General features: G+C 43.8%; 5 protein-coding genes across 12 annotated transcripts; 3 read left to right on the forward strand and 2 right to left on the reverse strand.

The window, feature by feature from the left end:
* The first annotated feature begins 19,690 nt into the window (after nucleotides 1-19,690).
* Nucleotides 19,691-52,528, forward strand: VSIG1 (V-set and immunoglobulin domain containing 1). Its single transcript, XM_075008113.1, has 7 exons — nucleotides 19,691-20,833; nucleotides 27,633-27,740; nucleotides 43,171-43,369; nucleotides 45,479-45,634; nucleotides 46,634-46,753; nucleotides 50,475-50,613; nucleotides 52,336-52,528. Exons 1-7 carry the CDS (start codon nucleotides 20,579-20,581, stop codon nucleotides 52,514-52,516), a joined length of 1,158 nt encoding a protein of 385 aa, XP_074864214.1. The 5' UTR covers nucleotides 19,691-20,578; the 3' UTR covers nucleotides 52,517-52,528.
* A 9,565-nt stretch (nucleotides 52,529-62,093) lies between these two features.
* PSMD10 (proteasome 26S subunit, non-ATPase 10) lies at nucleotides 62,094-67,389 on the reverse strand. 2 transcript variants are annotated; one of them, XM_075008112.1, is made up of 5 exons: nucleotides 67,259-67,351; nucleotides 65,843-66,003; nucleotides 63,875-64,021; nucleotides 63,609-63,775; nucleotides 62,094-62,508 (listed from the first exon to the last, which is right to left on the reverse strand). In XM_075008112.1, exons 2-5 carry the CDS (start codon nucleotides 65,957-65,959, stop codon nucleotides 62,355-62,357), a joined length of 585 nt encoding a protein of 194 aa, XP_074864213.1. In that variant the 5' UTR covers nucleotides 65,960-66,003; nucleotides 67,259-67,351; the 3' UTR covers nucleotides 62,094-62,354. The 2 variants fall into 2 exon arrangements, with proteins under 2 accessions (XP_074864213.1, XP_074864212.1); XM_075008111.1 differs by having other exon boundaries at nucleotides 62,353-62,508; nucleotides 65,843-65,941; nucleotides 67,259-67,389.
* Nucleotides 67,390-67,473: 84 nt separating this feature from the next.
* Nucleotides 67,474-86,222, forward strand: ATG4A (autophagy related 4A cysteine peptidase). 5 transcript variants are annotated; one of them, XM_075008110.1, is made up of 13 exons: nucleotides 67,474-67,610; nucleotides 71,700-71,810; nucleotides 73,911-73,982; nucleotides 75,787-75,885; nucleotides 77,959-78,060; nucleotides 79,074-79,146; nucleotides 80,311-80,390; nucleotides 80,886-81,073; nucleotides 81,195-81,273; nucleotides 82,269-82,414; nucleotides 83,720-83,776; nucleotides 84,925-85,036; nucleotides 85,308-86,222. In XM_075008110.1, the coding sequence occupies exons 1-13, from the start codon at nucleotides 67,601-67,603 to the stop codon at nucleotides 85,370-85,372; spliced, it is 1,194 nt and encodes a 397-aa protein (XP_074864211.1). In that variant the 5' UTR covers nucleotides 67,474-67,600; the 3' UTR covers nucleotides 85,373-86,222. The 5 variants fall into 5 exon arrangements, with proteins under 5 accessions (XP_074864211.1, XP_074864209.1, XP_074864208.1 ...); XM_075008106.1 differs by lacking the exon at nucleotides 67,474-67,610 and adding an exon at nucleotides 70,940-71,162; XM_075008108.1 differs by lacking the exon at nucleotides 73,911-73,982.
* Nucleotides 86,223-87,149: 927 nt separating this feature from the next.
* Nucleotides 87,150-331,826, reverse strand: COL4A6 (collagen type IV alpha 6 chain). Of its 3 annotated transcripts, XM_075008102.1 has the most exons (48): nucleotides 331,622-331,826; nucleotides 330,918-331,009; nucleotides 330,742-330,790; nucleotides 245,376-245,459; nucleotides 175,441-175,575; nucleotides 173,520-173,564; nucleotides 164,808-164,924; nucleotides 160,686-160,754; nucleotides 157,071-157,106; nucleotides 155,713-155,775; nucleotides 154,624-154,659; nucleotides 153,657-153,698; nucleotides 146,041-146,133; nucleotides 144,259-144,312; nucleotides 140,635-140,694; nucleotides 136,735-136,779; nucleotides 132,952-133,005; nucleotides 131,893-131,962; nucleotides 131,003-131,113; nucleotides 129,620-129,679; nucleotides 128,765-128,905; nucleotides 125,115-125,219; nucleotides 124,709-124,869; nucleotides 123,938-124,117; nucleotides 121,520-121,703; nucleotides 119,857-119,910; nucleotides 115,082-115,153; nucleotides 114,539-114,646; nucleotides 112,635-112,856; nucleotides 112,209-112,370; nucleotides 107,220-107,390; nucleotides 105,888-106,031; nucleotides 105,311-105,430; nucleotides 104,410-104,591; nucleotides 104,090-104,153; nucleotides 102,400-102,474; nucleotides 100,875-100,982; nucleotides 99,928-100,035; nucleotides 99,381-99,452; nucleotides 98,291-98,416; nucleotides 97,772-97,888; nucleotides 96,768-96,929; nucleotides 95,649-95,747; nucleotides 94,697-94,843; nucleotides 92,685-92,801; nucleotides 91,641-91,832; nucleotides 91,126-91,412; nucleotides 87,150-90,237 (listed from the first exon to the last, which is right to left on the reverse strand). In XM_075008102.1, the coding sequence occupies exons 2-48, from the start codon at nucleotides 330,926-330,928 to the stop codon at nucleotides 89,977-89,979; spliced, it is 5,175 nt and encodes a 1,724-aa protein (XP_074864203.1). In that variant the 5' UTR covers nucleotides 330,929-331,009; nucleotides 331,622-331,826; the 3' UTR covers nucleotides 87,150-89,976. The 3 variants fall into 3 exon arrangements, with proteins under 3 accessions (XP_074864203.1, XP_074864206.1, XP_074864205.1); XM_075008105.1 differs by lacking the exon at nucleotides 129,620-129,679; XM_075008104.1 differs by lacking the exon at nucleotides 119,857-119,910.
* Nucleotides 331,827-332,181: 355 nt separating this feature from the next.
* COL4A5 (collagen type IV alpha 5 chain) lies at nucleotides 332,182-471,598 on the forward strand. The gene is made up of 51 exons (XM_075008082.1): nucleotides 332,182-332,333; nucleotides 369,698-369,757; nucleotides 381,914-382,003; nucleotides 383,741-383,785; nucleotides 384,938-384,982; nucleotides 385,090-385,152; nucleotides 386,186-386,239; nucleotides 386,955-386,981; nucleotides 389,137-389,217; nucleotides 390,322-390,384; nucleotides 391,248-391,283; nucleotides 391,372-391,413; nucleotides 391,563-391,655; nucleotides 396,052-396,105; nucleotides 396,198-396,254; nucleotides 398,598-398,642; nucleotides 398,743-398,796; nucleotides 399,027-399,068; nucleotides 400,996-401,119; nucleotides 402,713-402,886; nucleotides 405,826-405,909; nucleotides 406,649-406,741; nucleotides 407,745-407,815; nucleotides 408,037-408,228; nucleotides 409,044-409,212; nucleotides 409,924-410,016; nucleotides 410,102-410,206; nucleotides 411,433-411,530; nucleotides 412,944-413,094; nucleotides 415,496-415,609; nucleotides 421,098-421,265; nucleotides 423,912-424,001; nucleotides 424,912-425,061; nucleotides 425,846-425,944; nucleotides 427,825-427,914; nucleotides 428,672-428,802; nucleotides 436,403-436,529; nucleotides 439,469-439,549; nucleotides 440,413-440,511; nucleotides 441,450-441,500; nucleotides 442,391-442,576; nucleotides 450,664-450,797; nucleotides 451,350-451,422; nucleotides 451,565-451,636; nucleotides 452,164-452,292; nucleotides 452,458-452,556; nucleotides 455,325-455,537; nucleotides 455,926-456,103; nucleotides 467,194-467,308; nucleotides 467,924-468,096; nucleotides 470,229-471,598. Exons 1-51 carry the CDS (start codon nucleotides 332,253-332,255, stop codon nucleotides 470,308-470,310), a joined length of 5,040 nt encoding a protein of 1,679 aa, XP_074864183.1. The 5' UTR covers nucleotides 332,182-332,252; the 3' UTR covers nucleotides 470,311-471,598.
* Nucleotides 471,599-487,913: the final 16,315 nt, after the last annotated feature.

The following is a 487,913-nucleotide window of genomic DNA, read 5'->3' on the forward strand; positions in this document are numbered from 1 at the left end:
ACTGAACCAATGCAGACAATACTGCTGTTTTTATTGACCCATTTAAATCATCTTGCTCTGGGCTACACAATCAGCTGTCTGCAAATCACAAGGTTATATTCAAGATGTCACTGGTAGTTATGCACTTTCTAGTTGACATCACAGTGACTGATGTTGTCCCAGACGTATTTGACACACAGCTTACTGACTGTTTGAACCTCAATCACTGCCTTGAAATTCACAACCTTGCTCTGCACATACTCACCATAGGAGAATAAAACTTGGGTTCTCTCAAAGAATGTGAGGTATAAGAACACAAAACAAAAAATCTGAGACTTGCTCTGCTGCTGTGTCAAATACACAGACTTTGCTATGGGCACCTCAGAAAGTCACGGCTAGAAAATTAAATTGCATTTTAGGTTTTAGGATATTTGCTTTGGGTTTTTGTGTATGGGCAGGATAGTTTAGCCAGCTGTCCTACAAATGTGCTGTTGCATGATGTCATAATCAAAACAATCTTTTAGAATAAAAGGGCTCAGATTATTAACAAAGCAGAGTTTAGAAGGTTAAGTTGTTCCCACAGGCAAGAAAATTCTCTCTTCCTGCTGCAAATGTTGGTATGAATAGAAGACAAATTAAAAAATTAGAACAATAGAATTTCATCCCATTATTGCCACTTATAACCATTTGATCAACTACGTAATTCCTCCCCCTCTTTGGTGTTCATGTATTTGTAGACCATCACCATATTCTCTTCCTTTATCAGCAAAGGCACGTCATGTATGCTCGTTCTTCAAAAATCAATCTTCTTACGCCCTCGCTGGTTTTGGATTTTGTCTCTGGCCTCTATTTGCTCAGCATCTTCCGGAGAAGGATGAGACAGTGCACCCTGCCTTTGTTTCCATTCTGGAGGTTGATCTCCAGAGCTTACCACGTACTAAACTGAGCTGGAGATCTGGCCTAGCCCTCCAGCCAAGTCACAAAGAAATGTAACCTCTTCCGGCTCCTCAACAGTCTGACTACACAGTTCCTGCAAACACAAGGATTTTTCTACCCTTTAGGCACTTTACTTCAGCCCCTCCTTAGGCCATGTTCCATGACCTGTTCTGGGCTATGACTGAGAGTGATCCTGTTTCTAGAGTAGAGGACTCAGTCCACAGGGGAAGTGGGGATGAGGGTGCGGGGCCCAGGGGGGAGGTAGAGTGTAAAAGCAACCTGAGGGTGGGATGTGCAATCTGAATGGGAGGTAAAGTGCAGGAACAGACTGGTGATGGGGTCTGGGAGGAAGGGGCAGGGGACTGGGATGTTTACCTGGCACGGCTCCGGAGGAGGAACGGATGGTTCCATGCTGCCCTGCGTTTGTCAGCACCACCCCTGCTGCTTCCATTGTCTGCGATTGCTGGCCTATGGGAGCAGTATGGAAAAGCCTGCAGGCATGTACAGGGACAGAGAGCTTCCCTGTGCTCACAGCAACATGGCTCCAACCTAGGCAGGGAGGGGGAACAGCAGTGCAGAGCTGTCTCCTCTTCCAACCCCTGACAGGCACAGCTGACCCAGAATGCAGCACACAGAGACTTTAGGGACTGCAGGCCAGGGCCTTGGGCTAAAGCCCCTTCCTTAATCCAGCCCTTATTTGTATCCAGATTTTCAGTATTTGAAGTAGTTGCATAAAAACTCTTCTTCTGGACCTGTGCGCCTCCTGCCTTGAGGTATGTCCACACACAGCTGCTTTGGGACTGCATTGTCAGAAAGCTGCTCGATAATCTGTTTGTTCGACAGTCCACAAATGTAGAAAATCAGAGGACCTAAGTTGTCCTGAAGACCTCTAATATTTGAGGTAAGATAGCTTTGAATGGATACCTCCAGGCCATGTTAGCTGGGAAAAGACTGGGGACCAGCATGCACTATTTTATTCCAGAATCAGACAGTAGAGTGAGGTGCCACAGACACCATGAATGGATTGCGTCTCGGGTTAGTTGTTAAGCAAACAATCTGAAGGCAAACTATATAGGAGAGTAGGATAGAAATACCAGTCTACCATCCAGGAGTGGGAGGCAGACTTCAGTCTCAGGATATGTGCAAGGGAAAAACCCAAGCTAGTATTTCATAAGCAGACAAGAGAGTACTGTAGCTCAGAGGCAACAAATGACAATAAATTGTATTTTGTCAGGGTAGGAATGAAAAAAAACAATGCGTTTCTACTGGACCTGGACTTGTTTAAAGATGGGCTGGAGTGACATGACAGAATGTTCCCACCAGGCTTGGCTACACCACTGCAAAACGAGTGTAAACAAGAGGCGAACCAGGCAAATCAGATCCTGGAGTTTGATTTAGCTGATTGTGGAGACGGGAATCAGCTGTGAAGTTTGGATCAGACTGAATGTGGGAAGATGGTAGCAAGACATCTTCTGTCACATGAACAACAACCTAGTAAGGCACCACTTCAAGAAGCTTAGAGACACATATGTAGCATGCATATAATGTATGTGTGCAAAGGAATGGAGATGAGACCAGTGTGTGAACCATAATTGTGCAACTAAATTGCCAGGGTCAGATCCTAGTGACTATAAATCAGCCTCACTCCATTAATTTCAGTTGTGCAATGCCAATGTACACCAGCTGTCCTTCCATCTCAGTAGTGCCAACCCTAAATGTTCAACAAAATTCATCAGCTGAGAGCCCTCAGATCATGAGATTGGCCTTAAAACAATGAAACTTTTACAAGTTATACATTCTCAGTTACTTGAATTTGCCTTCAGGTTCCTGAGACTCTAGGATACAACCGACCCCAGCTTTTCTTTGCAGTCATGAGGGTGAGAAACTGACTTTGGTGTTAAATGACAGATGAGATTCTCTCATAAGCAGATTGCTCCAGAAGCTGGTGTTTAAGAAAAGCACCAGATATTATTAGAGTCAACAACACTAGCTACACCTTCCAGCCTTGTACTGATTCAAATATGTGTGTCAAGCAGGTACAGAACTGTTGGTTCCATTGGAATGGTAGCTGTTGGCGTTGAAGTCCAAACAAACCACCATTAAATTATTGCTTCTGTTAAAACAGTCAAGAGCAACTTAAAGAAGGTGCTACGAGCATTCTTAAAGCAAAGATCTTTTTCATTTTAAATGAACAGAAGACGCTGCACTTCAGCTTACATATATTTCAAACCAAATGAAAGTAGCATTCACTTTGCCATGTCAATAGTTGTTCATTCATATACTGTGCAATTGCATAAGACACATTTTTAAAAATGAACTTTCTAGCTGATAAAACTTATCAACTATGTTATGCTCAAATCCCTTGCAATATGAATCTTGTGTTTTGTTTTGCTTCAGACATTAGTCCTGATTACAAAACAGTTCTAGTAACCCAGGTTAATGGTGTAGAGTGAAAACATCATGCACCAAGCCAATAAAGAAAATGAACGCCAAACCCCAGCACAGAGTCAGTTTATTGTAACCTGACTGAGGTTTACTTTGATTTTGTCACCTAACCCATTGAACAAGAAGGCTGATTTTTTAAATGAGTTCTTTTCAATGTTCCCTCTAATCTTTTCCATCCATGTGTGGAATAATTTTTATGTGCACTGTGCAAATATGTACCAATAGAAACACAAAACCTAGTTGTGGGCACTCTACTAATCCACTGGACGGCATTTGAATTTCTTCTGGGTAGAAATGTTTTTCTGATTTGTCAACCTTGATTACTATTTTTGGTTCTCTGTGCCTCAAATATTGAGTCTGTTCTGGTCTGGCTCTGGTCTCAAGAAGTGGGTCTGTCCCACGAAAGCTCATCACCTAATAAATTATTTTGTTAGTCTTTAAAGTGCTGCTGGACTGCTTTTTTGTTTTGATAGTATATAGACTAGCACGGCTCCCTCTCTGTTACTGTTTAATAAAGCAGAGTGCTATCTTGTGAAGCATTACTGTGTGAAATGAGCTAATATTATGGGTAAAATTCTAAGTAGTTAAAAGTTTGGTATTTGAAAGTTTGGTTGGTAATGTTTGGCATTATAAGCATAGCAGTCATCCATTTTGTAAAACAAAATGGAAGACAAGTCATGTGTCCTGTCTTTATCAGTTCAAGATTCTTCTGCCTTTGAAAAATCATCCTACAGGGTCTGCCTAGCAGGGGCAGAGGCTGTGGGGTTTCGCTCACAGAGGTTTCCTGCCTCGGAAGGCATAAAAGACTGGCAGCTGGAGAGTTTGGGGCTGCCCATCCTAGAGGCAGAGTGTAGGGGCAGTTTTCCTTTACAGGTTATTAGACTCCAATCAGCATCAGCCACACAGAAGGCTCTATTAAAATCATCACCAGACACTCTGACAACTACTCACCATCAGCACGGAAGGGGACTCCATGGGATCACTCAGAGTTCCTTTTCTGAGGCTCCCCATGAGCCAAAGGATTTGAGGTCCTGAGTGACCCCCTGGGAACTAGCAAGAAGGCTGCTATATATACCCTTTTGTTATTATACTTACCTTACCAATTGGACTTAGGCAACATTCTATTTTCCTTGAGGGTTTTGGGAATTGATTTTTGTACCATTTACTGTTTGTTGTGTACTATTTTTTTAATATTCCCCGAATCCCCAATTTGTGAATTTACCCTTAATAAATCTGTCACCTGTTAGGTTCACAGAAAATTAGTTGTTTGATTTATTAAGTCCCTACTACCAGATGAGAGATGCTGGCTTGTCACAGGACTCAAACAGAGAGTTTAGTTTGTTAGGGGACCCCTCTGCAGCCTTATCATTTTCCCCTCACCTAACACTGACCAGAACAGCTTTAAAAGTTTAGCATTAGTTTAGAAGTACTCACCTTTTTGCTTACCTGTTAAGGGGAACTAAGCAAGAGAGCAAAAGTATCTTTTATGACTGAAAAAATCGCAATACCAAATTTTATTCAGATGCACAATAATTAAAATCCCAATGCCCAATTTTATCAGGTTTCAGTGGGAGTTTCCTGCCCCTGGAAAATGTACATTTGCTTCCTACTTCATACCTGATATATCCCAATTGTAAAAGGACCTTCAAAAAATTAGGTGATGTTACCAGTAGCTAGTTGCCAGCTCCTAAATATGTGTCCCAGGAAGAGAGGTGAAGGGAGAAGAGAGAAAATACTACAGTCAACCTTGAACACTTAGGAGCTGATTCTGAAGTTATTGCAAATGCAAAACTCCCACCGACTTCAAGGGGAGTTTTACACCTAACACAGTTATGGGTCAGCAAACTTACTAAGGACCAGGTTATGTCCTCAATCAGCATTCACAGCTGTGAGCTCAGATAAGCACCTGGATACAGCCTTATGCTGGCTAAAAGAGATCTCATGTCTGAGCCTCAGCTAATGAGCACTGAGTGAAAGGAATTCCCCTTTCCTATCATACTTCATGCCACCGAGTAATAATGATCCACCAACATGCCAAAGACCTCATGCAAAGTGCTGCCACATTCATCTGCCTTCCATGCCAGAGGGAACTGAGTGTGCTTGTCAGGAAGCACTTTATGTCTCACAAGGTCAGGCCCTTATTAACAAATGTCTTTGCTTCAATAGTTTAAGAGGTGGAAGTACTTTCTTGTGTGTTCCAAGCCCTGATGTAGCCTGGCAAGATTTGTGCAAGTAGCAAGATATCAGCAAAGTGGAAGGAGGTTCTCTTTTAGATTGCATTTAGGATCCAAAGAAAGTAAATTATCTTGGGGTAGCAAAGAAGGGATGATAAGGACAAAATTATTCTGAGAAAGGATTCAAGCCCAATGACTGGTGGGTCCCTACCCAATAATGAGTGATGGGAGGAGATAAAGCTGTAACCTGGCCAAATTCGCAAGTAGTAGAGACACATGTCTGCAGGGCTGCATTCCACACAGATTTCACTTATTTATTTGGATCACAACATTTTGAACTCTTCCATCCTTTACAATTCATACTCATTAAAATACAATAGACAGTAATAACAGAGTCCTCACCAAAAAATCAAAGGACCTTCACTTATAATTTGTACCTCCTGGTCACCTTCCCCCCCCAAATCCCAAGAGAAAAATTCATTTTGCAGTGTGTCCAGGTTAAGAGACCCAATGGCCCAGAGAACAAAGCAAATTACAAGGTCAAGGGATATTTACTGAGAACACGCTATAACCCACACCAACCACTGTAACAAAGTGCTGGCTTATGTATCTCCACTGATCACTACCGGGACAGTATTGCCTAAGGTGAAAAAGGGGCCATCAAATAACCAAACCTCAAATGATTTAGGCATGACCTCCTAGTGAGCTTACAGACAGCTAGCATAGATGCAAAGACCTAGAGTTATGCATTATCTCTGCAAAACACTGTGTAATAAGGAGGGTACCACTTTCTGGATCAGCTTCAACTTCTGAATAGATAACCCCATTACAGCCTGTCACAAAGGCAAAAAGAGTGTTAGCAGAGCTACTAAAGAAATAGCTGCACTTAGGTTATCAGGCATAGCTGGGGAAATGTCTTCTTGGACACAGTGTCCACCTGAGCATCCTGGCATAGGCTTGGAACAGAGACACCTATATTACAAACTTTGTTCATATCTGGCAGCTGATGGGAGGGAAGATGGTTTACCTAACCCCTGGTGAATCCTGTTCACTCAGGGCTTGTGGGTGCCCATTTACCCACTGCAAAGAAAACAAGACTGTAGAAGATGGCTGGGCAGATGTGGGGAATCTGGAGTGATTTTGTGTATAGAAGAACTTTGGGTTATCATGGCGAACCTAATTGGATTGTCCCAGTGGACTGGTCATATTGTATAGAACTTACCCACAAGTTTTTTTAGTCAGTTAAAATGGTAGGCCGTGTCTACACTAGCCCCAAACTTCAAAATGGCCATGTAAATGGCCATTTCGAAGTTTACTAATGAAGCGCTGACATACATATTCAGTGCCTCATTAGCATGCGGGCGGTCGCGGCACTTTGAAATTGACATGGCTCGCTGCCGCGCGGCTCATCCAGATGGGGCTCCTTTTCGCAAGGACTCCTCCTACTTCGAAGTCCCCTTATTCCTGCGAGCAGATGGGAATAAGGGGACTTCGAAGTAGGCGGGGTTCTTTCGAAAAGGAGCCCCATCTGGATGAGCCGCGCGGCAGTGAGCCGCATCAATTTCAAAGTGCCGCGGCCGCCCGCATGCTAACAAGGCGCTGAATATGTATGTCAGCGCTTCATTAGTAAACTTCGAAATGGCCATTTACATGGCCATTTCGAAGTTTGGGGCTGGTGTACACACGGCCATAGTGTGTTAATATGCCCCTGCTGTATCAGTAGGGATGTCCTGCAACCACACCCTTATAAAAACAAAAATTCACAATTAGGTTCTTCATGATAATCCAAAATTCTTCTGTACAGGAACACAAAATCACTCCAGATCCCCCAGATCTGCCCAGCCATCAGCTACAGATGTTCTCCTTCTCTTACACTGGCTGTTGAAAGACATACTATGGATGCTGAAGTTATTTGCTCTAGGAATTTTCCCCATCCCTCCCACCTCCATGAGATTTGATTGACTGATTGATTGATTGATGCGATGAAAATAGTGCTACCAGACTGGCAATGTGCACCATGTGCTCTTTATCACTCTAACAATGTTAAGATCTTTTTGATGTCTGTTCGGGTGGTGCCTGGGGAGTGTAACTTTGCAGTAATGTAATATTTATCAGCTGCAGCTTTTATGAGGATACATCAGTGTCTTGGATTTTGCAGGTATCGTTCAGTGAAGAGGAAATGTTCTTCGTTAGCTTTCCCTCAGGCTAATGTTTACATTCATCGCACCAACCATTCAGCCTGAGGGGAGTCTGCTTGGTTTTTTACTTTGCATTCCTTGTCTAGGTTTGCATATAATGGCTTTTGGTTATAGCTCTGGGCGGCTGTTTCTTTTGTTGACATTCGAAGATGAGCCCTTGTCAGCACAGGAGGTGTTTGTGAGCTCTGCTGTTTTTTTTGAGGCAAAGGTTGGTCTCATTTTGTTTTGTGTCTGGCTTGATTATTTGCGCCTTCACAGTTAGATCAGCAAATAAATGAAGGTTTGCCATCTGCCCCTTTCCCCTGGTTTGGAGAAGGACATAGTCCTTGACTTTGAAGGAGGAAGGTACATTTTTATATCTCAGCATGAGCAAATTTGTTGCCTGGCTTTACTGGCCATTAAGGGCATATTTGGATTTATATGAGCAGTAACAATTTGCACTTCAATTGTCCTTGTATCCAAAGAGCTCAAAGTGCTTTACAACCTTTAAGGAGGTCCCACATCCCATATGTGAAGTAGTCAAAAGATACATACACTTATCACACCCCTCAACTGCAGCCACCTCGCTGGTGAAACACGACGATTGTTTAACAGCACACAGTAACAGCCTGTGAGAAGCCACAAAGAATGCTCTAGCCAACCAGAAGTGCGGGGTCAGCTTAAACACCAACATTTCACTACCTCAGAATGGAATTCGCTTGGAAGACTAAAGCCAGCAGCACTAAAATTGCCCTGGCATCTGGAATAACATTTTGCATTTCAGCAGGATTTCAAGTATGTCTCAGGGTAAAGATAGCACCTTCAGCACTGCCCTGGCCCTGAGTAGCACGTTAGACCATTGACTCAGCATGCACTCATCCAGTGCAGTGGTTCTCAGGCTGTGGGTTGTGACCCACTTTTAATAGGGTCGTCAGGGCTGGCTTAGACTTGCTGGGGCCCTAGGCCAAAGCCAAAGCCTCAGAGTTTCACCCCTGGGCAACATGGCTCAGATAACAGTCCCCTTGCCTGGGCCTGAAGGCTTTGAGCTTCAGCTTGGTCCCCTCCTGCCCCCGAGCAGTGGGGCTTAGACAGGCCTGCTAACGGTGAGGAGCCAGGGCAGCAGTTGCCCCAGGCCCCTTTGAATTGCCACCTGTGTGCCACAGGGCAGCTCTGAGGGATGTGGGAGCAGGGCCACAGGCTGGGTGTGCGTGACCCTAACCCTGACTGCCCTTGGCCCTGCCTGAGGCCCTGACCCCTCCAATGGCATAGAGTCGGGTCCCCCCACAACTTGCCCCGGGGCTGTCGGCCTCCCTGGGCTTTGAGTCCAGTCTGCACTCCCGTGTAGCAATCTTTATTGTCAGAAGTGGGGTCGCAATGCAGTGAACTTTGAGGCCCCCAGTTCTATTGAATTACCAACACCATTTCTGGTGCTCCTCAGTGATTCCCTCTCCAGGAAAGAACTGCCCCACCTCGTGCTTAATTTATAATTTGTAATAAATACACAGTACACCCCGCCCCAGCACACCAACCAACTGGTGGCAGCAGCCTTCAGGTCATGTCCAGTAGCTGATTCCAGCAGGCAATATTGCACAACATGGCGCTGATGTCAGCGCTCAGACAGTGCTCTGTCATGACCAGAAGTCCGACTTCTGAGACACCATCTCAGTGCCTTACAGAGAATGACTGAAAGAAACCACCAAGTCTGGAGGGAGCAAAGCTACAAGCACCCTGCAGTGTGACAGTGCCATTGAATTCCTCTCCAGAGGTGGCTGTGGCGGGAGGGAGGAGGAAGGTTTCTCATTTTCTAAATCAGCTGGAAAGGTAAAGATAGCATGTGCTGTTAGAGACGCTGCTGGTGAGTGAGTGTCATGTTGCAGCTTCTTGCCAGCAAAGGTAAATATAAATCCATTGCAAGCCGAGGCTTGTTAATGGAAGTACAAAGGGATCACGCTGGGCCTGATCCTGTGAGGTGCTGCGCATCTGCCACCTCCATTGACTTCACAGAGACTTGCGGGTATTTGGCACCCTCCAGGATCTGGCCCATTAGTTTCCAAAACACTGTGGCTATGTCTACACTACAGCGCTCTTTTGAAAGATTTTCCAGAAGATCCCTGCTGAAAAGTCTTCTTTCGAAAGAGCGTGTCCACATATAAAAGCAGTTGGAAAAAGGGATCCGCTCTTGTGACAGAGAGCATCCACCCACTCCTGGCTCTTTCAAAAGAACCGGCCAGGGATCAATAAATCTGGCACCATCAGGATTGCTCTTCCAAAGAAAAGGGCCCGCGGAGCATCGACACGTGCTTTTTTTTCAAAAGAAACTGTCAAAAGGAGGCGCTCTTCCTGATCTGGGAGCAGGAGAGGGCTTCTGGCAGAAGAGCCACATTCTTTCAACTGCCGATCGAAAGAGGCTTTTTGTGTGTGGAAGCTCCACGTGTTTGTTCAAAAAAGGGCCGGATTTTCCAAAACAACTTGCTAGTGTAGATGCAGCCTCTCTGTTTTAGCATCATTCCACCCTACTGAGAGCACTTCCTCCTGCCCAGTTGCAAGGCATTAGGGGGGGATTTTTGGACTAATTTCTTAAAGAAAAACACACACACTTAACCCTGAATCTAGAGCTGGGGTCAGGGCAAGGAAAGACCCTGTATTTCACTGCAAGTCAGTGAGAGGGAGGTGCCTAACTGCCATTTGCGCTGCTGAAAATCTTCTCCTAACATCCCTGGAAAAGAAAGATCATGACTTACTCATAGATCAGGTATAGTGTGGGCAGCTGCAGGGCTGGTTGCTACCTTGCCAGTGTGTCTCAACCATGGCTGGAGGTGCTACCTCTAGGGATGAAGGTGAGCCCTCTGTGGTGGTAAATGAAGAAGCTGAAACTGCCAAAAAAGCAATTACAGATTACAATAAATCCATTTAATATAGGACATATGGTGCAGTGGCAAAGCTGTTACCACAGTGCAGAAGAAACAGCTTCAACTGTCATGCAATACACAACCCCCAGTTCCCTTCCTTTAAGCCTTGAATTTGTTTTGTGCCAGGATACAGATGTGCATAATTATTAGTGATGGGCTGAAAGCCTCAGGGAAAGCTTCAGGCCTTCCCCAGCCCCTCAGCTTCAGAATGTCCCAAGGACACCTGATGAGTTAGCACTAAATGATTGAAGTTGGATTTGGGCAGCTTGGGGAGGAAGGTTGAGCTTGGGGGCCCGGTGCCGCTCTGATATTGTAACCAACGACTGGCCAGCTGGGATGTTGACAGCTGCCCCTTTGCTGCACACTTGGGCCATGTGGAACTTTTGGTTACAGTGGGATCAAAGCCCAGATTGTCCTGCTTCGGAAGCACAGGCTCCCTACCAATTAAGCTAAGAGAGAATCTCCAAAAGATGTTAGCAGCATCCAGCTTGTCACATGTCAGTGGGAAATTCTGATTCCACAAAGCAGAAGCCAGGGCTGCCTGTACCCACTAGTCCAGCAGTTCCCAACCTTTTCAGTAACACGGCACACTTCAATGAGACAAACAGCTCTGCAGCACTCCCTCTTTTTTCAGCTGACCAGATTGCTAGTAAATATCACATCTACTTACATTTACTATGGCTACAGTCTTACTAGAGGGGTGAGCAACATAGCAGTGCAAACAACAGGCTAAACAAGGATCAACTGCATTAATGGTTCAGATCCACCACAGAATACACTGTCTTAGACAGTGAGCACAGACACATTTTCAAAATCTGCTCAACATCGTGCTAGCAGTGTTGAGGAAACAAGTAACCACTGAAAGCAGCTCCCCTCCACACCAGCCTGTTGGAGCCAGGATGCAGCATTTTAACAGCCTCCCAGCACCAACAGGCTCCTGCCCTCCCTCCCTTCCCCTGGCCACAGCAGGGAGTGGAACTGGGTTCCCCAACAGCTCATTAAGGCCAGGAAGCAGCATTTTAGCTGCCTCCTGGCATGGATGGGGTCCTAGGGGTTGGCATTTCCTGTCATGGTGGTTCTGCAAACAGCCTTGGGGCTTGAGCCCCTGCTGGTGTGGGGTTGTCAATTTCTCCCTGCCAGGGGAAATTGATGAAATTTCACAGCACACTTGGACAGTTCTCATGGCACACTAGAGCACCACGGCACACTGGTTGAAAACCACTGCACTATCCCACTCATCACAAAAGGTTGCAATATGTTTGAAGAATGAGGAGTTGTATTATACATAGTAATCAAATGCAGCTAGAATATATGATAAGGCATTATATTGAACTAATATTTTTCTGGCCAATAGCATGGTGCTGCCCACAATGCATGGTTTGTCTAATATGACTATTTATTGATCATTAGTCTTCTGCGAACTCCTAGACGTTTCATCAATTAACTTCAAATAACCTTCAGGTAAAGAACATGCGAGGCAACTATAAGAATTTTTTTAGACATCTGATGATGATGTACAGTAGTGAGCAATCTGTCGTGTGCATTTGTGAGTCAGACTAGTGATGGATTTAGGGGCTTAAAAGAGTTTGATTTGTGCACTTGCTTGAAACTCAATTAACTTTTTATGCACTGCAAGCAGATATGATGCTGAGGTTAGGAACTCTTGTTGAACAGTTTTTAATTTGTTTTTGGTGTCTTGGAGGAATAAATTATTTAGCATAGTTCAGAAACACAAAGGGTTTAAATTGCTGCCGAGCTTGGTCCAGTCAAATGAGGTGTTACTCATGGAGGTTATATTAATTAGTCAGAGCTATGGATTCATACAGAAATAAACAACCTATAAGTACTGTGTAAGCGATTGTCAGGGACTGTCTGGACAACCTGTTACCTTCTTATGAATGAGTGATGGTGGGTTTTGGTTTTGACAAGTAACACTTGTGTTTGTGGAGCGTCTAAATGGGAAAGTTTAGGAGCACACCTTCCTGACTGTGATTCAGTGCACATAGGTTTGAGTCACATAGTCTGTTACCATGCAGTAACTGGTACTGGCCCTTTTCATTTTCCATCTTATCTTTAGATAAGAGTTAACACTCCACCTGTTGCAAACTGACTAATCCTCATTGTTGAAAAGCTCTACACTTCTCTGGAGGAACACTGCGTCACTGCGGAAGCTAGTGCCTCCATTTCATGGACAAATGATCTGAATGATTTATAAAAAAAAGCAGAGGGTAGTTGCTTTCTACATTGTGATATTGTTTTACTATGATCCCCATAGATGTCCTTACAGTCCATTGTGTGAGAAGCACAGTAGAGCAGGACACATTCTATCGGCCATCGTCACAACAGACTGATAATAGGATATATACCAGACGTGGCCAAAGTTACTGGCCCTCCAAGCTGCCTGCGACAGTCTGCAGACATGCAAAAGTTGGGTTGCATCTGCCAGGGGCCAGAACTCATGGCTTCAGCCGTGCAAGAGGTGTGGTGCGGGGCTTCAGCCCCACTCCTACTGAAGCCCTGTGCCCTGTCAGCTGCACCCTGCTGAGCAAAACCCCCGGATCCTCCCCCTCTCCTCTCCGGGCTGATGTCTTTACCACACCTCCCCACTGAAAGGCAGAGGTCCTTGGCTCTCCCACCCTGTCTGGTAGGTGGACAATGGAGAGCGCCCAGAAGATTGGTAGACTTGCAAGCAACTCTTTGGCCATCCCCTGCATATGCTTTTGCACTTCTAGGTTGCCTGTGTGGAACCTGCGCATGCTAGCAGTGGGCAAAAGTTGCTGGCTGTTTAATGGGCTGTGTGAGACGGAGGTGATGGTTGCCATTCAGTGCCTAGCAGCTCTTCCGACATTGCAAAACCACCACCACAGCTGGCACTGACTGGCAACCTCATGGGCAGTCTCAGCCATGTGCGCAGGGTTACTGTGCTGCCAGCTGTGCTCTTCCTATTTTGGGGACAGAGACCTCCTCCTCCTGGGGATATAACCCGTTTACCTTTCACCAGCACTGAATTCTCACCAGACTCAATGTAAAGTGAGGGGAAGAAAGAAAAAATAATCAGCCAGGCTCCTTGAATGAGAGTTAAATGAAAAAGAGACATTTGGGCTATTAAATGGCAGGGGATTTGGGGCGGGGGGGGGTCCTTCGGGCCATGCAGGTACATGCTGCCGCGCAGATAGGGACAGAAATCTTTCTTGGCATCTTCTGGAAGAGTACTGCCTGCTGCACAAACCAGTAATTTAAGAGCTCTTTGTCAGATTCTCTGCTGGGGGAGCCCCAGCAAGTCTACCTGCAAAGGATCAAAGCAGTATTATAACGGGGCTACATAATACCACAGGCCGTAACTGGATGGTCCACAGGTCATGTAAGTTACAGAGATCCTTTGTCAGGATGTCTGCAGCCTTTGAACATGCACCAGCGACAACAGCGGAGGCTCACTCAGTAGCATGTACTGGCAGAACCTCTCTAGTCTGGCAACCTCAGGACCAGACTGGTGCTGAGCAAGAGAATTTGCCGAACCACAGGAGGTCAATATTGTCTAGCAGAATTACCAACACTTCCACTGCTCACTGTGCTCTTACACAACATGTGGGGGCAAAGCTAAAGAACATCAGAGAACACTGACAGCTAGGACTGGGGGCTGTAAACAAACTTGGCCCCATCCATGATCAGTGGACATCTAAATCACGCCAGACTATGGATGTTGCCAGACCAGACTAGACTAGATTGGACTAGAAACATTCAACCTGTATTTTGCCTAAATTATGCACTGACTGATTCCATGAAAATCAGTGGGCACTTCCCATGTGCACTGTGGATAGAATTAGACGCAAAATGTTTTACTTAGGAGTGGGTCAATTTCTAGAACCTGATCACTTATATTTTGGGAGGGACTTGTTCTGGGGTTTGAATTCCAGACGACAGCTGTTCCTCTAGTTCTGGCTCCAGGTCAGCTGTGAGCACATAATTTTTCTGAGTTTCAGCGTCCCAAGTGCTAATATGGGGAAAATATTGCTACCCTGTTGGAACATTGTGAGGAGTGCTGTGGGTCAGAACGGGAACTAGAAAAAACAAACACCTTATCCCATGCTAATAGAAGTGGTCCATACAAGAATAATATGGAATCCTGACATTTGTCCAGAGTACACCCAAAGCCAGAGCAAAAAATGTGGGGCGTGTTTAGGCATTTTCTAGCCACAGAACTATTGGAAAATAGACTAGACTCCACCTACTTGATCAGATCAATGGTCCATCATATCTGATCACGGGCATAGATTACCAAGCCTGCCTCCAGAGCCATGTATGCACAAACTTTGAAGGAGGAGCTTGAGTTTTGGGGTTTGGTTCCTGCCGGCTTCCAGTACCCCACTGAAATGTGTGGCCTTATGCATAGGAGAAAGGCAGCACTGAGTTGTGCCACACATTCACTTAAAAGTGCAGACCGGTATAAGTGGAAACAACTGTAACCATTGCAGCTTGCCATTTCGAATCACTATCAGCTCATGTGGATGGAATAAAGAAAGAGAGCCAGGCACTGCAAAAGTTGGAGCACACACAGCCCCTGGTGAATTTCACTGACTCCCAGGAGATAGTCAGCCCTCAGCAGGACCAGGCCCCTCTTCTCTTGGGAAGCACTGTCATTCATAGAATACTCAGGGCGCTTATAACTTGTTGCCACCAGAGAGTGTAGCATTTTACAAAGATAGGTGAGCATGGTTATCCCCATTATTACATGTGGGGAAACTGAGTCACAGAGAAACCCAATATCCCTAGCAGAGCCAAGACAGAACCCAGCTCTTCGAGTTTTAAGTTGTCCAATGGACTACTGTGTTTTCCTACTAAGTTATACAGGTTTTGGATAGAATATCCCCACACTCTATTAGGGACCTTGCTGGGGATTGATTTGGGTGTACAGGTTGAATTGCTCTAGTCTGGCACCCGACCAGTGCCGAAGAAGAGAATTTGCCAGACCACAAGAGGTCAATGTTGTCTAGCAGCATTACCAACACTTCTACTGCTTACTGGGCTCTTACGAGTAAAGTACAGCTAAATAACAGTACAGAACACTGAGGGCCAGGACTGGTAGCTGTAAACAAACTGTATGGGACCACAGGAAACTTGGCCACACCCATGGTAAATGGTCATCTGGCAAACTAAAATCATGCCAGATTACAGATTTTATTGGAGGAGAGTGCCGGATTAGAGAGGTTCAGCCTGTAGCTTGATCTACAAGGAGGCTACATCCTTCTGGGATTTGCCTTGATGATAACGTGACCTCTTCATAACAAAACAAAATAAAGTCATAGTGCAATTTTCTTAACAAATTTGTTAGCCGCTTCCAAATACATGGATCACTATTTGATTATATTCCATTATTTTAAAAAGAGTCTACTTTTATTTTAGGCTGTTCTCTCTTGTACCAGCCCCCTGTAGATGTTTCAAAGCAGAAATATGCATGAGAGCACAGTGTAGCATTTCTTTGTATTTGTGGATAACGTAAGCACTATACCCAAGATGTACAGACATTCTTTGCTTAGCCTGTGTATTATATAATTTCTAGCACTAACTTCCATAGCATTTCTGTACAGCATTATCCAGTATTACCCATTTCTGTTTTTCAAACATACTCAAAGCATTATTGCCACAGGCCCCATTTTTTCAAAACAAATGATATAATTCTTTCTTAATGAGGAATAAGGGCCAAATTCTTCTCTCAATACCCATGTTGAGTAGAGCTTTATAAAGAGTTCCACTGGGAGTACTTGTGGAGTCAGGTACTACCTTGGCATGCGTAATGGTGGAACCTACCCTTAAACGATTTGCAGAACCCTAGGGTTTATTATTAACAAGTGGCTCAGGCGCCCACACCCATGAAATGGTTTCAACTGAACAGTCACAACCTACTCTGAGAAAGGTCTATATGTGATAAAGGAGGAAAATGAAAAAGCCTGTTGACTCGTTGATCCTCTGCTGATAAGGAAAACAAAAAACCCACTTTAAGAATCCATCAGTTAAGTTTTAGTCCATGTAAGCAGCAGCCTCTGGGTTCATTTCTCTCCAGACTTTGAGAAGATGCCTGCAACAATGCTGAAGATCTTTGCAATTATAGCTGCTCTTTCAGGTGAGAAAAACAAAAGACATATATAAAATAGAAGTTGAACTTTGCCAGCACATAGGAGTGCATAAGACATTTACTTCTGGCTAGAATGAAAACTGTGGCAAAGATGCCAGCCGAAGAAAACATCTTGTGGAACAGTAGCAGTTAGAATAATGATTTAGTATTCTGTCTTACGATGCTATTTTAGCATTGCCTATTGTAAACGTAATGCTTTGTCAGCTGTCGGGTTTTCCAGATATCTCAAAATTAGATTTGTTCATGTTTTTGTCTTGTTTCTATTTCTAGGGAAATAATGACTTGGCGAAATTAGGCCCAGGTTTAACTTTGGACTTTATTAGGTCTACTCATAAGCTAACCACTAAATATGGATGTAAATTTTTGTGAAATTGTGGGATTTATTTGATATATTAAGTCTTATACATTATCAGTGCTTAAAGGAGGTTTAATTACACAGCGCATTGCTTTTTTGTGTAGAAAGGAAATCTTTCATAGTTATGCCATAGAGCATATGATGAGCAGATTAAATACTTGCAAGGAAAGGCTTGCAAGATCGAGAAGGTAAGATTTCTCACATGAGTAATTCTTACTTACAGTTTGTGTGATTGATTACCTGCATGAGCAAGGACTATGAGACTGATCCTGCACTTACTGAAGTTAATGGCACCGCTCCTGCTGATTTCAGTGTTGCTGGATCAGCCTCTTCCAGTCTTACATACACATTACAGGATGAACTGCTGTAAATCAGCACTCTCTCATCCAGCAACATCTGTAATCCAGAATGTTTTAATTTAGTTGGACGTCCACCTGTGATGGGTATGGCCAAGTTTCCTGTGGTCCCATAAAATTCATTTACTGTCACCAGTTCTGACTCTCAGTGTTCTGTGCTGTAATTTACCCCTAAATGTCTTCTAAGAGCCCAGTAAGCAGTGGAAGTGATGGTAACAGCTAGACAATGTTGACCTCCTGGAGTCCAGCAAATGCTCTTGTTTGGTACTGGTCAGGTCCCAAGGGTGCCGTACTAGAGAGGTTCACCCTCTAGTGAGCGCTAAGTTGCTTTCAGTACTGGCTAGGAGCAGTTTCATGGCATGAGAAGGCTGACAAAATGTCATTCTATGTAGCTAAGGGGGCTGGTCAGAATACTTCCAGCTAAAAGTATTTTCATTGAAATATGCTAACTCATCACACCCAACATACTGTGGAGATGCATCAATTTCAACAATGGTTTTGACAGGAAGGTTTCAGAGGCTCAGCACTCTCTGGACTCTTTGGATTCTGGGTGATGGGAGGGAAAAGAGAGAGAGAGAGATCAGACATTTTGGCACAAGGTTGTTTCATGAAAACATTTGAAAGATTTTGCTTTCGTTGTAATGTAGAATGAAAACCAATTTTAAAACCTTGAATGTGGTCACAGAACGACAGCCCCATCCTCCAGCCAGATCTAGGAGTCAATACCAAAGAGAATAGCTTCATGCAAACCCCCAGAGTGACAGCATTATTCAATATTTATTTTATTCTAGTAGAGAAGCCCCAGTCAGGATTAGGATCCTCCGTGAGAACAGTGCTGTAAAAACCGCATGGGAAAACAGTCCTTGTCCTGAAGAGCTTAGAACCCATTTATAAAATATTTTTACTCATTGTAGTAGCTCATGAAGAAAGAATATTTATATAATTTAAACATATCAGACTCTGTAGTATTTCTTTTCACACTATGTATCACTCTGTCAGGGCTTAAAATGGGCAACAAGGGATGGATCACTTAATGATTGCCTGTTTTGTTCCTTCCCTCTGGGGCACCTGGCACTGGCCACTGTCAGAAGACAACACGCTGGGCTAGATGGATTTTTGGTATGACCCAGTATGGCTGTTCATATGTTCTAATCATACCATGATATATTTGAACAGAACACCCTATTGATGTTAGCGAGGAAATCTGTGTAAAAATCACTGGCAGACACCCAAGAAAAAAAAAGTACAAATATTCCTTCAAAATAAGAATATTTTGTACTTAGTATCTCAATTAATTGTAAATGGAACAAGCCCATCTGGAGTATTATTTTTTCAATACAAAATTTCTACGCCACTAATTCTCACATAAAAACTACAGGAGCCTTATGTTTTTTTTTTAACGTGGAGCATTTGCAGACCGGATAGATGAATCATCAGAATCTTAAAACTGTAGCTTGAAAATTGGATTCAACAGCATAACAAAACCCACTCCACTCTAATCCAGACTGCTTTGCTTTAATTATTTCTTTTTTGACTGACATGAAATGCACATTAGCTTGTTGCCGTGTATAACTTTCTGGGCCCAGTTCCACACTTCAGTGTGATTACTAGGTGCAGCATAAATATATAATCGTATTTAGGCTTTGAAGGATTAGATCTTTATTTATAAATGCTGGTAAATATCAATTTCACTATATATCCACCTACCAATGAAAAATATTTCCCTCCATACTAACTGAAATTGAAAGTAAGAAAAATGCTATCTGAGAACTTATTTTGAATCTCAACATTTACTGTCATTAAATAATTATTGCCTGACCATCCCATGATTTTCCCACAATAGCGGAAATGATAAAAACAAAAAATGCTTATAAACATCCATTTTAATTATCATAATTTTTAAAAAATCAAATTCTGCAATACCCATTATACATGACTAATGTATAAATTATACAGGCAAGAATTACTGAACAGAATTACAGGAAAGCATGCAAAGAATTAAATTCAAACTGCCAGTTATTTCTAATTGTAATAGATACTTTTAATTTAATATTGTGTACAATATGTGATCTATTTTTGACAGCCATTCCATTTGTTCCATGCGGCATGTAGTTGCTCACTTTCACAGAATTCTTCTATCCCAGAAAAAAAAAAAAAATTCCAAAAAGGATAACTTGCCCCTAAAAATAAACTTGAGTCTTACTCTAAGTGCAATAATATCAGTTCACACTTCCCACTAGCAAAACAGCAGTAAATACTGCTTGGGACTTTTTACATTTTTAAAGCACCTAATTAGCTCTTGCCACCTGCTGCCCTGCAGATTCCACTTGGGAATAGCACGAATACCTAGCTGTGCACCAGAGCCTTGACAGGCACACCCAGAACCTAAGCTATTAAGAGGGAAGAACTGAGAAAGGATGCCTGGATTCTAGCACTAAATTCCACAGCTTAGAGGATCGAGGTGCAATAGAAACTCAGAGTTGGCAACGGCTTACCCAGCCCTTGGGGATAAATATAAGAAAGGGCGATATTGTCTGGGGATGACAGTGCTGCATGGTACACTCGGGTGAGAAAGAGCCAGGAAGTGAGCTGGTGTTTAGAAGGAAGAAGTACAAGGAAATAAGGGATTGCTGCAAAGCCATTGAATGAGCTGGCTGGGAAATAAGACTGCCCATTCCAGGCAGCAGAGAGCACTCACCTGGGAAAGAATTAACTATATTGTGTGGACCAGGCCTAGTGCTATACTGTTTGAAGTCACCCTGTTTAGGAAGAAATCACTCCAACACAGACAGCTGCAACAGTTGCAAGTTTTCCATATACTCCACCACACCCTACAAGCTAAAACCAACCAAAACCAGCTGGGCTAACCTCCTAACCATTTCACTTGGTTACTATGACAACAAAAAGATCTATGACTACGACAACGCAATACATAATTCCTAGGAAATTTAGACTTGTTTTTCTGTTAAAAGAGGGCATGAAAATTTAGTGGATCTGGGACCTTCATGTCACCTTCATCCTTTCCCAGCTACTAAATCTAGAATAGTCACTCCACCACCAGGGAAAACCTCAGTGAAGGGAGTGAAAAGGACTCGTTATACGTGCCTGCAGGATAGCATGGAAGAGGGGGAACTGGGACAACAGAACTTAACGCAGCGTTTCTTAGTGTGCACCAGCCATAGACTAATCTCCCCTTTCTTATTCCCTGCAGGCCACATCAGCGGCATGACTGTGACAGTTCCCCAGAGCACGGTGAACGTCACTGTTGGTGGAAATGCCACTCTTCTCTGCACCTACACAACAACGGGGCCTATGGATTCACTTTTCATTCAGTGGAGTTTTTACAGCGCCAAAGAGAAACAATCTCAAACAGTAAGGAGATTTATATATTATATATTATGTTATATTATATTAAGATGTATGTATTGTCTCTCATCCATATATGTCCCCCGTTGCGAGAGCATCCAAGAACCTTTAACGGATTTATTCTCACTACACCCCTGTGAGGTAGGGAAGTGCTAACAGCTCCATTTTACAGATGGCAGCTGGGGCACAGAGAGACTGAGGTCAAAGGTCATACAGGAAATCGGGGTGGAGAGGGGTTGCAGGAAACAATCCATATGTCCCAAGTCTCAGAGGCTAACACCTTAACCACTGAGCCATGCTTCCTTTTCTGTCTGACTGATGGGGATTTCAATGCAATAGGTTGTTATTCTGCTGTCTGAAGATACTGGTAGGATCTACATGCTGAAAAGAACTGGTGGGTCATATAGCAGGAAGCACCTGTGTTCCCCATTTTAAGAGTATAATGAAAGCCCTTTTCCCCAGCACTTGTATCCCCCATATCACTATAAAATTTCCTCACAATATTATTCAGTGTTATCCCACAGGCAGCATTCTGCTATTTCAGGACAGAGTGGGGGCTGTTAGGAGGGGGTTTGTTCCCTTTAGAAGGATGGAAAACATCTGATCTGCCACTCAGTAAAAATTCATTGGTCAGAAAGCCCTGGTCAGTACCTCCCGGAAGCATGAAGGCATCGCAAGTACAGCAATATGCAGAGACGTGTTTAAGACTAGCCAGGACCACCAAATCATCTGTCCATCATATCTACCACTGGCTAGAAGCAAATCACAGCTACCCTTCACCTGTAGGAGCATGAAACATGGCAGGTAGGGGAAGGAGGCTATGGGGAGCCAATACACTGATTTTCTAACTTGTGTGTGCCCTGGGACTCCCTCCATTCAGCATGTGGTGAGGGCACAGATCCACTGGCTATCTGGGTGCAGCTGGGGGAAGGGTGCCTAGAGCCCTTGGTAGGAGAGGAGAGACCTTTCTTGTGTCGGGGGTGCACACACTTGAACTAACAGAACCATGCCCTGTTACTCTCCTCCGTGGCTCCAGCATATGGCCTTGTAGTGGCTAATGAGGGGTGTGGACAACTTCCTATCCATGCTTCTGCTGCTTTCCAGGCCTTCTCAAAAACTTAGATCTTCTTGGCAGTAAAACCTAATCTACATACAACCCCATCCCAGCATAAAACACAGGGCTGTGAGAGCAGGTGTTTGGTGGCTGTCATAAGACTTCTTAACATGAGTTGCATGTGTCACGGTAACGCTTAGATCAGTATTTCGTGCTTCACAGTTACATGCAGGCCCAGCCAGGTGAGTTCCTGAGCACCCTCAGTTCCCTCCAATTTCAGTCAGAATTCCCTTTTCTCCCTACTCAGAAGACTGAACCAATCAGCAGCAGCCTCTTCTTTGTCAGAAGAAATGGCGATTAAATGTGCCAGCTCAATTTTTCTGTGCCCGTGAAATACTCAGCTCTAGTGCCTTGTTGTGCCCATTAGAAGCCCAGTCCCTTTGTCCCCATGGCACAATGTCACTTCTTCCACTAACATTTTCATTCTAGAAATTCAGGGTTCTTGCCTGAGTGTTATAACCGAGAACTCATTTAAATAGATTGGCTGGTTTATTACAGACAGGTAATCTTGTTGATCAGTTTCACTGTAAAATGTAAATGAGAGGCACTGACAGACAACTAGTACCAATATTATGGATTTATAAGACAGACATTGTCTGTATTTTGTGGACCGTATAAAATCTACTACATCATGGACCTAAAACAGAAATAACAACATACAGATTTGAAAGAAATACCAGCTTAATATGAAAGTAAGAGGACTACCTGCTATGCTAGAGCAGTTTGTTTCCAGCCACCTGTCCTGGCTCTCAGTGTCCTGTGATGTTATTAGCTCTAATTTATCTCTAAATGTCTTCTAAGAGCACAGTAAGCAGTAGAAGTGTTCGTAATGGTGCTAGACAATATTGACCTCCTGTGGTCTGGCAAATTCTCTAGTTCGGCACCAATCTGGTCCCAAGTTTGCTGAGAGGTTCAACCTGCATAAGAAAATGAATTCATGGCAATGATCTGTTAGCTCAGTGTTTGTAGGGCTTGTAACCAGAATAACAAAATGGCACAGTCTAAGTGGGACAGTTTGGGTAATCCAATTTATGTTCAAAATTCTGTAGTTCTAAGCTATACCTGTGACATTCTCCGTTTCATATATTAACTAATGGACCAAAGTTACCATAACATACATATAGTAGAATGGCACAATACAAGAGTACATTAAGTATATCAGTGCCTGAGCTTGTGCTATGCATTATAATGATCACAAAATTGACCAATGTTGTCAAATTTTAAATCTAAATATTTACCATCCAAAATAAATTTTTTTGTATTAAAAATGGTCTTTTGTTCTCTTGAATGAAAATTTTAGTGGAAAACAATTTCATTCAAAACGTCTAATTTTTTCAAACACCTAACAAAAGTTAACCAACAAACTAACAAAGCAAGACACAACTTGGAGGGCTTTTTCCCCAGTTGTCACATTTTAAAACAGCCAGAACATTTTTGCAAAAACCTTTTTCTTTCTCTCCCAATACACCTGTGGGAAATATTTATCCTTTCCCATTCAGTTGTAATTTTAAATATCTCAGCTGTTTTTAGCTAATGTTAGATATAATAAGGAGAATGAAATTCTGCTCCAGTTACTCATGTAGCCGGTCTACGTGTATGAGTGAGCATAAGCATATTTTCCCTTAAATGTATTACATATTCAGAGAAATTATCCTGAGCTGGTGGTAAATCAACACAGCTTTGTTAATGTCAATGGAACAATGCTTATTTACAGCTGGTCAATTGTTTTCACAGTAGCACTGAGTAACAGAGCAAATTCTGTGGAACTGTAGGATTGATTAAGGGAAATTTGTATCATTAAACAAGATCAATGTTTAAAGTACATAAAGAATCACATACGGTCGCCGTATCTTAAAGATATAATGAGGCAGCATGGAACTATGGCTGCTCTTATTTTTAAAAACTCAGTATTTTACAGCAATGACCAAAATATTACAGCTTACTATATAGATATTGATGTGTTGGGGGTAATACTATGGAATATTGTGGTCTGACATTATGCCTAATGAAATCAGTGGATCAGGAGTGCTGACAATATTAATATAAGATATAAAAGTCTATAGTAATTGTACCTATATATAATTGCTTCTGAGTAAATAGTGCTGCTGTTTCACAGACTATATTCAGAATGATCCTTTAGCTCCTATTGTGCCAACTTGCAAGGCTTCTTTTGCTATTTATTCTGGTGTTTTCATATCCTGTTCTGCATTGCCAGGCATATCTAATGCTGGTCACAGGTGCTAGAGTGTTAAAAGCAATGGCAGTTAAACAGGAGAAGATGAAATACCACAAGCAGGCTGCATACAGACAATGCTATGAGTAGGGGTGCAGCAGGCGGAGGAATAGCAGGTGTTAGCAACGAGTAGTTCATAGCAAATGCAGTTATATATGTAGAGTATGAATCTGGTTCTCCTTAGCTAAGTAGGCCATGGCAAAATATAAAGCCTCACCCTGTTCTTATTCTAAGAAGTTTCTTATCTCTTAGGCCATGTGTTACACTATTACTGCAATATGCATGAATAGAAACAAGATGTTGGCTTTTGCACCGATAATGTAAATGTGATAGGTTCACCATCTTTCAACCAAACATTGTACATATAAAGTCAACTGTGTGATACCAGTGATTCTGTACCTGTTTTTCTTTCTGCTTTCCCCGATCACCATGGCTTTGCAATCACAATACTGAATAGTGGTTTCCAGCCGAGGGCATGGGAGTTAGGTGCCTACATACCTTTGAGGGTCTGGACGAGAGAGGAAACTGACTGACCCAAGGTCACACATCTTGCCAGTGACACAGCAGGTGTCCAAACCAGAGCCCCAGTCCTGTGAAAACTTCCACATATGCACAAGGCAAGCAGTGGGGAGGGAATGGCCCAGTGGGGAGAGTACTGGCCTTATAAACCCAGGTGTGCAAGTTCAGTCCCTAAGAGGGCCTTTCAGGAGCCTGGGGCAGGTTAAAATTAAATAAAATAATCTGTCAGGGATGGTGATAGGTCACATTGTGAGAGCAGGGGACTGGACTCAATGACCTCTCAAGGTCCCTTCACGATATGATGAAATGTACAAAACCCATGTGTAGCCTCAATGACTCCCCCATTAGCACTTGCATAAAGTTTGGAGGAGGGGAGCCCAATATCCAGATGCTTCAATTGGCTCTGCACAGGCAGAGCCAGCCTAGATTCTGCTCCAGGAAATAAATTGTAGGATTAGGGTAAAATCTCTGGTTTCCAAAGCCTATAGGATCTATTCTTAAATTCTTACAGCAACGCCTCCAAACTAGATTAAATATGTGAAAGGTGAATTACAAAAAAGATTGTGTCCAATCAAGCCAGAACCAGTGGTACAGCAAGTATAAGTTAAAATATTACAGGAGTGATGGAAATTTGCATTTGACACGTGCCAATACTTTGCATGTTACACTATAAGTAGTGACAGTATTTTCATTTTTACAAAATCAGGAGTGACTGTTTTGCACGTGGTGGTGACATCACTGTGTTTCTAAAGATACAGCAAACTGACCAAAGGGGAAAAATGTGAACAGGTGAAATTAATAATATTTAACATTTATGTTCTCTATCAACTTTCATCCTGAACAGTAACAAACTCTGTCCTGCATCCTTAGTATGAACCAATACTATCACTAAAACAGAGCCACTTCTGGGGCAAACGGGAAAAATAATCAGAACACAACATATTGTGCAATAACTGGGGAGGCCAGATTTTGGTTCGGGCATGGACGAGGTATGGAATTGTCTAAAAGATTCCGAGACACTTTGCAGCAGTGTGCTGAGTGCACATACCAAACACTGAAAGCAGGAGTATCCTCCCCCCAACCCCAGAGTGGTAATAATGGTGGCCATGTTTCATCCTCATGGACCCCCGCATCCTCAGCCTTCAACTACGAGAGACTGAGAGCACTCACTGAATAGGTGGTTAATGCTGGTTCTTTGTAGCCTGGTGGGCTCTTTGCTGAGCTACAGGGCTATGTCTACACTAGCCCGGAAGATCGACCTGCTCAGGGGCAATCTTCTTGGATTTGATTTCATGCGTCTAGTAGGGACATGCAAAATTGACCTCTTAGGGTTCACAGTTGACATCTGTACTCCTTGCGAGATGTGAGGAGTAAAGGAGGTCGACAGGAGAAACCCTCCCATTGACCTCATTCAGTAGGAATGGCCAAGAAAGCCAAGTGCAGATAGGTTTCTACTAGCTATGCAACTGCCATAGGTAGAATTGCATATCTGCAATTGATTTACTTTGCCTAGTGTAGACATAGCCCAAGAAATACTCCTTGAGGACCTAATCGTGAGGTTCCACTTCACAACCAGTTCTAATTCAGGAGGTGAGATACAACCACCAGGAAAACAAACCAATGTCTTTTGGAGAGCTCCATGGGCAGCTTACTCATTAGGCCCTTTCCATATTATAAGAAAACTTCCCCTGGGCTAAGACCATTTTTAAAATTGGATTTTTATCTAACTCAGATTTTGCGGGGATGTACATGGGACTTGGATTACTGGAATGGTTCTATGCAAAGGGGAAACAGAACAGGTTCTAATTATGAGGGATAGGGTCAGGTTGGTATCTGAATGGCAACAGGGTCATTCTGGTATAAGGCCACTGCTGGCAATGGAAGCATTCTCCATTGACACCAGTATAACCAATTTAATCAAAGTCAGTGGAACTACCCATGACTGATGCTGGTGGAACATAGATCAGAGTCTGGTCCATAAAATAAGAAAAGAGAACCATGTATAAGACTGATGGACCGTGGTCATTAGCAGGAGGGAATTAACCTGCAATCTTAGGCTGTTTCTACACAGGCCACTTCCTTCAGAAGTGGCATGCTAATACACAGAGCGAAATATGCTAATGAGGCATGGATGCAAATTCCCCACACTTCATTAGCATAACATCACGTGATTTGGAGTCCAGAAGACCGTTCTTCTGGACTCCAAAACACCGTGTAGAAGCGCGGCCCCCAAAAAATTTTTGGGAAGAAGGGGCCTCCGGAAGAAGCATGTCCTTCCGGAAGCGCCCCCCCCTCCCCCCGGGGGCCACACTTCTACACGGCGTTTTGGAGTCCGGAAGAACGGTCTTCCGGACTTCAAATCATGTGACATTATGCTAATGAGGCACAGGGAATTTGCATCCACGCCTCATTAGCATCTTTCACTCCATGTATTAGCATGGCACTTCCAAAGGAAGTGGCCTGTGTAGAAAAGCCCTTAGTGTGCTCTACTGCATGAGCTAAAAGTCTGCTGCCTCCCAGTGAAGGCTGTAGAGCAGAGACTTCACTTTCGCTCGTCAGTGATCTCCATGCCTCTGGGGTTACACATCGACATGGAAAAAAGCAAAACTACCAAGAATCTAGAGGGAGACAGGAATCAGGCCTTATCTGCTGTGTTTGGAACAAACAAACACATGATGCACTTGGTTTGTGTGACTGTAGGTATAACTCAGTAATAACATTATAATGCACACCCCCTCCCAAACTCTACAATTCAGGATTTAAGACATTCTGAAACAAGAGACTACCTATAAGTACTGCTGAACTACCCCGACCTTATAACTCTGCCCATTTTGCTGACTTCTTCAGAGCAGCTGTGCAGAGAGGGTGTGCTGTGCTTTTGTGCAAACGTTCAGAGTCACATTAAACTCTTAGACCAGCACATTTCTACTCAAATACAGCCTGCCCTGTGCCGCAATATTCAGAGTATGGATGAAAAGTCAGTCAATCATTGTCTAAAGACGGTGTATGTGACAGATGCCCGGGGAAGATGTAGCTGGAAACACCAGGTAAGCAAAAAACAAACTTAAAAAACGTTTTTACCAGCATGGAGCTAATAGAAATGTTGTTCTGTATTGAAATCCCAAAGCCAATCCAAGAACTGAAGTGAAATTACACAAATGCCCTACTTTGACTTTTTGTTTTCGCCCTGAGACTTACTGCATTTTTCACAGCCAGGACATCAAAGGTATTGGGATGTAGCCTTGTGTTTTTTCCCCACAGCAACTGGGTGTGCCTTAGCTGCATGGTACAGGTTGAACCTCTCTAGTCCAGCACCCTCTCATCTGGCAAAATTTGCAATTTGACATGATTTTAGATACCTGGACATTCTCTTATCATGGGTGTGGCCAAGTTTCCCATGGCCCCATAAAGTTCGTTTACAGCCACCAATCCTGGCTCTTGTGGTCTGTGCTGTTATTTAGCTGTGATTTACCCCTAAATGTCTTCTAAGAGCCCACTAAGCAGCGGAAGTGTTGGCAATTCTGCTAGACAATATTGACCAACCATGGGCCAGTAAATTCTCTTGCTTGGCACCAGTCAGGTTCTGAGGGTGCTGGACTACAGAGGTTCAACCTGTCCAAAGAGCTGTAGACCACCAGCCTTGGCACTGCATCTGGGCAAGCTGGGTTTGAATTTGGATTTCACTGCCGGGAATCAAGGGTGCACTTTCTGATAAGATAACAGTGCAAGTTGTGCTGCTTCCTTTCCACATTGCTGTGATAAAAAAAAGAGGCAGTTCCGTGAATTGCAAAAGTACATGAACTGGGTAGGAAACTGACGATTTAACTTTTTCAGTACGATTTGTTCGTTCTTCAGGACTCTGCCTAGCTGCAGCTACCGCACCCTCTTAGTACAAGGGCTTTACATGGAAAGAACTAATTTCTGCTCCCTCCTGCACACTGGAAATAGATCATTTGTGTCAATGCAAACAGGCACAAACTGTTGTTCCCTGCCAATGAAGTTCAGAACATTCAGCATAAAGCAAGAAGGTGCAAAGTCACAATCTGATCTGGCAGCAAGGTGACAGAAGAACTCAAATGTGAATCCAGAATTTGTTTTCTATGACATGTCCACAGTAGCTATTTATTTTTCTCTGTCTAATCCACATACTCTGAAACATGCTGGGACTTCAGTGGAATTTTCCCTCCAAAATGAGTAGGAAATAGGCCATTGCACATTGCAGATTAATGTAGAGGAAAAGCCTGTCTGTGCTGGTGCACTGCAGAAATTACACAAAAACCTTGCAGCCACATGTATGTGCCATATGACACAATGAGGATGAGAAGTGACCTGATCTTAAAGCCCTTCCTAACACCAGTGAAAGCTGGCCAAGGGGTGATCTGATTTACATTCCTGATTTCCAAAGATTTCAGCCTTCTGCTGTTTCCATGTTGTACTTTATGTTTCTTAAGATGTCTGTCTCCTCCAAATTCTGACAACATGCAGCAGAAACAAGAGGCCTGCAGTTACTATTCATTTTTTCAATTAACCTGATCACAAAATCCCAGCAAGGCGGGGTATAAAAGTCATATCATTTTCTGAGAGTTCACAGTCTAAACGAAAAATGTGTGTAAAAGAAGTTCTAGTTGCCAAAGGCTTTTGGGACCAGATTCAAGCACATGATATAGATTCAGAGTAACTTTAACATTACATAGATGAATTCAGAATATAGACCTCCATCTATGATAAGCAATTAATGTCCATGGCATTTGGTCTTTAATGAAGGCATAAGACATTTAAAGGGAATAATTGCTGAATACATTTTTTCCTTCTCTCTTTTTAAAGTTCTGTGTGGTTTCAGATCCTGGGTTCATGCAATGGCATGAGAATGATAAAGAGGTTGATACGGCTCCTCCCAGCCTTTATTCCTGATGTGAAAAAGAATCTAGCAAAGTAATTAGAGAAAATGCTCACCAGGAAGTGATGAAACAGCTCAATGCAGCTGGATCTTCTGAGTGGTCAGTGCTGGAAGTTTGCAGCTCTTTGATTATAGTAACATAAACTGAAGTAGAAGAAGGTTTTGGCGGTTGTAATCGCAGGTCATCCCATGGAATAGCATCTTCTTGTAGAAAGTGGGTGAAACAAGAGGAAGAGAGTAATACAAGGAAAGAAAAATACCAATGTCTGTTCACAAGTCCACTGGGAGTAAAACAGAATATTGGGGGAGCTAGGGATGAGGTGCTGCTCAGGTCCCTTTGATTAAATGCTGTCATATCGGCTCAGTTGAGCTGAATGACTACAAATTAAAAAAATGACGCCTTGGGGCTCCTCCTCTGAAAGTGAGGAAATACCTGATTCAATGACTGCATATTTTCATTCACTAGCCTTTTCATTTATAAGCCAAACTCCCTCTCTCTCCAAGATGCATGATTAAAAATAGCAAAACTCTATAAATCTTTCATAAGCCAACCCCATATTTCAGGGGCTGGCAAAGTTTGCTTTCCAGACTTTCAGGGTAAGACGTCAGCATGTAACTGGAATATCTGCAGACACGGAACCCCTCAGGTCCCAGTGGCTGCGGTTTGTCATTCCCAGCCAGTGGGAGCTGAGGGAAGCGGCATGGCTTCTTGCCATTCCCATTGGCCAGGAACAACAAATCGCAGCCCCAGGAAGCTGAGCTCCAAGCCGGTGGACACTCCAGGTGCACAAAATCTCCCAGCAGACTAGTGGCTCACACTGATGGGCCAGCAGCCAAAGTTTGCAGACCTCTGATCTACAAAGACAACTTAGACCTGTTGGTCATATGACTCCCACTCTTTGATGCTTCATTTTTTTTATCCAAATTATGCAGTTCATGTAGCACTGTACTTACATTTGAGGAGAAAAGAAGCTGATGGAGCCAAGTGTCTTCTCTGAGAAGGACAGGGACTCAGCAGGCGTCAGATACACCAGCAAAAGGGCAGCAGTGGATCAAGGATGCCAAGATGAGATTCCTCATTCTCCATCAGCTGCTGCTGCTTGTGCCGTGCTAGCAGGGAGGACGTCCCAGCAAGTCCCCACATGCGCTCGCTTTTGCCTGTGGCACCCAAGTCATATAAGTTCTCACAGCACCAGCCATGAAGGAGGGAGAGCCACTATGTGGGAGAGGGGATGTGGCTCCCCCAGGCCAGTGTGAGGGAGAGGAGGGAGATTCTGCGCTTGTCCACGCTCTCCCTTATGTTAATTCCTCTTTGCAGCCACGGAAGATTTCTTACAATCACCTGGGAAATGTAGGACACTAAATTCTTCTCTCAGTTTCACCAAGGCAAACGACTCTCAGTTCTACCAGCTCCAGTGGCTTCGGCTGGCAAGGAAGGGACAATGCTGACTTCAAGTGTGTGGAGTGGAGCGAAGTTTGCAGAGATCGTCTAGAGCCAGGCAGATGCTTTCCTGGGACCCAGGCTGTTTGGCAGAAGCTACGGATGAGGGAATGGACAGATGAAAAGTATTTTAAGGAGCGAGAAACATTTCGGTTTGTGAATTCACAAGTGAGTCACTATAAGCATCTGGTTATGTGAAAAATGGAAAGGCTTCATTTCTACCTGACACACACATCAGCAAACCAACCACCAGGGAGAGGCAGCATGAATACAGAGTTGTGTGAGTGTTTCACCGACAGGGAAACCGTTTCACCAGTGCCCATGTATTCTGCTCATTAGATCTCTGACTTATGTCCCATTAGAGCATGGTACCGGGGCATGCAATGAGGCCTCCTCTGGCTTTACTAACATATATATTTTTTCTCCTTTAAAAACCAAGATGATGCAAGAAAAGTTGGGCCCCAGCTTGTGGGCAGCTCTTGCACAACTGTGTGGCACAGCCACCTTCAGCAAGGACCTCTGGCCCCACCAGTCACCTGATTGGCCAAGACTGTGCTGTGCTAGCAAGGAGTATGCCCCAGCAAGGCCCCACATGGGCTCAGTTTTGCTTGTTGCACCCAAGTCATATAAGTGCTCACAGCACCAGCCATGAAGGAGGAAGCGCAAAGGAGGCTTCCAGCTTCACAGCTGCTTGAACACCTCATACGGGCTACTCAGTGGAATGTGATTCAAGGTTTGTTAGGGTGGCAGCTGACAGACAAGAAGGCAGACGTATCAGCAGCCCTGCTCCTACTTCATGCCAAAATACGGCAAAGAGGCCTCTGGCTGTCCTGTGACCTAGGGCAAATGCACCACAAAGCTTGTGCGTTCGTTCATTGCTGGTGTGCCTGTTTTGTTATTTCATGTTGTTTCTCTCAGAGCTTCATGTGCTTCTGTAGCCATAATAGCAAACTAATCCATATATTTTTAGTGGAGAGAAGAATGTGCATAATGTCTTCTTGTCTCCCCATCCCTACCCAAACTCGCACAAATGGTCTGATTCTCACACTGATTTTTACACTGGTGTCACTCCATTAACTTAATCATTGCTGTTCCTCATTAGCATACGGGCAAATGAAATCTGAATCAGGCACTTGGGGTCTGAGTTGCATGTAGATGAGATTATCATGTGAAGGGTGAAATTTTCTGAAGGCTCCATCCTGATCATATAGCTGGATTTAGTTATTTGAAAAGCCATTTTTAATCTATCTCCAGATTCTTACAAAACTATTCTGAACAAGCAGTAACTTTATTGATTTAGTTAACAGGAATCTGAAGCTTATTCTGTGTTTTGCATCAGGTCAAAGATGCTCTTGTGAGAACCACTACCTCTTAAGGCAAAAGGTCTATCTTCCCCTTGGCTTGACTACTTTTCATTTTTGATATTCTCCAGAATGAAGTTTGGCAACATGCAAATTTAGGACTACAGCCTCTGTTTAACTTTTGTGCCTCCTATATTCTGGATATGGCCGCTCGGCTGCTGTAAATTGTGCTTTCTTGCAACAACCCCCTAGGGCCATTATGCTGTTGTAAACATAGACAGCAGTCAGCAAACAGTGGGCCTTTGGACTACATAAAGTCAATGCATCAGTTCCACTCAGCCAAAGGACCTCCTTAAGCCAAGGAGATTCCTGGAAACTTGCATATACACAGCAGAGTCTAGCACATCGGAGCCAATTCTGCTTTCAGTTTCCAACAGTAACTTCCATGAGATTGCTGCAACTGGGAGAAATGGTAAGAAACTGAAAGTGTCTGTTCAAATCTGTAATGAAAAAAGAGTAAATACTTTCAGATCTGTTGACACATGTCCCTGATTTTTCAAAGTACATTAAATCTTTTCTCTGTATTCAGAACACAAGATTAGCTTTTCAAAACATTGTATGAAGGCTTAGCCACCCAACCTCCAACATCTTCAAAAGGAGTGTTGAAACCACAGCCACATGCAGCAAATGCTGTGTTTTCTGTAGAGAATGGACTCTGCTATATTCATGGTTAGATTACCCAAGACTTATTCCTCAGGAAGATGGACCAATAAGGGCACAGAATGGAGAAGAGTAACTTACAATGATCTTGCATGCTGCATGGCAACTTTGGATGTCATTTACTCTGAGGCAAATCCTAAGTAGTTTTGTGGTCACCTGAGAGCAGAATTTATTCTTTTTTGGTACTTATGCTCGTTGACTGGACACAAAGACTCTGCTGCTCCACTTGTGCTGGTGAAAATCAGGAGTTATTCCAGTGAAGTGGTGTGAAACTAGTGCGAGGGAGTGTGTTCGACCCAACATTTTTTTCCTCTCACACAGATGCTACTGCCGCTGTAAATCCTAGTAACTCCATTAAAATCAATAAAGTACCATTGGTGCAGGAGGTGACTGATGTCCTAAACTATTTATAATACCAGGCAAAAGTCTGTTCTCATTTCCACTGCTGTTAGCCTAGCGGGACACATTTGCTGTTACTAACGTACAACACTTTAAATGGAAATAAGAGCTGACCCATTGGTACTAGAGCCAGGCCTGTACTAAAACACTTACTGAGTTTTGGGAGCACTAGGATTCAGATGCAGATCCTGACTCTGCAACGCAGGTTTACCTCTAGACTTCAATAAAACATTCTTAATTGTGGTAAAATGTGAATCCCATTAGTAGGAGTAGGAAAGCACAGATTCTTTGAGGAAAGCAGAACCCTTTAGCTACATTTATGCTGCAGCTGAAAGCAAATATCACAGCCTAAATAGACAGACTTGCACTAACAAGGGCTTCTTGTCTATTTTCTCTGCACCTATCAGCTTGCTGCATGTGTTTCTACACTTAGCTTGAACAGTTTCCCACATGTGCTCAAAATGTGTCATAACTATTTCTACCACATGCGATCAAAAGCCTGTTTGAAGCCTGATGTAGCAGGTTTGATTGTGTTTAGTGTACTTCTCCAAATCTGTCTTCTCACAAATAGCTGATCTGCTTCATCTTGGTCCAAATCCGACCTCTTCCTCTGCAAGCCTCAGTTCCACCTTCCTCCCCGGTCTTCTCTGCAATGCTTGTCCCAGCACACTCAATAAGTGGGTCCCTCTGTAGTGCTTGCACTCACTTTTAACTCCTTTTCAATAGAGGTGTACTATTATGGCTTCCACCCATTCACTTAGCACATGCTCTTGTTTGTATATTTTGTTGAACAGCTTGTGCATCACCTGGCTTATTTGTACCTGGCCCTGCAGATTTCCAAGACCAGCTTCTGATTAAGTGAGTCCGTGCTCACGAAAGCTCATGCTCAAAACTTTTCTGTTAGTCTATAAGGTGCCATAGGAGCCTTCGTTGCTGTTACAGATCCAGACTAACACGGCTACCCCTCCGATACTTGACACCATGCAAGGCACTGCATTTAGCCGTATGGAGTGGAAATCTATCAACCTCACAAGGAAGCTTGCACAAACTCAGACAGACATCATTTTTCTCTCCAAATGCAAACAAATGGACATCATACCTAATGGACTAAAGGTGAAAAATCCTTTGCAATCTACATACTGCACAGACTACAGTGAGAGAGTATGCCATACACTCTCGAAGAAACTGAGGAACCACCTAATCAGCATCCTGTACAACAAACAGGAGAACATCAAAAAAGAGCTCTCAAATCTGGAGTCTTTCATAAAAAACCAACCTTCAACACAAACTTCCACACTGCTGAACTTTACTAAAATAAGACAGGAGATTTACATTAGACACTTCACTGCTCTACAGAGGAAAAAGGACTTCAAGCTGTCTAAACTCCTGCCTGCCACACAGAGCCACAGCAGTGGTACCACTAACTCAGCCAGCAATATCGTCAATCTGTCCAGCTACACACTCAGCTCAGCAGAGAGTCTGCTCTTTCTTGGGGACCCTCTTTTTGCCCCACCACCCACACAAACATAATACAGTTCTGCGGTGATCTGGAAGTCTACTTTCGCTGTCTCAGACTCAAAGAATACTTTCAACACAACACTGACCAGCACACCATTACACAGACACCCTCCCAGCAGCACAAGAAGAATAACTCCACGTGGACTCCTCCTGAGAGTAGAAATAACAGTCTGGACCTATATACAGAATGCTTCCGCCGACGCGCACAGGCAGAAATTGTGGAGAGACAGCATCGTTTGCCTCACAACCTCAGTCATGCGGAACGCAATGCCATCCACAGCCTCAGAAACAACCCTGACATTATAAGCAAAGAGGCAGATAAAAGAGGAGCTACTGTCACCATGAACAGGTCTGACTACCAGAAGGAGGCTTCCAGACAACTCTCCAATACCAAATTTTACAGACTACTTTCCTCAGATCCCACCAAGGAATACACTAAGAAACTACACCATCTGCTCAGGACACTCCCTACACAAGCACAAGAACAGATTTATACCAACACACCTTTAGAGCCCTGTCTGCGGCTATTCTACCTACTACCCAAGATCCACAAACCTGGAAATCCTGGACACCCCATCATCTCGGGCATTGGCACTCTCACTGAAGGACTGTCTGGTTATGTGGACTCTCTCCTAAGACCCTATGCCACCAGCACTGCCAGCTATCTCTGAGACACCACTGACTTCCTGAGAAAACTGCAAGACATTGATGACCTACCAGAAAACACTATCCTAGCCACCATGGATGTAGAGGCTCTCTGTACCAACATCCCACGCAAAGATGGAATAAATGCTGTCCGGAACAGTATCCCTGAGGATGCTACAGCACATCTGATGGCTGAGCTCTGTAACTTTATCCTCACACACAACTATGTCAGATTTGGCGACGATATATACCTTCAAATCAGTGGCACAGCTATGGGTACCCGCATGGCCCCTCAATATGCCAATATTTTCATGGCTGACCTGGAACAGCGCTTCCTTAGCTCTTGTCCACTAACACCCCGTCTCTACTTACGCTACAATGATGACATCTTCATCATCTGGACCCATGGGAAGGAGACTCTGGAGGAATTCCACTGGGACTTCAACAACTTTCACCCCAACATCAACCTCAGCCTGGAACAGTCCACACAGGAGATCCACTTCCTGGACACCACGGTGCTAATACACGATGGCCACATCAATATCACCCTGTACCGTAAATCTACTGACTGCTACGCCTACCTTCATGCCTCCAGCTTCCATCCCAGACACACCACACGATCCATTGTCTACAGCCAAGCACTAAGATATAACTGCATTTGCTCCAATCCTTCCGACAAACACCTACAGGATCTCTACCAAGCATTCTTGAAACTGCAATACCCACCTGAGGAAGTGAAAAAACAGATCAACAGAGCCCGACGTGTGCCATGAAGCCTCTTACTACAGGACAAGCCCAAGAGAGAAACCAACAGAACACCACTAGCCATCAACTATAGTCCTCAGCTAAAACCTCTACAGCGCATCATCAGGGATTTACAACGCATCCTGGACAACGATCCCCCACTTTCACAGGCCTTGGGAGGCAGACCAGTCCTTGCCCACAGACAACCTGCCAACCTGAAGCAAATCCTAACCAGCAACTATACACCGCACCACAGTCACTCTAACTCAGGGACCCATCCATGCAACAAACCTCGTTGCCAGCTCTGCCCACATATCTACACCAGCAACACCATTACAGGACCTAACCAGATCAGCCACACCATCGTGGGTTCATTGAGCTACACATCTACCAATATAATTTATGCCGTCATGTGCCAGCGATGCCCCTCTGCTATATACATTGGACAAACTGGACAGTCTCTACGTACAAGCATAAACGCACACAAATCAGATATCAGAAATGGTAATATACAAAAACCCGTAGGAGAGCACTTCAATCTCCCAGGCCACACAGTAGCAGACTTAAAAGTAGCTATCCTACAGCAAAGAAATTTCAGGACCAGACTCCAAAGAGAAATTTCTGAGGTACAATTCATCTGCAAATTCGACGCCCTCAGCTCAGGCTTAAACAAAGACTGTCAATGGCTGGCTAAATACAAAAGCAGCTTCCCCTCCCTTGGTGTTCACACCTCCAGATCAACTGCTGGTAGTAAGCTTCACCCTTGCTGACTGAGCTAACCTTGTTATCCCCACCCTTGCTCTGGCTTATTTATACCTGGCCCTGCAGATTTCCAAGACCAGCATCTGATGAAGTGAGTCTGTGCTCACGAAAGCTCATGCTCAAAACTTTTCTGTTAGTCTATAAGGTGCCACAGGACCCTTTGTTGCTGTTGCAGATCCAGACTAACACAGCTACCCCTCCGATACTTTTATCATGTGTCCCTCACCTGCCCCTAGCAGTTCTGCACTTATGTTGTCACTTCCTGGAACCTTTTTCTTTTTCAGATTTCTTATCAAGAACTTTATCTCTAAGAATTCCAGCATCCACCCTTTCTTATTTGCAATGGAAAGCTTTTCCAGGTCCTTTTCACCTTCTGGGTTCTGCAAACTGCATAGCTCTTCAAAATACTCTTTTCATCCTTTATTCTTTGCTTATCTGTCCTCAATTATTTCCCCATTACGGTCTTTCACGTCTGCAGTATTTTGCTGTGTACTCTTATTCTGCTTTGCGCAGTCTGCTTTTTTTACACTGTTCGCCGAAGATGATGGTTTTCTGCACAACTTCCTTTGCATTTTTTCTGGATATCTTGCTTCTTCAAATTGTCCACGTCATAGACTTTAGCTTTTGGCACTTTTTTTGGTTGCTCTCAGCCTCAACCTTTTTGATATCAGTATCAATTTATGATCTGATTAAGTATCAGCTACAAGTGATTTGCATGACAACACACAATTTCTGTGAGCCACAAATACAAATTCTGTCATATTCTTCATTTGCCCATTAGCTGCTATGTAAGTTCATTTCCTCAGTATCTTTATTTGTTGAAATAGCTTGTGAGTTATCACCATGTTGCTCGTTAGGCAGAAATGTAGTAGCTCTTCTCCATCATTTTCTTGACCAAGTCCAAATCTGACTATTGCCCCAGCCCGTGAATTCCGAGCTGAAACTACTTTCAAATTAAAATCTCCTATCACTAATAATGTCTTGTCTTAAAATTTCTAGTATTTCTTCCTGGGTGCTGCTGAGGTCACTGAATATACTTGGACCATTGAGACTGTGGAAGGTTTGATTCTGAATCGTGCCTTTAACATACAAAGAGAGATCAGTTTAAATGTGTTAAGAGCCTGGCTTGCCATTGGCATCAATGTGACTTCATCCCAGCATCCACCATCTTCACTTTCTAATGCCAATATCCTGTGTTCATTGTAGTAGAATTCTCCTTTGCCTTCCCATCTCACTTTTCCATACATTGACAAGTTCCCAGGCGTATCATATCGACTCATGCATTATTACTGCCAAGTGCTCCAGCCTGATATAACGTTCTTACATTCCATGCTCCGATGTCTTCTCCTTTTGAATCCATTATGTAATTCCCTGTTCCGCATGTTGCTGTGTTTGTTCTACCACATCCTTTCCCTCCCACTTCCATTTCTGAGTAGCGAACGCAGCCCTTGTTTGTCTGGATGACAACCAAGCTGGCATACTGGTGTTTCTCTTTCCATTTCTCATTTGGTTTTCTCAACCACAACTCTTTGGTTTTGTGGTTGACCAGCATATTGTGAGCTGATGGTAACACTATTCTAAACTATCCACTAGCTTGTTCCCGTACTGTTTCTGCCAATATTTTATCCTTCAGATGTTGGTTTTCTGGTTTCACCATAGATTTCACAGACTTGAGAGTCAAGCCCACCTTTTCATTACTAGTTGTTCTACTAGTTACCATATTGGCACAGCATGCCAGCCAAGGCAAGCTTCCAGGACGTGGCACTGCAGTGCGCACACAACTTCTTAGAGCCATTAGTGAGAGCTGAGAAGTCACCAGGACCAACTAGCAGCAAAACATCCCTGGCAGGTGCAACTACTCAGGCTTGGTCTACACTAGGCAGGTAATTCCACTTGTCTGCAATTGATTTACCTAGCCATTCTCACTGAGGAAGTTTGATGGGAGAGTTTCTCCGTTGTTAGTGATACTCCTTGTGATAGCAAGGAGTACAGAAGTTGACCACTGAGTAGGCGTGCAAAATTGAACCCGGAAGATCGGCTCTGAGCAGGTCAATCTTCTGGGTAATGTAGAGATGGCCATAGAGGTGCTACCATTTTAGCTCACCCAACCCTCTTACGCTGCTGTAAATCAGGAGTGACTCCAAATTCAGTGGCAGGCCTCTGGTGTGAGACAGGTATGAACTAGAGCAGAATCAAGTTTATGTATAATCTACCTTGCTTCTGAGGATATTGAACAACACTCCAAGGCACGTGTGTCAAAGGTATCCATGTTCTGTTGTAACATATACTGTAAATATATTTTCAGGCACTGTAGCTGGTTTTAACCCAGTACAGTCAATAAATGAGTAAAAAAAGAGTCCAGAATGATTTATATGACACATACACCACTGGTTTGTGGAGAGAGAGGTATCAAAATGAGAAGTTTTCAGTTCTTATCTCATATATATGCTAAGAGCACCTGCACGTATATTAGCTGAGGGGAAAGAACACCAGTCTGCCCCCTTATATTCAGGTGATACATGTGCAGTCAGGAAGAAATTCCCTTCTCAGGGCACAGTACAGTAGTTCCTTGAGTTACACAGGGGTTGCGTTTCTGCACACCCTCATGTAACTTGAATTTTGTGTAAGTTGGGGGACAGCTTTTTCCCCAGCAGAACACGTGTTCCGCAGCAGGGAAGCAGCAGAAAGGTAAGTCCTGGGGTTGGGGTGGGTGGGGCCCAGCTGAGGAGGGTTAAGCCTGGTGGTGGGTTGGGGCCATGGAAAGGGGACAGGGGGGTTAAGGCTGTGGTGGGTTAGGGCTGCAAGAGGAGCGGGCAGGATGGAGTTGAGCTGGAGCTGTGCACAACGTGGGTGAGGCAGAGCTGCATGGGCGGGGGTTGAACTGGGGCCAGGGGGTTGAGCCGGAGCTGGCGCCACGTGTGGGGGTGATGATCTGGGGTTGCATGTGGGTGGCTTGAACTGGGGCTGGTGCAGGATGTGTTGAATCAGAGCCACCTTCCCAACTGACTCCCTGTTAAGAGGTACATCTGAAGCTGCTTAAACATTGAAGCGTTGTACACAGTTTTATTCTGGCGTTGGATGGTTGAGAGCGCAAAGTATGGCAGATTCAACGGCAAAAACTTTGTGGTCTATTTTAACACACATTTTGAGGTCTATCCTTTGCTTGACCATATTAGAAGTTCTAGATGTTTTCTGAGGGAAGAACAAACTTCCTTAGGGTAAAATCGCAATTCTACTCACTTCATTGAGGCCAGGATTTCACCCTTCATCGGATTTTATCTTTCTTCCTGGCTAGAATGAAGATGTTCTTGCATTTATGATAGTATCATGCCAAGGGAATACAATAGTTACCATTGCACAACAGGTACACAGCCTGGGTTTTGACCTTCAGTGAAAACCTTATCATTGTATGAACCAACTGTACTGTGGCAGTTTTGGGGTGTAGCTTGCCTTAAGCTAACAAAGACGTCTAGATAACATTGATTGAATACTTCAGTCAACATTGTGTCAGGGTGCACAGGTGTTTATTTTTTATTCAAAATACAATCTACAGAGCTGCAAGATAAATGGAAATGTATTTATTGTTGGGAGGGTGGGGATTCAAGAACTAAAGCTGCTTGGAAATCTTTGACAAAATGAAATTTTGATGAGTCAGAAGCAAATGAAACTTAACCAAAATATGTGAAACTTCCCCACATGCATTTTTCAACCACTTCTCATGATCAGCCAATTGTCAGTCCAGCAGTGATAAATATTATTATACCCTCATTTCTGAAACATATTTGATAAGAAAGATGCTATCATAAATAAGGGCCCAATCCTGTTCACACTGCTGGACATATTAATATCACTAATTACCATGGGAAGACTCACTAAATATAGTGGGTCGGTTCATTGCGCCTAGAGCACATAGTTTACAAAAAGAGCTCCTCAAGTGGTACATTGCCAATTAACTGTGAACCAGCATTTATCAAAGTAGGAACTGAGTACAGCACTACAAACTCCAAGGTGTCGCACTGTTATGTAGGAATATTATTGTTAAACTGGATTAAAATGGAAATGGTTCAATGTCTTTCATAGAAGCTGATTTTTTTCAGCACATTGTTTTATAAAGAGAACTGAATAGGGCTGAGTGTGAATGAATAGCCTATCAGAAATGTTTAGTTCCCGGACCACACCCATCACCATAGTACCCGAGATATCAGTACTGTAGTCCTGGAGAGACTGAAGGCCCAAGTTTCAAACTACCAGCACTCACAATGGACCCAATTCTACTTCTAATTCAAAATAATGGTGTCAAAACAAAAAAGGAGTCCAGTAGCACTTTAAAGACTTACAAAATAACTTATTAGGTGATGAGCTTTCGTGGGAGAGACCCACTTCTTCAGACCATAGCCAGACCAGAACAGACTCAATATTTAAGGCACAGAGAACCAAAAAAGCTCACCTAATACATTATTTTATTAGTTTTTAAAGTGCTACTGGACTGCTTTTTTGTTTTGATAGTATATAGACTAGCGCGGCTTTCTCTCTGTTACTAAAACAATGGTGGTTTTGCTACAGACTTTGATGGGAGAAAGTTCAGGTCTTTGGAACTTCAGGTCAAGTCTATGGAATCCAGCTCTCACGTCACTGTAAATCAGAAGTAACACTACTGGTGGCAATAGAGCTCATATGAATGTATAAGAATAACACTGTGTCTACATTACCAGGTTTTGTCAAGGTAACTAATGATGACAGGCAGACATCACCAAAGCGAGTTGACACTGGGTCCCTCTGTCGACACATTGTGTCCACATCTTTAGTTTCCTTGCTGACAGTGCCCAATATAAAGTAAACGCTTCCATATCTGGGATTCTATCATCCGGAACTCTCAAATAACTGGCATTTTAACCATAAGTAAATTTTAGTTCTGTTTTCCAGAAGTACAGTAAATACAAATAAATACAGTCTAAGTTTACAGTCTACAATATGACTGTTGTTGGTAAATAAAGTAGTCTGCATACATTTTTGCTTGTTTCTTCACAGCTAATCTTGTTTTTCTTTAGTGTTATGCTTTGCTAGGTATAACTCTCTGTTATCCAGAATATGTGAATATTTGGAAACCTCCCAGTCCTGGGGCTGCCAGATAGGAAAGAGTTTACTGTACTGTGAGAATATTTCCCACAGTGCCTGGTGACACCATCTGTCACTTGGGGTGGTGGGACCTCTGAACAGAGCTCAGGGTATCTTGTCTGTGGGAAGATTCTGGTTGTTTGACAGACAGATGCAAATCCCCACGATGTAACAATACAGCAACCATTTCCCATGTGATGAAGAAGTGGAAAGATCATGATTCCACATGTAGGCCTTGAAACACATTTGGGGGCTGAGAGGGTCAAACTCGGGGGCTGGAGGAGCTGGTGGGAGTCACACCCCAGCTGGAGGGGCAAATGAGTCACACTTGGGCTGTGGGAAGATACAAACAAACAAAAAATGAAGAATGAAAACTGACAAATCAGCTACATAGAACAGAAAGGGGGCAAAAGGGGGAAAGGGAGGAGAGGGGGGTGAAAATTACTTACTGCAAGAGACTGTTAAGTGGCTTGCCTGGGATACCTACGAATATCAAAGGTGGAGAAGCGGTCTTTGTAATGCATAATTGCTTCTCTATTGATAGCGATAGCTACTGGTGACCCTTAACAAATCTGATCACAGCCCATGTTTGGATCCCAACCCATAGATTGGGAATCCCTGGTCTATAATCTTGCATGGAATTTTTCTTTTCCTTTTTTTTTTTTGTTTTCTTTTTTGGTAAAATAAATATGGCTTTCATACCCACCCAAAATGACCCAGTCCCTGTTCTTAGGAGTTAATCATATAAGAATATGATTAGAAACTTACATTGCAATGTACAGCATGGTTTTAATCACCACTTTCTTTACAGTGAGGGAACCAGACATAAGGAAGCTTTGCTTCTTCTGAAATTCCTTTGTATTGACCTAGCAGCACCAAACAAAATGCAAGTTAGATCATTTCTTATGTAACTAACAATCCATTTTGTGTCACAGATCTATTTTTTCCAGAGTGGGCAGACCTATGAGTACGGAACGTTCAAGAACAGAATAAATGGGACAAAACAACCAGGAAATGCATCAATAACGATTGCCAACATGCAGCCCTCAGACACTGGCTTTTACACCTGCGAAGTTCTCAACCCCCAAGATACAAGTGGGCAGAGCCAGAAATCCGTGGCTGTTACAGTACTGGGTAATTTATTTTGCACAGTGTTTTCATGGCGTTGCTTTATCAAATGGTGTTGAAATGGGATTCAAAAATGCACCACCAATTACCCAAGAGGAAAATGTAACAGGGAGTGGAAGAGAACATTTGCACCTTTTGGACAGTTAGTGCAGTGGGCTCCCTGAAGCTGCACAATGCAGTGGTAAAGAAACAGGAAAGAAAGGAGCTTCTTTTTCTGGGCTCCTGGACACAGACAGAGCCAGTGGTGTTCTCCACCTCCCAGACAAACCAAACACCACCTGCCTGGGGTTAGCACACGGGGTTTCTAGGTATGTCTACACTGCAGCTAGGAGTGAGCCTCTCAGAGCAAGCAGACAGATTCATGCCAAAGGGACTTGAGATGGGACACTCAAAAGAGTAGAACTGACACCAGCTCGGGCTGGCGTTCGGCCTGGCGTTCAGGCTGTCAGCAGGCTCGCTCCCAGCTGCATGTCAACCTGCCCTTTTGGTCCTGGCCTGGATGAAGCAGCCCTGGAGAGGACTGCTGACTACAGTGCCTGTGGAACTTGGCTCACTGCTAGTGACTAGGGTAACAGGCATATGCTAAAATCTCCTCTCAACTAATAACTGCTGCATTATAGAGCCACCTATTACAACAGCCAGAGAAATATACATCCCTTTGATAGCTGTTACTACTCGGCTTCCCTGGGTAGTAATTAAAACATACTTTTAGCAGAGAACCACAACCACACCCTGAAAATATTATCTCTAGTGTTGCTGGCCTAGGCTTGAAGGCCAAGCCCAAATCTTTAAAATTTGGAAGCCTAAAGCAGCTGTGAAAATCAGACCACTTGTTGGTTTTAGGCCTCCACATCTGAAAAGCTCATAGCAACTCACCTAAGGCCACACAGATAGTCTCGGGTGAGGCCAGCAGTAAAATCCGTAAGTCCTGGTTCTCTAAACAGTACGATACTGCCTCTCTATGAAAAAGTCTAATCAACATTGATCTCTGTGTTGTGCACAGTGTATGTATCAGCTGAAAAAAAGCAATAGTTCAGCCACAAACAGTTGAACAAGAATGAAAAGTAACGAGACAAAAAAAATTTTACTTACTAACAAGATAAACGTTCGTATTAAACCCACCTAACAATTATCCACATCCTTTCAGAATGGTTGATGAGGGTGAGAAATCAGTGCATATGAGAAAATGGCTCCAGCGGTATTATTTGTCTATACAGCAGAGACAAAGGGCAATGGAGATAAATCCACTGAAGAAACAAATTTTCAAAGCACAGATATTAAAACCATCTTAAAAAAACCCAGGCAGCAGTTAATCTGCAGCAGAATAATAAACAAGAGCATATGTGAGTTTGACTCAGAGCTTGAAAAATGGGATTGCAGTTCTCCCTAGAAAAGCAAGCATAATTTCTTGTACTGATATGGACAAACACTTGGCTAGATTTATTGCTGGTGTAATTCCACTGCAGAGGAGTTAAAGAAGAGGCCCACAATAGCATGCTTAAATAACGTTAAATGAGTGACACAACCAAGCAAACAGCAGAAATTAAAAACAACACAGGTGTAGCTCAGAGTTGGGTATGGCACACTGAGTGTAAAACACTACTGTAAAAGGATGAGAGCATTTTGCACAGGTGTGTGACTCCGAAGGTGCCAGGTAGTGAGGAATTAGGCAATAGGTCTTTGCACCTACATGGAACAGACCTGTTTACACAAAAAAGGACAATCTTCCGAGACAGAAAGTGATTTGACTGGCATGAAAAGTGACAGTCATAGTATCATTGAAAGAACTGTCTTTTCCATCAAGATGTAATACCTTACAGCCTTCATGAAAGTACTCTGTATAATAAACACCAGCAAAGGCAGTAAGAGTTTCCTCCCAACAGTTCATTTTCCTTTATTGCTGCTCATGTCTATCTGGGAGTGACTGTGGTCAGACTTCTGGGGCAGGCTCAGCTCTCAGTTATACTGGTGGAAATCATCACCAAACATCACAAAGTCAATAGCTGAGTAACTGCCGGTTTATACCCATGTAACAAAGTAAAATTTAGTCTAGCAAGATTTGGGCCCACAATTTGTACGCACTGTGTAACTGTTTTTTCTGCTGTTATTTTACAGTCAAACCTTCACAGCCTCACTGTAGCATACGGGGAACGCCTGAGACAGGCCACCTTGTCTCACTCTCCTGCTATTCTGAGGAAGGGATGCCTGCGCCTACATACCAGTGGTATAGAGTATTAGGAGATACCCTCAAACCCATGACAGAACAATTCAGTGAGTACCTCCCTCAATATTAGTGTACAGTGTTCCCTGCAAGCTGAGTGCTTGGGCAGCTGCCCAGGAGAGATTCAGGTGCTGTCCAGCAGATTAGCAGAGCACCCACAGTGCCCCCCAGTGGGCAGCATGTGTTTCTATAGGTGGTGCACAGCTGAATATGCCTGAGTGCACATAGCAAAATTTATTCTGCCCATACATGGAAAAAATTACAGGAAACATTTCTAGTTTATAACATGCAAAATCTAGAGTATGATGGCCTGAAACGTGCAGTCAGTAATATAGTCAATACAGAAAAGAATGCACTTCCCTTCTCTGTGTGCAATAATGTGGATTGAATTTATTTTTACTATGATAAATGTCTGACTGTCATTACAGAAATGCATTAGGCTGGTTTTGTTGATTTTACAATAGATAATGTTGCTGGCTTCATAGAAAACAGTTATGTAAAAAGAAATTCCTATCTGTGATGCTAATTACACCTTGGAGTGTTAAAGTGAAAAAGGACTGTGACAATCACATTTACTGATTTTTTTTTTTGTAATGCCACCCATCTTTCTATGAGTGACACAGAAACCTGCACTAAACATATAATCAATGTAACTCAAATTGTTGCTTTGTTTCTTAGGCCCCCATTCTGAAACCCTTAAGCATATGCATAACCGAACACCTTCAAGAGATCCCACTGGCTTCAATAGTACTGCTCATGAGTAAAATTACACACATGCTTCTGTGTTTAGAGGATATGAGCCCTGGTTCTCAAGTACTTAATCTGATGCTGAAGAGTTCTCTGTAAAATAGCGTTACAATTGTTTTCAAGGACAATAAATTGCTCTAAATAGATTTTTTACTGAAATCCCTGTATTTTAAATGCTGCAAAATTTACAATAAAACCTCCCATATCTTATAATAATCCTTATTGTTCTTATCTAATAAATGCAATTAATTAACCCTATGGTATATAAACATGCATGGACAAATGTTTTCCATTTGTCACAGATACAAAAACTGGTCTTCTCATTATTGGTAATCTCACAACCTTTGAAAATGGATACTACCGGTGCACAGCTATTAACACCCTTGGAAACAGCAGCTGTGAAATTGACTTGACTGCAGCACGTAAGTTCATCTTATGCATGGAATAAAATGTGCTTTACATACAGCATAAATGGAAACAATAAAAATAGTTTACATTTTTTTAAAGGTAAACTCTTTTGGAATAAGGATGGGGTTGGTTAGGAGACCTTCCATTTTCAACTCAGTTGGGCCTTTGTGGCTTTGAGAAAGTCATTTAATATCTCTGCCTCTGTCTTCTGCCTGTAAAATGGGTATAGTAATGTATGCTTAGCAACATACTTCACAGGAGTGTGGTGAGGCTTAATTATGTTTCTAAGTCACTTTAACTACATAATACATTATAATAGGGGTCAGTAATCTTTTCGACGTGGTGTGCCAAAATTTGATCTTTTGACCTCTATGCACACTCCAAGTGCCAGTGATACTTTTTAAAGTCATTAATAGTCCCACTTATGACATCTTCATAAATAAATTAAGATGCAGAGCTTTACCATTTAAAGGCTAACCTATGGAAATACATCATTATAACTTGGAAAGCAGAGCAGAACAACAGGCTCAAACAAAGGCTGAGAAGGAGTCTTGTGTCCTTACAAAGTAAGCTGAGATTTGTCTTTGAAACCAAGGGATACCATCCTTCCTGTCTGCCCTACGGGTTTTCAAAACCATTATCGCCATGGGACCTCATATCCCCACAGGCCCTATTCCCAGGCAGGGCCAGGAGAACACTGGATACCCACATCTCTGCAAAGTCATCTGGCTGGCCAGACTTGTCCTCCCCAGGGACAATGCCACTGGAAGGAAGTTTCTGCAATGGGCACGTGGCAGACGCTGTGGGTGGGTGCAGCTGAAGGTTGGGGAGCAAAGGGAAGGGAGGAACAACCCTTGACTTGGGTTCCCCCGGTTGATGCTAAGAGGGGAACCAGCAGAGCCTTGCAGGGGTGGTAGAACAATTTTTAAAGTGGGATGCTGACAGCCCTTGAACCAAACTGTAACCCTGCATACAATGCTGCAGTTCCCCCACCCCAACACTGCATCCCTACTTCCTGTGCCTATGGCAGGGGTGAGCAAACTTTTTATGTTGGGCACCACTTTTTGTCCCTGCAGTTAGCAGTGCCCCCCACCTATCCAATGTAATTCAGACCTGTGGAAATTTCAATTATGTTCTCATGAAAAAGATGTTCCAGCATGTGCAAGAAAATAAGTATGTATGTGCCTCACCAGACTGCTGTTTATATGACTACCATTTATCTCTTACGTAGATTGTTCAGGGTTGTGCTTTGTAAATAACACAAATTAAAACAGTGAAAACCCCTGTGTGCTGCAGAATAAATGACAGGCCACTGTCATGTTTACCACTCAATTGTGTGTGTTGGGTTGTGCTGTTAGAACCACAAACAAAAAGAATGCAGGCTTTTTGTCTGCCATTTGGAAGTGTGATGTCTAATAAACAGACATCATTCTGAACTCAACGCCACACATGCTCTGGATCCCAGGCAGGCCTGGCATTTTGAACATCCCTGTCTGGCTTGTTGGCTGTGAAACTTAAACCCTGAGTGGAGATCTAGAGAGAAAATGTCTTAGACTGCCAACAAAGTCCTGCATTCTGAAGCAACAGCAAAAAGTCATTACAAGTTCAAAGCTTGATCCTGCCAGTTCTCGCACAAGTGCAGTCCTAACTCACATGATCAGTTCCACAGACATAAACAGAAATATTTGCCTTATACAGCAGCACTGGGAAAAGCAATGGTCTCTTAATGCTAAACAACTCCAGGCTTTAAAAGAGAGTGAACTCCTTCATTTAGTTCATGCTTAACCACCCCCACCTCCACCCTTTGATCAACCCTAAATATTACAGCAGGTAAATTCACCAGAAATCCCCTCTCCCATCTCTTTCCTTCCAGCTGAGCAGTTTTGTCACCAGCAAGGATTGAATCCAGAACTTTTGGATCTAGAACCACAAGGTTCTATAGCAGCGGTGGACAACCTGTGGCCTGCAGGCTGCACCTGGCCCACTGGGACTCCACCTGCAGCCCACAGTCCTGCTAGCTACCCTCCTCCCCCCCATGCACCTCTCATGCTCTGGAGCACCAGAGCCACAGACTTCCTACATCTCGCCCTCCCTCCCAGGACTTTTGGAGGACTTGCAAATCACCTGATTTGCACTCTGTCCCCTCTCCTCCCACTCCCTCTCAGAGCTGGAATGTCACTAAGGTGACAGAGGGCCACTTGTATGGCCCACCCACTGTTGGGGGTTGCCCATCCCTGTTCCACAGCAGGAGTTCACTGATGGGCCTAGTTCTGTTGGATGGTCCACTCAGTAGAGGGGGACAGACAGCAGTGCTGAGGAAGCACACGGAGTTATAAATACCTCTTCTCTCGGGAGATCCACCCATTTCAAAGCTCTGCATGGATCCCACTTTGTAACTTTTTATTCCTGGGTGGGGTTTCACTGGTGGGAACTGAAATTTGGACCCCTGGGTCTAAAAACATGAACTACTCTGTGCACAGAGACCCAGCCTCCGGTCTACTGACTTCCAGCTCACAATCCCAATGGGGTCTAGAACACATTGGCTACGTCTACACGTGCCCCAAACTTCGAAATGGCCATGCAAATGGCCATTTCGAAGTTTACTAATGAAGCGCTGAAATGCATATTCAGCGCTTCATTAGCATGCGGGCGGCAGCGGCGCTTCGAAATTGACGAGCCTTGCCGCCGCGCGGCGCGTCCAGACGGGGCTCCTTTTCGAAAGCACGCCACCTACTTCGAAGTCCCCTTATTCCCATGAGCTCACAGGAATAAGGGGACTTCGAAGTAGGTGGCGTGCTTTCGAAAAGGAGCCCCGTCTGGACGCGCCGCGCGGCGGCAAGGCTCGTCAATTTCGAAGCGCCGCTGCCGCCCGCATGCTAATGAAGCGCTGAATATGCATTTCAGCGCTTCATTAGTAAACTTCGAAATGGCCATTTGCATGGCCATTTCGAAGTTTGGGGCACGTGTAGACACAGCCATTAGAAGCACCACTGAAATGTTCCAATCTCTGACATGGAGGGCAGCAGCCGTTTAACAGTGTAACATTAAAGTTGCAAAAAAGGAAGAGTACCTCACCCCAATTGTTCCAAGTCTGCAGCCTGTCACCGCTTGGTGAGCTCTTTCCTGGTAGTCAGTAAAATTAAATGTTCTGACAACAGAGCAGTAAGGGCTTGGGGTGGATCCTTAAGATAATTTCTCTTGTTAATTGGTCTGTAAAACTGAAAAAAAAAAAAAAGACTTGCTCATATGAAACTACCAGGGAGATGTTGGTAAATAGACTGTAATGATGTGAGCTAAACTTGGACAGGGCACAAAGGCAAACACTATAGGATCGGTAGATAGGCAGGACCTGCATTTTCTGTCTCAACCAAAAATGGGAGATAGAGTCCTTCCAGAATTAAAAGTTTGTTTGCAAGGGTTGAACAGGCAACAGTCCCCCATATCGTCAAACAGCAACTCCCTTATCTCTGTTAGTCAATCAAACAGGTGGGGAATGGATTATTTAGGTTTTTAAGCACCCCACCTACCTGCTTGCCTCATCTAGCAATACAGTGTCACCTAGCAAGTAGCTGGTAGGCAATGAATAATGTAAGCCTTCCCCCACCCTTAGAAGCATGAATTTTAGTTCTCTGTTCTTTGAGCCCAATACCTTCTTTCCATGTGGTACCCCTTGGATAGGAGCCTCTTTCTATTGGTGGCTTTTTAAAATTAACCTTGTGTACATATTTTTTCCAGATTCAGAAGGTGGGCTGATTGCTGGAGCACTAATTGGAGCAATTCTGGGAGCAGTTGTTATCTGTGTGATTGTCTGGTTTTTATCCAAGAGGGAGAAGAAAAAGAAGAGAAAAGAGAAAGCAGCAAATAATGAAATGCAGTAAGAATTTTTGTTCGCTTGATTGTAAAACAAACATTCCTTGACTAACGCCCTAAAAGACAGATGGTAGAGATGGATCAAAAGCAAAACTTCTTTCTGCAAAGGTTTCCTTGGGACTAAGTCAAGTACAGTGCAATAGTATTTGCAAAGAAAAGTTATTTTCGCCTCAACTTGAAACTATTATTTATAGCTTCTTGCAGCGTGGGGTGTACCTGTGTTGATCCCAGGATACCAGAGAGACAAAGTGGGCAAGGTAGTATTCTCTTCTTTTTCTTCTCTCTCTGGGGTAAAAACCCAACAACACCACCACACCCACCTTGTCTCTCTCATTATAGCTTCAACGGGAGAGACTGAAGGAGTCCCACACCAAAATACCCATAGCTCAATGGCTAGAGCACTCTCTTGAGATAGGAGCCCCTCTTCAAACTCTCTTTTTTGCCATGAGGCAGATGTGGGAATTGGACCTGGGTTTCCCAGATGCCCCAATTCCTGGCTAAAACTTACAAGGTGGGTGGCTCCACCACTCCTTCCCAAAGAATTGCAAATCAGAACTGATCCGGATGAGACAGGCTCTCCTCCACCTATTTTCCTCTCACTCTTGAATCTCCTGAGGCTCACGCAGAAGACAAGCAGCTGGACTGCTTGCTAGGGTGAGGCAGCAGCATGCACAGACACAGAAACCTCGTTGTCTAGAGGAACTATTACCATGAAAACTGAGGTGTCCAGTGGGCATAAGAGGCTACAGTGTTTGATAGCGGCCAAGTATGACTGTTGTGAGTCACAGAGCAGCCGAAGGCTGGGTTTTAGGCACCAAAGTGACTGTGAATCTGGGCCCAAGTATCTGAATAAGACACAGCTTCTAGAAAAGCATTGAGACTACAAGAGGGGAAAAATTCACCACTTCCTTAATCTAGTCTAATTAGAGTATGTACAGCTTTAACTTCCAGCCATTGGTTCTTGTTCCAGTCTCCACAAAGTTAAAGAGCTCTTTTGTATTTTCTCCCTCTGATGGTGCTCAGACCGAGCCATAAAGTCACCGCACAATTTTCTTTTGAATAAGAAACAGATTGAACACATATTTCTCACTGAAGGTCACTATCACAGACCTCAAATCACTTCTGGGGCTCTTTCCAGCATTGTCTCCAATTTTTCAATATCCCTTTACAAATGTGGACACCAAAACAAGTGTTCTAGGACTGGTGTTGCTATTCCCACATACAGAGGTAAAATCACCTCCCTTACTTCTACACAACACTCTGATTTATACAGCCGAGGATTACATTAGCCTATTTTGCCATAACATTGTACTACGAGCTCATATCCTGTTGTTTGTCCACTAGAACCCTTATGTGTTTTTCAGTGCCACTGCTTTTCAGGATAGCCTCACATTCCATAAACATGGCCTGCACGCAGGACCTTGCATTTAGCCGTGTTAAAATGTATATTTGAATGGCCGCAGCTTACCAAATGATTTAGATCCCTGTCTGACTGCCCTCTCCCTCATTGTTATTTACTGCTCCACCAATCTTTGTGTCATCTGCAAACTGTATCACAATACTTTTCTACACAATGTGGACTGCTAGATGCTAGCATGTAGTATAAATAGTCATATTATAGTCATTAGGCGAGGGTGTTCTAAGATGTTCCTTTTGGGAGGCTCTGTTTTACGTAGGATTTCAATCTGTTATTAATTAGTATAACCATCATCCTGTCTTCCTGCAGACCCATGTCTCAGAAACAGCAGCCAAATGTAGAGTATACTAATATACCCACACAAGAAAACGAGTCTGTTGCCACAGCTACACCAAGTGGAGAGCCTGAAGCAGCAAATGAATACTCTACTACAGAGGAAACTGCTGTCTCCGGAATGCCTGAAAATGAAGAGATGCAAGCAAGAGCTTAAAAATTCCCTTGCCATTTCCTTATCAGATATAAGCCCCATCAACAAAATGTTGATATTGAATTAATGCAGGAGGGAGTGTGGTTATAACCCATATACCTGCTTTTGTGGTATGAATCACAAAGCAGCAGTTTTAATGTCATGCCTTCAGCCGTCCAAGATATACACATATGGTCTCATTTTCAATTTGGCTATTGCATTTACTATCTAGCTATGACTGTGAACCAAATATGAATGACAGCATAAAAAGTGTCTCTATTTATCCAACCCATTTGAGAGTATTAATAATTAAGTGGGTTTGAAATACAGATAACATTGAAGCTTTTTTACTAGCTGCTGGTGAAGCTATGTGATGGCTTGTAAACACGTGACCCTTTCCTGAAAGAAAAAAGCTCGTTACTGACAGCCAGTTTGAAGTGTTGCATGGACTGAGAATGACACAGGACCACTGTCTCAGCAAATATATTACAGTGTCTAAGGACCTGATCCTGCACCTTGGAAATCAGTGGGAGTTTTGCTACTGACTTCTTCAGGTGCAGGAGTAGACTCTTAGAGCACTTGTTTATATTTGTCTCTAGTAGTCACCCCCAGCAAGGGCGGCAGCCTTCTCTCACAGCTAACACAACTACACGTTGAACTAAAGCAGTACTTAGGTAGGACTGGTGTCACTGATGATCAGAAGAAGGTATCAACACTTGAGACATCAGCAATTCACACTGATGAGGTGCTAATTATGTTTGCATAAAAGAGTTCAGCTTCAGCCAACTAGATTTATTTATAAAATTCTGTATCTACCATTTTGCTGTACTCTAGTGAGCTCTCTCTACACATACAGATATTTAAATTCCACACAGCACTGTACAACGTACATGGCCACATTTTTTTCAGTTTTGTTGCCTCAGTTGAAAATTGACTGGGCTGAAGGATGTGGGTGGGGTGGTGGAAATCCTGAACTTGAAACTCACTGGCAAAAATCTCCACTGAAGTCAACAGTATCAAGAGTTCACCTTAGCGGGGACCCTGACCCCAATACCTAAAAAAATCTGGGGCAAATCTGAAGTTTTTACTCACAGCTGTCTCAGCAGATAGAGCTCTGATTTGTTTTAATGGCTCTTTTGCCTGAGCAAAGACTGCAGGTTTGGGTCCTTAAATTCCATGATCATTACAAGGTTATCTGAAATTTTCAGACTAACAGATATTTTGGAACATAAGCTTTTGTGGGCAAAGACCTGCTTCATCAGATGCCCCACTCAGGCTCCAAAATATAAGGGGCCACAGCACTTCCCATTGTTCTCAAAGACACAGACTAACACGGCTACTTCTCTGATATCTGAAATATTTAGTAATCTTACTGAAGTTGCGTTGTTAGAATGACAAAATAATCTACTGTACTAAAGTATCCCACTGGAAAAATGATCTGCACACTGATTAGAGGTTATTCTTTACCACAGGTGAAAAATGTTTGCTAATGAAATTTTTCAAACAAATTACCAGAGGGAGTCCTCTATCTAGCTATCAATTGTATAAAACTATTAGCAAAAATGTTTTCACTTTAACAGAACCCTAATTAGCATTTTGCTCTTCTGATCATGCAAAATATAAGTGAATCTATCAGTGACCCTGTTTGTAGATACATTTTATTTTGTTTTGTCTTAACTGATTTTTTCATGTCCTTGGGTTTGAGATGGACATTTTAAATAGCATTGTTTTCATTGTTATATTGCGTAATCATATAGATTAATATCCCTTCCTCCTTTTCTTCACCCATTTTATTTCCTTTCCCCCCCCCCGCCCCATAACACAGCTAAGTAAATTAAGTAGGCAAAAATGTTAGTTTGGTTTCTGCAATAATGTGTCATGGAACATTCATAGAACTGCTGCTTACAGGTTGAACCTCTCTAGTCTGACACCCTTGGGACCTCACTGAGGCTGAATCAATGTGCTGGAGCACTGGAAGTCAATGTTGTCTAGCACATCACCAAAACTTCCACTGCTTACTGTGCTCTTAGAAGACATTTAGGGGTAAATTACAGCTAAGACAAAGCACAGAACTCTGAAAGTCAGGACAGTTGGCTGTAAACAACCCTTGTGGGACTGTGGGAAACTTGGCCACACCCATGATAAGTGGTCATCCAGCTAACTAAAATTATGCTGAATTACAGATGTTGCTGGATGAGAGTTCTGGATTAGAGAAGTGTAACCTGTAGTCACGTTTGCTGAATGTGAATGGGCTCTGCAGCCAACATAAAACTAATAAAGCATACAACAGCAGCTCTTAGGGCACATAAGAAGTTAACTTCTTAACATTGTATTTTCTAGTGCTAACAGATGCTAGATTGGAAGTGGGCGATATTTTTCAGACAAAGTAAGTTTGTGTGGTGTAGTTTTACTAAAGGTAGGTTATGTATTTCTTACTCTTTAGGGATGCACCCAGATTGCAGCTGAACCGGCTTCAGACACCTGGGTTACCATGATGATAGATTATGTTGTACTTTTGTTTTCCAGTGAACATCTTGGCAAATTAAATAAAAACAATAAATCACACTTGTCGAGCACAGAAACCCAGGGAAAGCTACATGAGTGGCAGAGGTGACTTTTCAGAGCTCAGCGCCGATGCCGTAGACCACCTTCCCTTGTGACAGCTAACTGTCCTCTTCAGGAATGGGAGAATGTTACTAACTGCCACAGAGTCACAGGGTCTGGTCGAACCTGTCTAATGGGAACGATCCCTTCAGTGAGCTACAGGCCCCAAGAACACACAGTTCCGCATAGGCTACTTAGAACCATATCCCCACTTCTTCTGAGGCTTTGCAGGTATGAAATATGAGCTGTTGCAGTGAGCAGCGCTTGCAGGAAAAAAATGCTGACTCACCAGGGACAAAGCAACATAAAGGCTACGTCTACACTAGCCCCAAACTATTTCGAAGTTTACTAATGAAGCGCTGAAATACATATTCAAATTCAATACATATCAAATCCCTGATGGGAATAAGGGGACTTCGAAGTAGGTGCGGTCCTTTCGAAAAGAAGCCCCGTCGGGACGAGCTGCGTCAATTTCGAAATGCCGTGGCCGCCCGCATACTAATGAGGTGCTGAATATGTATTTCAGCGCTTCATTAGTAAACTTCAAAATGGCCATTTCGAAGTTTGGGGCTAGTGTAGACACGGCCAAAGCTATTATGTCTGTTTCCTTCTGTCCTACTGTAGCCCACCTTCCCATAAAAGCCACACAGCTTTGATGATATATTGCTTTACTCCTCTCTCTGCAATAGCTATAGATGCACTAAGAGTGTAATTTCACTCCTTGCAATAAGATACTGGCATCATATATGCTTAATGGACTCAGTGCTTTAGATAAAGCCCGAAATCAAAGCAGTGTACCTTACTGATCTGAAAGCTCACATCTTGGACATTATAATAGTTCAAGCTTAACTCTATCATCACCAAAACCCATACAACCATTTAGAATACATAATCATTCTGATTGTTTGATTCTCTATTTTTCTCCACCATCACCCTCTGCAGTAAAGAAATAAAAATACAGCTCTGGTAACACCAGTATTAAGACATAAGAACCAAGGCTAAAGTCCTTACTTGTGGAAATTCCTGGACTCTAGTATTAAAGAGATGCAGGCTGAAGAGCATCTTACCCAAAATCATTGGTTTCTCTCCATCAATTTTTTATGTCAACAGCTTATTATTAAAGAGTAAGTTTTGCCTGGATCCTGACACAGGTAGTAGGCATCTTTTGATCCTGAGGGATCATGGGTTTGCGCCCCAGTTGGACTGATTCGAGCAGCGTCTTCTGTGGCTGTGCAATCCAATCCAGGAGCGGCAGTAGGCAGATGTCACTCTGGTATCACAGGCATGGATCTTCCTGAGGGCTCTCCTGTCTTCCGCTTCCTTCACCAAGGTAGTTTCTCACATAGCAAGAGCTTCCTTCACTCCCTGTTCCCAGGCATGCCTGTCTGAGGCGAGCGAAAGCCAGGTGTTCACACTGCTAGAGAGCGTGCCGAGGTCACGCTTGCACGTGTTCTTGTCGTGCAATTTAGGTTGCCCTTTCGGCCTCTTTCCAGACACCAGTTCGCCAAAGAGGAGGTTCTTCGGTATTTGGCCATCCGTCATGCGTGAAGCATGGCCCAGCCACTGCATACGCCTCTGTTTGAGAAGGGTGAACGGTGCCTGCCCTCTCAAGCACTGCACTGCTGGGGACCTTATCCTGCCATGAGATACCGAGTATGTGCCTAAGGCAGCACGTGTGGAATGTGTTGAGCCGCTGCTCTTGTTTTGAGCGCAGAGTCCATGTTTCACTGGCGTACAGCAGTGTGCTCAAAACACAGGCACACACTCCCTCAAAAAACCTTCAAAATGCATTTTGTTTTCTAGCGTGGAGGTTACTTTGTGTGAAGTGTTTAGATACAGTTTTTCTGGTTTGCTTTACAATTGTTGATAGGAAACCACATCACTTCAATCCCTTGTACAGAAGCAGTCATACTGTGGGAGTTGTTATTTTTTGTGACTCTCTCTTGTAACTGAAGGATAGACTGATTCTATTTACATGCAGTCTTATCCTGCATTCTGGCTCTAGCACTATTTCAGCTAACTGATTTGCTCTTTTATATGATTTATGTGCATAAGTGATTTAGCTACTGAAAAGATTTTTTTGTTACATGCAAGTTTAATAAAGTTCGCTGTTACAAAACTTTATGATATTGTTCACTATAGAATTTTGTTGAACAAAGAATCTTTGGTTGAATAAGCAACCCCACCTAAACAAAACAAACACCAAAAATTGTGGGGGAGTGGGTGTGTGTCTAAGAAATCTCACTGCTACCAGTTCCCTGATGCTAAGTCCTGTGTTCTCAATTCTGTATTTCCCTAACCTGGTGGTGCTTTTGCCATCCGTAAATTATAGGTTAATCATATGCTTCCTTATGCAGTGTGGGCAATGTCAGTTCTGTCATGTAACTGTCACATAAAAAGCTATTCTACTTTGCATTCAGTGTCCCCCAGCACAAAGGTAAAACATAGCACAGTACAAAAGACAGGAGGAGGAAGCCATCAAAAGCTTGGTTAGCAGGCAAACCACAAGACTATCTTTTGATTTGTTTAACACTCTGACAAGGAATGTTGCAGCAGGCAGCCTGCAAATTCATTTATAGTAAGAAGTACCATTTGTTCGTAACTGGGGCCAGGATGGGATACCACCAGAGGAGAGCAAGTGTGCCACAGATACTCTCCTGGAACCCCTACATGAGCTACTGTGCCTGTGCTGGACAGAGGGAGAGGTTCCACAGGATATGCGCAATGCTAACATTGTAACCTTGTATAAGAACAAAGGAGACAGAAGCGACTGCAACAGTTACTGTGGCATCTCCCTCCTAAGCATCACTGGTAAACTGTTTGCTTGTGTCATCCGCGGCAGACTCCAGAAAATTGCTGAGAGGGTGTATCCCGAATCACAGTGCGGATTCCGTGCAGAGAGATCTACCGTTCACATGGTCTTCTCTCTGAGACAGCTGCAGGAGAAATGCAGAGAGCAGAGGAAGCCACTCTATATTGCCTTCATTGACCTGACCAAGGCCTTCGACTTGGTCAGCCAGGATGGACTGTTCAAACTGCTCCACGAGATAGGCTGTTCACCACGATTACTCAAGATGATCCAGTCTTTCCACGAAGACATGAGAGGAACCATCCAATATGGCAGCACATTATCGGATGTTTTCAGCATCAGGAGCGGCGTCAAAGAAGGATGCGTCCTTGCTCCAACCTTGTTCAGGACCTTCTTCGCGCTCCTCCTGAAGCACACCTTTGGATCTTCAACAGAGGGCATCTTTTTGCACACAAGGTCTGATGGGAAACTGTTTAATCTTGCAAGGCTGAAAGCTAAATCCAAGGTGTGGGAAGTCCTCATCAGAGATTTGCTGTTCGCAGATGACGCTGCTGTAGTGTCACACACAGAAGACCGGCTTCAGAAACTGCTGGATCGGTTCTCCAAAGCATGCAAGGACTTCAGGCTTTCCATCAGCCTAAAGAAGACAAATGTACTTGCTCAGGATGTTGCTGACCCTCCACCAATCAGCACTGACAACTATTCGTTAGAGGTCGTCCACGAGTTTGCTTACCTCAGGTCCACCATCCCTGACACCCTGTCATTGGAGTCTGAGCTAAATAGGAGGATCGGAAAAGCAGCTACAACTCTGTCCAGACTCAGCGAGAGAGTGTGGAATAACATCAACCTGTACACTCACACCAAAATGCAAGTCTACAGAGCCTGCATCCTTAGCACCCTCCTTTATGGCAGCGAGTCTTGGACCCTGTACGCCCACCAGGAAAAGAGGATGAACATCTTCCACTTGTGCTGCCTCAGGTGCATCCTTGGAATATCATGGAAGGACAGAGTGTCCAACACTGCCATCCTTGAGCAAGCTGGAATCCCAACTACGCACACCCTCCTTAGGCAGTGGCGGCTCCGCTGGCTTGGCCACGTCCACAGGATGAATGATGGAAGGATCCCAAAAGACATCCTGTATGGTGAGGTAGCCTCTGGCAAAAGACCTCCCGGACGCCCCCAGTTGCAAGAGGGACCTCAGGAAGGTAGACATCGAGCCAGACAGCTGGGAGGAGCTGGCAGATGATCGCAGCGGATGGAGGCAGGAATTACACAAGGGCCTTCAGAAGGGTGAGATGAGGATCAGACAGCTAGCAGAAGAGAAGCGAACCCACAGAAAGCACAGTAAGGACCTGCCAGACACCCATTACACATGCAACAGATGCAGCAAGGACTGTCACTCTTGTGTGGGCCTTCACAGTCGCAGTCAATGCTGCAAATGATGATCCAAATGGAACTATGAAGGGCGCGATCCATAGTCTACGAAGACTGAAGGATGCTACTACTATGAATAACTTTATATGACTCTCACTCCCCAGGAAAGGACACTCTGGGTACACTAGGCCAAGTATGTTGACTGCAGATACACAATTCTAGCTACAGCAATTGCAAAGCCAGAATTGATCTATCTGCACTTGGTTAAATTGGCCATCCCTACCGAACAAGGTCAACAGGAGAGTTTCTCCCATCAACCACTCTCACTCCTTGCATCTCACAAGAAGGTACAGGGGTTGGCGCCAATCTCTGAGAAGTTGATTGTATGTGCCCCTACCAGATGTGCAAAGTTGAACCCTAGAAGATTGACCCTAAGCAGGTCAATCTTCCAGGCTTGTGTAAATGTAGCCTTTGAGGAGAATACACAACTCTCCCAGTACTCTAAGAGTTCACATTTAGGAATATGATTTTATTGGAAGTTATCTTACTACAAAAGCTTCTTTCCACCCAAGTCAAAGCTTGGAGCCCCGTTACCATTCCCCGCAATCAAAGGAGACAAAGAACAAGTGGAGTGTTACCTATTTGACTTCTGAGAAGTGTCTATTCCAGAAGAGTTCAGCTTCAAGTTATGAATATGAACTGCAATGTTCCTTCTAATTTTTTTCCATCTGTGGGAAAAATATGTTTTGTAACGTGCACCTAGGTATGTGTGGACACGCACCACCAATAGAAACACATGCTTCCCACTATGGGCACTCTGCTAATCAGCTGGATGGCACCTGAATCTCTCCTTGGCGGCTGTCCACTTACAGGCACACTCCTGCTGGAAAGAGGACTTTCTAGGAAATTGGTTTCTGGAAACACCAGCTTTATTTTATAAGTCTTCATGGGGCTAGAAGAAGCTTTTGTGTGAAGGTGCTTTATAGCCATGTAATCACAGCAAGGAAAATTCAAAGAAAGCTAAGTAAACTGGTAACTGACTATAGATAAGCCACCTCAGGGCACTGCTTACAAATTTTGTTACAGTTATAACCTACGAGGCTATTGACACAAACACCAAAACAGCAGCTATGATGGAATCTCATTTCACTTTCTGAATACTTTGCAGGACAGACAGGAAGAGGTAAAATATGTCAGAATCTAAATCTATGCCCATGAGCTACGTTTTTTCAGTAACACAATGATTTTATCTTCCAACAATGATAGCAGAAGTTACTACTTGCAAATAAAGAGTGCCTAGGACTACAGCAGTTCCTCGAGTTACATGAAGATTGCATTTCCATGCACCTTTGCACAACTTGAATTTTGCGTAAGTGGCAAGGGCGGGGGCGCCTTCTTCCCCCGGTGCAACACAGGTTCTGCAGCCAGGGAAGCAGCAGGAGCACCTGGAGCTCCTTTTGAAAGGTAAGTCCTGGGATTGGGGGAGGGGGGTAGTTGGGGCGGGTTAAGCCTGATGGTGGGTAGGGGCTGTGGGAAGGGGGCAGGGAGAGTTAAGCCTGGGGTGGGCTAGGGCTGAAGGTGGGGGTGGGCAGGGGAGAGCACCAGGGCCACACAGAGTGGGGGTGAACCAGGGCCACCCGTGGCTGGGGCAGGGGGCAGGATTTTGAATTGTACTTAGCTCGTGTTAATACGGGTTATGTGCAACTCGAAATCACACATTTCGAGGGATTACTGGACTGGTGCGGAAAAATCCGAACACCACAATAAAGTCAGAGATAATATTACATAGTGGGATGCATCACGCCAGGACACTGACAGATGATAAATGGAGAGAGCTAACAAAGATAGAAAGAGAAAAATTCAATGAGGTTTGAGATAGTATGCCTGAGGAAAAATCCAGAACACAGATATTCATTAGGCAAAACACTTTCTTAAAAGCTGGAATGTCAAATAAAGGCATAAGGTGATAGAGGATAATAAGATTAGATGGGAGCTTGCGCAGTGAGACATACTGGGCCAGCAGAAAGCAACGTAATTTGACAAAACTCTCATAGGGCACTGGCAAGTCTGCACATACAGTAGATGAGTTTGCAAACATAATTACCAAGAAGCATCTGATAAACTGAAAGGAACATCAGTTTGCAGGGCCAGACAGACCAGTTAATACGGACAAGTATTCATAGCTATGCTAAAAGGAGGTTTGACATATGAAAGGGGTGGCTATAGAATAACTGCTAGAAGTAGTGAACAGTAATCTATAAGACAAGGAGGGAAAGGAATTAGTTTAGAGTGGTCTGAAGAGAAATAAAAATTGGATTAAACTGGAAACAAAAGTAATATGAAAACCAAGTAGCAAAAAAACCCAAACCAAAACCAAAACCAAGCACAGATCCCTTACAAGATACAGAACTGATTTGAAATTATTAAATGGAATGTCTGTCTGTCCCCCAAGGACTCCCCCACCACACCAAAGCCCCAGCAGCCTGACTTTTAACTACAGTTTTGGGAGCTCCCAAGCACCCAGAATAAGCTCCCTAGGCTACCCATCAGACAGGATGTTGAGAAGTCAGCAGCCAATAGGGTAACTTATCTGTATAGGAAGCCAGGGATTCCAAGAAGCATACTTCATTTGGAAACATCTGAAACATTCCTGCTTTGGAAGTTTTTCTATAGAACTTGCATTCCATTTCTGGCTAGCTGTAACAAGTAGCCTAACTTTGAGTGGTTCAAGCAACACGTCTGAACATGATACACTATAAAGAAACAATCCCACATTAGGCTTTTTAAAATAGAAACAATGTAATAGGTTTCTTCCAATTCAAATTTACAGACAACAGAAATTTTAAGTGAAAAAGTTGCAAGATACTAAAATTTTTTAAAGTGCTAACTATTTTAATTAACAGACAATTAAAAGAAGTGCTGTTGGTGGTAGAATTGAAAAAGACGGGCACATACCACTACATACATATTATAATGACAATAAAGCTATCACCATTAAGCTATTAAAATCTTAAGGTAATAGTCGTAAATGTATGCATCAGGAATGGAATTCAAGTCCTAACTCATACAACATTGCTAGCCTTCCACCAATCTCTTAAGTACAGCTCCCAGACCACATTTTGCCACTTTTAGTGGTGTCTTTTCTTCTTTATTCTCAATGTAAATACTTGCACCATGGGACACCAACAGCTTTGCCTCATCCACTCTCTCTTCATCACAGGCTAAATGTCTGTAACAGGAATAAAAAAAACCCATGAGTACTATCAAACACTACCAAATCTAAAGGGCCAGTCACTAAGCCACAAATCACAGGAGGAGGAGGTAAAAGACTATGGGGGAAGAACACACACAATTTGAACATTGAACATGGACTTCAAAGCCTCCTCCCAGTCAGTCATTCCATGGCTATTAGACAGCTTGAATATTTCCCAAGTTTGCTGCCTTCTCAAGCCCAAGACCATTTGAACACTAGATTGCCTCAGCAGGGCTACTGCCAGCTTTGGAAAGTCAAAAAGCTCTTAATACTGAACCTCAGTTATGCCAAATAGCCTCCAAATGCATTGAGATGACTGTTTTTAATCAAGAATCCCTCATCAAAAATGGGGGAAAAAATATAGATTAGCAACTGCACCACTTAGAAGTATTCATCTTTTATTAAGATCGGTCAATTGGTATTAGATGTTTAAAAATATGATCTGGCACTTTTGCACAACAATAGCAAACAAAGTAATTATTTCTTAAAACACTCGAAGTTACATCCTAACTCCCCACATTCGCCAAAAAAGAGAGTTTTGCCATCACATACAATTTTACCTTAAGAATTTTCAAATGTATATTGGTCCAGGCACATGCATTTCTCATATTGGACCAACTACATTTAACTTCTGTTTGTTTGCTTAACAGAATTATAGAAATGGTCAAAGAAGATGCCTGTTACTCAAAGATTCCTTCTCTCCCTCACCTAAATTTTATATTTATAGCAAACTTCTTATTGAATATTTTTGAGAAGGCAGTCATTAAGAGCTAATAGAATAGCTTCCTCTCGCATATTTTCTCTCCTCCAGGGGGAACAGAATTGACATACCGAGTGATCTTGTTATTGTAACTAGGATTTATGCTTCACCTGGAAACATGTCGAAAAAAGTCTCCAGTATGTATTAGGCAAATGAAAAGTAAAAATACAGTGACTGGAAAAAGAGTGAAACATCTCACCACCCGTCTCCAAAGCTTTCTGAAGGGCCTGAGAGTTTGAGGATATTCACATTTAAGTAATGGAGTTTTCAGGTCAGAGAGATTAAAAAACAAGAACAGAAATGTCATATGACTTACAGAGGTGTATTCCCCTCAGAGTCCTGCATATTTACAGACGCTTTGTATTGCAGAAGGATCTGTATCATTTTTAGGTTTCCTTTGGCTGCTGCTCTGTGCAATGGAGTGGAGTCAAACTGGTCTATTGCATCGGGATCAGCGCCATTCTCTAACAGCATAACTGCAATCTGAACATGGGGGAAAAACAGACAGGAAACAAGTTCACCTAATAACCATTTTAACGGCAATATAAACAAACAGCAAGATCTAATAACAGGATACCCTACCTCTTGTCTGTTTTTGGAGGCTGCATAATGCAGAGGTGTACAGCCATTTTGATTAACAACGTTCACCTGAGCACCTTTTCCAATCAGATCTTTCACAATTTCATCGCGGCCTGCTGAAGCTGCAATATGGAGAGGAGTCCAGCCAGCCTAAAGAGGCGGGAAAAAATATTTTAAAATCCCACAATGGCAAGGAAAGAACCAACACTATTTGCAGGTCCATTTGCTCAGGTTCTCCCATTCCAAGAACTCTGGTCACCACCAATAAAATTGGTGCTAAAGGAACAGCAGAAGTATCAGGCCAATCTTGATTGCCATTAAAAGTGTAGTAAAACAATATCTGGTTTATGAAAAGATATAAGAACAACAGAATCCACTTCTTGCCCATTATTCAGGGCAGTAAGCCCCACAGACATCAATAGTACTATCTGTAGAATAAAGGTACCAGTCTAAGAATGAGGGAAAGCCCCTCAAGAAGTTTCTGAAACATTAGGTATCCCCAACCCCCACTGAACCAGCCCAGGCACCAGATACTCCCTGGCCAATGTGGGGCTTGGCCCAGTCCCACAATGTCCCCTGCCCTCTGCCAGTCCCAGCCCTGCTCCCACCCAGGACCTTGGATGTATATTACAACAGATTTCTACCTACAACTTTCTCCCAGCCCAACTTCTGCTTGCAAGCAGAACCGCAACAGGGCCTCTACTGTCAAGTTAAAGTTCAAGATCTCAGTCCCTCTCTTCAAGGTGTTGAAAGGCCTGGGCCCAGTACCTAACACATTCCCTACAATTCTAGGAGAAAGACAGTAGTAGGCAATTCTCCTCTTCACCCACTTTCTACCACAAAGGTAACGCTGCCCTCTATAGGAGACACCTTCTAGTGGAGAAGTTATGCTTCTTCAGCCTACCTTGTCTGACATACGCATAGCAGCACATACATCTTAATAAGACACCCAGAAAAACCACATGCTACACTAAACTACTCTTCCTGGAAAGAGGATGAGAATGGAGGAACAAAGTGCACAACAGATGTCTTGTCACTTGTGACACTAATGGAGGGCACTCATATTACGCTGATGAGCGTGGGGTACAAACCTATGCAGAATAAAATAGGGCAGCATTTTCCAAACTTAAAACATTTGCACACCCCTTTCAGGAGTTCGGCCGTATCAGCGTACCCCCTCTCCCAGTGCCATCCCAGCACTTATCCCCTGATTTTTAGTAATTTATTTTCTGCTGCGTACTCCCTGAAATCCTTTCGACTACCACCACTGGTACCCATATCACATTTTGGGAAACACTGGAATAAGAGTATGTCTACACTTACTAGAAGACCGACTCCTTCAGAGTCAATCTTCTGGGGTTCTATTTAACCCGCCTAGTGGGGCCACGATAAATAGAAACATCAGAGCTCTACAGTCGGCCCTAGTACTCCTCATTCCCATGACGAGTAAAAGGAGTTGTTGGAATAGTTTCTCCCTTTTACTTCCCTCTGTGTGCACAGCCAGAAAAACTGATCTTCGATCCACTGATTCCAGATATGCAATTGTCATAGCTGGAACTGCGTATCTTACATCAATTTTTCAATCACACGTAGACCTGGCCTAATATTTTAGATACCTAATAAGGAGTAGAGTATTTGTAATAATTTAGAATTACTATACATAGGAATGTGTTGTGTTACCAAATCCATAGTGGGACAGCCTCCTCGCAGAACCCTTCGCAATTAGAACATGTGATTGAATCATAAAAAATGGAGCGAGACTCAGGACTAAGCTATGGACTGAGACCATGTAGATTACCAAAACCAGCATACGTGATAGTCGCTGTAACCAAGGCATGAATCTTGGTATTCAGCCAGTTCTTCTCACTTCCTTCTGATTCCCCCCAAAAATCAGTCCATCGAGCCCAAACCTGCAGAGAACATGGTCCTGAAAGCCAATGAAGAACATTTCTAGGGATGCACAGAACTTACATCATCCTTGTCATTGACAGGCACACCCAGGCCTAACAAGAAGTGAACGATGTCCGTGTGTCCTGCTGAGCATGCCCAGTGCAGTGCTGTTCTGTGATCCTGCATACAGGAACACATGGCATGTGTCAGCTCTGGATAGACTGAGCCCCTAACACAGGGCCCTGAAGAGACATGGCAAGATAGACAATGAGAAAAATATATAGGTGAGAGTAGGGCTTTCGGTCTCCAACTAAGACAGATCGACAGGACCCCAGACTGACCACCCTGTATACCCCAGACAGCCCCACTCCCCCCCCCAGCTCAAGTCTCCAACTCTAACCCCACTGAGAGCCTGCATGGCCTAGCTGTCTCTAGCTCTGTCTCAGCTCTCCTTACCCCATCTTCCTACAGCAGGGTAAGATCCCATCCGCCCCTGTTCATGGAAGAATGACCATCAAAGTGCCTGTCTACTCCTTTGCGGCTCTCTGTGCCATAGAGGTGGTCTTCGTGCCTTACCTCACCCACAGCAAAATCTTTGAGCTCTTACTAGCCAGTTTCTGGCCAATGGGAGCTGATAGATTTTGTTGGTGGACGGCGACAGCATGTGAAGATCGCCCTGAAACACAAGGAGCCACAGAGAGTGGTTTAAGGTTGCTGGCAAGCCTGGTATTTTCCTGAGTGCACTGGCTAGGAGGTTTTTAAGTGCCTCCTGGACCCATATCTCCTCCCAGGCTGTACACTCCAATCTCCTGCCTCATATCACCACCCAAACCCTCTGCACTCTCCCCACCCCAGGGCACAATTTTCTCTCACACTCTGCATCTGCTCCTACACCACTCCCCCAGGTCAGAATCCTCTCCGCAGCTATACCCGCTCCCAGACCCTGCACCCCAATACCCTGGTCCCGATCACAAACCTCTCCTTCATCCAAATTCCCTCTCAGACCCCACATCATCTCCTGCACCCCAGGCACCTACCCTTAACTCCCTTTTACACGCAAGCTGCATTCCAGGCCCTGCACCCCCTTTACGAGTGTGCAACCCTGGACCACTTACCAAAATTTTGGAGTACCCCCCCCCCATCGAAAACAGCGCCCGCCCCTGCCCTACAGCAATCTGGTCCCTCTGGGAGTCCTAGCGACTCAGTTCTTCCACTCCCTCCCAGAGGCCTGGCCCCGCTGGAAGCCCCAGCAGCCCTAGTGGGTGGTCGCCCAGCCCAGCCCAGCCCAGCCCTCCAAGAGCAATCAGACCCTGCAAGCTGGCCCATCAGCCCAGTGCCCCCCACTCCTAGCTCAGCTTCTCCAAGCCCCGGGCCCCGTCTCCCTCCCGTGAGCCGGCCCCGCTCCCAGGCAAACACCCCGAACCGGCTCCACTGGGATCCCCGGCAGCCCAGGCTCGAGCCTCCAACACGTCGCTCCTGCCCCGAGCCCAGCCGGACCTGGTCGGTGCGCGTGGCCAGGCCGCGGTGCTCCCTCAGCCGGGCCTGCAGCTCCTCCAGCCGCCCCGCGTAAGCCAGGTTGCAAAGCTCCACGCTGGACACCGAGCCCTCCATGCCGCTGCTGCGCTCTGCCCCGCCCCCCGAGAATGGGGCGGGGCCGCAGCCTCCAGGCAGCCAGTCGGCGAAGCAGGGCGGCCCGGGGGCCTGCTGGGACTTGTAGCAAGGCTCGGGCAGGCAGCCCCCCTCCACCCTCGCCGCAGAACTACAACTCCCAGGGTGCTCCGCGGCGGCCGTCTTGTGCGTCCCTCGGGAAGCGAGGCGGAGGATGGTGACAGCGGGAGGATGGAGCCTGGTGAGGGGAGGCTGGGAGCGGCGGCGGGCTGGGGTGGGCTGAGTGGGGCTCGCCGGCCGAGGGAACGGGGCGGGGGTCCGGTGTAGGGTGGCTCAGGGCGGCGGAGGCGGGTGAAAGCCGCAGGCCCGCGCGCGTGGCGGGTCCGGCGACAGCCCGGCGGTGACGTGGTGCCGGCCGCGGCGCGCCGGCAGCTCCGGGCCCCGATCCTGCGCCCGGCTGGCAGCGGCGCGCCGGCGGTGCCGCTGTCGGGGCTGCGCTCGGGGAAGGTGCAGCCACCGCTGCCCCCGGTCCGGCGCTGGTCCGCCCCGCCGGTGACGGGCTAGTTGCGAAGTGCTCCTGTCAGTCCTGCCCTAAGGACACAGTCGACCCCGCGTCAACCCGGCCGAGCCGCGACCCCGCGGATGGCAGCCGCCGAAGGGCCTGCGGGAGCGGTTGCCTCGGCCTGGCTCCTGCAGCGGGTAGTGGGGAAGTCGCCTGGAAATGAAATTTGATTAGCTCTGGGGCCAGGTGCCTGCGGTTACCAGGTTTCGCTATATCTCGGCGGGTGACTCATCTCACTAACCCGCCTGTCCAGCCAGGTCAAAATAACGTTGACTACAAATACCAGGGAGCGTCCTTGGGTTGATTTTTAAACAGCGGCAGAGTTTGTTCCCAGGGGTACTTTTGACTTTTTACACGTGTGAAAACAAAATCACATTTATCAGTTTCGCTTTCCAGGGTTGATGTTCTTGGTTGAGCGTATTACAGTGAAAGTAAAAGGGTTACATTCAAAACTTTTAACAACAGCTTCAACATTAAAATGTTATTCACTATAATATTACATTTTACAGACCCTCAATATGGACGGTAAACTAGGTGGTGGTTTCCACATAATACAAGTTTTGGGACAAAAAAGAGAGCACAGTAAATCCACGTGTGTTGTCAGATTTAGAGATTTTTAACTGGGTGCATTTAGAAGTGTTGATAGTATGTATTTCACCGTAATCCTGTTATTGCACTCAGTGAATTGTGGGATGAAGGCCTGGATTTGTAGTGTTAAAGGGCTTTCCTAAACAGTGGTGGGGTTTTTTCGTTTTGTTTTTTTGGAGTTTTTTTGGGTGGAAAAACTCCTTTTTTTCAAGGGAAAAATATTACGTGTGATGCTCGAATGCTTATTTTCTGCTTAATGTACACTACTCTGAGGAGGGTTTGGTTGAAGCTGAAATTGCGTGTTTCCTTACGTATGTTACAGTACACCCTTAATTTAATGGATTAATGGGGAAAGGGGTGTCTGTTAAAGCTGAAAGTCCATTATGTCTGAATGATTATATTGTACCATGATCCACTGATAGTCCCAGCCCAGCACTCGCTCCTGTCCTTTGCCCCCCCCCCCCCCCCCCCGCCCTATTCTGCCCTTTCACACCTCCAGCTCCCTCTCCCAATTACCAGGGGAGGAGCTGAATCCTGGCCTGGCCCTTGCCACCTCCTGCAGCTCTCAGTGCTGTGGCTCCTCCAGCCCCAGGCTCTGAGCTGCACATGCTAAGAGCATGGTCACCCCCAGCTTGTCAGTGGGCAGCAGCCTCTGACACCATGGCTGCTGCTCAGCCCCATTGCAGGCAGAGGGGGCTGGTGCCAGTATGCTCCACACACACAGGGTTAGGGCAGGAGAGCTCCTGCGCCTTGCCGCAGTGCCACCACAAGCTCCTATGGGTCCGGCGGCGCTTCCAGCCCCGGCACTCCTAGCTGTTCTGGCAGCTTCTCTAGCCCTGGCAGCTCTGGTGAGTCTGTCGTTTATTTAGGAGGGGTTGGGGGGCTGGCAGACAGCGTCTCTTATTTCCAAAGTCTGTTATAGCAAGGTCCTTTAAATCAAGGGTTTACTGTATTTACCCATGATTATTAAAGTTAATTTAAAACAATATTTTTCACTTTTTGTGCTGTTTAATTTGAAACACTTACTCACTGTAGACAGTAAAACTTTGGTCAGTTTTGCTTTCTGAGTATAATCATCTTTGACTTCTAATTTTCAGACAGTTACAGAAATGGCACATGTTTACATTTCACTACTTTAGGAAATATTCTTAAATAATGTAAAACTTTTGTGTGACATTTTAAAAATGTTGAAGACGTTGAAGAAATGTTGAAGATTTTGCCACAACTAATTATAATTTTTTTTATGACAAATAGCCTACATTTTGGACTTAATTTATTTACTAGTTGCATTTTACCTATTAATTATTCTGAAATGTTGGCCAGAATATCAGCTTTATCTTTTTCTATAGGCACTTTGTTCAGAGCCTGTGTATTGTCTGAATCTATTACATAATCAAACTAATTTTTTTTACAGCTAGGCTATGTCTACACTACACAGATGTTTTGAAAGAAGTTCTTCTGGAAGATCTCTCCTGAAAGAACTTCTTTCGAAAGAGTGCATGCACACACCAAAAAAGCAGATTAAGAGTGATCTGCTCTTTCAAAGGGGAGTGTCCACACAGTCCCTGCTCTTTTGAAAGAGCAGGCCAGGGATTGAAAATGAAGACTGTTCTTATGGAAGAAGGGCCCTGTGGAGCGTCTACACGTTTTCTTTCAAAAGAAGCTTTTGAAAGGGGGTGCTCTTCCTGAAAAGGGAAAGAAAGGGAGTGATTTCAAAAGGAGCACTATGTTCTTTCGATTTGCTTTCAAAAGGATGCATTTTATGTGTAGATGCTCCATGGGATCTTTCGAACTTGCTATTGTAGACACAGCCCAAGAGTATTGGCAGTATATAGTTGCTGTTCATGATGATTAGGAAAGAAAGGCACATGATTAACCTTATACACTTGAGGAGTCCTGTTAAATTAATTGAGATTACTTGTATTTTCAAGATTGGATCATAAATTGTAAACTCCTTGGCTGTGTCTACACAGGCACGAATCTTCAAAATAGCCATGCTAATGGCCATTTTGAAGATTACTAATGAGGCGCTGAATTGAATATTCAGTGACTCATTTGCATTAGGATGCTTCCAGCCGTGGTACTTCGAATGCCCGCGGTTCAGCGCAGCTACATGGGGTTCCTTTTCGAAAGGACCCTGCACGTTTCGAAATCCCCTTATTTTGTTCAGCTGAGCGAAATAAGGGGATTTCAAAATGTGCGGGGTCCTTTCGAAAAGGAGCCCTGTGTATCTGTGCCAAGTCACAGGCATTTGAAAGTGGTGCTAATGCAAATGAGGCATTGAATATTCAATTCAGCACCTCATTAGTAATCTTCAAAATGGCCATTAGCATGGCTATTTCAGAAATTTGTGCCTGTATAGACACAGCCCTTGTGACAGGACCATGTCTTTTTTTGAGTTTGTACTGTTTCTAGCAAAATGGGCAATTCTGAGTAGAGGCTATAAGACTATAATAAAAATATTACATGGACTTAAAATATTTAGTATTTATATTTATTGTTTAACATTTAAACAGCACTTCATTGCATCATCATTGCAAATAAAAACAATTGCTTAGTTTTACAGCTGAAGAGTGGTGGGAGGCTGTGGAAATGAAGAAATAATAGAATGAATCAATATGTGTTCCATTTATTCATCTTCCAGTAAGTAGGTGTTATGTGGAATAATAATGTATTTTCTGAAGCAGGAGATCCTAAATCTTTGTTTGTTAGACGAAGGCCACCTACATTACAGACATGCTGAATTTTAAGGAAGAGTATTGACATCGAAATGAGTGGAACTGTTCATGTGCTTAGTGCAGGATTGGGGCATAAATTGTTCATAAGGACTTTGGGGTGAAAGCCTAACCTCACTGAAATTGGTGGTAAAAGCTCCCAAATACTTCTATAGCATTAGGATTTCATCCTTGGGTTTAGGGCCCAGGTACCAGTCATGGTGTGCCCCAGAGTCTCTCGAGAGTTAAAATACAAAATCACAAAGAATACTCTCCATTTTAATGCCATTGCATGTGGGAAAACAGGGTACAGTAAATACTGTTGCCAAAATGAAGCATTGGTCAGAAAACCCCAAACCCTGCACTAGATCACTGGTTGGCGCTAGTTCCTGTATAAGAACTCAAAGAGCTGCAACAAGAACAAAGGAAGCACAGTGGAGTTTGAACTTTCTGTGTTCCCCTTCAGCTTTATCTAAGTATGAAAACCAGATCACTATCTTATCGGAATACTTAGAAGAATTTCCAGAAACAGATGGGTCAGTGTGGATCTTGGGAAGGCAACACCACCTCAAGACAGGTATGTTTATAATGAACAGCCAGCTATAATTTTCATGGTTGATATGCCACAGTGTTTTTCAGCGTTCAGAATATTATCATGGCATAAATTCCAGAAAACAAAAATAAATTTGTTTCTAAAAAGTAGAATAACTATTATATACAGTAATTGTCACCTTTGTTTGAAATTAGCTGATGGGGTTTATCAGTTAGGACGAAAACATTCTTACAAGTTAACTTCTCACCAAGAAAGCTGGAGTCCTGACAATCCCCTTTAAAGTTTTTCCTATAAGAAAGGAGCAGGTAGCTGAATATCTGTTGTAGCTCATTTTAAAGCTAGATGTGGTGATCCACCAAGCATCAGTTGTATCAGTAGTAACTTTATAAACCAGAAGCATATGCTGAAGCCACATGCTGTTAATGTTAAATGGCATTTTAAAATACAAAGTAAATGCAATGAATAGGTAATTGAGAGTATCAGGAGACCAAACAACTAAGCCTGTACAGTAGTACTGACAATAACAAATCCGCTATGCTGGATGTATGAATGTCTTGCAACCTGAAGTTCTCAGCTGAAACTGGCTTTAAGAATTAATTAATGAAATTTGATGTTATCTTTGAGATGCATGTTCCATTTTCATTTGATAAAAATAGTTACTTTCTCCAGAACCTGTCCCTGCAGTGTAATTACAGCATAATACTCTAGCGCACGGGTGGGCCCCCTCAGGAGGGGGCATGAAATTCTGTAAGCATAATTGGCTGCTGTGTCTGAGGCTCACCCCTCTCACTAAAAGTGTTGGAATGTGTTATTGTTTTTATGTATGTGTATTCTCATCTATGTTCCAATTAATAAAGTTTTTACATTCTGCATATTTTTTCTTACATGTGCCAAAAGGATTTCTTTTCGTATGAACATAACTGAAATTTCCTTTGGTTTGGATTACATCAGATGGTTTGTGGGGCCCTGCTAATTGCTGGGATCAGAAGTGGGCCCAACAGTCTGCTCACCCCTGCTCTAGCAGGAATGAGAATTCAGGACTGGTTTTTGTTCCTGGGAGAGTGTTTGAGGTAGCATCTCGTGTTGCATTTACTGGACCCTGGCAGTCAACTCAGTTGTGGCATGTATAGCCTTGGTTGAAGAATTCTGATGATGGCTAGAAGGTCAAGTCAGCATGATCCAATGAAGAGATAAAGGCAGTAAATAGTTAGGTCCTCAGAAACTGTACAGTGTCTTTGAGAGAATCCTGGAAATTTAAAAAATGCTTTAATTTTTAAAATAGGGGAGATTAAATTTTGTCTAGGATAGGAAACAGATCATAGCTAATGTGACAAAAAATTTCCACATACTCCTGTTAGGGAAGGAATGGGTGGGGAAAGATTAGGTTTGTCTTTTCAACCCAGCAAGGTCTATCTTCTGAAATTTGCTGAGAAATTGCCTACATCTCTGATATCTCCAGCATGTCCTGGCTTTTGAACAAAGGCCCAAGATTGTTTTTTGTATCACTTAAGTGGTTAGGAGCTCTTTGTGTGACTTTTGTGGTCTTCCCTTCCCAAGAAGTAGCAAGATTCTCACAAGTCTGTTGGACATGCTGCTAACCTTTCCCTGTGGTATTCAGGGTTAATATTCTCTACGGTGGGGAAGTCCTTGAAAATGTGTGTGAGAAGAGAACTTGGAAAGGGGACGTTTAACTTTTTTTCTCCCTGCAAGCCTTGTTCCTTTAAATGCAGAAGAGGATTCAGTGGAGGAAGAAGAGACTATGCACTTAAGCTCAGCCTTCCTCCTCCAGACCAAAACTGATCCCTTTTAGTAGAAATTTTCCATTTCTTCTCCTGTCTGTTGTTTTGTTTGGAGGTGATGTTTTTAAATAGTAATAGTGATTCAGGTTTAGCTTAGCTACTCTATTAGTCATCAAAGGTTAGTAAGCACTTCATGCTTACCCAGTAGACTTTGTTTAGTTGGAATATGAAGAGTGCTTTGCATATTAAAAGTGATACATAAGTGTTATTTCTATATCTGAAAGTAAATAGACATCTCCTGTATATTCAATATGTTGTGTTTAATGCCAAATGAGCTTTGCAGTTAGGAAGTATGTTAAATTCTGCTTTTTTTTCTTAATTCCAGACAAACCTAATTTATTATTAGATATAAGTGCTCGTCTGTGGTTCACATATAGAAGAAAATTTGCTCCAATTGGTGGGTAAGCTTTAGGGTGAACAGCCCAATTTTTCTGTAGAATTATCTAGTTGGAAATAAAATTGTGAGAGGAGTCAAATTATTGTATATTAATTTACTGACTGCTAAATTGTTAGAGTACTTAGAGGTATGACTCTCCTCCTTCCGAAAACAAAAATGAAATAATAGGCCAATTTCCCTAGTACTGAAAGCTGTGCTCACTTATAACAATCCAGTGGAGAACTTGGCCCCTGTGTTTATACAAACAGTGGAAATCATTTGAGAAACATTCATTCACCATTATCTTGTGCACAGTAGATCTGTTGTGCAAGAAATGTCTAACCTGTTTATTCACATACTAAAAATGATTCAACATTAAAGGAATAAAAAACATCTACTTGAACTTTCTGGTTAAATTAAATTTATTTCTCAAATCATCACCAAAGAAAAGTTTGGATTAGGTAGGCTGAGGGATTGGTAATGGGATATAACATCTTTACCTTTAGTTTACCAGCTTAAATCTAGTCACGTGGGTAGAGCTCCAAATCTGTTATTTCATGGTCTCTGCCATGATTGTGAAAACCACCACCACAGTTGGCATGAGTGACAAAACTACTGGCAATCTTATTAGAGAGTAAATACCTTTCACTATTAGAGATAGTCTTTGCGCTGCAGAGTTATGCAGATTGATGGAAAAGCATAAGATGCTTTCATTGTCACTGTCCATACTCTGTTGATAGACTTACAAGGCAGTCAATTTGGCATCTTTACCTAGCACTAAATGAAATAGCAACAAATAAAGGAAACTCTTGGAATTTATTAAAATCCACTTCTTGGTGCAGAATTGTGCATAAAAGTCAAAGCATTTAATTAAAACTAATTTATCTTTGTAGTCCTCATGATTGTGAAGGAAGCCTTATAACATAAATAAATAGAAAACATTGTCTTCCTGAATATACAGACTACCCAAAGCAATAGCTTGGAAAGACATGACCTTTCCTAATATTCTTAATAGATTCTAATTATTTCACTACGTCTAGTGTTCTTAGCTCCCCAGTCCTAAATTATGTCCAGTGTTTCACCAGATACCCCCGATTCTAATCCTCAGAATTTATATAGTACATTTACTTTTTATCTGCGCATGCATATACTTGTAACACAAACTGAAAATGAGGGACAATTGTGTGCATATATTTTGAATGTATGATTACATTACTCTTTCCTTATTGAACGCCATTAATTCCATTGTGTTACACCTGCGTCTTTGTTTTTGTTATATAGTGCTCATAGGCCTGGCTTAGCACAATGTAGAGAACCCCCATATAGGTAGAGCCCTGCACAAATACAAAATTGGTACCTGCTTCTGAAAAATGATCAGCATATATATCTATAGATATAAAGCAAATATTTGCAAATTTGCAGGGTTGTAAATGCAAAATTTGCACACATATCTGTAAAAAGGAGTCAAAGATATCCGCATCCACACTCGCAGAGGCAGACATCTGTGGCCATAAAGAATATATCCATGGATTTTCAGGGCTCTACATATAGGCTTGTACATTTTATCCTGGAAGTTGGCACAGTTTGTTAAAGGGCTTTATATGGTTGCTTCTTTCCTAACTTCTACTATGGGACAGATCCTGACTGCTTATCTAGAAGCCAGACATATGGTAAAAATCTATCTTTATTAGTTTCTCTTCATCTGCAGGGTACTTGTTAAGGAGCCAGACTTTTCTTGATTACCTACATATCAACAATTTGATTTTTGTGATATTAATATTAGGCAAGAACCCATATTAATTGTAATAATTCTTGTTATTAATAGGAGGCACAGGCCCTTCTTCTGATACTGGCTGGGGTTGCATGCTGCGATGTGGACAGATGATGCTGGCACAGGCTCTCATTTGCAGGCATTTAGGAAGGGGTGAGCATACTGTTACTTTGTGAAATATGTTAGGAGGCTCTTTGTTGTATGAGTGGCATTCAGCTTGGGCATGAAAGCCCAGTAACAATAGACATCAGCTGGGAGATGTAGGACTAAAGTAACTAGTGAAAGTCTCATTCAAATGGTGGGTGGAAATTACTAGTAAATTGTCTTCAGAAAACAGGAAACGGTTAAGTGCTTCATTCTGACCCAGCAGTGTGAGTAGTTTTTGTGGTTAAGCAGAAAAGGAAAAAAACTAAGGGGATACCAAGTGGGACTCCTGTTTATTACTTGCTGGAGCTTAGCATGACAAATAATGAGGTTGGTGTCCAGGTGGAAACTGCTGCCATTTGACTGATTTCCTGTCATTTTGTTCATTGTTGGTGGTGCTCAAATTGCATGAGTTCAGGGGTGGCCTACCTGTGGCTATTTGAGCCATTAAATGCAGCTCCTCCTTGGGACTGCATGCTGGGAATGCCATCCGCCACTCTGCACACACACCCTGCCACTTGGTGGGAGAAGCACATGGTGGCAGCTCAGGTGAATTGCCAGCATCAAATTTGACCGGAGGATTGGGGTTGCCTGGCTCTGGTGGCGTGCATGGTTAGAGTGTGATGGAGCTGTAGGTGCCTGGTTCTGGGGAGTGGAAGGGCACTAAGTTATAGCAGAGAGCCAGGGATGCCTGGTTGGGGAGGAGGGGAAGAGGATTGGGTTAGAGTGGAGGGCTGGGTTTTTTTTTATCTATCTATATAGATATGTTATCTCTCTCTATACATAGACAGATACATGAAATAAATAATAACATGGCCCTTTTCACTCTATCCATGTGGCTCTTATTCCGTAAAGCTACAGCTACACTGTCTCCCTAACTCTAAATAATTTATGCAATTTGCATATTCCACAACAGCAACTATAGCCTAACTGGTTGGTACCCCGTAGTAGTTGCATTAGAGGCAAAATAAAGTACAATTCTAGGTAGCTTGATGGCTTCTCTCGGACACTAACAGAAGTGGGTCTAATAAAATATGACATCACCCACTTGGTCTCTTTAATATTCTGAGACCAACGTGTCTATGCTACTGCAGACTACAGGCAAATATGCAGTTGTCCTCCCTGCCTCCAGACGAAAGCCCCAAGCTTGCAACAGAATTCACTAAGTGTGGACCTATATACCTGTCTGAGCATTCTGGGATCACAGCCAGGGTAATGTTAGGTTTGGCCTACGTATAGCAGGGATGGGAAACCACAAATAGTGGGTGGACCGCATGACTGGCCCTCTTTCACCTCAGTGGGCTGCAACAGCTAATCTGTGGCTTCCTGGCTCTGTGGGGGTGGGCGGGAACAAGGCTGGAGAGTGATTCAAGTGATTTGCACAGCGTGAAGGTGCTGGGTGGGAGGGAAGGGAAGTAAGTGTGGGACTCTTGTGCTCCATTTTTAACTTTATCCATTTCTACACTGATAAAAACCGGTAGGCAAGTTCTTATTATCTCCTTCAAGATTTTTGTTAAAACTTCTTTGGTGGGGTTGTATTTTAGGAAAGCAGTCCCTTCCTTGGGATGGTACTGTTTAACTGGTAGGGACTGGACCTGCGCCCCACCTGCTGCGGGCAGGGGTTGCTTCAGCCCCGGAGGGCCACCATGGGCAGGGACACTCCAGTCTGGCCAGAGCAGTCCCCCATCTGCAGGGATCGAGGGGCAGGAGGCCTGGGCTCCCAGCTGGGCTGGAACAGCCTCCCAGCTGCTATGCCCTTTAATTAGATAACCAGTTAAATGGGATTTTACATCCCTATCTCCTACATTTTATTTTATTGCATTCAGGAAAAAATTCCACACCTGACCTATGGCAGAACAACACAACCTTCCTATTGAGAGAAACAGTGATTATTACTTGGCATCTTCAGGACCTTTTCTCCTCATTAACTTAAATAATCTCCTAATGCTGCCTCCAGGACCAAACTTTTTTCAATACAACTGATGTAAATTGGAGGGGGGAGTGTCACTCATGATTGTGCAATATAAAATGCTAAGCAGAATTTGAAGTATGTGAGTTAATCTGTGTAACTTTCCCTGTAAGATTGGCATTGGGAGAGACGCAAAAAACAACCTGAGGAATATCACAAGATCTTGCGATGCTTCCTAGACAGAAAAGATTGCTGTTATTCTATCCACCAAATGGGTAAGGGCAGGTATCCTCAGCCTCGTCTGCCTCAAGTTGGAGATCTTTAAGCTATGTTAATTCATTTTAAAATATGTAATAAATCATAAAACAAAGATTATGGTGACAAAGTGGAGAAGTGTGCCTATATAGCAGAATTAATGCATACCAAATGTATACTGAGCTCTAAATCCAGCCTCAACAATAGCAATAACAACTAAATCTGGATAAAATATGTGACTCTGGGGCACCAGACTTAATGTTATCAAATTAGTGCTTGCCAGCATAGGCTCTCTTGATTTGGTCCCCAGCTTGTAATGAGGGGTGCTTGTAGTCGAAATGCAGTTTTGATTGGGGTGGGCAATACTTGTTGCTGGGGGTGACTCCATGAGTTTTGGAAAGCTGTTGGTGCTTCACATTCCTTATTAATGAAATCACTCCCCTTCCATTGCAGGGGCCAGTAAGATACAGCCCATGGGCAAGATCTGCTGTCTGGCCTGCATACTATTATATCCCACTGCAGAGGTAGCAGTGGGGGCTGGGAGCCGCGGGCTTTTTAACTAGCCACAGTAACCCCATGAGGCATGGTAGTGGTGGGGGCTGGGAGCCTTTAATTCACAACAATTGGAAGGGTTCCAGGCTTGCAGCTCTCAGTCCCTACTACTATCATGCCGCTTGGCCACCAGCTGGGGTACCTGTGGCTATTTCAAAAGCTGTTACCCCTGCAGCCAGACATAAATAGTATACGGGCCAGATGTAGCCTGTGGGCCAGATCCAAGTGTTAGGTGGATCAGGTCCTGCCAGCCCACCCCTTGTTTAGAGGCTTCTTTTTAATTACAGAAACTTATCTTTTTTACAGCTCTAAAAAGAGAATAGATAGCATATACTTCAATTGTACATAAATATTTTACAATAGTTCCAGAATATATACAACATAGTATTAATAGGATGTGCAATTTAATATATGTTGTCACCTGATATTTGTGCTCTTTTGTGTGTGTGTGCGTATGTGTTTTGTTTCTTAAAAAAAACAGCCCAGATGGGTGTAGGAGAGGGGAAGTCGATTGGAGAATGGTTTGGACCAAATACTGTGGCACAAGTGCTAAAGTAAGCAAAACATACATATGTATTTACTCAGAATAGTTCAGCTCCAATGCAGCATGGCTGCTTAAGAGTGATGACAGCTATTTCTGAATTTGTAAACAACGTAAAGTTTAGAGGCATTGTCTTAGACCCATGTATAGTCTGAATTGTGATCCTGCTTTTACTTGATTATATACAAGGATTATTTGAGGCACAGATGTCCCATATGTTTATAAGCTGTAAGTGTCCAGATTTTGAAAATAGATTATACTTATTTATTTACACTGACACTTTAAAAATAACTTACATTTAAATTTCACTGCTTTAACTAGAGTTTACCAATGAAACCAATATTGTGAATTACACCAGAGAAGGGTAAAGTGGTGTATATTAATTTAAGGATGTTCTTTTGAATCACGTAAAAATAGTATAGGGCACCCAGCACAGTGACTGCCACTTAACCTTCTTTTACAAATTTCCTTCCTTCACTTGATCTGGGACTGACCTTTATGAAAATTTCTGGGCCGACAAACACTTAAAAACATCTGTAGTCCCACTGAACTCCGTAGAACTACTCATGCATAAACTTAGTCACATGCCAAGTAGACTGCAAGCTCTTTGAGGCAGAGACTGTCTTTTTGTACTGTGTTGTACAGCACCTAACACAGTCAGCTCCTGGGTCATGACTAGGGTTCCCTCTATTTTTTTCATCCATGGGCAGAATAATTTTTTTTTTTTTATATGTGCACAAAGGCATGTGCAGACATGCATCACCAGTGGAAAAACATGTTGCTGGCTCTAGACATTCTTCTAGTCAGCTGAGCAGCACCTGAACCTCTGCTGGGCCACTGTCCAAGTGCTCATCTTTCAGGGAACGCAGGTCATGCCAGTGACTGCAACACAAATAATAATAATGTAACTCATACACAGAGCTAGAGTGCTTTGCCTTTGGCAATGAGCCAAGGTGTTTTTCACACCACAGATTATTTCACCTTCATGCTCTCTCTCTACAGTCTTTTCTACGTAATAATTATACTAAAAGGACTTATGAAAAATACAACAAAAGCTTTTTTGACAAGCCCTTCTTTACATATTCAAAAGGTGTCTCATGGCATTGAGTGCCAAACTACACTTTTAGCTTCTGAATGGCAATACTTTCTCACTGATTACTACCTTAATGTTTTACAGAAAGCTTGCTTTATTTGATGAATGGAATTCCTTAGCAGTTTATGTATCTATGGACAACACTGTGGTCATTGAAGACATCAGTAAGTCATGAACACTGGTTCTCACTTTAACTAGAATTTCTGATTTGCCACATTCCCTGAGAAAACGTAGTTATAAACAAAATGCATTTTGAGTTTTAATTACCCTATTTAAGAAATAAGATTAGCATATGACACTTCTTGGGGTACGGGTACCCAGTAGTGTGCATTGTATTGTTACCTCCTTCTCTAGTAAAAGCTGTCTTTGCTCAAGAAAGCCTACAGTTCTAAAGGTTTGGTTAATTTACTAGATGAAGTGATATTTATCATTTCGTAGTATCTATATGAGCCCCAATGTATCCCTGTAAGCTGGCACCCTTGTCTTTGTCTGCCAGGATTACTCATTGTAACAGCTACAACATACACATTGCCCTACTTAAAAACTGGGACAGTCTGTAAGAAAGAGCTCTGAAAAAGCACCTCAATTTTCCATTCATTTTAAACATATATAATATAGTCTCTAGAGCATTGACAAGTCTCTCCTCCTTGCTTCCACAGAGAAAATGTGTTGGTCCCCTTCTCAGAGCAGCAGTGGTGCACATGGCAGCTCACTCTCCCACAGAAGTGCTCTCTGTCGAAACAAGAACCCAGCAGGGTTTTGCTTAACCTGGAAACCTCTCTTGCTTATTATACCTCTACGACTGGGGATAAATCATATTAATCCAATATACGTTGATGCTTTTAAAGTAAGCTGCTGTCCCTGAAGTGATTGTTGTGCTGCATGTCATTTGCACACAGTTTAGATATTTGTGATACCAGCATACACAGGACAACTAAAATTTCATTTTTTCCCCTTTGAATCTCTAGGAGTGTTTTAAGATGCCACAGTCTTTGGGGGCATTAGGAGGGAAACCAAATAATGCCTACTATTTCATAGGATTTTTAGGTAAGGAAAAAAAAAATTCCAGATAAGTTGATGGGCTAAGGGGCTGGGCCTGGTCTGAAGAAGTATCAGGAGGCTTAAAACTAAATCACTAGGAAATGTATTAAAGGAAAGAGATAAGGGGAGCAGAAGAAATGGATACTTAGATAACTCTAGAAAAATATACCATGATCTTTTATAGGAAAGGTAGAGTGAAGCTGGATGTAGAAATAAGTAACATCAGCAAGACTAACGTGATAAGAAAGACTAGTTGAATGCTATTTGGCAAATATATTAGATGTCACTAGTATGGAGTCCTTTATTGTTTCTTACTCTGGAGCCCTACATCTTTTTTCTTTGCTTCACTTTTTTCTTCAAGTGGTATAACTCAGCATTTTCCTGATTCAAAGCTTGCTTTCTTTATTTCTGCTCATTTCTTTAACTTCACTAGATCTTGCTGTCTTTTAAAGTTAGCCTTGCATAAATGTATTTTATCACTTGCTTTCCTTTGTCAGCTGTCTAGACCTAATCTTTTTGAGACTTCACCCTATTTGATTCATTATGAATAATTGTTCTCTGTTTATCACTTATAGGACCTATTTTCCAATAAAACATGTCGGTATTTTTATTCCGCCCTCATTGTTTCAATCTCTTAGCAAGCCTAATATGAAACAATGTTGAAACACCTAACTCTAAACTGCATTTGTGGTCTTTGTAGGTCCTGTGACCTGTAGAATGGTAGGGTTTACATTTTAAAATTTTTTAAAGTGTTTATGTTCAGTATAGGAAACAAAGGAAAATACAGGTCAAAACAAAAAGCTAGTCAATCACCCCAGGAAGCTATACAGATACAGTGTCACAATGTGTTGCTATTCCTGAACTTCCCATTTTCATATTACATAGCTAGCAAAAGTCTAATCAGTCTTGATCATTGTGATGATATAACATCTATCGTACAAGTCCACCTTAAGTGAGACTACAAGCTATTAAATGTGATTCAATATATTTTACCTGCACAGGAAATGAGCTAATCTATTTGGACCCTCATACCACTCAGACTTTTGTAGATTTGGAGGAAAATGGTATGGTTGATGACCAGAGCTTCCATTGTCACCAGACCCCACATCGTATGAAGATCATGAATTTGGATCCCTCTGTAGCATTAGTAAGTGTCAGAAAGAAATGTAGCATCATCTTCTATTAGAAAACATCACGTAAGTGCTAATAAGGGTAGTTGTGCATTTGCTTGAGCAGAATCTTGAATGACCCCCAAAATTGCTTATACACAGAATTTATCCTTATTGGTAAACTGTATAGTAATGATGCTGAGATTATATTAATATTACTTCCAGTAGGAAACTGGATATTTGAATGGGTGGCTTACTATTTTTGGGAAAAGAGAAACCTCCATTTTTTATTAATTCCAGTCCCCTGCACTCACAGCAGGAACTGTCACCATCCCTGGCAGATTTTTTTTTTTTTTTTTTTTTAAATCTTTTGCCCCAGATCCCAAAATGGCTTCCTCAGAGACTGAACTCACAATCCTGGGTTTAACAGGCCAATGCTCAAGAGCCATTGTGGTGTAGTGGTTGAAGCAGGAAATTTAAATCAGATTTCCTGTGTTCTGCAGAAGTTACTTTCTCATCCATCTATTAGTAGTTACAGTACAGAATACTTCACAGGAATATTACAGTGCTTAATGACCCTAATTCTCATTCCAGTTACTCGCACTGTTAACATCACTAAGGTCACTCTTCATTTTCTTCCTCTGTGTAAGATCAGAATTGACCCAATGTTTGTAAAGTGCTTTGAGTTCCTGAATCTGAACATGTTATTGATAATGTCACTTTTATTGGGAAATTATTTGCTTGTAGTGAGTAACTGCAAATTTCAGATGGTGAAAAGCACAGTCCAGCAGGCCATTCAGTAATATAACCAAGAGTCTGATATGCACAACACAGCCAGTCTCTTGATAGTGTCTTCTATATGGCAGTTCATCCCCAATGGCAGGCTTCAACATGCAGCCAGATGAACAAGTGTTCTGAATAGCTATGGCCCTGTTGACTTTGACAGAGCTTCAAATATTTGCATTCTGGCAGAGCCCACAGGCCTCAAATGGAGATTTGCTTTAAGCACTGTACAAACATAAGACAGTCATTGCCCTAAAGAATTTATAAGCTTAATAGAGAAGATGGATGAAAAGGCAAAGGGAAACAAGATAAAGCAGAACATCCAGCATGATGAGTGGCAAATGTTATGTCAGTTCCTTGGTTTTTTTTGACTTTTTTTTGCTTGTGCTATTTGCTTTACACCAGTTCAGGACCTAGCCCTTATTCTGATACATACTTTGGGTCTTACGCATGATAATAGTATGTGCTACTGCAAAACAGTGGCTTAATTCTGCCTTATTTGCTAATATTGCATGTAACTTGCAGAGGAAGAATTTTATACATGTGTTTCCCCCCTTCAGGGCTTCTTTTGTAAAGAAGAAAAAGACTTTGATAACTGGTGTAGTCTTGTACAAAAGGTAATAATGGGATACTCTTTTAATTTAATCTGCATCAGGTTAGGCACATTTTACCAACAAAAATGTAAATGAAAACTCACCATAAATATCTGTCAGCACACAGCAGCTAAATGAGTTATGAAGAATAATATATAAGGGAAGCGAAATACTGTTGAGGTGCTAAGATTATGTAGCACTTTGAAAACTAGGTCACCCTATCATTTGGAAAATACGTGTAAAAATTGATAATCTATTTAGCTGCTAAAAACACAGCCACTATTTTTAAAAGTCAGTTTTTACTGAATGACCAATTAACGCTGTTTGTGGCTAGTTCTTTTCCTGAGACTTCATATTGGTATTTAATGGTGATGTATTATTAAATACCCCATGCCTGTTAGTTAACTTGCTATATACTTAGTCATTGGCCTGTAAGGGACTGACTCCCTTCAAATTAACAGGAGCAAATTATATTGTTCATCCAACAGGCAGTGCTTGGCCACTTGCAGGACAATGCTCACATCGTGCATGGTCTCAACTTACTGTGGGAAGTAGTAGTAGACTGAGGGCCAACTGACTTCAAATGCTAGAAAATATTTATTCTTAAAACAGTTTTTTCCCCAGGAAGGCAGCTCGCAAATGTATTTGTTTAAAAAAACAGGTTAACAACTCATCTCACATCAAAAGTTGTCCTTCAAAATCCTTTACTTTTTGGAGCTGCTCTGTTTGTCCTTTGCTTTTATCACCCAGTAGTGCTTTTAATTGCAAGGATCTAATTAGGAGTAATTTCCCTGATATTTTCAAAGGTAGGAAAATGGTATGGTCTCAGTGCCACTTCGCTGCGCATAGAACAAAAATTGTAGTTGTGGGGGCATCAGAGTGAGTAACATAACGTGACTGACAAATTGTGGTAGCACTTGAGAGATCTATTTTCCATGCATGTTTCTGACTGAAGAAATTCACCACATGTAGATCTGTAAAATAACTTGTAATGAGGGATGCATAAATTGTAACAGGATTTCATTTCATATGTGTATGGTCTTGTGTGTGTGTGTGTGCGTGCACGCGCATGCATGCACATGCACACATCTTTAACTGGCCAATCAAGTAGATCTGTTGTTGGACACTGCATTAATGTGATACTTTTTTAAAAAAAAGTGCTTTATCCTTAGGAGATACTAAAGGAGCAGAGTCTTCAGATGTTTGAATTAGTCCAAAAGCATCCAGCACATTGGCCTCCTTTCATACCTCCAGCAAAACCAGAAGTAACAACAACAGGAGCAGGTACAGTACTGACTCAGGCAGACTACAGTGTGACAATATAGTCCTCACTTTATGGGCAGAGTGGAGCAGCTGTGCTTTACAAAGTGTCGTGCACGCTCAATGTGATTAGATAATCCATTCATTAATACTGATAGCAACTTGATCAGACCTAATTACAAAATGTGAAATGTGATTTCCAGCAGACAAAGTATCTTGCCCTAAAAGTCTTCAAAAGTGAAAAGCAACAGGTATGTATATTTAGAATTTATTCTTGTTTTCTTTTTTTTGGCAGAGCTTATTGAATCTACCGATAAACTGTTTGAGCTGGAAGAAGAATTTGAAATCCTGAGTGTATGACGGAAGCTATGGTGATTTTTCTGTGTTCAGCACATTGCATTGACTTTATACAAACAGCCATTCTAGCCCACAAGTGCCTGAAATTTATGGACAACAGAGTATGAAACCATAGCAGCACCCAAAACTCAAGACCGACTTAGTTTAACAAGATATTTCCTGTGTGGAAAGAGGAGCAAAGAATCCATCACCAGACACTTAAATGGAATCTCTGCTTCCAGCATGCATCTTATTTGAAGATAGATGGACCTTTTGAGGTGAAGGCAAAAACAATATATTAAAGACTATGGTATATCACTGGTACTACCTTTTGAAGATAAGGATGACCAAAATGGATTCTTGCTCCCATATATAGTTGTGTGGTTCTTAAAGAAAGCAAAATGGCATTGAGTTAAGGGAGGATGTTTACTTCTGTTCCTTCTTGTGGGCTGCATTGTAAGAATAAAGTTCATCATCTTGTTTAAAAGATCAACTGGGTCAGGAGAAAATTGTTTCCTTGTTAAATATTTTAACATGTAGCCGAGCAACCACACTTTTTATTACACAAATGTTTCTGTAAAAGGAACTATGTCTAATGTATACACTTGGAATAGCCTTACTGTTTCTGGGAGACCTAAAATAAACAGGAGACTCAGTTAGTTGATATTGATGAGAATCACTGCTATAAATGACACATCTCACCTTGACCTTAACAGTTAGGCTGATAACTTTTGTTTCAGAGCTAAAACAAGATGTCAAAGGTGGTCTGTTGTAACTGTATCTTTTATTTATTTTAAAATAGATTTATTTACACAGGTTTCTCTGTAATGGCACTTTATCTGTGCATCCAATAAATTTCTTAAGCTTTTCATGAGCTACTTGCTATAGTTTGTAATTTTGTTTGCATAGACTGGAATAACTTTGGTGTATATTTACAAACTGATAATAGGTACATAAATTATTTAATGTCCTTGATTCTGTTGTGTTACCGCATCAAGTCTAATTTGGTAAAAGTACCGTAAACCTAGCAGATTTATGTGGTTGACTGAGGATCTCTGTGGTAATTGAGAACAAAGGTTCAGAAATACTAAGCTCTTACCAAGCACAACGGATTTTAATGAATTCAGGAGTCACATTTTATGTAGGGTGACCACCTGTCCCATATTAGGTAGGATGATCCCATATTTGGGATGTCAAAAAGGTGTCCTGACTTAGTTTTTAAAAGGGATGAATCGTCCCATACTTGGGCCATCTCCCTGCTGACCCTGTCTGCCAGCAGCTGTGCAGGCACAGCTGCTGGCAGGAGTCACTTCCCTGAGCCTCAGGGAAGCAGGGGGAGTGTGCGTGGCTGCTGCGTCCCTGCTGCTTCCCCATGGCTCTGGGGCAGGGCTGGTGGCTGTCGCTTCCCCAGGGATCCCAGGTAATGCTGGCAGCTGCAACTTCCTTGGGACTCCAAGGCAGGGCTGGCAGATGCAGCTGGCCAGGGGCACAGCTGGCAGCTGCCCCTTTCCCAGAGCTCCTGGGGAGGGCTATCAGCTGCTGCTTTCCCAGGGAGCGCCAGCAGTTGCCACCTGCATCCTGGCTCCCTGGGGCTTGGCGGAGCCGGGAGGAGCTGCCCTGCCCCCACATATCTGCCTGTCCCTGTCCCATACTTGTCCCATGGTTGTCCCAATTTTATGTTTCCTAAAATCACAGTCAGTCCTCATCTGGGATGAGTCCTAGTATTATAGTGGAGTCAAAACAGAAATTTCCCAATTTCATTCTTCACAAGGAGGTGAAGGTACAAAAAATTACCCAGACCAACATTTAATTTGTTTGCCTTTATTAACCATAGTTTGGAAACTGAAGATTAACAAAAGGAGATGATACCCCAAACTGTTTTGTATTTTAAAAAAAGTGTGATGCTTTCCCCAATAGCATTACTTTAAGATTGTATCTGCTCAGTACCTTCTAGACAAAACTGAAAAACTTCAGTCTGTGTTCTGGAAAGCTTACCTTCTAAAGGACATCCACTCAAAAAAGTAGAGCACCTGTTGGGTGACACAGCAATGAAACTTGGCCTATGTCATGTTCAGGCCATCTTTTATTGCCCTCCTATTAGCTTTCATCACATAAACCCAACTCAGGTGAAATCTGGAGTTTATAGGCTATAGGGAAAAAGTGTCAGACAATAACTGGTAAGAGAGGGCATAAAACACAGGGTTGATGGAATCCAAGGGGTTGATTGGAAAAAGTTCTCAGACTGTGGCCCTGATTTCACCTTCTCATCCTTAGTTTTACCCATCAGGGTGAAATCCTATGGAAGTTCTGTCACTGAAAGCAATGACAGTCACAGTGGATAAAGTTAAACAAGCGTGTAGACACTGTTTCTGAAAACACATATTTCATTCATGTGCATCGGTTTCCTCAAAGCTCCCCTCAAAATCCAAAGAAATAAAGTAAAAACTGCTACCAGACCTGGCACTTCTATCAGTGGCATCTAATGAATAGAATAGGTGACAAAATCCTTGCCACAAATTAGAGCAAATATTTTTAAAACAAACACTGGAGCTATTTGTGTTTTACTTAACTCAGTATTTGCAGAAAGTGAATTTCAAAGTCATGTACAGTAACCCACCAGTATGCACGATTTCCACATGTGCTTAACTCACACTAATGCGAGTCAAATGCAAATCAAAAGTGCTCTAGCCCCTGGCTCTTCAAGCTGGAAGAAACTGTGCTGCAGCAGCTCCCCACCCGCCAGGCTCCCTCAGCTGGGGGAACCTAGCAGGCACAGAGCTGCTGTGGTGCAGTTTCTCTCAAGTGGGAGAAGCCACACCTGGGTCCCAGAGTGGTGGGGAGCTGGGAACCAGGTGGAAGCCTGGTACCTGGTTCCTACCAGCAGAGGGAATCTGGGAGCCAGGCTGCTGCTTGGTCTCCTGCTCCCCTCCCCTCCACTCCCTGGAGCCAGGAAACTGAGCAGGGCTGGTGCCTTTGTTAGTTTCCTTGCTCCCCTGTGTTACACGGGAAATTTGATTTACACAGGGATTGTGAGAATGCAACACCTGCATAAGTCAGGGTCTGCTGTACATACGCATTCACAGAACCCCAATTATAACTACCATGCAACTTACACAGCAGTCCCTACTAAAACACTGGTCAGGTATCTGACATGGATGCAGCACAACATTTTAGAGTGAAAAAGCCAAGGCCAGAGACTTAAGTACTCAGCTACATTGAGACAATAATGAAGAAGAGTGATTAACTGACAATCTTTGTTTTGGTTCAGTTGCAACTTCCTGTAGAGTTTTGTGTTTTCATATATTTAAGAAAAAATTTGCTAGACGGTCATTGAAAATGTTGATATACAGGGGTGTCATCCACTTGAGTAGAGAGACGCTGGAATTAATAGCTTTAGCCTTAATTAGGTCATTCACAACACAGCCGTATTTATGGCTTTCCCTTAGAATATAGGGCAAAATAGAAATTGCGTATCATTGATTGTAATCACAGGCTGAAAGAATCATATAAATATTTAACAGTGCATTAGCAATACAATAATTTGTTTCTTAACTAGTAGAAGTAAAGCCCAGAGGATGAAAAATACAATGCAGGTGATTTTTAGCAATAAAAAATGTACATTCAACAACTGATTACTTCTCGGTTTCCATAAACCTGAATGCTCTATAATGCTTCTACATCTTATATTTATACAAAATATGAGTACTTACAAAAAAAACTGTTCCAAGGCTACCTCGGATAGATGATTTCACACGTTCATATTAATGAAATTATTCTGGAGGTCACAAACTGCTAGAGTGCAAAAGGATAACCACAATCCTTGAACCCTATGCTTACACAGAGCACATTTCAATAAAGAGATAAAGCTGGCTGCAGAATGACAATGGCTAGAAGTTCAGGTAGAGTCACATTTTTCAAAGGGATAACTCCAAATCAGTTACAGCTGATCTGAATTGGGTGCCAAGCTGGTTGTGCATCACTGAAGCCAAAGAAAATGCCAACTGCTTAAAAAATAAACCTAAACCCCAGAATGAGCTCACATTTAAGCAAACTGCTCAGGGAAGCAAGTTTACAGACTCCAATGCTTAATACTTTGAGTGTCTCTGATGCAGTAATTTGTTTTAATTAGTGTAAAAATTCCTTTTCTATTCAAAAATGTCACTTCATTACATATTTTCTCATCTAATCAAAGCTTATTCCCCTAGGCCATGCCAAATACTTGCTGCAAAGATAACTGATCAGTGAAACATAAACTTATTTAAGAAAGTCTATCGTTGAGTATTGATGAGTGTGTAAAAGTGATGGGTGATATAATACAGAATGCTCCTTGCTCTGCAGGCTGAATGAGAAAGGCACAGAAATCCTCTGAGGTAGCCAGGAATAGGAAAACAAACACAAAAGTAAAAATGTAGCACCATGTTCCACAAAATGCATTAATCCATCCCTCCTTCCTTCTGCGTCATACCACATTTCTCACGGATCCGAAACCTAGTTCCAGTAGTGTTCCGGCTGTTGTAACTTATAAACACATGAGTCTATTTTGCTGGTGGTCTATGGGTATTTCTTTTTCCAACAAATGAGGTTTAAACTCTTTGGTAGCAAAGTTTTAGTTGTTTAAGTTGTTTTTGCTACAAGTTCTTCATGCACACTTGGCAACGGCTGACTCGCGTTCGGAGCTGTCCCGCTTTCAGAGTTTCTGAGGGAGGATCACTGACAAACTGCTGCGTGCGTTCGACTGTTGTCAGCCAGAAGCTGTACTTGTTTGCAAAGTAATGGCAGGTTCCTTTGGCACCATTGCATTCAATGAAAGGAGTAGCACGGAAATCCTCCAGGCAAGAGCCGGGTGAGACAAGGGACTGGCCTCCGCCTTCTGCCCCAGCTGCGGTGTGCTAGAACGAACATGGCCATTTAATGGTCATTTAATTACACAGGGACTCTTGGGTTACATTTGTTGCAGTGAAAATAACGGGGAAATCTAAACTCCTTCTCCATGACACACGTCACTTGGATTGGGGTTATGGGAGAAGCACAACAAAACATCTGGTTGACTACAGAATTTTGGTAATATAAAAAAGGAGCGTTTCACTTACGAAGTGAGTAAATCTGAAAACTGAGGGACAATAAAGCATCTGATGGCTATATTTAGAATCCCACTTCAATGAGCTACTGGGAAATCTCACTGTAGAACACCAGGGGAAAAGCTATACAGCAGGGAGAAGGGGTTAAGACAGTGCTGTAGTTCAACTGCAACGTTGTTGGTCCCAGGAGACTAGCAAGACCGGGCGGGTGAGGTCATATCTTTTTATTGGCTCAACCTCTGGTGGTGAGAAAGATGTATCTTTGAGCTCACAGGTCTGGGAAAAGCTGACGAAGAGCTCAGTGTAAGCTTGAAAGCTTGTCTTTCTCACCAACTGAGCCAGTAAAAGCTACGCCCTCACCTACCTTGCCGCTTTATAGTTAATTACGTCTTTTAATGTTTAGAGGAAGGGCTATTCGTCAATGTGGTGGTGTGGAAGTGTTCTACTTCTTCCAGCCCATCATACACTTTACCAATGCACTGGAGAAGTTAGCTAAATGGCTGCAGAATGACTGAGTTACGAGGCTGGCTGATAGTACGCAAGGAACTTCTTAGGCCAGCTTGCTGTGGAGCTTTCGGTCTCTTGGATGCAACCATTAGACCTACCAAACTTAGGGGCAGAGTCAACGATGAGCTGCCAGTATTAAAACAAGCCTCTTACAGTGTCACTGTCTTTGCAATAGCAAGTCGATTCTCTTACCATTAGGAAGGAGTAGCCGATCCATAGGCTGCGCCAGCCCTCAGGACACTGCGGGATGGTTATGTCCTGGCTATGTACAGCAATAGCCTGGGAAGGTGCCTCACATACTGAGCAACGGCTGATGTACTGCGGAATCTCCAAACTGCTCACTGGCATCATGGGAATGGGAGCAGTGGTGGACAGCCAGTAGGATTTATCATTTCGACTGGCGTAGTAGCACACCTCATAGATGTTGCAGTAAATAAATGGCATGGTGCTAAAGCGAGGCAAGCAGGAGCCAGCAAAGCCTGGAGTGGGGAATGGGGAGGAGACCAAAAAGCACATTAAGCTACTGACAACAGGCCAGAGCTAGTAGACACCTGGCACTGCTGATAAGCAAGTGGCAAGCCTCACTGAATCCTCTGTCGTATTCCACCCCAGAGAAACAGCTCTTATGAACCCAGTAGGAGCTAGGCACTGTGTACATGGGAGCAGAATTTGGCTGCCTCACTTACGACGGAGACTTTTAGACTTACCAAGATCCTGGTTGTGTGCCTTTTCCTGCCCCTCCACATAGAGCAAGCTGTAACCCTCCCAAAGCTTATTCATTCCAACTGGGCACGGCGGGATCTGCTCAGATTGGCTGTGTTTCACCAACGTGTAGCCAACACCTATGCTTCGACCCGGCATCCCAGGCAAACCAAATGGGCCAGGCTTTCCAGAGACACCTGGGAGAGAAGAGTCAAGTCACGTGTTGTAAGGGAGCGGATGTTCTGCGTCCATCCTCGTATTTAGGCACTTCTGTGCCAACTGCAGACAACTCAACAACAAGGTCAAACTCAAGTACTGATGGTCACCTTGTGATCAAATAGGCCTGGCCGATTCTCAAAGCCAACCAATCCAATGCAGAACTGACTTGCTTTTCTTTGCCATTTATTTTTCTGTGTCTTGCCCAATAAGCATGACATGCAGGCACTGGCAACTGTGGTTCATAATAGGGTAATTCTGCCTTGCCTACCAGGTATGTGCTAATTCCCACATGAGTGCTGTGGGTGGTGGTCTTTCTGACACAGAAGTTCAGCAGAATACCCCAGGTTACAGAGCAAGTCCGTGGTACAGCCAGGAACACAACTCACTCTTTCAAGCACCAGGACGTGCCTCTCATTCATCATCCCAGTCCAAGCACATCTCTTCTCGCTGAATTGATCTTTTTCAAATTCTATACTGAATGCCCAGCTCCCGGGTTTCCAAACCCTGCTGGTGACTCCCTATCCATTACAGCTGGACAACTGTCTGTCCTCCTATGCAACAAATCATCATCAGCAGCAGACAGCAATCGCATACATCAGAGAGTGCTGCAGTGGTGAGTGGACTCCCAACTGCCTCACTAATGTGAAATTCACATCAATGCAGACACCAGGCACAAAATCCTGGGCACTATATTGGTTCTTCCTTTTCAAGTCTCCCACATGAATTTTCTGTCATGTCCGTGGCCTTGGGTGCTATCTCTGCATTAGGAGTTCATCTGGAATCTTGCTGATTGAGGACTCACAGCATACCAAAAGAGCAAACACAATTACCTTCCAGTCCTTGTGGCCCTGGAAAACCTGGGAGTCCTGGGTCGCCAACTACACCAGCTGGCCCAGGCAAACCAGGACGTCCCTTCTGACCTGATCTGGCAGGCAGACCTTTAGGACCTGTAATTAAATGCAATTATTATTATTTCCCTTGCTTCTCACATCAAAGCTTTCACTCCTGGTATCAAAGGAGGATGTGTGACTCCTTGCAATATTCAGGGCTTAAATTTAACAATTCTTATTACAAACAAAGAGCTTGGTACTGTGATTCAATAAGATTTACAACAGGATGTGTATAACATGTTCAACTATTACAAGAGAACAGAAGAGACAATAGTCAGATCTGGGTCAGGCTTGGGCAACAGTGGACTTGAGATTACAGCCAAAGCAGCACTTGGACTCATGTTTGGGTATGGTGCCAGTAAAATGTTGTGCTTATTTTCATTTGATCCCTCAAGATTTCTGCCACTGTTAAGAGAGAAAAGATTACCTGGTCTCATATGACGGATATCATTTTGAGCTACCCCTTGGAGAAACCAGAAAATGGTCCTTCTCCAGTTTTGGAGCTCATCAGATCCACAGTTATGTAATGACAAATTTGGATCCAGAGATCTGAATCTAAATTCCCTTCTTCCACCTGTTCTAAAATTCAACAGGATTAGCCCTTGAGGCCTCTGTTTAATATTGCAATTTTGTGCTTTAGACCAGTGCGGAAGGGCAAGAACAGACCCCTAGTGGAATTCCATCTATCCCAGAACTTGCACAAGTCAGAAATTGTGTTAATATTTAAAATCAAGCTGTAATGATTTCCCCAAGTGACAAGGAAAATTCAGCATTAAAATAGTGGGTGTGTAAGACCTGATTTTGCACCCACGGAGGTCAATAGCAAAACTACAACAGTGCAAACTGGGGCTAGATCTACACTAGGGGGGTAGAAAGTTGATTTCCGATATACAATTCTAGCTATCCCAGTAGGCTAGCTAGAATCAATGTATCAGAACTGACATTCTTACCTAGCGTAGATCAGGGCTTTTCAAGCTCACGTTGACGTCCCTCACTCCACATGATAGCATGGTAGCGTGGAGTACGAGGGTCGGCAGCTGAGCCTAGAAAGACTGATTTTGCTGTGTCTTAATACACTTGGCAAAATTGAATTCCAGAAGATTGACTGTAGCGCAGCTGATCGTCAGGTAAGTGTAGATTCACTCTTAGGTTACTAAAGCAATGCCAGTTACTATATTTCATGTTAACACAACCTCAATCTCGGAGGCTCTGTCTACACTAGCAAGTTACAACCTCATTCTCAGAGGCTCTGTCTACACTAGCAAGTTCTTTCGGAAAAATTGTCTTTTCCAAAAGAACCCATGGAGCATCTACACACAAAATGCACTCTTTTGATTTGAAATCAAAAGAATGCAGCACTTTTTCCAGTGGTGAGGAAGGGCACCTTCTTCTGAAAGATTCTTTTGGGGAAAAAAAAAGTGTAAAGACACCCTGGGGTCCCTTTATGTGAAAGAGCAGTCCTCCTGGTACTGGAGTTTTCAGTCCCTGGCCCGTTCTTTCAAAAGAGCAGGGGCTGTGTGGACGCTCTCTATAAACACAGTGGATGGATTTTTTTGATCCATGTTTTTAGCATGTGAACGCACCCTTTAAAAATCAGTTTTTTCAGAAGAGATCTTTGGGAAGAACCTCTTTCGAAAGATCACTATGATGTAGACATAGCCAGAGTGATTAGATCTGTTGCAAGATCTGAATTACTGCTATGCTGAATGCATCATGAATGCTGCTTGCAATTCCATGAACCTCATGTAAAAGAGGCTATCAAATCCCAAGAACGTAATTTTCAAATAATATTTCTCGTGGATTTAAGAACAAAGAGACACTGTGCTCGTTTCCATTGCAAAGCTTCGTGAAGAAGAGCTTATGGCCTTTGACAGCACAGTCTACAAGCTGTCTTCCTGTGAACTCAAGAAGTTCAACATTGTGGTTTCACTTATTTGTGTGGTTCTCTTTACCTTGCTTGCCAATTGGTCCCCGAATACCAGCATCTCCAATAAAGCCTGGGACACCATCAATGCCTGGCAAACCAGGCAGTCCTGGAAGAACTCTGACGGGTTCTGGTTTTGGAGTTAGGCCTGGAGCACCTGGTAGGCCAGGGAAACCTGCACACATCACATATGGCACCATAAGCATCCCACATAAAGTGCACAGACAGGATGATCTACTAACACAAGAATGTAGTTCAACAAATGGAGGATGCCCTGTATGTTAGCTCTGGGCATATTCCCATGACTTCCCGAGCTCCTGCTAAAAGTCCCTAATTTCCCTAAATCCCAGCCCCGTTTTTATATATTGGCTACAAATATATGTCATTGTGGACCTGGGGGAGAAACAATATTCCTGCCTTCCGCTGCAGAAGAGAGACAGAAAGACTGTGTCTACACTTGCACTCCTCTTTCAAAAGAGGAATGCAAATGAGGTAAACTGAAAATGCAATTGAGGCACTGATTTACATATCTTGCACTTCATTTGCATAATCTCTTTTCAGAAGAGATTCTTTCAAAAGATAAAAAGGATTGTACACGGGACTCTCTCGAAAAGAAACCCCATCTTTGGAAGAAGGGCTCTTTCTGAAACAAAATGAAACAAGTGTAGACACAGCCAGAAAGATCAACATAATCAGAGAAAGTTCCAGTTTCTGCAAACAGTTGTTCCCACAGAGAAAACATGACAGAAGGGATGCTTGAAGTATCAAAGTGGCAAAGACTGATTCCAAACTTCCCCATAGTCTGGGCATGTTTGGAGCTGGGCTGCTGGTTCATGCCCATACACGCATAAAACCGGGCTTCATACTTGGGTGAGAAAAAGGAACAAACCGCAAAATAAGAGAAACACGCTAATTGTGTCCCTCCACTGCACAAGCCTTTCACAAGTGCAGCACAGATCTCAAAATCATCATGTGCTTACCCTTACGACCAGGCTCCCCCTTCAGCCCGGGAATTCCAGGGTCTCCTGGCAGCCCATCTTTTCCTGGCAACCCCATAAAGCCTGGCTCTCCCTTCACACCTGAGACGATACAGAACAAAGAGTGATGGACTGTAAAGACTACCCCTTGGTTTGGTACCTGAGGGAAATACCAGCGGTGAGCCCAGCAGAGGTATGGTTCTAAACTACATAGTCACACCCATTAGGGAAGGTTTGCATTGACGCTGATTCCTGTAACTGATGGCCATTTCCACAGGGCAGCTTTGTAAGAGCCTCCACTCTCACATTACTAACAGGGGATCCTGCACTTAGTCTGAAATTATTACAGACATCTTTCCCTCTTATGGAAAACCAATGGGAGGGTGTTCTGGGGAGGAGAAAACTTCCCCAGGTGAAATTCCTTCCCAATGACGCTCCCCTACCAAGGAGGAATAGGGTTTGATCTCATGAATTGTTTTTGGTCCCCAACATAAACCTGGGGAACCTGCAAGAGGCCTTGTGGCCTCTCCACAGCTTTAATCTCCAGTGTCCTTTCTCTCCTGGCTCCCAAGTTCCACAGCTCCCTTAGAACCATGCTTCCTACTGGAGAGGACCAGAGGAAGGGTGATGTGCTCTCCCTCTTCATCCTGTCTACACCCACCGATTCCCCACAGACCATTCGGTCTCTGCTCAAGTTCAGAGTGTGGCCTATGTGAGGCCCCAAGGATGTGTGTGTGGTGGAAGAGCTGTGGAAACAGCTTTTCCAAGCGGACAGAAGAGAGTAGAGCTATATGTGGATCTGGGGCTAGATAATCCCAGCCAACAGCAGCAAACAATCCTGCACATTGCTACTGCCTGTGGGCAGCTTTCGCCTAAAATAAGGAAGAAAACACACAGTACGATTTTCAAGAGCTCGGGTTCAGCTTGCCTAGCATTTGTCCACCATTACAGGCAAAAATGGAATGCTATGGAGAAACCTCCCTTCTCTGTTCAAGGAGCGGAGAGCAAACCTCAGTATGCTGCATGCCTACAAGAGAGCTGACTGCACAGCTGCCATGCTAACAACAGGTGACAGCTCTTTAGAGTGCTAGGGGACAACTTCAAAACACTGTACAGAATTACCTTTCAGCCCTGAAGCTCCTGGAATTCCAACTGGACCAGGGAGTCCCATGTCACCCTTTACTCCTGGCAAACCAGGAGCACCAGGGAAACCTGGAACACCAGAATCACCTTGATTGGAGGCGGGGCCGGAGGGTCCTGGAGGCCCTGGAGGCCCTGGCGGGCCTAGAAACCAAATGGGTGAGAAGAATCAGTTTCTGTAACAGAGTGAGATGGTCACTCTATGGGATATGCATTTGTTCATTCTTTGGCTGCAAGGGAGCAAGGTTTCCAGGTGATGGATGGCCTACAGACATCCAAAATATTATTTCCTCTTCATAACCATAAACTCAGCCAGAGAACTTGCTACATTCTGTTGTGCTCTAGGGCAAGGCTGTATTTTCTTTGTGTCCCCACCCGCAAGTGAAGGGGCCTCACATCCTTTCATATCGCACTAGCCAGTGAGTTTGGCTGCACTGTGATCTATTGGAGCATGTGATGCTGTCTGGGGCAGGGACCGTGGATTTGTTTTGTGTTTGCAGAGCACCTTGCACAGTGAGGGCCTGGTCCACAAGCAGGGCTCCTGGGCACGACCACAGTACAAATAAAAAAGTAATAATAAAAGGAAAGATGGTGTTGCTGATGTGATGAAATTTCAATAATTCAATCACACTAGTGATTAAGGAGAATATTTTCCACATTCGTACCACTTTGGGCCCAAGAGCTTCATAAAGTTGGGAAAGTGCAGTATTATTATGCCCATTTTACACATAGAGAAAACAAGGCATGGAATGATAAAACCATGTGCCCCAGGAGACTGGCAGACCAAAGAACAGAGAACCCAGATCTCTTGATTCCCAGTCACTGATCTAAAACACCAGATTAGACGGACTGAGAGTTCATAAAATACAACTTCCCCATCTCAGCTGTTCACAGAAAATGTGTATAGGAATGGCAGTCAATCTTGTAATTCCACCTTAGCACGTATAATACACATGAGCTACAGTAAGGGTCTCTGATCTCTATACCTGGGTTCCCATTCACTCCAGGAGGGCCAGGATCACCACGTCTCCCAGGTATATTTGAAGGAAGAGAGAGGCCAGGCGGCCCTGGCAAACCACGCAGACCCGAGGTACCAGGAAGACCTAGAATTACAGATGAATATTGAAACAACAAAATAGGCAATGGCTGCATCCCTATTGATCATCAGAGATGATCCATGTGGACAGTGTAACATCAGTATAGGTAGAATTCATGGGTATAACACAACATTCCTTCCACCTCCCAGGAAAGACCAACCCTTCTTTTTCATGAAATGAGAGCATCATGAGAGAGCTATAAAAACTGTAAAACCTATGTCAATCAATGTATGTCATACCTTAGACCATGCCATACCGTTACAGATCTACATACCAAGGATCCCTTCACATCTCTATGCTTGTGAATTACCATTATTAAACTACATTGACCCTACAGATATCCCCCAAGCTTGGGTGCATTCTGCTATTCAATACAAATCAACTGTTTCCACAGTTGTTACTACTTACCCATGTCTCCGGGTGATCCTTTCAGCCCAGGAAGTCCTGGGTTTCCTAAGCCAATGCCTGGAGAACCTTCTTCACCCTTAGGTCCTGGAAACCCTGCAGGGCCGTTCAGTCCAGCTTCACTCAGACCTAATCAATGATATTTAAAGAGAACAGAGGAGCCTTGTAATGCAGCTTCATGAAAGTTTGCATGTTCAGTTGACATATAATGTTAGCCGTGCAACTCTCTGCTGCTTGAAGTTCAGAGAAATCACTGGAGTTGAATCTAGTCCCAACACCAATCCCTTATAGGGTGCTCTGGTGTCTGCTGTGGGTGTACATAAGACCCAAACAGCTGGGAAAGAATTGTCCAAGCCAAAGAACAGCATGCTACTACGCTACTCCCCTTAGGATGTGCCCATGGTGCTTGAGGCAACAAAGACTCCTGCATAGCCCATAGACAGCGTGGGAAAGTCCCTTTTGCTTCTCACCCTCTGGATTATGTCTTTTGTGCTGCTCTTCTCAGAAGACACAATACAGAATTGAACCCACTATTTAAAGGCCTTCAGTCTCCAAGGGGAGGGATCAGGCAACATCACTTGTTCAAGAAGAGTGAAGCATGAGGTGGGACAGGATATAGGTGTGGAGATGTTTCCCTTGGTGTGCTGGGCAAGAGCCAATCGAGTACAGTAGACACCCCACCCCCCCGCGACTTACATGGAGGTTGCATTCTTGTGCAACCCTGTGTAAGTCAAATTTCACGTTATTCGGGGAGCTGGCTCCCAGCTCCCTGATACTGGTAGGAGACAGGAAACTGACCAGCACTGCAGTGCTGGTCAGTGTCCCAGCTCCTTTGAGTGGTGGGCAGCCCAGAGCATTTATTGAATGGGCCACATCCTGCTCTTGTTTTCACACATGAAATTCAGTGCTAAGGCTTCATTATTGAAGCAGAATTTGGTTCCACACATTTAATAAGAATTCTGATGCTAGCTATACAATGTGGTTATTTCCATTAATTCATAATATGACTAAAACGATATCATTAATCAAACCCCACACCTCTAAATAAACACACACCAGCACACGTGTTTCCTTAGAAGCAATTTTTTTTTACCTGGTGTTCCAGGAGACCCTTTTGTCCCTGGCAAGCCATTCAGACCATTTAAACCAGGAAATCCAGGGAATCCTGAGGGGAAATTATAGATGCTTGAATGGACAATCAATAGCTTGTAGAATAAAAGCACTTAACCTGGAGGAAATGCACAAGAAAAGATGATGCTGTGCATGCATAAAACATGAAACTGACATATATTTAGTGTTTCTGGAGACCAGTGCAAATTAGATTTTCCTCTGGACAGGTCCATTAATGCAAAAGGAAGAGTTTTTCTCACAGGCACTTGCATTTATAGTTTCACCTGCAACAAAACCCTACACGTGACCCAAACCTCAATAATTCGACTGTAGCCTCTCCCATCATTCTTATGGTTTTGTACAGCTGGAGCCAAAACTGACACCAGCAAGAAATGAGCTGCAGTTCACTAAAGCACAATGAGCCAAGGACAACAGGCCATGACTGTACTGTTTGCTATAACTCGCCCAGCCAGTGCACTAATTTCTGTATTTCACCTTTTCCCCAGTTGGAAAGTTAAAGAAAGATGCACCTTTTGGCCCTGATATCCCAGGCAGTCCGACAAATCCTACAGGTCCAAGTTGCCCTGGGGAACCAGGGGGACCTGCATTTCCTCTCAATCCAGCAATTCCAGGTCGCCCTGAAAACAAGCAATAAAATGCTGAGGGATGGACTTTCACATGTGTGCCTGCACTGCTGAGTTTAAGTGACTCTATTTTATCTTCTCATGGCAATGTAATATAGGAGTGCTGGATGACCAAACTGCTATGCAGACAAAGCACATCTTAAAAAAGCACATCCTTTGTATCACACAACTGCACAACAACTAGCTGCCTAATATTTATCAATTTGATTTATTTCATTATTTTTCTCATGTAACTTATTTAACTAATGTGTTTTTCAGCACCTGCCTGGGCAAGTAATTCACAGATTTTCTATATAGATTATGTATACATACACACACACATAACAGATACAACAACTGATTCAACAGATTTTGAAACATGTTTGAAATACAATATTCAGCTACTTAATTTTTTTGTTGATTGCCCAATTTTAACGACACTGGCTGCAGAACCAGCCATGAAGTGTGTGTTGCAAATTAGCGCCTGTAACTAATGTCATGGGGTCACCCAAACCCCTGCAAGTGGCCAGGAAGCGCAAAGGTAGCTAAAACTTAACTTTCTTCCTGTTTCCCTTTCGCTACATCTTCTGTGCTATGTCACACCAGAGTTACAACAGAGGATCGCTCTCTGTTTATTACTATAGAATGAGATTCCACCTTTCAGCTCAAGAACAGAAGAAAACAGTGTACTAAAGAACAAAGCACATTTTACAGAAGATTTTTGTTGTTGTTGCTGTTCATTCTATCTTAAGATGAGGCAACCCTAGCACAAGCAACGTAAGAATGAAAACTATAACAACAAAACAATGTATCTGTGGCCATCCTACAAAACTCATTGGTGCTTGCTGACCTACCTGGTGGTCCTTCTCGGCCAAGGTCACCTGGGATACCTTTAGACCCATCTATTCCAATGGTTCCTGGGAATCCAGGTTCACCCTTTGGCCCATATCTTCCCCTTTCACCTTAAATGATACGAGCAAAAATCACACCAGATCATGTCACAAACTATACCCTTGTGTATCTGTTATCAAAGGGCTGGGCAGGATCTAACAATTCTGCATGTAGTGATATGGCCATCAGGGGATATTGCTCACATAACTGCTCAGCATCCTTTATGTGGCCAAGGGATGATCAGCAATATCCTATGGGGCAGGCTACTGGCCAGACAGAAATTTTGCAACCAATTGCAGGTCACTGCTGAGTGCTGGGAATAAAATAATAATTGTGAGAGAGGGGCAGGAAGGCCCTTTCTATTAACAAGTAGTCACCACTATTTCCATGTCACTGTGGCTCAGCAGGTGACTCTCTATGAAGTTAGAAAGACATGTAAGGGTAAATTAGAGCTAAATAACTGCACAGAACACTGAGAGCCAGGACTAAGGGCCAGAAACAAACTTTATGGTACCACAGGAAATTTGGCCAGAACCGTAAGTGGACATCTGGCTAACTAAAATCATGCTGGACCATAGATGTTGCTGGACCAGAGAGTGCTGGACTAGAGAGGGTCAGCCTGTACTCTGTTTGCCTGCCCTGTCTAGCATGGTCTGGTCTACCCTACAACGCTCACTAGCAGACAGACACTTTCCATCTCAAATCCAAGCTGTCATATTTCAAACCTATTCTGAATTAAAAGTAAAATTCAAGATAAGAGCTGTGTGCCAAGCAGTGTTTTTTTGTGACTTTTTAAAATACATTTTGACAGCAAACAAAACACTAACGTGTCACTTTTCCTACCTTGTGACAGTGCAGTAACATTAAATACTTTGCACCTATATAGTGCCTTTCATGTGAGCATCCCAAAACACTTTACAAACATTCATGAATCCTCACAATGCACACAGATTGTACAGTTATTCTCAATTATACAGATTATTACCCCCACCGCAGATGGGTAAACTGAGGTCCAACCAGTGTAAATAACTCATACAGTAAGTCAGCAGGAAACTTTCTGTCCACTTCTGCAACCATAAGACCACACTGCTTCTTCTCTCTACTCTGTCAGAAGAAGCTACACTAGAAGTAGGCCTAAGAAAATGAGAGGTATATGTATTTGCTAAGGCTGCTGCACCAAAGGCCATGCCATAGAGGCCTGCATGCTGTTCTGACAGTCCCCGAGACCAGGGGCTCTGGGGACCTATAGAAGGTGAGGAACTAGGTGAGACCTGATGGTTAAGATTGAGATTAGGATTTTGGCTGGTTTTGGAATGTTTAGTATTTTTCAGGCTTGGCCATGGGCCAGCTTCTTGTCCCACATCTCTCATCTGTCCCAAAACTCTCAGTGTTTTCAGATAGTAAAATCACAGAACTACATGACAATGCTCAGGGATAAACCCTGTAGCTTTTGTTCCAGAAATTCATAACCTTTGAGGGTTACCTTACCTGGGAATCCACGGTCCCCTCGTTCTCCTTTATTGCCCATCCTACCCAGAATTCCAAGTGATTCTCCTGGGTCACCTGGTAGAAGTCAAGAAAGGCACATTTTGCTCTTTGGATCTGATTGTGCTGGCACACCATCCTGTAATTAACAGTTTCACGCCTAAACTGTAGCTTTTACATGTTGGTTACTAACCTTTCTCCTGAAAATACATCTTTGCTACTGTTCAAATCTATGGACTCAAAAACAGCAAAAGAAATAATTTCCCTGGGGTAAAATAAATTATTTTAACAATGCTTTCATCAGCTTTAGATGCACAGCTATACAATGGTCCAATAAGCCACATACTAGACTAATGGTAACACCTGCCTTGTCTCCTAGCTTCTAACTCCTTAGCTTCTATTTATTTACACCATTGACACAGATCTCTGTAGGTCTCTGATGTTGTATTTTGGACAGAAGGTTCAAAGGCCTGTTTGCTACTTGAGCACCAAATTCACACAGAACTTCCCATTGAATTTCAAAGGAAGTTGGGGGCCCAATCCCTTTGAAAAAGCTCAGACTATACGTAAATCTAAGTGGATGGTTAAAACAAACAGTACTCTCTGCTGACACACAAGAGTATTATGGCACTGTTCACTGTTTTATGGTCCACTCCAAAAAGCTTCTTGAGTACATCTCTTAACATGTGCAACTCTATATCACCAGAGCAAGGGACATTTAAGCTGCGTCTACACGTGCACGCTACTTCGAAGTAGCAGCACCAACTTCGAAATAGCGCCCGTCGCGTCTACACGTGTCGGGCGCTATTTCGAAGTTAACTTCGACGTTAGGCGGCGAGACGTCGAAGTCGCTAACCTCATGAGGAGATAGGAATAGCGCCCTACTTCGACGTTCAACGTCGAAGTAGGGACCGTGTAGACGATCCGCGTCCCGCAACGTCGAAATTGCTGGGTCCTCCATGGCGGCCATCAGCTGGGGGGTTGAGAGATGCTCTCTCTCCAGCCCCTGCGGGGCTCTATGGTCACCGTGGGCAGCAGCCCTTAGCCCAGGGCTTCTGGCTGCTTCTGTGGCAGCTGGGGATCTATGCTGCAGGCACAGGGTCTGCAACCAGTTGTCAGCTCTGTGTATCTTGTGTTGTTTAGTGCAACTGTGTCTGGGAGGGGCCCTTTAAGGGAGCGGCTGGCTGTTGAGTCCGCCCTGTGACCCTGTCTGCAGCTGTGCCTGGCATCCCTATTTCGATGTGTGCTACTTTGACGTGTAGACGTTCCCTCACTGCGCCTATTTCGATGTTGGGCTGAGCAACGTTGAAGTTGAAAATCGACGTTGCCGGCCCTGGAGGACGTGTAGACGTTATTCATCGAAATAGACTATTTCGATGTTGGCTGCACGTGTAGACGTAGCCTTAAAGAGCACCTCCCCAGTCTGCGCTGTGATTCTCAGTCAACTAAATGGATTTAAATGAAAACAGAGGGCAGGATATGCAGAGCAGACTAACAACTGATTTACTGCACTAGTAACCAGTGACTCATACAGCCACTTCTGTTTTTAAGAGATGTCTCCGATTTGCTGCGAGAGCGGCTCAGAATATTTATGTCAAAAGTTGCCAATTTTTAGCCTCACAACCTCTCACCCACTTTCTTCTGCTGGGTCACACTCTGGAAAAAGCATGGAAACTGGAAATCAGTATCTTACCTTTTGGACCAGGGAAACCAGCAGTCCCTGGGAACCCTGGTGCTCCTGAGATACCCTCTGAACCCTGGAAAAAAATAGGATGTGATTATTCTCATACTTACTCCCTGTTGGCTGGGTTGTGCTGACAGCAGTGAATTGCAGTGTGGCAGATACAACAATTTGCCTGGGAAAAAAGAAAACTCTGTTTTTCATGCTTCAGTCTCAGCTATTACAGAAGGAGAGCACCTTTGATTTTACTGAGGAGGTTGTGTGGTAACCAAAAGTACTGCCAGCTTGTGGGATTTTTCTACTTGCACTCAGAATGGAAGATTCATATTTACACTTTCTCCTGGAAATCCAGGTAATCCTTTAATTCCAGGCAGGCCTTTCTGCCCTGGAAAGCCAGGTGGTCCAGGCAAGCCGGGGAACCCTGCATCACCGGGTTGTCCTCCATCTTTGCCTAGTGGCCCTCGTGGACCAGGAAGACCGGGTTGTCCACGGTTTCCAAGGAACCCTTTGCCACCTAAACGTATACAGAAAATAAAACTGTATTACTACTTCATCATAAAGACAGTCAGCACAGCCAAGAAGCTAATTCCTCATTGCTTCCAGAGAAGAAGAGGAGGAGAATTCATTATTTCAGCAATAAAGAAGCACCAGTTTGCAGAACAACTCTTGCCTCAAATTCAGAGTGGCTACACAGAAAATCTTTTAGAATCTGGAAGTAACAATACTGTAGGCCAGGGATGCCCAAAACATTTGTCACTCACCAGATGTGGAGAATAGGACAACACATTGTGGCGAATATGGCTCTCGAGCTGCATGCGGCTCTTAGAGCCTTTAAATGCAGCTCCTCCTGAGAGCTGCATGTGGGGAGTGCCATCTGCTCACCCCACACCCTACTGCTTGGTGGGAGAAGCACATAGAAGCAGCCCTGGCAGCAGCCCCAGGAGCTCTGGTCAGTCAGCAGCATTGAATTAGAATGTGGGGGCTGGAAGCGCCTGGCTCTGAAGGAGGGGGAGTGCATTTATTTAGAGTGTTTGGGGGTGGAGGGCAGGGACGGTGGCAAATATGAGAAGACAACAACCACAAGTGTGGTGATCTTTGAATTCCACTGCTGTAGGCTGCTAAATGGACCAAACAGCCTCTGTCCAAAGCAATCAAGAGTTACTGGAGGGTTAGTGGTGGCAACTTTAATTTGGAATACACATCTCTTAGATGTATTCTAATGCTGATAAATACCTCTAGGACCAGGGAATCCGCTCAGTCCAACTGACCCAGGACCACCTTTGTCTCCCTTGAATACCAGTTCTGCAGGCCTAACTATCGGGAGTCCAGGCGGACCCAGATCACCCCTGTCACCTGGAAACATAAGAGAATGAACCTGTATGAGAAAAGGGGCTCTTAAAAGAAAAGTCTTTAAACACAAGAGGCCTGGATTTCAGAGCTGTGGAGCATCTGTGACTCCTACAGAACTGTTTGAGTTGTGGGTGCTCAGCACCTCTAAAAACCAAACCACAGGCACTTTACAGCTTGATAGATAATACACTAGCAAAAAATACACTTGATAGATAATACACTAGCAAAAAATGGATGGGTGTGTGGACTTCACAGAAGCAGCTCTTCTTTCTTGCTGCTCTCAGGCCTGGGTTGACCAGTGAAAAATCCAGGGAGGAAATAGGAGGTAAAAGGAAACTATATAAAGCAAAGCCCCTAATATCAGGATGGTCCCAGTAATATTAGGGTGTCTGGTTACCCTAGCTGGCCCTCTTGCTGCAGCAACCCAGTAATTTATTCACATTTATTTGTCAGAGCTCACCTTTTTGACCAGGGGGTCCAGGGTATCCAACATTTCCTTCTCTTCCAGACGCACCAGGAATTCCTTTCAGCCCACTCATGGCAGGAGCACCAGGCACACCTGGCATGCCAGGGAAGCCAATCAAACCAGGTGGACCCTTTTCACCTATATAGAAAGAAGTCATAAAACAAAGCAAGAACTGAGTCTTTCCACATATTTTTCTTACAAATAGAAGTAAAAGTGGGGAGCAGGGTGGGGATGGCCTATTGCAGAAAGCCAGGCAGTTGAAAATCCTGAAGTGAGAACACAGGAGAGTACTGCTGGATGTCTCCATTGCTGAAGTAAGCCTCTATTCACCACCATTTAATTATTAACTTCCAGTTCACCATCAAAATTCTGCCCCGGTTCCTACTAAAGCACACAGTTATAACTGATCCCTCTGCACTAGTCACCTGTTCACATCCATCACCAGTGTAGCTTCATCCTCACCAAGAAGAGGTCAGCTATCTCCACAGAGAGAATGACAGAAACAATCAAGAACTTTCACTGTCCCAGAAGACTCTGATCAGCCAAAGGACCACTTGCCTCGTACTTTTTTAAAAATTATTTTTAACTTTCAAAACAAATTTTGATACCGAACACAGCACTTTGGTATTCCTGAAAACATTTCTCCATTATCTGTTTCTGATATTTCTGTTGTGTGAATATATCTCAGTATACTTTACATGTAAAAAAACCTCTCAAAAAAACTTCAGTGTGATTATTACATGCTCTTATAGACACCATGTGCTAATAACATTAACTTGGAATAGTGGGTTCTTTGTGGTGGACACTAGGAGTTGAACTGATCTAGCTTGAAGCAGTCTCTGTAGCTCAAGCTGTTGTTTCTAGGTCTACAGGTCCTTGGTTCAATCCCAGGTGTGTTACTTTTACAATAGTGGCTGTCACTAATGTAGCTGTGTGCATTACCCTCAACCTTTATTTTTCTCTAGGGGAGAGGGATGAATAGTTCAGTGTTTAGAGCCCTGCCCTTCTAAACCCAGGGTTGTGAGCTCAATCCTTGAGAGCGACTTCAAAAGACCTGGGCTAGGTTAGATTGAAAAAAAAACACACACACACACATCAGGGATGGTGGTAGGTCCTGCTGTGAGTATAGGTGACTGGACTCAATGACCTCTCAAGGTCCCTTCCAGCTCTATAAGAAATGTGTATCTCCAGGCTTTGATAAAGAGTCCCACACACAGCTATCAGATACAAGTAGCTTTTAATTAATAGCCCAGTCTGCATTCACATCAACAATTTAGCAGTGAAACAAATGCATCCCAAAACAAGTTCCCTGTAAATTTCAGTTACCTTTTGCTCTGGAGAAACCTGGGAGTCCATCTCTACCCACAGGCCCAAGTGGCCCTGGGAATCCTCTTTCCCCAGGTGGTCCTGGAAAACCTTCTAAACCTGGGAAGCCTTTCATACCAGCAGGGCCTGGTGGACCTGCATCACCAGTCAGACCTTTGGCTCCAGGAAATCCTGAATCAATATAAGCAAATTCAATAGCTTTTGTCACACAAGCTTTTGAACTGTTGAGCATCTGTTCTGCATCTTCATTAAATGTAGCATTGCATGTACTATGCAGCTAGACTCACAATTACGACACATGCAGCCTGCTAGTAGGCATAACATTTAGGTGCGCAAAAACACTAGTCATCCAACAATTTGAGACCTGCTTATGTCACTTCAAAACCAGCAACAGGGAGGCCTTTTTAATTAGTTTCCTCCCCTCCTTTATTAGCCATTAAAGTGCAGAGCAGCAGGAGGACTGACCTTTTAACTGCAGGATAGCAAACCACAGCATGTGAGGTGCATCAATAACGCTAAATTCCAACTTTCCCCATTATTTGGGTCAACCAAAGGGGTAAATTAAAGAGCATCCTGATCATTCTGCAGTTAAGGTGCTCCTTCTTAAAAGCCAGACCGGTTAGTAATTAAGGGAATAGACTGCTGAATGTGTCACAATAAAGCATCTCCAGGGTTAACACAGTTGAAACCATTTGTACACAATTCAGTCTCTTCAATTATATCAGAATGTTTCTGGCTGCACCTTGGTAAACATTTAATTCAGAAAGAAAATAAGGTAAGGGCTTAAACCATTGAAAAATGGGAATCCTCAGATACATTATAAAGAGAAAAAAAACAGGTAGCTTCTGAAAAATGGCATAAAGTAGAGATATCAGATAGAAAAGCTTTGCAGGACCCTAGATTTTAAGATTTAAAGCAATTATCTGATTTTTTAGACGTAAAATGTAACATCTACTCAATTAAAGAAGAAAAACACAATATGTGCTTTAAGGCTAAGAATATTAATTTGTTTTCCTCATGGGCTTTGTTCTTTGTTACCATCTGAGCATACTTGGTATAACGGTTCTTTGCTTTCTGGTAAGACTAAAATAAAGGGTGCAACCTATAGACAATTCTTGTAGCAGGAAAAGCTAGGTTGTTAGTCCATAACCTTTCATGCTACCGTGCATTTTCTCACCTTGACAGCCTATGTGAAGAACCCATAACCAAGAGTGTGACATCAGAAATGGAGTATTGGTGGCAAATGGAACAGAAAAATGGTGAAGCAAAAACAGAAATATGTGAACAGAAAACACAAGGGTACTAAAGAAATTGATGACTCAGAAAGAATAAGTCAGCTGGAGTTTATCATCCATCAATTAGTGGGTTTTAAAAATAATTAGAGGCAGGGGAGTCATGATGCAAATTATCAAGAATATAAGGCTATACAAAAGAAAACTTAAAATACATTTTTGGTGGTCATACTGTAATGTGAATCTCAGAGGTAACTCAGGTTACAGCTACCCTATGTAGTTATTTAAAATAATTTCAAAATAGTGGGTGCATTACTTTGGAATTGGTAACCCTCAAAGGCTACGTCTACACTACAAAAAACGTTCAAAAGAAGCCTTCTGGAAGTTCCTTTCCAAAAGAGCTTCTTTTGAAAGAGTGCATCCACACACAATAAAGTAGATCAAAAGAGTGATCTGCTTTTTCAAAAGAGAACATCCACACAGCCCCTGCTCTTTTGAAAGAACAGGCCAGGGATCAAAAACAAATCAGGTGCCACGAGGACTGCTCTTTCGAAAGTAGGGCCCTGTGGAGTGTCTACATGTTTTCTTTTGAAAGAAGCTTTTGAAAGGGGGCATTCTTCCTGAAACGGGAATGGAAGAGTGCTTTCAAAAGGAGTGCTGTGTTCTTTTGATTTACTTTAGAAACAACGCTTTTCGTGTGCAGATGTTCTGTGGGATATTTCAAAAGAGCCCTTTCACTTGAAACATCTTTTGGAAGAACTTGGTAGTGTAGATGCAGCCAAAGTGAGAAGAATAGCACTTATTTTGAAATGTTTTTTTTAGAAATAGGTCCTATTAAGACACAGAATAGCACTATTTCAAAATAATGGATTCCAATGGACCCCATAATGGACTCCAATGACACTATTTCAAAATAGTGCTAGGTATCTGGAAATGCAGTTTTGAAATAGCTGGGTTCCACTTCAAAGCACATTTTGTACGTAGCTGCGTTCTTTCGAAATCAGATATTTCAAAATAGCTGTTTCAAAATACCTTATTTCAAAACAGGGCTGCAATGCGGCCGTAGCCTCAGAAATTAGTACTAAAGAACATAAGAATGGGAATATTGGGTCAGACCAAAGATCTAGCTCACTATCCTGTCTTCCGACAGTGGCCGCTTGCCAGAGGGAATGAAAGTAACAGGGTAATTATCAAGTAATCCAACTCCTTTAATCCAGTCACAGCTCCAGGAAGTCAGAGGTTTAGGGACATGGGGCTGTATTCTTGACCATCTTGGCTAACAGCAAGTGATGGGCCTATCCTTCATGAACTGATCTAATTCTTTTGTAAAGTCAGCTATACTTTTGGCCAGGGGTTTCAAACTCCCTGCACGCTGGCCCATCCTGACTGAAGCGATTGCACAATCTGGCCAATGACTTCCAGCAGGCTGGGGCCAGAAGGGCTGTCCATTACCAGGCCTCAAGCCCAGCCCCTTCCTGCCATCAGCCCACCCTCTCCCCCGATGGCACCCAGTCCCCCAAGCACATGGCTTTAAAAGTCATGGGGGGGGTGGGGCTGGCACTGCACAGCAGCAGCAGCAGCGGCAGCAGAGCCCCCCTATGCTCCACTGCCATAGGCTTCCCCTGCAGTTCCTGCTCCATGGGGAGTGTAGGGGAGCATGACTACTGCTGCCCCATGCCATGCCATGCCCCTCTGTGATTTGCAAAGCCACCTACTCATGGGAACAGAATGCCATGAAGGGGAAGAGGGTGAGGTGAGGGCAGGAAGGGGTGGAGTTTGGGGGTCAGTAATGACAAGTCCTCTCTCCCATCTTGGGAGTTCCAGACTGGATTACACAATCACTCCAGATGGGACTGGCCCATGGGCTGTGAGTTTGAGACCCCTGGTTTTGGCCTTCACAGCATCCCCCGGTAATGAGTTCCATTGGCTGTGAGTTATGTGAAGAAGTACTTTCTTTTGTTTTAAACCTGATGTTTCCAGATCATTTATACATATAACATACAGCACAGGTCCCATCATGGATTCTTAGGGAACTCTACTCGGTAGAGCTTTTCACTGTGAAAAGTGGTAATTTATTCCTATCCTGTTTCCTCTCTTTTAATCAGTTGCTGATGCATGAAAGGAAATTCCCTCTCAGCCCATGACTGTTTAATTTGTTTAAGAGTCTTTTGTGAGAGAACTTGCAAAGACTTTGGGGAACACCAAGTATACTATATCCACTGGATCAGCCTTGTTCTCACGCTGTCTGACACATTCAAAAAATTCTAATCCATTGGTGTGGCATAATTGCTCTTTAACACAAGCTGTGTTCACTCATCCTCAGCATACTGTATTCATCTATGTGTTTGCTTCAATGCATCTGCCTGGTACTGAAGTTAGCCTTACTGGCCTGTAATTTCTCATGATGCCTGTGGAGACTTTTAAAAGGCATTGTATTAACTATCTTCTAGTCAGCTGGTACAGAGGCTGATTTCTGTGGTAGGTTGCGTACCACAGATGGTAATACTGTAATTTTATATTTGACTTCTTTCAGGATTCTTTGATAAATTGAAGTGTAATTGGTATTTACCTATTTGTTCCAAAACCTCCTCTACTGATACTCCACAGTCAGATACATTCACTCAGATCTTTCAAATAAAAAGGCATGCTTTGGTGAGAGGATTCCCCCCCCGCATCTTCTGCAGTGAAGACCTATGCAAAGAATTCATATAGCTTCTCTGCAACAGTCCTGTCTTGAGAGCTCCTTTAGCACCTCAATTGCTGATTGTTTGGCAGGCTTTCTGCTTCTGATACACTTAAAATCATTTCCTATTAGCTGTTGTGTCTTTTGCTAGTTGCTCTTCCAGGTCTTTTCTCTTTTTGATTATATTTTTATATTTGATTTACCAGAACTGATGTTTTCTTCAGTAGGTTTTGACTTCCAATTTTTAAAGGATGTCTTTTTTGCCTCTAAGCACCTCTTTGACTCTAATTAGGCATGGTGGCATATTTTTGGTTCTGTTATTTTTTGTTTTTTAATTTGGACTATGATCTTCAGTTTATTTCTCTGCTCCCATAGTTCTCCAGCTTTGCTGTTCTGCAAACCACTGTGTAAGAGACAGATCTTCGCACAGACCATTATTTCCTATTAAGCATCTTGTCTCTCCTTTGTTTGATTCACATAATTTTGCATACTGTGCTTCCAGAAAAGACCCTGTGTGGTGTAGCTCAAGTGCCACTGCTCTGCTCAGAGTCCCATGGGCCCAGGAAGGGATGGGGGAATCAAGATGGTCTCCCACTCTCTCAGGGGACAGAACAGATTCCTACAGTTGTGCTGAGAAGCCCAGCAATTTTCAGCCCATCAAAATTAACAGTATTTTGCCTTCTGACAAGTCACTTTTCTAACAATTTCTTATGTATTTGACATTAAAGCACAAACATGGAGATTTGTCACTCACCCAGCAAATAGGCAATAACAAAGTAATTGTTAGCCTTTAAAGTGCTATTGGACTGTTTTTTTGTTTTAATTTAAAACCTGTATACTTATTTTTCACTCTTCCTTCTCCTCCTATGTCTTACAATTACTATTCCACCATATCTAGCTGGGAGGGGTCTATAATTAAGGTCCAAATTCTGCAACCACATATATACATCCAGCTCCTCTGGGAAGCAACCAAGGTTGGAATTTAACTCCTAGCAAATGGCAAATCTTCCTAAATCTTGTTTAACTTCCCAGTGTTTGATTAAGCCACTCATTCTCATCAGAGATATTACATACCTGGTGATCCTGAGAAGCCACTTGCTCCCCTGGGACCTGGTTCACCTTTAATGCCAAATGGACCTCCAGGACCAGGAGGTCCTCGCAATCCAGCAATGCCTGGAAACCCTGGATTACCCTGTTCGCCTTTAAAACCCGGTAAGCCAGGCCTTCCATCAACACCTGGGAGTCAGAGATAGGATGTTATTTCACAGGGGAGAATGCAGTTACCTGTTGTTAAAGCCCCTACAAGTCACCTCAGAACTACACTAGATGCTCAGAGACACTCAGTAAATGTGGAACTACAAACAGCTCAGAGGAATCGATGAGCTGGCTTCAAGAAACTACTACGTAATCTTTTTCTCCCCGCCCCCCCCCCCCCCTTTTTTTTTTTTTTTTTAAATATACAGTTCCAGCTTCCAGGAGTCCATCAGCAAAGGTGCTCACCCTTCTGTCCAGGAAACCCAGGTTCACCAGCAAGACCTTTATCTCCTGGGAATCCAGGTGTGCCAGGTTCACCCAGAGCTCCTCTTTCAGCACCAAACATGTCACCAGGAGCTCCTTTAGCCCCTGGTAACCCAGGAGCGCCCATCTTTCCAGGGAAACCATCTGTTCCATCAAGTCCCGGAAGCCCTTGTGAGCCCTGATCTCCACGAGGCCCAGAAAAGCCTAAATGAAAAATCCAGCAGATAATACAGAGCAGGAGGGCAAAATATTCACATTAATTATAATTCCCCCCCAATCCCAAAAAGGTACTTTGTTTCAGATGCAAAAAATTAGTTTTAAAAACAGAACCATTCCTTGCTTTTGAATGTTTAATAACAGGGTGGAAAAGGACCAAAAGAAGGGAAACTAAACAGGGAACCTTCAGTTTTCTAAACAAGCGCTTTTCATTGAAAATCAAAGCTTTAGAGTACTGTGAGGTTATAAATCCACACACACCAACAATCTCTGTGGTTTTACAAGTACCAGTTTTGTCAGATGGCTGTATTACCTAGAACAAAGGCATTACTTACAGTCTGACTAGAACCAGAGTCTATAAACTGTCTCATGACTAAGGAGCAGAAATCATCAAGTGCTTCTTGCTCTATCCTACACTGCAGGAGTAGATGTCACCCAAAAGCCCCGGCACCTCTAGGATAGCATTTGGCATGCTGGGGTAGAAGATTCAGAAATCCTAGAACACACTGGTACAAACATGGCTGGAAACCATGGTGTGTGAAAGTGCTGAGAGGGCACCATCAGGAGTGTTGCTAAACGGTTGCAAGGACAAACAACTGAGCGTTTTCAAGCCAGCAATGCCTCTGCAATGATTTCCTCGTGTACATCAGGTCTCCTCAGAGACAGACAGAAAGAAAACATGCATTTAAAATTTCCCCCTTCTGACTTTTCTGCCATTCTGAATGGCACATTACGTGGTATGTTTGACTACAAATACCAAAAAAACCACAGAACTTAAAAATTGTTTCAAAAGTTGCATGCTGATTACCATATGCATAGCTATACCATAAAGTGACTGGGGTTGCAGACGCCAAACCTATTTTACATTAAACATCAGTGGTTCCAAAACCGTATCCCACTGAGTGCTTGAGCTCACTGGTCACAAGGTTCCTGGTTCTCCTCCTTAGTCATAACTGCTCCATAAAATGAAGAACATAAGAATGGCCATACTGGGTTACACCAAAGGTTCGTCTAGCCCAGTATCCAGTCTTCCAACAGTGGACAGAGCCAGATGATTCAGAGAAATGAGCAGAAGAAATAATCAAGTGATCTATGCTTTGTTGCCCATTCCCAGCTTCTGGCAAACAAAAATTAAGGACACCCTCCCTGCTCATCCTGGCTACCAGCTATCAATTGACCTATCCTCCATGACTTCATCTAGTTCTTTTACAAACCTTGACTTTCACAGCATTGTGTGGAAAAAGAGTGCCACTGTTGTCTGTGCACTGTGTGAAGAAACACTTCCCTGTGTTTGTTTGTTTTAAATCTGGTGCCTGTTAATTTCATTTGATGACGTAAAAAAACACTTCCTTATTTACTTTTTCGATACCAGTCATTTTTAGACTTCTATCATATCTGCCCTTAGTCTTCTCTTTCCCAAACTGAAAAGTCCTAGTCTTATTAATCTCTCCTCATAAAATAAGAGAATCAGCTAAAAGAAATTCAATACTTTCCCAATATTACTTTTCCATGTAGCAACGGCTCTAAAATAACAGTGATCATCACTAGGATGGGGAGAAGTCTGGTGCTCATGAATTGAAGGGGATGGGTAGAGAGTTTGAGATCTGTGTTGATAAAATATGGTACATTACACGGACAGTCTAAAGTCTGCTAACTAACTCCTCTCTTACCTGGTGCTCCGGTTACTCCTATTGCTCCTGGGGTACCTGGTTGCCCTTTTGACCCACGTAATCCAGGTTGGCCTGGACTGCCTGGAATGCCACGGCTGCCCTTGGGACCTGAAGATTCAGAATGGAAAACAGCATCATATTATTGTGAAGTGGGATTAGATACTGCATGCAAAGCTAATCCCAAAACTCCACCTTTTGGACTAAGTTAAACTATTTAATGCCACTGCAAGTTTGTGATCATCTCATTAACTTAAAGGGACAAGTCTTTTGTTTTGGGGAGGTGTATAGTAAGGCAGAAGTCCTCAAACTCATTGTTAATGAGGGGTGTTAACAGAATTATGAAGAGAAGATGTACACGGTACAAGTGTTGGTGGGATGTGAACCCCGCACTTCCTGAGAAGTAAGTACGAGCCCCATCTACTTGTGCTACAGGAGTAACTATTGCTTAGCTGCCATTAAGGAGCAGGACCTCTCTTCACTGGAGGGAAACTCAGCACAGGCCATAAACTAGTATATTACATATTTAAAAATCAATTTCCTTACCTGGAAATCCTGGTATGCCTGGAGGCCCGGGTGCACCAAATGCTCCAGAAACTATACAGGGCAAGGTGATTCCTAAAAAAAGAAATATGTTGAAACTGGACCTGGTTCCCTTTTAGTTAGCTGGTTAATTATAACACTGAGAATTATAATGAGAACACTGAATATTCAGACTAAATTATGGGCAAGATGAGAGAACCTATGTACTGCAAATCACCACATGTAATGTACCTATACATCTGCCACAGGGTAACTCCTCCTCAACAAAATCTATTGCTTTGTGAGATGGTCATGACTAACATTGTTGATGTTCTAAGATTAGCGACACTGGTATGGGACAGAACACAAGCTTTATCTATTTTCTAATCCCACTCTTGACAGTTACTCACTGTGTGACCATTTTTGTGTCATTATCTGTAAAATGGTGATGATACCTGAATCTAAGAACTGCTATTTGTTATTTGTATTATGGTAACATTCAAGAGTTCCAGTAAAGGATGAAGGCTGCACTGGGCACACACTGAAAAGAAAGTCCCTGCTCCAACAAGTGTACAATCTAAGTAGAGAGTCAGCTAGGGGCTGCTCAGAACTTCTACAAACTTCAGTAATTTATTCAATGAAATATTGAGATAAAATTAGGCATTTTTTTTTTTTTTTATATCTTGAACCTTCTTCTCTGTCCCTGTGTTTGTGCTTTCTGCTGGGTCATTCCACGGGTTTACACGAGAGCTTTGTGCATGCATGTGTGGTATTTTTCAAATTTTGCCTTTTCTTCAACTGATTCTTCTATAGTTCATTAGTCTGAAAGATAACCACACATCTTAGCTGTAAGCATCCTAGTGGGCAGTAGGAATCTGTAGCAGTGCAGCACACTCCATTGCTTCAATTTCCCATAGAAAGGATCTAACTTATCTGTGGATGAAGTCTGTGTGGCATTTTCAGAGATATCAGACTATCAAATTTATTTGATAAATCTTTTACATCTGCACTGCTCACACCTTTGCTGGACTCTGACAATTTGACACCCCAATGACAACAGATGAATGCTGAGATAACTAACCAGAGGGTCCAACCCTACAGACCCTTTTGTAATATAAAGATCCCATTTTCTTCAATAGGAATGTGCTTCAATAAAATGACGGCAGGGTTAGGACCTACACTATTAGACTGGGTTTGGCCTAAAAACTCCTAAAATACATTAAGCTTCTGCAAACTCAAGTCACATAAGAATTGGGCCTTCAATTAAGGTTAGGACTATATTCTTAAGAGCGGGGAAGGGAGACTTTTTTCCTGCCCTCCCCCACCACATTAGAGCCGTTCTATACATAAAGTTAAATAGTTAGTTGCTACACTAATGACTAATACCCAACCATTCAAATCTGGTGCAATTGTTTTGGTAGGTTCAGTGACTAACTAATCAGTTATTGTGGATTAGCTGCTTCCTATTTTTTTTACAAATATTCTGAAAGAGCTTTCCACTCAATGCCCACTCCCAACCTGAGATTCCAGGCCAATTCCTGCCCTGTCTCATAAGGCCAGGCACTCCAAATCTTGGCTGCATTTCTGGACCAGGCTAAGTTAGTTTATCTTTTATGACAGTGGGCTGGTGGGAGCCTATGACTTTATTTTGTAAACAACTCTGGCATCCTTAAAATAATGGCAATTTTCAGACGGTTTCTGAAATTTATTAGTAAAGACACTGAGAGAAATTCATTCCTCATGTAAATAGCATGAAGACACTAGAGTTACACCAAGGACAATCAATATGGCCTTCTACTTCTGATTTTAATCAACAGTGGGAACAAGATGAGGCCCTGGCCAAAAGAAAGACTAAATGACATAAGAGGTCTTTTCTATTGATATGTCAAGAAGGTGATGCTTGGATTACATTTAGTTTTGAGGCTGAATCAGAGCTGTGATTTGGGTTCAATGACATCTAATTTCAGATTTCAGTAAAACTGGTCAAGGTCTTGTGAAAGCAGCTTGTCTCATTAGTTACACCAGACCAGGTGACATCCAAAACTTGTGCAGAAGACAATTGTGGTTTGGGAACTAGGAATGTAAAATTCCATTTAATTGGTTAACCCATTAAACATGAGATTCAACTGGTTAACCAATTAAAGGGGGAGAGAGTAGGAGGGCTGCTCCAGCCCCACCACAGCCAATTTGGAGCCTCTCCTCCTACCTCCTTCCCCCTACCACAGGCAGGGGCTCCTCTAGCCCAGCCAGAGCAGCCCCTGACAGCAACATGCCAGGGCTCACTGTGGTCTGGGGCTGCTCCAGGCAGCTGACATGCTCAGGCTCACCACAGATAGCGGCTACTCTGTGAAGCCAGAGAAGTTCCTATCTGTGGTGGGTCCTGTGGGGCTGCAGCAGCCCCCTGCCCACTGTGTGTGGGGAGCTACTCCAGCCCCTCCTCACCCCCACCCCCCGTTAACTGAACAGGTACACATCAACTATCAAGGGTGATGCTTCCCAGTCAACCTTTAACTTGCCTGGAGAGCAGGTTCAGAGCTAGGAATACAAATGTGAACAGCCACCTGACAGAAAAGCAAAATGGGGGCAAAAGAGATCCCAGGATGATGTCCATTTTCCATCTCACCTCTACTTCTACCCCCGCACCTCCAAATTTGATCATTTTGAGATTGTGATTCATGTGCTCACAAAATTGGGGTTGAGGGAAATGACCCAAGTAACAAAATTCTAGTGAATCAGGGCTGCTGGAGGATTAAGACTTCAGCTAATGAGATATGAAGTGAATGTGCAGGACCCCAAGATCAGGGAAGGGGTAATTGGGAAGAAAACCTCCTAGGGCGCTAAGGTACTTGTGTTTTCACACTGCTGTCCAGGTACTAGAAGAAACAACAGAGATATTCTGCTTTGATACTGGAAAAATCAAATGTCAGTGCTCAAATTCACTACCTTTACCTTGATGCAAGGCATTACTTGATAATAGAATGAATTTATAAGTGACTAACCCTATGAATAATACATACACAAAACTTAGCAATAACCCTTTCATATTGGTGCTGTCTTTAAAACAAACCACTGCTCTTTCTAGGTGGTACCACAGCTCAGCCTTTAATTGGGCATGAGTGAAATTCAAGAGCATCAAAAATAGATAAATAAAATAAAATAAAATATTCACTAATCTAATTTATATTTAGTGGTTGAGCAGTGAGAAACATGTTCTTAGGTTGCAGAATCTTAAGGCTCAGTTTGTGGTCAACTGTTAAGGGGGTAGCAACATTTCAAGAGGCGATGTCTTTGCTCAGATCCTAGCATTCTGCATTTCCAAGCCAGACACAGAATGTTTTATGAAAGGTCAAAAAATCAAAATCCATCTCTGATACTCTTTCTACAATCACAACATTGTTTAGAATGCCATTTTTCAAAAAAGAGGATCTTCAATCCATCATCTAGCTCAGAAAGGGCAATTTAATTAACATTTTTATATTTAAACACATTTTTTTAAAAGGGGACCACTTAAATGAACGTCTAGAAAATGACAGCATTCAATGCTTTGTGTAACTAGCTAGCACTAGACTGGTAGTACAATGGGAACTATATTTGTAGAGCAATTGAAGGGCAATGGTAGTACACTAATTAAATGGTTTTCACATATTCCTGGGGTCTGATAGCATGATAAAGTGACCAAAGCTTAGTGCTCACCAGCTACTTAATATGCTATGTTTTCACAAGCAAGCAATGGCCTCTGAATGACATGGGGAACAAACCTATTGTGAAAACACAGCGAGAGGTCTCTGGGAATTGCACCAAAGGCACAAAATGGTTAATATATTAGCATTTCTGAGCAATTTCATAATACTGCTCACTAATTGTGCAGAGGTATTGTTCTAACATTCTATGTCCTGGTAAAAGACATTAGTTGAAGGCAGTGTGTGTCATTAAAAAATGAAAGTCAATGCAAGTAATCACTTGACTAGGAACCATCAGATCTTAATACAGAATTTATTTTTAGAGGAGAATTTTCATCTCATCTCTTGTAACTGAAATTTTGTGAGGCTTTAGGCATAATTCCTTGATGTTAACTTAGGCAATATAATTTCAGTAGGTCAATGTGTCTTTTTGAAAATATTGTTTGGCCTTTATCATAATGCTTTCCAATAAGGGCAGCGTAAACACCAATTATTTCTTCTGACCAAGCAGTTTTCTTTCATGTTAGATGAAGCTTAATACATCAAAAGTGATTTTTTTAATAAACGCAATGATTTCCAAGGACTGGCAAAGTGGTTTTTATCATGGAAGTGTAAATTGATTGGCTAATGACTTATTCACACTCTTTTATGTCCTCTGCTGATAGATGCTCTGCTACAAAAAAAGGCCATTCATTGTTAGTGGTGTTTTGAAGTAACATTCGCTAAATGTGTTGACTTTTGATGCATCCCATTTCACACCCAGTATTCATGAGGCTGTGAATGTCAGTGCATGAAGCACATTCCCTCTAGGTGCTCCCCTAAGATGCACTCTGCATTTAGCAGTCCATGTAAGAGATGTTTTAATAAGCAAAGATATATAAATACATTCATACAGCTATAGGTTATCAGAGCTTTTAGCACATGACATAAGTTAGGAAAAGGCTTATGCAGAAAGTTCCAGTGGGATGCAAGTGTTGACCATTATAAATCAGCCCATTTTAACAACCAAATGAAACACTGGTGCAGTGTAACGTGTCATTCTGTGTATCTGTGTAATGGTGGGAAGAATGGGGAATCTCCCCATTGCTATTCTGGTAACCAATAAGGCCTAGCTCTCACCTCCCTCTGTGTCTAAGTCTCCTTTACCAACCTCCACACCGCAGCAGCAGTCACCTATACCAGTCAAGCAAAGGAGCACAAGTTAAACAAAGTCAGAATACCCATAAGACCGAAAGCACCTTTTTTCAATCAATAGGCCAAACATGCTCACAGACATTTCTTGTTGTGTACAGTGTAGACATGTCTTTGACATGAGACTCAGAGTCAGAAGAAAACTGTATTTAGTTCCATGTCATTGTAGCAGTGACTTATGTTTTGGGGAAAATATGTCTGTGAATATATTTAGTTGTATTACCAAAGTGTAAATATCACAAATACAGAAGGTTAAATGCAAACAAACAAGGTGAAAAACATAATAAAAAGCAGCAGCAGCAGCAGAAAAGGAAAGAGATTGCTTTTGTTAAAATCACCTTAATAAGTAGCTTTAAAATCCAGACACAGAGAATATTTATGAGCAATAGTTGGGTGGTGAGACCTTTTTCCAAACTGTAGCATATCTGAAACATCACATATGAATTCTAGATTTACTGGCTTCTTCACTTTTCATTAAGTGTACCTTGCTCTGTATGGCCATATCAACTACATCAAACAAAATACAGAACAATTCTCAAGTCCCACATGTGGTGCTGCTAACTCTGGCTGACTCACCAGAGGCAGAACTGGGATCTCCAGATCTAAAACATAAAGTTTTTTAGCTGGAGCTAAAGAGCTCTGTAGCCAGGGTGTGTAACAACTCATATCCTCTGTGAATGGGGATACGGAACTGGTAACACACTCTTCAGTAGTGTACCACCTGCTAAATACAGGCAGAATCTCGTGAAATCAACCATAATTGATCCTTGTATTTGGTGACCATGAAAAGTCCCTGGACATCTTGCACATATTTTATTATATGTAGCTATAATATTTATGCCTTTCTTTATCTAAAGCTTCTCATCTTAACTACATTCCTAGCAAAAAATCACCTTGGCTATGTCTACTTGAGCCCAAAACTTCAAAATGGCCATGCAAATGGCCATTCTGAAGTTTGCTAATGAAGCACTGAAATACATATTCAGCGCCTCATTCGCATGCCAGCAGTCACGGCACTTCGAAAGTGCTGCGGCTCGTCCATGGGGCTCCTTTTCGAAAGGACCCCAGCAACTTTGAAATCGATTTCGAAAAGCAGCCCCGTCTGGACAAGCTGCACAGCAGCGAGTCACAGCAATTTTGAAGTGCCGTGGCTGCCAGCATGCTAATGAGGTGCTGAATATGTATTTCAGTGCTTCATTAGTAAACTTCGAAATGGCCATTTGCATGGCCATTTCAAAGTTTTAGGCTAGCGTAGACACGGCCCCTATGCTTGCTTGTGGCTATAAAACTGTTTCTCCTACAAAAACAGCTACAATCACTAGCTTCATCTTGCATCCTTGACTGGCATGAGTAGTTCATACTCGTTAGTAATCTCATTGGCTTCAGTAAGATTATGTGGGTGAGTGAGGGCTGCAGTACCAAATCTGCCCTGCCCTGCCTTGCCCGTAGTCTATCCACATTTAATTTAAAAATAGATATCTATTTTATTGATTTGAAAATACTTGGATCTCACTATGAACTTTTCCTTTAGCTGGCTGGTTTCCAGGGACCTAGCAGCTTTCAAAATGACAGTTGTCCCCAACAAACTTACCTGGAGGACCTGGAAGACCTGGCTGTCCTGGAAAACCATCCACTCCTGGGTCACCTGGAGGGCCACGAATTCCACTAGGACCTGGGAAACCACCGCCAGGAAAACCGCTCTCCCCATGCCGGCCCTTGGAGCCAGGTAATCCTGGTAGGCCTTTCTCACCTGGAAAGCCTAGTCCACCATCACCCTATATAGAGCAAAGACAGCGCTGAGAACCAAGTGTAACGGAATGACTGCACATTGCCACAGTTTGACAAGCGGACCGAAGCGTTGCTTGTTTTGTGCTGTTCAAAAAGACTCTATTAGACACTGTGAAGGTAGTGGAGAAGGTTCCAGCCTATATGCTTAGCAGCAAACTTCAAAGGTGTTTGATAAAGTATATGGAAATCTTGTAGAATCATAGAATCATAAAACACTAGGACTGGAAGGGACCTCGAGAGGCCATTGAGTCCAGCCCCCTGCCCCAATGGCAGGACCAAGTACTATCTAAACCATCCCTGATAGACATCTATCTAACCTGTTCTTAAATATCTTCAGAGATGGAGATTCCACAACCTCCCTTGGTAATTTATTCCACTGTTTGACTGCCCTGACAGTTAGGAACTTTTTCCTAATGTCCAACCTAAACCTCCTGTGCTGCAGTTTAAGCCTGTTGCCTCTTGTTCTATCCTCAGAGGCCAAGAAGAACAAGTTTTCTCCTTCCTCCTTATGACTCCTTTTAGATACCTGAGAACTACTATCATGTCTCCCCTCAATCTTCTCTTTTCCAAACTAAACAAGCCCAATTCTTTCAACCTTTTTTCATAGGTCACATACTCTAGACCTTTAGTCATTCTTGTCGCTCTTTTCTGGACCCTCTCTAGTTTCTCCACATCTTTTTTGTACTGCGGTGCCCAGAACTGGACACAATACTCCAGCTGAGGCCTAACCAGCGCAGAGTAGAGCGGAAGAATGACATCTCGTGTCTTGTTCACAACACACCTGTTAATGCATCCCAGAATCATGTTTGCTTTTTTTGCAACAGCATCACACTGTTGACTCATATTTAGCTTGTGGTCCACTATAATCCCTAGATCCCTTTCTGCTGTAGTCGTTCCTAGACAGTCTCTCCCCATTCTGTATGTGTGAAACTGATTGTTCCTTCCCAAGTGGAGCAGTTTGCATTTGTCCTTATTAAACTTTATCCTGTTTACCTCAGACCATTTCTATAATTTATCCAGATCATTTTGAATTATGACCCTATCCTCCAGAGCAGCTGCAACCCCTCCCAACTTGGTATCATCTGCAAACTTAATAAGCGTACTTTCTATGCCAATATCTAAATCATTGTAAATTTAATACTTACAATCTTTCTAAACGTAGGAGATGCTACTAACTCAAACCACTGCATAATACATTGTATTTGCTAAAACATACGCATTACACATGCTGAAGCTGTTTTGCCTGTGTCTTTCTACTTAAAAGGTTCGTGGTCAGCTTTTTCTGTTTCCATATTCGACTCCTTTTATTTGGTAGATAGCATCTTTTGTTTTTTACAAATACAAAACTTAAAAATTAAAGCAGTGCCTGTCTTTTGAGAATTCTGTCTCTCAGACTTTCCCCATAGTTTATACTTATGATTGTATAATCAGAGATGTACTGAAGAGCTATTATTAATCATGAAAGAGAGAGAAATTCCTGGTAAGAGGGTGAGTCTTTGGCACTGTTTTTCCTTAACAAAGTGTCCTGCTTAACACTGCTCAGCTGCATGTAGGTGTAAATATTACATTTATTTTCCAGCTGGGCACTTCAAATTCCAACCCATATATGACTCTTGCTATACAATCTTTGCCCCTCTGGCTCCATTCATTCTCCCATGTGAGCAATGTTTGAAAGATTCTGAACACTTAGAAGCTGACTCAGTAAAGCAACTTAAAGCTCCTCTGTCCCACAGTTGGGAAACAAGCCCAGGATTTGTGAATTGTACTTCCTTTCTACATATACAAGCAGGGCTGGCCACTATCATTTATCCGGCTAATTAATTCCATGCCATTGCCTCAGCAGTTGAGCCTCTCTTTTCCTCTGCCTGAGGCACTTAACAGTTTGGTTTCTATAGGACTGAAATACTATAGTCTAATTAAAATCACTGGGTACCATATAGAGGTATCCCAGTCAAATTTACCTAGGAGATCAGACTACATGTTCTAATGGTCACTTCTGGCCTTAAACTCCATGAAACTATGACATTTCTTTCTTGTTAGGATGACAAGAAATAGAGTCTATCCAGAGAACATCAGTTTATGAATCTAATGCACAGCTTTAGATCTGTGGACAGCTAGAGCAGGCCCAACTATAACTAACAAGTCAGCCTTTTACTGTCATTGTTCCATCTTATTACAAGTTTGAGGCACTCTTGTTCTTGCTGAACAAGAATAAACTCACCGGAGGACCCGGCAGACCTCGTAAACCTGGGAATCCATTTCTGCCAGGAATTCCTGGGATGCCAGAAGGCCCTCTGACTCCTGTTGCACCAGGATCTCCCCGGGGACCTTTACCTCTTGCAAAGGATGGTTCCCCCTTTTCTCCCTTAAGGCCTGGAGATCCTGGTTGACCATGCAAAGCCTGCAGGCAGAAAGCAAAAAAAAAAAAAAAAATTCATGGAAAGACCTTCAGTCCACAGATTTCATCATGAGCAGGAAAAATTAATGAGAGAGAAAATATTTATACAGATTGAACCTCCCTAATCCAGAACTCAGTAATCCATCATGATTTTAATTAGCCAGATGACTACATATCAGGGATGTGGTCAAGTTTTCTGTGGTTCCATAAAGTTTGTTTACAACCACCAGTCCTGGCTCTAGTGTTCTGTGCTGTTACTTATCTGTAATTTACCCCTAAATGTTTTCTGAGAGCCCAGGAAGCAGTGGAAGTATTGTAGTGTGCTAGAAAATATTGACCTCCCATTGTCCAGCAAATTCTCTCATCCAGCACTAGTCAGGTCCCAAGGTGCCAGACAAGGGTGTTTCAACCTGCATAATAAATCAACAACAAATGCACAGAGGTCACTGAAGCTGACAGCTATTTCAAAATTAAAGGTTGAAATATTTGTAAAAAATCCTCCCAGTTTCGATTTACACAATTTTGGCCAATAAGATGAGAGCAAACACTTTTTTCTGAACCAGCAGAGACTGAAGAAATCCTATCCTGACTTACTGGAGGCCCACGTGGCCCTTGTGCACCCACAGTGCCTGGATCTCCCCTGGAACCCTTACGCCCAAGTTCACCAGGATTTCCTGGTTGACCCTGAGGGCCTGGTGCACCTCTTGGTCCAGCTTGTGTGACTCCTCCATCACAAGCACAATCACCTGGATCCCCTGGAAAACAGGGTGAAAGAGAATGTTTGTCAGCATTGTGCAAGCAGATAATTGGATCACCATTACCTGAACTTCTCCACATGGCTTTGCACTTGGTGTCACTGATTAATACAAAATGAGCAAAGGGAGTGTAAAACCGTTCTGTCTGAGCAGTATTTCACAGCCACTTCATACAGGTTTCAGTGAGGACACAAGTGGCAAGAAAGGGAAGTTAAATTTAAATTTAAACTAAAGATAAATTTCACCTTTAGTCCCTTTTAGTCCCAAAACTCCTGGTGGTCCCTGTTGTCCAGGTATTCCTGGCTCCCCAGGTTCTCCCTCAAGGAGTGCTTCAGATGGAAACACAGGGCCTGCAAAAGAAAGGATGTCAGCAAAGGCATGAGGAAATTTAAACTTCACTCAGCTCCATTAGCCAGCGGTAACAGCTACTCTGAGCAGGGGGCATGGAACCAGACTGACTCCTGGAATAAGTGAATGTAACTGCACTAATTTCAATTCCATGAAAAACAGAATTGGGCCTAGTACCATATGCTATCCATGTTAAGTTTGATTTGGCTTGGTAGGTTACCACGGAGACTAGCAGAAGAAGGTCAGAGTATTAATATTTTGGGGTTTTTCTTTTCTCTTGGTATTCCAGGCACACTTCTTATTTCAAAAATTAAACAACTGGCACAAGACCTAACCAAGGTGAAACTGAGAGAGGAGTGCAAATTATCCAGGTCAAACCTTGCCTCTCCCACCCTCCATTTCCACACGGGGACCTGCTGCTGTAGAACACTGAGATTTCACTGCACTGAGGAGGCAGGGTACTGGGGCCCTGCAGGGAGCACTGACTCCTACATGTCCTCTGAAGCCAGATTATGTGGGGACTCACTGCACCCTAATGCAGGTTTTTAAGGAGGAGAGAGGTTGAAATGGGGGCAAATCACTGGATCTCCGACAACGCAGCTCCATTTTCATCACTGTACTATGGGAACAGGAGCTATCAGGGTATCTGCTTTTTGTACAGAGGATCTGCTGCTGATGTGAAAAACTGCATTCCTCCGCCCCTCCTCCCCTCTCATAACTGCCTGTCTTCTGCAGAGCTCCCCAGCCTCTCTCCCAGTTGCTTTGCCAGTGTGTTGGGACCAGGAGCTCATTTAAAAATAGCTAAGAGATTGGAGGGCAGATTGCCTTACTGAAGTTTGAGATGAGAAAAAAAATCAGCTCCCTCCCTCTTGCTTCCCCCTCCACCACTGCAGGATTATTCCCTACATGGATCTGCATGTAGGGGGATAGAGGAGAACATTCAAAAATATCACAGTTAAAATCCTTTCCACACAAACTTGGTTTTACAGCAAAACCCAGCCTTGTCTGACAAAGTGATTGGCAGGCCTAGCTTTAGGCAGATCCAATAAAGGACCCCATTAGCTCTAAGACGCTTTCTATACTGCACAGCACAAACCTTCCTAATCTTCCACGCAAACAAATGCAACAAAATATCTGCAAAAAGTTATGAACTTTTTAGAGACAACTGCCCTGGGGCTCAGCAATATAAAAGGGCCAGAGCTCCTGCCTGTGGTCATAGGGCATCAGCTGGAGCCCCAGACTCTTTAAATTATTGTCAGAGCACAGCACAGTACGGCATGCTCTGACCAGCTCTGAGGGTTGCCTGTGGATATGCGCAGTGGAGCTGATGCCTCGCCACGCAGGCTCCACCCCTTCCACCTGAGGCTCTGACCCCTCTCGGAGTGTAGTGCCAGGCCCCCTCCTCCATCTTGCCCAGGGGCCTGGCAATTCTGTCAGCCCTCCTGAATTGGACTGACTCATTTATTGCAAAGAGAATGGTTGTGCCTGCTCCATTGACTTCGTACTGTTTGACAATAGCATGAGGGACAACATAATACTCATCCCATTTCCACTGGCTGGATTCAAGTGTGCTGCACATCCTGGAAATTCAGCTTTATCAAGAGGAAGTCAGGTCACTACCACAACATACCAAATTCCTTAGCCGGCATACAAGGCAGTGTTCTAAAATGCAAGGTCTATACAAAATTAAACACTTTTCGTTTATCACTTGTTTTTTAAGCAGTATGAATCAGAATGTATGTTGTTACACTGAGCAGGACAGCAACAAAATACAGATAAAAGGCCAGCAGTCTTAAATCTAAAAGATGCATCTTGATACTTTGGGTCTTATCTGACAGTCTTTATCCAGAGTATGTAATCATCTGAACAGTTCTTATAAGAACATAAGAATGGCTGGCTATATTGGCTTAGACCAAAGGTGCGTCTAGCCCAGTATCCCTCCTGTCTTCCAACAGTGGCCAATGCCCGGTTCTTCAGAGAGAACATCTAATCAAGTGATCCATTCCCTGTCACAGATTCCCAGTTTCAGGCAAACAGAGGTGAGGGACATCATCCCTGCTCATGATGTCATGGAGAAAAAACAAGACACAACAGAAAGCTTTACATTTTAACAAGAGATAGATGATTAATGTAATTACATTTGGTACAGGCATTATAAGTGATTTGCTGTGTAGCAACCCAACATTGGTTGGTAAAATTCAAATAACTGGGCTTCCATGCTTTATTCTTTCTGGATATCACCTAGTCTGATGATTGCCCATTAACTGATGAAATAATCAAACATCCAGATAGAGCTGGCATTTTACTGCACCTGGAGAATTTAGATCAATGATACACTACATGCTCTTTGCCTAACTGAGGCATATAGCTTCATGCTAGAGCCTATGCATTGCACGTACGAGGTCCCAGGTTTGATGCCCCACTTCTTCTGTTTTTCAGTACAGTTGTTTGGCTGTTAGCCTATGACTTGCAAATCATAAATTTAGCTTCTTGCTTTGGCATGGACTTCCAGCATAATCTTGGGCAAGTTATTTAGTCTCTCACTTTCTCAGTTCCTCTCCTGTAAAATGGGCACAACAGCATTTCCCTATTTCTCAGGGTTTTACAAGGAAAAATGTATTACAGGTGGTGAGGCACTCACATTCTATGCTCATGAGGGACTACATAAGCACATTAGAACGACACACTCTCCAACGGTAAATAATCTATTTACTTTAGAGAGGGCATCTGTCTGTCTGTCTGTCCCTCCACCCAAACGTTACTCTGTTTGTTCAGGAACTCCTCCTGAACAGTAAGAGTTAGGACCACCAAATTTGGTATGCAGCTTCGTCTTCTCCTAACTTACAGCAATGTCAGGGTTTGGCTGTGCCAGGAAAGTGAGATTGCCTGGAATTTGCTGGTTTTCTATAATACAGAAAGGGAGGAGGCTTATAGGAGTGGCAGTTATACCGCAGAATGACCACTGGGGGCAGAGAGCACAGGGAACAACTAGACAGCACAGGGGGACAGCAGCATCAGGAAGAGAGAGGCCAGCTGAGGACAAGGATCTCCATATTGCCTGCCAGTGGCCCAGGTAAATGGTCTCCCTACTACACCCCTTCCTCCAGCAGTCAGCCACAGTGCCAGACCAGGAGGAGAGGCGCTACTCAGCAGCCCTTCCAGCCAGCAGTTCCGCCACCCCAGAGCAGCACTGACTAGGGCCAGGCCGTGCAGCCCCAGTCCCGCTCCCAAGAACTAGGGTAGAGAGGACTGGCATGTGCGGCACCATCCTTGCCAAGTGGGTGACCCAGGTGAATCCTCCCCCACAGACTCCCAGGCCTCTGCTCTAAGCCCTTTGGTGTAAGCCCCCGACCCTCTGCCATGACTCTTGCACTGCCTACCCCACCCTGAGCACCCCCACACCTCCTAGTCCCCTTGCCCTGAAGGAGCTGAGCAACACTGGGTAAGTCTTCTAGCACACATATATAGTGAGAGAACATGTCAAAAGATTATTTTGTTTGTTTATATTTTAATTGTTTAGAAAAGCAGGTCTAAGAAATTTACTTACGTGATGGACCTGGCAGTCCTGGGGGTCCTGGCATACCCGGTAAACCATCTAGGCCTGGAGCGCCTGGTAAACCAATTGTTGTTCTCCCTCGGTCTCCTGGTTCACCAGTAATGCCTGGAATACCTGGAAATCCCCTGCTACCTAGAGAGAACACAGGCACACACGATGTAATTTGCCAATGCTCCAGCAGCATGTAGAGCTAAATATTTTTCATTTTATGAAGATTTTCACTCCCCATGGGGCTGATATTACATTCATGCAAGTAGTCCTATAATTACACATAAAGAGAAGACTATTAATAACAGCCATCTTTGAGAGTCATACTCTTCTTTAACTATTATAAGGCAGATGCCTAGGCCAGCGAAAATACTGCCTCAGTGCAGAGTCTCAGTTAAGTCACATTAGCCAGTGAGCATAAATAATTAATCAAGATCATAAATATTTTGAAAATGTGAAACACAGTATAAAAGTTACATAACTGTTACTGAGGGAATAATATATAGCAGATAAATAGATAAATGTAGACTTTTCATATCTGAATATTGTCCATGGAGCAAAACAATTTTACAATTAATATTCAATCAGTAGATTATTTGAGGCAAGTGTTCAGTGTGTTAATTCAGATTTTATTGACTACTTTTGACTGAACATACCAGATTGTTCCTGTACCATAACTAGCTCATCTATTTCTGAGCTTCAGTTTCCAGGATGAGTACTTACACTCACTTTTAACAGATTTTTTTTATATTTACTTAGAGTTGTTTGTTTCTATGAACAAAACTGTCAGCCAGCTCATTCGCCTGGGAACTCACAAACACAGAAAGGTCATGCACACAGCTGTGCTGCAATATTTACAGTAAACACACAGAGATATGTCCATTGACTTCCTGGGCATCAGACCATACATGTCTTTCACTGTAAATGAGAAAAAAGCTAGATAAAGTCTCTCCCAGGTTATCTGTCTGTATCTCTGAATTAAATTGTTTTCGCATAAATCACTATCCCTCACACAAGATTCCTTGCATCTGATGAAGCGAGTCTTTGCCCATGAAAGCTTATGCTCCAAAATATGTTAGTCTATAAGGTGCCAGAGGACTTCTTGTTGTTCCCAAAGCTACAGACTAATATGGCTACCTCACTGATACTATTCCTCACAAAGTTGCGAGAGTCTAGCTATTGCAGCTGGCAGAGCATATCACCAAGGCTATGTCTACACCGTAGCCCTATTTCAAAATAAGTTATTCTGGACTAGCTGTCCAGAACAGTTAGTCTGAAATAGGACTGCTAGCCACAAAAAATGTATTTCAAACGGGCACTTAGCTATTTGGAAAGACATAGTCTGCACACATAGAGCTTAGTTTGAAATAACTATTTCAAAATAGGTGCTGTTAAGACAGGCTTGGGTGAACTGTAGCTGTATCGCAAAATAAGTTACACAACAGGTTAAGACAACAGGTAGCAGGAACAATATACTGTAATTGAAATAGCCCTGTTATTTCAAGCACAGCATTTCACTGCAGGTTTCTATTTCGGGATACAAATGTATTCCGAAATAGAAACCATAGTGTAACCATAGCTGCAGGGAATAGTGCTTATTTCAAAGTAGTTTTATATATATATAACTTTTTTATATATTTTATATATATATATATATATATATATATATATAAAAATAACTATTTTGAAATAAGCACTTCCCCACATCTTAACAGCACTTACTTCGAAATAGTAACAGAGAGGGAGCTGTGCTAGTCCATACACTATCAAAACAATGAAGGTCTGAAGAAGTGGGTCTGTCCCACGAAAGCTCACCTAATAAATTATTTTGCTCATCTTTAAAGTGCTACTTGACTGCTTTTTGTTTTGATACTTTGAAATAGTTATTTGAAACAGGCATTATTCCTCCTGCAGTGAGGTTTACTGATTTAAGAAATAATGTACTTGCTATTTCATATTTACTTCCAAATAGCAGGTGCGTCATGTAGACGACAGCAAAGTTATTTCAAAATAACAGCTGTTATCTCAAAATAACTTGGCTGTGTGCCTGTAGCCCAAGGCTGTGTTAGTGAAGTTACACACATTGCAATTGCTGAAGTGAGGATTTCAGCACCTCAATTAATAAGAGACTCAGCAGCTGTTTGTTTCCTTTTGTCATACACAAGCAAGGACAGCTATAACCCTGTGGACAAAGAGCATGCCAACAGTCTAACTTGGAATTAATATTAGCAGATGCTTTACCTGGAACAAGTGCTGAGAAACCTGGAGGACCAGGGTAGCCTGGTAAACCAGCAGTCCCATCATCTCCTCGAGGGCCTGGTGGCCCTGGATTCCCAGGATCTCCACGCTCACCTATTGGACAAAAATATTAAAAGGAGAAAAACTTAAGAATGGGCTGCAGGAAAAGTCCAGGTAATCTATTCCTGTCTCCCACCTTAGCCATTGCTCAGTACGAGTGGAAGGTGGTGACCCCTTCTAAATGGACCTATTCACCCAATACAACATGGGTAGAAATGTCTCCCTGTCCCCAGCTGGTGATCATCTTATGCTCCAAAGCACTATATGCAGAAGATAGTCCATGTTATTTCCATCCTCTCCAACTGAAGTGCAGATGTTGTTCTCACTCATGCCTAACTCAGTCCTGGAATTAACTGCATTATGCTCCTTAATAATATCCAGCAACAGTGAGTGCGTATGAATACTAAAGGGACATTTAACTTATTTTCAAGAGAAAAGGGGGTGTTTTCTCTTAATAGCATTGCCACACCAAAATAAGCTGTCAAGGTGATATATATTGTTATGTATTTTCTGGGCTTCAGACACACAGAGCAATTAACACAGTCTATCACTCATGTTCGAAACATACCATTCCACCTGTGTTCACACTGCATTGCATTTATTTGGAGAGTTACAGTCAAGCTGGGTCAAATTTACCCCTCTCATAACATCATTAAGTCAAAGGAATTACAACAGGATTGAATTTGGCCCACTGAATGGTGCTGGTGAGTTGATAAGATAGTTTGTGCTTACATGAAACAATAAGAAGGACACAACTGAGAGCGGATTAAAACAGGTGCTTTAAAATGGCTTTTCAAAACAAGAACAAACAAACAAAAAATCCGAAGAGTTACCTGAGACAAGTCCTTCTTCTTGATCAATAGAAGTAAGAGGGCCTGGAGGACCCATTTCACCCAATTCACCCTACAAAATTAAACAGCTTCATACAGTTTTCAAGTTCTTTAATGACCAGAAAGCAGAGAAGAAAGATTGCTTGATACTATGCATGGCTCGGCTTTGGTGTCAAAATTAATAACAATTCCTTGATGTAATAAGGATTTCTTCTTTTAATTAATTATTCCCTTTGATCTTATGTTCTTCCTGATGCTCTCTGCATTTATGTCTTATTCGCACCTTTTGTATGATGAAACTAATGGCTGTCCACTGAAAGATGCTCTTATGGTTTATCTGCCTGTTCCCTGCAAGCTCAGGAGAGAGCAATGGCATCCTTGTACCATGTTCACAACACTTAATTTATCAAACCAAGTTATGGACAAATGTCAGGTTCATCATTCCTGCTCACCCAGTTCTGTACAGCCCCTTGGTAAAAGCCCATGTGAGTTGTTATTACTACATGGATGTCTAAAGCATCCATAACTGTAATTATTTACAGGCCCTTCAGCCCTGAAGTTCAGTAACTTGAGCTTTGTCTGGTACTCCAGCCATACCTGACCTCACCCAACTAAAATAAGCAATAAGGTGGCAGTATCTCCTTGCCACTCATCACTAGTGTCCCAATGGTGTCAGCTGATAAAACGCTGGTTTGTTGCTTCTTCCAGCAACGCTGCTTTGAGAGAGTAGACCAGTATCTCTACTCCTTTGATTGCTAAGGTTCAAGGTGGGGATCAACTGAAGGATATGGAAGGGACTGTATTCCCATTTCTTTCCACTATAGAAGCAACTATCACACATAAAACACAGGATTAACAGGCCAACTCATATAATGAAATTAAAATACATGAGGGTCCACCAGAAAACCATAACCACAAATTTAGTTACCCTAGCAATGAAACAGATGGAGAAATGACATTAAAGAAAACATAATGATGCAGAGGAAAGAAAGAGATCTGACTAGATCAATGACAAATTTGTTATAAGAGCAGTGCTTTAAATGGTCCCATTGGAGAAGTTACCTTCATTCCTTGCATTCCATCCAGCCCAGGAAATCCAGCGAGACCCACCTGACCCTGTAATACAAATGCATGAACTGACATTGCCTTATGAAACAAGAAGGGATGTATCTTTGACGCCTCATTTTAGTGTTCTCCTCTGCCTGTGTTGGAATCACTGTCCCAGTCTCTTGTCCTACAAGCGGTCTGCAAGAGCAGAAAGATTGGCCCATGGGAAGGGAGAATCTGTAGCAGCAATGTCTCCACTCTCTTAATGAGAAACATACTGGGGTTCCATAAGGACACTTTTCTTGGCTTACTCAGGACAATGGGGGCAGTGATTGGGTTGAATGTGAAGCAGGGAAAATCAGGGCATCTCCAGGGCTCAACAGAATTGCTGAAACTGCTGGTGAGCGAGGGGACATTCAGCAAACTGTGCCCACTATGTAATTTCTCTCTCCTGCCTCCTCTTCTCTCCTAAGTCACAGGCACTAAATTGTGTAATTTTAAAGTCTTATCTCACTGACGATCCATTTCCCAGTACAGTGTTGCAATCATGTGTATGGTTCAGAAGAATATGAGGCTTACCATAACCATCAAAATTCCCTTTGGATTTATGATGCATTGACTAATGTATAAGTGCACTACTGCACTCTACTGGAATGAGTATCAAACCTGCCACAACATATGGGTGCATTTAAAGGGAATTCTAAAATATCTGCTGGATTCTAGTCCAGGATTCATGGGTGGCAGGCATAAGAGACAAAGGGAGAGAATGCTGCCCCTGGGTCTTGGCAGTCAACCTCTTCCCTCTTCCTACCCCTATTCTCATTGTTCCTGAAGGCTCCCACAGTCGACTGTTGCTGCTTGGAGACTGGTGACTCTTCCCCCAAAGTGGATCTGTTAACAACTTAAAAGTGAAAAGCCTTCCAACCTGCCAGACCCATTAGCATAACGGTGAACTGTAAAAGCCATTTTCGTAATAATTAAACCATTTAATGGGCATGTGTCAACCTTACTTACTGACAAAAACAGCTGTGCATTACTAAGTCTAAAGAACTTTAGTTCACAATTTACTTTAGATATTTCATTTAATTGTTTTTGGCTGAAGATTATAAAACCATATCTATAAGAATTCTTTTACAGATATTTAGATGCATAAGGTGAGTACTCAGCTTTAGCCATAAATGTTGCGACCTTCAGACCTATAGGCCGTGTCTGCACATGCCCCACATCAAAAATCCCTTATTCCCAAAACGAATTGGGAATAAGGGAATTTCAAAGTCAGGGATTTATTTCAAAGCACCTACGTCTCTACAGCCAGTCTGTGTTTGCAAGCAGCACTTTCGAAGTGTGACTGGCTGCCATTATGCTTATGAGGCACTTATTATGCATGTCAGCGCCTCATTAACTTGTTCCGAAGTGCCTCATTAACATGCCCCTTCTGAAAAGAACGGGCATGTGTCGACAAGGCCACAGTTTTTAAAATAGATTATTCAAAAGACCACTCTTACCTGAAATACATATTTTAATTTTAATTATTATAGTACAAAAAATTACTTTCAAAGTCTTCTTGTCCTTTTTATCCACCCCTACAATCTTTTTACCTTCTTAAAGGAACAACATTTCTTTTCTTCAAGATAGCTGGATAAATAACTTTTCCTTTTATTTCTGACTATTTGATGAACTAATTTTAAGAGAACCCGCCACCAAAATCAGTACCTTACTAAGATGTAAAATCCTTTAAAATCTAAAATCTTTGGAAACATAATTTAACATAAACATACAATTAAATTTCATAAACATGTCTTGTCATGAAAATCACACAAAATAGCGTAACTTTTTCAAAAAACAATGAACCCACTAAACTGCTCTGACTGGTTAATTTAAAATAATGCCATTGTTTCGATAAGTTTAAATATGTAGTAATCTGAAATGATTATTTTATGAAGGCTTAACAGTATATTTAAAACATAAAATCAGCTTAGAAATACTGAGGAAGAAAATGTAAAAAAGAGAATGGCTGCGTCATGTATTACATAATATTTAATGTTGTATTTGACGGGACAACTGAATTCCCCTTACCACAAAGTTTTGCAAATAAGTCTCTGATGAACGTCAGGGTATATCAAAAACCCATAGCTGCGTCTACACGTGCACGCTACTTCGAAGTAGCGGCACCAACTTCGAAATAGCGCCCGTCGCGTCTACACGCGTCGGGCGCTATTTCGAAGTTAACTTCGACGTTAGGCGGCGAGACGTCGAAGTCGCTAACCTCATGAGGAGATAGGAATAGCGCCCTACTTCGACGTTCAACGTCGAAGTAGGGACTGTGTAGACGATCCGCGTCCCGCAACGTCGAAATTGCCGGGTCCTCCATGGCGGCCATCAGCTGGGGGGTTGAGAGATGCTCTCTCTCCAGCCCCTGCGGGGCTCTGTGGTCACCGTGGGCAGCAGCCCTTAGCCCAGGGCTTCTGGCTGCTTCTGCGGCAGCTGGGGATCTATGCTGCAGGCACAGGGTCTGCAACCAGTTGTCAGCTCTGTGTATCTTGTGTTGTTTAGTGCAACTGTGTCTGGGAGGGGCCCTTTAAGGGAGCGGCTTGCTGTTGAGTCCGCCCTGTGACCCTGTGTGCAGCTGTGCCTGGCATCCCTATTTCGATGTGTGCTACTTTGACGTGTAGACGTTCCCTCGCTGCGCCTATTTCGATGTTGGGCTGAGCAACGTCGAAGTTGAACATCGACGTTGCTGGCCCTGGAGGACGTGTAGATGTTATTCATCGAAATAGACTATTTCGATGTCGCAACATCGAAATAAGCTATTTCGATGTTGGCTGCACGTGTAGACGTAGCCCATGACTCACATTTGTTATTCACAAACGTAGTGCTTTAAATTAAGCACCTTCCACATGTCTAGTCTTCACAATGTGGTATGCAATGGAAAACATGCTCCCATTTTCTTTGGAAAGAAATTTTAAAAGAGTGTTTTTTCTTCCCAAGCGTCATTTGCTACATTTGGATTCAGGGATTTGGCTGGAATGGGTAAGCTGAGAGAAAAGAGAAACAATGGGCAGGATGTAGGGCACTGGGGAGGGGGCAGAGCCTGGGAGGAATAGGGATGGAGTATGGGTGGGGCCGCAGCCTGAGGAGCTTGCCTCCCCATGCAGCAGCTTCACCCACCACCCATGCCAGCCTGTGATCCTAAAGAGCCACAGACCAGCTCATAAACAGCACTGTCAAGAATCCTTCTGCTCAACACTCATTTCTGTCAAATGATCATTCACTTTAACACTCTCACTTACAGTATCTGTGAAAACAGGGCTAGGACAGAAAGCAGTGAGGACTGAACCTACCCATCTCCAAGGACCTGACAACCTAAGAACGTTCACTGCCTAAAAGTAAGCTAGTGAAAATGGCTTTAGTAGCTGTTCTGTGACCACATTGCATTGGTATAGCTGAAGGCACAAGGGCCCTCACAGCCTCTCAGATATTTAATGCACAGCGCACTTGCACTGCCAAACTGGACACTACGTGAAGGATGGCCCTGACAGAGGAAAAGTAGGAGAGTTGGTTTCACTGGGAGGGAGTGTACAATTTCAAGTCTCTGTGCAGGTGACTTGCTAAGCCTCTGGGGGGAAAGCAGTTAGGGAGGGAGACTCTTATATTGGTTTCCAGACATTCTTCTGGCAACTCTCCATTCTTCTGGGTCATTGACAAGGAGCTTGTTCTGGAAGACAGGAGATGACCCTAGACATGCAGATGACTTCTTGAAATGTTAGAAGTATTTCCAAAATTAAATAAACCTTGTACCTTTCTTCCTGGAATCCCATCAGGTCCATCTGATCCCATTAATCCCTAAAACAGTAAAATATGCATTATTTAATCTTTATATTGCTTCCATATTCAAAAGTCACAGTCAGGTTTAGGTCCCATTATGCTAGGTACTGTACAACATATACAAATATATGAGTCCTGCTCCTAACAACTAAACATCTAAAGGTGCAAACCCTGACTCAATGAAGTTAATACAATCATTGCTTTTAATAGATCCCAGATTTCATCCTAAATAACCAGAGTACCAAAAACCATATTTGGAATAATTCAATAGTATAAAGGCCAAAAGTTGTTTCATTTTGTGTAACTATTGCCATATTTAGCATAGCTGAAATGCTTATACGAAAAATCTGTCCTGATCCCTCAAAATTACTGATACCCTGGTGTCTAGCTTCACGTTGTAAAAGTAAGAGAGAGGTCATTTTTATTTTGAAAAATAATTTAAAATTTCTGAAAAACAAACAACAGTGGAATCCTTTTGGTCTTCATGTTATATTTGAAAAGACTATCTCTGCAGGTTGTTTGTGGTAGTCTGAAGGATCACTGTGTGGCTATCACATGACTTGGAATGTGCAGATCCCCTTGCTAGGTACCATGTTTGATAGGTATATATTCTCAGAACAATATCACTACTCAGAATAAGGGACACAATCTCAGGTGACTGGCCCCTTTAAGGGGACAGAGGGCCAACCAAACCTTTGCCAATTAATTAGCTGCATTCCAGCCTGAGCAGGTGGGAGTAAGGAAGGTCATATGGAGAGAAGCCAGGAAAGGAAACGCTCTAGTGGAAGGCCTTGAGCCAAGGACTGAGACTGGAACACAAGGGGAACCTGCCTGGGAGCCAAGTGCTGTATACCAGCGTCAGAAAGACTCTTAAAGGTATCCCAGAAAAGGGTTAAGAACATGTCCTAGAGAGCTGGCAGAAGAGAAGATCTGAAGGGCAGAAGAACCTTTGGTTTGTTGGAACTTTTCATTTTGTACTCTTGCAGCCCCAGAAGAATTAAGTTTGTGACTTGGCCAGAGGACTACCCACATCTCCAGTGCAGACCTGCATGCAGAGATTAGAATTTGAGATTTATCAGTCCATTTTTAATGTGGCAGGTTCAGGCCACAGGGCTCCTTCAGAGTGGGAAAAAGTCAGCCCCAAAAGGGGAAAAGATCTGCTAAACAGAAGCAGAGGGCAGCAGGGCAATTAGAAGCAGCAGGGAGGGAGCTGGCTCAGGCAAATTGGGGCCAGTTGACACCACTGCTGGCCTTTAAAAACATCCACGGTGGGAAGGTGAAGGAGAAAGGGGAGGACAGGAGAGGAGGTGTAGGACAGACAGAGCAAGAGAACAAAAAAGCAAAAAGTTTGAGTGTGAGTCAGACAAACCTGAGCAGAGAAACAGCAGGGGAGGGAGTCCCGGGAGGAGTGGCTGGGCTCCCTACAATAAGAGACCCATTGCAAGCCCCAGCCCTGAGGGAAAGGGGTGAGAGACTGAGCCAAGCAGTGACCTGGATAAGAGGGGCCCTTTCCACATTAATGCATAGGAAACTGCAAATCCAAATGACCTAAACTGCAGGTTAAAAACAAGAAGTTCCAATATTAATGCCTGCATAAAAGAGGCCTAGTGAGGTAAACTCTGATCTTATCAGAGAGGGACTCCAAATCTACAGTGTATTGGTGCTTATGTTCTTAGAAGAAGAAAAACAATGGATACGGGAGAAAACAGGAATGTGGGATTGTTACAATTTAAAATCAAAGGAGGCATGTTCATTTTTTCTTACTCATGACATTTCTTATGTTTGGAGCTACTGTGGTCACATCTATGGACCAAATGCATCAAAACGTACTCTGATGAGAAAAGGAACCTAAAGTCCTCATCCTGCCACCTAAATCCCTTCACCTCTGATTGACTTCCATGCAAAAGTCCAGAAGAGGTGCTCAGCACTGGAGATCACAGAGCTGTTCATTGTGAATATCAGTTGCCTTTTTCTTCTGCTTGTGGACTGATCTGAAAGGCCAGGAAGAAGACAGCTATAGTTACAGTCCCCGTTGACTACAGCATGGATGAGAGCTTTGGCGATGTAATTTGTGAGGAGTGAGCATGTTCTCCAGAGTCAAGCTGAATGCAGATTTGGAAGTATAGATAAGCAAAGCAGCAGAAATGGGGTTTGCAATAGGGTGAAAACACGTGAGACTACAGGAGAAGAATAGATAAGTATTGCTCACATTCATTCAGAATGCTGCTGCAAAGAGCATGTTCCCAGCCTGTCGCCATCCCTCTCTCTTTGCATCCCTCTAAGCGCCCCCCTTCTTTACCACATCTAGCATAAGCTAGTTGTCACTTCCAAGGCCCTTCATAGCCCATTCCGACTGTAGTAGGGTGGCTGCATCACTTTGGCAAGGGAGGGGTTAACATTAGTCCAGAGGGAGCCGACACAGAGCCCTCCAGTCAGGGAGAGGCTTCTAGGGAGCAAATCAAACAGAAGCTTGCTGGGGCAGCTCTGATATAAGAAGCTGCTCAGCAGAGCAGAAGGCAGTTGGGTCCTAACCAGCAAAAAGGAAGGCCGATACCCTGGGAGAAGCATGTTCGACAGAGCAGTATTGGGTAGGCTCAGGGGAGCTGGAAAGAAGCCCCAGCCTGATACCTGCCAGGCTGTGGGCCTTGATACAAAGACCAAGAAGGTTTAAAAAAAAAAGGCACAGGAAGGCGGCCCAGGAATTATTGAGGCTACGTCTACACGTGCACGCTACATCGAAATAAGCTATTTCGATGAATAGCGTCTACATGTCCTCCAGGGCTGGCAACGTCGACGTTCAACGTCGACGTTGGGCAGCACCACATCGAAATAGGCGCTGCGAGGGAACGTCTACACGCCAAAGTAGCACACATCGAAATAAGGGTGCCAGGAACAGCTGCAGACAGGGTCACAGGGCGGACTCAACAGCAAGCCGCTCCCTTAAAGGGCCCCTCCCAGACACACTTGCACTAAACAGCACAAGATACACAGAGCCGACAACTAGTTGCAGACCCTGTGCATGTAGCATGGATCCCCAGCTGCAGCAGCAGCAGCCAGAAGCTCTGGGCTAAGGGCTGCTGCACACGGTGACCATAGAGCCCCACAGGGGCTGGAGACAGAGCGTCTCTCAACCCCTCAGCTGATGGCCGCCATGGAGGACCCCGCTATTTCAATGTTGCGGGATGTGGATCGTCTACACGTTCCCTACTTCGACGTTGAATGCCGAAGTAGGGCGCTATTCCCATCCCCTCATGGGGTTAGCGACTTCGACATCTCGCCGCCTAACGTTGAAGTTAACTTTGAAATAGCGCCCAACACGTGTAGCCATGACAGGCGCTATTTCGAAGTTGGCGCCGCTACTTCGAAGTAGCGTGCACGTGTAGACGTGGCTTGAGAGTGTTAAGGGGAGTGAAAGAGGGCAGGACAAGGCTGTCACCAGAGGGTCCCTGCACCAGGATCCAGACTAGTGGGCAGGCCTGGTTCTTCTTCTTCATCTTTGCACTGTACCCTGCCACAAAGGAGCCTGGTTTACAGACTGCATATTGTCCCTAAGACAAGAGACTACATCAGCGATAGGCAACCAAGACTAGCGAGTGGGCCACATGAGTGGCCCTCCTTCATTTCAATGAGCCACAAGACTGAAATCCAGCGGTGGGAAACCTGCAGGCCACATGCCACCTATTAGGATTCCACCTGGAGGCAGCCCACACACCCTCTCTTTGCCTCCTTCCCCCAAGCCTCTTGCTTGTTCATGAATAGGATTCCTAGACACTACGAAAATTCAAATAGACACACTTTACAAACAACTGAAGATTCCAGTCTGTACATCTCATGTCAAGACCAGAGATTTAAGACCACAGAAAAGTTACATACCCTGCCACCTGGTAAGCCAGGGACTCCCTTTTCTCCTTTTTCTCCAATACCTCCAGAGCCCTGTGGGAAAAAGCCAAAGTCACCTATGTTAACTCCCAGATTGATCTGGAGACAAATACCATATGGCTCCAAGGTCAAAAGAGCATATCAACTCTCTACAAACGTACATTATAGAAGGCAGGTTGTGTTAACACTCTACTGGGCCTCATAGCTCTAGGAAAAACCCCTTCCTCACAGGCAGCTGGCAGTATGGGCAGCATGCTGGTTGAGATGGAGTCATGTGTCTTCTGGCTACTATCCGGACCCCCTTTCCTTAGATCCAGAGGGAAAACAGAAATTCCCTTTTGAGGAGATGTGGCAGGGCCCCGCTCACTACCACCTCTTCCCAAGTCCACAAACAGCTCAGATTTTAATTTCCCTCTCTCTCTCTTTTTTTTTTTTTTGGCAAAACATCCCTCGCAGTTTATCTACGGTAGTTTTCCGCTACTCTTGTACAGACAACCGTACACCTACAGATCTAGGGAGCCCACAGCACCACATGCAAGCAGGGGAGAGTAATCTCTCTCCCACTTCCTACCTGCTTCTTGCCATCCTACTTCTTTCCTGTAACTTATATATAATGGACTAATTAGTCTTTTAGTTCTCTTCAGCCTGTCTACGATTTCTTCTTAATGAGATTTGCTCTGGAGTGAACAATTACATCTGGAGAGACCAGAGGGCTGGCTCAGTTGCCATTGCCCCACAGTCTGTCACAGGAAGATCTTAAAATTTGATTTTTTTCTCCATTTAGCAACAAAATTTAAAATGTCATATTTCTCTGTAAAAGAAAGTTTCACAATTATTTGATTTTGGACCAATCACACTATTTTGATTTTGTGAAATAACAGACATAGGCCGTGTCTACACTAGCCCCACACTTCGAAACGGCCACGCAAATGGCCATTTCGAAGTTTACTAATGAAGCGCTGAAATGCATATTCAGCACTTCATTAGCATGTGGGCCACCGCAGCACTTCGAAATTTACACGCCTTGCCGCCGTGTGTCTCGTCCAGAAGGGGCTCCTTTTCGAAAGTACCCCGCCTACTGCGAAGTCCCCTTATTCCCATGAACTGATGAGAATAAGGGGAGTTCGCAGTAGGCGGGGTCCTTTCCAAAAGGAGCCCTGTCTGGATGAGACGCGTGGCGGCGAGGCGCGTCATTTTTGAAGTGCTGCGGCGGCCCGCATGCTAATGAAGCGCTGAATATGCATTTCATTGCTTCATTAGTAAACTTCGAAATGGCCATTTGCGTGGCCATTTCGAAGTTTGGGGCACGTGTAGACGTAGCCATATATTCTGAAAAAGAGGGAAGGAAAAAAATGAATGTTTTATTTTTTAAATATCAAATAAGAATGTTCTGAGATGTCAAAACAATTTCCCTTCCCTGAAATGGAATTTCAGGTAAACTGACACAATTCCATGAAGCATTTTGACAAAACTGCATTCTCAGAGGGAGAACTGTTCTGTTCAAGTTTTTCAGACCAGCTCTACTTACAACCTTAAAGGGCAAAAGAAGCACTGTGAGTCTTCCACTTCCCAGGTCACATGCCAGGACAGATCATTAGCTGTCAGCTGAGCACCATGTTGCATGCTGCCCACTGACTCATTCAAGAAGTTTGCAGTGGTACTGCGTAAATAATCCCACAAATAAGTTTCAACAATACAATAGCTAAATGAATCATAACGTGTCACTTGACATTTACACAGCACTTCCAGGCACTTTGGGAACCTGGGTAACTATCATAAACCCTAACAACAGAAGAGAAGGCTAAGACACAGAGAATTTAACGATCAGAAAGCCACAAAAGTCAGGTAAAAGTTAAAATTGGGAACTATGTCTCCAACCTCCCAATCAAATGAACTATGTACTGGATTATGCTGCCCCTCTTTGGGGGGGTCTGGCGGGGGTGGGGGATGGAGGGGGGAAACAACTCTACAAACTACAAACAGCAGAATCTTCTCACCTTAGTTCATAATCACATTTGTCATTTAAAAGGGGATTCAAATATATCTCTTAGGTGTAAAAAGCTGGTTGAAATTTGATAAATAAGAGTTTAATGCAGGAATCAGAGAGCTTCTTTGTCTTTTACAGTGACTAGCACAGCAGTAAAGAGATTCCAGGTGTGGGTGGCCCCTCTCTTTGCCCCCTTCACCCTCTTGCACATTGGGGCATAGGAGCCCCACGCGTACTGACTCCTCCCTGTCTCTCCCAGCACTCCATGCTCTTTCCCATCCCTTCAAAAGCTGGAAGAGCTGCAAATCAGCTGATTCACAGCACTCAAAGTATAGGAGGGAGGGGAGAAGTGAGGATGGGGCATGAATCAATGGACTCATGGTGTTTTTGGAAGTGCTGGCAGGGACGGAGAGGAGCAAGTGCAGGGCCCCAGACTTTAAGGACTATTCCTCCTCTTCTATCCCCTCCACCCCATTAAGTAATAGAGATAAAATCCAGAGATGTTGCAGCCTTGATTTTGGTGAGAACTGAAATGACTAAGCCCTTCTCAGGATTCAGTTCTATAGGAACTTTTGCACATGGTTTACTTTACAGATAGGAGCAGCCCCATTGACTCAGAGAGGACTACTCAAGGTACCTGACACTAAGCATGTGCATAATACATATTCAAGCTACAACTATCCTTCTTATTACTGTCTCTCCCTCTCCCTCTCTCTCTCTGAGAGGAATGAAATATGTCCAAGCAGGACACAAATTCTCAGAGACTATTTCTTGGAGTTTCCACATGCCTCACCCATTTTGGACTTTGGGCAACAGCTGTGAGGCAGTGGTGTTGAACCTTCTGCCCTGCTAGGTCTACTAAGGCTCCTGCAGATTTGAAAATATTTACCAGAGCTCTTCCCTGGATGGCTCCAGCTTAATTTAAGCCCTGTGCATTAAAAAGCCTAATAAAAACACTATTTTTTGTTTAAAGTAACAGTTGCCTCAAGTACAAATTTTCTTTACACACCACACCACTGACAGATATATAGAAGCAATTTGTAAACAATTTACTCTATACTTCAGAAGCTTCATAAAGTATTTGTCCCTTAAATTTAACTAAAGATACTGTATTTACAAAAGCTTGAGATTGTGCAAAACAACCTCCTGAAGAAGAGCAAAGCTGTTGCTTTTCTGCATGCATGACACTGCAGCTTTTACACAGCACTGAATTACTGCGTATTCAAGTTCAGTGTACTGTAACTTTAAACTAACAAAAAGATATATTTAAGCAGCATTAGAGGAAAAACTGCATTCAGGAATGTTAAGAGACAGTGCCCTCCGGTGGCCATCTGAAGGGTTGTGATGACTTTATCTTCAGAACCTCTGCAAACTGCAAATCAAGTGTAGGAAATGAAATCATCTCAGTGACTAAGCTATCTGTTGCGTGGTGCTGTCTCAGAATCTGTCTAAGAAAGAGCCCCCCCAATATATTTTTGCTGGAGGTACAAAACTTGTATGCCTTACAACCAGATTTTTATAGGTCCTTCTTAGGGCCTAAGGGTACAAACAGCAATCTGTGCGATTTTCAAATTCACCCAAGCAACTAGCGCCTATTAACACTGAATATTTCGAAGAAAAATAAGCCTTACTGGAGGGCCTGGCGATCCTGCAGTCCCAGGGAATCCTTTCAGGCCTGGCTCACCCTGCCAACAAGGAAAAATTAAACACTGTGAGTGACTCACAAAAGGGATGAGGTGAGAAAAGAAGCTAGCCCCATTCCCTGAAATGGAACATTGAAATGAACCTTCTACAGTTACCCAGTGCACCTGCATCCCAGTGGGTGTGTGGGTTACATAGGTCCAAAGTTGTAAGGGAAACTCCAAGCCCAATAACCAAAGCTGCAAAGTGCTCGGCACCCTCATTTATCAGGGAAGTTGACAGTGTGCTCTGAACCTCAAGAAAGGTAATCAGCTTCAGCTCAAGGGCAGGGTCATGCCTGACAAACACACATCTTCACAGACGCACTTACCATCAAACAACTGAAAGTCAGACAGAGAAATCCAACAGGAAGAGTTGGGTCTGAGCTCACAGCAGTGTACTTACTAATATACGGCATTTCTCCTGACATATGGATAAAAGTGAGATCAGAATCCAGCGCTCAATAACCCTATCCAGGGACCAAAAATGGCAGCCCTTGCTCAGTTTTTGGATGTTTATCTGAAGCAAGGACTGCAGAATTTATCCAAGTTCCTTATAATATCTGCAGAAATTCTGATGAACTACATATGTCTCAATAATTGTATGGGAAGCACAGTCAAACCTACAAATCTGTGTATTTTTGACTAACATGCAGCATAACAAGGAAAGAGCTATAGCTTCACTCTACTTTATTTATTTTTCTAAGAAGAGTAGGTTTTCTGCTTGGGTTAATGTGGTTTTATAGTTCAGAGATCCAGCAAGAAATGAGCTCCGGCTCTTAATTTTGTGCATTCATATTTTTGATTTAGAACTTTGGCAGGCTTAAGATTCTCCTTTCTGGGAGACTTGGCTTCTCTCATGCACTGTAATGCACTGAGCCAAGCATCAGAAGATTTCATTTCAAAAGGATTTAAGACAATTTGCAGAAAAGGACTGATCAGTCCAACTTCACCTGGAAGACTAGATCCTTGCTCTATTAATCATTCACAGAGCTGCAGAACACACAGCTCAGTGAGCTGGACTTGTGCAATGGGTAGCTTTAAACAAAGCAAAAAAATGAGCTATAATTACCAAATTTCATTTTTCGCCACACAAACTAACCATGGTTTACAATCCAGAACAATCGCACAAGGCTGAGACAAGTTGCTAATCTTTGCCCTTCCCCAGGTAACAAAAGTTAAACTGCATGTTTCCCACAACATGTGTCTCAAGTCTGAGCAAATGCAGCCAATTACCAAAAAAGACTGTAAAAATATTGCCAAAACTGGGCCTGTACCCATGCCCACTCAAGTTACCAGTAGTATCTTCATTCACTTTAATGAGCATCAGGTCAGGCCTTATGTTTGGAAAATAGGCTGCTGCTTATTTTGGTACAGTGGTATTCCTTTACACACAGAATTATTTCTGTTTGGAGAATCCTTCTTCAGGAGTTCTCAGGATTTGCTGGGATTGGAGACAGCTAAGTGAAAGAGAAAACCCCACTTTTATGGGCAAGAAGTGTGAAATGTTCCCCCTTGGAAAGTGCCTTATTTTGGCCCTCCAAATGAATCTTTAGAGAGTTCACTGCTTATTCTCTCACAAACAAAGTCACCAGGTTCACTTTGCAAACATCATTTCATGCAGGATTTTAACTGCCCCAAAACTGTGTATCTACTTCAATCAGCCTTAGCATCAAGGAAAGTGACAACATTCAACATTTCAACATTGCTTCCGGTACTGTTGTTTTTACATACCTTTGCTCCTGGTTTCCCTTTTGGAAACCCCATGAACTCTAGTACACCAGTGGATGGTGGGGGACCTGGAGGGCCAGGTAGCCCGACATCTCCCTGTTGACAATTGGAGAATACATTAATGTAAGCAGAACATCTTAGATCTAAGGTAACTGGTCAGGATTCACTGAAAGCCACTCAGTTCAGGGCTTGGATGCATAGCATAAAGTATTGAGGCTGATGTAGCAGCTCAGCTGTAAAACTCAGTATGTTGGACTGCAAATTAACAAGGACAAAATGAGCTGTATTAAAACAATGTAAAGTAATAAAGCACGTTAGGGAAAAACGTCAGTTATTGAACAAACAGAAAACTATACAAGAAAGACCCTGAAGCCAGATACAGAAGTGACGAAAAGAGAGAAAGGCAAGTCAATTAGAAAGACTGGGATGTAACAGACATAAAATGTCAAGACTAGATGAGATGAACAGAAGTCATTTCCACAACTGCTGGAAAAGGCCAATCACATAGTAACTCCCTGTGATTTCCAACAACTGGGCAGCATGGGATTTTCTAGAGCACTCTCTGTTAACTAAACTCTGGTCCCAATGAAGTCAATAGGGATTTTACCATTGGCCACAATGGGAGGAGAGCCAGGCCAATGCTGGGCACTTTTGAAAAATATCACCCTGACAGCATCTGGCAGGTGTAGATCTGCACTTGTGTGCATGCCAGGTAAATCCCGCTGCAGATAATGGGCCTGTGTAGAGTGTATGTCCCACCAGAATACGACTGATTATCTCCAGGAAGCTAAATGGAATCAAATGAACAGGAGAACTAAGGAACAGAAAGGAATAAAGGATAAGGCTCTGATGGGTGCTGAGAATCATCATCTCTCAGCGGAGTCCTTCCTTATAAGAGATGCAGTATCATGCAGCATTGGCTCCTGGAAGAATTTTTTCTCATTCATCCATCACTGCCTTTCCACCTGTGAAGAATGCTTATTCAGACTTTAGTCCCACTCCTTTGGAATCGCAACTCAGCTCCTACTCAGACTCCATTTTCTCTTCTCAATATATCTTAGTAGAATTCTTGACCGTGGTAGTAACAGTGTCCTAGTATAAATTCTTCTTGAGAGGTCATCTCCTGCATGTTTATCCCCTCCATGGCCGTTTCTACACAGGCCACTTTCTTCAAAAGTGGCATGGTAATACACGGCCCAACATATGCTAATGAGGAGAGGATGCAAATTCCCCGTGCCTCATTAGCATATGATCATGTGATTTGGAGTCCGGAAGACCATTCTTCCGGACTCCAAAACACCGCTTAGAAGCGCGGCCCCTGGGGGGTCTTCCAGAAGGAAGTCCTTCTTCTGGAGGCCCCTTCTTCCCAAAAATTTTCAGGAAGAGGCGTCTGGAAGCTCCCTCGGAGCCGTGCTTCTACATAGCGTTTTGGAGTCCGGAAGAACGGTCTTCCGGACTCCAAATCACATAAGCGTGTGCTAATGAGGCATGGGGAATTTGCATCTGCACCTCATTAGCATATTTTGGGCCGTGTTTTACCATGCCACTTCCAAAGAAAGTGGCCTGTGTAGAAATGGCCTATGAGAATGGCCAACACAGGGCTAAATACCAATGTGTCATGAACTTCCCAATGCCAGAGCTGAGGATGCATATCTAAATGGGAGATTTCTAGAAAACACTTGTTGGGCTATGGATCACTGTTTTTGTTGTGTAATAATGAGAGGCTTGGTGTGAGGCTAGAGGCCTAGAATAACAGTCAATGCTTTGTTAACATACAGCAAAGCTAAAGGCCTCAAGTCTGAACAACAGTAGGTTAAAGCAAAAACTGTACTAGGTAGATTCTGCCCACAGAAATGCAGCAAGAGAAGAGCTGGTAAGTCACAGGCACCTTGAGCCAGAGGGTTAACAGACAATCTTGATGTTTTAAAAAGGAATGAATCAACTGTTAGTCCCCCTCCCTCTAGAATTGTAACGAGTTTTGGCATGGTTGCATAAATGTGCACAACTATTAAAGACAGTAGAAATTAATATTGCCCAGGAACCAGTGTTACACAGACTTTATTGGAAACATTAAGCAGTCAAACCCTAAGTTTTGATAATAATGCTGCTCAAATGGTTAAATGTGTAACTCAAAAGCATTTTAAATTATCTAGTGCCATCACTACTCTTAGAGGAATAGCAAGGCTGTCAGGAAAACCTTTTGCCAAACTGGCAGGAAGGATTCAAATGTACCTTCGGATAACAATGGGGGAAACTGATACAAAAAAAATAATACGAAAGAAATTGATGCTAAAAATTTATTAATAAATGTATTGAAAATTGATACTGACCCTGGAGTAAAGGAATGAATGAATGTATGTTGTGAAAACGAGAGAAAATCTCTCCCTTGGAATGAATGGATTGAAAAACTGAAAATTGCTTTTAAACAACAGGAGGGAACCCCGTGCATGAGTCTAAAAACCCAGTTGACACAGTGGACAGACAACAGAGAGATTAGGATACTCTCTCCCCGGGGCTCTTTCAGCCATGGTTGAAGAGATAGCAGAATGGCAAGAAGCAGAGTAAGTCAAGTGAAATGAGAACAACAAGAAGTCTTGTGGCACCTTATAGACCAACAGATATTTTGGAGCATAAGCTTTCGTGCACAAAGACCCGCTTCATCAGATGCACGAGTGGGGGCGTGGTTTCAGAGGGGTATTTAAAGAGTGGGGTCCCGGTAAAAGGGAGGGCCAGAGCTGACAAGGTCTATTCAGCAAGGTGGAAATGGCCCAGTGTCAACAGTACTTATCAAAAGAGGAAACTGATACTGTACTATTGATACTGGGCCATTTCCACCTTGCTGAATAGACCTTGTCAGCTCTGGCCCTCCCTTTTACCGGGACCCCACTCTTTAAATACCCCTCTGAAAACACCATCCCCACTCGTGCATCTGATGAAGCGGGTCTTTGCCCACGAAAGCTTATGCTCCAAAATATCTGTTGGTCTGTGAGGTGCCACAAGACTTCTTGTTGTTCTCAAAGCTACAGACTAACATGGCTACCTCTCTGATTCAAGCGAAATGAGTGGGTTGTGCCTGAAATTTTAAAATAGGAGAAAATGAGAAGCCGCAGGTATGTGATAATAAGCAATAAATCTAAAAAGTCAGAGGAAAAATCTGTAACAAAAGTGGCTAAAGTAAATATGTTAATGCATGAATTGAATGATGCTGTTGTGAGTAATCCAGTAAGCCACCTCTTCAGCTTGGTGCATATGCCATTCTGGAGAAGTGTGCTCTTTCTGGGAGAGAAGAACAATTGATTGAAGCAAAAATTATAAAACTCTTGGGAATAATTTTAAATTTTCCAAATATGTGTATTAGCCAGGCTACCATGGTACCAAAAGAAGTACCTAAAATTACCCTAATCCCAATGCAACTTGCTACTCAGATTGCAAAAGTAATAAATTAAAACACCACTACCCCCACTGGAATGTCTGAGCAGTAAGTTCCCTAGAATGAAAACTAATAAAACTAATAAAAATTGAAAAAATGAAAACAAATCCAGTGTTCAAGCACCTAACATGGCACTTATCTGGCTAGTCAAAAAACCGGATGGAACATGGAAATTAACTATTAAGGGTTAAAATAAAACCATGAAGCAGGGAGCTACTGTAATAGTGGTCCCTGAAATAAAGTGGTTCACAGTGCTTGATATGGAAAATGGATTTTGCAGTCTCTCTCTAAACCCAGCGTCTTTGTATTAAACAGCTTTTGTATTTCAGGGTGTGCAATACTTATGGAACATTTTGCCTACGAAATCCTATGATGCACTCACAATCTTTCACAATTTGTAATAAATATGCTAGAAAAGAAAGAATTGTTGCAAACAGGAAAAATAGAGCAGTATGTGAATAGTATCTCGGGGGTCAGTGAAACAGCAAAATAAAACTTCTAAACTGTTGTCAAAAATATGGTGTAAAATTTAACCCTTCTCACAGTGGGTGCGTCTACACTTGCATTCCTCTTTCAAAAGAGGGATGCAAATGAGGTAAATCTAAAATGCAAATGAGATATGAATTTGCATATTTGACACCTCATTTGCATATTCTCATTTAAAAAGAGCTTCTTTCGAAAGAAGAAAGCCAGTGTAGATGCTGCTCTTTCGAAAGTAAACCCCATCTTCAAAAGAATCCTTCCTCCCTTTATTTAATGGGAAGAAGGATTCTTTCGAAGATGGGGTTTACTTTTGAAAGAGCAGCATCTACACTGGCTTTCTTCTTTCGAACGAAGCTCTTTTGAAATTAGAATATGCAAATTCGGTGCCATATATGCAAGTTTATGCCTCATTTGCATTTTAAAATCACCTCATTTGTATACCTCATTCAAAAGAGGAATGTAAGTGTAGATGCACCCTTAAAAAAAAAACCTACTGCATATTACAGCAGAACCTTAACGGCTCTTAAAAATAAATTGGGACTCTGGAAACAACTTGCTGCCTATTAAACACTACAAAAAGCCCAAAACCACATTATGTATTATAATGAAAAATAATAACTGCATTTGGCTACACAATCTCATGGGAGAGAGAAGCATTTGTTTGTTTTTTATTTTCACAGATATTTCCCAGCCTGGGAATGCATGGTGTCCAAAACATTATGGGTTACCCAATACAGAGAAACTCTCTGATACCACACAGATTGACGAAACCTAGCAGTGGTCCAAAATTTATAAACTGAGATCTTACCATCCACCACTGTGATACAGACAGCAAGCCAAACCCAGCCAGTTAGAACTGTTTTACAGTTGGTGTGTAAAGCAAAAGGAAGACAACAAGCAGAACATATCCACAGAGCTATACCATCTGATCTTAACAGCACCTAAGACTGGACAGTTGCAAATATGAAAAATTCCTGCACAAAATTTAATAAGAGGAAAAATCATAAAAGAACTGACTTTACTAAAAGTACACAGGAAACGTATGTTTGTTGCTGGATGTTACATGATGTTCTTAATTGTGACTGGTGGATTTTTATTGTTGTTGTTTTGTTTTTGTTTGTTTTTGCTTGCTTGCTTGTTTGTCTTTTACTGTGATTTTATAAACAGGTTCCAGTAATAACTAAACTTCACATACCTCCTAAACAGGCATACGTACCAAATAAAATCAAGCAGCTACAAAATTGGCCACAAATATTGTACCACCATAAAGCATGTGCCACCATAAAGCATGTGCAGGAACAAGAAATAAATAATATTAATTCCAAAGTATTTACAGTTTGCTAAATATTCGGAAATACCTAAATTACATCATGAGGATGGTAGACATGGAGCTCACGATGGCCATCCTTAAATGGATGTAGACACCAGTCAAAGTTTATTATGCAAACAGTATGGGGACCGTGGTAAATAACACATATATACGACATTACTCTTCCGTGTGTTTAGTCACAGACACCAGCCTAATCAGACCTGTTATACGAAACATAAAGGATGGTGGCTGTGTGAGTGTTATGCTACAGTTGATATGAATGATACTAAAAGAGGCTGGGTTCAAATGGTACATGGAGAATTGGTACAAGAGGGAATCCGAATACAAGATGTAGTCTGTGCCCTTGGACACTTTTTTTTTTTTTAAATGTGTACTGTCACTAATACTGAACGTTGTGTACCTATTACCAGCACAATTCAAATTGGTCGTCATGCCTTTTTGGCCAACAAGCACTGTGAACACCACTACTGAAATGGTCTCTCCCCCCGGACATCGACAAAATCTGCTGGGTAATTTGTTTCCTCCCATAGAACATTTAAACTAGATAGACATAACCTGGTAGCCAGAATAAAAGAAGCCCAATCCCCATAGCTCAACTGATACAACAGCAGGTAGCAGAAACAGAAAAAGTACAAGAGATGGAAACACCGTGGTGGGCTATTCCAGAGGACATCACTTTACATCCCATGGTACGAACCCTAAGTATTGTCTTAATGGGAGTCCCAGACGTTACTGTGGTGGTTCTTTTTGGAATGTGCTGTTATATGCACAGGCAAGCTAACAAAGCTAGATTTCAGTACAGAATCAGAAAAGGGATGGAAGTGGCCGTTAACTCCACCATCATAGAAAATCACCATGTTAGGGATTATGTACAGATAACATCTAAGATGTAAGTTTTGTCACGAAGTGAGCTTGTCTGCTGTAAAGGAACAATTGATTATATGCATAAGAGCAATAGGTAATCATGGTATTCATTAAAATTAACCTACATTAACGCAGTATGTAATCAGGGGTATTTACATTCTATACATATTTTCACAAAAGGTGATCAGAAAAACCTTATTCTAATTATGCGCACCTATATATATAATTCTAACTAAGTCAATATCAACATTATTTATATGTTATTGTCTTTATATAACAAATAATAAACAGGTATGGGCACTTATGTTCACAATGAAGAGCTTTGTCCTCAAAGACCCACAAGAGCAAAGCCATTTCATGTTATCAAACGCATTTACTGAACTTAGGGTTACGGTCCCGGGCCTAACATTCCCAGGCCCATTACAAAGGGACTAATCAAAATTGGCAAATAAAATCTGTCCGCCAGTCGTACGAGGGAATGTGCAGACTTTGGGACAGATGGGTCATGAATGCGTGGATGGGAGAAGAAAGGTGTCCACATAACAGTGTTTAGACCACTGGGTCACCTTTCAGTCTATGCATTATGTTTTTCCGGGACGATGGGTAAACATCCTCCCCATAAAAAGACAAAAAATGGGGGGAATGTAGTAATGAGAGTCTAGGTGTAAGGCTAAAGGCCTAGAACAACAGTCAATGCTTTGTTAAAATACAGCAAAGCTAAAGGCCTCAAGCCTGAACAACAGGAGGTTAAAGCAAAAACTGTGCTAGGTAGATTCTGCCCACAGAAATGCAGCAAGAGACAGAGCTGATAAGTCACAGGGCCTAAAAGCAGATAAAAACACCTAAAAGCACCCAGAGCCAGGCACTTAGTGATACACATAAACACATCCTGCTTAGTACCACGCACTCCCTGCACCCTCCCCACAGATAACAGCTTAGCACCAGATACATTCCGACCCAAGTTCAGGAACAGGTCGTAATGACAGTATGATGGGTAGTGTTTTGATGGTACCACCATTATTCCCCAACTTAATGGTTAGATCTAGTTACATTAAGGGGTGTCAGTGTATTACAATGAGGGGGGTTGTACCTGGATACGTAACTTGTTTATACCTGTGTACAAAAGTGTGTATAACAGGGGCTGTGTCGAGTGACCGGGGATGACGGCGTCCCCTTGCCATCAACTGAGTCACATCCATTGTCACGGCATATGCATGCATCAATGTAAACTGTTGAGTCATAGTGGAGACTCATGAGGGTGTTGGAGACCATATGTCAATGACAATAAACCTGGCTCCAGTGTCTTTGTACCTCGCTTGATTTGTTCTTGGGGGCTCTCGGAGGTCTGCAGTGTTGGCAAACTGCAGGGTCTACACTGTTGTCCAAAGACAACACACACAAGCGGCCAAAGTGATTAACATTAAAGGGAGCATACTGGACATCCGAGCTCTGTACTGGTAGAGACATCCAACTACATGTTGTTCTCTAAGGAAGCAAATCAGTTCCTCTTACCTTTTCACCTTTCTCTCCTTGGAACCCTAAGCCCATGTTACCCTGAGGAAAACAGAGCACCAATTAATTAATAAAGAAGAAGCTGATGATGGAAATGATGAACAGACCCATACATGGCGTGGGCGGGTGGGTATGCAAACATCCCCCCTACCCCACTTCTGGTTTCTCTTCCTGCTGCACTGTGCCGGGGTAGCCTGCAGGTCACGATGGGGGAATCAAAGGCACCCTGGGAGCTGCAGTTCCTTGTCCTGCTCCCTGCCTAGAAAGCTGGCCTTGGAGCAGGGAAGGGACTACATTTCCAAGTATGCCCTTGGCCACTAACAACAGAAAAGGACAGGGGATGAGGTAAAAACTGTGAGACTCCTGAACAGTACTTGTGGTGCATGGTGAAGGCTGCAGCAAGAGGGGTGCCGCCGTGAGTGAATAATGTGGGTGCACAGAGAATAGGTGACTCAGGCCCAGATCTCACCCTCAGAAGACTGGAATACTCTGGAATATTGTTTTTCACTTACAGTATTACAACAAAATCCCAGAAGGTAATTTCTATAAAACCTTTATTATTGCATACATTTTTAATATGTTATAATAAAATCATTCTTCCAATCATTGCTTCCACTCCAATTTTTCATTAACCTCTCTGATGAGCATTCATTGCATGGCTATTTTGAACTCCTTTGTATTTAAAAAATAAAAATAAAAATAAAAAACAGCACCCCCCTCCCATCTCCCCCAAGAAGTTCCTATGTACAGGCCTGTGAATTAGCAGTTATGTTCACGATTCAGCAAATCACTGAAGCATATGACTTCAGTGGGACTTAAGCACTTGCTTACATGCTTTGCTAAATATTAATATTTAAATGGATGAAAAAAGAAACAATGATAACAATAATACATGCCCATAATAAGCCTGGAGCTTCTCTCTTTAGTACTAAGGTATGAAAACAAAGCACGAATGCAAGGTACTCACTTTCGGTCCTTGTGGCCCCAGTTCACCCGTTGGCCCCTAAACACAAACAAAATCAAGATTTTATTTACATTTGAGAACGTTGCTCAGTTAAGGATGACCCAAGATCTATAGACATCAATGGGCGTTTGTTGGTTTTAAGTGGCCAGGAAATCACACTGTAATTGTGATAAATGCATAATTTCAAGAAAACTGCAGCTCTAAATAGGGATGCTGGGACAATTTGTATATTGGGAGTTTTGAGAGCCATTGAACCAAACTGCAAACCCCATGAATGATGGAAACCACTTTAACCCTCATGATGCAGAAGGACTCCATGCATCCATGGCCCCAATTTTACCTGTTTCACAAAAATGACACAAGTTTTCTGCTGTTATAGAATTTTTAAACAAGCCAAACTGAAAAGGTCTTCTAGTCTCCTGAATGCACCACCACCAAGGGTGGTTTCTCAGGATATTGCATGGGGACTTCGGCCTGAACATATCACCATGCAAATGCTTAAAGTTTTGTTACCATGAGTAGGAACTACTCATATTTGTAAATTCATGCATTAATGTTTTGCAGAATTGGGACTTACTAGCCAAAACACCACACAAAGAGCAGAAGTTTTACTCTACTACGATCATTATACTCTGAATTAAAAAAATATTCTGTATTTAAAAGCGATGGCACTGTATTGGTTCCTTCTTGTACAAACATACTCAGTTTTGCTCTACAGTTGATCCTATTTCTGATGGTCCCATTTTAAGACTTATGTCATGCTGTCTTGTCCAATTGTACTTAAAAGACCAGTGACATATATTGTTTCCAACATTAGGTTCCATGCAGTGTGTCTGCCCTCGAAGGGGTTCACCTAGGTGAATGAAGAGAGTGAATAAAGTTTTCCTATTATTGCAAATTTGGAATTGTTCTTGCTTTCATTACATTTTCAAAGGCAATGATTTTCACTCAGGTTTCACAGCCACATAGCCAAATCACCACTGTTAATCAAAACAAACAATTTCGGGGGCATGAAAATGGACAATGGTGGAAAATCCCTGTGTCTAGCACTACTTTATTAACAACACAATACAAAGGTGAAGGATTCCTTACCTGCAAACCTGGCAATCCGATAGGACCCGCAGAACCTGCTGGGCCAGGGAAACCTTGTAGACCCTAACATAAGATATTTTAGGAAATGCATTAAAGAATTCAACTGTTAAGGTCCCATCTTCCCATTTAACCAATTGTTACCATCCTAACCTGTCTTTCACTGATGTCTGATCTCGGTTCATTTTATATATGAGAAAATAGTAAGACACAAGAAAATAGACCAAAATGCAACACTGGCTTCTATTCATTAATAAAGCAGGTTAAACCTTTCTAAACCGGGATTTTCTGGTTTGGCAACATCCATAGTGTGGCAGCACCAAGGATGTTTCTGGACCAGAGGGCTCCAGCAGCTGGGAATCTTCTGGCAGGAAGGCCAGAGTCACCAGCCCTGCCAGAGCCAGGAGTCTATCTGTGCCAGTAACCAAGAGCAATGCTTGGCATGGCAGGGAGGGGAGCTGGCTGCCACTGACCTCACCTGGTTCAGCAAACTCCCTTGTTTGGGACCCACCAGATCCCATGTGTGCTGGACCATGAAGGTCCAACCTGTACCTTCACCCCAAAAAGCAAACACTAACATTGTCCATCATACAGGTGCTGTCATGTTACATAACAAGTACGTTAGATGAGATGCTGAGTACCTTTAAATTCACTTACTTCCCCAGGAGCTGAGGAAACTCAGCATTTTTGAAGACTAAACCCTTAAAAAGACACTGAAGTGCCAATATGGAACATTCCCTCCAAAAACTATAGAAGGAGGCACATGGTAACAGATAAGGGAAACACTTCCATTAGCCATATGTTTGCGAAAGTTTGCTTTTACAAAATGTTTATTCAAGGCCAGATTTCATTTGGCTGGGTCCCTTAAAATTCTTCATGGATGTAACGGGGACTGCAAAAAGAGCAAGTAAAAAAAAAGTACCAAGCAGAATAACTACGACTTTCTTCATCAAACCCTGAAAAGCTAAAATTCATAGACAATATCGCTGGAAAAATGTATCTCATTACAAAGATGTAATTCATTTGACATTAGCATTTACTTATCTGGAAAATCATTGCTACAGAGTTTAGCATGAGAAAGATGGTAGATTTTAAATGTGAAATTGACTGTTGGTATGGCCAATATCCCATCTCCTTTGTGACAGTGCAAATCTGGAGTAATTTCCTTGAAGCCAGTGGAATCACCCTGGATTCACACTTGTGTTACTGAGATCAGAATTTGGCCCACTGATTAGAAATGCGCCTAAGTTGATTAATGCAAACAATTAACAAAGAGAAAGAACTGACCCAAAAACCTAAACTATTATTTTCCTTTTCAGTAATATGAATAAAAACATGATTTCACAAATCAGTTAGCTTACAGAAATTCCATCCAATCCAGGAAGACCAATTTCACCCTAAAAATTAAAAATAAATTAAGGAAAAATATACTGTAATAACAAAAAATATATTTTATGGCGATTACACTTCGTATACAGAGAAATATTTAGGGTATGTAGCTAGAAAAATAAATTGTTTGTATTTGGATCAGACATTGAAGGGAGTCCAGAACTCATGAGCCGTGTCATCTGCATTTATTTAGGTTTGAAGAAAGGCAACATGTAGATTATCTAAATAGGTACCATGGGCAGTACAGTGATTATTTCTGTAGAAGTATTTATAAAAAAAAAGTGCTGCTTACTGTTTGACATACCTTTTACTATTAACATTTCAAATGGGGCTCATTTTCCATCAAGAACTAAGTTCATGGGTAATCTACTTCACAAAAATTAAAAAGTTAGCTTGAAAAGTTCCAAAACTTCCACCAAAAAGGGAGAAAAAATTCTGCGACATTTTTCACAGAAAGTTTTCCACTTTGACTAGTTCTACTTACTTATTAGTGGTGAGTACCTAGGTAAGACCAGAGTACGTATGCACACATACACACACACAAACTTACTCAATATATATCTCAAGGGTTGGATGCAGAAAGGTAATGAATGCCTTCAGATCTATATAGCTAGGTCTACACTACACAGTACTGTCGACAGGAGAGGCCTTCTGTCGGTAAAACTAGGGAGCGTCCCCACTACAAATGCATTCTGTCAAGAATTTGTTGACAGAACACAGCAGATTTCCTGGTAGAGTTCTGTCTCGACTGTCTGAGGCATAGACCTTCTGTTGACAGATTCTATTGACAAAAAAAGAAAATGTAGATGCTCCGGGGGCCCTATGTCAACAGAAAGGGCTTTCGGTTGCCTGTTCTGTCAACAGAGGGCCAGGCAGTTTGGCTGCTCTGTCGACAGAGGGTGTTGACGGGGGAAGCCTGTATTAGGTGTGGATGTGTTCTGTAGACAGAAGTTCTGTCATGAAATATCTGTCAACAGTGACTTCCATCGACAGAATGCTGTAGTGTAGATGCAGCTTATATCTTTAATGAGATCCAGTAAGAACCTCACTAAAAGCAATGAGCCCTTTGTGGATTCAGGCTAGATCCTGCATTTCTTGTACCAGGGGTGTAGTCATGGGTTTGCCTAGGTGGGCCACAGCCCAACCACTTAGGATCTGGGCCCACCTGCCCATAGTTCCGGCGCTTCTCCTCTGTGGACAGGGAGACTTACCCCATTCCATGCCATGCATCCACCAAGCGTGGGGAGTGGTGCTGGGGACTAGCCCTTCTCTGTTTGCCCAACGGTCCCGCCAGGAAGTGAAGCCAAGGGCTTGTAAGTCCCCATGCCCCAAGCCCATTCCCCATCAGGAGTGGTCAGGCAGGCAGGGGAAGCAGGGCTTCGGAACAGGAGCACTGGAGTCAAGGCAATCACCAGCACCCTCATCTCACTGGCGGCAGATTTGGGCAAGCCCCTGAGCCAGGACCTCACTCCCTGCTGGGCACAACATGCCAGGTATCGAATCCTGCTCAGAGAACCAGGTAGGGGATGACACTGGATAAGCCCCAGCACCCCAACCCTTCTCTGCTTGGAGCACAGGGCAGGTGGAGCACAGCAAGCCCATGATCTTCCCCCTCAGCAGGAGCACCACAGGGCAGAGTGGGAAGTGTAGAGGTGCTCATATTTATGCCCCTGCATTTTTACGGGGCCCCTGTCGAGTGTATCTATCCTTTCCTCTCCCAAGGTCAGCTGGAGCAGCGAGAAGAGGTGGCCCCCTTGCTGTTACCCTCACCCCATTCTTGTTCACCCACCAGAAGTCAGGGCCCACCCACTTGTCCCATCCTGGTTATGCTCTGTCTTGTACAATTCAAACTCTCACTGAAGCTGGTGAGAGTTTTGGCTCTGCAAGGTAGGCAAAACAAACCCGGATGTACACACATCCCTAAATGCTAAGCTAAGCAGAATCTTTCATTCGGTGGTTTCAATGTTAATACCACTGGCCATAAAATTAAGAATTTAAAATTCTACCTCAGATATACAGGTTCTTAGCTCCTCATTAATGATGTAGGGGAAAACCCTGACCTAAAAGAAGCCAGTGGCAAAGCTCTCACTGATTTCACTGGGGCCAGGAGCAATAAAGATAATGGGTAGTGCTTGCAATCTAATGGCTAGACGCAGGCATGTCAAACTCAAAGCCTACTGAGGGCCACACAAATGAAAACTGATAGCTTTCATGGCCACCAAAGAAAATATACTTCTATCAGAAAGTCATAATTATTTATTATTATAGATTATGTTTTAGGTATATTTCATAAAATATTTTCAGTTCTTGTTTGAATATAATACAATGACTTTCACCGAAAATTTAATACTTAATATGAATTTTATTGTTTTATAAGTTTGTTAATAGTTCATAAAATCTGCTGTGCAAAATTGTTATTTGCTCCTATATAATTATTTTTAATTTAAATACAAAAATTTAAGGTACTCCATACCCCGGCTGGCTTCCAGCCCCGTGGCTGGAGATGGTGTTACCCTCCCCTAACCAGGTCCCCAGGGCTTCTCACACTGCTTTACACAAGCCTGAAGCAGGTCCCTCATTCTCAGTTTGAGACTGGTTGGTTTCTGCTGGTGCAGGAATTGACGACAGAGGTACCAAGCCCTTAGGTGTGCCCTATGACAATGGGCTGGTAACCATATGGGAACAATAGAAGGTGAGCATGCATCTGTGGGTGCATATTAATTTTTCTTCTCATCCCTTCCATCCATGTGCAGCCTTTTTCCATTCATGTGTGGAATAAATTTTATGTGCCCCAAGACATGTGTGAATGTGCACCACCAGCAGAAAAAAAAAACCTAGTGGTGAGCACTGATAATCAGCTAGGCAGCATTTAAATCTCTGTCTTCAGCAGCTGCACAACCGCACAGCTTACAGGGACCACTGGTGCTCGTTAGTCCTGCCAAGGGATGGACATCTCTGTTGCAATGATGATATACTTATACGATTTCAGTGTAGTGACATTTCTGTTGTTAATAATAAAGCTCTGATCTGCTTTCACATGCCATTATTTGTGCCTCTGAATGTAAACATACCCATGGCAAACCCAGCCAACAATGTATGATCTAAACTGGAGTATCTGTAACGTTCAGATTGTAGGGCAATCAGAGCACAATAAGGCAGAGGTGAACGTGTAAGTACCTGGAGTTACTGGTATGCAGCCTGGGGCGAGGTGGAGCCAGACTTCCCCAGCTAGCTCTTCATGGCTGCCATTACTGCAATGGCCAGTAGCACTGGGGCTGTGTTAGCCAGGAGCCCCAGGGCTCTGGTGGCAAGTAGAAGAGCCCAGGGCTCCCACTGGGGTTCCAACTGCTGCTGCTGAGGTAGTGACCAGGACTTCTGGGCTCTTTTAAATCACAAGGTCCTGGAGCAGCTGCTTTTGCTCCCCCACATAGGCAGGGATACTAGAAATGGTGGCAGTGCTTTAATATTGACCTTGTGCAGGTCAGTACCAGCAGCTGTTGCTTGCCAATATAACGTACTGGCCCCCTTTCACCTCTGCATGAAGGTTTCTTCTGCAAAGTCTTATCTTGCATGTTGACAACTCTTACCTTACTTCCTTTAAGACCACCTTCAGCATAGGTAGGTTCTCCTTTGGGACCCTTAGGACCAAAGCGACCCTGTTTTTAAAAGAATGATTTATAAACCTATTTTTGCATAATTTCTGTAAAATGTTTTTGAAAAAATGTCATTCAGCAAAACATACTGGGGCAGATCCTCCCCTATAGAGTTTTGCCAGCAAGTTAAAGAAGTATGGATTGGATAAATATACTGTAAGGTAGACAGAAAGCTGGCTAGCTCATAGAATCATAGAATAGTAGGACTGGAAGGGACCTCGAGAGACCATCGAGTCCAGCCCCCTGCCCTCATGGCAGGACCAACCACTTTCTAGATCATCCCTGAAAGCCATCTATCTAACCTCTTCTTAAATATCTCCAGTGATGGAGATTCTACCACCTCCCTTGGCAATTCGTTCCAGTGTTTGATCACCCTGACAGTTAGGAAGATTTTCCTAATGTCCAACCTGAACCTCCCCTGCTGCAATTTACGTCCATTGCCTCTTGTTCTATCCTCACAGGCAAGGAAGAACAAGTTCCCTCCCTCTGCCTTATGACACCCATTTAGATAGGCTCAACAGGTTGATGCTTTGATGTCTAGTTGTTGGTCAGTATCAAGCAGACCATCCCAAGGATCAGTTCTAGGGCCGGTTTTGTTCAACACCTTTATTGGTTACCTGGATGAGAAGATGGATTGCACCCTCAACAAATTCATGGATGACACTAAGCTGGGGGAAAGGTAAATGCACTGGAGGATAGGGATAGGTTCCATAGTGACCTAGATAAATTGGAGGATTGGCCAAAAGAAATCTGATGAGGTTCAATAAGAACAAGTGTGAGTTCTGCACTCAGGGTGAAAGAATCCCAAGCACTGTTACAGGATGGGGACCAACTGACTAAGCAGCAGTTCTGAAAACAAAGACCTGGAGACTGAAGTGGATAAGAAGCTGGATCAACAGTGTGTTCTTTCAGCCTAGAAGGCTAATAGCATATTGGGGTATATTAGTAGGAGTATTGCTAACAGATCTAGGGAAGTGATTATTTCCCTTTATTTGGCACTAATGAGGCCACATCTGGAGTACTGTGTCCAGTTCTGGCCCACGCCTTACAAGAAGGATGCAGACACACTGGGGAGAGTCTAGTAGAGGGCAAGAAAAATAATTAGGGGGTTGGAGCACATAACTTATGAGCAGAGGTTAAGGAATTTGGGTTTATTTAGTCTACAGAAGAGAAGGAGAGAGAGAGAGAATGTGGAGGGGTGATTTGTTAGCAGCCTTCAACTACCTGAAGGAAGTTCTAAAGAGGATGGAGAGAGGCTGTCTCAATGGTGACAGATGACAGAATGAGGAGGAATGTTTCAAGATGTGGTGGAAGGCTAAGTTGGATATTAGAAAAAACTATTTCACTACGAGGACTGGGTTACCTGGAATGGGTTACCAAGGGAGGTAGTGGAATCTCCATGCCTAGAGGTTTCTAAGTCCCAGAATGACAAAGCCCTGACTGGGATGATTTAGCAGGGATTGCTCCTGCATTTAGAAGGTGGCTGGACTCGATGATCTCCTGAGGTTTCTTCCGGCTCTGGGATTCTATGCCAGCTGAGGATCTACCCCTGAACATTTACCTTCTCACATAAAAGCATCTTCATGTAATAATTAAATCAAGCTATACCAACATTTTATCTGGTATTCTTCCCATTTACTTAAGATTTTATTCCTCCTTTGAATCTTTAGACAAGTTAGTCTAAGAATTCTTTACATATTGTCAAAGAATATGTGACTATTATTAACATCTCAGTTCATACACATCTGTTCTGTGATGTGATGAACCAATCACCTTTGAATAAAACTTAATTTAGACTAATTTAGATTTAATCATTATGGAACAAAATGATCCCTGGGGTAACTGTATGGAGGAAACTGCAGTTATATGCAGGATGAATTAACTTTATACCTCTGGAGTTAGCCAGCTGATCTTAATCATACTATGAGATTTATTTTACATAATTTCATGTTAATTGGCATTTTAATTTGAAAAAAGATAGCAGAGCAGAGCAGCTCTTGTGGCCAAAAATATAATCCTACAGGATAATAAAAAAAGAATTTTGAACAGTATGTATGAGTAAATTGGCTTCTCTGGAAATCACTGCTTAAATTTGATTTTAAGGTTTTTTCAATGTCATATGAAATTCAGATATTGACACATGCATACATTTGTACCCCATTTTTGATAAAGATTAAGGTCACTGATACTAACAGCATCACTCATATTTTCTTTCCCTTTTCTACTTTTTCACATAACATTCTTTTTTGTGTAGTGTAGGTCCACTGATTTTAGGATTACTCACATAATAAGGTTTGTGAGATCATTTCTTCCAGTCCATTCTATGCCTTTTGTACTGTACAATGTGAAAATAATTCCGTATCTTTATACTTTTTTTACTTAAAGGCTTAGGGTAAAGTTTTAAAAAACAACTACGTAATTTGTGAGCTTTAGTCCCTGTAACAAGGTGGTCACCCCACTTCAGGCATAAAAGGGGTTAAAACAGCCCTGGGAGAGGGCAGTGCTGGGAGCCAATCAGAGTGGGGACTACAGTCAGCCAATAAGGGTTTGGCTAGACCCTACAAGAAGGGCTCCTGGAGAAGAGGAGCATACTTTTGCTGCAGGTCTGAAGGGCGATGAACCTAGCTGCCTGCTAGTAGGGTTACCTTGGATAGAGCAGTGCTGTGGGGGTGGCTAGGCAACTCAGGGAGCTCAAGCCTGGTTAACCCTAGGCTGAGGCCGAATGACAGCGGCCCAGGGAGGTACTTGGGCTGCAGAGGTGCAGACAGGGCTGCAGAAGGCAGCAGGTCCAAACCTCCACCAATGATAAGTGTCCATTTCAGATAGCGGTTTGCCCTGAGGCAGAGGCTAGATGATGACTGGCAGTGGGTCACTGAGGCAAGGTGGTATATGGGGTTAGGGTTTCCTAAGAGGGGAGGATTCCAGAGCATGGGAGCCAGTACTCTGAGGGATGGGCACTGTGGTCTGGAAGGGACACAGGTAGGGATGAGAGGTGGACAAGAGACATAAAGGTAGCTGCTGGTGAGACACTGCCAGGAGAGGGCAGTGAGGCTGAACTGATTTAATTTGCATAATGACCAGCAGCAGGCACCATGGTGGCGAGTCACAACTTGCTACAGTTCCATTTTCAACAGTGACGCATTCAATAAGGAGCCTAAATCCCACTGACTTTCAATGAGACTTAGATACTTTTTGAAAAATTTACCATTAATTGTTTTTACGGATACTAAAGACGTGCATACTGCACTAACAGACTCCAAACTGTACCATGGAAATGAGCAAGTCCAGACTAACAGTCCGGACTATTAGGATGTCAACTGGAATCATATTAGTCAAAACAGTTTGCAACTTAACCTCTCAGAATTAACTTGAAATCTTTCCATCTAGCGAGTCATTGACACATTGAGTGCCTTGCTGAACTGGGATTGAAGAAAGATGGCTTTAGGTAGACCTATGTTGTGACATACTGCAACTATGTTATGTTACTCATGACAAGAGGTATCCAGAGCAACCTAGTAAATCAATTTTCTTGTAAAACTGCTGGTAATCTTTCCCAAGCATCTTAAGACCTCAATTTCCTGAGTTAGACCATAGTTCAAGAATGCTTCCATATATGGGAAGAACACTTACACAATTCACTTAAACTGAATCAGTAGGACTGAAGAATACACTGAAAAGCTTTTCTGAATTGGGGCCTTCTGGCTGATCCTGCAAGTGCCTCCAATTCCCACTGCAGTCATTCAGTGAGACTCAAGAGTATTCAGCACCTCACAGAATTAAACTCAGATGGGTTACATGCTGTTCACCTTGAAGTCCAGGTGAACATCGGCAAGGACTGAAGATTTATTCTAATGTGGCAACAGACTAACTTTCAGGAACTTTATCTTCTGAAGTTCATTGAATGAAAGAAAAAACAATCACCTAAAACCAACATGAGTTGATTTCAAATAACACTATCAATATTCCCCAGGGACTCAAGAGTCATTTAATAAACAGTAAGTGAGCCAACTATTGGTTTAAATAATGAGAAAATACTGTGTTAGCCTGAGAACGTACAGGTGGCCCTGGTACACCAGGAAATCCATCCAACCCTGAAATGCCAGGACTCCCAATAGAACCATTGCAGCCGTCAATGCCAGGGAGACCTCTGGGCCCTGGCTGGCCAGGGTGGCCCTGTATGAAAGAGAGAGAGAAAGAGAATGAATTACACTTAGTATTTTACTATTAGAAATATTGAACCCCAAATCCCAATGTCTACCAAATTACAGTGCAACACAAGTATAGGCAGAACATCTAAATCGGGGCAAAATGCAGCTTGCAGGCTGGATAGGGCTTCCCAAGCCACTGGATCTGGTCCACAGTAGTCTCATCCAGCGCCCTAGACTCTCTCCTCCCACCCAACCTTCTGCCCCTCTTTCCTGCCCCCTACCCCATATGACCCAAACCTTCTGCATCATTGCTTCTGCACCCACATCACTTCCCAGACCCTGCACTCCCTTCTAGAGCCCTCTTCCATGTCACATCCCCCTTCCCGACCCTGCCCACCCGCTCCAGGTCAGAGTCTTCCCCTGCACCCATAACCCTCTCAGACCCTACACCCTAATCCTCTGCCCCAGGTCACAACCCAAAGCCCTGCCTCTCCTCCTGCACACCCTCCCCAAGTCACAACCCCTTCCCAGACCCTTCACCCCCTCCTATACACATCCTCCAGGACAGAATTCCATACCCCCTTCTGCATCCTGCACCCCAATCCCCTGCTTCCTTCTGCATCCAATCTCCTTCCCAGACTCCACATTTCTTCCATTACTATCATGGAAGAATGTGGCCTTTGACCACTTATCAAATTCTTGGAGTGACCCCCCACCACCAATCAAAAATTATTGCCCAGCACTGATCTAGATTTGCCTTTGAGTTCTGACATATGGCAGCTTTGCCCCCTCCCTCCTCACAAAGAGAGTCAAGCCTGCAGAGCATAGTAAGAACTTAATCAGCCTGAACTCTCCACTTTGGACCCGACTGCAAAGCCCTTAACTTATTTGATTATGAATAAAAATCTGCCCCCCTGGAATGGTGTCACAAGAAGTACATTCTTTCTGTGAGGTCCTCGCAGGGCGGAATTCATTCCATATTACTCCAGCACAATGCAAGCAATGCAGCACAACACTCGTCAGGTGACAGCGGGCAAAAGACCAAGGCATACAAGAGTGTAACTCCTAGTCACCACCAACGGGAATTGAATGAAAAAAAGTCAGAGCAAGAATAGGCCCAACAATGCTGAGTGAGCTCTGACAGTTCCAAATTATTCTATATTTAAGTTACTTCATTGCTCCGAAAACCTTTAATTGCCTTTAACAAACATCATTGTAATGGTGAATTAACAGCCAGGGAAATGAGCCAGATTCTGATCACATGTCATTTTTATACTCCATTAACTGCAGTGGATTCATTCCTGATTTACCCTGGTGTAAAGAAGGGCAGAATAGCTTGTTTAATTGCTTTCTCTTGAATGGCATATGGGTTTGTGTGGAGAGTACAAGGGGAAGCTAAACCAAAAAGACAATTCCAGGGTATTAAATGCCTCTTTATTCATCCTCTCTCCCACAGGAATGAGACATGTGCCTTCTGTGACAGGAGGGCAAGCAGCTCATATCTTAACAGCTCTGTCTGTCTTCACAGCACTACACCTGAACCATTTCAAAAGCCATTTTCGACTAATCCAAGATTCACTTCCTTAGGATGTGTCATTATTGTGTCTAATGGCACATACCTAACAAGTTCATGTCACTTTCATTTTCATGCCTTACTATCTGGACCAACAGCGCAGGTCCAGGTCAAAATCCACAAGGAAAGTTTTGCATATCCAGACTGCCTTCCATTTGAGGCTGGTAAGGTGCTTTATAAATGGTGAGCATTAGAACCCTCATTTTACTAAAGATAAAACTAGCACAGCAGGAGCATAGGGAGGTTACAAGGTATTAAAAAGGATTTAGACCTGTAATTTCCCCTGATTTCAATACCTCTGAAAATCTGGGCCTAATAGACTGGCTCAAGGACACACACTGATTTGGAGGCAGTCTTGGGAGTAGACCACTCAGTCCTTGTCTAAACAGTCACTTATGTGGCTTTAACTAACCCACTAAAGGGGAAGTCACACTAAATGTGTGACTTTAAACTGAATTCGCTCAACAAGGGCAAACCCCTTGTGAGTGGCTTGCTTTGGTTTCACTTAAGTCAATAAGGAACAAAAGTTCACTAAGCAGAAATAAGAATCATAGAACACTAGGACTGGAAGGGACCTCGAAAAATCATTGAGTCCAGTTCCCTGCCCTCATGGCAGGACCAAACATTGTGTAGACCATCCCCTATAGATGTCTGTCTAACCTGACCGTAACTATCTCCAGTGATGGAGATTCCACAACCTCCCTAGGCAAGTTATTCCAGTGTTTAACCACCCAGACAGTTAGGAAGTTTTTCCTAATGTCCAACCTAAACCTCCCTTGCTGCAGTTTAAGCCCATTGCTCCTTGTCCTAGCCTCAGGGGCCAAGGAAAACATTTTTTCTCCCTCCTCCTTGTAACCCTCTTTTAGGTACTTGAAAAGTACGTAATAGTACCTAAGTATCTACACAGGGATTTGCACAACTATACCTAAAGCTGTTTAATTAGACTATGCAGAAGTTTGTGCATAGACAAGGCTCCAGACCTTAGTTCGTACATCATCAAGCTCCCCACAGAAGAATCTTTACAAAAATAAAACATTCTAATCCCTGTTGATCTGGTTATCTTTGGCTGGGCTGTAAATATCTTAGGTGAATGTGCTGCTCTATAAGGAAACACAAACACTGGGTCATGATTGCTCTTTTTTTTTCAGACCCCATAGAGCAAATATCCCATGGTGTGGGGGCAGGAAGGGTTTTTGTAAGTTTACCGGCAAAGATCGTTACAATTTGATCCCACATGCTGTCACTCTGTTTCTATCATAGCTCTAGCTTCCAATTAACACTTTTGTACTGGATACGTCAGATTCTGATCTCATTCGCTTCATCATAAACTTGAACTAGCTTCACTGACTTGAAGCAATGAGGTAATATAGATGTAACTGATGGCAGAATGTGGCCCTATTAGAAGGGATCAAGTACAAGTGTACTGCTGATTTAATGTCTTTCTTCTACAGAAAAAGGAGAGTACATGGCATGAGCACACATAGGGTGAGGAATATTTAAATGACAGGTAGCCACAACACACCAAGGTGTTAGCACTTGACACTTGCAACTTAAAATATCAGAATCAGATGCCACAATTAGTGCCCTGCACAGATACAAAATTTGTAGCTGCATCTTCAGATATGATACACGGGTATCTGCATTCACATCTGCTGATGTGCATACGTGATATACAGCAGCTATCCATGGAGTTGCAGGACTCTATCCATAATGTCCAGAAGTCAGAGTTAAAGCCTCTTCTGAGAAAGCATCACACATAATCTATCATGCATTCATTTGGACTGTGAAAAGCACAGGATTTTCTACTTTTTGGCTAATCGGCATTCCTAATTTATGCCATCCTGTTCTAAGGGCCTGCTGACCGTGGGAGATGCACCCACAACTCCTCTTAACTTGAGAGGTGCAGGTAGCTATCGCTTCCCAGGATCTAGCCTTAAATGAGATCTTTTCCCCACTGAACAATAGAACTCATTTGGCCTCTTTCATCTTGAATTCCAGCTATCACATGCTTTGCTTGATCTGCCAGCTCAGCACAAAGGGAACATTTATAGTCTGTAATTACGGCATGGCAGGATGGATGGCTGTTACATGACTCTATTTTTATATTGGGTATGGAAGCCATTTTATGCGCCCAGTGCATCTACTGGCCCCAAATATTTTGCTAAGGGGGCCTTGTGAGGTGTCTAATGAATGCTAATGATGCCCTGAATCTATGTATGCTACTTATATGCCTGTATCATGTATATAGGTAAAGTTATAGATTTTAGCTATGTAGCTGCATTAGAAAATGTTTTAGTGCTAAGCTTCACAGTAGGTGTGAACTCAGCCCCAGCCAGGACATTGGACTAAACAATGAAGTGGAAACAAGTGCTCATACATTGAAACCACATCCCAGAGGCTTGGGACTTGTCAGTGGAATGCAGCCCACAAGACAGGTGACCTGGGCAGAGAAAATGAACTGAAATGAGATGCCCAGACATAGATTGCACCTGCCACATAAATGACTGGGGCATGCTGGCCAAACCAATGACCAATGGCAGTTTGCCACAACAGCCAACCTGAGTCAGGTGGGAGTGGACCCTCAAGTCACTATGGGAAAAAGAATGAGCTTTTTCCATAAACACAAGAACAAAACGGATGATGTGGACTCACCAGTGTCCATCTTGGATCTTTTGTCCTCTGGGTACCTGTGCCTATCTCCAAGGATCGATGTCCCAACATGTGGACCCCAGTGGGTCAGATCTACAACACTCCAGTAACTGAAACTAAGTAAGCTGAAAAGGATTTTCGGAAACTTTCAAGAACCAGCAAATAACACTGCTGGCCTACATAAGCAGTTATGATTGATGAATGTAAAGTATTGCTTTAACAATTCTTCTCTCTAACACTGGTCTTTCTTTTTAGTTAATAAATCTTTAGATATTTAGATCTAAAGGACTGGTGAGTGTGATGATTTGGGTAAGATCCAGGTATATATTGACCAGAAATTGGGGCTGAACCCTTTGGGGCCTGGAAGAATCTGTGTGGAGTTGGTGAAAAAGGCTTAAGAGCCTCTCACTTGAATTTGGGGGTTGTTGGACGGGGCTGGTAGAGCAGCTGGGAAGTCTGTGGATTTGCTTGAATGACTTCTGGCTGGCAAAGGGGCTGGCAAAAGTGCTGTTGTGGCTGTTGGATTTGCCTTAGTAAGAAGGAAATCCCAGCCTGGGGCTGTGAGTAGCCTGGATTTTAAGCAAAGATACCCTGAACTGATCTCCCTAGCTGTGCCCAGAAACCCCATCCTATAACAATGGCTCACAGGCTCCTTCTAACACAGAGTGCAGGGAAGCATGGGCTAGTTCATAAAGAGAAAGGTTCCCTGGGAAATAGAAAAATGTAGGAAAGGGAACCTCTTCCTCCAAAGTAACTTGTCCCACTACTGCCCTACTTTCTCAGTCTCAATCTATCCCTCTCCTCTAATACCATGATTGTGAAGAGCATTCTTTCTAAATCAAACAGACTTAGTGCAAAGGCTATCACAACAAGAGAGCTCAACAAATGCTAAAAACAAAAACAAAACCCCAGGGAAATGGATGCAATCAAGAGTGAATGCAAAGCTAATTTAAAAGCAGTTTCATTTATCATTTGTGCAGAGAATCATTCTGACCACTGCCAAGAGCCTGTATTTTCTTTACCAGAGCTGTAAATAGCCTAAGAACAAAATACAGTCTCTTGCTCTCCAGGTCTGCCTTTCCTGGCACAATGACTCACATCTTGTAGAGACCATTTCATTTTAGAATCCTGTATGCTCAGTTTAAACCATACAAATCTTCTACCTTTGTTTCCAAACATTTGCCAGGGATGTGTTTGAATCTAATCTCCATGGGAAAAATTAAACATATACAATAGAGGGGAGAACTTAAGTGCCTTTTCTACCATCTGTCTAAGGTCAACAATTAACAAACACATACTGCTGCTGTATGTACTAGATCAAAGGAATGCATCAGCCCGATTGGCTAAATACATTTCACAGGCAACCTCCGCTAGTCATCACCTCCCACAGGGTTCTCACAAGCAGTCCCCTTTGGGGAGGGGTAAAAGTAACATATTCAACCCCCAAAACAAAAAAGCAGTCCAATAGCACTTTAAAAGACTAACAAAATAATTTATTAGGTGATGAGCTTTCGTGGGACAGATCCACTTCTTCAGATCATAGCCATACTATAACAGACTCGAGAATTCGATAAAGCGAAGTATGGAAAAGAGCCCCTATAATGAGCTAGAAAATTGCCATCCCAGTTCAAACCACGTGTTAATGTGTCGAATTTGAATATAAAAGTGAGTTCATCAGCCTCTCTTTCCAAATGGCTGTGAAAGTTCCTTTTCAGTAAAACACAGACTTTCAGGTCATTTACAAAATGGCCCACTCCATTAAAGTGCTGGCTGACAGATTTGTGAATCAGGAGTGTTTTTGTGTCTGTTTTATGCCCATTAATACCACAGGGTTTGAACTGGGATGGCAATTTTCTAGCTCATTATAGGGGCTCTTTTACATATTTTATCTAATTCTTGACTTTCCCCCGCCTCCTTCTGCCCCTCTGCTCTCTGATTTGCTTACCTTGATAATAATTTTTCTGATTTGTCAACCTTGATTACTATTTTTGGTTCTCTGTGCCTCATATATTAAGTCTGTTCTGGTATGGCTATGATCTGCTACTGGGCTGCTTTTTTGTTTTGATCATATACAGACTAGCACAGCAACCTCTCTGTTAATATTCAACCCCCATCCACGCTAGCTCTTTAAATAGCTCCCTGATGGCTTTTGCCACAGCTCAGCCAGCTCTAGCCGGAGCTGAGGACTAGGGCATGCCTGCTTACTTTCACCTCTGCCTTTGGGAAAATCCCTTGAGTACTGATAAAACACTCTGACTACTGACCTGCCTGCCCATATACTATCATCATCTTGTGCAGGAAGAACAATGTATTGTACACACAAACACAAATCTAGACGTGTATACATATGTAGTTCACAAGTCCAAACCACTCCCTATCTTGAAATGGGATTACAGGAATACTGGAGAACATAGAAATATTTTCCCAAACAGCAGGATTCTGCATTTTCTACATAAAAAGAAGTTATTTATTTCAGCAGTAAGAATGAAAACAAAATGAACTGCTTTTAAAGCTTCCCCTTTCTGCATCTGTAAGGGGAAAATAGCTACAATCCACGATGGAGTTTAGTGACAGAATGGCCATACTCTTGAATAATCTGCGGTTCACAATGAACTAAACCCCATTTTTGTCAACAAAACACATGGAATGTGCACCCACAAATTATGTTTTGTTGCCTGTCGACAAAACTCAGCATTTCACCTGGCAGCATTCTGCCTCTCAGCCATAAGGCACAATGCTGCTGTTGACAGATGCTGACAACAAAAAAAGCTGCAGGGATGCTCTGCGGCACATTCTTTCGACAGACAGGTCATCCAGAACAATGGGCAGCCATGTCTGTTGTGCTTCTGCATGCCTGTTTTGTCAAGCTAGAGCAGCTGGGCAGCCCGGCCGCTCTGTTAACAGGGTAGGGTGCTCTTCTGATCCACATCTAGCGTGCGGCCACACTGTGTCGACAGAAGCTTTGTCGGGAAATCTCTTCTTACCGTGACTTCTGTTGACAGAGGGCTGTAGTGTGACCATAGCCCTAGAGACTAACAAACTTATTAGGTCATGAGCTTTCACGGATTTTACCTAATGAATTTGTTAGTCTCTAAGGCTACACCTACACTAGGAGCATCTGTCGACAGAAATCTCGTCAGAACTTCTGTCAACAGATTGCTGCTACACACAACTTGCTGTTGACAGAGAACTGCCAGACTGCATTGCTGTCTGACGACAGAAAGTGGAATGGCAGCTCTGCAAAAAGCTGCCTGGCAACCGGAAGCCCTCTCTGTCGACAGAAGTGTCTACACTACACTCGCGTGTTATTCCTCAAATTTTTGAGGGATAACACTGTTGAGACAAATGCAGAGTTCTGTCGAGACTCTGTTGGCAGAACACCTTCTGTGCGTAGATCAGTGGCTCCCAAACTTTTCGGCATCACGCTCTGTTTTTCATTTTTGAGAAACCCTCATGCCCCCCACCCTTCTTTACCACCATCTAACCCCCTTTTTAACAAAATATTCAATTCAATCTAAGCCCTGCACTGCCAGGGGCAGATGCCTGCCCACCAGCCACCAGGGCCCTGCGCTGCTGGAGCCAGCCACCCGCCTGCCAGCTGCCCACCCCAGCTGTTGGACAGTCACCTGAGCCCCAGGCTGCTGGGGTCAGCCTCCCCCACCAGCCGTCCGAGCCTCACGCTTCCAGGGGCCAGCCATCTGCCTGCCAACCTGAGCCGCCCAAGCCTCGTGATGCCAGGGCTAGCCACCCAAGCTTCATGAGCCCTGCAAGCCTGCAGCCTGAGTCCCACAAGCTCCTCCGCCCAAACCCCTCCCCTCCCCCAAAGCCAGGCACAACCAGCCTCCCACTCTCACCCCATTCCCCTCCCCTGAGCCAGGGACCCCCAGAACCCCATCTAACCCCACCCTCCCCTTCTTCCCCTCTCCAACCCACACTCACTCGCCTTTGCAGGAGTCAGCTAGCTCTGTGTGGGTCTTCGTGGCTGCCTGCTTTTTATAGCGGCTGCGCCAGATCACTTGTGTAAAATGGCAGGGGCTGAGAGCCAGAAGCACAGGCCGGCTTTTCTTTGGGTAGGGGGAATGATGGTGGGGGGGGGACTAGGTTGCGTCATCCCCTCCACCCCGCAGTTTAGGAAACCATGGTGTAGATGCTCCCTGATTTATGTGGATGGAAGGCTGCTTCTGTTGACAAAACTCTCTACTGTAGACACAACCTAAGGTTTCACAGGACTGCTTGTTGTTTTTGAAGTTACAGACTACCATGGCTACCTCTCAGACTTTTACTATGATGGAGGAGGTTAGGGATGACCGTGGCACTGTACCCTTACATTTGCTGGGATACTGTCTCTGTGCCAAAACCAATGGCTTTATATTGATACATTTACACACACAAACTCACCGGAATCCCATTGATCCCTTGAAATCCAGGAACCCCCATTGGGCCCTAAAGGAAAAGGACACAAGAAGTATTTTGCATGGACAATCTTGTGCATTAGTCACACCCAGTTTATTCTTTATATGGTTTTACTTATCACCCAGGTAAGTCATTTACTCTACATCTTGTGAGAATATATGATCAAATATCCACAGTAAAAGGAGTAGAACATCTCATTCTGAGCACCCAGGGTCCTCCATTGTCACTGGCACTGGAGTCAACAGAGATGGGAACTGAGGATGCTCAGGAAACTGGCTGCCACATAAATGCCCCAAACATTTTTATTAAGTATTTTAAAAGAAAAATACAAATTGATATTGTACCTCTGAGGCACGGTGTGACACCAGGTTAATCATAAATAGTACTTCATATGGATTAAATCCAAGCCTCACAAATGTTTCAAGAAACGTTACAGCTGTCCCTACAATTTTGTCGGTACCAACCTATGCCACAGATTTAGCTAGCTGAGAAATACATCTGCTTACATTACTCCTGCATCTGTTCCAACTGAATACTGTTGTGCTGTCTCTGTCAACCTGTTAGACAAGCTGGATGTTGCATGTACCTCCACAGTGAGAGGAAAAAGTCAGTGACAGGACCAGGACGCCCATCTCAAAGCAGACAAGTGGTTCATTAAGTTCAGCAGCAGCCTGTCTCCAAAAGTGTCTGATATTTACTGCTTCAAAGGAAGGTGCAGAAAAGGCCGCTTCTGGATAAGGGTCCCTCAGGGGAAGTTTCTTACTAATTCTTGATAGTTAGAGGTTGGCTTCTGTCCTGAAGCAGGGGAGTTTCTCTCTTACAGCATTCTTGATGATTGTTTCTAGCCCATATTGTTGTAATTCTGGATGTTCTTTTTATCCTTGTATTGAATCCTGCCCACCTCAGAGCAATGAGTGCCACAGGATAATTGTGCATGGGAGAACACAGGATGAGGGAGAAGGGTGACATATATCTTCTGCTCAGTTTTGCTTTTCAGTTTCACTGCATGTTCCCTTATTCTTGTCTTTGTAGAAAGGCTAAGTAGATGTGTCCTCTCTGCTCTCTCTATACCAGTCATTATTCTATATTCTTCCTCTTTTCCTCTCTAAGGTAAACTGTCCCAATCTTTTCAATCTCTCCTATGAGGTTTTGACCATGTCTTGTTTCATTCTCATTGCCTGTCTCTGAAAGCCCTCTCTTGCTGCTGCACCCCTTTTGAGATGGGCTGACAGAACTGCTCACTAACAGCATTATAGCATCTGTATTATGCTCTGCTCCTTTCCTTATATAGCTTATATACACATTCCATATTTTCCTCAATTGCCCTTTATTTTCACTGAGTTCAGTAATGCTTAAGTCTTTCTACAACATTGTTACAAGTAATTTAGAACCTAGTGAGATGCAGATGTAATTTATACGTTAGTCCCTCACTGTGCATTACTTTGCAATCTCCAACACAGAATTTCACCTCCTAACATGCTAGCCATTCACTGAACTTTGGTAGGGTTTGACTGTCTGAGACAGGGAAGCCTGCTACATTTCCTTGGGGTGTTACTGGGATACCCCTACACCTTTCTTCAATCTCTTTTGGTTTCATGACAATATGCATTCTGTTGGTCATGTAAAGCAAAAGACTCAACAGGCAACATTGAAGCCATTTTGCTTGCATCAGCCAGCAGAAGGTGACATCCTGGACTATATATATATCACTACTGCCCTGTATAATACAGCTACCAAGACTGTCATCTTCAGACTAAACTCAGTGGTCACTCTGGAGATGTTTCTCAAATGGTGTATCCACTGAACAACAGTGAAATAGTCCAGTACTATTTTCATTCACTCAAAAAGAGATACTCTGATCACATCTACTGTAGGAAGAAAAGAGGAAAGTGCTTATTGAACCTACCTTATCTCCTTTTTGTCCAGCTGATCCTGGATAGCCCACTGCTCCTCTCTCACCTTTTGCCCCTGGCAAACCTTGTGGCCCAGTAAATCCTGGAGCACCTATAGGTCCTTGATTCCCAATAGGTCCCGGACGACCCTGAAAGAATTACAGTAAGAGGTCAGTCCAATTTTCCATGTGTAAAAATGACCTGTATGTCTCACATATAACTACGCCTTCCAAATTACTGAAGGCAGATCAGGAAAGATCTCTGAAGGTTCTCCGGTGCATTCCTGGTTAAAGACAGTCTACGGACCAACGAATAATATTTGTAAGAGCTATTTCAGACGATGCAGAATGAAGAGTTAAGGGCATATTACATAAATAATGAGACACTCCTACTTTTCCATCAGGATTTCTGGCAATTCACCAGGCTATAAGGAATAGTGGAGGAGGACGGCATCTGAAATCAAGCTGACCACTTCTAACTGAGGTTGAGCCCTCGAATTCTAAGCTTCCCAGACAAGTACAAAATATCCACACTTGAAAAGCCATGAAACAGAACAGGAAATGCAATAGAATGCCTAGTTTTGCATGGGTCACATGCAATCAGAGGCCTTGCACTCACAAAACACACACAGACTAGCATCACGCTTGGCACAAAATGGGTGGGGACTCCAATGTCCTCTCTTCTTGCTTGGTAGACAGTATGTGGCTTTTAGGAAAGGCCGCCTAGCCGTTTTGACCAATCACGATTCTTATCCTGCTCAATCTTAGGAAGAGAAAAGCCATTAATGTAATTTCCCAGGGCAGTGTTCCCCTTTTGGGAACACAGAGCATAACGTTTGGCCTGCAAAAGCTTTGCTTCAGACCCTTGCAACAGCAGAGAAATGATTACATGAGATATATGCATGAAAGCTACAAACTTTTATTATATTTGTTCATTTCATCTTTCTCATCTAGATAATGTTATTCTGTAGTCACTAAAAATTGTTCAACTTAATTCACGAGAACATGCAGCATTTTTGAAAACTGATTAACAATTCAGAACGAAGCATGACTGATGCCAGTTTGAGGATGTACACGATATATGATATTTGTGACCTATGTTCAGATGTAATTTGTGCAATCAGAGAATCATGATGGCTCCACGAGCAGGGGAGATAATGCAGTAACTAAATAGGACCAAGAGATGGCAAACTTTTCTAAAATGGGAGAGACGAATACACAGTTTAACATATATTGCTCTGGCATCACCTCAGAAATCACAACAAAGACTAAGTTATGCAGAGCTGCCACTTGTAAGAGTCTGTGTAACCTGAACAGTGCTTAATTTGTAACGAAAGACATTCCCAGGCTCACACAATTAGGTGCCTGGCTCAAGCAATTTTGTTACATTCATAATCAATGCAGCAAGCTTACAGGTGCCAGGGCTATGAATTGCAAAACACAAAGGTGCCAGAGCTCAGTGCTGGCAAACTCTGGCACAAATTAAGTACTAAATCTGAATACTTTCATCTGTAATTGTTTATGGAGCTTCCTGCATGTATTTTGACATCACTTGCAGAAGACCGAAGATTTGCATCAGTATTCTGTAGTATGGTCACATTTCCCCAAATCTAAAACTCTTTTTTAAAAGTGGAGAGTGTCCGTCAGGATGCAAGGACACAAAACATTCACAGAAGTATGACTAAAGATAATCTGTTTTCATTAACTAGTATTGTCTCCCCACTGGATCAGCATTTAAAATAAAAGAAAACATGCATTTGTCTTAGCTGCAATGAATATTAATAAAAGAAATTGGTAATTCACATACTGGTCTGGTAATTTAGGTAAACTTCTGAATCGAGTCAGGAACTCTGTAAGGCCAGGACTACACTAAGAGGGAAGGCTGAATTAAGTTATGCAACTCCAGCTACATTAACTACATAGCTAGAGTCAATGCAGCTTAACTCAAGCATCTGTGCAGTCTCCATTGCAGGAGGTCAATGGATTCCATCAACTTCCCTTACTCCTTGTAAGGACCAGGAGTACCTGTGCCAATGGGGATGCCCTCAGAGTTAGATTTAATGTGGCCTTACCAGACATGCTAAATCAAAGTTTGGAAGATTAATTGCAGCAGTGTTGATCTTCCACATAGTGAAGATATACTCTAATAGACTGAGAATTTTGCAATGCTGTATTTAGAAACCAATGTGCAGATCATATAGAATAAGGTTCTTCTATATTGATAAGCACAGCCCATCTTTTTTAAGATATAATTTGAGGTGCATGTCTCCTAGAGCTAGAAGGGACCTTGGGAGGTCCAGTCCCAGTCCCCTGATCTCTTGGCAGGACCAAGCACCACCCCTGGCATCTATTTGCCCCAATCCCTAAAGAGCCTCCCCAAGGGCTGAGCTTACTACCCTGGGTTTAGTAGGCCAATACTCAAACCACTGAGCTATACCTCTTACCCCCCTTTCCCCCAGCCTATCTGCAATTCTCTTCCTCTCAGTCAAAGAGGACACACGTTGATGTTAGTTCCTCACAACAGTCCACAATGCAAAAATGGACTCTCTGAAGACAATATGCCTCTACAGGTTCTGCCCAGAAAACTAATGCAGGCATTAGACAATATTAAGAAAATGTGTGTTAATGTCATTCATACAATAGTGATTGCAAAAGATTAGCTGGCCTGTTCAACCTGGTGAGTGAATGAATATATGAACTTCTCCCATAAAATTAGGATGTTTGATAAATAATTAGAACCCTGCAAATCTGCAGATATGGATCCGAATAGTCACAGCTCATTTTTGCAGATACTGATGTGCATACAAATTTTGTATCTAGAACCCCACAAATCTGCAGATATCCGCTATGAAGGTATCTGAATCTGCAGATGTGGATATCCACGGATCATTTTTATGGCTGCAGATACCAATTTTGTATCCACGCAGGACTCTAAAAATAACCTTGGCAGCTGTGTGCTCAAAAAGAGAGATTCACATTACATTTTGTAGTAGCTATTCAGACAATTCAGAGTTAATTCAAAAGAGAGAAATATAATTTTAAACTCTATGACTCGCTATACAAACAAGTCTTTCACTACATGCCCACACACAAAATGTATTTTGTCAACTGCCAACAAAACTTGGCACTTTGCCAACAACCTTCTGCCCCTCCCAGATGAGTAAAAGTGTCTTTGTCAACAGATTCTGTTGACAAAAAAGCTGTGTGGCTGCTCTGGGGGGACCTTCTGTAGACAGACAGTGCTTCCGGGACACGGGGCAGCCCCGTCTGCTGTGCTTCCAGTTGGCTGTTTTGTCGAGAGCAGCTGGGCAGTGTGTCTGCTCTGTCAACAGAGTGGATCGCTCTTTCAATCAGCTTCAGTGTATGGCTGCATTCGGTCAACAGATGTTTTGTTGGAAAATCTCTTCCCAACAGAAACATCTGTCAACAGATGTTTCTAGTGTAGCTGTAGCCTAGATTATTTGTACTTTATATATGTGTTGACTACTACTACTACTGTTGCTTAACCCTTTCCTCTGCGTGGTCTCTTCCATATCACTTTGTCTTGTCATATTACCAGCTGGCAAAACTCAGCTAAATTAAATAAGGTTATTCTAGCAAAGAACCTGTCTCTAAATTTGTATGTAGTTTGAAAAACAAAATAAAATGTTAAATTATTTCCTCTTTTACTTACCCTCTAGGACCTGTGTTCAGCTCCTGTGTTTCCCTTGCAAGTTCTATTAACATCACTAACTCCCTGGAACAAAGTGAAGAATGCAGCTCCCTACTGAGTACCATTCTCAGGAACTATAGCTGGAGGCAGAAGGAACCCTGACCTCAGGCCTTGGTAGGAAAAAAGTTTTTATGGTTTATTTTTAAAACATATATATTGTTTTGTAATTTAACCTGTTGTTAAAATCATTTTTAAAGCCTTCCAGTTCCCCTTTCCCATCCCGACAGGCTGGATCGCCTAATCACATATTCCATGATGTTTCTTCATTACAGACACAGTTTTCTTTACAGTTTTAGATGCTCACCCTCATCTTGCATTTGCTTCTTTTGGTCTTTCAGCTGAGATCAAGTGTAGCATATTTTTAATATTTTCTATCTTTTCTATCTGGGAGCGATGACATTTGCAACAGGGGGGACTGTGAACAAAAAATTCTTTGCAGTTTCTCTCTTCTGATCTCATTTTCAATCTGAGGTAAGCATCAATGGCACACTCTGACTTGAAGGCCAGATGATAATGTAAACGGCACCATGGCTGAAATATATGCTGAAAATGGGCACTGCACCTGTGCAATCAAGCTGTCTTCTACTAATTCGGACAATAACAATGTTGAGTAAAGCAAGGGTTCTTCAAACACTGTTGTGATGCCTTCACTTGGTGTAACTCTTCAGAACATTACCACATTCACGTATTTGGAGTGTGGAATTATTCATCTAAGGCTATGTTTACACTAGCCCAAAACTTCGAAATGGCCATGCAAATGGCCATTTCAAAGTTTACTAATGAAGCGCTGAAATACATATTCAGCGCCTCATTAGAATGCCTGCAGCCGCGGCACTTGGAAATTGACGTGGCTCGCCACTGCACAGCTTGTCCAGATGGGGCTCCTTTTGGAAAGGACCCTGGCAACTTCGAAATCCCCTTATTTCTAACAGCATTTGCATGGCCATTTCGAAGTTTTGGGCTAGTATAGACACAGTCTAAATGTGCAACTCTTGCACTGACATTAAAGTTAAAAATATATTTTCTGAGCCACCCAATTGATAAATGTGTCCAGTAGAGGCAGCATGGACTGTCACACAACTCTTGTCTTTTCTGAGTCACTTTGATGAGGGAATTAAATGTATTCTCTGTGCTCTAATCACAATGGGTGAAACGTTTACTATTTACTTAGCATCCCACAAGGAAGATTTTAATAGCTCTTGAAGATGGTGCTAGCATGTCACTAAACTCACAAAGACACAGTAAAATACCTCTAATCTCTCTAGTAAATGTGATTATAAGGCTCTCTTGAATTCCCCTTGCTTCCTTTGAAGTCTGTGAGGATGGAAACAGTGTTTTCCATGCTGAAACATATGCCTTATCTTCACTGATAAACAGATGCATTTTTATGTTGGGTTATCTTATTGCACTTGAGCTATCACATGACCAGCTCTATACCCCAGGTCCCTTTGAGTAGATCTCAGAGAGTTTACCTCAGCCTCAAGGTAAAACTAAGGTGCTTTGTCTTCATGGTGTTTTTACTTTGGCATATTTCATGCTTATTAATTACCCTGGGTAAGAAACCCTATGGCTTTTTTAGCTACAAAGACAAGGCCAAAGAGAAACTTTAAGCCACATTCAACAGCAACTTAAGCAGATCACCAGAGCCCTCTGTTTTTCATCATCATTACTGTTCTACATTTGTATTACTGCAACCTCTAGGAGCCAGTCAGTCAAGTCCCCACTGCTCACCTAAATCATATGGTATGGCTATGACCTTGTGAGTGGATGACAATTTTCTGTAATACAACACAAGCTTGATTATCTGACACCCTTGGGGAATTGGCATTGCCAGGTAATCACATTTTTTGGCTAGTCAAATGGGGCCAGTGCAGCTCCACTTGCCTGACCCTGGCTAGAGGGCCAGCCCCTCTTCTGGGGGCTGGACAGGCCACCCCTCTGCTGCCAGCTCTACGAAGGGCAGATGGCCCTTCTCTGATGGCCCCAGCTGCGGAGGGTTGGGGGTGGGAGGTGGCTCTACTGCAGCCAGCCCTGGCTGGGAGCTGGGAGGCTGGCCCCATGGAAGCCACCCCTGGCCAAGAAGCCAGCCCAAGTGCTGGTTAACAGAGTGGGCAGGTTATCTGAGTGTGAGAATACGGCTTTGACTGTAAATAGATTTTTTAAATAACTGACTCCATATAACATCTGCCAAGTATGAATTTTTGGATGAATAAGGGTTTGTGCTAAAATCTGTCATATCTTTGCCACTTGTGAACATTTTCATGACTACCCCACTAGTTGTTTGGATACTACCAAACAGGTAGGAACTCAACTTTGAGAATGATAGTGAACCACAATACAAGTTTTCATTAACAAACATATTTGTGTATCTTGTTTATATTACTCGACCACCTTTCATTTAAGATGGCTGAGTTCCTGGAGGTGTGTCACTATGTTCAGAACCAGGCGAATGGAGTAACTTCTTGACAGAACAAACTTTCCCTGGCCATTTCTTGGACTTTGTCCCTTTGTGCCACAACCATAATGTGATTCAGACATTGTTTTATAGTCAATTAGTGCAAACTGTTAAAAAGGCAAAACAAGAGACTCAAACAATTCATCCATCTGCTACTGTTTTTGCTTTGGTATCTGCCTGCACTAACCAAGACTGTAAAGTGATTGTGAGTGATGGGACCAGCATATTCCTTTTGAAGCACCACATCATGCTAGGAAACAACAGAAAACTGACTGAAAAAGCATTTTGATGGAAGGCTCTTTAGAAATGGAATAGTTTCTTTTAACCAAACGTGGGACTCCCCTTGGCTCACATTTCAATTCACCTGTTTCTTGGGCGGTTACACTGAGAAGCCAGAATGATGGGGCATGATCAAGGCTCAGTAAGGAAGTAACTGCCATGCAAACAATGAAGTCACAATTAGATTATTGTCCCTGCCTTTTTAACTCATGCTTATATATTACATAAATGTACACCCATAAGCACACCACATAACTCAGTGAATTGCACACACACATTTTTCCATCACTTTTGTTAAGTGGAAGGGGGAGACCTCAGTTTGCTTATTGTTTTCTCTAAACAAGGTCTGCGGCAGGGTCATGCACCTGACAGTGCTATGAAACTGTTCCTTGACTTCACTGACACAAAATAATAGAAACGCTTGCTTACTTGGGACCCTGGCCTGTAAACATTACTCCCTTTGAATAGCAACTTGTTCCAGGATTATTGATTCACCAACAGGCAAGCAGTGAAGAGGTACAAAGTCAACAGGAATCCATGAGAAATAAAGGCAGAGCAAGTGCCAGAATCAGAGCAGAAAATGTAAAGTACCAGGTATTAATATTATTTTCTAGTTAAAATTAAGACAATGGATTAAACAGTGAACAGGATATAAGCATATGTTTAAATTAAGTATGTGAGTTAATTATTTCCTGACCTGTGGCCTGTGTTATTTAGAAGGAATACTGCTTTCCCTGGCATGGCCTGTGAGTTTAGCAAGTTAAGCCATTATAGGTAGCACTGTATTATTTATGCTTCAAAGAAATGCACTGGAGAAAACTTCAGTGGCCACATTTTAAAGGGGCACATTTTTTCTCCCACAGGCAAACATAGGGATAAGGGACTGGTGACAGAGCGGGGGTTTAGCTGGCAGAAGCACGTCCACACAGCCTCTTTACTGCCGGCAGCCCCCTCTGCTGAGAGCAAAATCTCATGCTGTTATGCTAATTAGCTGCATGAGTATGCAAAGGGCAAACCATTTGCAAATTTCTCAAAAATGCTATGCTGTGGGGCCATGTAGACATGCCTTGTAGGAGTGAAACAGGATGAGTCTTGAAACTTTCCAGGAAACTCTCAGGACTGGAGTTTAGGAAGGGCTGGTGCTTTCTGTGCAATTTCATTATGTACCTAATATTTAAAGGTGTCCAATGCCCTTAGCTCCTCCTTAGGTCAAAGGTAGTGAAAGCCATTTCTCACCTTACAGGATCCAGGTTCGAGCCACAGAACCAGTGCTATACAGGGTGATCAGGTAAGAGGTAAGTACAGAGCCCCAGTCAGCTTGTGATCATTAACAGGTTTGCTCTCATTGGAAGGCAGCATTGTTTAGTGGATAGGTTTTATTCCCAGCTCTCCTACTGGCCTGCTGTGTGTCAATGGGCAATTCACACACTCCAGTCTTCTGCTTCCTCCAGTCCCCTTCCCTGTGCCTATACTGCAAGACAGTGGTCAACAACCAGCTGAGAGCAACTGACTGGTCGATCCTAGAGACTCTCTCAGTTGCTCACAATCTCTAGTGGTGCAGCAGGGCTGCCACTAAGGCAGGCTCCCTGGTTTCACAATGTAGCCTGGGATGGAGTGGGAGAAAGGGTATCAGAGGTCTCCATGCACTGCTTCTGCCTCCAAGCATCACCCCTGCAGCTTCCATTGGTTGGGAATGGGGAACTGTGGCCAATCACAGAACACTAGAACTGGAAGGGACCTAGAGAGGTCATTGAGTTCAGTCCTCTGCCTTCACAGCAGGACCAAGCACAGTCTAGACCATCCTTGATAGATGTCTGTCTAACCTGCTCTTAAATATCTCCAGTGATGGAGAGTCCACAACCTCCCTAGGCAATTTATTCCAATGTTTAACCACCCTGACAGTTAGGGAGTTTTTCCTAATGTCCAATCTAAACCTCCAATGCTGCAGATTAAGCCCATTTTTCCTTATCCTATCCTCAGAGGCCAAGAAGAACAATTTTTCTCCCTCCTCCTTGTAACACCCTTTTAGGTACTTGAAAACTGCTATTATGTCCCCTCCCTCTAAGTCTTCTTTTTTTCTGAACTAAGCTATCTTGTCAAAGTCCTTTACTCCTTGTCATATTGAAGAGTACAGGGATCGACTGCTGATCCCAGATAGTTCAATTTCATGTGTCCCTACTAGGTGAACAAAAATGAACCTGGAAGATTATCACACCAGGTCAATCTTCCGCATAATGTAGACATACCCTCCAACTCTGTGAACAGATGGAGTTTGACAGAAGGGTTGCATAAACACAGCTTCCAAAAAGGGAGAAAGAAGAGAGACTGAAGTCAGGTCTATGCTAAACCTTGAAGTTGATCCTATGACGATGGGGCAGCTGGAATTGACGTATCTAGGGTAGACTTATCTGGCCATCCTCACAAAGGGATGTTAACAGAAAAAACTCCCCCATTGACCTCCCATACTCCTCGTGAGAATGAGGAGTACCAGAGTCAACTCTCAAGCCTTGATAGTTTGATTTTGTGCATCCCCACTAGGTGCATGAAACTGAACCCTGGAAGATTGAGCCCGATGAGGTATATCTTACTGCCAGTGTATATGTACCCTGAGTATGGGATGAGAGAAAGAAAAACGTTAGGGTTCCAGGGTCTAGGGCAGATGTGCAGCTTTAATACATCAGTTACCATGTATACTGCTTCCTTGATGAAGCGGGGGTGGGGGAAGCTCTGATTATCCAAAGGGCCTCACAAAAGAGCCAGGAAAACATTTCAGAACTATTATTATGAAATTCCATCTTGTTTTTTTCATTGAAATTTCATTTTACTGACATTTAACAATCAGCTTTTATTTCTACAATTAGTTAAACCAACATCTCACTCTCAACATGTAGCAATAGTTACCCAGAGGAACTCATTGTCACAAACTGCCTTTGAGACTGAGAGTTTGGAACAATTAAAAATATGACTGTACACAAATCTGGAGAACAAGAACATGCAAAGTTACAACATTAAGAATTAAACAACCCACCCCCACAAACCAAGACCTTTACAAAGGAGAAAAACTCTTGCATCTCAGGGCAGAAACCAATCACTAACAGCTGCTAGGAGGAAACTTTCCCCTGGGGCAGTTTATTTCATAGCACCTATAGTGGGATTTCATGACCCTTTCTCTGAAGCAGCTTGGAGAAAGTGGGAAAGATACTGGCCTGGTTTGTGGTAGTCTGGCAATCACTATGTTCCTTTGTTTGGGAAAGTTCAGACCCATATCTGAACCTGAGCCCATTCCCAGTGTTATGTTCCAACGGCACGCTAAACGCTTGCCAAACTTTATTATTTTTAAATCAAATCCATTTTAAAATTACACAAGAACATTAGTCTCATTTAAAAGAGAGGCCAGTAAATAACTGTTTATTTTGTGCAGAATCAAAACCAGCCAAAATAATTTCTCAAAGGATAAAACTTTCAGTCAGAATTTGACATTTGCTGGTGAACATGTCAGAAATTTCCAATTTACAACAAAAGACTTCATGTTTGACTCCAAGAGACTCCCATTATTAGCTGAAGGTTTATATGATACTCACACCTTTGAAGACGGATGACAGTGAACCCCACTGAAGTGATATTCTGGACTTTAAAGCCACTGACTTGTTACAAAAGAATTTTACCACTAGATTACAAAGGGAGATATCTGAATTGGAATTCGTTTGCAAGTTTGACACAATTAACCTGGGACTTAGCAGAGATATCAATTATCTTGCACATTACAAGGACAATTTCCCCATCTTTGTTATTTGCAGAAATGGCACCCATCCCACTTAATTTACTCTTTCCACAAGTCCTATTAATGATTGTGACATCCCCTCCTCTTCAGCCCCCCCATATATATCTCCTGTATTCTCATTTTTGCTCCCAAATCCGACTAAGTGGGTCTTACCCACAAAAGCTCATTATCTAATAAATAAAACTGTTGGTCTCTAAGGTGCTACAGGACTGCTTGTTTTTTGTGAAGCTACAGACTAAAACGGCTACCCCTCTGAGACTATTCTGGAATGTGTTAGAGAATAGCATTTCTGCACAGATAATAGTCAAAAATTGTTAAATGTAGTCTGAGTAAAAACTGATGTTGCAATCACGGGCAGCAGGTAACACAGGCAAGGAAGATATTGCCTTCCCAAACCTCCTAACATTACAGCTCATCAGGAAGGCTGGTGCAGCACTTTGGGTGCCTAAGTGATAGGCACTCCAACTAGCCAGGAAGGATCGAACCACCTCACCCACTGGAGGGGGAAGGCCTAAAAGGCCTGGGGATGCCTAGAGACTGGCTGCTCCTATGGGGAGCAAACTTGGCTTCACTGTGTGTGTGTGTGTGTGTGTGTGTGTAAGGAATGGGACCTTGGGCAGAAAGGGTGGGGCCCAGGCTTGCCTTCTTCAACTGCACATTCACCCATACCCATGGTTATAAAGTAAGTCATCTAATATAGCAGAAGGACCATTTAGCTTTCATGACAATGGTTCCACAATGATACCTTCTCAAAGAGGGACATCCTCTAGGATAACTTGAGTAGAGACATCATAAAAATTCCATGTGGCTTCCCCAATTAAAAACATTTATGCTATTGGATGCAAAAATCTTAATTATGTTTTATAAATATTTGAGTGGTTCTACTCTCATGCCGCTGTCAACCTGATTCTGCTTCAGATATAGCATAGCATACCTTCTACATTAGAACAGAACTTCTGAACCTTTTAGATCGGCTTAAAGTATTTCATTGCTGTACTGTCAGCAACCACAAACAGAATCGTTTTAGTATTTAATTTCTTAACTTAGATTCGTTATAGGTGTTCACTAGTCCTTATTCATACAGGTTATTCTTCTGCCATCTTGAATTCTAGACAGTTTTATGGTTCTTAGGATTCTATTATTTTCAGGGGCATTGGTCTCTTTGTTAGATTTATTTTGCATTTAAACAGTAGTACAACACAGAAAAGCTGTGTTTTGCAGGAATTTATCTTTAAAAAGTTAATATTTATGCAGACTAACTATACAGGACTCTCTGAAAGAGCCATTTTTTTCTTATGTTTACGATAGGAAATAGCTGCAGTTTCCACGAAACCACAATGTGGTAATTAGTTAAAACGTCTCCACAAAGGTAAAGTAATGAGTCATCTACTATAGAGAGAGTTTGTCTGTTTTATCAAGAACTCCTCCTAAACGGTAAGAGGACCACCAAATTCGGTAACATCTTTCTCTTACCATAACTTAAAGCAACAAAAGAGTTTGGCTGTGCCCTGAAAATGAGATGTGCCTGGAATGGGGATTGCTGAAGCGCCCCACCTCCCAAATTTGTATGGTGATGCTGCTTGTTATTCTCCTTCAGATGGTCAGGGAACAAGGGGAAAGTGTAGTTTCTTCCATTCCTCTTCCTCTGGCTGGGGAGGGCAGACGAGCTGTGCACTTTGCTCTCACTCCCTGACAAGGACAGGAAGAGGAAAAGCAAGTAGCTTCAGACCCCCTACATTCCTCCCCCACCCCTACACACACACACACACACACACACACACACACACACACTTTCCCTGAGCCTCCACACCCATCCCCTGCCCTGTTCCTGCACCCCCTATCTCCCCACCCTTTGCCCTGAGCCCTTCCTCACCCCAACCCTAGACTCCTGCACTCCCCATACCCTCAGCTCTTCCTCACCCCAAAACCCTAACTCCTGTACTCCCACACATTCTGTCCTGAGTCCCTCCTCACCCCCACAGACTCCTACATTCCCCACACCTCCTATCCTGAGGCCCTCCTGACCCCACCAACCCTGACTCCTGCACCCCACCCCCTGCCTTCACTCCTGCACCCCAACAACCTCAGCTCCCTGTGCTGAGCCCTTCACTCTCCAATGTAAACTCTTGCACCCTCCACACTAAACCCCTGCCATGAGCTCCTCCTCACCCCCAACACTAACTTCTGAACCCCCACATGAAACCCCTGCCAGGAGCTCCTCCTTACCCTCAATCCTGATTCTTGCACATCCTACATACCCAGCCCTCTGCCCTGAGCCCTCCACATCCCCAAGTCCCTGCCTGGACTCCTGCACTCTACCACATCCTCACCCCCTACCCTGAGTCCTTCCACAACAGCACTGCCCAACGCAACTGCCTTGGGCCCTCTTAACACCTCACCCCACCACTTAAATTTCTTACAGGTGCTGCTACATTATAACCTCCCCTCAATCTCCTGCCCCGTGGGGATCCCCAGTGGGCAGGGAGGTTGAGATACATCAATACCTGTCAGAAATTTAAATTACTTTCACCCTCGACTGAAGCAAGATGAGCCAGAATGACAGGATGACCCTTCTCAATAAACCTTACAGAAAAGAGATAAAAATGGATTGGAGTACTGCTCTGTTTTCACACAGATAAATCAACGTTAAAGTTTTGAAAACTAGAAGAAAATGTTATTGGAAGCCAAATTGACTACAGTCCGTTTGTGTTAAAACATAACAAATGATAAGAACTTATAGGGATGAAGAAAAAAACACACTTGATGGAATTCCTATTTAAAAATGTTAATAAAATAATTGAATGGAAAAATTTTAATAAACCCTTTTTTAAAGAAATCCAAAATAAAAATTACTTCATAGAAACACTGTATTTTGGAAAAATACAAATGTTTAAATAAAGCATGTACATTTCCCTTTTACTTTAAAAAATTAATTGAGCTAGGGTGCAATGCTGGTAAATCTGCTAGTTAGAATATAAGCAAAAGGGACTCTGATCTTATAAGTAAGACTGGCATTCTAACTTCATATTCCAATGGCCAGGTCTAATTTTTCCCCCTAAGGTTTTTGCTACAGATCAGGTCCAAAAGACACCTATTTTATAGTCCCTTTTCAGACACAATATTCACACACTACTTCTGATCAAAACAGCAAAAATCTCTGAACAACAGAACTTTAGAGATTTGCAGCATTCCAGATGGAAGAAATCTTGAGATCAGATTTTGAGATTTTTTTTTCTAATTTGTCTTAAGATCTTCAGAGAACAGGTTTGTGAAATACTTAAATTGTTGATTCCAAACCAGCACCCTTGTTCTCATTCAACCTGGAATTCAAATCACAGTTTAATTAATTCTGGATCAAGGTCTCAATCTTTCTTGGTCCATCTCTACTTCATAATCTCAGAACATGAACTATTCTGTTTAAGTTCTGTTGTTACACAGATAATTCATATCTATAAGCAGCCATGATTAAGATGATGCTCCAAAAATTCAGGTACATTCTAAATTCCTTTCTGTTTTGGACACAGTGACTAAATACTGTTTCCATACATCACCCTGTCTTTATAAATAAATAAATAATTGGAGATACACATCTCATAGAACTGGAAGGGACTGTGGGAGGGTCATCTAGTCCAGTCCTCTCAGCAGGACCAAGCACCATCCCTGACATCTCTTTGCCCCAATCCCTAAATGGCCTTCTCAAAGACTGAGCTCACAACCCTGGGTTTAGGAGGCCAATGCTCAAGTCACTGACCTATCCCTCCCCACAAGTCTTTCTTAAAGCACTTCAGCCTTTCAGCACTGGTGTGCAATAACCATCACATTTTTATGCTTATACTAGAGCTACTTATATATTGTAACGGCTCATAAGCAGAAACAACCTTAAAACAAATCCCAAAATCTGAAAATCCATGAACTTGGAGAGAGTTTGAAGCCAAATGTAGAACTGGAGAGAGCTCACCTTGCTATCTCATGTGTACAGGTTGGGTCTCTAGACTTGAGTACTGAAGTATTCACTAGTAACCTGGTGAATAAAGAAAAGTTATTCACCGTAGTAACGGTGGTTCTTCGAGATGTGTCCCCGTGGGTGCTCCACAATAGGTGTTGGGCTTGCCCGGCGCCGCAGATCGGATCTTCCAAGCAGTTTCTGCCGGACCGCGCATGCGCCAGCGCGCGCCGCTCCCCTGCGTGCTCCTGGCCACGTGCGCGATCCGGTCCCCGCCAGTTCCTCGACCAACCGCCTCGGGTGCCCCTGCAAAACACTAACAGAGATCCGAAGCGGGGGGGATGGGCGGGTAGTGGAGCACCCACGGGGACACATCTCGAAGAACCACCGTTACTACGGTGAGTAACTTTTCTTTCTTCTTCGAGTGTCCCCGTGGGTGCTCCACAATAGGTGACTACCCAGCAGTAACCCAGGATAGGAGGTGGGTAATCGGATTATGTGCAGCTTGTCCCCGAGAGGACCGCTGCAGAGAGACCGGTATCCTCTTGGAATACCCTGTGAAGGGCGTAATGTTTGGCGAAGGTGTTGCAGGATGACCAGGTCGCCGCTCTGCAAATGTCTTTTAACGCAACGCCCTTGAAAAAGGCTGTTGATGCCGCCACCGCCCTACTGGAATGAGCCCTGGGAGTGGCCGATAAAGGAGTCTTTTTGAGCTCGTAGCACATTTTTATGCAGGATAAAATGTGCTGTGAGATTCTCTGCGAGGAGAGACCTTCTCCTTTCGATTTGGGAGCGAGGGAGACTAGGAGTCTATCCGTTTTCCGGAAGGACTTGATCCTGTCTACATAGAAGGCTAGCGCCCTCCTCACGTCCAGGAGGTGTAGGCGCGCCTCTTCGTTGGAGTTATGAGGCTTTGGATAAAACGAGGGTAGAACAATAGGTTCGTTAATGTGAAACTCGGAAGAAACTTTGGGAACAAAGGCTGGATGCAGCCGTATGGTTACCGCCTCCTTGGAAAAAACAGTGCAGGGTGGCATTGCCATGACTGCCGCGAGCTCACTCACCCTACGAGCTGACGTAATTGCAAGAAGAAAGGTCGTCTGTACTGTAAGGAGGCGGAGGGGAACCGTGGCCAAGGGCTCGAACGGTGGTCCCATTAGCGTGGTAAGCACCAGGTCCAAGTTCCACGAAGGTGGAATCGGCTTCCGAGGGGGGTATAGGTTTACCAACCCTTTGAGGAACCTGGTAACCATAGGGTGGGCGAACACCGTGTGCCCTTCCTCCTCATGTCTGAATGCCTAGATGGCGGCAAGGTGGACCTTCAACGAGGATAGCGAGAGTCCTCCTCTCTTGAGGTCCAGTAAATACTCTAGTATTGTAGGTATAGGCACTGAAAGGGGGGCCAGCTGTTTGGTAGAACACCAAGCCATGAAGCGAGTCCATTTTTGCTTGTAGGTCTTCCTGGTGGAAGTCCTCCTGCTACTTTCTAGGACTTGCTGTACTTCCACTGTGCATGTGCTCTCTAGGGAGCTGAGCCATGGATTAACCACGCTTGCAGTCGCAGGCCTTGGGGGTGCGGGTGCACTACGGACCCCTGGGCTAGCGTAAGCAGATCCGGCGCCACCGGAAGAGGCATCGGTGGACGGTGGACGGTCCGACATGCGCAGCGTTGGGACTATCAGGATCATCCGGGCCCTTTCCCTCCTGGCTTTCTGCAAGACTTTGTGGATCAGCACTGTGGGAGAAAACGCATAAAGCAGGGGGCCCCTCCACGGGATCGCGAACGCGTCCCCCAGGGACCCCCATCCCAGTCCTGCCCTGGAGCAGAATCGTGGGCACTTCTTGTTGTGCTGAGTGGCAAACAGGTCTATCTGGGGAAAACCCCATGAGTGGAAAATCGGCCGTAGCAGATCGGGACGGATCTCCCACTCGTGTGTGAGTGCAAAACGCCTGCTCAGCTGGTCTGCCTTCACATTGTGCGCACCCGGCAAGTATGAGGCTTTCAAGATTATATTGTTGGCGATGCACCAGTTCCATAAGCGGATTGCTTCCACGCATAAGGCACGGGATCGAGCTCCTCCTTGCCTGTTTATATAAAACATGGTGGAGGTATTGTCTGTACTGATCCCGACAACTTTGCCTTGTATGTGGTCTCGAAAGTGTCTGCAGGCGTTGAACACTGCTCTGAGCTCCAGTATATTTATGTGTAGTGACTGTTCCGCGGGTGACCACAGTCCTTGAGTCACCTCTTCGCCCATGTGCGCTCCCCACCCTATGAGGGAGGCATCTGTAGTGAGAAAAACCGATATTTGCGGCTGGTGGAAGGGTACCCCTGTTAGCAGGTTCCTGGGGTTTACCCACCATTGCAGGGATCTGCGCACCCCGGCTGTGGGCGACACCACCCTGTGAACAGTGTGTACTGCCGGTTTGTATACACTCGCCAGCCAGTGCAGCATGCTGCACATGTGTAACCTGGCGTTCTGTACTACGAACGTTGCCGCTGCCATGTGGCCCAGCAGCTGCAAGCACGTCAAGACCGGCACCGTAGGGCTGAAGGTGATGACCTGCACGAGGGAACCGATGGCCCGAAAGCGAGCCTCTGGTAGATATACTCTCGCTGTAACCGAGTTTATGCGAGCCCCTATGAACTGTATGTCCTGTGTGGGGTGTATTTTTGATTTTGCCAGATTGATAACCAGGCCGAGTGAACAGAACGTGTTTGCTGTGACGCGTATCATGCATAGTACCTCCCCCTTCGAGGCCCCTTTGAGCAGGCAGTCGTCCAGATACGGGAATATAAATACCCGCTGTCTGTGCAGGTAGGCTGACACCACTGCCAAGGTCTTGGTGAAGACTCTGGGGGCCGAGGAGAGGCCAAACGGTAGGACCTTGTATTGGAAGTGTTCGTTGCCTACCATGAACTGGAGGAATTGCCGGTGAGCCGGATGGATAGTTATGTGGAAGTACGCGTCTTGTAAATCGAGGGCTGCGAACCAGTCTCCATCGTCCAGTGCTGTAAGGATGGAGGCGATTGTGGTCAAACTTGTGGTCTTTGGCCCCGCCCCAAGGACGCACGGCTCTGTTGTGAATGTCGCCTGGGAGTTCTGTACTGCTGGTGCTGTCGCCCTTGCTCGTAACCCCTGTGGTACTGGGGGCGCTGTTGCTGGTACTGGTACCGTCTTTGTTGAGGGTAGTACCTTTTCTTTGTGTATGGAGGGGTGTAAATCCCCAGGGTCCTAAGTGTGGCTCTTGAATTTTTACTGGAATGAAGGACCGAGTCAGTTGATTCAGCAAACAGCTTCTGCGAGTCGAAGGGAAGGCCAACTATCTTTGCCTGCAGATCCCTCGGTATACCTGAAGTCTGGAGCCAGGACTCCCTTCGCATCACCACTGCCGTTGCTGTGGAACGTGCTGCTGTGTCCGCAACGTCCAGGGCGATCTGAACTCCTGTCCTCGAGGCCGCGTAGCCTTCTTGCACTATGGCCTTGAGCACCGGCTTTTTGTCCTCTGGAAGCGAGTCCATGAGGGAGGTTAACCTGGAATAGTTGTCGAAATTATGGTTCGCTAAGTGCGCTGCGTAATTTGCCATTCGCAACGTTAAAGTGGAGGAGGAGTAGACGTTTCTGCCGAACAGCTCTAGCTTTTTGGCATCTTTGTCTGTTCCCCCTGTCCTGAATTGAGATGTCTTTGATCTTTGTTGCGACGACTCCACCACCAAGGAATTTGGCTGTGGGTGGCTGAACAGGAACTCCATGCCCTTCGCCGGCACGAAGTATTTCTTATCCGCTCTCTTTCGGACAGGCGGAATAGTCGCAGGGGTCTGCCATATCGTAGTGGCGGACTCTAAGATCGCTTCATCAAGCGGTATTGCTACTCTGGAGGAGGCCGGAGGCCTCAAATTTTTGAGGAGCTTATGGTGTTTCTCTTGCACCTCTGCTGTCTGGATGCCTTGCGTGAAGGCCACCCTCTTAAACAGCTCTTGAAACTGTTTGAGATCGTCCGGAGGATGGACGTCCCCCGGGGCCGTAGCCTCGTCCGGGGAGGAGAGCGAGGAACCGCTGGGGTACGTCTCTCTGGACCCTTCCGGTTCCTGCTGGTGGTGGTACACCCTCTCACTAGAGGTTTGCGAGGGAAAATCTCGGGGTTCCATAACCAGTCCCCCCTGAGATGCTTGAGTCTCTGTCCCCGGTCGCAATTGCCCTCGGGGGTACGAGATCGTCTGTGGGCATCTTTCCCTAGTAGATTGCCGATGGTGTCTATGCCCCGCGTGGTAGGGGCGACCATGGCAGTATAGGCACTGTTCTTGGGAAGGTGACCTAGACCACTCCCTTGGTGCATACCCTCTGCGTCTGGGGGAGGGAGATCGTCGAGACACTGGAGAGAGCGATTTTGCATAATAGTCCAGCGGTTCAAACCCCAGGAAGGGTGAAGGTGGTCCCAGACAGGGTGAGGCTGGTTGCAAAAATGGAGAAGGGGGCTCCGGGTAGGCTAGGGGGGACCCCTGCCTTCTGGTTGGCCTCTGCAACATAAGCGGAGGGCTGTGAGAAAGCAACTCCACAGCCCTGTGCGGAGAGGGGCTGCAATGCCTCCTCTTGTGTGCAGCCTTCCCCCTCCCTTGGGGAGGTAATTCCACCCCCTGACGTACAGGGGATCCCGGCCCCGTCCGCACCGTGCTCAGCACGCTCGAGGGCGGTGCCGCATGTGCGGTGTCCTCCGGTGCCTGCAGGCTGCGTGCCTGCGCGCGCTGCACCGCCGGTTCCCCGGGGGTCGGTGCCACTGCCTGCGGTGCCGCTGGTACCGGCGCTTGTTTAGCCGCCGCCCTGCCTGCGGTGCGGGGCGGCTGGCTGATTATCGGAGGCTGAGCCGCTTCCACGTGGCTCTCCGTGCCGCCGCCGATCAGCTGTTGGGCGGCTGGGGGCTGCGCGCTCCTCCCGTCCCGCTTGCTGTTGCTGCCGGCAGGGATCGGGCTGGGGAGGCTTTCCTCCGTTTTTGCGCTGATGGGGTGAGGGAGGCAGCTTTCCTTTTATGGGCCCCGGAGGGTCCCTCCTGCTGCGGCCGCTCCGGCACGTCTGGCTGGAGGGCCTTATGAAAAGCAGTTTTAAGCCGCCGCCCTGCCTGCGGTGCGGGGCGGCTGGCTGATTATCGGAGGCTGAGCCGCTTCCACGTGGCTCTCCATGCCGCCGCCGATCAGCTGTTGCTGCGGCTGGGGGCTGCTCGCTCCTCCCGTCCAGCTCCCTGTTGCTGCCGGCAGGGATCGGGCTGGGGAGGCTTTCCTCCGTTTTTGCGCTGATGGGGTGAGGGAGGCAGCTTTCCTTTTATGGGCCCCGGAGGGTCCCTCCTGCTGCGGCCGCTCCAGCACGTCTGGCTGGAGGCCCTTATCAAAAAGCAGCATTTTAAGCCACATCTCCCTGTCTCTCCTTGATCGCCTCTTGGCAGGACTCACATTTTTTAAATCCTGAAGAGGACATTGTTGGTGAGTCTTTCAGTTGTTAAACGGGTACTTAGCACCTTCTCTGTGCTGTTTTCCCCTTCCGATGGCCTGCCGCCGCAGGAGGGCTGATGGCCCTATGCTCCTGGCCTCCGGCGCTTGTTACTGGGACTGGATTGAAGCTGTCCCGCTTGTAGTTTGTTTGTTGTTTTGTTTTGTTTTTTTTGAAAAATAACAACCGGCTAACTTGCAGTAGCCTAAGTACTTGAAAAACTTTAAAGAAAAACAGTTAAAGTCATTGAATACGCTACTTGGCCTTAGCCTAGTTCGGATTCCGTCTGCAGCCGACGGCGGTTAAGAGGAACTGGCAGGGACCGGATCGCGCACGTGGCCAGGAGCGCGCAGGGGAGCGGCGTGCGCCGGCGCATGCGCGGTCCGGCAGAAACTGCTTGGAAGATCCGATCTGCGGCGCCGGGCAAGCCCGACACCTATTGTGGAGCACCCACGGGGACACTCGAAGAAGAAACTTACCTATCTTACTGGATGCGTATATGTTGGGGATGGAGACAAAGGATAGGGTCAAAACTTAAAGACACACTGGGCCAGAACAAAAGTTCTTGTGAATTTCCAAGACCATTCTCTAGAGTTTAATTCCATTCCTAAGGACTCACTGAGTTAGGAGGAGACCAGGGTTACTCAGCTGGTTTCTCCAGCCACTGGTCACTAGAAGAGCAATGGAGATCTAACAGCTTCCCCTGCAGTCTTGCCCTCAATGGAAGCAAAGATGTTTGAGTTGATTTCCAGGCATGTCCCTGACACCCCAGGAGGAGTGAGGACTATTGAGCCATCAACAGCTTCTCCTTCAATGACATGCTAAAACAATACATTTTAAAGTAATATTAATCAAGATTCAGAAGTCATTTGGGTGCTGTTTGCCCCATTCTTTCAAAGGGATGCAGGGAGTGAGGGGGGGCAAAGGAAGACATCTCCCAGATATACTATTGGTAAGATTCCAGTTACTTTCAAGACATGTTAAAAAAAAGCAGGTCCAGGAAAAAGTTTGCTGTGGTGCCTGGTAGGGAGCAAAACCCCAGATGGTTAGTGACTGTCTGCTGGACAGTGTCAAAGGTTGAACTGTCATTAATAAAAACAACTGTTCAATCCAAAGCGGTGTGGGTGTGGGGTGAGGATTTTTCATTTCTCTTAATGAGTGTTACATGTTAACCAGGAGAAGCACGGAAATGAACTGTTCACCTACTGGAATTCCTGCTAGCTAAGGTATATGGAATAAATGGCTAATTCCAATGTTGCTTGCTGTCACTTGAATTGTATATTTAAGTCCTTGGACATTTACACTCCAAAAAGCTTCATTCGTTTGTTGGTATAAACTACACTTCCAGTCTGCTTAATCTTTGATGGACAGGCCTCATTGTCCCTGAAATCCCTTTCTACACAATACAACAAAGGCTTAAATGACTCTTTAGGCTAGTACTACTACCCACAATGCTTTGTGCTTCCTGCCCATATATCCCTGGAATCCATGACCATGCAGATTACTAAATTACACACTAGGCCAGGGATTAACTATGGCTCTTTGTATAGGAGAATCTGAGGTCTAGAGGAAGATTTTACCAGTCACATTCTGTGCTCATTAGGCCTTGATGAGACAGGAGGAAGCAGTGCTGCAGAAGATCACAAATAGCAGTGTGTGATAATCAGCAAACGTGATATGATGACAGGATAACCTGATTGCTACTTTCCTGCACACAGGTCTAGGGACCTTTATATGAACAATAACCAGCACTATCATTTTCCAACATAAAGGAAGCAGAGACAGGAGTCACCTATCACTCAAAAGGAAAAAAAAAGGGGTGGCGGGGTCGGGGAGGAGAATGGATTCAATATCAACCTCGTGACAGTCAGCAAGATAACTGCTCCTTTAATATAGTAAAAATGTTCAAGGGTAGGAATTTACCCCTCAGCTATTTAAAAAACTCCAACTAGCCAAATACAAAAGGCGGAATGTAAAATATCTCAAAAAGTCCTTTAAGTGAGTTGTTGTAAGCTCACAATGAGAAATTTCTTCCAGCTGGTTTCAAAGGGGCTATGAGAATACCTTAGAAAATATAGGCTTGAAAAGATGACATAATGCTAGTCACTTCAAAGTTATTTGACTTGCTTTGTCTAATTGCTAACAACTAAACACAAATCATATTGCTTTACATTTGAAAAATTGTATTTTTAGTAGGATCCTAGAGCAATTCAAGGCTTTCAAGTTCTAGGTGGGACAAATAAGTTGTTTATGTTCACTTAAATGATGCAGGTTGAGTGGCAATGCTGGTTTTGTTTTCATTTGAGTCTGTCTGGAAGCTTGATGGATACCAGACATTCTCCAACCAATTCCCCATATGAAAGCCTACGCTGGGGAGGAAGAAGGATGGAATTTGCAGGGTTGCCACATTTATAAGTTTAAAGGTGGACTCTGATTATGAAGACTTTTTGATGTTTGTATTGTAATATAGTAACAACCATGCTTTGATGAAACGTGTTGTAATGTTACTACATTAAAACACAAAAGGCTTGTCTACACTACCACTTTCCTTTGAAGGAAGGATGGTAAATAGGGTGTTGGGAGTTTACTAATGAAGTGCTGCCGTACATAGGCAGCACTTAATTAAGCAAACTCCCCCTCCCTCCCACGGGGAGTTTTAAACTTCGAAGTACTGGCACACATCTCGTTGTGGCTCACCCGCTGGTACTTCAAAGTGCCAGGGCAACTTCCAAGTCCCCTCACTCCTCAAAATTTTGTTGTTTAAAACTTCGAAGTTGACACTGGGGGGTGGGGTGGGGATTTGCTTAATGAAGTGCTGCCGATGCATGGCATCACTTCATTAGTAAACTCCCAACACCCTTATTACCATCCTTCCTTTGAAGGAAGTTGGTAGTGTAGACAAGCCCAAAGTGATTACATTTATAGGTACAAACAAATATTTTAGAAACAGTGAACATCCTGCTAGCAGCCAGATAAAAACTATGAAATCCCAAAATAGCAGGATGGGTAGGAACCTTAAATGGAACACCAGGGATCCAAAGCATATTCTGGTGTAAGGGACTCAAAGGACTCTTTGGAAGCAGTCATCACTTATCCATTTCAGACAAAAAGTCACTGTTCAACAATACAGAAAAACTCTTCTGGCAGAGTTCAATATTCTGATAAGCTAGAAACAGCAACCGAGCCCTTTGGGACAATTATTAGAATAGTGCTGCTAGAGAAAAAGAAGCAACGCGGTTTAAATGGATACAGAGAAAAAATGTTTTACGATCATCAGCCAGCATGGGAAGGGGCACACGGGGTCAAGAGCCACCCAGAATGGCAAGCAGGAATCTGTTCTTCTCTCCCTATGCCTCTCCCTGGAACATCTGGCTGCTCTCCCTGACAGCCAAGAGGTGAGTGGAATGGAGCCACTTCTGCCTGACAGGGAGGCAGCAGCAGCAGCTTGTTCCCTGTTCAGATGTGGCTGCTGGAGACAGGGGCCAAGCATGCCTGGGGCAAACAGCCAAGAGGAAGTGGGAAAGAGTGCTAATCATGCTGTAAATGATTTTTTTTACATCTAATGAATACAGGTTTCTGAAAAAGCAGAATTTAGATTTAAAAATAAACCCCAAATAACAATACCTAATGGTTTTAGATATGAAGAGCTCATTAAGAAATTTTTAACAAGCCAGCACTGGATGGTGTGCAGTACCCAAGGCCAGTGGCCATGCACTGAAAACTAAGAGTAAAAGTGACACTGAACAGGTGTCTCTGTCATGGATAGGATGACCATATTTCCCTGTCCCAGACAGGGAGATACAGGGTGGGGAAGAGGGGTGGCTCCTCTTAGCTCTACCAAGACCTAGGAGCTGGGAAGGAGGTGGCAGCTGCTGGCCTTCCCCAGGAGCCCAGGGAAGCAGCAGCCACTGGCCCACCCCGGGAGACCCAGGGAAGCACCAGCACCAGAAGTGGCAGGGATGTGGCAGCCACCCACACTCCCCCGAGGCTCACGGAAGTGACTCCCGCCAGCAGGTGCACCTGCACATCTGCTGGCAGCAAAGGTCAGCCGGGGAGGGCCCAAATATAGGACAGTTAGTCCCTTTCAAAAAATAAGTAGAGACACCTTTTTGGCGTCCCAAATATGGGACCGTCCCACCTAATATGGGACAGATGGTCAGCCGCGTCACGGAGCACCTCTTATCCCTAGTGTTGAATACGACAGTGCTGTTCAGCACCTCGGTCAGTGGTGTTCTGGTCTGTGACTGGGACTCCCAGGTGCTCCAGCAATATCAACCAGTAATACAAATAATAAACTGATCATGTAATTAAAGACTATCACAATGCATATACACAAAAGGCCAGATTACAGATTACACAGGCTACGTCTACACTAGCCCCAAACTTCGAAATGGCCACGCAAATGGCCATTTTGAAGTTTACTAATGAAGCACTGAAATGAATATTCAGAGCTTCATTAGCATGAGGGCAGCCGTGGCACTTCGCAATTGACGCGCCTCGCCGCTGCGTGGCTCGTCCCGAAGGGGCTCCTTTTCGAAAGGACCCCGCCTACTTCGAAGTCCCCTTATTCCCATGAGCTCATGGGAATAAGGGGACTTCGAAGTAGGCGGGGTCCTTTCGAAAAGGAGCCCCGTTGGGACAACACATGTGGAGGCGAGGCGCGTCAATTTCGAAGTGCCGCCACCGCCCGCATGCTAATGAAGCGCTGAATATGCATTTCAGCGCTTCATTAGTAAACTTCGAAATGGCCATTTGCGTGGCCATTTCGAAGTGTGGGGCTAGTGTAGACATGGCCACAGACACTCAAATTCTGGCATTTCCTAAATGTTCAGTGTTTGATTTTTGTCACATCAGAAACATGCTTTTTACGAATTTGATATGTAATATAATAACCAACAAAGCATCTCAGCTCCATGTGTACCTGGTGCCAACAAATATGAAGGATTTAGATTATGTCCCTTCAGATATAGGCTTAATTTGTGCCTGACCCATGTATTTAATAGCCTGGTTTTCAAGGTGGCCTTTTCTTTAGTAAGTACCATCAGCAAAATCATGAAGATCGCATCACTGTACTGAGTTTTAGGCAGTCTGAAGGAATTCCATCCCCTCTTGCACAGACCATTATGAACTAGAAGTCACTCCCATGAAGCCAGAAGAAAGCAGGCCTGGTGTTTTTAATAGTCCTGCTGCAGGTGCTAATGATGATGCTAGTAAAACCCTGCTTGGCTGATCAGTGTCAAAAAAACTGCTGTGTTAAATCTTTCACTGGGTGCACACATATCTAGGCCAGAAGCTCAAGAGGAGTGATGCCAATGAAAAGGATTAAATGGTTGTTGGAAATTTTAATAATGGGATACTGAAAAAAGAATGGAAAATAAGACAAGACTGAAAATAGGCACAAGAAAAAAGGCATGTCACTGCTTTCTTGAATATGCCTGTTGCACTTTCAGTGAAATTCACCCATTGGACATCAGCCTCCCAAAAACCCTTTGGGCCATGGAGCTGTACATGTACTTATGTGATAGAAGACCCAGTAGAGTGGCCATGCAGAGAAACCACACATAGGCAGGCTCCTTGCCAGCTCCCAATGTGCCAGAGGGAAAGGAATCTTGAATATTGAAAGAGACTGGAAAGGAATCTATTGAAGAGACTGGAAAGGAATCTATTGAAAGGAATCTTGAATATTGAAAGAGACTGCTCGGTTCATTCTCTCATAAATCTAGCAGCAAGCAACAGAGGAGTAGGGAGTGCGCTTATAACAGCCAAAACCAGACTGCACAGTCCCATACAGCTTGTCCTAGATGGGTGGACTTGGCAGGAGATTCTGGATTTCATATTTGCAAACCCCATACACAACAGCTGCATATGGGATTTTTATGTGGGCCTCAGGAATCTCTTCCTCTAACATTGCTAAGTAATGTCTGTCCACAGAGACATTCAATATGCCTGATTTTCCTCAAAGGGAGATGGAAATGTAACATACTTCTTGTCCAAAGGTTGATAGACAAAGGTCTTCACAGACAATCAGAAAAAAAACCAGTCTTTTCTGTATCCATCTCACTGGATTAGAACAGCTATCATAGAATATAGTTGGGTTCATTAGGTTTCTACAGATCTTGCTACACATCTCTCCCAAATCACCCAGTAGTGCCTGGTTTCTGCCAGTAATTTCTTAGTAATCCCTGTCCCATCTGAAGTTTAGAAGAGAACATGGTATTTCTGAAGCCAAAGAAATATTTGCTGAGTATCAGTGACTATTTTCTTCTTCCCATCCATATAAGAATGGCGTAAGGCTCTGTGAAATAAATGTAATAGCATAGGTAGTCAAAGCTTTAAGGTCTATAGAGCTTATGAAGCACTTGGTGGCCTCAGTATCAAATGTCTTTAATGGCAGCTGAGGAACTCAGCACATTATAAGATTTTTCTCTAAGGTTATGTTTACACTGAGGAGCTATTTTGGAATACTGAAATAACCCGAAACAGGAACACCGTGTCTAGGAAACATGCCCGGTATCTTGAAATATTTTTCAAAATATTGGGCACATGCTGTTTCGGCATCCCTGTACCCCTTGTTACAGGACAGGTAAGGGATACCTCGAAATAGTGCGGTACTTCAAAATTTGACACCAAATCCTGAAATAGCCTATTTTGAAATTGACTCAAAATAGAATATGCAATTTGCACAGTGTAAACACAACCTAAATGAATGATAATGCCATGAGGCCAGAGTGTGCCATTGATTTTAAGACAGAAGACCCCATTGAAATCAATGATCATATATAAATTACGTAATGTAGATATAAGAGGCCACATAATTAACAGTCCTGTGAGGGGCCAAGTCAAAGTCCAGATCAGAAATTGTCTTTTCCAGTTTGGATCCCTCTACTTTTTAAGCTTCATTTTACCTTCAAATCAGAAACTCACTTGGGTACTTAGATGGTTATTCTTTGGGGCAGAAAACCATCTTTGTATTCTGTGCCTGTGCTTCATTTAGAATTATAAAGTTCTGATCCATGACTGGAGTTCCCAGGTGGTACTGCAATACAAATAATTAATAACAATACAAAAGAGACCAGATTCTTAGCATGACTCATCTTTGTAGCTAATCAAAATGATTGCTGTACCAACAAAAAAACCTGACTCCTCCATTATAATATTTTTGGCTGAGGAACAGCTACAGTGTTCTCTCTCTCTTACTATTCTGAAATCTATTTCACTCAGTAAGCAGTTGGCTATTCTTGGAGGTCAGTATTTCTAAATAACAAGAATCCTTTAATTCTTTTACCAAACCGGTGCAGAAAATCACTGTTGTTTTTGCAGCCATACGTGAGGTCTACGTAGGGGAAATAGTGATTTATAAAATAATATTTCACAATAACTGTTTGTGGCTGAATTTAAGCATAAAAAAGTTCCAAGACAGTTCTGATATTTCAGCAATGACACAGCTTTTGCACTGCATTTGGTTTAATACTTTTCTGCCCCCCAAAGAGCCTTTCAGATCAATTTTTAACAGCTTTCTCTATATGGAGACAGCAATATATCAAACAATGTATCATATGGACATTGATCTGATTGTAAGTATTCAGAGTATGAAGAGCAGAATGTGCCATATAAAGTAGCGATTCAGTCTCAACTGAATGCCAGCTTTATATGGCACTTGCTAGTCTTCAAAGCTCATCAAAAGAAATTTGCCAGAGAGGCAGAATAAGAGTAATTCCTAATATTTATCTCCAGAGGTTGTATTAACCTGCACAATATTTGGAAGATGACTCAAAGACAAGAAGCACAGACTTCGAAAAATTATTGTGGATGGGTGACAGGAAGGCACTGCCAGCCAGGCTGATTTCATTTAGTTCTTCTTTGTATATTATGTCCTCCTTTGCCCTAGCACTGCAGCTGAAACCAGCTTGCTCCAGACAGCAAGTCAAGATCAGATTCTACATAAAAGTTGGTACTCTTGGTAAATCCTAGCTAGTTCTGAAAGGGAGGCAGTGCAGGTTCAGATTATGCAGTATTTCCAAATGTCTGCAGCTTCAATACCTTAGATGCTTAGAACAAATTAGGTTAATGTTTCTGGTATGTGGTGGTATTTGTGCACAGGCAAGGGGCAATAAATTTTTATCCCAGAAATATGCATTAATTTGCACAGACATCCCATTCATTCAAACCAGCAGTCACTCAACAATAGTATCGGAGGCCACTAAATTTCATTCAGATAGAAGTATGTTTGCACTGCAGGGAGGAAATGGGTAATTGATTCCTGGAACAGAATACGTACCACCTTATGCTTCATTCTCATGACCCATTGTGCAAATTTTGTCACAGATAGATGCAATAGTTTACACCAGCCCCGATATGTCAACCTCATTGTCATCTAGACTTGTGTGGAGAAGGATGAGATGGCACAGTGGCAAGAACACTGGTTGCTGGTCAAGGTTGTTCTCATTGTATCTAGGAACTACACTGACACCTGAACAACAGTGGGAGAGTTCTCTAAAACTTTCAGAAAGGACACATCTAAGCAATTAATTTTCACTGCAATTAACTATAGCTCTTATGATACTGAATGATCAATAAAGCTTTTAAATAATAATTTATGATTTTTAACACAATATGGCTACACACAACACAAGATTATAGTTAACACCAGTGACTTGGGTTATCTACACACTAAGCTATTCCCTGAAATGTTAGGCTTTTTTCCACCTTTCTGCCTGATCACAGACGCCCTTCTAACATGAACTGCTAGGTGCTAAGCACCTTTGACTGTCAGGCAAACTATTTATAGGTCTAAAGATTGGTTTAACAGGCTAACTTTAGATCCCCGTTTTAAAACGTTTTTGGCTTCCATAGCTGGCACATCTATGCCCTTTGGGCCTAGCTCTTGCATTTACTCAGATGCAAATTAAAAATAACTTAACAGAAGTCAACTGAGTTCATTATTATACCAGTCTTCCACTAGAATCAGATCAAAAAATCTAAACTGATCAGAGAAAACTACCATCTAAGATCACTTTTAGGGTAAGAAGCCTACCAGTAAGAGGTGAAATGCCCAGAAAGAAATCTACTTGATGAATCCATTGATATTTCTTAAAAATCTTTGTCATTCAATTTAAGTAGCATAACTCACAGACCCTTCCAGAAGTATCTTCCTCTAGTTACAACTGAGTTTCAGCACATATGCTAAACAACTTTTTTCCTTTTTTTCCAAGTTGGAAAGTTAAATGGAAACTTTCCTTAATGCTCCACTAAAACCCAGGTGCTACATATCTTCAGAATACAACTATCCGTTGAGGTTCACAGTAAACATTCACATCCATTTATAAATATTAATAGAACACTTGCATCTGGAGCAAAATGGAACTCAGTCAATATTCTCTATTTATAATTAAAACTAATTACTCTCATGACACAGTGTTAGTACAAACTTTCCCTAACTGTAAACATTTACTTATGTACTTCACTGATCATGTATGGGAATGAAGGCAGGGAAGGGGAATTATAAATTTATTCTAAAGCGGCCATATGTATTAACTACAACTATGCAGATTCATATCACGGAGCACTTGTTGCTGAACGATTCTGGCAGGGAGGATTTCATTTGCAGACTTCTCTTTTCAAGGAAAATGAGCCCATTTAAAAACCGCCCAGTGAATGCAGAGAGCTGCTGCTGCTCTTCATCAGTCTTAGAACATGAGCAGAATAAATGGCATTCACAGTATTGTGCATTGCTACAAGTACAGGTCAGGTTAAGTCAGGACAGGAATTGTAAAATTAATTCAACAGTATTTTAAAACTTTAGTACCTGGTATGTCTAGACTATGCAGAAACTCAGCCCAATCAGGGTTGATCTTCCAGAGCTGGATTTTGCACGCCTTGTAGAGAGATGTGCAAAATCAAACTATCTCGATCAGCAGAAGACCCCTGTACTCCTAGACATGAGGGGTAAGGGAAGTTGACAGGAGAGTTTCTCCTGTTGACCTCCCCCTGTGAAGACAGGCAGGTAAGTCAACTGAAGATAAGTTGATTCTACCAACAAAGCTGCCATAGCTAGAATTGCATATCTGCAATCAACTTACCTGCCTAGTGTAGACCACACCTAAGACAAGTGTCTAAAGTATTACCACTTTGAAGGAAAATGAGCATCAAGGAGGATCAAATCCTGTAAGGTGCTAATTGTCTTCAACTCTTACTCTAATCTCAGGCTATGTCAACACTAGACATAGAAGTCAACTGCAAATACAAATTTTAGCTATGCTAATTGCGTAGCTAAAATCAACGTATCTAGGGTTGGCTAACTTGTCCGTCTTAACAGAGGAAAGTCAACGGGAGAGTTCCTCCCTTCGATCTTCCTTACTCTTCACCTCTCATGAGGAATACAGTGGTCAACTTTGACCCCTGAGAGCACGATTTCACACACGTGTGAATTCAAACCCTGAAAGAGTGATCCTAAGTGGGTTGATCTTCTGGAGTCATGTAGATTGTCCCTCAGCATCCTCAGATCTGACTGGCTGCAGTTCAAGATGAAGGCACCCAGGACTGCACTGGGACTACTTGTGAAGAAGGCTAGGATTGGCCTAGTACTTACAGATATGCTAGATTGGTTACATAAAGAAAGCCTGCCCACTAGTATGTTACGCGCTCTTTGTTTCTGATCCCAGGAGGCGTGTACCACAAGCCTGTGAGAGAATGAAATGCCATCAGAAACAGATCCCAATGCCACCAATGGGACTGACACTTAAGGGAGTTGCTGAAAATTTATTCGAGAAATATTAGACTCATTGGCTCAATAATCCAGTAAATCTCATTTGTCCAGCTCTAGCCAGGGTTCAAAAGGGGGTAGATTCCTCAGAGTCCCAGATTCAGAAAGTGGGACAACAAGAGTGTGCAGGCCCCACTGGGGCACTCAAATGGAAACATGAACTGAATGGGGGAGTGCTCCACCACCAGCCTTTTCTGGCCTGTCTGACTCACTGTATGTTTCCAAACTTCACAAACCTTTAACAAGCTTTTAACCTTTGCTGTCGTTTGGGTTGTTGCTGGACATGCCGTCCCATAATACCACTCCACTGATGCACATAAATCTGAGCCACAGCTCCAATGCTACTCTAGCATCCACAGCTCTGGAGATTCCTCTTCAGGTTCTGACAGGTCAATTGGTCAGGCACTCTACTCTGCCCCAAACACCACCACTGTGAACTCGTCATTCTTGTGCACTAGAACTGTATCAGTTGAGACTGACTGTGCCTGGGGGATAGGAAGGGATACATGATACTTTGTCTGTACAGCAGTGGATATATCAAACATGCATTCCATGATAACAAGCAGAGACACCTTATGTTCATTGTAGATTCCACTGAGGGATGAACATACATGGAAATCAGAGAGTCAATGGGGGTGCAGGGTGGAAAGAAACCTCCCCCTCTTCTAGGCTGTGCCTAGCAGTGGAAGTCCCATGACCTCTGCTTGAACAACAGATACGAAATCACCTCAGACATGGTACACAGAGCTGGGCAACAAAGAGCCTAAGGGATTAGGATGTGCAAATCCCATTAACATAAGGAACTGGGCATCAAAATCCCTTGGGATGTTTAGAAATAACTCAAGCTACATTAATGACTGTTGTTTATAAGGGATAGCTCAGCCAGCAGTAAGAGCAACAAAGGGACTACAGGACATTACAAATTTAGTAAAAGCTCAAGACAGGCACAATCAAGTTGCACGTGTCTTGGTTTTATGCGACTGCCACCCCGACAGGAGTGAGAAACTGCTCCTGTCAGCAGCAGCAGCTGTGAGCGAGGCTGCTGTCCCTCACAGACGGCTGCTTGCCACACCGGTTCTCCCAGCTGCCTGGCGTGCAGACAGAGGCTTGCTGCATGGCAGGGAGAACCTGTGGGGCAAGCAGCTTTGTGTGCCCTGGACTCCCCAACTGGGGAACCCGGCAGGCACAAAGCTGCTTGCGGTGCAGCTTTTCAGAAACCGCTGGGCAAGCAGCTGTGTGCCCCCCATCTGGGAGAAGCTGGGGGCCACAGGGCTGCCCCCTCCACTTCTCCCAGCTCCCCCCACCAATTTACGTGAAATTTGATTTAGGCAGAAGTTGCCCAGAATGCATCTTTGCGTAAATCAAGGGATTACTGCATATTGTTTCCTTCCATAAGGGTTCTCTCTTTCCAGCCTCTCTCCTCTTTAATGCAAGTGCCCCATTAAGGTGAACGGCAATGAACTTTCTGCCTTGTCTCTCCGAATGATTCTTACACTAATTTCATATTCCATTAAACCAGAGCATTTTTGTGTGGCCTTGTGGTTTGACTCAGAGTGCAAAGGCAATAATTCTGTCAGCTCCCTCTTCCAGACAAGCTTTTAATGTCTTACATTGCCTGAAAATCTTAAATATAGGAAACCCACACCAGCCGCAGCACTCATTAACCAATCAAGCACTGATAAAAAGCAGCCTCTCGCATGGGTCATTTCTATTGCAAAATCTGTTGGGAGGGAAGGTGGGAGGAAGAGGGAGTTAGAATTTCCACAGAACTCCTCTTACACTCACATTTGCAGTTTACTTTACATCATATCCCAGGCCAACATTTTCACAAATCAAATAAATATCCTCTCTCATATTTAAACTTCTGGGCAAAGTGACCCAAAGTAAATTTAATATCCAAGGGAGAATTATTTTCAGAAATAACCATCTCTGTAAAGCAGTAGAAAGGCAATTATTTATACAGCTGGATAATTTGTACAAGGCTAACCAACCTACAGCGGAAAGTCAGGTCATCTGTAGAGACAATTTTCCATGGTGTGTGCCCATATGTCACAGGAGTTCCTGAATACAGCCCCAAAACATAAATGAGTCACATCAAAGACTGAAATGCAGCACCCTTTTTAGATCCATTAGTGTGTGCCTAGGCGTAAATATAACCCAAATCCCTCTCTCTTTTCTGAAAAATTCCCATCACTACTACAGCAGCACCAAGAGCCATGAACAGAATCAGGCCCCCACTATGCTAAGCACTATACACTGTACTCTCCAAAGAGCTTTTAATCTAAATAGACAAGACTGACAATTGGTGGAGGGAAAACAGAGGGACAGAAAAAAAAAGTGGCTTGTTCAAGTCCACATAGCAGGAACAGAAACAGAATAGCAGTCTTCTGGTTCATCATACATCCACTGGCCTACACGTCCTTATAACTTAATTGGCTCCCAAACTACTAACTGCAGCTGATTTTTTAAACAACACTGAAACAGATATGTTTACTACATTTTGTTTTATGTTATGCATCTTTCTCATTATCAAATACATAATTTTGATGCTTATGTATGTACTTAGGCCAGGTCTACACTACGGGAATAAGTTGATTTCAGATACGCAGTTTTAGCAACTGAATATCTAGAACTGATGTATATGAAACTGACTCACCAGACTGTCTTCACTGAGGAAGGTCAATGGGAGCATTTCTCTCATTGTCCTCCCTTACTCCTCATGATAGCGAGGAGTACATGGGTCGACTGATGACCCCAGATAAATCAATTTCGCACATCTCTACCAGATGCGCGAAATCAAACTGGAAGATCAAACCTGCCTGGGTCAATCTTCTGCATAGTATAGACAAGTCCATAGGTTATTTCTACTAGGTAGAAGCCATCAACTAGACTATACAGTTTCCAGGAAAGGGCAGAAAGTGTGTGAAAGCATTAGGGATGGAATCTTAGAAACAGAACCTTGGGCTTTCAGCCAAATATTTTAAATTGATTAGGTACTTTCCATCAGCAACCCCAAAGTACTCAAATCTAAATACCATACAAATGCTGAAATGAAAACAGGACATCAGGCATGTCAAACCGACCTTATCAGATATGAATTCAGTATTTTTAAGACCCTTTATTTGTGTTTATAGTAATTATTTATTATGTCAATTTAAATAAAGGAAATTAAATTAGATGTGCCCTGAGAATGTTATTTCCTAAAATGAAACATGTTCCCTGTTCCAATTTCCCATGTGCCACTACATGCAGCTATTGCAAAACGTGAAAATCAAATGTGTTTTCATGTATAGATTGCATACTACTGCAGATATTTGGAAACTATCCATTCACTAGCCATTGAAAGAGGTGTACCTGGCCTACTGCAGCTCTTGGTCATGGAATGCTGTGGAAAGTCACATGCAGTGCAAAGTCCTGGCCTCATTTTCAAATACTTCTAATGTTGTAGTAAGCTGTTTCTACAAATCATAGCCTGGGAACGACATCCCCAAAGGTTGGGTCAGGAAGGGAATAAGCTTCATTCCTTCCACAAGGAACATGGGGTTCACCTGTACAGTGGTCATCCTCTAGCGATGACACAGCTTGCTTCCTTCCATGCACCTGGCCTAGGTGGATGGTGGGATATTGGAACTATGCCCCTGTGTGATGGGGTTCAGGGGTCCCCCTGCACTGCACCCCGTCCGCTGGCAGGAGTGACTCTCACTCAGCAGGTACAACAGAAGGTTGATTAGGCAACAGATGCCCAGTTTCTCACAGAAGCGACAGCATAGCAGTCAGAGACAGTCCTTCCAACCCGTCCTGGGGAGAAGACCCCGAGGGGTGCCCCTCTGGGGTGTAGCTTCCCCCTCCTCAGGCTGGCTGCCTTCCAGCTCTCCCTTTTCCTAGCCTCTAACTGCCGCCCCTGATTCAAAACCCAGCTCAGCTCCTCCCTGCTCTTTGTTCAGGCAGAGGTGTTACCTGCCAGTTGTAGCCCCAGGGTCATCCTTAGCCACTGGGAGCTGCTGCTTGCCTCAGACATCCAGCCTGACTCACACATGCACTCCCCCCACTCCATCACACCCTGCCCACTTTGGGGCAACATATGCCTTAGGGTGTGGATGGAGGAAGCAGTTCCTATATCTGAGAGCTCAGAAATCCTAGCCTCGCTAACACCAATGGCAAAGCTCGATAGCAAAGTCTCTGTGTGTGTGTGTGTGTGTGTAAAACTCGGGGGCTAACAGCTTTAAATCTGACCCATTTTTGCCCCAACCAAGTTTGCATTCAGTTAGTTTCCATCCCACTCTTCCTGAATCCACCTAGACTCTTAATTTGTGAATGAGATGTTACCTTTCCCCCTCTTACTGGCTACGTCTACACGTGCACGCTACATCGAAATAGCTTATTTCGACGTAGCGACATCGAAATAAACTATTTCAATGAATAACGTCTACACGTCCTCCAGGGCTGGTGCCGTCGACGTTCAACGTCGATGTTGGACAGCACCACATCGAAATAGGCGCTGCGAGGGAACGTCTACATGCCAAAGTAGCACACATCGAAATAAGGGCGCCAGGAACAGCTGCAGACAGGGTCACAGGGCGAACTAGCGCTTCCGGGGCAACAGCTAGCCGCTCCCTTAAAGGGCCCCTCCCAGACACACGCAGCCTGCACAGCACGTGGTCTGCAAAGCCATAGGCACGCACGCCTCGAGCGACGCAGGCATGGACCCCCAGCAGCAGCAGCAGCAGCCGCCAGAGGTCCACACAGCCGCCCCTGTAGGAGCAGTGCTCGCCCTGCTCCATGCCATGCAGGAGGCAGCTGAGCACATCCTTGCCACAGAGGAGGAGCTGCCCGCAGGGGAGGAGGACGCAACCCCCAACCCTGCAGCACCCCGCCCCCCCCGCCTCATATGCCACTGGCTGTGGACCTACCCCACCAGCACCGACTGGTGGGAGCGGCTGGTGCTCGGAGAGTGGGACAACGACCGCTGGCTCCAGAACTTTCGGATGAGCTGGCAGACATTTCTGGAGCTATGCCAGTGGCTCACCCCCGCACTGAGGCACCAGGACACCTTCATGCGGCGTGCCCTCAGTGTGGAGAAACGGGTCGGCATCGCTGTCTGGAAGCTGGCCACTCCAGACAGCTACCGATCTGTGGGCCAGCAGTTTGGCGTCAGCAAGGCCACCGTCGGGACTGTCCTCATGGAGGTAAGAGGACCCACAGGGGTAGGGGGAGGCAGCCCTGGCAGGGGAGGGGAGGGGGGCCCTGGCAGGGGAGGGCCACACACACCCTGCACACCCCTCATTGGTGCTCTCCCATGTGCTTTCCCTGCAGGTCGTCCGCGCCATCAACGCCCTGCTCCTCCACAGGCTCGTGAGGCTTGGGGACTCAGATGCCGCCATCGCAGGCTTTCCCATCCTGGGCTTCCCCAGTTGCTCCGGGGCTCTGGATGGGACCCACATCCCCATCTGCGCCCCGGAGCACAGTGGAGGACGCTACTTAAACAGGAAGGGCTATCATTCTGTGGTCCTCCAGGCCTTGGTGGACAGCCGGGGCCATTTCTTGGACATTTATGTGGGCTGGTCTGGCAGCACCCACGACGCCCGGGTATTCCGGAACTCGGGCCTGTGCCGCTGGCTGGAGGCGGAGACCTACATCCCCCAGCGGGAGATCCCTGTGGGGGACACCACCATGCCCCTCTGCGTCATCGCAGATGCGGCATACCCCCTCCGGCCCTGGTTCATGCACCCGTACACGGGCCACCTGTCAGCCAGCCAGGAGCGCTTCAACATGCGCCTGAACCACGTGCGCCAGGTGGTGGAGCACACATTTGGCCACCTCAAAGGCCGCTGGAGGTGTCTCCTCACCCACCTTGATGCGGGCCCCACCAACATCCCCCAGATAGTGGATGCGTGCAGTGCCCTCCATAACCTGGTGGAGAGCAAGGGGGAGGTCTTCTTTCAGGGCTGGGCTGTGGAGGCCAGCAGGGCCGATGTGCAGCCACCCGCTGCCCCCAGTCGCCAGGTGGACCCTGAAGGGACCCGGGTCCAGGAGGCCCTGCGGGCCCAGTTCGACGAGGCCGCGGGGTGAACGCTGGTAGACCCCCCACTGCACCACCCCCCCATCCTCCACAACACACCCTGCCCCTACACCCACACCACAGAGCACCCAAGAGCACACCCCCCCACACTTTACTTGTAAATAAAAGCAGACATTTGTTCGTGAAATCAAATATCTGTTGAGCTCTTATTATTATTATCATGACTAACTATTTACAGGCAAAATCAAAATTATACATATGTATTATAAATAAGATAAGATGAAAGGAGAAGACAAGGAAGGGGAGAACTATGTACATGGGGGGGCAGGGATCAGCATAACAACAGGGGTCTAATATAGAAACTATTTACAAAAGAACATTAAAGTGAGGGGAATATATACAAGGGGGGGGCATGTCCTGGGCCCCACACCCCCTAATGTCCAGCGCTGGGGATGGGCGGCCGCGACCCACGCCTCGGCCTCAGCCCTGGCCGGGGGCCGGGCGGACCAGTAGATATGGCTGGCGGGTATCAGCTGGCCCCAGGTCCCCCTCGGCGGAAGGGCCCTCAGTGGCGGGTGGCGCTGCGAGGGCAGATGGCGCAGCAGGTGGAGCAGGCAGGGCAGGCACAGAGGCGGCCGGCACGGCATGGGGGGCCAGGTAGTCCGTGATATGGTCGAATGTCCGCATAAAGGCCCCCCATGCCTCCTGGCGCCAGGCCAGCGCCCGCTCCTGGAGTTGGAGGTGGCGCTCCTCCACCCGCAGCCGCTGCTCGGCGACCTCCAGCTGCCGACGATGGATGGCCAGCAGCTGGGGGTCCGTCGCCGGCGGCTGGTGGTGCTGCGCCTGCCGTCTTCCCCGCCGTGGGGCCGGTCGTTGCTCCGCCGAGGGGCTGGCCTGGAGTGATGGCCCCGGTGGGCTCTCCGGGACCACTGACACCTCGCCGGTGCTCTCCGGTCCCTCCGATGGTGCAGCTGCGGAACACAGGGGGGGAAGAAGAGTGGAGACAGCAGTTAGTGTGGGCCCCGAGCCATGGCCCTTGTCCCCCCACCCCTCTGCTGCTAGTTCCCTATCCCCATCCCCGGGAGATGCTGCTGCTGATGCTGCTGGGTGTCCCACCCCCTCCCCCCGGGGGACCCTAGAGGTTCCGCTCCCCCCAGCCCCAGGGATGGGGCATGGCACTGTCGTGCTGGGGGGCAGGGGCTGATGCACTCTTCTGAGGGACATGCCACTGCTGTCCTTGGGGCCATGGTCATCTGGGCATGTGGAGGGCCCTGGTCATATCTATTACCCCCCGCCCCCAACCCTGGGGGTGTGCACCGGGGGGGTACATACCTGATGGTCCACTCCCACGGTCGGGGGACACCCGGTAGGTGGACGCCCTGCTGGAGCTCCGGGATGGGATGGCGATCCAGAGCCCAGCATCGCTGGAGGAGGACTCCCCCTCCTCCTCCTCCAGTGCCCCTGGGGTGGGCTCCTGGGGGGGCCCCCGGGGTGCGGGGCTTGCCTCCGGGGCGGACTCCGCCTCCGGGGCCTGCTGGGGCTTGTCGGCCGAGGTTTCAAGAGTGGCTGGAGGGGAGGAGGTGTGCCGGGGGCCCAGGATGGCCCTGAGCTCCCTGTAAAAGGGGCAAGTGACGAGGGCGGCCCCAGATTGGCCGGACGCATCCTGGGCCTGGGCGTAACCCTGCTGCAGCTCCTTCACTTTACTGCGTACATGATCCGGAGAGCGAGCAGGGTGACCCCGGGTGGCCAGGCCCTAGGCCAGCCGAGCGAACGCATCCGCATTCCGCCTCTTGCTCCCCATTACCTGGAGCACCTCCTCCTCACTCCAGAGCCCCAGGCAGGTCCCAAAGCTCGGCCTCTGTCCAGGAGGGGCCCCGCTGCCGCTTCCCAGCCTGGCTCCCATCCTGCGAGCCCTGGCTCCCCTTGGCGGGGGGGGGGTGCCCTGGGGGCGCTTAGGGGGCTGGGGGCGGCCATCGCAGCACTGGGGGGTTTTTCTGGCTGCAGAAGAGCGTGCAGGCTAGCCACGTGGCAATGCTGCTGCCTGCACACTCTCTCAGTTTCCTGAACAGGAAGGCAGGGGGCAGGGAACTTTAAGGGGCCACTGCACGCGGCGACCATCGAGCTCAGGGGCTGGGCAGAGCGTCTCTCAACCCCTCAGCTGATGGCCGCCATGGCAGACCCCGCTATTTTGATGTTGCGGGACGCGCAACGACTACACGTTCCCTACTTTGACATTGAACATTGAAGTAGGGTGCTATTCCCATCTCCTGATGGGGATAGCGACTTCGACATCTCGCCGCCTTACGTCGATGTTAACTTCGAAATAGCGCCCAACACGTGTAGCCGTGACGGGCGCTATTTCGAAGTTGGCGCCGCTACTTCGAAGTAGCCGGCACATGTAGACGTGGCCACTGTGGCCAAAGACTGCTCAGACTAAATCCTTGGCTGTGTATGTCTCCAGATGACCAGCTTCATTATTCCACCGAACTTCTAAGGGGCTGCAGAAAGTGGGGATTTTGCCAGGCAATGTCCAAGTTACAGAACGTGTTCTGGCAACATAACTGTCTGTTCAGAACATTTCTTCTCCCTAAACCACGCAATGTTCTGATCTCTCCAGCCACCAGATCTTTTATAGCCTACTTAAAGGATACACCTTTTTTAAAAATACTTATTCTGCCAGTATAATTTATAATTGAAGCAACACTTCCAGGGATGACTTTAAAAGGGGAGTTCATTGATCTTTTATTTGGTTAGTGAAACACCACCACCTCCACCTGGCCATTTCAAAGTTTTGTTCCAGTGTAGACACAGCCTATGTGCCACAGGACTGCTTGTTATGTTTGAGTGATTCAGAAAAGATACTCAATAGTGGGGTGGAGGAGGGAGGAAGGAATGTCTGTATCGTTCTCCAGTCAGGACCAGAGCCAGTGATCTCTTGTATTCTGTTGATCCCAAATTCATTGCTGAAGACAGTGGGACCTGCTAAAACCCAGTTCACAACAGTGCTCCTGAAATTCACGGATTCATCCGGCTGGGCACAATGTCTTTCCAGAGCCTAAAATGACATGCTCAGATTAGCTACAGGCTAACCTGAGTGGAGTAAAATGATAATGGCATAGCCTTGCAGTTCCCCAGCTACCTGCTTTGGTCACCACAAATCAGCATTTGCACAATAGGCTCAAGCTTTCAGGATAGAACTGTGCTGAACATTCAAGTCTGCATCCAGTAAGGGAGATTGTGCTTAAGTCTGAGCACTCTCTGGGCATTTGCTCTCCCACAGGCATAGCCTCTTGTTGACATTATATACAGTACCCACATATGCACCTTCCAAGCAAACATTATCATACCTACATAATCCAAGGACCATGAAACTGGCCAGAAATTCTCCTCTCTCACTCCCCACGTGCCTTTTTGTGGCACCAAGCCAGAGCTCACTTTGAAGAGAACAGACACACTCACGAGACACAGAAGTGACAAAGGAGGAAAAAAAGGTATCACAGTCCAGCCAACAACTATACCTCCTCTAAGACTGTGTTTGTCACTTCTGTGAAAAAATCTGCAGGGTATGAATTGGGCTCCTCAGTCACTTAAAAACCCACCAACAAACCTCCGTGACTGACATCATCCTCACATTGAGAGAAAGCTGAAGAAGAATTGGTGGAATAATAAAAAAACACTACTTGTTTGATTTTCTTCAAGCCTGCCATTAGGCTAACAAGCAAATTCTAATAAGACTAGAAAACAGGTCACTTGAGAGTTTGATGGTCAAATCCTGGCCTCAGTGTAGTCAATGATAAATAAATGCCTATTAACTCAGTAGGGCCAAGAGCTGACGGATGAGTCATGACAGTGCAGAAAGCATTTATCGCAGACTTCATGAGGCCGGACCTGATTCCACTGTCACAAGCAGAACAGAAATGCCTAAAATAAAGCGGCCAGATTAGCAAGATGAAGAAATCCCTGCCTGCTTCCTTTTGCCCAGTGCACAGAATAAAGCCATTTGAAGCACAGCTATTATTCATCCAAATGCTTTCAGGATTTAAGACTCATTCCAACTGATAAAAGGGAAGGAATGGCTGAAACAGATTAGTTCAGGTTTTAGTTATAAAGTTAGAAAAACAAATGAGGTTTAATGGTTTCACTGCTTTGGAAAAATCTGGAGATAATATGCAAGTAATTTAATGTTTACAAGAGAAAAAGTTAAATCTTGGGAAACTTCTCCTTTGACTGTCCTGGAAACACTGATCCAAACCTAAAAGAAGACACAGAATGTCCTGCAGATGGTTTTATAATGCTGTGGGAGTTACAGCTCTCCTGCAGATGGCATTGCATAGAAAATGACCACCTGCTACTTTGATTTTGTGCTCAGGCTTTATTTATTTATTTTCAATTTACTAAAAACAAGCTGGGTACATATTCACCAGTCAGAATCTTCCAAAGGCACAGATTCTCCCACAAACTTTCTGTACTACTAGGAGGCTATGTCCTAAATAATGAAAACAGAACAAGAAGTATCAAAACAAAAAGCACTCAAGTAGCACTTTAAAGACTAGCAAAATAGTTTATTAGGTGAGCTTTCGCGGGACAGACCCACTTCTTCAGACCAGAACAGAACAAGAAGTGTTAGTGTTGGTTTACTTTCCTAAATTTGGAAAGCAGATACTGTCCAGAAGAATTTTGTTAGCTAACTGCTGCTTGAACTTCTCCAATTCAGAACTCTCTCATCTGGCAAGATTTTAGTTACATGACCGCTCGTGGGTGTGGTCAAGTTTCCCGTGGTCCCATAAACTTTGTTTACAGCCACAAGTCCTGGCTCTCAGTGTTCTGTGCTGTTATTTAGCTGTAATTTACCCCTCAATGTCTTCTACGAGCCTTATAAGCAAAAGAAATATTGGTACATTCTAGAAAATATTGACCTCCCATCGTCAAGCAACTTATCTTGTCTGGCACTGGTCAGGTCCTGAGGGTTCCAAGGAAGAGAGGTTCACCCTGTATCAGTCTCTCATAAAAAAAAGATACATAGCATAATCAAAAAATCTTGATTTTTTTGTTTTCTCAGGTTGAAAGATTTGCTGGGAAACCAGCTCTTTTTGAAAACAACTGTTAAAGAGTAGTAAGGACCATGAGATTCTCATTACTTAATTAGCATTTAAGATATATGTTACCCTTAAATAAATTAAGAAAATGTAGTGACATTGCAAGAACTTGAGGACAGCAACTGTCTCTTACTATGGGTGCGTCTACACTAGCAAATACATTCGATATTAAGATCGGAAGACCGAATTCTTTCAAAAAAAGCTGCGGAGCATCTGCACTGACACAGCGCTCTTTCGAAATTAACTTCAAAGGAACTCCCCTGTTCTTTTGAAGTTGGTCCTCCACTCTCGGGATGGGAAAAGCACCCTTTTTTGAAAGAGCAGGTCCTCCATGGCTGCGATCAGCTGGCAGGTGGTGGCACCGCTCACAGCACAAGCAGAGCTCTATGCTCCAGCGTCCGGCTGCGTTTCAGGATGCAGGCTCCCAGAAGCCCTCAGGCAGGAAGCTGAGATCATGCAGGCAGCAGGGAGCCCATGCTGCTGCACAGCCATCCAGAAAGAGCAACGCTCCAGCCTGCCTACCAGCCTCCCTGGCACCATGGCCAGTGTCACTGACCCCTGCCCACCCCATGGGCCCCCCAGGGACACCAGGGAGCCCTCCCAGGCCCTCTCCTGGACTGATGCTGAGCTGCAGGACCTCCTTGCCCTCTGGGCAGATGAGGAGGTCCTGCAGCAGATGGGGGTCTGGTGCCGAAACGCGCCTGCCTTCGAGTGCTGCACCCAGGGCCTCACCGGCTGGGGTCACCCCACTCGGACCCTGGACCAGGTGAGGTTGAAAGTGAAGGAGCTCCGGCAGGCCTACTGTCGGGCTCGGGACACGGGCAGGTGGTCAGGGGCAGCGCCCACCAGCTGCCCCCACTTTAAAGATCTTGACCGCCTCCTTGGGTTCAAGGAGGCGGGACCCCTGGCCATTCACCTCAACACGGCAGACCCCCGAGAGAGCTGGAGCTGGAGGGGACAGGGACCGAGGGGGAGGACCGCCCCAGACCTCCAGCCACCCACAGGCGGCCACCACAGATTCTGGACACCAGCGATGATGAGGGCTCGAGCGAGGGGGCCCTCGTCATCAAAGTTCCCTCGGGCCCATCCAGCCTGGCCCCCTCAGATTGTGTCTTGCCCAAGCTCCTGGAGGGACCACAGGTATGTACCGTGCATGCAGGCAGCCACGGGGCTGGGGGATAGGGCATGCAATCCCACCCGGGGTGGCTGCAGCCCACCCATGGGGACATCAGCCCCATGGCATGGGTGGGCCAGATGGCCCCACTGCCCCAGCCTCACAGGGCCAATGTGTGGCACTCAGTACCATGCAGCCCGGACAGCACCACAGGCCACCAGGCCGTGGAGGAACCAAGAGGGGCAGGGGAGAGCCAGAGTTCCAGCAACCCAGACAGGGAACCCTGGATGCAGTTCCTGCAGGACTGCTGGGATGGGGTGGCTGGAGTTGGGGGGGGTTCGGGGGGTTCAGGGGGCCCCTCACTGGGACTAATGGCCCATTCCTCTCCCCTTATGTCTCCACAGCTCCAGTGGCCAGCAGGTGGACCAGCCCCACGACAGGCCTGGGGAGCCCTACCACAGAGGGCAAGGGAGAGCAGCCCAGGCCCCAGACAGGGACAGCATGTGGCCGCTGCCGGTCCCTCCGCCAATGCCACCAGGCCGGGGAGAAGGACACAGCAGAGGACATGGCCCATACAGTTGCCCTCAGGGGCTACGTCTACACGTGCAGCCAACATCGAAATAGTCTATTTCGATGAATAACGTCTACACGTCCTCCAGGGCCGGCAACGTCGATGTTCAACTTCGACGTTGCTCAGCCCAACATCGAAATAGGCGCAGCGAGGGAACGTCTACACGTCAAAGTAGCACACATCGAAATAGGGATGCCAGGCACAGCTGCAGACAGGGTCACAGGGCGGACTCAACAGCCAGCCGCTCCCTTAAAGGGCCCCTCCCAGACACAGTTGCACTAAACAACACAAGATACACAGAGCTGACAACTGGTTGCAGACCCTGTGCCTGCAGCATAGATCCCCAGCTGCCGCAGAAGCAGCCAGAAGCCCTGGGCTAAGGGCTGCTGCCCACGGTGACCATTGAGCCCCGCAGGGGCTGGAGAGAGAGCATCTCTCAACCCCCCAGCTGATGGCCGCCATGGAGGACCCGGCAATTTCGACGTTGCAGGACGCGGATCATCTACACGGTCCCTACTTCGACGTTGAATGTCGAAGTAGGGCGCTATTCCTATCTCCTCATGAGGTTAGCGACTTCGATGTCTCGCCGCCTAACGTCGAAGTTAACTTCGAAATAGCGCCCGACGCGTGTAGACGCGACGGGCGCTATTTCGAAGTTGGTGCCGCTACTTCGAAGTAGCGTGCACGTGTAGACGCAGCCAGGGAGCTGACGGGCGTCATGCGGGAGTGGCTTGCCATGGAACGGCAGGCATGGAACTGTGTGGTGTCCAACCTGGATGCCCTCACCCAGGCTGTGGTTGGCCACTTGGCCCCTGCTGCCACTCCATCGCAGGCCACTCCTGCACCCACACCCCTGTTGCCCCTCCACCATTTTCCATGCCCCCCTCACCCGTGCATCCCCTCCCCTCCCTCCCAGTGGTTCCCCGCCACCCCAATCCTACAGCCCCGTGTCCCCCACACCGCCCCCACCTTGATGCCCTGCTTCCTCCCCACGGCCAGCCTTGTCCGCCTGGCCCACACCCTGCTGGTCAGGGCTGGCCAGCTGGAGGTTGAGCCCCTGCTGCCCCCTCACCCCATGCTGAGCCCAGGGCAGGATTGGGGACCGTGCCCAAGCCATGCCCCTACCTTCCCATGCTGCTGGCCCCGGCCCGGCCCGGCCTCAGGTAGGAAAGGGCAGGCGCAGGCGGCTGGGCTCCCAGCCATCGAGCCCCGTGGAGGGGTGAGGCCCCCACTCTGGCTCCCCATTTGCCCTCCCCGCTCCCACGTAAATAGTTCTCCCTTTTCACCCTCCCCCCACACATGTAAATAGTTCTCCCCACTTACTCTCCCGCCACATGCATATAGTTCCCCCTAGAAAATGAGGGGCATAGTTCTTCTAAGTAAATAGTTTATTTTATGGTTTAACCTGTGTCCCCCATGCATGGGTGCTGGTGGGCGTGTGTGTGTGTGCAGGGTGCGGGTGGAGGAGGAATGTGTGTGCAGGGTGCGGGTTGGGGGGGAGTGTGCAGGGTGAGGGGGGTTAGCGTGGCCCCCGCTGAAAGGCCTGGCGCAGGGCATCCCTCACATGCACCCCATCCTGCTGGGCCTGGTGGCACGGGGTGGCACGGCGCTGTGCGTACCCGCACCCCACCTCGGTGGCCCACCCCTGCATGGAGGGCTCGTGTTTCACCTCCACCACATTATGGAAGGTGCAGCAGGCCCCAACCACCGCCAGGACATTGGAGAGCCCACCTCCAGCCTGCTGTAGAGGCATCTAAAATGCCCCTTGAGGTGGCTGAAAGCCCGCTTGGCGGTGTTCTGGGTGTGGTTCAGCGGCTCATTGAAAAGGTCCTGGCTCGGCTGCGTGTGCCCGGTGTAGGGCTGCATCAGCCAGGCCTTCAGAGGGTAGGCCACATCTGCCATGATGCAGGGTGGCATTGTCGTGTCCCCGATAGGGAGCTCCTGCTGGGGAATGAAGGTCCCCTCGGCCATATGACGTTCCAGCCCTGAGTTCCGGAAGACCCTCACATCGTGTGCGTGGCTGGACCAGCCCACATAGATGTCCTTGAACTGGTCATTGGCGTCGACCAAGGCCTGCAGGACCACTGAGTGGTAGCCTTGTGATTTACATGGGCCCCACGGCTGTGCTCTGGGGCCTGGATGGCGATGTGGGTGCCATCCAGGGCCCCGAAGCAGCTGGAGAAGCCCAGCTCTTGGAATCCCTGGATGGCATCATCCAGGTCCCTGACGCAAACTAGCTGCCTCAGGAGCACCTTGTTGATCACCCAGACGACCTGCAGGGCATAGGGGACGCACTTGTGAGCGTGGGGTGGGGTGCAGGTTGCCTGCCTATGCCTGTCCCCAACCCCGCCCCTGTCTCCAGGGTGCCTGCCCGTGCCCATCTCCATCCCCATCCCCGGGGTGCCCGCCCTTCTCCCAACCATGCCCGTCGCCAGGCTGACCCCGTCCCCTGCATGCAGTCTAGGTGTGAGCTGGGCATGGCTTACCTCGATGAGGACAGCCCCAACAGTGGCTTTGCCCACCCCGAACTGGTAGCTGACAGATTGGTAACTGTCCAGGGTGGCCAACTTCCCTAGGGCCATGGCCACCCTTTTGTGCAGGGGTAGTGGCGGCCTCAGGTGTGTGTCCTGGTGCTGGAGGACAGGGGCGAGCCAGTGGCACAGCTCCAGGAATGTTCCCTTGGTCATCCTGAAGCTCTGTAGCCACCGGTTGTCGCCCCAGTACTCCAGCACCAGCTGGTCCTACCAGTTGCTGCTTGTGGGGAAGCTCCACAGGCGGCGGATGACTCAGGGACTGGCTGGGGACGTTGCACCATGAGGATGGTATCTAGGAGGGTGGCTATTGTGGTGGCCGCCCAGAGCCGCTGCAGCAAGGCGGCCAGGACCGCGGCCACAGCACTGGCCATGGCTGCGATGGAGGGGGGTGCTGCTCGGGGTCCATGGCGGACTGGAATGCCACCTCTACTCTCTCTCTCTCTCGCAGCCTGGGGACAGAGTTGCTGGCCCTCGGAGTGTGCAGGCTGAGGTATGGGGCGGGGGGGGGGGGCCCTTTAAGAGGATGGTGTGAGAGTGCCCTGGCATGTGTGGATGCTCTCTTTCGAAATTGTGTTGGGGGCCTTTCGAAAGAACAGACTGAACCTTCGGTCCCCACTAGTGTGTGTGGACACTCCATTTCGAAAGAGCATCTTTTGGATGTTCTCTTTCAAAAGATGTTCTTTTGAAACAACTGTAGCGTAGAAGCAGCGTATATGTTTGAACACCATCTAGCACAGCTGAGCTCCAGTTTCAGGTCTCATCACACTACAAATAAACTAAACAACTAGGCATTCAGAATATTGGATTGTTCAAAAGGAAATCTCATATCCTCTAGAGCAATCTTTGCAGCACTCATACAAATAGCACAACTGCAATCAATAAGAGATGAAGGAAGGGAGAAACTATACAAAAAATAAGTAAATTCAGTTTGCATTTTGCTAGAAATCTGGAATAATTATCCATTTTTCATACATATTTCCTGACACATATTTATAAAATACATGAGCATCATTTTAATTTTTCCAATGACTTTCAATTCAATACCTTCCTCCTTTTAAAACTGGAAATCATGATAATCTAGTCAGATCATAGAAAGAGTTCATGTTTAAAATGCAGGCGTGCTCAGAAAACCATGTATAAATGTCACATTTTTACAGAAGAATCTGTGCTCCCCGTGCATATTCAAAAGCAGTCTTCTTGAATAGCAAATTTTTTACACACACACACACACACACACACACACACACACACACACACACACACACAGAGTGTACCCATAGATATGGGAGAATGATTCTGAATTCTATTTTGCCTCACACGTCAATTGAATCAGTAGCTCAGTCCAACTTGTATGGCCTTCAATTACATTTGTGCTGCCTGATTGAAAAAGATAGCCCCAAGACAGTATGGAGAGAAAGACAGGTGTTGCTGGCTGAATAGGATTTGGACACAAATCTGATAGATTCAGCTTTAAAGTAGACTATATTACATCAGCTATGAAGATAATTGAACCCCAAAACCATTTTTCCCTTAGCATTTGAGACAGGGAAAGCAGAGTTTTAGTACACTGAGAATTTATCATATGTTGAGCCATCTATTAGAGATCCTTTGTTCACGATTAAAACAGTTATCAAAAGCTTTAAAGAACAAACACAGGCTTTTTAGTACCTCTTCAAAGTTAACGTTATGTTTTATATTTTGTTTTTTTGTGGATTAAAACCGGACATTTAAAATTGCTTTGCTTTTTGTTTATTAGTTTTGGCCAAGAGTCTGCTGTGTCTTCACAAATAAAAAACACAACTTTTCCAAACACACCAGATATTAAGACCATTGACATCCAGGCAACTTCACGGACATTTAAAACCAGGCCTTTTTTCAGGACCAGAACATGCATAAGCACACCTCCTCACCAGGGTCCCAGTGGCTGAGGCTGCTGGAGTCCCCACTGGCACCGTAGCAGTGCGTGGGCCAGGAGGCTGTCAGGGGGCTGGGAAGCAGAGTCCCCGCACACTGCAGAAGCAGGGTCCAGAAGCTGCAGATCCCACAACGCCCCCCACCTCCGGTAGCCCTAGCTGAGAAACCTGGCAGGTGGCAGGAGGGAGACAATATGGCTCCTCCTTTTTTTTTTTTTTTTTTTAAAAGCACTGTTCAAAACAGTTCAGATGGTAGAGTACAGTAGACCCCCAACTTACGCAGAGGTTGTGTTCTTGTGCAACTCCACGTAAGTCAAATTTTGCATTACTGAGAGGAACCAGGAAACTGACCAGCGAAGCAGCACTGGACAGTTTCCTTTCTCCTGTGGGCAGCATGGTGCTGGATCCTGGCTCTCAGCTCCCTGCCCCTCACAGGAGACAGGAAACGATCAGTGCTACTGCACTGGTCAGTTTCCCTGCTCCTGTCATTGACAGCAGCTGAGAGTCAGTCTGTCACCTCTGACAGGAGCTGTGAAACCAAGGGAAACCGCTCCTATCAGGAGCAGCAGCCTGACTCTTGCCGTCCCTGACACTAGTGGTGAGAGTCAGTTTCCCAACTCCCATAAGCCAGGCAGCCCCAAGCCAGGTGCCGGCTCCCCACCACTCAGAGTCACGTTAACTCAAGACTCACGCAATTTGAGTGCGTGTATCTTGGGGTTCTACTGTACAGGGGTTCTTCCCCCACGCCAAGTAATTGGATGAAATACTTGATATGAAACTAGGGAACAAGTCTGCCTGCTACAGTTTACATCTTCACCCTTCAGAATTCACTGACCAACCTCCTGCCTCTTCAAAAGCAAAGGAGCATCTTATCTGCTAACATGCAAAAGCAGATGATCTTATATTTGCAATAAAACTAGATGAGAACTAGTAATTCTTAAATGCTTAATATTTCAAATCCATGTGGACTTCATGCTAACTGAAGTGCCTAATGGAATGGCTTAGAACAGGGGTCTGCAACCTGTGACTCCTTATCTCTCTCTCATGTCACCAGTATACCAAGGTAATCATAAGGCTGATTTATGGGGACAACATGCTTAAGGGTCATCTCAATGGCCATGAACAATGAATGGATGGTCACGTCTCACTAAGGGCTTGTCTGTATGACCAGATAGTGGCTGGCAAGCTGAGGAACAGATGTATAATGCACTAGCATGCTACAACTTGATGGCATCACAATCCACAGTGGGTTAACAACAGAGGACTCTCGTGCCAGGTGTTCCAGTGAATTCTTGTTAGAAATGTTCCCTTGAAAATGAGCACTTGGGCAGCTGCCCAGAAGCGATTCACTTGCCACCCAGCTGATTAGCAGAGTGCTCTTAGCCATCACAGCAGGCAGTGTGTATTTTGACTGGTGGTGCTCAGCTGTACATGTCTTGGTGCACATAATAAAATTCATTCTGCCCATGGATGGAAAAAATTGGTGGTGATGACCAGATAATTACACAGGAATAATCCTCATCCTCCCTATTGTTAATGTTTATTTTAACAGATGTAACAAAAGGTTTGCTCAAATACACACTTAGAAACCCACTGGTACAAGCCAATGGTTAAGGTGGTCAGAAGACCCCTAGGGAACCTAGAAGATATATTATCTGTATGGATATATCATCTGTAAGTCATCTACCACTATAAGTGTGGACAACTCCATGATCAGACTGAACGAAACCTTGGCAAGGTAATCTGATAAAAATACTCAGATGTATAGGCATATAAGGAGGTTAGGCTGTACTGTACACTGATATGAACTTCCAGCTGTTCATCAGAAATGACAACAAATACCTAAAATGCACTTTTTGGATCAATCAACAATACCAGAGTTTCGAGACTGAGACTCTCCTCACTGATTTATGTTCCTGAGGTTATTTTTCAAAAATCAAAGAAGAATGCTTGGGTATTTCCTTGTCACTCAAACCATGTGAGGTAATACTTCTGAAAAGGAGTATTATCTTGCAACTGTCCCATTATTTGCCTGTTTTTTTAAATTAGGATAAAATGGGAAACCCATATCCAAACAGGAGTCTTGACTTCAGAATGCTTATGAGGACTCCATCCTGTCTCCCTGCAATCTTCAGTTTTCTGTTTGGGGATCATTGATGCTTTGCCTCAGAGCTGCTGCACATTCTTTTGCAGAAAGAGCCAGACTGACAACTAACCTGTGGGGACCCAAGCGTTCAGGTTTAAGTCTAGCTAACTGGAACCACAGCTTTTTTCTTTTTTTTTGCTAGTTTAAACAAGAGATCTGTCCGATTGGCCATTTTTACTGTTCTGTTCCATCTGGGTGCAGACTTGTCAAATGGCAAACAAACTTCCTCTCTTGCTTAATTAAGTTTGCCTTGTTGACATGGCCTCTGCTGTTTCCCTGAATCACAGGTTGGCTCCCTAATTGACTCTTGGCAGGTTTCCTTGCTGCTATGTCTTGCTCAGAGGCTGGTGCCAGGCATCTCTTGCCCCTGAGACTCTGTTCTATTTGAGGTTACAAGCAGGAAGGGCCTACCGCAGCAATCTGCATTCATTCATCTAATCTCAGGACAATCCCTAAAAATTACCCCTGATGTGGCAAGATGGGATAATAATGCATTCTAATGAGGGGACAGATAGGTTGCATGCAGCAACAAGAGGTCTTATGTGAGACTATGGACCCCATTGATCTTATCCTGCTACACCAAGAGCCAATGCTAGGCATGGAGGAGGTAATCAAAAGGAGGACACTTAACTGAGGTCATGGCTGTCCAGGAAAGAGAGTAGAGCTCTGTCACTCCTGAGAGAAGCTTGACTGCAGCCCAAGGGCTGAGTTAGTTTATCATACTTATGAACCCCTACAAGAAGGAACAAACAGACCAGCTGAAGCACAGATTTTCTGAAGGCAAGCCTTGAACAGAAGGCAGAGGCCCCATTGAACAGTCACTGGATTACCCTGGTTTTTTTTTTTTTTTTTGCAAAATAACAACCGGCTAACTCATAGTAGCCTAAGTACCTGAAAAAAAACTTTGAAAGAAAAACAGATAAAGTCGTTGAATACACTATTTGGCCTTAGCCTAGTCGGATTCCGTCTGCAGCCGACAGCGGTTAAGAGGAACTGGCGGGGACCGGATCGCGCACGTGGCCGGGAGCGCGCGGGGGAGTGGCGCGCACCGGCGCATGCGCGGTCCGGCAGAAACTGCGTGTAAGATCCGATCTGCGGCGCCGGGCGAGCCCGACACCTAATGTGGAGCACCCACGGGGACACTCGAAGAAGATGGTCTTGCAGAACAAGATTGAGAATAAAAGGATCTGGACTCTGATCCTAGCTGCCCCAGACTTGCTGCATGGCCTTGGGCAAATTTCTTAAGCCTCAGCTTTTATAACTGTTCACTAATCTGAGAGACCCCAATTTGTGGGGCAGAGAACCAAAGGGGGGAGAGGAAGCCAACCAGACCCTGTTTTCAGACTGAGCAACAGAGGAGGGATGCACTGGTAATCTACTGGGTGGAGTGAATCTATTCTCTCACTAACCAACAACAGAAAAGCCATAAAGCATCCCTGCAGGGTACAGAGGTGTTTTAAAGATGCTCATTTGTTCAGAAAAGCTTCTGGAAATGGTCAGAGCCCTGAACTATGCTACCTCTAAGCTGGAAGCATCAAGTGCTTGAAAACTGACAGATACTTCATCACTGTGGATTGGCAGACTATCTAGAAGTGCACTGAGGAGCACAGTCTGAAAACCATTGCTCTGGGGTGCTCAGTCTGAGCAGCATTGCTCTGGGACATTTCAAAGCTAAATGTTATAAAACATCCTCATTTACCCCCACATCCTACATGAAGTGGCAGTCTAGCAGGTGGATTTAAAAAATATGATTAATGTGACTGTGCAGCTGTTGCTCCCATCATGCTGCTGGCACAATCGTGTCAGCCAATACCGTTTTATTTTTAAACAGTTCCCTAATGCATGTTTTGTAGTGTAGATGAGGCCTCACTGTGCACACATGACCCACACTTTTTTCAAGTCAAGTCACAATCACAGATAAAAAGATCAACAAATGACCTCTTCATGGGCCTCTTCAAAATAGTTCAGTCACCATTACCAACTTCCAAGATGTCTAAGCAAGGTAAGATGAATTCCTGTATCCTTAAGAAGTCTTGACAAATGTATTCAAGGTTTAGACAGCCGATGTCATACTGTATGTACGTATGTACATGTTCAGACTTGATACCCTTCATCTATTATGCAGATACCTATTTCAATCTGAGTGTTATTTAGTTATCATATACTATAGTTCTGGTGAACAGCCAGGATTCTGTGTATTTAACTGAGGTTGGGTCAAGGAGGGGAGAGCAGGAAACGTACACTAATTGCTTAATGCCACATTTGGCAGAAGTCAACGTTTTTGGAAATAATAAAAATTAACTCTTGATGGTTGTTAATAAAACAACATAGGCACATAGTTTGTTTGATTTACTATGACCTCATTTTCATTCAAAATATTGCCAAAACTATGTTCAATAACAGCAAACAGATGGTCAATGTTTTTTAAACTTTGAAGTTAATCCTTTTCCCAAATAAAATGGTGGCATTTTAATTTTCATGTCTTCTCAGAGGGGTAATGGATTAAGTCTCACTTAGATATATTACAAAAATGTCATTATTTATGAACACAATATTTATTAACGGTGAAAGTGCTGCTTGACTATCAAAAACCACTCTACACATCAGACAACTTAAAAAAACTGTTACAGCCACCATGACTGAATTTGGAGGGGAATGGACTGTGTGCTGTTGACTCTCTTCCCTGCAGTAGCATCCATAGGCCCATATCTGCAGTGGCAGATTAACACAGGGGCAAAAGGGGCAGTTGCCCCAGGGCCCCCAGGTGTCAGGTGCCCCGAGGCTCCATAACTACATTTTGTTTAAACAATTTGCTGCTGTTGCAGCTTTGAACATGCTTAATTATTAAGAAAAAGCTATGATTTATATATAATAGCTTGTTATTTTCATGTGTAACTGTACATTAATATTATAATATATTGTGGGAGCCCCCTGTGACTGTGTTGTCCTCGGGCCCCACCTGTTCTGAACCCACCCCTGCATATTCATTTGGGGGCCCATCATGCTAGGCACTATACAGAGTAAAAGAGTCCCTGCTTACAGTTCAATTTCAGAAAAGACAAACAGCTGCTGTTACAAGCAGGGAGAAGGAAGTGAGGAAGATAGGACAAGGTGACTGGTGGTTACATGGGCTAGATACAAGCACAGTTATCCAGCCTATGGCCTCTCTTTCTTAATTATAAATAAGAGACATGAACAATGTTAGGAAGTCCTGGTTACAACTCACCTGGCCATTTTGAGTAGGCCATTACTACTGTGTTCACTGTAAAAGTAAATCTTGAGGGTGCATATGAAGATGCAGATGATGGTTGCTTTATGGATTACTTCAGAGAAGGTGCTGTGTGTGCAAGAACAATCAAGGGAGAAAGTTGTCTCTTGTTCGTGGGTAATAAGGTCAGACATCACTGGTGGAATGGTCTGGTTGTAGGAAATTCAATCGGATATAGAAGCAGATATGTAGTGAGAACACAAATTGTAAGCATGAGAAGCTTGTATTTAAAACACTAAGGATCCGAGGACAAAGTGAAAGGATTCAAAGAGGTGATATCAGAATAACAGGGCTAGAAACAATCTGAGAATGGACCAGAGAGGGATGAGATAGGGTTCAGAAAGGCCATAGAGGAGCAGTTTGAAGTAGTCAAGATAGAGATGAAAGGAGCCTAGGTGAATTTTAGCTCAACAGAGAAAAGGTTGGTTCTTGGTGAAACTAAAACACTTCAGTACAGCCCTAGAGAGAGCTGTGTCAAAGATATCAACTGTATGTCCTGGAAGAAAAGTAATGCTGCCAAAAATTCATGAAATAGAGGAGAGAGGAGGACATGGTGAAAGCAAGGGAGTTCAGTCCTGCTATATTCCATACAGATTAACAGGCAGATGCCCATAAGGAAAAGTCCAAGAGAGATGCTGAGATTTGAAGATACAGGGAGGAAACAGGTCAGTGATCAAATTGTAGCTGACATCATAGAAACATGTGAGATCTAGAGAAAACATGTGGAGTGAGAATAAAATAGAATTGTTTGCAATTCCTACCAAAACTGGGAGAGAAGAGAAGAACTTCTCTCAATAATGAGACAATGAACAAATGATTAGGAAAGTGGGTGAAGAGGCAGGCGAGAAGAAAACTGACACAAGTGAAGGGAGAAATGGAGAGTAAGCCACACAGAATGTCAAAAGCACCTGAGATTTCATAGAGGAAGATGGTGAAATTGAGGCCTTGAATTTTGGCAGAAGATAATTTGTGACTTTGGTAAGAGCAGCTTCAGTGGAGTAAAGGGTGGAAGCCAGACCTGGGAGAGAGAAACTTAAACTTAAGACATTGGTTATAGAAGCTTAGCACTGAAACAGAGCACAATTTTAAAGAAGCGTTGCTATAAAATTGGTGGGTGGAGCATAGGTCATCTACAACTCTCCACCGCTTCACTCTGTCTTGGGACAGAACATGTAGCTGACCCCAGGAGCATCCCAGTTGTTGTCCTTCAATCTCAGCAGATCTTCTTCACATTGTCCGAGGTCTTCCTCTTTTGTGTTCTCCTCGCGGGTTCCATTTGAGAGCTTAATGAACTATGCTGAATGATGGTTTTCTGAGACTGTGGCCTAACCATCCCCACTTTCTTCTGTGGAGAAAGTACGCTGGGCAAAAGAGCTCTGGTTATTGGGTTTTTGGTGATGAGGAGGCCTGATTTATGAAAGGAAGGAACTTGCTAAGAAAGAGATTGGGTAAGCAAGTGAGAAGAAAAGATGTTAGAAGGTAAGAAGTCATAGGTTATTTCCAGCTTGCCCTAGAAGAGCAATTCTATGAAGCAAGAGGTATTTAATTTATAATGTGTGTTCAATAGGATTTTCTTGGAGAGAATGAAGAAAGAAATTGATAGATAGCTCAGAGAAGAACAGGCTGGCTTCTGAAGCAAGAGATCTTGCACTGACCAAACAGCAACTCTCAAAAGCTGCGTCTACACGTGCACGCTACTTCGAAGTAGCGGCACCAACTTCGACGTTAGGCAGCGAGACGTCGAAGTCGCTAACCTCATGAGGAGATAGGAATAGCGCCCTACTTCGACGTTCAACGTCGAAGTAGGGACCGTGTAGACGATCCGCGTCCCGCAACGTCGAAATTGCCGGGTCCTCCATGGCGGCCATCAGCTGGGGGGTTGAGAGATGCTCTCTCTCCAGCCCCTGCGGGGCTCTATGGTCACCGTGGGCAGCAGCCCTTAGCCCAGGGCTTCTGGCTGCTTCTGTGGCAGCTGGGGATCTATGCTGCAGGCACAGGGTCTGCAACCAGTTGTCAGCTCTGTGTATCTTGTGTTGTTTAGTGCAACTGTGTCTGGGAGGGGCCCTTTAAGGGAGCAGCTGGCTGTTGAGTCCGCCCTGTGACCCTGTCTGCAGCTGTGCCTGGCATCCCTATTTCGATGTGTGCTACTTTGACGTGTAGACGTTCCCTCGCTGCGCCTATTTCGATGTTGAGCTGAGCAACGTCGAAGTTGAACATCGACGTTGCCGGCCCTGGAGGACGTGTAGACGTTATTCATCGAAATAGACTATTTCGATGTTGGCTGCACGTGTAGACGTAGCCAAAGTGATCACAGAACAGTCAGTTGAGTGGAACTCCCCCTGTATATAACTTTCATAGACTCTGATAAAGCCTTCAACAATGTTGATAGAGACACTTTGTGGAGATTGCTGCAACACTGCGGCATCCCGTCCAAAATTATTTACATGATCCATTCAACGTACAAACCCTTGATATGCCAAGTTGTTCATAACGGTGTCTTGACAGAATCCTTCAGCATACTCTCAGTTGTGCAACAAGGGTGCCTATCGTCACCTTTCCTATTCTTGATCATAATGGACTGGATTATGAACAGGATAACAGATGGCCACCAACGAGGCATTCAGTGGACACTTTTCGAACAGCTAGAGGATACTGATTTTGTGGATGTTGTTGTCCTCCTTTCATACCTACACGAAAGCATGGAAGATCACAACCCCAGACAAAACTGCCTCAGTCACTGGACTGGGCATTCACAAGAGAAAGACCAAGACAATGAGGATCAACCAGTCCAACAACACCATCACACTGAGAGGGGATAACCTGGAAGATGTGAAGCAATTCACCTGCTTGGGGAGTATTATGGGCAGAGAAAGAGGAACATATAAGGATATCAGTGCTAGGACAGCGAAAGCAACGGTTGCATTCAAGACTCTCCATACCATATGGAGCTCATAAATAATTTCTGCAAAGATGAAACCGTGGATCTTCAATGCAAATGTGAAGAGCGTGCTCTTATATGGATACAAGATCTGGCGTACCAAAAAGTCTTCGAATGGCAAGCTACAGACATTCATAAACAGATCCCTGAGGTACATCTTTCACATCACATGGCAAGACATTGTCACAAATAAAAAGCTTTGGAACAGAGCAGGACAGGAACCACTTGACATTCAAATCAAGAGAAGAAAGCAGGGATGGCGAGGCCACACCCTCAGAAACCATCATCCAGTATAGTCCGTCAAGTTCTCAAATGGAATCTGCAAGGAAAACGGAAAAGAGGAAGACCTCAGACAACTTGGAGAAGATCTACTGAGACCAAAGGACAACAACTGGGGTACTTCTGGAGTCAACCAGAAGTTTAGTCCCAAGACAGAGTGAAGTGGAGGAGACTTACAGATGTCCTATGCTCCACTCGGAGTACAAGGGTTTGAGTACTAGTATATGCTTGCTCCTCCCTGAACTCATATCAACTAGAGTACTGATTCCAAGGGTCTGTATTATAAAATTAGAGTAATCTGCTACAGTACAGTGCCTCCATTATCAAGCTTAATCTAATAATGAGTCATCACCACTAAAAAAGAGACAATTATCTGTTCTGTAACTGGTGTTCTTCAAGACATCCTGCTCATGTCCATTCCAAGCTGCCCAGTCGTCAGAAGCTTTTTGCCCTAGCCAGTAGCCACAGGGTTGGTGCAGCGTGGCGCCCCCTGGAGTGGTGCCAATATGGTGACCAATATATGCACCGCCCGACACCCTCACACCTCCGCTCAGTTCCTTCTTGCTGGCTACTCTGACAGTGTGGAAGGCGGGAGGGTTTTGGAATGGACATTAGCAACACATCTCAAAGAACACCAGTTACAGAACAGATAACTGTCCAACCACCAGCGCAGGTTGACAAAGTCCGTGTCGGCACTGTAACCACCAAATTGAAATTGTCTCTTACAGAGTGATACACTGATGACAGCCATAGCTATAGAGGGCACATCTTTAACCTGCCATACTGTATCACGAAGGTGCACACTGCCATGTGACCCAGCAAACACAGGCAGCACCTGGCTGTTGTGGTAAGAACTGCCAGGATGTCTCAGATGACGGCCCCCATGGACCTGAATCTGTCGTCTGATAGGAATGCCCTGGCACACCTGGCATCCAGTCGTGCCCCTACAAACTCTACTGACTGAGATGGGACCAACACTGACTTTGCTTCGTTGATCAATAGACTGAGGCTTACAAAGATCTGATGGATCAACTGTACATGCTGAACCACCTGCTCCCTGGAAGGACCCTTGACTAGCCAGTCATCCAGGTACAGGAACAGCTACACCACTTGCCTGCATAGGTGCACTGCTACTACTGCCATACATTTAGTGAAGACCCTTGGGGCCACAGACGTACCAAAAGGCAGGACTGTGTACTGATAATGATTCCCCTCTGCCATGAACGCGAGAAACCTCCTGGAAGGAGGGTAGATTGAAATATGGAAATACATGTCCTGTAAGTTGAGAGCTACGAACCACTCCCGCCACTCCAGCATTGGGAGTATGAGACCCAGAGATATCATATGAAATTTTATCTTTTTCTTGAACTCGCTGAGACCTCTTAGGTCCAGGATGGGTTTCAAGCCCCCTTTGGTTTCAGAATTAGGAAATACTGGGAATAAAACCCCTGTCCCCTGAACCTGGGAGGAACTTCTTCCATGGCCCCAGAACCCAGGAGGAATTGAAATTCCTGCCATAACAGGATCTTGTGAAAGGGGTCCCTGAAGAGGGACAGGGAAGGGGGTTCAGAAGGGGGATACGAAGAGAACTGAATGGCATATCCCCTGTCTACTGTAGGCCGGACCCACCAGTCTGTGGTGATGCTGTACCACGTATGGTAAAAGGGGGATAGGCAAAACAAAAAAAGTGGAGATGCTGGAGTGGGTGAGATCAACTTGATGCTCCCAAACGTGATATCAAAACTGAGGCTTGTGTCCCTGTGGGCCCTTTTGGTGGCCTTGAGGTTGTTTGCCTGAATGGCACCTGCACATCCTGTTCCTTCTACTGCCATCCCTTCTGTGGCTATGGAAAGCTTCTTTGCTGAGGACGGGAGTTAAGATGCCTGCATTGATTGGTAGGTGTATGCAGGCCCAAGGATACTTTAGGACTTTGATGGCCCTAAAGTCTTTCAGACTATGCAGTCTTTTATCTGTCTTATCTGAAAATAGGGTAGGGCCATCAAAGGGGAGATCCTAGATCATCTGCTGCACCTCATGAGGCAGGCTGGAAACCTGCAACCAAGCCCCCCTATGCATTGCCATTCCGGAGGCCATAACCCTTGTGGCAGCGTCCACAGCATCCAATGCTGCCTGCAAGGCCGCCCTTGAAATCAGTTTGTTCTCCTTCACCATGGCTGTGAAATCCTGCTTGGCTTCAGGTGGCACCATCTCAGAGAAACTAGACAGGGGGATGACTGTATTATAAGCATACCTACTAACCAGAGCCTGCTGGTTAGCAATCCTTAATTGCAACCCTCTCATTTAATAGACACTCCTTCTTCTCACAGAGGTCCAAGAGTTTAGTTTCTCTGTTTTTTGGGGAGGGACTGTGTAACCTTTGGTGCTCTCTATGGTAGTGTCCACTACCAGGAAATGAGGTGGGGGGTGCATGAACAACATTCAGTGCCTGGGGATGGGACAAAGTAGCATCTCTCATTCCTACAGGCTGTAGGAAGGGCAGAAGCAGGGGTCTGCCGTTTTGGCCATAGTGGCAATTGTTTTAAGTATGGGCAGAGCCACCCTGGTGGGGCCTAAAGAAGCCAAAATGTCTGTGACAGGGTCCATTCCATCCCTGACCTCCTCCGCTTACACCCCCAAGTTTTGGGCCACTCTCCTAAGGAGCTGTTGAAAAGCCCTGCCATCCTCCAATACAGGTGAGGCCAATGAGCCTACTACCGCCTCATCTGAGGAGGAAGAAGATGACAGCCCTTGCAACTCCATTTGGAGAGGAAGGGCAGTAGTGACCTGTTCAGGCACTTGGCCCCCCATGAAAATTATGGGCAAACTTAGGGGCTCCATAGGCAGATCTGGCATAGGCACGAGCCGGCCAGAAAACCCTGCCAGAGGTGACACAAACGGCACCGTTACCACTTCCTGCACTTGAGTCAGTGCTGGTGCCTGGGCTGGTGCCTGCTCCATTGGCACTGGAGATACAATTATGGATGGCGCTGGCACCGAAGAGGTCCAGTGCTGCTGTAACAACACCAATGATTATGTTGCGGTTGACTCTGATGAAGTAGACGTAGACAGCTCCATGACGACCATGGCTTCCTGTCTTTGTTCCGGTGGTGGGGCACCCAGTGATGCTGACGGTGCTGAGTGTGGGAGTGGCATGGCCCCCAGCACTGTTAAAGGTATTCCAACGGCATGGCCCTGCACCTCATGAAATGTTCATGGGTCCAGAAAGGCCACTGCTGAGTCACCTGTGAAGTCGGCAGCCAACCCATATCGTCTGAGCAACAACTATGGTGACTGTGATGGCCATGGCGTGACCTTCTTGAGCTCCCTCTCCATGCGGAGCTCGAGTAAAAGGAGTCCAACTCTGATGCCGATTCAGAAGCAGATGATCATGGCGGGGCCATCGGAGTCAGCGCTGATGTCATGCACACCAAGGATGGTGCTGGTGCCACAGTATAGGACGCCTGGAACTGGACCACTGTCTGCTGGGTCAGCACTGGAGCGCTCAGCATCGAATACAGCGTCAGTGCCAGCACTGACAGGAGCGCAGATGCTGGCGACGGTGACACATCTGTGAGCCCCAATCACTCTCTTTCAATGCTATGGTGCCTGTCCTCCATAGATGGAGAAGGATCCGACACTATCATCTGCAGAAGTCCTTGTGCTGCTTGAAACACCGCCAGCATTGAGGGCAAGTCCAGTGCATGGGGCTCCCACTCCACACTGGCTTCAACAGACCTGCCTCCTGCCTTTCAGCAGTGCGCACCGGAGCCTTGGACTTGAGGTCGCCCTGTTTTGACTTTGGCGAGCGATGCCTTTCATGCCTCCTCTTCTTCATTGGCACTAGAGATGGACTCCTACGGTGCCGAGAAGGCGCTGGTGCCTGCACCTGCTCTCAGTGCCAGGAGTCCGTAGGCAGCACCATGGTTGAAGGCATTGATGCACTTTGCAATAAGGAGGCTCCACTCTCCGCTTGCGCTAGAGATTCTTGAGGCTTAAGAGCTGCCTCCATTAAGAGGACTTTAAGGAGATGGTCCCTATCTTTCAAAGTTCTGGGCTTAAAGGCCTTACAAATTGGACACCAATCATGTAAGTGTCCTTCCCGCAAGCAAATCAAACAGGCTAAATGGGGGTCACTTTTGGACATATGTTTGCTGCATTTTGAACAAGTCTTAAAGCCTGGGGAGCAAGGCATTCCCCAGTGCCGAGGCACCAAGGGGTACAGAAAGCCCCACCTCGGCTATTAGTTAAAACACTAAGACTATCAGGTACTAAAATTATTTACACTTCTTCAAGAGCTATTTATACTACAATAAGCTACTAGCTAAAGAATTGAGCAGAGAAAGCAAGAGCTCCAACGACCGGCAGCATGGCAAGAAAGAACTGAGCGAGAGTGTGTGTGTGGGGGTGTCAACTGGTGCATACATTGGTTGCCATATCGGTGCCACTCCAGGGGACGCCACGCCACACCACACCGACCTTATGGCTACTGGCTAGGGCAAAACGCTTCCAGCAACTGGGCATGTGCCCATGTACACCTAACTTGGAATGGACATAAGCAATCACTCCAAGAACTCTACATTTGTTCCAGGTTCACAAACCCATGCATGTGAGATAATATGGTTACCTCCTTTCTAGGGTGGTTGCGCTAAACTCTTAAAAGCATCTGACCTCTCTATTTACAATTATCAGCAGATTCCCTACACTAAACAAAGGAAATGCTATAGGAATTGCAAATGTTAAGATTGCAATACTGAGGTAACATTATCTAGCCACAGGAGGCAAAACTCAGGAAAAGAGCTGCTCCCTAAGCACATTTAAACACCCTCCCCAAAAACTTAATAATAAATTCAGGAGAAAATAACACCATGAAATTTGTCAATCATATTTCTCCCATCTATTCCAAGGGTTGCTCCTCTGTGCCTTTGGTGAGTTGAAGATTGCTAATCACCATAAGATGAGCGTAAAATCTCTGTTACCAATATGACCTTAACCCTTGGAAAACAGCAGTTAGATTACATCTTCCCAAAATGTGGCCTTGAGTTACTGTGTTCAGTCCAAACTCCTTGGACATGTGTCTACCTCTTCCAACTATTTTGGCCTTCAGTGGTTGGGTTAAAAACTAATTAAGTGCACATAGCTAATGTACTATGCTCTTACCATACTTATTCTCAAGTTAGGTGAAGTTGTGGAATCTCAGGCACTTCTATGTGGTAAAGGCTGGCAAATGTGTCTGATTAGGAAAACTGAGTGTCTTTACAGCATTAATGGTTTTATAATTGACAGGGCAGTTAGATAAATAACTTCATTTTAATGGGCTTCCATTTAATCAGGCAGAAGGGCTTTAGCGAGCACATGATTTACAACAGAAATATTTACTGACATGATTACAAGTCACAGGAACAATTTAAGATAATTAGTAATACCAGAAATTGAATTTTAGCTTTCTCAGTAAATTTTGGACACATTAGATATATCATCTATTAATTTTGGGTGCTTTGGGTGTCATTTCAAGTTCTCTCCTTTTCAAAAACCTACCTCTTAGAACATTGACAGAGGTGAAACACACAAGACTAATATCAGTGGGAAGGCAACAAAACACATCAATCAATGTTTAGAGAAAGCTGAATTACTGTTATAACTTCCAAGGAAAGTGAGCAGGAATCAGGAGATGGTTCAAGCTCTGCAAACACTACGACTGCTAGTTTATCTTTGGAAGTGTTTAAAAGTAGATGACAAAGTATATATATATATATATATATATAAAAAAACATGAAAGCCAACACTACCATATACAGATGCAAAATGAACTGCAGAGATGAAATGGTGCAGGCCATCTACTGCTTGCTTAACACTTCCCACTTTGAGATTCTGTAGCCACAAAAAATCTTCCCCCATTTCCACCAATTCACAGATATAGGCATGGGAAATAAGGGGGGGGGGGCTGGGGAGGGAGGCATGTGCTGTAGCATCCCTCAGATTTTGTGCCCTGCACTGGGGTCCCAGCTGCACTGCCCATGCCCAGGGGCCACAGCACTGAGTTGGGTCCTGGCTGCCAGTTCCACAAGTCCTGGCCACGGAACCTATGGACTCTGCTGTTGGCCCTAGTATCCCAGCTGTTGGGGTTTCTGCTGCCATACAAGATCCTGGCAGCTCCACTGCAGGCTCCATCCAGATGCCCTGCACCCAAAACTCTGCAGCTGGCCCCAGGTGTCAACCCAGCCTGGAGCAGTGCGGGGCATGGATGGGGTAACGCAGTGGGAAAAGTAGCTCAACACCTCCACTCTAAAAATTGTTCCAGAATCACTCCTCACACTGAATGCATAACTTGCCAATAAGACCACCAGTATGAAATGAACTTTTTCAAAAGCTCAAAAGTTAACCCTGCCCTAAGCTTTGGATCAAACACTGAAGAAAGAAGGGAGGGAACAAGGATGACATGTTATTTAAACACTGTAACTTCTGCTGACAGTGTTTGTTATGTGCTGATCACGTTTTAGCTGCAGATCACTCATCTACATAATGGAGTACATGAATTAGAACTACTGACTTTCATTTACCTAAACCTGAACATTTATTTTACTCTCTTTAAATGTTAATTTTAAAATGGATCTAGTCAAAGTCCAATTTTCTTGGTATCCTTTCCTTCATACATTACATATTCCTGTTTGTAGGGTTAGGTGATTATTTTTTTCCCTACATGTAAGGGTTTTCAGTCACTTCCCCTTCTGCATTACATTTCCTATCAATTTCATATGGGTTGATAGATTTGCTTCTTTAGTTGACATCCAGAAAACATTTTTAAAGGAGGACTGCTATAAAAAAATGCAAGGGGAGCTGATTACCTAATTGTACAAGTCAGATCAAACACGTATACTGTGACTGTGTGAGTACTTACTGCATTGTTTGTGCAAACTGCACTAATAATAAAAGGCACGGAAATAAAAGTGCGCATATGTACGTGGACCTTAGCCTGACCACTGTCACAGGCCTCCTTTTAAAAATGGAGTTCATCTTTTTTAATTGATAGTTGCCATCTTAGCTGACATCCGAGATTGAACTACAGACCTCCAGAGCTAAACACTTGAATCTATTCAGTTTGATCTAAAGAGCCAAGCTCTCTAACTGGCAGCTGTGACAGCCACTATGGATTGAGCAGAGAGAAGAAATGTTACAAACTCTGGTGGATTACTTTTACACTATTATTTGTTTAATATTAAACCTCTTGCACAAACCTTAATTTATCATTTATCAACCAAGAGTAACTAATCAAAATGAGCTGAGTTGATGTGTTTTCACTTGAAAATGCACATTGTCTACAGGAACAAGAACAAACCCACAGAAATTCTTAGATTTATAACAGAACTGTCCCCTACAATATGTACTAACTCCCTATGCTAAACAATCTGTTCTACTTGCATTTCGCTGTAAAATTGGGAGTTCCTTTCCCAGAGCTCTTCTTTACATCTGTGTGGCTTGTATGCGTGTCTCCCTCCCAACTGAAATTGGCCCAATAAAATAGATAACCACACTCATCTTGTCTCTCTGGCTACATCTACCTGAGAAGCCTCTGCTCACAGAAGTCACTGTCAGAAGGGACTTCCCAACAAAACTTCTGTAGACAGATCATGTCTACACATGAAAGTAGATCAAAAAAGCAATCCACTGTATCAGCAGAGAGTAGCCAGACTGCCCAGCCCTCACTCAACAGAACAGCTGACAGAAGCTCTGCAAACAGGGCTGCCTGGTGAACCGGAAGTTCTGTCTGCCAAAAAAAAAGGGCCCTGGACCATCTACTTGGCTGTTTTGTTGACAAAACACTTCCAAGAAAGGCATCATATCTGAACGGGGAGAAGTATCACGCTGCTGACGGATGTGTTGGGTTTTGTGAACAGAGCACATTTTGCATGTAGATGCTCTTAGGTTTTTCCCAACGAAAGCCCAGTTTTACTGGAAAAACCCTCGTGTCTAGATGTAACCTCAATTTTTATAACTGGAAGAATGAGGTTAATTTACAGAGCTGCCTTTGTTGTTTCAACATTTACTCATGATTGCCGCATGATGGCTACATCTACACTACAGAGATCTTTTGAAAGAACCCCTTCTGGAAGCTCTCTTCCAAAAGAGCTTCTTTCGAAAGAGTGAGTTCATATGCAAAAAAGCAGATCAAAAGAACGATCTTCGTTTCTGAAAGAAAGTGTCCAAAAGAATGGGCCAGGGATGGAAACTGCTCTTTCGGAAAAAGGGGCCCTCAGAGCACATACATATGTTTTCTTTCAAAACAAGCTTTTGAAAGAAGGAGCTCTTCCTGAAACAGGAAAGGAAGAGCACTTTTGCAAGGCGTGCCACATTCTTTTGATTTACTTCCGTAAGAAGGCTTTCGGTTTATAGACGCTCTGTGGGATCTTTTGAAAGAGCCCCTTTCTTTCAAAATATCTTTTGAAAGAACTGGCTAGTGTAGACACAGCCAATGTGTTATCAGTACCAGACACAGCAAAGACAATGATCTGGAAAGCTTCTTCCACATTGTGTCACAATGCATCATAGCTGTAAAGGTTAAACCTCTCTAGTACGACACTCTCTCATCTAGCAATATCCCTACTCCAGCATCATTTTAGTTAGCTGGATTATCGCTGACCACGGGTATGGCCAAGTTTCCTGTCTTCCCAAAACGTTTTTTACAGCCACAAGTCCTGGCTCTCAGTTTTCTGTTCTGTTATTTCGCAGTAATTCAGCCCTATATGTATTCTGAGAGTCCAGTAAGCAGTGGAAGTGTTGGTAATGTTGCTAGCCAATAATGACCTCCCACAGTCTAGCAACTTCTCTCTTTCAGCACCAGTCAGGTCCCAAGGGTGCCACACTAGAGAGATTCAACCTGTATTTTAAAAAGGGGCCATTTCTAAAGACTGTGTAGTGGTTATGTATGTGAAAAGCAAAAGACACTACTATAGTCTACTCTGCTTCCCTCTTATTCTATTCTAGTCTCTTTGTCTGAAAGACTAGGAAGGCTGCATGTTGTGGTGTTGGCTTTAGTGAAAATGACATCTTCCCACCAGGAAAGGTGCTTGGGCAGAATGAATTGATGTCTGCTCACCCAACATTCATCAGATACAATAATTTACAGGGTAGAAACCTCAGTTCCCAAATGCAGTGGGAATTTCACCACTGACTTCAATCGAACCAACTCAGTATCTACCAGAGCTGGATTTGAATCAATGACTGAGATCAAGAGCTCTTCCAGAACTGCTCTCTCATCCTCTAGGTTTAAAAGTTAACAAGGTCTGAATAAACATAAATGTATAACCTAAAAAAGGGAAAGCTGTCTCCAACCAGCCAACCAGTAACCAGCACTTCTCAGAGTGAATGAAAACCATAGGGATAGCTGGAAATTCAGATATCTTTTTGAACACATACTTAACATGACAGCTTGTTACTGGAATATTACAGGTGGGCACCAGACAAATACTGAGCAACAGTGTCTTCTAATTTCTGAACATGGCAGACAAGTGATCTCTACAAAATGCATCTCCACAGCTTTTAAAGATACAAAGGCTATAACCTAACAAACATATCATAGGGGTGTTTGGTGCTCTTAACACTGAGACAACAAATATAATATTCTCTAGCAAAATTAAGAGCATAGAGATAAAATTTTCAAAAATGTCTAAGTGACTTAGGAGTCTATGTTATTGAAAGTCAGTGACACATGTTTGAAATGCTAAAAAGCCAAATGAGTTCTCAGGTCAGGAATGAAAAGAGTCCAAAATCTTTGTGACATCTTAACAAAAGAAACACCAAGAGCTCAAACTGCAAGGTCAACAATGTGGTGGTCAGTTCAAACAATCAAGCTGAACTTGGGGTGTAAATAGACAGCAGGACGATGCTCTACACTGCCCAAGGGTCAGGGCATTTATGAGATATTCAATTCAAGAAGCAAGGCAAGCTTGTGCCTCACTGGCAGGACCTGATAATGCAAGGTACTGAGTGTATTTGACTCCCACTGATCCCTATAGGAGCTAATCTCCTTCAGTACCCTGGAGGAAGCACTCATCACTTTGCAGGATCAGGCCAATGAATTAAAGGAAGAATTATAATTCCTATTAAACATTTGAGGATGCTACCTTTTTCTCTCTCGTATCATTACAAGAAATTACAAGAAATTAACAGCTTTTCCATACAGGGGACTCCCCTTATACGTCGCCCCGATGTACGTTATTTCACACTTATGTCATGGACATATTAACGGCAAAGACATAACAATTCCCCACTCTTATATCACCCTTCCTTGGGGAAGCAGTGGGACTGCGGGCAGTTGCCCCATCCCTGCTGCCTCCTCGAGTCTCAGGGAGGGACTGCGTCTGCCCCAGCCCTGCTGCTGAGACTCAGGGATGGTGGTGGAGAAGTGCCATGGTTTCCCTGTCCCTGTCGCTGAGGCTTGGGAAAGGTGGAGAAGAAGTGCAGTGCCCTGCCCCATCCCATTCCCTGGGGCTCCTGGCAGCACTGAGGGCTGACACGGCCCAGGACTCAGGGAGGGCGGATGGCTGCCGTCTCCTTCCTGGCTCCCTAGGCTTCCAGCACCTGCTCAGCATCTCATTGCACATCTGGAGCCCCCACTGACAGCACTCGCTCCGAGCAAGGTTGACAAGCTGTCCGGTGAGCTTGGGGGGCAGCCCCAGGGACACCCTGAAGAGCGGCAGCTTGCCGGGAATGTGGGAGGTCCCTATCCCCCTGTATTTACATGTGTTCTTATGGGGGAAAATTCTCCTTTATACATCGTTTCACTTTACATCTCAAATTCATGGTCCCTAACTACGAGGTATAAAGGGGGTCCCCCTGTACCAAAAAGGGTGTTAAAAGGAGGGAGAAAAATTTTATTCCTTAGCTTCTGATGACAGGACAAAAAGTAATGGGCTTAAACTGCAGCATGAAAGGTTTAGGAAAAGCTTGTTAACTATCACAGTGGTTAAACACTGGAATAAATAGCATACAGAGGTTGTGGAATCTCCATCTTTGGAAATATTTGAGAGTGCATAAGACAAACACCAGTCAAGGACGGTCTAGATAGTGTCTGGCCCTGCTGTAAGGGCAGGGGACTGGACTTGATGACCTCTTGAGGTCTCTTCTAGTTCTAGTATTCAACGATCGTCTGCTTTGCTCTTTATAAAAGGCAAAACTCTCTTTATCATGCAATTTGGAGCACTTGCTTTAAACACATCCTATATGAACAAACTGCATAATAATCAACTGTTCCAAAAGGTATACATTACACTGAAAGAAGCAGAGTCCAGCATAAAGTCTTTGCTTTATGTACTATAGTGTCATAGGCAACAAGTGACAGGAAAGTGGCTTACTTCTTAGGTTTTCAGATGGGGTTTCAGGCTTTCTTAGGTTAACTCTGTTCATTGTTAATACAGGTAATGCAAAATACTTGCTTTAATAACTAAAAATCCTTCAGAATTCTCAATTACTTTTCTCCACTTTGGTGACTGCAAATAACTACATGCTTTGTAAGCTCACTGAACTCTTTTTGTATGCTCTTTACTGGGGTGTAACGTAGTGAGATGCACAAAGGTAAGTGCTGCGTTTTGCAAATGTGCTGATCATCTGCAGCACACTCTGCAGTCAATGGCACAGATTGTACAGTAAGGTCGCAACATTCGCAAGTGTGACATTCGTAAATTCAGTTATTCACAAAGGCCACTTCCCTGGGGCTACAGATGGGGAGCACCAGCAGCTGCTGCTTCCTCGGGGCTCCAGGGCCCAGAGCGCCGGTGGCTGCCACTTCCCTGGGGCTCTGGGCCAAGAGTGCTGGCGGCTGCTGCTTCCTGGTGGCTCTGAGGCCTGGAGCATTGGCAGCTGCCGCTTCCCCAGGACTCTGGTGGGGAGTGCGGGTGGCTGATGCTTCCCTGGAGCTATGGGGCCCCCATATTTGCCAAAATCAACATTCATGAGGTTCTGAACATGGAACCCTCACGAATGTTGTGAGCCTACTGTATTATGAATGACTTGTTGAAGGCTACACGGTGAGTCAGTAGCTAAGTCAGAATAAAAGCAGCCTCCTGCTCTACCTTTTAAAAATATTTCCCACCCTCCACATGAAGTTCTGAATAATAAACATCTCTGACATATGGAGTAATAGTAAAATACCTAAGAATTCATGACACACTTAAGCTTGTGCATAAATCCATTTTAAGCATGTGCTTAAATTCAATCCTGAATAAGGATGTGTCCCTGAACTGAGGCCAAGAAACAGATTCAGATTCCTTAAGTTAACAGGAGAGTGATGTTCTGAATTTCCTTACTTGGTATAAATCAGGACTGCTAATGATGCTGAGGGTACTTTTGTTCCTGAAAGATGATTTTTACCATAGTGAAATAACTCATTTCTAACTTGCTAGCATTACAAACTCTTTTTATAGCTGCTAGTGATTTAATTTATAATTGCACTTCCAAGGAGGCAGATGTTAGCTGTAAAATACACATTACTGTTCAAGGACTTGCTTAAAAATGTGAAGAGGAAGGAGGTACAAGCCACAGAGCTTTTGCAGATTGTGGCTTCTGGTATTCTCTTTGGGACATGCACATCAGAAAGTTATCACATTGAATGCAGAGTATATTATATACCTGACACGAAAATATTTTTTTTGTTAGGAAAAGAACCCAGGTAGGAATTTGGAAAACTGAATTATTACTGTTGCTTCTGCAAATTTAGTTGTGAAATGACAACAAAAACACAAATTGGTTGGGAAAAAATCAGTAACATGACTGTGTTTTTCTGCACAAAGTAGTAAATACCCCTCATATGGCAGTGCAAGCAATAGAAATGAATATGTTCTTTAAGCAAGAATAATTACTTGACTACTGATAACTAGGAAGAAGTAATGCAGAGACTCAGTTCTACTTGTAGAGGTAGTGAGATCTCCCCAAATAATTACCTAAATGCACACCAGCTGAACTCTCTCCTGACTCCATTACCTTCGTTCAAATGTGTCACATTACTTATTTTGATGTCTGCCGAATGCAAAGCAATCCAGCACATACGCCAAAAAAAGGAGTCCCTGAGCAAAAATTAACATTATAAGCGAATAAAGGTGAAGCCAAGCAGCTGTCTCTCATTTCCAGTTACAGAACAAACAAGCACGATCAGATCAAGCTGATAGCCCTTGCCCATACATACATCAGCCAATACAAAGCCAGGAAAAAAACGGCAGCTCCCTATAAGTTATACTTTGACATTGTGGTTTGAACAAATCCCCAAAATTCAGAGGGGGCTACATCTAAATCTAAATAATCAAACTGTCTAAGCAAAGACCAAAAATCTGTCATTAGCAACCCTGTAGAAGCATGTGCAGTACAGATTGGCAAAATTTTCTATGGAAGCCAAGTGAAATCAGCCCCTCAGATGACACAGTGTAATGACTTATATATACTATATAGATATATTGTTTTGTTAAAGCCTGGTTGCACAGCTTGTGAACATCAACATCCATAACAGTTTTCAAAAACTTAGCCTGGGCCAATTTGCATGCAGCTGGTCTTCATCACTTCTCTTGTCTCATGAAGTTATTAGATGGACGCTTAAGCATATTAATTTTGTTTTTCTAAAGAGGTGGTAAGACACACAAGGGCTGTTTTTCTTCAGCTAACAAAAGAGCCAACATACCCGAGCACCTTTCTCTGGAAAACATTTGCAGGAGGTGCTGCAATCTCGACCCCCACACGATCCGTTATAGGATTTCTTCCCACCCTGTAAAAGAAAAAGAGGAAAAATTGAGTAACTAGACCCTTCTGGGCATCTGAGTTTCTCAGTCAAAATGGTATAATTAAGAGCTGGTTCATTTCAATTCATTTTGAAGATCTACATTAGTCATGTGGATTTGTTTGACGTTAACCCGACAGATTAATTAACTTGCACCTTTTAAGCAATTGGCCCATTTTCAGAAACACTGATCATGTCAACATGGAAAGAGGAAAGACAGATTTATAAGCTGAGCCTGATCATGCAAAGTGCTGAGTGTTCTCTAGGTCTACTGAGTTTAACTGGAATTGAGGCTGCCTTTGGGTAATGTACACCCTACCATTTTAGGATCACTCTTTGGAACTGGAGCTGTAGCTAAACTAACCTCCCACACCCAAATCCTAAAGACCTGGAGAAAGATTATATCAGTGATCCCCACATTTTTCCTCTTGTGCACCCCTTTGACAGTAACAGCATGTGTCCATGTCTCACTTGGCCAGGAGCAGAGTTGTGACTGGACTGCGGTGGGGTGGGGAGGTGAGCTAGGGCAGAAACCTATCACTTGAGCCAAAGAAGTTCATTCTTAAACCCTTAGGCTGTGGCCACATTTGGACAAAACTTCAAAATGGCCATGCAAATGGCCATTTCGAAGATTACTAATGAGGTACTGAACTGAATATTCAGCGCCTCATTAGCATTAGGACGCTTCCGGCCGTGGCACTTTGAAAACGCTGCTTTCGAAAGCGCGTGGCTACACGGGGGTCCTTTTCGAAAGGACTCCGCTCCTTTTGAAATCCCCTTGTTCCCCTCTGCTGAGAGGAATAAGGGGATTTTGGAAACAGCGGGGTCCTTTCAAAAAGGACCCTCGTGTAGCTGTGCTGAGCTGCCTGCTTTCGAAGTGCCATGCCCGGAAGCGTCCTAATGCTAATGAGGCACTGAATATTCAGTTCAGTGCCTCATTAGTAATCTTCTAAACACGGCCATTTCGAAGTTTTGGCCAAGTGTGGCCACAGCCTTAGAATTCTTGATCCTACAACACATACCTCACAAACTTGAGAGTAGATTCTGCAAACCATTAATTGTACAATAAGGATATGAGAGTGGAGCCTATGGCAGGAATGCAGCTGTGGCCAGGGGAAGTATGGGACTCAGGGCAAAGGGGGCCAGTGGGGAATGAGGGGGAGTCTTGCCAGCCCCCTCATGGGGTCTGGTCTAGATTCCACTAAGCCTCCCTAGACATTTCTTTATGACCCCCTGAGAGGCATACCCCAAATGTTGGGAACACTAGTTTAGACCAAGATCTGACTTTTGTGTCTCATGCCCACCATTATTTGTAACTAGTCTCAGTCTACATGTTAAGCACCAGAGAAGCTTACATTTTTAATACAGGTAGAACCTCTATAGCCTGGCAACAACTGGATGTTTTGCAACTAGAGAGCCCTGTCTGCTGGGAGAGGAGGCCACTGGGAGTTGGGCAGCATAGGGGCCAGTGCCTGGGAGCAGAGCTGAGCTGGTAGCAGAGGGGCTGGCAGTCCAGCGGCCAGAAGCGGAGTGAGCAGGAAAGTCTGAAGGCTAGAAGCAGAGGGGCCAGCACTGACCTCCTCTGGTCCAGCAAACTTTCTCATTCAGGACCACTCAGGTCCAAGAGTGCCAGACCAGAGAGGTTCAACCTGCAGCAGAAAAAACCTCTTTTATTACAGAACAGACCTAATGGTGTAGGGAGGACAGTTTAAAAAAAAAAAAAGAACAGTTTCAAAGCACTTGAAAATCTGGTCCAGTGAATGGCACTACATGAACTCGACTGAGAGGCAGAGCTGACAAAATAACATTTCCAGCCAAAATCTAGACCTCTCTCTGATGATGTGAAGTGGAATTTACTTGTGACATTTCTGAATAGCTATATATCATTGTAAAAATTCATCTGTTATGTTTGCAGCAATGGAGAACTGGCCTTTTCCAAGAATAAGTTACACAATGGTTAAATATTCTACTTGCCCTCCAACGACTGGTATGTAAAGGATATAAAGCCTGTCATAGATGCCTGTAACTAATATTCCTATCACTTGAGCTAAAGAAGTCCATTCTTAAACTGTTAGGCTGTTGACACACTTCACTAAAACTTCAAAATGGCCATGCTAATGGACAAATCAAGGAGTACTAATGAGGTGCTGAAATTAATATTCAGCACCTCATTAGCATGCTGCCAGCTACGGTGCTTTGAAAGAGCTGCTTTCGAATGTGCGCGGCTTGGCTACATGGGGGTCCTTTTCAAAAGTACCCCATACATTTATTTCAAAATGTGCAGGGTCCTTTCAAAAAGGACACCCGTAAAGCCAAGCCGCATGTGTTCGAAAGCAGCACTTTCAAAGCACTGCGGCCAGCAGCATGCTAAGAGGTGCTGAATATTCATTTCAGCGCCTCATTAGTATTCTTCGATTTGGCCATTAGCGTGGCCACTTCAAAGTTTTGGTCAAGTGTGGCCACATCCTTAGAGTTCTTGATCCTACAACACATACATCACAATCTTGAGAGTAAATTCTGCAAACCATTAATCATACAATAAGGATTTGCAGAACGTGTACTCCAGAACAAAGAAAGAACCACTGGGTGGTTAGTGTCAATGCAGTGCAGAGGTAAGGTTGCATGGATACCCTAAGTGTGCACTTCCAAGCTATAATGCGTATGGATTTATTTTCACTTTAACATCAGTTCTGAACTTCCTGGGCTTGTATTGTTTATTTTGGGGACAACTAAAATATTCTTGTAAGCTCCACACACACCCCGTCCCCCAAAGCCTTCCAACTTTCCTAACACTTGCAGCACAGGGAAGAGAGAGAAGGTTACACAAGAAAGCTTCTCACTGCACTTTCATGAATCCTCATTCTGAAAGCTTTCTCAAGACAAAATGTAAGCAAATAACAGTAGCAAGTCCAACACAAGGGTGAGGTAATGCATTTTTCACTGAAGACTATTTTTAAATAATAAAACTATATTCATTTGTTTAAATGGTGATGATCACACATAGCTATCTTCCTTTACCAAACTGACTTCTCACAAAGGTTAGAGTGAGCATATATAACCAAAGAGCAATAATAGCCAGTTTCACATGTTTTTTTGTCCAGCAGTTAACCTTGCCTTGCACTGCAAAGCAGTTATTGCTGGTTCCATGCAACTGTAGGTGGCAGCAACTCTAAGTGGCTGTTCTGTTTTAGGGCCAGTTCCTGCAAAGTTCTTGCACTTCCCATTGATATCCTAAATGTTGTATAAAAATACCCTTATTGAACCCCAGGAACAGGAAGAAAGGTAGAGCAAATCAGACAAGATGACATGCCACAAGATAGCGAGTGCAAGAAGAGCCCTGATCCAATGAGGACACCGGGGTCAGGAAACAAACGTTAGTTTACAACAGCCAGGAAAATGCAGAAAGAGAAAGAACCTTTTTAGGCATCAATGGGATGCACTCCCATTAGGGCTTGTGCACCCTGTCCCATGGAGGAACCAGACCTATCCAGGTTCTCATCCAATTCAGCTGTAGTTTTTCTGGTTGTTTAGTTTTGTTCCACCCTCTGTATGTGAGGCCCTTGCCAGTGTTCCCTCTAATTTTTTCCATCCATGTCAGAAATAGTTATGTGCACCACCAGTAGAAACAATTGTTGTTGGCTGTGGGCACTCTGCTAATAGGCTGGGGGGCTGCCCCTGCACTCAGCTTACTGGGACCACTGGTTCTTGCCCCAATAAACCTTTGAGCAAGCATTCACCTCTTAAGATTCCCATAAACATAACATTTTAGTTTTTTTCTCAGGCATAAGTTATACAAAAGAAGTTTCTTTTCATCATAGGCATGGACTCCAATCTCCTTCAAACTGAAGGTAACTGGACTAGATATGCCAATGCTTCTTTCTACCCTAATCTCATGTGTTTCCAAGTAACTTGTTTAGCATATGAACCCACGTAAAGTGCTAATCCAACATCCAGTGAATTCAGCATTAATCTTCCCTTTGACTTCAGTGGCAGCTGGATCAAACTATAACTGAGGTTTATTGCAATGCAAATATTAACCTGAAAATTGGTCTGTTTCACACAAAATAGCGTGTTTATATAGTATTTCTAAGTTCCCTATCTTGGCAGGAGGGATCATTCTACTCACTTGTGAATGAAATAATCTGAGAAGGGAGGAAAGCAAACCAAAATGAGTTGGCTATTGACCAGGTGTTACACGTCACAAGATTTTTTTTTTTGAGAAGTAGTTGGCATCAGACACTTCCAGGCTACTTAAATAGAAAATGGATACGCACATAATATGTCTGTGCATAACTTTTAAAGGTCTGTATGTAACTTTTTAGAATGCATCCATCTCTTCTGAAACAAGTCATTCACTACTTTTTTCACTAAAAGGGGAAAAAAACCCTTATGTGCAGATATAAGGCTTATTTAAATATGGCAATTTGAATATGTAAGCATGGGCACTCCAGGCTTCATGCATGTGTGTGTCTGTTTGTGTTTATATTCAGGGAGAAGAACTTTCCAACTATTTTGCAATATTAAATTTCAGATCCCCAAACTGACAAGGCTTGGTCTGAGGGAAACAATACAGAGGCTAAAGAAAGAATGGCCCCAAATATAGCAAGAAGTACTGTAGATTATAAAAATATTGAGTTAAACTATTTTAATAGTATATATGTTATTTCTTCCATAAAGAACGAAAAACATAAAAATTAAAAAAGGTCAGATTTTGACCCAATCTATACTATAACAATTTAAATCAGCAGTAACACTTCTACTGATTTCAGATGAGTTACTCCAGATTTGCAACAGAATATGTTGTTTATTTATGATATGTTGAATCACAGAGGTAAGTGTGTGGTTGCGTAGGTGGTATAGCAGGGAAAGATTTGGTTTCTTTGACCATGGGATTCTGTTTTGTGAACAGAGATTGCTGAGAAGAGATGGGATCCACCTCACTAAAAGAGGAAAGAGCATGTTTGAAGGCAGGCTTGCAAACCTAGTGAGGTGGGCTTTAAACTAGGTTTGTCGGGGGAAGGTGACACAAGCCCTGAGGTAAGTGGGGAAGGAAGAGGGAACAATCAAATGGGTTTCCTGGGTGAAGAGGAGAAAGTGGGGCAATCGGCACCTTCTCTAAGATGCTTCTACACTAATGCCAGAAGCCTAGGGAATAAACAGGAAGAATCAGAAGCCCTGGCACAGTCAAACAAGCATGAGGTGGTTGGAATAACGGAGACTTGGTGGGACGATTCGCATAACTGGAGCACGGTCATGGAAGGTTATAAATTGTTTAGTAAGGACAGACAGGGGAGAAAAGGAGGAGGAGTTGCACTCTATGGCTGCGTCTACACGTGCACGCTACTTCGAAGTAGCGGCAGTAACTTCGAAATAGCGCCCATCACGTCTACACGTGTTGGGCGCTATTTCGAAGTTGAAATCGACGTTAGGCGGCGAGACGTCGAAGTCGCTAACCCCATGAGCGGATGGGAATAGCGCCCTACTTCGACGTTCAACATCGAAGTAGGGACGTGTAGACGATCCGCGTCCCGCAACATCGAAATAGCGGGGTCCTCCATGGCGGCCATCAGCTGGGGGGTTGAGAGATACTCTCTCTCCAGCCCTTGCGGGGCTCTGTGGTCACCGTGGGCAGCAGCCCTTAGCCCAGGGCTTCTGGCTGCTGCTGCTGCAGCTGGGGGTCCGTGCTGCATATACAGGGTCTGCAACTAGTTGTTGGCTCTGTGTATCTTGCACTGTTTAATGAAAGTGTGTCTGGGAGGGGCCCTTTAAGGGAGCGACTTGCTGTTGAGTCCGCCCCGTGACCCTGTCTGCAGCTGTGCCTGGCTCCCTTATTTCGATGTGTGCTACTTTGCCGTGTAGACGTTCCCTCGCTGTGCCTATTTCGATGTTGGGCTGAGCAACGTCGAAGTTGAACATCGACGTTGCCAGCCCTGGAGGACGTGTAGACGTTATTTATTTCGATGTCGCAACATCGAAATAAGCTATTTCGAAGTTGGGTGCATGTGTAGACGTAGCCTATGTGAGGGAGCAGTATGATTGCTCAGAGCTCCAGTATGAGGAAGGAGAAATTCCAGTTGAGTGTCTTTGGGTTAAGCTTAGAGGTGGAAGTAACAGAGGTGATGTTGTAGTTGGTGTCTGTTATAGACCGCCACATCAGGAAGATGAGATAGATGAGGCTTTCTTCAGGCAGCTTAGTGAAGCTTCCAAATCACAGGCCCTGGTTCTCATGGGAGACTTTAATCATCTGGACATTTGTTAGGAGACCAAAACATCAACACACACAGTTTTTGGAGAATGTTGGGGATAACTTCTTGGTACTAGTGCTGAAGGTACCGACCAGGGACCGTGCGCAACTTGACCTGCTGCTCACAAAGGCTACGTCTACACGTGAAGCCAACATCGAAATAGGCTATTTCGATGAATAACGTCTACACGTCCTCCAGGGCTGGCAACGTCGATGTTCAACTTCGACGTTGCGCGGCACCACATCGAAATAGGTGCTGCGAGGGTACGTCTACACGCCAAAGTAGCACACATCGAAATAAGGGTGCCAGGCACAGCTGCAGACAGGGTCACAGGGCGGACTCAACAGCAAGCCGCTCCCTTAAAGGGCCCCTCCCAGACACAGTTGCACTAAACAACACAAGATACACAGAGCTGACAACTGGTTGCAGACCCTGTGCCTGCAGCATGGATCCCCAGCTGCCGCAGCAGCAGCCAGAAGCCCTGGGCTAAGGGCTGCTGCCCACGGTGACCATAGAGCCCCGCAGGGGCTGGAGAGAGAGCATCTCTCAACCCCCCAGCTGATGGCCGCCATGGAGGACCCGGCAATTTCGACGTTGCGGGACGCAGATCGTCTACACGGTCCCTACTTCGACGTTGAACGTCGAAGTAGGGCGCTATTCCAATCCCCTCATGAGGTTAGCGACTTCGACGTCTCGCCGCTTAACGACGAAGTTTACTTCGAAATAGCGCCCGACGCGTGTAGCCGCGACGGGCGCTATTTCGAAGTTAGTGCCGCTACTTCGAAGTAGCGTGCACATGTAGACACAGCTAAACAGGGAAGAACTAGTGGAAGAAATAGAAGTGGGAGGGAACCTGGGCTGCAGCGACCATGAGATCGTAGATTTCATGATCCGGACAAAAGTAAGAGAGGTGAGCAGTAACAGACAGACCCTTGATTTCAGAAGAGCAGACTTTGACTCCCTGAGAGAAAGGATGAGCAGGATCCCTTGGAAAATGAAGATGAAGGGGAAAAGAGTTGAAGAGAACTGGCAGTATTTTAAAGAAGACTTACTGAAGGCACAGGACCAAACAATCCTGCTGCATAGTAAGAAATGCAAACATGGTAGGCAACCAGCTTGGCTTAACAGGGAAATCCTTAGTCAGCTTAAATTCAAAAAGGATGCATACAAGAAATGGAAACATGGACAGTTGACTAAGGAGGAGTATAAACATATGGGTGGAGAATGCCAGGCAGTCATCAGGAAAGCAAAAGCACAATTGGAACTGAAGCTGGCAAGGGATGTGAAGAGTAATAAGAAGGGTTTCTACAGGCATGTGAACAATAAACAGTTTATCAGAGAAGGTGTGGGGCCACTACTGGATGAGGAAGGTAACCTAGTGACAGATGATGCAGGAAAAGCTGAAGTACTGAATGCTTTTTTTGCCTCAGTCTTCACAGACAAAGTCAACTTCCACATGATGGTCCTAGACAATGCAGTATGGGAAGGTGGAGGGCAGCCATCTGTGGGGAAGGAACAAGTTCTGAGTTATCTAGAAAAACTAGATGTGCACAAGTCCATGGGTCTGGATTTAATGCACCCCAGGGTACTAAGTAATTGGCAGAGGTCATTGCTGAACCTTTGGCCATTATCCTTGAAGACTCTTGGAGATCAGGGGAGATACCAGATGACTGGAAGAAGGCAAACGTAGTACCCATCTTTAAAAAAGGAAAGAAGGACAATCCAGGGAACTATAGATCCGTCAGCCTTACCTCAATCCCTGGGAAAATAATGGAGAGAATCCTCAAGGAATCCATTTTGGAGCACTTGGAAGAGGGGAAAGTGATCAAAAGTAGCCAACATGGATTTACCAGGCGCAAGTCCTGCCTGACCAATCTGATTAACTTCTATGACGAGCTAACAAGCTCTGTGGACATGGGGAAGTCAGTGGATGTGATATACCTTGACTTCAGTAAGGCTTTTGATACGGTCTCCCACAACACTCTTGTCCATAAGTTAAGGAAATATGGATTGAATCCTTGGACTACAAGATGGACAGAAAGCTGGCTTGATGGTCGGGCCCAACAGGTAGTGGTCAATGGCTCAATATGTGGATGGCAGTCCGTTTCAAGCGGAATGCCGCAAGGCTTGGTTCTGGGGCTGGTATTATACAACATCTTTATTAATGACCTGGACTGGATTGCACCCTCAGCAAGTTTGTGGATGACACAAAACTAGGGGGAGAGGTAGATTCGTTGGAGGGTAGAGAGAGAATCCAGAGGGACCTGGATAAGTTGGAGGACTGGGCCAAAAGAAATCTGATGCGGTTCAATAAGAAGTGTAGAGTCCTGCACCTGGGGCAGAAGAATCCCAAGCATTGATACAGGCTGGGGACCGACTGGCTGAGCAGCAGTACGATGAAAAGGGACCTAGGGGTTATGGCGGATGAAAGGCTGGATATGAGTAAACAGCATGCCCTTGTAGCCAAGAACGCTAATGGCATACTAGGGTGCATTAGGAGGAGCATTTTGAGCAGATCTAGAGAAGTAGTTATTCCTCTTTATTCGGCACTGGTGAGGCCACATCTGGAATATTGTGTCCAGTTTTGGGCCCCCAGTATAAAAAGGATGTGGATTTGCTGGAGCAGGTTCAGTGAAGGGCAACAAAAATGATTAAGGGTCTGGAGCACAAGACCTATGAGGACAGGCTGAAGGATTTGGGCTTGATTAGTTTACAGAAGAGAAGACTTAGAGGTGATTGAACAGCAGCCTTCAACTTCCTGAAGGGGAGCTCTAAAAAGGAGGGTGAGAAACTGTTCTCAGTGGTGTCAGATGGCAGAACAAGGAGTAATGGTCTGAAGTTGAAGAGGGAGAGGTGTAGGTTAGATATGAAGAAAAACTACTTCACCAGGCGGGTGGTGAAGCATTGGCATGCGTTGCACAGAGAGGTGGTGGATTCTCCATCCCTTGAAGTTTTTAAGTCCCGGCTGGACAAGGTCTTGGCTGGGATGACTTAGTGGGGGTTGATCCTGCTTGCAGCAGGGGGCTGGACTAGATGACCTCCTGAGGTCCCTTCCAGCCCTGTGATTCTATGTCTATGGACATGGAAAATTATTTTAAAACCATTCAGAAAATGTGTTACTGTAAAACCATAATATTCATCTTGGTTTTAGTATATATCATTAAATGTGTATGTATAACTGATTCATTCATAAAGAATCTGAAAATGGAAATCTATCTATTGACTTCAATGTGTTCTGGAGCAGGTCCAAAGAAAATAAAGGAATATAACAGATGGGATGCCACAAGATATGCCCTAGACACAGTTCTGTGCATTCTCATCACAAAATAATTACATACAATTATTACATAGCCTACAAAACCAAAGAAAATTACAGCTACAACAAGGAGAGGGAAAAAAACCACACGAATTCAAGAAGTCATTATCCCATGGAGCATTGGTTCTTAACATGGGGTACTTTAGTCTCAAGGACATGTGTCAGGTCGTTACAACCATACACATTTTCTTTACAGGAGGGCTGTCCAGAGTTTTCTCTGTTGTAACATAGCATCATGGTATGGAAAAAGATAAGAACCTCTGACAGAGAGATATCAAGACTGCTATCAACCACAAAAAGAACTAAAAATCAACTGAGGCCAAATTTGAGACAAGTTACTACCAGCAGAAGAAGCTAAATCAGTGAAAAACCTAATATAAACACCAGGAGGATCAGTGGTGATGTGACAGAAAAAGACGATGGAGAGAAACTTCGCTCTGGCTTAATATTAAGTCTGAAAGAATTCACCTGACGAGAAGAGTAGTGGGCATGAACTCTTCCCTTCCCTCCATCTGCCTCAACCCCAGGACTTATTTCCCATTAGCATGGATTGATTTAAGTCACCCAGAAATGACTGATTCAAACCCAGTTACCAAAATGCTAAAACTGACTGATCTTAAAGTTATGCTGAAGTAACAGAGAGTTTTACTATTTACTGATGATTAATAATTGGAATGTTAACTGTACAGTACAAGACATTCCAACAGACTGATATTTCACTGTAGAAAAACCTAGCTCAGACAGGTATACCTGTACACCTAAATGCTTAACTATTTGCCATAACAGCAATTTAGAACTACTATGAAAACCTGTTTTTCTCATTTCCTACTAACAGAGAGGTAGCTGTGTTAGTCTGTATTCTAACAAAACAAAACAGCAGTCATGTAGCAATTTAAAGACTACTAAAATGATTTTGTTAGTCTTTAAATTGCTACATGACTGCTGTTTTGTTTCATTTCCTATTAGTCAGTATATAATATTGAAATTTTATATTTACAAAATATACATATTTCACTTCTTCCATTTTAGTATTAACATAGTTTTAAATATATTACACACACACACACACGTTTAATCTTGATCCTGAGAACTCAGGCACATATGATATGTACCATTCTTCATGTAACTTGTTTCACTGAAATGAGTGGGCCAGATTCTGTTTTGTTAAATGGATATAAATTCAGAATAACTCCACTGACTGTTGAGAATTTGAAAGTGGAAGGCATCCTGGGAGAAAGTGACCATGAAATGATAGTGTTCATGGCTACAGTTACACAAGAGAGTTTTGTCGACAAAACATGCCACTCATTTACACACAAAGTACCTTTTGTTGACAGCATATTGACAAAACCCAGCACTTTCCCAGACAGGGTTCTGCCTGTTTGTTATCAGGCACAATGCCTTTGTAAACAGATTTCTATCAACAAAGCAGCTGTGTTAATTCTCCCGGGGGCCTCTCTGGACAGACAGGGCATCCACAACAATGGGCAGCCCTGTCTGCTGTACTTCTGGGTGCCTGTTTTGTCGAGAGAGCAGGCAGACGGTCTGGGTGCTCTGTTGACAGAGTAGAGTGCTCTCCCAGTTTGCTTTTGTGCATGGCCACACTGTCAACAGACATTTTGTTGGAAAATCTCTTCTGACAGTGACTTTTGTTGGCAGAGCGCTGTAGTATAATGTAGCCAATGATCCTAAGGAGTAGTAGAAGGGAGAACAGCAAAACAGAGAATGAATTTCAGGAAGGAAGATTTTGGTAAACTCAGAGAGCTGGTACGTAAGGTCCCATGAGAAGCAAGACTAAGAGGAAAAACAACTGAAGTGAATTGGCAATTTTTCAAAGGGACACTATTAAAGGCCCAACAGTAAGCTATACTGCTGTGTAGGAAAGATAAAAAGTATGGCAAAAGACCATGTTGGCTTAACCAGGGGATCTTGCATGATCTTGAAAACAAAAAGGAGTCATATAAAAAGTGGAAACTAGGACAAATTACGAAGGATTAATATAAGCAAACAATACAGGTACGCAGGGGCCAGATTAGAAAGGCAAACACACAAAATGAGCTCAAACTAGCTAGAGACAAAGGGTAACCAGAAGACATTTGCTAAATATATTAGAAGCAGGAGGAAGACCAAGGACAGGGTAGGACCACTGCTTAGTGAGGAGGGAGAAACAATATCTGAAAACTTGAAAACAGCTGAGTCGCTTAGTGACTTCCACGTTTCAGTCTTCACCAAGAAGTCTGATGAAAAACAATTTTCAAAAATCAAATGGAGAGAGAAATCTCTGAGCTGCAATTTATTTGCAAATTTGACTCCATCAACCAAGGATTAAACAGAGACTGGGAGTAGCTGGTCCCTTAAAAAGCAGCTTCTCTGCCCTAGGTGTTAATATCTCCCCATTAGACTCTGGCAATGGATCACATCCCCCTGTCTGATCTGACTTGTTTTTTTCTTCTTTTGATACATACTACTGATAATGGGCCATTTCCATCTTGCTGAATAGACTTTGTCAGCTCTGACTCTCCCTTTACTGGGACCCCACTCTTTAAATACCCCTCTGCAACCCCCCACCTCCCACTCATGCGTTTGATGAAGTGGGTCTTTGCCCACAAAAGCTTATGCTCCAAAATATCTGTTAGTCTATAAGGTGCCACAGGACTTCTTGTTGCCTACCATAGTGAATGCTAGTGGGAAAGGGATAGATTTAGAAGACGAAATAAAAAATGACCAAAGTTAAAAATTACTCAGAAAAGTTAGATGTCATCAAGTCACCAGGCCCTGATGAAATGCATCCTAGAATACTCAAGGAGCTGACAGAGAAGGTATCTGAGTCTTTAGCTATCATTTGTGAAAAGTCAGAAGTCCGGGAAAATTCCAGAAGACTGGAAAAGGGCAAATAATGTGCCCATTTATAAAAAGGGAAATGAGAGCTACCCAGGGAATTACAGACCACTCAGTTTAACTTCTGTGCCAGGAAAGATAATGGCACAAGTAATTAAGGAAATCACCTGCAAACATCTGGAAGAAAAGGTGATAGATAACAGCCAGCATGGACTTGTGAAGAACAATCATGCTAGACCAATCTGATAGTTTTCTTTGATAGGATAACAAGTCTTGTGTATAAGGGAGAAGCGTTGGATGTGATATAAGCTAAAATTAGTAAGACATCTGATACGGTCTAATATGACCTTCTTATTAATAAACTGGGCAAATACAACTTAGATGGGGCTACTATAAGGTGGGTGTACAACTGGCTGGATACCCATTCTCAGAGGGTAGTTATTAATGGTTCACAATCATGCTGGAAAGCATAACAAATGGGGTTCCGCAGCGGTCTGTTTTGGGACTGGTTCTGTTCAATATCTTCATAAGTGATTTAAATATTGGCATAAACAGTACGCTCATCAAATTTGCAGATAATATCAAGCTGGGAGGGGTTGCAACTGCTTTGGAGGATAGAGTCAGAATTCAAAATGATCTGGACAAACTAGCGAAATGGTCTGAGGGAAACAGGATGACGTTTAACAAGGACAAATGCAAAGTACTCTACTTAGGAACGAATAATCAGTTTCACACATACAGAATGAGAGGGGATTGTCTAGCAAGGAGTACTGAAGGTAGGGATCTTGGGGTCATAGTGGACCACAAGCTAAATATGAGTCAACAGTGTGATGCTAAAGCAAACATGATTCTGGGATGCATTAACAGGAGTGTTGTGAGCAAGACTTGAGAAGTCATTCTTCCGCTCTACTCTGCGCTGATTAGGCCTTAACTGGAGTACTGTGTCCAGTTTTGGGCACCACTTTTCAAGAAGGATGTAGAGAAATTGGAGATGGTCCAGAGAAGAGCAACAAGAATGATTAAAGGTCTAGAGAACAGGAGCTATAAGGAAAGACTGAAAGAATTTAGTTTGTTTAGTTTAGAAAAGAGAAGACTGGGAGAGGACATAATAGTGGTTTTTGATTACCTAAAAGAGGGTTACAAGGAAGAGGGAGAAAAATTGTTCTCCTTGGCTTCTGAGAATAGGACAAAGAGCAATGAGCTTAAACTTCAGGAAGGGAGGTTTAGATAGGACATTAGGAAAAATTTCCTCACTGTCAGGGTGATTAAGCACTGGAATAACTGGCCTAGGGAGGTTGTGGAATCTCCACCACTTGAGATATTCAAGAACAGGTTAGACAGACATCTATCAGGGATGGTCGAGGTAACACTTGATCCTGCCGTGAGGGCAGAAGACTGGATTCCATGACTTCTCGAAGTCCTTTCCAGTTCTAGTGTTCTATGACTCTATGACATGAATGGAGAATTTAAGCAAAAAATCCAAAAAAGTGTGGATCAGTATTATTATATGTGATGCAGAAACACCTAGGAGCCCCAGATCTGAACTAAGAACCAGTTGTGCTAGGGGCAGTAAAAATACAGAATAAAACCACAATCTCTACTGCAAATAGCTTACAATCTCATGTCAGACAAGAGCTGTGGCAAGCTATTCGCACTGCTCAAAAGGGCATAAGTGGTCCCGTTCAAATACTGCTATGGCTTACGACAAGCAGATTCATATGATTGTCAGAAGCCAGAAGTAAACTGATAGTCTTGTCAATCCAGCTTTGTGTGAAAACAGTTGCCAGGATTGTATTAAAATGGCCAAACAACTGGGAATAAAATAGCTGTTTGTGGGCAAAATATCAATTAAATTACAGTGTAAACAGAAATTAATTCCATGAAAAACTCCAAGTTGCATTAACTCATTTCAACTTTCTTGCTGGGAGAGTTGAGAAGAGAGTTCCAGCTTGTCCTGTTTACTCAATTCTTTTTAAAAGGACTCCAACTCCACCTTCCGAGACAAGTGCATGCCCATCTGCTAGGCTCCAGCCAGTACTTGAAACAAAAACCAACCAATTCTACAGAAAAACACACAGGAGAGAGACATTCTGGCTCCACTGAAGTCAACAGCAAAACTCTCATTCAACTGAGTGACACTGTACCAGGATTTCACTTAGAAGGGGAAGAAATTTCCCTGAGGACTCTGTTTTCAAAATCAACACGTTTTTCCTGGAAGATGCTGAATTTCTGCAAACTATAAGTCAGTGTCCAATTGTATTGAACATGACAATTTTCTCCAATGGATCTAATGGAGTGCATAGAGCCCTAGTCTAGATATTTACCTACACATCAGGTATACATGGTACAGCTGAAGGGCTCATCTACAGTGCAATCTGAAATGTAATTTAGCTAGGACCAGTGACCCATGAAACTGGGGCAGCACAAACTGTAAAATGGATTCTCAGCCCTTCACCCTGTGTGGCACCTTACATCTCAAAAATGGCGTGACTGAAGTGAACGAGCTACTTTGCCTCCAGGCACTGCAGCAACCAAAATGTTATATAATAATAAGAGTTATTTGCTCAACTGTGTCTGCTTTGTTTTGTAAGGTTTGTTGGTGGGTTTACTTGAAGTTTCATAGCTTTTTTTCCTGAACAACTGATCAGTCAGTAATGTGTGGCTGTAACCAGATGGTTTATTTATGACTGACATCAACAGGGACAAAATACAAAGCCACCATATTTCCTTTTAAATGGGGCCTCTTAAATGTGAATTTGTAACAAACTAACTAGTTGGTCTTAGGGTTCACCACATTGTTTGACAAATTAATTTCCTCCCTCATTTCCTGACAAATATTTTAACTAACTTCTCAGGCCAAGCAAAACTTATTAAAAAATAACTAACCAGTAGTTGACTCAAAGGACTCAAAGGTTATAAAACCTGTGGCAAATCCTGGTTCTGTTGAAGTTAATGAAAAAAAAACTCTCCTTGACCAGAGCCCTCACTGTCTTTTTTTTTTTCCCTTAATGTGCTCTACAATAGTAACTGGAATTTAAAATAGGAATTTTGCTTTATATATTCTTTCATTAAAATCACACTAATTCATGTTTTTTAAAAGACCAAACATATAGCTGATGCCTATAAAACTCAGTTGTGAATCGATTCATTCATAGACAGCATTGTGTTTTCTGACAAGACAAAATTTCCCATTCATTTAGTAAGACTTTGGGGCAGATCCTACAACCCATACTCACGACAGTAATTCTTACACAAGCAGTCTCACTTGGTTTCAATGGCCAATGGGACCATTCACATAATTAAGAGTTGGCCTGTGCCCTGTCAACCCAAAGTTTAACCCCTTTGTTTTGTGGGTTTGATTTTCATGCTAATAATATGCCCCTAATTACATTTAGAATATTTCTGGAGAATTGCAATAATTATATTCAAGCTATCAGACTCCACTTTTCTCAAAGACTTGCTTTAGAACAGGCAGGGTTTTTGCATCACTGAATCAGATGGAAGAGATCATCAGAGCTTTAAATCCTCCACTCTCCACATGATAGGGTAAAGCAGTTTTCAGAAATCAGTGGGAATCAGATTTCATGCTGCCAGTCAGGTGATAGATTTTCCTACTTCCAAGAATAAATATTTTATTTCCATGATAATCAACTCACACAGCATCCTTCTCCTTCAAAGCACACTGTAATGGGATGTCTTTTAACCATTGGATACTGGTCTATGCACATCACTGGAAGAAGGATAATAAAATGTTTAGGAAAACCTATTTATATCAGCATCTCAAACAGTATCGCATAATTTAGGGAATCAAAAGCTTTAACCTAGCAGTTAAACACTAGGAGGCTATGTCTACACTTAGGGTGATGTGAGATTACTAATGAAGTGCTGTGATGCATATGCAGCACTTAATTAGGCAAATTCTCCCCTGCAGCAACTCTGAAGTGTCAAACTTCGAAGTGCTGGCATGCCGTGTAGCTGCAACCACTTTGAAGTGCCCATGCTACTCTGAAGTGCCAAAGGGATGGGGAGAGTAATGTATTTACTCCCAAAGGAAGGAAAGGTACTTCAAAATAGCACGGGCTCTTCAAAGTGCCTGTGGCTACACTCATGCTGGTACTTCAAAGTTTGACACTTCGAAGTTGCCGCAGGGGAGAATTTACCTAATGAAGCGCTACATATGCATCACAGCACTTCATTAGTAACCTCCCATCACCATGATTACCATGCCCCCTTCAAAAAGGAGGGCAAGGGTACACATAGCCAGAATGTCTCTTCATTCTTTCCATCAAGGTCTCTATTATTGGCTGGAAAGTTGCTAACACAGTCTTTGTTCATCTGCTAGAGTGAAAACTGGTGTTTTCATCAGAGTTCACCCTCTTTGCTTGCCTTTAGGAATGCTGCAGTAATTTTGAGAGGAGTCTCCCTAACATAGTTAACTGGGTCAATAGTTTCATAATTGCTACATGTCAGAAAATAAAAAGCCTTTTATAGGGCAAAATTACCACTTCTTATACAGTCAGTGTAATAGCAAGAAACACAGTGCCCCATGACCACAATTTCTACACAAAAAGCATCCACACCTGAAGCAGTTCCTGACCTTTAGGTTTTGAATAGCACGCCTTGCTGCTTCCAAAATCAGAACCTAGGAACCAGATCCTTTAAACTTCACAGTCCAACACAAGTCTTCTGAAAAGTAGCTGTATTTTTGATTGCTGCTGCTGTTGCTGTTTCTTCTATATTGTGCATTAGAGTTCACACCTTCTTACTCAGAGGTGAAATTCAAGCAGAATATTAGTGCAGAGGACAGCACATTTTTAGTTTTGGTAGGTACATATGCATGTGTTAGAGAGAGAGAGACCACATGCAAAAGATGGGGAAAGCCATTTTTATTCCCTGCACACTAGGGGATGTGGGAGGGTGGCCTCTGCATAGGCCTCTTGCAGGCCAGGGCATAGGACAACATGGAGATGATATGCTGGGGAATGATCATGGAACAAAGATTACGCAAATGTATTACTCTGCCCATCCCATGAGTTATTGCAACCCGCAATGTACAGAAGGGATTGCCAGGGGAGGGAGTGCTGGACCGACACACTTTGATTCCAGACTGTAGGTGGAAAAAATATAAAGAGGATTTGCTTGGTTAAGAAACCACTAGTGAAGGGGCTGTATAATAAAATAGGATCTCTTAGTAGTAGCAGAAAGAGAGAATGTGAAATTTACCTGAAGACAGATTTCAGGAACACATTCACATGTCACCATAGCATATAAAGGTAACACACACACAACAACATTCAGACAGAACAAGACTCTAGTTCTCTTTGTGATCTGCCATGTTTAGGCCACTCTCCACCGAAGATGGGCTGGACGCCCAGTGTGCAGAAACAAGGCATGGCCCCAGTTCAACAAGTCTGCAGGGCCAGAAACTATACCCCAGGATCTCAAGATATGATCTGGGGAATCGGGGTTAAATAAATTACTCATACCATGCCATTTCAACAGTAGGATTCTTTTTTCTGCACACCTACCTTAAAGTCCAGATATGTTAGACCTGCCTAATAGCTGTGACCACAAACAACTGGCCCAAACCCAATATAGGGTGACCCAGCCAATCCAGAATATACGGACAACTCATCCAACAAATGGCCCCAATAGGAAAAAAGACAGGGAAAGTAGGACTTTGCAGCAGTATTTATGATGAAGCAGGAAAACACCTGCTTCTACTCAGCACCACTTTATATAGGCAGGTCCCCACTACCCCCAGCAAATCTAAATAATTGTAAGGACCCCTCTGGATTAACCAATGGCAGCTCTTCTAAGAAAAGAGAAAACAATTCCTCATTTGGGATGTGCACTCTCCCACCAAAAGAGATCCTTTCAGTTCTGTATCAAATATCTCAAGGTCTACTGACAGTATATCACGTGTGCCTAGAAGGGTGTTTGATACTATAGCCACAGAGGCTGGAGATGTCTTAAAAGAAGTACTGTTCAATTATGACAATGTACAATCAGTTCTCAACTTGCAGGCAATGCTGGGCTCATGCTTAGAAGGGAATTCAAAATATGGGAATTATTTTTGCAAACATCCGATCATTATTCTTCTCATTTCCAAATGGTCATAGATTACAATGCAATAGCTGAACATGCCTTTCAAGTCCCAATGCAGATATCACTCTCCTACATTATCGTGTCTCTTCTTAAGCCATCTTAAAACACAATTCAATTATCCTTATCAGCTGCCAAGATGGGAGCACAAACTGTCAAGAATTTGCAAGTAGCATTAACATTTCATAGACAAAATGCTACCAGACCAGAAGTGCATCATATCCAAGCAGAAAAAGTTGCATTTCTTCGCTACTCAACATGAAGCTAAGGCTCTACTGATGAGAGAATGTTTATGTTTTTTTTTTTGAGCGGAGAAAAATCTTTCACTGTAATCAGCTATTTTGGAGCATAACTGGATCATGATCTGTCAGAATATATATTGTAAAATGCCATAATTTTCAAGGCCACTATGGCTTAATAAGCATAAAACATTGGCCCATCTTAAATGACAATCATGAAGTCTGTATTTGAAACAATGTCTTCCAAATTGGAAATCAGCCTCTTGTAGAACAAATCTGCAATACTGTACTGTCAGATGGTGAGACAGGTTTTACTCACCCACTATAAACCTTTTTATCTGAGATAGCATCCAGTATCATGGCTATTTTAATATGAAGCGTACAAAATTTAACCACAAGAAAGCAGGAGAAGTAATAAAACAATGAGCTTGCAGACTGACGTACTGTAGGTCAATGCAATAATTTCGCACATACAATTGCATTACAAGTCTCTGTTCTTGCACTGATTTATGATATTTCTGGTTGAAGATAAGATTCTGAGTTAGGTGACCCTAACATCTATATATATTCTGAGTCTTTGAACCACATATATCTCTAAGTTGTATTAAAGAGTTAAGAGTTCCAGCTAAAAAAACCTGACAACTGAAAAACTCTGCATTGCAGAACAAGAAGTCTAAGCCTATGTCTACAGTAGACAAAGTCAACCGCCAATACCCAATAGTAATATCGACCCCCGATATGCAAATCATGTAACTAAAATCGATTTATCGGTGGTTGACTTCTATGTCTGTCTACACAGAGGAATGTCGATGGGAGTGTTTCTCCCATCACCCTTTCTTATTCCTCACCTCTCACGAGGCATTCCAGGGTCAACTCTGACCCCTGAAAGAATTGTTTTGCACATGCATAAAATGAAACCTTGGAAGATCAACCCTTAGAAGGTCAGTCTTCCGCAGTAGCGTGCTGTAGCCTCAGTACAGTTAGTCATACTTTATCAAGGCCTTGTCTTCTTGGCGTGCAACATGGAATAACTGCACTCATTTACTTGAGTTACAGTCCAAATAATTTAATTATAGGGGATTATTCAAATTCCATAATCAACATGTGTCAGCAGGTTTGAAAACATGATATCAATTGTTATCTGTGTTTCATGTCCAAATGCACTGTTTCTCAATACCTGTGACCTACAAAGTCTTACTTAGAGAAAAAAGGAGCAATAATGACAATTTTCAAGGTAAAAAAAAAACAGGATGCCACTTGAGAGATGACCCATAGGAGAAAGTCTTGGAAGAGTTAGGGTGGTGCTCATAGCAAGATATGACCTGCTTCAAAATGGAGAGGAAATTGTGCATGTCCTTCTTTTTTCTTTCTATAGCCAAGCTTATAGCCCTTCCTTGTGGATCTGACTCTGAGTCAAACCATATAGCATGTAACTCCATTCATTATAGCAGAGCTACACCATGGATGAATTTGGCCTTGTGTGTATGAACAACTGATTCCAGAACTCCTTGATCCATGGTGTGAACAAGTGGCAAGCTCAGACTGAGGAGTGGTCCTTAAGCCATTTATGGAGTCAGCTCAGCTATGGTGGATTTCACTGTGCAAAAGTCCAGGCAGTACGCACAGTTTATGAAAATCAGGACAAAGTATTGTTTTGGTTTTTGTTCGTTTGTTTTGTAAAACTGACAGGGAGAGGCTCTGAAAAATCTGAAAAAAAAATGATGGTCCCTGTTCTTAAGAATACCGGGTCATCTTAGTCATTAAAGCATCTAAATAGTAAGTGTTTACACCAGACCAAGTCAGTTCTGCCTTCACCTCCCTTTCTTTTCCGCTCTTCTATGTTCTAGTCAAATCTATTCCAAGCCTCCATGTCTTGGATACGGACTGCCAAGTGTTGCCAGTTTTCTTCTTTCGTGTTTTAACTATTGTAAACCCACTGTACTACCAGGGCAGCAATATTGTTAAAGGAATTCTAACAACTTACTGAGGCATAACTTCCTGCCTCTTTCTGAAATACACCAGCCTGCCCTAAAGAAAGATGGATTATTCTAAGTGGTATTCTACTGGATTGATTCTGTTTAATTTATTTTAGAAAACAATTATGCTTTTAGGGGAGAAAACTAAACATTTATCAGAAATCAACTCTACTACTTTTTCCTGTTTGGTTTGTTCACCTTTTCCACTCACTGTTGTGTATTACAAGCCATCCTGAAAGGAGGAATGCACATATGCACAGACACAGAAAACTTTTATGTCAATCCTTCCTTAAATTCCCACTCTTTAGCATGTAATATCTGGATCTTTTAATTCCCTAATTAAAATGTAATCTTAACATTCAAAACCTGGTCCTCCTGTGGTAACATGGTTTACCATGTTGATGTGCATTGTTTAACACTTCTAGCACAAAGACAGATAAGACCCAGGTTCAGCAGGGCACTTAGGCACATGGGATTTAAGCATCTGCCTCGGTGCTTTGGTGAACAGGAATGGATTTAAGCATGTGCTATAGGACTCTCGCTACATACTATCAATTGCAAAACTGGAAACTTAAATCTACAGTAAGTCCCCAGTTATATGAATGCACAGAAATTACCTAATAAAATAATGATACTGCACAATTTGTGATGTGCTTTAAAAAACATCTAGAAGAAAGGAAGACTATAACTACAAAGAATTATTACTTTAGGCAGTCAGTGGATAGCAAAGAGTTACTTTTTGCCTAACCACGTTTATATCTTTCTCTAGATGTTTCTATGACAGCCAGTGCCACCGTATCTGATCCTCTCACAAATATTAATCTAGCCTCTTCCCTCTAAGATAGGTAAGCATTAATACCTTCGTTGCCTAGATTTGGAAACTGAGGCACAAAAGCGACTTGTCTCAGTTCACCCTATCTATGCAACTCAATCTATCAAATTCTACAGCCAGCTATTTGAAAACCACTCTTATTATGCAAGCGTTAGTTATTCCTGTTATGCTGTGTTCCGCTGGTTAGATAAAGTTACAATTTTGCAATATTTCTCCCTTCTTTGAAAGTTCAGAAACTGAGCTTACAAGCACTGCATTGTTATTTTCCTTTTAATAAAACAGCTCCTAATTTAGCACAGCTCCTAGGAGGCCTCTAAAGCTTCCCATACCTACCCTAAACCTGAGTGTAGGTAGAGACAGGGTGTCTACTGCATCACCTGCACTGGCAGGTGTAAGCAAGTCTATTCACTTTAAAACACTACCATTATTTTTAATAGTTTTGAATCAACTGCATTCCTGTAAATGCAAAACAAATAATGTGGAACACATTGCTTTATCAGTTGTTTATATTTTAAATAAGTCCCAGAGCATGCCAAGTAGGTCTCTGTTGGAATGTTGAATACATTTTATGCAAATCTTGTCCAAAGAATAAAATCAAGCTATACTGGAAATAGCGAAGGTCCTATACTTTAGCAGGATTAAAAATGTGTTCCTGAGACTATGGCAGACCCAAATAAATGTGTGTCTGGGAAAATATATTAAGACAACACTGAAAATATCCTGAACACAACTTTCCTCTGTGACTAAGTAGAAAAAAGGATTCCCAACATAAATCACTGAACACTGAATATACTCAACAGGGGGAGAACAAACTTCCTCTAACCATGCATAACATGGAACGGTAATAAAAATAACTGGTATTTCTTCAAGAAGCCACTCTGCTTTGTGTCAGAATTATCATCAGAGAGACATATTGGAATATAACGGTTGGAGCATCTCATGAAAGTTTAAGCGTCTCACTTAAGTCCTCGGTTTCACACGAAGGATCATTTTTAGCATTAGTCTGGCTAAAAATTCCCCTGTAATTTACTGTTCTGTTTACTATAGATTATTTGACTAAGAATGTATGAAAATGTGCATCACAGGAGAGGGGGTTTGTTTGGAATATGAACATTTCTGTCAACCAGGTATACGAGGGACAGATTTATTATTCTTGAATCTGTACTTAATAGTTTCATGCAATAAATTTCAGTCTCCCAATTCCATGTTGCCATATTTATTGTTACATTTATTGGTAACATCAGTTCAGTGATTTGACTGTCCACTCCACAATTTATTCACTGTAAAAGTCAGAGAGTACTACTGCTTTACAAAAAGCAAATGATTAATAACTGGGTTTACTTTACACTACTTTCCTACAAAGATAAACTGATGTCTCTCAAGTCCAGTCATAAACAATGAAGGCTATAACCAGACCATGTATGTATTTCCAGGTATATATATATTAACAGCTAGCTCAGTCTATTACCCTAACAAATGGTTATGGTTACAGCTTTACTCTGTTCAGGTTACTCATATAGTTAAGCCAGGAACAAGTTTCTAAAATCAGACAGTACGCGTTAGATGCAGCCAGGGTGGGACTAACTAGGAACTATCCCATATGAAGGTATGGTTTCATTACCAGACTACATTCTCCAGGAATAAAGTCTGCCCACCTTTCTCAGTTCACATAGGATATTTAAATCAAGGCCACTGCACACTTTTTCCTGGGTGCACATTAGCTTAACAAACTCAGCCAATTCATTTTCTTCCAATTAGACTTTCATTTTATTTTTATGTACTGGAGTTCTATGTAACAAGTCATAAATGGATCAAAATTAGCAAGGCAGCTGAAAGTCTGTGTAATTATAGCTTATCTAAATAAAAACATATGTAGTCATCTACTGGACTGGTCATAGAGATATGAGTTATAGCACCATTTTGAGTTTGCGGACAAGGCACATAAACATCAAAGCCTAAAGTAAGAAAAAAATTATTCACAGATACAAACAAAAAAGCAGTAAAGCAGCACTTTGAAGACTAACAAAATAATTTATTGGGTGAGCTTTCGTGGGACAGACCCACTTCTTCAGACCATAGCCATACCAGAACAGACTCAATATTTAAGGCACAGAGAACCAAAAATAGTAATCAAGGTTGACAAATCAGAAAAAAAATTATCAAGGTGAGCAAATTAGAAAGTAGAGGGGCGGGGGGTGGTGGGCAGGGGAGTCAAGAATTAGATTAAGCCAAGTACGCAAGAGCCTCTATAATGACCCAGGAAATTCACATCCCGGTTCAAACCACGTGTTAATGTGTCGAATTTGAATATAAAAGAGAGTTCAGCAGCCTCTCTTTCCAAAGTAGTGTGAAAATTCCTCTTCAGTAAGACGCAAACTCTTAAGTCATTAACAGAATGGCCCACTCCATTAAAATGTCAGTTGACTGGTTTGGGATCAGGAGTGTTTTTATGTCTGTTTTGAACCCATTAACTCTTTGTTTCAGACACTACTTTGGAAAGAGAGGCTGTTCATCTTTGTTAGTCTTTAAAGTGCTACTTTACTGCTTTTTTGTTTTGATAGTATATAGACTAGCATGGCTTTCTCTCTGTTACTATTGACAGATAATAGACACAGTAAAATAAAAAGAATCAGTGACTGCCGCATGATCTTCAATCACCTAGAGTAACCTAAGCTACGTTAGAACTCATTTCCTGGATTGCTTTCTTACCCTATTCCATAGCCTGATCTGTTTGTTTTCTTATCCCACGTCTTTCTTTTCTTTCTTCATGCTGCCCATTTTAGAGTCTGATTCAGCAAACAGTATTAGGCATATGGCAAGATCAGACATAACTGAAATCAATGGAAGTTTACCATTGATTTCAGCAGAAAAAGGTATCAGAGAGGTAGCCGTGTTAGTCTGTATCTTTGAAAACAAGAAGTCCTGTAGCACCTTATAGACTAACAGATATTTTGGAGCATAAGCTTTCGTGGGCAAAGACACGCGTCATCAGATGCATGAGTATGGGGGTGGTTTCAGAGGGGTATTTAAAGAGAAGGGTCCCAGTAAAATGGAGGGCCAGAGCTGACAAGGTCTATTCAGTCAGGGTGGAAAAGGCCCATTACCAGTAGTATGTATGACAAGAAGGAAAAACAAGTCAGATAAGACAGGAGGGATATGGCCCATTGTCAGTCTAATGTGGAGATGATAACACCCAGGGCACAGAAGCTCCTTTTGTAAGGTGCGAGCCGCTCCCAGTCTCTGTTTAATCCTTGGTTAATGAAGTCAAATTTGCAAATAAATTGCAGTTCAGAGATTTCTCTCTCCACTTGATTTTTTAAATGTCTTTGTTTTAGGACTGCTACTTTTAAATCTGTTACTGAGTGTCCAGCGAGACTGAAGTGCTCTCCCACAGGTTTCTGTACATTACCGTTCCTGATGTCTGATTTATGTCAATTTATTCTTTTACAGAGAGACCATCCAGTTTGACCAATGTAAATTGCAGTAGGGCATTGCTGGCATATTAGTAGATGTGCAGATAAAGGAGCCCCTGATGGTATGGTTGATATTAGGTCCTGTGATGATATCACTGGTGTAGATATGTGAGCAGAGTTGATAGCAAGGTTTGTTGCAGGGATTGGTTCCAGGCTTCGAGTTACTGTTTTATGCTCTATAATGGCTGGTGAGGATTTGTTTAAGGGTGGCAGGCTGTCTGTAGGCGAGGACAGGCCTGCCTCCCAAGGTCTGTGAGTGTGAAAGATCATTGTTCAGGATGGGTTGCATATTACTGATGATGGGTTGGAGAGGCCGTAGGTGGGGGCTGTATGTGATGGTCAGTGGTGTTCTCTGGTTTTCTTTGCAAGGCCTGTCTTGTAGTAAGTGGCTCTGGGTACCCATCTGGCTCTGTCAATCTGTTTCCTCACTTCGTTAGGTGGGTATTGTAGTTTGAGGAAAGCTTGGTAAAGGTCTTGTAGATGTTTGTCTCTGTCTGATGGATCAGAGCAAATACAGTTGTACCTTAGTGCCTGGCTGTGTACAATGGATTGTGTAGTATGCCCTGGATGGAAGCTGGAGGTGTGTAGATAAGCATAGCAGTCCGTGTGATTTCGGTATTGGGTGGTATTTATGTGACCATCGCTTATCTGCACAGTAGTGTCCAGGAAATGAATCTCTTGTGTGGACTGGTCCAGGCTAAGGCTGACGGTGGGAAAAGGCAGAAAAAAGTAGTAGAAAAAGGGTGAAGCCTCCAGTGATTACTACCAGCTCCATGGAGCATAAGAAACTTTTCAGGAGGGGGACCTGTACTATTTTAGTAACTCCTTCTGTGAAGCAACTAGTATATTTTTGGGTGCCACTTAGCATGTCCCAGACAAGCACTTTATGCCTAAACCTGGATTTACTTGACGAGTGGTATAGTTCATTGCAGAATTACCTTTGAAGTCTTAAGTTCTTTGGGGCTGAAATTAGCTACTACTCAGTGTCTGCACTGCACCAAGCACAAAGCAACCTCATGCATGCTTAGCCTCTACGAGAATAAAAATAATTAATTCTACACAAACTATTGTTTTTAATACACTATCATAGATGGGTTGAAAAATACCTCCTTTTAGTGCCTTGAGGCCAGAAAAACAGTTATTTCTCTCAGGACTGTCTAACTGATATTATCAACCCAATTTTCTCTGCTTTGTGGCCTGTGTGGTCTTGTATGCTTGTACCCCATGAGTGTAAAATACCACCAATTCAATGGCCTTGTCTTGCATTCATGTTTCATTGACATGCATGACTACTCAAGGTAAGGAGCAGTAACGAATCAAGCTCTATAAATGAGAATAATGAATGGCACCTAGAGATACTATCTTAATACTGTGCATACCTCTGCTGGACTTACTGACAACATTGCAAGCATATCACTGACAAAGCAAACAAAATAGACACATTAGTCTTCTGCATCCCTACAATCCTGCAAAATAAACAGCTCATAAAAGGCGTGGCCTTACAATTCCTACTCCAAGCTCGCACTGAAGATGGAGGGGCATCCACCATAGACCCAAACAGAGGATCAAACTGATGGTGACACAATAATTTTAAGATGCTAAAACATATTATAAAGAAGAGGAAGAAAGGGCGGGGGGAGAAGAACATCAACATTGTTTAGAAACAACAAAAAGTATCATTTAAGACAAGTGATGTAAGCATGTTTCCTTGTCAGCCAAAAAAAATACGAGTGGGATTCTAACCCTCTCTCCCGAGACAAAACAAACACCCCACATTCTGTAGCATTTAAAGCTATTTCACTGAGACATAGATTCCAATGCCAGAAGGGACCACTGTGATTTTTTTAATTTGACATCCTGTATAATACAAGCTATAGAACTGCCTCATATAATTTCTGGAGCATCTTCAAACCTTGATTTAAAAATGGTCAGTGATACAGAATTCACCGCAACCCTAGATAAATTGTTCTAGTGGCTAATTACCCACATTATTAAAAAATGTACACCTTATTTTCAGTCTGAATTTGTTTAGCTTCAACTTCCAGCTATTGGACTTACATCTTTCACTACCAGACTGAAAAAATAGTTTCTCACCTTCTCACAACTGTTGATCTTTGAGATGTGTTGGTCATGTCCCTTCCAATCAAGTGTGAAGATTTTTCCCTAGCAGCAATCATAGGGTCAGTCTGGGCATCCCCTGGAATTTATAGCTCTGCTGACCTGCTCCTCTCTCATTTCCTTCTTGCCAGCTGCTCTGACAGAGGGGTAGGTGGGAGAGTATCAGAAAGGATGTGAAAAACACACCTCAAAGAACAAAAGTTACTACAAGGTGAACAACCATCTTTTCTTCTTTGAGTGCTTGCTCATGTCAGCTTCAGTCAGGTGACTCTCAAGCCCAAGTTCAGAAGGCAGGATCAGAGTCATCCACTGATTGGAGCACTGCTCACCTGAAGGCCACATCACCTCATCATGCTAAAAGTGTTTTAGGGTGGATGGAAGCAACAGGCTCTCTGAGGGATTTGGCAAATAAAATGCACCTAGGCTCAACTGCCTTGCTGGGGCAGGAGTTGACATGGTCACCCCTTGCATCTCAGAGTTGTGGCCTGGCTTTGGTGCCACTGACAATTGCTCTATGGATCTAGGCAAAGGGGATCAGCCCCTTTCAATCCCCTTTTTCTTCTGCAGTTGTAACTAGGACTGGTGCTGAAGGCTGGACAGTTTCTGAGATGTTCCATGCCAGTGTCAAGATTCTTTGGCCACCTCCCTCTTGGTTTCTGGTCCCTTGAGGAGGAAGCCAGGGTTCTATATTGGACATTCCAGGGGGCACCCAGACTGACCCTATGGTTTCAGCTTGGGAAAAAACCTTCTGGCTACTGTGCATGCATGTGCATGCATGCACGCACACACACACACAAATGGCTTGGAATCAACATAAGCAAGCACCTGAAGAAGAGCTTATTATTAAATATTTGTTTCCCATATAGACACAGTTAAACTGTAATAAAGTTGCCCCTTAACTGTCTCCTGGTTAAGCTAATTCAATTGAGCTCTTTGAGCCTATTATTGTCAGACATGTTTTCTAACTCTTTAACTATTGTCATGGATCTTCTTTAAAACCTTTCCAATGTATCAAAATCCCTTCTGAATTGCAGACATGTGACAGGGTTCTGTTAAAAGCAATACACCAAGCCTTTTGGAAGACAGCATCCTGGTCACTTTGGATAGGTCTGCACAGCAAAGTTATTTTGAAATAACAGCTGCTATTTCCTAGCATCTACACAATGCAACTGCTATTTCAAAATAATTTCAAAATAGTGGTTGGCTTATTTCAAAATTGGTAAACCTCATTCAGTGAGGGATAGTGCCTATTTTGAAATAGGTGCTGTTAAGACAGGGAATAGAGCCTATTTTGAAATAAGCCATATAGTGCGCCCTATAAAGAACAGGAAAAAAGAGAAGGGAAAAAAAGAGGCTCTATGTGTATAGCTGCTGTATTTTGAAACAGCTAAGTGTTCCTTTGAATGCATTTTGTGTGTAGCAATGTTATTCTGAAATAAACTATTCCACAATATCTCTTTTAGAATACTTTATTTTGGAATAAGGCTGCTGTGTAGACACACCCTTTAACTCCTCAAAATACAAGGCATGACTTGAATAGAAGAGAACTTGGAAGGTTAGATGGGATTATTTGTTTCTGAGAGAACCAGATGAGCTAATGAGGTAATTAATTCATCACCTGGATAGCTGGGAGAAGGAGGCAAGTCGCATAAAAAGGCTGAGCCAGGGAGCAAAAGTGGATTTCTTCAAACTGCTGGTATGTTGGTGTTGTACCTGGAGCGCAAGGAAGAAAGCCATAATAAAGACCCACATGTGAAGGTACCAAGGTAAACTGTGTATGTTGTTTAAATCACCCAGAGAATTTAAAAGCTAGTGTTTCCAGGATGCTGTATGGAGGACCTGTTTACAAGGCACTGCAAATGGACACAGTATTGCAGTATTTAAATAAGTCCAGTCCGTCCAACATCATGATAACAATATTGACTTAATGCACATTTAATCTCTCAGTGGTCTATACCTTTAGATGTGATCCTGCAAGATGTCCCTCTTCGGAGAGCTAGGCAGAAACCGAAATTTCTATTCCATGGGAAATTTTGCATTTAAAAACATTCTGATGTGGAACCAAAAAAAAAAAAACAGAGATAAGAAATTTCAAATTAATATAAATTTTGAAAAAATCTGATCCCAGCTGCTGGGCTGCCCAGGTACATCAAAAGATCTGGACCTAGAAAAGGGCTGCGTGTTTCTGACAGAAATTTGCCTGGTTTCCATCAAAATCAACTTGTTCCCAAGGAACATGTTAGTTTAAATAAATTATCATTTTCTGATGAAGAAACATTCCATTGGAAGATTTCTGACCAGCTACAATCTCTTACCAAGCTACCCATCCCACTAACCATGCCAGAACTTGACCTTAAATAGATCCACAGGCTATACAAAGGGATCACTCATCCACCACTGACATATAGATACTTCTGAGATGCATATGGCAGTTGTAGTGAGGGAGAGTACTGAAACATAACAGCTCCAAGACATGGAGCAAAGGATATTGGAAGTTTTTAACATAGAAATGGTTTGTGTTCCAAAAGTTCATTTGTTAGTCAGTTGTTTGGAACTTGGAACACATTTTTCCATAGAAATAGTGTTATAAATGGTAGTCAGGTTCTCGGGCTAGCCACCAAAGCCTAATGAACCTATAATGTAGCTGAACTACTACACATTTGCAATGAAAAATAGTAGAAAAGAATACTGTAGCAATACTAGTAAGTAAACAATACTGGGGGAAAAAAAAGAAAATTTGACTAAGAAAGAGTTTTTATTTAACCTTGAAATTTGTTGCTTGAGGAAAGGCAGGTTTAATCAGAGGAGGATGAGGAGGTAGGTGGACATGCTGAAGGGGACTGCATAGAATCAACAGATAACTCCCTGTACCCTCTTCCAGTGGTGGGCTCTGCACAGATCTGGCAGCTGCCAGCCTCATCTTAGGGTGCCCACCCCACTGCCTGCAGAAGCTGAACTCAGACCCCACTCACCAGCGGGTAGCAAGTGGTGTGAGTGTGGGCTGGAGGACTCCAGAGAAGTAGGGGCAGCCATGCACCCACAGCTGCAGGCAAAATGTTTGTATGTGTGGATGTTCATAACTGGGGGAGTTCCTGTACGGTATTTCATTTTGAATCTGCTTGTGGTAGATGGGTGTAGTAAGATGATGACCTCAGCCCATGCAGCACAGGCCTGGTTTGAGGTCTAAGGCTAGCAACCATGGACAAAACATGGCTAAAAGCAAAGCTAAGCTGTGAGCAAGAAGCCCCTGATAACAGAATTGGCACAGACAGGGCTGAGAGCACAAAACACTAATTGGTAATTGGCCCAGGTGCAGAACGGTAATTGGTATAGTTCATAAGTTGAAATCACATAGTACCACCAGCTCATTAAAGAAGACCTTGGTATCTATTCCTCACAGATACACAGCCAGGTTCAGGAAAGGGTCAAAATGACAGCATGATGGATAAGAGATGAGCTAATCAAAACACGAGGCACGGGATAATGGGTGGTATCTAAAAAGTATCAGAGAGTGGTAACCTGACAACATCAGAGGGTGGCAACCTGATACATCAGCAGTGAGGTCTGCTTTGTGTGTACCTGTATATAACTTGATGTCTTGGGGGCATGGTCTTTGTCTGATGTAGCAGTGAGTGGAATTCCCACTGACTGTGTCAGTCCATTGTTGCAGGTACATATGAACAGCGGATGAGTAAAGTATACTTGACAACTGTTATTTGTACCTTGCTTGGCAATAAACCCTGGCCAGGTGCCTCCAATCCTTATCTGGTCTGTGGTCTTTGTGGAACCTTGTGGATCTGCTGTGATTATTCAGCCCATATCATTGAACTCACACACAGGCAGCTTTATGGTTATTATCAATGGAGCCAAAGACCCACAAGAACACAACAGCAGTAAATAAGCTGAACTACAATGGGCAGAGTAAACAGACAGGGCTAGCGCCTCAACTCTTACTGCAAGTAGCCGTGGATTGTCAATGTGATCCCTGAATCCCCAACTATGATCCTGGGCTCTACCATTAAGCCATTCTACAGTAATGCTGTAGAAACAGAGCAAAGCACTATCATTTAAAGACCAAAGAGCAGCACCTCTCTGTGTAAGGTTCTGGAGGAAATGGGAGAATTCTGTGTTAATCTGCAGACATCCCACTGGCAGTTCAGAGAAACGAGAGCCTAATCATATTAGCAGGAGGCTGAGAGAAGATGGAACTGCCGAGTTCTAATTCTGGGTCTTTCGGTATCTTAGGATACACTACTTAAATAGAAAACCCTCTTAACATAGACATAAATGCAATACAAGCAAACATAAATGCCCACTGCACCTCAAACTCCTGTTCAGTCTCCTACTCTTTTATTTACTTTTAGGGACCCAGTCCTAGTATCTCTCTCTTGGGCTCCACACAGTTGTCATGGAAGAAATCATCTCCAGTGATGTGAAGGAGATGGGGTAATCAAATTGAAGGGAGCAGACTATCTGGAGAAGGGGGTGTTTACATGCACATGATGGACATGCTTCCAGACAGCACTTCAGTTTGCTGCCATAAAGTGATTGCTATTGGAGCATCCCTTTGAGCCTTCGGAAATCCTGACAATTGACTGTACGTATGGAGAAGGCGTACATGGCAGTGAGAGGGGTGTTCTCCACGACTAAGGATTTATCCCAGGGGAACCTTTGGGACATAAGAACAGCCATACTGGGTCAGACCATAGGCCCATCAAGCCCAGTACCCTGTCTTCCAAGAGTGGTCAATGCCAGCTGCCCCAAAGGAAATGAACAGAACAGGTAACCATCAAGTGATCAATTCCCTGTCATCCATTTCCAGACACTGGCAGACAGAGGCTAGGAACACCCTCCATGCCCATCCTGGCTAACAGCCATTGATGGACCTATCCTCCATGAATTTATCTATTTCTTTTTTAAATGCTCCTATAGTCTTGGCCTTCACAACATCCTCTGGCAAGGAGTTCCACAGATTAACCGTGCGTTGTGTGAAAAAAATATTTCCTATTGCTTGTTTTAAACCTGCTGCCTATTAATTTCATTTGGTGACCCCTAGTTCTTGTGTTGTGAGAAGGAGTTAATAACATTTGCTTATTTACTTTCTCCATACCAGTTGTGATTTTATATACCTCTATCTTATCACCCCTTACTTGTCTTTCTTCCAAGTTAAAACATCCCAGTCTTATTAATCTCTCCTTATATGGCAGACGGTCCATACCCTTAATCATTTTTGTTGCCCTTTTCTGAACCTTTTCCAATTCCAATATATCTTTTTTGAAACGGGGCAACTACATTTGCACACGGTATTCCAGATGAGATGTACCATGGATTTATATAGAGGTAATATGACATTTTCTGTCCTATTATCTATTCCTTTCTTAATGATTCCCAACATTCTGTTAGGTTTTTTGACTGCTGCTGCACATTGAGTGGATGCTTTCAGAGAATTATCCACAGTGACTCTAAAATCTCTTTCTTGAGAGGTAACAGCTAAGTCAGACCCCATAATTTTATATATATAGCTGAGATTATATTTTCCAATGTGCATTACTTTGCATTTATTAACACTGAATTTCATCTGCCATTTTGTTGCCCAATCACCCAATTTATTAAGATCCTTTTGTAGCTCTTCACAGTCTGCTTGGGACTTAACTATTTGGAGTAGTTTTGTGTCATCTGCAATTTTTTTCCCACCTCATCATTTATCCCTTTTTCCAGATCATTTATGAATATGTTGAATAGGACTGGTCCCAGTACAGACCCTGGGGGACACCAATATTCACCTCTCTCCATTCTGAAAACTGTCCATTTATTCCTACTCTTTGTTTCCAGTCTTTTAACCAGTTACCAAACCAAGAGAGGAACGTCCCGCTTATCGCATGACAGATAACTTTGCTTAAGAGCCTTTGGTGAGGGACCGTGTCAAAGGCTTTCTGAAAATCTATAGTACAGTATATCCACAGGATTCCCCTTGTCTACATGAATGTTGACCCTTTCAAAAAATTCTAATAGATTGGTGAGGCACGACTTTCCTTTACAAAAGCTGTGTTGACTCTTCCCCAACAAGTTGTGTTCACCAATGTGTCTCACAATTCTGTTTTTTACTAGAGTTTCAACCAGTTTCCCTGATACTGAAGTCAGACTGAATAGCCTGTAGTTGCCAGGATAACTTCAGGAGCTCTTTTTAAAGATAGGCATCACATTAGCTATGCTCCAGTCATCTGGAACAGAAGCTGATTTAAATGACAGGTTATAAACTACAGTTAGTAGTTCTGCAATTTCACATTTGATTTCTTTCAGAACTCTTGGGTGATTGCCATCTGGTCCTAGTGACTTATTACTATTTAGTTTATCAATTTTTCCAAAAGCTCTTCTAATGACACCTCAATTTGAGACAGATCATCAGATTTGTTACCTGCAAAAAAATCAACAATTCCCCCAGTTTTCACAGGAGAGTGTTTCTCTTTTACCATACTTTTAACAAGCCACCATCCATCACCACATTGGTGCACAAGCAGTACACATGCTAATACTTTGTATGGGCAGCTTTCAGAGTATTCTGGTTTTCTCGGCAGCTCTTTTTTTCCATCTCTCTCAGGGGTTCTAGTCTCCCCACAGAGTGCAAGTAGGAACTGTTCCTATTTCACGCCAGAGCTATGTTCCTTTCCCTGCATGAAAGAAGCAGCCTGCAGAGTACCTACCACAGAATTATGAGCAGGGACTGCTCAAGGATCGTGTCAATTCCATGTAGTGAGTTCTTTGTTGCAGTACTTAAACCACACTAATATTAAGCATCAACTTTGGAGACAAACTAAAGATATATTCCACACTGGGGCAAATCTGTTGTCATTGTTATACCTTGCCCTTACCCTGTACCTTAGTGTTATGGAATAAGCAGAGGTCAAGAGATGATGTAAATGCAGACAAATAGGATGCTTAGAATGAAACAGAAAATGTCAAAGGAGATTTAAGTAATTCCACATAACTGAGTGTTTATTGGAATGTTTGCATCTCATTTAATTTACACTGACACTTTCAGAGAAGAACAGATCACTTTTCATCATTTTCAAATGCTGCAACCTTCTGCCAAGAGAAAATGTACAAACTCTGTCAGAGGATAATCTTACCTGTCTGGAATGGGAAAGGATGGAATTCCTCCTTAAGGTTTATCTAGATTAAGCAGAATAGTGGAGGTGCAGATTGATAGTGATAGATGGAATAAGAATACATTTTGCCAGGGAAATATACTGAATTAAATCTCACTTGAATTGTCTCTTGGTCATTTTTCCTAAACAAACCAAAAAAGGACAAAAAGTTGGAGACTGGCTGAACACACATATCCTTTTATTTACAAATAGCCTAATGCTTAACAGATATGTAGGGCACTAAATCACTTCACTGTGAGCTTGGAACAGGCACATTACACAAATGCACAAATAAATTTCATGGTTAATTAGCAATGATCTGGGAGAGAAAAACAAGGCAAAGGAACTATTTTTAGAAATAGCTGAGTTGAGATAAATGAGGAAAAGAAGCTTATTTGAATGAGCCATAGCAAAAATATATAGTCCACCCATACACCAAAGAACACAACTTTGAGTGCAGTATAAACTATTTAAAATTCTATAGGAGGATATCTGTATAACATGTTCTCAGAGTTTTCATTTCATGCATGTACAAGTGCTTAAAATATACTCTATGTAAAAAATCTAGACAAGTATATTTGTTTGTTTGCTAAGCATTGTCAAGCAATAGTGGTAAGTTCTACAATTTGCCACAATCACAATACCATCAGTGTGATATTGCTTATGTGCAAGGACCTTCTTAGCATTTTACAGAATAGGAAGAAACAAGCAACAATAATGCAAAAAACGATACAGTCTAATTTCCCCAATCTCTGTTAAATGGGTGCAACACTGCATCGTGTAAGAACATAAGAACACCTGCTCTGGGTCAGACAACAGGTCTCTCTAGCCCCGCATCCTGTCTTCAACAATTTCTCTTTACAAATAACATGTTGATTCTTCCCCAATAAATTATGTTCATCTATACGTCTGACAATATTGCTCTTTAATATAGCCAGTTTGCCCAGTATTAAGTCAGGCTTACTGGCCTGTAATGACCAGGATCACCGGCAACTGTAAAATTTAAAAAAACTGTAAAGCAATGCATGCAAATCAGCATACAGATGGAGAATTCCAATATGTTCTTCCCAAAAGTGTCTTCAGGTATAATAATGTTCTGTATAATTAAATTATATTTATACATGTATATATATTATTTTATTATAAATGAAAATATAAATACAATAGTAAATTTTATTGTTAGTCTTTAAGGTGCTCCAGGACACCTTTTTTGTTTTGTGAAGATACAGACTAACGTGGCTACATCCCTGAGACTGTACAATTTAAGAACTTCTGCTGTTACCTTTTTAAAGTCATTCAGCTATATTGCTCCAATTTGGAACTCTTAAAACTTATACATAATCCCAAGAAAAAAAAACAAGCAAGCTTCAGAATCCTTTTTGCTATAGACCTTTATCAATACAGTAAACCCTCAATTTAACGGCTTAATGGGGAGAGACGTGTCAGTTAATGCCAAAAAGCCATTAAATGTGAGGGTTTACTTGTAGTCGCATAGCGAGCGCCCTCCCAAGTTTTGCCAGTGCCCCCCCCATACTGTAAAATGGGCGACTGACAAGAGCTGCTGGAGCCACCCAGCCAGAGCCGCAACTCCTGGAGCTTCCTCGGATCCTGGGCCACTGCCAGGGCTAGAGAAGCCACCACAGCTAGAGACCCCGCTGCAGCCAGGGCAGCCACATGTTCCTCCCACCAGGTGTGGGGCATGTGTGCAAGTGCCTTCTGCCCACGTATGTGCCCCATCTCTGGTGGCAGAAGCGCATGGCAGCTCCTGAAGCTGTGGCTCCTACAACTGTGACAGTGGCTCCAGTCGTGGCGGGGTCCTGCTGCCCCAGTGGCTCCAGCCACAGCGAGTTCTTAAGTCACGGTGGCAGCTCCAGACATGGCAGTGACTCCAGCCACAGCACAGCAGCTGCAGCTGCAGCAGCATCCCCAGCTGCAGCTCCTGCAACCTTGGTGTGACAGCCCCCAGCATTGTGTATTTTGTTGGTGGGGATGGGGGAGATGGCCAATTCAGCAGACTTTGGGAACAACAGGGGGCAAATCTAACCCTCTAACTTCCACCCAATCCAACAGATACAGCATTTTCTAATGAAAGATTTACACTACACAGAACCTACAGGCCATTAGCAAAAGGAAGGCTTGGTTATGGTTACAGCAGTAGCTTAGGACTCAGTGCGTGTGGGGTCACTTCCCTACTCTGCCACAAATATCCATTCTGACTTTGGGCAAGCCACTTGGCTTGTCTGTGCCTCAGTCCCCTATTAGATACTAGTGTAGCTTTATCGAGTGGGAAAAACACATTAAAGATTGCAAAAATGCTCAAATATCTGAGTGATGGGAGCTACTTGAGTCCCACAGCTAGCAACATGTCAATGGCTGAAAGGAACAGCACATGAGCGAAAGACTGAGATAGGCTAAATCCTTTGTAGGGGATTTGACCTTGGTAAATCCAAGCAAGCAACATGCTTGAAGAGTCACCTTTCAAAAAAGTCATGAACTTATGCGCTGCACGAGGAAGACTCATTTATCTGGGCCTAACCCTGCCCTGCCTTCCCTTCCCTGAGAGCACACAGTGCCTCATTTCAGCAGCCTCTTATGGCCTGATCCTCCCACTGGAATTAGTGGGACTACTACAGAGCATCAGGATACTTTTCAAATGACCCCAGGGAATTCTCATCGTTGGTGGGCTCAGGCATGCCCACCTCTCAGACATATTGGTGAACTACCTCATTTACTATTTTATGCAAGATTTGTTATCTTGGTGGTTACTCAATAATGAGAGGGACATCTTCAGGTCACCCTCCCATTTGTGAGTCCGTTGGTTGCTGATCAGCCTGATTCTGGAGCCACAGATCACATCACAGAAGAGGCAGGTGTTGGTAGCTGTTGGAGGGGTGCAGGGCAGTTTTTGATGCTCTTTTCTTCTTCTCCACCTATCCTTATCTGTACTGCAGCCAGACCTTTCAAATTGCATCTCCTCCTCATGGATTACTGTTCTCTACTAGGGATGATTCTGGGTAATGTTCTCCCAAGTGTCAACAGCGATGCTGCACTTTTTCATGTGTGTGTTCAGCATATCCTTATATTGTTTCTGCTGGCCCCCAATGCTCCTCTGTCCTTTCTCCAACTCAGAAAACAGAATCTGTTTTGGGAAGCGCTGATCAGACCTCTGAACCACATGACCAGTCCAATGAAGTTGTTGATGAATGAGTATAGCTTCAATACTGGTCATGTTTGACTCTTCCAGGAGGCTAGTGTTCATGTACCTAGCCACCCAAGAGATATTTAGGATTCTCCTGAGGCAGAGTTGATTATATTGTTCAAGTGCTTTCAAGTGATACTTGCATGTTGTCCAGGTTTCACATGCGTACCACTCAAAGGTATGGCTATGGCTCACCTAGCTATGGAAATGGGAAATACATGTCGTATGCAGCAGAGAGACAAAGTTTACAAAAAGAATATAGCTAGAACGTCCTTTGTTATTTAGGCCCAATTCTGCAAACCCTTTCTCTCACTAGCAGTCTGGGTGTGGTCAGCAGTAAGAAATGTAATGACTGTGAATTAATCCTAGGAGCAAGACTTTTCAGGATCAGGTTAGTGATCAACTAATTTTCTTGCCATTGCTCATCTCTAAAGGCAGGCAGATGTCTCTCTTTAGGAATTAGCACTGCTGTCCACTTACAAGGCACCTTATACCCGAAACAGTTTTAACAAACAATCGTCACAAATAAAAATGATGAATATAACTGAAAGGTATTAGAAAAGGAAACATTTTCTTTTTTTCTGTTAAGTTTGACATGCTTTTTTGCCTAGTCTATTTCTCATTTGTGTGGGTCTGTCAGGCTGGAGAAAAAAGGAGGAGGATTTTCTTTTTAAAATGGAAAATATGTTTATATGAAAATCAACAGGGGGTTTTAAGGCAAGTGCAGCTCCTCAAACAACTTGTAATTTATGTTTCATTACTGACTCTATTACAAACTGGCTGTGCCCCTTTAAGAAACCACTGCTCAACTTGTTTCCTTAAGAGGCTTGCTGGGTTCTAGCTTTTATGTGTGACTTCAGTTTAAAAATAACATCATTTATGAGGGTTCTGCTTGGAACAACATGTTTAGATATTTTCAAATGATACCATCGATCTCCAGAGGAATGATAGTTCAGAGAAAGCAATCAAGAAGAATTATACATGCATGCCACAAGAGTTCCGTACTGCACTCCTCACACACATTCCTCACACTCCCATTTACTTTGGGCCCCAAAAGAACAGTCCCAGGAAGTACTGAACAACTTCTGGAGATCTGGCAGGATTGGAGGGCATTCAGCACCTCAGGTAATGACTGAAATACCAACTGATTGGGCCTAACAAGACAAACCTGCCCACATCGTATTTTTATGAAGGGCCAGATTGTAGCCTGTGCAAGGAAGATGAGAGGAGTAAGTCCTCTCTCACGCCTTTGTACCAGGTAACTGTGCCACAGACATGTGGCTACTTCATCCTACCTGCAAGTGGGCACAGGTGTGGAAAGTAGAGATGCAGGGGTACGAGGGTCCTGTAATTTCTCTAGGTTTTATGTGGAGCTCTACTTGCAGCTGTATGCCCAGGCACTGTCCCAGGCCCCACTTGCAGGGTACCACCTGCCACCCTTGCACACTGGCTCTGCTACAGGTCCTGTACACGTATCCTGGCTCTGCTCTGTTCTGCTCTTGGCTCAGCACACAGGGCTCTGCACCCAGGGGACCACACCTGCCCTCCCCCTGCTGTGTCCTCTGACTTGGCTCCTTTACCTCTGTCTGAGTCCCCCACTCCCAGAGCCACAGTCCTGCCTTGGCTTCAGCTCCAGGCAGCAGGGGGGAAATGAAGAGAGGTAAGGGGGACACAAGATAAACAGGGGGCTTTGCAGTTTTGCTGGCTTTCAACACCCCTCTATCAAAAGTCTTCCAGCACCATTGCAAGGGGGTGGGTGTAGGCAGAATGGCGAATAAGTCACCATGGCTCTACTCACATACCACACTCCCACTGGTACTGTTGCAGTAAGGCACCAAAGCAAGCACACCTACTGCAGGCAATCCTTCCCCGTAGTGCAGAGGAAAACCAGGAGGTAGATTATGATTCATAGAGCTGCAAGAGCTGCAAATCAACACACTGACCCTCACTTGGGACTCCCAGCAACACCATGAACGGGCCACAAGTGACTATACCACCTTAAAGAACTACTGACTCTCAAAACTTATTGTGAACTATGCTAAACTATTGCAGATTTGCTGGTACACAAGTAATATGTTTCTGTCTCACACATTTAATCCAAAAGAGCATGGCTTCTGCTCTAATGGGTGACTCAAGAAGCCATGGGCAAAAAGAAAATGAATCAGCCTTCCAAGAAGGGGCCCAGCACATGCCTTGGCTCTGATGCAGGCCCACAGCAGGCTGGGTCAGGCAAGACTTCAAAATTTATTTTTGTCCTGAATTGGAACAGAAAGTTAGCATCGCAGATTCAGAATATTTCATTTCAGTAAACTCAGAACACTGCCTTTTGACTCATGTTCCCACATTTATATTATAAGACAAAATGTTTTTACTTTCATATTAAATTCTAACATAAGTCAAAACAAAACAGAACAAAAAAAAACTTTTCAACCTTGTGAAAACATTTGATTTCCTGAAGAAAATTTCCAACACGTCATATTTCTGTGAAGAGTTTAGATTTGGTCAGATCAACACTTTCCTGCAGAAAATGACACAGTCTGAAAATTTTCAACAAAGAACAGGTATAACAAAAATGTGTATTTGTCTACATTAGTTTGAAGAAAAGATGTAAAATTAATAACAGTTTTTATTCAATCAATTGGGGCTGTCATACATCTTTCCTACACAATAGTGCCCTCTCCTGAGTCAATGTGGTGCTGCATCTACTCCCTACCTCAGTTTCTCTTCCCCGGAATCCAATAATTCTACTTTCAGCACGCTTGATGTTTGAATCAATACTACCATCCCCACCTTAGAGCTTGTTAACTACAAAATATCCTTAAAAAAACAGATATAACAAAAAGTCCCAAATAAGCTAAAGGTACTTCTGGTTTTCAGAGTTTCTCTGATGCCTATCCTCTGAGTTCCATTCCCAGTTCCCTCAGGGTTGTCTCTCAGTCTTTAAAACTCTCCTCTTGACAGAAGCCTCAGCTCCCCTGCTGGAGCTCAGTTACAATTTATCTCCCTCAGCTAGCTCCACTTCATCCTCAGCAGCCTTCTTCCACTGGTATTGGCTCCCTGCTAACTGCAGGAGCCTTTTTACTCCTTTCAGTGACTGTAGGCATATGACTTGCTATAAAGAAGGCAGCCAGCCTTTATGGGGGCTCCTTCTCACAAGTTGTTCCTCATTAGCTGAGCAAATAGTGAGCCTTGTCCTGCTCTTTCTGCAAGGCTCCAGGTCCTTGAAGACACAATAACAGGATCCCTTCTAAGTGCTACTTCTTCCCAGGACTCCTTTCCTCTCGTCCCAGATGTCCTCAGGGTTTGCACTTTAGGCCACCCCGAACTCTGAAAAAGTACAGGCAATGTGACGAGGAGGACTAAGAGCGGGCAGTAATTTCCTCAGGGGGCAGACTAACCTGTCACAAATGGCATCTTGACTTCTAGATCCACGAGCAACAGTTATTACCCAATTTTTTTTTCCTTTTTCAGCTATTTAGATCTATAGCACCAAAGCTCAATTCTTTCTTTTAAAGTAGGAGATTTAGAAGCATTTTTTAAAATATTTAAACCAGCATGTATGTTCTAGACCATTAATGTTTCCTTATAAATAGGAAAGGAAAATATGGATCCAAGCAGCATTTCTGATTCAAAGTTTCTCCCTGCTTTAATCAAATGTGTCCCAGATGTTCTTTTGACTCCTAATTTCTTCATCTCGTTAAACAAGCAAGTCCTTCACTGACCTCACATACTACCCAGCCACTCAAAAATCACCTGTGCTAATTTGCTGAAAAAGGTCTGAGATTACTAGCAAATATAACTAAGAATGCAAAATATGCCAGTTCCATGGCAACGTGTAAATCTGTGAACCCACCTTGAAACACAGGAACAATGGCCCTTTTCAGATAACTCCTGGTGAGCCAGTAGGAGCAGGGTCTTAATAAGATATTGGTTGCTTTTAGATTATTTGAGAATGGCAGAGGGTGTTGACTAGCTCATAACCAGATGCCATGTGGTCTGATGACCACTCTTTGGCACTCTAGTGAGTCTCTTTCACTGCACATTTCACTCAGGTTCTTTACTTTGCATTTTGATAAACTGCTTGCAACCAAAACACTCTAAACACTCACACAGCCTTATCCTTCAGTCCTGAAGAAAGAGGGCTAGGGGAGTGGCTGAATTATCACATGGAGAAGTGGATGTGGCAGAGGAATCTGAAGAGTTTGTGGAGAGGAGGTTGGAGACCTGTGGATTTAGGATGAGAAGTGAAGATGATACTACATGGAATTATTTCCAGACTGGAATATGGCCTGAACAGTTACACTAACACTTCTACTCATGGAGCATGTGCACGGGTATCTTCAGGGGGCACGAGTGGTCCTGCACACCCCCTCTTGCTCAGATCCCTACCCGCACTCCCCTCCTGAACCCACCCCTCCCTGTCTGATCGGACTTGTTTTTCCTTCTTTGATACCTACTATGGATAATGGGCCATTTCCACCTTGCTGAATAGACCTTTTCAGCTCTGGCCCTCCATTTTACTGGGACCCCATTCTTTAAATATCCCCCACCCACTCATGCATCTGATGAAGTGGGTCTTTGCCCACGAAAGCTTATGCTCCAAAATATCTGCTAGTCTACAAGATGTCACAAGACTTCTTGTTGTTCTCGAAGCTACAGACTAACATGGCTACCTCTCTGATACTTCACTCCTACCCAGACTCTCACCCCTACCCTGCTCCTGCCCCCTCCCTCCAAGACCCCACACCCCCACTCTGACACCACAATCCCAGACCCCACACTTCAAACCCTCCTGCAACTGCAGCCCACTCCAGTATCCCTGTCCTACCCAGACCCCCACTCTTCCCCTGAACCCTTTCCTGACCAGACTCTCACTCTCAGCCTGCTTCTGCTCTCCGCTTCTGCCCAGACTGCCCACCTCCAACCTGCTCCTGCACCCCACTTCCACACTGAATCCCTCATTCTCTGTGCTGGGCAGTGTAACCTACTCCACAGTATATTGTGTTTTTAATATAGAGGAAAAGAAAGTCATTTAGGTGTGTCTCATCAGGTGTTAAAATCATGGCCAGAACAGTCACGCAGCTGTACATGGACCCAGCCACTATTTTCCAACTGAAATTATATAAGTCTCATCTGTATTTTCATAGAATACCAGCATCGGAAGGGACCTTTGGAAGCCAGCATGTCCCATCCCTTGAACTCACGGCAGGACCAAGCAGCATCAAGATCAGCAGTGGGCAATAATTTTTGATGGGGAGGGCCACTCCAAGATTTTGGAAAGAGGTCAAGAGCTGCTATTCTGTGCCTGAGAGTCCAAGTGGGCAGTCCATCAGCTGGATCCCAGTGGCCTGGTCGGCAGCATCCAGTCAGTGGACCATATCTTGCCACCCCGACCTAGATCACCCCTAACAGATGTCTGTCTGATCTTAAAAATCTCCAACCAACCTCCTTAGACAACTTATTCCAGTGCTTAACCACCCTGACAGGAAGTTTTAAACTGTCCAGGTGTTCTCTGCCAAATAACTCACTGTAGCCAGATTCCCTAACTTCTCTTCTAAATCCAGCTCCCTCTATAGCTCTCTCCAGACCTTTTTCATTTCAGCTGCAGGTGGCCATCAGAAATGGTAAGAAGGCAACAAATCTAAACAATGCAACTTTCAAATGACTCTTACTAAAGGTGGGGCTGGGTGACCATGTTTCAGCTCTTCATTTTGAATTCGCTACAAAGGTAGCCCCCTTCCTGCCCAGATCTTGGATTCTGGTTCAGAGCTGCTACAGGAGAGAAGCAGCTGCCACAAAATTTGGATCTGGATCAAGATTCTTTGGAGTTTCAGCTTGCCAAATATTGGTATATAGTATTTTTGCTAAAATGCACAATTTACACTCAGATGTATCATTCTGAGTCTGGATGAGGAAGTGGAAGAAGAATACACACAGCAGAACAAGTCATCAGCCTTCTTTCTAAAGTAGCGGTGGGCAACCTGCTGCCTGAGGGCCACATGCAGCCTACTGTGGTTCTATGTGTGGCCCACAAGAGAGTTTGTTTACCGCTGCTCACATGAAGGGTTTCCAGATTCCACTGATTTCCGCCCATATTGGTTTTTTTCCCCATATGTACTGCTAAAGTGACACACACATAACGCCAGGGCACATGAAATGAGGTGCGTGCTGATTGCAAGCAACATAGTCTTTGGAAGACTTGCTGCTCTTTCATCCAATCAAAGTACGGCTACAATTCAATGGGCACGCCCTGAAAATTCTAGGTACACAAGTGAAATTAGCAAACCTATCCCATCTTAGGAGACTATCTTGGTTACAACAATCTTCCAGCCAAGTGAGCTGAAGGAGGCCGACTCACTAGCTTAGACTCTAAAGGGACAAATAGCATATTTGGCCCGTAGTCCTGAAAAAGCCAACAAAGCTCTGTGCCATTCATTTGCATGGAAAAGGCTAGAGTATGGTCACATAACTGAAGGACAAGACAAGCAAAAATGAGAACATTTCTTGTAGCTTAACTTCTGATTGAATGTATTATTATACTTGATAAAGCACCATTAAATTTACATGGACTTTATTATGTAGCAAGACAATGGCCATGTCTACACTAGCCAAAAACTATATATTCAGCGCCTCATTAGCATGCGGGTGGGAATAAGGGGACTTCGAAGTAGCCGGGGTCCTTTCGAAAAGGAGCCCCATCTGGATGAGCCGTGCGGCAGCGAGCTGTGTCAATTTCGAAGTGCCGTGGCTGCCTGCATGCTAATAAGGCACTGAATACGTATTTCAGCGCTTCATTAGTAAACTTTGAAATGGCCATTTGCATGGCCATTTCTAAGTTTTTGGCTAGTGTAGACGTAGCCAATAGGTTCCATATCTAAAAGCCCTTACAAAACAGGTAAATATGAATAGTCACTCTTCCAACTTTATCTAAAAATACAGGGCCAGATGCCTGTTTAGTGCCAGTCTGCAAAAACTCAAGGAAAGTTCTATAATCTACTGTTTAAAATCACTTCATCTGTGGGATTTGGCTTTAAAAACAAACAAAAAATAAGGTAATATTTCTTAGTATAAACCCTTTCCCCAGGATTGGTTGTTACCAAAGTTCTGCTCGCAAAATTGCTTAGACCACACTCTAGATCCCTTCTCCCCAAACAAATGCTCCCATATTTTTATATCCACAGGACATAGAGTTATCTTCTGCAAAGAGACAGCATAACTAACTGTAACCTTTCCCAGCAGCATCAACACCACTAGCAGGGTAAGAAGTTTCAGGGAAATACTTTTATGCAGTTGAAATATGTAAAATAGAAGATGAGAGCCCTTGTGCTGGTGAGAATCAAGAAAAAAATCCACTGAAACCAGTAGAGTTGCGCAGATATAACTAAATGGTAAATCAGGCCCATTGTACTTAAACAGGCTGCCCGCTTGAGCTCACTGAGACTCTAGGGGAGAGAATAATTTTAATGAAAACAACAATTTTAACCTGATTTTTACTAGAATATTTTTAAAATAAATATTTGGACTTGAGGATCTCCCAGTACTTTACCTATACAGTATAACTATTCATGTAATATATTTTGACCACTTAATAGACTTTGAACTTAAAAAATTCAAATGGGCATCAGAACAGATTAGTTTCCCTGAACAATTATACTTTCTCCCATGCTTACAAGTTATCCAAAATCATAGAGCTGAGCAATGTTGCAGCCCAGCACACATTCTGTCACATGCAAGAGCTGATGGTTTGGAACCTGCTAGTGAGAATAATGAATTATTTTTATACAGAGCCTTTACTTCCACAGGATCCCTAAAACGCACAAACTCAGCATCATCCCCTCACCAGGAAGACACTGCCAGTTCTGGAATGGAACACAACTGCTGTTGAAAAGCAAGCAACAATACTACAAAGCAGTTTTCAGGGGAAGAAGTGAAACACATATTTCCAATTGTGGGGAATTGTGGGAGAAGTGTAATGTAAATTATCCAAGATGGATTTTTCCCAGGACACACAAGTGAACATCTCTGCTCTTCCAAAAAGTATCATGAGATCTTCACTGACAAACTGGTGACAAAAGCTGGAACTTTGGGATTGAGAGCATATGCAGCCCTTCTAAGGCAACCAGTTGTGTCCAAATATAGGAGTGAATATCATGTTTCATTTTCTCATGACTACAATGAACCTGTTACAAAATCTTTTTAAGCAGAAAAACAGGTAGGGACCAGTGCCACCAAAAGATTCTACTAACATTTTAGCAATATCCCTTTCTCTGAATTACTGTCCTAAGCCCTCTTTTTCAAGCCACAAGAAAGTTTGTGAAGCCTCATGCATATTAATATTCTTAGGAAGCCATCAGATCTGCTACTCGTGTTCCCAATAAAGAATGAAAGAATTCCAGAGTGAAGGGTGGTGCCCCCTTGAAAACACTCTGCCAAAAGCAGTCTCTATTTCATACCAAGAGGGTGTCTCACATACAATACCACCTAGTTTTCAGAGACACCAACCAAAAAAGCATATTTGGTTTGGGGCATGGACTATTCCTTTTTATGTTTTCACAGTATTTGGATTTGAAGATTCCTACACCTTAGCCACCCCTTAGCCTGTAGGAGAATTACAGATGTAGTTTCCACTGTAGTCATCACGCATTTGTCCTGACATGATGTGACTAGAGTGTTTAGTATCATGTAAGTTAAATACAGGCTAAGCTATTCTTTTCAAATAAAGAGCCTTTCTCCATTATCACCCAGAATGATACATCAATGTGGATTTTCTTTATTGTTCTTACCTTTAGCTGGAACTTGGAGAGGAAGCTGGGTAATGGAGGAGGAAAAAGAATTCAACCCATTGAATGTTATCTAGAGAAATATTTAAATAGCTGCAAAACATGCTCAAAAATACAATTTTGATTAGGCTTGTCTCAGCCTGCTGCAGCTGGAAACTGCTGCAGTATCAGCACTGTAATATAAGGATCTAGAAGAGAACAGCTGACAGAATTTTAACTATTTCTTCAACAACAAAATACTAATGGGCCTAATCCTACAACTCCTCATACAGTTCTTATTCAGGCAAAACCCTGCCGACTAATAACTGGAGGGACAGATTCTGCAATCCTTGCTCATGCAAGTGGGTCACTCATGGTTTTACGAACAGTTTTGAAAAAGTGTTGAACTTCTGCAACTCCAGAAGCAGTTGCACTTGTCAGGATTGGGCCCGTTACCAATGGCATGATTGGCATAAGGGACAGAGCATAAGGATCTTAAGTATTTCAGGGTTTAACTCACTTTTGCAAATCCATGGCATCTCACATTCATCGAAGTTAATGGCAAAACACCAATTGCACAACTGAATTTCACATCTGTTGAGAGAACAGTGATTGCATGTTCTCCTCTGAGTTTCTCCAGCCATGTAGAGGCAAGCAGAAGCCATATTTTATCCAGCAGTGATAAGCTGCCATAGCTCTTTGTACAAAGTGTGTGTGTTGTTGGCCCAATCCTGAAAACCTTATTCAAGCAAAGCCACACCTGGGATCTGCTTGTAAAATGATTGGTTTTTGGCCCCTGTAATTACTGATGTTCTCACATACAGAGATGTTTGACAATGATCCCTTCACCTACACACTTGGGACTGACAGAAGGCCCTCAGACCTAAAAGCAGGAGCTGCTACAGCTTCAGCTAAAGAGCCAAGGCTCTGTCTGAAGGCAACAACAACTCATCCTCTGCATATAAGCAGACAAGGAGCCCCAAAACACACACCTTCATGTTTAAGAGTAGTGGGAGACAAATGTGGGTCCAAAAGTTAACAGAAATCTCTGCAAATGCATCCCCTCTATGGAAAGGCATAGAGATGTTAATTTCACTCATGGTGTGGAAGATCTTGTACTTAAATCCTACCTCAATTGTTATACGGGCAGCAATGTTATGTACGCTTGCAATACACTAAGTAAGTGTGTGTCAAAGCTGCCTGGGCTAGCACGGAGTATGACAGAGAGAGGTAGTCCAAGGCAGTGGCCACTACACATGTGAACACAGATCTAATGACCCCAGACACCATTTAATGGTGCAGAACTGCTTCTGGCTCTATTCCAAGGCTGGCCTATCCACTGTATGGGAGCTGCAAATGCCAGGCCCCACTTTTTGGGCATGTGCTGGAGTTAGACAGATGGATCCATCTTCCTCATAGACTTGGTATTTTGACTGTTTTTAGGTGACTAAAGAGAAATTTGCCCCTACTAACATCAGAGGACCATATGTGCAAGTACCTGGTCATTTCAACTGATTATATGAGAGTAAATAATTATACTGAGGTTGATAAACTTCCCTTTCTCTCCATTGCTGGAATTTAAGCCATGCATTAGACTAAACAATTTTTACGGTGTTAGTAATATCTTCATGGTCTGACTAACATTCCTGTTGTTATAATCAAATAGCCTATAAGTAAATGAGCTTATGGAATATATAAACTAAGGGGACAACATATCAAAATGATTTCCTTCTGCTCTGAGTCTCCATTCTTACAACAGAAGATGTTCCTTTATGGCTGATCTTTCAAGAGGAAGAAACTCCATTATGAGGTTGTCAAGCGTTCTTCAAGATGCACTAACAGGAGACTGCTCATGAACAGTGAAGAACCATGGTCCTAGCAACTTCAGAATTTTCAGCTGAATCTTACACCAATCTTACAAAAGGGCGTAAGTGAGGAGTTATTTCATGGGTAGTTTTAAGTTTCATATACCATGGAGATATTCATGTCTGAAAATGCAGTCAGACATTAGATTTAAAGCCAGAAGAGTAAAAGCTTTCCCTTCAGGCCTCCTTTCACCTCAAATTCCCTATTAGATCAGTATACCCTTTTTAGGGCTAAGTGCGCAGTGGAAGTGGAATGGCCCTGAGCAGCACAGAAGAAAGAATTTATCATGTAAGTACAGTTTTATGAAGGAGTAGTTCTTTCTCAGTGCTTCTTTCTCAAAGTAAAGAACAGATAGTCCTTGTAATTAAATTTCCAAAATGCCATTTTCAAGAAAAAAGTACTCTAGTCCTATGTTTCTCCTTCACACATCTGCTTTTTAAGAGCTGTTTTAGAAATCACTTCAAGGTCTTTTATAAACTACATCAAGATAGTCTCAGTTGGATAGCCAAGGGCCCCGTGAACTGTTTGGCCAGATTTGACTGTGGTTTCACCATATGGAAGGGTTTATGTACTTGCCCCTTTGGGCTCCCAGGAAGTTTGACTATGCCTTTATAAAATGTCCAGTGAAGATCTGGGTGGGCAGTAACTCCGAAAGCCAGGCCTGTTAAGACAAATGGCCCAATCTTGTGATGCTAGTCCCTCGACCCCATCTGTTTCATTCATGTGCTCTCGATGTCACAGGAGTTTCTCAGTACTGCAATAGTAATGCATACTTACAATTGAATCCGGCTAAAAATGGAGAGGAGGGCAAAGCCCAGAGATCAATTTGTATCTCTGTAATTAAAGGGGTTTAAACTGTAATAATGGAGGGGAAAATTAATCCTTCAAGCTTGGGCACTTCCAACAACTGAGCTAAACAAAAGACAGACCGTAATGTACCATGCACAAATGCACGAAGCCTAAAGTCATGCTACTTGCTCTTCTTAACAAAACCAGGATAAATTGATTGTACATACACATGCACTTCTTAGAACTTTTATACATTACACATCATTGCAGCATCCTGAGCTCCACATCTGTTTCAACAAGCCTAACAATGTATTGATGGCACAGGGTACAGCTGCATGAAAGAATTTTAATATTCTTCAATTCTTGGGCCAGACTTAGTACTTTTAATTATATCAGCTGCTTTCTTGGCCTGCATGAATAGACTAGCAAGGGGAAACTTGCCAGCTACCCCACCACTGGAAACATCCATTACCAGCTGTTTTTCAGAATGCTGTCAACAGAAAGCTCTTTGAGTTGAGAGACTGCACTGTAGTACCTGATGTGTGGGTGGGGTAAAATTGAGGACAAGCAGCAAGCCACAGATGGCTGAACAGACTGTTTTTATTTAATTGTTAAACATCTTCAAACTCAGTCTCCATAGGTAGCCTCTCCTGAGGGTGAAAGTTAGCTACTATGCAGTATATCACTCCTACAAAGTTCTCTGCAAACAGAGCTAGTTAATCCTCATAACTCATCAGTGTTATTGATGTGTGGGGAAACTGAGGGGTTGTCTTCACTACTCCAGATACCAGTGCTGCAGCAATCAATCCACTGGCCATTGATTCATCACATCTCCTTAGATGCAATAAATTGATGTCCAAGTGATCTCCCATCAACACTGGTACTCCTCCAGGACAGGAAGAGTAGCCAGAGTTAATGGGAGACCAGACCCCATTGACCATACCGCACATAAGAAGCTGCAGTAAGTACATCGATTTCAGCTATGTTATTTGCACAGCTGAAGTCACAGATTAGATCATAAGAACATAAGAACAGCCATTACTGAGTCAGACTAAAGGTCCATCTAGCCCAGTATCCCGTCTGTCAACAGTGGCCAGTGCCAGGTGCCCCAGAGGGCGTGGACCGAAGACAATGATAAAGCGACTTGTCTCCTTACATCCATCTTCAGGCTTTGACAGACACTAGAGATCATTCATACTCCTTGGCTAATAGCCTTTTAAGGACCCAACCTCCATGAATTTACCTAGCTCTTTTTTGAACTCTGTTATAGTCCTAGTCTTCACAGCCTCCTCTGGCAAGGAGTTCCACAGGTCGACTGTGCACTGTGTTAAAAAGAACTTTCTTGTATTAGTTTTAAACCTGCTACCCATTAATTTCATTTGGAATCCTCTAGTTCTTATATTATGGGACAAAGTAAATAACTCTTCTTTATTCACACTCTCCACACCACTCATTATTTTATATACCTCCATCATATACCCCCTCAGGCTCCTCTTTTCTAAACTGAAAAGTCCCAGTCTCTTTAGCTTCTCCTCATATGGGACCTGTTCCAAACCCCTAATCATTTTAGTTGCCCTTGTCTGAACCTTTTCTAATGTCAAGATATCATTTTGAGGTGAGGAGACCATATCTGTACGCAGTATTCAAGAGGTGGGTGTACCATAGTTTTATATAGGGGCAGTAAGAGATTCTTTGTCTATATTCTATCCTTTTTTTTTTTAATAATTCCTAACATCCTATTTGCTTTTTTGACTGCTGCTGCATACTGCATGGATGTTTTCAGAGAACTATCCACGATAACCCCAAGATCTCTTTCCTCATTAGTTGTAGCTAAGTTAGCCCCCATCATATTGTATGTATACTTGGGGTTATTTTTTCCAGTGTGCACTACTTCGCACTTAGCCACATTAAATTTCATTTGCCATTTTGTAGCCCAGTCACTCAGTTTGGTGAGATCTTTTTGAAGTTCTTCACAGTCTGCTTTCGTCTTGACTATTTTGAACAGCTTAGTATGGTCCGCAGACTTTACAACTTCACCACTTACCCCTTTCCCTAGATAATTTCTGAATCAATTGAACAGGATTGGTCCTCAGACTGACCCTTGGGAAACACCACTCGTTACCCTTCTCCATTCAGAAAATTTACCATTTATTCCTACCCTTTGCTTCCTGTCTTTTAACCAGTTCTCAATTCATGAAAGGATCTTCCCTCATCCCATGACAACCTAATCTACACAACAGCCTTTGGTGAGAGACTTTGTCAAAGGTTTTCTGGAAATCTAAGTATACTATATCTACTGGATCCCTCTTGTCACCCCTTTAAAGAATTCTAATAGATTAGTAAAACATGATTTCCCTTTACAGAAACCATGTTGACTTTTTCCCAACAAATTATGTTCTTTTAACATGTCTGACAATTTCATTCTTTATTATTGTTTCAACTAATTTGCCCAGTGCTGATGTTAGATTTACCGGTCTGTAATTGCCGGGGTCACCTTTAGAGCCCTTTTTAAATATTGGTATTATGTTAGCTGTCTTACAGTCCTTGGGTACAGAAGCTGATTTAAAGAATAGGTTACAAATCACAGTTGTTAATTCCACAGTTTCACATTTGAGTTCTTTCAGAACCCTTGGGTGAATGCCATCTGGTGGCAGGGGTTAGTGTAGATAAGGCATGAGACAAAGAAGCGTCAATGACCCAAGGGCAGACAATAATTCCATGACACAACTAGAATGCTGAGTTCCTGGAATGCAGTTCTACACTCTAGCTACTAATCCATACTGCTTCTCTTATAGAGGGTTATCTTCACAGATTTCTCTCACATCAGCAGAGAGATACAAGATGCATTTTCTAAAACAGGAACTGATCCAATGGAAACAATAGTAAGGAAACATCTGGGAAGCTGTTTTCTTCTGAAGGAATCATTCTAAAAAATTTCCATGCACTCATCCAGAGAAATAAGATGGTGCGCTTTCCTCCCCATCCTCCCTCACATTTTGATTAGGTCTGTTTCTGCTTTCTTTAATACACAACGCCTCTTTTATATAGGGAATTTAATCATGTGAAAAATAATTGCTGATAACAGACTTTTGGCACATATGGAAATTGGCTGGGATTCCTTTTGTTATTCTAATTAGGAATTATAAACAGCCTTTTGGAATCACTAAAAGACAACAGTTCAAGGCCAGCTTTATAATCTGTGGGACCTGAAGCAACAAAGATACCCAAGGGGTTTCAAAAGCACAAGGTCTCCCCATCCTGTTCTAGAGCTGGAGACAGAGATCTGAACTTTCTGTGCCTGCTTCTCTAGTCCTGATGCTAGGCCAGGCATCAAGCTGTTTAAGCTACTGAAGATGCAACCATCTCATACCATAAAGCATTAGGACCTAAGATAATGTTTGTTGTGTTTGGGTTTCAGATCCTGGGGAACAGATTTAATAATTAGGGGCAATTACTGAAACAAGATTTCAGTATCTTGGCTATGCTTATGGTCATAAAATTGAATCCCACCAGCACAAAAAAAAAGAACAAAAAACGAAAGATGGCAAGCCACTGAGGCTCTGGCATTAAAAAGAGTTTGTGCAGCGCATTCTCTAAAAACAGCAGCCAACTTTATATTAATACTGTATGATTGGAAATTTTAATGGACAGCCCTATAGGGCAAATAAAATTTACTTAAGTACCACTTTAGAAAAGAGGAACAAAAAACAGAGTTACCAAGTTTCAGAGGGGTAGCCATACTAGTCTGTGTTAGCAAAACCAACAAGAAATCCTGTGGCATAAGCTTTGTGGACTTCATGCCGCAGTACATGTTAGTCTTTAAGGTGCCATAGGACCCCATGTTAGAACACTCAGCAAAACAAAGCCGTTGGAACAAATTCAGCCTTACTTTGTCTCCATGTAACTCCACTGAGATCAATGGACCGACAGCAGGGATGAATTTGACACATGGTCTCTCTTCATTATTGTACAAAAAAGATGGTTTATTGAGGGCTGACTCTTGACCAAACTTCAGATAAGCATCCCTATTACTGATAAGAAAAAAGTTGTCACAGAAAGTTGTGTCTTCACTTTTAGGGTACCTGCTTTAGATTCTGAAATGTCCCCAGTACCTATATGCTAACCATTTTTAAGAAGCCTAACGCGTTCAGCTCACTATCCTTGAGCACCTGATTTTTCTGAACAGTTAAAAAGTAAAACATAAAAGGAGAAAATCAGAAGCCCAGAAGTTTGAAACAAACATTTAAGTACACGAACTGGGAAACAAGAACTCCACAGATACCTTGACTCATGTTAGTCTCCTCTGAAAGAGGCATAAACAGAGGCACATTGCTTAGAGAATGCCCTAAAGAGACTTCAAAGTAACTACATCCAGACTTTTGCTCTAATAGATATGTTGCTCTTATCAAGCTGGAAAGCACCGCTGGTGAGATGAACAGTAATCTACTCTAATAATTTAAATAACTGGATTTTGCCCACAAAAACTCACGCATGACCTAGTAAATTTTTTAGTCTGTAAGAGGCTACAGGACTGCTTGTTATTTGTGAATTTACAGACTAACACGGCTACCTCTCTGAGAGTAATGTGAGTAGAGAAGCTTCTGCCATTCTAGGTAACAACTCACTTTTATGTTCCCCTCTGCAGCCTCTCCTAGGATGCTTCAGGCTGCCTCTGATACCCGCAATTCCTTTCTTCTTTTGACATAAGATGCTGCTAGTTAAAGTCAGTGGGCAACATTTGTTACAGATACAACTCCAGCATACACAAATATCAATATATACTGAGTTGCACGAAGTTTACATTTGACTCTATAGCCAAATTCTGATCTCAGTTATACTGATGTCCAGCCGGATAAATTCACTGACCTCAGTAGTTACTTTGGATTTATGCTAACATAATTATAGGCTGTACTTGGCCAAGTACACTAAAAGTTTATAGTCTGGTTCTCAGGGAAATACGCTGCCCACACAGAAGGCTCAGAAAACCCATCACCAAGCCTATCTGTCCACATGATCCTCCTAAACACTCCAGGATTATAACTGTTTTTTCAACATGATTCTACCAGTGGCTCTTCTGGATTAACAAGATTGGTGTGAGACAGGAAAATCACTGAAAGGACCAAAATGAAACACAGAAATCCACAGTCCATCACTCTCTGGTCCAGCAGCATGATCTCACACACAAAACTGATCATAGTGTATTTAGAGAAACAAGGTGTGTAAGCTAATATCTTGTGTTGAACCAACTTCTATTGATGAGACACAATTTCCTGGGACAGATGAAGCTACAACTTCACCATGTACTGTATATTCTCTTTGATACGCTTTGGGACTATCACTTACCAGCCTTAAAGTACAGCGCTGAATATAGTCCAGAATTTAACTCCGGATAGTTATTTTTACTGGAGTGTGGGGAAAGGGTTTTGCATTTCACTATAGAAGGCCTCAGGTTTATTTGTCATAAATTATGCTACCATGTTGTAATAGGCTGGATGAAGCTATTCAAGACCAAACAGTCTTTCAGTACATCAAAGACCAAACTCTCTTTTCATCCGAGCAACTTCCCATAGCTATACCTGGCCCCCTTAATCTTAGTAACTACAATAAAGGCACATGCTGTCTTTTGTGTAGAATTTCTATTCAATCAGAACTAATCTCTTAACACATCTAAATAACATACCAGATATCTGACTTCAGCATTACTCTTGGGTCAGCAGATCCTCTGAATAAAACAGAGAGGTAGGCTGCTCTACAGCTTGAATATTGTACACTAGCTCTGACTTTGTGCCCTATAAAAACTGCTACAAGAGAATACAGAGAAAAAGACTGAAACACAAAGAACTTGTGACTTTGCACAGAAACTTGGTAAATTAATGCATAAAATTCTACTATAATGTACAGTTGGCTGTAGTGTAAATTTAACTGAATAATCTTATCATTGCTCTCTAAGCAGCATTCACTATTCATATTAACAAGCAATTTCTAGATCAGAACTTTCCTGTGTTGCTGCTGTCCCCTGCAAGTGAAAATCCTTTTAACCTCCACAGTGCCTGTCATCTCAGCACTCAAAGCACTCTACACACAGAGGATGGAGTCTGAATTTCACAGTCCAGTGATTATTAGCTCATTTTATATAGACAGCCAAACAGCTATCAGATGGGAAAGTTTTGCTTACAACTCACCAATGATCTGGCTAGAATATGCACTAGTGGTGTCAGGCTTGTGTTCCATTACAGATTCCCTGCATTAAAAAAAAAAATCCACAAACACCACAAGCCCTTAGTGTTCAAAACTGCACCCAAGTCAAAAGTCATGACCAAAAGTCTTTACCATTTATGTGAAAAGAGTTTTGTGTGACAGGTACTCATCACAAAACCACATAACTGGCTTTCTTATACACAATCTGTAAGCAGGCACGCCAGTGTCTGAATAAGCATTGCGATGAAATTGCCATTTTACTTCTGGAGAGTGCAGTCTAGGCCTTGTGTGAAGCACACTGTAGATAAACTGACACTACCCGCATGTGTTCAGGGATAAAGGATTCCAATTTCCAGTGATGTTGTTAATCTGGCAATATTTCATGAGCACTCCACTCTGTACAGCCTAAATGAATGTCTGTTTCCTCTCTATGCTGTTTATAACTTGACTTCACAACTGGGACACTGAAATCCATTTCCTTCATCACTTCCCCCTCATTTGACTGCTCAAAAATCCCAAAGTATCCTGAATGCTGAGATGTGACCTTTGTTTGTCTTCAACACCATTGACTTCTGGGGAATTTGTGAGACCATGAGGAGCTCTCAGACTCCAGTCTATTTTTGGAGGTCACGGAGAGAAAGCAGTGGAGAGAGAGTGCATTCATTTTAAAAAAATGTTATAGGCATAAGTTTGGAGGAAGGAAAATGCAGGTCTTGACCTTAGCAATATTCCTTTAACGGAAAATCTTGCCTGCACCGTCCAAGGCATTTTCATCTCAGATTAAAGACCAAAATGTTTGGTGAAAAGTCATGTTTTGACAGCATCCATAAGCAAACTTCCTGCCTTTCCAACAATCCCATCATGCTGGACTTTAAATGACTCTCTCTGTTTTCAGTACTCCAGTTTCAAAAGTCTAACTGGATGTATTCAGCAGTTCATGGCCAATTTTCTAAAGACAAAGACAAACAGTGCACAGGACTAAAAATAATGCTGAATTTTTCAAAGAATTTTTTTATATTAACCCTTTTGATACTGTGTAATCTTTGGGTGTCTAATACGGTCAGAACTGGCCAGTTTTCTCATTTAGAAATGGGGTAGAGAGTGTCATCCTTAGCAAAGACCAGAGGCTTTGCATGCCAGGAAATGGGGCCAGGGTTCTGGACTTCTGAATGGAACCATTTTCTGGGAAAAATCCCTTCACTGCCTACCTTGGCCTTCCCTCGTATTCCATGCTGCAGGAAAAGCAGCACAGGACAGAACATACAAAGCAGAGGTACAGGGTGGATATGGGTACTTCCGGGGTAGACCCCTAAAGATACTCTAAGCAGCTAGCCAGTGAGGAGCATGAAGCATGTTCACCACTGGCACAGTTCCGCTTCAGGCACTTGTTTATGAAGGCTATGGGGAGTGAACCTATTTAAGGTACTATCAAAATGAGACCTACTCTGACAGTTAAGAAGTATGCGGAAATAGCTCTGTGGAAGCTTGCAACATCAGACAGCTATTGGTCAGTGGGCAATCAATTCAGAGTGGGAAAATCTACAGTGGGGGCTGCTGTCATCCAGGTAGCCAAGGTAAACAATACCCTTCTGCTAAGAAAGGCAGTAATTTTGGGAAATATGCAGGCAATAGTGGACAATTTTGCCATGATGGGATTCACTAACTGTGGTGAGGCGACAGTTGGCATGCACATCCCTATCTGGGCATTGGACCACCCTGCCACTGAGTTCGTTTTGAAAGGGGTACTTCATGGTGTTGCAGGCATTGGTGGATCACAAGGGCCATTTCAATGACACCAACACAGGATGGCTAAGAACGGTGTGTGATGCACATGTCTTTAGGAACTCTGGTTTGTTCAGAAAACTGCAGAATGGAACTTTCTTCTCAGACCGGAAAATCACCATTGAAGATGGCAATAGTGACCCTGGGGATCCAGCTTACTCCTTGCTCCCTTACTCATGAAGCCATACTGCAGTCCAGGCTGCCTGTGTAAGGAGCAGTTCAACTACAGGCTGAGCAAGTGCAGAATTGAAGCAGAATGTGCATTTAGCTGATTAAAAGCCTGCTTCAGGAGCCTCCTGACTCAGTTAGACCGCAACAAATGCAATAGTCCCCTTGTGGTGGCAGCCTGCTGTGTGCTTCATAACTTACGTAAGAGTAAGGACAAAATTTCATGCCAGGTTGGAGGGTGAAGGCAGATCACCGGGCCACTAATTATGAGCAGCCAGGCATCAGAGCAACAAGGAGAGCACAGCAAGGAGCACTGCTAATTAGGGGGGCTTTGAAAAACAGCTGTCTGAACAACCAGACAGCAACATGACAGTCATGTCTGTTGCTCTTAAGGAGGTGCCCTCTGTATGATGTGTGCTGGCCTGTAAATCCTGTAAGGTCTCCCACCATGCAACAAAAGCAATACAGACACTGCTTTTCCAAGCTTTATCATTTTTATTCATGAACAGATGCCTGAGTACATCCTTAGCATCAAATGGCAAGACTGTTGCAAATGAGTAGCTCTGGAACAAAGCAGGACAAGAATCACCCGTTCAAAACAAGCGAAGAAAGTGGGAGTGGCTCGGCCACACTCTCAGAAAACCATCATCCCTCATAGCTCATCAAGCTCTCAAATGGAACACAGAAGGAAAATGCAGAAGAGGAAGACCTCAGACAACGTGGAGAAGATCTACTGAGATTGAAGGACAACAACTGGGATACTCCTAGAGTCAGCTAGAGGTTTTGTCTCAAGACAGAGTGAAATGGAGGAGACTCATAAATGACCTATGCTCCACTCAGAGTACAAGAGTTTAAGTCAGTTATTTTTATTCAGGGAACAGTAAAGGAGTTCATAACAGTGGCTGGGGGTTGGGGAATAGCAAGAGCAAGAGGTGTTTTGTCTTCACAGGTTGGGGAATGTCAGCCTTCTGCTCCGAGAAGGATCCCCTTGACTCTCCCGCCCCCCACACATATTGGGATGGGGATGAAAGGAGGGTACAGAACATGGTGAGAATACCATGTGGTTCATCATGGTGTACAGAAGGGCTCTGTGCTCTGGTACCAGACACCTCAGGAGCTCCATTTGCTGCCTTATCAGCTGCAACATCTCCTGGGTCTGGACTTCACACTCTCTGACCACTTTTCTGTCCTCCCAATCTGCCCTTTTCTCCTCCAACATGGTTCTCCTACATGCATTTAACTGTGCCCTGTCCATGTGGGCAGCTTGCGGGTGCTCTAGGAACATACATTCCAGGGTTTATTTTCTCCTTCAGCTCTGTGCCAGTCTAACAGCTGGGAGTGGGGCTGGGGGATGGAGTGGTGGTGAATGGGACCACTGTTGAGCACACAGCAACAAAATGTAAGTGAAGTCCAGACATTAGGGAGATACATTTATTGTAGATAAGTTTTACAGCACACAAAGGAATTTAATGAAAGAACCTCTGTGGCACACAATAGTTGTGTTATGTGCAAGGGCAAATTTTGGCTTATAAGTGTCCTCTGTGCAGCAGGTACTACACAGAGGCCGTTTCTACGCAGGCCACTTCCTTTGGAAGTGGCATGCTAAGACAGGGAGCGAAAGATGGTAATGAGGCGTGGATGCAAATTCGGCACATGATTTGGAGTCCGGAAGACCGTTCTTCTGGACTCCAAAATGCCGTGTAGAAGCGTGGCCACTGGGGGGTCTTCTGGACTCCAAATCACGTGACATTATGCTAATAAGACATGGGAAATTTGCATCCACGCCTCAGTAGCATCTTTCACTCCCTGTATTAGCATGCCACTTCCAAAGGAAGTGGCCTGTGTAGAAACGGCCAGAGATCTTAAGGGACCTGCTTGACTCAGTCTGCTTCCAGCCACAGTAAGGCACAGATTTCTCCAGGGGCCCAGGGAAAGGAAGGGCAGGAAAGCAGGCATGGCAGTGCAGCTTTTGCCATCGGGTCTGTGTTTCTCTCACAGTCATTACACGTCCCCCCCTGCCTGCCCTCAACCCTCAGCTTTGAAAATGAAAGCTTCCCTTCCCGCAGCAGCCCAGGAATGGGGAGCAGGCATGGCAGTGCAGCTTCTGCTTTTCTCCTTGTGGCTGTGTGTGTGTGACTCTCATGGTCACTGCATGCTCCCCCACCCCCACTTAGCTGGGAGAGTGAGTTTTCCTTCCTCAGGAGGGCAGGAAAGGAGGGAGAGGAAGGAGCTCCAGGCATGGCAGAACAGCTTGTGCTATCATAATAAATTAACTCTCCTTCTCCTGCTTCTCCGAGTTTTCACTGAGAGGTATCAGCCCCCTTAGAATAACAAACATTGACAAGCAACAGGTACTGATTGAATATGGGCAGAAGGCTGGACAGCATGCTGTATTGCTCTGTGGTGAAGTGATACCAGATTAGTTACTGGTGGCTTGGCAAGTAAAGGTGGAGCTCAGAATAAGGCAGGCCTCTCCAAAAACCTCATGAGAAGAATTAAAGAGTACTTGTCTGAGAGATTTATGGAGACGTATAAGAAGACTCAGCGCTCCCTCCCCAGACATGTTAATAAGTTGTTCTGGAAGCCTTGGGCTGAGTAGGTACAGTGCCCACCACAGATGACACCCAATTGCCTTGACCCACTTGTAGCATGATTAAAAATGAGAACTCACAAGAGATGCCCTCCCTGCCATTAGGGTCCCACTGCAAAACATACTGTGAGGAGGACCTAGCCACCTGGTGTATCCAAAGTTAAAAAAAAGTCCCTGGCCCTCAGTGAGATCAGCTGCTCTGTCTGCCTGCTGACCATTGTCATCCTCCTCTTTCTCATCCATCATGTATTCCTTGCTGTTGTCAGAGGTTGCCTGAGGGAATCTCTTGGGAGGTATCCACAGACTGTTTCAGGATAGCATTTGGGTCCCCCTCCCCCTTCCCCCTGCCCCCACTCTCAGAATCCCATGCAACTGCTCATAGAAGCAGCATGCTTGAGGAAATGACCCAGAATATCTATTTGCTTCCTTTGTCTTCATCTTCTAGTATGCCTGCCTGGGCAACTTTCCTCCCCCTCCCCTCCCCAGCACCGCTGGGCATCCTTGGTGCATCTTTTTTTCACCAGGCCCTTTGAGGTCTTGGCACAAATGTCTGCATTTCTTTTCTTATTTCATAGTTCTGCCAACACAGCTGCATACCCTCACACAGCAATAAGGTCCAGAATCTCCTGCACACTCCATTCTGGAGCTCATCTGAAACCCTGGGAATTCACAACCAGATGTGCTGCTGAGGTATGCTGCCTGCTACACTCGCCCTACCAGCCAAAAGGGAAATGAAATTCAAACTTTTCCAGGCCATTTCTTGCACACCTGGAGAGCATCAGAGCTAAAAGTGCTGACCAGAGCAGGCACACTGGGGCACTGTGGAGTACTTCTAGAGGCCAAGAATGTTGAATTTCACAACGTTCTGTATGCACTACCCTAAAGTCAACCAGGGAAGGTCAAATTTGGTGTTACTCCTTGTGTAAAGCAGGAACACAAAAGTCAACCTTAGGAGCCCTTCAAGTTGATAGAACAGACCCTGTAGTATGGCCTAATTGCTTAGAAAATTGACCTAAGTCACCCAAATTCCACCTAACCACCTAGTGTATTTTTTTCACCTACAAAAAAAACAGTCTGACAGAGAGGTGCTGCAGTTGCATCTTCTTCCCCATGAGGGCCTGTTGTGGCACCAGAACAGAGGGTAGTCGGCTTCATCTGTAGCAGCCAGTAGCTAATAAGGAGGATGACAGGCAGCATTTCTCAGCTTCTTGCCTGCAGAGCCTGGTGAGGAAGAATGGGCTATATGGGATGGGGTAGATAGAGTGAAGCAAACATGGGTGCTGATGGTGGGGTCATGTAGGCTGACTTCAGAAATGTGGTGAAACAGACTGGAGCAGGGGCTCAAAGGGAGTGAGAGGTGCATGGACACAAGGGAATGGGGGAAAGGACTGTGACAAAGCAGACGTGCCTGAGTGAATGGGAAAGACTACGGACCAGCCCAGGTCTACATGGGGAAGACTCCCCAACTCCTTAACAATCCCTCACACCTCAAAAAACCTGTTCCATACTTTCTCCCACTCACACCCAACAGCACTCTAAATTTCACTCCCAGGCTCCGACCCAACAATTCCTTCCCCATCCCTCAGCCCCTCCATGACCCCTCTCTCCCAAAAGCCTTTATACTGTTTCTGTGGGGTGCAGAAAATACATTTTGGTGTTGTAGCTTACATGAATTATTACTCAAAGTTCTATATTAACATGCCTAATAAGGAATCACTTTTTCAACAAACATTTCCCGAATCTTTTCTGTTGTCAATTGTTATAGCCATAGTTGCTGACAGGTATTTTGAAATAAATTACCAAATGGATTGAAAGAGGCATGATTATACTGTGTTATTTTGGGTTTCACAGCATTTTAAAATATTGTGTAAACAATTTTAACATTTGATGCAGAATTTCCCCAAGAATGGATTAAATGAAGCCCTTCAAGAAGCAAAATCCTACCAGCCTTAGTGATTTGATATGACATCTGTCCTTCTGCCCACTAGAAAGTTAATTTACTCTGGATCTCAGCATTAATTCCCTGTGGCTGTTGCTGTGTATTTCACCAAGCAGACTTTGGTTCATACATTCCTCGTCTGCACAATACATGCACTTCTGAATATTCTTCCTCGAGCCTACAGCAATAGCAGTAAAGAGCAAGTTCAGGTGGAGCTTCCAGTCTCCCCCATCTTTTCTAGCTGTGTGAAGAGACGCATCCTTCCTTTTCCCTAGCAGCCTTCCTACCACACAACAGACCTAGCACCTATGCTGCCCAGGGTACTTATGAACCTAGAAAGGAATCACTGAGTGTACAGAAGAAATCAGTGCTGCTTCAGGCAGTATTATCTTTTCACTAACTTGTCCTGGGGTGTGTCTGCAGTCTGAGGGGAGCAAGTGGAAATGACAAAGTGCAACTCCTCCTTTCAATTCCAGCACCACCCAAAGAGTCTATATTGTCTATTTGCTGCGTGGTTATTTTGCAGGGTGGAAGGGGAAAAAGACATTTATACTACAGGGGGTCCCCTTTATACATTGTGGTTAGGGACCGTGAAGTCTTGATGTAAAGTGAAATGATGTATAAAGGGAAATTTGCCCCCATAAGAATACATGTAAATACTGGGGCATAGGCACCTCACATATAGTAACTGCACCACTGCCCCAGTGTCACTGTCTGATTCCCCCTGCCCCACCCCATGTTCTTGGTGAGCTGCACCTCTGCAGGGTGCTTCTGGGGCTGTCCCTGCCCCCGGCTCACCGGGCGGCTTGTCAGCCTGGACGGGGGCCAACAGGGGCACCAGCAGCTCCCGGTGCAGTGAGGTGCTGAGCAGGCACTGGAAGCGGTCAGGTGGGTGGCTGGTCACCTCCAGGCCAGCCAAGGCAGAAGTGCAGGCTGTGGAAGTGGTGCAGTGGCTGGGGGGGAGGGGCAGCTCCACCAAGCCCTGGGGAGCCAGGAAGGAGGCAACAGCCACCCGCTCTCACCGAGCCCTGGACCACAGCAGACTCCAGTGCTCCTGGGAGCCCCAAGGAAGCAGCAGAGATGGGGCAGCCACAGCACTTTCCCCCACCTTCCCCAAGTCTCAGCAGCAGGGACTAGGCAGCCATGGCACTCCCCCAGAAGCCTCAGCGACAGGGACAGGGCAGCTGCGGCACTTCCCCTCACTTCCCTGAGCAAGCAGTGGGGCGGGAAGCAGACATGCATGATCCCTGCCCTTCCCTGAACCCCAGGGAAAGGAAAAGTAGGCTAACTTGCAGGCTCCCTTCTCTCTGACCAGCAGCTGCAAAGCAGCTGCAGCCCCATCGCCCCCCCATGGCCCAGCTCAGCACCCAGCAGCTTGGCCTCAAAGAGCACACTGGGTGGAAGACGCATACGTGATGACATAAGGGCAGGGAATTTTTACGTCTTTGCCCTCAATATGTCTATGACGTAAGTGTGAAAACAACATACACCGGGGCGATGTATAAAGGGGATCCCCTGTCTGGGCAGGCCTACCCAAGTAACCCACATGCACCATCTGCATAGCCCACAAGAGCTTTTTGTGCTGATTTTTTCTCCTCCACCCTGTACAGCACAGAAGCTGTGGGCCTTTGTCTTGGCATCAGTGGTATCCAAACTGTATTAACAGACATGCATGAAACAGCATGTGGAGTTTAACATAGTTCTTCTAAAATAGCGGTCAAACAGAAACCAAATACTGTAGAATGGAAAACTGAACCTGTTACTAGGCTATGAAGCTAACCGTATGGTCAGACTTCATATTTATAGTTAAATGTGATGGAAAGCTGAAGCATAAGTCAGCTGCTTGGGCTTCAGTAATGGAACTGCATTCAGTGTCTACCCTCCTAAAGATATCTTACCTGGCTAGTATCCAAAACTTCATTGACTACAAGCACATACTTCTAATCATGCCAGGCATGGTTATCTGGGTAATTTAAGTGGTTATAAGTTGGGGAGTAGTTGGAAGAAGACAGTTTGCTTCATTCTGAACACAGAGCACTCACCCTTTAAAAGCAAACCTGCGATATTATTTAATGTCCTTGGTATGAACAAGGACAGCAATTATCTCACGCATTACAAGGACTGTTTCCCTTCTTTTGACATCTGTAATGATTTCAGGCAGGACACTTAACATCCCGTGCTCTTCACCTCCTCTCCTTCAGTTCCATGTATTTGATTTGTCAGTTTTTATTGCAATTTTTGTTTTGGATCTCTGTGTTATATAACTGAGTCTGTATTGGCTATACTATAGATCTGAAGTGGGTCTGTCCCATGAAAGCTCATCACCTAATAAATTATTTTGTTAGTCTTTAAAGCGCTAAATGACAGCTGGTTTGTTTTGTTAGAATACAGACTAACACAGCTACCTCTCTTTTACTTTCACAAGAAATTACATCCCCCTATACCTGCAGCTATAAAACCTTGGGCATATATTCCAAGCAGAAATCCCGACCTAAGCATGGTACAGCTATGTCAATGACTGGATAAGAAACATCCAAGAAACACTGGAATGTTGAAGGAAGAGGTTCCTGTAGGTCAATAGGAAGTACTCACTGGATTCCATTCTGGACCAATAACCCAGCATAGCATGCTAATTGGATGATCCCTTCTTTGAGAGTCCTGACAACTCATGGTCATTAAGAATCCTGCCAGGCTATCTGCAACAACAGAAGGGGTAAACCTTGGAGTCCTAGCCACATTCCAGAATGGGTAATCATATTCCACCTCCCTAAATTCCCCCAGTTGTTTCAGTTGTATAAGATATTTCTGTCCTGAGTTGCTGTGCAATGTTTCTCAGCATACTCCAACATACAACGCTAAGGTTGCACGGTCCTGATGTACATAGTGCACACTGCTATGCTATGATATGATGTAACACTTCCCTCATCACTCAGTAATCAAACTTTATTTAACCCAGGAGCAGATGCATCATGTTTTACAATCTGAATAACTGTCCTGAACCCTTGCTCCTTAGTCCTGTAGACCGCAGGTACACCAACACCGTACTGTTGGAGCACTGTAAATGGCTTTCATTAGATAGAGCCCACTGGGGTCACCTGGAGCACTAAAGGAATCTGACCCAAGTGAAATAGTAAAAGTGGCATGTCCCAGTCCACGTAATCCCTGTGAGCCAATTAGTGACTGCTTCTCAATCAGAGACAAGGTTGCATCCATATCATTGCCATGGAAAAAAAGAAAGGAAAAAAGCTGTATGGTGAGTGACCTTTGCACCCTTTTATTTGGATTCCTTATGCACTCACCAATTTGATGCCATGCTCAGAAAGGAAGGTGAGGAAGGGAATGTTACGAGGCTACTTGCTTCATCCAGTACAAATGGCCAGATCTAAAGTCCACTGAATTCAAGTACACTTCAACCTCCCTAATCCAGGAACACCTGTGGTTCAGATCCTGATAGGGGCAGAAGTAAGCAGCTCCGTACTGCTGCTCCTGCTCCTCTATAGCTGGAGGAATAGCAGCATAGCAAAGGGCTTCTCCAGAGGCTTTTACCCCCGTTTCCATTGCAGTGGGAGGCAGTGCCTCAGAGTGCTGGGGGACACAGAACCCCATATGTCCCTGGGAGCAAGGTGCCAGGTAATCCCCTTCACGCACAGCCCCCACACTCTGATCCCCCACCCCCATAACCTCTCCTGTACTCTCTCCCTCCCAGACACCATATGCATGGCTATCTATGTAAAAATTCAGGACTTTGCAAAATGCTTTTATTTTCACTTTCAAAACAAAAGGTATACATGGGCACTCATGGTCTGGAAAATTCCACGATTTGACATAGTTTGTTTCCCAAGGCTGACAGATTAAAGAGGTTTACATGTACCTCTTTTTACTGACTTCAGATCAGGTTCACAATGCCAAAATTACCATGAAACACTCCCTTTGCTTCTGAATATGTATTGTCACCCTGAGACCTAGGACTGTGGGACAGAGGAGGAGGAGAATTCAAAACTAAACATAAAAAGGAAGAATTTCACTTTAACTATGTCAGCTTTGTAGATTTTAATATTATCATCCTAAATGAGGATAATCTTTATGAGTTCCTCTCTATTTGGGAGAATGGGCGTGTTTACATTGAGTATTAGCCTCTCAGTGGGTGGTGAGATGTATCTTCTGGTCCCAAATTTGTTTCCTGGATTTCCTGGCTACACAGAAGGAGAAAAGCCTGACTAAGTGAAATAATTTGCTGTTGGTTAGGAAACCAAATCTTATCTCTTGTGTTGCTGCAGGGAAAAGAGGGAAACGATTCCTAGGATTTTCAAAAGATTTGTGCTCTGACCTATCACAGCAACAACCAGCCTGATAACAAAAAATTGTTGCTCTTTGTTTGTTCATACGCCAATGGCAGAGAGCACAGCTGCAGAGTGAGCTCACCGATATCACTGTTAAGTTTATCTCAACCCAGGACAGGAAGAGCAATCTTTATAAAAACAGATGGACAATTCCTTTTGGAATCTTTTCCCAACTAGCTAATTAGCACCACCTGTGCATTATTACATCTATTGCTTCAGAATGAGAAATATCAACACATAGATCTCAATACTCATGGATCTGCTGGGGAAGTCCAGATCTGGATGCATAACCTAATAGCTCAGGCTTCATCTCTATTTAAAGGGAAAGACAGACTGGAACTGTGATCAGGAAACTGACTGATTTCTATCAGAGAAAACAAACAAGAGAGTACTTCTTCATGGAATGCACAGTCAAACTGAGGAACTCCTTGCCATAGGATGTTGTGAAGGCCAAGACTATAACAGGGTTCAAAAGAGAACTAGATAAATACATGGAGGATAGATCCATCAATGGCTATTAGCCAGGATTAGCAGGCATGGTGTCCCTACTCTCTCTTTGACAGAAGCTGGGAATGGGCAAGAGGGGATGGATCTCTGGATGATTACCTGGTCAGTTCATTCCCCTCTGGGGCACCTGGCATTGGCCACTGTCAGAGTACAGAATAATGAGCTAGATGGAACTTTGGTTTGACCCAGAATGGCTGTTCCTATGAAAGCTGTATACATCCCGGCACACAGTGCCACAAATAAAACCACTTTGATTAGGCAGCTGGTATGCTGAAATCTTTGCATTTCATGCAGATCAATATTGTCTTGTTGTTCCCATGTGCTCCCCCATCTGTCTGCCTACATCCACCTGGGTCCTCTTGTCTCACATTCTGAATGCAAAGTTTTGGGGGCAGGAATTTTCTGTTCCATGTTTGTCCAGTGCCTGATACAATGAGGGTCTGGTCTGTGACTGGAGCTCTTAGGTACCCATGCACTACAAACAATAACTTAGAGGAAGCATGATGGTCGAAAAGATTATTTCCAAAACATGTCATAAATTACAAGAAGGGGGATTTAGAAACATAAATCACACACATTCCCCAAATACTTTATACAGCCAAAAAATTAGTTCACATGAGCCTTCTGAATGCTGCATGGCCTGGAAGGTCAGGACATGAGCACTTCCAACCTCCATTGAGAGTAGGTGCTCAAAAATTGAGGTTCCTGGTCTGAGTGTTCACTGTTTTCTCCATAAGGCACAAGGCAACAATTTCACTGAGCATTCCACCGTCCCTGACACTGCACTTAGAGTGACTCCTGCTAGTTCTGGTATACATCCCCCAAGCCTCAGTGAGAGGAACAGACCCATCATTAGGTCTTAACTCATGAACTGTGCTGGGCGACCTGCGCTGTTCTCTTCCAAATTCTTTCCGCACAACAGTCTCAGACTAGAAACTTGTAGTTGAATCACTGAGCCCACATCCTGCTGTTGTGCCAATCCTTTCGTGGTATAGGACACAGCAACAGGGATAAAAGGTTATTCTACAGCAGTGTGTGTAAACTGAATTCCAAAGAAGACCAAACAAAAGGTGACATGTTTTCACTCATCTGCAAGTACTGTACTTGTAAAACAGCATCCTGTCAAAGACTTGGTTACAATGGGTGTTCAACAAAAAGCTAGGATCCACAGTGGCTGAGAGCATAAACATTTATTAATTAACACTTGATTCTAGCCAATTACATTTACTTGGAGGAGTTTTCAAGCTTTTGTTTAATTAAATTACTGCAGACAGATGGTACAAATATGCACAAATAACATACTAAACCTTCAGTTAAGATGGTCAGTTGTCACACATATCGAGCTCAATAGAAACACACCAAGAAAAGAGAGACTAGATCAAAAAGTCAGCTCTGGCTGTAATTGCATTAGGAAACAGAAACCAGTCAGTAGTGCTGCTCTGCACCACATTTTCGTAGGAGTTTTCATATTTATTCTCCTAGAGAAATAAAGGCTTTATGGCAAATCACACTTTCATACACAACTAGTACATTTTTATTTTAAAATCAGAATTCTACTGACCCCTACTCCCGGCACACATATTCTAATGAGATGGTAAAGGCAAGGCAGAAGCACTCTCCTAGCCTGCTGGCTGTGACTCATTTTTAAATGACCACCTTTCACACACAGTCTCCTGCTCAGTTGAGGAGTGATGAGGCCTCATTCATTCCCAAGCCCAGATTACACAGTGGCATTGAAAAAGTTTGTAGAGTAGTAGTTCTGAGCGCTATTGAACAGAATTGCCAGCCCTACAGATGATGGTAATCACTTCAGTGCAGAAGGTGCAGCAGGTCCTCCTATACTCCTAGTTCTAGCACCTCTGAACCCACCTCAAGACAGGGAGCAATGGAATGACTGGAGGACAGTCCTTACATTCATGTTTAATGAAAACATTGGCCAAATAAGCCACCAATCAGCTGAGACAGAGGGCAGATCTACACTAGACCTTAAAGTCCATCCTAGATACACAATTCCAGCTAAAGAAATTGTGCAGTGGAAATTGACATATCTACAATTGACTCATCTGGCTGTCCTCACTGAGGGAGGTTGATGGAAGAAACTCTCCTGTTGCTCTCTCTTACTCCTCACAAGAATGAGGAGTACAGGGGTTGACTGTTGACCCTTGATAGTTTGATTTTGCATGTCCCCATTTGGCACACGAAATCGAACCCCGGAAGATCAACCTTCACAGGGTCAATCTCCTGGTAAGTGTAGATGTATCGAGAGTAAGTCAGCCCCGGTGAGCACAAGAGAGGTCAAGGGAAGAAACCAGGCTTTTGAGGCAAGCAGAGGAATACTTGCCCATCTCATAATATAAAAGAATTAAAAGACAAAGAATTAAAGGAGGGTTATAAGATTACTTCAAATCAACATGAATTTATGGAAAATAGATCCTGTCAGCCTAATTTTTTTAATGACAGAGGTCTGTTTGATAAAGGTAATAGCATTGAGGTAAGAAACTTAGTACTTCTGTAATGCATTTGACTGGATACAGTAAAATATTCTGATTAAAAAGAAAACAGAAAATGAATCTGGTGCACATTAAATTGATTAAAAACTGGCTAACTAATAGGTCCCCAAATATAATTGTAAACGAAGAATTATCACTGAGTAGGTATGTTTCCAATGAGGTCTTTCAGGGATTCGACCTTCCCCAGTTAAATTTAACATTTTTATCAGTGTCATTAAAGAACACATCCAATTATCATTGATAAAGTTTTCAAACACCATAGAAGTTGGCAGCATGGCAAATAATAAAGAGGACAGGTCACTGCTGCAGAGTGATCTGGATCATTTGGTAAGATGGGCTCAAGTAAACAGTGTGTGTTTTAATACAACAAAATGTAAACATATAAGTCTAGGGAGAAAAAACACAGGCCATACCGACAGGCTGGGAAGAAGTGGTAGAGAAGATCGAAGAGATTAGAAAATCCTTCAGCGATGAGACTCAGGGAGCTCAGTCCCCTTAGCTCAACAAAGAAAAAGTTAATGGTGGCTTGATCACAGTCTGTAATTTAATATCTGTGTGTGAAACAAATGCTTACTAATGGGGTCTTTAGGCTACCAGAAAAGGTGTAACATTATCCAATGGCAGGAAGATCAAGCCAGTAAAATTCAGATCAGAAATGAGCACACATTTTTAACAATGACAGTAATGAACTATTGGAACAATTTACCAAGGGTAGAAGTGGATTTTTCAGAACTGCCAATTTTGAAATCGGGATTGGACATGTGACAGAATACTGAGGGCTAGCATTTGGGTCACAATTAGTACTAATTAGGTTCTCCTGGAAAAGTCTTAATTGGACAGATCACCTGCTTGGACAAGTATCTGGCTAGACCAGGACTAGTGAGTCAACAAGCCCCACTGGCTCATTAGCATGGAAGCTGTATAGGGAATCTGTATAAAAGGATACAAGAAGGAGAGCTTGGGGAAGAGGAAGAAAGGAAACAGAAAGCTGGGGAGCCTGACAACTAGAATTCTCTGAATAGGCACACCTGTTCCTACCTTTTGGAGAAGGGGTTAGCGAGTTAATAATCAACACACCTGTATATTGGTGGAGAGATTAAAACACAGTAAATACACTACAGAGCGGTGTTTACAAGCAAGATCTCAGAGGTCTGTGTTCATGGCAGATGTGAGGAATAGCATGCCACCCCACGACTGGATGCATTTCTAAAAGATATGTTCTAGAGGTTATTTGAAGTCATGAAGTCAGACTAGATCACATTAATCTTTTCTGGCCTTGGAATCTACTAAACTTTAGACTCATATGTAGTATATTGTATATACGTATTGTAGGAAATATCTAGATCAGTGGTTCCTAATCTGGTGTCCTTGGACCCCTGGGAATTTGCAAGGGTATTTCAGAGTGTCCATGAAAAAATAAAAGATAAATAAGTGATCACAGAAAACAGAATTGGCTTTGATGAGGGTCATTGGACAGTTTGGGGGAGGGGGGTGATTGAGGGTTCGCACTCGTGAAAAGGTTGGAAGCCACTTATCTAGACCTTATGCCAGCAACAGGCAACCAAAAATAGGAAGTGGGCCCCATGAGTTGCACTCCTTTACCTCAATGGGCTGTGGGGGATTCTGTCTAGAGCCCCTGGACCTCCTGTCTGCTCGCCTCCTCCATATACTTCTTTTTCACTGGGGCACCAGAGCCTCACACTTCCTTCTCCCCTCCCTCCCTCTCAGTACTGTTCACAGATATTCCAGCTCTGGGATGGTGGGAGAGGAACAGGAACGAGCACAAATGAGTGCATTTGCAGTGCTCCTTAAGTGCTGGGAGGGATGGAGAGGAGTATGGAGCACAGAGATGTGGTGCCACAGTACACGAGAAGTATGTGGGGGAGGGAAGGTGACTGGGGTCTGTGGGCCACAGGTGTAACCGTAGTGGGCCACAGGTTGTCCAGCACTGCTTTATGGCATGCCTCTAACCAGGGCATCAGAAGACCTAGGAGAGATCTCAAAGGAATGCATATGAATAAGCAACAAATCAAAACTTGCTTCCATTTTGTGGCATTAAAATCTAACGCATAGGCTCTGTCTACACTAGCACAAATCTTCAAAATGGCCATGCAAATGACCACTTCGAAGATTACTAATGAGGCGCTGAAATGCATATTCAGTGCCTCATTAGCATGCCACGGGCCCTGGCTCTTCAAAATTGCTGCTTTTTGCTGCCACGTGGCTCGTCCAAACAGAGGTCCTTTTCAAAAGGACCCTGGGAACTTCGAAATTCCCTTATTCCTAGCAACCCTCCTGTCCCAGGGCTGCCAGATATGAAAGAGTTTGCTGTATATAAGATATATAGTATGCATGGATACTAGAACTGGAGAGATCTCAAAAGACTTCTCCCAATGGAAACCATGGACAGGGAAAGGAAGAAGATAGAACACAGTAGGCAGTCTACACTCTACTCATTTGACATCACCACAGATTCTGCCTACATCAGGACTACAGGTTTTGTCACAATGAGCCTGTGGTGCTGGAACAATGTGTATGGAGGGGTGCTGAGAACTAGTGAACAAAACTGTAAACCTTGCATACAGAATCATAGAATCATAGGGCTAGAAGGGACCTCAGGAGGTCATCTAGTCCAGCCCCCTGCTGCAAGCAGGATCAACCTCAACTAAGTCATTCCAGCTAGGATCCTGTCAAGCCAGGACTTAAAAACCTTGAGGGATGGAGAATCCACCACCTCTCTAGGCAACACATTCCAGTGCTTCACCACCCTCCTGGAGAAGTAGTTTTTCCTAATACCCAACCTACACCTCTCCCTCTGTAACTTTAGACCACTGCTCCTTGTTCTGCCATCTCACACCACTGAGAACAGTTTTTCACCCTCCTCTTTAGAGCTCCCCTTCAGGAAGTTGAAGTCTGCTATTAAATCACCCCTAAGTCTTGGTGGAAATCATTTCAAGCCAGAGCATGTGGCAGCCCCAATCTTAGCACCAGCACCTGTGCAATAAGCCTGATCCTGCGAGGCACCAAACACTCAACTTTCACTGGCTTCAGTGGGAAATGACCATGCTCCGTAGTGCCTGGCAGGAGTGACCCTTAGTTCAATAGTATCTGAGTGTAGGCTGCATTCCCTTGATGACAATGTAGATGTCTCCTGCAACATACCAAGAACACTCACTATATTTTATTGTGAAGTGTCATGGTAAAAATGAATAACTGCAGAAAACAATTAAAATTCTTACACTAAAGAAACTCATCCTCATATGCCTTGACACTCTGACCTAAAAATAATCCAGTTTTTATTTGAAATGTTCTTCCTAAAGCTGCATGGTCATAAAAAAGTTTTAAAGGATCCAATACATTCTTACAGCCTATCTAAAACACTCAGTAAATATTTCTGCTCATACCAGAGCTACCTATACCAGATCTCTGTATTCCTGCATCCTTCAGGCTAATTCAGAACAAACACAACTTGAATATATTTTTGAACACAGACAGCAGCAGGTTCTCACAAACAGCTCTGATAAAAAGTAGCCATTTAAAATTTGCAAAAAAGGCCATTTTAAGATAGTTGTGGTAGACAGATCTGAACTGCGCAAAAATAGAAGAATTTCCACCACCTGTGAACTACAGAAAATGCATTCAAAATAGTCATTCTAAAAATTTAACCCTTTCTTCACCCTCCCTTTCAAAAAAAGCGCAGATTTAAAAACAAAAAACCAAAAGAACAGCATAAACCTGAAATCCCTGTGAAAGTTGCTGAATTTTAAAAAGGTCTTGTTACAGAAGTATGTCACAGAGCTAGCCTGTACCTGTGTCTCAATGCACATTCCTCTGTAAATGGAATTTAGGCTGAAACGTGGTACCTCTTCTACCTCCCCAGAATGACCGCATTACACTGGAATGAGGAGGAGGGAGATAACTTAGTCTCTGGAATCTCTTTAATGAAAATTATAGGCTCTTGTTCTGATTTAAGAACTCTGGAAGTGTTTGGAAAAGCCGTCTAAGCACAATTAATTTACACTAAGTTCAATGATATTACAAGTCCCAGTCTTGGAAGCAAAACTGCCAGTGACAAAAGTGCACAAGGACTGCAGAATCAGCTGGAGGTTTCCTATGGGAAAATCTGAAAAACATTTCAGACTGGGATAACATTCTCTAAACTATTCAAACCAGTTTTCTGTTTCAAAAGCTGTATGATAAGAAAGAAGGAGCAAAAAGTACTTGGAGGGCCTGAATCCTGAAGTCAGTGGAAGCCAATAGCACTCAGCTTAGCCTCTTCCTCGCATTAACTCCTACTCATGAATACTATGAACTTGTTACATGCTGTATTCGGAAATGAAAGGTGGTCCATTCCATTCACCAAATCTGGTCAAATGTCTGTTAACTGTTCTAAAACAATCCAAGTTCTATGTATTGCCAAAGCACTTTTAAACTCACAGTGGTCTTCAATACATACAGTGTGAACAAAAATAGCTGCTTCTCTTCACATCTGTTCAGGTTTGGATGTTCAATTCTTATGGCTCTCAAAACAATTCCCTTAGTACAGGTCAAATGAGTCTTAGAGAGACTGAATATCTAGCATAAACATTAATTAATTCCATCCTGACATTGTGGAATAACTGAGACTAACTAGTGGTTTTTAATCATTACCACTCCTTTCTCAAACATATGCAAAACTTGGCTGGATAGTGTTAAGCTGGAAGTTAAAAGCGAGCCAGCCTCCCTTTGCAATATTCGCAATATCATGATAGAACATGAAAGAAAATGCAATGGAATGCAGCGTCTTTAGGTGAGGCCACAACATTACAGTTCATGTCTTATTGGTTACAGATCCTTCGAGTACTTTAAATGGTGACTGCACATGTATCTTTTGGCTGAAGAGGGCTTTAAGGCATTGCAGTTAACATTGCACTTAATGGAGAAATACAAAGATGCATAAACAAGGCAGAATTATACCCAACATACAAAGCATCCTTTTTAATTTTTCTGGCATTTTTACCTGATAAGCAGATGTCCTGTTTAGCAGCTCAAGCAGAAAACTAGACGTCAGGACTCCTGGGTTATGTATCCCTCAATGCAACTTATTTTTTGTGTGATCTTTGGCAAATTCCCTTTCTCAGTTTGTGAAACAAACAGAATACTATATATGTGCCACATGGGAATGTGACAAAACATAGTTAAAGGATATTTGCAAAGTACCCACAGATGCACAAAAGAAATCTAAAATAGCATTTTCATTTAAAATTTCAATGGCAACACATTTTAGTTTGAAGTTACATGGGGGGAGGCGTCACTGCCTGCAAACAAACAGGGTAGAGTTAATCCTAGGAAAGGGAAAAGTAAAAAATCAAATAACTTACTTAACACTAGAACATGTATAGTTCTTGCTAGTTTCCTCTTCCACATATATGCATTACTTCGGATGGTACTTAAACATCTTTTACTCCCATTGACATCAGTGGGGGCTAGAGAACGCTCAGAATATTCTAGGAGACGCACGCAACCATGCCCCCATTTTGCAAGTAAGGGTTTTTTCAAACACATCTAGATGATCTTGTGGTAAACAAACGAAAGTGTGGAACCAGCTCGGTGCTGAGTGTCCTCAGCTCCCCCAGGCCTATATGGCTATGGAAGAAGCATTAATAAAAGTCTACAGCTAAGTAGTACTCAGGTTAGGACACACTGGCCTGTTTGCACTAATTGTCTGTTAGATTTCAATTTGATCTCAATGATTACACATTCACAAAGAAAGTGATGGTTAAGACCAACCACATAACAAGCTATAAAACCACTGCTGCACTGACATGGCTCTCTAAACCAGAGCACCTTATTCACAGGCACTAACTCGTTTTATTTTTATATCTTCTGAAGAGATTAAAAGGGACATTGTTACATTAAAACATAATTGCAAATCATTCTTGTCTGTGTTACTACCTCATCTGGGATTACTAAAGCGGAAAGAATTAATAACCTCTAAAGTTAGCTCATCCCCACTATTTCAATGAGTGGAAGGGATCCGGGTTTGGGGGATCTGGCTGGAGGATGCAGAAAGAAGTGGAGACAGTTCTACCACCTCATGCCTCCCTTTCCCCAAAAACATGCTCCGGGGTACCCAGCAGAGATTGAGATTGTATATTAACAGTTTGCTTTATTTAAGATTTTTACTTTATTTGAATCTGTGCTTCCTTTTACATACGGCAACACTGCCCCATCATCACAACCTACATGGTCATTCTTTTATATTTTGTACCCAGTATTACAGTGTCCCCTTATTCCAGCAGATTTCTGCAATGACTATTACATCAATATTCTCATTTAAAACCAACCACTCTATTTCACCCACCTGACTCTTTTAGGCTTTTACCATTGGTAGACATGCACTGGCTCATTTTGTGAATATTCATTTGCTTGCAAACATGGGTTACAGTTCAAGGGACTCCTGTGTTTGCTCCTCACCAGCTCATACTTGTACTTTACACCGCTTGCTTCTCTGCACCTGTTGGCTTTTCCTCCAGCTCGTATGTAAAAACTCCTCTCTAACCTTTCCTTTTTACATCCCAGCAGTCTGGTTCCATTTTGAGTTTGGGGGAGCCTGGATAGGCTCCTCTTTTCCTTGCTGGTGTTCTCTAGGAAACGACAGAGTGGGAATCTTCTAATATTAAGTCCATCAAAAGGAGGGTGAATGAAGTTCTGTCATAGACCTTACTTGAAAGAAGCAAGAGCACATGAATCAGTCAGAGTAAGATGGAGTTGTGGAATACACAGCATCGCCACTGCAACCATGCATAAAGTCATGTATAATGCCTTTTATTTTAAATACAATAAACTCTGCTTTATCTGGTATTTGACCAACTGGAACTCTCAAATAACCAGCACAAACCCTGAGCCATGACACTGCTTCACCTTCACAGAGCAGAACTGAGCACATAAGCAACATTCACGCCTCAGAACCAGCCCTCTCAGAGCCCACCCTGGGTCCCTCCGTGTTGCAGGTGTGTGCAGCCGGCAGGCTCCTCTGCTCTCCTCTCTGGTGTCTACTGCCCAGAGTGGTTCCCTTCCCCATGTACCCACGTGTGAGCCCCACAAGTGGTTCCCCATGTTTCACAGCCATATATGAGGTAACAGGGCAGTGGCTGAGGAGTGGAGTGCTGGGGAATGGGGAGCTGAACTTGGTTATGGGGGACAGTGGCCCCCCGCTTGTGCCTCCCCCAGCTGCTCCCTATTAACTATCATATTTGAACATCTGGCCACTTCCCAGTCCCTGGCTTGTCAGATATTAAAGAGCTTACTGTAAAAGGAAAAAAACACAGCTGTAAAATTGCTACACTTTGCAGGGGCAGGAGTACTATCCAGAGCTACACTTAAATAGTTTGAGTTGATTTCAAACCTGAGCCAGTGGCTGAGTAGTAGAAAGACCTTGAGAGAACTTTGCAAGGCATCCTGTAGTATGAAGTGGGTACAGTATTTACTTATCCCACTTTCCAATCAACCTGCCAGTTTTCTCACACAACAATAATCATACAGAAAATACTTACCAATGTACATGTATTTTACACATGCTGCTCAGACTTTACAGTCTCTAAACACATTCTGCACATACTTTTATTGCAAAACTGAGATATATAATCAAACAGAATTGAGGCATAAAGTCCACAGGCTCCTTTTGTGGTACAAGTTCTGAATTCTCCAAAAGTTATTGATTTTTCCTGTTGTCAGATTTGCCTTTTGCCTCATTTTCCCTCCTCAAGCTATGTCTTTTCAGTTATACTCCACCCTGCTTTATGGGTAGGTTTAATCATCATTGTGTAATGCGATGATTCAGCATGTGATTATTTCATTAAATATTTCCAGCTGCAGTAGCAGTGACAGCTCAAGTTAAAGGTAGAGGAGTGTTATACTGCACATGCTTTATAGTCACAGTGAGAATATTAGCTGAATTGATGAAGTGGCTTTAGACTGCATGCTACCATTAGAATTGCATAACTGGCTGTTTGTGGTGTTATATCCATATCTGGAAAGCCCAGCAAATGCAGCAGTTGGACTGGTTTCCTTATTTAAATGCATTTTGTTAACTTTACTCTAGCAAGAAGATGCTCTGGGACATGCATTTCTGGGAGATTATTACACTCCTTACAGCTGCCTTTGTCATCATGATTGACGAGTTCAGGCATGCTATTATCTCGCAGCGAATGCACTGCCTAGAGTGTTGTACTTTTAATTGGAAGTTTTTCATTTACTGAATTATACACCTACTTCTCTTGCTAAAGAGACTTGTTTAGTTTTGCAGCCCTCTGAAGAACTAGATAAGATTTAATCTCTCATTAAATCTATACATTCAAGCTATTTCTCTTTCTCCCTTTCCCAACCTACAGAATCCAAGGAGGCAGCAGTAATGAGATACTTGCACAGATTGCCATCTGAAGAACCTACATCTGAAGAACCTACAGATGAGCAGCTATCTCAGTTTCTGCTTTCATCAGATGTCAATGGAATTATATCTAAGTGAAGGCTAAACCCCATATTTCATACTCCCGATAAGTCCTGTTTCACAAGAGCAGTATCACTAACTGCACATGAAACTACTAGTGTGAGTATGCTGCCATAGGACTGAGCCCAATGTTCTTATTACAATGTTTGCTGTTTTTATCATTCTTGCCTATCTAAAAACAAACACCAAATGCCTGGAGCCATGATAACAGAAGTTAGGACAGCTGCAAAGAGCTAAAATACTGAAAGTTAACAGTCCTAAGCTTGGGTAATTTCCTTATACACAAATTCTGACTTCCGTTGGGAAAGAAAAAACATCCTGGAAGCAAGTATGAAAGTTCCAGATATGCTCTCAACAAGTGGTTTACTTTCAGGCAGAACTTTCCTTGGCAGGTTGGATGGCAAACTAACAAAGAACACTTGAACATCACAATTTTTCTTTTTTAAAAATTATCAGGATCACTCCAAGATACCAATTTCTCATTTGTGTATTTTGGAAATAACAGGCAATCTTTAGTCACTCATAAAGATTTGTACCAATTTTGAAATGAAAAGCACTGCTTTAATTCACAATCCTTTATACTTAGCACTTTCTATAGGACTGATTGACAGGACTTCAATCTGCTCCACAGACAAAGTACTAAGCTTTGAAATGAAAAGAAACATGCTGCTAGCCATTAGTTATGAAGAAAATTTGCAAAGATGAAGGGATGGTAACCATTACAGTAGTGTCTGCCCATCCATTAGGGCCCTACCAAATTCATGGCCATCAAAAATGAGTTTGTGGAGCATGAATCTGATCTCCTGGTACCCAAGAAATTCAATCTTTTGTGTGCTTTACCCAATACTATAAAGATTTCATGAGAGAGACCAGTACTTCTTAAGTAAGGAGTGCTGACCCAAAAGAGAGGCACAGGCAGGTTTCCAGGTATTTTACAGGATTCACAATATTGACACCCTTCCTTCTGGGCTGCTATCTTCAGAGCTTGTAATGGCTGGAGGGTGGCAGCTGCTGACAGAGGGCCCTGCTCCACGGGCAGCAGCAGAAAGGTAAAGTTGGCAATACCATCCCTTTCCATCCTTGTTTCAGCTGGCTGCAGTCCTGCCTTCATAGCTGGGCTCCTAGGCAGGAGCCACCACTCTCCAGTAGTCTAGTTCTAAAGCCAGGGCCAGTGCCAGCACCACCACAGAAACAGGAGTAGCAGTACCACAAACCTTCCTACAGTAACTTTTTGACACCTCCTCACACACAGCTCCTTTTTCACACCACCATGAAATTTTAGGTTTAAATAGCTATAATCCAGAAAGCTATTATTTTTAAAATCTTCTGACTATGAAATTAACCAAAATAGACCGTGAGTTTGGTAGGATCCTACTGATGGTGTAGATCAGTGGTCCCCTGTGGGGTGGGCCCTTTAATAGGATGTGTGTGTAGAGGAATGTTAATAGGGGTGCACAGCAGAGCCTTAGCCAGCCCATAAAGGGCAGAAAAAAGTAGAGTCACCCAGCTCTACTCCATCACCAGCCCAAATTTGCCCTTATTCCTGCTCCAACCCCTCACCTCCTCCACCCTAGTTCCACCCCTACTTCCACTTTCAGCTCAAGCTCCTCTGCTGAGCCAACTATGCAGTAATGCTGGGGGTGGGGTGGACAGATTCCATTGGGGTAATGGGTGTTGTAACAGGAAAAATCTGAGCACCACAGGTGTAGACAGATTGCTTCAGTGACTCTGAGACACTCAGCTTTCTTCAGAGGATTGTAGTATGAAAACTGACACAAGGTTTGTGAGATTTTATTTCAGCTGTTGAGAATCCTGTCCCCGGTTGAGCAAAGTACATATACATATTTAAGGGGAACTGGTTATATGCTTAAAAAGTAAGCATGTGCCCATCTGCTTTGATTAATCCTGACCTCTGTGACAATCTTACACACAACGCTCAAGTCAATTTTCCTCTGAGGCTTCTTAGGAAATCTACGCACAGTGGAAGAGGCATGCACTGGAGACAAACCCAAGTAAAAATCTGGGGAAGGCACAAAGTAGCAGAGATCACTACTCAACTTCGCAGCCAGGAGACTAAAAAGTTGGGCAGAAGGGGCTGTGACCCCATCTAAGACCACCTTGCTTACTTTAGGGACTCTAGCCCTATTTGCTCATGGTAAACTCTCCTACTCCTTGAAGTCTGACATTACAGCTGGCCCTGCACAGGAGAGAAGATATAGAGTGCAATAGGAGGAGAAGACATTTTGTACCAAATACTTCCTTTCACACCTGTACAGCTCTTTGTTCAATAAGAAAAATATAATAAAACATACTAAAGAAAATTTCTCCAAAAACAATGAGTCCTGTAGCACCTCACAGATTAACAGATTTATTGGGCATAAGCTTTCAGTGGAAGAACTCACTTAGTTTATGCCCTAATAAATCCACTAGTCTCTAAGGTGCTACAGGACTCTTCATTGTTCTTACAGATACAGACTACCACAGCTACTCCTCAGACTTAAAACTTCTCTGGAATTCTGCACAGCCATTAGCACTCACTAGAGAGCTGGCCTTGCATGACCTATTTGTTCAGTTTTAAATTAGTTTTTGTTCATAGTTCTCAGCATGTTCTTACGGCAGTTAAGGAATAACACTAACAGACCTCTTGTAAGGGATTAAGACTGCAATTCTTTCCAATAAGTCTACACATACTGAATAAAGCCAAGTAAATATAGGGACCTCAACCCCTCAGTATTCCTGTGGCTGTTGAGTGACTATCTTGCCCTGTGAATGGATGAAGTTTTCACCATACAGGGATATAAGGATAAATATTCACATTTTATATTATTCTTCTGAAACTTTCTGTTGACTCTTTCCCCATACAGGCATCAACAAAATCAAATTAAATCTCTCCAGAAAAAGCATGCAGCCACATAAAAGCATGGTAACTACAGAAACAGTCATGCTACCAGAAGGTTAGCCACTTATAGTGAATGATCATAACAAATAAGCAAAAAAGGTGGGACTTGATCTCATCTTCTGATGACCCTTCCACCATATATAGAGGAACTATGTCTTTAGCTAGTTCATTTAAACGGTTACTTGTTCTCTATCATGACTCTTCTTATAGCTATTAGACCACATTATTCCTCAGTGTAACTCCACAGAAAATAAGGAATTACAATACAAATTAATTTTTATTTATCATGTTGTCACTATAGTGAGATTATAAACCGTGTAATACTTATATTGCAAATATGCTACACTAAGGCACCGAGAATCAGAAATAACACTTCCAGATACTATAAAGCAGGATAGAAGCTGCACCATACGGCCTAATCATGCCCAGGCAAAATACTAACAACATCAGGAGGGTTGAGTTAGTTTAAACCAGGGTGGAATTTTCTCCTTAATGTTTACATCAATAAGGCATCTGTACCAATCACTTGGATATTTCTGCATACCTTCAATGGACTACAGAATAACATACGAAATGGTGAAGCTCAAGAAGGACACCAGATCGATCCACATACAAAATTATTAATAAAAATGAGTCACAGGAGATTAGTAATGATACACACAGCTTCTGTCTTGTAAGTAATTGCTCTAAGTCTGAATTGCTGAAGAACCATAGTTACATTGGGATATAATGGTACAGTAAACCCTTGATTTAATGGATTAATGTGCGAAGGGTGTCCGTTAAGGACGAAAGTCCATTAAATGCCAGGATTTACTTGTATTTGCAAAGCGCCCCTCCCACCCCAGCCACGCGTCTCCCACCTCCCCAAAAAAATATAAAATGGGTGACTCACGAGAGCAGCTGGAGCCTCATCATGCCTTGGGCCCCTGCCCTGGCTGGAAGAGCTACCATTGCATCTGGATCCTCCACCACAGCTAGAGCTGCCGCAGCCGGAGCCAACACACACACACGCGCTTCCCACTGGGTGTGGTGCACTCTGCGTGGCAGCTCCTCCAGCCACAGTGTAACCCCAGCTGCAGTGGCTCCAGTTCCAGCATGGCTCTTGCAGCTGCAGTGGCCCATCCAGCCACGGCCCGGGTCCTGCAGCCGTGGTGGGAGCCCCAGCCATGGTGTAGCTCTTGCAGCCCTAGCAGCTCCTCCAGCTACAGTGGCTCCAGACCACTCATCGGCAGCTCCGGTGAGTCGCCAGTATTACATTACTTTACATGAGCCAATGTTGAAAATTTATATTGCTAAGTGATCACAACTGTGACACCCATTTCAAAACCCCATTCTTTACCTTGTGAATAAAACTTTAGTAGATGTTTACCTGCTGAATAAAACGATAAAAAGCGACAGGACCAAAGCTCAGCAAAACTAAACTGATCATCTTCTACTGGCAGTAACTCCTGTGTATCCTGCACCTCACTTCTATTACATTGCACAAATATAACAGTGCACAGCATTTTTTCTAAGAATTTTGAGAGTACCATCCCCTAAAAAATTAAACTTTTGTCTGAACTATTCTACCTACCATTGTTAAACATAATGCTGAAGATTACAATAACTGTGAGATGAGAGAAAGGTATTCTATTTTTCCAATTTATTTACTTTGTGCATTTGATACCCCTTGTGTCTAGTCAAATCCCTGCACCCATATGGAGACCCAGTGATCTCAATGGAGTTCTGTAAGGTTGGAAGAGTCATCTTGTAAGATCAGGACCTTAATCTGCTGTTCTAATACACTGTATATTCATAAAGGAACACACGGCTGTAAAATGACACAAACTGACAGGAGGATTCAGGAAGACACAGGTTCCGAAGTTACTTTTAACCAATTTTTTTTTAAATGGATACATTTCAAGCTGAGAACATTCCCTTAAACCAGCGGTTCCCAAACTTTAGAACATTCGTGTACCCCTTTCAAGACTTTGGCCTTACCAGCATACCCCCTCTCCTAGTGCTGTCCCAGTGTTTATCTCCTGATTTTTAGTAATTTATTTTCTGTTGCGTACCCCTTGAAATCCTTTCAAGTACCACCAGTGGTACACGTACCACTCTTTGGGAAACACTGCCTTAAGCTAGATCTCAAAATTTACAGCAAACCAATCATTATAGCAAACCAAGTACAACGGAATTGAAGTTATATACCACGACATGTTAGAGTCCAAAGTCACACTTATCTCTGGTAATGTACCTCTCAAGTACTAGGGAGCCCAGTTCACACATATTCATGCTTTTTGTTCAGTTAGAGCTTTAAAAATCATCAGAAGGAGACAGACAATTATAGGGATAAACAATCGTTCCATGTTTTTAATACTGCAAGGTATAAAATCATAAGGTTCGGAACTTCTAAAACCAGAATTATCCCAACACTCTGTAAGGACCCAATGCAGTCATCCTCCTATGAATAAAAACTCCCAGTGAATTGTGTGCGGCAAGATTAGCTCAGATGTGAACAGAGAAACTGTCATTTCAACATAACTTTAGTAAACTTAAAAGATTCGGGAGCACTAGAGGCCTAATCCTTTTGCACCATACTTAGTCATTTACAGTTGTGAAAACAGTATAAAATGCTATCAATAGTGTGAGTTGAAGGTCTGATTTACTAGCATTTTATACCCCCTTTTCAAGTGACTATGCAATAAGGTTGAGAAATAGACTTCTGAGCCAAATAAATGACTTAACTGTACTTCGTGGAGAAAAACAATTGCCACTTGTAAGAAATAAAATAGCCCTATAATCCTGTATCAATCATGGCCAAAGAGATAATGTTCAGCAAGACTCCTTAAGATTCATTATTTAACAATTTGGTATGATACGCTAGAATGGCACAAATTGAGCCACTCTAGTCCGGTACTCTCGGATCCTGACTAATGCTGAACAAGAGAATTTGCCAAACTACAGGAGTTCAACATTGCCTAGCAGCATTACCAACACTTTTACTGCTTACTGAGCTCTTAGAAGACATTTAGGAGTAAATTTATGCTAAGTAACAGCACAGAACATTGAAAGCCAGGACTGGTAGCTGCAGTGTAAACAAATATTGTGGGACCATAGGAAGCATGGCCACATCCGTAATAACTGTATATCCTGTTAATTAAAATCATGCTGGACTGTGGATGTTGCCAGACCAGAGAGTTCCAGACTAGACTGGTTCAACCTGTATTTTGAGGGGGGGGAAAAAAAAAAGCAGGAAAAATGAAATATTTATTTTAAATTAATCTGATTTTGAAAATCTTAGTTGTTTGCTATTTTCTGCTAGCTAGATTTTGCAGGTACCCTGTACATCTACAGGAATGTTATATAAAAATATTATGGTCCACTAGTCTGAAATATTAATACCATTTTAACAGCATCCATTATGCTCAATTATTTTCAATTTCATAACACAGAATTGTCTCTTTTTTTATATACTTAGGATCATTTTGTGTATAGTTAGTTAGGACCAAATCCTGGACCAGTCCCATTAACTAATACATATCAACACTTGCAGGACCTAGTCATTGCTCAGTTTCATACTTATTTTTGTGCTGTTTTCATATAGCTACAAAATAAAAGGTTTCTAATCCTTTAAAGATACAACTTTATCTAAACACCAGTGAAACAGATTACTATTTTGATTTTTTTCCACTGTTGACAAACAGTATCCAGTCAAATCACAAACTTTTATTTTAAGCTGCCTTTGTTAGAGAACTGTGCTAAAATGTGAAGTAAATAAAACTATTTTAAAGTACATATGTTCCAAATGTTTTTCACATATTTGTAGCCAGAATTTACAGTAAGCTAAACACTAGAAAGAACTGATTCATAAGTGTTGCATAACCTTAATTTATATCATAATATGGCAAAACGATTATTTTCAACTACTGTTCAAATATCCTTTGGGATCTAAATTTAAACTCCTGGGTTTTACAATTTATGGATTTTTTTTTATAAAAGGACTTTAGATTAGTTGAGTGGACTAAAGAGTTCATTATCTTAACTATATCATTAAGAAATGTTTCTGCCAACATAATGGTCATATTTATGAGCACATACGTCCAGCATTTTTGATTATTACAGGCAATCTTTCTTTACACTAACTTCTTATAAAGTTAAAGAGGGGCACAAAAAGAACAGTCTTTGATCCATCAAGCAGACACTTATATAGAATTGTTAATCTTAATATAAAATTTGAGGTCCTGATCCCTTAACTCTGATTCATATCTATGTGACTGTCTTCAGCAGGACTGCTTATGTGAGCAAGGATTAGCCTTCAAATTGTAACATTATCATCTGAGAAGAGCAAGAAGAGAAAAAAAGCAGAAGTGGCCATTTTATTGCTGGTCAACTATTAAGTGAAGTTGTAATAAAAAGGTACAAATTGCCTTTAGATGAATAGCAGCTTTGTAAAGAATAACCAAAGAAGACCAGAAGGAAAGCAAAGTAAAATACCGGACTGACTCCTCAAAGAATCATAAAGGGGCATATTCCAGGTGAGGAACGCCAAAAGCTAAAAGGACTAATTAGGCAACTTTCACATTTAGCAATCCATAGGTATGCAGACACAGGACCAGGCAAGCAGAGATGTACAAAAGTAACAGAAGTCCAATCTCCTTATGCCATTTCTGTGTGTAATTGACATAGGTAACCTACTTCTCCAGTTAACACATACTGTAACTTTTTGAAAACTAATGCACATAGTGATACACAATGCAATCCCAAATAGCCTGTAGAGTCAAGATGTAGGGACCACAATTTCTCATACCGCAAAACAACATCCCTGGAATTAACAGATGCTGTGACTTTCAAAACAACCCCACAGGTACACTCCAAGTTCTGCAGCCCGCAACACATTCAGCGGCTTCCTTGAGCACTAAAAAGGGCAATGAGAAGCACATGGGGATTGCGTTAGATCTACAACTTACCCCAGTCACCATTTCCACGGCTAGGCAGAGAGCAACCAGAACACCCACCCTGCAGGGGGAGGCAAAGGAAACAAGAAGTTACCCCCTTAGGGCACCCAACACTCAGGGAGCAGAAGCAAAGCCAACCGGCCATTCCCCGGCCTGACCCCAGAGGGAAAAGGCTGGGGCTCACTCACCCGGCACGCATGCTGATCCTCAGCCACTGGAAACTATTCGCCCGCTGCTCCGCCTCACGGAAAGCTTGGCTGCCCGGGGGTTAAACGGCGCTCTGTCGGCAGGAGGGGAACAAAGTGGGGGCAAGGGGAGAAGGGGCCACGGAAGAGGGAAACAGAGACAGGTTAGCCAGCCCCCTCTGCATTTAGGGGCAGAGCAAGCGCGGGCACGAGGCGGGCGAGCCGCGCGATCCGGCCGGCAGATGAAAGCTAACTCACCCACGCGAGTGCCCCGCAGCAGGCAGCTCAGCAGCGGAATGGGGGAAGGGGGAGGACCCCGGGCTGTCAATCACAGAAACACCAACATCTCCCCCCTCCCCACATCCACCACACACCTAACTGCCCCCCCACCCCCAGCACCTCGCCCTGAGCTGCCCTACCACAGCCAAGGCGGGGGCCACCGGCTCTTCCGACACAAGCGAGTTAAGGCGACTCTAAAGAGTCCCTCAACCAGATCTGAGCTGCTCGGTATCTATCCGCCCCCGCCCGTGGGGTCGCCCCTCAGTACAGCGGAGCGTGTAGCCGGCAACCTCTCCGCCCGAAGACAAGCCGAAGGGCTGCGGGCGTCACGGGCCAGCGCGAGACGGTGGGCGGGCGGGGGGAGAGTTGCTCTGCTTTAGGGCAGCAACTTCGGCGGCTTCCCGCGGGGCGCTGGAAAATGAAGTTACCTGATCGCTGCTGCCTCCCATCCCCGCCCGCTAGGGGTGCGGGTTCGCGGGGACAGCAGTGCAAAAGCGAGCGCGTGACGCGGGGCGAGGTGCAGGTGTCCCCGGCGTGCCCACGCGTGGGTCGCCCCGTCCCCCAAGACCCCAGCACTGCGGCTCTCTTCAAGCCCGGGCTGCCTGTGCCCGCCGGCCGGCGCCTACAACTATGAGCGCGGCCGTCCCCCCGGGACACTTCCGCCGCAGTAAATAGTCCCCCGCGAAGAAGGCAGTGGCCGCTCAGCGCGGCTCGGGCAGCGGGGCGGGCGGGCGGGTGCGTGGCGCCGTTTAGACTGGAGAGGAGGGCCAGGCAGGTCGCCGCGTCTTAGCCGAACAGGTGTCTGTCGAAGGGGGAGGGGGAGGAATGCCCAGGAAGCCCCCACCCCCCCCCACCGCAGTGGCCCTAGTCAGGTTGCCCATGAGCCAAGGGAGGTTGGAGCGCGGCGGAGGGATACCTCCCGCCTGCCCTTTTTGGGGGCGAAGTAGGGCCGGGAGAAGTGGAGTCGGGAGAAGTTGGCCGGGCGGAACAGAGCGCCCAGGGACAAGGGCCGCGGGAGGGGGGCTCGCTGCGCCCCGCAGCCTCAGCCCCGCCGGGAGCATGGAGCTTCGGGGGTGCAGTCGGGGGGCTGCTGGCTGCCTGCTGCTGCTGGGGCTCTGGGGGCTGAGCGCAGACGCTGCGGTAAGTGCTGCCCGCTCACCCACCCCCATCTCCTGGGGCTCCGCTCCTGGCACCGGGGTTCTCCCCTTCCCTCACCCCCGCCCCCGCGGGCTCGGTGGCGTCTCGTATTTATAACCCGCGTAACCCAAAACCGCCGGGGTGCGCGCTTTGGGGAGCGTTGGGTGGCTTAAAAATAGGGTGTGTGGTGCCGGGGAGTCCTGTCCGTGCAGCGCTGGGGAGCTCACCCTACCCATCCCCCCTCGCCTCCGGGCTGGAGCTCCTGGCGGAGCAGTGCTCGGCCCCCTGGTGCTTCCCCGCGGGCCAAGATGATGGGCTGCAACGCGAGTCTCTCTCTTAGGCGCCCGCTCTGCTGCGCGCCGGGCAGTGCTGGGGCGCCACCGAGAGACGCGGGGGCGCGAGGGGGAGCGGCCCCTGCCCATGTGGGGAGCAGGCTGGTCCCTAGCCATCCCCCCTGGGGGAGCGGAGCTGGCAGGGTTGTCTTCTCTCGCGCTCCCCTTCTGCGAGAGCGTGAGTGGAGGGGGTAGCTCGGGGGACGAGCTGGAAGTGCGGAGAGAGACCAGAGAGCAGCCCCAGAGGTTCGGGGAGCGGGGTGGGAAGAGGGATCTTTAGCTTCACTGTTAACTCAGCACCCTGGTGGCTAACCAGTTGCGAAGCAGTAGTCGCTAAACTGGCTGTTGCTGTAGCGAGCCAGCCACGTTATTCCGAAAGAACATAGCTATTGTTCAAGATGACTAGCCACGCTCAACTTGCCAAATAGCCACAAGCAGCTAGTGTGTTGGATGCCAGGGAAGGTGGAAACGGGGGTGCTGGAAGAATTCTTACGTTAGGGGTGCTGAGAGCTCTTAAATCAAACTGCAAACCCTGTAATTAATGAAATCACTTCAAGCTGGCGGTGAGGGGGTTGCTGCAGCACCCCACTCCCAGAACCCTAGTTCCAACACCTGTGCGTGGAAGGAGTTTTGCTCCCTAGGGAGGTGGGTGACAAATAGGGATCTCTCCCCTTACTCATCTTTCATCTGCATCCTGAACGCCTGCCTGGACCTGATAGGGACTTTTGGGTGCTTTAAGGGCACAGAGAGCATTTCAGGAAAGCTAGTTACAACTTGAGGAAAGTACTTCAGTTCTGCTTTTTGCACGTAAACTTTGACCTTTTTTTTTTTGGCATGGATGGTGGAAGTGTACTGTGATCTGGAGCATGTACGGTTCATTACTTTGGCAAGTACTCTGTCGCCTTTTGGGAAGGGGACAGTATCCTAGATTGACGTTGGAAGGGTTAGGCCTTAAGAATGAGGGAAGAGAGAGGCTTAAGGGAGCAATTTCACTTACAATAAATAAGAACCTACTAGCTTATGAATATACTCAGCAAAAGTAATTTAGCTGTATGCAGGTACATATGTAGCCAAATATGTCTTATCTTTGCTCCATCGGATATTGGACTGTCACAAATTTCTAAAAGGTTAAATGCTTAAGACGCAACCGTTTCTTTCAGTCTGTTAGAGAGATGGGTGATGTGGGGAAAATTGTGCCTGCTTCCTGTTCAAGGAAAAAGGGCATCAGAGTTTATTGTTTAGATATACACTGGCTGAAATCTGAACTCCAGTTAACATGAGAAATACACAGAACATGGCTTTTTCCATTTTTCTTAAAATTACAGCATTCTATTGGTTCTGGAAAAAAAAGTAAAAACTTCATGTTATTCCCACCTTCCCCCAGGACTGTATGTCGAAATGAGATGATGATCATCTTCTGATCATCATAAAGTGTATGATGTACAGTGTTATCTCATGGTAAACAGTCTGATAAATACTGTTCTGGGATTTTTTTTAAGTGAGCAGATCTAGTGCTGAGGAGTGAAATGGGATCACGTCTTGACGAAAGCAGTATCTGGAACTGTTGTTCTAATCACCTTACTGCTCTTTTTTTTTTTTTAAAAAATAAAAAATAGTTCCCCATGCCCTGCCCGAATCCGGTGCTGGACTACTGAAATAACTGTGTGTATAGCAATGCACTCTCGAGAGCAGAGCAAATATATTCGAGGTAGGATGATTGCTCCATTCAGCTAGGATAAGACAGGCTAGATGGCTTGTCCAAAAATGTGCATCAGTCTTAGACAACAGAGGCAGGAAGAACTGTACTCATTTATTCTGATTATCCATTTATTTTATCGCCAGCCTTCTGTATTTAGTGTTCTTTTGGTGAGTAATATGGACAGTGGATGAATTTGTTGTCATCCTGCTGTGTTATCTATATGATGGATAGGAGAAGCTAGGCAGGATGAACTGAGAGAATGTTCTCCTGCTGGCCTGGAATATAATTAAATATAGCATATGGCAGCTGGTAAAGGTGCCCATAGTTTTTCTTTATACACACTTTTATACGGACGGAATGCTAGTGTAGAGTGCATGTAAGAGATGGAGAAAATGGAAAATTGTCAGGTAGACATTTGTTAAAGTGGTAGTGTAGTGTGATCACTGCATGAAATGATATGTAAATAGAGCACTCATAAGGATGTGTTATGTCATGGAAACCTAAGATAAACAAAACTGAGTTCATTCACATGGAGTAGTTTGAAGGAACTGTATTATTAAATAAATGCTTGTTACATGTTTAGTATTGTGTATAGCTGACTCTTTTGTTAGCTGGTGGCATTTCAGTTGCATCACAAAAATGTAAAGTAAAATAAAAATGTAAAAGAGGAAGAAAATTTCTAATGAGGGGCTCTATGTAAAGCTCAAAAGCTTGTCTGTCTCAACAACTGAAGTTGGTCTATTAAAAGAAGTGACATGCTGGGTAAAGTTATAATGTGCAACAGTTAAACTCTTTATTTAAAAAAACACTTTAGAACTATAAATATTGCTGTAATTTTCTACTGGTGAAAAATTGGTGAAATAGAATTGACGCAAGTATAGTTATGCTGGCTTATGCTAAGCAAAGAATCTGGGTCTTAATTACCAAAAATTCTTTATGTTTAAAAAACACAGATTTTACTGGACATTTTCTGATTGACATAGGTAATTTATGAAGTAATTTAGAAATGAGGTTTTTCTAAAAAGCTAGAAATAGATATGTAATAAGTTGGGTTTTGAGGTGTTGTGTGAAATTAAATTTGTGAATTAAAAGGAGAAGATGGAAACTCACTTTGTGAAAGAGGGAGGGAAAGCATAAAATACAGTACCATGCCTTGTAACATAATTTGACTTCTAATGCAATTGACAAAGGCCATGAAACTTTCTCTTCTAAATTTCCTTGATGACTGCAGGACTGGCAGACTGGAGAAAGAAACCTCGCTTCATCAGACTTACTGCTTTGTTTCATGTGGAGTGTTTTGCAGTGGACTCAAGCTGAGCATGTTTCCCCTTGGAAAAAGTGGGCATTTGTAGAATTGCATACAAATTTCTACTGTTACTGACTAATTTACATGTTATTTAAATAATCTATGCATAAGGTATAGAGAACAATTTGATTGAGCATGAACTAGCATTGGTAAAAGCTCAGATTCTGAATGCAAGTGGGAGTAGTAGCAATTGACTTAGGTGTATACAGAAAACTGGACTCCATGGTATTTTGTCAAGTCCTGTTCCTCCCAGTGAATATGGTAATTTCTTCAGGTGAATATTGAAAAGTGGAGTGATCTAAAACATAAGGATGCAAATGTGGTAAGACATGTTAGTTAGCAAGAATTTAACAGGGCTAGCATGGGTTTCAACAGAAGAATGTACAGCTCATGCTAGGTCACTCTGATGCATCTGGCAAAGTGGGTCTTGGCCCACAAAAGCTTATGCTCCAAATATGTGTTAGTCTAAGGTGCCACAGGACTTCCAGTTGTTTTTGAAGATACAAACTCCCAAATTTTGGGAGTAAGGGCACATTGGAAGTGCCCGTGGCTACACGGCATGTTGGTGCTTTAAAGTTTGCACCTTTGAGGTTGCTTCAATGAGAATTGGCCTATTCATTAGCATATTCATCACAGCCCTTCATTATTATTCCCTGCTCAGGCTGATTACCATGCCCCCTTCTAAGAAGGGGGCTGGTGTAGACACAGCCTTCTATTATTATCAGAACAGCCCTGAAACCCAGTGAAAGATGCTTAGTTTTAAAAGCTTTGGTGGTGATGAGAATTTTCTTTCATGGGATGCAACTGATTTGCCTAATACCAAGGCACCATGCTTCTTAGTCAAATCCACCCTAACAAGAGAATTGAAAGTGCTTTGTTTCTTAATATCATCATGTATAGCTTTACATATTAGCCATCTTTAAAATTCCAAAGGGAAAACATATGTGAATTAGGAATTTTATAACAATGAACGCCACAAGATGTTGCTATAAAAACTTGTTGGTACAAAGAAATTACTGAAATGCATGTTGCTTTTGGTATCACTAGAACATCCAGAAAGCCGTCCGCGTGGTGTTCTGTTATAGGATTTATAGCATCAACAGAAATGCATTATTTAGATTCATTAGGATATGCTTAATTGGAGCAAAATGCAGTAGATTTGTTCTGCTACAAATACTATGAAGACAATTGAGCAGAGGGCAAAAGAATTAGGTACTCCTCATGGTGACATGAGAGGATTTTTGTTGTATAATCCTTTTAAACTGGGTGAACTCTCCATGGGATTGCTTCTAGATAGATTGCTACATTGGAGTCACTGTAGACAATGTTGTATGGCTGTAAATTCCAGGATAGCTGAATGGAAAACAACCTTTTAAAACCAATGATCACATGTAACAGTTTCTTTTAAAGTAACTTTTATAGCAAGAACTCTTATGAGTCTCAGGGATACACATGTTTAGTCTCTAAAATGCCACAGGACTCCTCATAGCCTGTATCTGCACAAAAAAAACCCCAAATAGTTTATGCCCAAATAAATCTATCATGAGTAAAAAAAAAAAATACTTTCTTAGACTACATGCATATGACAAAGTAGTTCTTATGCACAAAAACTTATGTCCAAATAAATCTCATGAATACAATGAGACTGTTAAGTTTACAGCTTTCAGGTACTTTATCTTCAAACTCTGAAACTAAAAGCATCTCATAAAAGACAGAGTTCTGTGGCACGTCAAAGATTAAGGCTGTGTCTACACTTGAATTCCTCTTTCAAAAGAGGACTGTGAATGAGGGAAATTGAAAATGCAAATGAGGCACTCATTTACATATCTGAAAAGAGATTATGCAAATAAAGCATGAGAAGAGATTCTTTCAAAAGGTAAAAAAGTGTAGACAGGGCTCTTGAAAATAAACAACATCTTTGAAAGAACCCCTCTTCCTATTTTGTTTCAGGAAGAAGGGGTCTTTTGAGGATGGGCATTTATTTTCGAAAGAGCCCAGTCTACACTGCTTTTTTTTTTTTCTCCTTTCAAAAGAATCTTTTTTTTCCCAGAAGATTCTTACGTAAATCAGTGCCCTTATTTGCATTTTCAGTTTCCCTCATTTGCATTCCTCTTTCGAAAGAGGAATGCAAGTGTAGGTACAGCCTTAATCTTGGAGGTGCCCCAGAACTTTTTCTTGAGATGCTTTTAGTTTCAGAGTAATGCTTGAAGATAAGGTACCCGAAAGCTGTATACTTAACATTCACATTGTATTAATGTATAGTGAGCATTATAGAGAGGGAAGGGGGGGGTTCTTAAATGTTCATACAGTACTGCTTTGTATGTACACCCATCTCTTACATCACTGGGCCAGCTGTTCTTAAAGTTCTATTTAGTATTTGTGCTGGCACTGATTCCAGTCACAGAATTGCATGCAAAAGATGTGGTAATGGTGGATGTGTGGCTCTCAGATTGCTTGTTCATATCAAGTGGTTAGATGTCCTAAATGCTGCCGCTTAGCCACAGTTTATTGTGCATGCAGAACCACAAGCTCAAAAGCAGAGATTTTCTTAACTTATTTTTGATTTCTAAGGAATGAATTTTTGTCTACCACTTTCTATCTTCCAAGACAAAGCATATTTTAAAAACTAGGACTAAGGCTGATTATTGGCTGCATAAGAATACATGTAGTGCTCATTATATTCTCACGATTGTATTTTCTGATACAGGACCAGTGCTGTTGGAAAGCTTTTGCTGGTCTTGCCAGCATTTATAATGTCAATCTAGTCTTAGCAGGCTATGAGATCAAAACTTAACTGTGTCCTTTGGTTTAATAATGTACTTCTGGGATGACTAGTTTGGTTTCTCTTATAAGAGTTAGAGGTGAATGGATTATTTGGGATTAAAATGATCTGCTTTCTGGTGGTTGTATGAAGTGTTGGCTTCCAGCTTTGGTTCTTAATATAAACATCTGCTAACTTATGCTGCATCTGGAAGAAATGCTTCCTGCTATTCGTGCCTTTCTAAGGCTACCGTTACACTAGCAAGTTTTGCTGACAAAATCCTAGTTTTTATTAACAAAACTGGTGGAATGTCCACACGCAATGCATTTTGTTGACGGTTTGTCAACAAAACTTTGCGCTTTTGCCTGCAGCATTCTGCCTCTCAGCCATGAGGCATAACACTGTTATATATAGATTCTGTCCACAAAAAAGCTGTGTGGCTGCTGGGGGGTCAGGGCGAAAGGTGGGTCTTCTCTTGACAGACAGGACATCCAGGACAATGGGCAACCCCCTCTCCTGTGCTTCCAAGTGCCTGTTTTGTCGAGGGAGCGGCTGGGTGGTCCAGCTGCTCTGGCTGAGCGAAGCGCTCTTCCGATTGGCTTTTGTGTGGCTGCACTCTGTCAACAGAAACTTTGTTGGGGAAATCTCTTCTGACAGTGACTTCTATCAATAGACCACTGTAGTGTAACCATAACCTAATAATATCAAGTATTTGTAGTTCACAGGATACATATTGGACCTTACAATGATCAGTGGTCTCTTGGCCCAGTAGTGGGCCTTATTTTTGGCACTAGTCCTGTAGTTTGACGCTGACTGAAGGAAAGCAAGTTCTGGACATGTGTGGCTCCCTTTCTACCAGTCCTCCAACCCTTAACCCTTGGGAAGGAAAACTGGTAAGTCAGTACTACTTAGTGCAGCTTTATTGTGATTTACTAATATTCTGTACTGCAAAAAGAAAGGGTTTGAGTTTTGTTTAGGTAATGAAAACATTTCTGATTGTATAGTAGGGGAGAGATTTTCATATAGCATGGGATTAATCAACAGATGAAGATGAAAAATGCACCGGGAAGTGCAACAAATCTGTGGTAAAATTAAATTAATTTTAAAATTTAGCAGATTTTTAACCATAAAGCATATGAAGTGTAAAGTCTCTGCAGGATCAGGCCCTGGCTCCTCTTAATGTATACACTTGCAGTGTTATTAATCAAGTTGAAACGTAACATATTAGACTTTCCTTTCTCTCAACGTTGAATAAAGGTCATAGAAATCAACAGACCACTGTCCAAATAAATACTCCTTCCTTCCTTTCTAAAAAGGACTAGTTTTCTAGCTAAAGACTAACCTATAGTGGAATTTATGATGAAACTTTTTTACTTCCAAGGAGTCCTGGTATGTAAACACAGAGAGACTCCTGCACCAAAAAGCTGCTGGTCAGAAGACACACAGTTTGAGATTGGTAACATGGTATAACACTGAGCTGAGGCTGAAAATAACATTGCTATTGACTTTTAATGACAAGGGTCAAGACAAGTGCCCTTTTTTTCTTTACTTGATCATAGTTTTATTTTAAATGCTGCTGTGGTATCACTTAGCAGCTGAACACTTCCATTTTCTAATGTCTGTGCAGTGATATTTGCCTGTAGAGAAGGAACTATAATCAACTTGCTGTAACAAAAACAAGTGAAAAATGCTACCGTTAGGACTTTGTTGTTTCAGCTGTAGTGGGTGTGTTTATTTTTGGGTCCCATTTTTTTTCCACTCCAATCCTTTCTTGTACCATATGGTATGTGTTTCTCATTTGGCTGACTTTTTGGTGGTAGAGCTCAGTATTCTTGAATGGTGAGATACCATTCAAACTTTTCTTCACCAAAAGGTTGGTGAATGGGTGAGGCCCCCTCTCCCCCTGTTTTAGTTCTGTGTCTCCTCCTCCTTCTCCCCAAGGAATGAAAATAGTTTAGTCTCCTCCTTGTTCTTTTCTGACAAGCATTTGGATTCTGTGCAGATGAAGCCCTGAGTTGAATTTTCCCAGGCTCTTTTCCATGATTTAAGAAGGGGTTCTAAGTGCATGGTGTGAAAATTAATCCTAAAATTGGAATAAAACTTTACTGTAAAACGACTCTCTTCCTATTTGTTGTACCTAATTGTAGTTTGCTGCTCTCCCTGCTTCAATGTTTATTGAAGGAACAGAGTTGAAAACAGTAGAGGAGTTCAAGTACCTTGGCAGTGTGGTAGCCAATGATGGCTCGCTTGACAAAGATATCAACTCCAGAATCTGCCAGGCCAGATGGGCACTAGGATGTCTGAGAGCACGTGTGTTGAATCAGCACAATATCCAACAGTCTACTAAACTGAAAGCGTACAAGGCTATAGTCCTGACCAGTCTCCTGTATGGCTGTGAAACCTGGACCTTGTACAGAAAACATATAAAACTGTGGAGCACTTCCACACGCGCAGCCTGAGGCCAATACTGCACATTCGATGGCAGGACAGAGTTACGAACCTGGAAGTCCTGGGCAGAGCAGGAACCACAAGCATCGAAGCCATGATTCTTGAAAGCCCAGCTTCGCTGAACAGGGCACATCATGTGAATGTAAGAGTTGAGAATCCCTAAGCAATTCCTCTATGGTGAACTCTCCCACGGCAAAAGGAATCAAGGTAGGCCTCGCAAGAGATATAAAGACTGCGTGAAGGCCATTGCTCATGCTGGTTTAAAGCCAGATCAGCTAGAGCAGCATGTGAGAGACTGAACAGACTGGTGTGCTCTCATATGACATGCTTATGACAACTTTGAAGAGCAACGATGCCTAAGCCTCATTGATGCTCATGAGAGGAACAAAGCAACAGCAGCAGCTGCACCAACAGAGCCAGGACATCTTCCTTGCCCCCACTGTGAATGCCCATGCTGTTCAAAGCTTGGACTCCTCAGCCACATGCGAGTCCACAACCGATCAGCCTGTGCAAGCTCAAGACGTCATCGTCGGACACGACAGACTACCTACTAATTGTAGTTTGACTTATCCCTGGCTACACTAGAAAAGTTTTGTTGGGATAGCTATATTAACAACCCCACCTCCGATTTTGCATTCATTTGTAGAAATATCGTATACTAGTTCCTCAAATAAAATAAGCTATGTTCCCACCACTGTCCTCTCTCTCCTCCCAGCTGTAGTATAATTGCATCTATTCTAAGATTTTTGATGGGCATAAATATGTCCAAGGATCACACTTCTAACCAAAACTTTCTATTGCAGATTGACCCTCAGTCTTTCACTATGAATTTTATAGTAATTGACAGCTTTGACTTTAAAGCAATTTTGAAAGCAGTTTTGTAGGGCCTACTTGGGGATTTAGACTCTCTTAAAATCCATAGGTTATTTTTGAAGACTTCAGCTTTGCACACTCAGTCTGCTGCTTCAGTTTTGTGTCTTTTATGTTCTGGGATATACAATAAGGACACTTGAGACACTGAACGCAGTGAGTTATAATACTTAAGAAGTAAATTCAACTATCTTCAAGTACCACTCCTATTTGTCTTCTCCCTTTGGCCTACTCTAGTCATGCACAACGCCTCCAGTTTGCCCTTTTTACCATCCTTCCAAAATGTAGGAGTAAAGATGAGACCATGCTGATAGCAGACATTCCTGCTGCAGCAGGACTCAAAGCCAACTGAGTGCTAGGCACTGTATGAACATATTCAACAAGTAGTTGTATCCCGAAGGGCTTATTGTATCACTTGCAATGTTTGCAGAGAAGGTGCTAACCACCTAGTTTTTTCTCTCTTCCTTCACGTCCCCATCTTCCCTGCCCCATCATCTTAATAGAGTCAAACATCTTAATTACCACTAAGACTAACTGTCCATTGAGTAGACACTGTTACATTAAAATAAAAAGACTAAACAATGCACTGAGTTTGCTGTGCAAAATATTGACTTCTTTTGACAACCACAGTATTCACTCAATCACTATTGTGGTAGAAATCTTTGGCTGTCTGTACTACCGTTATGATGGAAGTCCTGATCATTGAGACAGGGACCTTTTTTTTTTTTTTTTTTTTTTTTTTTAAGGCAAGTAGCCTCAGAGTATCTCTTATAATCTGCTGATACCAACAAATCACTTTTTCTGATAAGAATAATAAACACTGATTGCACAGGTACCATTTATACAAGGATGCTTCTGTAGCCTGTGAAACTGTGTTAAATCAGTAGGCAGCCTCAGTTATAACTTACTAACACACTTTACCTGGTGTTGCTTTTTTTGTTTTTTGCCTGAGGGGAGGTGGGGTGGGGGGGAAGAGTGCTTTTCTCCAGCTCTGACTAGAGGTGGGCGGTGGGCGGGGGTAGGAAGGGCTGGGACTGCAGTGCTATTCCCAGCCCCATCAAGAGATGTGTGGAGTAGGGGCCTCAGGCTGCAGTGCCTTTCCCTGGTTTTGGTGGAGGATTGGGGCCACAGTTCTTTTCCCTGGACCTAGCGTGAGCTTCTGGAGGCTGGAGAAGATAATTACAGGGGGGTAGCAGGCCTCCTCCATGTGGCACTGTGGTGGTGGGGGGGGGGGTGGAACAAGGGGGCACTTATCTGGCGGCCACTAGGGTAGAGAGTCCTGTCTCCCCATAAGCCTGGTCTACACTAGGAGATTAAGTCAAATTTAAGGCTCTGAGGGTTTTTTTTTTTTTAAATATATAAACTAATCCTCTACATCCCAGTGCTCAAAAAGTCAATTTTTAAAGGACTCTAATGCCATCTTTAGTACTGCTGATTTCTCCCCACAGTAACTCAAAGTCAAATTTGCAATGTCAAACTATACAACTGGAGACAGCAGCATTATTATAATCAATTTTATTAGTTTCAAAACTGTCCCACAGTGCCCCTGAAGGCATCCTTTCTGGTCATCGCTCCACCTTTGCTGCTCTCCAGGTGAGTGGGAAGTAGGTGTCGGGAAGCTGTGGTCAACAGCCCAAAAATTTTGATTAGATTTCCTTTCCTCTCTGGCCAGGGTGGCAAGCAGATGTGTGGATCACATCTCTTCAGCACAGCTTGTAGCCATAAGTTTCCAGAATTGCAAAAGGACCCCAGCACTGAGCCAGCAGGAGAACTTGAACCTCATTTCAGTGTCGGGGAAAGAAGCTATTTTCCAACAGCTCAAAGCCAGCAAAAGGAATACTGATATGTATGCAAAAATATTGTACGGCTTGATTGAGGGAGGGTACAGCAGGGATGCTCAACAGTGCCACACGAAGATCAAGGAGCTGAGGCAAGTAGTAGTAGTAGGCATCCTTTGATCCCAAGGGGTCATGGGTTTGCACCCCAGTTGGACTGATTCGAGCAGCGTCTTCTGTGGCTGTGCAATCCAATCCGGGAGTGGCAGTCCTTTCCGCACTGTGAGCAGCAGTAGGCAGATGTCACTCTGGTATCACGGGCACGGATCTTCCTGAGGGCTCTCCTGTCTTCCGCTTCCTTCACCAAGGTAGTTTCATACATAGCAAGAGCTTCCTTCACTCCCTGTTTCCAGGCATGCCTGTCTGAGGTGAGCGAATGCCAGGTGTTCACACTGATAAAGCGCTGAGGTCACGCTTGCATGTGTCCTTGTAGCGCAATTTAGGTTGCCCTTTTGGCCTCTTTCCAGACGCCAGTTCGCCAAAGAGGAGGTCCTTCGGTATTTAGCCATCCGTCATGCATGAGACGTGGCCCAGCCAGCGCATACGCCTCTGTTTGAGAAGGGTGAACATGGAGGCGGTGCCTGCCCTCTCAAGCACTGCACTATTGGAGACCTTGTCCTGCCATGAGATACCGAGTATGCGCCTAAGGCAGCACATGTGGAATGTGTTGAGCCGCTGCTCTTGTTTTGAGCGCAAAGTCCATGTTTCACTGGCGTACAGCTGTGTGCTCAAAACACAGACTGTGTAGGCCTGCACCTTGGTGTGTACAGTGAGTTAATTGTTAGCGCGTACTCTCTTCATCAGCCTGGAGAATGTTGTGGCGGCTTTTCCAAAGCTCTTGTTCATCTCGCTATCAAGTGACCAGTTGTCTGAGAGCATTGAGCCTAGGTACACGAACTCATGGACAACTTCCAGTTCGTAGTCTATCACGTTGATAGATGGCTTGTTACCAACGTTTGGCCCATCACCTGGGTCGTCTTTAAGCTGACTGTGAGGCCAAATTCCACACATGCATCTGCAAAGCGAGTTATGAGTGACTGCAGTTCCTGCTGAGGTGTGAGCAGCAATAGCTGCATCGTCAGCAAAAAGGAACTCCCTTAGACGCTTCATAAGCACCCTGGTCTTCGCTCTAAGCCTCGACAGTTTGAAGAGGTTGCCGTCCATTCTTTTGCGGAGAGAGATGCCCTCTGTAGCAGTTCCAAAGGCATATTTGAGCAAAACTGCAAAGACGATGCCAGACAGTGTTGGAGCCAGCACACGCCCTGCTTCACTCCACTGAGAATTTCAAAGGGTTCGGATGTAGATCCGTCGTATACGACGGTCCCCTTCGTGGAAGGCCCTAATAATGCTGAGCAGAGTTGGGGGACAGCCGATCTTAGCCAGAATCGCGAACAGACTTTTTCTGGTGATGAGGTCAAATGCCTTGATCAGGTCGATGAAGGCAATGTACAGAGGCTTGTTCTGCTCCCTGCACTTCTCTTGTAGCTGTCTAACAGAGAAAACCATGTCTATTGTGGACCGATCAGCTCTGAACTCACGCTGAGACTCAGGGTAGACTCTCTGCGCAAGAACATTGAGCCAGGAGCTGAGGCAGAGCTATCAGAAATGCAAGCAAGCCAATGGTCAGTTTGGGATATCTTCCCCAGAAATGCCAATACAACAATGAGCTTCATGCTATTCTGGGGGGCAGACACAATCTCTTCTTCCCAGAAGATGAATAGATGACGCCATGAAGAGTGTTCCTCAGAATGATGATGAAGCACATTCTGATGTGGAAGGGTTGGATGACAGTAGGGTCTATTCCAGCATAGAAGTAGATCCTGAGCTGGAGCTCATGGAGCCTGTCCCCTTAACTCAGGAGGTGGCTTCGGAGGCAAACCCAGATCCTGAAGAGGCCACTTCAGGTAAGTATGCTTCCCCTCCCTCCCCACTGATGATAATATGTTGCACTCCATGGGGTGGAGGGTCTATGCCCCTTAGAACAGATGTTAATATGTCTGGAGATAGAGTACTGATCTTGTTTGGACATCTTGCTGAAGGTCTGAAACAAGCACTTTTGGAGTGTCCTGTTGAGATATTTGGGGAGACCTGACTTGTTCCTGCTCAGTAGGTGATCTGGAAGCATATCCTCACAGAGCGTTCTTGCAAATTCTCCAGCATGGTACCCAGACAGTATGAACAATCTTTCCTTACTCCTCTTCATTTTTGTGATGAGGCTGTCTTGTTTGGCCACCTAAAAAATACATGGGAAGTTTTTGTGAGTCACTGAAGGTGGTTTGTGGCTTTTTTTGTCTGCCTGTGACTTACCCACAGCAGGGCAAAACTCACATCTCCTGGAGGAGTTGCTTTAAAATCCAGGCACTACGTAAGCAGCATCCACCCACTCCCAGGCCGGCAGGCCTTCCCTGCCCCTACAGTGCTGGCGGGCGATTGGACCCTCTGATGGTTCATGTGTGTGCCCCCAGTGACGATGATTTTTTTTTTTTTTTTTGTAACTGCTGGAGCAGCCACACTAAAATCCAGGCAATGTTTTTAAGCAGCACACACTCCAGGCAACCCCTATTGCCTCCCAGGCTGGCATGCTTTAAGAAGGCTGCAATGGAGCCAACCACTTCCCCCATGGCCCAGCACCCCTGGGACAGGTCGTGTGCCGCCCCCCCCCCTCCCCTGCCCCAGCCCGATTCCCTGTGTTGCTTTAAGACTTTTTTTTTTTTTTTTCTCCTCCTGTGAGCAGGCTATAGCTTACCATAGCATTGAGGCTAAACCTCCACCATAGAAGAGTGGAAATCATTCTGCTTGGAATCATGCATTCTTCAGTCTTAAGAATAACCGGAGTGACCTTGCAATATGTTATTTCATAGAGACAGATGGCCATTCTCCATCACTATGGTCATTGTTCCAAGTAAAGATAAAATGTTGCTATTGCTAATGACACAAATATTTCTGAGTTAGTTCTATCAGCAAACAACCCTGGTAAAAGATGGCTTAGTCCAGCAGATAAGAGGCTGCATCAAATGTGGAGGAAGAAGACCTGGAATGAATTGGTGGAAAATTATTTTGATATAGTCACAAAGGAGAAAACAGCTCTGGAAGGAGAAAAAAATGAATGTATAACTCATTCATGTCCTTTATGGGCAAGCAGACAGAATCATCACAATTAGCAACATATGACCTTATCCTTTTTTTTTTTTTTTCCCTAGTGCCCCCTAAATAAAACATGTATTGGAAAAAGAGTTATTGGTTAATGTGCTTTGGAGTTGGGTGGGTCATGATGGTTGTGTTACGGTTGATTTAGGGCGGGGTGTCATGAAGGGCAAAAACTGCATGGTTGTGGGTAGGGGATGCCTGTTAATGCCTTTCATGCTCATTCAAAAACTTTGGTTTTCAAGGCATTTGTGATTTTTGAGTGCCTCTTTCTAGGCTTTCCTGTCTTTCCTTGTGGTCAGTTGCTGATAATTTCTTCCCAGAATCTCTGCCTGAACTGCTTCTCTCCCTAGGCATGAAATTTCCCTGTCTCAGCTCACAAATGTTGTGAAGAATAGATCAGGCCCTAATGACAAGGGTAGTGTTTTCTTTACCAAGGTCTAAGCAGCTCAAAAGGCACCTGAATCTGGCTTTTAAACAGCTAAAGGCACATTCTACCACTATTCTGCACCTGCTCAGCCTGTAGTTAAAGAGCTCCTTACTGAAGTTGCGGGTGCCTGTGTAGGGCTTCATGAGCCAAGGACATACGGGGTAAGGAGGGTCACCCAAAATTACTATGGGCACTTCCATGCCCTCAATGTTAATTTTCTGGTCTGGGAAGAAAGTACCACTCTGGAGTCTTCTACACTAACCAGAATTCCTAAAGATTCCTGCATCATGCACCCTTCTCACCCCTCCTATGTTGATGAAATGATCTTTGTGATCCTGCAAAACCATAGACAAATCATCCCTTGCAGTTAATGTACAGTGAGACCTGATGGGCCAGTGCCAGGAGGGGGATGTGCATTCCATTCATGATCCCACCATATTTAGAGAACCCCCTGGCAGCAAATCTGCCCACTGTATCCTGCACATTTCCCAGAGTCACTGTCTTTTGCAGCAGAAGCATGTTGATTGCCTTGGCTAGCTGTATAACAGCCCCAACCATAGATTTGCTCCCTTGAAATGGATTGCCCGCTAACCACTAGCTGTCTAGCATTGCAAACTTCCAAAGAACAATTGTCACCTACTTCAGCTGTGAAAGCAGGTCTCATTCTGGTATTGCTGCGCTTCAGGGTGGGAGACAGCAGTTCACAAAGTTCCTTAAAAGTGGCCTTAAGTGTGCTGAAGTTTTGCAGCTACTGGTGATTGGCCCGTGACCACAAAATGATGTGATCCCACCAGTCTGTGCTGGTTTTGTAGCTCTGGAACATATGCACCATGCTGCCAGAAACTCTGTGGCTCTTCTCTCTAGAGATTCATGTTCGTCAGTGCCCCCAGAAAGAGTGAGGTCATACTACATGGACATTATGTTCAGAAGATGCTGCGTCACAGCCTGGGAACTAAGCTCAAAACATTGCATCAAACTTTGAAGCACATCTGAGTCCATGTTAGTGTCTGTATAGCAGCTGGCAGTCAGAATGAAACCCGTGCAAAAATGCCACTTTTTTTACAGCCAGGAAAGGGATGTGAGAAAAATGCATTCTGGCATGATGACATCAGAAACACAGAACCACCTGTGGCAGTGTTTTTTCCCATAAGACATGGACCAAATCCCAAAATGCAATGGGGTTGCAGGAACCACAGTTGAATACAGAAAACCTCTAAAGATGCAGTAAGTCAACTTTCTGAGCTGGTCAGGACCCTCAACCTTGACTTTATAAAGTCTGTTGTTTAAAAATTCAACTTTAACAAATTCGACTTCATTCCCAAGTGTAGACATACCAGTAGCTGCCACAGGAAAACTGTGGCTACCCCCCCAGATGCCAAAAAAAAAAAAAAGGAAAAGGGTATGTACATCTGTGAGGTAGTTTATTTTACCTGTTCAAAAATACCATAGAAACATGAAGTAAAACCTTCACAACACCTGCATGAAGCTGATACCTTTAGAGCTGTGGGTCTTACAAGACCCCAGACTCTAAAGCAGAGGTCTCAAACGCGTGGCCTGCTGTGACCCAAGCAGTTCTGCAATTCAGCCCATGCATGGCTATTGGCACTGGGTGGTATATATGCATATCCTTCCCCCATGCTCCCTTCCTCAAGGAATGCACCTCAGATTACAGAGGGGCCTGAAGCAGAGCGCCCAAGCCTTGTGGACTCCACTTCTCACCACCACCGTGAAGGAGAGCAGCCAGGCAGGCCTGGGAGCTGGTGGCAGAACCGAGGCTGCCATGTTGCTGTATGTCTCCTCAGTTCCCACTGCCAGGCCTGCCGCACCCCTCGCACTCACTACCTGTGTTCCTTGTAAGCTGCACACTTGTGTGACCACTCGAGAAATTCAAAGGCCGCTCAACTGATTTGCAGAGCACCTACGGCTGAGGTTTCATGTTTCTATTAGTGTTGTACATTCACACATGCCTTGGTGCATAAAAAATTTTATTCTGCACATGGATGGAAAAGATTAGAGTGATCACTGGGCCTTCCTCTTGCTGGTGGCTCTAGCCTGCCCAGGGACCCATGAGCTAACATGAGTATAGGGGACTGTCCCATCCATAGGAACTATCCTATGGATGGGATAGCTCAGCACACACTTTCCCCAGGACATGCCAGCAGCAATGCAGAGGTAATAGCTAGAAGGTGCTCTAGCTCTGCTGCCTTGCCAGGGGTAGGAAGACCATTGAGGGGGAGGTTAAATTTCCTAGGGGCAGAAGGCAAGGCCAGTAGACATGCAGGGGTTGGGAGAGAATGTATGGAGACCCCCACCCCTTCCCGAAGCCCAGCCAAGTGGGATGCCCACTGGGGTGCTAGGAAGATTTGAGGACTAGCCCTGGCTCTGAGGTAAACTGAGTTTTTGAGACCCACTGCTCTAAAGGTATCTACTTCATGCAGGTGTTGTGAAGATTTTATGGTATTTTTGAACAGGTAAAATTACCTCACACATGTACATACCCCTTTCCCTGTTTTTGGCACCTCCCTTGCTTTATCTCACTCCCGTGCACTCTGGGGGGAAAAAAACTGAAATGTTTGTTTGGTTTCTTTTATTTTATTTTAATGCCAAGTTCTTCTTAGCCTCAATTTCACAAATAGAGGCTGAAGCAGATTTGTTAAGATCTAGCCAATGCAGTGGTATGAATCATAGAAAATGTAGTACCACTTGGCACAAAGGACTTGAAGCACCAGTGATGATATGCACCAAAACACTGCTGCTGCCCTTTAGTGGACGGAAAACCACCACCCCAGGCCAGAGAAACTGCAGTGACTGGAGGGGGCAGGGAACCCTGCATTTCCACACCTGGAGTGAAAAGCAGCAATTATTAGAAGCCACAATGAAGTAGAACAGCCTCTCTTTGTTTGGAACAAAGCAATGGAAATTAGCATGACCTGCAGGCAAGGCTAGAAAGAGGCTTAGCCTCCCAACCATTTGAAACTCTGCCATTGCAAAATTAGCATCTGCATTTCTGCACACCTTTTATTCAGCAGTTTTCTTGGTGGATTTTCTTTTCATGTGAAAGAGTGTTCCAGCTCAATTTAAAGGATGTATCCTCTTAAGCAGACATGCTAACAAGCAAAAAGGGTCAGCAGTGCTTCTCCAACTAAAGGTAACTTACCCAAATGACTTTTGCAGTCATGATTAAACTCAATTATTTTATAGGCCTGTTCTGTACACCAGATTCTGCATAAGCATATGCGTGTGTCAGTGTCCTCTAACCTGTTTTGTATGCCAAAATAAGTAAACCCAAAGTCGCTAGGAAACTAGAATGGAGGATATATAGTAGAGTCTCAAGATTCACAAACTTAATGTTCGCGAATTCAATTATTCATGAGCAACTGCTTCCCCAGAGCCCTGAACAGGCTGCCATATTCATAGAATTCATCATTCTCAACACAGAACCCTCGCAAAAGTTGAGACCCTACTGTACTGCAAAAAAGCAGAACAGTTACTCCAAGTTGCAAACATCAATAATTCAGAGTTGGGAGGAAGGCTAGATTTTAAGCAAAGAAACTGGCAACTTTCTTTTTACAGAAGTTACATCATCTGCATCAGTTCTGTGCCTTAACCTCTTGAGTGTCAGTGATGTAGAAGAAATGGAATTGTATTATCTATAATAAAGGAAGCTGCTGGATGAGGGCTGCGGGGACGCTAGGGATCATGACTGTGTAATGACAGTAGGAGCACAAATTTGTGTTCTCCTGGGCAACAAAAAGCATGAGAATCCACAAAAGCAATCCAGCCTTCAAGTGGTAGATCCCTGTGGTAAAGACCATGTCTTCACAGAAGAGAAAGTTAGAATGAGACATGATCATGTGACCAAAAAGAGCTTGTGTTTTGAGTTGGCAGTTACATTGTCCTATGCCCAATAAGAGACAGAAAAGTCCATCCAGATTGTCTGTTCTTACTTCCAAACCAAATATCTCTGTGGTTTTATTAATTGTCTGAGTTCTTTGATTGAAAAGTCTTTATTTGCATCTTCCCTTCCCCCTTCCTCTCCCTGGCAGGAGCAAGAAAGTGGAGACTGTAACAGTAGCCTCTGGAGTTGGCTGATGCTAACTCTGCCATGTGAAAGGGGTACATAACTTCCTGTAACTGGTATCTTATGACATGTGACTCACTAGGAAACAGTCCTTCTGTGGATTACATCCTGACTATACTGTTGGGGGTATAAAATGCAATGCCTAAGAGGGCTGGGGAAAATGCAAAGATCAGAGAAAGCCACATTAATTTTTATGAGGTAATGTAGCTGTACTTCATTGGATGATGGTGTGAGAGGTTTTTTACCTATTTTTCTATCTCCCTATTTAACTGTTTTGTTTTTGAGAAGACAATAAAACCTTAAGACTTCTGGAAGTCCCTGATGAAAGTAGTTTTGCACTCTTCTCAGGGCAGACCTACACTTAAAACACGGCATCAGCATGGCTGCTGCACTTTAGGCTATACCTACACTTGCAGAGTTTTTTGCACCATCAGTTTTGCCTGTGATGGGGAACCAGTAAAAGAAATGCACTGGTTTGTGTGCTCGTTTAAGGTTACAGATTTTGGTGAATTTACATTTGCAGCTCTTCCATTTCCAAGGAGGGCAGCTTTCCCCTGCGGCAGCTTTTGCTGGATGGGGAGGAGTGGTCACAAGGCATTCTGGGCCTCCTGCAGAGTCCCCTACCCTGAACCCTGGTTGGCTCCAGTAGGAGAGGACTGCTGCAATGAGGGGATCATTTTGTTCTGTGGAGCAAGCATTGTCATCTGGCCGTGTGATAAGGGAGCTCAAGAAAAGAAGAAGGGAAATTCTAAAGTTCCTGGGGCTTTACTGGTGGATGTCTGGTTACCTGGCACCAGAGCATCAGAAGTGCTAACCAGAGTGGTCATCTAGGCCAGTGTTCCACAACTGGTGTCCGTGAAGCACTGCTTTATGTGTGCTTCAGAGTCTAGCCTAGTGGGTAGGGGGCTGGTAGCCAAAACTCTTGGGTTATCTCCCACCCAGGGATGGGGGTGGGAGTTCTAGTGGAAGGATGCTCTTGGGTTCTGGTGGTTAGACGAGGGGGTTGGGAGCCAGGAGTCCTGGCTTCATAGTATTAAGAGTGGCCTTCACTATAAAAGGACTGATGGTTTACTGCAAATGTCCTGTTTATTTTTTGGACTTAATGCAGTTTTTGGTAAGCCAGTCAATCAAGCTGTGAAAGTCTCTCAATCTTTTGCCCTCTCAAAACCATTTACAAGGAAGCCCTCAAACCTCTTGGAGATCATTCATAAGGAATTTGTGTCATTGGGACTGAAGATAGCCTTTGTTGTTCAAAAAATAAAACTAAATCCAAAGAGCAAGTAGAATTAAGTGGATATCTAAATGTTGAACTTGTATTGTCATACACTCTCTAGAAAAATATTTTAGTCCCACATATCCCAAAATACGATATTCAGGTTCCCAGTCATATATGTGAATACATATTAGTTTTGTCACTGGACATTGGCATAACATTTATACTATCTAGGAAACTTCATTTGCTTGCCCCAACATATAATAGTGCTCTTACTTAGAAAGAGCATACTATCATTTCCATTATAACCCAAACCTTTACTGTGTTACCAGCTAATGTTGTTGTTCAAAGTGTGTTGTAAACTTAGCTATTTTTGTTTTTGTTGGTTTTCCATTTTAGTAAGATCAATCTTGAAAGCTTGATTTGCAATTTTTCTCATATTTGTGAGCACATCAATCTTATTTCCATATGATTAAAATCCCTTAACCAGCTTAAATGTGTCACACCAGTTGAATATAAACAGAGAGGGAGCCATGTTAGTCTATATAGTATAGTATATAGTATACATTGTATGTATAGTATATAGACTAGCAATGGAATATAGCTAGAGTGCACCTTTTCATGTATCTGTGTCATTTGTAAGCAGAGATCTTGGTGGTTCTTCAAACATTCCCACTCCATATTTAGCATGCAAACCTAAATCCTGTATAAAGTGGCCTTCTCCTCTATAACCCCCTCCACGACCCACCATGCTGTATTGCAAAGGGTAAGGTTACAAGGCATACTCTTGCATTTAATCAGCAAAATGCTTAACTTTTTAAGTTCAGGGTGGAAGGGGCAGAATCCAAAGCCCTAAACCTCTATCAGCTAAAATACTATTATACATTTGAGCAGCTCTCTGGTTGCTCTCCTGATACATGCAGACTAATTGGGTGCAAACAATGTTAGTTGTAACAATATTTTCTGTTTTGCATGTGCTTGTTGCCATGGAAACACAGTTGGCATCTGATATAATAATTATGAGTGGTGTACAAGACTTTAACTCATTAGTTGTTGGGTTAGAAGCTAGCAGTAGTCAGCGCACAGAGCAATCATGCCAGAACTCTTACTTTAGTGAAGAAGCAAGAAGAGTGTTTACTCCCTCCCCCCGGCATCAGGTCATCCGCTTGAGATATGCTCAACTCCCAATTAGAATTAGTGTGGGTTGGGAGCACTGGATGAAGCAGAATGCATGCTAAATTTATTGAAAACTGCTTATTTCATTGCAAAGACACAAGTCTTAGTGCCCAGTTTTCACTCATGCTAACTCTTGGTTTTTAATGAGGCTTTGTGTTCTAGAGCTGAATCCACAAATGGCTCTGCACTGACTCCTGCTCCCCATGAATTGCAGAGTCAGCGCTGGACTTTTGTTTTTTTATGGCAGTGCAATATCTCATGGAATGGGAAGCATGCTTCTGATCCATTGTGAGATCATTGGGGGGCACAAGATATCTACTCTGGAGTGCTCAGTCATGGCAACTCCCTGTTAAGTGCTGTAAAAATGTTGATTGTGGCAAGTTAGGGCCCAGTGAATGACTAGGAATAGGAACAGCTGAATGACTCTTGTAGCAATGGGTAGGAGAGCAGGTAAAACCTTATAACTAACATTCTGGAGTCTGTTTTGTTCATTAATTTGAAAATGTGCTATTTAAATCAGTTTTCTTAGCACACTATTTAAACTGATAACTTAAAAATGTTGACTGTCTAAATCGGTGTTTCTTGAACTATGTTCCACAGAACAGTGGTGTGCCATGAACAACTCACAGGTGTGCCGCAAGCATTTGGAAAAATAATTCAAAGTTTTACAATGCATAACCATTTTATGACAATAATGGTAAATACTGGAACAGTTTTATTTCTGTATCTCACAAGTGTGGCTGTAGTCTGGCAACACAGCAAGGTTGAATAACATTGTCCTAGCCTTCCCCCTCTTCTCATCATCTTCTGTCTGTACGGCGGTGTAGCAACTAGCAATGACGTGGTGCATGCGCTACGCCAGAGTGGCGGCCAAGCTGTAAGTCAGCTGCTTGATTTCCACCAACGTATGTGGTGTGTGATGATTTATTTTGTTTGGAACACCTATGAATATCTTTATGTGGTGTTCCATGGTCTCAAAAAATTTAAGAAACACGGGCCTAAATAGATATTTTGGTTCAGTGTGTTCAGATTATTCACTCTAAGGTAATTGTATTTGTCAAAATCCCACTGAGTTATTTCAGTACTATGTAATTTACATACATGTTTAATTCAGGTTTGATCAGCCAGGATGACTATCTGGCAGTGCAAAGCATCCACTGTTTCAGAACAAGGACAGAACACTTCTTTTGGTTCCAGTGCAAATTTGAGTTTCCTTCTGTGTCAAGTAAAATTTGGAATCATTACTCAAAAACCCACAAAGTCCTCTTTAATTGGAATCTTTAAAGTCAAATTTGTCTCCAAATTTAGTAAAGCTACTTCACAGTCCACTCCATTTCTCAAAATGTTTAGCATTCACTGAAACTTCTTTTTCTCCCCTGATCAAGGCTGGCATGTCCTCAAATTCGAAAAAAATCAACTTGCTCCGATATTAAGGTTTTTTTAATAAATGTTTAAAGCCAGCAGGAAATGTGTTCATATTTTTATAAGCCCAAAATGAAACTGACAGCTCTTTTTTCAATATAGCTGCATATTGTAATATTACACTATTTAGTGTACTGATCTGTTATATATGGAAAGAAATGAGTGGTAAATGTGTAAAATTCAGCAGACTGATCTCCCCACTCCGGCCATACTATATTTTATGGTCATACCTTTCTGCTCTACTGGAATTGGAAGTAGAGGACTGAGATGCTTTAGACTGGTTTTGAAGCAGTAGTCACTATAGTGACTACTGCTATAGCAAACTAGTCAAGTTGTTCTGAAGCTATAATTATTGTTCATGCCACCTGGTCAAATAGCCACATATGGCTAGTGGCTAGCATGTTAGACATCACAGCTTTAGACTAAAGCATCTGGGCTTAATGTAGGGTTATCTGAATGAAAACTAGTGGCTTGGGATATACCAGAGGTCAGTCTTCATCATCTAATAATACCTTGTGGTCATAAAAGCTATGAAACCGAGAGATCAAATGGCTTTCCATCTCTGGGAACTGAAGGGATTTGACTAAGGCTTAGTCTATAACAGGGGTCAGCAACCTTTCTAAGGCGGAGTGCCAAAATTTGACCTTTAGACCTCTATGTACTGTCAAAATGCTGGTGATACTTTTTAAAGTCACTAATAGTTCTACTTACAACAGCTTCATTAATAAATAAAGATGCAGAGCTTTCCGCTTGGGTGGTGGTTGGTAGCATTAGCTGGTCTTTTGTTAATCTACAGGCAGCAGGGCTTTGAACAAGCTCCAAGCCGTATGTGGAGAGGGGAGGCGGGCCTGAGCTCCCACCTCACATGCCGATGAAAATGGGCTCATGTGCCACTCTTGTCTCCTGTGCTAGGGGTTGCTGATTCTGATCTAGAATTAAAAGTTAGGTTGACATAGTACATCAGTCAGGTATATTAAAAATACTCGAGTTAACCTCTCCCCTGGCCCTATAGGTGCAGCTATCTTGATGGAAGAGGGCTTCTGCCTGCTGTAGCTAATGCCATTCAGAGAGACAGCACTCCCACATGGTTGGCAGGGAAAGAACACCTTCCATCAGTGTAGGCAGTGGCTACAGGACCTCTGTACTGGCTTAGTCACTCATGACCAAAACATCATCTACTTCATGGTGCTTTATGTAACAGACTGGGAAGGGGTGTCTGTTCTGCAGGGTTGGAGAAGACAGGGATGGGGGGCTGCCTATGCAGCTGACTGCAGGTAACATATGATGTGTGCTGTATTATAAGCCATAATGCTAGAAGCCTAAATGAATCACTTGGAGGTCTGTGCAAACTTGTGCATATAGGCTGTGGAGCCACAGTAACTGATTCAAGAGTTTTAAAGGGGAAAGGAAACCCCTCCCTGTCCTGCCCCTCACCCTCAGCCCACAGTAGGCAAGCTAACTCTTGTTCTGAGAGAATACTGTTAGGAGGGTGTGTTCCCTTAATGAGAACCCCTTAACATGAAACTGCTATGAACAGGTTGTGTTTAAAAAAATGTAGAAGTGAGGTAACAGCATTAAGCAACTCATTATAAACTTAATTATTTTATTTGTTGGGAAATCACTAGCAGCCCTGTTGACTTAACCAAAACTGTTTTGTCTTCCCCCTGCTGGGAGGAGGCAAATCAAGATCTATCCTTGGTGTGGTCAGTCCACGTTGCACAGACCACAGGAACAAAGAGTTCCTATGTGCCAGTGGTTGATATTCCATGGGGAGATCCCAGGGACTTTTATGTCCTCCTGCAGAGGAAAAGGTGTGAGTGGTGTTTGGGAATGAGGGAAATAAGACCTATTATCTAGAACAAAATATCCTTAATGGGGACCAGTGAATGTATTTATCATATTTTAAATATCAAAGGATTAAATACGTCTATTTAAATAGCTGGCTGGGTGGTTTATGTCTATCTAGACCGGTAATAATCTGATAACTCAATAAGCTAGTTGACAGATCTAGGTTTGTTACATTTGGACATGCTTGTCAAAAGTGAAAATATCTGATACCCATGTTTTTGGAAAGGTCCTAAATGGCTAGTAAATCTTAAAACGTGATGAATACCATATGGTACTTTTACTTGCATCTGGAAGAAATCAAGAAATCTCAAGAGACTAGTGATTAGAAACTTGTGTGTAAAGTTCAAATAAAATGAGGATTTCCTGAAAAGCAAACTAAGTTACTGTATGCTTGCCACTGATACAAGTCAAGTGTTTCAGTGAGAGTCTTCTGCTTGCCGCAGTTTCGAACTGGACAGGTAGCAGAAGGGGCATACTTAACTTTCATTTCTTACATTTGATCTTTGTCAGATGAAAGAAGTGATGCTGCTAGTTACAGATTAGGATAATTTTGAAAATGATTTTGCACGATTCTGTCCGTTGCAGTAAAATAATGGAACAGCGCTTGCCTTTCTGCAACTCAAGTCAGGAAGGTCTTTCAGACCATAAGCTTTCTGGGGCTGCAATATCTCCTTGAATCCCTTACAGTCAGGCCTAGTTCCTGCTCAAAGCTCCACCCATATGCAAATATAAATGAGAATAACAGATTGAGCTGAAATAAATTCACTTCAGGAAATCAGTGCAATTTTAAAAATCATTTAAAACATGCAATTCTGGCTCTTTCCAAAGTATAAAGAAGGCGATTGTGCCTGCCCTGCTTTTGTATTTTGTTTAAAATGCTAATGTGGAGCCGAGAGAGAGAAAAGCACAGTTAAAGGTAACTGAAATCTTTCCTCTGCATTTTAACATAAGCGCCTGTAGTTTTAATCATATTGTTGTGGAAAGGGTCGGACATTCTAAATCCGGCAGACAGAATTCAACCTTCTGCCTGTCTAAATCAGAGTAGTATGATGTGAGCTGCTGGCAAAGAGAAGCTTTGTAAGTATCCATTAGCCTGCAATATGACAGTGGAAAAACCTGCTAATGATCCAATGAACATCAGATGTGTATCAATCTGATTAATCATCCGGAGGAACCAAAAAGCACAAAGAAACTTCTAAAGTATGTAGAGGTTGAAACTCCCGAATCTGGCATTCTCTTGTCCTGGCCAGACCACAGGTGTTGCCAGACCAGAGAGTCCTGGGGCTGGGAGGAGGAGGAGCCAGCCAGACCAGCAGCAGGAGCCCAGGGCAAGGCAGCTACAGCTGGTCTGGAGGTAAGCGGGTGCCCAGCAGCAAGGGAGCACGGGCCTGGGAGCTGCAACGAGAGACCATTGCCCTAGGAGCAGTGGCTTGTGCGAGTATTCACAGAATCATGGGCACATTCTCATATTCCTCAGCTAACATCATATATGCCATCATGTGCCAACAATGCCCAGATGCTTTGTATATTGAACAGGCTTCAAACTCTCGTAGACAAAGAGTTAATGGGCACAAAACAGACATAAAAACACTCCTGAGCCACAAACCTGTCAGACAGCATTTTAATGGAGTGGGCCATTCTGTTAATGACTTAAAAGTCTGCGTCTTACTGAAGAGGAGTTTTCACAACAGTTTGGAAAGAGAGGCTGCTGAACTCTTTTATATTCAAATTTGACACATTAACACACGGTTTGAACCGGGATGGGAATTTTCTGGGTCATTATAGGGGCTCCTTTGCATACTTGGCTTAATCTAATTCTTGACTCCCCCACCCCCTCTGCTCCCTACTCTCTGATCTTCTCACCTTAATAATTTTTTTCTGATTTGTCAGCCTTGATTACTATTTTTGGTTCTCTGTGCCTTAAATATTGAGTCTGTTCTGGTATGGTTATGATCTGAAGAAGTGGTCTGTCCCACAAAAGCTCATCTAATAAATTATTTTGTTAGTCTTTAAATTTCTTATAGTATGTGGTAGTGTTGTTTTTGTTTTGTTTTTTGGTATTTCATTGCTTATGCAAAGAATGTCTGAACCTGATCAGCCTTTGTCTCCTGCCTCTCACCCAAGGAAAACAAACTGCTCTTAAACCTTTTTGTCATGGTTCTGCACAGCCTCTGACCGCTCTTGGGCATGTCTGCACTATGTTTTGATCTCTGAGAGTCTTGCTCCTTTTGCCCTTTTCACTCATCCCAACACGAAGGGATAGCTAGTTCACTTGCTAGCTTGTGCATCTGTTAATGATCTGCCTTGGATGTGGTTTGTAAGTTTACAGCTTTAAAATTTTCTTGTTGGACTTCTGAATGTACAACTTGAACCAGAAGCACGTTAGAAAAGCCAGCATTTTAACTTATTGAAAACATTATTTGACATATTAATCTCTTGGTTTTTGCTTTTTAAATACAGCATTGTTTTCCCTCTCCACTCTGGCCTGAATTGACTGCCGCCATTAATGGTTGTCACTTCTAAGTTCCCATATTTCTTGTAACATAGTGTTCTCAACATAAATACTTAGACAATGCATGTTTTATTATGATGGTGGTTATGTTGAGTTTCAGCCACTTCCAACTGTACTTTGAAATATGCAACTATCACCAAAAGGTGCAACCAAATAGTTCATATAACCTGGGAAATTTGAATTCATTTGTCTGTTTAAAAGTGAGGCTCTGCACATACTTGCAAGTGTGTGTTTGAAAAAATAGATTTTAAATTATATCTATGTCAGCACAGGTTAGTGGGTTTTCTGGTTGTTTTGTGTTGTGTGGTGGCCTAATAACAAGCATGACATAGGGAAGCCATTTTTACAAGTTGTTTTAAAATCAAAGTACTTAAAAGCATTGCCTCTCAAACCTTAGCCTGTTCCTATTTAACTCCTTTCTCCTCCGGCTTACCCTGTAACCTCCCCGATGAAGCTCTGCTACATCAAGCAATCAAGCATGTTTCAGGATTTTGTTTTTTAACCTATCTCTCTGTTGCATCTATGGAATGAGGGAATGTAAAACAGAACTGTCTCCGCTAGTGTTGCAAAAACTTCCTCTGCAAGTCTGAACAGATCTGGCTTTGTGCAGACTTCAAAGAAAGATGGTGCTCGAAGGTGTAATAGAACTTCTGCCATGTAATTTGATCTCTTAAAGAAACTTATTTGAAGAAATTCTCGTGAGTAATATATACTGGAAATTTGAAGAATTAATGAAAAAGCCTAGGTATAACTGCAAAGGTTAATGACAAGACAGTGTTGCAAATGTGTGAAAAATGACAAAACAGAGATAAAATAACTTTTCAATGAGTGTTTGTAGATTCTCAGATTCTTTTCTTGAAGATATCTTTGGTGTTTTTAAATTGAGGTCAGCTATGAATATTAAAGAGGGAAATGAGGCTACAGGCACTTGTTACATATTTGTAGAGGTTGAAATTTACAGAATTACTGACTTGAGTTACAAAATTGTGATTGTTTATACTGCCGAGGTTGAATCGTGCCTTCGATAAATCAGAGATCTATAAGAAACTGCAGACTTGTACACTGAGCAGCATTTTCTCAACTTGTCAGAGCATAACAAAACCTTAGTTTCTTGGTTTATTCATGCCTAGGCAAGTGGAAGAATTCTAGCTTACTGAAGATAAATTCTAAGAAGTGTTCTGACCTGGATGAGTAGTAAATCCTTAGCCAGATAACTGTGCAGGTGTTCAGTTACACAGATCTTGGCAAACTAAGTGTAGTGTATACCTGAATTTATTTTGGTGATGGTACCAACTTATGCCTGCTCACGCTCTCTGGAGAGTTCAGGCTAGACTTAAAATTTTCCCCTTCTCCTTGGAAGTAGAGACTGAGCTACAAATATTTAGCATCCATGACTTTTCAGGATGAAAGAGCTCAGATAAGTGATCCTACGTTTCCTATAGGAAAGAGTATTTTTAAAGCATCTGCTGAGCTGTTTTCTACGTCAATTAATAAGTATCTGTTTTTGTCATCCATCGGTATGGTGCTGCATTTTTTAGTGTTTTGAACTGACGAATGGGGCTTTGGAACTACTTTTGCTGTAACTGAGTTTGATCAATTCCCTAGTTTTCACTTGAGTAGGAAGAGAATCTTGGGGAATAACACATGCAAAGAGAGTACAGTTAATCAGTGAAGGTGGAAATACACCAAGCATCCGCTAACTGCAAAATGGCCACTTTATGGTTGCAACCTGACCAGACTCAATGGGGCAGTAATTAGATGGGCATGCTGAGAAGACTGTGTTTTTTTGTAAGAGGCCAATTTTTCCTTAGTGGCAAGGTAATCTTGGAGGAAGAAGCTGCTTGTGTATTTTGGGTACTTCCATAATATCACATCTGTTTATTCAGGGGAAGTGGGTGGGAGGGATGGAGGGTCTATAGCATTTGGAATGCCTGCTTGATGTCTTTTAGAGGAAGTGGCCAATCTCTTTGTCAGAGATCCTGGAGGCACTAAATGTGTTATGATTCCTCAGCTTCATGCTTGGGCACATGGGTGAGCAAAATCAGACTCTACTGCTGGGTGAAAGATGCTTTGGGTAGCCAAACAGCTAGACTTTGTGTACGCATCATTGCCAATAGTTGGCTCATACTTTGCAAAACAGATTGCCACCTTGGAATAGTTTACAGATATGGGGCATAAACAGTAGTTTTTAGGTAACTAATGTATGATATTCTTGATCTTCAGTATGTTTGAGCAACCAGCCAGTCAGTGACAACACTGTTGCTGCATACCTGTTAAGCAACTGCAGTGTTAAGTGAAATTATAGGCAAAGACCACATGCAGTATTGGTGAAAGCCCGTGAGACTGCACAATGTTAATGGCTGGGGACTTCAGCCCATTGTGTAAACTTAATAATGAAAGGCCCAAGTCCCAGAATGTAGTAATAAACTTCCCTCTCCATGACCCTTCCCACCAAAAAAGGAGTAGAGAGGAAGAGACCTCCTCCCATTTAATTCGTAATAACAGACCAATGACCAACTTCTGTAGTCCAGACTCTTCTGAGCAAATAGAAGTTCCCAAAGCTATAATCACAGAGCAATATAGCCAGACTGGCTCTTGATGATAGACAGTCATATGATAACAAAAGCTAAACACTTAACCTGTTTGCTAGCCAAGATTTTTTTTAGTCTATACGGTCTAGGGCAGGGTTCAGCAACCAATATAGCAGGAAGAGATTTTTTTTTCTGCGGAGGGTCCCAGCCCAAAGCCATATGTTGTCAACCCCTGAACAGGGGCAGCCCTCCCAGCAGGGAGTCTGAAGTGACTGTCCTGCAGTAATTCTCACCAGCATCTGTTCTGTTTTGGGACATGGCCCCTCTAGTGCACTAAGGTTGGCAGCCTGCTTCCTGTAGGACCCTCTGTGTCTCATGCAGCACTTCCTCCTAGTCCCAGACTCCTTTGGGCAGGCATCTGCCAATCGGTGAGGCCAAGCCCCACAGTGTCCCTAGGCTCAGTTGCCTGCAGATCTGGATGCTTTTAGGCAGGCATTGGCAACCTGTGGCTCTTTAAGGAATCATTTGTGGCTCCGCACCCTGCTGCCACTGACTGTTCTGTGCATGCACGTGCACACCCACACACACCCACATGCACACCTGGCCACAGAGCTCACCTGAAGCAGGCTCCCCGCTCAGGTTGCCGACTCCAGGACATGAGAGAAGTCTGCAGGAGTACGTGTGTCCAAGCTGCATGCGGCTCTTTGAGCAATCAAATGCTCAGAGCCGCTGGAGTGCTGTAGGCATTGCTGTGCACATGCATCCCACCTCAGCACTTTGAGAGAGAAGTGCATGGTGATGGTAATGATGGCAGCTCCAGTGAGTCACTCTCATTGGATTACAGTGGGGGAGTGGAGCTGGGGGTGCCTGGCACTGGAGGAGGGGAGTGTAGTTTGGGTTAAAGCAGTGGAGGAGGCTGGGGAGGGCCAGGCTCTGGAGGCCAGAGGCTATTTCTCTACATGGTGTTTTGCTGAAAGTTGGGTGTCTTGGGGAGACCCAGCATCAGGGTGACCCTCACTGGGGGATGCAGAGGGGCAGCAAATGGACTTGTAAGATGGTTTTAAGAAATGTGAGATTTTGTAAATAGGTGCAGAGGGGGAATGGATTTAACCCGCTTAAGACAAGCTGTGCCCCAGGAGGTTTTGCATGTTCTCACAGGTTTCAGTCACCCTCCGTCACAGAGGTCTGTCCATTGTGTGTGGAGCTTTAGGATTTCTCTACACTGGCACTTGGAAAAACTTTTGTTGCTTCGTGGGGGCATAAGTTTTAATGATGAAATGAAAAGCGCTAGTACGGATAGCATGTTGATGGTGGGACCTTCTCTCTTTTGCTGAACCTTCCATCCCTCTTTGCGGCGTAGTTTCATTTTTGTGCTGGAAGATGTGCTGATTCAGTAACTCATGCCTCCTGGCTTCCACCGCTTGGTTTGAACCTGCCCTGGTGGAGAGGGTGTTGCAGCAGTTGGTGGCATCCTGGATTCTACTGGCAAAAACTGTGACCTAGTCAAGATGTTTAACACACTTCTCTGAAAATCATTTTTGGCACATCTAAGTAAAAACATTCTGTTCCTGCAATGCAGAACAGAACCTCTGAAACTAGCTACATCATAGGACTATACTCTACTACAAAAGCAGGCACAGGGCCAATTTAAGCCTTTGATTATGCTAGTATGAACCCAGTAATGTCTGAGCAGAAGTCTGCTCTGGATCAAAATACATACTTCATTATGGTTTTAAGCATGTTTCCCCAGTGGCTCCATAGGACAGAAGCCGTGGGAAATGTCCAGTGAAAAGATTATCTAATGCCCCATAAATATAATTTGAATCCTTGATTGTATTTGGTTGTTAAGAGTTATGGCAAAGAAAATGGCAGGGATAATGCACTAAATCAGATCTTTTCTCTCTCTCTCTGTCTTTTCTATATTTGGAACCCATGTGGTGTGTGTAAGCAGTGAAATTAAACAGCTATTGTAACCTCTTTTAAGGGTACTGCTCCTTTCCCTGTCTTCTCCCCTTAAGTCTCAGAGGTTAAGGCTCTGTCTAGACTGCAGGCTTCTTTCGAGGACAAGTTTTGTTGACAGAGTGCATCTAGACTGCAGGTCTCTCGGAAGAGGTCTGCTGCATTGGGAGCATTCTGTCAACATTCCTGTTAACCTCTTTCCATGAGGCAGAAGGGATGTCTTGAAAGAGGTAATTTTCCTGACATTTGGCCCCATGTGGATGGGCTAAATGTCAGAAAAGCCTCTCTTGACAGAAATGTCAGCCAAAGATAGGCAAATTGTACACCACAATTTGCATATATTTTGCCGACAGTTCCCTGTAGTCTAGACACAGCCTACAGGTTCTAGTGAACCTGGAGAACAAACTTTTTTCCTCAGGTGTGGATCCACATAATCAAGCCACAGTCTGACCCACACAATCCTCCCACCTCATTTTCTGTTGCTGGCTATGTTGCAGCTTCTCAGGTGCAGGGAATGTGATCATATGACTAGAACAGCTGACTTAGAACTACAGTTTCCTGGTTTTGTGCCTAGGCTCTTTGCTGACTTGCTGGGTAATAGTGAGCAAATCACTTTTCTCCTTTGTTCCTCTTTCCTAAACTGTCAAAAAAAATAATTATCTTGCAGGGGTCCAGTAAAGCCTAACAAATGTCCTTGTAATGCTTGGACACCCTCTGCTGAAAGGTTCTATATAGTTATTCTTTCATTTTACAGGCTTGAAAAGTCAGTGCCTTTCACTGAATTAATTCTCACTAATACTGATCCTTCAGCTGTTATCAAGTAGGGCAAGTTGAAGGCTATAGCCATGCAGAAGACTGATTTAAAAAAAAAAAAACATGCTGAGCTTTGTTTCCCCAGGCATGGGAACCCTGATGTTGGCTTGTATTGTAGCAGAAGTTGTGAAGATTGTTCGGAGATTCAAGTAAGAAAATGTCATGTTGCAGAAAAGACGAAATTCCAGGCATAATTGTTTAGCACAGGACTTGAATTTTATATTACATTACTGTTAATGTGTGTCATTGAATTTGTGATGCAGAAACTCTTTAGCCTCTGGCTTGTAGCCTTAATCTTATTAGCAGGTGACTGGCAATTTTTTAAACCCTGAGGTGCTGTACTATATGTTTGTATTTCAGGTGTCTTGTACACTTTCTCCATTCAGAAATGACTTTAATATTTCCAAAAGAACCTAAACAAACAATTCTGTTTGCAGATGGAATGGGACTCATTTGGTTTTTAGTATGACTTGTTTATCACCCAAACCAAAATGTGTGATTTTCTTTGTCTTTTCACCTGAATTACCTGCCAAAGCTCTCTGCGGCTTGGGAATAGACTGTTATAAATAGAAGGATATATGAGTTTGCCAGGGGTTTCTGATGCACTGTGCAAATAATTCATGCAAGGATTTGTAGTCTGAAATGTCTGACATGTGATTTCAGTACTACCTAAAAACTGTCTGGGGGACAGGTATCTGCTAGCTTTCTCTTTCTGTTCTGAAACAGCTGGAGATTACATACTTTATTTGGGGTGAATGTGAACCAGGCATTCAGAACTCTGTGTGCTCTCTAGGAGAATGTCCAGATGGGACACTCCTTGTTTTTAATCAGACCTGCTGAGAAACAGTTTTCTTCAAAATGAAAGGAGTGCAGTCAAAGGCAGAAATGACGAATTCTTCATTTTAATGAAAAAGATTCTTGTATGTTGTAGCTCCACCATACACAAAAGCAGATGGGGGGTGGGGGTTAGTTACCTTTTGTTTAAAATAGAAAAGAGGCTAAGGGAGAGAGGAACTTAGTGCTGCTTTCAGGACTGCTTGATGTGGTACATCGTAATATAAATTTTGTTGTACTACAGTTTGTAGCAGGGGAGGAAGTAGTTATACCTCTTGGTACCCTATTTCCTTCTGCTATTTCCTACCCTATTTTATGCCTGATTTTGATGCCAGTTATGGGTTGCAACTCTCAAATCCAGTATTCTCTCATCTGGCAACATCCCTTGTTCGGAAGGTCTACGAATGTTGCCGGATGAGAGAATAGTGGGCAGGTGCAGGAGCCCCAGCAGGGCTGGCAGCAGTGCCCATGCTTGCCCCATGGCTACAGGGTCAGAGGAAGCTGCGACTCCAGGAGTCGGAGCCCTGCTTGCCCCACAGCAGCAGGGGCTGGGAGGCTGCCCCAGGGCTGGAAGCCAGAACCCTCTTCTTGCCTCATGGGGCTGGGAAGCTGCCACAGGATTGGCACGGGAGCCCCTGCCTTCCCCATGGGAGTCGGGGCTAAAAGGCTGCTGCAGGGCTGGGATCCAGAGCCCCCACCTGCCCCACAGCAGCAGGGGCTGGGAGGCTGCCACAGACCTGCACTGGAGCCTGCTGCCAGGCTGGGAACTGGAGACCCCACCTTCCCTGTGACATGGGGTGGAGGGTGCAGGGGCTGGCTGGAGCCCTGTGCCAACCCCTGAGCATGACCCGTCCACCTTCCCTTGTCCAGCAAATCCTCTTGTTCAGGACCTGTCAGGTCCCAAGCATGCTGGATAAGGGAGGTGTAACCTGTAGTAAAAGGTCTTACTGAAATCAAAAGCTTGATCCAAAGCTAGCTGAAGTTCATTCAAAACAAAAAGCAGTCAAGTAGCACTTTACTGCTTTTTGTTTTGATAGTGTATAGACTAGCACGGCTTACTCTCTGTTACTACTGAAATTCATTCAGTTTTTGATGGGGCTCATTCTGCGTATTTTATGTACTGAAATTATTTTGGGGTGTCTCTGAGCATTAGTGAGGATCAGTTTGTTTCCTTCCACTGTCTTACCCTCACTGCACCTCTGAAAATGCACGCTTAAAAACTGCAGTGGTACAGCTACAGCAGTTGAGTATAGACACCACCAATGCAAGTTAATTCTCCACTGAGGGAGGTAGCTGGACCATGGAAGAATTCTGAGGGTTAGGTTAGCTTAACACTTGCTGAGATGTGAATTTTTCACCCCCTGAGCAACTTCATTAAACCGACTTAGTGTGGGTTAGTCTTAAGAGAACAGAGACTCACTAGATCCCATCCTTTTGCTGGCAATTTTTCTCCTACTCAATCTCCTAGCTCTTCTCAAATCCCTGTAGGCCAGAGGTCAGCAACCTTTCCAAGGCGGTGTGCCCGAATTTGACTTTTTGCCCTCTGTGCAGTCTGAGTGCTGGTGATACTTTTTAAAGTCCGTCTGGGGCCCTGCACTCCTGGGACTACTGCCCCTTGCTCTAGTGGGGGCCCCATGCCACAGTGGGGTGTGGCCACTGTGGTATGGTGGGGATTCCACAGTGGGGGCCCTGTGCTCCATACACAGCCCCATGCTCCTGGCCCATGCTCCCATCCTGGTAGGTCAGCCCTGTGCTGTGGTGGCAATACCATTGTGGGGACTTCCCATACTCTAGGCCTAGCTCTGTGGCTTGGTGGCAGACCCTGCACTCTGTGCCTGCACTGTGGCTCTGCTGTGGGCCCTGGTCCTGGCCCTGTGGGTTCCAGCCCCAGCACTGTGCTACAGCAGGGCGGGGACTCTACGGGCAAGGGGGCCCTGCGCTCCAGGCCTGGCCCCACACTACATTGAGTGCTACAGCTTTGGCCTATACCATGCGGGTGTCTCTGCCAGGGCTCCAGCCCCAGGCCCTCACCACAGCCCCATGCTCTCAGGTCAGGCTCCAGTCCTAACCCTGTGCTCCCTCTCCCTCCTATGCTGCTTGGAGGAGGAGAGACAGGGCCTGAACTCCCCCCATGTGCTACTCTAATTTGGCTCACATGCCAAGAGTAGCACGTGTGCCGGGAGGCCATGAAGTCAGGTAATGTATATTTCTCATATTCTCACCCTGTATAGCCCTCCTGCCTGTGCCCTTTAAAAGTTCAGGATATTCCATGGACTGAGGTTGGCTGTGACATTCTCTCCCTTGCCCAAACCCAAAACAAAACCTAAACTTGGGTTATAATGCAAAACCTTAATTATTTCATGCCTCCTGCACATAATAAACCAACTTGCATCTCTCAGCAATAAATCTCAGCTACTATTTCTGCGGTTGTGATTGTTTTTGCGTTCTATTCTGATAGAAGTTTTTGTGTGGTATGTTTCCTTATGTATTGCAGGCAGCAGAAAGTTGCATGTTGTGTTAAAGCTTTTTGTTTCCCCCACTGGAAATGTGCTCTGGGCATAGCAACACAGATGGTCCATGATTTGAGATTTCCCTGCTTTTTAAGGCCTGTATTGTGGGGGACAGTAATATCACATGTAACTAATCTTAAGCCATCACATTTGTAAGTGGAATTCATGTAACTACTTCTATAAAAGAACTGCAGTCTCAGTCTTCTAAGCACCTGTTGCCCTTCAAGATACTAAATTGCATGTTGTGATCCTAGCTAATCAATGAGACAGACCTAGTTTACTCAGCTCCTACTGTACAAAGGATTTGAGACTAACCAAATGCAGGAGCTACTTATTGCAGATAAATGGAGAGCATGGGGTATGTCTCCGTGACTTCCTGAAGTTGTACTGGAATTGTTACAGCTAACAAAACATCACACACTTAAGCGGTTAACACCATCCCAGATTAGTATAGCTGCAGGTGAATGAAGTTGCTTCTGTTTTCAGTCTGGTGCTTAATAATATGTTTAGGCTACGAGCCAGTACATTCCCAGTGCCAGGTAGGTGATGGGTCATGTCTTAGCAAGGCTTTGCGCTTCCCCATCCCCCCTTATCAAGCGTGGCATACCGAAGGTCTGGTGCGCAGGTCTGTACTTATTTGACTGAACCTTACTTTGTACAAGAAGTTGTTGAAAAGCTTAGTATTGCAAAGTTTTTAAAGCATGGGCTGCTGCTTTTTTCTTAGCAAAAAACACTTGTGTTAGAATAAAAGCTATTCTGAACTATAACCATTCCAGTATTACTACTTTAATTAATGGTTTAAAAAAAGTTTAATCATTACATATGGGTATTGGATGTCATGCTACAAAACATTTCAGCTTCTGATTTCTACTAAGGGCTTGTTTCCACTTACCCAAGCTAGACCACTCTCCTGTGATTTGAGATATATATATTTCCTTAAGTGGTCTGGTAAGAACCCACTATATCAACTGCAGGTGGCACCCCGTCAACCCCAGTACTCCATCAGATCGTGAGGAGTGAGGGAGGTTGACAGGAGAGTTTCTCATGTTGACCTCCAGCAGTGAGGATGCCACAGCAATTCAACCTAAGGTGTGTTGACTCCAGCTATGCTATTCTCATAGGTGGTGTTAGCATGCCTTATGTCAACATTCTCTGGTATCATAGACCTGGGTTGGGAGTGGAGCAGGAGGAGAGAGGTGGAGAGAAGTAAAGAACCCACATTCCAATCAGTCCATGCTTACCTTTGAGCACACTCTGGAGTTATTGAACAGACGTCAAAAGAAAATGTGACTGTATCCATGTGATTGTGTGTGTGCGTGCGCATGCGTGCATTTTAAATCACTAGTTGATACTGCTGCTCAGGTCCATGCAAAACGATCATTCTCCTTTTATGCTTGAATGATGCCTTGTCGCCTTCTTTTATAATGCTCTTGGATACAAAATTGATGGGGATACGTGTGGGTGCTAGGTAACTTGACTGTAGAGGGGGACTTCATCATGTGATATCTTTTCTGCTAAATATGAACTGTTAAGGTTTAGTCTCAACTATGGAAATACAGTGCAGTGAGTGCCATCTAGTGGCTGGCACTCTTACGAGTCCATGTGCAATTAAGCTTCTAATATCCATTTTTTCCCCCCTCAAGGCTTGCCATGGATGTATATCAGGATCCAAATGTGACTGCAGTGGAGTAAAAGGTGAAAAGGTAACACCTTATTTTAATTTTTCATCCATTAAATAGCTTCTGAAACAGATGAATTGTGCAGGACTTAGGAAGTTGAGATTTAAGTCTTAGTAAAGTACTTCCTTAGTGTACTATGCTGTACTTCTGGACACTTTTTGGTGCCCAGAAGTGATTTGTTCACACAATGAAACATTGTTAGAACAATGTTAGAACAATGGTAAGTCACAGGGAGTGGGTGACTTCTAGTGAGTCAATATGGTAGCAACAAATTGGCCATGGCCACACTGGTCCCTCCTTTCGGGAGGGCTGTGGTAATGTGGCACTTTGGCATATGCTAATGAGGTGCTGCCGTGAATATGCAGTGCCTCATTAATACAATGGCAGCCACACAGGTTTCGAAACACATGCTGCCCATGTAGCCAGGAGCCTTTCAAAACAACCTCCTGATTTCAAAAGCCCCTTCGTCCCAAAACCAGATGGGAAGAATGGGCTTTCAAAATCAGGGGGATTGTTTTGAAAGGCCCATGGCTATATGGGCGGCGTGCGTTTTGAAATCGGCAGTTTCAAAGCCCATGTGGCTGCCATTATACTAATGAGGTGCCACGTTACCATAGCTCATCTGAAAGGAGGGGCTAGTGTGGCCACAGCCATTAAGGCTATGTCTAAACTAGAAGCATCTATAGACAGAAGTTACTGTCAACAGAAAACTCAGCAGAACCTCTGTTGACAGATTGGTGCGATGTACAACTTGCTCTGCCAACAGAGAGCTGCCAGACTGCACTGTCCTCTGGTGACAGAAAGTGGAATGGCAGCTCTGCTAACTGGGCTGCCTGGCATCTGGAAGCCCTCTCTGACAACAGAAGTGTTATTCTTCACATTTTTGAGGGATAACACTGTTGAGGCAAATACAGAGTTCTGTGGAAGCTCTGGCGACAGAACATTTTATGGCCATTTCTACAAAGGCCACTTCCTTAAAAGTGGCATGCTAATACACGGAGTACAAGATGCTAATGAGGCGCAGATGCAAATTCCCCACACCTCATTAGCATAACATCACGTGATTTGGAGTCCGGAAAACCATTCTTCCGGACTCCAAAACACCTTGTAGAAGCGCGGCTCCCAGGGGGGCTTCCAGAAGGAAGTCCTTCTTCCGGAGGCCCCTTCTTCCCAAAAGCTTTTGGGAAGAAGGGGCCTCCGAAAGAAGCACATCCTTCCAGAAGCCCCCCCGGGGGCCACTCTACACAGCGTTTTGGACTCCAGAAGAACGGTCTTCCGGACTCCAAATCACGTGATGTTATGCTAATGAGGTGCAGGGAATTTGCATCCACACCTCATTAGCATATTTTGCTTTGTGTATTAGCATGCCACTTCCAAAGGAAGTGGCCTGTGTAGAAACGGCCTATGTGTGTAGATGCTCCCTGAGTTATGTCGACAGTAGGCTCCTGTCGACAAAACTCTCTAGTGTAGACACAGCCTCAGTAGCCTTTTAACATTGCTTAAGGACAAGGGAAACAGCAAGGCTGTGGCCACACTAACCCCTCCTTTCAGAAGGGGTGTGGTAATGTAGCATTTCAGAATATGCTAATGAGGCACTGCCATGAATGTGCAGCACCTCTAGCATAATGGTGGCCGCGCGTGTTTTGAAACTGATGGTTTCGAAACACGTACCACCCATGTAGCCGGGGACCTTTCGAAATGACACCCTGATTTTGAAAGCCCCTTCTTCCCATCTGGTTTTGGTTTTTGGATAACACCCTGCACCAAAGAGACCAATTCTGATCTTTGTTCTTTCCCATCCCCACACTATTTGATGGAAGGGATTTTATTATGCAGAATAAAACAGTTCATGTATTTTAATCCTAGACCAAAAAAACTAATCTTCTTCCCAGACCATAAGGGTGTAGACCACTAACATATCTTAAACCTGCCTTGAAAAGTACTGCATCGCTGTCTTCACTTCATATGCTTTACTCTAACTGCCTTGATACAGTGAGCAAAGTGAAGGGTGGACCCTCTTGGAGGGCATGAAATTTCACAAGGGATCTCAGGCTCATCCATCTCATTAACAATGTTGAAATATGTTCCTGTTTTTTATGTATGTGTTCATGTTTATATAATGATTAATAAAGTTTTTACGTCCTACATACTTATTTCCTTATACATGCTGAAAGGGTTATTTTTTTTCCATGTGAACATATCCAAACTGATGGAAATTTTGGTTTACATTTAGCAGGTTGGTAGGGGGCTGCTAACTGCAGGGACAAAAAGTGGGGCCCAGTGCAAAAAGTTGGTTCACCTCTGTTTTAATAGAATATACTGACTGTCAACCTGTGCCAGGGCCCTAGACACACTAGAGTTATTAGCAGTGTTTGATCCTGCAAAATAGTCATAATCCAAAATGAAGAAAACAGCTGAATAAGTTGCTTCTGTTCTACTGTGCCCTCCTGCTCCAGTATTAAATTGCTCTTCAAATCATTTCCTGATGGTTTCCTGTGCTCCTAGTGCGTCAGGCATCAAGTTATGGCTCTATGTGATGGTGTGTTCATTTAGGCTGTACCTGCTCTGCCGTCCTTAAGAGACAGCTGCACTGCTGAAGCTGTACCATTATGAGGTTTGCAGTGTAGCTGCTCTTTGCTGCCAGAAAAGAAGTCTCCAGGCAATCACATAAAACTACCCTGAATGAAAGGCAGGGGTTTTATTGCTGGGGAGCAGCTCCTGCCAGTGAAGTGCTGTCCACAATGATAATTTTTATCATTGTAACTTCTGTCTTGGTGGTGGTGGTGGTTAGTTTTTTCACACCCCTGAGCAAAAGAGAGTTTTAATGACAGGAGTTTGGTGTATATTTAGCTCTGGCTGCTATAATTAAAGGTGAGTCTTAAACTTTGTAAGAAGTTGTATCCCCCCCAGGACTACTCTCTACCTTTTTTTTTCCTGAAATGCGAGTGGCACGGTGATAGACCAGCCAGTCTGGATATGACCCATAACAAGAGGCAGGATGGCTGCAGGAACCAGAAGCAGAACCCTGCAGCCAGTGGTGCTGTACTCCCCCAGCCAGTGGGGCTCCACAGCTGCCCACTTCTTCTCCCAAGTGCCCCCATCGCTGATCCTGCTTCTCCTCCTGAGCTTAAACACCACAAATCAGGTATTTGTGGCATTCTGGAAGCTCTGAGAGGGTTGGGAGGGAGATGCTGAGCGTGGGGCCCCTGGCTTTTCCCGTTCAATGTGCCAACCCAAGAGGATCCACAGATACTGAACCATGGATGTTGCTAGGTGAGGGAAATCTGGATTATAGAGGCTCAGTCTATAAGAGAAATCAAGGGAAGATGCTTAGTGTATTTCGTCTGTGCTTCCCTGTATCTTGATAGTCAAACCTAAATGTAATCAAAATAGTTTGTAGATCAGGGTAGGCAAGATACAGCCCCCAGGATGGATCCACACCACCAGGCCTTTTAATGTGCTGCCTGTACCCCCAGCAAAATCTCTCAACTCCTGTTGGCAAGAAGTCAGCAGCTAGCTGGAGCCTGCTTCTGGCACAGGACTCCAACTCTCTCCCAGACCCTGCACCTTCTTCTATATCCTTCCCCCAGGTCAGAATTATCTCCATCATCCAATACCCCTTCTTGGATCCTGAGTCCCAATCCCCTGGCCCTGGTCACAACTCCTCCTTCGCTCAAACTCCTCCTCAGACTCCATACCTTATTCTGCACCTTCTTCTACAAGCTTGCATCTATGCCATCGCCAGTCCAGACTCCACATCTGCTCCATAGAAAAGGGGTGGCCTTTGACCACTTACCAAAATCTTGGAGTGCCCCCCCATCAAAAATTATTGCCCACCCCTCTTGTAAAGCAGTTAGCAACTGCTGTGCATGTGGATGGTTGCTTACCTTACAGTTGTGGTCTTAAGGTTCTGCAGGAAGCTTAATGCTTTCTACATTGTCTTCAGTTTAACTATGCATGCTATAAAAAAGTAGCAACTAATTGCTTCCTGTGAATGAAAGGAACTAGTTTACCTGGAAAGCTTAAAAGTGAATGTATCAGGGTGGTTCTTAGCTAGTGTAATATTACAGTAGCTGTTTTATAGACCAACAGATATTTAGGAACATAAGCTTTCATGGGCAAACCAGATCTTTGCCCATGAAAGCTTATGCTCCAAAATATCTGTTAGTCTATAAGGTGCCACAGGACTTCTTGTTCTTGAAGATACAGGCTAACATGGCTACCTCTCTGATAGAAGCTGTTTAGTTACTAGCTTTGTGAATGTGATTCTAAAAGAAACCACCAGTTTTGGGGATTGTCTGTCTGCCCTGAGTGTAGCATTCTTAATGTAGCACATGCAGGGACCCTGGTCACAGAAGAGATGAATGGTGTAGTTCTGTTTTATATGGATTATCCAAAGAGTATAGTAAATTTTAATGTCTCAAACACTGTAGAACTACATACCTTCAGTTAATACCACAAGTTGGCTGGCACTGAGATAGTGAACTGGTTAACACTGACTTAAACAAATCTGTGATGGGGTGTGGTCACAGAAGACCCCTTGGTATTGCTCCCTAGTGTGCTGATCGTGCCACTGACACCTGCCCTCTTGCTCTTTGGGGTTCTTCACCATGTTCTGCTGGGCCAGTTCATGTAGTTTACCCCAAATGAGGTAGCGTTGAGGTTACTGCCCCCCTCCAGCAGAGCAGTTCAGATACTGATCCACTGCAGCTATGGTAGGATGCAGTTCTAGGACACAGCAGCCAGGAACCCAACCTTCCAAAAGGGATGAAAGCCCCAATAATAGTCTCTCTGTGCAAAAGTTTGGCACAAAGACAACGCAGCCATAAGCCCCTTTTATCAATAAAAGGGAGATATGTACAGTGGTGCCCACCCCCTAGGTAAAAAGTATAAACACTGGACTTGATCATAAAAGCTTTTATAAAGCATAAAATGTAGTATTTTTAAGTGGCTGTAAGTGAAAAGAGCAGATCAAAATAAGTTACTAAATTGAAATGAAAAGAAAGTTCATAGCTAATTCTAACTTCGCTGAGGAAGTTATTACATGCAGATTTTAACCCTACATTGCTGTTCTCATGTAAGGTAAAATTTTCAAACCAGAGCTGCCGTTTTTCTCTAATTTGGATCAATACCCTTTCATAGTTCTTTGTTTCCTCTTTGAGTGTGACAGGCAGTATCCAAGACAGTTCTGAAGACAAGCAGATAGCTTCCCATTGCTTAAATAAACTTTCCCATAGGGTGAGAAACCTTTTGTTCTATAACCTTCCTTTCTATAGGAAAACACTGGATTAAAATGGCTTTTAGTACCAGGTGATATGGTCCAATGTCTTTCTAGCACCAACCACCTTCTAGACTTACAGAATCAAACAAGGCCATTTACAAGTTGCTAAAGTGACTCCCCCACTAGGTAGGGTTCTGGGCCTGGGGGGCCAGAAATAATGGCTTTCATTAGCACATTTAGAAATATCAACATACTTGCATTTCATATTTTAATTTCACATAAAATAATGATAGATTCACCAAAATAAAATGTACAGCATCAGCATAAATTACATGAGGTATTTTATCCAAAGCATCTCTGAATTATGCATATTCATCAGCCAGTTTTCAAAGAGTAGGGGGTGGGGACACCACAAAACCCTTTCACCAAGTGTGTTTTTGATTAAAGCCAAACTCCTTAATGCTTATGGATAGTTTATAGGCAGAAGTGTTTTGAGAACCTAACTGAAAAGGCTTTGGGGAGCAGGTTTTCAGACTTATTTAGATGTCTGTGAAGCTTACAAAAACATCCAAGTCAAGGGGAGATAGACATCTATATTACTTCAGTGGTTTGATAAATCCCGCTAGACATATTAAGAACATTAGAATGGCTGCTCTGGGTCAGACCAAAGGTCCATCTATCCCGCTATGCTGTCTTCTGACAGAGGCCAATGCCTTATGCCCCAGAGGGAGTGACCAGAACAGATAATCAACAAGTGAGCCCTCTGCTGAAGTCCATATCCAGCCTCTGACAAACAGACTAGGGACACCATTCCTACCTATCCTGGCTAATATCCATTGATGCACCCTGACCTCCATGAATTTATCTAGTTCTTTGTTTGAACCATATTAAATTCTTGGTCTTCACAACGTCCTCAGGCAAGAAGTTCCACAGGCCTACTATGGGCTGTATGAAGAAAAGATCATACCTTTGAAAAGCTGCCCTTGGTCTCGGGGTGATATATGTAACTGTCAGTAGATAGTGCTCAATCTCATCAATACCAGTTATATCACTGTGCTATCTCTTCTCCATTCAATACGGCAGCACTCTTTCTCTGATGGCTTATGTACAGTTGCATCTTTCACATTGAGCGTGCCAATGTGCCCTTGCTTTCGCTGAGGGGAGCAGGGAAAATGACAAGGTTTGGGTTTGTATTTAACCTAATAAGATTTACCAAACCCTCATTATTCATGTCTTTCAGCATCTTCTTATGTCCAATAGAGAACATGTCAATTTTCAGAAATTTCAGCATCCACGCACAGTTTTTCCAACAAACCCCTTCCTCTGACCCTATACATAGTATAGGAAATTTTTGTTTCCTGTTAAATAACAGGGCCCCTTCCCTGCTGAAACAGCCTTCCAGGCAGTTTTGTTTTCCTTCTCTCCCTCGCTTCTCCCCTGCGTTGCATGAAGGATAGATGGCTTTATTAATTTCTGTGTCAATGGTCTTCCATTTTGGAGTCCAGCAAAATGCTTTTGTGTGTGGTGCACACAAGCCAGGTAATGGGATGTCTTAATTTGTCACGACAAGTTTGTTCATGCAGATTGGAGGCTTGGAAGGACATTGTAGTGCAGCCATAAAGTAGGAGAGGTAATTTTGGATGGAAGTTCCTTAATTCAGGGGGCAGATTTTTATACTCATTTATATAGAGGTAGCTCACTTAAGCCGTGTCTACACGTGCACGCTACTTCGAAGTAGCGGCACCAACTTCGAAATAGCGCCCGTCACAGCTACACGTGTTGGGCGCTATTTCGATGTTAACATCGACGTTAGGCGGTGAGACGTCGAAGTCGCTAACCCCATGAGGGGATGGGAATAGCGCCCTACTTCGACGTTCAACATCGAAGTAGGGAACGTGTAGTCATTGCGCATCCCACAACATCAAAATTGCGGGGTCCTCCATGGCGGCCATCAGCTGAGGGGTTGAGAGATGCTCTCTCTCCAGCCCCTGCGGGGATCTATGGTCACCGTGTGCAGCAGCCCTTAGCCCAGGGCTTCTGGCTGCTGCTGCTGCAGCTGGGGGTCCGTGCTGCATGCACAGGGTCTGCAACCAGTTGTCGGCTCTGTGGATCTTGTGTTGTTTAGTGCAAGTGTGTCTGGGAGGGGCCCTTTAAGGGAGCGGCTTGGTGTTGAGTCCGCCCTGTGAGCCTGTCTGCAGCTGTGCCTGGCACCCTTATTTCGATGTGTGCTACTTTGGCGTGTAGACGTTCCCTCGCTGCGCCTATTTCGATGTGGTGCTGCACAACGTCGATGTTGAACATCGACGTTGCCAGCCCTGGAGGACGTGTAGACGTTATTCATCGAAATAGGCTACTTCGATGTAGGCTTCACGTGTAGACCTAGCTTTAGTGAAATATGATCTACCTCTTCCTGTGGCCAGTTACTTGTCTGTCAGAGGCTTATGGAGGAGATAACTACTCACTCAGTAATTAGTCTGAAGTAATACCCTAAGGACATGTCTGTGGTGCAGTCCTATGACTGTTTCCTAGCCTCATGTTTTAAATCATCTGTTTGTGGTTGGGAGCAGACTTGCTAGAAGAGTCTGAACAAGAGTTGCTCTGGCAACTGTGTGTCTCCTGCTAGGCCCACATTTGCTGTGATGATGCTTTTAAGTGGCCTTTGGAGCATGTTATTTTCATAATCCAAACAACATTGATTAGAATTATCTGAATCTCTTTACAGTTCTTTTGTACAACTGTTGTAGCTTCCTGTGTCTATCTCCCTCCATTTTGAATGCCTTGGTCTCCCAATTTAGTCTTTGTTTAGAACTAAGAACTTAAAACATGCAGATGAACTTCTGGTTCTAAACATAAAAGCTACAGGAACAGTCTTAAAATTTAGTTGTGTGGCCTTCTGCCCATGTTGCAAAGAACCATCTTATCTGTATACAATGTTTGCACATTTCCAGTTAGTGTTGTCATTAGATACACGATTCCAGAATTTTTTTTTTGATAAACCAGTACACTTAGACTTCCTCTTGCAAGGGTAACCTCCTGTAACCTTCACCCCGTAAGAGTGACCCAGATAAGATTTGGAGGAATTGCATAGCTTTGCTAGCAGGTGCTTTTCTTAGCAAAGCTCTTGCATATACACACATTTACTTAATGGCTAGGGCTACACAAGCATTCCTTTTTCAAAAGAGGCATGCAAATAAAATCAAAAATGCAAATGAGGCACAGATTTACATATTTGGCACCTCATTTGCAAATTCTTTTCAAAGAAGCAAAGTAATGTAGACGCAGCTCTTTCAAAAGTAATCCCCATCTTCGAAAGAACCCTTCCTTCATCTTTTGAAATAAGATTATGCAAATGAGGTGCCAGATATGTAAATCTGAGCCTCCTTTGCATTGTCAATTTCGTTCATTTTCATGCCTTTCTTGAAAGAAGAATGCTAGTGGAGACATAGCCAGTATGTAGGAATCATTTGCCACAGCTTAGCTGTTCCTAATACCTTCCCTGCAGGACATACCCTCCCCAAATGCTGTTTCAACTTTTTTTTTTTTTTAAACAAGATACATAACTAAAACCTATGATGTAAAACTGTTTATCTTGCTTCTAAGGAGAATCAGCAATGGCTCTACATTTTCATCTGCTGTCCTGAAGCCTGACACCTTGCTTAATAAGAACAAACTGACATTAAACTAATAGCTCAGTTAAATCCAGAGGTGGAAAAAGTACCCCTAAAGGTACTTGTGTGTGTACTTTTTCTCAAGTAGTTTTCCAGAGGATTACTGGTGGCCTGTAATTAAGTACATCACTGCCACCCCCCACCAAAAGCAGCTGCACTTTTACTCAATAACTCTTTGGGTTCTTTTTCCACCCGTGGTTAAATCCTACCTAGCAATACTTGTTAGGGACCATAACTGTCTGTAAGTACATTCCTAGATGCTATAAATCACTATTATTTTTCCAGATGGGTGCTCCACTCCAAAACCCACTCCACCTTTGCTCCACCTCTTCTCTCCCTCCCCCGCCCCCAGCCACCTGTCTACGTGCTGCACTCTAACCTCCCTAGTGTACCTCCCACCAAAGAGCTGAGGCGTAGTCCCTATTTGTTTTACGTTAGGTACTTGAGTACTAGAGCACCATAGAATTGATGGCTGTGGATACAGTGGGAGAGTGGCCTGAAACAAAAGGACACATTTTATTTTTAACTAGTAGGAAATTGTTTTTAGAAGGAAATTCAGTTAGATGGGGCAGCTGAAGTTCTATCACTACAACTTTCATAGTCTGCTGGGTAAAGCATATGCATGGTGAAAAGAAACCCCTATATTTAAGTGGAGCCAGATTAGTTTTATTGGGTCATCCAGGCCTTGATGCAATTCACAGAAGTTACAGAAAATAATTTGTAACCAGGTGGAGCAAAACTGCTCGGACTAACATGGAAAACCTATGGAAACATCTAATCTTAATTTCCGAAGTCCTTCATCAGGGTTTTGTCTATGAGTGTGATCAGGCAGCATGTGCAAGAAAAGGACTAGCCAATAAAAAGAAAAATCTCCCTAGCTTTTTAGCATAACTGACTCCTAAACAAAATGTAGTTTATTAATCTGTAGAACTTTGGTTACACTAAGGTTTCTGTTTCAGGATACATTTGTATCCTGAAATAGAAACCCCATGGCCAAATGCTGCACTCAAAATAGCAGAGTTATTTCAAGCGTGGTATTTTGTTCCCGCTGCTAGGCATTTATTTCGAACTTCAGTGCCATATGGCCAGCACCGAGTTCAAAATAAGTAATTTTGAGATAGGTTCAAGTTCTCAATTTAGGAAAGGCCAGGTGCAGTGTCGTTTGTGCAACCTTCATTAGGCCCCCAGTCTGTGTGCCTTTTAGTTAGATGCAGAAATGGCCACCTGCGAAAAGTCTCGGGTAAGTAACTGACTGATATGACATCACATAGGAAGGGCAACCTATGAGGGTCAGGTTCAGAGCTGCAAGGGAAGGGCACAGAAGTTGACCTAACAAAGGACCAGGTGGCTGGCAGCAGGCAGTGCAAGCTGCAGGCCGAAGGAGGAGCAGCAGGGGCTGCCTGGGTAGCCAGCCAGGGGCAAAAAGGGGAACAGCTGGTAAGCAGGGGCTGGGATTATCAGCTCCTGTGGCCAGCTCCATACTACTGTGTATGCAGCACGTAGCTGCCTAGAGCACCATGAAACTTGGGTCAATTTTGGTGCCCTATGTAGCTGCATATTTTGGGTATCAGTAGGGACAGCTCTTCCCATGGACTAGCTTCCCTAAAGAGGGAGGCGTTCACCCACCATTCATGCCCCCACTTTAATCTTCTCTTTTCTAACAAACAGTTGCCCTTAGGAAAAGGTAGTGTTGCCTACACAAACCTGAAGGCACACAGCAGGAGCTTAACCAACTCCCATCTGCTCTCATTAGACACACTCTTGGGACTCTTCTTTGCACTAGTGATATGAGCATCTGAGATAAATCAGTTGTCAAAAATCAGTCATTGCCCTGACAACCAGGGCACTAGTGACTCTCCCCAAAGATGCAAATAGAACAGCTCAGAGAGAGAGTGGTGAGTGGCTGATAATCACTGATGTCATAACGTTGCTGTTCCAGGAGCAGCAGGGGTCAGTGCACTTGTGCTGAGGAAGATGAGGCTTTTCCATCATTCCCAATTTTTCTGAAATTTCCTTTTAAACACATTGGAGAGTATTCCACTCATGCAGTGATTAGTGATTAAGAATTGGTTCAAATTCCCCAGGCCATGTTGACAAAAAGGGTTATCACTCTGCCATGTAGTTTGGGCAAACTGGACAGTCTCTGCACCGAAGGATGAATGAGCATAAATCCGACATCCAGAATGGGAATACACATAAACCTGTAGGGGAACACTTTAACCTCTCTGGACATTCAATACTGGATTTAAAAGTAGCTTTTCTTCTACAAAAGGGTTTCATTACAAGACTACAGAGGGAGACATCTGAAATGGAATTCATTTGAAAATGTGACACATTTAAACTAGGCCTCAACAGAGATCTCAGCTATCTTTTATGTATTACAAGGGGAATTCCCATACCTTTTGATATTCTCAGGAATGGCATATGTCCTACTTAAGTTAATTTGTTTCATCTACTGGTCCTACTAGTAACAGGTTACCCCCGCCCCCTTTATTTTCCTCAATATTGCACAGGCAAACTTAATTCTGGCATTTCCCAATTTTTGAGTACTTGGCTGTATAATCATAATGTTTTAATATAGGTGTGTGTGTAGGGGGTAACTTTTTTAATAAATATTCAAGACAAATATTGAGAAAGTTGCATACAGTTACATTAAGTTAACAAATTCTAGTTTACCCTCTGGTGACAGCAATGCTAGTGCCAAGGCAGGACCCTGTTTTGCTAAGTACGGTACAGACGTGCCTGCCCCCAAAAGCACACCCTCACCATATAAGATGAGGCAACAAAGGAATGCCTTGTGTTTCCTCCATTTTTTTGTTAACAGCAAGAGTACGTGCAGCATGTTAAGTACAGGTCACAGCACAGCAGCTTGCCTAGGTGAAGTTTCTTTATAGGCATTGCAGCAGAAGTGATTTTTAAGGGAGGGACTTGGAGAAGAGTAGCGGTAGCTTTTTACAGGAAGCTGGGGAGATAGCCATGGGTATTTGTGCAAATGACCAATTGAGACTGGCTTAAATACGAGATAGAAAGCACACTTACTCCATTTAATTGGCATGATTGACACAGAGTAATTGAAATGTCTTGTACACTCTTACCTGGAAATCCCATGGTTAAACAATTGTGATGTTTATCAAGAATTTAGATTTACCTTCTTTATGTGTTTTAAATCACTGTAGCTGCTTAACTTCTTTCCAGGTCTCTGTAGCAAGCTGAAGCATTGTACTGTCTGAACTTATCATAATTCTCATGCTCCATGTAGGAGAATTTCATTTTCTCTACTTTCATTTTTAGGGTGAGAGAGGGTTCCCAGGATTAGAAGGTCAGCCTGGTTTACCTGGATTTCCAGGACCTGAAGGCCCCCCTGGCCCAGGAGGCATAAAGGTAAGTAACAATGTATCCAGTCAGTCAGTATATAAATGTGACCTCTGGTGCAGGCGTTGTCTAGATTTCCTGATATTCTGATGCAAAATGCATTAGTACCATCTCCAGAGTGCCTACTTCAAAGAGCATCATTTGGGTAAATGTTTCGGTGGTACAATTCCTGGAAGCCTGTTACATTATCTCTCGTAGTTACATTACTGTCCTGTTGTGGAAGTCTGTACTGAGGAATAAACAATAGGGAAAATATTTGTCGTCTTCAAATACGCCCTCTACCCCTCCCTCATATGAGAATTCTTCTGGCCCAATTTGTATAGTGGGGGTGCTGAGAACAAATGAACCAAACTGTGCCGTGTACTGCCCTCCCCCCCCATACAATGCCCATCACAGCACCTACTTACCTGTGGATGTGCGTGTGCACAGCAGTCGTCATATACACCCCTTTCTGTTAGGTGTGAAAGTGGCAGACTAGCTGCTGTTTTTGGTTCTCTGTGCCTTAAATATGGAGTCTGTTCTGGTCTGGCTCTGGTCTGAAGAAGTGGATCTGTCCCACGAAAGCTCATCACCTAATAAAGTGCTACTTGACTGCTTTTTGTTTTGCTTTAACAGGAGTTAGAGATCAGGCTTAGTGGCATGCTGTGTTGCAGCTTTGATAGCCCAAATAATACACATTGCCAAATAACCAAGATCCCCTCTGTTTTTCCACTTACTGAAATTATGAAGTTGTATCTGTTTGCCAGCTGCATCATGGTCCCACTTCTACTCTGCCATGAATACAAATGCTTTGTTACTGTCATTGTTTAGGGCAAGGCAAATGAGTGATTTAAAACAAGCCCCTTGTGCGACTCCAGAACAATAGTACTACGTTGAAGGGAAGAGATGGATGCTCTTAAATTCCTCAAGTACCCCCATTTGTAAGCTATTTATGGACAGCATTCAAATTTTCTATTTCTGACTATATAAGGTTGAGATACCTCCAGTTCTGCTTCCTATTTTATATACATAAGTAGATATAATATATAATTTTGTCAGCTTTATCTACAATCTGGTTCTCCGTTCTGTAAACTCATATGCTGTACAAAATAGTCACATTTCAGAAACTGGGGAAATAAGTTATTGCTTTTTATCACATAGAGGAAAGACTCAAGAAGGGGACACAGTAAACAGAAGAATAAAAAAAGCAAAACTATTAGAGACTGAGAGGATCAATCAGCTACAGCAAAGGATGGCAAGGAAGGAGAGAGTAAATGGGGAATAAAAGAAGACAGATATTTGGGTTAGAGAATGTATTTATACTCTTCAATGAACTTCTTTGGCGGGTGTCCTATTGCATAACTCAGAATTCCTGCAACACTGAATGTAAATGAAAGAAGAACAGAATGAAATTTGCAAGCATTCTACCATTATCTTTTACCCACTAGAGTACAGTATAGCTCATATGCTAAAGTTTAGCAAGCTGATGGAATTTAATAATAGTCAGGCAGATATAAAACTATATGAACAAAAACTGTTATCTCTAAATCCTTGGTTATTTACTGCATAAAATGTTTTCCAGTTCCAACTCAAAAGGAAATCTTAAGAAAGTAGGTTTGAAAACCACCTCCTTTCAGATGGTAATAAATAATCTAGCTTTCAACAACTCTACATTTAAGCTTTTGGTTTTCTCGAATAGGTTGGTTGTGTATTCCAACATACTGTGTCTGATATTATCAATTTTCAGATTTTCTGTGTTCTCTACAGGGTGACGATGGCCTTCCAGGGCCTACTGGACCCAAAGGAATCAGAGTAAGTGACACCACATGATAGGATATACTACTTGCACCTCTCTGGTCCTGTACCCTCAGGACCTGAGTGGTCCTGAACCAGGGATTTTGCTGGGTCAGGAGAAATCAGTGCTCCCCTGCTGGCTGCCAGCCCCGCTCCTAGGCTTCCCTCTGGGCTGTTAGCCTGCTCCTGGCTGCCAGCTGCAGCCGGTGGCCACCCTGACTGCTGGCTGCCACCAGCTTCTCAGCCCCAGTGGCAGCTTCAGCTCCCTGGCTGCCACTTGCTTCCCAGGCCCTACCAGCTTCCCGGCTTCTGGCAGCTCAGATCTAGCTCTCAGATTCTGGACTCCTTGCTACGTGGTCCACTCCTCTCTGGTCCAGGAACATCTGTGATCGTGCCAGACCATAGATGTTGCTGGACCAGAGTGTCCTGGATTTCAGAGGTTCAACATCTAGTAGGTAATATACAGGAATTATTTTTGATCTGGAGATAAAAGTTGCAGAAAGCTAGATAAATTTGAAAAAAAAAAAAAAGGGAAGTTGAATCAAAAGAGAAATTTATTCTTCCCAATGATATTTCTTCTCATGCTTTTAATGAATTCAGCAATAAAGACTTAATCAATCCATCCTGTATACAAGATCCGTAGTTTCATAGGTCAAAATACATCCCCTCTGTTGACTTTACTCTGAAAGAGAGAGATTGTTATTCTCATATATAAGTAGATTCCTTATTTGTCTGTGAATCTTTTAGCTTTTATACCTGTCTGCTGTACTTGATGGGCAGATCCTTTGCTGGTGGAGATTTTGTAGCATCTTTGGCTTCAGTGGAGATGCATCAATTTTCAGCTTCAAAGGACTTAGTCCTGAGTGTGCATAGTGTATATACACATTAAAATGTCTACAATTGCTGTCGTTTCCCTTGTGTTTTGTTTTGTATTTCTTTTCTGAAACAAATTTAATAGAACATTAACTCCACACTCTGAATTTCCCCCAGGATGATATAAAGTATGGTACATACATGTGGCTATTTTAACATAGGAATGATTCTGATTTTTTTCATTGTGTTTTGCGTACAGAATATTAATAGGCTACAAATAACAGGAATTCTTTTTGCGAAAAAAAAGTTCCCTTTGCATCATGCCACTAATAAATAAATATGGTTGTTTCCCCTCAGGGACCTCCAGGTCTTCCAGGGTTTCCAGGAACACCAGGACTTCCTGTAAGTGGGATTTGACTTTACAGTTAGGAAATTATCACTTTCTTTTTCTTTTTTTTTTGCCCAGATTAGTCTTAGCTAATTGTGCTGTCCTTCCTTCCATGTTCAAGGGCTTGCCAGGGCAGGATGGGCCACCAGGACTTCAAGGTATCCCCGGATGCAATGGAACAAAGGTGGGACATGGCGCCCTTGGTAATTCCTGATGTCATGATGGTACCATAATAAAGAAATAGAGCTTGTCTTTGTGGCTAGTGCAGCGAACAGGAAGAGCTGACTGTTCTTGGTAATGTTGCTCTTACTGGGCTTCAGATGGGTCCATATCATGCCCTTTCATATCTTCTGAAATGAGAGGCTCACAGCCTAGCTTACAGGATCAGGGGCTAGGAAATAGTCAAGATTTACTCATGACTCTGATGCTTTGCAGCATTGGGTAATAAAACAGCCCCCTGTCTGTGTAAAATTGCAGATAACAGTTGACCGGCACGTTGGGTGATTTGTCCCGAGTCCTGCTGTCTGATGCATGCATGTGGACACTTGCACCCTATGGAGCTCTTTTAAGTCAGCGGCTGAGACCCCAGTGAAAGGGGGAGGTCTCAGGGCCCAGCCTTCAGCCCGCACAGTAACATCTACACTGCTGCTGTTAGTCCTGTAGCCTGATCCCTGCCAGCCTGAGTCAGCTGAACCAAGCTCTGAAACATCTTGGCCACAGAAATGTTTTGTTTTGTTTTGCAGTGTAGACCCATCCTAAGTTTGGTACAGTGCTCTGAAGGTGATAAGTTGCAAATATTCTTCTTGTTTATTGGGAGATAGTAACTAACGACCTTGGAACCACTGGCTTGTAATATCATTGTGATAAGGATAGATCATAAAGTGAAATCATCTATGTAGTGAGTTAATTTATCCCTGGTATGTCTTTGAAGGTTCATGTTCACAGTGAGATAATTGTCTGGGGGCAGGTGACTCTTTCTATAGCATTGCCTGCTATAGTGTATTTTCAGAAAAACAGACATCATGAACATGGTACTATCTGAGCCCATTGGGTGCTTTTTCATTTGTTTGACTCATACCTGAGATTGTCGCTTTGTGATCTGTTTAAACCATAACCTACTGAGATGCACCTTTCTCCATTCCAGGTTCATGAATGTTAATCTTTCTAGTGTCATCACGTGTTTTGTTACTGGCTAAGCCTCTTCTTTCTGCCTTTAGGGAGAACGTGGATTCCCAGGCAATCCAGGTTTTCCAGGTATACAAGGTCCTCCAGTAAGTAAGAGATGTTTTCATAATCCTGTAACTCACAGAAAACTCTGTTTCAAATTTCTAGGCAAAATCATTGCCCAAATAAATATAGTAAATTTTCACAAGAAAATTATTAGTGAAATACCACTTGGGTGTGCTTTAAAACATCCAGCTTTTCCACTGTAAGCTATTTGATCTCTTCTTTGCTTGAATATTATATTCTCTTGCTGTTGTGCTGCCACGTGTAGAGAAAACGTGTGGAGCAGGGAAGAGAGAGATCCTAAGTGATATCCCCAGGCATGTCCTGAGAATGACAGTGTCTATTTGTAGATCAGAAAAAAATACTATGCAGGTTTTTCCTCTGTAAAAAGCAGTGTGTGCTAAGAAGTGGTAGAAGAGAAGCCATGAGAATGTAATATAGAGAATAACCAGAGTATATTAAAAACAAACCCGATGTAAATGTGAATTTGCTGTTCTTAATTTAGCTAGTGCTCAGTGTTTGCTCAAAGCGTTCCTGAAGAACTTTTGTCTTGAGCAGCAGTGAAGCAGCAGAGGCTTGAAATGTTTGGGTCTTTTTGTTTTGTGTCCTTTGTCCCTTTTTGTCACCTGGCCTCACGTAGTGACATCTACTTGGTGTTTTGCAAATGATATGTCAATAATACATTCATACCTTCTGTTTTTGTTGCTGAGAGTATGCTATTTTCTCACCCTTTCTTATTTTTATGTCTTTTAAACAAAGGGACCTCCTGGCCTACCAGGTACGAAGGTAAGCGGTTTGTAGTTTTGCAACTAACTGTGAAGCAAGTATGGATGGTTAGCGTGCATCTGATCAAAGTAACTTGTTTGCCTGTAAGGAAGGCCTTGCATATGCCACAGCAAGCTGCTCCTAAATTCTGCACCAGGCCTGTGGTTTCTGAACCACTCCAATTAACAACTCTGCAGCATTTGTATTCAATTGAAAAGAAAACAAATTCAGGCCTTCACTGAATTCAGTGTGTGTGCGTGAATAATACAATATATACAGCAGCTACTCAGTGGCTATATCTACGCTTGCCCTTACCTTCAAAGGGGGCATGATAATCAGGCTGATGGGAGATTACTAATGAAGTGCTGCAGTGAATATGCAGCACTTCATTAGTCTAATTCTCCCTCCCGGCAACTTTGATGTGTCAAAATTCCAAGTGCCAGCATGCCATGTAGCCATGGATACTTCAAAGTGCCTGCACTACTTTGAAGTGCCTTTACTCCCCAAAATCACTAGTATGAGTTTTACAATTGTTTTGATCTGCCAACTATTTTGACCACTTCATTAGTGGCCTCGCATATGGCAAGGAGCTTGCTGGTGGTACTAGTAAAGTAACTTTAGAATCACTTGATCCTACCCATTCCACAAAGAACAATGGAAATGGTGATCATCACAGTTGACATGAATGGTTACTTGGACAGGTGATAAATCCACAAAACAAAGGTATATACACCCTTCCCCCCACCCCCGGACGTGAAAATTACTTTCATACTGGCCTTGGTATCCGATACTCCTGACAGGCAAAGATCCTTGTTTTGAAGGACATTTTTCTTCCTTTATATTTAACTATAACAAAACCAATTGTGTGTAAGTGGGCTATTAGTGAATGCCCATGGTGTGTTGTGGGGCATTATGGTAACAGAAGGCCTAGAACCACCATAATCTGGCACAATTTTAGCTAGCCCAGACAAGCATTTATCATGGGTCTGGCTGTTTCCTGTGGTCCCATAAAGTTTGCTTACAGCCAGTATTTTGTGCTATTATTTAGTTCTAATTTACCCCTAAACATCTTCTGAGAGCCCAGTAAACCATGGAAGTGTAGGTACAGTACTAGACAACATTGACTTCCTGGGGTTGAACAAATTGTCTCATTTGGCGTCTGTCAGGTCCTGAGAGTGCCGGACTGGAGAGGTTCAGAGTTATATTCTTTTGGGAAATATCTAGATGATGGATAAGAGACGTACCTTTTTCCTCCTAGTTTAAATATAGTCACATTTTATTTATTTTAAGCCTTTTTGTTTGTCTCCTTAAGTTACCTGAGCATATGGACCAAGAGCCTATTGAAATATACTTCTTCTGTTAAAAACTAAATTTTTGCAATGGAAGATTCAAACTGCTGCTGAAAGGACAGCTTGGCACAGTGGGAGGACTTCAGTACTGCTACATTTTTCCCCCAGGCCCACTTCTACTTTCTAGCCAAGTTTATTATTTTTTTTAAAAACCAAATATCTGTAAGTAAACAAATAACAAAGCAGCATAAAGAGCACTGCTTAAAGATGAGTTATATTACATAGTTTTAGGTAATGTGCAACCGCCCACAGGTAGACTCAAATCTAGGACCTCTAGAGCTTAGCACAGAAGCCTTTACACTTTGAGCTAAAAGCCAGCTAGCGCTCTGCTAAGGCTAGAGAGAAGACTCATTCATTCCCTGTGATGGTGGGCTAGATGCCACTACATGGGACAGTGAACCACACCCTCTGTGTGTGGATCATGGTTGCACATCTTAATGCAGTCTCATGAGATGGGGCCCATCCTCTGGGGTATGACTGTGCAACCAATTTTCTGGCAACCAGTTTTTGCTTTCATGTTTATTTTAGTCTCCTAACCTTTTGAAATTCAAGTCAGGTGCTTGTATCCAGCATACAGATAAAAATATGATGTATTTGGATGGTTGGTTCAAGGTGCTGAGCAGCTTGATAATTTATTCTGTAAGTAAACAGGGAACATTTTTAAAAGGGTTGTCTGTTGGAGAATGTAATTAGCTATATTACTGAAATAGCAGTTCTACACATCTCTGGACATTAGTGTATCTCCTCGCTGTCTCTTGAATGTAGATTAAAGTGGAAGAATGCAAAGTGGTATTAAGTTTTTAAATCAGTTGTTGTTGTTCTTTTAGGGTGATCCAGGTGAAATAATTTTGTCATCACTGCCAGGCCAGAAAGGTGAGCCAGGATTTCCAGGACCTCCAGGATTACCAGTAAGTTGTTTGAAGTATTTGTTGATTTGTATGGCTTTTTCATAGGGAACAGTTTACATTGAACTGAATTGTTATTCAATTTGGCAGCATAAAATAAGGGCTAGAACAATACTGAGTGCTGTGAAGCACATATATTTCTATAAAAGGAACAGGGCTAAGATTTAATATGACTTACGTGACTTAAGCCCTTGCACTGTGAGGCTACTTCTACACTAGTGGAGAACTTCAAAATGGCCGTGCTAATGGCCAAATCGGAGAATACTAATGAGGTGCTGAAATGAATATTCAGCACTTCATTAGCATGCTGCTGGCCATGGTACTTCGAAAGTGCTGCGTTTTGTTCACACGGCTCATCTACACGGGGGTCCTTTTCGGAAGGATCCTGTAAACATCGAAATCCCCTTATTCCTGTCAGCTTATTGCCCCTTATTCCTATCCTATTCGGTGTTTGCAGGGTCCTTTCAAAAAGGACCCCATGTAGACGAACCGCGTGTGAAGGAAACGCGGCAGTTTTGAAGTGCCATGGCTGGCCTCATGCTAATGAGGCACTGAAAATTCATTTCAGCACCTCATTAGTATTCTCCGATTTGGCAATTAGCATGGCCGTTTCGAAGTTTTCCCTAGTATAGACATTGCCTGAGTGGAGCATATAGTTTTTGGGATATGAGGTTCCACATGAGTGAAGCAGCCAGCAGGAGGCCAATGAGGGCTCATAGGAATAAGGGGATTTCAATGTTCACGGGGTCCTTTTGAAAAGGAACCTGGTGTAGATGAGCTGCGTGGGAGTGAACTGCAGCACTTCTGATGTGCTGCAGTTGCCGACATGCTCATGAGGCACTGAATATGCATTTCAGCACCTCATTAATATTCTTTGATTTGGCCATTAGCATGGTCATTTTGAAGTTTTTGCTAAGTGTAGACACGGCCTTTGAGGCTTTTCCTTAGACGTGGACTGTGCATGGGCAGGGTTGAGGTTAATTCCTTAGAGTTGACATGAAAGGGACAGGAATGCTTCTCTTCCTGGCCATAACCTTCCCAAGCTGATGCCATCTGGAGCTTTTCATTGCTGGGTATCTCTGACTCCTTCCTTCCCTTTCCCAACAGGGTCCACCTGGTCCCTTCGGTCCGCAAGGTCCTATTGGTCCCCCTGGGCCACCAGGTTTAACGGTAACATTCCTTAGCTGGTTGCATAGAATTATTTGTGTTGTATCCTTAGGAGCAAATTTAGCTTCTCAGCCACATGGAGATAGAATTTGCCCAGGCCTCCAGGTGGAGGCAGTGCTGTTGAGGAGTGGCGATTGAAATAGCAGAACCATAGCAATTGCCACAGCTGCTCACGGGCACTAGAACTTAGGTACCTTGTGGCTTGAAGTAATAGCAGTAACTGCAGCACTGCTTTCATCACACACAGAGCTTAGTTTTAGTCAATGATTGTAAAAATCGCAGCTTTTTTCAGTTCCCCTGCTGTTGCTGCTCCCACTAGATTTGCGGTGGCTTAAAGACTTGCCAGATCTACCACCTATATTTTCAGTCTGCCTCCAACTCCCATTGTACTCTACAGAAGAGGGAGCCCCTATGCTGTCTCCTCTATTCTGCTGGCATGCTATGCAGTGGGATGATATTTCCTCTATCCCTTTTGAGACCCAGAGGACAGCTGTGTGTTCGGATTTGCACATAGATCAGTGTTGGATTTTGGAATGCACTTGAACCTGCAACTGGGCAGATTACATGAGAAAGTAGTTTGTCACATGTGCTAATTCACTATGTAAAGCTGATGAGTATAAGGACCAACTCCTAGAGGGAGACGCACATTCCTAGTCAATATGGATATAATGTAAATAACTAGTACAAAATACAGGTTGGATCTTTCAGAATTATTATTATTAACAGACTGACATGGCTACATCTCTGTTACTGTAATGATTAGCAGTGACATTTATGAGCATAACTCATCCATGTTTCCAAAGTGCTTTGCAGAAAGTTTTGTAGTAGAATAATCTTCTTTTCTTTTCTTTTCTTTTGTTTTACAGGGACCTCCCGGTCCACAAGGACTGCCAGGACCGAAGGTATTTCCTTGCCTTCACCTCTTTTCTTGTTTTTGCTTTGGCCTTGTTCACCTCTCTTCTAAGTGTTGATCATTTTAACTCTTTGCAGGGTAATATGGGTTTGAACTTCCAAGGACCCAAGGGTGAAAAAGTGAGTAGAGAATTTTTAATGTGTGACTTTCAGAGCAAGTCGAACTTCTTTTTATGGCATACTAACATAGTTCATGTTATCCATGTCTGTAATAGCTGGGGAGTTGGAGTTTTATACATTTTTCCCTTTTTTTTTTTTTTTCTTGTTAGGGTGAACAAGGCCTTCAGGGACCTCCAGGGCCACCAGGACAAATTGGGGAACAGAAAAAACCAAATGATGTAGAGTTTCAGAAAGGAGATCCGGTGAGTGGGGGTAGAGAAAACTGTATCTGTCGAACAAGAGCACGTGTATCCAGCAACTTAGAGCACTAGAGCCTGTACTACTTAGAATGACATCTCCCAATATATATTTTGTGGGGGGACCCTGCTGCTTTTCCCAAGATCCTGAATTGCCATTTGTGTCAGCCAGGCCTATCCATTTTCCCTGTCTCAGAGGACATGGCCCAGACATTCTGCAGAATGAAATAACTGATGACATCTCCACAGGCTCCCTTTATTTTAAAAAATAAACTATATAAGAAACAGTCTTCAAAATGAAATAGCCTAGAAACAATAAAAATAACTAATTTTCCATAGCCAAATTTGAATGGCTAATCAACTCTAAACATCCAGGCAGAGATTTTCCAACCTCTCTTGGGATTCAGATGCCCAATTCCTATTCATTAGACAGCTGTGAGAAGCTCAGCTGCACCTATCATACTATAAAGAAGGAAATACAGCCAAGTTAACCTCCTTGTTATACAAACCTTGATTCTCTTCCTTCTTTTAGTATAAATAAAGTTATTTTCTACTTACTAAATGCTTAAATGTGTATATCTGGCTACACCTGTGTATGTATAACCTTGCTGGCAATAATGCTACTGATTAAGTTCCATTTTCCAGACCGTTATATTAACTTGTACAGAAATTCCCTGTCCTCACCTGCTGAAGAGTCATTGTGAGAGATGCCAGGTCTAAAGACACTAACTTTATCCTGTCCTTTTGAGCCAACAATTTTTTTATAATCCCACTTCACTTACGGGGGCCATCCAGATGAGTCAGGCCAAGGGTCAACAACCAAAATATCAAGAAGATCCATTTTTTCCAATTCAGTAAAAATACTGAATAATTCAAGAGCTGTAAGGCATTTGAATACGAGACAATCTTTAATAAATAACATGAAACCATACTTTTTCTAACCCCGAGTTTAAGAATGGTGCGCAACGATTTGCTATGCAATACATGTTTACTGCAGGATATTCACAAACTTTTTACTTATTCTATTTCCTCACATTAGCCGTGTCTACACGTGCACGCTACTTTGAAGTAGCGGCACTAACTTCGAAATAGCCCCCGTCACAGCTACACGTGTTGGGCGCTATTTCGATGTAAACATTGACGTTAGGTGGCAAGACGTCGAAGCCGCTAACCCCATGAGGGGATGGGAATAGCGCCCTACTTCGACGTTCAACATCGAAGTAGGGAACGTGTAGTCGTTGCGCGTCCCGCAACTTCGAAATAGCGGGGTCCGCCATGGCGGCCATCAGCTGGGGGGTTGAGAGACGCTCTCTCTCCAGCCCCTGCAGGGCTCTATGGTCACCGTGTGCAGCAGCCCTGAGCCCAGGGCTTCTGGCTGCTGCTGCAGCAGCTGGGGATCCATGCTGCAGGCACAGGGTCTGCAACCAGTTGTCGGCTCTGTGGATCTTGTGTTGTTTAGTGCAACTGTGTCTGGGAGGGACCCTTTAAGGGAGTGGCTTGCTGTGGAGTCCGCCCTGTGACTCTGTCAGCAGCTGTGCCTGGCACCCTTATTTCGATGTGTGCTACTTTGGCGTGTAGACGTTCCCTCGCAGCGCCTATTTCGATGTGGTGCTGCGCAACATCGATGTTGAACATCGACGTTGCCAGCCCTGGAGGACGTGTAGACGTTATTCATCGAAATAGCCTATTTCGATGTCGCCACATCAAAATAGGCTACTTCGATGTAGGCTTCACGTGTAGACATAGCCATTGGCTGTGTCTACACGTGCCCCAAACTTCGAAATGGCCATGCAAATGGCCATTTCGAAGTTTACTAATGAAGCGCTGAAATGCATATTCAGCGCTTCATTAGAATGCGGGCGGCAGCCGCGCTTCGAAATTGACGCCTCTTGCCGCCGCGCGTCGCGTCCAGACAGGGCTCCTTTTCGAAAGGAGCTCATGGGAATAAGGGGACTTCGAAGTAGGTGGCGTCCTTTCGAAAAGGAGCCCCGTGTGGACGCACCGCGCGGCGGCAAGGAGTGTCAATTTCGAAGCGCGGCTGCTGCCCGCATGCTAATGAAGCGCTGAATATGCATTTCAGCGCTTCATTAGTAAACTTCGAAATGGCCATTTGCATGGCCATTTCGAAGTTTGGGGCACGTGTAGACACATCCATTGTGTATTATACTACTGTCGTCCTGACTTTCACTCCTGAACCTTCTCTCTCTCACTCACTCTCCGGAGGACACTAGGGGGAAGTTCTCCAATGTTTCAGGATCACATATGGTTTGCTTTTTTTTTTTTTTTGCATATTGTGGTACTATTCAGTTTGCCATTTAGATACAAGTTGTTCATTTTTGGACTTTTAAACATTCAATGCTTATTGAAAGTTATCAAGAGGGGGGTTTTTGTGTGTTTTTTTCACTTTGCAATTTTGGCATTGGGAGCCACAAAGAAGTCCTTAAAGAACCACATTCAGCTCCGGAGCCACAGGTTGCAGACCCCTGAATCAGGCATTACAACCAAGGGCTTGAGGACTTTGCATTTTTTTATTTTATTTGAAGTTCTGTGGTAATGCCAAACACCAGCCTGACCCAAGGTGAGGGATGAGGTATATGTTTTGAGGTAGAAGTGGTCATTCTATTCTAGTGTAGTCTAGTCTATTCCCTAACCAGGACATCTGAGCTTCTGAATAATTTCAGTCAAACACTTGAACTGGTTTTTGTTTCCTCCAGCTGATTTAGGATTCACATCTTAATTCATTCTTTTCCACCTTGTCATCCTGTTCTTGTTTACAAACTGTTCAGCGTGGAAGAACCACTAGTGGCCTGCTCTTAATTGGGATGTGGGAAGGAGTGCCCACCCAGACATTTCCTCCTTTCACTTTGACCAAACCTACTTGTTCTTTGCTTCATAAGAACCTTTGTCTGTATTAGAGTATTCTTCAGCCCTAATCACTAATGCACATCTGCCCCATGGAGTCATCCTGGAAAGTTGGGAGACTCTGTCTCTGATTCAGTAGGCTGCGGTGAGCAGACTTTTTATGTTGGGCCCCACTTTTCATCCCTGCAATTAGCAGGGCCCCATAAACTGGCTCATATAATCCAAACTGATGGAAATTTTGGTTATGTTCATATGGAAAAAAAATACTTATTTTCTTACACATACCAAGAAAAGTTATGTAGAATGTGAAAACTTTACTAATCGGTATAGAAATGTGAATACACATCCATGAAAACGTAACCTATTTCAACATTTTTAAGGAGATGGATGAGCATGAGACCCATCAGCTGATCCTGCTGTGCCCCTCTTAAAAAATGTCATGACACCCTGAGGGGGTCCGCCCCCCACTTTGTGCACTCCTGCACTAGGCCCAGAGTAGCACATGAAGAAGCAGAGAGCTGGTCATACCTTTAATTCTGAACAGTGTAAGGGAAATTGTGGCTCCCCAGAGATCAGTGGCAATGTGTCCGTTGACTTGAGAATTTCACATTTGAGTTTAATTTACACTCCCACACTATTGCATCTGATGTTTCTGACAGTCTAAAAATGCCAAGAGGTGGCTATAAATATGCAAAAGGAGAAGTTTGGCTGTATGTTCCTTAAAAAGCATCAATACCAACGAACAGTCTCCTAGCAAACTGCATTCACCCTCATGCTGTCAGTAGTAAAGTAAACATTTAGACATTTGGTAAAAGGAGTGTTCTTGGCAAATGAACTCTTTTATAGAAGATCATCGTCATAATGCAGTTTTTATTCTTTCTGTAAAGGAACTGCCCCAACTTTAGCAATGGCCTGGGGCCATCACACCTGAAGTTATGACATCAGTTAATTGCACGAGCTATGCAGGGGCTGCACATGTACATGCATGGGATTCCTGCAGGAAAAAAGCAAATACTGCATGAAGTGCTTTGGAGGATGCAACAGCTGATACTCTTCCCTCTAAATTAGTAAGGAACAAGTTATTCAGCAAGTGCCACTGGAAGTGCAGCTATAGAAAACAGGCGTCCTACTGTTCCAATGAAAATCCAACAAAGGTGTAATTTCCAAGGGTAATCCTGGTGTGTTTGCAACTTCAGTAATTACTCTCTGCCCCTTAACCATTCTCCTCTAATTTCAACTAGCTTGGTTAATTTTTACTTCTTGCCCTAAACAGTTGTGCAAAACAGATTTGAACTGCTAGCTAACTACTGTGCTATATGCAAGAGGTTGTTGTATCTCAGTGCTCATTGAAATAAATAGACTGATCCATTAATAAAACTTGTAACAGTACTTTGAGGTCCACCTGGATGAAAGACGCTTGAGCTCATGGCACATGAGGAAGTTCAAATGACAGAAAAATCCTGTTTAAAATAGTTGACCCAATGTTGGGTGATGAGGCTCTAACCCTTTTTTTTTCTCTCTTTTCCTTTACACATGTAAGGGCATTCCAGGAGATCGAGGTCCACCAGGACTCCCTGGGCCACCAGGTCCTCCAGTGAGTAATTCCCACAAAAGCATTTTTGTCTTAGAATCTTTATTTTGCTCTGTTCTCATGAGCTGAGTCTGAGACAATGTTTTTGTCTTCAGGGTCCTCCAGGTGGCAGGAAAGGTGAAAAAGGTGAGCAAGGAGACCCAGGCAAAAGAGTAAGTAACTTCCTTGAACCAAAGATTTGTTTTTCCAAATACTTTTAGCTGTCAGAAGCAAGTAAATATTGAATTCAGGCTGGGCCATCAGACTCTCTTGATAAGAGATTTTCTTTCCTCCAGTTGTCTGAGAAGATACTACAGATGGCATAAGCAATTCAGTACAGTTGAGTGATCTTTTCTGTGAACCCTAGTGGAATTACCCTTCACATAGATCTCAATCCTCCTGAAGCAGAAAAAAAAAAGGGGGTAGGACCTCTGTCATAAGCATCGGAGATAAACCGTTTATAGATATGTGTGGAGAATTTATTTAAAGCTGTTGAAGTTTAAGACTTTCCTTTCAGAGAGGGTCTCCCTTCAGTTAGTCTCCCAGAATTCCAGTAGTCATGCTATTGATATAATTTTAAGCTGGTGCTGGAAAAGCCATTCTAAATGGTGTTACTTCTGATGAAAGCAAGTGGAACAGTGACCTTTGAAAGCAACGTTAAAAGCTAGCTCCTATCTTCTATCTCTGGAGGAGTTCTTGCTTTGTATATGCAGCCTGGTGAGGGAAAAACAAGGGTAAGTGCATACCCTTGCAGGGTTTGCAGTAGGTTACATCATTCAGGGATTCAGAGCCAACTACACTTCTTTGAATTTGCTTTGACTTGGGTTTCACAGGCCAGTGGGATGAAGTAAGTTTATCAGGATCTTGTTGATGAACTGAAGAGTTGAAGTAAAGACAAGCAACCAGCAGTTCATAAATTCTTTTTTTGGAAATTAGTTACTTTGTGTGATTTCTGGGCTCACAACTTCAATTGATACCCCACTGAAAATCAGGCGGGTAGGTTCCACAGAGATTAACCAGGTGAAATAAAATGGTTTCATGATGTTTCCCCATTACCGAGCCTCTAGTTTAAAAAAAAAAAAAATGAAAAAAGTTAATTTACAAATCAAACATTCTAGAATCCTGGGCTTTGCTTTCTGTTATCAAATGATTCAGAGAAAGCATTGTGGACTTTCGGATATGGGACACAGAGTGAGGAAAAAGAGGCAAAAATCCCATCATATTTTCATGGTTTCCTAAACTGCTTCATTGTGAGATTTTAATTGGGGGTTTTAATCAGATTAGATCAGAAAGAGAATAAATGTCTGAGTTTTTTTCTTTCACCCTAAATTTGTTTACCCCACAGTACATTGTTTCCTCTGATCTGGGGGATTTACATGTACTGCAGCATCAAAATGCAGTTCTCTCTCAGGTGTGACTCTACAGTACCATGTATAGTTTCATCTTGATTTCATGTGTCTCAGTTTCTGTATCAAATACATTTTTTTACAAGTACTGAGACGGTTTAGTAACTTCCAGTCTGAAACTCAGCTTGGGATCTCACAGGAGTAGTTTCTAGATTGAGCATCATTGTTAGTAATAAAGATTGTACTAGCTAACCCATGTCCTAGTTACACCTGTTTGGCCTTGTTGTCTGCTGTGGGGTTGTTCAGGTATGACTAAGGGTGAATTTTGGCTTTGTGACAAAACGTAATCAACAATACTGTTGATGACTGACGTGGAATAAAATCGAGTCACTGTCCCTCGTACGTAGCAGTATTGCCATACTAACAATAAAAATAGTGCATTGTCCTGACAATAATCAGATATCTGCTGCCTATGTGTATTTACTGTCATTTACATATGAAGGTACTTTTAAAAAAAAAAAAGTAATTTTTCCAAGTGGAGTAACAATTTAAGCCTTAAATCTATATCAAGAAAAACGTGTGTTCTTAATATTATAAGGAAAGCAGTTAGAGTTCAAACATAAACACTTTATGATCTCTAATGTAACCGATTCTATTATTTCTTTCTTTTTTTAAATGGTGGGTTGGGATGTTTCATAATTAGGGCCAAGTTTTCTAACAAAGACATCCATACTTGTAAAAACAAAGGAAAGCATTCAGAATGGAAGAATTTTATTAACTTTTAGGTCATAGAATCATATGATCATAGGGATGGAAGGGACCTCAGGAGGTCATCTAGTCCAGCCCCCTGCTTCAAGCAGGGTCAACCCTCACAGAATCATCCCAGCCAGGATGTTGTCAAGCCATCAAATGTTAAGGTCATTTTTAGCATTCTGATAATACATTAAGACTTGTATTTGACAAAAACTTGATATTCTGTTTTTCCATGTTATCCTCATTTTAATTAACATCAGATGATTACACCTCTCAACTGAGTTAGCATAGAGGTTGCATTCTAGAGGGAACTTGCTTCATTTATCTACTACGTGGGAAATAAACCATACAATTCCTGGCAATAGCTCTTTGCTATTAAAACTTTTTTATTTTTCAATGCACGTTTGTGTTTTGAAGGGAAAACCTGGCAAAGATGGAGATCCTGGCCTGCCCGGCAGGGATGTGAGTATTTTATATGTTTCTCACCCAAGCTGATTCATTATAATACACTTGAGAAACTTGCAGCAAACATTTTGAGGATATTTTTTTCTTTTCTTTGAAGGGTTTCCCTGGAGAGCCTGGTTTAAATGGCATTCTAGGAAAAGATGGAGAAAAGGTGAGCACGGGTTATTTGTCTTTACTGGTAGAATGGAGTTAAAGTCTACCTGTCACAGTAGCTCTGACACCAAGGCCCAGCTTCTACTAAACAGAAATTGCCTTGCCTCATCTGTTAGCTTGCAAGAGAATCTTTGCAGCTGCTGGTTTATGTTCTCTGACACTCTTTTGAAAACTCATCTTTTAGCTCTCACAGTCACATCCAATACCCTGTTAATATTTCATTGGCAGGGTGTGAAAGGTGACCGTGGTCCTCCTGGTCCTCCTGGATTAGTAAGTTGCTTTTACTTTCTTCTCCTTTTCTTCCATTTGGTTGGCAGTGCACCATTTAGACTCCTCACTTGTCCCAGGCGTTCGAACAGGAATGGGCAATAATTTTTGATGGAGGTGGGGAAGCTGCACCAGGATTTTGTAAGTGGTCATGGGTTACACTTTTCTGAGGAAGGAGTGTGGGGCCTGGGATGGAGGTTGGATGGAGAAGGGAGCTTGAGGTAGGGAAATGGGGTGCAAGAGTTGGTGTGGAGTCTGAGAGGGAGTTTGGATGAAGGAGGGGGTTGTGACCTGGGGCAGGGTATTGGGGTGCCAGATTCTGGACAGGGATATGGGTGCAAGAGAGGATTCTGGCCCAGGGAAGGGAGGTAGGAGCAGGTGCAGGGTCTGAGAGGGAATCATAAGCTGGGGCATCAGGGAGGAGAGGGGTGAGAGTTTGGGTGGTGACCTGGGGCAGAGAACTGGGGTGCAGGGTCTGGGAGGGGGTGTGAATGCAGCTGAGGATTCTGGCCTCAGGGAAGGGTGCAGGGTCTGTGAGGGAGTTGGAGTGCAGTGCCAAAAGCAGGCTGTGACTGGGAGTACTGCTGGCCAGTAACAATCTCAGGCAGGCTTTATTTTCTGCCAGCAGTCCCAGCCCACCTGGCTGTTCCATGTGGCATTCTGCGCTGGAGAGGGGGAGGACTGCACAAGCTGCCCCCACCCCCAACAAAATCTCTCTTCTCCTTTTGGCCAGTTCCATGAAACTGAGACATTTTGCTGGGGATGGGGCAACATCTGAAGAGTTAAACCCCTTCCACCTGTGACAGCCATAGGGGCTGTCCATATGCAAAATTAAAGGTTTGGCAGGCCAGATTCAGCCTGCAGAGTGGATCTTGCCCGCTGCTGCATTAGAGTCCCCAGTTGATGCTAGTTCCTAGAAGAACCAGTAGGTAGCACTAGGTGCTAGTCATCACAGCACACTGCTACCTTACTCTGGGATTTGTGATCTTGGGGTCCAGGGTCCTTCAGTTATAAACATAAGGCCAGATTCTGGTCTCCCTAATATACCAGAGAAAATCAGAGGCAACTCTACTGAAGTCAGTGGAATAAAACCAGCAAAAGTTAAGATCATGATCAGTAGAGCTGGTCCAGATTTTTCAGTCAAAATATTTTTCTGATGGAAATGGGTTTTTTTGTTTTTGTTTTTTAACAATAAAATTTGAATTGTTTCCCACCCTCCTCTAATCATTCCCCACAGTGAGCAGCATCAAGGAAATATAATATTCCCATTATTCATATAATCCTGTAAATCATAGTGGGCCTGCCACTGAGAGATTGAAATGATGTCTTCAGTCATTCTCACATAAGTTCGGATTCAGCCTGACTTCAGAAGAATAATAACATATTCTACCAAGAGTCCTCCTGGAACAAATAGGGTCAAATTCTGCCCTGATGCAGATCCAGACTATCTCCATTGACATGTGTGGCATTACTGTGGATATGCACCATAATTGAAATTGTAGTTGAATACATGATGTTGGATGAAAATAAAAGATTTTAAAATGCCTGGGGTGAAGATTCTGGCATTTGAAAGGGTGGGTATTTTAGGTTTTCTTCTCACTCTTTTAGGGATGGGGCTGTGCCCTGTGGATTGGCTGTGGAAACCCTTCTTTCTCTCCCTCTGATACCATTTGACTCACTTCACAGAAATGGAATGTGCACTAGTGTTTTTTAGCATGCTACATGGGAATGCGGTACAGCTCAGTATGAGAATGTGCTCTGCTGGAACTGGGGACTTGTTTTTTTTTTTTAAGCAGTTTTATTCTGTACCCCAGTGGGATTAGGAGGATCATGTCATTGGTTTGAAAGGTCTTAAGATGGTTCTCATGACTTTGCCTCATGCCTTTCATTACCTTTTTAGTGACTTTTTCTTGCCTTGTTGATATAACAGATCATAGGAAATGGTGCAGCAGTGGGACCAAAAGGGAGCAAAGGACTTCCAGGATTTCCAGGAGCCAAAGGCGATCGTGGATATCCTGGCTTGCCAGGGTCTCCTGGCTTGCCAGGGCCTCCAGGTAAAAGTTGAGGCAAATTACCTGTGTATTTGGGAGAGTTAGTTATCTTCATAGCCTTTTGGTATATCTACACTATGGGGAAGATCGACCCAGTCAGGGTTGATCTTCTGGAGTTTGATTTTGCGCACCTGGTAGAGACACATGAAATTGAACTATCTGGAGACAGCAGTTGACCCCTGTACTCCTCAATATTGTGAGGAGTAAGGGAGGTCAGTGGCAGAGTTTCTTCCATTGACCTGCCCCGTGTAGATGGCCAGTTAAATCGATTGCAGGTAAATTGATTCTAACTACACAATTGCTGTAGCTAAAATTGTGCATTGGCAATCAACTTACCTACCTAGGGTAGACCAAGCCTTAGTTCACTGCCTAGTTGGATGGTGGCAGTGTGGCAACTCAATTTGTACCCTTGTTGACAGAAGGACTGAATGATGAGAGAAGGCAGAACTACCTCTGAGCCCGGGAGATGCTTCTCCAGCTGAGGGCTGAGGCATGAGAACTCTTGAATATGAATGGTCCCTGCTTTCAATCTTCTGTGACCAATAAAGGATGCTAGTCTTCAGGCCTGGCAATCAACCACCAGTTAAGAGTGCTGGAGTAGTAACTTAAGCATAGTTTAGCCCTTCATTGATTGTATGTAATATATATTATCAAGAAAAATAACAAGAAGTCCTGTGGCACCTTACAGACTACCAGATTTTTTGGAGCATAAGCTTTTGTGAGCAAAGACCCACTTCGTCAGATGCATGCATGCTCATGTTCCAAAAACTCTGTTAGTCTGTAAGGTGCCACAGGACTTCTCAATTTTTTTGTGGATACAGACCAACACAGATACTCCTCTGATATATAGTGTCAGTAACATAAATAGTCTGGCCAAGCATTTAAAAGGTTGAATTGGTGGTGGATCACAAGTAGAAAGGGGTCAAAGGGAGCTTGTTAACCATGTCTGTCAGAAAGCTGTGCAGAGAGTGTGAACATTAGCTAACTCTAAACCTATGGTAAATCAATACACATTTCCCTGTTCCCCACGTCCCTTTTTTTTCTTTCACTAGTTTTGTCACATTTTCTTTCTTAACTAAATTTCTTGTTCACGTTAAGTCCTGGGATGAAATTTTCAACCATAAGTCTCTGCAAACGTATCATTTGCCTGTCCCAGATTCCACCCCTGTGCACACACATTGTACCTCCTGGTGTGCAGTTACTGGGTTTGCACAGACAAACCAGAGTATGCCTGTAACTTGGCTCTCTTCATGCAGACCTATTGTAAAAACTCATCCCATAACATACAGTACAAACTTTGTTATCCAGCATCCTCTGGGGATGCTAGATAATAAAATGTGCTGGTTATTTAATCTGGGTCCAATACCCAACCCCGTCCTGTGCCCCTGGCTGGGAAAGCAGGCACCAGGCCCCACTCTGCCCCCACCCTGCAACTCACCAGGCAGAGTAACAGGGCTCTTCTATTGTAACTCCTGTACCATGGCCAAGATGTTGCCTACAGTAGTAGCAGCAGCCTAGCCAGTTTTCATTGTCACCGGTACAAAAGCCCATGATTTAACCAGAAATACTGAGGAATTAACTGATTTTCCATTTTAGGGATTGGAGGTGTAGGCCCTCCCGGTCCCCCTGGTTTGCCTGGGGAGCAGGGACAGAAGGGGGATCAAGGTTTACCTGGAGTATCCATACCTGGACAGCGTGGACTTAATGGACGGCCAGGGCCACCTGGACCGCCAGGGCCACCTGGACCTCCTGGACCAACTGTTCCTCCTGGTAAGTGATATTTTCATTGATCTGTAACCTCAAAACACTCAACAGACAGGTAGCTACTCAACAACAAAGAAGAGAGACTATACCTGTGAGGTAGGTGAATTTTGTCCCCTGCTCCAGGAACACAATTCAGCTCCCACTGACATGGTCTTCTCTCTAAGGCAGCTGCAGGAGAAGTGCAGGGAGCAGAGGAAGCCACTCTAGATAGCCTTCATCGACTTGACCAAGGCCTTTGACTTGGTCAGCAGGGATGGTCTGTTCAAACTGCTCCACAAGATAGGCTGTCCTCCACGGTTACTCAAGATGATCCGGTCGTTCCACAAAAACATGAGAGGAACCATCCAGTATGATGGCGCATTATTGGATGCTTTGAGAATCAGGAGCGGCATCAAACAAGGATGCGTGCTTGCTCCGACATTGTTCGGGATCTTCTTCGCACTCCTCCTGAAGCATGCCTTTGGATCTTCAACAGAGGGCATCTTGCTGCACACAAGATCTGATGGGAAACTGTTTAACCTCGCAAGGCTGAAAGCTAAGTCTAAGGTGCGGGAAGTCCTCATCAGAGACATGCTGTTCGCAGATGATGCTGCTGTAGTGTCTCACACAGAAGACCAGCTTCAAAAACTGCTGGATCAGTTCTCCAAAGTGTGCAAGGACTTTGGGCTTACTATCAGCCTAAAGAAGACAAACGTACTCGGTCAGGATGTTGCTGAATCCCCATCAATCAGCATTGACAACTATACTTTTGAGGTCGTCCACGAGTTCGTGTACCTCGGGTCCACCATCACTGACACCTTGTCGTTGGACACTGAGCTAAATAGGAGGATCAGAAAAGCGGCCACAACTCTGTCCAGACTCAGCAAGAGAGTGTGTAATAACAACAAGCTGTACACTCACACCAAAATGCAAGTCTACAGAGCCTGCATCCTCAGCACCCTCCTTTATGGCAGCGAGACTTGGACCCTGTATGCCCGCCAGGAAAAGAGGCTGAACGTCTTCCACTTGCGCTTCCTCAGGCGCATCCTTGGAATATCATGGAAGGACAGAGTGACCAACAGCGCCGTTCTCAAGCAAGCTGGAATCCCAACCTTGCACACCCTCCTCAGGCAGCGTTGGCTCCGCTTGCTTGGCCACATCCACAGGATGAATGATGGAAGGATTCCAAAAGACATCCTGTATGGTGAGCTAGCCTCTGGCAAAAGACCTCCCAGACGCCCCCAGTTGCGCTACAAAGATGTCTGCAAGAGAGACCTCAGAGAGGTAGACATCGAGCTAGACAACTGGGAAGAACTAGCAGACGACCGCAGCAGATGGAGGCAGGGGTTACACAAGGGCCTTCAGAAGGGCAAGATGAGGATCAGACAGCTAGCAGAGGAGAAGCGAGCGCACAGAAAGCACACTAAGGACTTCCCAGACACCCACCACATCTGCAAGAGATGCAGCAAGGACTGTCACTCTCGTGTGGGTCTTCATAGTCACAGTAGACGCTGTAAATGAAGTCCTCGATTGAAACTATAAAGGGCGCGATCCATAGTCTATGCAGACTGAAGGATGCCTACTACTACTACCTACTACTGAAGTAATAGAGAGGAGGATGTGACTTCATCTTCCTTCCCAGCTTCTGATGCAACTTAAGAGCACAGACAGGACAGTCCTAACTTTATGCTGCCTGGAACAGTCCCGCTCCTAGCTAGGAATAAGCAGCTTGTGTTTCGGTTTGATCTGGTCATGTCTTTTCCCAGTTCCAGCCAGCCCTGATGTCCCCTTTTGAGTAGAGTGGGTAATACAAGCTTTATTACAGCCCAGTACTTCCCCCATACCAGGGGAATCTCTGCAGCTTTAAGGTCAGTTTGCACCACTCCAGGGGCATTGTATTAATAGAGCAGGGCCAGTGATCTGGCCCCAGAGGTGCAGAATAATGTGGCTTCCATCTCATGCTAACAAATGCTGCTTAATAATAAAGTAGTTAAGCATGTGCTGAGATTTGCACTGAAATAAGGATGAAATCACTCTCTGTCATGCTTTAATGATTGAATTTACTCTCCACATTCAGCCTAAAGACTTCTAGAGCACCATTTAGAATTTCTGTTTTATTTCAGTGGAACAGTTCATCATTTGAAAACAAAGCGTTTTTAAAAGTGCTCGCTCTGTTAAATGTTGCTCTATCTCTTCACATTTCTTTGGGTCCTCCAACTGAACAGCCAAAATCCCCCACAAACTCCAGCTCCGTCTCCTCTCCTCTCCAACACGCATGGCCCATATAGAATTTTGGGTTTAGGCTACTTGTGAGGGTTTTTTTTTTAATTAACACACTATATTCCTCTTACTGAGAATAGCTCTGTGGAATGGGTCAGATCCATTTTTTACTTCATATTCTAACTTTGCCAGCCTGCTTCTTAGTTCAAGGGCAGGGGGCTGGGCAGAACAAGGAAGAGTCTAGAGGCAGAGTCTGGTGGCCTGAGTTCAGATGAGGAATGTGAGGGGTCAGGCAGAGTCAGCAGGCTTGGATGGAAAATGAGGAATAAGTGGGACTTTGAGAAGGTGTTGGAGGGTGGGGCGAGCATGGCTGTGAAGGGGGGCATCAGGAAGGAGCCTCACGTCTCTACATGTATAATCTGTAATGTCCAAGCTCCTCCTCATGGGTGCCAGGACCCATATTGGCACATTTATCAGCAGAGTTAGGGCTGCATACTGGTTATTCAGGGTGAGAGTGGAGACTTGTGGGCTCCGAGGAATGGATGAGGGGTATTGATTGGTGTGTGGGTGGAAATGTCTTATTTTCTTGCCTTTTATGGCTTCACTTGTAATGCTGTGCAGGCTACAAACCCCATGTCAAGTGTCTGCGGTGGGATAATACAGTGAGTTTCCCCAATGTCTGTTTAGTGTTTTCTTATTTCTGTTGCCTGATAGAGCTAATGCTCTCTTTACTTTTTCACGTTTAGGTGACAGATTATGTGAGCGAGGGCCCCCAGGTCTTCCAGGACGTCCAGGAAACCCAGGATTTATGGGGGAGCAAGGCCAGAAAGGTGCAGTGCAATAACTCTGCTTTGTCTCTTTCTTGCCATTTAAAGTATCTCCCACCTCAAAGAAGATAAATCCATTAATACATAGGAAATGTTTGGATATTTCAGTGATCAGCATCATAGAAAAGCCTAGTATATATCAGTAAAACTGGTATATCTTTAAACAATCTTTGTCAGCATTTTGTTCTTTTTTTTTTTTTTAAAGAGTATAATTGGAATCTTTGTATGTTAGCTGTACTTTACTAAACGTTTTCCATTTCGATTGGTTTTTTTTTCCTTCTTGGAATCTTCAGGGTTAGAACTCCTGATGCTGGGTGAAGGTTTTGCCACTTAAAGGAGCTATCAGCCACGTTTGGATTTTTGACTGAAATCAAATTTTTGTTTTTGTTTTTGTTTTTGTTTTGTTTTTGTTTTCCACTTGTTTGCATTTTTGTTCAACAAATTCTATCAGATACGTTGGCTCTGTACCATGCACTTAACCTGAATCCTTTTGCAAGTGGTAGTGGATCTAAATGCTACTTTCATTCCTAAAAATCAAGCAGGGTAAAAGTGAAGTCTGTGAGAAGTTTTCTGATAACATGTTAAGATATTGTATAATTATGTAAAATTATAATTATCAAATGCAATGGAATAATAGATGGTGGATATGACAGTACTATTATGCTGGATCCTCTGTGCTTCCAGAACTAAATGCTCATGTCTGCTTTTACAACTGTTTTTTTTTATATCTGATCCTTTCTAGGCGACAAAGGAGACACATGCCTTAATTGTATAGGAGTTGGCATTTCTGGCCCTCCCGGAGAGAGGGGACCACCTGGACCCTCAGGTGCCCCAGGTAAAAAAACAAAAAACAAAAAAACACGTAGTTGCATTTTGCTCTTCATTTTATGGCCCACAGATGCATGTATTCATCTTGTATGCAGACTCAGACACCAAACTTGTGCATGCATGCGTTATGCCTTTTTGTCCAAGTGACAGGATGCCAGGGCAGACATGAGTTCAAAGTGCACACGTTGGGCACAAGAGATAACCCCACCTATTTTCAAAAGTTGACCCATAAAAGTCAGGTTTTTAAAATAGTACTAATTGTCCTGCTTAATTTTTTGCACTAGCCATAGTTGGGTTTGCAAGCACTGTGCTTACTTAAAATAATATTATCCGCTACTGATTACCTGAAAAGGAAATTAATTTAGTCTCCTTCCTGCTCCAGGAGAGACAAAGAACCAGTTCAGGAATTACTGTAGGGGTGCTTTCTTTCAACATCATGGATATGAATGTCTAATTATAAATTTTTAGTCCACTAAGATCAAGTGGTCCAAAACAGGGGACTGAATTTGGTCTCGGTGTAAGTGGGCATTTGCAATTTCAGTGACATCAGTGGAGCTGCCGTTACAAATCCTAGGGATTAATTGACCTGGCAGATTTTAATTCGTAGGTAATCTATTCAGCAGTTTCTGAGTGAGTATTATATATGACTTTATCTACTAGATTAGGGTGATGTATTGTTGAGCCATCCTCGGTATCAGAATACTTGATAGTCTTCTCACCATTTCACAAAATTATGATGACTTCAAAATAATTTAATTCATTGAATAAAGTTTTCAAATGTGCTCAGGTGACTTTGGCACTTAATCTGGGTGTCACTGACCTTCAGTGAGATGTGAACACTTCAATAATCAGTATTTTTAAAATTGGATTTAGGCACCTGAGTCTCATTGGAACCTTCGAAAATATTACCTCTGCCTAAATTTTGCCTGCTCAAAGACATTTCTCCTGCTGCCTCAAACTAAGTATCAGCTATTCCCAGTGCCTAAATCTTGTGTTCTTTTATTTATCAGGATCTCCTGGTTTCCCTGGACTGAAAGGTGAAAAAGGGCTTGCTGGCTTAACCGGGCTGGTAGGGCCACCAGTAAGTCTTGTTAGTATGTTTCATGTGGGGAACTGAATCTAATTTATCTTAAGTGTAATATCAATTTACTATTAACTACATGTCCTTTCATTTGTGCAGAGAAAAATTCCTATTTAACCATCCTTTTCCATTTCTACTTACCATGAACCTATTGTCATAAAATTGTGGCATCAGCAAGGAGATGGAGGAAAACCCTGAGATACTTGTTCTTCTTTTCTTAGGGATTTCCAGGACCTCCAGGTGTCCCAGGGGGTCCTGGTCCTAAAGGGGACCCTGGAGACAGCCAGGTTTTCCCAGGACTGAAAGGTGACAAAGGGGACACTGGTTTCCCAGGACCTCCTGGTCTGCCTGGCATAAATGGCTCCCCAGGGCAAGATGGACTGCCAGGTCCTCCGGGACCCCAGGGGGAACCTGTAAGTTGTATTTTCTATGTGGATGAATGAGGTTTTGGAAATGCTGTGAATCCATTCAGAAAAGTATAAATAAAGGGATGTGGAAATCCACTTTCCCTCTAAGCCGAAGTGTGGCTTAATGAAATAAACTTCCCTTCTTCAGCCCTGGCAGTTATTCTGTTTTTGCTCTTACCCCTTTGTGTTTTTCCTTTGTGTTGAATGAGGGTGGCTGAATAGGTCTCCATTGGTTATCTGTCACTCCCTCATTCTAAATGAATAGAGGGACTAGTTTTGACCTGGGCCAGTGCTTACTGGCCACCCTACATGGCAGTTCCACAATCTGCAGCAAGGGTAGCACAATACAAGAGCCAAGAGTTGAACTTGATCTCTAGCATGATGATAACACAGGCAGCTACAGGATGAACCTCTCTAATCCAGCACCCTCAGGACCTGACCGGTGTCAGATGAAAGAATTTGTCAGACCATGGGCGGTCAATATTGTCTAGCAGCATTACCAACACTTCCGCTACTTACTGGACTCTTAGAAGATATTTGGGGTAAATAACAGCACAGAACACTTAAAGCCAGGACTAGTGGCTGTAAACAAACTTTATGGGATCACAAGAAACTTGGCCACACCCTTAAGTGGTCATCCAGCCAACTAAAATCATGCTGGATTACAGATGATGTCAGACAAGAGAATTCCAGATTAGAGGGGTTCAACCTGTGCTAACCTGCGGGTGGAGGGAATAATTAACATAGTAATTTGAACCATTACAGCTAAACTCTTCAGTCTCTCCTAAAGCACATGATTTCTCTTCTCCCTCACCCTCCAGGGTGGTATTGCTTTCAAAGGAGAAATGGGACCTCCAGGTGATCCAGGACTGCCAGGTTCTCCTGGAGACAGAGGACCTATGGGACCACCTGGTTTTGGCCCACAAGGTCCTCCAGGTGAAAAAGGCATTCAGGGTGTATCAGGTCGTCCAGGGCCCCCAGGAGTTCCGGGTAAGTGTATTTTCATATGATATTGAGCAGTAAAAGCAAGTTATACCCATTTGGCTCAACACAGCTTCCAGATCGTTGGGTAGGGACAAGCACTCAGGACTTTTAAAATTGTACCTGAATGCAGTAATTAATCTTGGCTTTTGTGGGCTTGCCTGCCAGTAGCCACTACGTTGTCAGAAATTGCCCTTTCTTCAGCAGTACTCAAGGCCAAAGACTGTAAACCAGCTTGCTGTGAAATTGGAAATATCTCTGCAGTCTAAATGCACCTTGGTAAACCCCATGCTGTGGTGAATTGTTACTTTTTATTAAGATGATGAACACCAGCATGGGTTCTGAAATGTCAGACTTGACTTATTTGAAGAGCAATTTATAGTGCATATACGACAAGAAATGCCTTTGAGCCTCTGATATGTGATACATTGAGACTCAATAAGGTGAGATCTAGAAGAGGAAATTCTTCACGAGAATGTGTTTTTGCTCATCATGCTTAACTTTTTGTATAAGGTCAGAGCATGGCGGGTTTCTTCTCTTTCAGCCTAATGGGAAGCAGATAAGCAATTATATATGTGTGTGTCATGTCCTGATCTAGTGCTATTGCAACAACATAGAACTGGAGTAGTGGAGTTGTGGATCTGCATCCTATGTTTAGATGACTAAGGCTCTCTCTCCTAATGTATGCAAGTGATAGGTCTATATCCTATCCACTCTTAGGTCCTAAAGGTGAACCTGGTGAAACTGTTACAGAACCAGGAATCCCAGGCTCCCCTGGTCCTCCAGGAAGAAATGGTGAGGTCGGACTTCCAGGTAAGAGCAAAATTAGATTTCCAGGTAACCCTCTTAGTTTTCCCTCTGACTTGCTTTTGCTAATTAAAATGATTTGCTTCTGCAGGTGATCCTGGTCTGCCTGGTCAGCCTGGCTTGCCAGGCATCCCAGGTCCTAAGGGTGACCCAGGTATACCTGGCATTGGACTTCCAGGCCCACCAGGTTCAAAAGGTACACTTGCTACCACTCCTTTAGAGAAGTGAATGGTACTGGCTTTGGGCAGTGCTAGTTTCAAGCTTTAATCTTTTTTTTCCCCCTTCTTAGCTTGCTCAGGTAGTTACAGAAAGGTCTCAGAGTAAGCGACCCCACTCTTATGTAGCTGACCGCTGATTCCTACAGTAAACCCTGGAAATGTGTGATTTCCAGTTGCACTTCGCTCAACACCCCCCGCACCAACTCCGCACGGCCCCAGCTCTGCTCACCCCCACCTCTGGCTCTAGCTCACCACCCCTCAGGCGTGACTCTGGCTCAACCCTCCTGGCCCCAATTCAACCCCCACACTGGCTCACCACCCACACACGTCTCCAGCGCATCCCCCATGCCCGGCTCTGGCTCCAGCACACCACCCCCCATGTGTGGCCCCACTTCCATCCTCACACCCCGGTTCAAGTCCCTCCTCCCCGCCACTGCCCAGGCTCATCTCCACCCCTTGCCCCCCTGCAGCCCTAACCCAGCCCAAGCTTAGCCCACCCACCCGCCTCCCATGATCCCAACCCACCACCAGGCTTAACTCTTCCCCAAGTGACCCCCACACTCTGGGACTTACTTTTCTTCTGCTTCTCCAGCTGCAGAATGTGTTTTCCTGGGGAAAAAGCCAGACCCTCATTTATGCAACATACAGGTTATGCGAGGATGCATGGAATGAAACCCTTGCATAACTTGAGGGTCTACTGTGTGTTCATAAATCTCCAAAGTCTTTAATTTGCATGTCACTGATAAAAGCACTAGAATATTTCAGTTTAGCTGTGGTCCTTCATGCCTGTTCTCCTGCTCGTTTATGGAAACATAAGTTTTTCATCCCATCCTTGGGGTTAAAAGCAAATGGGAGAGATTTTAGACATCAAAACAGAAGACAGTTCAAGTAGTGTACAGCGTGAATAACACAATCTCAGCAATCAGTCACTTGATTCCGTGTTTCTGAAGTAAATAGTTTGAAGCCACAATGAGAAGACCTAAAAGGAGAAACATCATTCATAAGACTACATAGTGCAGTGTGCATGTACTTGTCTACATTGAGCAAGGGTGTGTTGATACAATAGTACATTCTGAGCCAATCACACGTAAGAGGTTTCTTCTAAAAAACAGTTCCACAGAAGTTGCCAAGTCTTCCTGAAATGTACTGACACTTGTTTGTTGTCTTACCTCATTGTTATCCTAAATTACTGCTTGGATTGTAGGTTTCCCAGGAATGGTTGGCCCCCCAGGAGCACCAGGAGCCTCTGGACAACCAGGGCTAGAAGGGCCACTAGGACTACCTGGTTTTCCAGGACCAAAGGTCTGAAAATATGAATCTCTCTGATAAGTTATGGTTTAAGATTGCAGTTACTCTCTTCAGCTGTGTCACTGTAAGGTCTCTTCCTAGGTTGGGAGGGATCAACATCTGTTACCAGCACTCACCTCTCTTAAGTCAAAGTGCAGTCATTTAGCTTTTACTATGCAGTAGCTCCTATCTGCAGTGCTGCTCATCCAACTGCACTGCCTTGCAGGATCTGCTCTAACACCTACAGTGCGCAGTCTCCTGATGCTTAAGACCAGCATTGCACATCACAGGGCAGACTCTTATGGGGTGTTTTGTGCACCTTGAAAATGGTGACCATTGGGGCTGTGCCTCCTTCCTACCTACCAGTGCTTGTCCCTACCCTGGGAAAGGAAGCTGCTGGAAAGGAAGGAGATATTTTTCATTTAATCCCTTAAGGCTCTTTGGAAGTTTATTGAAGATACTATGTAATGGCCCTTCATAGGCACAGCAAATGGTGTTCTCCAGCCAGGTACCCTAGCAGGTAGGGGCTGAGAAAGTTGAATAGTTTTGTTTTGTGAGACTGCAGTCAGGATGCTCACGCTCCCAGCCAGGGGCTTGTACGAGATGGTTTTCCCGACACTAAGAAAAGAATGCTGGGTATGCGGTAGGCCACCATTTCCCTGGAGCAGCAGCAGATTAACATTAGGGCAAAAAGAGCAATTGCCCCAGGACACCCCAGACGTGAGGGACCTCAAGGCTCTATAACTCCATTTTGTTTAAACAATTTACTTAAATGGTGGAAAAGAAATGGATCGTATCATTCTTACGTTCAAATTAATGTAAGTGTAATTTTACTGAGCATCAGGAATAATAAGCATGAATAGATTTAAAGCATAAATAATGACATTACATTAATATTTTAATATATTGGAGGGGCCCCTTGTGACTCTTGTCCCAGGGCCCCATCTGTTCTTAATCTGCCCCAGGGATATTCCCATTTACCCTTTCCCTCCCTGGACACTGTGTGGCTGCAATACTACAACCATTCCTATCGCCTTGAGGTCTGATGGGAGCTGGCCCCCAACACCATCCATGTCAGGTGGCCATTATCTCCTTATTCCCTACACCCTCTCAGAGATTGGCAGTGTCTGTATATTGTTGGAGTACTGCAGGCCCCGCCCCCCCCAGGAGTATGTTCTGTTACTAGATGGGTGATGTGGATTTTGCTGTAATATCAGAAGTCCCCCTTTTCTATCTAAGGTGATCTCTGTTTTCTGATCTTTCCCAGAATGATTTGCCTGAGCTGTGTTACTGTAAAGTCTTCAGGAGTGTTTTTTAACCTCATGGCTGTTTGGAGGGGAGGAGGGAATGTTTTCCCCTTTGTGACTTTAAACATTATCAAGAAGAGCTAAATTACAAAAATATCACTTTTTTATCCTTTTGTCATAGGGGGACCCTGGATTTGGTGTCCCAGGACCTCCTGGGCCACCAGGGCCACCAGGCTTAAAAGGATCTCAGGGACTGAAAGGTGATCCTGGCTTCCCAGGAAACCCTGGTCTTCCAGGACGGCCGGGTTTTGATGGAACTCCTGGGTCAAAAGGTACAGAGAACCCTTCATCCTCTTCTGTTGAACTCTATGCAATTCCTAAGCACTGCAAATCGGCCTGTCGTTGTCTGACAGTTACATAGGAACAGAGGTTTTAAAGTATTTAGAATCCCCACATCCTCACAGTTCTTTCTAGGTGATAGATCTGAAAGATGGAGGTGTCAGTAGAGGAGGTCATTGGGGTAGGAAACAGATAAAATAAACAGCAGTAAGTCACACGGAGCTGATAGTATTCTCCCAAGAGTTCTGAAGAAAATTGCAAGACTACCAGCTCTGGTATGTAACCTGTCACTTAAATCAGCTTGAGTATCAGATGACTGGAAAGCAATGGGGGGGATCCCAGCAACTACAGACTAAGTCGAACCTCTCTACAGGTTTTATCTCCCTGGTCCAATACCCTTGGGACCTGACCAGTCCCAAACCAGGGAATCTGCTGGACTAGAGGAGGTCTGTGCCAGCCCCTCTAGTGCTGGTGGCTTCAACATTCTGCTCCAGCGACAGCAGAGGGGCCAGCATTGACCAAGTGGGGATGGGAGGGACAGTGCTTGAGGGGGAGAGGCAACACAGTTGCAGAGCCCCCATGGTTCCCCCACGCTGACAATTAGGAAGTTTTTCCTAATGTCAAACCTAAACTGCCTTTGCTGCAATTTAAGCCCATTGCTTTTCATCCTTTCATCAGAGGTTAAAGAGAATAATTTCTCTCTTCTCGTGATGACCTGCTTAAAACAGTTTTGTCCCCCTTCAGTTTTTTGTTCTCCACTCTAAACAATCCCAATTCTTTCATTCTTTCCTCAGAGGTCATGTTTTCTAGACCTTTAATTATTTTCATTGCTCTTCTCTGGACCTTCTCCAATTTGACCATATTCTTCCTGAAGTGTAGTGCTAGAACTGGACACAATAGTTCAGTTGAGGCCTAATCAACACAGAGTAAAGCAAAAGAATTACTTTTTTGTGTCTTTTTTACAACACTCCTGATAACATCCAACAGTGATGTTTGCTTTTTGGTTTAGTTTGGTTTGGTTTTTTTACAATAGTGTCGTAATGTTGACTCACGTTTACCTTGAGATCTAGTGTGAGCCTCCCATCCTTTTCCTCTTTACTCCCTCTTAGAGTATGTCTGTGCTAGGGAAATAAGTCAATTTCAGAGACGCAATTCTAGCAACAGAGTTTGCATACCTAGAATGGACTTACTTTCCTAGTGTAGTGTGAACCTCTTTAGCCTCACATCAACATCTCTTACTTGACACAATAGCGTGGAGTACAGGGGTCGATGGCCAAGCCCAGAAAGGTTGATTTTTGCCGCATCTTACCAGACACACAAAATCAAATTCCAGAAGATCAACCACAGTGCGTCAATCTTCCATTAAGTGTAGATGTGCCCTTAGGCATTCATTTCCTGTTTTATATGTGTGCAACAGATTGTGCCTTCCTCAGTGGAGGCTTTTGCATTTGTCCTTACTGAATTTCATTCTGTTTTTCTTCACACCCTTTTTCCAGATCATTTTGAATTTTCATCTTTCCTCTTAAGTATTTACAACTCACTGTGGATAGTCCCCTGACAATATCCATTCAGTGTGCTGCAGGAGTTTAAAAAAGCTAGCATTAGGAACCATTAGGAAAGGGATAGTTAATAAGGAAAGTTATTGTGATATCACTATATAAATCCACCTGGTCACCTCATCTTAAAAACAAAAACAAAAAAATCTAAGAACTGGAAAAGGTACAGAGAAGGGCAGTGAAAATGAAAAAGGGTGTGCAACAGCTTGTTTACAAGGAGAGGTTAGAAAGACTGGCATTGTTGATCTTAGAAAAGAGACATTGATGTTTAAATATGAAAGCTACAGAGAATGTGAATGGCGAAGTGTCCTTTACCCTTGACATAGCACAAAAATAGGAGTTGCTTGACAAAATTAATAAGCAGCAGGTTTAGAACGAAGGTAACATGCTTCATACAGTGCACAGTCAACCTATGGAACTTACTACCATGGGATGTTTTAAAAGCCTAAAGTAGAAACGGGTAAAAATAAATAGGTAAGTTTCAATTCTATTAACCAGGGTGATCAAGGATGCAACCCCATGCTCTGCAGGTCCCTAAGCCTCCAAATCCCAGAAGCTAAAGTGGGAAGACAGGATGGGTCACTCAGAATTCCCATGTTTGTTCATTTCCTCTGAAACAACATGTGTCCCATAAGAACAAGTCGCTGGACCATCTTTCAAAATGGCATCTGAGATTCTGTGGACAAGTGGGTATTTTCCACATCTAACTGCCACTTGTACATGTGCAGGGACCAGATTCTGCTCAACAGTATTTAGATATTTTGTAGATGACTTCTGAAGATGAGTGTAAAATCTCTGAGATTCTTCACAGTTGAACTAAATTAGAATTTCCTTTAAGGTGATCCTGGACCAACTGGCCCACCTGGGTTAGTAGGAGCCCCAGGGCTTCCAGGAATTGGTGGTCAAGGTCCACCTGGCGAGCCTGGCCTTCCAGGACCTGTGGGCCCACCAGGTAAGAGTTGAATGCTTGTAACTTTGGACTTGTTGCCGACATGTCTGTTGGGGAGTCAGGCATACCAGCTCCCCAACAGAAGTACAAGAAAAGAAGTGCAAGAAAACAGCTAACATGAAGGGTGGGCTGGAAACTTCATGGCTCTTAGTGGAGACGGCTCTTTTCATAGTGAGGGTCAAATTCTGCCTTTTATATGCTGTCTCATACAAACCCCCAGAAGGTAATGAGGGTTGCACAGTGATGGGCATCCAGGCAGAATTTGGCCTGCCACATTTATCAATGTAGCCCAAGAATGCATATTGTCAGAATGTTGCCATTTGAGCAAACTGATAAGCACTCAAGGAGGCACAAGCCTGCCTTGGGGGCAATGTGGAGTCAGGCTGCCCCAGCAGAAGCTCTAAGAAGCATTGAAGAAGAACAAGAAGTCCTGTGGCACCTTATAAACTAGCATTGTTCCTTATGGAGACATAGTATCTACCACAGCTCCTGGGGAGTGTATCTTTAGTGCCACTCCTCAGGAGAGGCTGCTGTAAGCTCCTCTCCTTGGCAGAGGTGAGTGGCATATTAGCCTAGCATTTCTGAGGGTACACAAGAGGCCTTCATTGCTACACCATCTTTAAAAACCCAAGTTACATGATGCTCAATTTTGGAGGTGCAGTGCGCTATCAAATGGTATTAAAGTCAGTGGGTGCTCCTGAGTGTGCATTGTACCTCACAGGATCAGGCCTATAATATTAAAGGAAACTTCTCTCGGAGCCAACATGATATTGAAAATGGAGTTCTTTTGTGGACCTTAAGTTATATTATGGTACAAACCAAAATACTGTCTTTGTTACTCAAGTGTATACAGACTATGTACTAGAAATTATTTCATGATTCTTAAGTGAAAAAAATTAACCTATATGATTGATTATCATAAACGTAACAAAACTGTCCTTAAGTGTTGAAGCAGTGTAACCAACACAACATTTCATATTCAGTTGGCCAGATCCCTTTTTAAATAACTTCAACTTTTTTGTGATCCACCATGACTAAAGTCGATATTTTGAGCCTTGACCAGAAGCAAACAAAAAGACCCAATGGAACAATACTGCTCCTCATTCTACTTCCATGAGTTCATAAGTAGATATTCAGGGGTGATCCAGTGCTCTTTAAAATCAGTTGCAAATCTTTCCTTTTTCCTTCAATAGGCACCGAAGTAAGGCCTAAATCAGCTATAAAATAGCTTTATTTAGAGGTATTTCAGAGTGGCTGGTCCATTTCTGCTTCAGGTGGAAAAAGAACACTTCAAGCACTAGTAATGTGTTGTATGAATAAAAAAACTACCAGAAAAAGAAAGGGTCATATATATTCACTTTACAATGCACAAGTGGAAACAAACTTTATCATAAACTGAATTTAAATTAGTTTGTGATTTCTTCCAGTGTGGTCTTCATTCATCAAAGTTGGAAGGTCTGGGGCTCCTTGGTGGATCCAGGTTAAACTACCACAATAGGAGTCGACCCATAATACTATTGGGGAACACATCTCTATCAAAGGGAGTTCTGCTAATCTTGTATTTAAAATTACTTAATTTTTGTAAAAGGAATTCCTAGCTCCAGCTCTGTATACGGAGGTAGAAGGGCTAAAATTCTGTTTGCAAAATGTGTTTTACTTTTGAGAGAGGTTTATCACTGAATGGGATTTCCACTTCCCATGTACAGCAATAACCACAGTGAGCAAGTGCTGTGTGAACTAGAGAACAACTTCACGTTAATGCTAAAATATTTTGAAAATGTACCTGGTCCTTTTTGTACATATATGGGCACTACTTTTGCATGACCACTATCCCACACACTTGATTTGCTTTAGTGGTTGCCACCCTAAGAGAAGTGCCAAAATTTGGACTGGCATTATAGATAGTGCATGCCAGAAAACCTGTGGCCATCAGGGGAGCATGGGATGGAGAATATGCTTTAAGTATGCCAATAATCCCACTGACTTTAAGGGGACTGCTTGTATGCTTGAAGTCTGGCACACGTGTAAGCACTTTGCTCATGCAGAGAAGCTGATCTTCGGGCCCTCCACCTGCAACCTGGTTTCAGTGCCCAGAGTTGGGGATGGAAGTGATTCAAATGGCCCAATTATTTGCTCTCTGACCTCTCTAAATGGCTCCATGGCACAGATTATGCCTGATTATGTAATGGGGTGACTTGTTAGAGTCTGATTTCGGTCAGAAGAGATGCACAGAGCAACACTGCTTTGAGTATGTGAAATGCATGTCCTTGTGTGTCAGTTTTGCCTGTTTCCAGGTACTAGCCACAATTTGACCACATGTGGTTGCTGATTAACTCTTAGACAACAAAGTATTTCTTTTCCTTAGGAAAACGGTTACGCCTGTCTTGATGGAGCGATATGGCTAATTTTTCATTTTAGCGCAACATTAAAGTAATCCTTGTGGCTACTAACAGCATGACATAGAAACAAAATGCATGATTGAGACTTTAAGTAAACCAACTCTGAAAGCTGCTAATTCTTGTCTGACCTGCTCACAGTGCATGTTGCTTTCCACGTCACTCATTCCTTCCTCCCACTGTGCAAGACTAAATTCTACTCCTTTTTGTTTGACTAGATTAATTTTCTTGGGATTCTGTTTTTCAGGTCAATTGGAAAAGTCTTAAGTATTTCTTTGTTCTGAGTTTCCTTTCTACGCACCACCATTTATTCAGACAGTTTGTAGGTTCTGTATATTTCATGTCTACAAAACAAGCTACTCCAGTATTTGTTATGTAGCATATTTTACTACAGTTCTAGTACAGCTGAACACCTTTGAGAAGCAGAAAGTTCAAATGGGAATGTTGTCACAGATTCAAAGACATGTTGATTTTACCCCCTTTTCATCTATCAAGAAATAAATGAAAGGATTTGTCCTCTTACCTGTTTATGTACTATCTTCATAATCTACTTTGCTTGCTGATGGAATAGCCATAGACACTGGAGAATGAGCCATACCTTCTAGGGCTTTGGTTTTCCCCTAATAGAAGAACAGTCCCACACACAACAGTATACTTTATTTATACAATTGATTATGTTTGTTATAAAAGGTAACAAAGGGTAATTGAGCAGTGCAAGCAAATGAGTACATTCGTCTTTGGGAGGTGAAGAGGTCTGATTTACCTCTTGTCTATGAAGCGAGAGTCTCTAGCTCAGTCTTGGATCTTTGTTCCTACAATAGCAGAGCGAAACCCTGTCTGCTGCAGCATGGGGCTTTCCTACACTACTTACCCTTCATTGTTTACGACTGTGAGGCTATGTCTACACTTGGTCAAAACTTCAAAATGGCCATGCTAATGGCCAAATTGGAGAATACTAATGAGGCACTGAAATGAATATTCAGTGCCTCATTAGCATGCTGCTAGCCCTGGCACTTCAAAAGTGCTGTGTTTTGCTTGCACGTGGCTTGTCTATATGGGGGTCTTTTTCTAAAGGACCCTGCAAATAAGGGGAATAAAGCAATTTCGATGTTTTCAGAGAGGACCCCCATGTAGAGGAGCTGTTTGCAAGCAAAACGCGGTACTTTCAAAGCGCTGGGGCTGGCAGCATTCCAATGAGGCACTGAATATTCATTTCAGCACCTCACTAGTATTCTCCAATTTGGCCATTGCTATTTCGAAGTTTTGGCCAAGTGCAGACACAGCCTGAATGTGTCAAAATTATCTCCATAAAAGAGATTTCAGGAGGGGCTCCTGATAAGCACATTGTACCATTGTCAAACACATGAGCCCATGGGGAACATATCATTTTATACACTGTAACACACAATAGAAAAATAATTCACATATCACCTTACCTTGCTTACCAGGAGCTTTATACAGAGCCAGAAATACAGGAACTGTCTCAAGCTGCATTAGACAACTAAGAATTCCCAAAAAGCAGGTCAGTTTTTATAAAGTGGAAGAATCTTTTCAAAATCCCTGGTGGAGGGCTGTGCAGACAAATAGTGCTGACCAGCAAAATATCAGCCTCCAGTAGGTCACAAACAGGTGTCAGTGAGATGAGCAGACCAGCATCTAATGGCTGCAATGGTGCATGCAAGGTAAAAAGATGGCTTGAGGTGAGAACTCGGACCATTTCCTAAAGCTTACTGTGTTTGGAGACAAGGGCACAGTCCAACATTGGTGATGTTTTGGTGGTGGTGGTGGGTTGGGGTTTTTTTTTGTTTTTTTTTTTTTTTAAGATTTCACTGTAGTATTTAACTTTCAGTTACTTGTCTCTATATAATGGTGGCTGCTGTTGTTGAAAAAACCCTGTAGTGAAGTTTACTTACATACCAGTTTCTTGTAGCTATAATTCCTTTTGTAGTTAAATCTGTACTCAGTAACTTCAGAATAGATTTTTGTTCTAATCTTTATGTGCCTAATTTTGTTTCCTAACCCAATGATTCTCTTGCAACTCCTAACTTTTCCCTGTGTCTCAACTTCCTGATGAATGCTAACTCGATGGCTTTTGAACCCCAGGTCCACCAGGTACTGTGATTTCTTCACCAAAGACTTTTTTTTGTCTGAAATTAAGTTTATTAAATTATTTAAACTACCTTTCAGGAGTGAAAATCACCACTTAACTAAGCAGGTGCAATCCCATTGAAAGTGGAGTTCTGCCTCCCTGCTAGGACTGATGCCTTTGGCTCAGGCTTGCTAAAATTAAGCAGTGCTGCTTTTGATTTTTAAGTATTTCCTGTTGAGGTATGTTTTTAATTTAGAGAAATTTAATGAAACACAGAACTTGGCTGTCCTTTGAAAATGCCCATTTGAGGTTATCCTGCAAGCTAGTAGCATGGACCTCTCTGACAAAATTCAATGGGGATGCAATTTATATAAAGCCAGGATTTCACATTTATGTTGTAGGTAGGAATTATTAGGCTGAATCATGAAATATAAACAAAAATTTGTTAAAATGAATTATCAACCTGATGTTTAAAAGAGCATTTAATTTTTTTTTCTGTAGCATTTGCACATTTGATTGCTCAAGTTGTTGGAAACTTCAAGTTCTGCCCAGTTAATTTGTGAGACAAATATAGCCTTTAACTCCTGCCTTAGTTATGCCATTGAAAAAACACCATGCACAAAAAATACAGGGTCACCAAGGGTTGAATGTCCTGGGCTGCTGGCAAACATTTAGCATTGCCTCCTGAAAATTGTAGATTTTAATATACTAGTTTTGGAGCCTGACTCTGGGCCTCCAATCCTGCAAGCTCATAGATGCATGCAATCTATACATCAGAGGCTGCACATAGCCCAGCTGAAATAAACTGAGTCTTATCTGAGTGGATCCCATTGCAGATCAGGGCCTGAGTAGTCGTACTGTTTGCCCATTGTTGGGATTCCACCAACATATTATGGCAATTTGCTGCCAGTAAAGAGCAACTGTTTCCTAAGCATGTGTGTGAGCACACACAAACCCCAAGCATGCCTGCTTTCTTACTAAAGGATGGTGTTTTAATAACATCTAGGCTTACAAGGAGCTCCAGGTGAGAAAGGAGATCCTGGCCCACCTGGATTTGACATCCCTGGTCCTCCTGGTGACAGAGGCAACCCAGGATTTCCAGGAGCACCCGGTCTCCCTGGGCCTCCGGGTTCACCTGGACCACCGGGACGAGATGGAGTACCAGGACTTACAGGTAAATGCAAGCATGCCAGACAAGCATTGTTACCAGTGTGCAAATACAGTGTTCCTCACTGACTGGGCATGCTATCAGCCTTTGTGAGAAATGTCACTGGGTATGGTTTTGCCTACTGAACCTTGCTGACCAGTGAAAAGCAGCTTATTCCTAGGATCCCATGAGATCCTTCATTGCAGTAAACCTGAGTTAGGGACAGTTATATTGGATGCACATATCAAAGCCCCCTGCAAGTTATGGATGGATATTGGTTACATGGTTGTTTGGTAGGGTAGTGTCTCTCTAATAGTAATACCCTCCCGATGCAGGGTGTTGCATAGTCACTGTGTTTAACAGTCTGGGCAATAGAGGTGGGCTATTCAAAAGCACCTAGGCCTACCTCTACTATTAGAGTCAGGGCTAAAACTCCCATTCACTTCAATAGCAGCAGGTGAGAAAATGTTAATTGGGTAATGCGTAAGCCTGCGATTTTGGCATAGAGCTCACAATGTTCGTGGTAATCAGGAATGAGGGTAAACTCTGTGACCCTCGGAGCTGGTGGGCCTCGGCCAGGCTCTGGCTCCAGGCATTGTAACTGGCCCACATGATTGTAGCACCAGTCGGGTTTGGCATGTCCGTCTCTCCATCTCTGTCTATAGAGGGGCAGACTCACCCAATCTGACTGGTGCTGTAACAATGTGGGTGGAGACTTTGTGCTTAAGCTGGGAGCCATAACCTGCACTTCCTGCCAGGAGCAGCTGCTGTGCTGCATGGTGAGCGTAATGTGTGTTCATTTTCCATTTCTTGCCTCAACCCCACACATGCAGGCATTCTCCTGTCTTTCTGTGCCGTAGGATATCTTTCCCATACCTCTGCTGTGGATTTTTTAAACATTTCTATGATTAAATCAGCCCTGGTAGTAATGGCTTGCCTAGATTTGCCAAGAACAAATTGTGCAAAACAACCTAATTTCCCCTTACTTACCTTGTCTGTATGGAAAAAGCAGTAGAGGTGATACCCTTATTTTAATAAGGCTTTTGAAACAAGCAAACTAGCAAAATGTAATCAAAATGAATTTACTGTCAGGAGGATGCATAACTGGAAGATCAAATTGAGGGTAGTTATCAATGGTTTTCCTGTGAAACTAGTAGAGCGTATCTAGTGAGGTTCTTCAAAGGCCTACCTTTTGTCTGGTGGTATTCAACATTTTTATTAATGATGTGGATAATGGTGTGGAGACAATGCTTGTAAAATTTGCTGATGACACCAAGCTAGAGGGGGTTGCATGCACTTTGGAGAACAGGGTTAGAATTCAAAATGACATTGACAAATGGAAGAGTTGGTCTGCAATCAGGAAGATGACCTTCAGTGAAGATAAGTGCAAAGTACACACTTAAGAAGGAAAAATCAAATGCACAAATACAAAATATGGAATAATTGACTAGACTAAAATGCACGTGGGGGCTATAGTGGGTCATGAAGTGAATAAAACTCAACAATGTGATACAGTTGCAAAAAAGCTAAAACTGTTTGGGCTGTATTAAAAGAAGTGGTGTATGTAAAACATGGGAGGTAATTGTTTTGCTCTAATAGGTACTGTTGAGGCCTTAGCTTCAGTGTTGAGTCCAGATTTAGGTGCCACACTTTAGAAAAGATGTAGGCAAATTGGAGACAGCCCAAAGAGAGCAGCAAGAATGATAAAAGGTTTAGAGAGCCTGAACTATGAGGAAAGATTGTAAAATATGAGTATGCTTACTCCTGAGAAAAGAAGAGTGAAAGGGAACCTAATAACAGTCTTCAAATATGATAAGGGCTGTTACAAAAAGGACAGTGATCTGTTGTTCTCCATGTCCACTGCAGATAGGACAAGAAGTCGTGGGCTTAATTTGCAGCAAAGGAAACTTGGATTATATATGAGGGAAATGTTTTAACTATATTACTAAGTTCTGGAACGGACTTCCAGGGAAGGTTGTAGAATACTTGTCACAAGAGGCTTTTAAGAACAGTTTGGACAAGCACCTGATAAGGGTGGTGTAGGTGTATTTTGTCCTGCCGCTAACTAGGGCTCTGAAATTGACGACTTCCCTGTGATTTTTCGGCATTTCTGTTGAACTGCAAAAGGATCTGCTTCCACACAGTGAAAGCCATTGTATTCCAAGAAATAGCCTATTTGTTTTTCCCTAGTTGTTCCTGTGTGTGTGTGTGTGTGTGTGTGTGTGTGTGTGTGTGTAAGTAATTACCTCTTTGACTTACAGTAAATAACAAATTACATTTAAAATAAATAACTTTCCTTTATGTGACATTTCATACATTAATTTCATTCTTATCTTACAAGAAATAAGCACACACCACTCTGCAAGAATAAATCCTGGAAAAGCCCTCACCATATTCAAATGTTATTATTCTAAGAAGTTATTTTCTATATGGGCCTGATCTTCAGAAGGGCTAAGCACTGTCACACCCATTGAAACCAGTGGTATTTACATGGGCTCAGCCTCTCACTGGAGGCTTTCTGTTTTGGGTATAAAATGAGCATTCCTCAAATTAAGAGACTGGAAGGTTTTGTTGTACCGCTTGATAATGTAGGAATGAAGATAAGTAAAGTTTATGGACTCATTGCTTTGGGATTATTTGTGGAGAATGACAGTGGTGATTCAATGTATTTAGGTCCCAAAGGTGAGATGGGCGTGATGGGAGCACCAGGTCCACAAGGCCCCCCTGGAATTCCTGGCAGAAATGGCCTTCCAGGTTCTAAAGGTAATGTTTGTCTGACTGTTTTCAGTTCAGAGAACATAACATTGCTTATTCCCCAAAGATTTAGGGAGCTGCTTTTGATGTAGTCTTGGGTTTTGGTGGGGAGGTGACATAGCATATTGGTCTTTAGAATTTCATCAGTTAGGTGAGGTTGGGTGACTTTCCTGACTTTGGCATTCATGGGCACTTTGAGGTTTAAAGCAGTAGTAAGATATCCCTGTGACAAGTGGGAAGGGGCATTAGCTGTTTCATCTTTGAGATCCTGGGAATGAAGACATGAAAGAAATGCAAACTGTGACCCAGATAATACTTTGGAAATGGTGCTTCAGACTGTGTAAAAGGTGGGCTGGGGGCTTTGCGCTGACAGGCCTTCCAGCGTCGGCTTTATGCAGCAGGGATAAAATCCATTCCCTCCACATAACACCCATGTAATCTGGCTGTATGCTGGTGAATTTTATGAGTTTGGCAGGTAAAATTCAACAATCTGTCTCTGCACCAGGCAGCCAGAAGACTCGCAAACTCTGTTCCTGCTTTGAAATCTATTGATTTGAAAGTGTTATGTAACAGTGGGATAGTGGTGGTATTACTTTTCTTCATTAGTGCCAGCTGTGCTAGGACTTCTGGATCTTTTGCTTTATTCTACAGCTAGATGTTTCCTCTGTGATGGTCTATTCAGGGCATACAGGCCTTTTCCGCATGTAGGCATCCTTATGCAACCATTCTAGCTATGGCCTCTCACTCAGTGTGCCTTAAGATAGTGTGAACAGTCTTGCAGGAGCTCCCCATCCACTGGGTGAATTTCACTACTTGTGAACAGATCCTGAAATCCTAGCAGAGCAGAGAGTGGTATAAGCACTGATGTTAGCCCATGCCATCAATTACACCTTCCTCTTGCTGTCTGTGTGTGCTATAGGCAATGATGGATTACCAGGTCAGCCAGGACCTTCTGGACTGGCAGGACAGAAAGGTACCAAAGGTGAACGAGGCCTGCCAGGTCCCCCTGGACAACTTGATCCAGGGGAGTTGGGATTAAAAGGAGAGAAGGGTGAGCCAGGCATTCCAGGTGAGTAATTCTGTATGTGGGCTTTTTCCCTGCAGGTGATCGTGAACCCAGATGGATTCAATTATGATCAGTTAGCTCTTCGCTTCAAGAAAATATTCAAATGGATGAGGTTGGGGTCGGTTTTCTTTCTCTTCCCATGAAGAGAAAATTGAAAATGACTGTTTGAGTGTGACTGAGTTACTCCATGTAGTCAGTTGCAATGTCCTTACTAGTGAACTCTGGTTATTTGTGTAACACTTATATCAGAGACACATAACAGTGCCCTGGCCAGATGGGGGCCCCATTGAGGTTGGCACTGTGCATCCATGCCTTGAGGTGTTTGCAGTGAAGAAAGTAAGAACTATTGTGAAAGTAGCCCAAATACACTTACACAGGTTAAAATAAACATCTAGGCTCAACCTAGCCCATCCTGCTCATCTGAGTAAATCAAAATGATCTGTTATCGCCATCAGTTAATGAAACTAATCTTCTATTCTAGGCCTGAAGGCAGACTTAGGGCTTTCTAGCAATGTGGCTGCTAAGCATACGGTCAGTGGCTGTCAGAAGCTGGTATTTCCTCTGCACACACTGTGTTGTTACTGTTCTGTAGATAACCATCCAGAGTCGTCCATTAATACTGACTTGTGTTCTATGGTACTGCCTCTCAGGTTAGCTTCTGTGGAGCCTGCAGCTGAGGAGAGAGAATCCTTACTTGGCATTTTATTCATATATGAGAAAATTTGCTCTTTTGATATAAACATGTTAAAAAAAAATCAGTGGTTCAGTTTGGCCTTTTCCTTTAAAGGTATTCCTGGGGCATCAGGCCAAAAAGGTTATCAAGGTCTCCCAGGTGATCCAGGGCCACCTGGATTCAATGGACAACCAGGAGCACCAGGATTGCCAGGTAAGGTAGAAAATCTGGATTGTAAAATTCACATACAAGTGTCTTGTGGCAGTGAAATGTGGTTGCAAGCCATTTTAGCACCCGTCAAGCCACTGAATTATAGTGTATGCACAGGCCTGCTGATGTGGGGAGCCCACAGGGAGCAGTTGCACAAGCGTATGGTGTTTCAGAGGGGCCCAGAGCTCTGACTGCTGCTGCTGCTGCTACTTCAGCCACATCACTAGCCTGAGCTCCAGGCTCTCTTGAATTGCCATGGCAGCACTGCTCCATGCAGTTTTAAAGGGGATGTGACCAATGCTGCAGGCAGCACTAAGGGTTGTCTGCCCTCCTTCTGGGTTGTGGAGCTGGACCCTCCTCCTGCCTTGCCCCAGGGCCCATGGTGGTTGTCAGCCCTGCTGCCTATGCATAAGATGTCTAGGCAGGTGCTTGGTGAGTCTGCTTATCACTGGGAAGCCCAATTCAAGAGTGACCCAGCATGTTACCAGTTTCTGAGATCCATGTATTGTCTGAGTGGGAGTCCAAAATTACAACGGGCGGCTGTCTTCTTTTCTCACTTTGCTTCTATCCTCTGAGTCAAAGCCAGGTGTTGAGCTATACCCTGTGTCAAGTGTTCCCTCCAGATTCAGCTGGATTCTGCATTCTCTTCTCAGCTTTCTACAGTGAGGTTGAATAGCTTCCTGATATTTTTACTCAGACCATGGCATCACTATAAAGGACAATCTCACGTTCCACATCTAAATACCTGCAGACTCTGGGGGACTTGGGATCCCTATCCAAATCATGGGTTTATTACCTCGTAGTAAAATACTAGACATATCCAAATGTAATTTTTTGAGCTGTTGATCTGGTTGAAGTTTGGGATTGCCTTTGGGATAGCTGGAAAGGAGCTTGCTTCTTAGAGCAACTTGATTAGAGAAGTTGTACTTCGCCTTGACTGACCAACCAAATATAGTCTTCTGTGGCCAACTTGCTCAAGGAAAGCGCTCTATAAGTGGTCAGTATAAGTGATATAAAGACATCTTAAAGGCCAATGTGAATGAAGTCATGCAACCAATGCTCTGGAAACTCTAATTCAGGACAGGTTGTCCTTGGCTGCAAACCGCTGTGCAGGCTCTTAATTGCTTTGAGAGTCAGCATATCCAGACACGACAGGAAAAGCTTAGGATACAAAAAGAATATACAGTGCATCCAGTTGACAGGTTTTTATGTGACATCTGTAATTGGTTTAGTCACTCACCAATAGTGTCATAGAAGAGGAGATCGTCAATTGATGGCTCAGTCCAAGAAGACTTAGTCAACATATCCTTTACATCATTCGTCCTTTTAATTGATTTATTCTGCTGCATCTGAAGCCCCTACATTTTTTGTTCAATATTTCTCTACCAGTATTGCCTGGTTGCAAGTCCTCCTCTAGATGTCATATTGGAACTTATACACTCTTTCAGACAGCCAGGACTGACACCAGATCAGGCTTTTATCAATGAAATACAGGGCTTAAACTGCACATAGAAACCTAAAGAACAACCACGGTAGGTTAAGGAGCCCCAGAAGAATGTGCTTTTTGTGTGAAGCACTGCTTAAGAAACTTTCAGTTAGATTTTGTGCTGGTTTGTTTCAGATGATTCCCAAGTTGTAGGTCTATATAAACTCCATTTTACTAATCTAATCTCAAAGCAGGAAGGCCTAGCTAACTGAATCAAGGTCTGCAGTTGAAAGATACTGTTTAAATCTTCACTGCAGATTCGGTGGTGGGGAGCATCCCAGGGCAGCCAGGCATCCAAGAAACCCCAGATTATAAAATGGAGATATTTGTGTGAGTAATCACGACATCAAAATAATTGGTCATTGCTGAGTATTAACTAAAGTAACCTACTCTTTAGGCCCCAAGGGAGAGCAAGGGCTACCTGGGCTACCAGGATCAGCAGGACCTCCAGGACAAAAAGGTGCCAAAGGAGAGACGGGATTTCCAGGTTAGTTATTAAAAGGCATTGATCCAGTCAGTGGGTTTCATCTGTGAGGCAGGGGCAGATTTGCATGTAGAATCTGTGCATAAAGTAAATGTAAAATTTATACATATGCTTACATGAAGAGGACAGAGTGAATACATGGTCTGTGCCTTGGCATAGCAGATTCAGACTTGTATAATAAAATAGGCAAAAAGGTACATTCATTTTAAAGTACTTCTAATACAAAGCCAGAAGGCTGTGTTTCTGTTGTAGCCTTCATTTGAGACCACAATCTGTCTGAGAACCTTATTGTAATTTTTATTGGGCACAGTCTTTCATTTTGCAGATTCCACCTGGTTTAGAAATGAAAAGGACTTTGTAGACAAGCCCTTTGGAGGGAAAATAAGATAGGTTATCTGCTCAAAAGGGAAGAGAAGCAGTAATTCATTTACTTTGGAAGAAATGTTGGGACAACACCACTAATATTTTGGGGGTTCGAGTAGTGTTTAGTAGCTATTTACTATCAAGAGTTTCTTGTTTTTTCAGAGTTTAAAAATATACAAACACAGAATACATTTATATCAAAGTCAATAGTGTAAAATTCCTTCCCCTCCCCCATATGAGAAGTATGGTGAGGCCTTGAGATTTTAGTTTGGTTTGGTTTGATTAAAAAAAATTAAATCAGCCCTTCAGGTCTTCTTTAATTCTTCCTGGTGAATTTGCAATTTGAGTGACTGCTCTGAAGCTACTACAAAACCATTAGTTTTTATACTTTTGACAGGTGTCCCAGGTATTAAAGGCTCTCAAGGCATAGCAGGACGTTCTGGCCAGCCTGGCCCTCCAGGATTCCCAGGATTAAAGGGAGAGAAAGGCAACCCAGGTCTTTCAGATATTGGTATCCCAGGCCCTAAGGTATGCTTCAAAATCCTTCCCTAGAAAATGGCTGTAGGTGAATGTTTGTGGGTTGAGGAATTAATTTTTTATATGAAAAGCAAGGCAGAGTGGGATTCAGGGTTTTTAAGATGAACACAAAATTTAATTTAAAAGGAGAAACAGCCCTGCAGCCAATGGTAGCACTAGTTTTCTGGGTTTCACCATTAAAATATTTGTTCTCCTTCAAGTGGTCCCCGTGGGTGCTCCACAGTAGGTGTCGGGCTTGCCCGGCGCTGCAGATCGGAAATTTCCAGAAGTCTCTGTCGGGTCGCGCGTATGCCGATGCACATCAGTGCTTTGCGCGCTTTCGGTCACGTGTGCGATCCGGTCCCCACCAGTTCCTTCTCAACCGCCATCGGCTGCAGACGGAATCCTCTCCGGCTCCAACGTCTGAGAAAGATAAAAACTGTGTTTACTTACTGTTAATAGTTATTAGTTGATAGTTAGTTATTACCGTTGAAGCTGTTTTGTTTAGATGTGTATATAGTTTAAAAAAAAAAAAAAAGAACGGGAGAACAACGGAGGCGGCCACCTCAGGCGGTCTGCTTCTTAAGGCTGCAAACGTTATCTGTTCCTGGACTGAGTAGCTGTTAAGTGCTCTATTAACATTCAAAGACTTAAACACCCGGGCAATGTCTTCGCCGGGGTTTAAGAAATGTGAGTCATGCTGTGAGGCCATGCCTGCCTCAGATGGGCATAGCAAGTGTATTCGTCCCCTCGGGGAGACCCACGTTCCACAAAAATGTCCACATTGCTTTAAGCTTACAGCTAGAGCCCGAAAAGACAGGGAAATGAGGCTGAAAATGATTTTATTTGATAAGGCCCTCCAGCCTGGACCATCAGAGAAGCCCCACAAAGAAGGGCCCTCGGGGTCGCACAAGAGGAGCGCGGCTTCCCTAACCTCCTCTGTGCAAAAGAAGAAGAAGCTCTCCCCAGCTCGATCCCTGCTGGTAAGATCTGCGAGCGAGACGAGCAGAGCACAGGGCACTGACCCATTGGCCACTCATAGCGGAAAGACCACAGCGCACGCACCTGTGCAAGGGCCTCTGACCATCAAGCAGTTGGCACCGAGGGCTCCACAGGCGCCGGAATTGGCGATGCCAGCCCCCACGGCACCGAGCATCGCAGCACCGACAGCACCAGAGCGAGGGCACCTGGCATGGGGCCCAACGGTGCCGGAGGAAACTACCCACATGGCACCGAGCGCAGTGGCACCGAGCTCAGCACCAACTGCGGTGCCGAGGTCCCCGGCACTGGAGGGGGCGGCACCTGCCATTCAGGAACGGGGAAAAGCAAAGGCCAAAACCTGGCACCACAGCCCATCTCCGGACGTCATCGCGTTGCCGTTATTGCCTAGCTCTCCCCCCGAGATACACCAGGCAGCAACTCCAACAGCCTGCTTCAGACCACCATCCCCCTGGCTCAGTTAGTTTTCACCAGCCTCCAGCAGGGATCCCTATGAATACTATCACAGAGTATCTCCGCCATTGTCATCGTCTTCTCGGAGGTCATGCCCTTCTAGGCACCATATGTACACATTCCGGTCGTGGTCCAGATCTCCATCACCGGGTCCTTGCCCTTGCTGTTATGGCCATCCTTACCATACGGGACACCGGCACAGGGGGTCTAGATCTGGGGGTAGATCCCCATCCACACCTCGCCAACACCCCTTCACACAGTCTCATCCTGGGGGAAGATCACAGTTTTCCCAGCCGGAAATTGGTCAAAAGGCCTTGGATCCCCTCCAGAACCCTCAAAAGAGCAAGCATACGAGCAGAGTCAGGAACCTGAGGAATTAGAGGAGGTATATCATAGCGATGCCTCCTCGTCCTCACCAGATGAGGCGGTTGTCCCTGGGGATATCTCTCCCCTGGACGACCTTAAGCAATTCCAAGAGTTGTTCAAGAGGGTAGCACAAACACAGGACATTCATATAGCAGAGGTGCAGGAAAAACATCATAAACTCCTGAAAAATTTGAGACCCCCGGCTTCATCCAAGATCGCCATTCCACAGATGAAGCAATTATGGAATCAGCCACCAACTTATGGCAGACTCCAGCCTCCATCCCACCCATGAATAAGAGGGCGGATAAGGAATACTTTGTTCCAGCCAAAGGCATGGAATTCCTGTTTAGCCATCCCCAGCCAAATTCCCTGGTAGTCGAATCATCACAGCATAGAGCCAAGACACCCCAATATAAGTCAGGAGGGTCAGATAAAGATGCGAGGGAATTAGACCTATTCGGCAGGAAGGTCTATTCCTCCTCTACCTTACTACTGCGAATGGCAAATTATGCCTCACACCTGTTGAATCACAACTTTGACAATTATTCCAGACTAACCTCCCTCATGGACTTCCTCCCAGAGGACAAGAAACCGGTCCTCAAAGCAATCGTGCAGGAGGGCTACGCAGCCTCACGAGCAGGAGTTCAGATTGCCCTGGATGTGGCGGACACGGCAGCACGTTCCACAGCCACAGCAGTGGTAATGTGTAGGGAATCGTGGCTCCAGACGTCCGGTATTCCCAGAGATCTGCAAACAAAAATCGTAGATCTTCCATTTGATAGACAAAGGTTATTTGCAGATTCAACCGACTCGGTCCTGCACTCCAACAAGGACTCGAGAGCCACACTTAGGACCCTGGGTATATATACCACCCCCGCCCCATACAGGAGAAAGAAGTTTTACCCCCAGCAAAGGCGTTACGCTTATCAACCACAGCGTACACAATATCAACGGGGTTATGACCAGGGGCGCCACCAACAGCAGCAGCAGTATAGGGCCCCTAGACGTCGCCTCCAGCAGGGTCGTGCACCCTCTGGGCAAGCCCTGAGACAGCAAGTTTGACGGGTGTGTCGAGGACTGCAAGATTGAGACCATCTCTCAGTGCCAATCTCAGCACATGTTTCACCATCGCCTCAAACCGTTCTACTCTCAATGGCGAAACATCACTACAGACAAATCGGTATCGGAGATTATAGCCACAGGATACACCATCCCCTTCCAATCACTACCACCACTGAAACCCCCCACCAGGTCCTTTTTCAAGGACCCCTCTCACAAGACAAGGTTAAAACAGGAGGTAGACCATCTCATGTTTATAGGGGCGGTGGAGAGAGTACCGGAACAATTCCAAGGGAAAGGCTTCTACTCATGATACTTCCTGACAGAGAGGAAGACGGGAGGCTGGAGGCCAATCCTGGATTTATGGGCCCTCAGCCAGTATTTGCGCAAACAGCGTTTCAGGATGACTACAGTTGCCTCCATGATCAAGGCACTGGATGATGGAGACTGGTTTGAAGCCCTCGACTTACAGGACACGTATTTTCATGTAACAATTCACCTGGCACACAGACGTTTTCTCCGGTTCACAGTAGGCAGGGAGCATTTCCAATACAGAGTTCTTCCGTTCGGTCTCTCTTCGGCACCCAGAGTTTTTACCAAAACGCTGGCGGTAGTATCAGCTTACGTACACAGGCAGGGTATCTTCATTTTTCCATATCTAGATGACTGCCTACTGAAGGGGGCTTCGAAGGCAGAGGTCCTACGCATGATACGTATCACTACAAACACATTCGCCTCGTTAGACCTAGTTATCAACCTTTCGAAATCAAAGACCGAGCCCACGCAAAATATAGAGTTTATAGGGGCACGCATAGATTCTATTACATCAAGAGTATACCTGCCCGATGCCCGTTTCCACGCCATCAAATCCCTGGTACAAGTAATGACGTACAGCCCCACAGTGCCAATCCTAACATGTCTACAACTGTTGGGACACATGGCAACTACCACGTCTGTGGTACAGAATGCCAGGCTACATATGCGAGGCCTGCAGCATTGGTTGGCGAGCGTCTACAAACCAATAGTCCATACCATCCACAGGGCAGTATCGCCCACATCGGAGGTACAAAGGTAACTGGCATGGTGGGCAGATCACAAGAACTTGCTAGTAGGGGTGCCCTTCCGCCAACCACAAATTACCACTTTTCTCACGACAGATGCATCCCACATGGGATGGGGAGCGCACATCGGCTACAAAGTAACTCTAGGGCTACGGTCCCCCACGGAGAAAGCACTGTACATAAACATACTAGAGCTCAGAGCAGTGTTCAATGCATGCAGACATTTTTGGAAATACCTGCACGGCAAGGTAGTCGGGATAAATACTGACAACACCTCCACCATGTTTTATATCAACCGACAAGGAGGAGCCAGATCTCGCGCGCTCTGCATGGAGGCAGTCCGGTTGTGGAACTGGTGCATCACCAACAATATAACCCTAAAAGCCTCATACTTACCGGGTGTCCACAATGTAAAGGCGAACCAACTCAGCAGACGCTTTGCGCTCATGCACGAGTGGCAGATCCATTCCGACCTGCTCCGACAAGTGTTTCACAAATGGGGGTTTCCCCAAATCGATTTGTTTGACACTCACAGCAACAAGAAATGCCCTCAGTACTTCTCCAGAGCAGGCATAGGACAGGGGTCCTTGGGGGATGCCTTCATTGTGCCATGGAAGGGCCCTCTACTCTATGCATTCCCTCCCACAACACTCATCCACAAGGTTTTAGAGAAAGCCAAAAGGGAGAGAGCACACATGATTCTCATAGTCCCAACCTGGGACCGACAGCCATGGTTCTCTCTGCTTCTGCGTATGTCATGCCGCCCACCACTCCCCCTACCGGTAGTGCCGTACCTTCTCACGCAGGCTCAGGGGTCCATAGTGCACCCACATCCTCAAGGACTTTGCCTACAGGCGTGGCTAATCCATGGCTCAGCGCCTTAGAGAGCACATGTTCGGAGGCAGTTAAACAAGTCTTCGAGTTCAGTTGAAGGAATCCTACTAGAAGGACTTACGCGCAGAAGTGGAAACGATTTATCTCCTGGTGCTCTTCTAAGCAGTTAGTTCCTTTGGACATCCCTATAACTGTAATTCTAGAGTACCTGCTGGAGCTAAAACGAGACGGGCTCTCCATATCCTTACTAAAGGTCCATCTCGCAGCTATATCAGCATTTCAACACAAAAAGGAAGAGCCAACCATATTCGCCCATCCTATTGTCACTCGGTTCCTAAAGGGGCTGACAAACCTGTACCCCCCTCGGAAGCCACTACCGCCGTCATGGAGCTTGGACTTGGTCCTCCACACACTGTCAGGACCACCCTTGAGCCATTGGCCACGGTACCCCTCCGGTTACTTACCATGAAGACAGCCTTCCTTCTCGCGATTACGTCAGCCTGTGGGGTGAGCAAACTTGCAGCAATAATGGCAACGCCGCCCTGCACAGCGTTCTCAAAGGAAGTGGTGATCTTACGACTACACCCAGCCTTCGTTCCAAAGGTTTCCTCGGAGTTCCACATTAATGAACCAATAGTATTGCCCTCATTTTATCCTAAGCCGCACAACTCCAGCAAGGAGGCGCGGCTGCACCTACTTGATGTGAGGAGGGCGTTGGCCTTTTACATAAACAGAACTAAGCCCTTCAGGAAAACAGACAGACTCCTGGTGTCCCTCTCACCCAGGTCGAAAGGGGAAGGCCTATCCTCACAAAGGATTTCAAACCACATCGTATCCTGCATACTGTGTTATGAGCTTCGTAAGACTCCTCTGCTAGCTCCGCCCAGAGCTCACTCCACCAGACCGATGGCGGCATCGACGGCCTTCTTCAAGGGAATCGCGCTAAGAGACATCTGCAGAGCGGCGACTTGGTCATCTTACGACACCTTCGCCAAGCATTATGCCATGCACTGGGTGTTTGATGAGGATACGCGCCTGTCGACAGCAGTCCTTTCAAGGGCAAGCTGCACATAAATCGGGTACCCACCTCCTTTTTTGAGGTCACTGCTGGGTAGTCACCTGCTGTGGAGCACCCACGGGGACCACTCAAAGAAGAAAGAGAAGTTACTCACCTGTGTAGTAACGATGGTTCTTCGAGATGTGTCCCCGTGGGTGCTCCACTACCCACCCGTTCCTCCCCACTTCGGAGCTCTGTTTCATGTTTTTCAGAGGCATCCGGGGCGGTTAGTCAAGGAACTGGTAGGGACCGGATCACGCACGTGACCGAAAGCGCGCGAAGGACCGACGCGCATCGGTGCATGTGCGACCCGACAGAGACTGCTGGAAATTTCCGATCTGCGGCGCCAGGTGAGCCCGACACCTACTGTGAAGCACCCACGGGGACACATCTCGAAGACCCATCATTACTACACAGGTGAATAACTTCTCTTTTATCAACAATTGTTTAAAAGAGAGCTGTCTACTGAGAAGCAGTATAGTAGAATGAACTGCTCCATTCTTATCTCAAGCAGCCACAATAAATTAATATGCAGAGCAGCCAGTTAGAGATGCATCCACAGGGAAGAGGCAACTAAAAGATCACAGTTGCTGCTGTCAAAAATTAAAGCTAAAAAAAAATCCTTGGGATAAGATTTTCAAACATTCACTGACTAAGTGACCTGGCTTTATAAAAAGTTAAGTTTCTAGCCCTGGAGTCTTATGAGTAATTTTGAGACACAATCTGTTTAGCAAAAGCAATGTGTACATAAAATATTAAACACTTCTGTATTGTTTTTTTCTTCCTTCTACAATACCAAAGGTTACTGTTTGGCAACAGAATTTTGGCTTCTCAAAAGATTCTCTGGCTTATTTTCCACCTAATGCCATAATTCTGTTTGACCTCACAGTCATTGCAGTGAAAATGATTTTAATGTCTTGGGGAACTATAGAGTGGCAGGGTGAATGAGGTCGTATGTTTTCTTTCTTAACCAGCTTTTCCATTGGTAAGAGAGACAAGCTTTCAATCTTACACAAAGCTCTTCCTCACTGCTGGGAAATTTATGGGGAAATTTAGCACTTGGCAAGGAATAAGAAAAAAGAAGCAGTAGTATGTGCAACTTCATTGTGACTGCACTGATAAATAGGGCTCTACCAAATCATTTTGGTCAATTTAATGCTAATAAATGGCCCAAAAAATCCTAATGAGGTGCTTCTACATGCTGTTTTGGAATCTGGAAGAGCTTCTGGACTCCGAATCATGTGACCATATGCTAATGAGGCATTGGAAATTTACATCCATGCCTCATTAGGACTTTCCGGGCCGTTTATTAGCATGCCACTTTCGGAACAAGCGGCATGTGTAGAAATCGTCTCTGTGCTTGTAAACTGAACAGATTTTACATTGCGTTATTGAGAGGCAATACACCAGAGCACCAACAATGCCATTTTTACAGTGGTCTATTTACATTTGCTTAAAAAAAAAATCTCTTCATGGAGCGCTGAAATATCCCCTCCAACTTATTACAATGTTTAAGAACAATCTTTGGGGAAAGGCTCTGGGAAACACAATACAAACAAATTGTAGTGGTCACCATTAAAATCTTTACAATGGCTGTTTTCAAATAACAAACCTTACCAAGGTAGTTCCAGCACTACACATTGGTTAATATTAAATCAGGCAAAAAGAAACACTGAAGATTTTTGACGACATTCAATGGTGTCTGATGGTAAGAAGAGGAATATGCAAAAAAACTAAGATGAATGGAAAAGAATGTATCTCATTTTTGCCTAATATTTTCCAGGGTGACACTGGTTTCCCTGGATACCCAGGTAGTCCTGGAAACAAAGGTGAACCTGGAAATCCTGGTTTGCCTGGATTACCAGGTAATCCAGGTGCAAAAGGAGAAGCAGGCCTTCCTGGATTAGCAGGTAATTTTACTTAGAATTTTCACTGGAATTTCCTGTCTTTTGTTCATGCTCTCATGTTGTGGCCTTTGTATCCAAAAAGCTTGAATAGTTGAACTTGAATAGTTCCAGCTATAATTGCTTGGGGTTCTTACCGTGAAGCCAGTTCACCTAATGCTTCTGGAATTATCACTGGATATTAAATTTCCTTCTAAAATCATTTTCAATGTGCGGACCAGAACATATGAACATTTGTGAAAGCCAATACTACCTCTTGGTTGTCTGCAGTGGTCAGACTACCAAATGATTAAGGGGCTGGAGCACATCACCTATGAGGAGAGGCTGAGGGATTTGGGCTTGTTTAGTTTACAGAACAGAAGACTGAGGGGTGATTTAATAGCAGCCTTCAACTTCCTGAAGGGGAGCTCTACAAAGGAAGGTGAGAAGCTGTTCTCAGTGGCGTCAGATAGCAGAACAAGGGGTAATGGTCTGAAGTTACAGAAGGAGAGGTGTAGGTTGGATATTAGGAAGAACTACTTCACCAGGAGGGTGGTGAAGCACTGGAATGCGTTGCCTAGAGAGGTGGTGGATTCTCCATCCCTAGAGGTTTTTAAGTCCCGGCCTGACAAGGTCCTAGCTGGAACGACTTAGTTGAGGTTGATCCTGCTTGAAGCAGGGGGCTGAACTAGATGACTTCCTGGGGTCCCTTCCAGACCTATGATTGTATGATTCCTGTGACCCTCAGAATAGCTGAATTTGGCCATTCAGATCTGGGCATTTGTTGTAATTTACTACAAAATCTTGGCTGCTTCTTTAGAATTAATTGTAAAGAAGTGATTATTTCCAGTATGTACAAATAAGATTTCATTGGGTTTGGGAGTCTTATCTAGAGACTTTTAAGAGTAAGCATCATGCAGGCAGAGGCTACTCTACAGAGCCTACTGGGGCAGCTCATGCAGATGCTCTAAGCCTGAGTTCTGAAATTTCTTTCCCCCACAACCTCCTTCTGACAACAGAAATTACTACAAGACCCCAGGAGTGGGGACTGAAGACTGCGCCTGTTGAACTCTGTCACTCTGAAGCCGTGTCTACATGTGCACACTACTTCGAAGTAATGGCACTAACTTCGAAATAGCGCCCGTCATGGCTACACGTGTTGGGCGCTATTTCGATGTTAACAGCGACGTTAGGCGGCGAGACATCGAAGCTGCTAACCCCATGAGGGGATGGGAATAGCGCCCTACTTCGAAGTTGAACGTCGAAGTAGGGACCGTGTAGTCGTTGCGCGTCCCGCAACATCGAAATAGCGGGGTCCGCCATGGCGGCCATCAGCTGAGGGGTTGAGAGACGCTCTCTCTCCAGCCCCTGCGGGGCTCTATGGTCACCGTGTGCAGCAGCCCTTAGCCCAGGGCTTCTGGCTGCTGCTGCTGCAGCTGGGGATCCATGCTGCATGCACAGGGTCTGCAACCAGTTGTCGGCTCTGTGGATCTTGTGTTGTTTAGTGCAAGTGTGTCTGGGAGGGGCCCTTTAAGGGAGCGGCTTGGTGTTGAGTCCGCCCTGTGAGCCTGTCTGCAGCTGTGCCTGGCACCCTTATTTCGATGTGTGCTACTTTGGCGTGTAGACGTTCCCTCGCAGCGCCTATTTCGATGTGGTGCTGCACAACGTCGATGTTGAACATCGACGTTGCCAGCCCTGGAGGACGTGTAGACGTTATTCATCGAAATAGCCTATTTCGATGTCGGCTTCACATGTAGACGTAGCCTTAGTGAGGTTATCCAAAGTCAAATCCAAAGGGCTTCAGCCCAGAGGTGGGGGCGAGAGGCTTGTACCCTGAGCCCTGTTGCCCAGCACTGAAGCTGAAGCCTGAGTCCAACCCCCATGGCTGAAGTTCTTGGGCCTTGGTCTCCACCACCCTATGCCAGTCTTTGGCTTTGGCCCCAAGTCCCAGCAACCCCATTAACACCAACACTAACCCCAGCCCTGGCAACCCCTTTAAATTGGGGTCATGACCCACTCTGCGGTCCTGGCCCACAATTGGAGAACCACTGCTCGAAGCTGATGGGAGAGAGCAGTTGACTAAATTACTCCAGAGATCAGCAGTTATCTCAGTGGGAGAAGTCTTCCACAAATGTAGCACTATTCACACAAGCACTCCGGTGGTACCATTTATGTCATTCAGGCTTATTCATCTCCTGGAGCTACATAACTTATATGGACCCAAGGTATTGTGCGTGGACAGCCTGAGTGCTCTGAAGTCTGAATTTAGTAATATAGAAGCTAACAGGTCACTCGTGATAGGTGCTGAGTGTCCTTATCTCATGTCAACTTAATGCTGTGGATGGAGGTGATCTTTTTCTGCAAAGCAGGGTAAGCAGCAGTGTTTCCCTGTAAGCTGTGCGCTTGGCAGACACCCAAGAGAGAGTCAGGTGCAGCCGAGCTGATTAGCAGAGTGCCCTCTGCTGACAGCATGTGTTTCTACTGGTGGTACACATAACACTCATGCGGTGGTGCTCATAATGGATAGAAGAAATTAGAGGGAACATTGGTAGGGAGTGGGTCATGATGGGCTACCGGTTGTGTTCATGTTTTCACTTTGTTGTAAACCAAATATGCTATAGCTGTTTACTAGGCTATATCCATTTTAGAGAAAATACTGTCTAAAGTTAGATATGCCATTGGCCTTCAGATGTAAGTAATGAAAAAACAAGAGCTTCTGAAGGATGGAAGGGAAAAACACTATTAGGCTACCGTGTTTTATATTGATGAACTTTCCCTTCTTTAAAATCCTCCTGATGCTTTAAATGAAGGGCTGCAAATCTACATAATTAACAGCTGCAACACATGTTATTGTGATACTTCGTTGACATCCTTTACTTGATCTGACTTGTGCGTTATCCAGTGTATACCAGTACCTGATAAAACACTGCAGTGTCTTGTTTGATTAACATGTCTGTATTTCACAGGGACACCAGGAATTCCAGGACCAAAAGGTATTGATGGACCTCTAGGTAATCCTGGTCTCCCTGGATCACCTGGGCCACCAGGTAGGCATGAGTAGTACAGTAAGGTCAAATTGGAAGAACCATCAGACTTACTGCAGAACCTCAATTATCTCTGTATTATTTAAGCCTGCTTGTGCTTTTCATCAGAAAGTTCTCTGACATATAATAGGTATCTGACTCCTGAACAGTGACATGCAGGATTAAACAGGAAAGAATTATTTGAAATAAGAGTCAGAGCTTTAGTTGAAAGTGAAGGCTATGAAATGTTGTTTGAAAAATCCATTCAGAGAAAAACAGGCTGAAATTATGAGAGTTTCTTCATAATAATTTCTGATGTGGAGCCCCATCTTGGATGGCAGAATTCCAGTTCATTACAAAAGGCATATGACCAGACCACTAATGGCAAGTTGTTAAACTTTTTAAAAAATGAAATAGCTTCTTTTTCATATCTTGACAATTGTATTGTGTGAGGTATAGCTGTCCTCCTTCTCTGTTACACATAGACGTGTATATACAATGCCCTGAACCCATTGTACTTTAACCTTCTGTTAGCAACCCTGGCTACGTGTACTAATGACAAAGTTATCTCATCACCTTTTGAAACTAGCAAGCATCTGTGGGTGTTCTTTATATTAAGCTTGGTTATGGCTTAGCCTGTGTCTGCCTGAGCCAGAACCTAATTTCACCTGTGAGTGGACAGTTGGATTTTAATCACCATTAACCTGCTTAAAGATCACAGTCCTCTGACCTTTTTCTGAGAGTGCAAAAAGCAGAGAAGGGAAAAAATTCTGTGTAAATTTTAAATTTTCTCATGCCCATGTACTTGACATTGCTTGGTTATTCCTTCAGTTCTAGTTCTGTGATGGGTGTACTGTTTCCCTAATATGTGGCTTTATTTTTTGTAGGTGATGTTGGCCGTCCAGGCTCCCCAGGTCCTCCAGGGGAGAAAGGGCAGCCAGGTCAGGATGGTATTCCTGGGCCAGCTGGACAGAAGGGCGAACCAGGTTAGGTTCCTTAATTTTTATTGTCCGTTTCTAACTGTGTGTTCTGATCTCTGCTCTGTCCTCTTTCAAAACCACCCATGCTCCCTCAGGAATCACCTCTCTAATTCTCAGCTTTTGGGAGTGCACACAGAGAAGGGCATCAAGGCTCCAGTTTGATGCAGGGCAGGAGCTAGCTTTACCTTTAGACATTTGGTCCTCTAATGCTATTGTAGTTGAGCACAATCCTTTCCCCTCTGGTCAGAGTGGACTCACTTCAAGATGGATTCATCACAGCTGCTGGGGTGGTCAAATGGGGTTAGCTTGTCCCCATTGGTCAGGGACATATCAGCAGGCACACATTCATCCTCCTCCCATGAGATCATGGAGCTAAATGTGATTGGGCAGGTATATGTGGTTCAGGATGGTAGCGTCATTGTGGGGCTCATTGCTGTAACACCCATTCTCCGAGCAGCAACTAGCAAGCTGCCCTGGGACAGCAGGGGCCTCTCGTTCCTCAGACATGAAAGTTTCCTCTTCCACTACATCCTGGAGCACTTTATTTTTATTTTTAAAAAATGTCCTGCAAAAGCATTTTAGTGGATTGTGTTCCCCTCTGCTACCTTAAAAATGCCCGTTCCTGCTGTAGAACCTTCTTGGCTCCAAAAGGTACTCCCCTAAAATTAGCTACTGTTGAAGAACTACGTGCAAATTTACCAAAATTCACAGTATGTAGGACCATCTTGTAGGTGGAAAGAAACATGCTGTACATGCAGCATATCACTGGGAGAAGATGTGTGAACTGTGCGAGCCCCTGTTAGATGATTCCCCCTGCCGCCTCCTCATTAATGAAACCAAATTACCAGTAAGAGACTCTAACTTCTTAACCTCGTCTCAGTATTCCTGCTTCTGGACATGTGAGCACTCCACATTTTTAAAAAGATTGATCTGTTTCTTTTCAGGTCAGCCAGGTTTTGGGCGGCCAGGACCTCCTGGACTCCCAGGATTATCAGGCAAAGTGTCACCATTCTTTTTTTTTTTTTAATATGACTGTTTGTAAAATCTGTATATATACTCACTGGGGGAAGGGTGGTAAACATTCGCTGATTCTGTTGTGCTGTACCAAATAAACAATGTGGCAGCAACATTTTATGTCCCATGCTACGGTAGGATTTCTCTCATTTGCATCCGTAACAGATCCATGGCTCACTGTTGAACTTAGTCAGTTAGCAGCTAAGTAAAAAAGACACGACAGTTAAATCAACTGCACTGTCCTCTGTTGATTTACTCCTAACAAATATGACATAGTTGTAACGCATGACAGCGGGTAAAATTTGAAGAAGCACCTAAGTAACTTTCAAAAATCGTGATAATTTTTAAAACTAACCTAGACACTTAGGAGGCTAATTTCCTTTGACTTTTGAGGTGACTAAGGCCCCTAAATCAGTTGGGTGCTTTTAAAAATGTTTTCTGGTATGTCTTAGCACTTGGAATTTCTTATATGAAACTAGTAAAATCTTAATATTTGGGGATATCACCACAGCAATGTCCTCTTCGTTGAATCTTTGCTTAGAAGTGAGGTTGTGAGACCCTTATGAATGTGAGCATCAATAGATTTGCACAACGTCATGGTGAGATGTAGGCAGGTTCTCTTGCATGCCCCAAGTTACACAACTTCTTGTCCTACAAGAACACTCATCTCTTTAGAATCTCTGAGCCTTACTATCCTCTCACACCAGCTTACACAGGTGTGACTATATTGCTGCCAGTGAGATGTGTTCAGATTTACATCTTTATAAGCATGAATGAAATTAACTCGTAGTACTTCAACTGAACTTTGAATATTTTACAGATATCTAAGTAAATCTACAGTATCCATAAACATGTCTGTTTGGTTTAACAGGGCAAAAGGGTGAAATGGGATTACCTGGCCCTCCAGGCCCTCCTGGACTTACAGGTTTCAAGGGTGAACCAGGTTTCCAGGGATTCCCCGGTCTGCAAGGCCCACCAGGTCCACCAGGCCTGCCTGGGCCACCTATGGAAGGTCCTAAAGGCAGCCCTGGCCTGCAAGGTGTACCAGGAAGACCAGGTAGGAATGTGGTTCATAGCAGTCCATCTCTGTCAATAATTCTTTATTTTGCTGGCAGGTTATCAGCCTTTAAAACATCTGAATTTAAGATTATTTTGATACAGTTTTTGGCTGATAGTAATATTTCCATGCTATAACCTTTATATATTTCTGGATAACCTATTGGCCATCTTGCCAAATGCAACAATATTAAGATACTAAAAATAAATTTTAAAAACTTTTTTGAAAGACACTGCTCATACCTGGCAGCAAAATACAGTGCACTGGTAAACATGAGATTCTCTCAGCATGTTATCACAGCAATCATCTAGAGCGCACCAAATCAACTTTTGCAGCCTCTGCCAAATATGCCTTTGTGATATTGTCACTTGATTGATGAATTTCCTTGTGCACAAAAAATAAAAGTAATAAACTCCTTCATTCTAGGACCCCATGAAAATCAAATTAATATTAGCATCACAGCATGATCAAATTGGACAGTGGTTTCTTCATCTCCGCATTGTGTATGCACACATCATTGTTCCATCATCTCTCACAATTTCAGTGGACTCACTGCACCATCATACAGTCTTCATGTTTCCATTCCATGTTTGCATCTTGTTCCTACGTCTACTAATTCTGAGAATGGTGACTCCCATCCTGAGTTAACATCACTGAGCACATCCCTGGTGTATTGAGGAGTCAGATTAATGTGTTTGTTTATAGATTGTTTCTTGGAAATTTGCTCTGTATTAAGATGTCACGTTTGATTGATTAAGGGCTCAAGGTGTCAGTAAATATTCTGTCTTTCATCTCTCAAAGCCTTGTCTCACAGTTGTTACTTGGACTTGAAATGAATTAGCTGCTAATGTTATAAATTGCCACCCAATGCAGTTAACGTTCATTTTAAAGAGAAGCAGCTCATTGAAATGAAATTGTATGCTTGCTTACAAATAGAAAAATCTTATTTAAAAAAAAAAAAATCCTGAAACTTTTGAGAGTGGTCTGAATTTGGGATTTTTCATTTGATTTAAAGCTCTGGGTGGGAAAGGTAAACACTGAGTCTGTGGGCCGCTGTCCATATATTGACAATTTAGGGGATGAGGCAACGTTGCGTGGAGAGTTCAAAATAAATTTTCTAGTGTCTTCAGGATTGTGAGCTTGGAGCCAAATTAACCCCTGGTGCAAGCAGATGCAACTCGAAATAAGCTCTGTGACAGTCTTTGAGATCGTAAGATGCAAAGTGGTATCCAAGTACAAAGTATAATGATGAAATATTCCATAGGGCAGTGGATTACTGTTCTATAATGATCAGAGAGCCTTTACTCAAAATATTTTCTCATGCTATGTTTTCCCACAAAATCTAAAATGTGTACTGCAAAGTAAATTCTGAAATACTTCTGATCCCATATTTCACTTGTAACTTTCATATATAAATGCTAGTCTCTGATTCTCTTTACGTGTTACAGAAAATACTAACCTAAATCAGTCAGTGAGGTAGGAGACACAGCCATTGTGTTGTGCGGATTTTAGGTTATCAAATGGAAAACACCAGGGAAGCTCTGTTCAGGCATGTTTTCTCTCCTCATATTTATTTTGTTGCATGTAATATAAAGTGAAATGTTTGTCTTGCTCATTTGTGCATGGACTAATGTGGATAAATCAAACTATTACTGCAGTTCTATTTTAGTCAGCACTTTGTAAAACAAAAAGGTATAGCCCCTTGTTGAAATGCTGCTTTTATAACATTTCAACCTTGTGCAGCTGTGCTGTTGACAGATTATCTCGGCCCTAAGGAAATAGTAAAGACATAAATTGGATGCATCCATTTTTTTCTTGGCTTCTGGGTATATATTTAGACTAGTTACAATGATGGGCCAAATTCAGACCTGGTGTCTAACTGCATTGACTTCAGTTGAGTTACATCAGGGATGAGTTTGGCCAGATAATAGTAAGGATCTATTAAGAGCTACTACACTAAAGCAGATTACTATGAAAAAGAAACACTGTTTGTAACTCCCTATTTTACGATTGACATGAACAGTAATAGTTTGGTGTTTGTATACCGTATGTAAAAGGATATTGAGTTAAATCTAAATGGAAAGGTTTAGTTTAATACATTGATATGTCTAACAGTTTTGCTGTTTTTCCCCCTGTTATAATGATGGCCTTGGTGAACTTTGATTCCCTACTCCCAGGTCCCTCAGGTTAGCCCCTTAACTCCAAACTTGCATGAAGTTGAATATGTATACTTTAAAAAAGCCTTTTTGGTGTATAAATGTAGTAAAGTATGGTCAGGTATACCAAGTCATTCTTCATATGCACCTTTCATGTATAGTAATACGGGGAAGTCACATGCAGGCTTTCAGCCTCCACTTCACTCATCATTTGGTGGCTGACTCTGGGAAGCACACAGCATCCTTCATTCCCTGACCAAGAGGAGTTCAGACCATGTGGTGCCTTATTAGTGACTTTCAGAGTCTGCAGAATTGGGCCCCTGACTGGGAAACTTATTTTGTAATATTCATTCTCAGCCCAGTTGAAAGGGGAAATGTTAAGATTTTTCCTGGCTCACCTTTTAAAAAGTGGTATGCTGCACAGTGTTCTCCTCCCTCGCCTATACATCTATAGCCTGCAAGTCAGTCAGATAACAGCATTTCTGTAATACCTGCAGTTGCTGACAGCCAGAGAGAGGGCACGATACAAGCAAAACAGTCTGGTCTACCCTTCATAATCAGCTGTGTTGTTGCTTTGGAAAAGCTGACTAACATACTTTTTTGTATAATCTTTAATGTAAATTTTGAGAGCCAAGAATTCCTTAGGTTTTAGGTTCTGTAAACCTATAAACTTTATGTGGCTATCTTGCTTGTTGTTATGAATCTTTAGAGAAGAAAAGCATTAGATGAAATAAAAGGCAAAAGGCTCCTTATGTAATGCCTCTGCTGAGATACTTGTTTTCTGTAAAGTATTTGTTGTTCACTGAACCAGCTGGGATCTGAGAATTCCTATAGGCTTTTTGTTTAGCAAACAGGAGGAAGGAAAGTAGATGAATATGCCAACACATGTAGAGGGGATTGGAAGAAGGGTTCTCCAAGCGCAGGCTGTGTGAAAAGTTGAAAAATTACCCATTTGTGCCGTTACAACATTCTAGTTGGTATCAACAGCTTGTCTACACAGGGAAGCTTTGCCAGTTATAGCCTGTGTCTACACTGAGCCCTAGTGCTGACAGTTTGATGCACATAAGCAGTCTCCAAAATGGAAGAGTGTGGCTTATGTGCACATTCATGAGGATAATTTACATATCAACAGCAGAAATCAAGCAGTGTGGATGTTGTTCTGCCAGCAAAAACCCCCTTTGTCAGCAGTCCCTTATGCCTGATTTTTTCCAAGCATAAGGAGCTGCTGACAAAGGGGATTTTCACTGGCAGAACCATGCCCATGCTGCTTGATTTCTGTGCTAAATATGCAAATTAGCCTCATGAGTATACACATTCACAATACAAATATGCAAAGCACTTCAGAGTCGCATCTTAGCTTATGCCAGTATAGTTTTCCTATGGAGACATGCCCTTATTGTCATAACTTCGTTTCAGCTCCATAAAGTTAGAGGAACAGAAAGAGGAGGGTTCCATTGCCATATACTTTTATAACTAAATTGGAGCCTAAAGTTATCACCTCTGTGAAGCTGCAAAATATGTTCCATAAGTGCTTAGACATTTTTTTTTCAGATTTACTTAGGTCATAAGATGCTGTGCATATACCACTCTTCAGATGTTGTGAAGTCCCATTGTCTGTCCTTAGAATGAAAATGACTTGGCATACCTATGTAATGGCAAGTTTAGTAAATAAAGTCTTGAAAGTTTTGCTATGATGATTTTTGGGAAACAAACTGCAGTGATCCAAGTTCAATAGCAATTAATCAAATTTAGTTTTAACTGTATACACTCAGTGCTGCTAGACACTTTGGCTGCATCTGCACTTGCATTCCTCTTTCGAGAGAGGCTTGCAAATGAGTGAAATCGAAAATGCAAATGAGGTGTAGATTTACGTGTCTGGTGCCTCATTTGCATATTCTTTTAAAAGAAGGAAAGCAGTGTAGACGCGATTCTTTTGAAAGTAAACCCCATCTTCAACCCCATCTTCAGAAGAATGCTTCTTCCCTTTTTTTTATGGGATGAAGGGTTCTTTTGAAGATGGGGTTTACTTTCAAAAGAGTTGCATCTACACGGCTTTTCTTCTTTTAGAAGAAGAATATGTAAAGGAGGCACCAGATATGTAAATCTGCACCTTATTTGCATTTTTAATTTCCCTCGTATGTATGCCTCTTTCGAAAGAGGAATGCCAGTATAGATGAAGCCTTAACGTGCCACCCGATGTCCACATCCTGCTCTAGCTCATAATGTAAAAATGAATGTGGTCTCCTCTTTTTATTTAATTGTGGGTTTGTCTGCCTCACAAAATCATTGCACAGTGCAGCTCGAATAGGAGTCATGCCTCAGGAGAGGCCAAGCATCTTGAACTACAACCCCTCTGCATGCTCAAGATGGAAGACCACATAAGTTAAGCCCCGTCCATGCTTTGTCTAATACTCTCTATCTCACCGAATTCACCAAAGACTCTACGCTCATCAGTCTTCATATTTGGAAATCATAGCAAAACTTTACATAAGAATGAGTTATATAAGAAATGAATATAAGCAACAAGATGTCTCTTTACTTTTTTAACCATTATATAACTAGTATTAATAAAACTGAATTGTCAGACGCATAAAAATAGAGCATTAAGATAAACCTGATGTGCTTACAATGGTTTTTAGCTGAATGTTGCATGAAATATATATTTAAATCATTTCACTGACATGAAAATGGGTGAGTGGTGCATGCTGGATCCAGAGTGCCTTAATTCTGGAGACTGTCAGGAAGAAGGTTATTAAAAACTTGTCTGCACTAAACCAAAGAACCCTAAATTGGTTTTCCAAGTGAGTTGCAGCCGAAAAAAAATCTCCGTAAGAAATTTAAACAGACCAGTTAGCATTTTGTGGCATTTATTGCCAAGAATAATGCCAACAAGAGAATATATTGTTCTAAGTAGAGATGCACATAAGATACTGTACCATGTATCTTTCTCCAGATTACATTTCTAGTAACTGACCAGTGTCCATTTAAAAAACTTTTTTGTCCCTTTTATTTTATTTTTCTTTATTGCTCAATAGTGTTCTGTTCTTCAGCTTCCATTTGCAAAGGGTTACATTCCCGTCTGTGCAGGGGGACCTCAGTGGTGGTTACATCTTGTGCTAAGCCTCTTCATGCAGATGAATTTCACTTGAAAAGAAGGTGAAAGCCTCTAAGTCTGTTAATTAAATTGTATATCCACCTGACTCCAGGCCACAGAGGCTCAGGGTTGTCAGTGAAATGGTTAGTTTGTATAAAGACTAACTGGCAGCAAACCTCACTTGTAACGTTAAAGCAAAAACATGCTCTTCAGTAAAACTTAAGTTTCTGATTTAATGAAGAGTATCATGTTGACTGTAGCCACCTAATCACCAGAATAAGTTGTATGTGAAAATGTATCTCTTTGCCTACTCATGTATGGTTTTTTGCATGCATGTTGATTATATTGTAAATACAAAATATACTGGTGAAATGGGTTATTATTTCGTGTATATGCCATCATCCATATTATTTCTAACTGGTAATCTTGTTTTGTACTGTGTGATGTCTGATCCTTCTAACATCGATCATTGGGCTTTGGTGAACTCTGATCCTTCCAGGTCCTCCAGGTTAGACTCTTAACTTGGTCAACTTATTTTACTGCGTTGCATTTGTCATAAGAAAAATTAATGTTTCTGTGTAATTTGAAGATTGTTTTTAAGTGCTGTGGGTACTCTGAAGATGGTACCTATTGACAGTTAGCATTCCTGAAAAAGTAACCTGTAGTAAGTTCTCATGTGTGGTACCAGACCCAGTTTCTCTTCAGAACAAGCTTGTGTGGTGGCATGTATCCATGGCTGACAACTGCTTGACTTGTTTGATATCAGATACTAAATTGCTACTGATTTTTATTTAACGGTCAGGGTTTTATCTTCAGAACTCCATGCAGAAATCTCACTCATCAAATGCATTGTCTATACATGTCCTCTTTGGAGAAGACTTTAAATTGTTACAGGTTTCAGAAGAATTGAAAAGCCCATACACTCATAAAATGTTATTACATGAGTAGAATTAATGAGGAGAAATTCATGAAATTCTCTAGCAAAGAGAAAATTCTATTTGTTAGCCCCTCATTTCTACATGTAAAGAGATAAATAGATTGGTGACTTAAAGTGTTGTAGCATTTTCCATTTTACTTGCCATACAGTTGGTGCTTGTCATATATGAGTAACAATGATCATGTACTTATCACTGTGGAACAAAGTTGAAATGATCTGATCGGGTGTTTTGTTTTCAATACGCTGAGTTATTTTTATGAATTTACATGAAAATATCAACAGAGTAGTTCACCCTGTACATAAAGGAAAGGGTAGTGTAATCCTCAGGGCCTTGTCCTAGATATGAAATTTGTTGAATGCACTTAAAAAAGATCTCAGCAAACTAAGTGATTGGGCAGCAAAATGGCAAATGAAATTTAATGTGGGTAAGTGTAAGGTAATACACATTGGGAAAAATAACCCTAATTATACATATAATATGATGGGGGCAAATTTATCTACAACAGATCAGGAAAGGGATCTTGGAATTATAGTGGATAGTTCTCTGAAAACATCCACGCAGTGTGCAGCGTCAGTCAGTAAAGCAAATAGGATGTTAGGAATAATTAAAAAAGGGATAGAAAATAAGACAAAGAATATCTTACTTCCCCTATATAAAACTATGGTATGCCCACACCTTGAGTACTGCGTGCAGATGTGGTCTCCTCACCTCAGAAAAGATATATTGGCATTAGAAAAGGTTCAGAAAAGGGCAGCTAAAATGATTAAGGGTTTGGAACTGGTCCCATATGAGGAGAATCTAGAGAGACTGGGACTTTTCAGTCTAGAAAAGAGGAGACTGAGGGGCGATATGATAGAGGTATATAAAATCATGAATGGTGTGGAGAAAGTGAATACAGAAAAGTTATTTACTTGTTCCCATAATATAAGAACTAGAGGACACCAAATGAAATTGATGGGTAGCAGGTTCAAAACTAATAAAAGAAAGTTTTTCTTCACACAGCGCACAGTCAACCTGTGGAACTCCTTACCAGAGGACGCTGTGAAGGCCAAGACTAACAGAGTTTAAAAAAGAGCTCAATAAATATTTGGAGGTTAGGTCCATAGATGGCTATAGCAAGGGGTAAGGTATGGTGACTAGCCTTTTGTCGAAGGCGGGAGATGGACGGCAGGAGACAAATCGCTTGATCATTGTCTTCGGTTCACCTCCTCTGGGGCACCAGGCATTGGCTACTGTCAGCAGACAGGATACTGAACTAGATGGACCTTTGGTCTGACCCAGTATGGCCATTCTTATCTTCACATTTAAGGAAAAATTATTCCTAAATGTTAAAGAAAATAATTGAAAAAATGTCCAATATCCACCGGAGTTTATATATTGAAATCAGACTAGTTATTGGACAGAATATTTATCAGTTGAAAGGGACATTCACCCCTGAGCTTTGGAAGGCTCTGCTTGTACCCCTACTACTATCTCCTCTGCCTCTCAGAGGTGGAACAGCTTCCAAGAGAGGCACAATGTGGGGGCATTTTTTTAACTTCCCCAGTCAGAAACAGCACTATGGGGAAGGGGCCCACCAGTTTTGCTGCCCTTAATGGAAGTATCCAACTCTGCCTGCAATAGGAAGCAGCATTTTTCCTTGTGTGTGTCACTCTGTGACACTGGCTTTCACAAAGAAGTGGGTCAATCAAGAAAACACTCAAGAAATGGGAACATAGCATTCTCCCCTAGATTGGCCCTAGTTTTGCACTTTGCATTGGGTGCTCGGGGAAGCCATGCTAAAATACATGTTTTAATGTAATGACTAGAGCCTTTGTAGGCAGACCTGTATGGAATGCACAGGAGTCATAGGCAGACTGACTCATCCTGATCTATGAACATCTCTTATGTCATGCCAAGGTCTGCCGGGTCCAGAAGGTCCACGGGGTCCCCCTGGAAGTGGAGGACTTAAAGGAGAAAAAGGAAACCCAGGTCAGCCAGGCCAGCCTGGCCTCCCTGGTCTAAAAGGAGATCCAGGCCCACCTGGACGCCAGGTAAGAGAATGCATGGTACTTGTTTCTAGCTGAGACTGCTTAATTTTTATAAAAAGTCAAATATGGAGCCTTTTAGTTGGAAGAGGCATTACATGATGCACATAGAGCCAGGATGGAACAGATCCTGACTTCTAGTGGGCAGGGGAGGTTACAAGGTTGTTGGATCATCTCTAATCCCCTTCCCTCCCCACCACACATGGCTGGGCAGAATTTCTCCATAGTGTTCAACTGAGAGAAACAGTAGCTCATGCACCATCCTTGCTCTATTGCTCTTTGCCATCATGGGAGGATGGCAGATCTCCTAGTCATTGTGAGTGTGTACATCCCACAGCAGGCCACCCGCAAATGGAGTAGAAAATGAGCCCTATTGCATGCTCTCCCTTTTTTTGCAGTGGGATTTATACATTCCTGGTTCTGTTTCCTGGCTCCACTGAGTTTCCATGTGCAGCAAGAAAGTTCATGAATCGTAGGATTTCTTGTTTTTCCCTGACCTGCTTTTTTTTTCCTGTCCTCCGTGAGAGTATTAAAGAATTGTGAAACTACTTTGTTTAGGGTGATCCTGGTCGTCCAGGCCTGAATGGAATGAAAGGTGACCCCGGGGCTCCTGGTGTTCCAGGATTTCCAGGTATTTAAATGTCATTTCAAACAACACCTGTATAACTCAGTAATGGCCAGCTGGTGGAGGAGAGGAGCCCAGTTTAAGCACTCATGCTTCCTGAAAAAAGCATGTACTTTCCTTTTCCAACTATGTTTGTTTGGTGTTTCAGGTATGAAGGGTCCTGTTGGACCTCCAGGAGCAATTGGTTTTAAGGGTGATCAAGGCCAACCAGGCTCACCAGGTAATGAATCGTAGCTGATGCTTCCCTGCCACTTTCTTAACTTCAGGGTAGTAGATTTGGACCCAAGTCTCTGTTTGGGATAACTTATTCAGGTTGGGCAATGCTACCCCGCTTACTGTTTTTAAATTTTCCTTCCACTTTCCTAGTAAGGGAAAGGCCACTTATGTACCTGAGGTAGACCCATTCCTCTTCATTCAGGAGAAAGAAGCTGCTCAGGAGAGAGTAGTTGATGATATCCTGTTTCAACACATTCTCCACTGAGTTTTCTCTGCATCGTTTTTTCATGCTGACTTGAAGGCCCCGTGCAGAAAAGGATATCAGCACAGTTTAATGCCAGTAATAAAGCTGCCTTACTCCATGTTTCCTTGACTATGTGGAACAGCGCTTGCAAGAGTCAGTCCTTCCTTTTTGCTGGGGTGCAACAGAGAGCAAGTTGTAGCTGCAGTGGTTACTCAATTGATCAGGTCTCCTGACCAATATCCATCTTGGATTGTCCATGTTTCTAATACAGACTTGCTTTATCCTAGGACAACCAGGCTTACCCGGCTCTCCTGGACAAATCATTGTAGTAAAAGGTGACCCAGGTTCTCCAGGTCTACCAGGCCAGCCTGGATTGAAAGGGCAGCCTGGAATGATAGGCCCACAAGGATTGCCAGGTATGATCACTGTGTAGTGCAGGCTTTATTGCTTAATTTTAAAGGAAGTGACTAGTTAACAGGATGCAATAGACAGCTTGTTTTAAAGAGGTTCCTGGGTTTATTTACTGATACCTTGGTATGTTCGCAAGAGTATAACTTTGAGTGCTCCATTTATTTTTCTAGGTCCAATAGGCCTTCCAGGGGATCCTGGGCGAGATGGTCCTCCTGGATTTGATGGTCCGGGAGGGCGCAAAGGCGAGAGAGGACTTCCAGGCGCACCAGGTATGATAAGTACCCTAGTTCTGGCGAAGAGTAAGTGGGTTATGTCAACAAAAAACCTCTTCTTAGGAATGCAGCCAAGCGTAGGACTTGTATTCTATTGCAATTATTGTGCAACAATGTTACACTTTTAGGAATAAGATGCTCCAGCTATCCTGCTGGTGGATAGTCCAATATGGGCTATGTCTACACTACAGAGTTTTGTAGCCAAAATGGGTTTGATAGAGAAAACTCCTGGAGCGTCTACACAGAAAAATGCCTTTTGTCAACAGAAACTGTCAACTAAAAAGCTGTATGGAAAACTCCAGGTCCCCTTTTTTCGACAGAGCAGATCAAAAGATGTATCACCTTTTATGAGCTGACGCGATCTGTCAACAGAAGCTTTGTCTGGACATCTCTTCCAACAGTAACTTCTGTAGACAGACGCTTCTACTGTAGAAGTAGCCTCAGAGTCTTTGCGGGTATATGCTGTAGGCTTGTGAAAGTCATTAGTCTTGAAACTTCCCAGTAGCAGTATTGTTGCTGGATCTCGTTCCTGGATGTTGCTCTATTTCACTTTTGTTTTGAATTTAATAGAACACTTTCTTTGCAGCCTGTGACACAGGGTGTACAGTTAGGACAGTAACAAACGAAGAGTAGGAACTAGGAAAATAGAGTATTATGGTTTTGCATTGAAACAAGGAATTAGAAAAACTGGTCTCCTGGGGAGGGAATTCTATCAAGTCTGTTTGCAGCAAAGGCAGTGAACAGCAGAGGAAAAATTCAACTAGATCCCATCTAAAATCTACTAAAGCACCAGGACCCAAAGTCCCATTAACCTTTGGTGAGTTTGGGGTTTTTAAGTGTATGTCACTTGAAAATTTTACTCATTGCTTCAAGAAATAGAAGTCCAATGGAAAGTAGGTGGGAATCAGATTATGCAAATAAGACGATGTTCCAAAGTACTGTAAGGGCCCCACATTTGCAAACTTAACTTAGCTTCCCCAGGGCTCCAAGCTGCCACCCTCCCCCCCACACCCCCGATATTCACGAAAATCAACATTCGCAAGGGTTCTGAACACTGACCCCTCGTGAATGTTGCAGCCCTACTGTAGCAGGCCTTGAATGCTGGAGTCAGAACTGTAAGGGCTGAATCTTCATCAGCGGCAGGCTGAAGATGTAGATTGTAACTTGTACGAAGTTTTCTAACAACAGGATACAAAGCAAAATTAAAGTAAAGAATATACATAAAGAGGTTAAATATCAGAGCTGGTCAAAAAGGTGAAAAATTCAACAAGAACAAAGGGACAAAAGAATTCTACAAAATGCTCGGGTTTTTTAATTTGTTTTTGTTTGTTTTGTTTGTTTGTTTGTTTTACCAGCTTGTTGCAATATTTTGTCAGTGTAGCTTGAAAATATGCAAAAAGAGAATGTCCTTAAAAAAACAGGAAGAAAAGAGATCTAACTTAAAAATATAGTTAAATAAGAACAATGACATAGAGGGGACGCTGCAATATCCTGAAGTTCCCAGGCACATTTTTTATGCTCTGCTGTATGGTTGTTAGGGTGCTTGAGAATGAAACCCTACCCTAAATCAGGACACTATACTGTACTTTAGTCTCCTTATTTTACAGCTGGGGAACAGAGTTAGCAAAGCACTTGAATGACCTGGTCAGGATCACACTGGAAGCCTGTGAAAGCCCCCTGTTGGAGCAGGATATGCACAAAGGTCTCCCAAGTTGCAGGCTAGCATCCTAAACACTGGACCAGTCTTCATCCTTGTTGAAGCCATTAAGTTCCGAAGAAACACTGCACTGGCTAATTAGTCAGCAGTTGTGTTTTGCTCTCACATGTGCAGTTTAGAACATTGGAATCATCTGGGTTGATTTTCAGGCATGTTGAGCTCTTGTAGAGCCAATTGAAGTCAATGGCCGTGTCTACACTAGCCCCGAACTTCAAAATGGCCATGCAAATGGCCATTTCGAAGTTTACTAATGAAGCGCTGAAATACATATGAAGCTTACATAATGAAGCACTGAAATACAATATGCGGCACTTCGAAGTAGGCGGGGTCCTTTCAAAAAGGAGCGCCGTCGGGACGAGCCGCGTGGCGGCAAGGCGCATCAATTTCAAAGTCCCCCTATTCCCATGAGCAGATGAGAATAAGGGGACTTTGAAGTAGGTGGGGTCCTTTCGAAAAGGAGCCCCATTGCTCTGCGCGGCGGCGAGGCGTGTCAATTTCGAAGTGCTGCGGCCGCCCACATGCTAATGAAGCGCTGAATGTGTATTTCAGCGCTTCATTAGTAAACTTCGAAATGGCCATTTGCATGGCAATTTCGAAGTTTGGGGCTAGTGTAGACACGGCCAATGAGAGTTTGAGAGCTGTGGCTGCTTCTCTATGCAGCTACTTCATTTCTGCAGGCCTGCACTTTCTTACAGAACCCTTTTGTATCTGCATATACAAAAATGATCTGTGGATGTTGATACCTCCAGTTATAAAATGGATCCTCACAAGTTTTCAGGATTCTAGATACAAAATTTGCATCCGTATCTGCAAAAATGAGTCATGGGTATCTGTAGCCACATCCACAGATGCAGATATCTGCAGATTTGCAGGGGCTCTACTTATTTACCTTTCTTAAACCCCTTTAAAAAGTGGGGAGAATGTTCATCTGAGCCAGATGAACATTGGGTTTAATAACTGTGTTCAACGGGTTCTGTGTTCCTTGGATGACATGTCATTAACAGTTATGCATGCAAATGTCTGTGTTGTACTTCTCCTATATGAACAGGCTTGCAAGGTGTGCAGGGACTCCCAGGTCCTGATGGCTTGCAAGGTCCACCAGGGCCTCCTGGAACAGCTTCGGTTGCTCATGGATTCCTTATAACTCGACACAGCCAGAGTACAGACACACCACTGTGCCCCCAAGGAACAATAAGGATATACGATGGATTTTCTCTTCTATATGTGCAGGGAAATGAGAGAGCACATGGCCAAGATTTAGGTAAGAGCATCGTACACACTATCAGCATGGTTTTTAAAAGGGAAGGAAACTTCATCTTCTTCTCATAATTCTCTAATTCTTTGTAATCCCTGAGAATCCCACAGTCCAGATAAGGCCATTCAGATAAGAGTAGGAGTTTGATTGCTGAAATCTGCCATCTCCGTGGGCTTCAGCCTGCATCTTAGAGACCAGCAGTCACACAATGAAATTCACAGGCAATATTTTGCCTGCAGAGTTCAGCTTGGCAGTCCATGCTCTGCACTCATAAGTGGCAGTGGTTTAAAAAAATAAAAGTGCATTGGGGGGAAACTACATTTCCTTTAAGCTCAGTAAAATGAAAATTCTTTCCTGTATTATAATTCATATACGTGTGTATCTGATGCTGTAGGTACTGCTGGGAGCTGTCTCCGCCGTTTCAGCACCATGCCTTTCATGTTCTGTAATATCAACAATGTGTGTAATTTTGCGTCAAGAAATGATTATTCCTACTGGCTGTCCACTCCAAAGCCAATGCCAATGAGCATGGAGCCACTGACTGGGCAAAGTATCGAGCCATTCATAAGCCGGTGAGCCAGAATAGACTGTAAGATTTTGTATGGCATCTGCATAGATAGCACATCCTGATCAAATGTGGTTGAAATGCAGGCTGAATATTTAAGGCAGGGTATAAAGATTAAATGGTTACCTGCATTTTTTTTCCTGAGGACTAATAAAATAACTTCTTCTTTTAATGGTGGTGAATGTGTAATCTTGTCTAGTGCCTCAGAGCAGGGGTTGGCAAGTACTTATTGTTACTTTTATTTCCATGGCACCTAGGAATGCACCTCCACTCCATTATTCTTCATTTTCAGTTCATCCATTGATCTAAAATCTCATGAAGTTTTGCACTTTTAAGGGGACATCATTTAAAAACTTATCTAAAAACAAACAAATAGGCCAAAAACTTTTAAATATCTGTTTTTATGTGTCATTTGTATACAGAACTTCTTGTGCTTAGTTTAGCCTGGACTACAAAAGTCAATTAGACTGGATTCCCTTTTCAAAATCAGTTTCACCTTCTGTTCTCAGCGCCATTCCAGTTCAATAATATCTGGGTTGCAAACACTGCAGGTTAATCCAGGCAAAAAGAGGATGTTTTGAATGGACATGTTTACATTTTGGAAAACATACCTATTAACACCAAGGTTTGTGAAACTTGAGTAACAAAGCCTACAGTTCTGGACCAAAATCACTACAGGTCGAACCTCTCTGGTTTGGCAACATCTGTCATCCAGCATGATTTGAGTTAGCCAGACAACCGCTTATGATAGCTCTAATGTGGCAGACCACAGGAGGTCAGTATTGTTTAGCAGTATTACTAACACTTCCACAGCTTCCTGGGCTCTTAGAGGAAGTTTAAATGTAAAGTACAGCTAACTAACAGCACAGAACACAAGCAGCCAGGACTGGTGACTGTAAACAAGCTTTATGGGACCACAGGAAACTTGGCCACATACATGATAAGCAATCAGCCGACTAACTAAAATCATGACAGATTACGGATGTTGCCGGACGAGAGAGTGCTGGACTACAGTGGATCAACCTGTGTTACTTTATCAATTTATTCTAAAATCTAATGGCACCTCAATCTAGAACAGTGCCTCAGATTTGTCACCCAAAAAGAATGGCTCAGGTTCAGAAATCTCCCTGACATCCTCAGCCGTGAAGACTGAGGCAAAGAATTCATTTAGTTTCTCCACAGTAGCCTTACCATATTTGAGTGTAGCCTTAGCATCTCAATTGTCCAGTGACCCCAATGGTGGTTTAGCAGGCTTTGTGCCGCTTATCTACTTTATAACATTTTGCTAATACTTTTTGAGTGTTTGGTTAGCTGCTCTTCAAACTCCTTTTTGGCTTTTCTTATGTTTTTACACTTAACCTGAGGGGGTTTATGCTCCTTTCAGTTTTCCTCACTGGAATTTAACTTCCAATTTTTTAACAATGCCCTTTTCTCTCTCTCTCTCTTTCTCACTGATACTTTTACCTGGTTGTTAAGCCACCATGGCACTTTTTTGTTACTTGTACTGTGTTTGTTAATTTGTGGTATACATTTTAAGTTGGGCCTCTGTTGTGGTGTCTTCGAAAAGTTTCCATGCAGCTTGCAGGGTTTGTACTTTTGGAGCTGTACCTTTTTAATTTCTGTTTTAACTAATCTCCTCATTTTTTGTAGTTCCCTTTTTGAAGTTAAATGCCACGTTGTTGGGTTGCTGAGGGGTATTCCCCACCATAGGGATGTTAAATTGTATTATATTATGGTCATTGTTTCCAAACAGTGCAATTACATTTACCTCTTGGATCAGATCCTGCACTCCACTAAGTTTCTGTGATGCCTGTTATATAAATATCCTCCTTTAATATGAGGCATTCTAAGTCACCCATCTTATTATTTAGACTGCTAGCATTTGTGGTATAAGCACTTTAAAAATTTGTCACTATTTGCCTGTCTGCCATTTCCTGATGTGCTGGGTTCTTTTTCATTTGATTGTTTCTCATCTGATCTTACCCACATTTTATCATCTTCAGTCCTGTCCTCCTTACTAGAGCATAGAGAGTATCTCTTAATAGACCCTCTTCTAAGACATGTCAGCTGTCCAAACCATCTGCTCCTCTGCACTTGCTGGTTTTCCCCTAACTCTTAGTTTAAAAGCTTCTCTGCAATCTCTAATGTTAAATATGCGCAGTCTGGTTCCATTTTGTTTAGATGAAGTCCATCCTTCCTGCATAGGCTCCCCATTTCCCAAAAGTTTCCCCAATTCCTTATGAATCTAAACCCCTCCTCCCTAAATCATTATCTCGTCCACACATTGAGATTCTGAAGTTCTTTCTGCCTGCCTACCTGGGCCTGAATATGGAACTGGAAGCGTTTCAGAGAACACTACCATAGCTGTCCTGGATTTCACTCTCTTTCTAAGAGCCTAAATTTGGCCTCCAGAACCTCTCTCCAACCCTTCCCTATGTTATTGGTACTTACATGTACCACAACCAACAGCTCCTCCCCAGCACTAATATGTCTATCTAGATGTTTTGAGAGAGCCACAACCTTCATACCAGGCAGGCAAGTCACCATACAGTTTTCTCGGTCCTCACAAACGCAGCTGTCTAGGTTTCTAATGATTGAATCCCCCATTACTAACATCTGCCTTTTCCTAATGACTGGAATTCCCATGTGCTGGAGGGGTATCCTCAGTGTGAAAAGGATACCACAACATCATCTGGAAGGAGGTCTCAACTACGGGTTGGTTTCTCTCTGTTCCAGTTGAATTTTCTCCTTCCCTGTGTCTTTCACCCTCTTCAACAGCACAGAGGTTGTCTGAATGGAGGAGAGACAGTTCTACCGTGTTCCAGAAATCTCATCCGCGTACATTTCTGCTTCCCTTAGCTCCTCCAGTTCAGCTGCAGTGGCCTCCAAAGCCCATACTCTGAGGGCCAGGAGTTCCTTGCCTCGAATGCACACATAGGGCAGGTAATCATATATGCTACATTAGGTGCAATCAGCAGGATAACCCCCATTCTGCTGCTGGGCTTCTGTCTGCATTTCCTTCTACAGATAATTAGATTCTTATAGGATTTTTATTTAAATCAGGTAATTTAGGTTTTAGTTTAGCTTAAAAGAATTTTTAAAGAATGCCAAATATGTCTAGTCCCCTTCAAACTCCCCCTGTAAACTCCCACACAAAACTCCCTGTTAGCTGCTCCTGTTTGCTAAGCTTCTAAACTCTCGCCCTGTGTCTACACGTGCCCCTTCCTTTCAAAAGGGGCATGTTAATGAGCAGGTTTGAAAGATGCTAATGAGGTGCTGCAATGAATATGCAGCACCTCATTAGCATAATGGCAGGTGCAGCGATTCGAAAATGCGGCTTTTTGAATCACGCGCCGCCCGTGGAGATGGGACGTTCTGAGAGGACCCCCCCCAGTTTTCGAAAGCCCTTCTTACTATCTGGTGATCATTCATTGAAGCGCCTCATTAGCATCTTTCGAATCTGCTCATTAACATGCCCCTTTTGAAAGAAAGGGACATGTGTAGACCCAGCCTTGGGGAACTGGTCTGTGCTCCACCTGTCCTTCAAAGTCTCATTCCTTTTAGCGATAATTTCAGGCAGAAGAGTAAGGGAGTTGGGAGCAATAGTGGCAGATTGACCCTACACAGGAACTTACCAGCTTAAGGTGACTTTATCGCCCGTCCTTGCTTTCTGTCCAAGGTTGCTTCAGACGCATACCAGTCCAGACATTCTGTTGCCAGCCTTTGACCCCAAACTTGATGCTTCTGGGGAAGAAGGCAGTCTTTACATTCAGGACATGGGAAGAGCCCTCACATTCTACTTCAAAAGAACAAAGCCCTTCAGAGCTTCTCCTAAATTATGTCTCCCTTGCAGACAGGATGAACCCTTATTTCCATCTAAAGACTATTGAAATGGATCTCAGCATTGATTATAGAGTGAAACAAAATCTCTTTCTCCCCATCTGAGGAGACTGCCCATTCCAGCAGGGCACAGTCCACCTCTACTACCCTCATTAAGAACACGGTAGACATTTTGAGATGCTTCCTGGTTGTCCATGCATGCCTTTCCTCACCACTATGGCAATTTTGTACGCTTCCATGACAGATGCAGCCTTTGGCATTGTTGTCTTCCAAACTGTATTTGACCTTTCTCTTCAGCATCCACCTCTGCTGGAGGATCTATAATTCCACATGAAGATAATGGGAGGTGAGCTCAGGTGAAAGAGCAAAATTGGACTTGACTGAGCAGCTAATAATTAGAATGAAAGTACAAGAACTTTTTTACCCATATCCGTAGTGTTACTGTCTTTCAACTGTTGTTTGGATGGTCTAGATTAAATGAGCTGACATTTGGAGTCTATTATTTTATGGCTGTTTATGCCTTGGATACAGACCCGCTAAGACCGGCATACTTGTTAGCAGTCTCAGGAGAAAAGCTAATGACCAAGGCCCTGATCCAATGCCCATTTAAGTCAATGGAATCTTTCAATGGCCTTTGGTCCTGTCCAAATTTTTCTGAAGACTGAACTCTCTACATTCTGGTCTGTGGAATTGTTCTCTTGAAATCAGGATTAGTGCACAATAGGCAGGGTTGTGGCAAGTTTGCATGACCACTGTATGTATCTTACCTAATATATGATAAACCAAAGGACTTCAGATTTCAGTGCTGCCAGTCTGGCACCTTTCAAGGAGTCTTTTCTACTACGTATTTTTCAACAGTGGCCCCCTAGTGTTGCCTGGCTAGGAGTAATTTGATTGGGTTCATTAGAGGTTAGTTTTTGTAAACGTACCAGTGCAATTTGATACAAAAAACACGTGACACATATTCCTATTTGTTGCACTGATGCAGTGGGAAGGTCTGCAGAAATGTAAAAGTGCTGTTAGAAGAGCCTTTCTTAAAGTATTTGTTCTTCTTCGAGTGGTCCCCGTGGGTGCTCCACAATAGGTGTCGGGCTCGCCCGGCACCGCAGATCGGAAATCTTCCAGCAGTTTCTCCTGGATCGTGCATGTGCCGGCGCACGCCGCTCCCCTGCGCACCCCCAGCCACGTGTGCAATCCGGTCCCCGCCAGTTCCTTCTCAACCGCCATCGGCTGCAGATGGAGTCCACTCAGGCTACGGCCAGAGTCAGATTAGATAGTGTTTCTACGTGTAAATTGTTGTTTTCTTCCGGTAAAAAAAAAAAAAAAAGAGGACAAAGAGAATATCAAAAAAATATATATAGATATATATATATATAATAAAAAGAGAGAGAGGAGCGGAGAAGAAGAGTGGACATGAAGGCCAGTAGGCCGCCTGCTGCCCTGCAGGCCGGTGACCGTGATTCAGGTAAACAGGCACGGATTAAGTGCTAAGTACCCTATTAACAGTAAAGGACTCACCGCGATGGCCTCTAAAGGTTTTAAAAAGTGTGAGTCCTGCCGTGAAGCTATGCCGGCCTCTGATGGGCATAGTGAATGCATCCGATGCCTGGGGGAATCACGTTACCCAAAGTGTTCTCACTGTGCTAAGCTCCCAGCCAGGGCCAGGAAAGACAGAGGAATGCGTCTTAAAATGCTCTTGTTTGACAAGGCCCTCCAGCCAGACTTGCCAGAGAAGCCTCACCGAGAAGGGCCCTCTGGGTTACATAAGAGGAAGGCAGCTTCTCTGACTCCCCCGGTGCAGAAACAGAGGAAACTCTCCCCAGCTCGATCCTTGCTGGCGGTTTCAGCGAGCGGGACGGGCGGAGCACACAGCCCCCAGCCGCATACTCAGGCAAGCGGCAGCGCACGTGGCAGAGGCTGAACCTCTGGTTACACAACAGCCGGCACGCGCGGCGCCTAGAGCATCAGCGAGGCAAGCGCCGGAACCGGCGGCACCACCAAAAGCGGCACCAGCCCCCGCGGCACCAACGGTGCAGGGCCGCCAGGCATGGAGCCTGCAGGCACCAGAGGAAGTTACCCGCGCGGCACCGCAGCTGAGCATGCCGAGCGTGGCGCCGACAGCGGGGCCGAGATCCCCAGCGCGGGAGGGGGCGGTGCCAGCCCCGCAGGGGAGGGGCAAGGCAAAATCAAAAGCCCGGCACCGCAGCTCTTCTCCGGACAGGGCTGTGCTGCTACTAGCAACAAGCCCTCCCCCTGTGCTACACACGCCACCCAGAAGGCCTGGGTCTCCACCGGCCTATCCAGAACCTCCTTCTCCGTTCCTCCAACCAATGTCACCATGGCTTGGGCCACCTTCACCTTTTCTGGGATTGGATCCCCTGGAGTACTATCACAAACCAGTTTCACCTCTATCTGTGTCGTTGTGGAGGTCTCACTCTCCCAGACATCGGGGGTACACACCCCGAGAGTGGTCTAGGTCTCCATCCCCAGACCCTTGCCTGTGCTGCCATGGTCGTTCTTATCATGCTGGATACAGACACCCCAGGCCTACGCCCAGGGGCAGGTCCCCCCCGGCCGTTCAGTACCCCCGTAGACACTCCCGATCGGGGATGGAAACACAGTTATCTCAAGGGAAGTTAATTTTAGAGCCCTGAGACTTTCCTTTACAATCCTCCAGAAACCAAGTGTATCATCGGCCGCAGGAGCCTGAGAGTTCGAGGGAGGTTTACCCTAGTGGTTCCTCCTCATCCTCCCCAGATAAGGCCATGGCCCCCGGGGATGTCTCTCCCCCGGATGACCTTAAACAGTTTCAGGAGCTGTTTAAAAGGGTGGCTTTCATGCAAGGCATTCAAACGGCAGAAGTGCAGGAGAAACATCACAAACTCCTGAAAAATTTGAGACCCCCGGCTTCATCCAAAATTGCTATTCCGTTGGACGAAGCCATTATGGAGTCAGCCACTACCATATGGCAGACTCCAGCCTCCGTTCCACCTACGAACAAGAGAGCGGATAAGAAGTACTTCATCCCGGCAAAGGGCATGGAGTTCTTCTTCAGTCACCCACAACCAAACTCGGTGGTGGTCGAATCGTCCCAGCAGAGGTCAAAGACTTCTCAGTACAAATCGGGGGGATCGGATGAACATGCCAAGAAGCTAGAGCTGTTTGGCAGGAAGGTATATTCCTCTTCTACCCTGCTATTGAGAATGGCAAATTATGCGGCACACCTAGCGAACCATAATTTTGATAATTACTCCAGGCTTACTTCTCTCATGGATTCACTTCTGGAAGATAAGAAGCCGGTGTTAAAGGCAATTGTGCAAGAAGGCTACGCAGCATTGAGGACGGGAGTCCAGATTGCCCTGGATATGGCAGATACGGCAGCACGTTCAACGGCTACAGCAGTGGTCATGCGTAGAGAATCCTGGCTCCAGACATCGGGTATCCTGAGGGACCTACAGGCGAAGATCGTGGACCTTCCCTTTGACACGCAAAAGCTGTTTGCAGACTCAACCGACTCTGTCCTCCACTCCAGTGAGGACTCGAGAGTTACACTTAGAACCTTGGGTATTTATACTCCTCCATATAGGAAGAAAAAATATTATCCTCAGCAAAGACGCTACCCGTACCAACCACAGCGTGCTCAGTATCAACGGGGCTACAACCAAGGGCGCCATCAACAGCAGCAACAGTACAGAACTCCCAGGCGACGTTCTCAACAAAGCCGTACGCCCTCGGGACAGGCCCAAAGGCAACAAGTTTGACGGGCATGTCGAGGGCTGCACTATCACTACCATCACTCAATGCCACTCTCATCTCATGTTCCATCATCACCTCAGACCGTTTTACCCCCAATGGCAAAAGATCACCACAGACAAATGGGTGCTGGAGATCATAGCCACGGGTTACGCGATCCCCTTCCAGTCGCTCCCACCGACGAAGCCTCCCTCCAGGCCTCACCTCCGGGACGCTGCCCACGAGGCAAGGCTCAAGCAGGAGGTGGACCACCTTATGTTCATAGGGGAGGTGGAAAGAGTGCCGGAACAATTCCAGGGGAAAGGTTTTTATCCACGCTACTTCCTAACAGAGAAGAAAACAGGAGGCTGGAGGCCCATCTTAGATCTTCGGGGCCTCAACCGCTACTTGCGCAAGCAACGCTTTCAGATGATTACAGTTGCCTCCATACTCATGGCACTGGACGATGGAGATTGGTTTGCAGCCCTCGACTTACAAGATGCTTACTTTCATATAATGATCCACCCGGCACACAGGCGCTTCCTCCGCTTCATGGTCGGCAAGGAACACTTCCAGTACAAGGTTCTTCCGTTTGGCCTCTCCTTGGCCCCCAGAGTCTTTACCAAAACCCTGGCAGTGGTGTCAGCCTACCTGCACAGACAGGGGGTGTTTATTTTCCCATACCTGGACGACTGCCTGCTGAAAGGGGCCTCGAAGACAGAGGTCCTACGCATGATACGCGTCACAGCGGAAACATTTTCTTTGCTGGGCCTAGTCATCAACCTCGTGAAGTCAAAGACCAATCCCACACAAGACATAGAGTTCAGAGGGGCACACACAAACTCTATCACAGCAAGAGTGTACCTACCCGACGCCCACTTCCGTGCCATCAGTTCGCTGGTGCAAGTCATCACATACAGCCCCACGGTGCCGGTCTTAACATGCTTACAGCTGCTGGGCCACATGGCGGCAGCGACGTTTGTGGTACAGAATGCCAGATTGCACATGCGAAGCCTGCAGCATTGGCTGGCGAGCGTTTACAAACCGGCATCCCACACTGTCCACAGGGTGGTGTTGCCCACGACAGAGGTGCGCAGATCCCTGGCGTGGTGGGAAAACCCCAAGAACCTGCTAGTAGGGGTGCCCTTTCACCAACCACAAATTTCTATTTTTCTTACTACCGACGCCTCCCACATAGGATGGGGAGCGCACATCGGCGACAAGGTGACGCAAGGGCTATGGTCCCCTGCGGAACAGGCACTGCACATAAACATACTGGAGCTCAGAGCAGTGTTCAACGCCTGCAAACATTTTCGAGATTACCTACATGGCAAAGTAGTCGGGATCAATACCAACAATACCTCCACTATGTTTTATATCAATCGACAGGGCACGGGATTGGGCTCCTCCTTATGTGCGGAAGCAGTCCGATTGTGGAACTGGTGCATCGCCAACAACGTAACGTTAAAAGCCTCGTACTTGCCGGGTGCTCACAACGTGAAAGCAGACCAGCTGAGCAGGCGCTTCGCACTCATGCACGAATGGCAGATCCGCTTCGATCTGCTACGGCCCATTTTTCATACATGGGGGTTTCCCCAGATCGATCTGTTTGCCACCCAGTACAACAAGAAGTGTCCCCAGTACTGCTCCAGGGCAGGAGTGGGGCAGGGGGTCCCTGGGGGACGCATTCATGATTTCATGGAGGGGCCCCCTACTTTACGCGTTCCCCCGCCCACAGTGCTTATCCACAAGTTCTTGCAGAAAGCCAGAAGGGAGAGAGCTCGCATGATACTCATAGTCCCAACGTGGGATCGGCAGCAATGGTTTCCCTTGCTTCGGCGCATGTCAGACCGCCCGCCGCTCCCTCTACCAGTGGCGCCGGACTTACTCACGCAGGCTCAGGGGTCCATAGTGCACCCGCACCCTCAGGGTCTGCACCTACAAGCATGGTTAATCCATGGCTCAGCTCCTTAGAGAGTACATGTACGGAGGAAGTACAACAAGTCCTGGAAGGTAGCCGAAGGACCTCCACCAGGAAGACTTACGAACAGAAATGGACTCGATTCACAGCCTGGTGTTCCGCCAAGCAGTTAGCTCCCCTTGACGTTCCTATACCGGTAATACTAGAATACTTATTGGACCTCAAGAGGGGCGGGCTTTCTTTATCCTCGCTAAAAGTCCACCTCGCTGCCATATCAGCCTTTCAGCATATAGAGGAAGGGCCCACGGTTTTCGCCCATCCTATCGTTACCAGGTTCTTGAAGGGGCTGGTAAACCTGTACCCTCCTCAGAAACCGCTTCTACCATCGTGGAATTTGGACTTGGTGCTCAGCACGCTAACGGGTCCACCTTTTGAACCATTAGCCACAGTTCCCCTACGTCTCCTTACGATAAAAACAGTCTTCCTTCTTGCAATTACGTCGGCCCGCAGGGTGAGTGAGCTGGCAGCAGTGATGGCAACGCCACCCTGCACAGTGTTCTCAAAGGAGGCGGTAACCTTAAGGTTGCACCCAGCCTTTGTTCCAAAAGTTTCTTCAGAGTTCCATCTTAACGAACCAATAGTTTTACCCTCATTTTACCCGAAGCCTCACAGCTCCAGCAAGGAGGCACGCCTGCATCTCCTGGATGTGAGGAGGGCATTGGCCTTCTATATAGACAGAACTAAGTCCTTCTGGAAAACGGACAGGCTCCTAGTGTCTCTCGCTCCCAGGTCAAAAGGGGAAGGCCTCTCTTCACAGAGAATTTCAAAGCACATTGTGTCATGTATAAAAATGTGTTACGAGCTTCGAAAGACCCCTTTGCTGGCCCCACCCAGGGCTCACTCCACCAGGGCGGTGGTGGCGTCAACAGCCTTCTTCAAGGGCATCACGTTGAAAGAGATCTGTAGGGCGGCGACCTGGTCATCCTACAACACCTTCGCCAAGCATTGTGCCCTGCACCAGGTATTCGAAGAGGATACCCATCTGTCGACAGCAGTCCTCTCGGGGGCAAGCTGCACATAAACGGATTACCCACCTCCTTACTTGGGTTACTGCTGGGTAGTCACCTATTGTGGAGTACCCACGGGGCCACTCGAAGAAGAAAGAGAAGTTACTCACCGTAGTAACGGTTGTTCTTCGAGATGTGTCCCCGTGGGTGCTCCACCACCCGCCCATCCTCTCTGCTTCGGATCTCTGTCTAGTGTTTTTCAGAAGCATTTGAGGCGGTTGGTCAAGGAACTGGTGGGGACCAGATCGCGCACGTCGCCGGGGGCGCGCAGGGGAGCGGCGCGCGCTGGCGCATGTGCGATCCAGGAGAAACTGCTGGAAGATTTCCAATCTGCGGTGCCGGGCAAGCCCGACACCTATTGTGGAGCACCCACAGGGACACATCTCGAAGAACCACCGTTACTACGGTGAGTAACTTCTCTTTCCCAATTTTTACTGTCATTTTGCTAAGTTCTCCTGAAATAAGATTTTTATTTGGCTGATTTTGTACATTATTTTAATGTTGTCATGTTTCTTTTAAACCTCTCGTCATGTTCAGATGTGCTGTGTGTGAAGCACCAGCAATGGTTATAGCTGTCCATAGTCAGACGATTCAAATTCCATCATGTCCACAAGGCTGGGACTCTCTTTGGATTGGTTATTCTTTCATGATGGTAAGGGCCTCTTCCTTCCTCTCTCTCCAAATTTACTGTTAACTGTTTGTGTTTTGTACTAGCAACTTTTAGATTTTCTGGTACAAATTACAGTGGTTGCCATGAAATGAAGTTTACTCCTAGTTGCCAGCTATGGTAGTTGAATGACCAATTATGTCCCACAATACAGATGCCACTGTAATTGATAGCCACAGGACAATGTTGTGTACTGCATTGTCTTGGCTGTGACTACATGGCGGGTGCTATTTTAGGATAAAAAAAAATCCCAGAATAGTTGCCCACCTTTATGCAATGCACCTGTTGTCTTGAAACGGTTTTTCAAGACAACAGGCATGCTATTCTGGCAGCCCTGTAAATGTCATCAAAAGGAGGAGTACAGGGATGCCTCAAAATAAGGCTTTATTTCGGCATCTGATGCCGTTTAAACAGCACCACGAGCCAAAATAGCCTATTTCAAAATCTGCTCAAAATAAACTATGCAATTTGCGTAGTGCCTGTGTAGACATATCCTTAATGAACAGGAAAAAAGAACTAATGTGATTCTTTCTGAAACAACAGTGCCTTCTTCTATTGCTTATGGAGCCCAATTTAACTTATACTTTGTTTCGTTTCTAGCACACAAGTGCCGGTGCAGAGGGCTCTGGACAGGCCTTGGCATCCCCAGGCTCGTGTTTGGAAGAATTCCGCTCAGCTCCTTTCATTGAGTGTCATGGTCGTGGTACTTGTAACTATTATGCTAATTCGTACAGTTTCTGGCTGGCCACTGTAGAGATAGCAGAAATGTTTCGGTAAGAGAGCTTATTTCTTCAACATCACTTGTTGTGTACTGAATATGTTGGGAATCAGATTTACTTTTAAGGACAAATGAATGACTTAGATCCTTTGGTGAAGAATTCTTAACTATTGTAAAACCATCTAAGTGTGACTGTCATGCTTTCTAAGGCCAGTTTTTCAGGAGTTTGTTTACTTGCTGAAACCTTTCACATCTTGTCAAACTTGCTGGGGTGCGTTTTGATCCCTATTTTGCAAAGACTCAGAGCTGCTTTCTCCACAGCTTTACTCATATTGATCAATGCCTTATTCCGAAAGTAGTCCCATTGTAACGAGTGAGACTGTCTCAAAGAGTGATCCGTTTATTCTACTTGAGTAATGATCACAGATTCTGACTTTGAATGATTATTTTTATATTTTTTTCTTGACATTTAGACAAACTCAGATATTGTTTGCAGTAGCACAGGGATGAAATCCTGGCCCACCAAAGTCAGTGGAAGTTTTGCAATCACCATCCCTACAATTTTGCAAACTCTTCAAGCTTATACGCTTACCACTTCCTGCACACGTTTAGTGTGGCACCATTGTTCTGTGAAAAAATAACTTGCTTTCAAAGAAACTGATTTTATTCCCAAATGACAACTTACCTTTCAAATGAGAATGAAGATTTCTGACTGCTGTATATCACAAATGTTGTGCAATGAGCTCTACACACACAAATGTGTTATACAGTGTTCATAGATATCTACAGGATGGAATCAAATTACTTCCCATTAAAACACCTAAGTCATACATTTATTTTTGCATTAGGCAGTTGTTATACCATTGGTTTGCAGTGAGCTCATCAGTGGTAGTTAATGTGTTTTCCTGACTAGTAGTAACTCTGATTGATCTTTTAATCTCTTCGTTGTCCTTTATCGTGGTTCACTATTTTCTATTATTTCTCTTTTTCCCTTTCAAAAATATACTTCTGCCATTCACTTGAAAGAAGTGGACTACTCATATGTGACTAAGTAATTTATGTCCATTGGAATGAGGGGCTTGCTTGTGATGGTAGGGGCAGCGCTCAACAGCTAGGGATTCACTTCCAGTTTGTTAGGAATGTAAGCTGAAGCTTCATGGTTTCAGCCAGATACCAGCAGGGGGTCAGGAAGAAATTATTTTCCTTCCACAGTGTGTGTGGTGTTTTGCTTTGTTTTGTTTTTAAATCTCCTCCTTCAGGCATGGCCACAGCTGGAGATGATAATTGAACAGCAAGGTTGAGGCCTCTGATCTGGCTCTGAGTGTTCGCTCTCTGAGGTGCAGGTTTCAGTCATGCATTCAGGGTCTAATATGTGAGATTGGGAATAAATTTGTCCCCAAGTCAGATAGGCAGAAATCCTCACAATCACTGCCATTCTCTGGGTCACTTGCCAGAATTCTCTAGCTATGTCTCACTTCTTTGTCATTTCCCTGCCGTTGTAGGTGTTCAGGCACTGGAGCACCTCAGTCCTTATAAGGAGATAGTAGAAGATAGTAGTAGGCTATTCTACTTTGATCTAATTTTACTTGTTGGGTTTAGTGTGTGAGTGCTGGGTAGTGTTGGTGGCAGGTGACTTTCATGACCTAAGTGGACATTTTTTTTTAAAAAAAAAATAATCGCTCACCCTATGGGCCCTTAAACAGCAGAAAGAAATAATTTGTTAAATCTGTCTTTACATTTTCACCTACTTGAACAGTGTCATTTTATCATGAAATAATTCTATCCAAATGAGAAATTCAGAAATTACAGGTGTAAATGGGGAGGAAGAAATAGTGTTTTCTTTTGTAATTGACCAACAAATGTCATTTCTAAAACACACACCTTACTCAATCCAGTATTTGTAGACTGCACTCCATTGTCTGGCATGTGGAGCTAAAATAGTTTGCTGGCACACCACCTTCTGTTTATTGAAATACTTGACTAAAGCTGCTATCAACTCCTGAGGGATTTTAGGAAGAGAAATGGAATGAGTGCTTGACCAAGGAAGGTGTGAAGCACACACAGTTCCCTTTCTGGAAGGCACATCCTTAAGTCCTAGAGATGTGAAAGACAATCAGCACCTTGCAAGTTCAGACTCCTGTCAGAATAAGAAAAGCTAACCTTGTGTTTTGTGTTTCCATCAACCAGTAAACCTCAGTCAGAGACATTGAAAGCTGGAGACCTGAGGACACGTGTAAGTCGTTGTCAAGTTTGTATGAAGAGGACGTAACATCTTGGAGAATTTTTGTAAAACAATAAGATTTCCTAGGGTGCACTGTCATCCAGCTACAACAATGGTGCTACTGTGGAGAAAGAAAAGAGGAAAAAAAGAACCCAAACTGTTTTGATAGTGCAGATTTCAGGTGTACTTCACCAAAGTGCCAATCCAAGGGTGCCTGGTGCATATTTGGCAAAAGGACTAACACAAAGGAATTAATCTCTTGGAAATGGAAAAGATGCTTGAGGTTTACAAAAGATCAGAAGATGAAGATTTTATTTCACTCAAAATACCAAAACAGCACTCTTTTGATCAACCAAGAGAAAAACAACAAAACACAATGCACTGAGTATGTCTAAAATAACAAGACTGCAGTTCTGAAAAACACTTTTCATGGTGCTACTAACCCTACTGTATCCCAGGTTTTTAATATGAAGCGTTAAGCTTATTTCTCTTTGTAAGTAATGAAATATGTATATTGTGTAAACACCTTTTTAGTTTCAACTTTCAGTTATTTAGAAACAAATCAACCAAAATTCACTCTTACAAATTTAAATATGTTTTAAAATATTCAGCAGTATTTTATGTAAAATCAAGGGCAATGAAGAGAATCTATATCTCTTATGCCAAAATGCTACTGATTTGTAAGGTTTTGTTTCCTCCCTCAAGTTCCAATCTGGCTTTATTTGGGGAATGTACAATGATTCTGTGGCCATTTTGATCAGGATTTTAAATGTTTTTACTTACACCATGCTATCAGTGATGTTATTTGTGCTTACAAATCCAAACCATTTTAAAAGGACTTTTTTAATTATGTGAAAAATATGTGAAATGATCAGCCATATGCTATGTCTTTTTTAAATAAAGTCATATTCATGATTTAGTGATAACCAGTTGGTTAAGCAGAAAATACCCCTTGGAAATATCAAATTGCCAAAGCATTTCAGATTATGCTTACCAAATTCTTTACTCCAAAGTGGTGTCATGTATATTATCCAGAATAGCTGTACACTCTCTGAAAAAAAAAACCTTATGAATGAAATAAAGCAAAAAACTGGCTAAAACTGATCTTTTTCACATTTATAAATGTATCCTCTCATCAGTCATATGAATTATATACATCTATGATTCACAAAAACTGTTGCCTTGTATAAGTTTATGTGTAATTCACTAAAGGCCTTGAAAGGTCACACAGCTCCTTGTTTCTTGCATCAGCATTTAAGTATCCTACTGTATCTGACCTGGATTGTCACAGTATCTGCAAGAATTGCAAAGAATTGATCACGTTTTGTACACATAACTGTCTGTGCTTGTTTCATTTCTGTAGTCAATACTATTTTTTCTTTCATGTATAAGCATTTAGCGGTCCCCAGCAAAGGCTGTGTCTATACTAGCAAGTTCTTTTGGAAAATCTGGCTCTTTTTTGAAAGAACATGTGGAGTGTCTACCCATAAAATGCACTCTTTCAATCCGAAATCAAAAGAAATGTGGCTGTTCTTCCAAAAGCCCTCTTCTGTTCCGGGATCAGGAAGAGCCCCTTTTTTTCGAAAGATCAGCCCTCATGACGCTGGATTTTTCGATACCTGGCCCATTCTTTGGAGGTACCGAGGGCTGGGTGGATGCTCTCTATCCAAAGATCTTTCAGAAGAGATCTTCTGGAAGATCATCTTTTGAAAGAGCGCTGTAGCATAGACGTGGCCAAAAGAAGTGAGTCTGTGCGTTTTCCAGGTGATCAGCCTTCTTTGATATACTAACTCTGCCCACAACCCTGACCAGGTGCAGAGCAAGATGAAGGAGCTGCAGCATGGCTATGCTCAGGTCTCGGACACCATGGGCCTCTACAGGGCAGGACCCACATCCTTCCCCTACTACTGGGAGATCCACAGCCTCCCGGGACCCATGGACAGCTCCTGACTGCCCACCGTCCTAGACGCTGTGATGGACAAGCCATACCTGGAGGAGGAACAGGGGCCAAGGACCACTCCATGCATGGAGCTGAAGCAGGCCACTGAGGCCTCTAGCGAGGAGGGGGAACCTCATCATAGATCTTCTGTCCTGGTCCTCGAGCTGGGCGACGGGCAGGAAACATCACTCTGGTAAGTACTCGGTGAGGTGCACGCCCCAGATCACGGGGCAGGAGCACCACAGCCACCAGTGGGCTGTGTGTGGCCCCCACACCCAGCAGACCTGGGGCCACACACAGCCCAACTAGCCATGACTCCCAGTATGCCACCATGTCCACTGCTGACACTCAGCACCTGCCCCCATGGACAGTGCTGCAAGCTGCACGTGTGGGGAGGGGGTAGCCAGGGCCATACCACACAAAGGGACTGCCCAGCATGGGCAGGGAACCCCACAGCATGTGCAACACCCCATGGCCACCCACTGCTGGATGGGGCTGGTGTCTGCAGGGGTTGGGGGTCTTGTCCCCATGTTGGTAACGTGGGACTGGCTGTGTCTACCTCCCCTTTCACGCAGCCACACCACAGGACAGCCAGGACACCTCTGTTGTCCCGGACAGCCAGGTAGAGGAGGGGGACCAGTCACCACACCTGGCAGCACCATGAGGGCCCTGGAGCAGGAAGGCCCAGCAGCAGCCCACAGAGGATGATGCCTCCTGTCACCAGGCGGAAATTGTGGAGTGGCTCCACCACATGGATGGAGGCCGACTGTGTGTGGCCGTGGGCCACTTGGGACGCCCTGAAGGGCCACCTGGGCAACATCTTGGCCATCCTGCAGGAGCACACAGGATTCTTGGCCTGCCTGCTCCATCCCACTGCACCTGTTCCCACCCCTTCCCCCACCAAGACAGCCCCTGCTCCTGCCCCCAGATGAGCCCACTCTCACTGCCCCCCACAGCCCTACCTCCCCATGATGCTGCCCCCTCACGGCCCCACCACAGACCCTATACCGGGGTGGGAAAAGATCTCGGGACCAGCGGGACTCTCAGCCATCCACTCCCACCCCAGAGTAGTGCCCCCCTCCAGGTTGAGGCCCTCCTCCCCAACCCCCAATGTACATAGTTTGCCCTCACTCTCCACTGTAAGTGGTGTTTGTATGCTGGTTGGACACGCAACAGGATCTGAGGACCGCCCCCAGGAGGATGTCATGGAAGAGGAGCTCCTGTTGCAGGTCCATTCTGCTGGCGTATGGGGTCTGCTGTGCCTTGGGGAAGGTCAGCAGCCCTCAGCATATATAGAGCGAGGGTGTTTGGGAGGGGCCCTTAAGGGAGTGACTGGCTGCTGGCCCTGGAAGGGCTCATCAGCCATGCGACCCTGTCCATGGTGTTTCCTGCTCCACTCTTGCAAAAAAGTGCCTCTGGAGATGTGGATGATCTTTCGAAAGAGCGGATCAGAAGAGCCGTCTGCTGCATGTGTGTAGATCTGATCTTTGAAAAAGCAAGTCAGAAGAGCAATCCGCTTTTGTGTGTGTGTGTGTGTGCATGCGTGCATGCGCGCGCGCACTCTTGCCAAAAGCTCTCTTCCGGGGATATCTTCCAGATGATTGCCTTCTGAAAGCATGGTGTAGTGTAGACATAGCTTGACTGTATTGCTTTGTGAATACAAATACTCATCTTATTTGAGTAATTTTAACTAATTATCAGTGGCTTCTGGCTATTGGCTGTTCTGCCCTAAATTTCTGATGCCAACTATGCATTAGATTTGCAGTTCCACCTCCCCTTCCCTCCCCCCACCAAAAAAAAAAGAAGACGAAAAAAAATCACTGCTGAAAATGGTGACAGACATGAGTTACTAGGCTGGGTGGCAAAGTTAATAAAAAGAGGTAAGTGGAGGATTAACAGCATTTGTGTAAATACGAAAATGGCAATTATACAAAGGTTTACTTAAAATATCAAATGTCATGTGTGTTTTTAAATGTTAAAGGAGTCTATGTATGCCTCATACGTTGTGTATAAATATTCATCATGGGTGTATTGGTCCTGTAATACAGCCACAAAGCTCATATTCACCCTATCTGCAAAGCCACGGTAGAAGAGAGTGAACAAATCAACCACATGTTCCCTGCTGCTTATTTTATTTGGCTGATCTTATATGTAAAGAAATAAAACTGAACCAGCCACTCTGGTAACTCCAAACCAAACACCTGTTAACTAAAGGTGACATCAAACCCCAACTCCTGTTCCTCTTCCCCAGACCCTCAGCCCCTGACTTACTGCTACCCTTTCCCCCAAGAACTGGGGTTAAAGAGGTGAAGGTTTGGGCCTGGCACGCTCTGTTGAGCCTATTTATATCAACACAGTTTGGCTGCGTCTACACTACAGCAATCCTTCAAAAGTTCTTCCAGAAGAGATCTTCCAAAAAAACTTCTTTTGAAAGATTGTGGCCACACACAAAAAAGCAAATTGAAAGATCGATCCACTCTTTCAAAAGAAGGTGTCTGCACAGCCCCCTCCTCTTTCGACTGAATGGGCCAAGGATTGAAAAATCCGGCACCATGAGGACTGCTCTGTCGAAAGAAGGCCTCGTGAAGCATCTATGCTGGCTATTTTTTGAAAGAATCATTTGGAAGAAGGTGCTCTTTCTCATCGGGGACAGGAAAGGGCCCCCGGAAAAAGGGCCACGTTCTTTCAATTTCAGATAGAGAGTGTTCATTTTGTCTGTAGATGCGTCACAGGTTTTTTTGTTTTGTTTTGTTTTTTTCCAAAAAAAAGGCCCGGCTTGCTAGTGTAGAGACAGCCCTCCAGTGCTTGTTCTGATCACAGCAGTGTTGCAGTACCACACAGGCAGAGCAGCAATTTCCCACATAAGGGGGCTTCAGACAGAGATGAAAAGCAAGTCCTTCCTGCGTTAGAGAGCTTTGGTTTCCACACTGACATTTCCTGTGACTCCTGGGCCTGGTAGGCTCTTCCTTGGGGCCTGGTACTATTGCCATATTCTGTGTCATGAGCTCAGGAGTCCTCTATCTAGAGCAGGGGGTCTCAAACTCAGTTTACCTTAGGGCCAAGGCCAGTCTTCAAATCGTCCTAGTGAGCCTATGGGCACCCCTCTCTGACGGGGCTCTGGAAAGAGGGGTATCTCCATGTCTTCCTCCCCATGTGTCGCCTGGCCCCACCAGCCAGCCAGCACGTGATCCTGTTCCTCCATGCTTCCCCCAGCCCTGCCTGCTGCCCTGGGTGATTTAACTCTCCCCGCCCCCAGGGTCACCAGTGCCACCACTGATGGTGCAGTGGCACTAGAGCAGCTTCCAGGTGCTAGTACTGGGCCACTGCTAGTATGTCCTTGTGGGTCCAGGGAGCTGTGTACAGAGCTGTCCTGTGTGTAGAACAATTTGTGGCAGCTGCTCTGGGCCTAGCACTTTGGGAGGGCCCTGCAGGCTGGCCCGAGAGATGGCAGGTGGAGCAATGCAGAGTCTGCTGAGTTGCTCCGCTTCCCCATGGCTCCCAGTGCCTCAGTGAGTGCAGAGGCACCTGACCCCTGCTGCTACCCATACCAGCCTGTGGTAGTCCCCAGCGCCATGTCCCTGGGAGGAAGGAGTCGCAAGGAGGGAGCATTGGTGGGTTGGAGCAGGGGCTGGACGTGGGGGAAGGATATGGACACACACACACCCTCCCAGAGCCGCAGGCATGTGCAGGCCAGATTGTGGAACTGCTCAGATGGCAGATAGCTCCCAGGCTCTGAGTTTGAGGCCCCCTGCTCTATAGCATGTCACTATCTCAGTCAGTACTAGAGCAGCAATCTATTTTGCAGCAATGCTCAGTATGAACGATAGTGCTTTGTGTAAGAGTACCTAGAACAGCTGTTCTTTGGTTCCTGGCGTGGTGTGTCCCATCACGTAACTGCTTGGTATAATGCAAGATGATAGAGGAATATGGGGCAGCTGCACACTAGTGGATGCTGCTGCCTGGATGTATCTTCTGAGCATGGGTTGCCTTAGCCCATGTTGCTGCTGCCACAGTGTCCGGAAGGATTTTAATAACATTCATGGTGAGGTTTCTAACAAGATGTTCTCAGTATTGCTCGATTAAGAAACAAAGGTCTAGAGAGGGAAGATTGGTCTTGTAGTTACAATGTTAACCTAAGATTTGGAGTTCTTCATATAATTCCCTCCTCTACCATCTACTACTCCCTCTAGTACCTTACACAAGCCCCTTAATCTCACTGGACCTCAGTTTATCATCTACAACATGGGAATATTTTTTGTCATCTTTTGTGCACACTGTGTAAGTAGTTTGGACAGAGACTCTCTCTCTCTCTGGTGTATTTACAATACCTACCAGAGGTGCTCAAGCTTGGGTGAGGCCTTTGGGTGTACTGCAGTATAAATAAATAACACTGCCAAAACCTTCCGTTCCAAAGCTTTTTGGTATTACAAGTAGCACAATCGTTTGCCCTGCAGGGGGTTTGGAGACAAATGGCACAGCGAAACCTGCCTTCAGCGTTTTCCCCCATCAGACTGGCTTCAGAATCCTAAAGGACCCACTTTTCATGTCAGAGATGGCCAGAATCACATGAAAACATTGTGCATAAATTGTTCTGGTGATGCCAAACCTGTGCTCAATCCTTAGAATGGCCTTAAATCCAAATTGCAGCCACTAGCACCCTACCCTCTCTGTAATTAAAAATGTTCCCAGTTAGGATTCCAGATTTGAGAGCATTTAATGTAATTGTTTTTTTTCTCAAGTAATTCAGTCTTTTAACTAGAGCAGTTGCTGTGTTGGCTTTGTGCACATACAGCCTGGTCTAGTCCTAGTGTATTTTAAGTGGTAATTATGTAAAAAAATGGGTTAGAAGGATGAGCCCTTATACACATTGTACGTGGATCAGATGCACACTAACCACAAGAGGGCACTGTTGGCTTTGAAAGTTAATTTAAGAACAGTTAAGCATGTCTGTCAGGAACGTAAAGCTTTAAAATCACTACTAGCAGGACACTAGTCCCTGCCATTCTGTTGTACTCTTACAGGTCAAACTTGCACAAATGCCTTTGTCCTTACTACCTCTGCCGGTATACAGACTCCTGCATTCAGCTTTATACCAAAGCTGTATATTGGCTGACTGTAGCTTTAGGCTTGAGTGAAATTGAGCTGTAATCTTACTTCAATGGTAGTTATCTGAAATTCTTTCGCGTGGATGTCAGTGAAATATTTCAGCACCGTTTGATTTAGGATGGACTAGACCAGTATATATGGATTTTGGACTTAATGACTTCTATACCTGTAACCAGTGGAAATGAATATCCCCTACTGCAGCGTTTCCCAAACTGTTCTGTGAAACACTGGTGTTCTGTGTGATGTGACTAAGTGTTCCATGGAAAAAATGTCAGTGTTAGCAATATTTTCCTTCTAAAATATTAAATAAGAAATTGTGTGTGTATCTAAAAGAGTTGGGTATTTGACTAGTATTTAGAATGTAGGAATATTAATACTTATAACAACTATGCTATTATGAATGTGACTCTTGCCCAAACAGCAATGCAAAAACACTCTTCCCATTTAAAAAAAAAACCTGTCCAATATTATCAGTAGTTTTCTGTAAAAATAACATTATAAAAACACAAAATTTAAAAACATTTTTCCATAGCTACTTTGTTTTGCATTTCGTTTTTCATAAAAATGTTTTTAAACTTTAAGGAAGGATGGTCCTTTTTTGAATGATATTGTTCTTTCTATTTTTGTACAAAAGGAGGACACTAACCATCCTTCTTTGGGCTGTTATATTGATGTTTTGTTTTGGGTTTGTACTCAATTTTTAATTTTTTTTTTACTTAGTTATGATTGCTAACTGTTCTATCAGAAGGACATTAGTTGTTCATTCAGATTTTCTCTCGTTGTTGTTGCTGTTTTTTGTTCTTTGTAAAATAAGATATCTAAACAGACTTTTACTTCAACTTTTGAGCATTACATGCAGCAATTTTCCGTATGAAACGCTCCCTTTACTCAGACCAGCATGTGTGTGTTTTGTCAATATATTCAGGCCCAAAAGTGTTCTGTGGCCAAATTAGTTTGGGAATTGTTGCCTGACAGCAAAGGTACCACAGTCTAATGGGAAGGATTCATCACTTTTACTCTTTAAAAGAAAAAAATAAAAAAGGGGGGTAACTTTTTTTTAAATGGCCACTTTTTTTAATCTTATAAATTTCACAGTAGGCCAATGCCTCCAAAAGAACTGAGCTCTCAAAACAGCCTTACCTTTTATATGTTTTTGTTTAAATTCTATGGTATTTCCTAACATGCGTTGGTAATATGAGTGAGTATGCTGCCCACATGGTAGAGAAGTCTCTTTTGAGGGGCACCGGTAAGGAAAGTTCATTTTGCTAGATTTAGAACTCTTCTAGTTTGAGCAGTACAAAATTGTAACACAGGTCTTTCCCAGCTGCAACCTGCAGCACAATCCTTGGGGAAGGGATTTAATACTGTTGCTACTTTGGCTACCTCCACAGCAAACACAAACAAGGAATTGTGCAAGAAAGAGTCAGATAATCTAGTCTTCACAAGCGTCTTACTGACAAAAAGAAGATAATGCTAAGGAAAGGCAGGAGTAAGGATTAGCTCAGAAAAGCAATGATGGAATATAGAGCCTTTCAAAATATCAGCTCAACATGTATAAAACTTGGAGCAGCGAACAGGGGCAGCAGCTAACAGGGAAGGGAGTTTGCCTCTGGGCAAAGCGTCCTCGAGGAGCTTGGGTGAGTGTGGGATTTGGGGGGCTCTGTGGTGAGCTGGTGGGTGAATGTCTGTCTGTCTGTGCAGCTATGTTACTTTGCAGAGAAGGGCAGTTTGATCAGCTGCCTGTGTGCCTGAGCTTGTGTTGTGCAGAGAGGAGCAGTTTGCAAGGTGTGAATTGGGGGGAGTTCCCTGCAAGGTGAGCCTTCAAGGGCTGATTAGACTGGAGGCAAGGCTTTGAGCCAGGCCTCACCAGCTAGCAGCTCTCTCTATAAGAAGGGAGCTTTCACGGAACAGGGACAGCAGCTAACAGGGAAGGGAGTTTGCCTCTGGGAGTTCACCGAGGGAGGAGCCCCGTGTTTGTTGTCCTGTTCAGGTATGGTGTTCCACCTGTGCCCTGCAAGGCAGCACTATCAGGAAAAGGAGTCTCTGAAGAGAAGAGCCTGAAGAGTGATGGGGGAAGGTGGACCTGGGGGCACTGAGAGCAGCTGGTGGGAGAGGGGCCAGTGCAGTGAGGAGGGCAGACATGGGAGCAGATGGGGGCAGTGGGTTCGGGAGGGTCCTATGATGATGGTAGCTGGGGGGGGGGCGGGGCACAAAAGGTGGGAAGGAGGGTCCCGGGGATATGAGGTCATTGCTCCACAGGGAGCTATGGTGACTCGTGGTGACAGAGGTATGAAGTAGTGGGATCCTTAACCACATTCTCCACACCGCACTGCCTTATGGGTTATCCTGGGAAGGAGAAAGGCTAAGGGAGTGAACCCTGACAGAAAATCCGGAGTGGAGTCCGAAGGCGGTTCGGTGTCATCTTCTGGCACTGTCCTGGCAACTCCTGCAGCTGAGCTGGTACCAGACGTGGAGGTTATCCTCTCCTTTGGACTATATCAGTAAAGCCGAGAGGGGGACACTGGTGTCTGGGCAGCCCAGAGTTTCCATAATAAGTGCCCAGTCTCGCGCCCGGAGAGGTACTCCAGCATCGCTGAACAGCGTTGCGTCAACACGGGAGGCAACAGATACCGGTTATAAGCTCTTGCTCGATTGGCATAGAGAACGAGTGCCAGGGGTTGCCTTTGATGGTGGGAGAGATCCTTGCATCTCACTGGACAGTCACTGCCTGCCTCAAGCTGGACAGCCCCCAGCCAATTGGGTACTGTCCCGCCACAGTTCACCTGCCTCGCTGGGTGCGTGAGGCTTAAGGTTCCTGAACCTGACAAGTGACTGAAATTTGGGCACCAGGCAAACCAATAAGAAAATCAACAAGAAATGAGAAACATCAACAATTTAAGCTTGCTTGCTGGAATGTGCGGACCATGCTGACCGGCTTGACTGAAGATGTTCAGGCCATCAGTGACAACCAAAAGACCGCTGTCATCAACGAGGAACTGAAGAGGCTCCGAGTTGATATCACTGCACTGCAAGAGACGCGACTCGCAGATTCGGGATCTCTAAAGGAAAAGGACTACACCTTTTTCTGGCAGGGTAAAGCCCAAGAAGAACCCAGAGAGCATGGTGTTGGCTTTGCTGTCAGAAACACCCTTCTACAAATGGTGGAATTAGTCATGGGCGGATCAAAAAGACTTCTTCGGATCATGCTTCAAACTTGTGCCAGTCCTGTCCACCTGATCAGCGCTTATGCTCCAACCCTGTACGCCACACCAGAAGTAAAAGAGAAGTTCTATGACATGCTTAGTGCTGCTGTAGCGCAAATACCTGCTCGTGAACAACTGTACATCTTGGGTGACTTCAGTGCAAGAGTTGGAGCTGATTGGGCCTCATGGCCTTCCTGCTTAGGACACTTCGGTGTGGGAAAAATGAATGACAATGGACAGCGTCTCCTTGAACTGTGCACGTACCACAATCTGTGCATCACAAACACATTCTTCCAAACGAAGCCAGAGCGCACAGTGTCGTGGAGACAGCTACGCTCGAAGCACTGGCATCAACTAGACGTGGTCATCACTAGGCATAATAACCTCAAAAACGTCCTTCTGACACGCAGCTATCATAGTGCTGACTGTGATACAGATTACTCGCTAGTTTGCTCCAAGCTCAAGCTGAGACCCAAGAAACTGTACCGTTCTAAACCTGCTGGAAGGCCCTGCATTGACGCCAGAAAGACGGCAAACTCGGAGAAAGCTGAAAAGTTCAGGGAGACCCTCCAGGAAAATCTGCACAGCGGCCCTGGGGGCGCCAATGCGACATCCAAATGGCAACATCTGAGGGATACAGTTTACAACACGGCCTTGTCGGGGTTTGGAAGAAGAGCTAGAAACACAAACGACTGGTTCGAAGCTAACTCCGATGAGATGATTCCAGTTATTGAAAAGAAGCGCACTGCACTCCTGGAGTACAAACGCTCACCAAGCCAGAGTACCCAGCAAGCGCTTAGAGAGGCCAGAAGAACAGTACAGCAGACAGCCAGGCGCTGTGCCAACAACCACTGGCTCCAGCTATGCAGCAGCATCCAGACCTGTGCTGACTTTGGTAATCTCAGAGGAATGTACAAGGGTATGAAGAAGGCATTAGGACCCACCCAGAACAAGATGGCATCTCTGAAATCCAAATCTGGTGAAGTCATTGCTGACAAAGCCAAACAGATGGAGCGCTGGGTTGAGCACGACACCGAGCTGTACTCACGTGAGAACGTTGTGGTTGACGCAGCCCTCGATGCTGTCGAGCTCCTACCAGTAATGGCCGAACTGGATCAAGAACCGACTGTGGATGAACTGAAGAGAGCCATCAACAGCATTGCAGCAGGAAAGGCCCCTGATCAGGATGGTATACCACCAGAGGTAATCAAGTGTGCCACGGACACACTCCTGGAACCCCTACATGAGCTACTGTGCCTGTGCTGGAAAGAGGGTGAGGTTCCACAGGATATGCGCGACGCTAACATTGTAACGTTGTATGAGAACAAAGGAGACAGAAGCGACTGCAACAACTACCATGGAATCTCCCTCCTAAGCGTCACTGGTAAACTGTTCGCTCGCGTCATCCTTGGCAGACTCCAGAAGATTGCTGAGAGGGTGTACCCCGAATCGCAGTGCGGATTCCACGCAGAGAGGTCTACCATTGACATGGTCTTCTCTCTAAGGCAGCTGCAGGAGAAGTGCAGGGAGCAGAGAAAGCCACTCTACATAGCCTTCATCGACCTGACCAAGGCCTTTGACTTGGTCAGCAGGGATGGTCTGTTCAAACTGCTCCACAAGATAGGCTGTCCTCCACGGTTACTCAAGACGATCCAGTCGTTCCACGAAGACATGAGAGGAACCATCCAATATGACAGTGCATTATCGGATGCTTTCAGAATCAGGAGCGGCGTCAAACAAGGATGCATGCTGCTCCGACATTGTTCGGGATCTTCTTCGCACTCCTCCTGAAGCATGCCTTTGGATCTTCAACAGAGGGCATCTTGCTGCACACAAGATCTGATGGGAAACTGTTTAACCTTGCAAGGCTGAAAGCTAAGTCTAAGGTGCGAGAAGTCCTCATCAGAGACATGCTGTTCGCAGACGATGCTGCTGTAGTGTCTCACACAGAAGACCAGCTTCAAAAACTGCGGGATCAGTTCTCCAAAGCGTGCAAGGACTTTGGGCTTACCATCAGCCTAAAGAAGACAAATGTACTCGGTCAGAATGTTGCTGAATCCCCATCAATCAGCATTGACAACTATACTTTAGAGGTCGTCCATGAGTTCGTGTACCTTGGGTCCACCATCACTGACACCCTGTCGTTGGACACTGAGCTAAATAGGAGGATCGGCCACAACTCTGTCCAGACTCAGCAAGAGAGTGTGGAATAACAACAAGCTGTACACTCACACCAAAATGCAAGTCTACAGAGCTTGCATCCTCAGCACCCTCCTTTATGGCAGCGAGACTTGGACCCTGTATGCCCGCCAGGAAAAGAGGCTGAACGTCTTCCACTTGCGCTGCCTCAGGCGCATCCTTGGAATATCATGGAAAGACAGAGTGACCAACACCGCTGTCCTCGAGCAAGCTGGAATCCCAACCATGCACACCCTCCTCAGGCAGCGTCGGCTCCGCTGGCTTGGCCACGTCCACAGGATGAATGATGGAAGGATTCCAAAAGACATCCCGTATGGTGAGCTAGCCTCTGGCAAAAGACCTCCCGGACGCCCCCAGTTGCGCTACAAAGATGTCTGCAAGAGAGACCTCAGAGAGGTAGACATTGACCTGGACAACTAGGAAGAACTAGCAGACGACCGCAGCAGATGGAGGCAGGGGTTACACAAGGGCCTTCAGAAGGGCGAGATGAGGATCAGACAGCTAGCAGAGGAGAAGCGAGCGCACAGAAAGCACACTAAGGACTTGCCAGACACCCACCACATCTGCAAGAGATGCATCAAGGACTGTCACTCTCATGTGGGTCTTCATAGTCACAGAAGACGCTGTAAATGAAGTCCTCGATTGAAACTATAAAGGGCGCGATCCATAGTCTATGCAGACTGAAGGATGCCATAATCTATGCAGACTGAAGGATGTATAAAACTTGGAATGTGAGGAATGGATGATGAAGTCAGTCATTTGTAGCAGACTAGTGATCACATCAGAAACCTCCTAAAACTGGCAGAGGAATAAGGTTTAGCTATGAGGTAAATCAAACTATGCTATTAGTCATAAGAACTTAAAAATGACCATACGAGGTGAGCTCAAAGTTCCATCTAGTGCAACATCCTGTCTTCTGACAATGGCCAATACACCAGCTGCCCTAGAGAGAGTGAATAGAACAGGTAATCTTCAAGTGATCCCAACTCTGTCACTCATTCCTAGCTTCTGGCAAAGAGAGGCCAGAGATACCATCCCTGTCCATCCTGACGAAGTCCTGGTGTACCTATCTTCCCTGAATATGTCTTGTTTTTGTTTGAACTCTCATAGTCTTGGCCTTCACAACATCTTCTGGCAAGAAGTTCCGCATGTTGGCTGTGAAAGTAACTTTTGCAGCTTACAGATGAAGTATAGGATGCAGATATTAATCTGCTTGCCTTGGAGAGTTCACTCTCTATCACCTTTAAAAAATGATTTAGATTAACTTGACACTGTTGTGAAGAAAAACATCTGAACATGGTGATTTGCCATAACTGAACTTGGGCTTTCCAACTCTCTTACCAGTAAGATGTTCTGAGCTCTGAAACCTATACTGTACCACCATTAGCCAAGAGTTCCTAGGCCCCTCTGACTTCTTTATGGCATATGGACACCCCCCCCCCCACCATACTCCCTTATGCTTTGTTGCAGTTGAGAGAAGAAGCTACTGTTCAAAGTCACCGGCTGTTGTTGATGGGGAAAAAAAGAGGTGAAAGGCTCTAGCTACAGATTTTTCTCTTATCTATCAAGGTTGCTGAATGGGAATTTGAAGGCCACCTTTTTAATTTCCAAAGTTTGGAGAAGTCCCTCAGGCAGAAAATCAGCACACAATGTATTAAGATTGCTCAGTATTTCACCATTTCTCCACCATCTGTCCATGACCTATACTTGCACATTTTAAGTATGCTCTTGACATATATATTTCTGTAATATTTCTGAGAGATATGGTATGTGCACTGGAGCTGCTCAAAAACATTGTCCAAACAAAAAGCAACTTTTTCTTTGCAAAAGGGTTTCCATTTTTGTAATGTGTAGCTTAGTCCTCCTCTCCTAGATCTAAAAGTAATGACTGCCTTCCGTTTTTGACAAAGGACTTCCTTACAGTTCAGTCTACTACGAAACCCAAGGTTTTGCCCTTGACAAACTAAAGCATTTAGAACAACAAGAAGTCTTGTGGCACCTTACAGACTAACAGATATTTTGGAGCATAAGCTTTCGTGGGCAAAGACCCACTTCATCAGATTTAGCACATTTAGTACATAAAGCATTTAGTACAGCTAAGGTCCAATTAACTCCTTTAAGATACCCTTAAACAGTTACTTTATATTAAATGATTGCAACAGTCTTTATACTATTTGGATAACTTTCTCTGTTTATTTACTTTGGTATGACTGTTTCTGCTGCATACCAGAAGTACTGTTTTCTTTTTCTTCCACAACATAGGCTGCTTGATATAAAATGAGGCCCTGAGTAAGGGAACTAGTTAGGAAAATCATTGTCAGTTAGAGGGACTTAAATCTTTCATAGCTGCTATTGAGTTTACAGCATTAATAGTCTGAACAAAGGGGGTAGGATTTGAGTTGAACATTTTTAGAAGTTCTGCAGTTACAGACCCTGATCTGAAAGATTTCTCTTTTAGAGGTCACGCATAGCAAAAATGTAATGAGTTCAGCAATATATATGCTATATGAGACTAAGTGCTTGCTTCAGTAAATATATATTCAGGCACAGGTGAATTGAAGTATCAATTTAAGTGTAGTGTCTGGAATTACTTTATTCAGTGTAAAGTGCCTCATTAGCTTGTTTTCACTGTCAAAAAAAATAACCTATAGCAAATCCGCAGTGAAATTAGTGTCTGCTTTGCACAGTCAAGCGCCAAAGGAGGCTAGTCCACTGCCCTAACATTTCTGAAAATTCCAGCCCATGTTATAGCGACTACTACGTCCTCTAGTACTAGTTGTAAGAACGACCACACTTGATTAGACCTGGCTACTTCCTTTTGTTTTTAAACCTGCTGCCTATTTTCATTGTGAGAGGCCTGGCTCTTACATTGTGTGAAGCGTAAATAGCGTAAACTCTCATATCTGGCAACCCCAGGACCAGGAGGTTGCCAGATATTAAAAAAAAATGACAGTTAGGGGAGAGGAGGCTGAGCAGTCACTGGTGGGAGTGCCCCAGAGCTGGCCAGAGTGCTGAGTTCAGGGGAACTCTTGGCAGCCCCACAGCTAAGAGAATGCGTGGGGCTCTGCTATGGCACAGGGAAAAGCCGGCACCCAGACTGTGCCACAGTGCGAGGCTGTGCTGGCACGTAGGGCTCTGCTGGCAGCCCAGAGTGCAGGGCTGAACCAGCCGCCTTGGGCTTTGCTGGCGCACAGGGTTGTGCCAGGACATGGGGCTCTGCTGGCAGCTGGGGCACAGGGGAACCCAGTGGCCTCAGAGGGAACTCCACCAGCAGCCAGGTGGCAGAGCAGAGCTGGTCTGGGGCAAGGAGAACTCCAGCAGCTCCAGCCCAGAGAACATGGGGGGCAGAGCTGGCAGGGGTTGGTGCCAGTTAATGGAGTTCTGATTTAACAAATACCAGATAAGGAGTTTACTGTAGCACTTTTTCCACATCAATAAAGGTTTTATAGACATCTATCATATTCCCCTCTTTGGCTAGGTTTATGCCATGCAGCTTTTACCTACCAGGATGTGTTGACAGCCGTTACTAGAAGTTGGGGTGTGCTGACAATACTTCCAGCTCCCACAACCAGCTTTTGCTTTGTCAGCAGGAGCAACATAGCAGGGTTTGCTCTTGCAGTGGCAAAACCTTCCTCATTCATGAGGCAGGGAGAGGGAGGGTTAAGCCCCTGTGAATGACTAACATTTTGTTGCTCAAGTGTAAGTGTCGACAAGGCTTTAGTCCTCTTTTTTTAAAGCTGAAGAGGCCCAGTTCTGATTTCATTTTATATAGAACCTGTTTCATGCTCCTATTTTTTTTTCAGCTGGGATGATCAGATCTGCATGCAGTATTCAAAATGTGGGCACATGATGAATTTATAGAGGCATTATGATCTTTGCTTCTCTCTCCCATTCCTAATGGTGCCCAACATTGCTAGTTTTTCTGACTGAAGCTGCACTCTGTGCAGTTTTCAGAGAACTATAACAAGGACACCATGATCTCAAACTGGTAACCCATCATTATGTATATATAGTGGGACTGATGCCTTCCGATATACATTATTTTACATGTGTCAACATTGAATTTACTCTGCCATTTTGTTGTGCGGTCACCTAGTGTTAAAGGGCCCTTTGTAATTCTTCAGTCTGCTTTGGTCTCAAGAAATTTTGTATTCACTCTAAATTTTGCCATGTCACTGTTTACTCCTTGTTCAGCTCATTTATGAATGTTGAATAGCACTGGGCCTAGTACAGACCCCTGAGGTCGTAACTGCATCCCTACCACTGATAAGTATGTGTCTTGTAAACAGTGGGAATACACTTTAACACACAAATCAAGTTGAGTGCTTGCTCCTGTCCATTCCACATAAGGGGTGCAATGCAGGCTGGCACACTAGGCAGCAGGCAGCTGGCTTGAGATTCATTCCCAGCCCAAGCCTCCCACCCCCAGAGTGCCCTTTAGGGACGCTGTAGCCATATGTACCCCGGACTCACTGCTCTTCTTCCTCTTCCCCTGATGTCCAGGGAACAAGGGGAAGCGTGCAGCTTGCATGCACTCCTCTCCCTGCTGGATGCTCAGGGGAGAGCAGAGAGGAATGAAGGCAGGCTATGCACTTTCCCTTTGCTCCCCAGTTGTGAGGGGAAGGGGAAGGGGAAGAGGAAGAAGAGTGCTGCTGGCATGAGCAGCTGCGGTCCTCCTGCCCTCATGAAACAGCGCCTTTGCCATTCACCCCTACCCCAGCCCCCTGCCCCAACTCATGCACCTCCCAAACCTCAACTTTGATGCCTGCTCCTCCCGTCCCTGCCATGAGCCCCCTATGCTGCACCTCTCACTTAAATTTCTTACAGGTACTCATATCATATGCACCTCCCCATCCACCTGCCCTGAGCCTACCCCAGGGTGGGGGTGGTAGTGAGATGACAGCACCTGTAAGAAACTGAAGTTATTCATCCCTGCTGGGAGAGAGTAATGAGGGTCTACTTCCCACCTGGCTATCACCTGGACAAAGTAGTCAATGCAGTGATGGAGCAACTCCAGAACAAGCCTTCAGGGAATCCTATTTGACAGCCCACATCCTTCAGTCTTGCTAGCAGATGCTTCAGACAGGGATCCCACCTCAGAGCAATGCCAGTATAAAGTACATGGTACCCAGAGGACTTGATGTTGCACACAAATATCAAAGAACTCAGGGCATCTTGCCAGGAGTGTGCAGCACTCCTGCAAC

The sequence above is a fragment of the Carettochelys insculpta genome, chromosome 13, assembly GCF_033958435.1.
Source record: "Carettochelys insculpta isolate YL-2023 chromosome 13, ASM3395843v1, whole genome shotgun sequence".
Classification (NCBI taxonomy): Eukaryota; Metazoa; Chordata; order Testudines; family Carettochelyidae; genus Carettochelys; species Carettochelys insculpta.

Excerpts from the sequence above, each read along its gene's own strand:
- COL4A5 (XM_075008082.1), top strand. The coding sequence starts at position 332,253 with ATGGAGCTTCGGGGGTGCAGTCGGGGGGCTGCTGGCTGCCTGCTGCTG. Across the intron at positions 398,797-399,026 it reads TAGGAAAAGATGGAGAAAAG|GGTGTGAAAGGTGACCGTGG; the intron begins GTGAGCACGGGT and ends TTTCATTGGCAG. Across the intron at positions 407,816-408,036 it reads CCGGGCTGGTAGGGCCACCA|GGATTTCCAGGACCTCCAGG; the intron begins GTAAGTCTTGTT and ends TTCTTTTCTTAG.
- PSMD10 (XM_075008111.1), bottom strand. The coding sequence starts at position 67,372 with ATGGAGGGCTCGGTGTCCAGCGTGGAGCTTTGCAACCTGGCTTACGCG. Across the intron at positions 65,942-67,258 it reads TGGCCACGCGCACCGACCAG|GATCACAGAACAGCACTGCA; the intron begins GTCCGGCTGGGC and ends TCCTGTATGCAG. Across the intron at positions 63,776-63,874 it reads CCTCCAAAAACAGACAAGAG|ATTGCAGTTATGCTGTTAGA; the intron begins GTAGGGTATCCT and ends CCCCATGTTCAG.
- VSIG1 (XM_075008113.1), top strand. The coding sequence starts at position 20,579 with ATGGAAGAGGGGGAACTGGGACAACAGAACTTAACGCAGCGTTTCTTA. Across the intron at positions 27,741-43,170 it reads GATGTAGCTGGAAACACCAG|ATCTATTTTTTCCAGAGTGG; the intron begins GTAAGCAAAAAA and ends TTTGTGTCACAG. Across the intron at positions 45,635-46,633 it reads ACCCATGACAGAACAATTCA|ATACAAAAACTGGTCTTCTC; the intron begins GTGAGTACCTCC and ends CATTTGTCACAG.
- COL4A6 (XM_075008102.1), bottom strand. Across the intron at positions 157,107-160,685 it reads GTGGTCTTAAAGGAAGTAAG|GGTGAAATTGGTCTTCCTGG; the intron begins GTAAGAGTTGTC and ends TTTAATTTTTAG. Across the intron at positions 131,963-132,951 it reads ATGGAATGCAAGGAATGAAG|GGTGAATTGGGTGAAATGGG; the intron begins GTAACTTCTCCA and ends TTAATTTTGTAG.
- ATG4A (XM_075008106.1), top strand. The coding sequence starts at position 71,138 with ATGTGTTCCATTTATTCATCTTCCA. Across the intron at positions 75,886-77,958 it reads TTGCAGGCATTTAGGAAGGG|ATTGGCATTGGGAGAGACGC; the intron begins GTGAGCATACTG and ends TTTCCCTGTAAG. Across the intron at positions 85,037-85,307 it reads AGTAACAACAACAGGAGCAG|AGCTTATTGAATCTACCGAT; the intron begins GTACAGTACTGA and ends TTTTTTTGGCAG.